This window comes from Myxocyprinus asiaticus, chromosome 22 (genome assembly GCF_019703515.2).
Source record: "Myxocyprinus asiaticus isolate MX2 ecotype Aquarium Trade chromosome 22, UBuf_Myxa_2, whole genome shotgun sequence".
In the NCBI taxonomy this organism is placed as follows: Eukaryota; Metazoa; Chordata; class Actinopteri; order Cypriniformes; family Catostomidae; genus Myxocyprinus; species Myxocyprinus asiaticus.
In genome coordinates this window covers 42173001-42749716 of record NC_059365.1, presented here as the reverse complement: position 1 = coordinate 42749716, position 576716 = coordinate 42173001, and the positions used below count along the sequence as shown (strand labels likewise).

The window sequence follows — 576716 nt, the reverse complement described above, 5'->3', positions numbered from 1 at the left end:
CCATTGAAAATTAATGGGAAAGATTTTTTTTTTTTATCTGTCAAATACAATCAATAAATCAGCCACAATGCAGAAAAAAACATACAGAAATTACAGGGTGAGACTCTAAAATATCCACAGTGCAAAACATACACACCAACTCACACACACACACACACGTTTGCAAATAAATGTTTACTATAGAAAGTTTGACATTGCAAAATATTTACTCTGATTCTTCTGTTTTATACTCTAATTGAATTTTCAGAATCTTGCAGTTCATTTCTGTTTCTTGATGTTCATTTTCTTGACATTGTTATGCATTTACTTTGAGTTATTACATTTTTATGTTTGAAATAAATTATTGGTAGAAATCTGCTTATTCTGTGTCTTCTCTCTGTAACACCATGGTCAGGTTTGATTGCAAGCATAATGACATTAACTGCAAAAATGCTAAACTTTGACAAATAATACTTTGATTATGTCTAAATATATATCCAAATGCATATCTTGCGTATATAAAATTAGGTTACATCAAGCCATCAGATAACACAGAAGGTGGCTACAGCCATCTACTGGCTGTTACTGGCATGACATGGTTTTCAAGTCATGTTATTACATTTTGTTCATCAGATGGCAGCAATCTGCCTCCAATTTATGTCATCTTCTCATATTTTCTTCATGTTTAACTTATAGAAGTGTAGGTTCTGAATTATTATTATTTTTCAAAAATTTGCTTATTTGTATATGCAAATTAGTGGTAAAATGTAGAAATGTACATATAAATAAGATCAAAATATAATAAAATCTCAAAATCAATGCAGAATAGTATTGTTCAAGGAAGAAAAAAAAATGGTATCATTATCATCATCAAAAATAAAGGGTTACGCATCTAAACCTTCTGGTCAAAAATACGCTACGTTTTGGCCTTCCGTCCACACTGAGATGGCATTTTTGTCTGGCGAAAACTGAGCTTTTAGAAAACGCACTTCCAAGTGGATGAATTTGAAAATGCAGTTTTCGCGCTGTAGTGACGTATCTGTTGTCATGTTACACAGTCATGTGATCCATTCAACTCAAAACAATAAAGACGGCGGCCCATGTTGTAGCGAATCTCAGTTTCCTCCATGTCTGAGACCGTCAATCCGTGGATCTTATCACGTGGCTTGTTGAGCGTGTTACCACGGAGACGTAGCGTGTGTGGAGGCTTCACGCTATTCTCCGCAGCATCCACGCACAACTCACCACGTGCCCCACCAAGAGCTAACCACATTATAGCGACCACGAGGTGGTTACCCCATGTAACTCTACCCTCCCTAGCAACCGGACCAATTTGATTGCTTAGGAGAGCTGGCTGGAGTCACTCAGCACGCCCTGGATTCGAATTCGTGACTCCAGGTGTGGTAGTCAGTGTCTTTACTCGCTGAGCTACCCAGATCCCCCAAAAATTTTGTTAAAGATAAATGTTACTTTTTACACCCTTCACATTTCATTCCTTCAAAGGCTATGGGAAGTTTACTTGGAATAGCTGTCTGGCTACGGAACACGAGGACAATTGCGTTTCAGCCCGTACACGGAAGTGATGGCATGCCACGCTTCTTACATTTTGGGGGATTTAAGCATTTTCGGATGTTTCAGTGTGGACGAGAAACTTTTGGGAAATGTTTGAAAATGGCAGTGTTTCTAAAACAAAAGCGGCATTTTCAAATTTATCTGGATTAATGTGGACGTAGCCCAAGTAGTCCATATGACTCTTCTGAAGCCATACAATAGGTTTGTGAAATAAGACAGAAATTCATCCAAAGTCATCCAAAACATTATGCAGCTTACAAATCAAATCATGGTGTCTATTCGTCGATTGGATTTAGTGCTTTATAGTGCTTTTTTGTCCTCTAATTTTCATTAGAAAGATTTTGAAGTATAATCTCTTTGATTGCAGGCAGCACACCCCTCGGCTGCTATAAGAAGCTGATCGAGTATCACAAGAGCGGCGACCTGTCCTTCAAATATGTGAAGACCTTTAACATGGATGAGTATGTGGGTGAGTGTAAACAGCACAGATTGTTCCTCACGAGGAATGCTGCTGAGTGTGCAGGATCTCCACAAACTTGCTCAAAACACTGCAGAACAAGAGCTGCCAATGCAGCAGAAGTATTGAGCAATGCATTAAACAACAATAAAGAGTGTTTACACACTGGTCTCCTATTCTCTGCTTCTAGCCAGCATGAAGTATATGAGGAAGTATTGCAACATCGAAAAAATTACATTACCTTTAATTACTTTTCAAGCATTGGTGGCTTTTATCAAATTGCAGTGAACGTCATTTCATAAAAGTAATACACCACTCAAGACCATGCGTTACAGTGACTTTACCAGATGTCGTGCCATACAGCAGAAAAATCTTCTATCAATTAACTTTTTCCTCATTAAAAAAGTTGAACTCCTAAAGGCATGAATTGTAATTTTGCAATATATGTAGGAAATCATGAGCACTCACATTAAAATGAAGACTCCAGTTATCAGTAACTTATAAAAGCTGTTTTATTCTACATGGAGAGGGTCCGCACATGGGAGCTGCCATGTTAGAATCACATGACCAGCCTTATATTTCTCGCTTAATCTCAGTAACCGTCCTGTTATTTGACACTTTACTCACTGATTAAAGTAATCATGACTGACTGTGAATACTAAATTTCTACAATGGCATCTGAAACTGTGAACTATTGATTTTAAATGATGCTGCATCCAAGCCACTAGGTGTCAGTGTAAGTCCAAGATGACTCAAAGACAAAAGTTACTGAGTGCACCTTTAACGAGGACTTTAAGACACGTAAGACATTACAAACATTACTGCATGATTTCTGGCAAAACTGCTTTGAAACGATGTGTATTGTGAAAAGCCCTATTCAAATAAAAAAATAAAAATGGATTTAACAATTCCAGTTCTAATTCTGATGCCTCTTAACAGTTCCATAAATGATTATTTTAATGCTTTTGAGGAAGAAATATTTGAAATAACTAAATACAATTCTTACTGAATTTTATTTTAAGTCAGACATGATGAAATGAATGACTTGCAGTTCACTATGAAGTTTTTGATTTACTAAATAGAACTGGCTGATTAAAGTTATTAGTTTGATAAAAAGTATTATATGATTCAAAAGAACCGACTCATTAGATTCATTCGTTCATTAATAGAACTACACTGGTTGTGCTGTAAGTATTTCAGTGTAGATTCAAAAGAACCGACTCATAAGAGTCATTTGTTCGGGAATCAGGCTACACTGTGAGCACTGTGTTTCACGTTGTATATTCAAAAGAACAGACTCAAAAGAGTCATTTAATTTGTTTGGGAATCGGGTTACATTGGTTGCGCTGTGTTTCATCCTGTAGATTCAAAAGAACCAACTCAAAAGAGTCAATTGTTCGGGAATCAGGCTACACTGGTCGCGCTGAATGTTTCGCACTACTGATTCAATAATGGTGTTACAGTGCCGCTGAAAGGTAGAGCAGGAAGGAGTATTGTAGCAGTGTTGCATCCGCATTGGTGGAAAAATGCTCATTCGAGAACCGTTAACGGAACGAAACTCATAAAAATCATACTATTTCGGTAAAACATGTTTTAAAGGGAACCGGTTCCTCGTCCTAAAGTTTATGGATCTCTGTGTGTTTAGGTCTGCCCAGGGATCATCCAGAGAGCTATCACTCCTTCATGTGGAACAACTTCTTCAAACACATTGACATTGAACCTCAGAATACACACATATTGGACGGCAATGCCAGCAACCTGCAGGCCGAGTGTGATGCCTTTGAGCAGAAGATTACAGCGGCTGGAGGGATTGAGCTGTTTGTCGGAGGTATGTTCAGTAAATCAGACCAATACTTTGGTTTGTCAGACACATTAATAGAGAGACACCAGTAACATTACTGTTATGAATGACTCGATCTTGAATCTTACAAAACCTGTCTCACGAACGAATCTCGAAAGATATTTATTTTTTTACATTTTTTATGTTCACAACTTATTCTCATTAACATAACTTGACTTTTTACTGTTGAGTTTTTGTTTTTTTGTTTTTTTTGGAATTCACATTAGACGTTCAATGTTGATTCTCATTAGCTGTGCATTACTGTAAAACAATGTTTTTTTACTGTAATATGATTTTTTATTTCAATTTTAATAATTTAAATAATATATCATAATTTTTTTAAATTACAGTACTGAGAATTGGGGGTAGGTAATTGTTACGAAAACAATGTCATGATTAAAAAAATCTTATATACCTAAAGATTCTTCATTTTCTTTAAGGGTAAAAAGCATACACATCCAGTCAGTGTAGGTGCTCAAGCAAACATTTTAAAGAGAAAAAGTCGACACACCACAGCTCCAAGGAGTAAATTTCATATAATCCCACCTTGGTAATGTTTCTTCATCCGACCATCATTTTCTTTAAGCAAAATATAATTCCATATTTCATTCTTTTGTAGGATAGTTCGATTCTAGGTTTCCAGAATCGATTCCAGACTAATTTCTCAGTTCTTAAGAAAAAACAGGAGCAAAGTGAAATCTTACAATAAACAATATTAAGCATACTTCACACTATTTATATGACTGATAGTATGAATGACCAAAGATCATATTATAGCCCTATTCTCTTTATTTAGTGGTGAAATATTGGCTGGACATGTTTTTGACAGCTTTCCTGACTTATTGTCAATACATTCTTTGTGAGATCATATATATATATATATATATTGTTACAAGAATAACATTTCTCACTGAGATAGATGTGTAGAATACATTATTGAATCCTGTATGGAAATTAAGCAAAAACCAACAACATCAGGTCTGATGAGCACCAACAAACATCAAATACATGTATTCTAAGTCCTCACTTGTGTTCCAATCATAATTTATTGAGCTTTCTTTATCCTCTCTCTCCTCTGTGTTGTTTTTTCAGGCATTGGTCCAGATGGGCACATCGCCTTTAATGAGCCGGGCTCCAGTCTCGTGTCCAGAACTAGAGTAAAGACCCTGGCCAAAGACACCATAGTGGCCAATGCCCGGTTCTTTGGGAACAACCTTTCAAAAGTGCCCACCATGACTCTTACGGTTGGCGTGGGAACAGTGATGGATGCAAGAGAGGTAAATAAAGGATATTTTGTGTTTTTTTTTTTGTCTTTTTTTCTGGGAAACACAAAATTGTGCTTTAAAAGTATCAGATTAATACTCTTTTGAGGAAGAACTAATAACTGGCTTTTCCAAAGTTTTCAAGGTAAAATCTTTGAATTTCTTTTTTTTTTTTTTTTTTTTTTTGAGACACAAAGTAATCTAAATAAACACAAGCAGAACTGTATATTCTGTAGGGTTGGGAACTAGGGGCCATTTTTAGGGGCCGGTGCTGCGTTCTTCTGCAGGCGTGACACCAAACTAAAAACACATACAGCACGACCAGTGTAGTCTGATTCCCAAACAAATGACTCTTATGAGCCGGTTCTTTTGAATCTACAGTGTGAAACATACAGTGCGACCAGTGCAATCAGATTCCCGAACAAATGACTCCTATGAATTGGTTCTTTCAAATCTACAGCGACTAGCGTAGCTTGATTCCCGAATGAATGACTGTTATGAGCTGGTTCTTTTGAATCTACTGCGTGAAATATACAGTGTGCCCAGTGTGGTCCGATTCCCGAACAAATGACTCTTATGAGTTGATTCTTTCAAATCCATAGCGTGATCAGTGCAGTTTGATTCCAGAGAAAATGGCTCTAATGAACCCGTTCTTTAAAATCTATTGTGCGAAACATACAGTGCGACCAGTGTAGTTTGATTCCCTAACAAATGACTCTTATAAATCGGTTCTTTTGAATCTGCCGTGCAGATTTCTCCAGTGTGGACTATACAGCTTTTCGCAGAGACTGTTGACCCATAATTTTAATAACAGGTCTATCATTGTAGGATCATCTGTATCAGATTTAAGCACATCTAAAGGGCATGTAAAAACGAAACAAACAGTGGTTGGATATTTTACACATTAGTCAGACTCTTCCTGTCTAAGTGGGCGGTTCTTAGAATAAGCTGCAATGTGGACCAGACCAGTCAAAACGTCTGGCTCTGCGAGACTAAATACACCCAAATGTATTCCATCACACTGAGTGTAACCAGAGAGGCCGTTCTGCAGTTCTCACAAAAGAGGTGATCAGTCTGTGGTTTTAACGCTAAGATAATAATAATAATAATTTTCTTTATTCATCACACATTATACATATGCACATATACAGTGAAATTCTTCTTTTTTCACATATCCCAGCTAGGCTGGGGTCAGAGTGCAGGGTCAGCCATGATACAGCGCCCCTGGAACAGATAGGGTCAAGGGCCTTGCTCAAGGGCCCAACAGTGGCATCTTGGCAGTGCTGGGGCTTGAACCCCCGACCTTCTGATCAGTAACCCAGAGCCTTAACCGCTGAGCTACCACTGCCCCCAAATTTCACACTTCGAATGAACACAAGTCTTTTTCTCCTGCATCTAAATTTCTATAGTGTCTGTTGTGATATCACTTTTTGTCACAGTCAGACGAGCTTTAGTTTGGAGCATTTGTCATCTAAAATTCATAAATATAGTTATGGTTGATTAAGTTTGTTATAGTCTGCTTTAACCAGCTCTGTTGTGGCACTGAACTGAACACCTCTTTGTCTTCATGAGGGACTGATTGTTCAGGACACAAGTACAAACAAGTTCATGAACATACCTGAATACTGGATGCTGGGAAAAATGTCATGTGTATCACATGATTTTGTTGACATCACCTGATGATCATTATGTCATTATGATGAAATGCATGTCAGTAATTTGAGGGACAGCTTCAACAAGATTTTTTTAAGTGTCTCTTAGGCTGCTTTTGGTGGGCAGAAAAATGACACTGATGGCCATCATGTATGAATGTATGGAGTCTATTAAACAATAATTTCGACTTTGTTAGTTTGCTTTGAGTTGTTGCCAGGGTGTTGCTATGCAATTGCTAGGATGTTGCAGGGGGTTGCTAAGGCGTTGCTAAATGGTGTTCTGGGTGGCGGCCTACCGAAGTCTCTATGATATTCTGGTCTCGAGATTTGGCTTCGATCCCTCCTTCAATGTAGGGTCCAGAAGTCCCTGGCTCAATATGTTGTATTTGATCATTTTTTAATTGGTGAAAGATAAACATAAATGATGATGAAAGCCAAAATATTAAATGTCACGGATCAATATACACTGTTGAGCCAAAACATTATGACCACCTGCCTAATATGCTGTTGGTCCTCCACATGCCACCAAAACAGCTTTGACCATCCGAGGCATGGACTCTACAAGACCCCTGAAGGTGTCCTGTGGTATCTGGCACCAAGACATTAGCAGCAGATCCTTCAAGTCCTGTAAGTGTGAGGTGGATCACTTTGGATCGGATTTGTTGGTCCAGCACATCACACAGATGCTCAATCAGATTGAGATCTGGGGAATTTGAATCGATACCACATTTTAAAATATACGCAATTATGCAGTCATGACGACGTAACGGTGGTAAACACTGTAACACAGGTAAATCCCTGATTTTATCACACTAAAATCATGTTAACACATATAATGTTTAAATCTTGTGGCTTTACTTTTAAAACAGTGTGTATGTTTATGAACTGGCCCCATTCACTTCTATTGTAAGTGCCTCACTGTAACTGCGATTTTTGCTTTTTTTAAGTAAGAAATAGGGACAATTTGAGATTATTTTTTGTGCTAATTAACATTACACCACAAATGCAGTGGATTGAGCTTAACTTGCACCACAAGTTAAGCTCAAAACGTGCAACATTCCTTTAATTCTGAGGGTTATGGGTTTCAAATTGTTCAAAGCATGAGCAATAGTAAAAGTGATTCTTGTTTTTGAAAACACCAGCAATTGTAATGGTTGACAGCTGACTCTTAAGTCTTAAAATTAAATAAACCCCAAAAAGTTATGTTTTTACCTCCAAAACAACAGTGAGTGCCACACTTCTGAATATGATGCAGTTCAGACAATACTTATAGCATGTTTTCTTCATTTGTAGGTAATGATTCTGATCACGGGGGCTCATAAGGCGTTTGCTCTGTATAAAGCCATCGAGGAGGGAGTGAACCACATGTGGACAGTATCTGCCTTCCAGCAGCATCCACGAACCATTTTCATTTGCGATGAAGATGCGACACTGGAGCTCAGGGTCAAAACCGTCAAGTATTTTAAAGGTACGTGTCTGAGGACTGTGCTGCCTGGGGGACAGATCTTTGACATGTAGTACATGTAGAGAGAATCTACATGGAACGGTTTTATTTTCTGTGGATACAAATTCCTAGAAGAGCAAAGACAGACCGACAAAATGACTAAATAGTTGAAATGTAGAAAATTCTGTAAATGTCGGGCTGCAATGGAAGCAAATTTAAATTTATTTTATGTTCAGTGCTTTATCTTTATAATGTATTGATTGTAGCTGTCGTTTTCTCTCTGAGCAAATCCAATAGAAGCTGTATATTTGTCAGCCTAATCTTGACTGGGGCAGCATTTTTGCAAATGAAATTACGTGGATCATTCCACGGATCGCTGCAGTTGCGAGGTGAAATGTCCACTGAGGGGCACTAAAAGCCAGTTAAATATTCTCCCAAAAAGATTATGTTTTTAGGGTTAATGCTCTAAGGAGTTTTAAATGAATAAAACTTACCTTCCTAACCTAAACCTTTAACCTAAACCTAACCGATAGTGTCATAAAAGCAGATGGGATATGATAGAGCAGGGTTTCTCAACCACTGGATCATTGTCTGCTGGGTCACAAGATCTTTTCTGTCATGAGTACAAATTACCAATTAGAAGGATAGAACTGTACATTTGCAATGTTTGGGGCAACAGTGACCCCTATTGTCGAATCGTGTTAATATCTCCAGGTTTGCGTAAACAACGGTAAAGAGAGGCTGCATTTCTCTGATGTTAATGATTAGCTGTCCAATCACAAACCATCAATGCGACGAATCGTTCTTTTTGGACAATGTCTCTTTACATAGCATTGCATGCGCTAGCTCCATGCATTATCATGCTAGTCTAAATGCAATCCAATCTCTGTACATCATCATTTCAGAACGGCAGTCCCAAGTAGGGTTGCCACCCGTCCCGTAAAATAGGGGATCGTCCCATATTTAAAGATAAAATGATGCGTCCCATATCGAATCAATATGGGATGCGATTTGTCCCGTATTTAAGCTGGTCCGATGGCGTCACCGTGAAATCGTTCAAGATCATTAATTTAACCTTGATATTCGTTGGAATTTGTTCCTATGTTGAGTAAGGGACTGTCTGAAAAGTCCTCACATTGTTCTAAAACTGTGGAGGGTGTGGTGAGGGACCATCTGAAAACTTCAGCCAGCGGCACCAAAGCTACAAATATTGGGCTATAGATATTAGGCCACTATACCATTAGCATATAAACATATGCCCCAATAGCACTGTGTGAATAACGGGGCAAAAAATAAGTATTTATTAAGTGTTAATTTGCCGTTTTACTCGTGAGCTGTGTCAAAGTGAATAAATCAGAATCAGAATCAGCTTTATTGCCATGTATGCTTACACATACAAGGAATTTGTCTTGGTGACAGGAGCTTCCAGTGTACAACAATACAAAAACAGCAGCAAGACATAGATAATAATAAAAAATAAAAAATAATTATACACATACGTACAGACACACATACATACTTACACACATACACATGGGTAGTGCAAATCTAATACAATCTGTTATGTACAGTGCAAATACAAATCTGTTATGTACAGTGCAAATGTTTTTTTTTTTTTTTTAGAGGAATGAAATGGCAGAAGAGGTTGGATGTGTTGGATAAATACAAAAAACTGTGTATTGCACATAGTTATTGCTCAGTAGGGCAGTTTAACTGTTCATGAGATGGATAGCCTGAGGGGAAAAAAACTGTTCCTGTGCCTGACGGTTCTCAGAGCTCTGAAGCGTCGGCCAGAAGGCAACAGTTCAAAAAGGTAGTGGGCAGGGTGAGTGGGGTCCAGAGTGATTTTTCCAGCCTTTTTCCTCACTCTGAAAGTGTATAGTTCTTGAAGGGGGGGTAGGGGGCAACCAGTAATCCTCTCAGCAGTCCGAACTGTCCTTTGTTGTCTTCTGATGTCTGATTTCGTAGCTGAACCAAACCAGACAGTTATTGAAGTGCATAGGACAGACTCAATGACTGCTGAGTAAAACTGTATCAGCAGCGCCTGTGGTAGGTTGAATTTCCTCAGCTGGCGAAGGTAGTACAACCTCTGCTGGGCCTTTTTCACAATGGAGTCTATGTGTGCCTCCCACTTCAGATCTTGTGAGATGGTAGTGCCCAGGAACCTGAATGACTCCACTGCTGCCACAGTGCTGTTTAGAATGGTGAGGGGGGTCAGTGTTGGGGTGTTCCACAGTGTTCCACAGTGATCTCCACCGTTTTGAGCGTGTTCAGCTCAAGGTTGTTTTGACTGCACCAGACAGCCAGCTGTTCAACCTCCCTTCTGTATGCAGACTCATTGTCATCTTGGATGAGGCCATTGACAGTGGTGTTGTCTGCAAACTTCAGGAGCTTGACAGAGGGGTCCTTGGCGATGCAGTCATTGGTGTAGAGGGAGAAGAGTAGTGGGGAGAGCACACATCCCTGGGGGGCACCATTGCTGATTGTACAGGTGCTAGAAGTGAGTTTCCCCTGTCTCACAAGCTGCTGCCTGTCTGTCAGAAAGCTGGTAATCCACTGACAGATAGACATGAGAACAGAGAGTTGGTGTAATTTATTCTGGAGTATAGCTGGGATGATGGTGTTGAAAGCCAAACTGAAGTCCACAAAAAGAATCCTTGCATATGTCCCTGGTCTGTCCAGATGTTGTCTGTCCTTTGTTGACTGCATCATCCTCGGACCTGTTTGCTCTAAGCAAATTGAAGGGGATCTAGAAAGGGTCCAGTGATGTTCTTCAGGTGGGCCAACACCAGTCTCTCAAATGATTTCATGACCACAGATGTCAGGGCGACAGGTCTGTAGTCATTAAGTCCTGTGATTTTTGGTTTCTTTGGGACAGGAATAATGATTGAGCATTTGAAGCAGCATGGGATTTCACACTGCTCCAGTGATCTATTGCTGGTTAGCGCAGGATCAAAGACACGCTGGTGAGACGCCATCTGGGCCTGAAGCGTTCCTCGTCTTTTGTTTCTGAAAGACACGGCTCACATCATCTTCACAGATCTTAAGTGCAGGTTGAGTAGCAGGAGGGGGGAGGAGGGGGGTTGCAGGAGGTGTTGGTGTTTGTGTGAAGTGAAGGTCAGAGTGGGTGTGGGGTGTGAGATTGGGCCTTTCAAATCTGCAGTAGAACACATTCAGGTCGTCAGCCAGTTGTTGGTTCCGTACAGGATTGGGGGTAGGAGTCCTGTAATTTGTGAGTTGTTTCATGCCACTTCACACTGATGCAGGGTCGTTAGCTGAAAACTTGTTTTTCAGCTTCTCAGAGTATCTTCTTTTAGCCACTCTGATTTCCTTGTTCAGTGTGTTCCTGGCCTGATTGTACAAGACTTTATCCCCACCCCTGTAAGCATCCTCTTTGGCCTGATGAAGCTGCCTGAGCTCTGCTGTAAACCATGGTTTGTCATTGTTGAACTTTAAATAAGTCCTAGTTGGAATGCACATATCCTCACAGAAACTGATATATGATGTAACAGTATCTGTGAGCTCATCCAGGTCTGTGGCTGCAGTCTCACAAACACTCCAGTCCGTGCAATTGAAGCAGGCTTGTAGTTCCCGCTCTGCTTCATTGGTCCATCTCTTTACAGTCCTTACTACTGGCTTGGTTGATTTTAATTTCTGCCTGTAGGTTGGAAGAAGATGAACCAGACAGTGATCAGAGAGTCCCAAAGCTGCTCTAGGGATAGAGCGATATGCATCCTTTATTGTTGTGTAGCAATGATCCAGTATGTTCCTGTCTCTGGTGTGGCATGTAATGTGCTGTTTATATTTTGGCAGTTCACGTGTGAGATTTGCTTTGTTAAAATCCCCAAGAATATACACACTCACCAGAATAAACGAGGAAAACTCCCGTGGCGAGTAGAAAGGCTTACAGTTAATAAAGAGCACTTCCAAATTAGGACAGCACATCCTCTTTAACGTTGTTACATCTGTACATTGATGTAAAAACATGTTCCACCACCTCTCGTTTTCCCCGTTAACTCTGCAGTGGGTTGTCGTTGTGCCTCTAGTGTTTATTTTACCTGGAAACTACCATGATACGTACAACGAGGCACGCAAATCTCATTTAGCAAAATATTTAGTTATAGTAATGTGGTTCTATGAGACTAGGTTGCTACTTTTCATCTGTTGTTGTTCTCAACTGATCTTATTTTGGTTTTAGAATTGATCTTGCTTCAGGGTCAGTATCAGTCTAAAACAGGTTCAACATCAGCATTAAACCTGTCTGGAATGTCTATCACAAGTGCTTTTCTCAGAAACAGGAACGGTCTTAAGAAACAGTCTTAAGGGCTTTAGACTCTCCTGGGGGTTTAATATCGTTGCCTTTTCATCACTGGGATGGATTTCCTAAACATACTGACTGATCTTTTATCCTGCAGGCCTGATGCATGTCCACAATCAACTGGTCGAGCCGACACTCAGCATGAAAGACTACGTGGACTGAACGGGGAACTCGGAACGGCAGGAAAAATGGGAATCATTTGGAAATGATTACATCAGTTTGAATGAATGGAAACTGGCCTCAGGGACCACAGCAGTATGTAATGATCATTGTTTGAAGGTCCACACCAGCATAACAGGGTCTGTTTAGATGTTGCACATGTAACAAACCACAAATATCTGCTTTATCTGTGATGGAAATTTCCCACGGTGCCATATTCATGCACTCCAATTAAAAGAAACATCATACTTGTCTTTGTACTGTATTTTTAAAGTACTATAAGGCCAGTATTAACAAGAAAATGCAATATAGGGTTCGGATTAGGGCAAATTTATACTAAAATTCTCCCTTTACTCTTTCAGCCAAAGTTTATATAACACTATCGCACTCCATGACTAGTAAAAAATATATAATGTTTTATAATCCATTCCTTTTGATTTTGTATCGTAGAAAACCTTAATCAAGAAGGTCAAAAATTTAAGTCATACATCTGTTTTCACCAATAATGGTCATCATTAGTACATTTTTTAAATCATTCTACTTAATTTTAATGTGGAATTGTACTCCGAGGTGACCTCTTGGAAGTCTTCTTTGGGAATATATTGTGTTTAGGCATTATGTTAACACTCTTAAACATTGTTTATGGATGATACTGAGATCCATTTGAATTACTGTTAAGTTTGTATCTCACTGTATTCTGGCTTACAAAAGGAAAAAGATGTTACTTGTGTGGTTTGTCTATGTTCAAGGAGGATTTTGGCCTTCGTGTTTATTCAATGTTAATTTCCGTTGAAGATGAGGGTCAGAATTTCTCCTTTACATTGGTTCACTTATTTACGACTTGCTTGTTTAAAGGTGCAGTCAGTCATTTTTTCCTCATTAAAAAATTTGAACTCCTAAAGACATGAATTGTAATTTTGCAATATAAGTATGAAATCATGAGCACTCACATTAAAATGAAGACTCCAGTCATATCAGTAATTTATAAAAGCTGTTTTATTCTACATGGAGAGGGTCCACACATGGGGGCTGCCATGTTAGAATCACATGACCAGCCTTATACTTCTCGTTTAATCTCAGTAACCGTCCTGTTATTTGACACTTTCACTCACTGATTAAAGTAATCATGGCTGACTGTGAATACTACATTTCTACAATGGCATCTGAAACTGAAAACTATTGATTTTAAATGATGCTGCATCCAAGCCGCTAGGTGTCAGTGTAAGATGACACAAAGACAAACGTTACTTAGTGCACCTTTAAATGTGCTTTCTGTTTTTATGGTATGACTCAGAACCTTAAATTGGATAGCTAAACGCTGTCCTGTACTGGGATCAGTTAAGGTTTCACAAAAACAAAATTTTAAAGCATTTTTTAAGCATCTATATTCTCCAAATTTAAGATCTGGCCCTTCAAATATGAAACCTCAAGGATTGCTATAAATTTTGACCCAGAATCAGTCTGTTGCTCATATCCTGCTAAATATGAGTGAGCTGATGTGTGATCAGTGCTCTTTAAAAGGTATTATAAAACAATATATTTTCTTGTCTTTCATCTAATTTAGAAATCTTGCACCATGTACATGCAGTGAAAATGCAGTCGTTTTATATGCTTATATTCAACAAGTTTTAAAGTGTACAAGGGCCTTATGTGTTATTGACATTTGAGTAGAAAAGTGTGTGAATGTTTATGAAGTTTATAAGCTTTACACATTGCAGTGCACATGCTGTATTCTCTTTACTGTACTCTATAATAGAGGCTGTTTCATTTCTAAACAACAGGGCAAGAGTTTATCATTTTACTCATTTAAAACAAAAACACATTTGTTTTACAGTAACTGACAAGGTGGATTTATCAGGAGTCTGTGCTGAATACATTTTGTGTGTGTGTGGCAAATTTCAATTCTTCTGTAATGTACTGAATGTCCATGGGAAGAGGGATATTATATTAAATTTTTATGGATTTACATGTGTGTGTTTATTGTATTTGGAGTCCCACAGAAAGTTAAAGTCCCACTATGAAAATTAACCATGGTTTTACTACAGAAACCATAGTTTAACCATGGTATTTGTGGTAAAACCATAGTAACCAAAACATATGCCATGGTTACTACAATATTACTATAGTAAAACCATGGTTAATTTCTGTTAGGGCTTAACCCTACCTCTAATCAAAGGAGCGATACAATCTAGATACGACCAGGAAGGGAATGCATGCGACTGACAGACCCCGCCGCTTACCTGTATCAAACCCTTCTGTGAACCCGTCGACACTGCAAGGAAATTAACATTGTTCATTTTTATCTATAACAAGTAGTATTAAAGGAAATATTAAGAATGGAAAGAGGAAACAGGATGGGCATAAGAGTGGGACAAAAAGCACAAAAACAAAAACAATGTTTTTATGCACGGTCGCTTGTGGATAAAAACCGTCTTAAAGCTCCACGCCACTGCAGTGACACAAATGGTGTACTTTGCCATAAATTTCAACAGTTCAACTAGACTATTTGGGTGCAAATATCCGTGCTGTGTGCACCTGGGTGCAAATACTTAGTCATTTGGAAAAAAAATAATAAAAACTGTTCATCATTAAAAGCTGCAGTTATTTAAAAAAAGTATGTTATGATTTTGGAGGCCAGGGCAACACCTTGAACTCTTCATCATGTTCCTCAAACCATTCCCGAACAATGTGTGCAATGTGGCAGGGTGCATTATCCTGCTGAAAGAGGCCACTGCCATCAGGGAATACCATTGCCATGAAGAGGTGTACCTGGTCTGCAACAATGTTTAGGTAGGTTTATCGTGTCAAATTGACGTCCACATGAATGGCCAGACCCAGGGTTTCCCAGCAGAACATTTCCCAGAGCATCACACTCCCTCCACTGGCTTGTGGTCTTCCCACAGTGCATCCTGGTGCCATCACTTCCCAGGTAAACAGCGCACATGTACACGACTGTCCACGTGATGTAAAAGAAAATGAGACTCATCGCACCAGCCGTCCTCCTTCCACTGCTCCATGGTCCAGCCTGACACTCGCGTACCCAATGTAGGCACATTCGAAGGTGGACAGGGGTCATCATGGGAACTCTGACTGGTCTGCGGCTAGACAGCCCCATACGCAGCAGGGTGTGATGCACTGTGTGTTGTGACACGTTCTTCCTGTAACCATCATTAAAATGTTCTGTGACTTGTGCCACTGTAGACCTTCTGTCGGTTTAGACCAGATGGGATAGCCTTCATTGCCCTCGCACATCGATGAGCCTTGGGCGCCCAACACCCTGTCGCCGGTTTGTGGTTTGTCCCTCCTCGGACCACTGTCAGGTATTCAACACTGCTGACTGGAAGCACCCCACAAGCGTTGCCATTTCAGAGATGCTCTGACCCAGTCGTCTGGCCATAACAATTTGGTCCTTGTCAAAGTCGCTCAGGTCTTTTACTCCTGCATTCAACACGGTGACTACGAGAACTGATTGTTGTCTTACCATCTAATCTACCCAGACCTTGACATGTGGCCTTGTTAGGAGATGATCAACGTTATTCCCTTTACCTGTGAGTGGTTCTAATGTTTTGGCTCATTGTGTATACATACATATTATTCAGGTCAAATGGAGTAACTTTGAGAAAACGTAATAATCAAAATTTTAGGGGGCCTGGGTAGCTCAGCGAGTAAAGATGCTGACTTCCACCCCTGGAGTCACGAGTTCGAATCCAGGGGATGCTGAGTGACTCCAGCAAGGTCTCCTAAGCAACCAAATTGGTCCGGTTGCTAGGGAGGGTAGAGTCACATGGGGTAACCTCCTCGTGGTCGCTATAATGTGGTTTGCTCTCGGTGGGGCACGTGGTGAGTTGTGCATGGATGCCGCGGAGAATAGCGTGAAGCCTCCACATGCACTAGGTCTCAGCGGTAACGCTCAACAAGCCACGTGATAAGATGCGTGGATTGACAGTCTCAGATGTGGAGTCAACTGAGATTCGTCCTCCACCACCCGGCCTGAGGCGAGTCACCACACCACCACGAGGACTTAGAGTGCATTGGGAATTGGGCATTCCAAATTGGGGAGAAAAGGGGAGAAAATGAATTTTTTTTATTTTTTATAATAATATCAATTTTAGAAGACATAATTCTTTTTACCTTGAAAAATGTGTTTGTAAACTTTATTGAAATGAATGATTAAGTTATATCTTGTTACACAATTTGACATTTTTAGTAATTAAATCAATTAATTGTTTTCTTTTTTTGTAGAAAAAGCTATAGGCTACATGTTTTGTTTTGTTTTTTTAATTATTAAACCACCATTTCACAAAAATTATATTTCTACGAATTTTTATTTATTTTTATCACCATTATTATTATTATTATTATTATTATTATTATTATTTTCCTTCAGCAAACTCAACCTGCACTGTTTCAAATCTGATATTCATCACCACTGTAACTCACTCTGTGACTAGCTGCAAGTGGAATAATAAATCTCTTCAAAGGAACACAGCGCTGCCAAATACAATACTTCTGCATTTACTCTGAATGAATGTTTCCAATGAAAACACTTAGCTTGCAGTCTGACTCCACTCCTGAGAGAACTGCAGAATCATTTCAGCATAATGAATATTCATTAATCCAACCTGCTTCAAGTCCCTAGAATAATATCAGTAGTATATAGTTCTATCAACTTTCTAAATCAATCACCATACATTTCCAAGTCTCATATCAACAAATCACATCTTAGAAACCATAGACTTTAATGTTTTTTTGGTTAAGTTCCAGAACACTGATGAACGTGTCTTTCGGGACATCAATGTTTCCGATGCGGCACACTGGAAACATGCTTCTTCAACAGTTTAATTTTTCATGTAATGTCACCACCATACTAGGGAAGAGAGCAGCCAATCAAAAAAAAAAAGCCAATAAATAAAGCTTAGAAAAATCATAAAGGCAAAAATCAACAAAGTTTAAAAAAAAAAAAAACTCTTCAGAACATGAAGAGATACTCACACATTTTGCCAGAACATTCTTTCGGTATGCTTTGATCCTAAAAGAGAGAAATATTAACAAAGAATATTACATTTCATAGTTTACGTTTCATTGAGTCAGTTTACACTCACGTTTATCGGGCGATGACTTTGCTTCCATTGGCGGCATGCACAGCGATCTCAAACATCTGTCTAGGGATGGACTCCTTCAGCCTCTCACATATGGCTTTGCCCACACTGTATGCTCTCTCTCTGAACAACACAGACAAATCAGAGATTGTCAATACTTTCATGAAAATATTCTGCCAAACAGGAGCTGATTTTATGTTACACAATATTCAGTAAAAATGTAAAGCCAGCACAGCATGGTTGTTCTGGGTATTTAATTAAGAAAAAAAAAGAACTTTAGAATCTCCTTGGAGATACAAGTAAAACTGTAATTAGATCATGACAATTGTGTTTTATCAAGTGTGTCAGGCTTACTTGTTAACGATAATGGCAAGTTCCTCCACGGTCCGCCCATTGAGCAAGAAGTCGATCCTTATGAGCTCAGCTGCCTCATAACCAGCATCCTCATAATCAAAACTAAAGCAAAAGATTAAAAATTACTATGGTAACTACCTTGACTTTAATCATCTGGTTCATCTAGAGATACTGGAGTCATATCAAGATTACCTGGCATATCCTGATGACATGGACTTCAGATGGTCGTAAAAGTCCACCACGACCTCGTTTAGAGGAAAGACGTACTTCATCATAACTCGATGATCATCGATGTAGAACATGTTCTTCTGAACGACTCTGCGGCTCTTCAAAAGAGCAAAGAATTGATTCATGGGTCACTACAGAGGGATAAAAGCAGGCAGAGACTGGAAAACAACTGAAGTTTTAGTCACTGAGCGCGTTTACATGCATGTTCTTACACCGATTATGCTTAATAAGCTGACAGAGTGTGTGGTCATGTAAACGCAATAAACGGCGATCCTTTATCGGTGTAAGGCCATAAGTGGCATAAGAATAAACCTAGATTTTTGCCCATTACGGTGATTTCGCAAGGCATGTAAACACCTTTACCGGTGTTCTCCCGGCTTATCCAATGTGCGCACTTGTTGAGCGAATGTCTCTTCATGGTTTGACATCAAAAGCAGAGAATAACGTGATTATTTCAAATCTCATGTAAACACAGTTTACTTGCTTTATTTTTTTAAATAAGCTGATTTTTGGGAGTAATTGGTGTGCAGTATTGGTGTGCTTGTAAACATGCTCACTGATGTGCTTTGACCTTGTTCTTCTCTGGAGCAACCCAGGGTTTATGGTGTGTTATCATGTTGGAATTACCATAATTACAACTTAATAAGTGGTAAAAACAAGGAACATCTTTGTCAAACTCGTTATTATGTTGGCTTGAAAATGCCAGCATACTATTATTCGACAGATTTTGGTAAGAATTTTTCCAAAATCCAACTAACCAACCAACCAACCAACCACCAACCATCCACCCACCCACTCACCCACTCACTCACCCACCCAGCCACCCATCCATCCATCCATCCATCAATCCATGGGTTAGGGGTAGGGTAGGGTAGTGTAGGTTAGGGTTAGGGGTAGGTAGGGTAGTGTAGTTTAGGGTTAGGGTACGGTAGGGTAGGGTAGGGAAGGGTTAGGCTTTGGTTTGTGCATGGGGGGACACATTCTGACAGCGGAGAATGTTACCGTCAGATACTGTTCCCTCATACAGATCTGCTGGGGGGAAACAGATTCCGACGGGGAAACAGAGTTTGTCACAACACTGGCGATAAGCGTGTCTGATTTGCTTTTTTGTTCAGCAGTTCAGCATTTGCGCTTTGGCATCAATGCACACAGCTCTATTGTGTCTCGCAGAACATGCACAAATTGTGAGTTCTCACTTTTTTTTCTCTGTCAGTTATCTGGGAGCAGTTTGTTAGAATATAGTGTTGTCTATGGGAACGCTGCATAGGATCTCAGACTATCTCAGGATGCATATGCAAATATCATGCAACGACATTGGGACTACAGGTGAATTGTCATGTGTGTCATAATCCAGTACAGCCCCAGAAATGGTTCTTGAACAAGTTTACTCTTTAGCCTCCATTTGTATGTTGCAAACTTATCATTATGATAATAGTAATAGCGTATGGTAATATATGTTATATTTGACTGTTTATTCAAAAAAATAAAAAAATTAGGTTAAGTTAAACAGTGATGCATTGTACCTCCATCCAGCCCCCAGAGCCAGGCTGCTGTCTCTCTGTATCGTCACACTGGAGTCATTCAGTGTCAGTTTCTTCACAGCGCTGCGCAGAGCAGTGTATTCTGATTGGTCTATAGGATACATGCCTGGGAATGTAGCACAGTTTCAACTCTACATCACTGTAACCTTCTGCATAATCTCAGCTTCACATGGCATGCCCACAGTCCATTCACTAACCGATCTGATGCATATTACACACAAACCTGGAATGTGCTTTCTCAGTATTGCAAGCACTAATATGATTGGCTGGTCTGATGTAATTTATATCAAAATCAGTGTCAGAGCATGCACTGCATTTGAAGAACATACCCCTTGGCTGTTTATAAAGTATGTTCTTTAGGTACGCAGGTGAGTATGAATACATCCCTGAACATACTTTATCCGGGAACGTGGGCATTGTTCTTTGACCTGAATATATGACATGGTAACAACAATTGCAAAAATAATTTACTCTGGTTTTGCTACACAATTACAGTTTGATCACAAGAAACACATTTCTTGGTTTCTTTTACATCAGCGGTTGGCATTATAAAAAATTAACAATATTATTAAAATATATTATTATTAAAAATGCCACTGTTTTATAATAGTACATTAATACTTTTAAAGCTACTAAAGTTATTCAGCCAAAAGCAGTCACTTTAGACATAACTGACTGTGTTTACATTAATGCCTTGCCAAGACGGCATTTTGGCGGAATTTTGAAGTGTATTTGACTAGGCGCATCTCAACATTAGCGCAAGCTCTCTCGGAACACACGCTAATGTAAAGTGCACACACATTAAGCCTCCCGTCAGTCAAACAGTGCGTGGCTACACAAGTGGGGAAATATAAAGTCAATCATTTAGATTTTATCGAGATCAAGCAGTGGCTGTCTTGCTGTCACGATCAATGTAATGAGCACCCCTGGTCTATAGAACATAATTCTAAATATTCAAAGTTGAACTCAAAAGATTATCATCCGTATCAAGGATCTCAATAATCTCAGTGATAGCTAATTTACAGGCTACATTATAGATACAGAGAATCTAGTACCAGGAACATGAAATTTAACTCTATAAGTTTCTTCAGAGTAGAGGAGGAATTAATGCTGATGTCTCGACTGGCTTGAGCAAGTTAAACTCACATGACACGATCAAGCATTTAGTTTTCTTCACTGCAAAAAGTGGCCATGGATGTTCATGTCTTGAACTGCTGCTTGACGCATCCTCTACTGCTGCCATTCAAGTTTTCTATGCTTGATTTGACTTGACAGGAGTCACGAGACTCTCGAAACCAATCACGTTAATGGATAAAAATAAAATCAGGACAGTGAGATGTAGCGAACACAGACCGAGGGAAAATAATGCAGTAAAAGTACAGTTACAACACTTAAAATGTACTCAAGTAAAAGATACAATTTTTAAACTACTTAAAAAAGTACAATTCCTGGGAAAAACTACTTAATTACAGTAATGAGAGTATTTGTAATTCATTACTTTACACCCCTGGTCATCTGGGTATTTCTTGCCTACTCTTTTATGAATACTGAGGCTTCATACTACTCATTTGACATACTACTTTTGGCATACTATATAGCAGGGAAGTTTGCATATTCAGTAGGTCTGGGTGAAAATACAGATTTTCTGATGCATTGCAATCTTCTTTTAAAAGATATAGATTCTTCAATCCCAAGATTGATCTTTCACTTATGTGGCAACCCTCTATAAGGCAAGTAAATCACTCGCATGTGCAACCAAATCCCAAGCTATGCAACTAAAAATGTCTATGATTACCCACTAACACACACAGTAAATGTACAGATTTCACTCACCAGTTATTGAGTAGTATATTTGGAAAAGTAGTTATTAGCACAGCGGTCCTTTCACTGCGTGTTGAGGGTAAAAGTATGGTTTAACTCGGTCTGTGTGTCCAAAGACGTGATCCACAGATCCATATGTCAAAAAAAAAAAAAAAAAAAGAAACATTTAATTCTAATCACATATGGATGCGCTAAAGAAATTACGCATATCTTCTCTCATTATCTACTCTTGCTGGCTGATGCCGCTAGTCTTAAAGAGACAGTACCGATTAAGCATGTGTTCTACATATCAATGTAAATACTTGTAAATAGCACAAGTTATGCAAGTAAACAATAAAAATGTGACAGAAATATAAATGCAACATAATATATGCAATTTCAAGACATTAATTGATGGAATAGATGGAATTTTTCAAAAGCTAAAATGTGACCAATTTAATAAAATATCATTTGTAAAATGTATATTTTCTAATTGTTCTGTGGTATGTCTGTCTGCGGGAGAGAGAGAGCAGTAAGGCTCTTCACCTGGGTTATCATTATCTCTAACACCTGTTTCTTGTTGTAGTGATGGCGGAGAGAGACATAAAAAGGCGCACGAGGCGTCAGAGTGACAGAGAGAAAGTGAAACCAGAGAGACTGTTACTGTATCTGCAGTAATACGACACATTTTTGTGTTTTATGTGGTTACTGAGAGCCCTTTTAGTTTTGAGTGACGCTGAAGAGTAATAAAATACTCACATTGACAGTTCGCTTCCTCCTGACTCGTCAGAGTGACAGAGAGAGAGTGAAATGTGGGTATCTAGTTTACTTGTTACTTTGTGCCTCAAACAAAACTCTGAAATATCTTTCAAATATTTGGTGCCATGAACATTGCAATACTGATCAGCCTGTCAGGGTTTATTTAGCAAAAATGACCAGCTGACTGAACTTTATCCCTTACTTAGCTTGTGGTAAAGGCGCTTCCTCACTACTTACATATCATCTTCTTATGTACATGTAATAAGATATCAGGTTTTGCAAGAGTACTCTGACCAAAATGTCAGAAAGGGTTCTTGCCTTAATAGAGAAAACAAACATTACTTTTCCACCCTCCTTGACTACTGAGAGTTTAAACTTTATCCCAATTTCATCTCAGCATGAGAGAGCACAAACACATTTTTAGACACACACCCACGAAGACCATGGCTTTAGCTGGTTTAAACCCCAGCAGTGCCTCCACAGAGTGTTTATGGAGGTGAAGAGTGTCTCCAATCTGCGCCTCCTTCACCTCCATCATCCCTGCAATCACATAACCCACTTGCCCGGCATACCTGAGGGTATACATACAAGATCAAAGGGGCTGCATCTCAGGCAGTATGGAGAGGTAGGGGGGCATTTAGACATTTACATTTTCAGCGGTTGGTGAAAAAAATATCCAAATTGATGGAGCGGTTGAAAGAAGACATTTCATTTCAATTCATTTAGCACATTTTATTCACTTTTTTTTCAACTTATAATTCCAATTGTTACAGAGAAAGAGGCAATGAAGACATGAAATATTAGCTTGATTAGCCTATCTATTAAGGTCAGTATTTTTAAACAGGGTTTCGAGACCACTAGAGAAAATACTTTTACTGTGCCTAACAGTAAGGATGACCTGCTGAATTGTCACTAAACCTTACATTCAATGATTATGTACATGTGTCTTTATGCCTCAAAATTTTTTGTCTTCCATAATGTATTTAGGGAAGATTTTATTGATTTTGTAGCTTTTCTTCTTCCTATTATTATTCCGCCATTAAGTCTATGGTAGCCCTATGAACCGTATATAGGAGAATTATGAAATTTGGCACACTGATAGGGGTGGTCATGAATAGCCCCTATAGCAAATATTGGGTCTCTAGGTCATACTCTACAGCACCACCACCAGTTGAAATATTCATGTTTCTTTTGCGTGCATCTTTTGAACAGTTTGTCCTAGAGACACTATTCTTCTTCTTCTTCTTTTGTCTGATTACTCTCCTCTTAATGATTCAAATTCTTAATGATTAAAACTCCACCCATTACAGTGGCTGCCATCTTGGATTATGTTGTTTACAGTTAAAATGTTCACATCCTTTAAACTTGTTCTGATTTGACAGGTCAAAATAGGTCAAAATAATGTCCAGACCGAGCCGCACAGAACTGACCATAAACAATTTTAATCAGTGCTACCGTAGAGAAATGATGCCAATGCAAATTTAACAAGGTGGATGTGAAAATGGATGTGAGGCTGTATCTCGGCAACCCTTTGTCTTCTTGAAACTTGTAGCTTCATAAAGACCATGGTCTAAGGGCACATGTAGAGTATTGCGACAGTGCCACCTATGGGTCAAAAGAAAACTTTTGAACTGCATATCCAAAAATCATGGGGTTGGTGTCTGTGCATTCTTTTAGGCCATGAGGATTTCATCAGCCATTTAACCTCTCTGGCATTTTGAATTTTATGAAAATGTAATCTATATTTTAAATGCTTTGTCCGATTTGAATGAAAATTGGAAGGGGTCTTCGACATCATGTCCTGAGGGTACCTGAGCTGTTTCGAGACAGCATCACATAGTGGTCAAAATGCTTAGTCAATCTAAACTAAACTTCTAATTTATTATCGGTTCCTTATTCTAAGTCTTCAGAAAATGTTAGAGAGAAACTTTTTATTAGTTTTTAATAATAATAATAATAATTATTATTATTATTACTATTATTATTATTAAAAACCTGTTGATCCTAGCTTTGGCACTTTTCCACTGTGTCAACTTAATGGCCTAGTGGTTATCAGATTGGAACACATGTTAAAAGATTGTGAGTTTGAATCCAACAAATAGCAATTTTAGGATTTTTATTTTTGTTGATCTCTGAGTTTTCATATTGCACTTAATACAATGCAGATTGCACTTTATTGCACAATTCTTGCTTCAATTAAAAAAACAATTAAGCTTTAACTATTTTCTCAGCAATAAATTATACTCTCAACCTACAATGTCTCTTTGATGTTAGTCAGACTTTTCTATTGTGTGGTGCATTGATTAGAGCTCTGGGCTTTAGTTCAAAGAATAGGGTGATCCTCAGTTCAATACCTACCTCAGCTGGTTTAAATGTTTTGAATCTTTGCAATGTGCTTTCGGGCTTGGCCCTGATTATTACTGCTTGCAGCTATATTGAACAATGTTGTAGCAAATTTTCCTAAAACCTGTATTAAACTTGTTAGTTGTGGTCTTGTCAAAGTTGCAAGAATGAATTGTGATAGTCTTAGTTAGATCAGTAAAAATATTTTGAAAATTAATTAAATTAAATTATAAACCAGTCAGTGATTTGCAGAAGTGATTTATGGATGTATAGTTATCATGGAGTTACATTATAGCTGTATAATTTAATAAACTATTGCAAATTACAAATTAACTAATAAAAATAAAAAGAAGGTCAAAATGCCATTTTTTTTTTCTTTCCACCAACCACCGAACCTCAGTAATGTCTTGATGGGCCAGTACAAAAAATCCTTTTTGGTTTTTCTTTATTTCTTTTTTTTGTTCCTTTTTTTTTTTTATCCCCCTTTTCTCCCCAATTTTGGAATGCCCAATTACCACTACTTAGTAGGTCCTCGTGGTGGCACGGTTACTCACCTCAATCCGGGTGGCAGAGGACAAGTCTCAGTTGCCTCCGCTTCTGAGACGTTCAGTCCGCGCATCTTATCACGTGGCTCATTGTGCATGACACAGCGGAGACTCACAGCATGTGGAGGCTCATGCTACTCTCCGCAATCCACGCACAACTTACCACACGCCCCACTGGGAGCGAGAACCACTAATCGCAACCACGAGGAGGTTACCCCATGTGACTCTACCCTCCCTAGCAATCGGGCCAATTTGGTTGCTCCAGGGGTGGTAGTCAGCATCAATACTCGCTGAGCTACCCAGGCCCCAAAAATCCTTATTGTTGAGCCCTGTTTTATTTGGCATTTTTCTAATTTAATAAAAAATTTTACATTTTGTATTATATTATGAGAAAAACAGTTTGAGTGTAAAGTTGAATTAAAAAATATACATCATACTTAGAAAGTACAAAAGAGCATCTTGTGTGCTTCAATAGAAGCAAGGAAATCTGACCTACCATACAAAGGAGTAACATGATCAATAGCACAAATTTGTTATTTGATTAGTGATCTCGAAACAGAGCAATTACAGAAACATCCTAACACTAGTTACAATGGCGTTTAACTTGTCAGATCTTAAAGGAATGTTCCGGGTTCAATACAAGTTGAGTTCCATCGACAGCATTTGTCGCATAATGTTGATTACCACAAAAAATAATTTCAACTTGTCTGTTAAGAAGCACTTACGATGGAAGTGAACGTGCCCAATTTTTGGAGGGGCAGATATGTGAAGCTTATAATTTTTTTTAAAAGCACTTACATTAATTCTTCTGTTATAACTTGCATATTATTTGAGTTGTGAAGTTGTTTAAATTGTCATTTTTACAGTTGTTTTAAAGTTTTAGGGTTTAAGCTGTTACGTTTAATATTTCTCAGGGTAGGTTTATTTTTAAGTCAATTTCTGCATAGCCAAATACCTTGAAGACTTGGCAACATCAAAAAAAAAAAAAAAAAAAAAAAAAAAAGAAACATAGGAAAAAGAAGATAGAGTTCATTGAACACATGTTGCCCTATTGTCAAACTATATGGGGCAAGTTGTCACAATGGAACCTGCCATTAAACCATTGGCGCAGTTTTCATGTGAACATGTCCCCACCATCACATCAACCTAAACAAAATCGACACCTCTCTTTAAATTTACACCTGCATTAAACAGCCTATTAAAGGCTTTTTTATTGTTGTTGTTGCCAAAATTGAATAAGTACATTATGAGGCACAATATGATTCATAAAACAACAAAAATGGATAAGGTACAAAAATATCAAAACATTGTTTTTGCCAACAAATACCGCAATTGATTGATAATAAAATGATAATAAATATGTGACAACATTTATGTCCCGATTTAACTTTCATGAAAAATACCTTTGTCCAAAGGACATGTATAAAAATGTATTTTGGAAAAAAATCTGTCTTCATTATGTATGCCAGTGTGGTTTGATTATGTTCGCTTGTTTCCCGAAAAGCTACATAAATATCATGATAGTGAAAATGTACTTTTGCAAGGTAACATTATTCTAATTTAAGAGTTGTTTGAAACCAACATACAAAACCTCTGCTAGAGAAAACACACATTTCCACAATATGACTTTTGACTCGAAATCTTTCTGTTAATGCGATATAGCCCTTGTGACAACCAGCCTCGGTCTCCTCTAAAATGTAGTAATGTTAGTTAACATTCCTAATGACAGTGATGTTGAGGTACCTTGGAAGTCTGCCTACACCAGTTTGTTTAGGTCAGGATTTGAGATTTCACATTGCTATTTATCTGGTGGATAGTTTTACAAACAGATCTGTTTATAAAGTCAGTGTAGGTGTGTTCTCACAGTGTCTCTATCGGGTGTTCATCTGGTCTCAGAACACCCAGCTCGCTGACCTCATACGTCTTTCCCAGGTGGGCGGAAACAAACTTGTCACCTCTGGACACACGTCCACCAAACAGAGCGATGTTGGCCACCACTCCTCTGTAATGGTCGAAGGTGGAGTCAAAGACCAGAGCCTTAAACGGATCGGCCACACTCGCTGCTGGACTGAATTAGACAGGAAAACATTTTCATGTCATTAAAGAAACGTATGAGAATTCCACTTCAGATTCATATTTTCAAGGTAATTTTGATCCATAAAGAATGATCCGACTATTACTTTGAAAGCAATTATGTCCCACATGTGCAATGTCAACAATGAGATTATGTGCATGTAGCCGAGCAGGTTTTGAGCAAGCACTTAGGAAAAACAGATGACATTTGATTTACCAAAATCTTCGAAATGTCCTGATTGACTTCCTTTGTCTCCTGAACTTCCCAAACACTTGCATGAAATATTTACACACGTGAAAATAATGGTTGAACTCTGAATATCCAGGAAACATAAGCATGTTGGTTCATAGTAACTTGCATGAATTTAGTGTGGACTGAATTTATCACTTAATTGCCGCTAATCCTGATGGGACTGTTTGAAGTCTGTCCTATAATTTTGAGCTGTTTTAGTTGAATCTCATGAAAACATGTCATATTTCACCCAAAATCAAAAATACACACTGGCGGCCAAAAGTTTGGAATAATGTACAGATTTTGCTGTTTCTGAAGGAAATTGGTACTTTAATTCACCAAAGTGGCATTCAACTGATCACAAAGTATAGTCAGGACATTACTGATGTAAAAAACAGCACCATCACTATTTGAAAAAAGTCATTTTTGATCAAATCTAGACAGGCCCCATTTCCAGCAGCCATCACTCCAACACCTTATCCTTGAGTAATCATGCTAAATTGCTAATTTGGTTCTAGAAAATCACTTGCAATTATATCAAACACTGCTGAAAGCTGTTTGGTTTGTTAAATGAATCTTAACATTGTGTTTGTTTTTGAGTTGCCACAGTATGCAATAGACTGGCATGTCTTAAGGTCAATATTAGGTCAAAAAAAGAAACAGCTTTCTCTAGAAACTCATCAGTCAATCATTGTTTTGAGGAATGAAGGCTATACAATGCTTGAAATTGCCCCAAAAAAAACTGAAGATTTCATACAAAGGTGTACACTACAGTTTTCAAAGACAAAGGACAACTGGCTCTAACAAGGACAGAAAGAGATGTGGAAGACCAGATTTACAACAAAACAAGAGGATAAGTACATCAGAGTCTCTAGTTTGAGAAATAGACGCCTCACATGTCCTCAGCTGACAGCTTCATTGAATTCTACCCGCTCAACACCAGTTTCATGTACAACAGTAAAGAGAAGACTCAGGGGTGCAGGCCTTATGGGAAGAATTGAAACATTTAAAACAGAAAAACAGAAAGAAAAGGTTAGACTGTAAGGTGCATGAGAAGTGCCCGACAAGACAGCCACATCTATGGCAAGTGCTACAGGAAGCGTGGGGTGAAATGTCACCTGAGTATCTGGACAAACTGACAGCTAGAATGCCAAAGGTGTCATTGCTGCACGTGGAGGATTTTTTGATGAGAACTCTTTGAAGTTCTGATTTTTTTTTTTTCAAATTGTAATAGTAATTTTTCACGTTATTAATGTTCTGGCTATACATTGTGATCAGTTGAATGCCACTTTGGTGAATAAAAGTACCAATTTCTTTCTGTAAGAGCAAAATCTGTACATTATTCCAGACTTTTGGCAGCCAGTGTATATTTAACATTAACGAAACTGTGACATTATTTTCATGAAAACTGGCATATTTTTTTCTCAAAATAATCAATAGTATAATGCATCTGACACTTTAGAGTTTTTTTTTTCTTTTTTGATTTTCATTATTATCATTTGAGATTTTCCTTAGTTTCTCATTACTGTAATACAGTCATTTTTTCCTTAATTACAATAAAAACTACAACTGCAATACAATGATTTTTTTTTTAAATACTATTTATTACTAAATACTATTGCATAAAATAACAATCTTATTTAACAATTTACAGAATCATTTTTTCATATTACTGTAATTAAAAATTGGGAAGAAAATGTGATTAAAAATTATTTTAAAAAAAATGTCCCAATATAAAATTTCTTAATACAAAATAGGATTCATAATAGGTACAAAATAAGCTTCAGTTGTGATTATCATCAGATTATCTTTACTGTAATTTTACTAAAAAAACTACAACTGTAATACAATGATTTAAAAAATCAGTATAAAGGCAGTACAACGTATTAAATACTTGATTAATGAAATACAACATTATTCTTGATTGTATTAAATACTCTTAAAAATGATCATTTAAATAGTCTAAAGTCTTATTTAATAGTTTAAAGAATCCTATTTTTGCATTACAGTAATTAGAAATTGGGATAAAACATGATTAATTTTCATTCAAATAATGTAACAGATTACACAATACTGTAACCAAATACACCATAGATAACATCGGTACACTCGTTAGGATGTCACAAAACCTTCTGTTCTTTTCCACATTAGATTAGAGAGCCAATTAAATATTGTTAGCATCTAACCAGAAGTGCAAATATCAATATATATGTATATACTGTATATATACTGTATATAATAATATTGCAGAAGTCATGCAGTACAGAAGTGGACACCAGCTCAGTGCAAATGAATATAAACATCTCACATCACACATCAACAGATTCTAAATATTTTCTGTTTGTAAATCTCTTATATAGTGTATATATATAGTGTATGATTCATCACATTAACTGCCTCTGACTGCTACAAAATTCTGTTTAGAAAGATGACATGGACAGACAGGCTAATGTGCTGATCTTGAATACTGTGTGAAGAGTGCTCTCTTGTGGTGAAATGTGAAACAGTGTACACTCACTGGGGAATCCGTTTCACCACCTACTGCAGAACTTGGTACACATTAGTGCCCAGTTTTGCAGAGATCTACAAAGAAGTATCACCACAATCACAGGCCACAATATCAGAAGATTAATAGAGAGTTATCATGACAAAAATTCAATAAACAAAAAATATGATTATGTTAACACATATTATAATAGAGCTTTTTCAACTTTCTCTACTCTCTCTGGGTCAGCATTTTTCAAATCAATCTAACAATAAAAACAGCACACAGTAAAATGCCGAATATCAGAAAAATACACTTGAGATGAGGGCAGCTACAATTGAAGTCGAAATAACAGGGATGATTGTTAGTTGAACATCAAATGCCAGATACAAATTTGTGACTGTTTGCGCTTGAATCCCCTTTGAATTACAGAGATTAGAAAAAATATATAAATAATACATAAAATAAAATATTTAATAAAGTCAGTTTGAAAAGTTAAAGGGATAGTTCACCCAAAAATGCCATCCCAGATGTGTATGACTTTCTTTCTTCAATATCTCAGCTCTGCTGGTCCTTACAATGCAAGTGAATGGTGACCAAAACTTTTAAGCTGTAAAAAGCAAATAAAGGCAGCATAAAAGTAATCTATAAGACTCCAGTGGTTAAATCCTATCTTCTGAAGTGATCCAATCGGTTTTGGGTGTGAACAGACCAAAATATGACTCCTTTTTCACTACAAATCTTAATAAGTCTCCTTGGCAATCATGATTTCAAGCACGATTACACTTCCTAATGCTTGACGCATGCGAAGAACACTAGATGCTGTTAGGAGGTGTAATCGAGCTTGAAATCATGACTAACCGGATTAAACTACTGGATTCTCATGGATTACTTTAAAGCTGCCTTTATGTGCTTTTTGGATCTCCAAAGTTTTGGTCACCATTCACTTGCATTGCATGGATTTACAGAGCTGAGAAATTCTTCATTAGTGTTCTGCAGAAGAAAGAAGGTCATACGTATCTGGGATGGCATGAGGGTGAATAAATGAGGAGAGAATTTTCATTTTTGGGTGAACTATCCCTTTAATTAAGAAAGACTACAGTTTTCTATAAAGGCAGTATATTTTTTATGTGCGTAAGTTAATTAATTACATCTATTATTGTACAGAAACTAAGCAAATTCAAACCTTTACTAGAGGGTTTGTCAAAGTACGTCGGTCAATCTTTAAATAAAAAAAAAAAAAAGTGTCAATATTTTTATGGTTTCACCTGATATGCGTCTACAATCAGCAGAACTTCTTGGCAAGCAGATATGGACCGTGATACCTCATAGCTGAAGTCAACGTGACCCTAAAATGTTTATATTTCAATTATTTAATTCCATTGCTCCTCTGAGTTCAGTTCATTCTCAGGATGTTTAACTCATTGTATTGACAGGTGTGTCGATCAGATTGAGCAGGTATGTCTGGCCCTCATACTGATAGAAGAGCGAGGCAGTCTGAGCTTTAACAGTAATTCCTCTCTCTCTCTCCACCTGCAGTTTATCCAACACCTGCTTGTTATTTGCTGTCTTTGCAATGGCACCTGCACAACAAATTTAATAAGTGGGGCAGTGGTGGCTCAGCGGTAAGTCGGGGGTTCAAGCCCCAGCACCACCAAGATGCCACTATTGGGCCCTTGAGCAAGGCCCTTGACCCTATCTGCTCCAGGGGCGCCGTATCATGGCTGACCCTGCACTCTGACCCCAGCTTAGCTGGGATATGTGAAAAAAAGAATTTCACTGTATATGTGCAAATGTATAATGTGTGATAAATAAATATAATTATTATTATTATTATTAAATAAACACATGAAGCTGACATGTCCTGCAGTGTGAAATGCTATCTAAAATGATATTAAACAGCATTTTGCTAATTCTTTTGTACAGTAATCAGAATCAGAATCTGAATTAGCTTTATTGCCAAGTATGCTTACACATACAAAGAATTTGTCTTGGTGACGGGAGCTTCCAGTGTACAACAATACAAAAACAGCAGCAAGACATAGATAATAATAAAAAATAGTTTTACACATAAATACATACATACACACATACGTAGTGCAATCTAATACAAATCTGTTATCTGTGCATGCCGTTTCCCTGATCATATTAATTGAGAGACTGTGTGGAATATTTATACTTCATAAAATTAATTTGTCACACCGCAGGACCATTTAAATTAACCAGAGAAAAGGTGATCAGTCACAGCACCTAAAATACTGTTGCAAGAAAAAGTATATGAACCCTTTGGAATTAGCTGGTTTCCTGCATTAATTAGTCATAAAATATGATCTCATCTTCATCAAGTCACAAGTATAGTCAAACAGCAATGTGCTTAAGGTAACAACACACAAACAGATCTTTCTTTTTGTCTTGTCTTTATTGAACACATCCCATTAAACATTACCTGTGCAATGGAAAAAGTATGTAAACCATTGGATTTAATAACTGGTCACTCCTCCTTTGGCAGCAATAATCTCAACCAAGTGTTTCCGGAATGCAGTTCTGTTGGAAAACAGCGGCTTCCTTCGTGGCATCCTTCCATGGACACCATTCCTGTTGAAAGTTTTCCTTATAGTAGTCTCATGAACAGAGCTGTTAACCAGTTCTAATGATTTATTCAAGTCTTTAGCTGTCACTCTAGGGATCTTTTTTTATCTTGGCTGGACAGCCACTTCTAGGGAGAGTAACCACAGTAACATATCATCTCAATTTATAAACAGTTTGTCTAACCATGGACAGATGAATATCTAAGCTCTTCGAGATAACTTTGTATCCCTTTCCAGTTATATGTAAAGCAACAATTCTTGATCGTAGGACTTCTGAGATCTCTTTATAGCGAGGCATGGCAGGGTTCCAAACTGCGACTAAAATGGTCGCAAATGCGACCAAAAACAATTGATTGTGACAATCATTTTAAATCTAGCTACTGGCGACAGTCGGGTTGTGTGCCTTCATATGCGGTTTCGTCAGATATCATCTTGTGAGTTATTGAATACATCTTTAGAGCGTGCACCACCAGTGCATCTCGTGCCACTTTTCACCAAAAGGGAATGCAAACTTGCGTATTTTCTCAACTATATATACTGTTTATTAAACAAGACATAAACATATCATAGTGTTTCCAAACAAAGGTTGGAAACGTCAAATATAGAAATACAGATGTTCTATTAACAGAATAAATAGCTCTTCGAGACTCATTTAATTAATAGGAAATTACATCAGCATTAACAGAAATAGAGTTTTCTTTGAGTTTTCACACCTGTGATCTCAAGTAGTCTGTCTGCTAAAGTGCTCTTGCCATGATCAATATGAGCAATAATGCTGAAGTTCAGAATCCTGTTCACTGGAAACTTTGACATGTCGATGCTCTCCTGAAAAACAAAAACAAACAAAAAATCAAAGGACTTACAGATTCACAACAATGCTTGTGGATTCCAACAATGTGGAATTCCTAAAAAATCCCATGATAACTGCAGTTTCCACTAAATTAAAGGGATAGGTCACCCAAAAATGAACACCCCAGATGTGTATGACTTCCTTCTGCAGAACCCAAACAAAGATTTTTAGAAGAATGTTTCAGCTCTGTAGGTCCATTTAATGCAAGCGAATGGTGATCAACAATTTGAAGCTTCAAAAAGCACAGAAAGTCAGCATAAAAGTAATCCACATGACTCAAGTGGTTTAATTCACGTCTTCTGAAGCGATCCAATCAGTTTTGGGTGAGAACAGACTAAAATGTAACTCCTTTTTCACTATAAATCTTGACATATAGTGCTCGATTACACTTCCTAGCACCATCTAGTGCTCTGCGCATGTATCAAGCACCAGGAAGTGTAATCGAGCTTAAAATCATGATCGTGCCTAGAGGATGCAAAGGCAAGATGTACAGTGAAAAAAGAGTTACATTTTGGTCTGTTCCCATCCAGAACTAATTGGATCGCTTCAGAAGACATTGATTAAACCGCTGGAGTCTTATAGATTACTTTTATGCTGACTTTCTGTGCTTTTTGGAGCTTCAAAGTTTTGGTCACCATTCACTTGCATTGTATGGACCTACAGAGCTGAAATATTCTTCTAAAAATCTTCATTTTTGGGTGAACTATTCCTTAAAGTTATGGTTACTACTGTAAAATTATAATAGTTGAATATTAAAATTTCCACTGAAAGAGTATTTCTGTGAATCTCATGAAACCTTTCATAACATGTCAGGGTAATTACTCTCTCAGTTTCACTTGCGTAGAACTCTCTCACAGGACTGATGCTCAAACAGGCGCTTTTTATCCACTTGTATCTGATCACAGTACATGTGCTGATGTTTCTCTTTAATCTCCGTTTAATGCGGAATATTTTAATATCCGGACAGTGTTTAATTAAGGGCAGTAAGAGCCATTTGCTTGTAAACAGAGACAGATGCATCATCTTTAGCAGTTTTCTAACATGTTATTCCGCTATAAAAAATCAATATTATCACAATGGATTGTATGCTGAACATCTCTTCCCAGCTAAAAATACCTAACGATTATAAGACTAATTCAAAAGCACATTTTTACTATACAACAGTTTTGTGTACTTCAGTGTGACAGCCACAGTGGGCTGCCATGTCTATTGAAACGTCATCATAACGCGTCACGCTAGGAATTGTGGGAAATGTAGTTAGGTGGGCAGACTTTTGGAATTCACTTGTAGAAATTGTTCATTAGAAAAAGGCATGGCTTCTACCATACAAATTCTATATCCCCAATGAATTCAGAGAAGTACACCTTAAAGTCTTACATAAAATACTGTATATCCTAATATTGATATTGTTTCTAAATTCAGAATTTATCATTTGAATTGTCATTTCTGTGAAGTGAATTTTCAGTCAGTAAATGTCAGTAAATATCCAGTTAGTTCAATATTTTGGGATGATTTAACAAGATTTTTTGCCTTAAAATCTGGACACAAGTTTGCCCTAATATTATGCGATGTAATGTGTTATTTTTCTGACTGTGATCCTTGCATAGAATATATAGTTAATGTGATAATATTAATGGTAAAGTATTATATTCATAAATGAAAACTCTCATCAGTTACACTCAAGTTTGATTTTCTTTAGGCATTACTTTGCCTCAATAATGTTGACCTATAAGAATTCTTAAAGAGATAGTTCACCCAAAAATGAAAATTCATTTTCATTTCACTCACCCTAATGTCATCCTAGATGTGTATGACTTACTTTCTTCAGAAAAACACAAACAAAGATGTTTAGAAGAACATTTCAGCTCTGTAGGTCATTTCAGTGCAGGTGAATGGTGACCAAAACTGCAAAAGCTTCAAAAAGGAGTTGAAGTCAGCATAAAAGTAATCCATATGACTCCGGTGGTTTAATCCATGTCTTCTGAAGCGATCCAATGGACCCTTTTCACACATCCACGTGCCACGAAGCTGAAGTCGTCATAGTTGGCTAAACTTGAATGGCAGTGAATGGGGGACCACAGCAAATGAGATTTTTGCTTACCCGTTTGCTCCGACAGCAAAAGAAAAAATCAACGATTACGCTTTCACAGCTTTGCAAAATAAAATAAAAATATACAGCACTGGATAACAGCAGTAAGAAGAGAGAAACAGGCCAAATTTTCTGTCACTCCCTCAGCAGCTGTGCTAGAAGCCTCATCGCAACCATGATAACTGACTTTTAAAAATGTATTCCAGGGTAATATAATACAAAGTACAATGTTATAAATTTACACCCAATGTTTTTTTAAATTGGAAATGTTTGCTACATTTACATGGTTAAAGAAGGCGGAAACGCATCATAACAGGTCTGTGAAAAGGGTCCATTGGTTTTGGGTGAGATCAGACCAAAATATAGCTCCTTTTTCACTGTACATCTTGACAGCAGTCTCCTTTGCCATCATGATTTCAAGCTTGATTTCACTTTTTAGCACTTGACGCATGTCCAGAGCGCTAGATGGCGCTATAGGAAGAGACTGCAATGACAAGACGTACAGAATGTATTTAGTATGGTTAAAAAGCTGCAGTTCATTCACTTTCTAAGTTCTTTTTCGAAGTTTTACAGTTGATGTGTTAATATTTCTTCTTGGTACAGTTTGTATATACCTTTATTATGTCTTAATGCAATTCAAAAACACCTTCAGAAAAAACAGCAATGATTCTGGCCAAAGTAGAATGATTAGAATAGAATAAATACTCAATAATAACACGATTCTGGCCAAAGTAGAATGATAAGAATAAAACAGAATATATTAGAATATAATAAATACTCAAAAATAACACTTTCTGTTGTGTTGTGTTCTAATCTATTCTATTATGGCTGTTAATGCTGTGTATTGTCTCTTGTTTCCCACATGGTGTCACCTAAACACAACTGACAAAGCAGTCAATAAGCGGGAAGAAAATCATTACCATGGCAACATAACAGCCCACTCATAGTGAGCAGGTCCCTCTGAATATTGTTCAATAAGAAATCAAATGAGAAATGCCTTGTTGGTTTTGATATCGGCCGCTGGTTGATATTTCTCCTTGTCAGACTTGCTGCTGCTTTGTGTTTGCACCTGTCAGTCTCTCAGCCTCAACGCTGATGATAAAATGCTTATTTCCATGCTTCTGCTACATCAGATGTCTTTATAAAGATATTTATTGAACAGCACTAATATTAGCAATGAAACGTGTTTGCAGCTGTGAGCACAGTTATGTAAAATTGTAATTTGGAGTGTTTATGGATGTATCCATGATGTATGTATGAATTAATTATGGAGTGAATTTAGTATGTATATATGAATTTATAATTATTCATTAAGTGTGTTTGTATGTTTATTGTGAACGCATTGTGGATGGTTGTGTTTATGTGTGAGAGAGAGTTTGAGATGCAAACAATTGATCTTTAGTAGAAAAATGTCATAATGAAAGTGAATGGGGACTGGGTCTGTCAGTCTTCAACATGAAAAAAAAAATAAAAGCACTATAAAAATAGTCCATATGATTTGTGTGCTATATGTCTATATGTCTATTGAAGCCACATGATAGCTTTGTGTAAGGAACAAATCAAAATGTAAGTCATTATTCACTGAAAATCTTCCCCTCCGCTGTTAGCTTTAAATAAAGTGTGGTGCCATTAATATCAATGATGTTTGGTCACAAGACTCACAAGAACCTATGGCGTCAAATGGTGTCAACATACCATATTTAAAGGGATAGTTCACCCAAAAATGAACATTCTCTCATCGTTTACTGACCCTCATGCCATCCCAGATGTGTATGACTTTCTTCAGCAGAACACAAATGAAGATTTTTAGAAGAATATTTCTTTTATGTATCCTTTATGTGATTTCTGGAGCTTGAAAGGTCTAGTCACCTTTAACTTGCATTGTACAGACCTACAGAGCTGAAATATTCCTCTAAAAATCTTTGTTTGTGTTCAGCAGAAGAAAAAATTTTACACATCTGGGATGGCATGAGGTGTCAGTAAATGATGAGAGAATTTTCATTTTTGGGTGAACTAGCCCTTTAAAAATTGTATGTTGACACCATATGTTGCCATAGGTTCTTGCGAGTTCTTGCAATTTTGGGTGAACTATCTCACTAAGTCCATACCACGTTTGTGGTCCATTTTGGCACAGGGGAAGATTATCAGTGAATAAGAACTTACATTTCTGTCAAATTGTCACACAATAAGCAAGAAAGTCATACAGGTTTACAACAACATGAGGGGGTGTAAAAGAAAACCATTTTCATTTTTGGGTGAACCATTCCTTTCAAAAAATGAGGCAAAAAACCTTTCAGCACTGAACTTCAGCACATTCATCACACTGCAGGAAACCTACGTTAGTGGCTTTTTATTCATTTCCCTGATATCCGAGCACTTTATTCATCAAGTATGATTTATAGTGCCTTCACATTCAGATGCAAGGGAATAGGGAAAGCAGAAAAGCAAACTGAATGAAAAGGAACCAGGATGGTCCGACCCTCCTAATTAAGGTTTTGAATTAAGGTATTCAAAAGAAAGGCTTGGGTGTAAAAAGTACATTTTTAATTCCACATACTACATTTCAACTGGTATTGCTGGAAAAAAAAATGAGTGGACCTTTTGTGATAAGATGCTCCAAAAGAATGGTATGTTGTCACACTCTATGGGGTAAGTTGTCACAATGGAACCTTCAGTTACACAACCTATTTTAGGACCTAAATTTATACGCTAAAACAATTGTGAAACAAAGCAATTAATGAAACATCAAAAACGTAAAAGGTAACGTAATATATATATATATATATATATATATATATAAAGCTATTTTTTATGGCCAACCAGTTTTGTAAAAACTGATGTGCCATCTTGCCCTGACTTGACATTTATGAAAAATACCCTTCTCCTGGCCAATTAAAATCTACCTTCATTATATAGTTTACCCTTGTATGCTAGTGTAGTTGGTAACACTTTACATGAATCTTCCCTTTGTTAAGGGTTTATAAAGGGATTCATTAATGACAAATAAGTCATTTACATATGTATTATAAACAGGGTTGGGGAGTAATGGAATACATGTAACGGGATTACGTATTTAAAATACAAAATATAAGTAACTGTATTCCACTACAATTACAGTTTAAATCATTGGTAATTAGAATACAGTTACATTCAAAAAGTATTTTGATTACTGAAGAGATAACCTCCATAATTCTTAAATGGAAGAGGTTTGGTACAACCAGGACTCCTTCTAGAGCTGGCCACCCGGCCAAACTGAGCAATCGGGGGAGAAGGGCCTTGGTAAGAGAGGTGACCAAAAACCTGATGGTCACTCTGGTTGAGCTCCAGAGATCATGTGTGGAGATGGGAGAAACTTGCAGAAGGACAACCATCACTGCAACACTCTACCGATCTGGGCTTTCTGGCAGAGTGGCCAGACGGAAGCATCTGCTCAGTGCAAGACACATAAAAAAGCACCTAAAGAACTCTCAGACTGTGAGAAACAAGATTCTCTGGTCTGATGAAACGAAGATTGAACTGTTTGGCCTCAATTCCAAGCGTCATGTCAGTAGGAAACCAGACACTGCTCATCACCTGTGCAATACCATCCCAACAGTGAAGCATGGTGGTGGTAGCATCATGCTGTGGTGGTGTTTTTCAGCGGCAGGGACTGGGGGACTGGTCAGGCTTGAAGCAAAGCTGAATGCAGCAAAATAATCACTGCCAAAGGTACTTCATCTAAGTACTGAGTTAAGGGTCTGAATGCTTATGTCAATGTGATATTTCAGTTTTTTAAGTTACCAAAAATCTGTTTTTTGCTTTGTCATTATGGAGTATGGAGTGGAGATTGATGTGAAACAATAAATAATTTAAACCTTATGTTCTGTTGAGATTTGCTTACTTCCTCGTTGTTTGGGGTCACTGTTACCCTAATGATTAAAGTGTGAAATTGGAAATTATTATTATGAAATAAACCTTTTTTTTCCTGCTTAAATGTTCCTTTCCATTTATCCTGAGCTTATTGAACTGATAAAAGAATAGAAATAAGTGTATCATTAACTCTTACATTTACTGAATTAGGAATGTCAATTTCAGAAAAGCAACTAAATACAAAGATAACCATATAATTTCTTAATTTACACAAAATAATGAAAAAAATATAGCTGTATATTTTCTATATAATAGAAATATCACTTTTTTTTTTTTTTAAATAGTAACATTACTTATGTTTGTGGTCAATCTGACCCCGGCCAGATATAATTGTTTTTTAAAGCATTTTAGCATGAGGCTGCAACATAACAAAATGTGAAAATAAATAAATAAAGGGGTCTGAATACTTTCTGAATGCACTGTTGTTTTAGCAACATGCGTAAAAAAGGGGCAACTTTCATGCAATACTTGCCAAATAGTGAACTTTTTAATTTACATGTTTTAAATCCTTTATAATACACATATTCATATTATTTATCAACATCAAATGTCATATTTTATGATTCATGTCACAATGCATCAAAATAGACTATTATTGTGAGATTAAAAAGAGGGATTATGTCATTTTTCTACAGTCCACATTGTGTTTATATTCATTACTGTAATGTCTTGACTCACTGGTGTTGACACTTTCCTTGTCATGTTGACGTAAAAAAACAATTGATGCTACTCCGAGTGCTGTCACAACTTATCAAGTTCTAGTTACCTAAAGTCCTCTTCAAAAACACTTTTCAGCTCTTCATGCTCATTCACAGAATATATAATATAATAAAGCCTGATGATCATTAAACCATAATTAACTTTGTTTATGCTTTTGCTTTATGAATTCTTCATATGTGTCCACTTTACATTAAGGTGCATTTTTATAGGTTACTAATGTTGAATAAGTGTTATTAAGCATTTATAACATGACTCATTATTTGGCAAGTTTTGCATGACAATTGCTAATTTTATTCATGTTGTTATAACCGCATATAAATTATTTATACTTATACTTTCAACTTTATTGTCCTCGAGGGGCAATTGTCTGCGCTACAGTGGCACAAAAACAAACAAACAGACAAACAAACAAACAAACAAAAAAAACAACAACAACAACATACAAAATACAATACAAACAACAATCCATAATACAAACCATAAACCAAAACTTAAAAAGCTTTAATTACTACCTCCTCCTTTGTGAATTAAGCAGTGAAATGGCTAAAGGAATAAATGAGAATGTATATCTGTTAGACCTTACTATGGGAACTCTATAGAGGGTGCCTGAAGGTAGGGTTTGGAAAGCATGATAGAGAGGATGGGCACTGTCAGACAGAATAGACTGAACTTTACTCAAAACATGTTTTTCGTACAAGTCGAAAAGACTTATCTGTTGAACTCCAATGACTTTACCACAAGTGTTAACAATCCTTCTTAATGCATTTTTGTGTTTTATACTTAATGATGCAAACCAACAAAGCAAAGAAAAAGTAAGTAAAGACTCAATATAGGTTCTGTAATAGAGTCATCAATGACCAATCAATCTGAAGCTTTGCCAGTTTCCTCAGACAGAAGAGGTGTTGATAACTCTTCTTACACTGACTCTCTGTATTCATTTCAAAGGCCAACTTACTGTCAATTATAGTACCCTGATATTTATAGTTGTCTACTAAATCTATGGCTTGACCATTGATTTGGGTATTTGCAGGAGCAGATTGTTGCCGTCTAAAATCAATACACATATCCTTGGTTTTAAAAGCATTCAACTCCAAGAAAGCATCTTGACAGCACTTTAAAAAATACTCTACAACAGGACCATGAGACATTTCATCCTATTAAAATCGTATTAAAATCCTCTGAAAGATCTGTATCTGAATTAAAACCTTCTAAAGCCACCTTCTTATTTTCTTTATTGTCCATTCCAACCATGTCCCTTATACATTCCCATGCAGAGCCCAAACTGTTACTTCTCAGTTTATGTTCAACCTCATTCTTATAACGTAATTTAGACCTGTTGATTTCACATTTAATCTGCTTTTGTAAATTATGAAGTTCAGATAAATTCCCCTGCTTGAAAGCAAACCTTTATTTTATATAACAATTCTTTAAGATGTTTGCTCACCCATGGCTTACTGTTTGGAAAGATTTTTATATCCCTATTCAGAATAACAGTGCCCACATCAGTAAGTTCATCAATGTCCACAGATGAATCAGTAAATTCCTCCCATACAGTACAGTCCAGACAACCTTGTAGTGACAAAACAGAGTCTCTGAGCAATGTTTCACAGATCTTGTATGCACTTCTCCCACCTGCAAAAATGTGCGATATGTTGGGATAAGATGTACACAGTTATGATCAGAGGAGCCCAGTGGAGGGAGTGGAATAGATTTATATGCTCCTCTGATGGATCCAAAACACTGTTCCAAAATCATATTTTTTTCTGGTAGAACAGGACACGTATTTCTCAGTGACAAATTTCTCAGTGATTTATCTAGTGAACCATGATTTAAATCTCCTAAAATTAAAATAGGGTCATCAGGAGACTATGATTGAAGTTTCTGGGTGACCTGCATAATCTGTTCGGAGGCAGTACTCTCGTTAGCCCTTGGATGAATGTAGACCACAGTTACAAATATCTGGGGAAATTCCCTAGGAAGATACTGTGGGTGCAAGGACACAGAAAGCAGTTTAATATCTATGGTGCACCGTCACTCTCTTACCAACACGTTTTTCCACCAATGTTGGTTCACATACAAACATACTACCCTTCCACGCGATTTACCGGTAATCATGCCATCCCGATCCATGCGTAAAAGCATACCAAAACCGTCAATCCACAGCTCATAGTCCAAGTCCATTTGCATTTGTAAATGACTTGTTAGTCATTAATGAACCCTTAATAAACCCTTAACAAAGGGAACATTAATGTAAAGTGTTACTGTGTAGTTTTATTGTGCTAACTTGTTTACTCAACAGCTACAGCATATTGGAATTTAAGTTTGGAGGATAGAAAAATATATATAAAAAATAATACAGTTTAAGATGGTTTAGAAATAGATGTTTGAAACCAACAAGCAAATCCACTGCTAGAGAAAACACAAATTAATGTAATTGAACTGTTGATTCATAACCTTGTAGTTACTGAGACAATTTGACAACTTCCACTTGTGACAACTAGCCCCAATCTACTTTAAGTCACTGTATAATTTGCACAATGGATGGAAAAACAGGACAGGTATAGTCACCATCATTAGAACAAGTTCTTTTTCTAAACAGAGATGTTTCCCCTTCCCCATTGACCTCTTACACTGCCTGATGGATGTTTGCTGTAGGTTTCAGCCCTATAATAAGTGAGTATAATCATGTTGAACATCACGTTGATACCCTGTGATAATCTGCCCCTCTATAATGGCAGTCGGCACACACAGGAAAGTAATGAGAGTTGTTTTGTGTAAGTATCGCTCATTAAAATCGTGTTCCTCTGCCCTACTGATTAGATCCCAGAATAAGCCCTGGACCCACACAATCTCCTCAGTGTGATCGTGCCACCCACGTTACGACCAGCGCTCGCTCATTTCCCTGAGAAATCAGTCTGTTCTGCCGAGGCTGGTCCACAGAGAACACAATAATTTCAATATCACACAACATTTGATCCAAACATCAAACAACGGGGTCTCTCATCTACATCTTACATGACGGGCACCTCACTCAAATTTCAGATAAAAACAATATACTTGGACTTCAAAATACACCATGAAAATGTGTGTACAGTGTGAAAGGAGGTTTCCAGAATATCACTCAAGCCAAACTTACAAGAATAGTTCACCCAAAAATGAAAAGTAATAATAATACAAAAGTAATTCCAAACCTGTAAGACTTTCTTTCTTCTGAGAAACACAAAAAGAGAAATTTTCAAGACTGTGCTGGTTGCTCTTTTCCATGCAATTACAGCGAATGGGGACTGGATCTGTCTTGTTGCCAGAGTTTCCGCTAAGAAATTTTGGCGCCGGCCAATGTGTGATAAAGTTTGCCAGAAATTTGAAAAAATACAGTCATCTCATTTCTGTGTTTATTTTGTGTTGTAAACACGATGGACTATGCATAATAATGCAATATAGGCTAACAATGACACAGTCAATTCAAATGACCAATAGACGTTTGTTCATTATAGCTAAATTACCGGCTTAAACCTCCGTGGCAGCGAAGCGCTTGGCATGGCATCACACTGTACACTTGTGGCATCAATTAAAGGGATTGCTGATGCTTGGTGTTAATATTTTTTCCGGACATTGTGTCCAAAAATGTTTGAATTTGTCAGACATTAGGACGTTTTAATGGTAAAAAACGTCCTGGTTATTTTCGTAACCTCCGTTCCCTGATGGAGGGAACGAGACGTTGTGTCGATGTAGTAACACTAGGGGTCACTCTTGGGAGCCCCAAACACCTCTGCTTTTTTAAAAAAGGCCAGTGGGAATTGGCGAGTGGAATTTGCATGCCACTCCCCCGGACATATGGGTATGAAAGGAGCTGGTATGCAACCACTCATTCAGGTTTTGTGCTGAGGAGCCGAGACAAGGTCCTGGCCATTTCAGCGGGTAGTTCAGTGTTGTGGCGAGAGGCACACAATGTCTCATTCCCTCAGTCAGGGAATGGAGTTTACGAAAGTAACCAGGATGTTCCCTATCTGTCACTCACTCGACATTGTGTCGATGTGTTACGTGGACTGGCAGTGCGAGATGGGCAGACTGCTGTGTGCCTCGTAGCCAGCGCACCAGGCCGTCACGTAACCTCCCCCAACGTTCTTATGAGCGTCGAACGGTCCTTCGGGAACAAGTCGACTGCCCAACAAATAGGGACAGGCTAGCCCAGCCGTGGCCTCTTTTCCTCTTTTTTCTCCCCAGAAAGAGTGGAATTTTTTTAACCAACTGGGGGCCATAAATGTCTACGTCGGGGGGGGGGGGTGTGTCACTCCCAAGGGGAAGACAACGCGGAGACCACACCCCGCCCAGAGAAGGGGGGGTATTTTGAGTGGAAATACATCACATGGTCTTACCGAGTCTTGTCGGAAGTATGTCATGTGGAGAAGTCGCATGGTAGGTCCTACCTGAGGGGGGAGGAATTTCTACAAACATGGTGACCGGGGGCAGAGGGGCCTCTGCCCAAGGAAGATGCAGTTTACCGACAGGGAAACGATTTAGCGGAAGATATCACATGGGGTCACCTACGGGGAACCAGCACATGTGGAGCACCTACTCTTGCACAGGGTCTGTGCAAGTAGGCTCACTGGGGGAAATGCATATTTGCGTAATCCCGGGGGCCAGCTGTGTGCCAGCGCATCTATACCGAGGGGTGCCTCGGTCAGGGCATGCCAAAGCGGGCAGTGGGAGGATTCCTGGGAAGCAAACAGGTCTACCTGTGCTTGACCGAATCAACTCCAAATCAACTGGACCACCTGGGGGTGGAGTCTCCACTCTCCCCTGAGCGTAGCCTGTCGTGACAGCATGTCCACCGCGGTGTTGAGGTCGCCCAGGATGTGAGTGGCTCGCAGCGACTTGAGGCACTGCTGACTCCAGAGGAGGAGACGGCGGGTGAGTTGAGACATGCAACGGGAGCATAGATCGCATTGATGGTTGATGTACGCTACTGTCACCATGTTGTCCATCTGGACCAACACGTGCCTGCCCTGGATCAACGGCCGGAACCTCTGCCTGGTGAGCAGTACTGCCAAAAACTCGAGGCAGTTGATGTGCCAATGCAGCCGCGGGCCAGTCCAGGAGCCGGCGGCTGTGTGCCGTTGCATACGGTGCCCCAGCCCGTCTTGGAGGCATCTGTCGTAACCACGACATGCCTGGAGACCTTCTCCAGCGGAACCCCTGCCCGTAGAAATGCAAGGTCGGTCCAAGGGCTGAAGAGGCGGTGACAGATCGGCGTGACGGCCACGCGATGTGTCCGTGGTGCCATGCCCATCTTGGGACTCGAGTCTGAAGCCAGTGCTGAAGCGGTCTCATATGCATCAACCCGAGCTGTGTGGCCACCGTCATTGAGACTGAGTCCAACTCCAAGCCGGGAAAAGAGGTGCTCTGAACCGGGGAGAGCTTGCTCTTTTCCCAGTTGACCCAAAGCCCCAGTTGGCTGAGATGCGTGAGCACCAGGTCCGTGTGCGCACACAACACATCCTGAGAGTGAGCTAGGATTAGCCAGTCATCGAGATAATTGAGGATGCGGATGCCCACTTCCCTTAGTGGGGCAAGGGCTGCCTCTGCGACCTTCGTGAAGATGCGAGGGGACAAGGACAGGCCAAAGGGGAGGACATTGTACTGGTATGTCCGGCCCTCGAAAGCAAACCACAGGAAGGGTCTGTGTCGAGGTAAGACTGAGACGTGGAAGTACGCGTTCTTCAACCAATCTTGATGCCGGATGCTCACTAAAATGCGTTTTTGTGTCAGCATCTTGAACGGGAGTCTGTGCAACGTTCAGTACACGCAGGTCCAAGATTGGCCCGCAAACCACCGCCTTTCTTCGGTACGATGATGCAGGGGCTGTAAAACCCCTTCTTCATCTCAGCCTGAGGGACAGGCTCTACCGTACCCTTCCGTAGAAGGGTAGCAATCTCTGCACACAATATAGTGGCGTTCTCGCCCTTCACTGAGGTGAAGCGGATGCCGCTGAACCTGGGCGAGCACCTGGCAAACTGAATCACATAGCCAAGTCTGGGTCAGCCATCGCGACGGGTTGGAAAGCGCGAGCCACATGTCCAAACTCCGGGCGAGGGGGACCAAGGGAACAATCACGTCAGACGTACGGCGGGTGGGGCCTCGCGGCGGGGCGGAGCCTGAGGCGCCATGTCGAGGGGGCTCGAACCCCATGGCCATGCTGAGTGTAGAGACATCGAAGCACTTCCCTGGCTCCTGATGCCCACCATAAAATTGGTTGAGGAGGGGGGAGGAGGAATATCATCCCTGCAGTCCGTCGGAACCAACCAAGTATGGGCATGTTTGTGGGGCAGGGGGTCCGCCGCTTGAGCACCAAACCTGCCAAAATGGGATGGTGGACGGTGGTCGTGATGACCTGACATGTGACCCAGGGAAAAAGAAAACCACTCTTTTATTGAAGTTTTAGGTACCGCTGCCTCTTGGGCATGCGGTGAAAAATGAAACAAAAGATTCTCCTCCCGGCCCTCCACCGGGGGATGGAGTGGTCTGTCCACCAGCTCCATAGAAGCGGGTCTCCTCGTACCTGGGTCGCCATCTCAGGGGTGCTTCGAAGCCTTCCTTGGGTTCTTGGCGGCCGGCCGTGAGACAGGTGGCGTCTGCTTCCTGCTGGGCAAAGTCCTCGACGGTGTCACGGAACAGGCTGACCTGAGAAATGGGGGCGTCAAGGAACCGTGCCTTGTCAGCCTCTCTCATCTCGACCAGGTTGAGCCATAGGTGGTGCTGCTGAACCACCAGGGTGGACATCGCCTACCCGAGAGACCATGCCGTGACCTTCGTCGCCCGGAGAGCGAGGTCGGTCGCTGAGCGTAGCTCCTGCATCAATCCAGGGTCAGAACTACCCTTGTGCAGTTCTCTTAATGCCTTGGCTTGGTGCACTTGCAGGAGAGCCATGGCATGCATGGTGGAGGCGGCCTGTCCAGTGGCACCACAGGCCTCAGTCGCCAGAGATGACATAACCCTACTGGACGGGGATCTCAGGCAGCCCCGCCAGGTGGCGGCGCTTTGCGGGCACAGGTGCACCGCAACCGCCTTATCCACCTGGGGAATCACTGAGTACCCCCTGGCAGCCCCACCATCGAGGGAAGTGAGAGTGGAGGAGCTCAGAGACCGGGTCCAGGCAGTGAAAATTGCCTGCCACGACCTCGTGAGCTCCTCATGCACCTCCGGGAAGAAAGGGACCCGGGCGGGGCGCGTCCGTGAGCGGCACTCTGGGCCCAGGAACCAATCGTCAGGCTGCGAGGGTTCAGGGGGGGTGGAGGGTTCCACTCCAGCCAGACACACACAGCCGCCCGGGCAAGCATGGCTGCCAGCTGCGCGTCAGGCTGCGACTGTGCGACCACACCCGAAGGTGGGAGCCCAGTCGAGTCCTCAGCGTCAGACTGGACAGTCCGCTCTCCAATGCTGCAATCAAGAGCTCATCCACTTCGCGAGCACCGAAACGAGATCGCGAGCTCGCCCTGAGATGAGCCGGCGGTCTCATCCCAGCGGGGCAAGTGAGTGTACTGGGGAATGGGAGGTCCGTGGGGAGTTACCCAGCAGAGTGGCTCCCATTGGGGTCCCCAAATTGCCCCCAGTGCTAACTGAGGCAGCCTCAAACCCGTAGGTAGAAGGACCAAGGTGGGGAGCCACTGGGGTGGTCTTTCCCTCTAATGAAGGAAAAACCGCAACAGCAACATTGCCATGGTCACACTCTCGCAGTGAGAACATGACCCGTCCACGAACGCTGTCTCCGTGTGGTCAGATTTCAGTTACTAACTTTCAATTAAATTTATTACTTTTAAGTGCATTTTTTGGATTACACACATTTCTAAAGTTATATTTATGCAGAATACATATGAATTATGTTCATATGCAAGTGTGTGTTTCTTTGACAGCTGAAGGGACAACAAAACAGAACATTTTTATCATTATTTTGAAATCATTGAGCGGAAAAACAAAAAACTTTCTGTGAAAATACTTTCAGAAAAATACTTAATACCAAGTCTCCTAAGCAACCAAATTGGCCCGGTTGCTAGGGAGGGTAGAGTCACATGGGGTAACCTCCTCGTGGTCACGATTAGTGGTTCTCACTCTCAGTGGGGTGCATGGTAAGTTGTGCGTGGATCACGGAGAATAGCATGAGCCTCCACGTGTGGAGTCTCTGTGGTGTCATGCACAATGAGCCACGTGATAAGATGCACAGATTGACTGTCTCAGAAGCAGAGGCAACTGAGTCTTGTTGGGGATTCCAAATTGGGAGAAAAGGGGATAAAAAAAACGTAATAAAAGTAATTAGCAATTTAATCACTTTTACTGTGAAGAAATCAGTAACCTAATTAAAATTGCAAAGACATAATTAGCAATTTGTAGTGGATTATGATTTTTAAGAAATTTACTCAAACCGCTGCGATCAGAGTCCAGATCAGTCTGACTGATCAATAAGGCATGAGTGGCCATGCTATATTGTGAATATAGTCACAGCTGAAGGGCACTGTGTGCACAAAGAGCACCCAGGTGTGAAGTCATTTACTGTGCAAATGTGATTATAAATCACTGATGTGCGGTTATAACAACATACATTAAAAGGGTGACTTTCATGCAGTACTTGCCAAATTTTACCTTATATGTTATAAATTCTTAATAACACTTATTTAACATTAGTAACTTATGGAAATGTACTTTAATGTGAAGTGGACACCTTTGAAGCACTTATTAAGGAGTTGCCAACATTAGAAACATATGTCCATAAAGTTCAGTATGGTTTAATGGTCATCAGGCTTTATTATATGATATATGCTGTGATGAAGACCTGTAAAGTGTTTTTGCAGAAGACTTTAGGTAACTAGGACTAGGTAAGTTGGGACAGCACTCAGAGTAGCACCATTCTTTGACAACAACATGACACGGAAACTGACAACACAAGTGAGTCTAGACATTACAGTAATGAATATAAACACAAAGTGGACTGTAGAAAAATGACATAGTCCCTCCTTTTAATCTCACTATAATAGTCTATTTTGATGCATTGTGATGAGTCTCAACTCCACCTATCAGTTCTTTACTTCACACAGCTGCAGCATAAGTGAGCTCTATTTTTAAAGACTTGTTCCCATCCGTTACATAGCGAATTCCAGTTTGTGGCCCCTAGGTGGAGAACAAAACGATACAGGAATACTTTTGTACCTGCAGCCATTGCACTATTAAACAAAACTAGTATGAGATAATGCACTTCGCCATGCATGGCACTTCAAGCTTTTGAGGGGGTGGTTGAGTGTGTGTGTGTGTGTGTGTAGAAGCACTTTGTCACAACCTTCTTAGGAGTCTCTATATTTTAATACTATTTTGTGACAATAATGATACTTGTTTTAAAGTATATTTTACTTGTTTTAATGTCTTATGAATTTGTATCGCTGTGATGTCTTAACTATGGCTTGCTGAATCTCCTGTCTGCACAACAATTTGACCCTCGGGTACTAATAAAGAAACCTTGACCTTGACCTTAATTAACCCCTTTATAATCTCATAATAAGGGAACATTAATGTTAAGTGTTAGGATGGGGATTTGTGCCATTCCCTGCTCTAGTCATCTGATTATTGGAGCTCAGGGAACCAATCAGAGATGGTGTAATGATCAGTATGCCAATTAGTGCTGCACATGATAACCATGCGGAAATATATAACTATTGAAGTTAGAATAAGAAAAAAAAAAAACACATCTGAATTCCTGTACTTTCAGAGTATGTACTGAAATTGTTGAAGAATCTGCATCGCAAGTGTTGATGAAGGACGTTATTTAGGTATACAGGTGTGTAGTATACTGTAAATACATTCCCGTCTGGACATTCTTCATCCACCATGTTGGCTTTTTCCTTTGACTCCTATGAAATAGCAAAGTGTCCACTGGTTGCATATACAGAATCTCAGAAGATGCAATTCATCCTCCCAGTATTGTTCGCCTACTGTATCATGAATAACTACTGAATATTTATAAGTATTCATATATCTTACTCATTTATTGTGCTGCTTTTTGCATGCTATATACAGGGCCGGGTCAATACGGGTAGTTGTGTACTTGCCAGGCACCACGTCCAGGGGGGCACCACACTACGGGATTTTCTCATTTTCTTTTTTTATTCCTATATATATTAAACTTTTTCAGTATAATTAATCAGGTGTAAATTATTGTTTAGAGGTCCGGACAGCTACCGAAGCAGTGCGTAAAATTGCCACAAATTTACCACAGGTATTTAACAAATAAACAGTTTTTGTAAGGATCTGTGTCCCATGACATTTTTTCAACTCGAATTGATGGGATATACTTCTGTCCCAGCATGATACAGCACAGTTTTTCCTGCCAATAGCCATCTTTTCTTTGTTCAATTGAGAAAGTAAAGCTAAAGGCTGGTTCATTTTTGTTGCCCATCTTCCCTCTGTCTTGTGTAGTTCCCTGGGGCAATTACAAAACAAGAAGGCAGAGAGGGGCTTTGTCATATTGAATTTGCAATCAAATCAGTCCATTTAAAAAAGGTGCTGCTCGTTGTCTTAAAGAGTCTCTTCTTTTCTCTCCATGCTTTTACTACCAATTACCTGAGCAGCATTCCAAAATGTGAGTAATGGTATGCAAAGTGGTCCGTCCACCTCGGCCACTTCTATGAAAAGCACTTACACCATCATGCACGCACACACACGCACACACACACACACACACACACACACACACACACACACACACACATAAAAGCATGCATGAAAGAACATATACACATGAATGCATAAAGAACAAACATTTCACATGCCGTGATTCATACATCCATAACATAACATGCATAGACACATGCACCTCTCTTGCTCTTTAAAAGGGAATTTCCATGTCTTGATGTAATCAGCCAGTGTTGCACAAACAGTACATTTTGTTTTAGCTCTCTGATTAAATGCCGGTACACTGACATCATTACAACACCCCACAGCCTCAGGCAGCATTTCTGGACGACTAGCACAGATGGTTTTCCTGTTGTGTAACAAAATGTTTTTTAATGCATTTTAATGCAATTTTAATGCAAAAAGAATGTAAAAATGCTACAGCGGAAAAAAAAAATGGTTAACTGTAAGTTGCCTTACTGGGAAAACTGCACCTAGGTATGAAAAAAAAAGTAATTTTGACTTTTTATCACAAAAGTTTGACTTTATTTCTCATAATTGCGAGTTTATAACTTGTAATTGCAAATTTACTGTCACATTTGTGTGATATAAAGTTGCAATAACCTGATATAAATTCACAATTGCATAAAATAAAGTCACAAGTGCATTATGTAAATTTGTAATTTCAAATTAAAACGTGTCAATTACATTTATATGCAGCTTTGAGGGAAGCAAAAGGTTAGTTTGTCATGGCAGGGTGCTGCGGCAGCATCAAAATGCGAAAAGGGGTGATGCTGTGGCATAATTGAGAGTATGCGGGCAATGCTGCGGCAGTATCAAAATGCGAAAAGGGGAGATGCATTGAAGGATTCACTTTAGGCCATTCGCTCTTTAGGAGTATAACTGTCACCTGTAGTACAATATACTTCTTGCATACGAAATGCATCACATAGTAATAGGTGTGAATTATCTAGGAATGCATTGAGTTGCAGCTCTGCACTGCATACAGGAATGCAAGAGAAATGTGCTGGGAAATATAGTATGTCTTAATAAACAATGTGAAAAACAGATAAAATGATCTGAGAAATAAGAGCTTTGGATCTGTACTGCATACAGATATGCAGGAGAAATGGACTTGCAATCATTACTGAAGGATACAGTTGTGGTCATTTGCTCCTTAGGAGTATGACTGCCCCCTGCTGTACAATATACGTCAATATATGTCAATAATGCTGAGAGCAAGCCAGACGCGTTGCGGGATGTTTATGAATGAGTTGGGACGCAGCGCATGATCCGCTTCTTGCGGAGCCGAATTCGGCTAGTGTCTGTTTGGACAGAGGCCGTGTATAAATACAGTGTGCTGTGGAATGGTCAGAGCGGGTGCTGTGCGGCAGCGAGCTTGCGTTAAAATGTCTGTGTTGGTTTGAAAATAATGTGTCATTAGATTATTAGTCGACTGAAGGGATTTCTGTGTTGCATGATGACCCTGTGCTCAGAATGAAAGAAATCACACTCCGAAGGGCACTTTGGAGGGAGAAACAATCGTGATATTCATGTTAGAAGATGAGGAACAATCGCTGAATAGAGCACACCCCCTAAACAAGCTGTGGCATGGTAATGAGGCTGACAGGCATCACCTGTGTGGCAGAACCTGATTAAAAATGCTGGGGGTTGAAATGGAGGTTGGATTGAATAGTTAATCTTTGTTTCTTTCGCTTTCAAATAAAATTGAATTCTAATGGCATGAAGCCAGAACGGCGCCAGTTCATGGAGGCAGCTGGCACTGCTTTCCGGGTGGAAAGTTTAGATTAGAAAACATATGAGCAGTCGAGAGAGCTGTTTCACATTTTTATTTTTATTTTTTAAATTTTAAAGTGCAGGAGCAGCCAGTTTTGTGGCAGCAATTTATATATATATATAACACTTAATGTGGTAGCCGTCAATACTGCTAAAAATAAAGAGCTGCTGTGGCAGCTTCTGTTGAATAACAAGACTGTTTGGATGGAAGAGCTGTTCTGGTGGAGCCGAAAGCTTTGCAGGGAAGTTGCATCCGATGATCCATCTGCCTGGGTCTGTTCGTGGGAAATGGGCGGGGCCGAATGCCGGAAAGACTCTCATGTCTGGAGAGTTGTCACAGGAAGCAGGTATGCAGCAGCTTATATACTCCTGCTCGTGGGCTGTGATTTGTCAGATTAAAATTAACATGCTCCTCCCGAACCTCTGTTAATTAACTCCATAAAGAATATCAAGGTAAAGGAAAGATTAGAATTGTTTTTGATGATCAAATTTAGCATGTCCATGAATACTGTATTTAGCAAACTTGTTTTGTTGCCAAGCAAACAAAGTCATGGTTTACAGAATCCACAACAATCACTGTAGACGTATGCTGTTTCATAGATGGGCAACCCTTACTATAGCTGTGATAACAAAGAAAAGAAAATTACATGTTGCTTTCTGGTTGCGTTAGTAAACACAGCTGAAAACTGTTCATTACTAACATATGTTGACTACACACATAATTTAAAAAAAAGTTTGAGGGAAACTTGAATTCCACATACTATTTTAGAGAGTGGTCTAAACAATTAATAATGTCTTACCTGTCCAACAAAAAAGAAGCAACATCAGCATCACTACTCAGCTTTTTCTCCATCATCAGTTCTTTCCACCTTGTATATGCCATACTGATGTTTACTCTAGTTTTTTTGCCTTTGCTTTCCATCTTCTTGCTTCAGACCTTCTTTGCTTCTTTGGAAGTACAGCTACTGAATCTCCCGTTCTGTTGTGCTCTTTTCGCTCTTTGCATCACCAAACAACACTGCGCTAAGCATAGCCAAGGGCATCTACAAAGGCGGCAGTCAATGACTTTAGTGAAACACCGCGGGTCAAGTGATTTCAACATTGCGAAACACATTGAAGTGGGTGACCCACCACTTTTTATAGAAAACTGTATTACTGTATTATGAGTACAGTCTTCATCTCATGTGAGTGTACACCATTCAGATCAAATTTCACAAAAACACAACGTATTCGTTAATGTGTAAAAAGTTTTAAATTGGCTCCGAACTACTGAATGTACCTTTTAAATATCAAAATATTTTCAATAACTTAAAATATGTCTCTTGTTTTGATCAGCTTTGGTCTTGGTCCATTTTACAGTTACTCAGTTGTTTTTGGAACCCAGCCAACCTGAATAGCTATTATATTATATTATATTATATAACAAAATTGTCACTTCCGGGGAAATTGTAGCGACTGTGTGACTCTTTTATTAATAAAATACTTGCGGTTAAGGACGTGCAGACAAAACATTTTAATAACTCGTTTCATGACTGGAAATGACAGCGTGTCACACAGTTCTGGGAGCACTATGTGTGTGTGCGCTCCTCCATCATGACCTTGCGGTGTGGATCTATCAGATATTCTTTAAAAGTATCAATAAACCTTCTGGAAAAAGTGCAAGTCTGTGTTTAAATTATTTGCTCTGCAAACTCTATGCAGGCTTTGGATTTTTAGGACAGCGGTATTTCAGAATGACCAGGGCAACAATTCAGTTGCGATGATTGGTCCGCTGGTTCATCCAGTTATGAATTAATTATTCAGTCACATGATTTGTTTTTGATGATCATCTTGTATTCCTGTTAAATTCAATAGGAGTTTATTCGGTAAATGGGATTCCATTATAATTTACATGCATTTCTTCTTATCGACTAAAAAACGTATCCATCTCAAAGGAGCGTATACATTTTCCATGCGCATTTTGGAGATTTTATTCACATCTTGGTGTTTCCATCCATCAGATTTTATGCAATATCCCAAAATGCACATAAAAAAGTATTGATGGAAACATAGCAAGCGAGATGCTCGGATTTCAACTGAATGAAACACACAAACAAGCCGTTCATGGCAGTAATGTATTTGCTTAAAATTATTTTATTTGAACATTAAAATGTGATTGGAGTTTGAAGTGCACAAAAAAGCAGTCTTGTTAAATTTAATAACCGCGACAGACCTACATTACATTAAATCATTTAGCAGACGCTTTTATCTAAAGCAGCTTACAAATTATATTGTAATTACTCACAATTGTGAGTTTACAGTATATCGAAATTAAGAGAAATAGTCGCAATTACTTGATATAAAGTCCCAATTACATGATAGAAAGTCACAATTGTGTGATAGAAGTCGCAATGGTTAGATATAAACTCACAATTATGAGTTTATATCATAATTCAAATAAATAGTCATAATTCTGTGATAAAAAGTTGCAATTGTGTGATATAAACTCACAACTGACTTTGTATCATAATTAAAAGAAATAGTCTATATGAAAAGAAACTTTTAAATCTCAAAATTTTGACTTTATTACTTGTAATTGCGAGTTTATAAATTGCAATTGTGAGATATAGTCACAACTGTGTGATATAAAGTCGCAACTGCAAAATACAAACTTTATTCCTTGCAGTTGTGACTTTATATCACATAATTGTGACTTTGAATTGTGAATTGTCTTGCAGTTGCAAGAAATAAAGTCTGAATGACCTTTTTTTACCTTTTTATTCCGTGCCGGGATAAAGGCACCATACAAGACCATACACCATACAATTTTACTGTAAAATACTTTAAAATATTCAGTAGAGAACTGTGCAAAAGTTTAAGGCAGTTGTAAAGAATGTTGTATAGTGAGGATGTTTTCAAAAATGTTGTCATGAATAGTTTTCATTTATCAATTAACTTCATACAAAGTGCAGTAAACGTTTCAAAACTAACTCAATATTTTGTGTAACAACCCATGCCATTAAAACAGCACCAATTCTCCTAGGTACACTTGCGCACAGTTTTCAAAGTGTTCCAAGCATCTAGAAGAACTTGCCACAGTTCTATGTATTTAGTCTCAGTTGCTTCTGTCTCTTCATGGAATCCCAGGCTGACTCAATGATGTTGAGATCCGGGCTCTGTGGGGGCCATCTGTTGCAGGACAGCTTATTCTACTTCCCTTCTATTCTATTTGCAAAAAGAATGTTTGGAAACCTAAATTGAATTGACATTTCCTATTGACACAGATGATAAAAAATGATTGTCTCAAAACAAATGTTTTTGTGGAACATCTAATGTGCCTAAGAATTTTGCACAGTACTGTTTATTAAAGTAGATATTACCTTATGATTTACAGTGAAAATCTACACTTAACAAGACAATACTGTAAACAATTTTACTGTAAACATTTGTTAAAATTACACTGAGCCAAAACGCTATGACCACTCACAGGTGAAGCGACGAAGACTATTCCGTCTAGTCTGAATTGTCAGAAGGTTTACTGTGGCACAAGTCACAGAAAATTTGAATGAAGGTTATGGGAGGAATGTGTCACAACACACACACAGTGCATTGCACCCTGCTGCGTATAGGGCTGCATAGCCACAGACCATTCAGAGTGTCCATGATGAACCCTGTCCACCGTCGAAAGTGCCTACAGAGGTCATGCGAGCATCGGAACTAGACCTTGGAGCAGTGGCAGAAGGTTGCCTGGTCTCATGAGTCACGTTTTCTTTTACATCACGTGGACGGCCGCGTATGTGTGTACCGTTTACCTGGGGAAGTGATGAACTGTGGAAAGACCACAATCTGGTGGAGGGAGTGTGATGCTCTGGGCAATGTTCTGCTGGGAAACCCTGGGTCCGGCCATTCATGTGGATGTCAATTTGACACGTGCCACCAACCTAAATATTGTTGCAGACCAGGTACACCACTTCATTGCAATGGTATTCCCTGATGGCAGTGGCCTCTTTCAGCAGGATAATGCACCCTGCCACACTGCACACATTGTTCGGGAATGGTTTGAGGAACATGTCAAAGATTTCAAGGTGTTGCCCTGGCCTCCAAATTCCCCAGATCTCAATCTGACTGAGCATCTGTGGGATGTGCTGGACCAACAAGTCCAATCCACGGTGCTCCACCTCGCAACTTACAGGACTTGAAGTATCTGCTGCTAATGTCTTGGTGCCAGATACCATAGTACACCTTCAAGGGTCTTGTAGAGTCCATGCCTCGGCGGGTTGGCACTGTTTTGGCGGCACATGGAGGACCAACAGCATATTAGGCTGGTGGTCATAATCTTTTGGCTCATCAGTGTATTTTTAGGCACCCATCCCATTAGGTCAGAAATTGTATTTATAGCAGAATCTCCAAGCTGCTCTTTTCCATTTAATAAAAGTGAATGACGACCACAGTTGTCAAACAACATTTTTAAGCATGAGAAAATGTACCATTAACAACCATTACAATAATGTCTTTTTAGCTCTAAATTTAGTTTTAGCATTTTCGTTATAATGATGTAACAACAAATTAATGCCACTTTTATCAATAGAGTAAGCAGGGTTGTTACTGTACAGGGCCTATTATTTATTTATGAAATCAGAAATTCAGTCATGATTTGATTCACGGTGTTACAAAAAAAGTGTTACAGACCCATATAGATCCTTTATACATATTCAGGCATGGAGCCAGATTACTGTCAGCGCCAGCAGAACTCAGTGTAGTTAGTGTTGCACAAAGTCTGATGTGTCTCTGATCTGAGTTCAGTGACAGTGTGAGCCAGATGTTGATTTGTGCATACTGGCACTGTTCTAATTATAGCAGGTACGATCAGAGACATGGAGACAATTAGCTGGTGGACCATACGACTAAAGTACTAACATAAATCTACCAATGCATGAAGAATTTATGGAAAAATCCTCTTTTACAAAGTCTATTTATATCCAGTCCTGTTTGGAAAGACACTGAATGCCAGTGTGATCTTTCTCAAGAGTATAAATACTTTGATATGACTGGATGGATAAAGAACAAGGGAAATATATGACAGCGTACCTCAAGTTTTGCTAAGAAGTTTATTCTTTGCTTAGAAAAAATTGAAATGTATTCTGAAGCAAGAAAATTACAATGAACTCAAACACTTATACGTGCACACACTGGCCTGTTATTAAAAGTGCAGATGGCTCGTTCTCATCATAAAGACAGCATAACTTGTCCTGAAATGATTGCACACACCGGCTCTGAGCTGTAATAACAGTAGAAGTCAAAGCAGGATATTGCATTCCGGGTGGCACTGGGCTGATAAGGGCTATGATGAGGGGGGTGGGTGTGTGATGTTCAGGATCAAGAGCGTGATGAATGACCTCTGTGTGTCTGAAATGAGACTGACTTGGGGGCTGCATCCACCTCCGCGTCCATATCTCCATCCATTCGGAATTATGGACATTAACAAGGAATAATCATTAGATGAGATATGAAACACTGAAAATGATGATTGATTACTAATACATGATTAAATCAAACCAATTAATTCAAGTAGATAAAGACTGTAAACTGGACTGTTGTTCTGTAAAAGCATTATTTACACCATACTGTATAGTGTTGTAAACAACAGTTTTTAACAATAAATTATGTAAAATGTAAAATACACCTGTCTAAAACATACCCTTGTGCATATGTATACATTTTGTATTATGCATATACAGTATTGTGTATTTTCTATAGTTTTTTATGGTATCATTTATCTAAGTATATCGATCTATCGATCTATCGATCTATCTATCTACCTTCCTTCCATCTATCCATCCATCCATCCATGCATGCATGCATCCATCCATCTTCCATCATCCATCCATACCATTCATCCATCTTCCATCCATTATCTAGTCATCTATCCATCCATTAATCCATCTTTCATCATCCATCCATCAACCCATCCATCCATCTATCAATCCATCAATCCATTATCCATTCAGCATCCATCCATCTGTCCATTCATCCATCTTCCTTCCTTCCATCCTTGCTTTCATCTACCCATCATCCATGCATTATCCATCTTCCATTACCCATCCATCCAATCATTCATCCATCTTCCATCATCCATTTATCATCCATCCATTTTCCATTCAGCATCCACCCATCCATTATCCATCCATCCATTAATCCATCCATCCATCCATCCACTTTCTATCATCTGTCCATCCACCCATCAATCGATCAATCCTTCCATCCATTATCCATTCAGCATCCATCATCTTCCATCATCCATCTATCCATTCATTCATCCATCCATCTTCCATCCAACCATTATTCATTCAGTATCTATCCATTGTAGCATCTGGATTAATCAGAAACACAATTATTCATTATTTAATGAATAATCCAACAGACATCTCAAGACAGTAACAAGCAAAGGTCCAAGTAGGCCCAAGCAGACTCCGAGATGTCTGCTCTCCCACTAATCATTATCAGCTCTTACTCCCCCTTTGCTGACACTTGTCCAGCAACCGTGGACCTCAGAGACATTCCAGGTGGGGGAAGGTAGCCACATGCAAAAGCAAAGTAATGTGGCTGAGAAGAAACTCACTCTATTCCCCCATAGGAAAGACACGTAAAGCCCATAAAACAGACTTTTCTTAATTAATTTATAGACTGTTCTATAAATGAACATGCATTTTCTCAGGACATTGTGCGTATGATTATTACTGTCTTGTATAGTGTCTTTTGTACTGTATACTGTTTTGTGCATGCTTTATGACAAAACCACTAGATAATGTAAAATTATTGGTATCATGCTTCCTATCAAATTAATCCTTGTGTGATGCCCTAAACATTGGAGTATAGCACCCCCTTATAGCATGCATTGTATGCTTGTAATATTAATCAAAGCATAAAGGGGCATAAACTGCTAGCTTACTCCAATCATGCAAATGAGTCAGCTTCCAAACAAAGGAACTTTTCCCGCTGGAAAATTGTACCTTTCTCTTTGGTCAAGCCAAACTCGAGAGGAATGACCAACCCTCAGGAGTTAAAGGGCACTGTCAGAGTGACCTCCCTCTCTCTCTCTTCCCTCTTTCTCTCTCCCTTCTGCTTATGGTTGCTGTTCGTGTGGGACCGGAAACACCCGGTCCGACCACAAGGTTGAGTGCCGGCAGGTCTCAAACACATCAAGCCATGTGTAACTTCCTTGACCATAACAGACTCAAACTAACACCGCAAGTTCATCATCATTTCTTCATTAAATGCAGAAGAAATTGATTGCAACTTCAACACCATTGACTCAAGGAACCATCAAGACTTTCTCCTGAGACTGCATCTGGGCGCTCTCTCAACAGCCAAGGCATTGCAAGTATCGTATATATTAGTAATTAACTAACTAAACAGAGGTTTAGTATAAGCTGTGAACCCTTTTGTTAACAAAGGTGCTTTGAAGTAACAAACTGATGGTACTTTCAGATGGTTAAATGACTCTTTTCATAGCTTCATTCCCCTGTTCTGTTCCGGTTTCATTCACTTTCACTTTCCCATTTCCCATGTATGCGTGATTTGTGTGTATGTGTTTGTTTAGATTAGTTATGTGTTTGTGAATTAGTTAAATAAAGCTTTTGTGTATATTCTTGCAAGTTGATTCTGGTCTGCTTGTAAATCAACATCAATTTAACGATTTGATCAAGCTACATACTAAGAAAGAGTTATTTTTCTGTGGCCATGAAAAATATCCTTTCTGAGAGTTGATAGACGATCAATACTGAGAGTTCACTGGATGAACAGATTAATTTATTGTAATGTTAATTCAACTACATCAATTTAATTCTATTAACTGATCCAAATAGTTATAATTGATTATAATGAGTTATGATTAATTATTCATATTCCCCTTTTAAAGATAATTTGACTGTGGTATATTTTGAAAAATAATCTCATCCCTGTTTTTAAAAGATGTCGCTTCAAAGCTGTACTTAAATATGTGTAATATTATTTTTAATAAATCATGAGAATAATATTACTCCAATAAGAGAATTAATCATAATTCCCTCTTTAAAGCTAATTCCTTACAATAGAAATTGTGAGCGGATACAACGAGACGTATTACGATTTTAATGGTGGAGAATTTTATTCAGACAAATAATCAAGTTATTTGTCATTTATCTAATTTATAATGGTTGTCGAACGTGACTAATTCCATTATAAATTTCCTTACATAATAATGTAGAATAAGGACAGTTTAATTTAATTCCTAGCTCACACATACTGTTTCCCTACATATAATGGTGGAGGTAGGCGGGCACTTTAACCCATCCCGTGTACATTTATACTACCAAATTCGCTACACCATCCATCATCCATCCATTTTCCATCATCCATCCATCTATCTATCTATCTATCTATCTATTTACAGTGCATCCAGAAAGTATTCACAGCGCTTCACTTTTTACACATTTTGTAATGTTACAGCCTTATTCCAAAATGGATTAAATTCATTATTTTCCTCAAAATTCTACAAACAATACCCCATAATGACAACATGAAAGAAGTTTCTTTGAAATCTTTGCAAATTTATTAAAAATAAAAAACGAAAAAAAATAAAAATAATAATCACATACATAAATATTCACAGCCTTTGCTATGTCACTCAAAATTGAGCTCAGGTGCATCCTGTTTCCACTGATCATCCTTGAGATGTTTCTACAACTTGATTGGAGTTCACCTGTGGTAAATTCAGTTGATTGGATATGATTTGGAAAGGCACACACCTGTCTATATAAGGTCCCACAGTTAACAGTGCATGTCAGAGCACAAACCAAGCCATGAAGTTCAAGGAATTGTCTGTAGACCTCCGAGACAGGATTGTATTGAGGCACAGATCTGGGGAAGGGTACAGAAAAATGTTTGCAGCACTGAAGGTCCCAATGAGCACAGTGGCCTCCATCATCCATAAATGGAAGAAGTTTGGAACCACAAGGACTCTTCCTAGAGATGGCCACCCGGCCAAACTGAGCGATCAGGGAGAAGGGCCTTAGTCAGGGAGGTGACCAAGAACCCGTTGGTCACTCTGACAGAGCTCCACCGTTTCTCTGTGGAGAGAGGAGAACCTTCCAGAAGAGCAACCATCTCTGCAGCACTCCACCAATCAGGCCTGTATGGTAGAGTGGCCAGACAGAAGCCACTCCTCAGTAAAAGGCACATGACAGCCCACCTGGAGTTTGCCAAAAGGCACCTGAAAGACTCTCAGACCATGAGAACCAAAGATTGAACTCTTTGGCCTGAATGGCAAGTGTCATGTCTGGAGGAAACCAGGCACCGCTCATCACCTGGCCAATACCATCACTAAAGTGAAGTATGGTGGTGGCAGCATCATGCTGTGGGGATGTTTTTCAGCGGCAGGAACTTGGAGTCTAGTCAGGATCGAGGGAAAGATGAATGCAGCAATGTACAGAGACATCCTTGATGAAGACCTGCTCCAGAGCGCTCTGGACCTCAGACTGGGGTGAAGGTTCATCTTCCAACAGGACAACGACCCTAAGCACACAGCCAAGATAACAAAGGAGTGGCTACGGGACAACTCTGTGAATGTCCTTGAGTCACCCAGCCAGAGCCCAGACTTGAACCCGATTGAACATCTCTGGAGAGATCTGAAAATGGCTGTGCACCGACGTTCCCCATCCAACCTGATGGAGCTTGAGAGGTCCTGCAAAGAAGAATGGGAGAAACTGCCCAAAAATAGGTGTGCCAAGCTTGTAGCATCATACTCAAAAAGACTTGAGGCTGTAATTGGTGCCAAAGGTGCTTCAACAAAGTATTGAGCAAAGGCTGTGAATACTTATGTACATGTGATTTTTTTTTATTTTATTTTTATTTTTTTAATAAATTAGCAAAGATTTCAAACAAACTTCTTTCACATTGTCATTATGGGGTATTGTTTGTAGAATTTTGAGGAAAATAATGAATTTAATCCATATTGGAATAAGGCTGTAACATAACAAAATGTGGAAAAAGTGAAGCGCTGTGAATGCTTTCCGGATGCACTGTATCGATCTATCTATCTATTCATCCATTCAGCATCCACCCATCCATTATCCATTCAGCATCCATCATCCATCCATCCATCCATCCATCCATTATCAATTCAGCATCCATCCATCTTCCATAATCCATCCATCATCCATTCATCCATTATCCATTCAGCATACATCCATCCATTAATCCATCCCTCTATCCATCATCTATCCATCTTCCATCTACTCATCCATTATCCATTCCATATCCATCATCCCTTATCCATCCATCCTTCCATCATCATTAATCCATCCATCTTCCATCATCCATCCATCCACCTTCCATCATCTGCCCATCCACCCATCCATCTATCAATCCATGCATCCATAATCCATTCAGCATCCATCATCTTCCATCATCCATCCATCCATCCATCCATCCATCATCCATCTATCCAATCATCCTTCTATCCATCCATCCATCCATCATCCATCTATCCAACCATTCACCTTCCATCATCCATCCATCCATCCATCCAACCATTATCCATTCAGTATCCATCCATCCATCTTCCATAATCCATCCGTTCAGCATCCATCTATCCATTACCCCTCCATCCATCCATCTTCCATCTACACATCCATCATCAATTATCCATCCCTTATCAATATATCCATCCATCATCCATGCATCCATCCATCTTCCATCTACTCATCCATCATCCATCCATTATCCATTCCATATCCATCCATCCCTTATCCATCCATCCATCCATCCATCATCCATTCATCCATCAATTAACCATTCAGCATCCATCAATTCATCCATCCATCCATCATGTATCTATCCATTTATACATCCATCCGTCTGTTTGCTTGACATTATCTGCTGTTGTGAAAGGCCACAGGAAGACTAAATGTTCTGCTCACCTGCTTTGCTCTCTCAAAGCTGCATGTGGCATCGATTTGATTCCTGCCAGCTGGCCCATGAACTAATCTAACCCATCCTGACAGGTGCAGGATGGGCAAACACAATCTCACCCGTTAGTAAATTGGGTGTGCATGTGTATTTGGGTGTTGTGTGTGTCCACATGAATGCTTCCATGCATGAATATGTCTAGGGGTGTGTTGGGTTTGTTTGTCAAACCCAAATGCAAAACACATAAAGAGAAAAATACACTTACACTCTATCTATATATTTTTCCTTTTTAAATATATACAGATGAAAATTTGATCTCTCAGATGTTGCTTTTTCATAGCTAAGTAGATGTTAAAACTAAAAACTAAAAATGGAGTCAATTGCTGTCAAACAATATAGAGCTATAAAACTGACATTGTTGGGCAAGCTACTCAGAAAATTTAGCTAAGCAAACAACTACTCAAAAGAAAAATTAGTTAAGCTAAGCTAAAAGCTACACTTCAGATAAAGTAGCAAGTTATACTACAAATTATATGTCATAAGTAGCTTGCTACATTTAAACTACTTCACTTTTTTTTTTTTAAACTGCAGATGCACGGAGTATACTGTTATAGACAAAGCATCTAAAAGACATATTCACATGATGTTTATCAAAGCCATGGTATAGCATAGTACAGTATAGTACACAAGTATACAGTATGGTACAGTATGTGTATGTAAAAAACAACATGTAAATTCATATTTAGACATGCTACCTCTATGTAAAATCATTATTTTTAAATTTTATTTTTCATATTTATACTACTACCTCTAGAAACCCATGTCCATTTTAACATTATTTCCTTTGCACATTCTCATATAAAAACTCTGTGTAAATACAGTATACTGTAATTCTGTGTCTAGCTGTTGTATTTCTGTATGTACTGAAAGCTTTTGACAAGAGGCCATATTCCTTGTGTGTGTGTTCGTAAGCTCATCTGGGCAATAACAATGTGATATCTGATGGTATCAGATGGTAATACCATGGTACTTTGAAATAAAACTACTATGTACCATTCTGTATTTACATGGTGCTTCAAAGTACTTTAAAGAATACCATGTTACTACCATTAATTATTTAATATATGATTACCACATCAATATACCTTTGTATTAACATGGTGCTCCCAGGTAATGGTACATGTCCAAAAAAATATGGTAATGCTATGGTAATTTTTTAAGTGTTTTTGTGTAGGCTAATACGTATTTTGATACTCCTTTGGTTGGAAAATGTCTTTACCTGCAGAAGTCGTTCACAAGCTGCACACGTATTGAACTTAATAAAGACTTTCTTCATCACTGGCAAAGGATAAGATGCATTTGCAGGTTTGGCTTCCTTTGATTGTAGATCCACTCCAGTGTTATCTTTATTTTCTGTGTTTTAAAATATTCTGTGAGCATGTTGGCAAGTGAGAGCACGCACAAATGATTCAGCAGTGCGTGCAAACTTACCGAGTCATTCAGATTGAATCGCGAACCAATTCAGACTGCTTTCCTATCACGTGTGACCAATTCATTGTAAAGAACCGACTCAAATGAGTGATTCATTTGTGATCAAACATTTTTAGTTCTGATTCAAAACTGATGATACTAAACACTGGGTATAAGGCATGATATAGCGGTGTAGCTTTTGTCAACTCTACGCCGCTATCCTGTCAAAAATTTAGCTTCACTACTGAAAAGCTACTTGATTTAAAAACTAGCGAAGCTACCATCTCGCTACTCAGAAATGTTTGCTATTAGTAGTGAAGCTACTGCCCATCACTGAAAAATAGCTCAGATCATTTGGTTTAAGAAGAATTTGATGAGAAAAGTTTGAGTTCATGTCTCTGACTTTATGTTTGAGAAACCTGTTTGGAAACGATCTTTACTTTTGCAATTTTGTTTTGTGACGCTAGTGGCACAAAAATTACACACTTCACCTTAAGCAAAAGTCTTAATTTGGTCTTTTTTTGCTGTGATAACACACACTCACACAGGGACATTTTTTTATAAGTACAGGTGCATCTCAATAAATTAGAATGTCATGGAAAAGTTCATTTATTTCAGTAATTCAACTCAAATTGTGAAACTCGTGTATTAAATAAATTCAATGCACACAGACTGAAGTAGTTTAAGTCTTTGGTTCTTTTAATTGTGATGATTTTGGCTCACATTTAACAAAAACCCACCAATTCACTATCTCAAAAAATTAGAATACATCATAAGACCAATAAAAAAAACATTTTTAGTGAATTGTTGGCCTTCTGGAAAGTATGTTCATTTACTGTATATGTACTCAATACTTGGTAGGGGCTCCTTTTGCTTTAATTACTGCCTCAATTCGGCGTGGCATGGAGGTGATCAGTTTGTGGCACTGCTGAGGTGGTATGGAAGCCCAGGTTTCTTTGACAGTGGCCTTCAGCTCATCTGCATTTTTTGGTCTCTTGTTTCTCATTTTCCTCTTGACAGTACCCCATAGATTCTCTATGGGGTTCAGGTCTGGTGAGTTTGCTGGCCAGTCAAGCACACCAACACCATGGTCATTTAACCAACTTTTGGTGCTTTTGGCAGTGTGGGCAGGTGCCAAATCCTGCTGGAAAATGAAATCAGCATCTTTAAAAAGCTGGTCAGCAGAAGGAAGCATGAAGTGCTCCAAAATTTCTTGGTAAATAGGTGCAGTGACTTTGGTTTTCAAAAAACACAATGGACCAACACCAGCAGATGACATTGCACCCCAAATCATCACAGACTGTGGAAACTTAACACTGGACTTCAAGCAACTTGGGCTATGAGCTTCTCCACCCTTCCTCCAGACTCTAGGACCTTGGTTTCCAAATGAAATACAAAACTTGCTCTCATCTGAAAAGAGGACTTTGGACCACTGGGCAACAGTCCAGTTCTTCTTCTCCTTAGCCCAGGTAAGATGCCTCTGATGTTGTCTGTGGTTCAGGAGTGGCTTAACAAGAGGAATACAACTGTAGTCAAATTCCTTGACACGTCTGTGTGTGGTGGCTCTTAATGCCTTGACCCCAGCCTCAGTCCATTCCTTGTGAAGTTCACCCAAATTCTTGAATCAATTTTGCTTGACAATCCTCATAAGGCTGCGGTTCTCTCGGTTGGTTGTGCATCTTTTTCTTCCACACTTTTTCCTTCCACTCAACTTTCTGTTAACATGCTTGGATACAGCACTCTGTGAACAGCCAGCTTATTTGGCAATGAATGTTTGTGGCTTACCCTCCTTGTGAAGGGTGTCAATGATTGTCTTCTGGACATCTGTCAGATCAGCAGTCTTCCCCATGATTGTGTAGCCTAGTGAACCAAACTGAGAGACCATTTTGAAGGCTCAGGAAACCTTTGCAGGTGTTTTGAGTTGATTAGCTGATTGGCATGTCACCATATTCTAATTTTTTGAGATAGTGAATTGGTGGGTTTTTGTTAAATGTGAGCCAAAATCATCAAAATTAAAAGAACCAAAGACTTAAACTACTTCAGTCTGTGTGCATTGAATTTATTTAATACACGAGTTTCACAATTTGAGTTGAATTACTGAAATAAATGCACTTTTCCACGACATTCTAATTTATTGAGATGCACCTGCACATGGTTTACGAGATGTCTGTGTATCGGTAGTTAATCAGCCTCAGCATGAGTGCACTAAACAGCAGTTGCTCTTCACGTTTATTTTGACTCAGTCGAAACTAATCAGCTTTCATGCTCGCACTTCCAGCTTCATATTTCTCTGCTTTGGTGATGACTTTCAATAGGTTAATTCTTGTGTTTGTATTTGTGTGTGTTAATCGTCATGGTTACTTGTGTAACCTCCGTTCCCTGATGGAGGGAACGAGACATTGTATCGATGTAGTGACACTAGGGGTCACTCTTGGGAGCCCGAGACACCTCTGGTCTTTGTATTTGCATGCCACTCCCCCAGACATATGTGTATAAATGGATCTGGTATGCAACCACTCATTCAGGTTTTATGCTGAGGAGCCGAGACAAGGTCTGGCCATTTCAGCGGGTAGTTCAGCGTTGTGGCAGGAGGGACACAACGTCTCGTTCCCTCCATCAGGGAACGGAGGTTACACAAGTAACCATGACGTTCCCTATCTGTCACTCACTCGACGTTGTGTCGATGTAGTGACACTAGGGGTCCCTATACGAAATGCCACAACTGGCTGAACTGTGTTACGTGAACTGGCGGTGTGTGGCGGGCAGACCACTGTGTGCCTCGTAGCCAGCACACCAGGTCGACACGTAACCTCCTCCAACATAGTTATGAGTGTTGAACGGCCTTTTGGGGACAAGTCGACTACCCAAAAGATAAAGACAGGCTAACCCAGTCGTGGCCTCTTTTCCACAGTGTCTTCCCCTTGGGAGGGACACCCCCCGACTAGACCTGGCGGCCCAGTCGGATAATCCCCCTTCTTTTTTTAGGGAGTGGAAAAATTATCCGACTGGGCCGCCAGGTCTAGTCGGGGGGTGTCCCTCCCAAGGGGAAGACACCGCGGAGACCACACCTCACCCAAAGGGGAGGGGGGTATTTAAGTGGAAAAATAAGTCACATGGTCTTTCCGACCATGTGGAGAGTCTTCAAGGTAGATCCTACCCAACGGGGGAGGAGTTACTACAAACATGGAGACTGGGGCAGAGGGGCTTTGCCCAAGGAAGACGTAGTTTGCCAACAGGGACATGAATTAGTGGAAGATATACATCGCATGGGGTTAGCCTTACAGGGAACCGCCACATGCGGAGCACCTACCCCAGAACAGGACTCTTAGTTAGCACATGTACTGGGCCGGCATCGAGTCTCTCTGAAGACTCGACTGCCACAGGCTCGGAGGAAGTCAACCAGGGAACAAAGTTTGTGAACACTACTGGGAATTAATGGCGCACGTCTTCAGCTCAAAAGGAGGTGGAAGGCGCTATGGGCAAGCGATACACCCAGCCAGCTATCCCGGGCTTATCCGCTTGTATTGCATGCCACTACCTAGTACGAAACCGGTTCCACCCGGAGGTTGTAGAACCTTGCAAAGGTGTTGGGTGTTGCCCAGCCTGCTGCTCTGCAAATGTCTGTTTTAGAGGCACCCCTGGCCAGGGCCCGGGAGGCCGCTACACCCCTGGTAGAATGGGCTCGTAGCCCTACCGGGGGCGGCATGTCCTGGGCGTGATATGCCATAGTTATGGCATCAATGAGCCAGTGGGTGATCCTCTGATTGGAGACAGTGCTTCCTTTCCGCTGTGCACCAAAGCAGACAAAGAGCTGCTCAGAGATCCTAAAGCTCTGCATGCATTCCAAATAGATGCGTAAAGCGTGCACCAGACACAGCAACGACAGGGCTGGGTCTGCCTCCTCCTGGGGCAGCACTTGCAGGTTCAGCATCTGGTCCCTAAAAGGGGTCGTGGGAACCTTGGGCACATAGCCCGGTCGGGGTCACAGGATCACGTGAGAGTAACCCGGACCAAACTCCAGGCACGTTTCGCTGACAGAGAACGCTTGCAGGTCTCCTACCCTCTTGATGGAAGTGAGCGCAGTTAGGAGGGCAGTCTTCAAGGAGAGTGCCTTAAGCTCAGCTGACTGCAAAGGCTCAAAGGGGGCTCTCTGTAGACCCTGAAGAACTACAGAGAGGTCCCATGAGGGAACAAGGTGCGGTCTGGAGGGATTCAGCCTCCTGGTGCCTCTCAGAAACCTGATGATCAGGTCGTGCTTCCCTAAGGACTTACCGTCGACTGCGTCATGGTGTGTTGCTATGGCGGCAACGTACACCTTCAAGGTGGAAGGGGACAGCCTCCATTCCAACCTCTCCTGCAGGAAGGAAAGCATTGATCCGACTGCGCATCTCTGGGGGTTTTCCCGTCGGGAAGAACACCACTTAGCGAACAGACGCCACTTAAAGGCATACAGGTGCCTCATAGAGGGGGCCCTAGCCTGAGTGACCGTGTCTATCACCGCAGGAGATTACAGAGGTCTGGTCACGGGTGCCAGATGGTGCCCTGTCCCTGAGAAAGAAGGTTCTTCCTCAGGGGAATTCGCCGGGGGGTGCTGTCGTGAGGAGCGTGAGGTCCGAGAACCACGTCTGGGTGGGCCAGTAGGGTGCTACCAGGATGACCTGCTCCTCGTCCTCCCTGACCTTGCACAGGGTTTGTGCAAGTAGGCTCACTGGGGGAAACGCATATTTGCGCAGGCCAGGGGGCCAGCTGTGTGCCAGCGTGTCTATGCCGAGGGGGGCCTCGGTCAGGGTGTACCAGAGCGGACAGTGGGAAGATTCTTTGGAGGCAAACAGGTCCACCTGTGCCCGTCCGAATCGACTCCAAATCAGCTGGACCACCTGAGGGTGGAGACTCCACTCTCCCCTGAGAGTAACCTTCCGTGACAGCATGTCCACTGTAGTGTTGAGGTTGCCCGGGATGTGAGTGGCTTGCAGCGACTTGAAGTGCTGCTGACTCCAGAGTAGCAGATGGCGGGCGAGTTGTGACACACAACGAGAGCACAGTGCGCCTTGATTGTTGACATATGCTACCGTTGCCGTGTTGTCTGTCCAAACTAACACGTGCTTGCCCTGGATCAATGGCCGAAACCTCCGCAGGGCGAGCAGAATTGCCAACAACTCGAGGCAGTTGATGTGCCAATGCAGTTGCGGGCCCATCCACAGGCTGGCGGCTGCGTGCCCTTTGCAAACAGCGCCCCAGCCCATTTTGGAGGTGTCCGTCATGACCACGACGTGCCTGGAGACCAGTTCTAGGGGAACACCTGCCCGTAGAGACAAGAGGTCAGTCCAAGGGCTGAAAAGATGGTGATAGACCAGCGTGATGACCACGCGATGTGTCCCGTGGCGCCATGCCAATCTCGGGACTCGAGTCTGAAGCCAGTGCTGAAGCGGCCTCATATGCATCAACCCGAGCGGGGTGGCCACCGCTGAGGATGCCATATGCCCCAGGAGCCTCTGAAAAAATTTCAGAGCGCGCTGTCAAAGAGACTGAGTCCAGCTCCAAACCGAGAAAAGAGATGCTCTGAACCGGGAGGAGCTTGCTCTTTTCCCAGTTGACCCGAAGCCCTAGTTAGCTGAGGTGTGAGAGCACCAAGTCCCTGTGTGCGCACAACATGTCCCAAGAGTGAGCTAGGATTAGCCAGTCATCGAGACAGTTGAGAATGCGAATGCCCTCCCTTAACGGGGCAAGGGCTGCCTCTGCGACCTTCATGAAGACACGAGGAGACAGGGATAGGCCGAAAGGGAGGACTTTGTACTGATACGCCTGACCCTCGAATGCAAACCGCAGGAAGGGTCTGTGTCGAGGAAGGATCGAGACGTGGAAGTATGCGTCCTTCAGGTCTACCACCGTGAACCAATCTTGATGCCGGATGCTCGCCAGGTCGAAGATTGGACACAACCCACCGCCTTTTTTCAGTATGATGAAGTAGGGCTGTAAAACCCCTTCTTCATCTCGGCCGGAAGGACAGATTCTATCGCGCCCTTCCATAGGAGGGTAGCAATCTCCGCGTGCAAGGTAGCAGCATTTTCGTCCTTGACCAAGGTGAAGTGGATACCGCTGAACCTGAGCGGGCGCCTGGCGAACTGAATCGTGTAGCCGAGTCGGACGGTCCAGATCAGCCATCGCGACGGATTGGAAAGCGCAAGCCACGCATCCAAGTTCCACACAAGGGTGACCAAGGGGACAACATCATCGGACGTACCGGCAGGTGGGGCCATGCGGCAGGACGGAGCTTGAGGTGCCACACCACGTCGTGGCCGTGCTGAGTTTAGAGACATCGAAACACTTACCTGGCTCCTTGTGACCACACCCGGAACAGCCTGGGACGGGGGAGGAAGAGGCTTGTCCTCGTAACTCGTGGAGACTGCCACATCGGGGGCGGCTGTGTGCCACAGCTGGGCGCTTAGGGGCGGGAAAACCACTGCTGGAGCGCCAATCCTGCAAGGAAAAACCCGTGGACGGTAGTTGTGATGACGACCGTGCACACCGGGTATGTGACCCAGGGAGGAAGGAAACCGCTTTTTTGATGAACTGTTGGGTACCGCAGCCACTTGGCCATGCGGCGAAATCAAACAAAAAGGCAACAAAACCTGCCCTCCCGGCCCTCCACGATGGAGTGGTCTTCTTACCCTCATCCATGATTTTAACATCTGTTCAGGATTCAATGGCACCCTGCACAGGTTACACTCAAATCTGCTGTTCAGCCTGTAAAGAATCTACAAATCCTTCTGGTTTTACAGCTGACTCGTAAAAAATAAAATAGTTTTGTTTTCAGATGTTTTGGTTCTATTTTAATTTGGAACAGTAAATGAAAGTGGCAATCTTTTGCCTAATATCTTCTTTTGTGTTCCACAGATGAAAGATTGTCATGCAGGTTTGAAACGACAGGATGAGGGCAAGTAACTTTTAATTTTTGAATGTTAACCAGTGACGTTCCTCTCAAATCTGATGTCTTTCTGAATTGAGATGTACGTCCTTTAGCTCTGTTGTTGGCATGGAAACTGCCAGGCATGTCAGGATGATAACACGCTTTTTATAACCACAAGTTTACCAACTAGTGCTCTTTTATTTCTCCAGACCATTGAACAAGAATACTTAAATGCAGAGAAAACAATCCAAGCGGATATTGAATCTTGAGTGTTTATTTCAGGTGTAGAAGCATTCTCAACTTTTAAGAGCTTAAGAAATACCAAACAATAACTGAAATTCCAAGTCTTTAAATATCTATCATTTCATTTTGTTATTAATGCATGCTAAAGCTATGATTTTTTGAAACCTCAAATCCTAATCAATGGCATAGCCAAGGGTGTGCCAGGATGTGAAAATGGCACCCAAAACATAAGCTTGACCTCCCAAAGAAATATTGTTTTGATGCTTAACCTCGTGCGACACAGCTTACACATGCGTAGGCGTTGTATTTTGGCTTCGCTATATGCAACACATAATTTAATTTCATGATCTCAGTTCAGAAGACTGTGGGCTGTCAGAAAAGGGTTAAACTTTCGACGGACGGAGTCATGTGACCAAACAACATGACGCCGATTACAGCAGAGATCGTCTTTGGGAGAAATGCCAACAAATCTCCATCTGAAAAAAAAAAAAATAAATTACATTTTTCCATTGAAACCTGTTTGAGTGAAAAGATTGGAGTCTCTAGTTTCATCCAATATGCCATTTTTAAAATTTTAGTGATTTATCACGAAACGCCACGCCGCTAAACACAATGTACACTAATGTGTACAATAGCAGAAGTTTTTCATTAGAAATCATATATTTACTGTGGGTGTATTTTCACATAATTTTTTATTTTTTTGCTTTTAGAGGCTTTACAGTATATGGAGTTGGGATGAAAATAAGGTGCATTTTGAACTGTTCTGAGACCAGTGCAGAAAGACAGCACACTGGAAGTTAAGTCATTCACTAAATAGGGAGCAAGAGAGCTTCCTATAGCTTTCCTATGAAGCCAAGTGCATTTAATTCAAACTTCCTATCAAAAGTTCAGTTTCAGGCTGCAGATGATGTTTAAACCACTCAACATGTTTGGTAGACATGGGACAATGATAATCAGTACATAGATTCAGAATTTATAATGTATAATTTTATTTTAACATGGTTGGCAGTGATTGGCCAATGCTGGCCATTACTTGTATCAGAATTAATTATGTTAATTTCTGATTGGTAAAATGATTCAGCATTGGTTATCACATGTTTGTTTGACAGAGCAAAGAGAGAACATTGAGATTTTGTTGCCAAAGTAGAAAAAGCATTGCAACATAAAAGTCAAATCAAGTAAAATTTATATATATATATATATATATATTTGTATAGTTTATTTTTTTGTGCTTTTCCCAATACATATTGTTCCAAAGCAGCTTTACAGAAAATCAGATGTGATCTAAAAAAAATCTCAAAAACATGAATAACCAACACTCCTGGAAACATCATAAACAATTTGATAAAAAAATAAAAAAATAAAAACAAATTCTTCAGACTTTCTATAGCTTGTTATTATTTAGAATTTCACAACTTAGTCTTGCATAAGTGGACATACATTTTTAGCAAAAGTATTTCCTCTAAATGTTTTTTTATTTTTATTTTTTTTATCAAATCAAATCAAATCACTTTTATTGTCAATAATCAAATTAATCAAATTGTTTATGATGTTTCCAGGAGTGTTTTTTTTTTTTTTTTTTTTTTTGCATATTTATTAGGTGGTACTAGTTACAAATCAAAAAAGGAAATGGAAAAAGCACAAAACAGTCACGCTCAGGTCTCAGTTAGGTTAATAATAACATGTGAGGAAGTAAAAATGCATTTATCTTAAAATGAAAATTCAATGCCTTGATTACATTAAGAAAGTTTTCAGATATTAGAATTGGATCGGAAGAGAAAAAAGTGGTATCGGTGCATCCCTAATGTGAATGCTGTTTTCCGAACTTGGGAGCGCCCCCGAGAGCCGCTTCCGTGTCCGCTTGAAAAGGTGGTCTGGGGTACGGTTCATCTGAACTCCAGTACTGTTCTCTGGTGATATGAACGCAATTTCTGCCAAATTGCGGAAGTGAACCGCTTGTGATGAAGTATAATTCGCGTATTATGGTATAATGCATTACTTATATGTGCTTGTGTCCAAATAAATCCCCTTCAGAGCGTAGCTCACATTCTTCACATCAGCCTTGTTTCTGGCTGTGCATTGTCTACTGATCCCAAGTATTAAACTTCAACATTTAACTCATCCTGCACCATATGTACTACGGTTTTTGATAAAACTTGGCTTATCTAACTAAAATTTTTTTACAGGAAACTAGAAACTACCCAGAACACACTAGCAACCCCCTAAAAACCACTCAGATCACCTTAGCAATTCCCTAGCAACCATTTGGAACACCCTAGCAACCTGCACAAGACACACCATATCATGATGGTTAGCTTTGTATGGTCAAACAGCACTATGTTTTTTAAGTGTACATAAAAGTGAATTAGGGACTGTTTTAAAATGTGACATAAGGCTATGACATCGAGACACTGAAATGCTTTGATGACCACATACACTCTAATAAATGTTTGTTTGTATAGCTCTTTTCACAACACACATCATTTCAAAGCAGCTTTACAGAAAATCATTCTTTAACAGCAAAAGAAGCTCTAATATACAGTAGTAATGTCTTCAATTCAAAATAGTGTGGTTAATAAAAACATGATTGTAAATTGTGCCTTAAAATAAATAATAGAAAATAATTATATTTATATTTAGTCCTCCAGTGAGCAAGCCGATGGCGACTGTGGCAAGGAACACAAAACTCCATAAGATGTTGGTTAATGGAGAAAAATAACCTTGGGAGTAACCAGGCTAACTGTGGGGGCAAGTTCCCCTCTGACTAAACAACATGAATATAATGCCAATATTAGTTATTTACGTGCATGTCATGTCAGAAAGTAAGAAAATGTATTAATTTAGCTACATTTACGCCTCTCACCCACACTAAAATGGCTAAAAACACTCCATAGCCACAGATTTTTGAAAACAATGATGTTAGGAAACTGAAAATGGAGGTTTCAAAATTAAATGGATTAGTGTGGATGTGGCTTACAGTATATCTTGATCTTTAACTTCTTGAAACGTTTCCAGCTTGAAGACCTCATTAAAACTCTCAAAATGTAACTATTTTTCAGCTCTTATATTCCAGAGCCAGATCCTTTGGGCAAGAAGAATCTTGTGCGGGCACAAGAGCTGTGGGCATCCATCCTGCCAGGCCCCCCTCATACAAGTCCATATGCCACTGTGCCAGATGCCAAGAACAAAGGCATGGCAGACGTAGTGCTCTCTAATGCCCTTGTCTGAGACAGCCTGGTGCAGTTGAGAGAGACAATGACAGCTAGAACTAATGAAAAACTAACAAGGACCGAGACTAAACCATCTAACTGAGAAGCTGAGCTCTGCATGTGTTCTGCAGTCACATTCAAACAGGAAGTCTCGCTCTCTGACACTGAGCGCTTGCAGCATTTAACATCAAAAACAAGCCAAATGTTCTCACCCAGTGTATATGAAAGCTAAACACATTTGAAGCTTGCCATGAGAGATTTAATGAAACCAAATGCACACAAAACACTTGTGTTTATTTATATACAGTATACAGTACAATCTCTGTTTTACCTTTCTCAATATCACTTTCCATCCTGTTAATCTTTTGTTATATCCCTTTAACTAACATATCCTTAATGACATCATCTTCCAGAAAGTGACATCATTTTTGGTGGGAAAACAAAAACCACTAACATCAGTAAGTTTAAACGTTGGATTTTATTCATTTTTGTGATGTTTTGAGGTATTAGTTGTTTTGTCTCACTCTAATGCTGCCTTCACGTGCTTTTGGAATTATCCTACTTCCCACTTCTGAAGTTAAAATTCCGAGTACACTGACGACACCAGGTTCAATCTTGAATATTTCTTGGGGAACTCTTATTTTCACACCATAATAAATGTTAGCCTGTCAGCTTGCTGAAGATAATGGAATTTTGGACAAATACATGCAATTTTCTCTGTGTATTAAATGTACAATATGGATCAAATAGTTACAGATATACGTCGATGTATATGACTGAAACGGGAATCAATATCAAGCAAAACCTATGCATCACTACATAAAACCACACTCTCCTCTGCCATGTTGAAAGTGTATGTCTCCACCCAAGTCTGAAACTCAGGTACCAAAATTTTGCTGCCTTCACATGCTATCGGACTTATCCTACTTCCCACTTCTGAAGTCGTTTTTACAGTATGTCATGTTCAAGTGCTTTGTTGTCAGAGTGAAACTCAAAAATTCTGGAAACAAAATTATGTCACTTTCAAGTGGAATCGGAAATATCATAAATACCAGTTCTGGGCACATTCATGACCAGGCAAAGTTGTATTTACATGTGGGAAAATCTGAATTCTGGATGATTCCCAAGTTGCAGAGTTGTGATGTTGGAAGGGCCGTGTCAACATGAAACATGATGAAAAAGCAATGATTTTGCAAAAATATTTCAATTTCAGTGCTTTATTTCAATAATATTAATGTTCAGTGTTGGGTAAGTTACTCTAAAAAAGTTATTAATTACTAACTACTAATTACATCTTCTACAGTGTAAATAGATTACTTACTAATTCCTCTGTCTGAAAAGTAATTGCATTACTTATTACTAATTACTAATTACTTTCTAAAACTTATTCATGAACTGGCCAAAGAATTTAAGGGGGCAGCACTAAATTAGAAAACATATTTTAACATTAGTGTAACAATGTTGGCAACAGGCAGACAAAGAGATGATGATGTATGATGAACCCAAGTGCAGTTTTATTTCCAAACGTGAAATCCAAAAACCCTAACTATAAACGTGAACAAATACAAAACATGGACTTGACTATAACTTGACTTGACATAACATGACTTGACTATAAACTTGGCATAAACATGACTTGACTTGACTCAACATAAACAAACAATACCTGACAATGGCAAACATGAGGCTTAAATACATGGACAAGGGAGAAACATGACAATGATAACCAATGACAAGACAATAAACCAATGAAAGCAAGACACATGAACATGGAGGGAAACATGAAATCACATGACCAGGGAACCACATGACATGAAACAGGAACATATAAACTTTCAAAATAAAAGGCATGAAAACATAAACAAACACATACAACCCTGACAATTAGATGTTAAATTAGATGATTTTAAATTCACTATTGTTTTATATAGAATTGTTCTATAGTCTATACAGTATTTAACACAATTACATCAGCAGTAACTGTAATTAAATTACTGAAAAATTAAGAGTAATCCTTTACTTTTTCAATAAAAAAGTAATTTAAATACAGTAATTAATTACTTAGTAATGCATTAAACCCAACACTGTTAATGTTACATGACAGTCAACTAATGACTTCACAGTTTGTTTTAAGAAAATAAATTAAAAATGTGTTATATACCATGCATTAATAAATCATATAGTTTGTGTAACAAATGATGCAGGTGTGTTCAGTCATGCTTATTAACTAGTAAAACTGAAAAAAAAAAAAGCTTTTGCCGTGGTTCATTGTGTATTAGTTTAAGTTTGGCATCTTCTGTATTTTGTTTCGCACTTGAATGCATGACATGTTGTAATAACAAATGCCCCAACTCAAGGTACGAGCTTCAAAGGTCCAATTGAAGGCAGCATTACCTTAGAGCTTCCCAGTCGTAATTACAAATTTGGGATGTTCACTTGTGACTTCCAAGTAGGGAACTCGTTTTTGCAATGTTTCTGATTCGCATGTGAATGCTGCAGTAACTACGAGTACATCACGTTCAAGTGCTGTGTTATCAGAGAGAACAGGAAATATGGAGGACACCAGAATCATTCTTACATATTTCTTGGGGAACTCTTATTTTATACACTGTAATTGTAATATACAGTATGTTAGCTTGCTGACTTTTGGTCAAATACATGCTATATTCTCGGTGTAAAATAATGGGTATAGGTTAAATGGTTACTGATATAATACTCAGAAACACGGGTATCAAAATTATCTTCAAGTTTCCCAGTCATAGCTGCAATTTGAGGGGCCATTCATGTGCAACTTCCAAGTAGGAAACTCATATTTATATTAAAATATAACAATTTTAAAAGATAGCTAAAACATTTCTAGATTAACTTCAGTGTGACACCCTGTAACGATGGCTGGCAAGGCAATGACAGGCAGATGAAGATGAGTTGATGTGAAGAACCCAAGTGCAGTTTATTACAAACGTGGAATCCAAAAACTGTAAATCAAATGTGAAACAAAACAGACATAAACAACTAAACTAGATTTGACTTGACCATAGAACCAACATTACACAAACACAATACCACAATACCATGGCAAACATGAAGGTATAAATACATGGACAAGGGTAACAAGACAACCAATGAACAGACAGAATTATAAACAAGATAAGACTAATAAACTTAAACCAATAACAAACTAGAACTGATAACGAGTTAACAAGACAATAAACCAATGAAAACAAGACATATGAACATGAAGGGAAACAGGATGATCACATGACTTGACATGGAAACAGGGAATCATATGACATGGAATCACATGACCTGAACAGGAACTAAACTTAAAAAAAAAAAAAAGACATGAAAACAAGAACAAAACACACAAATGTGACACACCCTCATGTATGGTAACTCCTAATTCCTCATTGAGCAATGGCTAACTTTAGCTCTTAATTTCTATGTTAGGTTCCATCCTGTTAGGCACGCTGTTCATTTTCTTGCCATTTTGGGTATAATTAATAAAGTTCCTAAACCTCAGAAGAGCACACTTTTAAAGAAATATTTCCTTAAAATACAACAGACTAATCTCACCGTTTATTCAGCAAGAGTAGGTTGAAAGTTCGTCAGCTAAAAACGTTCGGCGGTTACTGTAATTTGAAGCACTGCTCGCAGTGGCCAAAGCTGAAAGTGTTGTTGAACGGATGGTCTCGTGTCAAAACTTAGCCTGATCTCACAGTGAAACTGGAAAGAGTACACTGACCTTTCTTTCGTCAAAATCAGTATACGTTGACCGAAATTTTGAAACACTGCCCACAGTGGCCAAAGTGGTAAGTGTTGTAGGGCATATGGGCACGTGTGAGCTACATTTATGTCCAGGAGAGGTCGCCAAAAGCTAGAAGTGAAGCAAGTTGTTTTCAGCTTTACAGGACGTTATACAATGAAGAGAAAAGCATATATTTGTAGATTCTATCCCCCAATCCAAACCCAAACCTTCCTTAACCATTAGTGTAAAAAAGGTAATGTTAGAGGGAAAAGTGAAACCTCGGAATCATGCTCGTCATTGATTATTCAAATGTGGTTACTGCCTGGCTTTGAACTCTAGTTTCCCACACAGCTGATGCAATGTGCTGCCAATCGTGCCAGTTGGAAGGGTAAATGCATTGAAACCACTGCAAACATGTCTGATAAGAATGCTGCATGCCAGCACGTCGGCATACAGTCGCCGATCCTACTAGGATACCGAAACTATTCGAAACATCATGCAGACTTCACCTGTGATCATGTTACTAAACTAGCAACAAATTAGCCACTCGTTGTTTTCACAGACAAATTAGCTTTTGATTCGCCGCAAATGATTGCCAGACGTTTGCCGCTCTTCGCCGGTAGTGGTGAACCTCTGGCAAACCTTTGGCAACAATGGACAATTTCCTGCAAAGCTCATTTGCATGTGAAAATGATCAGTGGCGAATTTGCAGCAAGTTTGCGGTAAATATGCCATGAACTCTCGATTTTCGTAAGGGAGCTCCTGTTTCTGGGTGAAATGTCCACAGAGTGGTGCCAAAAGCAAATTAGTTTTTTTGGTTGCAAATGATGTAATACAGTCAACGTGAATGCATATTTTATTAACTTTACACCCAAATCTCAACCCTAAACCTAAAAGTCAGTGGAGTTAAAATTTAATCATTGAGGAAAAACGCAACCTCCGTATTGCACTCAGTATTGATTATGTAAATTAAATTACTACCTGGTTTCCACGTGGGACAAGAATCCGTGTCTCTTAGGTTGCTGATCAGTCGCACCAAAGTTTACTCTTTTGAATTGATGCATAAATGTCTGGGAGATGGTGTTTATCAGTATTGGGTTACAGACTGTTGTCGATTTCAAGGTACTGGAACATTTGATAGCAACACGTCGGCTTTCCGTGTGATCATATTGATCATTATACCTTACAGTTAAAAGAGCCAGTTACCTTTTTGAAAAAGACATCACCTATAAGTTTTAATTTAAAATGTGCATGCGCATTAGCTGGACTAGCCTGAAAATTTTTTTTTTTTTTTTTGCGTGATCTGAGCTAAAGAGGCACCAATGATAGTTGTCAGATTGTATTGCTGATTTAAAATATGCTAGTTGCTTTGCATCATATGTGGCCATTAAGACCAAATTTTGTTTCTCTTGAAAGTGACGCTAGAGCACAACCAAAAATAAGGCATGACTGTGCCACTTGAATAAGAGTTTGCATGCTAGGTTTCCTAGCAACAGCAATTAAAGTAGTTTCCAATTTGCCCACGGCTAATTTGCTTTTAAAATACCAGCCATTGCCAAGACACCCACCACTGATATTAGCCACCAAAATAACCTTGGCACCACTGATGATGATATCAACTGTGAAGGAGAAAAGCAGCATTCTACAGATGGTGGTCTTAAAAGTGATGCCCCCCTCATGTTGTTTTCATATTTCACTTTGCTCCTGTCACAGGAAGCTTAGCTGCTCAAACTAGAAAATCTCTCTTTTCTACCGTTACCAAGGAAACTATTTACAGAGACTATGCTCCCTCACAGCATTCGTTCTCAGTTTCTGAGAGTGAAGAATGTACTTATAGCGCCTTTCCGACTTCCACTCGGTGCATAATAAGACTTACCAACACAATGAGTTATCTGCCTGAAATGTCAGGGGATTGCAGGCATATGAGGACTTATGACAAACTGACACTTTCTTATTGTGTTCCTCTTCATACCCTGAATTGATTGTAATTACTGATGTTTCGGACGTGTATCAGCAAAGCTGTTTTTGAAGTCTGTCACGCTTTGAAAAGGTTAGCTGCGCTTTAAAGGATTATTGTAGAATGCAGTATGATGAGTATGATCTCTAAATGAGTCAATTTACTATTTCACCAACAAAGTAGCTGTATAATACTACATCAACATTTATAAGCATGAGGGACTTGTAGATGTATCTGGGTCAGCTTTCAAATAAAGGAAAATGGGTCAGGAGACATCTGACAGACAGAGAGAGACAGAAACAGAGCCTCCAAGGAATATCTATGGTTTCTTTGTGCCTTGCCTATTACTCGTAAGATAACCGAGAACTGAAAACGCTGAAAAATACATACAATAAAGTACTGAAACATGGAGATACTTAATGGCTTAGTTTTACCAAAAATGAAAATTCTGTATGTTCTCGTCCTCACTGGAAAGTCAAACCACTATGACATGGAACACAAGGAGAAATGTTGAAGAATGTGTAATGCACCATTTTCCATTTCTTCCATTTCCATTTGCATGTGCCAATAGGGTTAACCAATTTTTTTTTTTTTTATCTACAGTGTGAAACACAAAGCATGATCAGTTCCCAAACTAATGACTCTTAAAAAACCGGTTCTTTCGAATCTACAATGCAAAACATATACAGCACGACCAGTGTAGCGATCCATGTGGTTCCCAATGGAATGACTTTTATGACTCGGTTCTTTTTAATTTACAATGTGAAACACAGTGTGACCAGAGTAGCCCGATTTCAGAAAGAATTACTCAAATGAGGGGGTTCTTTTGAATCTACAATTCGAAGCATACAGCTCGACCAGTGTAGGGTGCCATGCAGTTCCCAAACTAATTACTCTCATGAGCAGTTCTTTTGAATCTACAGCGTGAAACATATACAGCATGACCAGTGTAGTGCGCCATGTGGTTCACCAAACGAATAAATCTTATGACTCAGTTCTTTTGAATCTACAATGCAAAACACAGAATGTGACCAGTATAGACCAATTTCCAAACAAATGACAAGTAAGTTCAGTTAGGAAACTCTACTTGGAGTGGCTGATAGGTTGAACAGGTGCACCCAATCAGTGCAACCAGTGTAGGGTGCCATGCAGTTCCCAAACAAATGACTCTCATGAGCAATTCCTTTGAATCTACAGTGCGAAACATACAGCACACTCACTGTAGTTTAATTAAAGCCGGTTCATTTGAATCTACAACGCATAACATACATATACAGCTCGACCAGTGTAGTGCACCATGTGATCCCCAAACGAATGACTCTTATGACTCGGCTCTTTTGAATCTACAATGCAAAACACACAATGTGACAAGTGTAGCCCGATTGCCAAACAAATTACTCTAATGAGGTGGTTCTTTTGAATCTACAACATGAAAGACACAGTGTGACCAGTGTTATGCGGTTACCGACAAACGACTCTTCAATGAATGAGCCTTCTGAACACTGTCCCATCTAAAGTGATGACTGTCCTCAAGGGATGAACCTCACCTCACCTGCTGCTCACAATGAGTGTGTGTGTCCTGCTATGTGTCATGAACACAGGATGCCTGATAAACAGAATGAGAGAGCAGGAAAGAAAAAGAGGAAATTGTTTTTTTTGGCTGATGAAAGAGGTGTATGATAGCGCAGCCTTCAAATGGAGTCAGAAATATTGAAATTCTTAATGATATCCGAGTTGTTGAATTATGACGTTGGAACAATGTGCCAACAGGAAGCATAGCAGTAGATTGAAATAATTGATTTTGTGAAATTAGTTCAATTTCAGTGCTATTTTACAGGGCTAATAAAGCTAATGACTCAAGTTGTAATGCCCAACTCAGAAGTAGGAACTTCCCAGGTGCTTCCTGTAAGTACACCATCAAGAGTAAAGGGGACGAGTCAGGCAGATGACACACTATGTAAAAACCATTTAAAAAAATTGTTTTCTATGAATGTACGCACCTGCCGCCGCCATCTGGTGTCCAGCGATAGTGCCCAACTATGACTTAGAGGGCTGCTCAAAAATCTGCCTCACCACTCAATGTCACTCACAGAAGCTATGTCTCAAATGATGCACTATACACTACTCTTACAATATACAATATGCCCTCAGCCATGTAGTGTATGAATTTTCAAAGTGTAGTATCATTCCAAATGAAACACTTGATGTTTTTTTACTACATGGAAGCATTAGCCTTTAACAGCTGATGTTTCACACACATGCGATGTGTTGCTGCTAGCTTAAGCGTGCTAGACACCCTCAGTTCAACACTTATATCTTAAACAACGTACATATTCACACAGCTTGGGGTGACAGTAAAGCATTCAACTCACATTTGTAATGAGCTGTCTTCAATGAAGTTTCGCTAGTTGCTACATTCTCCATTATTAACAATTGTTTTGTCAGACCAGCGACACAGCCAGGTAACTCCACCCCTTCCGCTTCATATGGCTAGCCACAAGTGCTGAGTGCATGAAGTGTCCAACATTCCAGACTCGGTTTTGACGGTTGAAGAAGTGCATCATCCGGGTACTCATAGTACACTTCATTTTACTGCATTTTCAGTGTAAACGTACTACTCACACTACTTACACTACAAAATGATGTAGAATAGTGCAGAACTGTGCGGTTTGGGAAGCACTTATAGTTTCCTTAAAATTCCGTTATATTTGTATCAAATCATTATCAAGGGATGTACTAACCTCAGTCTAGACTAGAAGATACAGTACATTACAGCTTGACTAAAGCCGTGGCTACGTATAGAGAGATAGCACAATAGACATCGCCCTATCTAATCTTTCAGTTGGCGCAACTGCATAGTTTTTTTTTTCCATACTCCAACCTGCAAATTCATCAACTCCACTTTGTTCATTTTTGAAGAAGTACAAAAACCTTGTGTAACTTTTATCTGTATGGCAATTAGAGACTTTTTCAACCACTTATCGTCCGGTGTGCAACCCTCTTCAAAGATATTTCCCCAATGGAAATGGTTGACAGGTTTCCAGACATGGGCCTTAGGTCTTTCCTTGGCTTTGGACTTTGAGAGTCTTGGATGTGCTTGCATGCTGAAACATACTAACGGTAATCACATTCACACATACATCCTTTTCCAGAAAATGACCTACAATTTCCAGTTTAGAGGTCATGTGCGAACACGACCCTTTTGAAAATACTCGTAAATTTTGCCCTGGCAATTTTCCTTAATGCAAAGTTGTATCATTACTTATAAATTTCCTTATTGATGGTATGTGTGAACAGAGCCAGAAGATTACCTGTTTGAGTTCATACGAGGTCAGGGCACGTGGCATAAGAACATTCTGATGGAGATGACACAATTACTCTGCGCCATTTAACACCTGTGACTCGGAAGTAAGAAAAATGTCAACAAACTGGTCAGATAGTGAAACTAGAGTGCTTCTCTTCATCTGAGCAGATTAATACATTTCCGGACAGCTGAAAGGAACAGTTAGCAATTTCCCATGTATTCTCTAATGAACCCGCGTTCTTCGCGCAGGCCTCTGTTAAGCGAAATACGTACTGTATATATTACTGTGCTTTCCAGATGCAGATAGCATCTCCGCCTTCGGATGCTAGCGACAACATTTTGTTCTCTGTAGTTCAAGTCTCATTTGAAGTCGTCGCATACGGCGTCGTTGAGTCTTGAGCAAGTGCATAAATGAAGACATTCTGCAAAAAACAGAAAAAAAAATAAATAAAAATAATAACATTACCGACCGCATACGTTCAGCTACAAAATTATACCATGTTTTCAAACTAAAAGCCCACATTTACAGCGCAGCCGTATTGAGGTCATTTCAGGCAAACCACGTCCAATAGTTCAACGGCATTTGGTGCTGATATGTGAATGTTATCAAAATGGAAAAAAAGATGGAAAGTAGTTTCATGTGTGAACAGCACATTTGGCACATTTGCCAGTTAAGGCAACCCAACGATTTTCCTGTAATTTACCTGGTTGCATGTGTGAATGGGGCTATTGAGAACTCAAGCTGCCTTTTCACAGTTATGAAAGTATTAGTCAGAAATGATCATTAACATTGTAAATATCTATGTTGGTGTAGGAGACAGTGAAAAGGCAGCTGGTTAGAATGGTCTAGTTAGCCCCTGCATGAAAATGCCATTCTCTTTCTTATATTTCTAGATTAATGGCCAAAAGTACCTGTGCACTGTGACAATTTTGTATTTATTTTTTTGCAAGCAACATTTAAATCTCCAAAAATGTATTATATAATAATTTACTGTATACTGCATTGAGTTCTGATGTAGAGATCAGTCACATGACATTTACACCTCAGGTGAAAAAAGATGGCAGCATTAAGGTACTTCATCCACATACTTCTGAATTAAATTGCAATCTTAATGGATAGCTTTCTCAAGGTACATTAGAACCTTGAATAGATGCTGAGCATTGGGATTTCTCCTGGTCTTCAATCTAAATGACTCACGCGTGCGCTGCTGAATCGTTTTGAACAGTTCTCACTCGCCCACACACTAATGGAATACTTTAAAACACGGAAAATAAAGATAACGCCGGTTGCAGTGGTTATTTATTTACAATCATGAAAACCAAACCTGCAAATGTGTCCTATTGTTTGCCAGTGATGAAGGTCTTTATTAAGTTTACACATGTGCATGTTGTGAACAACTTCTGCAGGTAAAGACATTTTCCAACCAAAACAGCATAAAAACATTTTGTAGCATACACGAAAACACATCAAAAAAGTATCATGGCATTACCATGTTTTTTGGACATGTATCATTACCTGGGAGCACCATGTAAATACAATGGTATGAATATGGTAATCATATAGCGAAGTACCATGGTATTCTTTGAATTACCATGAAGCAGCATGTAAATTCAACTGAATGTGAATATGGTATTCAGATATCTAAGTACCATTTTTGTACAATGGTATTCTGTGAATTACCTAAATGCACCATGTAAATACAATAGTATATGAATATGGTAATCATAGGCTATGTCAAATTACCATGTTAATATCATGGTATTCTTTCAAGTACTTTGAAAAGCCATGTAAATACAGAATGGTAAATAAATATGGTATTTGTATATTAAAGTACCATGGTGTTAGCATCTAATACCATCAGATATTGGAGAGTTATTGCCCAGGTGTTCTCACACACACAAGGAATTTGGCCTCTGAATCAAAGCTTTCAGTACATACAGAAATACAACAGCTAGACACAGAATTACAGGATAAGATGAACAGTATACGGTATGAAAACAGTTTTTTATACAGTAATGTGCAAAGGAAATAATGTTCAAATGGGTTTGTAGAGGTAGTAGTATAAATATGAAAATAACATTTAAAAATAGTGGTTTTGCATAGTGAACATGAGTTTATATTGGTAGCATGTATAAATATTAATAAATTAAAAAAAAATCACATGCACATACATTTTACATTGCACCATACTATACAGTATACTTGTATACCGTATTGCACTATCCTGTACTGTACTGTACCATGGCTTTAATAAAGATGTGAATAGGCTAAGTCTTTTACATGTTTTGTCTATGAGAGTAAGTTACTTTTGGCTTGTAGTTTGTAGTGTAACTTACTACTTTTTTCTGAAGTGTATCTTTTAGCTTAGCTTAACACATTTTTCTGGTGAGTAGATAGTAGCTTTGCTAGCTAAATTTTTGAGTAGCTTGCCCAACAATACAAAACAGGCAGGATCTGAAAAACAAGAAATAGGAACCGGCGATACAAAATCCAACACGAGAGACCAGGCAAGAAGTTTTCACAATTGAGGACATGCAAACAAGATGAACCAGCAACTAAACAAGTAATAAAGAGGTAATATATATATATATATATATATATATATATATATATATATATATATATATATATATATATATATTACCTCTTTATTACTTGTTTAGTTGCTGGTTCATATATATATATATATATATATATATATATTGGCAAAACATTAAGCTTTTAATGGTCTCCACAACAAATCATTGGTCAGGAAATCAGCAAGAATTGAACAAATAGATAAAGTAACTTGGTATGGGATAGTTTTTCCCTTTGTTTCCTTTAAATGTTTAAGTTTTGAGGGTAAACTTGTGGACAGCTTTTTACAGAAAGAATAGTCAATGTTGATGGCTTCAGACAGTTGATGAGTAGTTGAAATATGTTCCCCATTTAAATCTGGACTCTGACCAGGCCAAAGCTCAGCCTGATTGAAGTATTATCAGAGAGGGTTATAGGATGGATGATTAAACTTTATTAGAGCCACACATAAACATGTACATCACAGATAGGATGTTGCTAACTCTCTAAACTGTGCAGGTGCCGTAGTGACGTAACTATCTCTAAAAGGGGCCTGTCTCATTTAACACACATCACTATACTGATGAACTTGTTCTTAAGCCAATTCTTGGTGGTCTTTGCAGTGTGAACAGGAGCACTGTCTTGTAGAAAACTACCACATTTCATAAATAAATAAAACATTCCTTATAATTCTGCCTTGTTCAGAAACAAGTGAACCCAGCTACTCTTTTTTAGTCATCGAATGTTAGCCAACCAAAACCTGTGTTTCCCAACTAATGTGAGGAAAGAGATCTGCCACTTGAGGTGAAGGGCTTCAGTGAAGCTCATTAAGAAGTTCTGTTTTTGGTGTTGGAGATTGGAATCTTATTCCACCACCAAGCAACAGTGAACAGTGTGAACATCGTGTATTAGGAATTATGAATCAGTGGTTGTATAGGAGTAAAGGTGCCCTTCACAATATTTATTTGAATACAGTTTGCCATTTCTCTCACTATGGGCAAAACTGACTTCTATGTCAATGAATGACAAAAAACTTGTGTTCAACAATCTAGAACTGCACCACCACATACAGGTGCATCTCAATAAATTAGAATGTCGTGGAAAAGTTCATTTATTTCAGTAATTCAACTCAAATTGTGAAACTCGTGTATTAAATAAATTCAATGCACACAGACTGAAGTAGTTTAAGTCTTTGGTTCTTTTAATTGTGATGATTTTGGCTCACATTTAACAAAAACCCACCAATTCACTATCTCAAAAAATTAGAATACATCATAAGACCAATAAAAAAAAACATTTTTAGTGAATTGTTGGCCTTCTGGAAAGTATGTTCATTTACTGTATATGTACTCAATACTTGGTAGGGGCTCCTTTTGCTTTAATTACTGCCTCAATTCGGCGTGCCATGGAGGTGATCAGTTTGTGGCACTGCTGAAGTGGTATGGAAGCCCAGGTTTCTTTGACAGTGGCCTTCAGCTCATCTGCATTTTTTTGGTCTCTTGTTTCTCATTTTCCTCTTGATAATACCCCATAGATTCTCTATGGGGTTCAGTTCTGGTGAGTTTGCTGGCCAGTCAAGCACACCAACACCATGGTCATTTAACCAACTTTTGGTGCTTTTGGCAGTGTGGGCAGGTGCCAAATCCTGCTGGAAAATGAAATCAGCATCTTTAAAAAGCTGGTCAGCAGAAGGAAGCATGAAGTGCTCCAAAATTTCTTGGTAAACGGGTGCAGTGACTTTGGTTTTCAAAAAACACAATGGACCAACACCAGCAGATGACATTGCACCCCAAATCATCACAGACTGTGGAAACTTAACACTGGACTTCAAGCAACTTGGGCTATGAGCTTCTCCACCCTTCCTCCAGACTCTAGGACCTTGGTTTCCAAATGAAATACAAAACTTGCTCTCATCTGAAAAGAGGACTTTGGAACACTGGGCAACAGTCCAGTTCTTCTTCTCCTTAGCCCAGATAAGACGCCTCTGACGTTGTCTGTGGTTCAGGAGTGGCTTAACAAGAGGAATACGACAACTGTAGCCAAATTCCTTGACACGTCTGTGTGTGGTGGCTCTTGATGCCTTGACCCCAGCCTTGAACTTCCTTGTGAAGTTCACCCAAATTCTTGAATCAATTTTGCTTGACAGTACTCATAAGGCTGCGGTTCTCTCGGTTGGTTGTGCATCTTTTTCTTCCACACTTTTTCCTTCCACTCAACTTTCTGTTAACATGCTTGGATACAGCACTCTGTGAACAGCCAGCTTCTTTGGCAATGAATGTTTGTGGCTTACCCTCCTTGTGAAGGGTGTCAATGATTGTCTTCTGGACAACTATCAGATCAGCAGTCTTCCCCATGATTGTGTAGCCTAGTGAACCAAACTGAGAGACCATTTTGAAGGCTCAGGAAACCTTTGCAGGTGTTTTGAGTTGATTAGCTGATTGGCATGTCACCATATTCTAATTTTTTGAGATAGTGAATTGGTGGGTTTTTGTTAAATGTGAGCCAAAATCATCACAATTAAAAGAACCAAAGAATTAAACTACTTCAGTCTGTGTGCACTGAATTTATTTAATACATGAGTTTCACAATTTGAGTTGAATTACTGAAATAAATGAACTTTTCCACGACATTCTAATTTATTGAGATGCACCTGTACATACATAAACGGACAGATGGACAGACAGATACTGTAGATAGATAGATAGATAGATAATAGTTAGTTAGATAGATATTAGTTGGTTAGTTGATTACTTGGTTGTTAGATGGTTGGTTGGTTGGTTAGCTAGTTAGAAAAGGAGCAGGGGATTAGCCATCAGGACTTTTAATGGTGGTTAACAGTTCAAATTTCTCACAGTTTGGTTTGTATCACGGTTTTATGGTCACAGTTTCGTTACGGTTCGGTATTTTTCTATGTTCAGAAAAAAAAAAATATTACTGCCAAATCCAAAGTAAGAATACTCTATTTGGTAACAAACACTTCAACAGGGTTGCCCTTAATAAAAATCATTGTTTTACAGTAACCATAATTTAACTATGGTATTTGTAGTAAAAACATAGTAACCACAAAATCAACATGGTTACTGTCTTGGTTACAATATATAGTATAATCAATATATGGTTACTATATAGAAACTGCAGTATTACTGTTATAAAACTATGGTTAATTGTATCAAAACCATGATTTCTGCTCAGAAAATCATGGTTACAGCAGTTATGGTTACTATAATATTACTAAAGTAAAACCATAGTTAATTTTCATTAGGGTCGATGTCTGCAAACAGTGCCTGTTTTGTAAACGTCTTTTGACCATCGCTGTTGTAATTGACTACAAAAAGAAAATGTTCCCAGAAAGGAGAAATGCAGTGGGCTTCTCTATCAGCATTTCTTTTCTCCACTTGCCGTTTTCAACTACACACAATGCATGCGGAACAGTGATGTCATCAAGTTGACCCACATGAAACACAGGCTGAGTGTATCCATCTACAGATCCATTCAGGTGCATTAGTGGAGGTTGTAACTGTGCCTGTCTGTTTGACACTTTGTTTTCTTCGCCAAACCTTGTGCTCCAGATGCGTCATTAAACTTAATGTGAACCGTGGTGCCAATGCTTACCGAACTGTGGGTGGCGAACCGTACGGTTAGGTTTTTTTTTTTACTGAGAACCGTTACACTCCTAATATAAATATAAAAATAAAGAAATTAAAAATTTACAAAATTGTCAATTAAACTAAAAAATCCCATGCTGGGTGTAAAACAACACAAATTGGGTTGTTTTAAGCCCAGCTGCTGTTTAAATATGGAACAGAACACACATTGGGATAATCTAATGCAGCAAGTTATTTGTTCATTCATTCAACCCATATATTGATTCATTTTTACAGGAATGCTTGGTTAATTTTATCTCATAAGTGGTTTACTTATCCTAAAAACTCTTATTTTACAAAAATTTTAATTTAGAGCTTGTAGAACAATAAACGTTTATAATTAATGGTAATTATATTAGGCATTAAAACATTAAACATCCATCATATTATTAGCATTACTTATAATTCCAGTGTATTTTACCAGAAAACTATGTAAGAAATGCTCAGGCCTGTATTGCTGAGTGTAGGATATAGGGGAACAAGGCCGTAACATCAGTCTGCTGGATGTACTCCACCATATCAGAATACAAAAACATGGTTAATATATCATTCAACAGGTCGAACTTTGCACCAGTTTGTGATATTTCACACAAGCGTTTGTCTCACTGATGATGTTTTTTTTTTTTTTTTAAGTACAAAGCAACAAGAAATAAATAAAAACTCAAACTTTATATGATATTGAATGTCTCAATAAAACATGAAAACATCTGATCGTGCCTCTTTAGAAAATAACTTTTCAATTGTCTGAAGCAAAACCATATGCAAAATTCTCCTGTACTCCAAAGCATTAATGGACTTTTCACAGTGGAGCAGCTCACCAGTACCAGCAGCTGAAAAGGCTCCCCACACCATGACACCTCTTCCTCCATGCTTCACTGTGGTAGAGATGCATTCACTATTGTATTTCTCTCCAGATCTTCAAAGACACCTCTCTGGAGCATCACCATGCAACTCAAATCACGATTCATCACTCCACACAACTCTGCTGAACCTCTCTGACAGGGTTGGGAGAGTTACTTTTTTATGTAATTCATTACAGATTACTGATTACTTAACAATATATGTAATCAGCAATATAATCAAATTACAGCATTATGACAGTAATGTAATCCGATTACTTTTCATTACTTTTGGATTGCCACAAGGGCACATATGTAAATAAAGCTGAGATAAAATCAATATGATCTCTAAAACTTTAAATTATGCCTTGAATGCAAACAGAACATGTTTGAGTAATATTATGAGTACTGTTGTAGCTGATATTATAGCTAAGGAAAAGAAACATGGACACTGCACCCTAACAAGAAAACAGAAAATGAGCTGTCAATGTAGAACAACTCAGCATTTTTAAAGAAATCAGGCGAGTTCTCTGTCTGCCACAGAAAAAGAACATTTCTCATAAAGCAAATATAATCAGAACAGATGCACTGAATTATGTCTTGATTAACATTAAACTAAATCTGACAGGATATACCTCAGATTCAAAAACACTACAAAGTGTAATTCTACCATGTATTGCAGTTAGTGTGTATAGGCAAAGGGAGCTCCCTTTGAGCCCTTGGAGTCAGCTGAGCTTAAGGCACTCTCTTTGAAGACTGCCCTCCTGACTGCACTCACTTCCATCAAAAGGGTAGGGGACCTGCAAGCGTTCTCTGTCAGCGAATCGTGCCTGGAGTTCGGTCTGGGTTTCTCTCACATGATCCTGAGACCCCAACCGGGCTATGTGCCCAACGTTCCCACGACCCCTTTTAGGGATCAGGTGGTGAACCTGCAAGCACTGCCCCAGGAGGATGCAGACCCAGCCTTGGCGTTGCTGTGTCCAGTGCGAGCTTTACACATCTATTTGGATCGCACGCAGAGCCTTAGAAGCTCCAAGCAGCTCTTTGTTTGCTTTGGTGGACAGCGGAAAAGAAGCGCTGTCTCCAAACAGAGGAACACCCACTGGCTCATTGACGCCATCACGATGGCATATCAGGCTCAGGACGTGCCACCCCCTGTGGGGTTACGATCACACTCCACCAGGAGTGTGGCGGCCTCCTGGGCCCTGGCCAGTGGCGCCTCTTTGGCAGACATCTGCAGAGCAGTGGGCTGGGCAACACCCAACACCTTTGCAATGTTCTACAATCTCCGGGTTGAGCCGGTCTCGTCCTGTGTATTGGCAGGCACGAGCAGGTAAGTTCCGGGACAACTGGCCGGGTGTACCGCTTGCGCATAGCGCCTTTCCCCTCCCTTGAGGTGAAAATGTGTGCTCTTGATTCCCAGTCGTGTTCACAGACTGTGATCCCTGGATGACTTTCCTCCTTAGCCCTCTGGCAGCTGAGTTTGCGGAGGAACTCGCTGAACGGCCCAGTATGTGTGCTAATGAGCCCCTGTACTGAGGTAGGTGCTCCACATGTGCTGGTTCCCCGAAGGCGACCCCATGTGATATCTTCTGCAAAATAGTTCCCTGGTGGCAAACTGCGTCTTGCTTGGGCAGAGGCCCCTCTGCCACCGGTCGCCATGCTCTGTAGAAACTCCTCCCCCTTTGGGTAGGACCTACCATGGGACCTCTCCACATGATATACTTCCGACAAGACTCGGTAAGACCATTTGATGTATTCCACTCAAAATACCCCCCCCTCTCTTTTTGGGCAGGGTGTGGTCTCCACGGTGTCTTCCCCTTGGGAGGGACACCCCCCACGACGCAGACACTTATGGCTCCCAGTCAGTTAACACATTCCACTCTTTTTGGGGAGAAAAGAGAGGGAAAAGAGGCCTTGGCTGGGCTAGCTTGTCCCTATAGTTGGGCAGTCAACTTGTTCCTGATGGACCATTCGACGCTCATAAGAGCGTTGGGGGAGGTTACGTGATGGCCTGGTGCGCTGGCTACAAGGCACACATCAGTCTGCCCATCACACACCGCCAGTTCACGTAACACAGTTCAGCTAGTTGTGGCATTTTGTATAGGGACCCCTAGTGTCACTACATTGACACAACATCGAGTGAGTGACAGATAGGGAACGTCCTGGTTACTTTCGTAACCTCCGTTCCCTGATGCCACAACGCTGAACTACCCGCTGAAATGGCCTGGACCTGGTCTCGGCTCCTCAGCACAAAACCTGAATGAGTGGTTGCATACCAGCTCCTTTTATACCCGTATGTCCGGGGGAGTGGCATGCAAATTCCACTCGCCAATTCTCATTGGCCTTTTTTAAAAAAAGCAGAAGTGTTTGGGGCTCCCAAGAGTGACCCCTAGTGTCACTACATCGACACAAAGTCTCGTTCCCTCCATCAGGAAATGGAGATTACAAAAGTAAACAGGACATTTTTTTTTATGTGACTGTAATCTGATTACGATGGTTTTTAATGTAACCATTATGGTTTACAGTTACCTCATTTTTTGCATCCTGATTACCTAACACCATTACAAGTAATCCGTTACTCCACAAGCCTGCTCTCTGATTAAGACTTTCCATATTCTGCCAAAAACTTCATTCAGTCATTGATGTTTTTCTGAGACAACAATGGCTTTTTAACACATTTTCTAGAAACAAAATCTGTTTTTGTGGGCTTTTTTCCTGTCTTTGAGAACTGTAAATTTCAGCAGGTGGTCATCCCTGTATGAAACATATCCTTTCTTTCTGGCAACATCACCTGTTTTTTCAATGCATTGACCTATTCTCTTAATAGCTGATAGAGAGGGGGGTCATGTGACGCCATGCGAGGAGTGGACATGTGAACGGCGTGCTCTGCACACTTTGCTAATTTTATTACTATTTGGGTCATAAATCGCTGAGATTCGATACACCCTGATTCTTAACTGTTCTAGGAAGACAATATGTCAAAAAATTCTAAATCCTCGGGCTCTGGAGACATTAAAAGACACTTACGTGCTCAAGCTGATGACCCTGCGAAACAGGCCGAAAGCCCTGGACTCAGTTCGGATGGTGAACTGAAAGATATCTGTTGTGAATTGATGAATAAGTCTGTAATGCTGACGAAGGTTGTTGCAGACTTGGAGGATCTTGCTGTAATACGTCAATCGATTACTTCCATGGAGACAAAATTCTTTGAGTTGGTTATAAGATTGTCGGATGTCGAGAGGCGGATCGATTATCTGGAGTCATCGGAGATATATCATGTGGTCAGTGGCAAATGATCAGACTCCGGTCACTGCCACCTCGCTGAAAAGGTTTTTTTTTTTTTGGGGGGGGGGGGGGATTTTTCCCCTTTTTCTCCTAATTTGGAATGCCCAATTCCCGATGCGCTCTAAGTCCTCGTGGTCGCATAGTGATTCGCCTCAGTCCGGGTGGCGGAGGACGAATGCCAGTTGCCTCCGCGTCTGAGACAGTCAACCTGCGCATCTTATCACGTGGCTTGTTGAGCGCGTTGCCACGGAGACATAGCGTGTGTGGAGGCTTCACGCCATCCACCGCGGCAACCACGCTCAATTCACCATGCGCCCCACCAAGAACAAATCACATTATAGCGACCACGAGTAGGTTACCCCATGTGACTCTACCCTCCCTAGCAACCGGGCCAATTTGGTTGCATAGGAGACCTGGCTGGAGTCACTCAGCACGCCCTGGGATTCGAACTAGCGAACTAGCGAACTCCAGGGGTGGTAGCCACGCTGAAAAGGTTTTTGATATGGTAGAATGGTTTTATCTTTTTAAGATTTTGGAAATGCACGGGTTCGGGAATATTTTTATTGGATGGATTACGTTACTTTATAGACACCCTGTAGTGGCGGTACAAACAAATTGATTAATTTCAGATTATTTTACTTTGGATATGGGCACCCGGCTGGGTTGCCCTCTTTCCCCATTATTGTTCTATCATGCCCTGGAACCATTAGCAGCTGCGAAAAGAAAGGAGGATGTGGCAGCGGGGGCGTGGTCCAGCATCTCTCTGGAGAGAGAAAGCGGTAAGGGCGCTTACACCTGAGCTAAATTATGTCTAACACCTGTCTCTAATTTCAGTGAGCACGGGGAGAGCGGCATAAAGAGCGACACAACACTCAGTGGGGAGAGAGACTGGATATAACAGAGCCGAGCCAGAGCAACGATTCCCTAGTAGTGAGTTTATTTGTAGAAACAGTGTGTGTTAGGGTTTAGACAGCGTATAAAGGTAACTGTAAAGTGGTGTCGAGGAAGAGGGGAAATAAAGCTTCACCTGAAGAAGGAAAACTGCTTCTTGCGTCATCTTTTACAGAGGATTTTCCTGGGGTGATGGCGGGAGGTATTGCGCATAAGCTTTTGCTTTATGCAGATTATATTTTGTTATTCGTCCCCGACCCTACTAGATCTATGCCATGCCTCCACAGAATTATTAATTCCTTTTCTAAGTTCTCAGGATACAGAGTCAATTGGTTTTGACCAAGCTTTGGCTTTGACAGTGTACTGCCCAGTAAAGGCTTTCCTTCCAGTGGCCCAAACAGAGCATTAAGTATTTGGGCATTTTATTCCCAGCAAATTTGTGTGAATTAGTTAGTTAATTTTGACCCCTTAATAAAAGGTTTTCGAGTGAGGTGAGCAGTTTGGTTTCATTAAATGTATCTATGATTGGGAAGATTATTGTTATTAAAATGAATTGCATTCCAAAATTAATCTACAGTCTCTCCCCATTGAAGTTCCCCTCTTTTATTTTAAACAATTTTATAGTATAGCTAAATCCTTTATCTGGAATGGTAAACGTCCTCGGATGCATTTTAACAAGTTACACAGGCCAATTGACAAAGGTGGGTTAGGTCTCCCCAAGATTTTGTTTTACTACTTTGCTTTTGGTCTCAGACATTTGGCGCATCGGTCACTTCCACCTGAGAGAGCTCCTCCCTGGCTCTTTATTGAACAGGAGGTCCTTGCACCTATCTTGCCATTGTGAAGTCTTTCTACCAATGTGCCCAGAGAACTAAAGACACATCCCGTTATCTCGCACATGCATTTAGTGTGGACACAAGTTTCTCGTGTGTTCAATTCGGATTTATCTGAACGTTGCCACAAGTATTTGGTAAAACCCTAAATTGTGCATTAACAAGTCCCCTTTCTGCTGGACAGAATGGATTGGAAGGGGTGTTACTACGCTGGGTGACCTGTATGAAAATGGAGCGTTGAGATCCTTTGAAAATATTATACAGCGGTTTGGGATTCCCAGATCTCAATTCTTCAGGTACTTACAGCTGCACCATCTACTTTGTACCACCTTTGGTTGTAGTACGCAGCCCCCTAAAGCGGCAGACACTCTTGAGATGGAATTTCACCGTCCGTCCGACCGTCTGTCGACCGTTTTCGCGGGAGCAGGAATAGAAGCAGAGAAACGACCACTTCCCCTGGCAAATGGCCAGTATTTCAGTACACGGGACGCCTACTGTTGAAACTTTAGTGTGACTTCTTATTTCCATCTTTTGAAACTCGAAAATTGTTCATGTTGTTAGGACAACTGTAATTGGGACAGCATTTTTTCTTTGTTAAAAAAATCCAGATTGTACACATTAATTGAAAATGTTATTAAGTTCTTAGGGGAAAAGTGCAATGGATAATTTACCTGATTTTGATACTTATTATAAATGTATTGTTAAGAACAGTTCAAAGGTATGGGTGAGGGAGAAATACTGGCAAATATAGCATTTTAAAACTCATAGAAAGTAGGAATAAGTAAATCAAGACACTAAAAAGGTTTAAATCTATTTTGATCTATTCTTTAAAACAAGATGACAGGCACTGGAGGCATTACAGTAATAATAATAATGATGATGATGAAGATAGCCTGTGATCTACGTATTGCTGTTGGAAGTTAATGAATGGTCAGTGCCAATTAGTCTACATGCCAATTGCAATACAAGGCAGAATTCAGTTCATTATCTATTTTAAAGTTTGCTTAGTTGTTGATGTTGGGTGTGTTTGGTTTAGTGTACCAGTAGGTAGGGGGGCCCCATTTAGAAAATTTGCATAGGGCCCCACCCCAAATACTAGGGATGGCACTGTCCCCTCCAATGGATGCCAAAACAAACTGAGTATACCTAGGGGGAGTGGCAGGTGGAAGAGACCATGGGGGCGCCGGTGAAGGGGCAGACCATAGGGGCATCTTCAGGGTGGGACCATATGGCCAGGGGAGCGTCTCAAGGAAGGGAGCGTGTTCAGGCAGCCAGGGGGGCATCTCCAGTAAGGGAGCAGTGTCAGGCAGCCAGTAGGGTGTCTCTAGGAAGAGAGCGGAGTCTGGCGGCTTCAGTGTGGTGGCAGGACCAGGGGGCTCCAGAGTGGGAATGGGGTCTGATGGCTCCAGGGGTGCAAGGGCCAGGTCAGGGGTGGCTGCTGGGCAGAGGTCAGGGTGGCGGCAGCAGCAGGGGTGAGGGATGGGTTGTCAGCTGCAGAGGAAGGTGCTGGACGGGCCACTGGATAGAGGGATTATCGGCAGCCACAGGTGAAGGGACTGTACCGGCCGCTGAGGAGAGAGAAGGATGATTTTCCGGTAGCCACAGGGAAAAGGGCTGGATCAACGGCAGCCACAGGGGAAAGGGATGGGTCGGTGGTGGACAAAGGGGAATAGGATGGGTAGGTGGTGGTCGCTGGGACCCCACTCTGTCCTGAACAAGACAACCAAAGCCCAAAGCCTGCATGTCTTCAGAGAACGAGGAGAACTTTGATAGACATAGATATTGAAACTCTGCAAGGCCTTTGTCCATTGTTGTGAATGACCATTCAGCATAAGAGAAGCCAAAGTTAACCTCTAGTGTTCGGTGGGGAACAGGATTTGGTTATATCGAAACACATCGTACCAATGGGCCAAAAACTCTTCACAGGTGTGGGAATTCCCAACATTAAAGTCCGGGGCTGAAAGACCTTGAGCTTGATCTGCATAGTGAGTTGGGGCAGAGAAAGCAGGTGGGGTGAGGTGGGTCCACAGTGGTACTAGTGGTCAAAAAGATCACGGTTTGGTTTCTGGGAAGTAAAGACTCAAATGCAGACTGAAAGATGATCAGAAAACCTTTAATAAAAAAGCAAACAAATCAGGTTGTCATGAACGATGAAGACATGGAACCCAATAGCAGATGCAATACAATGAGACTTTATTGAAAACATAGAGAGACCCTCCCGGACGTGGGAAAGAGCAGGCAAACAACACAGGTAATGAAGATGGTGGAGCCCCTTGTGGTGACATGGAACTAGATTGGGTCCACCCAGGGAGCAGAGTATGAGCCACAGGGAATGCTTGGCTTGAGCGTGGAGTTTGCAGTCAGCCGCCTTGATGCCGACAGGATCCTGGGGTCTGAGGATACAGAGAGGAGGCAAACACTGGGCTGGTAACACACACCGACAGAGAGATAATGAGGGTGAGAAAATCCAACACAGCGGATGTGTCCAAAGAGGAATGCAGAGATCGGTGCACAAGACAACAACTGGAAGAAACAACTAAGAGAGGAATAATTGCCGGGAAATAAACAGAGCAAAAACAGAAGAGAGGACTATTGCTCAAAACATAGCTTACTAAACCAATTAAGCATCTAGAGAACGCTGGACAACTGGCTAAAAGACGAAACGTCTTGAGATAAAACAGCGAAGTAGTGAGGAACAAAAGAGGGAATATATACATGCAAAATAAATAAGAATCAGGTGAAACACTCAGACAAAAGGAGTCCGCGAGCCGAGTGGTAACACATGCGTGCCGACACTTTACAACTGTCAACACGAATGTAAACACACTCCACGAGGCAGGCTGTCAAACACACATGCAACACACAACAAGAGACAGGAAGAGAGGCAGATCAACCCAGAACCCTGACAGTACAGTAATTTTATTGTAAAAGCATTTAAAAAACCATCCATCTTACCGTAGATTGTAGTTACAGCAATACACTGTTACAGAGTATTGTGCCAGTATTGCACTGTAATACAATAAATAGATACTGTTACACTGTAAAATGTACAGTAATTGCCTGGTCACTTTCTCCAGTTTATTTACTGGAATACAATATATACACATTATAGAACTGCAGTACTTTAACAATGCCAGTGAATAAAGAAAAATGACAACAAAATGTGACTGCAAAAACATTTATTGTGCAATGGGTCTTCAAAATGAAGTCAAATCATCAGTTATTTCATTGTCTCATAATTAACTACATTCCCACTCCTTTCAGTTTCAATTAGAGCTTTAAACTACTGCAACACTTCTGCATGTCCATACTAATAATGAACTTCATTCAACAGGTATGCAAGCATTTCCATTCTTGCAATAACATTTCAACTTTGGGCAAAATTGTTTCATTTTTAACACTCCTGGATAAATACAGTCATTCACTTAAAAAAACTTTCTTACATAAACTCTCCTGAGCACAACATACTCTCTTGTGGTAGATTAATAATTTTGCAAACTCAAATTAACAAACTCCCTGATGGTTGGAGGAAGCAACACGAGGATTCAGGCTAGAGTTTCTTCGTTTGCAACATCTTGCCACTTGTGGAGCATCTGGGGTCTGGATTGATCCTCACAATGAACCTTAGAACTAAATTATAAATAAATATTCTACAATTTATGACCATCTGCTTTACAACATTTCTCCATAATTTCTCTCCAAACTAATAAACTAATATATATTTATATAATTGTATTCTGTTAATCACACAAAGTGAACGTATCACTTCAGACCTGGAATATGACGCACAAGCTGCATGACGGGACTGTCCACTGCCATGGTATTGATAAGACAGCTCAAGATATTTATTAAGATATCTCCTTTTGTCTTCAGCATAAGAAATTCATATGGGTTTTGAACGACAAAAGGACGAGTAAATTATAACAGAATTTGTATATCACCTCTACTAATATAAAAAGCTTTTTAACAGATTTAAATATTAGGGCATATTACAAGATGTGCTTACCTTTGACTTGGCTTTCAATAGACAGCATCCATTTATTTACTGGGCAGAACTGAATCCCCTGAAAAATAAATAAATACATAGTTTTAATCTTGCTAAAGCATTTGAAAGTGTTGTCCTTAGATATGTGTAAATGTAGGAGCTTTTGTAATAATTGTTATTTCACCCAAAAATGAAAATTAATGTACTCACCTAACCCCACCCCTAAACCTAACCCTCACAAAAAACTTTCTGCATTTTTACATTTTCAATAAACATCGTTTAGTATGTTTTTTAAATGATTTGAATTATGGGGACAGTAGAAATGTCCTCATAAACCACATTTATAGCATAATACCCTTGTAATTACCAGTTTGTAACCTAAACAAATTTCCTTGGTTTTACAATTTAGGAGGTTGCAAGCAAGTTCTTTGAATCTTGCATTTATGTTTACAAAGAATGCACCTAATCTGTATACAGCATCTGGTCTCTGTGAGAGATCTGGGAGGGGCATGCCCCTGATAGAATACAGTATTTTACTAAGTTCTTAAATCGTACTTGTGATTTGACTTTGCTGAAAGGGAATGAGACCATTTTATCAGTTGCACTGAGACCTCTTGAATGATACCAAACATGTATGATCAGAAAACCTTTTACATTACAGATCAGGATAAGTCATAACTTAGTTTTTTGGTGTCCTTAAAGTTTTTTGGTGTCCTGAGGTGTGAGAGAGAGAACAGATGTGAGTGTGATTTGCGTTTTATGGTCCCTAATCAGTGGGGTGCATTGTCTCAGGTGGAGATGTCTTCTGGGTGATGGTTTTATGACGTTGGTTCTCGCAGAGTTCTTTGACTTTCACCGGAAGTGATGCAGACAATTTTGTGCCAGTCTTACAGTAGGACTGATTTTATTTCAGTTTTAATTATTTTAATCAAGTGGTTTAGATTGTCTTTATGCCATATAAGTATTCCACCTGAATCACGGCCGTATTTTATTTGAGTTTTTTTAATGAGGGAACAACAATTTCTCTGTATCCTTTTGGACAATGTAAAGTCTCATTACTGCGACACCATGTCTCATGAAAGATTGACATCTCTATGTTTGTTAAACTACTTAATACATCGTGGTCTATAGTCTTGTTACCAAAAGTAGAAGAGTGCAGACCCTGTATATTCCAACAACTGATTTTAAATTATTTCATGGATAAGTTTGTCTATAATGTATGTGTGTTTGTGTATATATACATGTGTATGTGTTATGTAGATTAATTCATCAGTTTCAACCAGATGATGTTCAGTAGATGTCTAATCTGGTTGAGTTCAGGAGCTGCAGGGTTTTGTGGTTGTTGAACTGCCGCTGCATAGATCCTGTGTTTTGATGAAGGTCCTGTGGCCGGTCTGGACTGTGGTGGAGGGTTCTTGATGGCTGAGAGCTTCTGTTGTCAGTTGAATTTCTGATGTTGCTTCATGAATTCCCAAGGGCTGTGCTTTTTAGCACTCTGGCAAAGACTTTTACTCCTTGTTTGTTTAGGTGGACGTGGTCATACGTATGATGAGGCCATGTATCTTCATGATGGGCGAGATGAATGTTTGGAAGAAGTGCACAGTTTCTGGAGAGTTCCACATTATTTCCATGAATGATGTGGAATTGTACATCACTGTGTGGTAGTAACATGGACAGGGTTATTTTTGCCTCTGGGAACCGTTGTGTGGCTCTGATGGCCACCTCTCTGAGTGCAGGAGCCACATGCCCATTTGTGGCCCTTAAATCATTTGTCCCTGTGTGGATTATAATGTGCTTGTAAGTTTCATTTAGATGTTTATCAAAAGGATCTGAAAAGCACTTCTTGTGTTCGGGCACCACATTTTCTGGACTTTCATGTTTGGGAACAAAAGTTTCTCATTGATATATTTCCCATTTGAATCAGTCAGGATAAGAGCCTGTGTTTCTCTGGTGGATCAGTTGAGGAGTGAAGCTCTTTCTGCACTGGTGATTCTTCAGGTTGGGGATTTTCAGTGAGCATCTCTGGATACATAAAGGGTTTAGCAGGAGTTTCTTTGGGGGCTGAAACAGAGTTGAGCTGTTCTTTCAGATTATTGATGAGTTCATCTTTGGTGTGGAGTTCTGACTTCAAGGCAAATAGTTCCTTCTGCATTTCTGTCTTAACTTCTGTTAATTGTTCCCTATCTGTCACTCACTCAACGTTGTGTCGATGTAGGGACACTAGGGGTCACTCTTGGGAGCCCCAAACATATCTGATCTTTTGAAAAAAGGCCAATGGGAACTGGTGAGTGGAATTTGCATGCCACTCCCCCAGACATACGGGTATAAAAGGAGCTGGTATGCAACCACTCATTCAGATTTTCTCTTCGGAGCTGAGCGGTTGCATTCAGTGCACTGAATACAATTCCTCCAATTCACCTCGTAAAACTGCTGGATTTACGGCGCATTTCAGCAGCTTCTCCCCCTCTGTGCCTGTGGAGTGCAAAGAACGCCACTGGACAAGCCATCTCCGCCCTGCACGCCATGTCTCTCCTGCAAGTACACCAAGCCAAGGCACTAAAAGTGCTGCACGAGGGTAGTTCTGACCTGGGATTGTTGCAGGAACTGCGCTTGCCGACTGACCTCACTTTCCGGGCGACGAAGGTCATGGCGCAGTCTCTCGGGCAGGCGATGTCCACCCTGGTGGTCCAGGACCGCCACCTTTGGCTCAACTTGGTTGAGATGCGAGAGAATGACAAGGCATGGTTCCTTGATGCCACTATCTCCCAGGTTGGCCTATTCGGCAACACCGTCGAGGACTTTGCCCAGCAGTTCTCTGCAGTGAAGAAGCAGACGGAGGCCATACAACACATCCTGCCCCGGCATGGCTCAAGACCCAGCACCCCATCTGCTCGTCATCAAGGGCATCCTCCTGCAGCAAAGAAAACCGGCTCCACCGCAGCTCGCCCCCGTGGCCCAGCCCCGGCGTGGAGCCCAACGCAGGAAGCAGATGCCACCCATCTCACGGCTGGCTGCTAAGAACCCGAGGAAGGCTTCAAAGCACCCCTGAGATGGGCGACCCAGGGGTGTGGAGACCTGCTTCCCTGGAGCTGGTGAACAGACCACTCCATCCCCCGGTGGAGGGCCGGGAGGAGAATCCTTTGTTTCATTTTTGCCAAATGCTCAAGAGGCTGCGGTACCCAAAAGTTTGACAAAAGAGTGGTTTTCTCGTTTCCTGGGCCACGTCCAATGCACACGGCCATCGTCATGACCACCGTCCACCGTCCCATTTTTGCAGGTATGGCGCTCCAGCGGCGGACCCTCCACCCCTGTGCGCCCAGCTGTGGCACAAACACGCCCACACGGGATTGGTTCCGGTGGACTACGGGGACGAGATTCCTCCTCCCCCCTTCTCGGCCAATCTTATGGTGGGCGGCAGGAGCCAGTTAAGTGGTTCAATGTCCCTGGACTCAGCACGGCCACGGGGCTCGAGTCCCCTTGACGTGGCACCTTGAGCTCCACCCCGACGAAGGTCACAGAGGCAGCCCTTGCCCCGCTAAGGGAAGTGGGCATCAGCATCCTCAACTATCTTGACGACTGGCTAATCCTAGCTCACTCTCGAGAGTTGCTGTGCACACACAGGGACCTCGTGCTCCGGCACCTCAGCCGACTGGGGCTTCGGGACAGCTGGGAAAGAGCAAGCTCTTGGCGGTTTTCTTGGTTTGGAGTTGGACTCAGTCTCGATGACGGTGCACCTCACGAACGAGCAAGCACAGTCGGCGCTGAACTGTCTGAAGGCGTTCAGACGGAGGACAGCGGTTCCACTGAAACTTTTTCAGAGGCTCCTGGGGCATATGGCATCCTCAGCGGCAGCCACATCGCTCAGGTTTATGCATAAGAGACCGCTTCAGCACTGGCATCAGACTCGAGTCCCTTCAGTCTTTGGACCGACCTTGCATTTCTACGGGCAGGGGTTCCCCTAGAGTAAGTCTCCAGGTGCATCGTGGTTACAACGGACGCCTCCAAGATGGGCCAAGATATGCAATGGGCACACAGCCGCCAGTCCCTGGACTGGCCCGTGGCTGTGTTGGCACATCAACTGCCAGTTGTTGGCAGTACTGCTTGCCCTGCGGAGGTTCCGGCCATTGATCCAGGGCAAGCACTTGTTGGTCCGGATGGACAACACAGCGACGGTAGCATACATCAACCTTCAAGGTGGTCTATGCTCCCGTTGCATGTCACAACTCGCCCGCCGTCTCCTCCTTTGGAGTAAGCAGCGCCTCAATTTGCTGCGAGCCACTCACATCCCGGGCGACCTCAACACCGTGGCGGACGCACTGTCATGACAGGTTACACTCAGAGGAGAGTGGAGACTCCACCCCCAGGTGGTCCAGCTGATTTGGAGTCAATTTGGTCGAGCACAGGTAGACCTGTTTGCTTTGGTACGCCCTGACCGAGGCACCCCTCGGTATAGACACACTGGCACACAGCTGGCCCCCTGGACTACGCATGTATGTGTTTCCCCCAGTGAGTCTACTTGCACAGACCCTGTGCAAGGTCAGGGAGGACAAGGAGCAGGTTGTCCTAGTAGCACCCTTCTGGCCCACCCAGACATTGTTCTCGGATCTCACGCTCCACACAACAGCCCCCCCAGGTGAATTCCTCTGAGGAAGGACCTTCTTTCTCAGGGACGGGGCACCATCTGGCACCCGCGATCAGACCTCTAGAATCTCCACATCTGGCCCTAGGACAGGACGCGGAAGACCTAAGTGGCCTACCACCTGCAGTGGTAGACATGATCACTCAGTCTAGGGCTCCCCCTACAAGGCGCCTGTATGCCTTGAAGTGGCGTCTGTTCGCTAAGTGGTGTTCTTCCCGACACAAAGACCCCCAGAGATGTGCAGTCGGATTGGTGATTTCCTTCCTGCAGGAGAGGCTGGAGGTGTATGTAGCCACTATTTCGGCTCATCACGATGCAGTAGATGGTAAGTACTTGGGGAAGCATGACTTGATCATCAGGTTCCTAAGAGGCACTAGGAGGTTGAATCCCTGCAGACCGTGCCTTGTCCCCTCATGGGACCACTCTGTAGTCCTTCAGGGTCAACGGGGAGCTCCCTTTGAGCCCTTGGAGTCAGCTGAGCTTAAGGTACTCTCTTTGAAGACTGCCCTCCTGACTGCACTCACTTCCATCAAGAGGGTTGGGGACCTGCAGGCGTTCTCTGTCAGTGAATTGTGCCTGGAGTTCGGTCCGGGTTACTCTCACATGATCCTGAGACCCCGACCGGGCTATGTGCCCAAGGTTCCCACAACCCCATTTAGGGATCAGGTGGTAAACCTGCAAGCGCTGCCCCAGGAAGAGGCAGACCCAGCCTTGGCGTTGCTGTGTCCGGTGCGAGCTTTTCACATCTATTTGGATCGCACACAGAGCTTTAGAAGCTCCGAGCAGCTCTTTGTCTGCTTTGGTGGACAGCAGAAAGGAAGCGCTGTCTCCAAATAGAGGATCGCCCACTGGGTCATTGACACCATCGCGATGGCATATCAGGCTCAGGACGTGCCACCCCCTGCAGGGTTACGAGCCCATTCTACCAGGAGTTTGGCAGCCTTCTGGGCCCTGGCCAGTGGCGCCTCTTTGGCAGACATCTGCAGAGCAGCGGACTGGGCAGCACCCAACACCTTTGCAAGGTTCTACAATCTCCGGGTTGAGCCGGTCTCGTCCTGTGTAATGGCAGGCACGAGCAGGTAAGTTCTGGTACAGCTGGCCGGGTGTACTGTTTGCGCATAGCACCTTTCCCCTCCTTTGAAGTGAAGACGTGCGCTCTTGACTCCCAGTCGTGTTCACAGACTGTGATCCTTGGATGACTTTCCTCCTTAGCCCTGTGGCAGTTGAGTTTGTGGAGAAACTCGCTGCCAGCCCAGTACGTGTGCTAATGAGCCCCTGTAATGAGGTAGGTGCTCCACATGTGCTGGTTCCCCGAAGGCGACCCCATGTGATATCTTCCGCAAAATCGTTTCCCTGTCAGTAAACTGCATCTTCCTTGGGCAGAGGCCCCTCCGCCCCCGGTCGCCATGCTTTGTAGAAACTCCTCCCCCTCGGGTAGGACCTACCATGGGACCTCTCCACATGACATACTTCCGACAAGACTCGTTAAGACCATGTGACGTATTTCTACTCAAAATACCCCCTTTTTGGGGGGGGTGGGGGGCGGGGTGTGGTCTCCGTGGTGTCTTCCCCTTGGGAGGGACACCCCCCAACGTGGAAACTTATGGCTCCCAGTCGGTTAACAAATTCCACTATTTTTGGAGAGAAAAAAGAGGAAAAGAGGCCTCGGCTGGGCTACCCTGTCCCTATTTGTTGGGCAGTCGACTTGTTCCTGAAGGACTGTTCGATGCTTAAGAGCATTGGGGAGGTTACGTGATGGCCTGGTGCATTGGCTATGAGGCACACAGTGGTCTGCCCGTCTCGCACCGCCAGTCCACATAACACAGTTGTTGTGTAGTTGTGGCGTTTTTTTATAGGGACCCCTAGTGTCACTACATCGACACAACGTCGAGTTAGTGACAGATAGGGAACGTCATGGTTACTTCCGTAATCTCCGTTCCCTGATGGAGAGAACGAGACATTGTGTTCCTCTTGCCACAATGCTGAACTACCCGCTGAAATGGCCGGGACCTGGTCTCGGCTCCTCAGCACAAAACCTGAATGAGTGGTTGCATACCAGCTCCTTTTATACCCGTATGTCCGGGGGAGTGGCATGCAAATTCCACTCGCCAATTGCCATTGGCCTTTTTTCAAAAGATCAGAGGTGTTTGGGGCTCCCAAGAGTGACCCCTAGTGTCACTAAATCGACACAACATCTCGTTCCCTCCATCAGGGAATGGAGGTTACGGAAGTAACCATGATGTTTTCCAAAAGTTGATTTTACTTCTCTCAGGTCTTCTTTAGTTTGCTGAAGTTCCTGTGACATCCCCTTTCTGTCTCACTGTAGGTATTCAATCTCTTATCTTAAATTCATGATGTCATTTGTAAGCTGTTCCATGTTGTTGCTGTCTTTCAGATGGGACAATATTAATTATTTTAGCTCCACTACCTCATCCTGAAGATAGATGAAGATTACGTCGAAAAATCGATCCGCATTGTGAGAACTCCTTAAACATTAAATAATCGATTACTATTTTTTTATTTTTTTAAGAACTCTAAATAAAGGTGAGGAAAAAATATTATATAAGAGAATTAAATAATATCAGAATTATATCAGCAAACTCCCATTACGTTCTTGTTTTTTACTCTCTCTTTGCCTTTTCAGTCTCCTGTCATTGGTCAGTTTTTTCGCACTCAATTTTACTGTATTTGGATTTACAGTAAATAAAAAATGCTGTATTTTAATACCACTCAGAGCATATTTATCCATAATGCAACTGTGAAATACAGTAGCATACTGTGTGATCACTCCACAGTAATAAACTGTTCATAATACAGTAAAATACTACCCGATTTACAGAAATTGCTAATAGTGTAGGACTCAGATGATGCAATTACCAGAGAAGAATCTGAGAATTAAATTGCACTTGACCCAGCCCATTAGCGTTTCGCATGTGCAATTTCGTCAAACCCACTTGTGCCTAAACTTAGCGCATGCTTGTAGGAATATTCCAAAACTTCATTGCCCACTGACTTTGCGCGTATTATGTATCGCATAGCGCTGCACTTAGAGCTCTTAAAATAGGGCCCTAAATGTTACAATTTTATATTGTGAAGAACATCCTCTTGTTTGCCATTAGATATTCTTAACAGTCCTCATAAATATTTCAGACTGTAACACTTCATCTCTTTATAAAAGTTCACCACTGCTCAATAGGGAATCAGAGAATGTAAAATCAAAAGACTCATCTAAAGTTAGTCAGAACCTGACAAACTCTGTGTAAAATTGTTGCTCAACCTAAAATGACTAACGACGGCAGTTGCTCAATAAATCTACCTTTGACATTAATGTCCTCTCTCCTCATGAGTTCTCTTCACAAGGTACTTTATAACAGAGTAACAGTCTCACATATGCACTCCGAGCTTTTATAATTGTGAAATTAGCTTCGTGATTATGTTGTAGGTGCGCCTGAGGCGTGATAGGGAAGCACAGAGCTGAGTGTGCTGTTGAGAATATATTATTCCCACAGTGCTCTCAGCTATGGAAGTTTGATGTCTATGAAATTTTATTTCAAAATTACGGTGGAGACATCTTGGGTGATTTTAGGTTTGGGAAAAATGATTTAAAAACTGCTGATTGATGCATTGAATATTTAAATTGCAGGAATTTATAAACTCTTTCAGTACTTTTGCATGATCAGTGTTAATCTCGTCAATGAAATTACTTGCAGAAATGTTCGTTAATGAAGATAACAAAGATGAAAATGACACATTATGACGAAAATCAAATGGTTTCATTTAAAACATACTGTTAAGGAAAGTATTATGAGGAAAAATACTATTGCAAGATATTAACAATGCACTAACATTGTTTATTTTTTTATTTTATTAAATTTACAGAAAGAAAAATCTAAAACGAATTGATTGACAAAATGTAGTTCAAGTATGTTTGGAATTTCCCTGCTTGAGATACGAGTTGCAAGACCTGAATACCCATATAATAAACCTTACTAACGGGTTAATTACCTCACTCAAACACATCCTTTATATGTGACATTAATCAGCTATAACCTCCTGAGACCCCCGCATGACTGCTGTGTGCATTTTCCATTTCCTTTTTTGATTTGTAAATAGTAGCACCTAATAAACAAGCAAAAAAAGAAAAAAAGAAAAAAAAAAAACATTTCTAGAGCAAATAATTTTCCTAAAAATTAATGTACACATATGTGGACAGCGAGACTATGTTGTGAAACACTAAGCTAAAGAAAGTCAGGTTTTTTACATCAAATTGTTTATTATGTTTCCAGGAGTGTTGGTTATTCATATTTTTGTGATGTTACAGACATTACAGCTGATTTTCTGTAAAGCTGAATAAATATTTCTTATTCAAAGTAATGTCCAGCATCATCCAATCACTGCCAACCATGTTAAAATAAAATGTAGCATTGTAAAATTCTGAATCATTGTCCCATGTCTGCCAAACATGCTGAGTGGTCCAAACATCATCTGCAGCATGAAACTGAACTTTTAGTCAAGGATGGTCCCTTGCTCCATCCACAGTTTGAAATGCACCTTATTTTCATCCTAACTCCATATAAAGCCTCTGAAAGCAACATTTTTCAGCTTTTGGATGAACCAATTTATTCTCAATGTGAAAATGTACAGTAAATATATTGGAATGCATTAACTAATGTTAATTAATAGAATCATATTGTACACTGGTAACAAAATTAAACATAACAAAAATTATATTAAAACGAAGCTAAATGACCCACAGATGTGCTAGAGTTAAAAGTTATTCAAAATAACTAACATGTTTTTTTCTAATTTTGAGGAAATGCAGTGGCAGTTTTCACATATGTGGACATCATGTTTATCAGGGCGCTGACATGCGAAAAATGAACTTTTTTTAAAAGCGACTCTACTCTTTACAACCAAACAGGTTTTAATGAAAAAACGTAGAGCTTTCTTACCAGAGGCACCTTTGTTTGCACTGCGTCCATAGAAGCGCTTCAAGGAAATCGACAGCATGCTGTTGTGTCACCTGACTCGGTACGCCATATATATGCTTTCATATGCCGCTTTAAAAAAAATCAGTCAATTTTTCTTGTGAACAGTATTCAGTCAGTTTTTATTCATTTAAATTATGCATTGCGTATAGCGAAGCCAAAATACAATGTCCACGCATGTAGACGCAGCGTCGTATGAGGATAACCACAATATAATCATAATATTACAATTTACATCTGTCTAAATGTGAGTAATACACAACAGAGTAACCTCTAAAAGTAGCCAATACTTCACTATAGTATTGCTACTATATTTTCACAGATAAAATAACAAACATCAGCAGTCAATTCTCCACACCATAGACCCACAGACACCCATCACCAACACACAACCCACTCCTCCCCTCTTTTTCTCCCCTCTCTGAGGCTGAGGTAAACTTTTCCTCTTCAGCCAACTTACTTCCTGTCCCCTCGAACCTATTCCCTCCCATCTCCTCCAGACCATTTCTCCTTCTATCCTACCTGCACTCACACACATTATTAACACTTCACTCCTCACTGCTACCTTTCCCACTACTTTTAAGTAGGCTCGAGTAACCCCACTGCTTAAGAAACCCACACTAAACCCTGCACTCTTCCTCCCCTTTCAGAGCAAAAACACTTGAATGAGTTGTGTTCAACCAAGTCTTCTCTTTTCTCTCCCAGAACAACCTGCTAGACAGTGTGGAATATTTTTATCAAGTTAAATATAAATTAATTAAGTATAATCAATGTGAATATAGACATTTTATGCTACAATTATTTCTGATGTTCAAACATGAATTTTACTGAGTGTGTGTTTGTGTAAGAAGTCTGTCTTGGAATGTGGGGCCCCTCACATATGGTAAACTTGAGTCTCATATTTTGACACTAGAGAAAATATAGGATAAGGCCCCATAAATAGGTTACAGATGGAGAGGGGCCTCACAAATAGTTTCATGTTCTCTAAACAGACTGAAGACACAGAACAAAATGTAAAGGGTATATTGGTCACGCCCTAGGTGAATATGTGTATATAGGCCTGTTTGAATACAGAAAGTTACTTGTGCTGGGAGCAACTCGGCTTTTTTATCTCTGACAATAAAGTCTATCTTCTGGCATCAAAACCCCAAGACTTCAAGAGTTTCACAGAGGTGGCAGAAGCCACAACAAATTGGTTCCCAACATGGGGCACTGGGAAGGAGCAGAGTGGAAGCCACAATGGGCTAGCTGGACGAGCAACTCAAACAGTGGCCACTTTAAAAGGTAAGCATTTTTTGCTTATATAATTAGTTTGTGTTGCTTGCCAGAATCTGTCCGTGGTGGTAAGGACATTCAAAAAGCTCCTCCAAATTCAAAGAACAAAAAAAGAATAAAGGGTTCTGATTCCAGAAGAAATAATTGCATGCAATGATCTGTTTTTACTGTTAAGGGGGCCTTCATGGATAACAGTAAATGAAAGCATTTAAAATTTAAAAATAAAAAAACAAAAAAGCCAGGAAGGCAATAAATAAAACTGTCCAAAAATAAAAATTGTCACAAATATTGATACAGTGATACATTTTTCCTAAAGATAGGGTTTGTTGTATTATAAGAAAAATCATGGCAGCCACTCCTGTGGACATATTAGGATTAAAATATCCATTGTATAAAGACCTTATAAATGAGCTTTCAAGCAAATGGCAAAAAATTACCAAAGATATGATGACAAAATAGCCAAAGAAAGGGACATTTGATGTAGCGTTGTGCGAGGAAATGGAAACTTTGATAAAAAATTATAAAATTAAAGATAAGAGTAAAAAAGTAAAAACAGAGAAACAAAAAGGAAAAACAGAAAAGAGCTAGCACTGAAAGGAGAAAATTCACAGGAAAATATAAGACAGGCAAGAAAAATAATGAAGGAGAGGTCCTTGTCAAATCACCTCCATATGTGCCCTCAGAAGTTCAGTTCCCAATACTCAAGGGAACTGTAGAAGTTTTAGGAGAAATGCAGATGGAGGGGCATGTGGAGTTAGAAAAGGAAAGGGAAACAGGCAGGGCTGGGGAGCTGAAGAAGGGACAGGATAGAAATTTTTTTTGAGAAACAGAAAAATTAATACGGGACACAGATAAATTGGTGAGAAATAGAAGTAGACTATTAGACAGTAGGGAGAAAAAAGTGAAAAGTAGTCATCATTTGATGGAGGAAGGTGGGCACAGGGAAGAGAAAAAGGCTACAAATCAGACTCCTGTTAATGTGTTAGGGAGAGATGCATTATGTAAATTGGGAATGTTTTTGGGAATTACAATAATAATAGGAGGGCTATTGTTTTGTTGTGTACTTCCTTTATTGAGGTCACTAGTTATCAAAGCCATGGTTAAGCAAATGGAAATGTAAGATGTCAAGAAAATGAGGAAAATAAATTAAAAAGAAGGGTGAAAATGACTAATAAGAAAATTATATTTTGTAACTTGAGTATGAAAAGTAAACCATAAATGTGAAAACTTCACATTCATGTGTCTGTTTTATGTTCTGTCTGGTCCAGTTTATGAGAGAATACAATTTTTAACAATATTAAATTAAACACTAGAAAGTCTTGATATCTAAATGTAAGAACCCATGATTATTTGTTATGTTTTTGATTTTCTATGTGTTTAAATATGTCTGGAGAACAAATTTACATGTGAGTTGCAACTTTATCTGTGTAAACTTGATCAACCAACAAAACTAAGATAGGTAGAGTTTATTATTTTTGTTAAGGACTGTCTGGTGGAGAGATTGAGTGAGACCTGTTAGAGCCCTGAATAAACAGGGACCTATGACCCCATGCTCTGTAAGGAGAGTGAGCGGGAGGGGTTATACCCCTTACTGTCTAAGGATGGTGTCTGCAGACTTTGAATGGGAGAACTCATCTTTCTTGGTGTATCCACTCAGACAGGGGCACCCCGAATTTAGAAAAAATAGATAGCAGATTGTTTTAGTTAAGATTATATATATATTTTTTCTTTTATTATATACACAGTGTAGGCATTGGATGATCATGGGTATACTGAGAAGATGCCTTTGAGACTAAAATTAAAGGAAAGAACATTAAGAATTATTTGGATTATTTCATGTTCTCTGTTTTTTTCAATTTGCTGAAGTTGTGCTCTTAATATCTGTTCTCATGATCTTTATGTGTGACAACCTTACCAACTTTGTGATGCTTTTTCTTGGGTTTGTTCTGTGACCAATCATGCCAGATAAAATGGAAAATAAAGTCCCAACCTCCAATAAGGAGGCAGAACTAAGCAAACGTTGTAAACAGTTTTGCTCAAATGCTCTGATATCTAACAAAATAGAAGTTTTCTTCTTTTGGAAGTACATAAAATGGAAAATGTTACTCATGCTAGAAGTTCTGATTTGAAGATTTAAGAAATATATTGGACCTATTTGATTGTAAAAAAATATTGATAATGCTAAGGAAAAAATTGGTAATTGATAGTAAGTGAAACCCATGAAGAAACATTAAGATTAAATTGAACATCATAAATAACTTCATACTCATGCATCTAGTCTTTGATACTAACTATGTTTTATTTCTGTTATCATCATTATGTGTATGTTGTTTCATTAACTCAGTCTGGAACCATTCTCTCACCATTGCAGATGGCTAGGCCAGATGATTTATTGAGACTGATAATATTGCAGGAGGAAGTCCGGAGAAAAAAGACTGAGAATGATGTGGGCTTTTATACGATTGATTCTCCTGCTTACATGAATGCTGGTAATCAATACTGATTTAACATTTCATATGTGGATTCAAATCTTTCAGGATAAGTTGATTTCAGTCTTATACCATCAATGGGGTGTATAATTTACCAGACTGCCATCAATGGGTTGAATACCCAGGTCTAAATTGTTCTGAGGGTCTAAATTTAAATCCAGCATCTAACCGCTGAGTTATTGATGTGTAGGTTAAATATTACAAACTTGATGGCAAAGTTAGAGTTACCTATTGGATTGGTTACTCCCCAAATTTTCCAGAGAGCACCCTCACTTTAAAGAAAAAGGTTAGTGGGTGCTACAAAGAGTTGATTGAGTGTCTTTTTCTAGTAAACTATTTCTATTTTGAGATTAATCCATGAAAGTATCACTTTAGAGGCCTACAGTTTCGGCACTGTGAATTTTGGTTTTGCCATTGAACTGAATCATTTGTCAAGAAATGCTGAGAAGTATAAAAGAATAACTGAAAAATATTATTGTTAAATGATGCTGAAACAGTAGATATTAAAAAAAAAAAAAGAGAGAATGATGGGAAAAATAAATTTGTATTAAATGTAAAGAGAATGTTGGGGAAAGAAAGGCAAAGTTTGTGTTTTATTAAAGATTTGATATTTTTTGTTTTAGGGATAATTTGGGAAATCATGCAGGATAAGCAGTTGTGAAAAAAGACAGAGAATCTTGTTCTGCTCAACTAACAGAATTAAAAGCTTTTACTGCTGCATGTCAGTTAGCTAAAAGACAAACAGTTAACATTTTCACTGACTTGACTTATGCTCATGTTGTTTGACACCTATTTGGAGCAATATGGAAACAAAGAGGTTTTAGAAAAAGTGATGGAAGCCTAATTTAACATGCAGAACAGATTGAACAGTTGATTTCTGCAATGATGTTACCTAAAAGATTGGCTATCATTAAATGTCAAACCCACAAAAAGGGCAATGACTTTGTCATTAAGGGAAATAATGCTGTAGAGTTAGAAGCCAAGAAGGCTTCTGGCTGTCAATTGAAGTATTATTGAATCACAACCACAATAGGATGATATAAGTCAAATTCAAAATAAAGGTCCATATGAACATACTACATGGGAAAATAGGGGTGCAAAGAAAATTCACAAGGTATATGGCATTCTCATGAAGGACAGATGTTGCATCAACTACATTTCTCAATGTTTTTATTTACGATGCGCATGGAACACTAATCAAATTTATAACAAGAGAGATAATACCTAGATTTGGAATACAAAAGGTTCTACAATTTTTGATGTATGTTGTTTGAATGGACAAAGTAGGGAATGAGTAGATTGAAAGTTCTGGAAGAAGTTTTCTTGAAGATGATTTAAGATGTGAAAGTTTGAAAGCAGTAAATATAATGAATTATTATAATTATCACAGTTTTTACTGTTGAAGAGTAACTTAAATATATTATTGTGAGATGTAAAATGAAAAAGAAGGAGTGACTGTAATGACAGTGGAGACAGTGTGGGGGAGTGGAGTGTTCCCCTCCGAGTTCCTCCCTCACCCGGCACTCTTTCACACTCTCAGTCTAAGTTTGATAAGTGTCTGCTTGGAACAGAAACACAAAAGCAGATGTTGAAGTGTGTGCTAAAGGCACATCTCTAAATTGCTTTCTTTTCTTTTCTTTTCTTTTTATATGTAAAATGATGTGATTTGGCAATTATGTTAGATACAGTGATATGAAGGAGAGGTTCAAACAGCTTTCCTCATCATGATTAAAGATTTTATATATTCAGAGGGCAATTTGAAGTTGTGTTTATGCTAAAGATAAAAGATTCAGTTGAACGTTCATCTGAAAGAATAAATGTGCATTCAAAAACTATCTAGAGACTATTATTGAATTAAGGTGATGTTTTTTCATTAAGCTAATTCCTAGAAGTTTGACAGAGGCTACCCTTTATTTTTTTTTTTATGTTAGTCCCCACCATGATACATGGTCTTTTGTGATGTTTGCTAAAGGAGCAGAAATACAACCTGAATGAACATTTATGATCTGTAAATGAGTTCAATTGTAGCATTCTTACTTTTTAATTTGGACATTTCTAATAGATTGTTACATTTTGAATAATGTTTTTTAACCATGTGAATTTAACCATGTTTTTGAACTGTCTCCATATTTAAGCAGTTGTAGATGGTTCTATTGGCTGTGACGGTTCTCAGGTGATACTCCTGAAACAACAGAAAATATCTGTTTACTGATCCCAAATTATTAAGGATTGGCTAAAAGGACTGAGCGGTATCAAGACCAGTGGCAAGAGGTGATGGCCCAATGACAGGTAAGACTCTCCAATGGCAAGAAGTGGGGGCAACCTATGGCAGGGCATCACCGTCCTGGAAGGGGTGATATGGGTTTAAGGAAGTGGATGGATGCTTTTATGTCGGAAGCATCAAAAGGGAGGTATAGAAGTAACCTGCCCGAAAACTGTGTGTTCCACTCGACCCAGCTGCATTTTAATAACCGCTTTAATAAAATATTTTATTACAGTGTTAAATACCAAGCATTCTGTCACTGTGCCATCAGGGGATCATACCCTGTGTGGAAGATTAATTATAGAATTTGGGGGTAAAGTTTTGAGAACCGTTGCAGACAAACGAGTGCCTGATTTATGTATTAAACAAACCTGGGAATATTTGTATGATGAAGAATTAAGATTGAAAAATGATTTATTACTTTTACTTATGCTTTTATTGAACTTGTGTACAATTTAAAATGAATGAAGAATGGAAAAAGAAGACATGGTGGTGACTAAAGTTTAACATTGCTTGTCTTGTTTGTTTATAGAATGTATAGAACTGTTTATAGAACAATTTAAATAGAATTGTTTAAGAAATGGGGTGCATGATTGGCTAAAATTAATATAATGATTGGAATAACAATCCTTGTGGGAGGAATAATATTCTGTTGTGTGTTACCATTAGTAAAATCATTCTTGATCCAAGCAACAGTGAAGCAGATGACACTGATCAATGTGGATGATCCAATGCAATGCAATTACAACTACCCTGGATGGACAGAAAGACCAAATTGGGAGGAAATTGACTCATGAATATATATGATGAAATTAATGATGAGCCATGCCCCGGGATGAAAGTGCTAGCCTAACCTCTCCCCAGAGATGACCCTCTACGATGCGCAAAGTATCTGGGTTGAAGATATCTACACTACAAAACTCTTAATATGATGATGAATATTTGTTTTATTTTTGATATACTCTACATGACTGTGACAACCACAGGCAAGGCTGAACCAACTGCATGCTCATAATTACAGTATAACATGCTTATAGGTTTCATTTATTGAATGAAGATATAAGGAGACAGAATATTTTTACTCCATTCTTAATCAAACTTGAATAGTGACGTTTGGTTCTGCAAATCTCCACCAGAGTTCGGTTGCATAATCTGGTCTTTGGAAAAGAAGCTGTGTGACATAACTTAGTTACTGCACTCTGAATAAAGAAAGTGAAGTTGTGACTTCTGAAAGTCACAGAGGGGGGATATGTGGAATATTTTTATCAAGTTAAATATAAATTAATCAAGTATAATCAATGTAAATATAGACAGTTTATGCTACAATTATTTCTGATGTTCAAGCATGGATTTTACTCAGTGTGTGTTTGTATAAGAAGTCTGTCTTGGAATGTGGGGCCCCTATGGTAAACTTGAGTCTCATGTTTTGACACTAGAGAAAATATAGGATAAGGCCCCGTAAATAGGTTCCAGATGGAGAGGGGCTTCTCAAATAGTTTCATGTTCTCTAAACAGACTGAAGACACAGAACAAAATGAATGGGGTGTATTGGTCACGCCCTAGGTGAATATGTGTATATAGGCCTGTTTGAATACAGAAAGTTAGTTGTGCTGGGAGCAACTCAGCTTTTATATCTCTGATAATAAAGTTTATCTTCTGGCATCAAAACCCCAAGACTTCAAGAGTGATGTTTCACAGAGGTGGCAGAAGCCAAATCAACAGCAACCAGTCTGGCTTCAAAAGTGGCAACTCAACTGAAACTGCCTTGCTGTCCGTCACCAAAGCTCTGAGGTTGCGAAAGCAGCATTCAAATCTTCTGTCCTCATTCTGCTGGATCTGTCTGCTGCTTTCGATAGGGTTAACCACCAGATCCTCTTTTCCACCTTCTTGAAAATGGGCATAACAGTATTGAGTCTTACCTCACAGGTAGGTCCTTCAGGGTGTCTTGGAGGTAAGCGGTGTCCAAGTCACGTAGACTAGCTACTGGGGTACCTCAGGCTTCAGTGCTTGGGCCCCTCCTCTTCTCCATATATGTGATATCACTGGTATCTGTCATTCAGGCACATGGCTTTTCCTATCATTGCTATGCCAATGACACTCAGCTCTTCTTCTCATTCAAGCCTGACGGTTCTACTTTAGCTGCACAGATCTCAGCCTGCTTGGTAGACATCTCGTGCTGGATTAAAAAAACTCACCTCCAACCCAACCTAGCAAAGACGGAACTTCCAGTTGTTCCAGCGAGCTCAGCTATACAACATAACTTCACCATTCAGCTAGACTCGTCAACGATTACACCACCCAGGAAAGCCAGAAATCTTGGGGTCATGTTTGACGATCAGTTGAACTTCACCTGATCACATTGCTATGACAGCCCGATTATACAGATTTGGACAGATTTGGACATTAAGATAATCAGACCTTTCCTATCTGAGTGTGTAACACAACTTTTTGTCCAGGCTCTTGTCATATCCAAACTGGACTACTGCAATTCTCTTCTGGCAGGACTTCCCACATGTACAATCAAACCTCTGTAATTAATCCAGAATATGGCGGCGCGTTTGGTTTTCAACAAGCCCAAGAAAGGGCATGTTACGCATCTCTTATCGAACTGCACTGGCTGCTATTGGTTGCTCACATAAAGTTCAAGGTATAGATGCCCACTAACAGAACAGCCACTGGTTCCATGCCCCCCCATCTACAATCACTACTTCGAGTCTATGTGCCCTGCAGTAGCTTGCGATTGGAGGGTGAACGGAGACTCATAGTGCCATCTTAAAGAGGCACAAAATCGCTTTCTCTGACTCACTCCATTCTTTCACCACTCTCACCTTTCTCTCTACTTGTACTTCTCTGAGCAATTTGAAACTTTGTATTGCAGCACTTCTCATGTTATTGCCTTATTACGAATCACTTTGCTGTATTCCTCATTTGTAAGTCTGCTAAATGAATAAATGTAAATATTCTCTCTAAACATTCAAGGCTGTGCCCCAAGAGTATAACTGGATCTGGGGAGACACCAAGACTTTATTTCAGAGTGTATGGCATGTCAATGGTTGTGGTACGAGTAAGTATGTGCACCTCTGCAGGACAGGAATTTTTAGTGAGTATTTATGACAGCACTCTTAAGAAAAGTACATCACCTACACACACAATCAAATACAAGAGACCGCACTGCGGTGAGAGCTGTACATATCACAACACAGAATTATGTCACATTAGCGCTGTGAATGAGATGGACAGAATCATTTATCTGCCAAATGAGAGGAACACAGAGATGGGAGGGAGAGAGAAGAAGATAGTGTTAGAAAGGTGTGTGTGTGTGTGTGTGTGTGTGTGTGTGTGAAAGAGAGAAAGAGAAAAAGAGAGTTGAGCACTTGCTCAGTGACACTGAAGTAGATTTTCTGTCAGTGATGGGGTGAATGGAGGTGTGGAGAGTGCTGCATCAAGTGCTGACACCTTCTTTTCAGCTGGACGAGGTCTGCACGAGCATTAAGTTGAAGCCAGAATCTGACTTGTACCTGAGACAATGTGAACCGACAAGACCGTTCCCATCAAATTTTAAGCAAGATCCCGAAATCGCTCAGTCTCTTTATAATTTCTTCACCAAGCAAGTATTGTTGCAATAGGCTGTATTTTATTTAAGCATCATAAGCACATGAGAAAATAAAGTTTGGTGTGAACAACCCCTAACTCTTCTGATCTCATTAATAACATACCTGAACCCAAAGTTATACTTGAAAAACTGACCCAAACCCAGCCTAAAACAGAGTCAGGTAGCAGACCGCTAACTCTGACTATACAAACTTAATTTCACACTACTCGCATAAGCAGCGTTACAGCATAACTGCAATAGCAGGCTCACGTTTTGCTTTCACACTGACAACATTTCTGCTGTAACACAGTGTCCAACCCTCACTGAAAAAACAACTGAAATACTGCGTTCATGAAGCAACTTTACCTGAAATGTGCCTGATTTTGTATTTATCCCATTAGGGGCTGCTGTTGAAAGCATATTTTAATATGCAGCTTTCAATGAGAAAAGGATTTACGTTCAATGGTCCTCACTCATGAAACACAAGCAGATTTTTTGGGTGTGTAAATCGCTCGTAAAGCCATTTAAAAAAAAATTGTATTTTCCAAATGTTATTTGGTATAAACAAAATTTGTGTAAATTTCTGTCAGTTGTGCTTAAAAGACATCTGAATGTTTTGTGTTCTTTCAGGCAAACTGGGGTGACTACCTTTACAAGGGAAATTAAATAATTTACTAGTGTAAAAATTAACAAATAATTGAATGAGTGAAAGTAAACTTAAAGCTGCACTATGTACCTTTTTGCTCACTAGCGACAGCTGTGGTTGAAACTTAAAATGTTATGCAATTTGCAGGAGAATGCTGTTCATGTTTCAGCACTGCTATTCTGGCGGATGAATCTCATGATTTTAGCTTACCTGGACATCGCCTGTGTGTGATCATGACTGGGAGATATTCAGAGCCACAGTCATAGCCTGCTATTTTCATGTTAATATAATGTTATACGATTAAACATTTAAAACTGAAATATTACTTGCTTTGATGAAGATAAACAACACTTTTTTACATATTTTGAATGAATGAACATTGTTTTGAACACTGACAGTTTATGTATTTTGTTAATTTTTAACCAAAATATTTTATGTAGTGCAGCTTTAATTACTTATTAGCATATATTTGTTTTGTTTTTTAACATAGAGCCTATACTTAAAGGTACATGTAACAGTTAAATCTCGGGCAAGGAAGAGGCGGGAACAGGACGAACCGTCAAAGTAATATTTAATGAAAACTTAAGCAAAAAGACACAAACATAAACACAAACACGGCAGCTGGGTGTGGCTCTCTCTCTCGAACTGCTGCATCCGGCTCGTCTTTATCCCTCTCCTCGGATGATGAGCTCGACTGGGGGCTAGGTACGCGCACTCACGGCCTGGCCCCACCCTCCTCCTCGTCACAGTACACACTTACAGTTTTTAGTTACTGATGCCAGTGTAGAAGTTTACTATTCACAGTCAGCCATGATTAATTTAATTCAAGAGTGAAAGTGTCCAAAACAAGGTGTTTACTAAGATTAAGTGAGAAGTATTTGTCTGGTCATTTGATTCTAACATGGCAGCCCCCATGTGTGGACCCTCTCCATGTAGAATAAAACAGCTTTTATAAGGCTACTGATATGACTGGAGTCTTCATCTCATTTGAGTGGACATCATATTAGACATAGGTTTCAAAATTACAAAGAAGTTCTTTAGAAGTAAAACTGTTTTTTTACTTAGTGTTCCTTTAATTGAATTAAATCTTTCTTTGATGCTTGCGTTTATTTCTTCATTTGCTATGATCTCTTTAATATAGGCCTATGTTTCACAAACCCATATAGGTATGGTACAACGGGGCTAAAGGCACACCTTAAATAGAATTAGCTTTTTTCTGGTCACAAAAAAACATCTGTATTTTTTTCTATTTTATTTTTTTTCATATTGATGGAGCAACATCATTTGTGTGAAATTAAATATTAACAGAAGGTTGTTCTGATGAAAATTCATAAAAATAAAAAAAAGGTCACAAGGGGGTGAGTTTTTTTTTTTTTTATTACCCCAAAAAGGCCCCAAGGCGGGTTATAGTGATATAGTGTAGATACAGTATCAACAGATCACTGGAGCAGTGTGAAGTTCCCTGCTGCTTCAAACGCTCCACCATCATCCCTGTCCCAAAGAAACCAAAGATCAAAGGACTTAATGACTACAGACCCGTTGCTCTGTGTCTGTGGTCATGAAGTCATTTGAGAGACTGGTGTTGGCCCACCTGAAGGACATAACTGGACCCTTTCTAGATCCCCTTCGATTTGCTTATACAGCAAACAGGTCCGTGTATGATGCAGTCAACATGAGATTGCATCATATCCTGCAACATCTGGACAGACCAGGGACATATGGAAGGATCCTTTTTGTGGACTTCAGTTCGGCTTTCAGCACCATCATCCCAGCTCTCCTATGGAATATATTAACCCAGTTCTCTGTTTCCATGTCTATCTGCCAGTGGATCACCAGCTTTCTGACGGACAGGCAGCAGCTAGTGAGGCTGGGGAAATTCACTTCCAGCACATGTACGATCAGCACTGGTGCCCCCCAGGGATGTGTGCTTTCCTCACTACTCTTCTCCCTGTACACAAATGACTGCACCACCAAGGACCCCTCTCTCAAGCTCCTGAAGTTTTCAGATTATACTACTGTCATTGGCCTCATCCAAGATGATGATGAGTCTGCATACAGAAGGGAGGTTGAACGGCTGGCTCATTGGTGCAGACATAACAACCTAGAGCTCAACACGCTCAAAACAGTGGAGATGATTGTGGACTTTAGGGGGAACACCCCAACATTGACCCCTCCCATCATTCTAAACAGCACTGTAACAGCAGTGGAGTCATTCAGGTTCCTGGGCACTAACATCTCACAGGACCTGAAGTGGGAGACCCACATTGACTCTATTGTGAAAAAGGCATAGCAGAGGTTGTACTTTCTTCGCCAGTTGAGGAAGTTCAACCTGCCACAGGCGCTGCTAATACAGTTCTACTCAGCAGTCACTGAGTCTGTCCTCTGAACTTCAATAACTGTCTGGTTTGGTTCAGCTATGAAATCGGACATCAGAAGACTATAAAGGACAGTTCAGACTACTGAGCAGATTATTGGTTGCCCCTTGCCCCCCCTTCAAGAACTGAACACTTCCAGAGTGAGGAAAAGGGCTGGTAAAATCACTTTGACCCCACTCACCTAGCCCACTACCTTTTTGAACTGTTGCCTTCTGGCCGACGCTATAGAGCACTGAGCGCCAGAACCGTCAGCACAAAAGCAGTTTTTTCCCTCCGTCTATCCATCTCATGAACAGTTAAAACTATACTATAATTCCATACAATACACAACCTAGTCAATTAAATTATTTAACATATCCTACCTCTTCTGCATTACATTCCTTTTCACTGTATATAACAGATTTGTATTTGTACATACTATATACTGTATATATTTTTGTCTTATTGTGTATTTCTATATATACTTACATTTCTATTTGCTTTTTTTTTTTATTCTATTATTTATTAGTTGTTGTTGTATTGTTTGTGCACTGGAAGCTTCTGTCACCAAGAAAAATTCCTTGTATGTTTAAACATACTTGGCAATAAAGCTCATTCTGATTCTGATAAAGGGGAAATAGTTGTAGTACAAAATGTGTCAAATAATGCAAGTACTTTTGAGACAGCTAGTGTTTAATGTGAGCACACTTTGAACATTCTTCATGTAAAGTCACTTAAGAAAAACAATGTGTTTTACTTACTGGACAGCCTCGTTGTACCCTATCGACAAATCAGGCTCAATTGAGAATGTATGGTGTACAGTATGTTGATGTTGTTAAACCTATAAATAAAGATGTCGCCGGCAGGTCTGTAAGACACAGTAAATACAATGAAAAGAGAGAGAGAGAGAGAGAGAGAGAGAGAGAGAGAGAGAGAGAGAACAAGCACTATACACTGTTGCACCTTGCACATTTTTATTAGATTAGTCTTCAAAAGTTACAACATTTTTTTCTGTTTGCACCACTATTTGCTTTGATACATTTTCTTATTTGAATGCACTTATTTACAAAAATAAAAGAAATCTCTTTATTTCTGTTCGGTATACATTTTGAAAGATTATTTTTCGCATTTACTAGCTAGTCTTATGCCTTCCTTATATGGTTGTGTGTTTCTCATGGACAGGCGCTGCGATTCACACAATCCTGCATTTTCTTTTGATGATATATCCATTGCCAAACAGCATCAGAAACCACATTACTAAACATTGTGTTCTGACCATCAGTCAGTTCTGGAGGATTAGTTGCCTCCCAGAGTGCTGATTCATTCATTCACAGCACAAACAAAATGATTTTTCTGCGATTACGGTAATAGAAACAATTTTGCAACCCAACAATCTTACATGCAATTCCAGCCTCAATCTATTGTGTCAGTCTGTCCATGCATTTAAGGGTTAAGACATCATTGGTGCTCTTCTGATGTGAAGGCTGTTTCAAATGGCATTGCATGTATAACCCTAGATTCTAGAATGTACTGCAACGAGCTCAGGAAAAAAAAAAATCTAACATGGCATTCAATGAAGCAAGAGATATGTTGATTATAGATAAACTTACATTTCAGTCAATAGCCAAAACTTTGTTGTTGTTTTATTCATTCAGTCATGTCCGACACCGAAAGATAAAGTTCCTCCAACTATCTCGGTCATTGATGGCATTCTTTAGGTCTTGGAAACTCCTATTCCTATTGTTCTTGACAGCGTCTAACCACCTTGGCTGTGTCTAGAAGGTAAGCCCCTGGCAGCCAAGTCACACAAGAGTCTTATTTGCTGTTACTAAGGTTAGGTGTAGGGTTAGATTTAGTGGTAAGTTTAAGGTTAGGGTTAGGTTTAGGGGTAGGTGTAGGGTTTCTGTAGAACTGTAAATAAACACAGAAAACACAGTGTGTGAACATTCAATGCGGTTCTCGCGAGACTTTAAGTAACTGAGGTAACTTTCTAGACACGACCAAGCACCTTGACCTTGGCATTCCTCTTCTCCATTTTTCTTCCATCATACCAAACATGATGTTCTTTTCCAAATAAACCATGGTTTCTTCTCTCCTCATTTTGTGCCTGAAATATGTAAGCTTCAGTTTGTTCATAAATTATTCCAGCGAAAGTTCGGGCTTAATTCTATCTAGAATTAATAAAAACTTAAAAACTATCTATTAAAAATATAAATCTAATAAAAAATGTACTGTTTTACCTAAAATTTGTGTATGCTTGTATTTTTATGCCTATTAAGGCATCGCACCCATTCTAGAAAGATACCCAGATTGTTAGCTTAATAACATGCTAATGCAAAAACTAATTTTCTTATTTAGTATTTTTGTCTTGTTTTCCTGTAAATATATCTTAACATCCTTAACAAGATAGCAAAATAATACAAACTATAATACTATCAGAGAATTCGAACAAAATTTTGAAACAAGTAAAAACTATTTGCCAATGGAGATAAAAAAGTATACTTGTTATCTTTTTTGAATGAAGTGTATTTTTATTTATTTTTTTACCCCATTGACATTTTAAGCATAAATTAAGCATAAAAAATTAAGAAAAAAAATAAAAATGTAAAAATTATTTTGTTAAATTTCACTGTTTAGGTATATTTTTACCATAAAACATTACCAAAAATACTGAGTAAAAATATATATTTATTTATTTTTTCTATTTTTTTATTTTTTGCAGTGTATTGAAATACATTTTGAGTCGAGTCTTAAATATGGAGTGCTATTGGTGTGCTGCGATTACGTACAGCAAACTACGTACAATATTTTAATGCAAATTAATCTAATAAAATCCAGACTGTATTAAATATGGGATCATTCACAAGGATAAACGTGGTTTGTGAGGACCACAGTGTGTTTTGTGTGGTGAATAATTGACTGCAGAAAGCATGAAACATTTAAAATTTAGAAATCATAATTGTCAATTTTCCCATTTAGCCTATGTTATAAGGTGCACTCAGTCATTTTTTCCTCATTTAAAAAAGTTGAACTCCTAAAGACATGAATTGTAATTTTGCAATATATGTAGGAAATCATGACCACTCACATTAAAATGAAGACTCCAGTCATATCAGTAACCTTATAAAAGCTGTTTTATTCTACATGGAGAGGGTCCATACATGGGGGCTGCCATTTTAGAATCACATGACCAGCCAAATACTACTCGCTTAATCTCAGTAACCGTCCTGTTATCTGACACTTTCACTTAAGGCTGGGCGATATGGCCAAATATACTATCACAATATTATTTTTTATATTGTTCAACATTGATATCTATCACGTTATACATTCACATTTGCACATTGCATTTTTTTGTTTTTTATTTCCAAGTTTGCAGAAGAAAAGAAGAAAAAAAGTCCTAAACAGTCAAAATAGTCTATACAAAACTGCACTGGGAACCCAGAGACAGCAAAAGCAGTGATGTCTGAGGGATATTCTACCAAAATATTTAAATATTTTATATAGTTTATAAATTAAGTGCAGTTGGATATGAATGTTAAAAGATCATCTGTTCGTTTAGAAGCATAATGACAGCATTTTATTTTTACTTTCAGATTATTTTTATACTTCGTTACATTCAGATATCAAGAATGGGGGCATAGAAGCCCTTGTGACTGAGGAATGCTACTGTATGGGGGTTCAGAGGTATCACCTGAGAGAAAATTTAAAAGTCTGAATGGATCATTTTGACATTTTCTTTAAAGTGAGAAAGACTAGGCTTCAAACTAGCAATTTGATTGTCTTACCTTTTCATGCCAGATATGATGACATCTGATTAATTTCACAAAATTAGAACAGAAATCTATTTGTTTATTATTAAAGGCTCGTAACATGCTGAATACAGCTAAATTTAGAAGGAAAAACGCTATGGTCTAAAGGTGCTCTGGAACCACGTTAACTAATGCAGCGCCTCATGTCTACTCACATGCGGGGAAAAGATGCAACATGTGCAGAGCGGGTACAGGGAATAAATGAAGCGTGTTCGGTGCTAGAAAAACATATTCAAGAATACAGTGCAGAAAGATCAGATCTGTTGTACACAGCACTGTTATTTTGTCACGCTGCTCACTAGAGACGATGAGAGAGTGCAACCGTTGTCATGATGTCTTGCGCCAGTCACTAGTGTAGCCTAATCATTAGCAAGGCAGTTTAAGTTAACAACTTTATACATTCTGAGAAAGCCGAACTGCTTGCATTTTTAACAACATGCACCCGATTGTCTGATGTAGAACACAGGCTAAATATAGAAAATTACTCAAAAGCTTGTGATCGATATCGTGGTATTTAAAAAAAATATTATGATAAATATTGCGATTGTTTTATCACCCAGCCCTACTTTCATTCACTGATTAAAGTAATCATGACTGACTGTGAATACTACATTTCTACAATGACATCTGAAACTGAAAACTATTGATTTTAAATGATGCTGCATCCAAGCCACTAGGTGTCAGTGTAAGTCCAAGATAACACAAAGACAAAAGCTACTGAGTGCACCTTTAACAATTTTGCATATTGTTTGATCTTTGACGTTCACAGTAATATTAAAGGTGAAGTTGAACATCTGACTTTGGAGCAGACCAACTCCAGGCGAATTTCCCCCGACTTTAGTGATAAGCGTCAGTTGACGTCATTAACAGATGATGGCGACTAATATATTTCTGAGAAGCTTAAAATTATAATGTAATATTTATTGTCACCATATTCTTTTCTTTTTGTCTGCTGTTTTTTTTTAGTTTTTTTTTTTTAGCAAAAGTATGCAAAACCACCTTGTTATTGAGATAAAGCAAGGTAGCTCCGTGTAAAATAAAACAGAAGAAAAGTGATATGACTTGGGTCTCCATTGCTTTTGAGTGTACACATTTTTAAAAGTACTATTCATTTCTTTTAATAAGGAATATATTACTGAGTGCAACTTCACCTCGTGCGACCATATATTGGCTTTGCTATATGCAACGCATAATTTAAATTCATTTAAACTGTCTAAATACTGGTCACAAGGCTCTAGACTGTCATTTAAGGGTTAAACTTCAGGGACAACGAGTCACGTGACACAACAACATGACGTTGATTTCCATGAAGCCCTTCTACAGGTGCAGAGCCAACAAAAGTGCCTCTGGTAAGAAACCTCTTTAAGGTTTTTCATTGAAACCTGTTTGAGTGTAAAGAGTAAAGTCTCTAGTTTCATTTGATATGCCGCTTTAAAAAACAAATTCATGTTTTGCGTGTCAGCGCGCTGATAAACATGATGTCCATATATGTGGATTTTGCAACATTATTCCCTCAAAAGTTGAAAAAAACATGTTAGTTATTTTGAATAACTTTCAACATTAACACAGCTGTACAGTATGTCACTTTGCTTTATTTTAATATGCATTTTGTTATATTTTATTTTATCACTGAACAATACAGTTCACTTATTTAACATTAGTAAATGCATTCCTATATTCACTGTGCATTTTCACATTGAGAATAAATTGGTTCATCCAAAAGCTAAAACTGTTGCTTTCAGAGGCTTTACACGGAGGAAGGATGAAAATAAGGTGCATTTCAAACTGTTCTGAGACCAGTGCAGATAGACAGCACACTGGAGGTTAAGTTATCACTAAATAGGGAGCAAGGGAGCATCCTATAGCTCTCTGTACAGCTAAGTATATTCAATACAAACTTCTATCAAAAGTTCAGTTTCAGGCTGCAGATGATGTTTGGACCACTCAACATGTTTGAAAGACATGGGACAATGATAATCAGTACATAGATTCAGAATTTATAATGTATAGTTTTATTTGAACATGGTTGGCAGTGATTGGATGATGCTGGACATTAGTTTGAATCAGAATTAATTATGCAAATTTCTGATGTAATGTCTGTAACATCTCAAAAACATGAATAACCAACACTCCTGGAAACATAATAAAAAATTTGATTACATTTTTAGCTTGGTATTATTTAAAATTTCACAACGTAGTCCCGTTGGCCACATATGTGGACATCAATTTTCAGGAATACTATTTGGTCTAGAAAAATATATTTTTTGCTTGTTTATTAGGTGCTACTAGTTACAAATCAAAAAGGGAAATGGAAAATACACACAGCAGGAAAATACACGCTTGGGTCTCAAGTTTCAATATTTGATTTCAACAACATTTGTTTACTTTTGTACAATTTTTGTACAATTTTGGTTGTGTTGCCACTGAATCTCTGGGTCCTGAAGCAAAACCAGTTGAAAGCTAATTTCCCAGGGTCTCCTAGTTGTAAAATAACCCTTACAAAAAAATCTAGAGTTCTGGCAAACTAGCAGCAAAATTGTAGCAAATTTGCTTCTCATTATGCAAATGAGCTAGTGATTCACCGCAAATGTTTGCCAGAAGTTTGCAGCTCTTCGCCGGTAGTGGCGAACAATCTGCAAACCTTTGGCAACAATGGACAATTTGACACAACTTAGCCGCAAAGCTCATTTGCATTTGAAAATGATCAGTGGCCAATTTGCAGCAAGATGTGGCAAATTTGCCATGAACTCTCGAATTTTGTAAGGGAATTTACATCCGATAATGTTTACAGCTTCTTGTCCCAGGTTGAATGCCCACTCTGAGTTTCGAGAAAGGTAAACAGTGTATCAAGGATGCTTTCTGGACAGCAGACCAAATTATATTGATTTAAATTTGGCAACACTTTCACATCCATCGGTCCCTGACAGCTTCAGTCCAAGTTTTCAGCCTCTCCACATCTAGTCTATCACTATTGTTTTCTGTTATGTTGGACATATCAACACAGAGAGTTCATCTACACGCTGGAGAGGGTTAAGTTTCATCAATTGCCAAAAGGATTACTGAACAGTTGTAAGCACTGCGTTGTGCGTCTGGAAAAGTACCAAAGATCATGGAAAACGGCAGGGGCGGACTGGCCATCAAAAGAACCGGGACTTTTCCCGATGGGCTGGCCGCGAAACAGGGCCGAATGGGCCGCGATAAGCTGAAATATGCCGGCGCGTTATGCAGAACGGGCCACAAAATATGCAGCGATATTCAGAAAAGGACAGCGACCCCCCCCCCACCCCCCACCCCCTTTACTTTAATCTAATACTGTGTATATATAGTGTAATGCATAACATTTTTATTTCTAATTAATGTAATTAAATAACAGTTACTGACTTTCAATTAATTTAATTACTTTTAAGTACATTATAGGTTTATGCTTATTTCCAACATATTATTTATGTAGAATACATTCATCATGGACCTGCAGCAAGTCATTGTGAAGGAGAAATGTGAGGAGAATGAACAAGAAAGAAATATAGACATTATTTTTAATTTGTTGATTGGAAAAGTGTTACGTTACTTTCTAAAAAAGTAATTAGTAATGTGATTACTTTTCCTATGAAGTAATTAGTAAAGTAACCTGATAAAATTTTTAGGGAAATAATTAGTAATTTGTAGTGGATCACTATTTTTAAAGGTTTATGTCATCTTACACTGACACCTAGTGGCTTGGATGCAGCATCATTTAAAATCAACAGTTCACAGTTTCAGATGCCATTGTAGAAATGTAGTATTCACAGTCAGTCATGATTACTTTAATCAGTGAGTAAAGTGTCAAATAACAGGACAGTTACTGAGATTAAGCGAGTAGTATTCGGCTGGTCATGTGATTCTAAAATGGCAGCCCCCATGTTTAGACCCTCTCCATGTAGAATAAAACAGCTTTTATAAGGTTACTGGTATGACTGGAGTCTTCATTTTAATGTAAGTGCTCATGATTTCCTACATATATTGCAAAATTACAATTCATGTCTTTAGGAGTTCAATTTTTTAGTGAGGAAAAAATGACTGAGTGCACCTTTAAGTAACTTACACAACACTGGTTATCAATGACTACATGCCACATTCTATAAATACATTCCACATGAGATCAGTAGTTTTACCCACTTGACGATGATTTAAATTAATATACTGTATATGCAGTAGATAATGTGTAATTTGTCAAGTTTATTTTCTGCATTTCTTATGCTAATGCTAACACGCTGCAGGAGGTCATAATATGCACCTGTTACCCTCTGTTATTGTATTTTATGATAAATTATGATGATATAATAAATATGATGGAATTTTTTTCAAGAAGAGCACTGATACTTCTTCAAAGATTGGTGTCTAAAGGGTGGCAACTCTGCACTTCAGTGTACGTTGTTCAGTGTTAATTAATCATAAGGGAGTGAAGAAATGAAAAAGGTGTTGGCAGAAATTATCATCATCACAATGATTAACAAATTAGAAATATGATTGTCCAAGTTTACATACTATCAACACCTATCCCTTATTTAGCAATTTGGCCTGCTTGGTATGTGCAGGTCAGCCAATCATAACAAAGATAACTTTCATACCGTCTTAAAGGTACAGTAGCAAATCAAGTTGTTTCGATCAGAAAGAGGGTGGAAAATGGTCAAGTAAAACTAAATTATTATTATTTTTTTATTTGTTATTTTAGGTGATACATTTTTTTTTATTTATAAAAGTGCTGGATCTGGCCTCTTTAAATACCTCATAAAATGGTTTGACGAGCTGTTTTCTTTACTAAGTTAAAGTATTTCCATATGAAACTGTAAGTTTGGGCTTGTCCTCTTTTAGACTAAGCTTTGTTTACATTACAGCTATTAACTATTTATGACATGCTAGTCATTTGCAATTGTGTTAGGAGCAGAGGCAGTCTCCTAGTGAGGATTTGATTTGACAAAAATCGGTGTAGCTCAAGATGAGTCATTAATAGTTTTAATAGTCAATTTTAAATGCGTACATCCAGTGTTGGGCAAGTTACTCAAAAACAGTAATCCACAATAAATTACTAGTTACTTTTCTAAAATTGTAATTAGAATACTGATGAATTCATTGAAAAATAATCACATTACTAGTTATGCTACATTAAAGTTACTTTCTAAAAGACTTTTCTTAGAAAAGTATTTTTTTTTTCAACTGAAAATAATAGGACGCGTTTCTCTCTTATAATAACTCATTATGGGCCGCACACCCTCTGCTGTCACAGAAATACATACAGACTTACATATGAACATATTTTATGTTTTAAATGTATTCTACATTTATAATATTATTTTTGAAATACAGTATGTGGCTCCCCTTTGGTGTTCAGGAATAGTTATTAGGCCACACTAGGCCTGTCTGTCCTGCTCTCTCTCTCTGTTTACACACTAAGCACCAGTGGGCAGGGCTAAGGGTGCGATGATTTAAAGTAGATGTTGATATTGTTGCTGTAGAGGTGGTCATGAATTAATGAGCCCCCTAGTTATTATTCTACATTATTAATATTATTTTAGAAATACAGTATGTGTAACTGAAGTAATGTACTCAAAAGTAATTAAATTAATAAAAAGTCAGTAACTAATCCTATTACAATGATTTAAAATGTAATGTGCTACACTACTTTTGACTTAAAATAATAAGATTACAGTAACTAATTACTTTGTAATCAAATAGCACACAGCACTGCAGATATCTGCTCAAGGTTAGAAGTACGCTAGCATATAGATGACCTCAAAGCTAATAGATATGGACTTAAAGCCACAAAACTTAAAACTTTTCATTTCATGGAGCTTTTAAAAGAGCAGTGTTGTGTATTTGTGAATTACAGCCCAAACAGATGCCATCACTGTGTATTCCCACAACAGGGATGTGCACCTGCAGTGCTTATCAAAATCAAAATCTTTCAGAGCGAAAATATCCCCTTAAATTGAGCATCTGCATCTATGAAAAGCAAAGTTGACAACACTGGAGCTGCATCCGTCTCGTCACATTTCTTCAACAATGCTGATAAAAATGTAACTCATGAGTCAGGCTTTCAAACGGCTGTTGGTTTGAAAGGAGCTACGCAAACACACCCTGTGAAGATGCGACTGTGGTGTGTGTGTGTGTGTGTGTGTGTGTCATTTGCGAGTGTGTGTATCCGCTTTCCAGATGCTGTTCTGTTCTACTCCACATTTCGTGGCTGATAATTAACAAATAATTAACAAGAAACAGGATAAGTTTTGCTTCTCATGACGTGCCCCAACCCCAAATCACAACCTAGATTTGGAGAGCTCATCTGGACAATTTGCATGCAAATGATGTGTCATTTTTCTTTTAATATTTATAACCTATCTCTTCATTTGCAAGTCTATGAAAATGCCAGTTTGGAGCAAAAAATTATGTGAGCTGAAACAAAAATGAAAAAGAGACGCAGTGAAACAGTTTTGCGTATGTTGATGTTGTTTTTGTGTCTGTCCGGGTTCATGAGGAGTGGACTGTTTTTTCAAATTTACTTACTGATAAGATTTTTCATAATGTATGATTGGATGACTTGGGAAGCTAGGATGCTGGAGGCGCAGACTTGGTAACTTTGTAATGACTAAAAATATTGATGTTTCAATTGGCTGACAACCATTTAAGTTCAAATCAGGCCTGTTAAAGGAATATTTCACCCAAAACTGAACATTTTGTCCTCCTTTATTCACCCCCATGTAGTTTCAACCATATATATAAATACATAGATACATTATTTGGCGGTTTCGGATACATCCACTGCACCGCCATCTTGAAACGGTCAACAAGGAGATCTGTCTGTATGTAAGTCAATGGTTAAGATGCCTCAGAGCGCTGCGTAAACTGATTTAGTGTGAAATATATTGATTTGAAGAGAACTTTAAAAAAAGAAAAAAAAAGAACAAATGGATATAATGATTTTTGCATTTAGTATTATTTACAGTACTAACTATTATAAAACTCTGAAAGCATTTTTTTTATAGTGTATCTGTGGTTGTATTTATCAGAAATCAAAATACTGGCTAACTTAACACAAGTATGAATACTTGACTGTCATTATTTAATAAATGTGTAATACACACTCATTGTATGGTAATATAGATGTACATGAAAAGTTAGACTATAAATTGCACTGTAATTATTTTAATTTGTAGTTTAATGTAGTTTAATTTATTAATTTAGTCTAGTAGTTTAATATCCCAGGTTATGGTTAATTATATACAGTATATGGATAGAACTTACTATGTGTAGAACTTGTTATACTGTATGATTTAATAACAAATATATGATTTGAATGAACAAAGACTATATATTAAGTATGTTTTTTGAGCTAGATTTATGCCGAGATGGAATCTGTGCACACAGAACTTTGCAGAAAAGCAGAATTGCGATTTCTGTGATTCAGAAAAGGTCTAGGCATTCCTTGCCCCTTGCATGTTTGTTTATTAGATAATTCAGCTAATGTCAGGATGCTTTCAGGAACCAATAAGTGTATAGTACTCTCAGCTGTACTTAATAAAGCTGAAAATCTGAACAAATTCTGCAGATTCTGTCTGGACCTACTGTATGACCTACCCACACTGTTGTGTTTATGATGACTCATCCCACCACTTTTATTAGAAGCTTTAAGCATCAGACAGTGCTATAATTATCAACATTACTTAGGAGAGTGTTTTACCAATACTTATTTTTATTTTTATATCATCTACAATATTGTCAGATGTTTATGGAAAATCAAATCATGTGAAAATTGTAGGGGAAAAAAGAATCCTCAGTTGCAGACTGCATCTATATATTCATTTTAATGTGTTTACGGACAGCTCTTGATGTTTCCAATATGGCAGATGTATTGCAGTCCATACGAACAGTTGCTAATACAGCATCTGTATGAAGTCTCTATGTATGGTTCCTATCTTATTATATTCTTTCTTCCTTGAAACACGCAAGGAGATTTTAGGGAGTAATCTCCTGTTCGTGAATGAATTATTCTTTTGAACCGGTTCTTTTCAGTAAACCAGTTGAACTTGTTGAAACAATTCACCAAATCAGACTGAATCATTTGGAACGGTTTGCATCTTGAATCGTATAATGACTGAATTGCATGATTGAATCATACTGCAAAACTTGAATCGTAATATGACTGGTTCACAAGCAATCAAAGCTGATATGAGCAAAAAAACAAACAAACAAAAAAAAAAAATCGCACATACATAGTCCAAAACACAGTAAAACAAGACAAACATACAGTATCATCCTGCACTGAGGTGCACATTGCCGGAAATGCATCAAAACGGTCAAAGACGTCCATCTAGTGCATGTTTACATACACCAACAATTAAAAATAGGACAGATGGGCACAAGAACATGTTCAGGATGCATTTGTGCTCAAAACAGCAAGAGCAACTCAGCTAAATGAAAGAGAATGGAGTCTCCTTTTCAGAGTTGTAACTCAACACCATGTCTTTTAAAAGCGGCACGAGATGCATGACAATGGTCAAAGACGTCTGTCTAGTGGATGTTAATATACAAAAATAATTGGGTCCCCTTTGGTGTTCTGGAATAGTTATTAGGCCATACTAGGCCTGTCTGCCCTGCTCTCTCTCTGTTTACAAACTAAGCACCAGTGGGCGGGACCAAGGGTGTGATGATGTAAAGTAGGCATTGATGTTTGTTGCTGTAGAGGCGGTCATAAATTAATGGACCCCATAGTGATGTAGGGAAGGTGTGGACGTAGAGAACGAGACATTTTTGCGACTTGGTTTCAATAAATGCTTTTATTGCATTGGGGATTAAGTTTTGAGTTCTGAAATGTAAAATATGTTTTTTAGGGGTTCAAGCCCGAAGGGCTGAAACCCTATTATAATTGTAAGGATTTTTAGGGGTTCAAGCACTTAGCGCTGAAACCCTATTGTAATTGTTAAGATTTGTATTATTATTATTATTATTATTATTATTCCACCATAAAACTGAATGGGCAGAGCAAACCATAAGGCCTAGAGACTTGAAACTTGGTCAGATGGTAGTAGTATTGCTCGCTACTCAGAAACACGGACTCGGCCAAATCGGTCAATAGGGGTGCTACAGCAATCAAAAATGCGAAACTGCTCATAACTTCTAGACCGCTTGTCGTAGACTCAAGTGCTTTATACCAGGAATCCTTGGCTCAAACCAAACAAAACGCATATCTCCAATTTCATTTCCGCCTATAAAAAATTTCCGCCATCTTTGATTTTTCATAAAACATACTTTTGTGAACTAGTCCTAGGTTTTTTTTCGATTGGGACCAAACCAGTGCCAAACGATTCTATGGAGCCTCAATATCAAAAGTTATCAAAAAAAGTTTGAACTTTCAACTAGAGCTAGCTACGGTATGTGAAAACATAGGAAGTAGGAGCGGCCAATTTTACATAAATGGCTATAACTCTTGAAGGAAATGAGATATCTTCACCAAACTTGGCCTGCTTATGTAAGAGGTCAATCTTTGGTCGCCCAGAAAAGTTGGCGTGGTTTTGTCACATGGCGGCGCTATAATACAAAAGAAAAACATGAAATTGGCTGTAACTATGAAACCGCTCATCCTATTAACTTCAAAATTTGCATACATTGTCTTTGTCTCAGCTGCCATCATCGTCTATATGGACATTCACGTATGTTGAAAAACATGGCCGCCACTGGCCAATAAAATTTCAGCAGCTATTACATAAGGTTAACAATGACCGATCGGAACGAAACTTGGTGGATCTATTTGACTCTTGGTCTGAGAGGGTTGTGCAAAGTTTTTAAAAAATCATCCACTAGGTGGTGCTATCACGATTTTTGTAGGTGTTAATGGTTGTATATAATGCAGTGTTGTGAAAAAACACAACTAATATATATCACCTGATAGCTCTTCTCATTCTAAACAACTTTGCCTCAAGAAGCATTGGTGTCTGTCAAACCGTTCGGTAAATATTTCAGATAATGTTAAAAACCTACTTTTGGGAATGAGTCCTAGGTTTTTTTGCCCAATCGGAACCAGTGCAGAGATATACTCTGGAGTCTGATTATCAATAATTATCAAAAAAAGTTTAAATTTCGACTCACGGTCGCTAAGGGGTACCAAAATGTTCGAAAAGGGCAGGACATTTTTACTAAAATGGCTATAACGCCCGAACGAAATGAGATATTTTCACCAAACTCGGTACACATGTGTATGAGCTCAATCTGAGGTCACAGTAAAAAAAAAAAAACACAGTGGCCACTTGGTGGCGCTATAACAGGAAAAAAAAAACAGGAAAACAGCTCTAACTACGCAACAGTTAGTCTGATTGAGTTGAAAATCATCATGCAGTGTTGTCCGAGGTGCCATGACTGTCTGAGGACATTGGCGTATCTCAAAAAACATGGCCGCTGTCGGCCAATGAAATTTGAGCACCTATTAGACAAGGTTAACGGAGGCCGATCGGCACAAAACTCGGTGAGCCTGTTCGACTCCTGGCCCTAGAGGTCTGTGAGAAATTTGAAAGAAATTGGCCAATGTATGGCGCTAACGAGTTTTATGCCTCTGTAATCACGTGGTGTTTCACATATACACAAAATGGCTGTGTCCCAATTCAAAAGTTGCATCCTTGGAAGGACTCGGACTTCAAAGGCCACGCCTTTGAAGGCCGTGAAGGTCTGACTGAGCATTGTTAATTGGGACAGTCTAGCCTACAGAGGACTGTTCTTGTTGCCTAACAACTGTGACAGCTGCCGAGTGACTGTAACGTTTGTACTGGACTTTTTTGAAAGTTATATTAAACTGTCTGAAAACAAAACAGGGTTCACAAACGGTCTAAATATTTTCACCATGGTCCATTTCTGTATATAATAAAGAGTATAATCTATATATAATCGCATCTTCGATGCTGGATAACATCGGAAACAGCTTAAAATTCTCCGTCATTTTTGGGCATACAGATAAGTGTAAGTCATCATTAGAGACTATAAAGGGTCTACTTTTATTTGTGTTCACTCACAATAACAGGGAGCTTTTGTAAAAATAAAAATGTATTGTAAAATAAAGAAAATAAACAGGGTGCGCTTTCAGCTGTTTCTGTCTCTGTGAGCATATTTCTGAAACACGTCACAAAAATGAACTGAAACTCCACGAATATTTATCAGACAAACATGAAACATATGTCTAAAGAAAGCTTATAATGTCTACTTTTAAATAAAACAATTCAAATTTAAAACAAATATTCTCCTGCAATGTAATCTGTATGAAACAAAGTGATGTACAGTTTCTCCTGGCTCAGCTCATTATCACTAATGTGATCCCATCCACCAACAGAGTGCACTATTCATACGGTGATGTGCTGAGGCGATCAATGCAAATGGTAAACGCCCCCAACAGTGCCTTAAAAAGCATCAAGTTCATTAACTTTTCTGTGCATTTGGAAGATGAAATGCTACACAGGTGAGGAAGCTCTACAGATGGTCCTGGATAGTGACGAAAAGTTCACATTTTCCTCAGAAGGAACGGGAATCCGACGAGGAACGTTTGCATTTTGAAGAGCGATTTGATCCAGCCGAGGATACAATTTCGGATGAGTAAATCATTTAGTTTTACTTACATATTAGTTGACATGCGTTTTTATATAAAAATGTACATATTTTACTAGTTGGACTATTTCCAGACTTGCCAGCCAGGATTCAGAGTATTGAAATTTGAAATATGTCCTAATAGGCGAGTTTTAGTTACATTTAAATGTTAAGCAGGTATTTAAATTGTATGCTGTATGATATAAATATGATATGTAATATGATATAAAAATAACATGAATGTTTAGATTATATTTTAACTAGTGTTTATGCTGCCTCATTATCATCAACGAAGCTTGTGCTTGCAAATATCTGTTCGGGTGTAAATGTGTAAAATGTGCTGTAAATATGCCCATATTAGAAAATCAGCATATTAGAATGATTTCTGAAGGATCATGTGACACTGAAGACTGCAGTAATGATGCTGAAAATTCAGCTTTGATCACAGAAATAAATTACATTTTACAATATATTCAAATAGAAAAGTTATTTTAACCCTCTGGGGTCTGAGGGTGTTTTGGGCCCTGGAGAAGTTTTGACATGCCTTGACATTTGTGCTTTTTTCAGTTGCTTAAAAACATATTAATGGCTAAAGTCTGATAACACTGTATTCAGCACAAACTGGGCTACAATAATATGTGAACAACATGTATGTACATGTTCGTATTTTTGAGAAAATAATGTTTATGCGTGGTTTTTGAAAAAAACTAAAATTTTAAGTCACTGAAATAAGGCCATATAACACATACTAAACATTTATTCACAAGACTTTTGAGAACTGGATCTTGTAGCCTAGAGTTTTTGCTACAAAAATTATGTGAAAACCATCCTGATCACTCATTCATACAAAACAATATAGTCATTTAACTTTTGTAAGACACTTTTACTGTTAGAAAGGCCATACTGTATGCGAGAAGGCGTGGATGATCATGAATCAAATCAATCAAATCAAATCAAATCAAATCACTTTATTGTCACACAGCCATATACACAAGTGCAATGGTGTGTGAAATTCTTGGGTGCAGTTCCGATCAACATAGCAGTCGTGACAGTGATGAGACATATACCAATTTACAATAACATCAAATTAACACAACACGATTTAAACATCTGTTATACATAATTACACTCAACTTAAAACATCAAATTAACACAACACAATTTAAGCATCTGTTATACACATAATTACACTCAACTTAAAACATCAAATTAACACAACACAATTTAAACATCTGTTATACACATAATTACATTCAACTTAAAACATCAAATTAACACAACACAATTTAAACATCTGTTATATACATAATTACACTCAACTTAAAACATCAAATTAACACAACACAATTTAAACATCTGTTATATACATAATTACACTCAACTTAAAACATCAAATTAACACAACACGATTTAAACATCTGTTATACATAATTACACTCAACTTAAAACATCAAATTAACACAACACAATTTAAGCATCTGTTATACACAATTACACTCAACTTAAAACATCAAATTAACACAACACAATTTAAACATCTGTTATATACATAATTACACTCAACAATATACAAATAATAACATACACTGTACAGTATACAATATGCTGTTTTTGTTTTTGTTTTTTGTTTTATGTTTTTTACTATATAGATACACATTATTCAATAAAAATTAAAATGTATATATATATATATATAAAAAGTATATATATATATATATATATATATATATATATATATATATATATATATAGAATGTACAGTATTGTACTGTATTGACATTCAGGCTGTCGGTTGATAGCCAGTTGTTAAGAGAGAACATAATATAATAATAGTAATATAATTTATGACAGTCCGGTGTGAGATATAAGAGTAAGGGTAATAAAGTGCAGGGCTGATGTATTTTGATCGTGGGAGATCAAAAGTTCAAAAGTCTGATTGCTTGGGGGAAGAAGCTATCATGAAGTCGGCTGGTGCGGGTCCTGATGCTGCGATACCGCCTACCTGATGGTAGCAGTGAGAACAGCCCATGGCTCGGGTGGCTGGAGTCTCTGATGATCCTCTGAGCTTTTTTCACACACCGCCTTGTATATATTTCCTGGAGGGAGGGAAGCTCACCTCCGATGATGTGTTTGGCAGTTCGCACCACCCTTTGCAGTGCTTTGCGGTTGTGGGCGGTGCTATTGCCGTACCAGGCGGAGATACAGCCAGTCAGGATGCTCTCCACAGTGCAGGTGTAGAACCGTGTGAGGATGTGGCGGTTCATTCCAAACTTCCTCAGCCGTCTCAGGAAGAAGAGGCGCTGATGAGCCTTCTTCACAACGACTTCAGTGTGGACGGACCATGTGAGTTCCTCAGTGATGTGGACACCCAGGAACTTGAAGCTGCTGACTCTCTCCACTGGTGCTCCATTGATGGTGATGGGACTGTGTTCTCTGTCTTTTCTTCTGAAGTCCACCACAAGCTCCTTTGTCTTACTGACGTTGAGGGAGAGGTTGTGCTCCTGACACCAGTGTGTCAGAGTGTGCACCTCCTCTCTGTAGGCTGTTTCATCATTGTCAGTGATCAGACCTACCACCGTCGTGTCATCAGCAAACTTAATGATGGCATTGGAGCAATGTGTTGCCACACAGTCATGTGTGTACAAGGAATACAGTAGTGGGCTGAGAACACAGCCCTGCGGGGCTCCAGTGTTGAGGGTTAGTGATGAGGAGATGTTGCTGCCTATTCTAACCACCTGGCGTCTGCTTGACAGGAAGTCCAGGATCCAGCTGCACAGCGAGCTGTTTAAGCCCAGAGCCCGGAGTTTCTCATCTAGCTTGGAGGGCACTATGGTGTTGAATGCTGAGCTGTAGTCTACAAACAACATTCTCACATAAGTGTTCTTTTTTTCCAGGTGGGAGAGAGCAGTGTGTATTGTAGATGCAATGGCATCATCAGTGGAGCGGTTGTTGCGATAAGCAAACTGCAGAGGGTCAAGATTGAGTGGCAAGACAGAGCAGATGTAATCTCTGATTAGTCTCTCAAAGCATTTGCTGATGATGGGGGTCAGAGCAACAGGACGCCAGTCATTTAAACAAGTTATTTTTGATTGTTTTGGAACAGGCACAATGGTGGATGTTTTAAAGCATGTGGGGACTACAGACAAAGAGAGGGAAAGGTTGAAAATATCCGTAAAAACACCAGCCAGCTGGTTCGCGCACGCTCTGATGACGCGGCCCGGAATGCCGTCTGGACCCGCGGCTTTGCGGATATTCACCCGTCGGAAGGATCGGGTTACATCCGCTACAGAGACGGAGAGTGAACTAACCTCTGTAGCTTCGGCCGTGAGAGCTCTCTCCGCGAGGGCGGTGTTATTTCCCTCGAAACGAGCATAAAAAGTATTTAGCTCATCCGGTAGAGAGGCAGCGGTGTTCATGGCGGAGTTTTTATTCCCTTTAAAGTCCGTGATGATGTTAATTCCCTGCCACATGCTTCTAGAGTTGGTGGTGTTAAACTGTCCTTCAATCTTGCTCCTGTACTGGCATTTTGCTGTTTTTCGGAGGGCATAACTGGCTTGTTTATGCTCCTCCGCATTCCCGGAATTAAAAGCGGAGGTCCGCACATTAAGTGCCGCGCGAACATCGCTATTGATCCACGGCTTCTGATTCAGATAGATTCGTACAGTTCTGGTCAGAATCACTTCCTCTACGCACGTTCTGATGAAACACATTACGCTATCAGCGTAAAGCTCGATGTCGTCATCAGAAGCGGACCGGAACATCTCCCAGTCCGTGTGATCAAAACAGTCTTGTAGCGTAGAGTCTGATTGGTCCGACCAGCACTGGATCGTTCTGAGGGTGGGTGCTTCCTGTTTCAATTTCTGCCTGTAAGCGGGCAGAAGCAGAATGGAAGAGTGGTCCGATTTGCCAAATGGTGGGCGGGGGAGGGATTTGTAGCCATCCCGGAACGGAGAGTAGCAATGATCCAAAACCTGGTCCCCTCGTGTGTTGAAACTAATGTGCTGGTGATATTTTGGTGCGACTGATTTTAAACTGGCTTTATTAAAGTCCCCGGTCACAATGAACGCGGCCTCAGGGTGCGTGGTTTCCTGCTCACTTATAATCCCTTACAGTTCCTTGAGTGCCCAGTCTGTGTCGGCTTGTGGGGGAATGTACACAGCAGTGATAATGACCACTGTGAATTCCCTCGGTAGCCAGAATGGTCGACACAGAAGCATAAGAAATTCCAGATCAGGAGAACAGAAAGACTTGATGGAATGTACGTTCCTCTGATCACACCAGGATTTGTTGATCATAAAACATACACCACCTCCTCTAGTTTTACCTGAGAGGTCTTTCGCTCTGTCCGCTCGGTGCATGGAGAACCCCACGGGTTCAATGGCTGAGCCTGGAATCTCCGCAGACATCCAAGTTTCCGTAAGGCAGATAATGCAGCAGTCCCTCGTCTCTCGTTGGAAAGAGATCCGCGCTTTCAGCTCGCAGAGCTTGTTATCCAGAGACTGAACATTTGCCAGTAGAATAGTGGGTAGCGGGGGTCGATTTGCGCGGCGTCTTACTCTGATGAGAACGCTGGCTCTGTTTCCCCTTTTCCTCCTGCGTTTCCGCGGCCGTGCTGCCCAGACAAAGGGCTCCGCTTGCGTGTTTGTAAACAGCGGGTCGGCATTGAGGAATGTGAAGTCCGGTTTTTGGTGTGAGATCGCTGAACCAATGTCCAAAAGTGTTTGTCTGTCGTAGACAATAAGGCAGACAGCATCCAAGACAAAAAACATAAGAATTGTAAACAAAACAAACAAAACATTGCTATGTTGTGTCGGAGCTCGCAATGCAGCAGCCATACTCGGCGCCATCTTGAGTCCAATCTTGATGTGATTATTGATGTGATTCACACCTGAGGAGACAAAGACCCCTCCCCTGAGAGAGAATGAATGTGAGGAGACTTAATGATTGAATGCATTGTTTGTAGCTTATTCACAAAATCAAGTTTAAGTTAAAAGAAGTAATCTGACTATACATTTTCTTTATATAAAGATTTTACTTAAAAATGTTAGACCTACACTACCGTTTAAAAGTTTTAGATCTGTAAGATTTTTTAATGTTTTTAAAAGAAGTCTCTTCTGCACACCAAGGCTGAAATTATTTGATCCAAAATACAGCAAAAACAGTGATATTGTGAAATATTTTTACAATTTAAACCGCTTGAACCCCGTTAATTGCTGCTCGCAGCTTTATTTATTTTTATTATTATTCTGCCCTAAAACTGATCGTGCAGACCAAAGTCATAGAGAGCTGAAACTTTGCGGGAAGGTTGTCCCCCAGATACTACAGCATATCAAAGTTTCGGACCGATCGGCCTCAAGGTGGCGCTATAGTGATCATGTTTACATTTGGCCCATAACTCCTAAACCATTTGTTGCACACTCAAGAGTCTTACATAATTGGATTCCTTGGCTCAAGACGAACAAAACGTATATATCTGATTTCATTTCAGTCTTGAACATTTTTGCGCTAATTTGCATAATTCGAAAAACCTACTTTTTTTTACTCCTCCTAGGCCGCATTTCCAATTCGCACGAAAATTGGGGTGTGTCTACTATGAATCCTCCTGACAAAAGGAGGAAATTTCAAAGGAATTTTGATTCGTTGAAGTGTTGCGAAGATATAAGCCAACAAATTGGTCAGGCGTCGTCCATTTTTTACGTTTTGACCAATATCTACCAAATGAAAAGGCCAAATGTTACAAAACTTGATACACATAGACAACAGGACATTCTGAGGATGCACGCAAAGTCGCAAAAATTTCGCCTATAGGGGGCGCTCCAACAACAACAAAAAACGTTCATAACTCCGCAACCGTATGATCAATGAAGTTGTAAATTGGTATGCATCTTGTAGGGGCAAAGGCTAATATATCCTACAATATCAGTCGGACAAATAAAAAACATGGCCGCCAGCAGCCAATCAAATTTCAGCAGCTAATAACATCAAATCTGAATGGCCGACCATTACGAAACTTGTAATATTTGTAGACAGTGTCAGAATGAGGCTGTGTACCAAGTTTTATGAAAATAGGCCACAAGGTGGCACTATAACAAGGACATTTATGTTTTCGCCAATAACTCCGCAACTGAGTTGAATAATCTACAAATTCTTTTTTCCTCTAATTCCTTGCACCAAGACCTACAAAATGTATATCTTCATTTTATTGCATTTTATAAATGTTTCCGCTTTCAAATTTTCGAAAAAAAAATCCTTGAAATCCTCCTAGGCCGTATATCCGATTCTCACAAAAATTGGTGTGTGTCTACTATGAACCCTCCTGACAAAAATTAATCAAAGGAATTTTGATTTGTCAAAGCGTTGCGAAGATATAAGCCAATGAATTGGTCAGGCGTCGTCCATTTTGTACGTATTGACCAATATCTACCAAACGAAAAGGCCAAATGTTACGAAACTTGATACACATATACAACAGTTTTACATTGCTCACAAACTCTGCATTAACAATAACTTGCCTGCACATTTGAAGTCTGACTTTATCCTGTTTCAGGATCGTTGAACACAAGACATCAAAGTCATATTTAACACCAGTTTGCAAATTCAGCAACTTACAAAGTACATATACATATACAAATACATACCTTTTTTGCATACTTTGAAAGTTCTTAAAAGGCTTGAACTCTGACAATTGCTGCTTGCAGCTATATTTACAGTATGTTTTTATAGTAGAATGACCTCTTATGTCAAAAAATTAAGGAAAATTTGATTCCTCATGACATGACCCTTTTAAAACATGCAAATCTTTTCAGTCGAGATATGTAAATTAATTTTCCAATTGTTAATTGTGCATGCACATATATTTCAAGCTGTAATGAGCTGGATCATGTTTTCTGTGAAAAATGGTTGATTAAAAGTTGATTAAGACCAGTTTATTCTCTTTATATGCTTTAGTACATAGATCATCTCTGCACATGTGCATCACTTTCTGTATTGGGTGCTGTGACGAGGAAGGGGGCGGCCCTGAATCAGGCTATTCAACCGGGAGGGGGATAAAGATGAGCCAGAGGCGCCAGTTCGAGAGTGAGAGAGACACGTGGCAGCGTTGTGTGTCTGTGTGTCTTTAAGTTTTATGTTGTTTTTTTTTTTTTTAACCTGTTCATTGAAAAGAAACATTTGAAAGAACTGGTTCACAGAAATAAATCTGACTTCTCATTACTATTACTATTATACTGCCAAGCTCTAAAAGGACAAAAAGTCACCATCAAAGTAGTCTATACGACTTGTGTGCTATATTCCAAGCCCTCTGGATCCCTATTATAGCTTGAACCACTTTAAACTTTTTGGTTTGGAAAGCAGATTCTCAGACATTCTGCTTAAGATGTCCATTTGTGTTTCACAGAAGAAAACACACATTTGGGTGAACTATTCCTTTAAAACTGCTGAGCATATTTCCACAGAAATCCTTCATCTCGCAAAGTAACCAGAAAATTCTGCTGCAGATAAATTTGTCATTAGCAGACAGCACATTAATCCTAATTTCTGTACAGACATATAACATATAACTAGCTCAATGGCACTAACTACTGACCTTTACATCTCAAATCCTTGTTAAAGATGTTGCTCTTAGTTGAAATTTGTTCTCCCTTCTTTGATCAGATCTCCCAAGTGCTAAAAATAGATCACTGGGCGCCTTGGCAATTAAACAGCTACTTGAGCTAATCAGCCTAGCTGAAACTACAGAAAAAGCTCAATTAATTGTGCCTGTGGAATTCTAATCATATTCTCATGCTGTCACAGCCAAATAAACTGCCACACATTCATTTGGCTTTGTTTTCATTATCGTGCTTGATAGAGCAGCGACTAGCAGGGGGAACCGTAGCCTTTCCATTTCACTTAGCTTTCCATTAAATCAACAAATTAAAATGGTAGTGTGGTAGGCAGGGTGACCATCGGTCAAGCTGTTATTTTAACTACATTGATTGGTTAAATGTAACTTTAATGTGGTCTTTTAAACAAACACTACAAAACCATAGCATTGCTAATTTGCTCGCAACTAATGGGCAAAATGGCTATTTCTTGATTGCCCTGCTGTAAAAATATAAATAAATAAACCAGCCTAAGCTGAGGATCCATTTATTTGTGACATTGTACATTTGCCAGAAAAGCCACAGCAACAGCAGAGACTGCTAAGTAAAAACATTTGAGCAGTGTTTAAATTCAGACAGGTGGATCTGTTAGCTGCTGACATTTTAACCGCCAAGTATCTATCACATCGGTGAAAATTACTCTGCCATCTGCAGGCACCAGTTGACTCACACCGACAACAATCTGTTTAGTGTGCCTCTCGCTGGGTCTGTGCAGGGTATTCGACGGGCCGCCGCTGTGCTCATTCTTTGAATTTATGTGGAAGAGTTTGTGGTTATTTGTGAGTGTTGCTCCTCAATTTCTCATTGCCCATTGAATATTTAATAGGCCTATTAATATTAATCAAATGTAACAAACCCCTTAAACTCTATGGACCCGCCAGGGGTGGCGCTATATCGCGAAAAAGTTTATGCTTAAAAAGTTAAAGTCTCCAGATACATTAGTCAGGCATATGAGGTACCATTTGAAAGCTTAGAATCTGAACTTTTCAGAGATAACCATCACTTTTGCATTTATGTTACTTAAAATAACACGATAAGCTCTCAAAACATTCATGTTGAAAATTAGCGCCTTCTAGAGGTAAATATTTTTATGAAATAAAAGTCCTTCACATAGCCCCTAAATGGACAAGTCATATATCAAATGAAAGCTCTCCCTCTCAGGAATGTGACTGTATAGTTTATTTTTTGGCCCTAATACCACAGTTCGAAAGATTTTTAAAAGAATCACAAAGTGAAATATGATTTCTGTAAGTTATCAAATACAAATGTGCTCCAATAACTGCTGTTGTAAACCCCAAAAAGCCAAATCTACAGTATTTACATCTGCTATTACCTTAGGGAGTTTTCTAAAAAAAAAAAATGAGCCACTTTTTACTTGTCTATGAGCTTGCTTGGCTAAATAATCCAATATTATATCTTAGATGTCCAGAAAAAAAAATATGCCATCCAGAAGGAAAAGCATGCAAAAAAAAAAATCATCTGCACTCGGCTCTGGCACTTCTTAGGATTTTCATCAGGATTGGTAGATCAGGAAAAACTCAAAATATTACAGAATTAAAGATATTTTATGGATCACTGTTATTGTCATCCTGTCTGTTCTAATAAAATCTTCTCACCCTACAGCTACTGTTGGTAGATTATTTTTTCCCCGAAGGTATCTCACAAACTTGGATCGCAAATTACTTTGAAAATTAAAAACATTAAAAAAAAAATTTGAAAAGTGAAATCGCTGTGACAGATATGAGGCTAAATATGATCTAATGATGATTATATACCACCATGTATGATCTAAAAGGATGAACCATCACCACCGCAGCACATACGCTGCTGTAGACGGCCGTGTACGCGTGCACCGTTTACCTGGGAAGTGATGGCACCAGGATGCACTGTGGGAAGACCACAAGCCAGTGGAGGGAGTGTGATGCTATGGGCAATGTTCTGCTGGGAAACCCTGGGTCCGACCATTTATGTGGACATCAATTTGACATGTGCCACCTACCTAAACATCGTTGCAGACCAGGCACACCCCTTCATGGCAATGGTATTCCCTGATGGCAGTGTCCTCTTTCAGCAGGATAATGCGCCCTGCCACACTGCACATGGTTTGAGGAACATGATGATGAGTTCAAGGTGTTGCCCTGGCCCCCAAATTTTCCAGATCTCAGTCCGATTGAGCATCTGTGGGATGTGCTGGACCAACAAGTCTGATCCACGGTGGCTCCACCTCGCAACTCACAGGACTTTAAGTATCTGCTGCTAATATCTTGGTGCCAGATACCACAGGACACCTTTAGGGGTCTTGTAGAGTCCATGCCTTGGTGGGCCGGAGCTGTTTTGGTGGCACGCGGAGGACAAACAGCATATTAGGCATAATGGTCATAATGTTTTGCCTCATCAGTGTATAATGCAAATAGATTTTGAAAACTGAAAGCTGCTGTGCAAGAGAACCCGGAATTTCCATTTTTATTTGTATTGTTATAAACATATATTACTGATTTATACTGCATTTTTAAATGACGTATTAGTCATTGATGAAGCTCTTTATAAACCGTTAACAAAGGGAACATTAATCTAAAGTGTTATCAAAAGTTGTCCATAAGTTTTCTGAGTCTTCTGAAGCCATACGACAGCTTTGTGTGAAAAACAGACAGAAATTTAAGTAATTGTTCACTGATAATCGAATTTGCAGTCATGTCTTTGAAACTCGCCATGTCACCTAACGGCCACATGACACATGAGAACCAATGCCGTTCCATATAATTGATGTCAAACCAGGTTGACACATCTACATTCAGAATGTTTAATAATATGCACAACCACAAATGAGATTTGAGAGCTGCTGCAAAGGGCAACATTTTCAGCGAATACCTCAAATTTTAGTCTGTTCCTCACACAAAGTTATCGCATTGCTTTAGAAAACTGGAATGTTGTGCATGGGTCAAATGGAATACTTTATGGAATACTTTATTCCATTTTCATTGTATAAATAACAGCAGCTCGGAAATTCTTCTTCTTCTTCTTCTTCTTCAAAAAAAAAAAAAAAAAAAATATATATATATATATATATATATATATATATATATATATATATATATATATATATATATATATATAAATCAGGTTTGAAATGAAATGACAGGGTGAGTAAATGATGCTGGAAATTTAAATTTTTGGGTGATATTATCCTTTAATAATCATTTCATGGATATGATTCCTTATTTAAGTCCTTTAAATGGATTTGTATTTGTTGGTTGGCTCATTTTGAATGTGAAATTCCATATTTGCAAATTTCCTCCTCATGGTGACATTTTCGGAAATGTCACAAGTGCAAAGCAGTGAGAATCATATATACTCCCTAGTGTGAGTATACTCAAGCACACTGCAATAACAGCACTGACTTCTGTTCCATCTCAATAGGGAAGAAAATCTCCACAAGCGCAGTTGTATAATTGCTTTTTGTGAGCTATATGACCTCGTGAAATTCATGACAATCACATGTTACTTGGATAGAAGGAAGGACTCAGACACAGGGTCTATTCCAAAACGTAGTTAGATGCCTCGCTGTGTTCTATGGCAGCATCCTAACTGAAATGGAGTCTCATAAAAGACCGGTTTGGAATAGAGCTCCTCACATATAGTGCCCAGGTGAATCGACTCACAACTTCAATACAGGTTACTCCAATGAGCATAAATACTCAATGACCAGTCTTCTAACATATTAAACTTATTTTATGCTTAAATATTTACAATCAAAATATCTCTCGCTTCGTCTGCCATCTTTGGTTCAATTTTGCACCGAGTTAATCGCATTGCATTCTGGGATCGCCTACCAGGGTAAGGATACATATGACAGATGATACCTTAGAACGAGATATCTTAGGAGGCATTATAATTAAGATACCTACCTTTTTGAACTGCCGTCGTGTCGGGAGCACGCCTATGATGTCTTAAAGTGCTGCCTCCTGAGGAAGTTCACTAGGTTTTGGAACAGACCCTCAGTCTTAGTCATTATATTCACAAGAGAAGACAGAAATAGTTCATCTGAGAATAAATGTATGCCATTATTTACTCATCCTCTTGTCATTTCAGACCTGGATGACTCTGTTTCTAAGGGTAAGGGAGTTGTGTGGCTAAATAAGTCAGTCTATTAGTCCTGTCCAATCTTAGACTCTGTATGAAGTGACATGGATCCTGGTGTCTCTATTTATTTTCTTTTCACTAAAGCATTTTCTCACTGGGAATTTTTATAGATAAAGTAGTGGCATCAATTATATAATTGCATTTATTACCTTATTTGTAAGTCTTTATAACTGTATAATAGCATTTATGTATGAATTACAAATTTGTGATTTGTATTTCCTCTAAAAAGAAAACATTTAACATGGCAATGTTTTACGGAAAGGGCAAGAAGAGTGCACAGTTAGCTCTTCTGAATGACAACAGTGATGTTGAGCTATAGTGACAGTTAAAATGATATCGGTAATTGACGATATTGAAGTACACTTGATAATGATTCACTCAGTTTTAGTTTGGAGTGTATAAAGGCATAAGTTAACTAAACTGATTATTTTTAAGAAAGAAAAAGAAACGTTTTTGGACCATTTTCCATTTTGGTATATTGTTGCCATATGGCAACACTCTCATACATTTTTCTTTATTATTTTTTTCCCCAAAACAAAATCTTACTTTTGTTACTAGAGCTATTTATGTCAGAGAGTTAATTGAAAAAAAATAAATAAATAAAATAAATAAATAAATAAAAATCCACCATTAGAACATAATGCATCCGGGTCTTTTTTACCCCTAAATGAAAAGAAATAAAATGAAGCCCAATTTTTTAAAACTTTTTCCATTGTCAAATACATTTTTTATGACAATAAGGCACATTTCCCCCAAAATTCTAATTTCTGTAATGCAGTATTTTATTTTACTATATACATTCAAAAAAAATTCTGTATTGGGAAATGTGCTTAATTGTCATGAATATAACGACACAATAAAAAAATAAAAAATAAAATAAATAAATAAATAAAAAATTCTAAAATATAAAGCAAAAAGCAAAACACAATTCATTTTTGTTTACTTTTACATTTTGGGGTGAAATATGACCCAAACATAATCATGACAGTTTTTGTGAACTTATAAGGGTGAATCTTACATTAAAGAAATTATTCTCTTATTGAGTATTTTTGTCTTGTTTTCCCGTAAACATTCTTAAAAAAAGATACATTTAGTGAAATGACAGAAAATATTTTGTCTTGTTTTCAGAGAAATGTATAAAAAATTTGTAATGTTTATGCTTAAAACAAGACTAACTATTTGCCAAAGAATAAAATGAAAAACTTGATTCAAAGCAAATGCAAGTTTATTTTTATTACCCCACTGGTAAATTGTTTTTTCTTGTTTTAAGCATAAACCCAACCAAATTTTGTTAGATTTCTCAGAAAACAAGGCAGTAAGTAAATTGATCTTGTTATAAGGATGCTAAGATATTTTTTTTTAACCAGAAAATAAGACAAAAATACTTAATTTTTTGTATTTGTTTTGGTTTGTTTTTTGCAGTGTACATTTTGTATGTGGTGATTTAGACAGAGACTTTATTAACTGAAGTCAAGGATAAATGATTAAATAAATAAACGTCCTTTTCTTCTTAATCGTGTTGCGAGTAGTAAGACTCAAACTGCTCTTGACCTAATTGAGGCACTGGCTCAGAAATCGTTGGTCATTAACTTCCTGCCCTCAGTGTGCTGGGAATGGAACTGTCTCATGGAGTTGATGGTGTATCTCAGAGCTTCAGAGTAGATGAGACTTAATCTGTGATATACTGTAGAAGGAATCCAACTCCCTATTAATGCCAATGGTTTTGATTGCAATTAGATGTTCGGCAAGCACATGAGAGTGTTGGGTTTGGGTGTCCACATATTTTTGGCCATGTAGTGAAGCCTATTTTGAAAGATCAAGGATCATTTGATGTCTCATAACCCTTTAAATGTAGATGTGTATCTCTATACAGGCGTGTCCCCATTTGTACATTTGAAAATGAACAAAACAACAATCAATGGTTCAGACATGAATAATAGATTTATTCTAGTCATTTATTTAGCAAGAAGCTGTTGAAAGAGGAAGTAGAATGATGTTTGAAAGAGAGAGTACCAATATTTAGAAAATAAGTCTCTGCATTTGAAGGACTAAAGCAGTTCAGTTTGCTTGTTCCATGTGCCCAAATTCATACATGGGGAAACAACATATTCAACTCATTATATAGTGTAACAGAGATTAGTGGAAAACGTAGCTGGTCTCAGTGATTTGTCTGCAAAGATATACATTTTATTGATTCTTTCACACATATTCAATTCAGTAATTATGCTATCACCATTAAAAGTTGATTGACAGTTCAGTTTTAACACCCAAAAAAAGAAAAACCTGTAAAATTCAAACATTCTTTTTGGAACATCCCACCAACTGAGAACATAATCTGTTGGAACATGAACATTCCCTACGGGATGTATTTACATTGTCTTTCTGCAGGAACATGAGATAAGAATAGTTACATTCTCTGTGTGGAAAGCTCTTTTCCATGCCAGGAAGTTGTAATATCTCTTTTTTTTTTTTATTGCTCAAACAGTTTATTCATAACAAAGATGCAACCATCTTTCAATACAATCAAAGCAACACGAAAAAGTAAAGCAGAGCTTGAACCGATATTATACCACACAGAAAATAGTTTTAATATGATGACAGCATGTCAAATCCTTCCAAGAAATGAAGAGAATAAATTAATATGTATGTGTGTATATATATATATATATACACATACACACACACACAATCTCAATAAATTATTAAATAAATATCTGATAAAAAACAATATTCAGAAACATATTGACACTTTGAACATTAGAAAAGTATATTTTATAATGAACAAAATTAGCAGTAATAAACAGTACTAAATAAAAGTAACAACAATGTATACCATTCCAGAATTATTGGATTACGTTCCATAGAGCCAAGAAGAGGCCAAAGCATGCTTAAATGAACATACATCTTTCCTTAAAAAATAACTTTAACTTTTAAAACCAAGGTTTGCTTGAAAAAAAGACAGAAAAAAAAAAAAAAAAAAAATCTGCAATGCTTTAATTTGACTTTTTTTGGGTGTGTATAAAACTATACAAACAGACAACATAAAACAGGCTCATGGTCAATCACACACCATGTGTACATCAACAGTTTCTATATAACCCAATATTCCTTACATTTATATACAATGTTGTCTACTCTGTGACAGGCATTTGGAATTTGTGGAATTCAGAGTCAGTGACATTTCTACAACATTACTGCATGATGGGTTATAAGGAACATGAGCAAAAATATTTTGTTTCAATTTGTAGGGTAAACAGTTGTCGTAAACATGCGGTAGTTGAAGCACTTGTCGGTCTTTTGGTCCAAAAATCATTGTCAGTTATACGTTTTTAATACAAGGAATGCACAGTGGCACAATGAGGAAATTACTGAACTTGAAATCAACAAACATCATATTTATATTTTACCGTTTTTTATTTTTATTTTTTATTTTTGTTTATTTTTTTATTCAGTATGTTCACTAATTTCCTCAGATCTAGCTTGAAAGGTGAAGTGTGAACATTTATGCAACACTAGAATCAACCTACGAATGATAGAAGTATTTTAACATAGAAAAAATTACACACTTCACCTTTGAAGGAGGCATGTGAGGAAAGCTCTATTCAACCTGAGCTGCTACATTTATAGTGGATTCATTTTATGTAGTATAATGGATAAAATAATGCGTAGAAAATTGCAACCTGGTCTCATAAAATCGCATACATATTGTGTATTACATATTGCGGCAGTTGCCTGGTGAACACTAGAGGCGCTACAACAACAATGACTTGTTGACTTTCATACAAATCACGAGTCAAACGGCAGATTATCAGTTCATAAACACTAATTTTACTATAGCGCATGACATGTGAGGTGATACATTTTAATTAGGGCTGTCGATTCAATGTGTTAATTCAGTGCGATTAATTATATAAAGAATAACATGGTAAAAATGTTACGCAATTAATCATGTCCCCGGACCATAATTCAAGCTTGATTACCACTTGTTTTCTGCATGGGGCAGTAATCGAAACTCCAGTTGTATAGGCAGCATGCAGCTTATACAGAGAATGAACCACAGTTACCGACAGCAGACAACACAACATAACGACGGATGAATTCTCAAGACGTGTTTTTTCTAAGTTTCAAACTACGTTTAACTTAACACAGTGACCTAAAAATGGTATGTTTATGACACGACACAACCGAGACGCTCCAAAAGCGTCCATCTGATGCAGGTGTACATTGACACATCCTTAAACAATCCCTTATAATAAATCTATTTCAGACAGATTGACAAACTCGACAGATTGGCAAAATGGATTACTGTGAACTGTAGGTCAATGATTGGCTTATGTTCAGTTATATGGAAATAAACAATACATTGCAATCTAAAGCTGCTTTTTGTATTGTCTTTCGGGTAACACTTTACAATAAGGTTCCATTCGTTAACATTAGTTCCCTATCTGTCACTCACTCGATGTTGTGTCGATGTAGTGACAATAGGGGTCACTCTTGGAAGCCCCAAACACCTCTGATGTTTGAGAAAGGCCAATGAAAATTGGCAGGTGGAATTTGCATGCCACTCCCCTGGACATATGGGTATAAAATGAGCTGGTGTGCAACCACTCATTCAGATTTTTTCTTCGGAGCCGAGCGGTGTTGATGTATTCCACTGCCAATCCATTTGCCTCTGTAGAAAGCAAGCGATCTCTGCGGCTGTTGGACTTCACGGCGCGCAGCACAACAGTTTCTCCCCCTCTCACACACATAAGTGCGGAGAACGCCCTTGGGCACTTCGACAGTGCACATTGACTGCTAAAAGAGTATATTTCTCCCTAAAAGAGTATAAATTCCCTAAAAGAGTGGGCACTGACAGAAAGCGTCTTTTTAAAGATGCCTTTCCGGTTATGTGCAGTTCCTGGTTGCAGTCGTTATCTCTCCGCTTCTGATGGTCATGATCGCAGCCTTACGTGTCTGGGCTCCAGACACGCTGAGACAGTGTACGTGGATGGTTCATGTCTGCACTGTGAGAGCATGACCATGGCCACATTACGATCACGGCACTCCAGCTGCTCCCTGCCCCAGTTCTTCTGCCCGCGGGCACATGACCGTGATGGTTAGCACTGGGGGTGATTTGGGGACTTCAATGGGAGTAACTCCGCTGGGTGAATCCCCATGGACCTCCCATTCCCCAGCATGCTCGTGCGCCCCGAGCGGGTTCGACCTCAGAGTGGGTTCGACCTCTCATTCGGTGCTCAGGAGGAGGATGAGATCTCGATAGCAGCATTGGAGAGCAGGCTGCTTCAGTCCGATGCGGAGGACTTGGCTAGGCTTCCGCCTTCGGGTGTGGTCGCCCAGTCTGAGGCTGACGCTGAGCTTACGGCCATGCTTGCCTGGGCTGCCGCGAGCATTGGGCTAGAGTGGAACCCTCCACCCTGCCCTGAACCCTCGCGGCTTGATGATTGTTCCTTGGGTCGGAGCGCCGCTCACGGCATTTCTTCCGTTTCTTCCTGGAGGTGCATGAAGAACTTGCAATGTCGTGGCGGGCATCTTTCACTGCCCGGACCGGGCTTTCGAGTTCTGCTGCTCTCACCACCCTCGACGGCGGGGCAGCCAGGGGCTACACAGACATTCCCCAGGTAGAGCGACACCGTCGAAGACTTCGCGCAGCAGTTTTCGATGGTAAAGCAGCAGGCCGAGGTCATTCAGCACATCTTGCCTGATCCTCCTGCGGCGGCAACATCAGCTCCACCGCATCCTGAGCCAATGGCTCAGCCCCGGTGTAGAGCTCCCCGCGGGAAGTTGACGTCCCCTGTCTTACGGTCTGCTAACAAGAACCCTAGGAAGGCTTCAAAGCGCCCCTGAGACGGACAACCCAGAGGTGAGGATACTCACGCCACATTTAAAGTGGTAGACATACCACTCCATCCCCCGGTGGAGGGCAGGAGGGAGAATCCTTGGTTTCCTTTTTTGGGTTCGCCACACTTTCAAAAAAGAGCGCTTTCCTCACTCTCTGGGTCATACACTCGATGCCTTTGGCCGTCGTTGTTATGACAGCCATGCACCGAGCATTCACGGCCAGGGCGTTGCAGGTGTGGGTTTCCTGTCTCCACGCATCCGGCCGTGACACAAACACACCCACGCACAGGCAGTTGTGGCTGGCTACGAGGAAGCTCAGCCTCCTCCCCTGTCACTGACCTGTTCTATGTTGGGTACGCGGAGCAAGGTAAGTGCCTTAACATCTCTCCCTATACAGCGAGATCGGGACACGAGGACCCCTGACATAGTACTTCCCGCCCCGCTCCTCTGTGAGAGCCATTACGTGGGTACGTCAACAGCGGTCGTCCCCTTGGTGCCCTCGCCTGGAGTTTGGAGGCGTGGTTAACACTCTCCAACCCATCACGATGGCTGGCCAGGACGATCCGACTCAGCTACGCAATTCAGTTCACCAGGCACCTGCCCAGGTTCAGCAGCGTCCGTTTCACCTCGGTAGGTGGCGAGGATGCCACTGCCCTACGTGCGGAAGTCACGGCCCTTCTGCTGAAGGACACAATAAAGCCTGTCCCTCCAGCCGAGATGAAGGGCGGCTTCTACAGCCCCTACTTCATCGTGCCCAAGAAAGGCGGTGGGTTGCGACCAACCTTGGACCTGCGGGCACTGAATCAGGCCCTGTACAGGCTTCTGTTCAGGATGCTCACGCAGAAGCACATTCTATCATGCGTCCAGCACCGAGATTTGTTTGCGCCGGTAGACCTGAAAGATGTGTACATTCATGTCTCGATCCTGCCTCGTCACAGACCGTTCCTTCGGTTTGCCTTCGAGGGTCGGGCATACCAGTACAAGGTCCTCCCCTTCGGTCTGTCCCTATCCCCTCGTGTCTTCACGAAGGTCGCAGAGGCAGCCCTTGTCCTGCTAAGGGAAGTGGGCGTCCGCATCCTCAACTATCTCGATGACTGGCTGATCCTAGCTCACTTTCGAGATCTGTTGTGTGCGCACAGGGACCTGGTGCTCCGCCACATCAGCCAATTTGGGCTTCAGGTCAACTGGGAAAAGAGCAAGCTCACCCCGGTGCAGAGCATCTCTTTTCTCGGGATGGAGTTGGACTCGGTTGCTAGACGTTAATGCATTAGGTATCATGAACAATTAACAATAAATTGTTTACCGCATTTATTCATCTTAGTTAATGTTTGTTAATAAAAAATACAATTGTTCATTGTTAGTCCATGTTAGTTCATAGTGCATGAATTAATGTTCACATACATCTTTCAATTTTAAAAATGTATTAGTATTTGTTGAAATTAACATTAAGATTAATAAATGCTGTGAAAGTATTGTTCAATGATAGTTCATGTTAACTAATATTGTTAACTAATGTTAACAAATGGAACCTTATTGTAAAGTGTTACTGTCTTTTTTAATGTTTTACTGTGTGCCATAATAATGTAATGAATTTTAATTATCTAAATTATTTTTTATTATATATTTTATTTATAATTATTTAAATATAACTATTTATAGTCATTTAATCATTATATATTGAATTATTGCTATTTGAGGGGCTTTCTCAGCAAATATTTTTATATATGTGATTATTTGCGATAAATTTGATTAATTCATTGGCACACCATGAAATTAATTCTATTAAACTTTTTAATCGATTGACAGCCCTAATTTTAATATTACATAACCAACTACATTTATAAGCTTATTTGAAGGTGATCAAATTGCGCGGTAGCTCAACTGATTTAGGATGGAAAGGACCAAGGTATGAATCCTGAAGAGAACATGTCGACACGTGAGCTGAAAGCATCATAGAAGCACCACAAAAGGACGAGGTTGCTTCAGCGATTGTGTTATTCATCTTTATGACACTATCGGTTAGGTTTACATTTAAGGTTTAGGGTAGGGAGGTAGGTTTTGTTTAATTAAAACTCGATAGAGAATTAACCTTAAAAACATCATCGAATTGTTTTTAGCACCACACGGTGGACATTTCACCTTGGAACTGCCATGATATGTGTAATGAACCATGCAAAATAATTGTTTAAATTTTTTTTGGACGGCCATGTAATTTCATGAGATCAGACTGTAAAATTAAGGATACACAAACATTTTTCAGAGTTAAATCAAGGTTGATGAATAAACATTAGTGTGACGAGGAGGAGGGCGAGGCTGGGCCGTGACTACGCACGCCCGGCCAAGAATCAGGCTAATCAGCCGAGGAGAGGGATAAGTACAGCGGAATGCAGCAGTTCGACAGAGAGAGAGCCACATGCAGCAAACCGAGGAGCAGTCGCGGCCGTCCGCCCGGGGACGGAGATGTCACTGCCGGCCGCCGAGGATCTGAGACACGCTGCCATTTCCACCCATAGAAAAAAAGAATAGAGAAAAAAAAAGAAAAGAGAGAAAAGAGGGGGAGGAGTGTGACCATCTGCCCAGGGCCGGAGGACCCACTGCCGTCCACCGGGGGAGGAGCGAGCTGTTGTCAGGCAGAGGTTGGGGAGTGGCTGAGGGCCGGGTGACAGCATATCTTGGCACCTGCGAACCGTCAAAATAATGGTTTAATGAAACCTTAAACAAAAAGACACAAAACACAAACACACACACGGCAGCTGCGTGCGGCTCTCTCTCTCTCGAAATGCCGCATTCCGCTGCACTTATCCCTCTCCTCGGCTGATTAGCCTGATTGGGGGCCGGGCGTGCGTAGTCCCACCCTCCTCCTCGTCACAATTAGTTAAAAATTTTTGAAGGTATGAAAGGCTTTTTAAATTAAAGACTCAATGTTTATTTGGCTTTTGCACATTGAGCACCTCAACACTTTCTGGATTGTGTGTTGACATATTTTCTACCTTGACTGACCTGGAAAATCAAACGTATAGTTGAAATGTAGGCGATTGCTGGTTTAACTGAATTCCGGTCCATGCCAAAATGGATGATTCCAGAGTTCTGGACTGCAGCACCAGGTATAAGTTACATTAAATTCAACATGAACTAAACATTTTACCATATTTACTAACCGAATTGCATGTCCCTGGCTTTTTTTAAAAAATATATATATATATATATATATATATACTTTATTTAAAAAAGTAAATATTTGTAATCTTTTATCAAAATGTAATGCTTGCTCAGCGTCTGACACATTTTTGCTTTTTCAGCTGACATCACCAAGCAGAGTTGCCAACTTTTCACTTGAGCATTTTGAGTGCTTCAATACAGAACGTTTCGCTGTCAGGAACACTCTCAAGCATTCCACCATCCAAACATTGTAGGGAGACTAATGTTTTTCCTGGCTTACGTGATGGAATGTAAAGGTTGCAGGGGCGTAGATTTTGACCAATAATCAAGACTAGCAAGTCTTGTCCAAACCAAATCTACGCCCTTGGCAGGTTGTCTTAATTTCTGCGAAAATATGGGAAGTCCCTGCTAATATGGGACAGTTGGCAACCCTATCACCAAGCCATCTTATTTTTAACCCCTCCCTTCCAACCACCTGGTCATATAGAGATCACTTTTCACAATCTAATTAAATCCTTTTGGAAAAAGGTTCTGAAAAAAGTACTTTTTTTTTTGTTGTTGAATATCTTGTTTTATTAAGAAGCAAAAAGGGTTGCAATAGCTGTTTCATATTGACATCATAGTTCAGGTTGTGTGAGCTTCCCCCATCACCCTAACATATCATCGCTGTCCGATGAAAAACATGTATCTCCACTTTTGGCAATCTTGACTTTTTACCATAGACGGAATGTGCCGATTGACCTCCTCCTACAGTTTGAATTGTACATCTAATGACCAATGAAAAGATGTTTAATCAGGCTCTCTGTTTAACAAGTATCTCCATTGGCCTTGAGAAGTGTCCATCAAAACCACATATGTTTTGAAGAGCATCAACTATAGTGTCTGCTCATCTATAACAACACCACCAAGGTAAAGTATCTCCTCTTGTTCTTTGAAAACAGTGTTAAAATATGTACAACTATGAAAGGAGTCCAAAAGCAAAGATTTGTGTAAATAATACTATTGTTTTTAAGTTTGAAGTGTAGTGAAAAGATTGCCTACATCACGCTGGTTCTGTGATTTCCCTGACAACCAAAGCCATTCGTGCACGCACAATGTCATGTTGCTTTAAAAAGTAGACTATAATAGCCATATACGGTTGCCAGATTTCCAAGTTCACGAAACTGCGATTGAAAGCTAATTCTTAATTTATGCATTGGAACAGAAAACGTGTCTCAAAACCGAACTGTCCACTCAACATCCGGACTAGAAACCATACTCATAAAACTGATTTTTATCTAAAATAGTAAGTGAAAGCTCAGATTATATCCAAAAATAAATTCTCTAGCAATCGATAACCTACCAACTGAGTTCTGGGAACATGAACAGTTAGACTCGAGTCTGTAACTGAACATGCGCCATTGGAACACATGATAAGAAAACCATGTATGCCCACGTTCGCTAACAAAAATCCAATTAAAATATCAAACAGTGCACTAACGTGTGTAATAATAGACTTCTATTTATGATGCTAAAGGTGACTAATTATGTTATTTTCGAACCATTTTGTAAGTTTGTTTATGAGAAAAAGAGTTTTTCCATGCTCTTGAAAAATGCATTTTTTGGAGATACGTGCCTTTTATCAGACAGCGATGTTATGCTGCTGCATTGAAGATCTTTATAAAGGGATATATAGTCAAAAAACTGACAGTAAACATATCCAAAACCATGTTAACATTTTGTCATAATGCAAAATGCTGTTAAAGAAATATTCTAGGTTCAATACAAGTAAAAAAAAAAAAAAAACAACAACATAATGATTCATAAATGTGTGTAAACAGTTGTTTTCATGTCTTTTTTGTGTATGGGCCCAGAACAAAATATTCGACCAAAAACACAAAAGAGCTTGATCTTAAAAAAAAATAATAGGCTACTCAAAAACAAGCACCATCACTAAATAGTAACGTGTACACCAGATTGATATATAATTAAATCAATTTAATTTAATCTAGATCACAGAGAGTGGTCCAAAGTCAGATTTCAGGAGAAAACAAACAAAAAATCCACACGGAGTAGAACACGTCAAACCAAACATTGTGCACTTACGCAACACATCATTTTCACTATGTACATATTTACAAAGGCAAATGTCATTTTAAAAGGACTGCTGAAAAAGCTGTAGAAAAGAGAGACGAGAGCAAGAGAGAGAGAAAGAAAGGCATCTTGCATCAATCCACGGCACGTCTGTTCCAGAGCAGATGGGAATAGAGCATTGGAGCGTGATGTATTCAGAGTCCCTGGGTGGTTCTGGCCTAGTCTTTAGTCCATGGCAATCCTGGAAGGCCTCTAATTTGAGGGCACCATGTCTTTGATCACAGGTTCTCTGTTCAAATATGTCGCCCAGTACACCAGGTTGAAAGTCCCGAAAAGGACTGGGAACATGATGCGGGACATGCGGTCAATTTTACTCACACTGTTAAAGGTTTTCTTTGCCTCGGCCGGTTTTCCGTCGGCTTTGGCCTTCCCTGGTTCGGCCATGCTCCCCTTAGCGATCGTGGGAAGGACGGTGTCCTTGGTGATGTTGGGGGCATAGTTAGCCACGGCAACGGCATATGCATTGTTTTTCTTGATGACTGAGGCCTTCTCCTTTTTCTGAAGGAAGACGGGAGATTTGATAACATTAGCCTAGATTAATTACGCCAAAAACACTCATAATTGAGTTTATTATGACTGGTTTAAATACAGACCTACCATGAGCTCCGAGCTTGTTAATTGATGGTATATTCTTCTGCTGAAGCCATCAATCTGCTTTATTTCAACTTCACTTTTTAAATCTTTTTTAATAGTGCAATTTCTGGTGAAGAACTACACTACCCATGATCTTGAAGGGAAATGATCCACTAATCAGAGTTGTGGCCAACAAAGCTTATATATTAAAGCAATCTCACATGAGCAAATCATTTATTAATTATTTGTAAAAAAAAAAATAAAATAAATAAATAAATAAATAAAGTTGAAACTATCCATTGTAAATGTTTATAAAAGTTTATATTTAAAAATGTAGTACCTTTATGGGCATTTGACTTTGAGCTACAGTAACAAAGTTACTGTATTTACTGTACATACTTAGTGTGTAAGGGGTGGTTTGTTATATTTAGTTGTTTACTTGATACAGACTTCAACAACAACAAACAATAATAACAAGAACAGCCTACATTGATAGAAATCCACATATGAAAATGATTATACACTCACCGACCACTTTATTAGGAACACCTGTACACCTACTTATTCATGTGATTTTTCTAATCAGCCAATCATGTGGCAGCAGTGCAATGCATAAAACAATTCAGATACAGGTCAGGAGCTTCAGTTAATGTTCACATCAACCATCAGAATGGGGAAAAATGTTTATCTCAATGATTTAGACTGTGGCATGACTGTTGGTGCCAGACCGGTTGGTTTGAATATTTCTGTAACTGTAACAATGTCAAAATCAACAAAATCATCAATCCTCCACCAAATTTCACAGTGGGTGCGAGACACTGTGGCTTGAAGGCCTCTCCAGGTCTCTGTCTAACCATTAGATGGCCAGATGGTGGATTGGTGATGATCTGGTGGTACTTCAGCATGGCTGGAATCGGGCAGATGCATCTTTGTTAAGTATGCATGAATCAAGCTCTGACAATGTTCCCCAACTCTGAGGATTGGTTTTTCCAGCAGGACAATGCTCCATGCCACACAGCCAGGTCAATCAAGGTGTGGATGGAGGAGCACCGGATCAAGACCCTGTCATGGCCAGCCCAATCTCCTGACCTGAACCCCATTGAAAACCTCTGGAATGTGATCAAGAGGAAGATGGATGGCCACAAGCCATCAAACAAAGCCGAGCTGCTTGAATTTTTGCGCCAGGAGTGGCATAAAGTCACCCGACAGCAATGTGAAAGACTGGCGGAGAGCATGCCAAGACGCATGAAAGCTGGGATTGAAAATCAGGGTTATTCCACCAAATATTAATTTCTGAACTCTTCCTAAGTTAAAAAATTATTGTGTTTTTTTAAAAATTAATATGAACTTGTTTTCTTTGCATTATTCGATGTCTGAAAACACAGCATCTTTTTTGTTACTTTGACCAGTTGTCACTTTCTGCAAATAAATCTTCTAAATGACAATATTTTTATTTGGAATTTGGGAGAAATGTTGTCAGTACAAAAATTTTCATTTTACTCAAACATATACCTATAAAGAGAAAATCCAGAGAAACTGACAATTTTGCAGTGGTCTCATAATGTTCTCCAGAGCTGTATATAAATAATCATAAAAATTAAGAGTGCGGCCCTCGAGGGTACAGGGATCCAGCTTTGTGGCCCCTGACCTTTCCGAAATTGAGTAGCCCTGCTCTAGACACTGTTGTGTGTGAAAATCTCAGGAGATCAGCAGTTACAGAAATACTCAAACCAGCCCGTCTGGCACCAACAATCATGCCATGCCCCAAATCACTGAGATCACATTTTTTCCCCATTCTGATAGTTGATGTGAACATTAACTGAAGCTCCTGACCCATATCTGCATGATTTTATGCACTACACTGCTGCAACACGATTGGCTGATTAGATAATCGCATGAATAAGTAGATGTACAGGTGTACTTAATAAAGTGGTCGGTGAGTGTACATAAACTATTGATCTGTTAAGTATTATATAATGTTTGTTTGAGATTTATTAATGAAAGTTATGATAAAGTGTTACCAAAGGATTTTATGAAAATCCATGGGAAAAATACTTCTGTAACCAATACAGCTGAAAAAGTGGACTGGCACTTTTGCGCTCTAACAGCTTCGTTGTAAAGCTTTGCATTTGCAAAGTGCTTACTCAGACATTTGCTCACTGGAGGCCTGAAGACAAATATATTTTAATGCATGTTTTTCAATGAAACTGCTCAACTCGGACTTTAAGACATTATAAACATTACAGCACAATTTTCTGTAAAGCTGCTTTGAAACGTGTATTGTGAAAAGCACTTTAGAAATAAAAATGAAATGACTACATTGCAACACACACACACACACACACACACACACACATCACACACACACACATATATATATATATATATATATATATATATATATATATATATATATATAATCTGTGCTCAAACTGTTAAGATCAGACAAAAATAATCAGGGATCTTGTTAAAAAGAAACTTCAGTCACACGCTTCTAATGTTGGGATCCTTGAAAGGATCTGCAGAGTTGTAGGTGCTACACCCAGCCAGCTACAGCACAAGATTTGACAGACTTTCCCACATGTTACTCCAGTTGTTAGTTCTTCTGATGTTTAGGCATAAAAGAGTGCAACAAATGCCCACTTTTTCAGCCGTCTTGGTTCCAGAAGTATTTTTTTCATTAATTCTTTAGGAATTAGGAATTTCATAAAATCCTTCATAAAAGAGTTGTAAAAGCCATGAACCAAAGCAACCAGCTCCAATGTGAATCAAAACATTACAATATTTTATTTGACGTAAAAAAGTATTTAATAATTGGACAAAAAAACAAAGGTACAAGACTTTGTACAAAAAGTAATTGTGACGAGGAGGAGGGCGTGGCCGGGCCATGACGCTGGACACCTGGCACTGAGTTGCCTCAATCAGTGGGAGAGAGATAAGGAGGAGCCGGGATGCCAGTTCGAGAGAGAGAGACAACAACAGAGCTGTGTTTGTGTGTGCGCACGTGTTTTAGTTATGCTGAAAAGCAGTTTTATGTTATGTTTGTGTTAATAAAGTCTTTTTGATTGTTCACACCGGTTCCCGCTTAGTAGGGAAGGCAGATGTCTGCCACAGTAATGTTTCATCATAAAATCATAATTTTCTCATAATTTACTTTGTCGTCTCAAAATCGTAAGACTTTCTTTCTTCTGTGGAACACAAACAAGATTAATGGAGATACAGTATGATGTCTGTTTGTCCATACAATGCAAATTTTCAAGCTCCAAAAAGGACATAAAGGCAGCATTAAAATAATCCATAAGACTCCACTGGTTTAATCCATGTCTTCTGAAGTGATTCCAATCGATTTCGTGTGAGAACAGACCAAAATATAACTCCTTTTTCACTATAAATCTTAAGTCTCCTTGGTGATCATGATATCAAGCTCGGTTACACTTCCTAGCACCATCTAGCGATATGTGCATGCATCAAGCACTAGGAAGTGTAATCGAGCTTGAAATCATGATCATGCCAAGAGGCTGCAAGAAGTACAGTGAAAAGGAGTGAAAAGGATTCAATTAAAAGGAGTTACATTTTTATCTGTTCTCACCCAAAACTGATTCAGAAGACATGGATTAAACCATCGGAGTCTTATGAATTACTTTTATGCTGCCATTATGTCCTTTTTGAAGCTTGAAAATTTGGTCCCCATTCACTTGAATTGTATGGACAAACATAAATCATATCTCCATTAAAATATCTTCGTTTGTGTTCCACAGAAAAAAGAAAGTAATTGGAGCTTGAGACGACACAAGGTTGAATAAATTAGGAGATAATTTTCATTCCTATCTGTCACTCACTCGACATTGTGTCTATGTAGTGACACTAGGGGTCACTCTTGGGAGCCCCAAACACCTCTGATTTTGAAAAAAGGCCAATGGGAATTGGCGAGTGGAATTTGCATGCCACTTCCCCGGACATACGGGTATAAAAGGAGCTGGCTCGCAACCACTCATTCAGATTTTCTCTTCGGAGCCGAGCAGTTGTGTTCAGCGAGCTGAATTACTCTGCCGATCCATTCACCTCGAAAAGCTGTTGGATTTACGGCGCATTACAGTGGCTTCTCCCCCTCTTGCACTGGTGAAGTGCAGAGAACGCCCCTGGGTGCTTCAGCAGCTAAAATAGTATATTCTTCCTACTGAAAGAATATATTTTCCCTTCTAAAAGATTGGCATTAACGGAGAGCGTCTTTTTAAAGATGCCTCTCCGTTTGTGTGTATTTCCTGGTTGAGGTCGTTACCTATCCGCTTCCAATGGCCATGATCGCGGTCTTACGTGCTTGGGTGCTGCCCATGCGGAGACAGCGTTCGTGGATGGGTCATGTTCTCACTGCGAGAGCATGACCATGGTAACGTTGCGGTTGCAGTTTTTCCTTCGTTAGAGGGAAAGACCACTCCAGCGGCTCCCCGCCTCGGTCCTTCTACCTACGGGTTTGAGGCCACGTCGGTTAGCACTGGGGGCGATTTGGGGACCCCAATAGGAGCCACACTGCCGGGTAACTCCCCACGGACCTCCCTTTCCCCAATACGCTCGTTTGCCCTGGGATGAGACCACCGGCTCATCTCAGGGTGAGTTCGCGATCTCGTTTCAGCGCTCGCAAAGTGGATGAGCTCTCGATTGCAGCATCGGAGAGCGGGCTGTCCAGTCTGATGATGAGGACTCGACTGGGCTCCCAACTTCGGGTGTGGTGGACCAGTCGCAGCCTGACGCGCAGCTGGCAGCCATGCTTGCCTGGGCGGCTGCGTGTGTCGGGCTGGAGTGGAACCCTCCACCTCCCCTGAACACTCGCAGCCTGACGATTGGTTCCCGGAGGTGCATGAGGAGCTCACAAGGTCGTGGCGGGCACATTTTGACTGCCCAGACCCGGTCTCTGAGCTCCTCTGCTCTCACTACCCTCGATGGTGGGGCTGCCAGGGGGTACTCGGTGATTCCCCAGGTGGATAAGGCGGTTGCGGTGCACCTGTGCCCGCAAAACACCACCACCTGGTGGGCCGCCTGAGACCCCCGTCCAGTGCCTGTAGAGTTACATCGTCTCTGGCGACTAAGGCCTGCGGTGCCGCTGGACAGGCCGCCTCCACCCTGCATGCCATGGCTCTCCTGCAAGTGCACCAAGCCAAGGCGCTAAGAGAACTGCACAAGGGTAGTTCTGACCCGGGATTGACGCACGAGCTGTGCTCGGTGACCGACCTCACTCTCCAGGCGACGAAGGTCACAATGTGGACTCTCTGGCAGGCAATGTCCACCCTGGTGGCCCAGGAGTGCCACCTATGGCTCAACTTGGTCGAGATGTGGGAAGCTGACAAGGTACGGTTCCTTGACGCCCCCGTCACCCAGGTCAGCCTGTTCGGTGACACCGTTGAGGACTTCGCCCAGCAGTTCTCGGTGGTGAAACAGCAGACGGAGGCTATTCAGCACATCCTGCATTGGCACAGTTCAAGACCTTGCACCTCGTCTGCTCATCGCCAAGGGCGTGGCTCGCGCTCCCCAACCCGTCGCAGTGGTTGATCAGGACCGTCAAACTCAGCTACGCGATTCAGTTCGCCAGGTGCCCGCCCAGGTTCAACGGCGTCCACTTCACTTCGGTGAAGGACGAGAACGCCGCTACCCTGTGTGCGGAGATCGATACCTTTCTGTGGAAGGGTGCGATAGAGTCTGTCCCTCCAGCCGAGATGAAGAAAGGGTTTTACAGCCTCTACTTCATCGTACCGAAGAAAGGCAGTTGGTTGCAGCCAATCTTCCAATCCCTGGATGACTTTCCTCCTTAGCCCTGTGGCAGACAAGTTTGTGGAGAAACTCGCTGCCAGCCCAGTACATGTGCTAACTAAGCCCTGTACTTGGGTAGGTGCTCCACATGCTCTGGTTCCCCATAGGTGACCCCATGTGATATATCTTCCACTAAATCGTTTCCCTGTTGGTAAACTGCGTCTTCCTTGGGCAGAGGTTCCTCTGCCCCCGGTCACCATGTTTATAGAACTCCTCCCCCCTTGGGTAGGACCTACCATGGGACTTCTCCACATGACATACTTCCGACAAGACTCGGTAAAACCATGTGGCCTCTCTGGGCGGGGTGTGGTCTCCGCAGTGTCTTCCCCTTGGGAGTGACACCCCCCCGATGTAGACACTTATGGCCCCCAGTCGGCAAACAAATTCCACTCTTTTTGGGGAGAAAAAAAGAGGAAAAGAGGCAACGGCTGGGCTAGTCTGTCCCTATTTTTTGAGCAGTCGACTTGTCCCCGAAGGGACTGTTCGACGCTCATAAGAGCATTGGGGGAGGTTACGTGATGGCCTGGTGCGCTGGCTACGAGGCACACAGCGGTCTGCCCTTCTCGCACCGCCAGTCCACGTAACACAGTTCAGCTTATTGTGGAGTTTCATATAGGGACCCCTAGTGTCACTACATCGACACAACATCGAGTGAGTGACAGATAGGGAACGTCCTGGTTACTTTCGTAACCTCCGTTCCCTGATGGAGGGAATGAGCCGTTGTGTCCCTCATGCCACAATACTGAACTACCCACTGAAATGGCCGGGACCTTGTCTCGGCTCCTCAGCACAAAACCTGAATGAGTGTTTGTGAGCCAGCTCCTTTTATACCTATTTGTCCGGGGGAGTGGCATGCAAATTCCACTCGACAAATCCTATTGGCCTTTTTTCAAAATCAGAGGTGTTTGGGGCTCCCAAGAGTGACCCCTAGTGTCACTACATCGACACAACATCTCGTTCCCTCCATCAGGGAACGGAGGTTACGAAAGTAACCAGGACGTTTTTAGGGTTCCTTTAACATCTTTCATGAGGGCATGAACTAAAATCCCATGAAGCACTGCAAATGATGCAATTAAATAAAAAATTATGGACAAATCTAAAACAATTTATATAAGTTGCTGATTATAAGTACTATATAGAAACAATACATTTACATTATATTGTATATAAAGTAAAAAATATTCAGATACATAAAAACATACAAGTATTTTGAGAGTGTAGGGAGACGTCATGTCAGTGGGCAGTCGCTGCAGAGCTCTTATCACGTGCTTTGTTGGCCACGATTCTCTGACAGGTGAATATTTTCTGATGGATTATGGGTAGTGTAGTTCTTCACCAGGAGTTATGCCATAAAAAAAAAAAAAAAAAATAAAAATAAATAAATAAAAAAAAAACAGACTGGCTGCTTCAACAGAAGGATATACCATCAATTAATGACCTCAGCTTTAACGTTTTATGGGATATTGTTAAAAATCTATTTACCTGTGGAGAACATGAATGGGGTTTTTACTTCTGGAACCAGACTGCTCTATATATTTATATCTGGCTTTCTGCTCATTATTTCACCATGGTTGGGCTGGCTGGTTTTTGTACACCAAATTTGATGCGGGTGGTCATGTGGTATAATCATCTCTCTGATTTTAGAAAGTTACACATGTTCAGTACAATTTTTTTTTTTGGAGCTTACTTTCAATAAATGGCCTTTTTTGGACTGGGGAGGAAGTTTTAAGTTCCGAAAGTTACTTTCTGAAAGTCAAATTCTCATAATATGACCCCTTTAAGAACTCATCTCCTCGTCATGTTTGTATAAATCATCCACTTGCCTGATGAAAATGCACTAGCTGTAAAACATGAATAGTATTAGGATGAAAAGTTGATGGAGCAACTGGGACTGCCGAGGATGAGCAGGCACATGATGAAGAAGATGGAAGATTCATGATTCAATAAGTTCTTGTCATAACAGAGTCTGCTGTGGGGCTGTTCGCACATAGACAAATGACAAGCACACACAAGATCCCACACACACTACAAACAGTCATTAATAATAAATTCCTGTCTCCCTCAGTGCATGCACATATACTCACACACATACACACACAACACAAAACAGACACACAAGTGCAGGGCTGGGTGATACAGCTCAATATCTTTCAGCCTTTTGACAATATTTGATAAACAGTGGCCCCAAAAAGCATTTGAACACTCAAGCCAAACATAAAAAAGCAAGTCAAATCTGCCAAAAAAAAAAAAAAAAAAAAAAAAAAAAAAAAAGATGCTAGAGCTTTTAGAGTTTCCTAACTTGACGGCAAACGGCAAAAAATCTGAGTTTTTGTCTGAACCAGCCGTGACAAGCGACGGTACTGATTTTTCCTAAGTTTAAACCCTAACCCAAAACTAAGGCAACATTAATCATTAAAACATTAATCTGGATACATTTGGAAACGTTTTCATTTTCGAAACGTTCTCCGTCCACACTGCTATTTTCAAGTGTTTTCCAAAAGTTGCTCATCCACACTAAAACGTATGAAAACTCTTAATTCCCCTTACTGCTCATGTGAAAAATCGCAATTCACTTTATGGACTGAAACACAATTCTCCTCGTGTTTCGTCACCAGACAGCAATTCTGAGTAAACTTTGCGTCGCCTATGAAGGAATACACTGTGAAGGTTGTACAAAGTAACATTTATCTTTAACAATGCTCTCAAAGGGTATAACAGGCACAATAACGCTGCTACAATATGGGCCGCCATCTTGATTGTTTTGGGTTGAATGGATCAAATGACTGCATCACATGACAACAAATACATCATCGTTTTCAGATATCTCTGTCTTCCCCGTTCACACTTCAACGTGAAGATGCCGTTTTCAAATTTATCCTCTTGGGAGAGCATTTTCGGAAAGCTCAGTTTTTGCTATCAAAAACACAGTCTCAGTGTGGACAGAAGGCCAAAGTGTAGAGAAAAAGATGTGTTTTCAAACGAAAACATTTAGTGTGTCTAACCCTAACCATAAAGTCTACAAAACCAAAATTCCACAGAAGAAAGAAAACTTCAGGGTTTGGAAAAAGCATTCTTATGATTTTACCCAAGGAACCCTTAACCCAAACCTAAACCTAACCATAATTTTAATAGGAAAATAACTTTTGTATACCAATAATTTTTATGCTGGCTGACATCACCAAACCCTCTCATTTTTCAACCCCCTCCTCTACAAATACTACTACCACCCTACATTTTTGTCTACACTTTTGATCATGTTGACCTAAAGCCCCGTTCACAGATGATGCTAGTGGGCATCCTACTGCTGTTGTGCTAACATTATTGGTGGACTGCACGTCTGGCCATTGCTTTAGAAAATCTGATCACAGATGATATTTACTGCCATTAAAACTATCATTCTATTTTGACAGCTAACACCGTTAGTTTTTTTTTTTTTTTTTTTTTTTGGTTCCTGGGTAGTGTGTTATTTCATAACTGCTTATGCCTCAAAAGTATAGAAAATGGCTATTATTCCCCACAGACTTTGCTTTTGTGACCAGGACGGTGATATTTTGAAATGTACCTATTTTCCAGATAGATTCAGTGCTGAGTAAACTTGGAGTAACTTCTAGAGCTCTCTAGAACTTTCCAGTAATATAAATAGTAGTATAAATACAGGGGCCTTAAGCCCACCAGTTCAGATTAGTTCCAGCTGCCTAAGTGGATACATATCAAGACCTTGCTGGACACCTTGAAGTATGATGAGTATGGCTGGGAGGTCATAGGAGACTTAAAAATGGTGGCATTCCTGATGGGTCTCCAAGGTGGTTTTACCAAGTTTCCCTGCAATATTTGCCTTTGGGACAGCAGGGACACCAAGGCCCACTACCACAGGCGGGACTGGCCACAGCAGACCGAGTTCTCTGTGGGGAGGAACAACGTCAAGTGGGAGCCACTGTTGGACCCCCGGAAGGTGCTGATGCCACCACTGCACATCAAACTGGGCCTTATGAAACAATTTGTCAGAGTTCTAGATAAGGATTCAGCAGGCTTCAAGTACCTTCAAGACTTCTTCCCTAAGCTGTCTGAGGCAAAGGTCAAAGCTGGTGTCTTCATCGGATCACAGATAAAGAAGATCCTGGAGTGCAATGAATTCCCCAAGAAGCTCACTAGTAAGGTGAATGCGGCTTGGAACACCGCATTGGTTCGGGGCTTCCTGGGCAATAACAAGGCCGAAAACTATGTGGAGCTGTTTGAGACTCTGGTGAAGATCTATTGCACAATGGGCTTTAGGATGTCCCTCAAAGTCCATATCCTTGATGCTCATCTTGATAAATTCAAGGAGAACATGGAAGTGTACTCGGAGGAGCAAGGCGAGTGCTTCCATCAGGATATACTGGACTTTGAACGGCGCTACCAAGGACCGTATAATGAGAACATGATGGGAGACTATATTTGGGGGCTGATTCGTGAAAGTGATTTACAGTATAATTGTAAATCTCGAAAAACTGCTCACCTCTAAATCTTTTGTAGTCATTTTTGTATTACTTTAGTATAAATACATTTGGATTCATATGTTGTTTTTTCTGACTTTATGTGAATGAAAAGACACATTTGCCCATTTTCTCATTGGAAATAGGTACATTACAAAATATACTTTCTGCAAAGGAGAGTGTTTTTATATAACCTGCAAAAGTGCTCAAAGCATCATATCATTAACAAAATCTATCAAAATATGAATCAAACTCATTCAGAATGCTGACAGTATCTGACACGATTTTCCAAGCATCATTGTTTTATTATATCCATGCATGTGGTTACAGGCACATGATACTAAATGGGAAAATCCCTCACAATATTATAACTTCGAAAGTTGCTCTGCTGTCATTGAAAATGAATGATATTTTGTCTTTTTTGTTGCTCTGTGTCGCTGGCAGTGTAAACGGGGCTTTAAAGTGAAGGCCTGATTTTGATGAAACAACAGTGAAGCAGAACTGACTTGTACAGGTGTTTTAATGGCGAATGCAGCGAGCGTTTCAGTATGTTTCTGCAGCTGAGTCCTCGGCACATGCCTACAGGCCCTGTTCTCGTTCCTGCCGCTTCAAAGCACCACAGACAGACACTCCTCCTAATTTGTCCTGAGGACTACACCTCTCACTGACGTGATAAAAAGCAAATATAACATTTTACTCGTGATTTGTGTGAAAGTGAATAAAAGTTGTTGTTGTAGCGCCTCTAGTGTTCATTTCATCAGGACACTATCACGAGACACGACGCAATCCAAAGACCCCATGGAATCAAAATGGGAGTTTTGTGGCTCTTGGTCTACTGTATGTCTATTAGCTTTAAGGCCATCCTAAAAGTTGACAAAACTGGTCTTTAAGAGATATAAGCATTTAAAATGTTGGGGAGTAACGGAATACATGTAACGAGATTACGGATTTAAAATACTAAATATTAGTAACTGTATTTCACTACAGTTACAATTTAAATGGTTGGTAATCAGAATACAGTTACATTTAAAAAGTATTTTGATTACTGAAGAGATTTCTTTGCCTTTTTTGTAATTTGTTTCATTAATATTTACTCTATTCAGTTGGAAAACATGTATCCATATAAATGATGCGATCTGAGGAGCGTTTAAACAGTGGTGAAACACTTTCTTATGATTTGTTTAATTCATATGAGCACTTTCACACTGTTGTGAGTGAAAAGGTGGATATGACATATTAAAGGAACTTTCCCTTTGAAGCTTAATAGAGTAGCTACATTGTGTTTCTACAGCTTAACAAAAAAACAGTTAGATACGCTTTGACAGATGAAACATAAATCCATTAATTACATGATTACATGCCTTGTCTATGTTTCTTATGCGGTTAGGGTATTTTTACAAGAAATGTAGCCTTTAACATTGAATAGAAAGCTACAAAGTGTATATTTTCTGCCAAAGAGCAGTGTAGCAAATTACAATTTAAATAATTGTAATCAGATTACAGTTAATTACTTTTAAGTACATTGCTTGGATTCAGTGTTGGGTAAGTTTTCTCAAAAAAGTAACCCACTACAAATTACTAATCACTTCTTTAAAATTGTTATCAGATTACTTTTCAATTTACTTTATAAAAAAAAGAATCAAAATTACTAATTACTTTACTTTTAAGTTACTTTCTAAAACACTTTTCACAGATACATTTTTGTTTTGCAGCTCAACAAATTTAAAATAATGTTGATTTCCTCCTTCACTGTGCCAAACACAAACAGAAGTACATCTGAACATATGAATATATATTTCAAATGTATTATACATCAACAATAGTATTTTAGAAATATGTGTAATCCAAGTAATGTATTTAAAAGTAATTACCTTAGCTGAAAGTCCGTAACTGCAATCAATAGAATTTAAAATGTAATATGTGACACTACTTTTTAAAAAAACTAAAAAGTCATTAGATTACAGTAACTAATTACTTTGTAATCATATTACAAGCAACACTGCTTGGGTAACTCATATTTCTAAAGTAATATAATGTATTTAGAATACATTCATAACAAATTATGTTCATATTTAATATTTGTTACACAGCAGGGTCATTTAAAATAAACTTGTGAAGGCAAAACGGCGATATAAAAACAGTGAAATACTTAAAGATATCGTGACTACTTCATCAACGATACATATTTTACCTTATACTTTCATATACATTTTAACCTAATATCTTGATGTTGGTAAAAGAAGTGGACATTTTATGTATCAGCCACTCTTATTTCTGGTATATCGGATACCAAAACCTTTTTTGAGTCACAAAGAACTGAGGTCTACTTTTCTGTGACTGATAGAGGAAAACATTGCCATTATTTGCATAAACATGCCGATACTAACGCCTGTCACTTCTGATTGGCTGACTGACCTTTAGTTGGAAGAATTTGATTTGTGTAGAGAACTCATGAATAAGCAATGATCTTGTGCTACAGAGTCTAACTGAGAGAAGGAACCAACCATTATGAAACTGACATTAATCAATCTCAAATAATGAGAAAAAGACTCGGTGTAGATGAAACTGAGAGTGACAGGTGAAAGAGTCTGTCAGAGAGAACAGACAGGGCTTGAGTTGAGGGAGGATGTGAGGGGATGGCATCCCCTTGTTGCAAGAAATACCGTCATGGTTACTGGTGTAACCTCCATTCCCTGATGGAGGGAACGAGACGTTGGTGTCGATGTAGTGACACTAGGGGTCACTCTTGGGAGCCCGAGACACCTCTGGTCTTTGATAAAAGGCCAATGAAAATTGGCGAGTGGTATTTGCATGCCACTCCCCCGAACATACGGGTATAAAAGGAGCTGGTATGCAACCACTCATTCAGGTTTTACGCTGAGGAGCCGATATAAGGTCCAGCCATTTCAGCGGGTAGTTCAGCGTTGTGGCAGGAGGGACCAACGTCTCGTTCCCTCCATCAGGGAACGGAGGTTACACCAGTAACCATGACGTTCCCTATCTGTCACTCACTCGACGTTGGTGTCGATGTAGTGACACTAGGGGTCCCTATACAAAACGCCACAAGGCTGAACTGTGTTACATGAACTGGCGGTGTGTGGTGGGAAGACTTGCTGTGTGCCTCATAGCCAGCGCACCAGGTCGACACGTAACCTCCCCCAACACAGTTATGAGTGTCAAACGGCCCTTTTCGGGGACAAGTCGACTACCCAGAGATAGAGACAGGCTTAACGCAGTCGTGGCCTCTTTCCCCTTCTCTTTTTCCACTCCCTAAAAAAGAAGGGGGATTATCTGACTGGGCCGCCAGGTCTAGTCGGGGGGTGTCCCTCCCAAGGGGAGGACACCGCGGAGACCACACCTTGCCCCAAGAGAGGGGGGGTATTTAAGTGGAAGAATACATCACATGGTCTTTCCAACCATGTGGAGAGTCTTCAAGGTAGATCCTGCCCAATGGGGGAGGAGTTACTACAACATGGAGACTGAGGGGCTCTGCCCAAGTAAGACACAGTTTGCCAGTAGGGAAACGAACTAGCGGAAGATATAGATCGCATGGGGTTAGCCTTACAGGGAACCACCACATGCGGAGCACCTACCCCTGAACCGGGCTCTTAGTTAGCGCGTGTACTGGGCCGGCAGCGAGTCTCTCCGAAAACTCGACTGCCACAGGGCTCAGAGGAAGTCAACCAGGGAACAACTTTTGTGAACACTACTGGGAATTAACGGCGCACATCTTCAGCTCAAAAGGAGGTGGAAGGCGCTATGTGCAAGCGATACACCCGGCCGGCTATCCCGGGCTTATCCGCTTGTGTTGCGTGCCACTACCTGGGACGAAACCGGTTCCACCCGGAGGTTGTAGAACCTTGCAAAGGTGTTGGGTGTTGCCCAGCCCACTGCTCTGCAATGTCTGTTAGAGAGGCACCTCTGGCCAGGGCCCAAGAAGCCGCTACACCACAGGTAGAATGGGCTTGTAGCCCTACCGGGGGCGGCATGTTTTGGGCGAGACATGCCATAGTTATGGCGTCAATGAGCCAGTGGGCGATCCTCTGCTTGGAGACAGCGCTTCCTTTCCGCTGTACACCAAAGCAGACAAAGAGCTGCTCAGAGATTCTAAAGCTCTGCATGCGATCCAAATAGATGCGTAAAGCGCGCACCGGACACAGCAACGACAGGGCTGGGTCTGCCTCCTCCTGGGGCAGCGCTTGCAGGTTCACCACCTGGTCCCTAAAAGGAGTGGTGGGAACCTTGGGCACATAGCCCGGTCGGGGGTCTCAGGATCACGTGAGAATAGCCCGGACCGAACTCCAGGCACGTTTCGCTGACAGAGAACGCTTGCAGGTCACCTACCTTCTTGATGGAAGTGAGCGCAGTCAGGAGGGCAGTCTTCAAGGAGAGTGCCTTAAGCCCGGCTGACTGCAAAACTCAAAGGGGGCTCTCTGTAGACCCTGAAAAACTACAGAGGTCCGATGAGGGAACAAGGCGTGGCCTGGAGGGATTCAGCCTCCTGGCGCCTCTTAGGAACCTGATGATCAGATCATGCTTCCCTAAAGACTTACCGTCGACTGCGTCATGGTGTGCTGCTATGGCAGCAACGTACACCTTCAAGGTGGAAGGGGACAGCCTCCCTTCCAACCTTTCTTGCAGGAAGGAAAGCACTGATCTGACTGTGCACCTCTGGGGGTCTTCCTGATGGGAAGAACACCACTTAGCGAACAGACACCACTTAAAGGCATACAGGCGCCTCGTAGAGGGAGCCCTAGCCTGAGTGAACGTGTCTACCACTGCAGGTGGGAGACAGCTTAGGTGTTCCGCGTCCCGTCCAGGGGCCAGACATGGAGATTCCAGAGGTCTGGGCGCGGGTGCCCGATGGTGCCCCTTCCCTGAGAAAGAAGGGCCTTCCTCAGGGGAATTTGCCCGGGGGGAGCTGTCACGAGGAGCGTGAGGTCCGAGCACCACGTCTGGGCGGGCCAGTAGGGTGCTTACCAGGACGACCTTCTCCTCGTCCTCCCTGACCTTGCACAGGGTCTGTGCGAACAGGCTCACTGGGGAAAACGCATATTTGCGAATGCCAGGGGACCAGCTGTGTGCCAGCGCGTCTATGCCGAGGAAGGCCTCGGTGAGGGCGTACCAGAGCGGGCAGTGGGAGGATTCTTGGGAGGCGAACAGGTGCACCTGTGCCTGACTGAATCGACTCCAAATCAGCTGGACCACCTGAAGGTGGAGTCTCCACTCTCCCTTGAGGGTAACCTGTTGTTACGGCGCGTCCACCGAAGTGTTGAGGTTGCCCGGGATGTGAGTGGCTTGCAGCGACTTGGTGCTGCTAACTCCGTTGGAGGAGACGGCGGGCGAGTTATGACATACAGCGGGAGCGCAGACCGCCTTGGCGGTTGACATATGCTACCGCTGCCGTGCTGTCTGTCCGAACTAGCACGTGCTTGCCCTGGATCAACGGCCGGAACCTCCGCAGGGCGAGCAGAATTGCCAATAACTCGAGGCAGTTGATGTGCCAACGCAGCCGCGGACCCGTCTAGAGGCCGGCGGCTGCGTGCCCGTTGCCAACAGCGCCCCAGCCCATTTTTGAGGCGTCTGTCGTGACCACGACGCGCCTGGAGACCAGTTCTAGCGGAACACCTGCTCGTGGAAACGAGAGGTCGGTCCAAGGGCTGAAAAGACGGTGACAGACCGACGTAATTGCCACGCGGTGTGTCCCGTGGCACCATGCCCGTCTCGGGACTCGAGTCTGGAGCCAGTGCTGAAGCGGCCTCATATGCATCAACCCGAGCGGGGTGGCCACCGCCGAGGACGCCATATGCCCCAGGAGCCTCTGAAAATGTTTCAGTGGAACCGCTGTTTTAGGTTTGAACGCCTTCAAACAGGCCAGCACCGACTGGGAGCGCTCGTTCGTAAGGTGCGCCGTCAAGGAGACTGAGTCCAACTCCAAACCAAGAAAAGAGATGCTCTGAACCGGGAGGAGCTTGCTCTTTTCCCAGCTGACCCGAAGCCCTAGTCGGCTGAGGTGTGAGAGCACCAGGTTCCTGTGTGCGCATAACCCGTCTCGAGAGTGAGCTAGGATTAGCCAGTCGTCGAGATAGTTGAGAATGCGAATGCCCACCTCCCTTAACGGGGCAAGGGCAGCCTCTGCGATCTTCGTAAAGATGCAAGGAGACAGGGACAGGCCGAAAGGGAGGACTTGTACCAATACGCCTGACCCTCGAACGCAAACCGCAGGAAGGGTCTGTGTCGAGGAAGGATCGAGACGTGAAAGTACGGATCCTTCGGGTCTACCGCCGCAAACCAATCTTGATGCCGGACGCTCTCTAGAATGCGTCTTTGCGTCAGCATCTTGAACGGGAGTCTGTGTAAGGCCCGGTTCAGTACTCGCAGGTCCAAGATTGGCCGCAACCCACCGCCTTTTTTCGGTACAATGAAGTAGGGGCTGTAAAACCCCTTCTTCATCTCGGCTGGAGGGACAGGTTCTATCGCGTCCTTCCGTAGGAGGGTAGCGATCTCCGCGCAAGGTAGCAGCGTTTCCATCTTTCACCAAGGTGAAGTGGACACCGCTGGACCTGGGCGGATGCCCAGCGAAGTGAATCGTGCAGCCGAGTCGGACGGTCCGGACCAGCCCTCGCGACGGACTGGAAAGCGCAAGCCATGCGTCCGAGTTCCGCGCAAGGGGGACCAAAGGGACAACGTCATCGGATGTACTGGCGGGTGGGGCCTCGCGGCGGGTCGGAGCTTGAGGTGCCACACCACATCGTGGCCGTGCTGAGTCCGAGGACATCGAAGCACTTACCTGGCTCCTTGTGACCACCCCCGGAACAGCCTGGGATGGGGGAGGAAGAGGCCTGTCCTCATGACCCATGGAGACTGTCACATCGGGGGCGGATTTGTGCCACAGCTGGGCGCTCAGGGCGGGAGACCGCCGCTGGAGCGCCAACCTGCCAAATGGAGTGGTGGACGGTGGTCGTGATGCCAGCCGTACACACCGAATATGTGACCCAGGGAACAAGGAAACCACTCTTACGGAGCTCTTGAGTACTGCAGCCACTTGGGCATGCAGCGCAATTTAAATGCAAAAGGTAACAAAAAGAAGATCTGCTTACCAGCTCCAGAGCAGCGGGTTTCGTTGTCCCTGGGTCGCCCGTCTCAGGGGCGCTTCGAAGACCTCCGTGGGTTTTTCGGTGCCGGCTGTGAGACGGGTGGCATCGGCTTCCTGCGGTGGGCTCCACGCTGGGGCCGGGCCGGAGGGGCGGGCTGCGGCGGAGCCGGTGCAGTCACCGCAGGGGGATGCCCTCGGCGATGAGTAGATGGGGTGCAGGATCTTGAGCCACGCCGGGGCAGGACAAGCCGGCTAGCATCCATCTACTGCTCTACCATCGAGAACTGCTGGGCAAAGTCCTTGATGGTGTCGCCAAATAGGCCCGCCTGGGAAATGGGGGCAGCAAGGAATCGTGTCCTGTCGGCCTCACCCATCTCGACCAGGTTGAGCCAAAGGTTGTGCTCCTGGACCACTAGTGTGGCCATCGTCCGCCCGAGAGACCGCGCCGTGACCTCCGTCGCTCGGAGAGCGAGGTCGGTCGCCGAGCGCAGTTCCTGCATCAATCCCGGGGCGGAACTACCCTCGTGCAGTTCCTTTAGCGCCTTGGTGGACTTGCAGGAGAGCCATGGCGTGCAGGGCGGAGGCGGCTTGTCCAGCAGTGCCGTAGGCTTTGACCGTCAGAGACGACGTAAACCTACAGGCCTTGGACGGGGGCTTTGGGCACCCGCGCCAGGTGGCGGCGCTCTGCGGGCATAGGTGCACCGCGAGCGCCTTTATCCACCGGGGGATTGCCGAATAACCCTTGGCCGCCCCACCATCGAGGGTAGTGAGAGCGGGGAAGCTGAAAAGATCGGGACCGGGCAGTAAAAGGTGCCTCCCGCGACCTTGTCAGCTCTTCATGCACTTCCGGGAAGAAAGGAACGGGGCGGGGCGTGGCTTTGAGCGGCGCCGCGAGCCCAGGAACCAATCACCGAGCCGCGAGGGTTCAGGGAAGAGCGGTGAAATCCACTCTAACCGACGCTCGCGGCTGTCCGGGAAAGCATGTCGTCATCTCCGCGTCAGCCTGTGACTGGGCGAACGACCCCGAAGGGAGGAGCCCAGCTGAGGCTTCCGACTGGACGAGCCCGCTCTCCGATGCTGCGCTCGAGAGCTCATCACTTTCGCGGGCTCCGAATAAGAGGTCGAACTCGCCGTGAGACGAGCCGGCGGACTCACCCGGAAGCCCGATCGGGGCAGACGAGCGTGCTGGGGAATGGGAGGTCCGCGGGGGGATACCCGGCGGAGGCGGTCCCATTGGGGTCCCCAAATCGCCCCCAGTGCTAGCCGCGCTGGCCTCAAACCCGTGGGTAAAAGGACCGAGGCGGGAGCCTCTGGGGTGGCTCGCTTCCTTACGAAGGCGAGCCGCGACCGCAACGTTGCCATGGACACATTCTCGCAATGAGAATGTGACCATCCACGAACGCTGTCTCCGCGTGAGCAGTGCCCAGACACGAAAGACAGTGATCGTGACCGTTTGAAGGCGAGAGATAACGAGCACAACCAGGAATAACACACAATCGGAAAAGCATCTTTAAAAAGACGCGTCTTTAAAAAGACGTTCTGTGTGTGCGCTCTTTTAGAGAAATATATACTCTTTTAGAGGGGGAAAATGCTCTTTCAGAAAATATACTCTCTAGTTTTTCTGCCGAAGCGCCCAGGGGCATTCTCTGCAGTGCACCAGTGCAGAGGGGGGAGAAGCCGCTGAAATGCGCCGTCAGATCCAGCAGGTGAATGAACAGTAGTATTCAGCTCAATGAGCATGACCGTTCGGCTCCGAAGAGAAAATCTGAATGAGTGGTTGCATACCAGCTCCTTTTATACCCGTATGTTCGGGGGAGTGGCATGCAAATACCACTCGCCAATTTTCATTGGCCTTTTATCAAAGACCAGAGGTGTCTCGGGCTCCCAAGAGTGACCCCTAGTGTCACTACATCGACACCAACGTCGAGTGAGTGACAGATAGGGAACAATCAGCATCCCCCTTGTTAAACCACCATCCCCCCTTACCCCCCCTTTAGATCAATCGTGTCATGTATTACTTAGAACTAATCATGCAAGTAAAATACTGAATTTTCTATGTTGGATAAATAACAGACTTTAAATAAGGGCGATTAGCCGGTCACATTTTATATAAACGTGAGGTTTCCAGATTTCTATAGGTGAAATCCCCCAATCAGATCTGGACACTTGTACAGTTTGTTGGAGTTTAGCGATGGGTTGACTTGTCCTTTCTAGTGCTCACATGAAACTTACGCCACTGAAGGTAATGCAAGTTTGCAAACGTTCAAAAATGGCCAAGAGAACAGTTCAAGAATATATGTAGTCTTTCATTAAAAAGAAGAGAACAGAATGTAAGATATTGCTATGACAAGTGTACAGTTACAACATGTACATGTTTTTATTTAAAAAAAATTCAGGTTTTCGCACATAAAACACTTTTGTGTGTAGAACAACTTTTTTACACAACTGTTTAAGCATCCTTCATAGAAACAGCCCAAACTTCCATTATAGTCCGGTTATTGGAGTAGAAAAATGTGTGTCTGAGACAGTGGACGAGCGATCTAAAAAAAAAAAAAAACTTTTCATGATCATAACGTGGATTATTTTCACAAAATTAATCAGAAAATACAATAACAGAGGGTAACAGGTGCATATTATGGCCACGTGTTCTAAGGGTCAATGAAGTGACGGTCTAGATATTTTAAAATTAAAAACACATAAAAAATGCAATTCACACAAAGCATTTACTTGATGATGAACATTTTTCAATTTCTGACTTTAAAGTCATATTAATATTTTTTCTGGGGCTTACAGTAAAAAATGTGATGTGCTGTCCAGAGACAGTAAAAAAATAAAAGTCAAAGTCTCATTAAAAGCTGAAATTCCTGAAAAGACTTGTGCAGAATAATATTTTATTGTTATTTCTTGAAAAAAAAAAAAATAAGCAGTGAAACAATTGTGTTTTAAAATATTTAAAAATGCTTTTGTCCACCAAATAAAAGTAATTGGGTGTAACCAACATGTAGGTTTACATTGACCATAAAAACAATAAAACAGAGTGGACACCTTTAGACCCTCAAGACTAAGCACAAAGTTTTAAAAAACATTTGATATTTATTTTGACATTTTTATGAAAAGGCACATTTTGTTCAAGTCATGTGGTGTAACCCTGAGAAAACTTGATATTTTTGACTCAAAAATTCATAATATTTATAAAAAACAAAATATGATTTTTTTTTTTTTTACCTTGAAAAATGTGTTTGAAACCTTTCCGGAAATTAATGATTAAATGGTTTATACTCTTGTATAAAGTGCAAATAAAGATTATAATACTTTTTACTTGATTCACCACACGACAATTTTAAAGTTTAAATTTGTTTTGTAGAAAATCCTATAAAGGTTTTTAAAAAATTTATGAAACCAAATTGGTAACAAAGATTACATATCTGAGAACATGACACAAGTGTTTTAAACTAGATTTTTTTTTAAAGATTTCTCATTTTAACACCTTGGACAACCGTATTTTTCAATGATCCATAAGTATTTGACTACACCATCCCCCTTCAGTTTTTTTTTACAAATCGACCACTGAGAACAGGTGACAGAAAATTTCACGGTTGACCTCACTAAACTACACTAACACTTGCAGAGTATTGGAATTGCAATAGTTATTCAAATCTTTTGACCTGAAAATAACATATAATGCAGTTTTGCTTGGGCTTATAACTGACGGTGCTATCATACAGCTACTATTCAAGCTCTGAGTTTGAGTTTAATCTTGGTTCATCTTTCCCTCATTAGTGGTGGTGGTTCAGGCAAGAATCACTATCACTACTGCTCATACTTTTCAAAACCCTTAACTCCAAATATTAAACGTCAGTGCATAAATAGTTCCACACCATTTGTGCGAAAAACATAATTACACCTCAACAGCCAAAATACCTTAGCAACCACACAGCAATGCCCTAGCAACTGCCAAAAAAACTCTAGCCACCACAGACAAGACTCTATAGTGTATCAAAAAACAAGCACCACTCACATTTTCTAGTTGTTGATTTTTTACATGAACAATCACTAATTAATCGGCACCAATTAGAGCTAGACAGACCCTGACCCTCTGTCTAATCTAGCTTTCCGAAGTTTTCCCCAGCTCAAATTAACAGGTTGTGACTGAAGGTCTACAGTGCTCTATGATAAGAACATAATGGACTAATCTTTGACCTGCAGCAGAAATACAGAGAGAGCTGTATCATAGACAGCAGATGATTGTATCAGTGTCTGTCAGCATGACTTCAGGGAACTGGTGAATAGGAAGAATATTACAGATAAAGACAACACAATAAAGGAGATTTTACATACATATTGCTATATATATATATATATATATATACACTGATGAGTCAAAACATTATGACCACCTGCCTAAATATCTTGTAGGTCCTCCGTGTATCACGAAAACAACGCCGACCCATCGAGACATGGACTCTACAAGACCCTTGAAGGTGTCCTGTGGTATCTGGCACCAAGACATTAGCAACAGATCCTTCAAGTCCTGTAAGTGCGAGGTGAAGCCGATGTGGATCGGACTTGTTGGTCCAGCACATCCCACAGATGCTCAATCGGATTGAGATCTGGAGAATATGGAGGCCAGGGCAACACCTTGAACTCTTCATTATGTTCCTCAAACCATTCCCGAACAATGTGTGCAGTGTGGCAGGGCGCATTATCCTGCTGAAAGAGGCCATTGCCATGAAGGTGTGTACTTGGTCTGTAACAATGTTTAGGTAGGTGGCACGTGTCAAATTGATTTCCACATGAATGGCCGGACCCAGGGTTTCCCAGCAGAACATTTCCCAGAGCATCACACTCCTTCTACCGGCTTGTCATCTTCCCACAGTGCATCCTGGTGCCAACACTTCCCCAGGTAAGCGGTGCACACATACACGGCTGTCCACGTGATGTAAAAGAAATTGGGACAGGATAGCCTTCATTGCCCACGCACATCGGTGAGCCTTGGGCACCCAACACCCTGTCGCCGGTTTGTGGTTTGTTCCTCCTCGGACCACTGTCGGTAGGTACTCACCACTGCTGACCGGGAGCACCCCACAAGCCTTGCCATTTCAGAGATGCTCTTACCCAATCGTCTGGCCATAACAATTTGGCCCTTGTCAAAGTCGGTGAGGTCTTTACTCCTGTCCATTTCTCCTGCATTCAACACGTTGACTACGAGAACTGATTGTTCGCTTACCATCTAATCTACCTAGACCTTCACATGTGGCCTTGTTAGAAGATAATCAACGTTATTCGCTTCAACTGTGAGTGGTCATAATGTTTTGGCTCATCAGTGTACAGTTGTGCTCAAAAGTTTGCATACCCTGGCAGAAATTGTGAAATTTTGGCATTGATTTTGAAAATATGACTGATCATCTTTTATTTAAGGATAGTGATCATATGAAGCCATTTATTATCACATAGTTGTCTGGCTCCTTTATAAATCATAATTATAACAGAAATCACCCAAATTGCTCTGATAAAAAGTTTACATACCTTTGAATGTTTGGCCTTGTTACAGACACACAAGGTGACACACACAGGTTTAAATGGCAATTAAAGGTTAATTTCCCACACCTGTGGCTTTTTAAATTGCAATTAGTGTCTGTGTATAAATAGTCAATGAGTTTGTTAGCTCTCACATGAATGCACTGAGCAGGCTAGATACTGAGCCATGAGGAGCAGAAAAGAACTGTCAAAAGACCTACGTAACAAGGTAATGGAACTTTATAAAGATGGAAAAGGATATAAAAAGATATCCAAATCCTTGAAAATGCCAGTCAATACTGTTCAATCCCTTATTAATAAGTGGATCTCTTGATACCAAGCCAAGGTCAGGTAGACCAAGAAAGATTTCAGCTACAACTGCCAGAAGAATTGTTACCCACAGGTAACCTCAGTAGAAATACAGGCTGCTCTGGAAAAAGACGGTGTGGTTGTTTCAAGGAGCACAATACGACGATACTTGAACAAAAATGAGCTTCATGGTCAAGTTGCCAGAAAGAAGACTTTATTGCACCAATGCCACAAAAAAGCCCAGTTACAATATGCCAGACAACACCTTGACACGCCTCACAGCTTCTGGCACACTGTAATTTGGAGTGACGAGAACAAAATAGCGCTATGTTTGGAGAGGGGTCAACAAGGCCTATAGTGAAAAGAATACCATTCCCACTGTGAAGTATGGTGGTGGCTCACTGATGTTTTGGGGGTGTGTGAGCTCTAAAGGCACAGGGAATCTTGTGAAAATTGATCTCAAGATGAATGTAGCATGTTATCACAAAATACTGGCAGACAATTTGCATTCTTCTACATGAAAGCTGCACATGGGACGCTCTTGGACTTTCCAGCACGACAATGACCCTAAGCACAAGGCCAAGTTGACCCTCCAGTGGTTACAGCAGAAAAAGGTGAAGGTTCTGGAGTGGCCATCACAATCTCCTGACCTTAATATCATCGAGCCACTCTGGGGAGATCTCAAACGTGCGGTTCATGCAAGATGACCAAAAACTTTGCATGACCTGGAGGCATTTTGCCAAGACGAATGGGCAGCTATACCACCTGCAAGAATTTGGGGCCTCATAGACAACTATTACAAAAGACTGCACGCTGTCATTGATGCTAAAGGGGGCAATACACAGTATTAAGAACTGAGGGTATGCAGGCTTTTGAGCAGGGTTCATTTCATTTTTTTCTTTGTTGCCATGTTTTGTTTTATGATTGTGCCATTCTGTTATAACCTACAGTTGAATATGAATCCCATAAGAAATAAAATAAATGTGTTTTGCCTGCTCACTCATATTTTCTTTAAAAATGGTACATATATTACCAATTCTCCAAGTGTATGCAAACTTTTGAGCACAACTGTATATTCATTGTATTTAACCCTTAAATGCATGGGTGTTTCTACAAACATTATTACATACCTCGGGTCTTTAGCAACCCCGCACATATACTGCAATAATGTAAGTATTAGAAATGAGAAAATTATAGAATAGAATATATTCTGTTATATTCTGATGTTTTGTTTTTCATATATCAAAGAGATGATAGAATGGGATTCAATAATTCCATGCTGACATTTTTTAAGATGTCAAACACATGTTGACCTACACATAACACATAAGATATACAGAAGCTACATAAGTACAACTTACATAATTTCAGTAGTAAACTCAATAGTCTTAAATCCACGTTGCTTATTCTTCAAATAGCAATGTCAAATATAAATCAATCAATCACTTTAAACAACAGTGCCAACTTGAGACAAATATCATGTACAATATGTATGTGTACATGCATATGGAATACTAATAATCCACCACTGTGGCTCAAAAACTCAACATTATATAAAAGTTATTATATAAAAGTTGTTTGAATATAGTACTCATTTGTCTTGTAATAAACAAAGAAATTTACATGAAATAATGATATGAAATAATCATACAAATGTGATGTGATAGGGACCAAGGCAGTCACAAAGATAATCACACCATGAAAAAGTTTGTTTTAATAGTTAGCGGTGCAAAATGTGTAAATAAACACTGTGTTTAAGCAAAATAAAACCAAGTATATTTTAAAAAAAACTATTTCAGTGTACTTAAAAGTTTTTTTTTTAATTCTAAAATAAAATTTGAAGCTATATACAACTGAATAAAAAAATAAATAAACAAAATAGTAGTTGAAAACATCTCCTTTGAGTGTCTGCATGTATAATTCGGTTGGCTAGAATGTTTAGTGTCTGCTGTATATGAGAGACTTGCATCATCAGCACTTAAACTGACAGTAATAAAAAAGACGCACCTAGACAGTGGATTATTGTTTGCAGTATATCGCATTCGGTAAGACAATGGCAATGATCATCATGACATTATCTGTAAAAAACGTTCAAAGACAGTAGCAAACTATGCTAGGGTTGAGGTCTGCTGGATATTGCTTGACAGAAAACACAGACAACAAGCAGGCCATGAAACAAACGTAGGCGGAACGTTGTTACTCTATGACCATGCACTACACGGATCTCCATGCTTACATCAGCGTCTCCCACTGAATGTGTATACTTAATAAATGTCGGGTGGCGGATGCCACGACTGGGCCACATGGCGAAAGAGAAGCACCGAAGTTTGCTGCCATTGAAAACATTGCTAAACGATTGACTTATTTATTAGTAGCAAGTTGTTGCTTACAATGACATCACAGTGCAAAATTTTGTTGTTTACATTTAGTTTACATTTCAATTGTCTGAATTTTGGAAGTTTTTAATTATTATTAGTTTGAAGTTATGGGTAAGATATCAAAAGATGACGCCTCCAGTGCATGGTCCAGCAAACTGGCAAACATATTGAGCAGATTTTTAAATAAACTGCTGATATGTTTTGTGTGTTCGATTGAATAACTGTGGACTATTGACTTTATCTTTTGAATGGTTTCTACGTGAAAGTAATGTCTCTATTATTACAGCCTGTTGTGTATCGCCAGATGGCACCACTTTATTTAATGGAATTGATGGAAATAAAGTTCATATACACTACTGTGCAAAGGTTTTAACCACTTATGAAAAATGTTGCATAGTAAGGATTTCTTCAATAATAATGTCATGAATAGTTTTCATTTATCAATTAACATCATACAAAGTCCAGTTAACAACAACAACAACAACAAAAAAAAAAGCTAAATCAATATTTGGTTTGAACACCTTTGCCTTTAAAACAGCACCAATTCTCCTAGGTACACCTGGACACAGTTTTTCTTGGTTGTTGGCAGATAGGATGTTCCAAGCTTCTTGGAGAATTCACCACAGTTCTTCTATCTATTTAGGCTGTCTCAAATGCTTCTGCTTCTTCATGTAATCCCAGATAGACTCGATGTTCAGAGGGGAGCTCTGTGGGGGTCATGACATCTGTTGCAGGGCTCCCTGTTCTTCTATTCTAATATTTTCTATTTGCAAAAGGAATGTTTGAGAGTCTAAAATTAATATTTCCAAGTGACACTGAAGCTGAAGATATGGATAACCATTTTAAGACAAATGTTTGTGAAACATCTTTTGTGCCTAGGACTTACACAGTACTGTATGTGTTCAGGACAAAAAGTCATAGAAGTATGCCAAAAATCATGCAAACACCTTTATGCATTTGTAAGATATAAGCAATCAAACATAGTTGCCGATTTTGGGGAATTGGGGGGGGGCTGCATACTTCAACTCCCCTCTAAAAACAACTACAACAACTATAACAATGACAACAACAACAACAGAGGCCAGAGTTTTTCTGCATTCAGGCAACACTAACAACAACCTTGTTTACCCATGTGCTCTTAACACTAGCCATCCATTTTGTCAGTACTGATTTTTCCTACCTTTACAAATTGGAACGTACCATTGTTACATAAACATATACACCATTACATTGAATAAATAAGAACAAGAGTTAAAATTAGAGTAAAAAAAAAAATCAATAATGCAATTAATAGGACAGAGAAAATAAATAATACTTGCATATTAAAACAGTTAATTATGATTTCCAAATAGGATTTCGCTTAGGGCCCCATATGCTCAAAAACAGCCCTGGCGACACTATTACATATCTTGGGTCACTAAAGACCCTATACACTTTTGGTAATCAAGCAATTAGAAAACAATTAGTTGATGATTACTTAAGAAGATGGGTCATAACATAAATGGATGAGGTAAAGCATAGGGGGGAGGTGGGAGGGTGCTTCTGTCAGGCTTCTCTAGAACCGCCCCTGCTAAGGTGTTCGGAGTGGTTGTTAACATGTTGCTGTGCAGCTGCTAGAGTGTTCTGTATGGTGGCTACTGTACTGTAAGTGGTTGCATATTGACCCAAGTCATAAAAGCCAACCCTCAAATCTATATATTCTGGTTTCTAGATATGGCTCGGGTCCCTCCTTCAATATACTGTAAATCTATTGGATTTTTTGGCCATTTTATCCAGCAGCAAATGTCTGACGTTTGAAGTTAAATATCACAACTCTCCTCAACAAGCCGCATGATTTGAGGTATCTTTCATGTCTAATGCACAAACCGTGTGGAACGAATTACACGCTGAAGTTTAATACCTATGTGTAATACTGATGTGCTCGTAGTTTCAGGTTTGAACTCCCATCAGTCTTTTCTTTTGTCATGTCACATCACTCTAAAACACAATGGACTGTCACCACGTCAATCAATCGTAAAACACAAAACCTGCTGGGAGATCATTTGTGATTAATCATTACCTTGTCATTGACTACGCTTTTGCCATCCCAAGCCCAGCCACGCTTGGTGAAATAGTTGACGGTGGCAAACTCGATCAGGGCAGAGAAGACAAAGGCATAACACACGGCGATAAACCAGTCCATGGCTGTGGCATAGGCGACTTTCGGCAGGGAGTTACGGGCGCTGATACTCAGAGTGGTCATAGTCAGTACTGTGGTCACGCCTGAAAGAAATAAAAATAAAAATAAATGATAACAACATGCAAATTACTATTCACATGGCAAACAAATTCTGTGTTCCATTCAACTCAAATGTCCAACTTGCTACTTGGAAAAGGCAAAAGAACTTGGAAACTTGTGTAGGAAGGTAGAAGTCGGCAAGATGTGAGAACATGATATGTGGTGAAATCAAACACTCATGAGGCAAACAGAATTCAGACCCAAATGTACAATGTGAAAAGAGACAAGCAGGGTTAGGGGAGAAGGGTAGAATCAAAATCACATTCTTATTTTCAATGCGCTAATTTCACAAAAAGGTTTAAATTTTGCATTTCAAACAGATTTCAACAACATTGCCTGGGAAAATAGGGAAAAAAGCTTTAGTCTGTATGAATTTTCATTCCATTCTCTGTGGTCTTCAGCCTCTTAACATCCAAAAACAAACCTTTGGCCCCCCAACGCCGGAATCACTCTCATTCTCCCTAATTGCTGTCCCTCACAATGAACTCTGACATATTTACTGCAAAATTAAATATATTTTTAGAAAGTGCCTTGTGAAATAGAAGGATGGGGGTTGAATCTGTCTTTTTTTTTTTTTTTTGAGAAATAATGACAGGACATGACAGCATTGTTCAGTCATTTGTCTCACCCTCATGTTGTTCCAAACCTGTATGCTGTCAAAACACAACAGAAATTCGAAAGACTCCTTATGCAGCTCTTTTCCATACAGCAATAGATCATAGTGACGTGTCTGTCAAGTTCCAAAAAAAGAAAAAGAAAAACACCACCCACTGTAAAAAGTGGTAACCATCAATTGTTACCTTAAAAGGAATGTTCAATACAGGTTCAATACAAGTTTATCTCAATCGACAGCATTTGTGGGAATAATATTGATTAAAACAAAAATCTTTTTGACTCCAGCCACGTTAAATGTGCTTTAAGTGATTTTTTTTTATTAAATAACATGCAGAAAACGTACTTCTTACCTGTTAGATTGCACTTAAATATGTGCCATGAAATATCATGCCTGTCTCTGTAACAGCCATAGGCTCTGTAAACACCGGGGCAAAGATGTCCATGGCCATTTGTTTAGCCAAACACATGATGGGCCCCATTTAAAAAGCGCTAAGGCATAAGTCACTGTGGCATGGGGGGGCATGGTCATGTGTCTGCGGGAGAGTGAGAGTGGTAAGGCTCGTCACCTGGCTCATAATTATCTCTAACACCTGTCTCTCATTATAGTGATGGTGGAGGGAGACATAAAAGGCCCGCCAGAGCATCAGAGGGGAAGAGAGAGTGACCAGAGAGCTTCATCAGACAGAGCTTCTGATACTTTAATGTTCATAACGACAGTTACCATCGTGTGGGTGTGTAAAGCAATACTGCAAATTAAAAAACTGACCTTGAACCTGCTTCATTTTCTCCTGACTCCTCCATTGCCCTGAACAAAGAGCTTTTCTACAGTCATACATACAAAGTCAGTGGGCATGACGCTAAGTCCAGGAGTAAGTGGGTTTGGCGAAATTGGGCGCACAAGGCACTAATGGGCTGAGTCAAGTGCAATTTATTTGGAGGTTCTTCTCCGGTTATTCCACCATCTGCATCCTATTATATAGTCCAGGGGTGCTCATTATGTCGATCATGATCGACCGGTCGATCGCAAGACAACAACTGGTGGATCTCGTTAACAGGTCAAAAGGAAAGGGATATAAACTACACAAATAACGATAGTCTTAAAGATCACCTTTTATTTCCTTATATCGTCTCCCCCGCGCATGGATTTCCAAAACGCAGGATGGCAGGGGAAGACTCATTAATATTTATGAGGAAAATTATACCTGATTGGATAGCGATAGGTTTATGGATTGGGTTATAGATTATATAGACCAATCAGGTATCGCTTTCCTCATGAATATAAAGGACCCACACACTTGCCATCCTACATTTCAGAAATTCGCCCCCAGCACTGTCTGACTGACAGATGCATTCTTTCTCTGTGCGTGCTAATGTGTGTGTGTGTGTGTGTGCGGTAAGTGTGCTCACGATATTCAGTGTGACAGTACACTGTAAAATGCCTGTCTTTGTGCAAGGTATTAATTAAAACACAATCAGTTATGTCTAAAGTAAACGTACAAGCGTGGTAGACCTGCCCTTATTAATATTAGACTTTAATATCAATCAAACAACCAGAAGAAGAAAACGAGACTATTAATTGCTCTTGGTTAGATAACTTTAGTAGTATATTAATGTATTATAATCAGGGGGCCTGGGTAGCTCAGCGAGTATTGATGCTGACTATCACCCCTGGAGTCACGAGTTCAAATTCAGGGTGTGCTAAGTGACTCCAGCCAGGTCTCCTGAGCAACCAAATTGGCCCGGTTGCTAGGGAGGGTAGAGTCACTTGGGTTAACCTCCTCGTGGTCGCGATTAGTGGTTCTCGCTCTCAATGGGGCACGTGGTAAGTTGTGCATGGATCGAGGAGAGTAGCATGAGCCTCCACATGCTGGGAGTCTCTACGGTGTCATGCACAGCAAGCCACGTGATAAGATGCGTGGATTGGCGGTCTCAGAAGCAGAGGCAACTGAGACTTGTCCTCCGCCACCCAGATTGAGGTGAGTAACCGCACCACCACGAGGACCTAGTAAGTAGTGGGAATTGGGCATTCCAAATTGGGAGAAAAGGGGATAAAAAATAAATTAAAAGAAATTATTATAATCATGCAGTGAAAACCTGTGATCTATTAAGTTTTATGGTAAATTATTATTATTATTATTTTTTTTATTTTATTTTTTTCAATTTCTGAACATACACTTGAATACATATTGATACTGTTGTTAGAAAATGTAAGCACAGTTTTCTAAATTTGTTTCTTTGTTCTTATTTTGTTATTGTTATTTCCTTGTCCTGAATAATTACTTCAGAACTTGTTCAATGTTTACTTAATTAACAAATTGGCTATTATTAGTTTTGGTATCAATAATTGTCAAATTGCACTGGTACACATGTACCAACTACTGAAATTTTGGTATCGTGACAACACTGCCTACAATACATGGTAGATCTTACTATAATGGCATTATGAAAAAGGAGATCTCATGCCATAGAAGTGTGAGCAACCCTGATATAGTCCATTCCCTTAAGAACCAGTGATATAAACAAAGACAGCACATTTATAAAAAGTTGGTAGTTTAAATGGACTGTATGCAATGAATTAGAAGAAAATATATATGGACTAACTTTCTATTGTGCATTAACTGTGTCCTTGTTGAATGTCAGGCATATTTCTATGACAGTGATACACTCCTTTTATACACATGAAAAATGTGGTTCTCTTCAGAATTTGGATGTATGCTCCGTTAAATGATATTATTAATCATTTTCATCTACTGACACAAATCATGGCTAGTATTAACAGTGATTGTATCGGCACACTCTTCACTTCTACCAGTCGATTTTGATTTTTAAACCAAAAATTCAAACAAAACAAAAATATAATCAAATTAAAGAAGTGGTAAAAAAAATAAAAAAAAATAAAAATAAAAATAAAAATCATACCAAATTCAAACATTTTACTCTTCCAACTTCTTCCACCAGCCCCTTCTGCAGTAACTTAAAAATCACTCTCAACAACAGGTGGAAAAATACCAATACAAATTAGATTTTAAATACAATTGTAAATATAAACATAAAATAATAATTGAAAAATAAACCATTACCTAAAGATAGTTTAACACAATTTTCATAAATATTTGTTAAATAAAATGGCTACAACAGTGATTGTCATGGACATAATTTGATGTTCCACTGTATATTCAGAATTTGGAAATTAACTTTACAATGCAAATGCAGGAAGTGAGTTTAGACTGCACTGAAAACATCCATACTTTTGAAACGTCTTAACACGATTACCTATTTCTCAGGAAAATAGCAAATTATGCTTTGCGCCACTTCATTACGAAACACTCACATTGCGTCACACTCACGAAAATAAAGCCCTAAGACTTTCTGCCTGTCAGTAATTGTGCACGTTCACAGGACAGGTCATATATGCTCGTATAAGTTCCGGTAGGGTATCCTGCTCCCGCAAAACGCTCAGGGGGTTTTCCCCTCACCTTCCTGCATCTGCTCCATCTCTGATTATAATGGTCTCAAAGTGTGCTCATGTCTTTGGATTGTGCGGTTTTGGAAAGAGGGGGCATGGCTAATTCAAAGACTGGTGGAAGTTCCAGAACTACTAAAATCACTTAAAGCACATTTAATATTAAATTAAAAAAAAAATAATTAAATAATCACAGTTACAGAAAGGCACTTAAAATTGAAGTGAATGGTCAGTGAAGGGCCAGACCATAAACTTTAAAATACACAGTTTCAAAAGTATTGGCACAAGATTATACAGTATGTGTTAACATGTTTTTGTGTGATAAAATCAAGGATTTACAGATGTCAGGGCATTTACCAGATTACAGGGTTTACCGTTGTTATGAGGTCAACCGATAGTGGATTTTGCCGATACCGATAATTACGCTGGTGAAAAAGGCTGCTAACTGATTAATTGGCCGATAATTTTTAAAATTGATTGACAGAATGATTTATAAAAAAATTATTATCCTTTCCTTACTATGATGGCCACAAACACAGAGGCTACAAGAGTTATATAAAATCCCAGATGTACTGTAGTTTGTTGTTCAACCAAATCCCAATTATAATCAGAAAAAAATAAAGAGTACATAACGCAAGCCTTTTAACTATAAACAAGCCAAAAACACATTGGGGACTCTTATTTTAAAATGACGGAGAGTTGATTCCTTGGCTATCTATTTAAAGTATTAACCAAATTAAGCTTTTTATAGCCTAAATATTCACCAGATGAAGGGTTTTGTATATACATCGATTAGCAACAACATTAAAACCACCTGCCTAATACTGTGTAGGTCCCCCTTGTGCCACCAATACAGCACCAACCTGCATCTCAGAATAGCATTCTGAAATTATATTCTTCTCACTACAATTATACAGAGCGTTTATCTGAGTTACCGTAGACTTTGTCAGTTCAAACCAGTCTGACCATTCTCTGTTGTTCTCTCTCATCAACAAGGCATTTCCGTCCACAGAACTGTTGCTCACTGGATGTTTTTTTGTTGTTGTTTTTGGCACCAATCTGAGTAAACTCTAGAGACTGTTGTACGTGAAAATCCCAGGAGATCAGCAGTTACAGAAATACTCAAACCAACAATCATGCCACTCTCCAAATCACTGCGATCACATTTTTCCCCATTCTGATGGTTGATGTGAACATTAACTGAAATTCCTGACCCGTATCTGCATGATTTTATGCACTGTACTGCTACCACATGATTGGCTGATTAGATAATCGCATTGATTTTTGTTGGTGCCAGATGGGCTAGTTTGAGTATTTATGTAACTGCTGATCTCCTGGGATTTTCATAGAATACCTCAAAAGTAACTAGAGTACTTAGTAATTAAATTACTTATTAATTAATAATAATAATAATAATAATAATAATAATAATTCCTTACATTTATATAGTGTTTTTCTAGGCACTCAAAGTGCTTTACATAGTATAGGGGGAATCTCCTCTACCACCACCAGTTTGCCCCTGACAGAAATGTTCTTAAAAAGTTTGGTAATTTTCTCCACTTTTCCGAACTGCTTGGACATCAATAATTGGGGCTATATTTGGTGTTTGTTTATGTGTGTGTGTGTGTGTGTGTGTGTGTGTGTGTTTGTTTTTATGAATTCTTCAAAATGTCTCCTTTTGGGAGAATGAGTAAATAGTGATAGAATTTTCTTTTTTATTGAGAATATTCAGGCACATTGTCAGCTGAGACTTTGTGACATTGTGATGAGATTCTGGAGAGGAACCTAAACACTGTCCGAGGTCTTCAATGACAGCACCATCTGACAGGCGAAGAGCCTAGGGAATCCGATTGCGACCATGCATGTAAACAAATGCCTCCAATTAATTTCCATCACCGTCAAACTCTTCAGTGCTCGATCCCCTGTGAGATGGGGATGACAGCAGCAGACGGCTTTTTGTTTGAAATGGGTTGACGACCACAGATATGCAGATGGGAATTGTAGGATGGATCACCTTCCCCTGACCGTCAGAAAACTCTGCCAAAATGCAGATATCCATCCAATGACAAAGCAGTGGCAAGTAATCATTCAGACCCTCAAAATACCATAAGGCTAGTGGTATATAATGCTACAGCATCCAAATAGATGAGATCTGACAGGAAGTAAAGGGGAAAAGAAGAACCGGAGGTCAGCAGCCATACACAATGATTGCCTGAGCACTCAAATTTATTTGCTCATTCATCTGCTGAATGCACTGTTAGACAGACCTCAGGATGGAGAGACCTCAGTCTTGGGGGAGGAAAGAAGTGTTATTGAACATACTTCACTTCATGAAGATTAAAGTAACAGACTCAAAACTACCTGGAACCACCTTAAAACACTCAAAACCACTCAAAATCAGAAATTTTCAATTCCAATCTGACTCAAATCTTCCCTTTCACGTGTCTATACAGACAGAAAGCACTCTGAAATGTATATACTTCATATTATGTGGGTGTTTATTCAACTTCAGGCACTTTTAGCACTGTGGATTTCTAGAAAGTCTTTTTTTAAAAACATATCAAAATATTATTATTATTATTATGTCTACTAACAATGTCCAACAGTATATGTACATACACTGTTTGTCATTTTATTTGTATTTTTTTCTAATAAAAATTCACCATAGTGTCATTTCTAGCACATCCCAAATTCTGTATTGTGTTTAATAGAATTCTGTGGTGGAAATGATGCTGATGGAAAGGATATTTTTAACATTTTTGAAATAAAATGGCCCACTCCTTTGTCTTGCTGAGGCTAATTTCATAGCTATATACAAACAATTAAATAATATTTTCACACTTTTTGTATAATTTGGCAAAATTACAGCTTAATTGGAAATTACATGAAAAATATTCTGCTCACAAGTTATATTTACCTTGAATTTTCTTTGTTTTCTTCAAACATCACTCATATTTCATCTCAAGGGCGCTCATCACTGGCACTTTTGTCCACTTCATTATCAAATTCACTAACTTAAAGTGTTTTTTTGTTGTTGTTGTTGTTGTTGTTTTTGTTTTTTTTTTAGGGCAAAATTGTTTGGTGTGGTGGAAATGACGCAACTGTGGGATAGTCAAAATTTTGAACATTTTATAGAAATAATTTTCACACAAATATCGAAATGGTTTATGTTTATTTTTACTGTTTATTTAAATTTGTATAGTTTTAAAAATGTAATAATTACAATATATATATATATATATATATATTTTTCTTTTTATTTATTTATTTATTTTTTTTTTTTGAAATACTGTATTTTCACAGTTTAATCTTGAATGTTTGGGAAAGGGACAAGGCTAAAACAGCTAATGAAAAGTGAAAAAAATAAATGATGAAGGCCTAGTAAAAAGTTTCCAATACAGTTATAATGTGCCCATATAACAAAAAAAAACAAACAAAAAAAAACCTTGAAATCTGCTTGTTTTAATAAAAATCAACCCTTGGGACATGAAATTGCCACAACAATATATATATATATATTATATATATACACACACACACACTACCGGTCAAAAGTTCTGAAACACTAACTCATTCTTTATTATATATTTTTTTAATGTGTATGTAAAATCAACAGTAACTCACTGTCAACAAATATCAAACAAGTTTCTGTATTCCATACCATGGTAAAATTACTGTAAAACTAGCTACAGTATATTACAGCATACAGTATAATAAATTACTGTAATTATTTTCCCGCTCATTTTTTTTTCTAAAGAATAGAGCTCAGTTGACAGCAACATACTGTAAATGTTTGAAAATACAGCAATAGTACTGTCAAAACAACAAAAATCCTTTACAGTGTAGAGCCAAAAAAAAAAAAAAAATGCTTACATTCAAGATAAGCTGCTTTCATTTGATAATCAATCCAAAAATCTAAAAACACATGACACAGGATGTAAGTACAACCATCACAATGAAACATACATTAAATAACACTCCCATGCTATTCTGCCTTGAGCAAGTTTTCAATTATGCAGCTCTGGACGGTCTTCATAGTGTGTGCACAAATCTGAGCTTCATTTTAATGTGCTTCTCTCTATTTCCGCTTTAATACCTCATGGCCTCATGAAACTCTTATATACCATCTATGATATGGTAATTAATGTTATATTCATGCTAACAAAAAATGCATGATTCTTTTTCTTAATTCATGCAATGTTTCAAGTTAAAAAAATTTTCAATGTTAAAATACTTTCTTCTGTCTCATGAAAATGTATACATATTTTACAAGTTGGCTATTTCATATGATTTCATAAGGTTACGTTTGTATGAATTCGTACGATTTCATCATGTGCAAATGCTCGGATGTGTAATGTGGAAGCGTGAGTTCCGAGCGCGATGTGTCAAGGACATGCTTATTAATATTATGCCCTAAACCCAAACCCCTTATCTAAACCTAACTGATCAGTAGAGTGTGTAAACATAAGAAGCTGTTGTGTGTAACAGAAGCAAGTAATTGTCACGTATTAGATGAAAACAGTGTCCAGCGATGTCATTGGCTGTAGTTAAAAGTCATACGAATTCATACAAGTGCAGTCGTAGGATATCATATGAAATAGCCAAATTGAGAAAAGTCATACGAATCCTTACGATTTCGCTGTGAGAGTAAATTTTAAACACTGTGTCTCTGTGACGCTTTCAAAACATTGCATTTGAACATCCTGACCAGCCCGACACAGCAACATTGGCTCAACCAATGGCGTGAGTTCAAGACGGGAATATCTGTTTTACAAGCACTGGAAGATGGGGAGAATGTCCGAAACCAGTTAAAATGCATTGATTATTTTTGCAATTCCATTTGGTGACACTAGTGTAACATTGCTGCTGATGATGATAAAGACAATGACGATGAAATGAAGAACCCAAGTGCAATTTAATCCAAACGTGAAATCCAAAACATAAATAAAACATAAACATGAACTTGACTATGACATAAACTTGACTTAACATGGCATGACTAGACTATGAACCAACATTACATCAACAATACCTGACAAACAACAATGGAAAACATGAGGGCTTAAATTCTTGGACATGGGAGAACATGACAAATATAACCAATGAACAGACAGAACTGATAACAAGATAATCAAACAATGAACCAATGAAAACAAGACACATGAACATTGAGAGAAAACAGGACATCACCTACTAGGAACACATGACATGAAACAGGAAATAAACTTTTCAAAATAAAAGACATGAAAAACATGAATCAACAAAATACACATGACATACCCCCCCACTAAGGGGTGGCTCCTGAAGCCCCAAAACATGAACCAACGCATAAAACATGGATTACCAAAAAGTTCTGTAGGGAGCTGGGGGGTGGGTCTTGAAGCATGGCTTGGAAGGGCATGGCATGGGGCGTGGGGCATGGGACCAGGCCAGAGTCAATGGAAAGTGGGGCCCTGAGTGGCTTGAGGGGTGGAGCCTTGGAAGGCGGAAACCTGTGAGACTTGAAGGGCGACACCAGGGAACTTGGTACCCAGAGAGTAGCCGAAGACTCGAAGGGCCAGGGTGGAGCCGATGGCAGGGAGGACCAAGGCAGCGCTGGAGGCTCGGAGGAGCAAGGCGGAGCTGGGAGATCAGAAGACTGAGGCAGAGCCGGTGGGACTGAGGACCAAGGCGGAGCCGTAGGGAAGGAGGTCCCCAGTGGAGCTGATGGATCGGAGGGATGAGGCGCAGCCAGGTGACCGACAGACCAGAGAGAAGCCGGAGGGATGAGGGACCCCAGCAAAGCCGACAGGCTGAAGGACCACAGTGGAGCCGAGGGAATGCAGAGCCGAGGCGATGTTGAGAGGGTTGAAAGTTCCCCTTGCCTGCTCAGGAGAACTAAGGGTGGGTACAAGGGCGGGAACCATCTCCAGGTCTAATAGCTCAGATGTGGCTATGACAAGGCGTGGAGCAGACTTAGGCGTGGCTGTGGCGTGGCATGGAGCAGGCTCAGGCGTTGCTGTGACATGGCACAGAGCAGGCTGAAGATCCGGGGCAAAAGATGGCGCTAGCTTGGTGGCCATGACGTGAAACTCTGGCTCGGCGGCCATGACGTGGAACTCTGGCTCGGCGGCCATGACGTGGAACTCTGGCTCGGCATCCGCCTCCCCCACAGTGAACGTGGAACCAATAATCTGCAGGGCGAGGTCGATATATATTGAGCCAGGCTGTGGGTACTCTGACCACCTGGCATCAGCAAATAGATGGGCTCATTCAGTCCAAATCGGAAGTCCTTGAGGGCCACCTCATTAAAAACCTGGCATGCCAGAGCGAAAAAATCCTCCACGTAATCCTCCAGGGGACGATACTCCTGATGTAGGTGGAGGAGCTGGATTGCTAGGTTCATATTTGTCAGTCAGGTATTCTGTAACATTGCTGCTGATGATGACGATGATAAAGATGATGAAATGAAGAACCCAAGTGCAATTTAATCCAAATGTGAAATCAAAACAGTAAATCCAAACGTAAATAAAACATAAACATTAACTTGATTTCATTTGACTAGACTAGACTATGAACCAATATTACATCAACAATACCTGACAAACAACAATGGAAAACATGTGGGCTTAAATGCTTGGACATGGGAGAACACATGACAAATATAACCAATGAACAGACAGAACTGATAACAAGATAATCAAACAATGAACCAATGAAAACAAGACACATGAACATGGAGGGAAAACAGGACATCACCTGACTAGGAACACATGACATGAAACAGGAAATAAACTTTTCAAAATAAAAGGCATGAAAAAAATGAATCAACAAAATACATGACACCTAGTGGCAAGGGAAACCCCTTTCGGCATTTAATCATGTGCAAGGTATAAATTATATATAATTTTATTTTCACTTGTTAAAATACTAATTCTTGAAATCAGCAATGTAATTACTACTAGTGAAAATGAATAATTAGGTTTGCACTAGTAACATTTGTAATTCTTGATATAAAAAAATTTTCTTTTCTCATGGAAATACCCATTCTTGATATCAAAAATTTAATTTTAACTAGTAAAAACATAATTATTGACATTTATAACTGCATTTCCACAGTTCAAAATGCAATAACAGATATTTATAATTAATTTTGTCCTAGTTAAAATTCCAGTTTTACATATAAGCAGTGTACTACTCACCAGTAAAAATGAGAATGTTTTATATTAATAACTACACTGTTACTGGTGCAAATATCCATTCATGATATCAAAAATTGAATTACAACTAGTAAAAATGCTAATTTGGGATATTGTTAAATTGGTTTTAACACTATAGATTCAGTTTAGATTAATCAGGAAATGGAAGCATAGTGGTAGTTTCATTCAATTTAGGCATCTTGTCCAATCATAATCCAACATCTTCTTTATAACTCTGAAGCTGTCAGTTATGGCTCATCATGCGCGTTGTTTTAACTCACTCGCACGTGAGTGAAACACACAATCATAATTCATGCTATGCCTTTGCTTTTCATGCAAACAATCGCTTCATATTTGAATTATACATCGCTAGTTTACTCACCTCTACGTTCACGCTCCTCAGCGCAGCTGGTCTCATCAGCAAGATATGCAAGTCCTATGTTTATTCTTCTCTTGGGGGAACTATTGTCAAATACATCTAGCTGGTGGTCATTGGGGTTTAAGTTTTTCTATCAATGATCTCAATTTTCTATTCATCATAAATACATACTGAATCAGTATGGCTTTTCAAGTGGCAGTGTTTCATTTCAAGAGAGCTCGGTGTGTGCCGATCTTAATGTTAGGTGTGTCAAAGTGTGTTTTTCCAGTGTAGCAGCATGTCACTTGGGTGAGCCATGATCACATTGCTCATATGTTTACAACAGTGTTTGCATGCCCGATTATACTCCTGCTTTGGGGAATCATTTTCAGTATTCATGCACATCGATCATGCATAGTACTTCGGTGTACGTGGTCTGATAGGTTACGAGGATGCTTCTCATGTTCTTCTTGTCACTCCTATTGCAAGTTAAATCACAAAGATTTTCTTTATTTACTCTATATGTCTACATTCGCTGTTTTCTCTTAAAGGGAAAGTATCTTCTGTTGCTGCGAGCCTGCTGACACCTAGTGGTGGGCTATTGCGCATTAACATTTCTAAATTCAGTCAAATAACTGAGCAGTATGCCTGGGTCATTATCAAATATGGTGACACAAATGTCCCTTGAGTTTCAGTCATGATAAAGATTCAAATAGTCAAGAAACCTCATTTAAAGGCATCTTTCTATACTTCTACATTTATATTTATGCATTTGATTTCCCTGGGAACCGAACCCATGATCTTGGCGTTGCTAGCGCCATGTTCTACTAGTTGAGCTGCAGGAATGGCTACTTCTCCTTATTAAATGATTTTTATGTTTTGATTTTATTGTTTGCACATTTTAGATTATATATTTAAATTGTCAATTAGGAAAGTGGTGTTAGTGCCAGGCCTTTTGAGTGTGTAAACCTAATAATTTTATTTAACTATCACATGGTTTATTAAATATGTCATTGGTGTTTATTGCAAATAATTATTTAATGGTATTTTGATTTAGTTTCGTTGTGATGCTTTTGACACCATCTTATAATGAATCTTTTGAAGAATTTGTCCATCCATCATAGCTGGATTTCAGATATCAATAAATTGAAGATTTCTCTTCAAACACTTTCAAAGTTTCTCTAGTTACAATAACATTATAACTATCTGAAATAAACATTTCCACTAGTGAAAAGCAAATTACAAATATCAAATATTATAATTTTTACTAGTTGTAATTCAGTTGTTGATATCAGGAATGGACATTTGCACTAGTAACAATGTAATGGTTGATATAAAAAGAAATATATAAATTTTACTAGTAAGAAGTACATAGCTCATATGTATATTTGGAAATTCCACTAGTATAAAAATTATAGATTTCTGTAATTTTGATTTGAACAGGAGTGAATGATAGACATTGTGAACTTCACAAGTTTTAACTTTAGTGAAAATGTAATTATAGATATCTATAATTCATATCCGGAACATGATTAAAATTAAATTCGGCTTGACATAGTGACATTGAACTTATACATTTCCGCTTTAACTCCTGGCATTAATACACTGATTTTTGAAGGTGTTTGCAAGCTCTCTGCTGGGGAAAACTCTCTCTGAACATTTGTCTGATGGCGGGTTGTTTAAAAGGCTCATATAATGGAGGTATAGCAAGAAAAAAGATAAGAGAGAGAAAGATAGACTGGATAGCTGAAGAACTGCCAATATGACTCCAGGGAGAGAGAGAACAATTGAAAGAGAGACACTAACAGCAGGATAGAGATGCAGACAAGAGAGAGAGAGAGAGAGAGAGAGAGAGAGAGAGAGAGAGAGAGAGAGAGAGAGACAGGAGGGAGGAGGGAGGAGGGAGAGATACATATGTCAGGAAGGCTCATCTCCTCAACATTACCTGCTTAGCAACACCAAGCTCAGGGAATCTCCACGGAAACCAAATTGTTCCCTACCTGAGCTCCATAAATCCTCACAAAATGGCTAAGAAAGGAACGGCTTTCCCACTAAACTCTCTATAAACTGGGGCAGAGGAATCGAGAGCCAGAGGAACAAGGGGATCTTTCCCAATTTAATGGCGAGAAGCATAGGTGTTGCTAGACCCTATTATAGGTAAGATCTTGTAGATGTATGAATGAAGCATCTTGTTTTAAAGTCTTCTTGCTCTGCTTCCAGTTGTTATGACATCCCCTAAACACTTTACAGTTTTTCCTCAATCGCATTTTGGCACAATCGTCGAATGACTATTACACTTGTCAAACTATATGACTAACTATATGAACATTAGGTCATTTGTTCACATGACTATAGTCATTTATAATTGCTTTGGCACAAAATGCATTGAGTAAGCCTTGCAGATCAAATAGTTTGCATTAATTTGCTATTGAATGATATTACTCTCAAATGCAATTATACACATGTTCATTGTGTAAATCCCTACATACTAAATAGAACAACCAACAATCACAACAACCTGTCACACATATATTAGATAAATAATAGTTATGTGGTATTGTTGTAATAGTTGTCAGATGGATAGACTTAGGCTAGATGGGGAATAATTCAATTTCCTCACAATTTAGAGCAACCAAACACAAATGCTGTCCAATTTCACTGACAGGTGACACTCATAAACTATCAGTTCTCAAACACGTTTATACTGCAAGGGTAAGACATTACATTTACACAGCTGTGGAATATGGAGCAGGCAGGAGACAGACAGGGGCAAGAGCCTGCTCTTGCAAAAGCAAGGGGCATTAGAGTGTGGGGTGGTATGGTGAGGGGGAGAGGAAGAGGGAGAGGGGGTCACAGAGGATGAAGAAGAGCCAGAGAAAGGCAAAGGCACAGAGAAATCTCAAATGAGATACAGGCAACAATTATAGACCATGTCATCACCCATTACATAAGTATGACAGAGGCTGGTCGGAGAGTGCAGCCTAATCTGGGCTGGTCCACTGTGTCGTCAATAGTCCAGACATTCAGGAGAGAAAACAGGTGTATAATCAAATATTGTACTGCAATATTCCTTCACACTGGTATTCCAGTAAACTTAGCCAATGTATATCTAAGAATTTATGTAGAATACACTGACTTTACTGTGCTGTATTTTCTGTCTAGGATTGAGCGTCTGCCCCATGGTGGTAGCAGAAGATCAGTTTTCACTGCTCAACAAGAACTTGAAATTTGTAATATGGTCATAGCAAACAATGCTTTTAGACTAAAAAATATTCAAAGTGCAGTCATACAAGATGATGGCATCTTTCAAAATGTCAACACCGTCAGCCTCTCCACAGTTGATAAGAGTGCTGAAGAGAAATCAGATTGCAATGAAGCAACTCTACAAGGTACATTTTGAGAGGAATGGTGAAAGAGTGAAGGAGCTGAGGTACCAGTATGTACAGGTAAGAATTCATCATTGTACACTACACAGTGCTGTAATATCCTTGTCTTTCAGTATTGACAAGTACAACCTGTATATGCAGAATATGCTACACAATGTGGGATATGTGTAACTGTATGATTTACAATATCTACTGTAAATTATTTGCTAAATTGCTTTACTATGTTTATAGAGAATGATGGAGCTGGAGGCTGATGAATCACCACACATTTTTGTGTATGTTGGTGAGGCAGGATTCAACTTGACCAAAGTCAGGAGATGTGGCCATAATATTATTGGTCACCGAGCCACTGTTGATGTGCCATGCCAGCATGGAGGGAACATTACAATGTGTGCTGCCATATGTGGTAATGGTGTACTCAGCAACATTCCCATCATTGGGCCCTATAACACACAATATTTCAATTTCCTGGAAACTCTTTACAGGGATCTCATTCCTGAGAATGAGAGGGGGTTGGTAAGAAATGACTTGCCAATGTATGTTATAGTTTGGGACAACGTAAGTTTCCATCGTTCAAATACAGTCAGGGAATGGTTTGTTGCCCACCCACGTTTTTTGATGGAGTTTCTCTCACCATACTCCCTATTCCTAAATCCCATTGAGGAGTTCTTTTCTGCATGGAGATGGAAGGTCTATGATCACCATCCTCATGACCAGTTGTCCTTACTGGGTGCAATGGATGCTGGTTATGAGGATATCACAGTAGATTGTTGTAGGGGGTGGCTGCGTCATGCCAAAAGATTTTTCACTCGTTGCATTGCAAGGGAGGATATCGGGTGTGATGTAGATGAAATGTTGTGGCCAGACAGAGAGGAGAGATTGGAAGACCCATGAGGTTGATGAACTTGCAGCATATTTTCTTTTTCTTGCACATATTGTATATCCTGAATTTTGCTGTTGTATATATTTTTTTTCTGTACGAGCTTTCTTTACGTATTTTCGGTTGGCTGTAAAGTGTGTACATACAATGATGAGAAATGTTTGAATAAATGTTTTGTTGAAAGTATAGTGTGTGTGCCATGACTTTTTGACGTCAATATTCAGCTGCCTACATATACAATGTTAGCAATTGGACAATATTACATAGTGGGTAACTATCACACTTTCAGAGTACACTGTCATTTGACAAGATGTCTTTGAATTTTGACTGTCTTGGTCTAAGCAGTGATAAAGGAACCTTTTGTTTTGATGACAATGATTTATTCATTGATGGATTTATTTACATTTGAAACATGAGTTAATTTGAGTAATCACCTTTTGCAGGTCACATAGAGTGGTGTGCTGAATGTACCACGTGATGTGAGGATTGTACTTAGAATTTTGACAATTGTAAGTTTGTTTCAGTAAATGTGCCAAAGCGATTGAGGAAAAACTGTAAAATACACATGATACCATTTGGCAACTCTATAACCTGTAAATCCATTTCTATAGCCAATTACACTTTGACATCAACACCATAGATATCTATATAGAAAATGCTAGACCAGAAAGAAGTTCAAAGACAACATTTTTAAGATAGCCGCGCACTAGTTTCTCTGGCGCATAAGGTGAATAGTGCGAACCAATAGCAATTGAGTATGGGCTGTGAAGGAGCATATCACTGGTTTGACCCACTGAAAGAATATGCCCCTTCACTGAACCAGTTGGTCATTTGAGTTTCAACGAAACAATTCATGAACAAGTGAGGATCAGCGTCTGTTGACTGACTGAAAGAGAGGAGGGAAGTGTTAATTTGGGACTAGTACTTTTCGTTGTTTTCACACCTGAGGAACTACAGTTCCTATATAGGGTAAATATTGCTACATGGTTAACATGCATCAAGATGCCTTTTTAAAGTCAGTGAATAAGTAGTTCAATAAAGTAATTTATGTTGAGTCTTAGAAGCCTTTATTGTAAAAGATTGTGTTGATAAATATGTTTATAGTGTGTTTTCAACATGTTGTCCGCTGAGTATAGCACCTCATCTCATCTCATCTCTCACTCCGGCTGCAGCAGGGAGCACGCAGTGTAAACTGTAACCTGAAGACACAGGCTGCATCTAAAAACTGTAAAATGTTGCCTTGGAGGCTGTATAAGGAGGTGAGATGAAATAAGGTGCTTTTTAAACTGTTCAGAGTTACATTCATGCAAAAACACTGTTGTTTAAACCATTAACTGATTAGGCAACTTCCTATGTTTTCTGATGCAGCCAAAGTTTGTGTAAAACAGCCCTAACAAAAGTGTAACTCCGATCCTGGCATCCTCCATCAGTGTTGTTGAATTTGTTGTCGTTGCTATTGAATCACGCGTGCAGAAACATCAGAAGAAAGATGGTTGATACTAGATGACGTCTCTATGGGGGTTACTTTTGTGAGTGCAAATGCAAGAAAAGAAATGTCTCCATGGGTGTCCCGTTCCTTGTAAGAGTTCTCATCAAGAAAGTTACTAAGGGAAAAGTACCAGGATTGTAAGTGGAAATGGGGTTATTGTTGTCTTTTTTGTATAGCTTTCATATATAGCATGCACAACAGTTCACAAATTGATAGCCATGCTTTGTTGTCATTTGTGGGGAAAACGCCTATAATTCTTAAACACTCTGCTGAATTATTTTAATAAAGTATAAATCTTCAGCTTTGTCATGCCAAAGAGGATTCTTACAGAAGTGGGGATACAATATTGTACAACCAGGTCAGAAACACACTGACTAAGAAGCTACTCTGAAAAGCTGAAAAAACAGTTTTCAGCCAACAATCCTGCATCTGGGTGGAAAGGCCTTAAAAGCATTACCGAGTATAAGACATCCCTTCCTCGCTCTGTAGAGAATCAACAAATGGCTGATGAACTGAATGCGTTTTGCTGCAGGTTTGAAAAGCCCAGTCTCACGTCCATCCCCCACTCTGATCTTCACTTCACACACACACTAACACCTCCTTGAACCCCCCTCCTCCCCCCTCCTGCTACTCAACATGCACTTATGGTCTGTGAGGAGGATGTGTGCCGGGTCTTCCAGAAACAAAAGACTAGGAAAGCTTCAGGCCCAGACGGTGTCTCACCTGCCTGTCTGAAAGTCTGCACTGACCAGCTGACCCACATCTTCACACAGATCTTCAATAGATCACTGGAGCAGTGTGAAGTTCCCTGATGCTTCAAATGCTCCACCATCATTCCAGTCCCCCCAAAAAACCAAATCACAGGACTTAATGACTACAGACCTGTCGCTCACATCGGTGGTCATGAAGTCATTTGAGAGACTGGTTTTGGCCTACTTGAATGACAATCACTGGACCCCTGCTAGACCCCCTTCAGTTTGCTAACTGAGCAAACAGGTCTGTGGATGATGCTGTCAACATGGGACTGCATTATTTCCTGCAACACCTCGACAGACCTGGGACTTATGCAAGGATCCTATTTGTGGACTTCAGTACAGCCTTCAATACATCATGCCTGTTCTTCTCTCAACCAAAGTGACCCAGCTCTCTGTGCCATCCACAATCTGTTGGGGGATCAACAGCTTTCTGACAGATAGGCAGCAGCTAGTGAGACTAGGGAAAATCACATCCGGGACCTTCACTATTAGCACTGGTGCTCCTCAGGGATGCGTTCTCTCTCCACTGCTCTTCCCCCTGTACACGAATGACTGCACTGCAAAGGACCTCTCTGTCAAGCTCCTGAAGTTTGCAGATGACACCATGGTCATTGGCCTCATCCGCGACAGTGACGAGTCTGCATACAGATGGGAGGTTCAACAACTGGCAATCTGGTGCAGTCACAACAACCTTGAGCTAAACATGCTCAAAACAGTGGAGATGATGGTGGACTTCAGGAGAAATCACCCCCTTTCCCATCCTGAACAGCACTGTGGCAGCAGTGGAGTCATTCATGTTCCTGGGCTCTTCCATCTCTCAGGACCTGAAGTGGGACACCCACATAGACTCCATTGTGAAGAAGGCTCAGCAGAGGTTGTACTTCCTTAGCCAGCTGAGGAAGTTCAACCTGCCACTGGAGCTGCTGACTCAGTTCTACTCAGCCATCATTGAGTCTGTCCTGTGTACATCTATAACTGTCTGGTTTGGTTCAGCCACCAAATCAGACATAAGGAAACAACAACGGACAGTCTGGCTGAGAGGATTATTGGTGCCCCCCTGCCCACCCTCCAAGACCTGTACGTGTCCAGGGTGGGGAAACGTGCAGGTAGAATCACTCTGGACCCCACACACCCTGCCCACTCTCTTTTTGAACTGTTGCCCTCTGCCCGGCGCTTCAGAGCACTCAGCGCCAGGACAATCAGGCACAAGAACAGTTTATACCCTCAGGCCATTTACCACATGAACAATTAAACTGCCTTCAGGACTCCCCAGAGTGCAATAATGTAAATAAATATCTCATGTACATACAGGTACATCTCAATAAATTAGAATGTCATGGAAAAGTTCATTTATTTCAGTAATTCAACTCAAATTGTGAAACTTGTGTATTAAATAAATTCAGTGCACACAGACTGAAGTAGTTTAAGTCTTTGGTTCTTTTAATTGTGATGATTTTGGCTCACATTTAACAAAAACCCACCAATTCACTATCTCAAAAAATTAGAATACATCATAAGACCAAAAAAAAAAAAAAAACATTTTTAGTGAATTGTTGGCCTTCTGGAAAGTATGTTCATTTACTGTATATGTACTCAATACTTGGTAGGGGCTCCTTTTGCTTTAATTACTGCCTCAATTCGGCGTGGCATGGAGGTGATCAGTTTGTGGCACTGCTGAGGTGGTGTGGAAGCCCAGGTTTCTTTGACAGTGGCCTTCAGCTCATCTGCATTTTTTGGTCTCTTGTTTCTCATTTTCCTCTTGACAATACCCCATAGATTCTCTATGGGGTTCAGGTGTGGTGAGTTTGCTGGCCAGTCAAGCACACCAACACCATGGTCATTTAAACAACTTTTGGTGCTTTTGGCAGTGTGGGCAGGTGCCAAATCCTGCTGGAAAATGAAATCAGCATCTTTAAAAAGCTGGTCAGCAGAAGGAAGCATGAAGTGCTCCAAAACTTACTTACTTGGTAAACGGGTGCAGTGACTTTGGTTTTCAAAAAAACACAATGGACCAACACCAGCAGATGACATTGCACCCCAAATCATGACAGACTGTAGAAACTTAACACTGGACTTCAAGCAACTTGGGCTATGAGCTTCTCCACCCTTCCTCCAGACTCTAGGACCTTGGTTTCCAAATGAAATACAAAACTTGCTCTCATCTGAAAAGAGGACTTTGGACCACTGGGCAACAGTCCAGTTCTTCTTCTCCTTAGCCCAGGTAAGACGCCTCTGACGTTGCCTGTGGTTCAGGAGTGGCTTAACAAGAGGAATACGACAACTGTAGCCAAATTCCTTGACACGTCTGTGTGTGGTGGCTCTTGATGCCTTGACCCCAGCCTCAGTCCATTCCTTGTGAAGTTCACCCAAATTCTTGAATCGATTTTGCTTGACAATCATAAGGCTGCGGTTCTCTCGGTTGGTTGTGCATCTTTTTCTTCCACACTTTTTCCTTCCACTCAACTTTCTGTTAACATGCTTGGATACAGCACTCTGTGAACAGCCAGCTTCTTTGGCAATGAATGTTTGTGGCTTACCCTCCTTGTGAAGGGTGTCAATGATTGTCTTCTGGACAACTGTCAGTTCAGCAGTCTTCCCCATGATTGTGTAGCCTAGTGAACCAAACTGAGAGACCATTTTGAAGGCTCAGGAAACCTTTGCAGGTGTTTTGAGTTGATTGGCTGATTGGCATGTCACCATATTCTAATTTTTTGAGATAGTGAATTGGTGGGTTTTTGTTAAATGTGAGCCAAAATCATCACAATTAAAAGAACCAAAGACTTAAACTACTTCAGTCTGTGTGCATTGAATTTATTTAATACACGAGTTTCACAATTTGAGTTGAATTACTGAAATAAATGAACTTTTCCACGACATTCTAATTTATTGAGATGCACCTGTATGTAAATTCACTCATATTTAATTCAGTAACTGTACATACCCCTACCTTGCACATATTTTACCACTTGCACATGTACATATGCCATTCTATGTTATATGTCCTACTTTTTCTATGTCTATTTACACTCTAACCTTGTTTTATATTCTCTGCCTCACTGTAATGTTCTGTGTGCACTTGCTTGTTTCTCCTATCACCAAAAAAAAAAATGTATTTGTGTATGTGAGCACACTTGGCAAAAAGCTCATTCTGATCAATTGAAGTTGTGGAATTATTGATTCATGTGCTATCATTTTTGTTAATAATTGGAGAACAAAAAATGAATGATTTGGACAGGTGAAACGTGTTGCCAGTAAATAGACAGTTACGATAATACATAGTTTGTCTATGTCTGTGGTTCTTCAAGCAGTTTAGGTAATTTTTAAAACAATATAATTGTTTATTATAGAAAATTACACTATTCTGAATGAATATTAGATGGCTTATCTTGAATGATGTGAACACAGTTTAAAAGAAAAACACTATGAAATACATCAAATGTGCACACTGAAATCCTAGAATCGCTCCTGGCGTGACGGTCATTTTAGCATCTTTAGCTGTACAGTACACCGATCAGCCACAACATCAAAACCACCTGCCTAATTTTGTGTAGGTCCACCTCGTGCCACCAAAACAGCGCCAGCCAGCATCTCAGAATAGCATTCTAAGATGCTTTTCTTCTCACCACAACTGTACAGAGCAGTTATCTGAGTTACTGTAGACTTTGTCAGTTCGAACCAGTCTGGCCATTCTCTGTTGACCTCTCTCATCAACAAGGCATTTCCATACACAGAACTGCCGCTCACTGGATGTTTTTGTTTTTGGCACTATTCAGAGTAAATTCTAGAGACTGTTGTGCATGAAAATCGTGCGTGTTGGCGCTGTTTTGGCGGCACGAGGGGGGCCTACACAAAATTAGGCAGGTTGTTTTAATGTTGTGTCTGATCAGTGTATGTCACTGCAGTATAGTTATATGGTTAAAACAGTCTACAGTTGTTCGAGGGGTTACTAAAGTGGTCATGGAATTAAATGTTTCTTTCACCAAAACTAAACATAATTTTGTTTTTTCCAACATAAATACAAACAGCATTGTGTTGTATTTCATTAGAACACAGTATTTTTGTGTCATTTTCTTATATAGCCTTCACATGCTCAGATGTGAGATTCACTGAAGTCTTTAAAAAAACAATGACAAAAACTTTTCAGCATGTTTTTCATTCTAAAGATGGCCAAAACCAATTAGAAGTTTCTCTTTATTTTCCCCAAGGAAAGTAATGTGTAACTATCGTAACTAAGATTTGTTTTTCCTCATGAGCTGTTTTCCCTACCTTGCAAACCGTATCAATACCATGAACATTTCTGAATGATTTATTTCTTTTTTTTTTAAAGATATGCACTATATTGTATACTTCCCTCTAAATTTCCTTCTAAATCTCAGCCATACCAATTCTAATCTCAGATCAAACCTTTATTCTTCTCAATGTGACCTTATCCCTCCATTATTCTGTCAAATTTAATAAATTAACAGCTTTTCTTAGTTTCAGCTCATCATAAAATCCCCTAACAAAACTTGACATCAGATTCTTAAGTTCTCTCAACCATTCTATTCACATTTCAACTGATTTCAATACATTGTAAACAAGGCGATTCCACGAACAATATTTAAATGATATTGGGATGACTGTACACTCTTAAAAATAAAATGTCCTATCAGAACCTAAAAAGGATTTAAACAAATGATCTAATGTGATAGATAACCTACAAAAGTTCCACAAAAAAAAAAACAAACAAAAAAAAAAAAAAACAACATGTACTGGGGTTTTGAACAACCAAGAAACCAACTGGATGATCTGAAGAACATGTAGTGTAATATCAAGAACATTTAGCCTCTCTGAAGAACCATATAACAACCTAAATTGTGTCTGGTTCCTCACACAAAGCTATTGCATGACTTCAGAAGACTTGGAATATAGCGCACAATTATGGTGCTTTAAAAAAAAAAAAAAATACTATGGTCAACATTCTGTCATATGGAAAAGAGATACATAAAGATTAACCCATTTTTGTTTTACTTTTTTTTTTTTTTTGCATGTATACCAACTTAAAATAACAGCATACAGGTTTGCAATGACATAAGGGTGAGTAAATGATGACATAACTAAAAACATTTTGGGTAAATGTTTCCTTTAAATTAGTGTACAAATTTGCATTTGAAATTAGCCTAAAACTACGTAATTCATCTGTGAGTGAATGTGATCTGGTTGTAAACTCACCGAACACGGTCCGAGCCGGAACGGACTCTCGGTTCAGCCAAAAGGACACCTGGGACAGGATGACGGTCATGATGCACGGCAGGTACGTCTGAATCACAAAATAACCAATCTTCCTCTTCAGATGGAAGTGAGCCGTCATCACTGTGTACTCACCTGTGGACAAAAAGAGAATTATATGAAACACCATCCAAAACTGTCACTCACCACTCGCAAGTAAAAATGGACTTTGTTGAGTTAACAAAACCAACTCTTTCAGCAATTACAACATTATATATGGTTTATATATATATATAATTTATATAAAGATAATAAGATAATCATAAATAGTTAGATTTAAATAATTATAAATAAAATATATTATAAAAAAAATAATAATACAGATAATTAAAATGCATTACATTATTTTGGCACACAAGTGAAGCATTAAAAAAAGACAATACAAAAAGTGGCTGCAGAATGCAAAATATTGTTTATTTACATTCTATTGAACATAAGCCTATACTTCATAGCAATCCATTTTGCAACTGAATTTGTCAATCAGTCCGAGATTTATTATGAGGCTTGTTTAAGGGTGTTTATCTGCATCAGATGGTTCCTTTTGGAGGGTCTCAGTTGTGTCAGCGTTGTATCATAAACATACAGTTTTTAAGTCGCTGTGTCAAGTTAACAGAGTTTGAAACTCTGAAAAACACGTCTTGAGATCCCTGCCTTCGGATTAGTGCTCCATCAAGCTGTGTTTGAACGCAAGAACATGTTCTCATCTTATGTTGTCTGCTGTCGGTGTGTGCGGTTTGTTCACTGTATAAGCTGCATGTTGCCTGTACAGCGAGTTTCGCTTAGTGCCCCCTGAAGAAAACAGGTGGTACTCTATGCTCAGATGGAAGGAATATTCTTTATTACGGTCCAGGGACATGATTAATTGTGTTAATTTTTCTAAAACATTATTTTTTATATGATTAATCGCACTGATTTAACCCGTTAAATAGACAGCTCTAATACATATATATATATATATATATCAAACAAGCAAGAGTACTATTGTGTCTGTATGTCAGCATGGCGGCACAGTTTATATATATGGACAAAACAGCACGATTGCATTTAAAACCCTCTTGTGTGTGGAACTACTTTCTTACCCCACAAATTCAGGGTCTTGCTTAAAAACAGACAAAGTTGCCCTTGTTAATTCGAAAAATGCACCCAAGCAACCACGACTAATTTGAAAGTGTCCCTTTAAGACTCGTAATGATGGCTTGGGCTGTTTCTATGAAGATATTGGAGTAACAAGGTTGTGTGTGTGCATGAGTGAGAGAGAGAGAAAGAGAGAAACTGAGCATGTGTGATTACCTTCATCTCAAGCAGTGACCAGTAATAATGCTGAAGCTGTTAATTTAAAGTCCCTGTGAAGTGTCTTGATGAGCGCAGTTCGACTTGGTGTTTTGATGTATTTCTAACTGAAACAGGAAGTGGGGGCAGGACATATTGAATGACTTGTCTCATTTTTTAAAATAGCCAATATGCTTTAGCGTTTGAGCAACACAAACATACCCCTTTCCACCATACTGCTCGTGTCGGAGCCGCTTACAGGGTAAACTTGAAAAGCGATCTCAATACCAGCCAGCTTTTCCAAACACTTGAGAACCGAACGACGGTCTAACTGACAACATTAATCCATAACCAGCCCACAAACGCGCACAGCACAGAGGTCTTTGCTTACGATGAAGCTGGAGACATTGTGCAAGTCCAATGTAGATGAATGAAAAACAAGCGAGTAAAAGATAATACAGTATATCTATGTTTTGAGTCACAATACACTAAATATAAAGAATAATGAAAACTTACTCAATCTGTACATCCCAAGAAACCTCCGGCTGCACAAAAAATATAAATAAACTCAAGCAACTTTCCTCGCATCCAGCTCCCACATTGGTGCATTCCATTCACAAGTGATGATCCCTATGCTCTAATCCCTTTGAAGACAATAACCTTCCACTGTGAGAGCTTCAGATAACTGAAAGGTGATAACGGTCAGTCAGAACTCTTCTTTCTGAAAATTCTGTATGGAGTGACCTACAATATGGATTGTGCTCCCTTCGAAGTGCCCTGCGCAGGTATGATCAGCAGCAATTAGAACACAGCCAGACGTGCTGAACAGTTGTAGGGGGAGAGTGCGGTCTCATTCTAGAAATTATTTGATTGGACAAGGTTTCTCAACCTCTATGTGACATCATGGTGTTCCAGAGACTTTTCAGCCGAAAGACAGAGGCTGCAGAATTTAAATGCTTATATCTTCTAAAAACAAATTGTGTCAATGTTTAGAAGTACACAAGCATATACAGAAGATGGCCTTAAAGCTAATAGATATGGACTAAAATCAAAATTTAAGTTTTGATTTCATGTGGCTTTAACTCTATTACTCAGCAGTAGTGTGGTATTACCCCGCTTTCCAAGCCATGGTGAAGTAATTATGAGTATGCCATGTTCAAATGTTTGGTTGTTAGAGAGAAAACATGGAGGATGGCAGGTTATTCTTGCAAATTTCTTGGGGAACTCTTACTTTGACATTGTAATATATGTTAGCTTCCTGAAGATAATGCAATTCATCAAATTCATGCTATTTTCTCGATGTTCTCTCAACGGAAACTCACTCATAACACATTTAAAAAGTTAATTTGTTGCGATCTCCTGGCGTAAATTTGTAATGTCACAGGGATAAATCAAAATCTACTTCTAGCACACTGTACTGCTCTCATTACTCTGGTTTGGATGGAACACCACCAACACAAGCAGAGTGATTCAAACAGTAAAGCATCCCAATGCTGTTATGACTTCTACTGTATATCAGCACTCAAGGAACACCTCTCATCCAATTAGATTCGAGGACTGTTTTATATCTGTTTTATATACAGTATATATATAAATTGTTAAATAGAATATAAATTGTAATTGTAAACCAATGAGCCAAAACACTATGACCTAATACGCTGTTTGTCCTCCATGTGCTGCCAAAACAGCGCCGACCCGCCAAGCATTGGACTCTACAAGACCCCTAAAGGTGTCCTGTGGTATCTGGCACCAAGCCATTAGCAGCAGATCCTTCAAGTCCTGTTAGATGTGAGGTGGAGCTGCCGTGGATCGGACTTGTTGGTCCAGCACATCCCAAAGATGCTCAGTCGGGTTGAGATCTGGGGAATTTGGAGGCCAGGGCAACACCTTGAAATCTTTGACATGTTCCTCAAACCATTCCCGAACAATGTGTGCTGTGTGGCAGGGCGCATTATCCTGCTGAAAGAGGCCACTGCTATCAGGCAATACCATTGCCATGAAGGGATGTACCTGGTCTGCAACAATGTTTAGGTAGGAGACACATGTCAAATTGACGTCCACATGAATGGCCGGACCCAGGGTTTCCCAGCAGAACATTGCCCATAGCATCACACTCCCTCCATCGTCTTTCCACAGTGCATCCTGGTGCCATGACTTCTCCAGGTAAATGGTGCACACTTGATGTAAAAGAAAACGGGACTCATCAGACCAGGCGACCTTCTTCCACTGCTCCTAGGTCCAGTTCCGATGCTAGCATGCCCAATGTAGGCTCTTTCAATGGTGGACAGGGGTCATCATGGACACTCTGACTGGTCTGCGGTGACGCAGCCCCATACGCAGCAGGGTGCAATGCACTGTGTGCTGTGACACGTTCCTCCCGTAACCATCATTAAAATTTTCTGTGACTTGTGCCACAGTCGACATTTTGTCGGTTCGGACCAGACGGGATAGCCTTCGTCGCCCTCACACATCGATGAGCCTTGGGCGCCCAGCACCCTGTTGCCGGTTTGTGGTTTGTCCCTCCTCAGACCACTGTCGATAGGTACTCACCACTGCTGACTGGGAGCACCCCACAAGCCTTGCCATTTCAGAGATGCTCTGACAAGGGTCAAACTGTTATGGCCTGACGACTGGGTCAAAGTCACTCAGGTCTTTACTCCTGCCCATTTCTCCTGCATTCAACACGTTTACTACGAGAACTTATCTACCCAGACCTTGACATGTGGCCTCGTTAGGAGATGATCAACATTATTCGCTTCACCTGTGAGTGGTCATAATGTTTTGGCTCATCAGTGTATATAGATATTGGATGTAAGTTTGCCCCCTGAAGCAAAAGGCTGAAGTGAGTCCATTTGCATTGAGAGACCACTGGCAGGAGAGGAACAAAAAGATAGTTTTGTTTGGTAGTTTTATTGGTTGTATTTAGTGTACATGTATCTGTTTAAATGCTGTTTTCACCCTAATCACTGCTACAATTGCAAAGAAAAAATATATTATCTGATAAATATACTTCAAAATATGTGCAAGGAAAAAACAACTAGAGTAAATAATTCCTTTGAGAAAACAAAATGTCAATATTAATGAAATAATGCAAAATCAGTAAGAAATATTTATGGCTTGTAAATTGTACCATACACCCGTTATCAGCAGTTGTGGTACAAAAGGAGCAAATTTTGCATCCTGATGAGAAACCTGAAGAAAAGAGTGTGTAAAATGGGGCCAGGTGAAGAAAAGAGGCTGTAAATAGAACATCAAATTGCAGGATTATGAAACGTGTATTAAGACAGAGAATATTCTCAACAAGCTAATCTCACAAAGCAGAAGGAGAACAGATAAACGTAATTATAAGATGGAAGCTCTTACAGGAACCCCACAATTACACCTCATCCCATGAAACCCTGGATGAGAAGATCAGGTCAGTGTGAACTGACTCTACAGAGGCAGTTTGTTATGGAGCAAAATGGGGAAAGACGAAGACATACAGAATAGAAAATCTCCTCGACATAAGCATTTTTAACCTCGTTATCTCACAGTATTATCCCAAACGCTCACAGAGACATACAAATGTGGCAAACCGCCTGAAAGCAGAGAGGCGAGCGGCCCACGAGGAAAGAGAGGGGGGCAAAAGCGAGAGATGGAGGAAGACATAGGTTGCCTATGGCAACAGAGAAATCTGTCTGGCTCCTTTGCATGGTGGTGGAGGATGCCATTTTGATGCCACTTGGCAGAGGGGTGGGTGTGTGTGTGTGTGTGGGGGGGTCTCCTTTCCTTTCTGCAGAGGAAGCACAGAAAGGATTTTTTGCCAGCTCTAATCCTGTAAAAACCACTCTTTGCTTTCTTGAATTGCATTTGTTTCCTCTTTTTGTGAGTGCTGCGGCCTGTTAGCTCAGCAGGGAGTGGCAGTGGGAAAAATAAGCAGTGGGAAAAATGAGGTTGAGCATTCTGAGCACCACGTCTGCTTAATTAAATTAACCGCAGTCCACCAGAGGAACAGGATGATGAAATGTAAATGTGTATTGTAGAAGAGAGTGCACTGTATGTGTGAATATGTTTCTACTGAATAATACAAATAACGTGCAAGTATTTAACAAAGATACCTGTGGAGAAAGACAATAGCCCTGTTCTAAACCTAGTGAACTGGCAACCTGTTTACACTTCACATCCATACTAGAACAGCGTTTTCCTCCTCCAAAAATGGAGTGCTTCAAAAATCAATTACCGCATACTATACTTTGGAAAACAATGATGTTAGAAAACTGAAAATGAAATTTTCATTGAAATTAGATTAGTGTGAATGTGGCCTAAGGCATTATTGCATGTATATTTCAAGCACAAGGCAAAAGCAGAATCAGGGTTCCCACCCTTTTTGACCAATTAAATAACATGACTTCTCGATGTCCATTCCAGTCATTTGGGTTTACTGGATTCAGACCAATTTGTTAATGGCTTTGACTTATTTATTCACTCAAAATAGTAATTTGCACAAAAATCAGAAATTAGTTTGGTTTGCTTGCAAGATTTACTCTACACAAGAGCTTAGATATTTAAGATAAGAGATATTTTATTTTAAGATAAGATATATTTTTAAGCAGAGGAAAACTAGAAAAAAAAAGTATATTCACTTCAGAAATTTCCATTCCTTTTCCAGGCCTAAAAATCACAAATTAAAAATTCCCTTTACAATTTTCCATGACTGTTGGAACCCTGCAGAATGCATTGAGCCGTTCTCAGTGAAAAAAATAAATGGACATTTTTCAGACTTCGTCCGCCATATTGGCTAAGTAAATACAAAATTAATTCCATGCTTATTAGAGTTTGCATTGTTAGCTTAGCATCATGCTTACATTTTTCTTACAACAATTTTGAGTCTAGTCGTATTTTGAACATAAATACACTTTTCTGCACTGAATTAAATATATTTATAATCAACATTTCTCACCATGTCCACCATCCAAACTGATCTCAGGGGAACAACAACGACAACAGACCCTTTTCACATTTGCTTTTGTAACACAGAAGTACACTATAGAGCACAACAGTCTGGTTCTGTAAATAAAAATTGTATTAATATTTTCCATGTGTGAACTGATTTTTAATATAAACATATAAATAACTTATAAACCTCTAAAGACAGACGTACCGTGCGCTCCGAGGTTGCTAATCATGGTTTATGCTTCTGTTGAAGCCATCAGTCATCATTATTTCAACTTCATTGTATAAAAATCACATTTAATAGTGGAATTCCTGGTCAACAACTACACTACCCATGGTACAGCAGTGAAAGATCCACCAATCAGAGAACAGCAGCCAAGCAAGCCTGTGAAAAAAGCCCAGAAGAGACCGTCCACTTTCATGACACACTATGAATGATGCATTAGAGTCAGTTTTCCTTCAACCTCAAACTACTTATTTATTAGTATATACTGCAATAAACATCAAATATATTGTTTCTATACTTATAATCAACAACCTAAAATCAATAGTTTTATATATTTCCATCGATTTATCTGATTATGTCATTCTCAATGCTTCATGGGATTGTAGTCCGTGCCCTCATGAAAAACGGTAAGTACACAGTCTTGTACCTTTGTCTTTTTGTCCGATTTTCAAATACTTTTTTGCTTCAAATCAAAGTTTGTAAAGTTGTGATTCACCTCGGAGATGGATGGTTTGGATCAGGGTTTAGAACTCTTATGAAAGATTTTCTGAAAAGTCAATAGGAAAACATGAATGGGAAACTTCCGGAACCAACAGGCACTCTTTTGGAGGGTAAATTTCTATAGGGGATGAAGGGAGACCATAGCAGATATTATTTTTGCTTAGCTATTTGCTCCAACAGCAAAAGAAAAAAATCCACTATTACATTTCCATGACTATCCACATGAGGAAAAAAATAGAGAGCAGTGGAGAGAAGATGCCAGATTTAAGTCACTACCTCAGTAGCTGTATTAGAAACCCCATCGGTATTGTGATAACCTATTTTTTTTATTTTTTAACTATTAATTTCAGGGTAATATAAGACAAAGCATAATGTTTTAAATTTACACAAAATAATTAAAGGATTCAAAATAGTAAAAAGTTTGCTTGATTTATGCTGCTAAATAAGGTGGAAACACATCCTCACAATCTGTGAAAATGCTAACGTCAAACTCAACTGGAATCATTTTGAGTCAAGTCGTATATTGGAAATAAATATGTTCTGTACTGAATAAAATATATTTATATCAAAATATCTCACCTCGTCTGCCACTGATGTTGAATGTTTTGCCTCTAAAATCGATCTAGGCTCCAAAATACCCTCCAGTGGCCGGGGCTTGAACTAGAGTTGTGCACTTGCGCAACTGTAATGAGACCAAAATTGTGTTTTTTTTTTATTCCACTTTGAATGGATATAACGTGAAAGGCACAGCATGTCCAATTTTCAGAAACATTTAAGTAATAATTACATTAATATAGTCAAAACCCTATCCCAAACCCTAAACTTAATTCTAACCATAACAGAGACCAAAAACAGCTTTATTTTGATGGTCTTTTTAGTTTACAGCCTTGGCTATAACTTTGTACAGAAAAGATTATCACACTCAAATCATGTTAACACACATCGTTTTTTACGTCTGATGGCTATACGTTTTAAACAGTGAGTATTTTAACGTTTACGGATTGGCCGCATTCACTTCCATCGTAAGTGCCTCACTGTAAGATTTTTCTTTTTTTAAAGAAAAGGAGTCAAAATAAATGTTTGTGGTAATCAACATTTGGCCACAATTGCTGTTGTGTAATTGTATTGTTGTGCAATTAATTTGTATTGAACCTAGGCTATTCCTTAAATATTGTCCAAACCCAAACCCTAAACCTATTACTAACAGTACTCAGACCAAAACAGCATTATCTCACTCACTTCTGTGCAAATATAGTATCTCGCTAGCCAGAGATCAAAAGTGATGCAACATCAAAGGCACTGCACGGCATGATTATTCACTACATGGTGTCAATTGTCCGGAATTCGGCACATTGGACACACTGGAGAGGCAGTGACTCTCTCTGCTCACGATTGCAAAGCAGAGATTCCACAACACACACTAGCTCTGTTACAAAACCCAGTGAGCCGTCTTTTTGTCTACTGTGTACATCAGCAGTGACATTCTAAGATGATGCTAAAAGAAATGTACCACTTAAGTGGCTGAATAAAAATGCTCTGGATAGGAACTCCATTAATGCTCACTCAGGCGCACCACACATAGTGTGAAGTACACATGAAGCTCACAAGAGACTCAGCTAAGGCTCACAGATTTCAACAGTCTAACATTAGCATGTTGCTAAGCTAACGACTTAGTACTCTAGTCACAAACAATAGCACAAATATTGGATGTAATGTTTTTTTTAAGTGAACATTATTGATGCTTTGGAATTGCCTCATCTGCAAATGAGAATTGGACCAAAACAAGGTATTTTAAAAGGCATCATAATTATTAGTGGGCCTTGCTAAGGCAAGTATCAGTTTTATTGTTCATACTTAAGGGCTACGAATTTTGTAGAATTGCCTCATCCGGGTCCTGAAAGCCATCTCTCCTGCTTCTCGGATCACTGTGTGATCTCTACAAGTAAGTTAATAAAATAAATTCAACTCAAATCAATGTTTCATGTCCATTTATTTGTGTATTTGGCAATAGTCTTGTAATAGCCTGGATAATGAGGATACAGATGGTCATTTTCACAAAATAAACACCAACCGGACTCCGTTGCAAACCGGAGGTTGATTTCAGCTGTTCAGCGATTTTTTCTTCTTCTGAAATTACAGAATTTCAACGCAAATCAATATTTTATATCCACTTGGCACCGGGGTTCTAATCACCCTGTTTGGGTTTATTGTACAACAACAACTGGCTGACTGTACATTACCCCTTACTTAACACACTGATGTAATGATTGATATATGCTGTCATTAAATCAGAGACCCTCTCCTCGAAATCCAAACACAATTGGTCAAAAGAGATGCTACCAGGTGTAAATGGCGATGGTGCCTGCTAACGCATAGCTTAACGCATCTTAAAAGGTACACTCAGTCGTTTTTTTTTTTTTTAATGTCATTTTTGACCTATACTGACACCTAGGGGCCTGGATGCAACATCTGATAATTGCTTTCAGTTAAAGATGCCATTGTAGAAAATCACTATTCACAGTCAGCCATGATTAAAAAACAAAATCCACGAGTCAAAGTGTCCAATAACAGAGTGGTTACTGAGATTACGCGAGTAGTATTTTGTCCCCCATGAGGGGACCCTCCCCATGTAGAATAAAACTGCTTTTATAAGGTTACTGGTATGACTGGAGCCTTTATCTCATGTGAGTGTTCAAGATTTGTCACGAAGAAACTCACGGAGGCAGAGGGATGGACTCAATCATGGGGTTTATTGACAGAGGGAATGGACAAGAGGAGTAACAAACAGGTGAGACAATCCAGACACAGGTATGACACGAACAGCAGGTGAGTAAACTCCAAACAGGGAAATATAACAATATGCAGATTAAGGGAAAACTCAAAGTCTTTTGGTCTTTACAGGAAACATAAACAGAACAGGAGAAACCAAATGCTGGGGAACAAAAGGAGGATGAACTAACACTAAACTCTGACGAGGGGAACAATAACAGGTACGTATATAATGACAGGTAAGTCTAGACAAACTAGGGAGTCTCCAGGGAAACACTGACAATGAGAACAGACAATGATTGTGAGTGAGAGTGGGAGTTCTTATGCAGTCCTTGATTAGACACTGATGAAGTGCAGGTGCATGTGATCAACTCAGGGGCGAGTGAGCGCTGTGTGGAGTGAGGGAGAGGGAGCAGAGTGTGGCGTGAGAGAGGGAGTCTGGTGGATCCGTGACAATTTTATGATTATGTTTCAAAATTACAATTAAATTCTTCAGATGTAAAAATTACTGAGTGCACCTTTAATACAAGGGAATAAACAGGGCACACACACACAGTGGGAGTGTGTGAGAGAGAGAGAGAGAGAGAGAGAGAGTGAAGTCAAAACTGATGCACTAGTTTAAAATTATTTTCTTGTTTCGTGTTTATCTGTCAAAATGACAGCATTTGGAATTATCCATCAATGTTTCAAAAATCAATAATCAGTATCAGATTACAATTCAGAAATAATCTACCCAGCTCTGATAGTAAACATGATTTTACTATAGTAGTGTTGTAGTAACCATGACTGTAGTATCCATGCATAATTTTGTGGTTACTATGGTTTTACTACAACATGGTTAAACTATGGTTACTGTAGTAATACCATGGTTAATTATCATAATGCAATGTCACACTAATAAAATACATAACTGTCAGGTAATATAAAAAGATTTTAAATATTTAAATAAGTAGAGTAAAAGAGTATTTTTATACTTTTTTAAAAAAGTAGCTTGACTGTAGTTTAAAGGAATAGTTAACCCATAAATGGAAATTCTCTAATAATTTACTCACCCTCATGCCATCCCAGATTTGTTTGACTCTCTTTCTTCTGCAGAACACAAATTAAGATTTTTAGAAGAATATCTCAGTTCTGTAGGTCCATACAATGCAAGTGAATGGGTGCCAAAACACTGATGCTCCAAAAAGCACATAAAGGCAGCACAAAAGTAATCAATAAGACTCCAGTCTTATCTCCCTATCTTCTGATATGATAGGTGTGGGTGAGAAACAGATTAATATTTAAGTAAATTTCTGCTAGAAATTCTTCTCCCTGCCCATTAGAATGTGAATCACCAAAAACACAAGAAGAAGAATGTGAAAGTGAAAGTTAAAGTGGAGATTGACTGAGCAGGGAGGAGAAATTATAGTAACAATGACTTAAATATTGATATTTTTCTCCCCCACACCTCAAATCACTTCTGAAGATATTAATTTAACCACTGAGGTCCACTTATGTGGACCTATGTGATTTTTGGAGCTTCAAAATTTTGGCAACCATTTACTTGCATTGTATGGACCGAAAGAGCTGAGACATTCTTCAAAAAAAATCTTAATTTGTATTCTGCAGAAGAAATAAAGTCACACATCCGTGATGGTATACCCTTACGAAAATTGAGAGTTGCCGCAAATTCGCCACTGATAATTCTCACATGCAAATGAGCTTTGCTGCAAACTTGCGGCAAATTGTCCATTGTTGCCAAAGGTTTGCTGGAGGTTCACCACTATTGCAAAGAGCTGCAAACTTCTGGCAAACATTTGCGGCGCATCAAAAGCTCATTTGCATGTGAAAATAACGAGCGGCAAATTTGCAGCATGTTTGCGGTTAATTTAGATTTTTTTGTAAGGGTAAGGTGAGCAAATGATAAAATAATTTACATTTTTGGTGAACTATTAACTTCTTTAAGTTATGAGTAGCTTGTAGCTTGTGAAGCTACAGTTTCAAAATATTTTGCTAGAAATCACAATATCAAACAAACTTGATTGGCTTTTTAAACTTAAGCAAGCACCTAGCAACAACCCAAAACACCTTTCAGCACCCTAGCAACCACCCACACATCCTAAAAACCACACAACAATGCACTGAAAACAACTCTTAATAACTTATGCTGTGTCCAAAATCATTCACTCATTCACTATTTCCTATATAGTGAATGGCAGTGAGTGCACTATATCTCAGCAGTGAGTGAATGAAATGAGTGAGTGAATTCGGACGCTGACATATCGTCGGAGCTCTGGGGCTGTTGCAGAATCAACGTCACATATGAACTTTTAAAATACTTGGGCCTTACTTGTTAGTCTTATTAAATAATATATTAATACAATAAATCTTCATTCTGTCATTTTTAATATATGTGTTAATATAAAGAGTAAACACATTTTATCAAATGTACATTATTTTATTTTTTTGTTATACTTTTGTACCTTTAAACTCCAATAGAAGTTGGGTAATGTTTCTGGGCACATATCACCCTCATCCAACGATAAACAGCACCAAAGTTATCATAACTAACATATTATAACCAAATATTTATATCATCCACATAATTATCATTTCCACTGTGTGCAGTCTCCTGAGTTAAAATAATATCACCTTAGTGAATTATTTAGTAAATAAATAATTCTTCATCTTATAATTATATAAATATAAATATAAATAAAGAGTACATTTTAAAATGTACCTGTATGTTTTGCCTCTCTAAATGTTATTATGTTATTTTAATCATGAAAAAATTGTCAAAAAGTAATTTAATACATTCAGCATGAAATAAAACATTGCAGGAGTGAATGAAGCAGTAAACTAGTGTCTCTCTCTCGCTCGCTCGCTCACTCGCGTTCTCTTTCCTACATGCGCTCCCTCCGCCACCTTGTACGTCTTCCCCGCGATGGATTATGGGCAATTAACCATCGAATGTACACTCGAAATCAGATTGCATTATGGGTAAGAATGAGAGAACAAATGTAGGGAACGAGATCTAGGGAATTAATTCGGGCACTTCTACAAAATGGCCGACACCCAAAAACAGTGCACTATATAGTGGATAGGGGGTGATTTCGGACACAGCTTTAGAAACTGCACAGCAACCCCCTGGCAACCACCCATGACACCTTAGCATCATCAGAGAAATGTAAATAATGTTTTTTTTTTTTGTTGTTGTTTTTTTTTTACTGTTAAAAAGCAAGACTAGATTGTTTTGTTACTGTTTGGAACAATCTTTTCATGCTTCTGATGCCTAAAAATGCAGTCTAGATAGGCAGCTCCCTACAGTTTGGAATTAATTCAACATAATACAGCAAGCCCTTGACACAGTGATTGTCATTGAGGAGGCTGACCTCACCCTGACCTGAAGATCAGTGCAAGACATAAGAGATGAAGACAATGTTTCATGTATAGAAAATGGTCCTCTGAGACACAATTATAAAAGGTATTTGAAAAGAGCAATAAAACGTCTGTTAAACATCTGCTGAAAACAGTCATCAGCCTAGCACAATGTCGTCTTCTGAACAGCCTCTTACACAAAGACACATTATCTAATGCAAACTGTGCACACAAAAATTGCAAGAGCTGGTTGAATTTGCGTGTTTCAATCTGACTGGCTGGTTTGATGGAACTTCCAGTATAACTATCCGGTACCCCAAAGCGATTCCATTGGTTGTTGTTTTGGGTACTTTATTCTGTGCCTGATTAGAAAACCTACAATACTTCTTGTACGTCCATACAATATGTAATCTTAACTATCAAAATGTAATTTAGTATCTTTTCAATTTAATTTAAGATATTTATATTTCTTTGTGTTTTCAGCTTGGGTTAGCAAGCTAACAGATTAGCCTGATAGCTTAGTTCTTAGCAAACAGAAGAAAACAAGTTATATACGTATTGATACAATGAACCCTTTTGAGGAAAAGCTAGGCACTGGATTTGCCAGTTTGCCTGGTCAGTGGCAACAAAAATAAAAAATAGCTTTCCATTTCAAAAATATATTTCATGCTTTAAAGAGCTATTCAACAACAATCCCTCACTGAATAAAGTAGCCTACTATGATGTACTGAAATAATTGCAATTTTAATTATTTAGGTAAACCCTATAAGGACGGTGGTTGGTCACTTTACATGTCAGTCTTCCAGTCTTGTAGTTCTTGGCCAGAATAAGCTGCAATGTTAACCAGACTTTATGCCAAAAGTCAAAAGTCTGGCCACACACACACACACACACACACACACACACACACACACACAAGCTCTCCTGTGCTGCAGACAATGACAGATCTGCACCACTAATTACTGCCAGTGAGTGTGTATCGCTCTCTCCCACTGCAACCATGATGCTGATCGTCATGGTGATGGCTGCAATCCAGATGTCACAACTTCTAAGCACGATGCCACTGACAGTATACAGGCAACATTTGATCTTTCTCTTTCTCTCTTTCTCTGGTTCTGCTTCAAGAAACTTAAGCGCTCTGATGAAACTATCGTCATCAAGCATGTTCTACAGTAATGATGGTACACACTTACAGAAACACACAGATCTCAGTGTGTGAACATCATGTGGGACAGAAAATGAGTAAGCAAAACCAATAGGGGTGATTCTGAATCTCAAGATAACATTTCTAGGTTCTATTTCTTACCAAATTCAAAAGAAAGAAATAAGAATTTATATTTTATATGTCAAAAAATGAAGCCCATTTTGATAAACTGATGTAAACCTGTAATACACTGTAAGCCACTTTGGATAAAAGCATCTGCCAAATGCAGCCTGTTCTAATGAAAATTACGTGACTGTGGCAATAATTTAGCAAAATGACATTAACATGGTTCATTGCACGTTTCGCGGCAGTTCTGAGGTATAATGTCACCTATGCAGCACTATTTTAAGGTTATTTGTTTAACGAGGTTTAAAAAAACTAGTGCTGTCAGTCGATACAATTTTTTAACACGATTAATCTCATTATGTTTTGTAGTTAAACGTAATTAATCGCAGATTTTGAAAGTGCTGAAATCTGACACTATATATTATTCTTTTCTTGTCAAAATGCATTTATTTCCATCTTAGGAAAGAAAACAAAACAATATGTAACAATATAATGCTTTGTTAACATATTCCAAACAAAGTCTTCCACAATATAAAGATAGAAATGCACTAAAATATCACTAATTCAAGTAACATTAAACGCTTCCCAAAGCCTAAGTGGAAGATTGAATAATTGAAAGAACTAGTCTGCACATAGGTTACATATTCATTGCAGTGGGCATTAAATCTCTTAAACTCTCATCCTCCACAATCAGGGTTGGGAGGGTTACTTTTGAAATGTATTCCACTATTATGCTGTAATATGTAATTTGTAACGTATTCCATTAGATTACTCAAGGTCAGTAATGTATTCTAAATACTTTGGATTACTTCTTCAGCACTGGTAGATTTTTTCTCTGCCAGTACAGTAAGACAAAATACACATGCTAAAAATACATTCTCTGAAAAACCTAAATATCTTATGCAGTGTTGTTTCTAAAACAAGATAAATCAAACTGATCTTTTTTTAAGGATTTTTAGATATTTTTACAGAAAAACAATACAAACATTATTATCAAGAATATGATTTTTGCCCTAATATCAAAGGTTTTACTAGAAAAAAAGAAATTATGATCAAACGTGAATTTTCTTGATAAATAAATATGATCGTGTCTGGTAACGTGCATGTAAAATGTCTAGAAATAGCATTTTAGCTTAGTGTAAAGCTGACAATTTACACAAGGTTTATTTCTGTTTCTTCTGCTCCAAACTTACTTCAAACTTACTTCTCTGTCTGCTCGTATGAATGTAACACATCATAAGAAAGTGTTTCACCTCTGTTCAAATGCACTTTGAATCACATCATTTATATGTATAAATGTTTTCCAACTGAAAGGACTAAATATTAAATGAAACAAATGACAATAAAATGCAAAGTAATCTCTTCAGTAATCAAAATACTTGTATGTAACTGTATTCTAAATACCAATGATTTAAACTGTAACTGTAGTGGAATACAGTTACTTATATTTTGTATTTTAAATATGTAATCCCATTACATGTATTCCGTTACTCCCCAACCCTGTACACAATATTCATCTGCCAGTAGTAGGGATGCACAGAAACTTCGTCCACCAAAAATACTATTTTCGGTTTTCGGGCCAACAGAGAAAAAACCAGAAAATCTTGGCCGAAAATCTGAACAAAAAATGTTATTTTAAAATCAAGTAAAAGAGACAATGACATGAAGAAAATGCAGCGTTTATGTTTAAATATTAATATATATTGATGGTAATAAGATTGTGCTTATAATTGAGATGCGTATCTGTACAGTGTTTGTTTGTGTGTGTCCACACGAATGAGTGCAACAGCACAAAAATACAAAGGAGTTTATGAAAGCACACTGTGGTGAAATTTAAAATGCAAATGCACATTCTGTTGGTATTTGCATTAGTTGCCTATTAAAATCTACATTCCCAAAAGTAATGAAGCAATCGCTCTCTTGAATATCAGCGCATTTATAAAGAGTGTTTTTTTGTGAGTATTCAGAGGCTGTGAGGCAATTTAGCTTGAGCCACCATCACATATCATGGTAAAATATCCCCACCTACTGTTCGAGCCAAACCGCACTCAAAATCAGCGGTGTCAAACACGAGTCCATTTCAACTTGCTTTGCATCCGCCACTCGCAGCCTCGCAGCCTCGCGCAAACGGGCAAATTTGTGCTTTTTGTTTGAAACTGGACCAGTGAGCGACACTGTCACAGATAAACTCAGTTTATTTTTACCCACTCACAACAATATTGACAATACGGATGATAGGCACACAGCAAAATCAGCAGTGTTGATTTTGCAGTGTAAAATGTTATGAACTCCTATAGAGTTGGATAAACAAATCTACAGTGTTGAAGAGTACCAAGTGTTGGTGTTGTTACCTGTTGTAGTTTCATTTTCACTCTGAAAGTGTAAAAAAAAAAGCGGCACATGTTCTTGACTCCGGCACTCATGGAATTGCAAGACGACGATGCCATTTTATGTCTTGATGCGATTGTGAAGGTGAGTGCTTAAATGGCTCTCTATTCTTTTAATTAGATGCGAAATACAGTTTTTGTTGTTGTTTTTTTAAAAAACATTTTGTATCCCCTTGTTTTTCTCCCAATTTGGAATGCCCAATTCCTAGTACTTAGTGGGTTCCCTCGGGGTGGTGTGGTTACTCATCTTATCACATGGCTCATTGTGCATGACACCGCGAAGACTCACAGCATGTGGAGGCTCATGCTACTCTCCGCGATCCACACACAACTTACCATGCGCCCCACTGAGAGCGAGAACCAACAATCGTGACCACAAGGAGGTTACCCCATGTGACTCTACCCTCCCTAGCAACTGGGCCAATTTGGTTGCTTAAGAGACCTGGCTGGAGTCACTCAGCACACCCTGGATTCGAACTTGCGACTCCAGGGGTGGTAGTCAGTGTCAGTACTCACTGAGCTACCCAGGCAGGGGGCAGATGGGAGACCTCCTGGGGAAAACTAAGTTTGCTGCTGGAAGAGGTAATATGGAGGCCAGCAGGGGGTGCTCACCCTGCGGTCTGTGTGGGTCTTAATGCCCCAGTATAGTGACAGGGACACAATACTGTAAAAAGGCACCGTCCATCGGATGAGACCGAGGTCCCGACTCTCTTTGGTCATGAAAAATCCCAGGATACTTCTTGAAAAGAGGAGGGGGGTAACCCCGGGTCCTGGCCAAATTCCCCTCATTGGCCCTTCTCAATCATGGCTTCCTAATAATCCCCATCCATTAATTGGCTCTATCACTCTACTCTGTCCTCTCCACCAATAAGCTAGTGTGTGGTGGGCATTCTGGCGCACTATGGCTGCTGTTGCATCATCCAGGTGGATGCTGCACACTGGTGGTGGTTGAGGAGATTCCCCTACTATGTAAAGCGCTTTGAGTGCCTAGAAAAGCACTATATAAATGTAAGCAATAATAAACAGGCAGGGATAAGCAGGGAAGCGTCTTCTGGCTGCAGTCTCTGCTTCACAACACCAGGAACTGAACATATATCATGTGCTCTGCTTTAGGTGTTTAGGTCAATCCAGTTTTTATTCGATGTAATTTTATTGTTCTCGCATTAGTAATTTTAGTTACTGTTAATTTTTTTATTTACATTTGCCTCGTACTTATTTGTAAACAATTAATTGACCAGAACTTTTAAGCACAAAAAACACATAAAGGCAACATAAAAGTAATCCATATGACTCCAGCAGTTTATTTCATGTCTTCTGAAGAGATCTAATTGGTTTTGGGTGTGAACAGTCTGAAAACTAACTCCTTTTTCACTGTACACCTTGCCATCGCAGTCTCTAAGCGCAATCATGATTTTAAGCTTGATCACACTTCCTAGTGTTTGACGCATGCACAGAGACGGTTACCCCATGTCAACAGCCGCTAGACGGTGCGATAGGAAGTGCAATTGAACTTGAAATCATGATTGTGCCAAGAGACTGCGATGGCAAGATGTACAGTGAAAAAGGCGTTATATTTTGGTCTGTTATATTTTTCTTTCTTTTTTTTTCTTTTTTTACACAAAACCGATGAGATCGCTTCTGAATACTTAAACCACTTTAAGTCTAAACCACTGGAGTCGTATGGATTACTTTTATGTTGTCTTTATGTGCTTTTTGGACTTTCAAAGTTCTGGCCACCTGTAACAGGGTTGAAATGGGAAAGGAGGAGGCAGGAACCAGCTGAACAATCAAAGTAATATTTTAATAGGAACTTAAACAAAAAGACACAAAAACATAAACGCACACATGGCAGCTGCATGTGGCTCTCTCTCTCCCCCGAACTGCCGCATTCCGCTGCACTTATCCCTCTCCTTGGCTGATTAGCCCGACTGGGGGCTGGGCGTGTGTAATCACGGCACGGCCTGGCCCGGCCCCGCCCTCCTCCTTGTCACACCACAATTCACTTGCATTGTATGGACCTACAGAGCTGAAATATTCTTCTAAAAATCTTTATTTGTGTTCTGCTGAAGAATGAAAGTCATACACATCTGGGATGGCATGAAGGTGAGTAAATGATGAGAGAATTTTCATTTTTGGGTGAACTATGGCTTTAAAGGTAGTTCATGACTTCACAGACTGGTGAAATCACTAACCAAAGTGTCAATGATCATAACTTTACAACAGATTTCCCTTGCTTAGGCGAGAAGCTAATAATTATTTTCATTTACAAATGTTTTCCCATTTCATTTTGACAGCACATCTCCACCCAGATGCTTAAGAGAAAAGTAGGCCCAAGGAATTGTTGCCCTGTTTCCATATCTTTGTGATCCTTACAGTATATGAAGAATGGATATGTCAGTGAAAATGATTTGTGCGTTCATTCAGTAATTATGAGGTATTTGGTGGCCTTTGTATTAACGAAGCATTTTTGTTTTTTAAAGGAACATTATTATGACTCGCAAAGTGGACATGGTCACTTGTCTAGGAAAATAAAATAAAATTCAGTTGAACAGTGCACCATCAGATAACTGCCGATGTTCAACCCAGTCTTTCAGTGGTGGCTCAACTATGGAGAGTGAGGCTTCATACAACACAGAGGTTATTCTGACAGAAGAAGAGTGCAGGGAGGCAGTTTCTTCAATTAAATATTCATCAGAGGAGGACACGGTAAAGTTTAAGATGAGGGAAATGTTTCTGTACCGTCGCAAGATGATTCAGGACCCATGCAGATGCACTGATGTGCTGAATGAATTTCCACGTTTCTCTCCTTCAATAAGGCATGGTAAGATGGCATATTAATAGGGCTACATGATAAACAGAATAACATCTGCTTCAAAGTTTGACTAGTCTACACGAGTTGAGCTTAATCATTGGTTAGAGTTTGTGTAAATGGTCTCACATTTACAATTGTTTGTCTGCTGTGATGGTTTTTACAGATTGAGCTGGATTTTTTTATTTTTGTAGAGAAGACATCAGCTAACTTCTTGGAGAGTTGGCCAACTACATTTAAGCAGAAAGTCATTCAAGAAAGCAGAGGCCTTCACTTCTCCCAAGACCTTCAGGACCTGATTGTCTCTGCAGAATCAGCTGTGAATGAAGATGAAAGAGATGAAGCAGGTTAGACTAGTGGAGTTCGATACAACATTATGTGGTCATTTCTATGTATTATTTGCTGAAGTTGCTGTATTTGTCATTTAGGATGGGGCAGTGATCTTGCTTCACTTCTTCTCTTACTCCATTTGATTACACCTTCACCATAAAGTTGCAAGAGACCTGGGAAGATGTCTGTATCTCAAGCTGAGAAATATTGTGTCATCTTCAAAAAGGCAAGTTTTGACTTTTCTGTCACTACCTGGCTGTATATGTGATGATTGTATAGTGGAAAACAAATGTAGAAGAGAACTGGGGCTAGCTTTGAGTGTTGTCATTGTTCTATGTTTAGACAGCATACAAAAACACCTGGATTCCATTGAAGAGAGCACACTGCCATACCTGCACACCACTGGGACAAAAAGAACCTCATAAATGGATTCTTCATTATTCTCGACCAAAAAGCCATACCATGCAAGTCAGTGAGTGGTCTTGTGCCTTTGATGAACTGTTCACAGCCCACTTTGTGTTTGGTGCGTCTCACAGCAAAGTGCTGCACATGTACACCTTCATACAAAGAACTGTTTTTAAGATTGACATTGGCAAAGAGAGTCCAAGAGTTGCTGAGCTCAGAGCTAGATTCATGCATTAGAGTTAATTGTCAGTAAACATTTTGTTTTGTTTTGTTATTTTCAAAAATGACATTTCTCTTATAATTTACTCACCCTCATGCCATCCCAAGTGTGTATAACTTAATTTCTTCTGCTGAACACAAGATTACGATTTTTAGAAGAATATTTCAGCTCTGTAGGTCCATACAATGCAAGTGAATGGGTGCCAACATTTTTAAGCTTCAAAAAACACATAGAGACAGTATAAAATAATCCATAAGACTCCAGTGGTTTAATCCATATTTTCAGAAGAGATCTAATTGGTTTTGGGTGAGAAACAGAGCTGAACTATTCTTTTGAATATCTTAATTTGTGTTCTGCCGAAGACAGAAAGTCATACACATCTGGGATGGCATTAGGGTGAGTAAATGATGAGAGAATTTTCATTTTTGGGTGAACTAATCCTTAAAGTTAATTTATGGGAATTTGGTACATTTTCTAGACTGAACAAAGACCAAGTGCAACTCTGAAAGTATTCAGTGTCAATGAACTCATTTATTTTAAACCATTTGATATGCAGATGTCCCGTGGGACAGACAATTTCTTTTGGTTTGTTATATCCTACTGCAATCTTGTTTAAATCATATTTGACATATTGTAAATATCAAAGTCATATTTGCACATTTCTGGGGACATTTGATTATTTATTCTCTATTTTATTTATTTGTGAAACACCTCATAAATGTGACTGACTGTATGACCTCTTCACACCTGGCATATGTGTCAAAGTAGCCATTTTACCTATTTGTTAAATAAATAGCATTTGAATTTTTACCTGTCTTAAGACTCTTGATTTTAGATCTGATAATGTTGAGTAAAACCCTATTTAAAAAAAACAACAACAACAACAACAACAAAAAAAAAAAACATTTTGCACTGAAGAGTACTTGAATAATAACACATTTATAGTCATCTTAAGGAATAAATACAATACTAGAGGTGTTAAATGCCATAGTGTAAAACTTGAACAACAACAGTGAGTGTAACACTTTACACTCTGAGTGTCGTTTTGTAGCACTATAAGGTGTTGCATTAACACTGTAAGTTCAACACTACAAACATTGTACTTTTTACTCTCTACAGAGTGGAACCATATATGATCCAAAGTAGTTTTAAAATTAACTCTTAAAGTGTTTATTTAACTGCTTATTTTACTGTGCAGATGCAAGAAAAACTTAGAATAAGAAGGAACTGTATGTATGCTTTTGTCCTTTGTTGTGTACCGTAGTAGCACTTTGTTGGGTAAATATACACTGATGAGCCAAAAAATTATGACAACCTACCCAAAACAGCACGACCCGCCGAGGCATGGACTCTGCAAGACCCCTGAAGATGTCCTGTGGTATCTGCCACCAAGACATTAGCAGCAGATCCTTCAAGTCCTGTAAGTTGCGAGATGGAGCCGCCGTGGATCGGACTTGTTGGTCCAGCACATCCCACATATGCTCATATTGAGATCTGGGGAATTTGGAGGCCAGGGCAACACCTTGAACTATTCATCATGTTCCTCAAACCATCCTTGAACAATGTGTGCAGTGTGGCAGGGTGAATTATCCTGCTGAAAGAGGCCACTGCCATCAGGGAATACCATTGCCTTGAAGGGCTGTACCTGGTCTGAAACGATGTTTAGGTAGGTGGCACATGTCAAATTGACGTCCACATGAATTTCCAGATCCAGGGTTTCCCAACAGAACATTGCCCAGAGCATCACTCCCTCCACCGGCTTGTCGTCTTCCCACAGTGCATCCTGGTGCCATCACTTCTCCAGGTAAATGGTGCACACGTATATGGCTGTCCACGTGATGTAAAAGAAAATGGGACTCATCGGACCAGGCAACCTTCTTCCACAGCTCCAAAGTCCAGTTCCGATTCTCATGTGCCCATTGTAGGTGCTTTTGACGGTGGATGGGGTCATCATGGGCACTCTAACTGATCTGCGACTATGCAGCCCCATACGCAGCAGGTTGTGATGCAATGTGTCAGTGTTTCCCACAGAATTTTGTGAGACTATGGGGGGTGGACCTCCGACCCTCTAGGGGGTTCCGGTGGCATGGTCCCCCAGAAGAAAAAGTTGTTTTTTAAATACTTCCATCTGGTGCACTTTGAGAGCAAAATTAAGAAGCTAGTGTTGTGCTCTTGTAAACAATTTTGTGCTCTTAAAGCTGCAGTAGGCAACGTTGAAATAAATCGAATTGTGAGAAACAGCGCACCCAATTCTTCCCCATATACATGATGCTCTTCACCCCCAGCCAGGGTTTAATTGAATGCTGTTCACAAACAGAGCCAAGGCCTGCCTGCCAAAAGCAGGAAAATTTGCTGGATTGACACTACCCGACCCACAATTTTCACTCAGAGCTAGAGTCTGTAGTGCTAACTAATCTCTCACAGGGTACAAACTAGGGATGTCAGTTTCAGCTTTTTATCTTTTAACGTTACCTCAGACTGCTATCGATAGCTAGCTAGTGAAGCCGTAAGCAGTTCCCTATCTGTCACTCACTCGATGTTGTGTCGATGTAGTGACACTAGGGGTCACTCTTGGAAGCCTGAAACACCTCTGGTCTTTGAAAAAAGGCCAATGAAAATGAATTCTCATGGCTGTTCACTCACCTCTGCTGGATCTGATGGCGCATTTCAGCGGCTTCTCCCCCCTCTGCACTGGTGCACTGCAAAGAACGCCCCTGGGTGCTTCGGCAGAAATAAAAGAGTATATTATAAAAAAAGAGTATATTTCTCTAAAAGAGCGGCACACACGGAACGTCTTTTTAAAGATGCCCTTCCGTTTGTGTGTTATTCCTGCTTAGGTCCTACCCCGTAGGGTAGACCTGGTGGCCCCAGTCGGTTAACAAATTTCACTCTTTTTTTGAGGAGAGAAAAAAAAGAGAGGATAGGAGGCCACGACTGGGCTAGCCTGTCTCTATCTTTTGGGCAGTCAACTTGTTCCCGAAGGGCCGTTCGACACTCATAACGGTGTTGGGGGAGGTTACGTGTCAGCCTGGTGCGTTGGCTATGAGGCACACAGTGGTCTGCCCATCACGCACCGCCAGTTCACGCAACACAGTTCAGCTAGTTGTGGCGTTTCGTATAGGGACCCCAAGTGTCACTACATCGACACAACGTCAAGTGACTGACAGATAGGGAACGTCCTGGTTACTTTCGTAACCTCCGTTCCCTGATGGAGGGAATATATTGCACTCTCCTTGAAGACTGCCCTCCTGACTGCGCTCACTTCCATTAAGAGGGTAGGAGACCTGCAAGCGTTCTCTGTCAGCGAAACGTGCCTGGAGTTCGGTCTGGGCTACTCTCACGTGATCCTGAGACCCCGACCGGGCTATGTGCCCAAAGTTCCCACGACCCCTTTTAGGGACCAGGTGGTGAACCTGCAAGCACTGCCCCAGGAGGAGGCAGACCCAGCCCTGTCGTTGCTGTGTCCGGTGCGCGCTTTATGCATCTATTTGGATTGCATGCAGAGCTTTAGGATCTCTGAGCAGCTCTTTGTCTGGTGCACAGCGGAAAGGAAGCGCTGTCTCCAAGCAGAGGATCGCCCACTGGCTCATTGACGCCATAACTATGGCATATCACGCCCAGGACATGCTGCCCCCGGTAGGGCTACAAGCCCATTCTACAAGGGGTGTAGTGGCCTCCTGGGCCCTGGCCAGGGGTGCCTCTCTAACAGAAATTTGCAGAGCAGCAGGCTGGGCAACACCCAACACCTTTGCAAGATTCTACAACCTCCGGGTGGAACTGGTTTCATCCCAGGAAGTGGCACGCAATACAAGCGGATAAGCCCGGGATAGCCAGCCAGGTATATCGCTTGCACATAGCGCCTTCCACCTCATTTTGAGCTGAAGACGTGCACCATTAATTCCCAGTAGTGTTCACAAACTTTGTTCCCTGGTTGACTTCCTCCAAGCCCTGTGGCAGTCAAGTTTTCAGAGAGATTCGCTGCCGGCCCTGTACACGTGCTAAGAGTCCTGTTCTGGGGTAGGTGCTCCGCATGTGGCGGTTCCCTGTAAGGCTAACCCCATTCGATATATATCTTCCACTAATTCGTTTCCCTGTTGGCAAACTGTGTCTTCCTTGGGCAGAGCCCCTCTGCCCCAGTCTCAATGTTTGTAGTAACTCCTCCCCCGTTGGGTAGGATCTACCTTGAAGACTCTCCACATGGTTGGAAAGACCATGTGACATATTTTTCCACTTAAATATCCCCCACTCTCTTTGGGCAAGGTGTGGTCTCTGCGGTGTCTTCCCCTTGGGAGGGACACCCCCCGACTAAACCTGGCGGCCCAGTCGGATAATCCCCCTTCTTTTTTAGGGAGTGGAAAAAAAGAAGGGGAAAAGAGGCCACGACTGGGTTAGCCTGTCTCTATCCTTTGGGTAGTCAACTTGTCCCCAAAGGGCCGTTCGACACTCATAACTATGTTGGGGGAGGTTACGTGTCGACCTGGTGAGCTGGCTATGAGGCACACAGTAGTCTGCCCACCACACACCGCCAGTTCACGTAACACAGTTCAGCCAATTGTGCCGTTTCGTATAGGGACCCCTAGTGTCACTGCATCGACACAACGTCGAGTGAGTGACAGATAGGGAACGTCATGGTTACTTGTGTAACCTCCGTTCCCTGATGGAGGGAACGAGATGTTGTGTCCCTCCTGCCACAACGCTGAACTACCTGCTGAAATGGCCAGACCTTATATCGGCTCCTCAGCATAAAACCTGAATGAGTGGTTGCATACCAGCTCCTTTTATACCCATATGTCCGGGGGAGTGGTATGCAAATACCACTCGCCAATTTTCACTGGCATTTTATCAAAGACCAGAGGTGTCTCGGGCTCCCAAGAGTGACCCCTAGTGTCACTACATCGACACAACATCTCGTTCCCTCAATCAGGGAACGGAGGTTACACAGGTAACCATGACGTTTTGTGCTGTAGCATTTTTACATTCTTTTTTTTTTTTTTTTTTTTTTTTTTTTTTTTTTTTGTGTATGCAAATGCAGATGTGAATGCTTGGCCAAGCTGGCACATTGCAAGTGTGCTGTCCTGTTGAACATACTTAAAGTGATAGTTCTCTCAAAAATAAATTTTCTCATCATTTACTCACCTTCATGCTATCCTGGATATGTATAACTTTCTTTCTTCTGCTGAACTCAAACCACGATCTTTAGAAGAATATTTCATCTCTGTTAATCCATACAATGCAAGTGAATGGGTACCAAAATTTTGAAGCCCCAAAAGGACATAAAGGCAGCATAAAAGTAATCCATACGATTCCAGTGGTTAAATCAATATCTTCAGAAGCGATATGAAGGAGTGGGTGAGAAACGGATCAATATTTAAGTCATTTTTTACTATAAATCTTCACTTTCACATTCTTCTTCTGTTTTTGGTGATTTGCATTCTTCATGCATATTGCCACCTACTGGGCAGGGAGGATAATTTATGGTAAATAAAAGACTTAAATATTGATCTGTTTCTTACCCACACCTATCAAATTGCTTCTAAAGATATTGATTTAACCTCTGGAGTTTTATGGATTACTTTGATGCTGCCTTTATGGGATTTTTGGATCTTCAAAGTTCTGACCACCATTCACATGCATTGTAAGGACCAACAGAGCTGAGATATTGAAGAAAGAAAGGCATATACATCTGGGATGGCATGAGTGTGAGTAAATGATGAGAGAATTTTTTTTATTTTTGGGTGAACTATCCTTTTAACACACCTTCTTGCATTACTGAGACTCATGTGATTAAGATAGTAAAGTATTACATAGACTGTCTCAGAGATTATCAACTTTTGTCCTATAGGAATTTTTAGAAAACCCATTGTAATTAAACAGACATATACCTTATTTTGCCTTAGAAATGCTGATTAATTGTGGATTGTTGTTTAGTCTCTGAGTAACAACAGTGAAACAAAGATTTCGATCTTTCCCCATTCAAGGAGAATGAAGCTGTTACAAGATGGCACAGTAGAGTGACTTTCCTAAAATGGATTTTGACTACATGATGACCTAGACAAATAAAGCAGCCAATATTTGTCCATTTTGAAATTATCAAATTATAACCATGACTACTAGGCAGATTAACAGAAGCATTAGCTCTCCTTTGTGTTAGTTCCAAAATCTAACAGTCCTGTCAATGAATAATTCATTGTACAATGTTTTTTAGTGAATTTCGAGTAAATATTGCTGTTCTTTTTTTATTTCAGTGTACATGCATCTCAGTTGTTGTAAATAAAAAGTACCCTATATTATATATTAATATATTAGAGCTGTCAAAATTAACACTAACTCATACGATTAATAATAATTTTATTTACACATTTACCATTAATACAGAATAAACCAGCATAAACACTGGATGAAAGAGCGGAACCTTTTTCGATGTGTCGAAACACACACACCTCAAAAACACACAGCAGTGATTCAGTGTCAGTGATAAAGTGATGGGGAAAGAAACTCTTATCGCTTTTTGTTCTACAAAACAAGCCTAGATTGAACTTGTGACAGAAATCAAGTGTTTTTCAGCCTAAGTAAGGCGCATTTTAATTACCACAGAAGCACGCAACTATCACCAAAGTGCAGAATGAGACGCTTTTGTCTGCAAGCACATTTTATGTGGAGTTCAAAGCAGTGCTTGACACTGGCGCTGACGCCTCGACGCGAATCATGAACGTGGCTTGAAGACTGCTGTAACAAGTGAATAGCCACAGTCTGTCGGCTGATGAATATTGTGGTGGATGAGAGTTTAAGAGATTTAATGCCCATTGCAATGAATATGCAACTTATGGGGAGACTAGTTCTTTCAATTAGTCAATCTCCCACTTTGGGAAACTTTTAATGTTACTTGAATTTGTTCTATTTTAGTGCATTTCTATCTTTATACTGTGGAAGACTTTGTTTAGAAAATGTACAAAAGCATTATATTGTTACATATATTTGTTTTTGTTTTCTTTCCTGTGGCTGAGCTCTGACATTTTTATTTAGTGTGTCTTGTCTAGTCTTTGTGAGAGTGCATGGTTCTCTTGTCTTGTTGGTTATTGGCACGAGTGCATTGCTCTTATGTCATTATAGCAGCATGCACTCGTGTCAATTGTTTTGCGTTTGTCTCTCACGACCTTAGGCGTGCTTCGCATGGCGCTCGCCTTGCGCTGCACGTCCAGGTCCCGATCCATTGTCATGTTGTGCTGGGATCAGCCACTTCGATCTTGGTTGCCTGTTTATATATGGCCGAACCCCTGCACAAATGTCCCGTCTTGTCTGTAGTTTGGCATGAGCGCACGTTGCCTTATGTCTCTGGCAATATGCGCTTGTGTCATTTGTGTGTCTGTGAGAGTGTGTCTTTGTTTTGTTTCCGTATTGCCATGTGTCCCTCAGTCTTACATCATGCCCTGCCATATGACTCTCTCTTTTTGTTTTTGTTTTGCAGGTGTCACAGTGATCTCAGCCATGTTGCCCTGGTTACTTCATTACCTTGTTAGCCGATCATCTGCAGCACCTGTTCTCCTTGATTTCCCTCCTGATTTCTCTCCCATATATTCTCCCCATGTGCTCTGTCTTGTGTCAGTTTGTTGTCTCTGTTCAGCCATATCGGTCATGTCATGTTTATCCCCAGTCTAGTCTTTTCGGTCGTGTTTGTTATTTGTCTGTAGGTTTTGTATTTCTTTTGTTTCTCCCTTGTTTCCTTTTCTCTCCACCATGACAGTTTTGTGTTCTGTTTAGGTTTTCTTTTAATAAAAGCCCATCTACAAGATACTACTCTTGCGTTTGGGTCCTCCTCACTTCACGCTTTCAGTGATCCGTGACAGTACGAACTGACCAATTCTGGACACAGCAGAGACAAGATGGGCATCTTCCTTTTTCCATCTCCCCCTACTAGTTTTACCATCCGTCAATGCATGGTTCAGCTCATCCACCTGTGCAACGTCCGTTAGAGGGGAACTTACGTGAGAGACTTTGCTTGCGTCTTTTTGATTATGGTGGACGAGCTGGACTATGATGAGGCTGACCGTAAAGAGGTATTTAACATCTGCCTTGATCAACCTCTCAGTTTGGGGGATGATGGAGAAACTGGGGCACTTGGGCTTTTGGGATTTCAATCACCTTTTCGATCATGGTGAGATGGAACTCTCATCCCAAGAGGGGCTTCCCCAGACGGACCTCACCATCATCCCACCCACTACAAGCCCAATCCCCAGTCCTCCTATGACCCGTAAATGGAGGAAGAAGAATGGGTCAGCTGCTCTCCCCCTGGAGACGGCCGCCCTTCCCGCTGCCGATTGGCAGGAGGTGGCGGCTGTTCCCACTGCCAACCATCTGGAGGCAGCGGCGTTCCATCTGCCGACTGCTAGTCACTGTCAGTGCCCATGGCCATGGAAATCGTTCCCCTGTCACTGCCAAGGTCTACGACCATGGAGGTCATTCCCATCACTGCCAAGTCCCACGGCCATGGAGACCGTTTGCCTGTCACTGGCAGTGCCCATGGCCACAGAGGTCATTCCCCTGTCACTGCCAAGACAGTGGACCTGACACCGCTCCATGCCTGGAGTCACCCCCATGGCCACCTGACCTTGCTCCATGCCTGAAGCCGCTTCATTGGTCACCTGACACCGCTCCGTGCATGAAGCCACCCCCATGGCCACCAGACCTTGCTCCATGTCTGGAGCCACTTCCATGGTCACCTGACACCGCTCCATGCCGGGAGTCACCCCCATGGCCACCTCACCCTGCTCCGGTTCTGGAGCCGCTTCCATGGCCACCTGACACCGCTCCATGCGTGGAGCCACCCCCATGGCCACCTGACCTATATATACACACACACACACACATATATATATATATATATATATATATATATACACACACACACACACACACAGTATACGACTATGTAGTTATAAATCCAAATATATTTTAATCTGAATATATAGTTATAAATCCTGATTATATAAATGTATCTCTGAATATATAACTATAAATCTGAAAATATATGTAAACCCTTATTATTTTAATGTTAATCCTAACTATTATTTTAATGTTAATATGAATGTAAAGTTTATAAATATAAATGAATGCTCAGGCATGTTTAAAGACACTTATTTTCCATATTTCACAATAATCATCATAGAAGGCCATTTTGATGACTTGCCATATTTCGAAATCCATATTGGCCATTGCCACCCCACCTTATAGTTGTATTGTATTGGAATCAGTCATTAAAAAAGCCATATCAGTCAACCATTATTATACATTAGGCTACATTTAAATGCAGACAATACACAGAATGGGTGTTATTTCTATAATTAATCTCTTGCAAACTCTAATTTTGAAATACAAATTATAAATAATAATAATAATAATAATAATAATAATAATAATAATAATAAACATATTTATTATAGAACCTTTATACTATACTGTATATACTATATACTACTTATTATAGAAATATTTAATACAATTTTATAATTCTACATTATAAATTTGTGTGTTGTAGAAATGACAGAAAGTGTCTTTTGTCTTTCATTGTTGTAAAGTCCCTCAAGCTCTTGTACGTTCACAATATCGTGTACGTTCTCTGGCATGTGTCTCACCCCACCTTGAGTATGTGTACACTTTACTGAGATACCAAATGCCGACATGCAAAAAATGTCACCGCAAGCAAGAGATGTGTGTGTGAGAGAGAGATTTTTGAGGATGTGTCAGGCAGTGGTGTTGAGTCTTGCCCAGAGATTGTGTTGAAGCACAGACCGATTTAGGTGATAGAGAGATGGACAAATCTGGTGTGACACCCGGAGACATCAGACAATCCTTCAAAATCAGCCTCATATACCTGACATGTTCGTTCAGTGCCTAGGACTTTCAAAGCCAGCTTTGGTGTTTAAAGAAAACAGACTGGAATCTCTGATTCACCTGTGCTGGAACTGATGGTTTTATTGCCCACAGTTTGTCCCAGTAGGTCATATCGGTTGAGTCTAGAGCTTGCTTGCATCTTTTTGATTATGGAGGACGAGCTGGACTATGATGAGGCTGACATTAAAGAGGAATTTAACATCTGCCTTGATCAGCCTCTCAGTCGGGGGTTGATGGAGAAACTGGGACACTTGGGCTTTTGGGATTTCGTCGATCACCTTTTCGATCATGGTGAGATGGATCTCATCTCAAGAGGGGCTTCCCCAGATGGACCTCACCATCATCCCACCCTCTACAAGCCCAATCTCCAGTCCTCCTCTGACCCGTAAATGGAGGAAGAAGAACGGGTCAGCTGCTCTCCCCCTGGAGACGGCCGCCCTTCCCGCTGCTGATTGGCAGGAGGTGGCAGCTGATCCCGCTACTGACCGTCAGGAGGTGGCGTCCATTCCTGCTGCCGACCGTTAGGAGGCGTCTGCCTTTCCATCTGCCGACCGTCAGGAGGCGGTGGCTATTCCCACAGCAGTTCCCCTGCCGCTGCCAGTACACACGGCTGCGGAGGCCGTTCCCCAGTCTCTGCCAGTGCTCACGGCCACAGATGCCATTCCCCAGTCTCTGCCAGTGCTCAGTGTTCCCCAGTCTCTGCCAGTGCTCATGGCCATGGAGGTCGTTCCCCTGTCACTGCCAAGGCCCACAGCCATGGAGGCCATTACCCTGTTGTTGCCAGTACTCACGGCCACAGAGGCCGATCCCCAGTCTCTGTCAGTGCTCAGTGTTCCCCAGTCTCTGCCAGTGCTCACAGCCACGGAGGCCATTCCCCAGTCTCTGCCAAGGCCCGTGGCCATGGAGGCCATTCCCCAGTCTCTGCCAGTGCTCAGTGTTCCCCAGTCTCTGCCAGTGCTCATGGCCATGGAGGTCGTTCCCCTGTCGCTGCCAAGGCCCACAGCCATGGAGGCCATTTCCCTGTTGTTGCCAGTACTCACGGCCACAGAGGCCGATCCCCAGTCTCTGTCAGTGCTCAGTGTTCCCCAGTCTCTGCCAGTGCTCACAGCCACGGAGGCCATTCCCCAGTCTCTGCCAAGGCCCGTGGCCATGGAGGCCATTCCCCAGTCTCTGCCAGTGCTCAGTGTTCCCCAGTCTCTGCCAGTGCTCATGGCCATGGAGGTCGATCCCCTGTCGCTGCCAAGGCCCACAGCTATGGAGGCCATTTCCCTGTCGCTGCCAGTGCTCACGGCTACGGAGGCCATTCCCGTCGCTGCCAGTGGCCACAGAGGTCGTTCCCCTGTCTCTGCCAAGGCCCACAGCCATGGAGGCCGTTACCCTGTTGTTGCCAGTACTCACGGCCACAGAGGCCGATCCCCAGTCTCTGTCAGTGCTCAGTGTTCCCCAGTCTCTGCCAGTGCTCACAGCCACGGAGGCCATTCCCCAGTCTCTGCCAAGGCCCGTGGCCATGGAGGCCATTCCCCAGTCTCTGCCAGTGCTCAGTGTTCCCCAGTCTCTGCCAGTGCTCATGGCCACGGAGTTCGTTCCCCTGTCACTGCCAAGGCCCACAGCCACGGAGGCCGTTTCCCTGTCGCTGCCAGTACTCAAGGCTGCAGAGGTCATTTCTCGGTCTGATTTTGGTCCCGTCCTGGAACCGCCTGTCCTCGCTCCCATACTGGAGCCACTTGTCAACCCTGTGGATGTTGACGAGCCTGTCCGTTCTCTGTGGCTGTCGACAAGTCCGTCCAGTTCCCTGAGTCTGTCCAGTTCCCTGAGACTTTCGATAAGCCTGTCCAGTTCCCTGTGGCTGTTGACGAGTCCATCCAGTTACCTGAGGTCATTGGCGAGCCTCTCCTGTTCCCTGCGGACGTTCCTGACCACTCCCCGGTGGCCATTACCCTGCCTGCCCTGCCTATTGTGTCTGCCTCTTTTAGCCCTGTTTTCCATACTCCTTGCCCTGATGAAACCTCCTCCCAGGCCACCTGACCCTGCTCCGGGCCTGCAGCCGCTTCCATTGCCACCTGACACTGCTCCATGCCTGGAGCCACCCCCATGGCCACCAGACCTCGCTCCATGCCTGGAGCTGCTTCCATGGCCATCTGACACCATTCCATGCCTGGAGTTACCCCCATGGCCACCTGACCTATATACCTGACCTGATTATATAAATGTATCTCTGAATATATAACTATAAATCTGAAAATATTTGTTAACCCTTATTATTTCAATGTTAATCCTAACTATTATTTTAATGTTAATATGAATGTAAAGTTTATAAATATAAATGAATGCTCAGGCATGTTTAAAGACACTTATTTTCCATATTTCACAATAATCATCATAGTAGGCCATTTTGATGACTTGCCATATTTCGAAATCCATATTGGACATTGCCACCCCACCTTATAGTTGTATTGTATTGGCATCAGTCATTAAAAAAGCCATATCAGTCAACCATTATTATACATTAGGCTACATTTAAATGCAGACAATACACAGAATGGGTGTTATTTCTATAATTAATCTCTTGCAAACTCTAATTTTGAAATACAAATTATAAATAATAATAATAATAATAAACATATATTTATTATAGAACCTATATACTATACTGTATATACTATATACTACTTTTTATAGAAATATTTAATACAATTTTATAATTCTACATTATAAATTTGTGTGTTGTAGAAATGACAGAAAGTGTCTTTTGTCTTTCATTGTTGTAAAGTCCCTCAAGCTCTTGTATGTTCACAATATCGTGTACGTTCTCTGGCATGTGTCTCACCCCACCTTGAGTATGTGTACACTTTACTGAGATACCAAATGCCGACATGCAAAAAATGTCACCGCAAGCAAGAGATGTGTGTGTGAGAGAGAGATTTTGAGGATGTGTCAGGCAGTGGTGTTGAGTCTTGCCCAGAGATTGTGTTGAAGCACAGACCGATTTAGGTGATAGAGAGATGGACAAATCTGGCGTGACACCCGAAGACATCAGACAATCCTTCAAAATCAGCCTCATATACCTGACATGTTCGTTCAGTGCCTAGGACTTTCAAAGCCAGCTTTGGTGTTTAAAGAAAACAGACTAGAATCTCTGACTCACCTGTGCTGGAACTGATGGTTTCATTGCCCACAGTTTGTCCCAGTAGGTCATATTGGTTGAGTCTAGAGCTCTCCTCCTCTACCACCACAGAGTTGGATGCATTCTTTGTCCAGGTGTACGTCACTTCCGTTATTGTGTAGGCATCTGTAGGACGTGTGGACACAATTAAAACCCTCCAGATGAACGTTTGACATTTTAAACCAAACTCATAATAAAATATGAGTGGTGCTTGCCTGTGTGAAACTCGCCACCACAATGCTATGGTGTTGTGGGTGGATGCCTGTGGTTGCTAAGGTGTTTGGAGCAGTTTGTAACACTTTGCTGGCACTGCTATGGTGTTCTAGGAGGTTGCTTAATGGCTCAAGTCAAAAGACCTCCACCCGCAAGTCTCTTTGATATTCTGGTCTCTAGATATAAATTTGTCCCTCCGTCAATGGACGTCTATGATTTGAGGCATTATTCATGTCCATGCAGGACAAGTTATGTGCTGAAGTTTACAATAATAATCAGGTAGGGGTTTCTTCAAATCCATAACCCTAATTATGGGCAATAGTAATAGCGATGCTTGCCTTGAACAACACTAAAAAGAACCAGTAAAAAGAGAACTCCATGATGAGTGAATGAATGAATGAATGAATGAATGAATGAATGAATGAATCCACCTATTGTTACTCACAGCTGCCGAATTTGAGAGGACAGGAGTGGAAGTCCATGGGAAAATCCTCGAGATGCATTGGACACTCGGCATGGACCGTCAACCTGACATTTACATACACACAGAAAAAGACAGAAATCTTAAAGCATTTACATTTTTAGTATTAGTGATGCACCAAAATGGAAAATTCTTGGCCGAAACCAAATCCGGGCACACTGTACAGAAAACAGAAAATGCTCATTTTACCTTTGTTTGGACATACATTAATTACTTTTGAAAAGTGTGACTTCACAATAGGAATGCACAAATCGGTCGAAAAATCCTATTGCAGTTATATCGTCAAATATCGCAACTGATTGAATTGCGATTTGATAAACATTTAGCATCTCATACTCCTGCCACTTACAAATCAAAGGCATAAATTACATTAAAACAGTAGTTCTCATGTTCCAAAGGTTGTGTAAAACAGCAAGTCCTTGTCCAGGCTCTTGTTATATCTAGACTGTACTCCTGCAATTCTCTTCTGGTAGGACTTTCTGCATGTACAGTCAAACCTTTCCAATAATCCAGAACGCAGTGGCATGACTGGTCTTCAAGAAGCCCAAGAAAGCGCACGTCATGCCTCTTTTCAACTAACTGCACTGGTTGCTAATAGTTGCTCGTATCAAGTCCAAGGCATTGATGCTCGCTTACAGAACAACCACTGGCTCCGCACCCCCCTATTTACACTAGCAATTTCAAGTGTATGTGCCCTCCAGAAGCTTACAATCAGCAGGTGAGCAACGCCTCGTTGTGACATCTCACAGTTCAAGAAACATCTAAAGATGCATCTCTTTCACGAGCACTTGACCCAATCCTACTAATGCAATAACAATCTTTCTTAAAAATAAAATAAAATTCTCAGTCCATTCTTCTAGCACTGTCTCTCACATTCCTCTCGATATTTGTGCTTGCTTTTTGCAACTTTGTTTTCGACCACTTTTTGTATTACTGCCTCCTTCGGATAGATTGTTTCTGTCGTATTCCTCATTTGTAAGTCACTTTGCATAAAAGTGTCTGCTAAATGAATACATGTACAGTAAATGTAAATGCTAAATGAACAAAATGAATACTGTGTACTAACAATAAAATACATACAATACAATGTATTTATTGTGTAACTACACGTTTTTCTGCAAAATTCTCACAAGATTCACATTTGCTGCTACTGAGGTTGAGATACAGGAAGGTTTAGGAGTAGGGTTAGGGGTTAGGGTTTAGGGTAAGTGTTGGTGTAGAGTTACATGTAGGGTTTTGGGTAAGGTTAACAGCGTAACTACAGATGTAATTAAATACAGGTACTTTAAATGTACCTACATACAAGTACAATGCAACAAAACAAATGCACATTGTATCAAATGCTTAATTACATTTACACATTTGGCAGATGCTTTTATCCAAAGCAACTTACAGTGTCCTGATTACGGGGACAATCCCCCTGGAGCAACCTGGAGTTAAGTGCCTTGCTCAAGGACACAATGGTGGTGGCTGTGGGGATTGAACCAACAACCTTCCACTACACCACCACCACTCCATATTACCAATTACATAGTAGTATGAAATAAATAAATATTAATACTAATGTTATATAAAATAGCACTATTATTATTAACATTAATTCTTCTTCTTTAGTGGTCAAGCCCCAAAAGGGCACAGGCCTCTGTTGCTTTTGTAGGTTAAGTCTTAACCTAAGCATTAAGTCTATGGCAGCCCTATGAACTGAACATAGGAAAATACTGAAATTTGGCACACTGATATGTGTGGGAATGACTAACCCCCATCGCAAATTTGAGACCCCTAGGACAAACTCCATAGCGCCACCACCAGTTCAAAAATTCACTTTTCATTTGTGCGTATCTTTTGAACCGTTTGGCATAGAAACAAAATTTATATTTTTTATCTAATTACTCTCCTCCTAATGATCCAAATGGACCTGTTACATTAAAACTCTGCCCATTCCAGAGGTCACTATCTTGGATTATGATGTTTACATTTTAAAAGTTTCACATCCTTCAAACTTTGTCCAATTTGTATAAACAATGGCTCAAAATAATCTCCAGACTGAGCCACGCAGAACTGACCAGAAATCATTTAAATTTTTGTTACCGGTCAGAAATGATGCCAACACCAAATTAAAGAGATCGAGGTGAAAATGGATTTGAGGCTGTATCTCAGCAATGCTTTGTCCTATCGAAAATAAAACTTGTTGTGCTTCATCAGAACCATGATCTGAGGGTGCATGCAAAGTTTGGAGTCAGCTGAATGGCTATTTTTTCCCATAACTTTTGAGTCGTATGTCCTAAAATCATGTGGTTGGTGTCTTTGGATTTCAACGATACCACAAATTTTCCAACATCAGCCATATAACCTCTCCACCATTTTGAATTTTATGAAAAAGGAATGTATATTTTAAACACTTTATCTTACCTGAATGAAAATTGAAAAGGTCCCCGGTTCTAGCCCAGCTCTGGGCAGCATGTAAACTACAAAGAAGTTGTTAGTCAATTTAAACAAAACTTTTAATGTGTCATTGCTTCTTTATTCTAAGTCTACAGAAAATGGTAGAAAGATTTTCTTTTTTTTTTTTTTTTTTTTTTTTTTTTGTCATTATTACAAAAATAATGACATACATTACAAAACCTTCTGCTCTTAGCTTGGAATGTCTCTTTGGCACTTTTGAACTCAATGGACCAGTGGTTAATGCATTGGAGTACAGGTCAATGAGTTCGCAGTTTAAAATTTTTTTACTTCTTTGGATCTCTGAGTTTTCATATTGTGCTTACCACAATGCCGACTGTACTTTATTGCGTAATTCCTGCTTCAATTAAAAAAAAAACTAAGCTGTAACAATATTTTCTGTTTTAGCTGTATACTCTCAACCTAGAAGGTCTCTTTGATGTCAGTCAGACTTGTTGATTGTGTGGCGCAGTGGTTAGAGCTCTGGGCTTCAGTTCAAAGGACTGGGTGAACCCCCATTCCATACCCGACTCAGCTGGTTTAAACGTTTTGACTCTGTTGTGCTGGAGCTCTTTGCATTGTGCTTGATGAATGGCTTTAGGGCTTGGCCCCGATCATTGCTGCTTGCAGCTATATTCTTCTTTTTATTATTATTATTATTATAATATTTCATATTAACATTTTATTATACAATAGTAATTTATTTCAAATCCTCTGGAATTTAATTTTGGCAGAAAACTAAAGGAACCAATCAACTTTAATATCATTAATTCTTAATAATGATACTACTACTATTAATAATAATTCTTCTTTTTATAATATTCATATATACTTCCTGGCCAAAAAAAGTCGCCATTTGGATTTAAATAAAGCAGATACTTAAGAGCCTATGATTGGATCTTCATTGCAGTGATTAATATGTTTCAGCTGGCAACAATTCTTTTAACCCTAACTGATGCAGTGTGTAGCTTCTCATTTCTTAAACAACCATGTTGGAAGACGTATCCCATGGTCGTGGAAAACATGTTACTGTGTTTCAGAAGAGGTCAATTATTGGCCTGCATCAAGCAAAGAAAACAACTGTCATCAATACAAGATCTCGGCCAAAAATATATGCAACTCTGGACGGAAATAAATGTTGTGACGTTGCACAAGTTTGTCGAAACAATGCCATGATGAATGCATTCAGTTATCAAAGCTAAAGGTGGTCCAACTAAATATTAGAGTATGCGATTTTTTTGGGGAGCCAAGCAGTGTAATTATTGTGCTTCTACTACTACCACTAATAATAATATGCATATTTGTTATTATTACTATTATCATTCACATTATTGTTGATGTTGTTATTTTGGGTATTAGAATTTTATTTTACAATAGTAATACATGTCAAATACTTAAGAGCCTATGATTGGATCATTATCGCAGTGATTAATATGTTTCAGCTGGCAACAATTCTTTTAACCCTAACTGATGCAGTGTGTAGCTTCTCATTTCTTAAACAACCATGTTGGAAGACGTATCCCATGGTCGTGGAAAACATGTTACTGTGTTTCAGAAGAGGTAAATTATTGGCCTGCATCAAGCAAAGAAAACAACTGTCATCAATACAAGATCTCGGCCAAAAATATATGCAACTCTGGACGGAAATAAATGTTGTGACGTTGCACAAGTTTGTCGAAACAATGCCATGATGAATGCATTCAGTTATCAAAGCTAAAGGTGGTCCAACTAAATATTAGAGTATGCGATTTTTTTGGGGAGCCAAGCAGTGTAATTATTGTGCTTCTACTACTACCACTAATAATAATATGCATATTTGTTATTATTACTATTATCATTCACATTATTGTTGATGTTGTTATTTTGGGTATTAGAATTTTATTTTACAATAGTAATACATGTCAAATACTTAAGAGCCTATGATTGGATCATCATTGTAGTGATTAATATGTTTCAGCTGGCAACAATTCTTTTAACCCTAACTGATGCAGTATGTAGCTTCTCATTTCTTAAACAGCCATGTTGGAAGACGTATCCCATGGTCGTGGAAAAGATGTTACCGTGTTTCAGAAGGGGTAAATTATTGGCCTGCATCAAGCAAAGAAAACAACTAAGGAGATTGCTGAAATCACTGGAATTGGGTTAAGAACTGTCCAACGCATTATTAAAACCTGAAAGGATAGTGGTGAACCATCAGCTTTGCGGAAGAAATGTGGTCAGAAAACAAATCTTGATTGATTGTGATCGGAGATCACTAAAATGCTTGGTGAAGTCAAATCGTAGAAAATCGACAGTAGAACTCATGACTATGTTTAATAATTAAAGTAAGAGCATTTCAACACGCACAATGCGACGAGAACTTACAGGATTGGGACAAAACAGCTGTGTGGCCACAAGAAAGCCAATTGTTAGTCAGGTTAATCGGGAAAAACGACTTCAATTTGCTAGGGAGCATAAAGATTGGACTGTAGAGCAATGGAAAAAGGTCATGTGGTCTGATGAGTCCAGATTTACCCTATTCCAAAGCGATAGGTGTGTCAGCGTAAGAAGGGAAGCGCATGAAGCAATGCACCCATCATGCATAGTGCCCACTGTTCAAGCATCTGGAGGCAGTGTTATGATCTGGGGTTGCTTCAATTGGTCAGGTCTAGGCTCAGAAACGTTATGTGGCAATAAAATGAAGTCAGCTGACTACCTGAATGTACTAAATGACCAGGTTATCCCATAAATGGATTTTTTCTTCCCTGACAGCACGGGCATATTCCAGGATGACAATGCCAAGATTCATCATGCACAAATTGTGAAAGAGTGGTTCAGGGAGAATGAGGAATCATTTTCACACATGAAATGGCCACCACAGAGTCCTGACCTTAACCACATTTAAAGTCTTTGAGATTTGCTGGAGAAGACTTTATGGAGTGGCTCGACTCTCCCGTCATCAATACGAGATCTCGGGCAAAAATTTATGCAACTCTGGATGGAAATAAATGTTGTGACGTTGAACAAGTTTGTCGAAACAATGCCATGACGAATGCACTCAGTTATCAAAGCTAAAGGTGGTCCAACTAAATATTAGAGTATATGATTTTTTTGAGGGCCAAGCAGTGTAATTATTGTGCTTCTACTACTACCACTAATAATAATATGCATATTTGTTATTATTACTATTATCATTCACATTATTGTTGATGTTGTTATTTTGGGTATTAGAATTTTATTTTACAATAGTAATACTTTAGCAGGGCGGAGGGCGGGGCCGGGTCTTGATTCCGCACACCTGGCCCCTAATAAGGCTGATTAAGCATGAGAGGGATAAGGCCGAGTGGAGACGCAATGTGTCAGAGAGAGAGAGTTACGGACAGCTGTCCGACACCTGTGTGTTTGTGCTTTTGTTTTAGTTAATTATTATATATTATTTATATTGTCAAGCCGGTTCTCGCCTCCTCCTTTCCATTGATGTGTTACAAATACATTTCAAACCATCATGCCTTTTTTTTTTTTTTTTGGTGGAAGGAAGACCTTGTAGTTTCTGTTTAGTTCACATAGGTCAATAAGCTGGTGGAATTCAGTGCATCTCTGTTCACAAAATCCAGTGAATGTGAAAATAATGTGAACCTGGCACAAGCCAAACTCAGAGCTCCTCAAGAGATGGAGTTTATGTGGTGAGAGGGCTAAAACACTGTATCATTTGCATATTGGGAGTATGTTTAACCTCCTGAGACCCCGTGTCCACATGTGTGGATCATGTGTAATTCAGGAGACTCTAGGCTCTCATTAAAGGGTTAAACTTTCGGCACACCTAGTCATGTGACACAGCAACATGGCTTGTCTTTGAGTTTGTCTTTGGGAGAAACGCCAACAAAACTACATCTGGTAAGACACCTAAATAAGTTTTTACATTGAAACATGTTAAGTCGAAAGATTAGAGTCTCTAGTTTCATCCGATACACTGTAAATGATTTAACCGTAATTTCTTACAATAAAATACTGTTTTCAATATTTTACTGTAAACTCAATGCAGGCTAGGTCATTTTCTGTCACAACACAACAAATTACTGAGAAAAAAGAAAGGTGAAAATCGCACTGCATTATGGGAAAATGGTTTTTCGTTTCAAGTCACCATTACGGTGTTTAGTGTTTCCTTTGGATGGGGCCTTATCTTGTTGATTTCTAATTAAATTTTTCCCAGTTGGTGCAATTGTGTTTAAGAACTCAATTTATTGTACTGTAATGTATGGAGAAAATAGTCAGTTTAGAAGCTGACTTTATGTTGGTCCATGATGTATAAACTACACCGTAAGATGCATTTGAAATGAAAGAAATAGTATCATTTCAGTGTTTCCCCAAGGATTTTTTTCAACAGCGGTGCTGTTGTACGACAGACCCGTATTAATGTGTGTTGGTGGAGGAATAGCTTAAAACAGGGGTGTCAAACTAAATTTTAGCCTGGGCCACATCTGGATTTATTTGTGCCCTCAAAGGGCTGGTTGAAAATGTGGCACCAGCACCTGCTTTGGTAGCACCCATGCAATTATCAATAATACTGCATATTTTGTGCATTGAGATGCACATTTGACAGTATGCCTATAGCATTGGTTTTGAGGTTGGGGTGCAGATATCAAGTCAGAAATTCCAAGATGTAAATGATAATATTAATAACAGTAACATTTGTGGGGGAAAAAATGCACACCTAATTTTAAAAAATTGAAATATTCTGACAGTGTGACTAAGCTGGGTCTCATTTACAGATTCCCATCATCAGGCTCCTACTGATTAAACTACAGTCATGTCTTGAAATTTCTGAAGAAAAACAAAACAATTTACATTTTCCTTCAATCAGAAAGCATTACAAGAGAACAGATTTTACACAGGTGGAAAACTGATAGCTTGGTCCATAATAATAATAAAAACATTTATCATAGTTATTCATAGTTTCCATAGTTTTAACAATTATATTTGTAATAAGACCATGGTAACCATGGGAAAAACCACGCATGGCTCCTTACTACCATGGTTAGTAATTATGGATTCTATAAAGAACTATGGTGTTTTTGTAATGAAAAAACAGCAGTCTAAATACATTTAGAAACCTTATCTGCCACAAATACCATAGTTAATACAGTTAGTGTTTCTACTGTAAATCCATGGGAAATTTTTGTAAGCGTTGTGATCTGAGAATTGAAAAGCCTTCTAATGGATGCTTTCTCCTGTTTTCTTTGTCAGTGTTGTTTAGAATGTGGGGTTGTTTGTTCTAAACTAGTTTCATCACTGAGACATAAGAGTTTTGTAACAGACAATTCTATGCCGCATTCAAACGGGTTTCGCAATCTCCGTCACGCATCTCACTGGTTCACAAGTGCTTTTAAAATAGTCTGTGCTATGTGATTGAGACTGAGACCAGTCCGTGAGTAAACGCATCTGCCCTGTGCTCGCAGAGCTCTTTCCATTCTGCTGTGTTCATTATTGATCCAGGTAGTGTCTAGCACTGTTGATAATGATCTGTGCTCTCTGTGAGTTAATACACCTCTGTGCTCGCACTGCTCTATTCATTGAGCCGCTGTCACACTGCTTCTAAAGCGAGCAAAATGCGCTCCAAAACATACGGTTGAGATGACAGGGGAAGGCTTATTAATATTCACAAGGAAAGCGCTAACTGATTAGAGAGACATTCCGATCCTCTGCCATCCTTCATTTCAGAAATTAGCTCGCAGGCCACACGAAGTGAAGTGAGTTTGACACCTGTGTGTTATGCGGTGACGTCACTGTGAGTTTGTGCATTTATTTGTGATGGGGTCTCTTTTGCAGTGTATAAAGCACACAGCACTGTGTCGCTCCAGAATGCATATATGGGAAACACTGCATTTTAAAAGAACAATGAGGAAGGGGTGTTTGCAAAGCTAGGCTATAATATGGTTGGTTTTATCGCTCATTCACTTTTCATCATGAGTTGTCAATCAGACACGCAAGATATCAACACTCAGCATACAAAATTCAATGATGGTGACAATTAACAAACACTGTAGATAAAATAAATACAGATGATCATTGTGATTCTACAACACAGCACTGCTACATTACAGTAATTTATTGGTCCTGTTCACTGTGAAGTCACAATATACAGTTGTCTTTTAATTTTAATAAATTATAGAAATACTACTGTAAAATATACTGTGAAAGCAGAGGTGGAAAGTAACGAATTACAACTACTTTCATTACTGTACTTGAGTAAATGTTTCTAATTTTTCTACTTCAAGTATAAATAAATAATAGTACTTTTACTAGAGTTGATTAAAAATGAAGTATTTAACTTTTCTACAGTTATTTTTCACCACAGTTACAAGGTACAAAAAAAACCCCCATAATATTTCAGCGTTTTTTTTTTCAAAAGTTTTTCAGCGTTTTTTGGGAAGAAGAAATCGGCAAGTTATAAGCACTAAATCTGTTTATAAACTAAAACGTGCATGACGGAAGCCCACAGAGCACAACATCATGAGCACAGCAGCTTGCATAAACTGCCGCTGGTGTCCACTCTTCTCTAGCTTCTTCAAGACTTTCTGCCCTCTCACTATACAAGAACTGTAATACGGTGATTTTCTGTATTTTTCATTTCATTCTGGAAAGGAGCCGTTTATCCAGGCGCGAGGGAACCGTCTGAACATGTTTAGCCACTGATCAAACTTCACTTGTTTTTAAGGTAGGCAATGTTTTAACTGTGTCAAACATTAACACAATGTAGTTTAACATATATGTGGGGATATCTTGTTTACTTGCTATTATATATCTAAAACAAACTTTGTAAATACCTTAGAAAAGGTACATTGTCAATAGTGTCGGAAATTAAAGGGGACTCGGGGAAAAAATGCCACCGAAATTGACAAAAATATCCCCAAAAGGCAAAAAATGCCCACACAATGAGTTCCCATATTTTATTAATAATATCTGCTATAGTTACAATTATATACATTGCGATCTTCTTTGACTTTTCACTGAACATTATTTTTTTTCCCGCTGTCCGGTTCCTCGCACCATCAAGCGCACAGACGGGATCTCCACTTCTATCAATCCGCATCAGTTTGGTATTGTACTCTCACATTAAATTCCGTAAGCGTTCACCCCTCTTGTTCAAGATAAACTGTCCTAGCGGGTAGCACTCTCACTCATGGGGCTGTACTGTGATTCCCTGCCCTGTGCTGCTGTTTATCTGTCTGAAAAGCCTCACTCACTAGAGGTCAAAAGTGCGCAAGGGATGGATGTTATATAAAGAATGTATGAAAAACCAAATGCTACAATTTACTTAATAATATCTCAATAAAAGACTTTATTATTACAACTGTAATACAATAATTTGGCATGTAGGAGTTGATAACAGTTTGCTTAATAATCTCATTCCATATCTGGATAATTGCTGCAATATCATAGAGGATAAATTTCCTCCTCTATGATACTGCATTATATTAGTTTTGTACAGTATGTTAACTTAGTAGCCAAAATATTTGGACATACATGAATGAGAATAAACCTGATATAGGAATGTGTTTCAGTCACAATGCAAATTATGTAGTTTAGAGACGATTTAGAGACATTTAGAATGTTACAAATGGCTATTTCTATTTAAATACATGATTTATTCTTAAAATGTTCTGTTTGTCCAAGAATCCTCTTGCAGCAATGCAGGTCTTTGGCATTTAGGACCTGAGGAGTCTGCTGTTTCTCAAACTAGAGACTGTGATTTACTTGTCTTTTTGTTGTGCATCTGGCCATCCACTTTCCTCTCTATCCTGGTTCGAGATACTTTTTTCAAAACAGAAATGCATGGATAGAATAGCCTTTATTTCTCTAAACAATAGACTTTAGGAGGAAAATAGAATTTCAGGAGAAATGTGTTTCTTTTTGCCTATTTTTAAAGCCACAATTTGACTTGCAAGTGTAAAGCAACTTGTAAGAACTCAATACCTCAGCAAATGGGGAAAAAAACCCACTGTATTGTGATTTCCGCATGGTAGTGCAACCATTTTCAATTGTTCTAATGATAAGAAAATTTTCTTACCAAAAGTACCAAATTAGCACTTTAGAATGCTTTTGTAAGGAATAGGTGACACAGTACATGTTTGCCATCACGGGTAAAGAAAAAATGGATTAAATACCACAGTTACAACAATTATTTCAAACTGTAATAATATTGACAATTAATGTATTTTTGATCAATTTAATGCATCCTTGGTGAAAGGAAGCATCAAGTTCTTTTAAGAACAAAAATATATTTGTGTTATAAAAATAGAAGCCTATATACTATATACAGGGTTGGGAGGGTTACTTTTTTTAATGTATTCCACTACAGATTACAGAATGCATGCTGTAAAATGTAATTTTTAATGTATTTCATTAGATTACTCAAGGTCAGTAACATATTCTAAATACTTTGGATTACTTCTTCAGCACTGGTAGATTTTTTCACTTGTTTTGACTATAAAAAAACTCTGCCAGTACAGTAAGACAAATTACACATGTTAAAAATAAATTCTCTGAAAAACCTAAATATCTTATGCAGTGCTGTTTCTAAAACAAGATAAATCAAACTGATCTTGTTTTAAGGATTTTTAGATATTTTTACAGGAAAACAATACAAAAAATATCATCAAGAATAAGATTTTTGCCCTAATATCAAAGGTTTTACTAGAAAAAAGAAATTATGATCCAACGTGAATTTCCTTGATAAAAAAATATGATTGTGCCTGGTAACATGTGCATGTAAAATTGCTTGAAATAGCATTTTAGCTTAGCATAAAGCTGACAATTTACACAAGGTTTATTTCTATTTCTTCTGCTCCAAACTTACTTCAAACTTACTTCTCTGTCTGCTCGTATGAATGTAACACATCATAAGAAAGTGTTTCACCGCTGTTCAAATGCACTTTGAATCACATCATTTATATGTATAAATGTTTTCCATCTGAAAGGACTAAATATTAAATTAAACAAATGACAATAAAATGCAAAGTAATCTCTTCAGTAATCAAAATACTTTTTGAATGTAACTGTATTCTAATTACCAATGATTTAAATTGTAACTGTAGTGGAATACAGTTACTTATATTTTGTATTTTAAATATGTAATCCCGTTACATGTATTCCGTTAATCCCCAACCCTGACTAATATATATATATATATAATATAATTTTCATAAAGTAACTTGTAACATAATTACTTGAGTAGTTTTTCGGCAAACTACTTTTTACTCGAGTCATAATTTTTCTCAGTACTTCTACTTGTACTTAAGTTAATTATTTCTACAGTAATAGTACTTTTACTTAAGTAAAAAAAATCAGTACTTTCCACCACTGCAACTAGTAGCCAGGAATTTACTGTAAACTAACACAAACATTTCTTACAGTATATGCCATTTTTAAAATTTCATCGATTTATTGCGAAACAGCATACTGTTAAAAACAATGAACACGTACATGGACCATAGGCTCATTTTCCTTAAAATATCCTATATTCACTGTGTATTATCACATTGAGAATCAATGTATGCATCCAGACCTGACAAATTTTGCTTTCAGAGGCTTTATACGGAGTTACAATGTAAAAATGTGCATTTCAAATGGTTTTGAGACAAGTGCAGACAGACAGCACATGGAGGTTAAGTCATTCCCTAATAAGGGAGCAAGGGAGCATCCTATAGCTCTATAGCAAAATTTCAGTTTCAGGCTGCAGATGATGTTTGGATCACTCAACATGTTTGAAAGACATGGGACAATGATAATCAGTACATAGATTCAGAATTTATAATGTATAATTTTATTTTAACATGGTTGGCAGTGATTGGATGATGCTGGACATTACTTTGAATCAGAATTAATTATGCTCATTTCTGATGTAATGTCTGTAACATCTCAAAAACATGAATAACCAACACTCCTGGAAACAATTTGATTTAAAAAAAAAAAAAAAAGACCTTCTATCGCTTGGTATTATTTAAAATGTCACAACTTAGTTCCTGTAACGATGCTGACATTGTCTGCCTGTCAATGACGATGAAGTGAAGAACCCAGGTGCAGTTTATTTACATTAAGCTTGAAAAACAAAAACGTGACTACAAAACAAACTAAACTAAACATAACTTGAATTCCAAACAACGTTACATAAACACAATACCTTACAATGGCAAACATGAGGCTTAAATACATGGTCAAGGGAGAAACATGACAATGATAACCAATGACAAGACAGAACTGATAACAAGGTAACAAGACAATAAACCAATGAAAACAAGACACATGAACATGGAGGGAAACATGAAATCACATGACCAGGGAATCACATGACATGGCAGGCAAACAGGAAATAACATGGAACACATGACTATAAAACAGGAACTAAACTTCCAAAATAAAAGACATTAACACAAAACATGAACAAAAACACATAAAACCATGACAGTTCTGCCATCCACATATGAGGACATCATTTTTTAGGAAAACTATTTGGTCTAAATATTTTATTTCTTATTTTTCATGTTTCTTAGGGGCTAATAGTTACAAATCAAAAAGGGGAATGGAAAATGCACACAGCAGTCACGCTCGGTTCTCAGGAATTTAAGAACACAGTGCCATTCATTCACTTTGAAGAGTAAAGTGAATGCTGACTATATTTAATTCAATGACAGCCTTTTGGGGTCTAACAATCACACTAGACCATATTGCGATATCCTATTTATTTTGATTACTTATGCAGCTCTACATATACTGCCCTACAAAGCCCAAATGCAGTAACTTCGCAATCACTACAACTGAGAAAATTCGCTTCAAAATGTTTTGGATTGTCCAGCCAAAACTCCATCCTCTCTACATCTGAGCATAGTTGGGCCAAACCTGTCTGTTACAGGACAGATCCTAGAAAAAGAAAAAGAAAAAAAAGAAAAGTGTAATACTGACTCTAGAGCTGAGGTGAAGCCAGATGTGGGAGTTTATTGCACAGAACACAGGAGTGACAGGTAAATAGTGAGGCAAGTATTCAGGTTAGGTACAAAGTCTTTGAACACAGTCTTTGGTTATACAGCAAACCAAGGCAGAAGGCACATATCCACAAATCGTTAATTCCAAACCAACACTTGCCAAAACAGGTAACCTTAACTTCAGACAGGGTCTAAGGTGAGTCACTTCCATAAACTGAGGAGCAGGTTTGTATCAAGACATCTATTACATTCAGAGTTCTCAAAATCATGTTTCCAGCACATTCAGAGCGGTTCGCTGTATAAAAGGCAAGTTACACATAGGCAAGTAGATATGCAGTAAACTCAGGTTTCACATAAGTCACTTATCTTGTATATCCAGAACAGAGTATGTGAGCGGAGTGGCGTGATTTTGCCTGGACCAAGGAGCGGATTTTTTGAAAGTCAGAGCATCGTGGTTTTCTCTCGCTCCAAGAGCGCTCCACTACCGCTCCATCACGAGTACAACTCATGTTAATGGCCCATAAAGCAACAGCATTATAGCACGAATGAATTCATGTGTTAAGCACAGTTAAACACCACTGACAGAAAGATGGATTTTCTGAATGATGTCAAAGGAGAATGTGAGTGTGGGGAGGTGATTACAATGACAAAAGGTTCATTGTGGAATCTTAAAAGGCACGTGTCTAGAAAACACGATAAAGTGTTTCACTCACACTTGGAAAGAAAATCTAAAGGTCGGTAATACATCTCTTTGTCTCTCTAAATATTATAGGTAGAAATTGCAACATTCTAATCGAATCGCCATCTCAACTGTATAACGTCCCGAATTAAACTTTAATGACCTAAACCACCAACACCAACTGAATGAATCAATTTGTTAATAATTCGTGGCTTTTACCGATTACTAGTTAAAATTAATTTTAGCACCATAATATGTGCAGTTTAAATTTATTTTCAGAGGAAGAAGCACAGCAAACATGTAAAGATGCAGAGAGCAGTAGATTTAAAAGCTTCTATCAACAAAGAACAACAAAAATAAATATATCACAGGAGAGGAAGAGTGAACTGGACCAGTCCTTCTTTAAAATGGTCTACATGGACTATGAGCCACTCACGAAAGGAGAAAGAAATGCATTATTTTGCGAACATTGCACAGCCTGGCTACATCCCACCTTGCTACAGCACGGTCTATGACACACTCATGCCACATGCTTTAGAGTTGGAGAATAAGCTGCGCATTCTGCTACAGCACTGCAATGGACTCTCATTGGCCATTGATATTTGGACAAGCCGACAGGGTCACAGTTTTCTGGGTATTGTGGGCAGTTTTATTGATGAAAACTTTCAAGGCCACACTGTTCTGCTGAGCTGTGAACACATCCAGGGACACCACACAGCAAAGCACATTTATGAAAAATATGAGGAGGTCCTGAGACGCTGGAATGTCCAGTGTGGTGTGATCAGAGTGGTTACTGATAGTGCCAGCAATATGGTGAAAGCATTCAATCTACCTGGTTTCAATGAATTTGGGGATCTACTGGATCAAGATGTAGGGGAGACAGATGTTGAGGGTACAGATACTGATGCACTCCTGCAGCTCCATACAGACCAGCTGGCCATCCAGTTGAACATGATGGTAGAGCACTACGTCACAGAATATAATCTTCACCTGAGATGTCCGATCCACTTACTCCAACTGTCTATTAAAGATGCGATCGCGAACCATAGTTCAGTCAATTCAATAAATCAACAAGGTCGGAAAACTAGTCAAAACAGTCAGAAAAAGCACACTGAACACAGAGGAAATCAACAAATTAGGTGTTCGTCCCACAACTGCATGCGCAACCAGATGGAACAGTCAATTGCAGATGATCGAATCGGTGCTGACAATGTTTGAGAAGGACACGCTGTGGCAAAACAGGCTGACATCGATCACAGATGATGGGAAAATCACATGCAATGATGTTCTCATGCTTCAAGGCTTAGTGAGAGTACTCACACCTTTTGCCGAACTGACAGATAGTTTACAAAAGGAACTGGGAAACCTGTGGATGATCTTGCCGGCAGTTGCAGAAATACACAGAATGATGGTTGGTGTCTCAAATCCAATGGAAATAGCTGCATTCGCAGAAACTCTAGCTGAGAACTTTGACTCATTATAAAAGTTTTTATGACGACACCCACGTTATTCTGGCTGCATTGTTAGACCCACGCTTTAAGAATGAGTGGATTGCAAGAGATGAAAAGGCAAGTAATTCAGTCTACGCAAAGCCACATTCACAAATCAACAAAAATGACAATACATTGGTTATTGTGAAGTGTCTAAAAAATAAAAAATAATAATAAAAGGGTACAATAATCGTAATTGTACAGTAACGTAATTGTATTGTTCTTGAAGGTTCAAGGCAAACAGATTGAGATCTGGGAGTTGTTAGTTCATCAAACACAACTTCTCTGCAGTATGAATAAAACAGTAACATTCCCTTCCCTTGTCGCTGACCCTGAGCCATCAAGCACAAAGAAAGGCAAGTCAATGTTCCAGTCCTACGCAACTGCGACACATTCATCTGCAGCAATTGACGTAAAGGGAGAAGTCGAACAATACCTGTAATGCCAAGAATGAACCCCGACATTGACGTCATTCGCTTCAGGAAGGACAACTCTATTATACTACCCCAACTTTCACAAATTGCAAGATGCATATTTAGCATCCCCAGTGGCTCGGCCAGCATAGAAAGGGTGTTTTCTATTGCTGGCCTGACATCCAGCAGTCATCGCATGTGCCTGAAACCTGCCACTCTGCAAAAGCTCGTTTTTCTGAAAGTGAACGCAGCATTGGAGATAAGGTTTTGATGATTAAAAGTGTATTCAACCAACCAACCTTTTTTCCGTTCAGATAATTATAGTTCTCAAGGTTAATATAAAAGTTTGTTTAAAGACAAGGCAATAACAGCCTACATATTTTAGTTTGGTAATTTATTTATTTTATTTAATGTAATGTTTTTCATTTGGTAATTTGTTTAATTTAGCCTCATCCAGCATTTTTTCCCCCTTTTCAAAAGTGAGCTAAATGATAATTTAATGGCTTGGGCTAATATTACTGTTCCAATAAAGCACAATGTTTTTCTTCTAGTATTATGTATTTATTTTACGCTGAATGCATCTTCTGCACAGAGATATGTGATATTTCAAATAAATAATGAAAATTTACAGTGGAGCGGTAATTGGGCACAAATTTTGCCATGGAGTGAACACGGAGCGAGGAGTGAGTGAGTGAGTGAGGAGGGAATGGGGAGGGAGCGAGGAGCGGGAAATGATCAACCCGGAGTGGAGCGATTATGAAATGCTTTGAGCGCGGAGCAGAAAGTCTTGCCGCTCCACTCCACTCACATACTCTGATCCAGAGCAGATCGTTGACAAACAGGTGAGGTTAACACAGGTGAGTAGGTATGCCGTATTCTCAGAATTCTCAAAGTCACTTATCTTGTGTATCCAGAACAGATCATTGACAGTCAGGTAAGTAATAAACAGAAAAGCAGTTTTCCACTGCGGCAGAGCAAAAGGTAAGTCCAAGGTACCTCCAACAAGGCCAGGCACTGACTGAGTGTGAGTGTGGGGTTTAAGTGCAAGTCCAAACGAGATGATAATGAACTGCAGGTGTGCGTGATTAAAACTCAGGCGAGTGAGAGCAGGTGACTGACAGTGAGGGAGAGCCCAGTGTGCTTGTGACAACTTGAAACAAACTATTTCAAAGATAGATCTTACCCTTATTAGTAATCTTATAAATGTGAATTCTCAATATCCATTTTGGATCTCAGAATATTTCTACTCTTTTTTTGCTATTCTCTCTATCTCTTTCTTCTGTCTATCTTCTGCTTTCTTTCTGAGAGTTTCTCTGTCTTTATCTCTGTCTCCTCCTGCACTCCTGGTCTGAGTAAGCCACTTATTGGCTGTGTCTCATTTGGAGGGCTGCATGCTAGGTAGGACGTGTCCTTCGAAGGCTGCAGTATACCGAGCGTCCTCCTTTAAACAAGTCTCGTTTAAATGAGATGGCCTTCGTAGGACAAACGTAACATGGTTGCTATGACAGCATGCCACTCTTTAACAAGCGCGAGTGAGAAGGGAACATAAGTCCCTCTGGAAGGGAATATATGAGGTAAAATTTTGGAGAGTTATAATGATGTAAAGAGAAAAGAAAATAGATTTTACAGGTGTACTTTTAGTCTAATACTTTTATTTTAATTATATATTAATATAATTATACATATTATATACTCTGCACTCATCTACTGAGGTACTTCAACTTGGGAATAAACATTCCTTGTGTTTGAACGGGCAAATTGGCGTCATTTATTTTAGACATTTCTGTTGAAGCAAAGAATTGTGGGTTGTGAGTGCCCATTAAGGATACACCTCATGCAATTCCCATGAAAGAAGGTCGCATTTAAAGGCAGCATTCGAAGTGTCCTACTCGCTTTTCTGAAACAAGACAGCCTCGATGACGTATGTGGCCGACAAATGCGACCTCCGGAGGACGCATCCTTCCAAATGAGACACGTCTATTGATTTGGCAGCAATGAGAAGCATTTGTGAACACAGGAAGAGCTCAGAGCAAGACTTGTGATTTATAAGACAGAAAAAAGCAGAAGAAAATTGAGAGGGTATGTGCTGAAGTGTCATGTGTTCTGGAGCAGTGTGAAGATGAACAGACAGGAGATTCATTATGAAAGGCTGTGTTGTTGGATGCTTACATCAGGCTGCTTGTGTACACGACACATGACAATACATCACGAGTTCTGCTCTTTTTGTTTCGTTTGGAGGTAATTAAGTGGATTGATGAGGCAGTGTGGCTCTACAGTTAATAATGTTTGCACACACAGTGAACTCTTGAAAAATGCTTATTGTAAAGAGAACTGTTCTACTTAAAGAGATAGTTCCCCCCAAAAATTTTAATTATTGTTCCAAACCCGTTTGACTTTCTTTCTTCCTAGGAACACAAAAGATGATGTTAGTGAGTATGTTCGGTCTCAGTAACCTTTGACTTTCAGTGCATCTTTTTTATATACAATAAAAGTTGAAGGTGACTGAGGCGGCCATTCTTAAAGGAATATTCTGGTTCAATACAACTTAAGCTCAATCCACAGCATTTGTGGCATAATGTTAAGTACCACAAAATAAGGCTGGGTGATATGACGATATATATCGTGGCGAAGATGTAAAGTGTCAATCGATAGAGATTTTGCTATATCGTGTATATTTCGCAATATGTAAATATCTACGTGCACAGCGTGGGCTTATCAGTGGGCAGGGCTTCACGTGAGACAGAGAGAATTTAAGAAATATAGATAGGGTTTTTATGGCATTAAAAACTTTTCGGCATCTGCCTAAGCAAATTCAATGACATTAACCTCGCGTTTGGTGATTCACAAGCGTTTAATATGTTTCTCATCTGACGTGCGCATCTGTGTTTCATGTGAGCGTCGCGTGCACTATTTCTGGAGCACGGAAATGTGTACGAGTCCAGCAGGCATCCCGATATTTACATGAAAGGGCAGAGCGGGATCACTCGTGCTACTCAATAATTTTTCACCCAAGAAAACCCCTGAAAAAACTTCTCCACAAAACAGGATGACTCCAAAAGAAGTCAAGAAAAAGGAGCGTGTTTTTAAAACAGGTGTGACATCTGTGGTGTAGGTTTAGAAAAGCCAACACAGAGCAGAAAAATGTAATCTGCAAACTGTGTCACACGACGATAATCATGTGTAATAAAAGCAATCTGTTTTACCTCCTCAAATGAAGCACACACAAGAGTATTATGAAAGCCAAAAGATGTGCTCCACATTATTTCGGTCATATTTTTATTTATTTATTTAGCAAGAAGTGTTTATATTCATTTAATATTTATTTTCTGCAAGAAGAGTTTACATAATTTTGGATATTTTCTGCAGTGTTTATTGAAGAGTTCCTTGAGGAAATTCTATAATAATGATAATATTGCTTAACAACATCAGACTGAAATGTGGCATTATGTGAAATTTAGCATTAAGGTAAGAATTATTTAAAACCATATTTTTTTTTTTACTTGGACTATGTCAAGTTCCAAAAAGGAGAAAATTATATAAGAGGAAGTATTTATTTCACTGACTAGATTATCAAAAAATAGGCAGTACAATATGTTCATTTAATATATTAACCAATTTTTATTGATTTTCCTAAAACATATTCTATCGTGATTTATATCGTTATCATGATAGAAAATGTCTGATATCGTGATATAAGATTTTAGTCATATTGCCAACCCCTACCACAAAAAAATCATTTAGACTTGTTTTCCTTTCTTAAAAAAAGCAAAAATCTTACAATGGAACTAAATGGGGCCAATCTGTATGTAACGAGTAGTTCCTGAGATGAGACGGGAGATGCTGGATCTAATTGCAGGCTTTTAATGAAGATGATGAAAGTGAAACAAACGTGAACTCAAATAGCAACAAACAAGAACTGACAAAGTGGGAACAAAACTAGAGGGTATTTATACACACAAGGGCTAATGAGGGAATGGAGAACAGGTGAGAACAATTGGGAACAGATGGCAATGATGAGGGCAGTGCATTATGGGAAATATCGTCAGAGGGAAACAGAAGACAGAGGACAAAACCACTTCAAAAAAAGAGTCCTTGGAAACACGACAGAAACACTGTAACATAAACATGATTTTAAAATGGCTTACTAATCTTTTCTGTGTAAAGTTCTATGCAATTTTACAACTTCATTGCCATGACGATGTAGCGCTACAAATGCTAAAACCCTAAAAATACTGTAAAAAATATGATTTAAACAACTTTACAGCTTAAACAATACATGTTTTAACAGAGAAATTAATGTAAGTAATTTTACAAAATTATAAGCTTCACATTTCTGCCTTTAAATACTCCAAAAATTTGCCCCATTCACTTCCATTGTAAGCACCTCACTGTAACCTCGATTCTTGTTTTTTTTAATGAAAAGAAGGGACGAGTTGAAATAATTTTTTGTGGAAATCAACATCATGCCACAAACGCATGAACTTGAGATGAACTTGTTGAACCCGGAAAATTCCTTTAACGTCGATATGTGGTCCACAGATGAAAGTAAGTCATATGGGTTTGGAACAACATGATAATGATAGAATTTTCTTTCTTTTTTTTTTTTTTTTTCACTATTCCTTGAACTAAGAGGAAGTCAATGGTTTTGAGAAAATGAATTCAACTCTCACTACAGTGAGTGTCAAATTTCCAAAATGAGATGAAACTTCTTAATTAGCTGTTAAGTCAGTAAGCCCGGCAGCATGAGGATTGTCATACTGTGGGAGCTGGTTAGAGATGAATGGGGTTGTTCATTTGATGTTTACTTAATGCTCAGGATTATAGGGTGTATCAGGGTTTAAATTAGGATTATAAAACAGATAGTTTAGACTCTGATTTCTGATTGGATGAGCACCATTTAAAACCGCTATAGCCGATTTACACACGTGTGACCTCATATCAGTTGAATTTCAAGCACTTTCTTTCAAGCTTGGCAAACATAAACAGCTACAGTATGTTACTTTGTGGAAGAATTGTTTATAGTTTTTATTGTTGTTAATAATTGCTATTAATTATTAAATATTGAAGTCAAATCATACAGCTTTTGGGGTAGGCCCACTGCACAACTGGTATGTATATACAGTATATGTAAGAAATTACTGACAACGGACCGTTGAATTATTGAAAAATAATGCACACCCCCATGTAGTTACACCTCAGGGGTGCGTTATTTTTCAATAATTCAACAGACAGGAGTCAATTATTCCACTTATACCACGGTTACCACACATTAAGACATCGTTCAGGGTTTTATATCAAGACATTTTCTGTTTCTCATTCCTAGAAACACTCCTGTGAGTGGAACTACTTTCTTCCACCACGGATTCATCATCTAGCTTTGAGGCAGCCTAAGCCTTCATTGCTAGTTCGAAAACGTCACTTTAGAACTAGCAACGGAAGATACGCTGCTTTTCAGCATTGGAGAAACAAGGTGTGTGTGCATGTTTGTGTGTACATGTAGGTGTGTGTGTGTGCATGTGTATGAGTGAGAGAGAGAAACTGAGAGAGATCGTGTGTGGAATTACCTGGGTTTAATGCGGCTCTTGTCAGCAATAACATCGCTTTATGTTACCAAGATGTACGTTTAATTATACTTCTCAGCAGCATGAGAGTCACTATCATTGTATATAGCCTTTCCGCTGCTAAACAACTATGTGCTGACTTGGTTTCCGAGTATGTGTGTGTGTCCGTGTGTGAGAGCTTAAGTGAGGGGGAGGGGGAGTGCGAGGGTGCTGTCCACTATGGAAGGCTAATTAGGGTGAAATACATCTAAACACTTGCACATATTTAAAGTTATTTCAGATAATATAGAAACTGTTAAACAGTATTAATCAAGTTGCAGGTGTACGTACTGTTTGTTGGTCGCGACTCGAATCTCTATGTGTGTGTGGGCGGGTTTGGGTGGTTTTCGAGGAAATGTTTTAAGTTACAAACTGGTAATTACAAGGGTATTATGCTATAAATGTGGTTTATGAGGACATTTCTAGTGTCCCCATAATTTAAATCACTTAAAAAAAAAAACATACCAAACGATGTTTTTTTGAAAATGTAAAAATGCAGAAAGTTTTTGTGAGGGTTAGGTTTAAGGGTAGGGTTAGGGTTAGGGGATAGAATCTAGAATTCATACAGTATAAAAATCATTATGTCTATGTAGAGTCCTCATAAGGATAGCCACACCAATATATGTGTGTGTGTGTGTGTGTGTATGCGTGCACGCGCTTGTGCATGTATGTGTTTCAGGGTGAGTGTGTGAGACAAGAGCGAAAGAGAAAGAGGATGCTTTTCAACCAAAATTTAAATACATTTAGGAAATAATAGACACTCTTTGTATTTATTTATTTATTTATTTATATTTTTTAAATTCCCATCACAGTGTAATTTCCAGCACATCTCAAACTCTGTATTGTGTTCACTAGAATTTTGTGGTGGAGAGAACACTGATTGAAATGACATTAAAAGAGACCTATTATGCCCATTTTTTCAAGATGTAATATAAGTCTCAGGTGTCCCCAGAATGTGTCTGTGAAGTTTCAGCTCAAAATACCCCACGGATCATTTATTATACCATGTTGTAAATGCCTGTTTTTGTGTGTGTCTCTATAAATGCAAATGAGCTGCTGCTCCCTGCCCCCTTTCCGGAAAAGGGCTGTGCCTTTACAGCTCGTGCTTCAGATACTATAGCAACAACAAATCAGAACCAATATGACTGACACCGTAAATATTGGAGTTCAGCCATATATGTATGAGCAACTGTAAATGACCAAAACATAGGCATTTTGAGTTTGTGATAGTGCTTCTTATGTAGAAAATCACTTCCTGCCCTCCATCTGCATTTCACGCTACAGCAATGCAGTGACGTGACGTCATGTGCAAACAAGCTATAACGACATAGCTCTGGTCTCCATGAATACAATCAGAGACAATGGTAACTTTAGCTGCATTAGCCGTGGAATCAGCTAACAAACTCATTCGGAAAGGCGATTTGCAAACATTCACAAAATATAAAGTGCGATACTTACATCTTCAGGATATAAAGCTGGAACATGAACAGTTGGTACTGATCCATGCTTGACAGTCAAATTTTTTGAAAATCCTGCTTTATACTGACCCTCATTCACAAAGCAGTCCGGTGTAAAATGATTTGCTCAAACATACATGAATTTTGGTATGTTTTGGGGAACATTTTCTTCAAAAACAAAACTTGTCCACGGCATGTTCAGTGGCTCTGATGCCGGGAGTACATGAAGACTCTTATGTTCACTTTTACAGCCAACAACAGAACACGTATGACGCTTATGAAGCTGAGACATTATTCTTCTCACTGTAGCTGCTCCAGCATGGAAAAAAATGGCAGATTGTGTGTCGATCACTCAGGGGAGAATCTATGATAATAGGGCGGAGTCCGTCACCAGTCATGGGCGTGGCCTGATCTAAAGTGACATCACTTTAGAGTGGATACGAAAACCAGTCATTCTGAGACACTGTTTTTGATTAATAGAAATATAAGAAAGAGGAGTGGGTGGACTTTTAACATTGTAGGGTGGATGTGTACACACACTGCCGACTCACATTTATGTTCAAACACCATGTAAAATTGAATTTTGCATAATAGGTCCCCTTGAAAAAAAGGTATTTAAAAAAAAAAAAGGTAGAATCTTCTGTCTTGCTAAGGCTTATTTCATAGCTAACATTTTATGTATCCTAAATACACTATTTTCACACTTTTTTGCACAATTTGACAAAATTATAGCTTGATTGGAAATGACACCAAATAAAAAAGGTGTTATTTACCTTGAATTTTCTTCTTCTCCAAACATAACTTGACTCATATTTAATCTCAAGTATGCTCTTCACTGACACTTTTGTCAACTTGGTTAACAAGTATACTAACTTTAAAAAATAAATAAATAAAAATAAAATAGGGCCAAAAATGTTTGGTGTGTTGGAAATGATGCCACAACTGAGGAACAATTGTAATTATTTGACAAATGTATAGATAATTTTCACACAATAAATATTTAAAATGTGTTTGTTTATTTCACACTTTTTAGTTTATAATATAGTTTTAAACATATAATATAGCCTACTTATAAGGCATTTGAAAAGTGTCAAAAATAAATTATGAAGGCCTGGTAAAAAATTTCCAATTCAGTTTTAATTAGACCTTCACAAAAAGAAAAAAGTTTCAGTCAATCCCTGAAACATGAAAGTTGAAGAAACGCCTATTTATATAAAATACTTAAGATACTTAATAAGATGTGCATACAAAAGAAAGGAATTTCTCCACTGTGCACAGTAGCGGTGTTAACCACCACGCAATTGCGTGTGGACCTGGATGTTTAGGGCCTCTGGTCAGACAGCAAAACGCTCAAGGTGGATTTATTTTTATTTAGCAACTATGTTGCCTAAAATTCACGATCCTTCAGGGCTAAACAATCAATCAGAATAACTTAAAAATCGCAATATGGTCATATGTGATAACTAAACCATAAAAGGCTTTGATTGCACCCCAGACTGAATGGGTGAGGCGTTTTTCTTTTTTCTCACGCAGGGCTCATGACTCTGTTTACTGCTGTCTCGGAGCGGTTCACGTGTATTGTAAAGGCAGAGTGCTGCAGGGTCACCCCTTTACACAATTCTAAACTTTTGAAGCCCCTTAAAGTTTTTATACAAATATAAAAATGTGATACAGTATCCCAAAAATAGAAAAGGTAACAGCTTTTACCAGATTTTGTAATGAGGAACACGGTAAACTGTCAAATACGCTTTGACACTGCAATGTCAGTGTTTCACCAAAATAAAAGCTTCAGGTGAATGTGAAGTAAATATGACAGAAATATACCGAATATGACTATTGTATAAAGCAGAATATTAAAATAATAATCCAGAATCATATTATTATAACAAACTTCAATATTAAATATTTCTTTTTATTACTGTATTGTTGTATTGGTGCAGATAAATTAAATCATATTTATTATATTTTAAATTAAATACAATTTTTGAAAAACTGTAGAAATATTATTTGTATTATCTTTATCTAGATTGTTATTTTATTAAACCTTTTGAATCTACTTAGCTACGATGGCCAATGAATTAAAAATTATGATTTAAAATGACTTTTATGTCATTTCTAAGCAAAAAAAAAAAAAAAACAACAACAAAAAAACAAAACGAAATATTTATCGAATAACATCATCAGGTTGAAAAATATTGACATACAATTTCAGAGCCATATCACCCCACCCTATGCCGATGGCAAAAGGGGACCCCCGGTTAGACGGGAAATTGTGACCACGCCCCTGACTGCACATGTTTTTTACCACTAGTGCCTTCTGTCCCCACCGAGGCCCCACCCATCCCACCAAACCCCACTCCTATTCATGCATAAAAGTTAATATAAAATTTGAGCAAAACTGGGCATTTGTCTTATGGTGTGAATTTAACTTTTTTTAACTTTACTTTTTGAACATGAGGATGAGTATCATGTCAAAATGTTCAATATTGTGTGAGCTGTTCCTCTAAATGAAGCAGAAAACTCTCCAGTTGATGTTAGTGGTGGCAGCAGGGCCATTTCTAGTCATAGGCGAACTAGGCAGTCGCCTAGGGTGCCATCAGCTGGGGGTGCTTCCTCCCCAGGACCGATGAGATCATCAAGGAAGAGAGCACTCTTGTAGACGGGAGTGCCAATAATGAAATCACTATGCAAGTCAGCAAAAAAGGAGAGTGCCATGCAAGTTGCCCCAAACGCCAATAACATCAATCTCGCCCAGGGTGCCAAAATGGTCAGAAGCAGTGCTGGGTGGCAGTTCTATGCTTTAACTCCTGAAAATTCGGAAACATAAAAGCAATTACTACAAATAAAACAACTGAAGTTGTGCAGTTACCTCATAGTGTAGAGTAGGGTGCCGTCGTCTTGGATACGCAGTAGTTTGTTGGGCATGGTCATGTTGTGAGCCACAGATTTCTTCCCATTGTGAAAGAATGTGTCTGGAGTCCAGATCTTACTAGCCATCAGGTTGTTCAAACGCAGAATATTCATTGGTCCCTCGAACTTCAGCCGTTCATCTTTCCAGCTCTGCCTGAAGAACACGTCAATGGTGTACTCCTGCCAAGAAACATAATAACAAGATGTTCTAGAATGTTTTTGGTTTGTTTGTGAATGTTCTCTTTTGGTAAGAGCTGTGCTGATGCATTGTTCATTGCAATTTGGAACACAATACCCTTTTACACTGATTGGCTGGCATTAAATTTGCTGTTGTATTCACAATAGTAACAGCACAACCAATTTGATGACCTTATAACCATCTAATGCATCAGTGAAGTGGGGGGTTTGTGTTCCTCTTTAAGCAAAGAAAACCAGTGCAATTCAAATTCAAGGCTTCTCTAGCCCTAAAATGGCCCAGAGTCTGTAGCGTATCATTTCCCCTAATCCATCTTTACTTGTTTATTTTACAAAAATATAGGATAAAAACAGTTTAATGTTTTTTTCTGATGGAGCATACTGCGATTGAATAATAGGCTCTACCCTACAATGCTTAAGTCTCAAAGCTTTCACCAGTGCTGAGGGCGAGCACAGCCAATCAGATTCCACTCTCAACTGCAAGAGACTTTGGTGCGCAAAGATGTCAAAAGTTGTCAGATGTCAACACGGCTGATATAACTGGGAAAACTCTTCAAATGCTTTTGACTAGCTTTAGATAAATATTTGTTAGGGAGTTCTAGACTAAAACCAATTCTAGTCTAAGCAGTTCTAGAGTTTAAGTAGTTCTAGACCAGCGGTCACCAATTAGCAGACCGCGGTCCGAGTCTGGACCCCGGCTTGGTTCCATCTGAACCGTGAGATAATGACAACGGTTGTCCTATCTTAACGTTTCTAGAGTTTTAGTGAGCAGCGCATCAAAACAACAGAGCTATAGACACCACAAGCACTCAGGGGCGATCAGCGCTATATTACCTTTTTCTCAAGCGTCGAACACGCTTCATTTCCTGCTCTGTGCGTGTTGCCTCTCTCCCTCGCGATATACGCGAGGCATCGCATAAAGCCAAATTAGGCTACATAGATTTTTGTTTTATTAATCAGTGTGTTATGTGCCTTTCATGACAAACAGTTTTTTGTTTTCATTTTGTGAAAATTAATCAGAGTTGTCATCATCACTGATTATTAGTTATAATTAATACAAATTATTAGTTAGCCTGGCTAGTAGAGTTCCCTGCTTCTGATGAGGACGTTCCCATTATTTCATAGTCAGGCCATTTATACTTAAGAAAACAGTATTTTTAAGGTGTGAATTGTTAGTTTATTGTTATTAGATTCTCACTTTAGGAAAATATAAAAATGGTCCATTCAGACTTTTACATTTTCTAAATTTTCTCTCAGGGGTTACCCCTGAACCACAATACAGCAGTGTTTCCTGCACCGCTATTCAGCAGCGGTGCTCCACCGCCACTGAATCTCCAGCGCCACGGCAAGAGAATGATACTCAAGTTGTGAGCTTACAGTCTGAATTCAGTGTGATGAGATATAAAGAAATAATGCAAAAACAACACGTCTTTCTAATGCATTGTGTAGGGCTGAACGATCCATTGAAATAAAATCAAAATCAAGATATGACCTTATGAATATGAAACTGCAAAGGGCTGTGATCTAATCAAGCAAACAGTCTGCATGCGCTGCTCTGCGGAGCTCTATCTCATCTCATGCACAGAATAACGGATGTGTTGTGTTCAGTTGTATTTACAATGCTCTGAATTCACTTTAAATGGCCACCAGGTTTTTTTGTGGACAGAAGTGGAGAGAGCATTTTACCATATTGGAATTCACATGCGCTCATTCAAAGGCTTTTGTTAACATGACTTAACACAGAAAATTACTGAATTTTTTTAACCAGATCTCATAGCAATGCCGCATACAAATAAGGAATTATTAGAGAAATATTACTTGTAAACTCAACAAAAAAGAAACGTCCCTTTTTCAGGACACTGTATTTTAAAGATAATTTTGTAAAAATCCAAATAACTTTAAAAATCTTTATTGTAAAGGGTTTAAACAATGTTTTCCATGCTTGTCCAATGAACCATAAACAATTAATGAACATACACCTGTGGAATGGTTATTAAGACACTAACAGCTTACAGACGGTAGGCAATTAAGGTCACAGTTATAAAAACTTAGGACACTAAAGAGACCTTTCTACTGACTCTGAAAAACACCAAAAGAAAGATGCCCAGGGTCCCTGCTCATCTGCGTGAATGTGCCTTAGGCATGCTGCATGGAGGCATGAGGACTGCAGATGTGGCCAGGGCAATAAATTGCAATGTCCGTATTGTGAGAAGCCTAAGACAGTGCTACAGGGAGACAGGAAGGACAGCTGATCATCCTTGCATTGGCAGACCACATGTAACAACTCCTGCACAGGATCGGTACATTCGAATATCACACCTGCGGGACAGGTACAGGATGGCAACAACAACTGCCCGAGATACACCAGGAACGCACAATCCCTCCATCAGTGCTCAGACTGTCCGCAATAGGCTGAGAGAGGCTGGACTGAGGGCTTGTAGGTCTGTTGTATGGCAGGTCCTTACCAGACATCACCGACAACAACGTCGCCTATGGGCACAAACCCACCTTCGCTGGACCAGACAGGACTGGCAAAAAGTGCTCTTCACTGACGAGACATGGTTTTGTCTCACCAGGGGTGATGGTCAGACTTGCATTTATCGTCGAAGGAATGGGTATTACACCGAGGCCTGTACTCTGGAGTGGGATCAATTTGGAGGTGGAGGGTCCATCATGGTCTGGGGCGGTGTGTCATAGCATCATCGGACTGAGCTTGTTGTCATTGCAGGCAATCTCAATGCTGTGCGTTACAGGGAAGACATCCTCCTCCCTCATGTGGTACCCTTCCTGCAGGCTTATCCTGGCATGACCCTTCAGCATGACAATGCCACCAGCCATACTGCTCGCTCTGTGTGTGATTTCCTGCAAGACAGGAATGTCAGTGTTCTGCCATGGCCAGCCAAGAGCCCAGATCTCAATCCCACAGAGCACGTCTGGGACTTGTTGGATCAGAGGGTGAGGGCTAGGGTCATTCCCCCCAGAAATGTCCGGGAACTTGCAAATGCCTTGGTGGAAGAGTGGAGTAACATCTCACAGCAAGAACTGGCAAATCTGGTGCAGTCCATGAGGAGGAGATTCACTGCAGTACTTAATGCAGCTGGTGGCCACACCAGATACTGACTGTTACTTTTGATTTTGACCCCCCCCCCCCCTAAGTTTATGTCTTAATTGTTGAATCTTTTTATGTTTATACAAATATTTACACATGTTAAGTTTGCTGAAAATAAAAGCAGTTGAAAGTGAGAGGATGTTTCTTTTTTTATTGAGTTTATAATAATAATAGGTTTGTTGTTATTAGTTATTATAATACATTTGTAATTAGGTGACATTAACGCTTGTTTTTTTATTTCGGCCGGACAAATAGCCTGATTAAAACTTCAATAACGACAAAATAACCGGCTATATTTGTGATACTGTTTAGGCCTGTGCCACATATTACAAAGTTAATATTCATAATAATAATCCAGAGTGCATAACTGTATAATTTGCTAATGATCAGCTTATGTGTGTGTGCTGAATATGCATGTGTGTTTTGAGAACGCTTGTGGTTATGCGTTAAGCACCTGAACAGTCAAATACATTTCAAAATTATGCCAAAATGCCCATCTTGGTGAGGTATTCATGTAAACACAGAGAGTGATGTCTAAAGTAAATGTAAACAGTGGAGAAAAAGCAGATTTGTATTAAAATGTCGGACTTGTAAGTATAAATGTAAGCTAATAAGACCTGCTGCTGTCTAGTGTGTCATTACAATAATCAAACAACCATAACAAGAAAATGAGAAAACACTCACTGCTCTTGACTGAGTAAATTTAGTAGCATTAAAAATAATTCATACATTATAATCATACAGTGAAGACCAGTAGTAGTTTTATTTTGCATTTCATTCCGGATGCTTGAATTCTTGATAGCCTACTGCTGTTAAAAACATTTAAAACTTAAAAACATTTTAAGTTTTCTTAATTTGTATTTTTTGTTCTATTATTTTTAATCTATTTCTATTCATTGCTGTTTTTATTGCTGTTTATTACAATTCTTACATTGTTAACAAATTGGTTAGTGTTATTATTTGTTGTGGTATTGAAGCTGGTATCAAGAATCGTCAAATTAAATAGCTGACTACTCAAATTTTGTGCACTGTGACAATGTATCATAATATACCGGACAAGTAACTTTTTTACTCAGACAAGTGAATAACCAATTTACTTGTCCGAAGGACAAACACGTGGCAATGCTTACTGAACTCACTGAATCAGTGTTGTTCAATGTTCAAATGACAGTGTAGCTAGCTACAGATACACTTTTGCAATATTTTTTAAAAATAAATGTAAAAACATAAATGTTACTTATATATAATACAAATATAGTAAGTAGCTCTTGCAGCACTAACCTATATTTTCTCAGTAAAAAGTACTCCCATATGTCCCATACACAGGTATCTGAATATAAAAATTATTAAAAATAAATATTCAGAATGTAAAAATATTTGAACACAAAAACTGGACTGCTGTCACCCAGCTTGAAAACAAATGTTGATCTTATCTTGTAATATTAATATCCAAGTGCCCTCGACTAATGTACTCTATGAAATATATTAGCCTAATCATTTGGTAGAAAATATCCCTCACACCCCATTGTTTTGGCTTTGTCTCTGGGCCCGTGTCCTCATCTCTGCTTTGAAGAGACTATTTTGACTGTTTACTTTTTTCTTCTTTTACAAAGTAGTATTGCTGCCAACGTGGAAAGTTATAATATTCCAATATTCAAAAAAGAAAAAGAAAAAAAGAACGAATAAAAGCCATTCTGACTGCTGACACAAGTGCAAGTAATTATTTTCTGGACCTTGGCTGGGAAGGAAATGTAGAGGCCGGACCTCTTGAAACTTTAATTGAATAACCCCTCTTCTACACTAACAGCAATTCTAGACTACAATCAGTTAGTTCTATAGTTTAAGTAGTTCTATACTACCAGCAATTGTAAGCTACTTCAGACTACAAGATGTTAGAGATGTTCTAGACTAAAAGATGTTTTAGATGTTTGTCGATCTAGACACAAAACCCTTCTAGACTACAAGTTGGTAGTTAAAACCTTTCAACTAATAGGAATTTAGACTACAAGCAGTTTAAGTAGTTGTAGACTGATCAATTCTTAGCTACTTCAAGACCACAAGCTGTTAAAGCAGTTCTCGCCTAAAGGAGGTTCTAGACTAAAACCTGTTCCTCTTAGTCTAAAACAATAACCCTTTTAGACTAAAAGCATTTCTAGACTGAAAGCAGTTCTAGAGTAGAATCAGCATTAGACTCAAAACCCTTCTAGACTGCATGCAGTTCTAGCAGTTCTAGACTAAAAGCAATTCTTGATTAAAAGTAGTCCTAGACTTAAATATTTTGGGCTACTTCTAGACTACATTTTGGGCTACTTCTAGCTTTTAAAGCACTAAAAGTTCTAGACTTAAACCCACTTGAGACAGAATTCAGTTCTAGACAAACAACAATTCTAGGCTAATTCTAGTCTACAAGCTCTTAATGCTGTTTTATACAATTTTTTTTTATACTTTTATACTTTATACTAAGCTGTTCAGCTTAGTCTAGAACTATAAGCCTTCTAGACTAAAAGCAGATCTAGACTGAAAACAGTTCTAGACTACAAGAAATTCCAGAAGGTAAAGCGATTTTAGACTAACTGCAGTTTTAGGCTACATGCGGGTCTAGAGTTTTAGTAGTTCTAGACTAACAGCAGTTCTAGGCTACTTCAAGACTACAAGCAGTTCTAGCAGTTAAAGCAGTTCTAGAATAAAGTAAGTTCTAGACTAAGAGCAGTTCCTCTCAGTCTAGAACTATGACTCTTCTTGATTAAAAGCAGTTCTAGACTAACAGCAATTCTAGTCTAAAAGCAGTTCCTCTAAATCTATAACCCTTCTTGACTAAGTAGTTCTAAAATAACAACAATTCTAAGCTATTTCGAGACTATAAGCAGTTAAAGCAGACTAGACTAGTTCTAGACAAAAAGATGTTCAAGACTAAAAGCTGTTCTAGACTGAAAGCAATTCTATACTAAAGCCATTCTAGACCGGAAACAGCACTGTGGAAAAAGTCAGAAGTTTTATTACTAGGCAGACAGAGAGCGCCAGATGACTGCACTGACTGTGGCCAGATTTGTTCAGCCACTACTGGTGCTGTTGCTTGTTTGTTTTTATGCACAGCTCAGTCTGTGGCATGTCTCTCAGTTACAGATTTTTGTTTTGTCCAGTCAGCACCATGTGATGGTTATGACAGTCTTTTTTCAGTCAAGGGGACTGTATAATCCCAGCTGAGGAGGGTTTTATTAACATTCATTAATGAGGAAAGATCAGCCAGGAGACCCCCCACCTCTCCTCCCATTATTACAGATCAAGAAAACTGAAGATAACGAGAAACACAGTGGTGAGGTCTGGATTTGAGGTGTTTATAAGATTGCTTTACTGGTGCTGAGTGTGCGTTTACATGGGATTATTTATATACACCTTATTTCTGATTGTGTGTGTATGTGTGTGTGTGTGTGTACGTTTGAGAATAGTAAGTAATTCATTAACTCTGGCTTCGATTCCTCTTAACAAATCCAGCTGCCGGTTGCAAGAAACCCATTAAGTTAAGAAAACCCGGTAACACTTTCTATGAAGCCCATATTTATAATGCATTGTAAAGGCATTATACATGCATTATAATGCATTCATAATGTCTCATAATAAACCTTATAAGTTATAACTTCTCATAAATAATTATCGCTACAGTTATAATACAGTATAAGAAGTACCCTATTCATAGTTATGCTTAAGAGTATAATGCATTATAACACAAGCAACATCCAATTTTAACGCAGCAGAAGCTAATAAAGTTAATTGTGTAAGAGATGTCATGAAAAAGCAGCATAGTGCAAGCAGTCAAAATGCTTTATGACATGATCATAATATAAGTGGTCCTTGCCTGCTTTAAGTAAAGTTACAAAAGCAATATCTTCTCATAAACAGCCATAACATAAACTTGTAACATACAATACATTACAAGTCAAACTTATACAATGGAATTTATTTATAAAATAAGTCTCCAAATAAGATTCACAAACATTAAAGTTTATTGAGTCCAGTATAGAATCGGTTTTATTTATTTTTTTATTATTATTATTATTAATATTCTTGGGTGTGTTTACACCCAAGAAGATTGGCTACATGTGGGATCAACATACAATTTTTTATTTAATTATTATTATTATTATTATTATTGAGAGCGAGAGAGAGAGAGAGAGAGAGAGAGAGAGAGAGAGAGAGAGAGAGAGAGATTCTGATATATTTTAACCTTGTAGCTTTACAAGTGTTTTTCGTAATATTTCAAAATGTACAATGAATGGGTGTTAGTTTGTGCATGTGTAATGTATATAATTTCCAGCATGAGTTATAATGTCTTATAACCACTTATGAAATATCTTATGGATGTTTATAAGAAGACATTACTTTTGTCACTTTACTTAAAGCATACCTATTATATATACTGATCATATATATATATATACACACACACATACATACTAAAAATACATATAATACATTATAACTTCTGCAGATAAAATTGGATGTTGCTGGTCTTATAATGCATTACATTCTAAGGTATAACTATGAATAGGTAAGTATTATAAGGTTACAATTAATTATTATTAAGTTATAACATATTATAAGGTGTATTATGAGACATTACAAATGCATTTTGACTTTACAATGCATTATAAATATGGGCTTCATAGAAAGTGTTCCCGAAAACCCTTAGTGACAATACACTTACAATTATAACTAAGGATTTCTTAAATTAAGGGGTTTCTTGCAACAAGTCCCAGTTCCTTAATGATTCCAAAAACGATTATTTTAGTACTTTTGAGGAAGCTACACAACCCCCTCCCCAATCACCCTAGAAATGGTGCTCACTTTATATTACATATACTCACTGACCACTTTATTATGTACACCTGTACACCTACTTATTCATGCAATTATCTAATCAGCCAATCGTGTGGCAGCAGTGCAATGCACAAAATCACGCAGATACAGGTCAGGACCTTCAGTTAATGTTCAAATCAAACATCATAATGGGGAAAATATGTGATCTCAGTAAGTTTGACCGTGGCATGATTTTTGGTGCCAGACGGGCTGGTTTGAGGATTTACGTAACTGCTGGTCTCCTGGAATTTTCATGCACAACAGTCATATATATATATATATATATATGTCTAGAGTAGGGGTATTCAATTAAAGTTTCAAGAGGTCCGGTCTCTACATTTACTTCTCAGAAAAAGTCCAGAAAATAATAACTTGCCTGGTGTCAGTAGTCAGTATGTCTTTGAAATTATGTTTTTATTTTTGTATTTTTTTGGAATAGTTATTATAACTTTCCACGTTGGCAGCAATAGTACTTTGTAAAAGAAGAAATAAAAATTAGACAGTCAAAATAGTCTCTTCAAAGCAGAGATGAGGACACGGGCCCAGAGACAAAGCCAAAGCAGTGTGGTGTGAGGGATCTTTTCTACCAAAAGATTAGGCTAATATATTTCATAGAGTTCATTAGTCGAGGGCACTTGGATATTAATACTACAAGATAAGATCAACATTTTTTTTAAGCTTGGTGACAGCAGTCCAATTTTTGTGTTCAAATATTTTTACATTCTGAAAATTTTTATTTTATTTTTACATTCAGATAACTTTGTATGAGACATAGAAGTGCTTTTGACTATAGAATACTATAGGTTACTATATGGGGGTTCAGGGGTAACCCCTGAGGGAAAATTTTGAAAATGTAAAAGTCTGAATGGACCATTTTTATATTTTCCTAAAGTGAGAATCTAATAACAATAAACTAACAATTTACATCTTAAAAATACTGTTTGCTTAAGTTAAGTATAAATGGACTGACTATGAAATAATGGGAATGTTCTCATCAGAAGTCGAGAACTCCACCAGCCAGGTGTCACGGTTTGTGAAGGGAAGAGATGAGAGAGTGAGGATCCAAATGCAGAACTTTAATTGTAAACAAAAGAAGTGGAATACAATGATAATTATAATTTAATTATAATAATTATAATTTTCTTTATTTATCACACATTATACATTTGCACATATACAGTGAAATTCTTCTTTTCCACATATCCCAGCTAGGCTGGGGTCAGAGTGCAGGGTCAGCCATGATACAGCGCCCCTGGAGCAGATAGGGTCAAGGGCCTTGCTCAAGGGCCCAACAGTGGCATCTTGGCGGTGCTAGGGCTTGAACCCCTGACCTTCTGATCAGTAACCCAGAGCCTTAACCGCTGAGCTACCACTGCCCCAATGATGAAGGTAAACATACGAAAAATAAAGTAACACAAACTCTACAGCAGTATGCTGGCTAATAACGCACTACGTGCAAACAAGAACCGACACAGGAACAAAGAACAAGAGGGTATATGTACACATGGGCTAACAAAAAGACGAGGAACACCTGGGATACAAATTAGGGCAATGGACAGGAAGACAGACATAACAGAGAAAGATATGTGACAGAGTCCCCCCTTAAATGGTGGCTCCTGAAGCCCCCCCGCAAAACAAAAATGACAATAGTCCAGGGCTCAGAAGAAAAGGAAAAGGCTCAGTAGGTGGTGGTTCAGGAGTCGGAGGCTCAGTGGGCAGAGCCGCAGGAGGTGGAGGCTCAGGGACGGAGCCACAGGAGGCTCAAGGAATGGAGTCACAGGGGGCGGAGCCGCAGGTGAAGGAGCGGGTGGAGCCGCTGGACTCTCATGAGGAGGAGCAGGCAGAGCGGCTGAAGGAGGAGCAGGTGGAGCAGGAGCGGGCGGAGCCACAGGATGAAGAGTCTCAGGAGGAGGAGCGGGCAGAGCCACAGGAAGAGGAATGAGCAGAGCTGCAGGAGGAGGAGCAGGCGGCACCTCTGGAGTCTCAGGAGGAGCAGGTGGAGTCACTGGAGGAGGAGCGGGCAGAGCGGTAGGAAGAGGAGCAGGCAGAGCCGCAGGAGGAAGAACAGGTGGCACCACAGGAGGAAGAGCAGGAAGTGGAAGGGCCTCTTGAACTATTGGAGCTAGGAGCAGAGGGGCCTCCGTCGAGGGGGTCTCTTGGACCACCGGAGCTAAGAGCAGAGGGGCCTCTGTCGAGGGGGTCTCCAGAACCACCAGAGCTAGGAGCAGAGGGGCCTCCATCGAGGGGGTCTCTGGGATCACCAGAGTAGAGAGCAGAAGGTCAGCCCTCATGATTTCAATGATAAAATCTCAAATAATCAAAGATGATGACATATCAAAGTCACAACATTAAAACAAAAAACTGTTTGTCATGAATGGCACGTAACATGCTGATTAATGGAGTTATTAAATGAAAGTTCGGGAAGAGTTTGCTCATCTAATCTGCCAATCAACCTGCAGGCTGCAGAGTATATAAGCCGCGCTTATCTCGCTCCAGCGACAGTCTTTTAAGCATTTGGCCCTGCCCACCAGTGACAGATCCATGCAATGTCTTATTATTACTCCACCTGAAGCATTTATCCACCTTATCAGATAAGCTATTTTATCACAATCATTATGTTATTCAAAGGAAGCTGCAGCAGCAGCTCACTATTTTCATACATCGTGATAATGGCAGCTGCCACTTTAATGCAGTAGGTGGATTTCTACCCTGCCTATCTTCCTTTCTAATCGTTACTTGCCAAAGCAGATCCTACTGTATTGAGGCTACCTCCGCATGACCAGCCACTGCTTCGCCAGTGCTACAACTTCATATGGCCGTGCACATGTCCTTTCATCTTAACTGTCTACCTTTTATTCCCACGCGCTTGGTTGTTTAAATCCTGTTCTAGCGCACAGGTGGTTCCTCTTAGCTAAATTGCAGTGCTTCAGCGGTCTCTCGCTCTCACTGATTTTCTGGGGGTAGGGCAGTGTATCTCTTCCATCAACCATGCAAGACATATATTGTACAGTAGGTGGCGGTCATACTCCTAAGGATTGAATGGCCAAAAGTGAATACCTCAATAATAATTGCAAGTCCATTTCTGCTGCATTTCTGTATGCAGTGCAGAGCTAAATCTCTTTTATTTCTCAGATCATTTTATGCTGTTGTTCACATCGTTTTTAAAGCTATATTTCCCAGCAAGACCATTTCTCCTTAATTTCCATATGCAGTGCAGAGCTGCAGCTCTTTTATTTCTCAGATCATTTTATGTCGTTGGTCACATTATTTTTCTGTAACGATGCTGGTAACAGGCAGACAAAGAGACGATGACGATGACGAAGTGGAGTACCCAGGTGCAGTTTATTTACATGAGTGAAATCCGAAAACCATAAATCCAATCATGAACAAAAGACTTGACTTGACTTGACATAAAACTAGACTTGGCTTGACTTGACTTGAACAAAACAACAAAGTTACATTCACAATACCTGACACTAAACAATGACAAACATGAGGGCTAAATACATGACATGGGAGAACACATGATAACCAATCACAAGACTAAACTATAAACAAGATAACAAGTCTAAATGAACTTAAACCAATGAAAAGACAAGACTAATAACAAAGTAATCAAACAATGAACCAATGAAAACAAGACACATGAACAGGGGAAACACATGACAAGATCACATGAGGGAACAGGAAATCATATGACATGACAGGAACAGGAACTAAACTTGAAATTAAAAGACAAGAAAACAAGAACAAAACACATAAACATGTTTCTAAATGTCACTAATATCTATTTTCTCTTCTCTCTAAACTCATGTCCCCAAAACGTTGACCGCATGCTTTCCCCTCAAATAAGCATTAGCAGTCCACATGCTTTCCCCTCAAATAAGCATTAGCGGTCTGAGGTTTTCCCTCTACCGGTGGTACAAATGCAGCCCACTCTCCAGTGGCCATGAATCTAACTTTTCACAGATTATTTCTTATTTCACAGGGTTGTGAAATACCTTCCTAGTAATAAGTTTCACCTAAATATGACTATTTTGTCTTAAAATTGCGCATCTGACAGACGTGGAACCTGATGTTGTCTTCTGCTGTTGTAGCCTATTTGCCTCAGAGTTTGACATGTTGTGAATTCTGAGATGCTATTCTGCTCACTACAATTGTACAGAGTGGTTATCTGAGTTACCTTAGGTTGTCTGTCAGCTCGAACCAGTCTGGCCATTCTCCGTTGACCTCTCTCATCAACAAGGCATTTCCAACCCCAGATCTGCCGCTCACTGGACGTTTTTTGTTTCTGGCACCATTCTGAGTAAACTCTAGAAACTGTTGTGACGTGAAAATCCCAGGAGATCAGCAGTTCCAGAAATACTTAAACCAGCCCGTCTGGCACCAAAAATCATGCCACGGTCGAAATCACTGAGATCTAATTTTTTCTGCATTATTTTATGTATTGCACTGCTGCCACATGATTGGCTGATTAGATAATCACATGAATTAGTAGGTGTACAGGTGTACCTAATAAAGTGGTCAGTAAGTGTATATACTTGGTTCAAACTGCTTAAATAAACACCAACAAACATCAACATTTCAAACACTAAAGTTGACTGTTGGATTTAGAATATCGGGAAAGATAACTGACTTTTTCACAGTAGCCCAACAAACACCAACAGGGTGAATACAACAACCATGTTTGTTGCCGAAGTGTGAATTAGCCTTAACACAGAAACAGTTCTTGATTAAGCTGAACATGACAAAAGTAATGACCTCCGGTTACTTGAGTAAATCATTCTGCTCTGCCTGTTTCAGTGAGTGAATGAGTTTTAGACCAGTTGAAACAATTAACTCATGAGTTTGAGAGTCAGAACCGGTCACAAGTAATTTGTTCACAAATCAAACTACACTGGTCATGCTGTATGTTTGCTGTTTCTTTCCACCAGCGATGACCATGCAATAGAAGCACGTTTCTTTCTTCGTATTATTTTGTTGCACCCAATCTTTCTCACATATCACACTGAATTGAAACTGTAAACACACAATTTTTGCTGTGGTGATGTAGATTCAGTAAAGGTGCAGGAAACAGTATTTTTGTATGGTGTTCTGTCCAAATCGGAGGAAGAATTCAGCCATTCAAGAAAATTTTAATGGAACCGAACATTATGAAAATCATTTGATTCCAATATTTTTTCTGTTCTCAAACCAGAGTGTTTGTGAGTTTTTGAAGGAATAGTTCACCCAAAAATGAAAATTCTCTCATAATTTACTCACCCTTATGCCATCCCAGAGGTGTATGACTTTATTTCTTCTGCAGACCACAAATGAAGATTTTTAGAAGAATATCTCAGCTCTTTTGATCCATTCAATGCAAGTAAGAGGGTGTCAAAAATTTGACGCTCCAAAAATCACATATGTCCGCATAAAAGTATTCCACACAACTCTAGTTGTTAAATCCATGTCTTCAGAAGCGATATGATAGGTGTGGGTGAGAAACAGATTAATATTTAAGTCCTTTTTTTACTATAATTTCTAGCAAAAATGGACGTAAATATTGATCTGTTTCTCACCCACTTCTATCATATCGCTTCTGAAGATATGGATGTAACCACTGGAATCATATGGATTACTTTTATTCTGCCTTTATGTGCTTTTTGGAGTGTCAAAATGTTGGCACCCATTCATTTGTATTGTATGGACCTACAGAGCTGAAATAATCTTCTAAAAATCTTTGTTTATGTTTTGCAGACGAAAGAAAGTTGTACACATCTGGGATGGCATGAGTGTGAGAAAATGATGAGAGAATTTTCATTTTTGGGTGAACTATCCTTTTAAGAACAGTCTAACAACAGGTATCAGTTCAGCTGAATCTTGGCTGTCCCTAACTCACCTCAGTGTTGTATATGTAAGACCCTGGGGTTATAGGGCAGTACAAGGGTCAAACAAATACTGCTCATTCTATAACCACTCTCTCCATTTTCCTTTGCCATCCCTTCATCTCATTCTTTTTCTGATTGCTTTCTTTCCTCCCTATGGCTTGGAGGCACATGACATACATAGACATAGTGACCTTCTGTGCGCTGGTGTGTGTGTGTGTGTGTGTGTGTGTGTGTGTGTGTGTGTGTGTGTGTGTGTGTGTGTGTGTGTGTGTTGGAGCATTGTGGCTTTGTTTAGGCCAGATAAAACAGCACCGGTGGCTTAAGGCAGAGCAAGTTTATCAGGATACAGAACCAACTGGGTTCACCCTCATCCATCATTGTGGGGGTCTTCCATGAGGATGATGTTGGTTTAAGATTCCCTATGCTTCCCAGAAGTCATATCTTTCATCGCAGCTACTGACAGAAACTAATGATTATAAAGAGAACGAGACACAATAGAGAGCGAGAGAGAAAGAGAGAGAGCGCAGTGGCTCATTATTTCAGGTGGGGCACAAACAATCACTTAACCAGACTGTACACATTTTTGAAACATTGACGGATAATTCCAAATGCTGTTCGTCATTTTGACATATAAAGAAGAAACAAGAAAAATGTTTTAGCCTAGTGCATCAGTTTTGAATTCACTCTTTCTCACACACTCCTGCTGTGCATGTGCCCTGATTATTCCCTGGTTATTAAGATGTGTAAAGAAGCATATTAACAGGCACCTTCATCATTTACACCTGATATTATGCATCTTTTTTGTGTTCGGATTTTGAGTAGATGGTCTCTGATTTCATACTGCATACATCAATCATTACTTCAATGTATTAATTCATGATAATAAAGAGCACAAACTCATTATAACAAAAAGAAAGTGCAAAAAAGTGGTGCATCCTTTCAGCCAATTATACTTGCATTAGAGCAAAATTGTGAGTTATTTTAGTGCAATAACTGTATTAACTTCAGAGATGTGCTTCTCATCAGTGACACTTTATGTTGATATTAGGGACACTGAAAAAGTTATGTGTATGTATGCATGCACTTTAAACGGTGAATAAACATTGTTTTAGCAGAGCAGTTGATTGAACTTAGGTAGAACTTTCACCTTAGAAAAAGAGAGAGAGAGAGAGAGAGAGAGAGAGAGAGAGAGAGTTCAAAAACAGACGCACAAAATATAAGCTCCCATTAATTTACTTTAAATACTGCTGTTTTCGGAGGTAAAACTATAAAACCTTGAGTTTAAGATATCAATAAATATATAAAGACAAGTAAAGTAAAGAAACCACGCAAAAATGTCCAGCCTTTTCATTTAAAAAACGCATTTACGGTTCAACCATCAACGGACATCAGGGCGAGTGGAGCTGTCTGGTGCTGAATTCAAACAACGCACAGCGGCCCGATTGCCACAATCAACATGCAGCTCTAACTCAAGACAGTAAGGAAACATGTGAAAAAAACATTCACCAACAGAAAAGACAAGTTATCATTACCATAAGAAGTTTTATTTTTCCAAGCAAACAGTGCTAACATTAGAAAATAGCTCAACGGTCAAAGACGTGTTCATTGGTTGCCATGGAGGTCACTTACCCTGCTGACAATAAAGGGGATAAGAAAAAGGCTTTCAAACAGTCATTTCTCCGTGAAAATCCATATTGTCTCTATGCAGACCTGACATCTCAAAACAAAAAGACAAATCTCATATTTTATATAGAGAGGAGCAAAATATGGAAAAACACTATCAGTGAACATTTCCCTTTCACAAAGAAAAAGGGGATCTGTAAAGGCTGTCAGTTCTGCATTTTTGAAACTGCTGATTATACCTCCCATTGCCAAACTATCAATCTGTAAAACAGTGGAATGATTTTGATTCAAGGGAATAAAGCCAGCCTTGAAGAACTTGAAGCATCATTTCCACATTTAAAACAAAAAGCTGAGAATGAAACACAATGCACAGATGAAGAGGAGGGATTTGAAGAGGAGAATTAATTGATGGCCTACTCTCCAGTCAGTGTAACTTCTGTTCCATTTGATGAGCTGCTGATCTCAGACCAGGCCACATGAACATCAACTTACCTCCAGTGTCTCCCAGAGAAAAGGGCCCTTCTAGAAATAGAAGTAGCAGAACTCAAACAGCTGATTCTTACCCGCCCTGAATAATTCACCATCAAAAATCTCAAGGCAGAGATCAAAGAACTGCACAAAGACAACATGAAATTACGAGCTGAAATGACAAAAATAAAAAAGGACTCAATAGAGAGAGAAAGAAGCATGGAGAGAATCATTCAAGAGTTGAAAGAAAAGTTGGAAGAACAAAGCACAGCCTGTTTACAACATCAAGATAAGAAAAGTGAACCTCCCAACAACACTGCAGAAGCTGATTAACTGCATCATCATTCAATATCATACAGCTCCTCACCTTCAGTGACACTGAATGACCATACACAGGCATCCTCCAGCACACCAGCAGAAGAGGCTAAGGCACCAGTAGTTCTTATGGACACAACTGGCAAAAACATAGACCCAAAGAAGCTCTTCCCAAGACAGAGTGTACTAGCACACCATTGTAAAAACACAGGACGTGCTCTTGAACTGTTGAATACAGATGATCTTGGTAGCCCTATGTGTATTATCATTCATACAGTCACGAATGATCTTCACAGCCTAAAAAAAGATACAGCCAAAGCCATGTATGAAATAGCAAGCATCACAGACATTCCCCTCAACACGTGTGCTGATCACCACCCTGCTCCCTCAGCTGGACATCCCTCCACATATGATAGATGATATCAGTGAAGAGACACGTCATACCTGCATCTGCCTGCCCAATGTACACTTAGTCCATCATACTTCTATAAGCCCATGGCACCTGTATGATTGCCAACACCTGAATCAGGATGGCATCAAGATATTTGCCAAAGCTACTAAAGATGTTGCTTTTGGACAGTCAACTGGCTATAAAGGAACCAAAAGACATAATGGGAGAATGCAGTCTTCAGACTCATCTGGCCCTTCTTCTCACTCAAGACCATCACAAGAGCTCTACAGACCAGCCATGACTCCTCGATGGCCTCACAGTCAACCAGAGAGACAGTCTTACACTGAAGCTCCACCCCAGCAGCCCCTGCATGAACCACCACTACAGACTTTAAGTTATGCCCAGCTAGTATCACAATGCCACACACCAACATCAGCAGCTCCTCAAGCTAACATCAACGATATGGGAGATATCAATCATCTGCTGGGTCTTCTGTGCAACAAACTATTACATTAGAAATGCACACAACCACTAATATTTAGCTTATTTTACAGTTGTTAAACTGATTGAAATTATTATCTATTAAGAACAATCATTACTGTAAATTAATGTGCATCACACATCCTTAATCTGTAATCAAAAGGTAGTAGACCTGTTTTTTGTTTGAATGTTTTTTTTTTAAACATTTACATAATATGTATACAGAATATTTGTTGTATTGTAATATATGTATGTCATTTGACATATTCCTTAACCAATTTCTGGCAACTATTTTTGTAATTTTTATTGATTTCTTACAGAAGGGTTTTTTTGGTATTGTCTCAGGATAAAAAGCAATATTTTATGCTTAGATCCTATGAAATTGTTAAACATTATCTTTTGGAACATTCAGGGTTTGTACTCTTAAGACATTTGGACTAAAAATTACAAACATAAAATTTTTGAACAGCATTACAAATGTTGACATACTGATTCTAACTGAAACATGGTGTAAAATGGATGTTTCCACCCAATAACCCACAGGTTACTGTGAACACATTGTACCCGCCTGTAAACTCAGCTCAATACATCGTGGCAGAAGCTCTGAAGGTTTATTTATATGGATAAAAAATTGTCTGACCCCTTTATAAACACCACTGCATCAAAACAAAATCCACATATGACAGAGGCCTTGGAGTCCTAAATAAAGAGCTGTATATTTGTGGAATTTACATACCAGCATCTGATTCTCCATTTTACAATGATTACATTTTTTATTGTTTTGAAAGAGAAATTAGTCAGTATCAAACTCGGGGAACATTTTTACTATGTGGAGATTCCAATGCTTGAACTGGCTTAGAGCAAGACAACATTAATAACTCAGGAGATAAGCATCTGTTCACTCAAATACCTCAAGATCTCTTCAATGCTCTTGCTACAAGAAGTAATCAAGATACAGTACTCAACAGAAATGGAAAGGATGTACTGCAACTCTGTCAAACCCTAGGTCTTTATATTCTCAATGGCAGAACCAGTAGATTCTTGTGGAAGCTTTATTTACAGTTCAGATCTGGGAAACAGTGTAGTAGATTATCCCATAACAAATATAAGCCCCTCAAGTCAAGTCAAGTCATTTTTATTTGTATAGCGCCTTTCACAGCACACATAGTTTCATTTATAACCCCGGTGAGCAAGCCGAAGTTGACTGTGGCAAGGAACACAAAATTCCATAAGATGTTGATTAAAGGAGAAAAATAACCTTGGGAGAAACCACCTCACTGTGGGGGCCAGTTCCCCTCTGGCTAACATCATGCATATAATGCCAATATTACTTATGTATAGTGCAAGTCATGTCTTAAAATTATTAAGCTAAGTAAGTGTTAAGGGTCAGTGTTTAAACAAAGATTCTGTATGAACTGTAAGATTAATGACTAATGTCTTTGAAGTCCATCCTGGATTAACTGCAGAAGTTCACATAGATGCAATTGTCCTTGTTAGTTGGTTGATAAAGGGTTTTGTTGGCAATTAATTGATAGTCTATGTATTCCATTTCAAGAGTGTAGTCCATCATTAGACAGAGGTGATGCAGGCAGAGATCAGTTAGGTGCATCACAGTTCAACCTGGCTGGTAAGTCCGGTGAGGTCTATCCTAAGTCCAAGGTTCAGGCAATGGCATATGAAGTATCCCATGTCTTATGGTTGGAGTTGGCATCAGTTCATCCTCTGAAGTCCATCGTAATAGACTGAAGTGATGTTTGGCTGGCACCGGCTGCTATTAGTCATCATCACACAGCGACACGTAGCAGTGGAGTCCAACACGAAGCAGGAATGGAGCTGGATACAGCCAGTTCTGGTGACCTCAGAATAGGAGTCCTGAGATTGAGACAGGGAAACAAATAAAATAATATTAGCATAGATGCCATTCAATTTATTTCAGAGTTATAGATCATGATCACTGTTTCTGGTTCCGGCAGACATAACTAAAGCAGCCTAATTGTGAGTTGAAGGATAAATTAGGTGTATGCCTGGCTAAATAGAGGAGTATTTAGTCTAGAACAGTGTTAGGGAGACTGTTCCATAGTTTAGGAGCCAAATATGAAAAGGATCTACTTCCTATTGTGGATTTTGATATTCTAGGAACTATTAACAGGCCAGAATTTTGTTATCGTAATGAACATGATGGAATATAGCATGGTAGAAGGTCACTTAAGTACTGCAGAGCTAGACCATTCAAAGCTTTGTACGCAGTTAACAGAATTTGAAAATTAATAGTAGCCAATGTAACAATGATAAAATGGGGCAAATATGATCATATTTCTTGGTTCTTGTCAGCACTCTGGCTGCTGCATTTTTAACCAATTGAAGTTTATTCATTGGACATCCTCCCAGTAATGCATTACAATAATTTAGTCTTGAGGTCATGAATGCATGAATTAGTTTTTCGGCATCGGCAACAGAGAGCATGTGTCGTAATTTTGCAATATTTCTTAGGTGGAAGAATGATGTTCTACAAACATTGGTAATTTGATTTTCAAAGGACAAATTGGTATCAAATATAACACCTAAGTTATTCGCTGTTGAAGATGATGTAACAGTACATCTATCGAGAGTCAAATGATATTTTAGTGGCTTATTTTTAGAGGTTTTTGGTCCAGTAAGTAGTACCTCTGTTTTGTCTGAATTGAGTAGAAGGAAATTTCTGGCCATCCAATCTTTTATTTCATTGATACACTCTGCTAATTTAGAGAATTGTGAAATCTCATCAGGTTTTGAAGAAATATAAAGTTGGGTATCATCAGCATAACAGTGAAAACTTATTCCACGATTCCTGATAATATCTCCCAGGGGAAGCATATACAAGGAGAAAAGCAGAGGCCCTAAAACTGATCCCTGTTGCACTCCATACTTTACTTTTGTTTGGTTTGACAATTCCTCATTTACATAGACAAAGTGGTAGTGGTCTGCTAAATAGGACCTAAACCATGCTAATGCATCTCCACAAATGCCAACAGAATTCTCTAGCCTATTCAAGAGAATGTTGTGATCTATGGTGTCGAAGGCAGCACTAAGATCTAAAAGCACTAGAAGTGAAATGCAGCCGCAATCAGATGATTAGAGCAAGTCATTTGTAACTCTGATTAGTGCAGTCTCTGTACTGTGATGAGGCCTAAATCCTGACTGAAATTGTTCATATATACTATTTCTCTGTAGAAATGAACATATTTGGAAGGATACTACATTTTCTAGTATTTTCGACATAAACGGGAGATTTGAAATCAGTCTATAATTAGCCAGTTTTCCAGGATCAAATTGTGGCTTCTTAATAAAATAACATCATGCTTACTTGTGTAACCTCCATTCCCTGATGGAGGGAACGAGACGTTGTGTCGATGTAGTGACACTAGGGGATCACTCTTGGGAGCCCAAGACACCTCTGGTCTTTGATAAAAGGCCAGTGAAAATTGGCGAGTGGTATTTGCATGCCACTCCCCCGGACATACGGGTATAAAAGGAGCTGGTATGCAACCACTCATTCAGGTTTTATGCTGAGGAGCCGTTATAAGGTCCAGGCCATTTCAGCGGGTAGTTCAGCGTTGTGGCAGGAGGGACACAATGTCTCGTTCCCTCCATCAGGGAACGGAGGTTACACAAGTAACCATGACGTTCCCTATCTGTCACTCACTCGACATTGTGTCGATGTAGTGACACTAGGGGTCCCTATACGAAACGCCACAATTGGCTGAACTGTGTTACGTGAACTGGCGGTGTGTGGTGGGCAGACTACTGTGTGCCTCAAAGCCAGCACACCAGGTCGACACGTAACCTCCCCCAACATAGTCATGAGTGTCGAACGGCCCTTTTTGGGGACAAGTCAACTACCCAAAAGACAGAGACAGGCTTAACCCAGTCGTGGCCTCTTTTCCCTTTCTTTTTTTCCACTCCCTAAAAAAGAAGGGGGATTATCCGACTGGGCCGCCAGGTCCAGAGGAGGGAGAAGCCACTGAAATGCGCTGTCAGATCCAGCAGAGGTGAATGAACAGTAGTATTCAGCTCAATGAGCATGACCGTTCGGCTCCGAAGAGAAAATCTGAATGAGTGGTTGCGTACCAGCTCCTTTTATACCCATATGTCCGGGGGAGTGGCATGCAAATACCACTCACCAATTTTCATTGGCCTTTTATCAAAGACCAGAGGTGTCTCGGGCTCCCAAGAGTGACCCCCTAGTGTCACTACATCGACACAACGTCGAGTGAGTGACAGATAGGGAACTGCCATTTTAAAGTTTCTTGGGAAATGTCCTAAGGATAGCGAGGAGTTAATAATATTAAGAAGAGGTTCTGAGATTACAGGGAATACCTCTTTTAAGAGCTTGGTTGGTATTGGATCTAACAAACATGTTGTGGCTTTTGATGTTTCGATAAGTTTTGTTAGCTCTTCATGAACTATGACAGCGAATGATTGAAGTTGCATGTGAGGAAAATTATGAGACACTGTTTTCTGAGGTACTGTGACAGATGATTGCATAATTCCAATTTTATTTCTGATTATTTCAATTTTATCAGTAAAGAAATTCATGAAGTCATTACTCTTGTGCTGTGACAGAATATCTGGTTCTGTTGAGGCTTTATTCCTAACCAGTTTAGCCACAGTACTGAATAAACACCTAGGATTGTTGTGGTTATTTTCTATGAATTTGCTAAAATATGCTGACCTGGCAGCTTTTAGTGCCTGTCTGCAGCTACAGACACCATCCTTCCATGCACCGCGAAATACCTCTAATTTTGTATTCTTCCACTTGCGCTCCATTTTCTGAGCTGCTCTCTTGAGAGCATGAGTGTCATCATTGTACCATGGTGCAAGGCTTTTTTCTTTAATTTTCTTTTATCGAAGGGGGGCGACACTATCAAGAGTGCTAGAGATGACTGTATTTATATTTTCTGTTATTTCATCAAGTTCTTCTAGGCTTTGGGGTTTACTGAGTGTATGAGATAGATCTGGAAGATTATTAGTGAAGCTATTTTTAGTGGTCGAAAGAATAGTTCTACCTGAATGATAGTGTGGTGTAGATTGAGTAACATTAGCTGATCGCAGCATACAAGAGACGAGGTAATGATCCGAGATGTCATTGCTCTGTGGCAGAATTTCTATATTATCAACATCAACTCCATATGACAGAATTAAATCTAGCGTATGATTATGCTGATGAGTTGGTCCTGTCACATTTTGTCTGACTCCAAGAGAGTTGAGAATATCGATAAATGCTAATCCCAATGTGTCATTTTCATTATCTATGTGAATGTTGAAGTCACCAACAATTAAAGCTCTATCTGCAGTAACTACAAGATCTGATAAAAAATTTGCAAATTCACCAAGGAAATCAGAATAAGGCCCAGGTGATCTATATACTGTAGCAAGGGTAAAAGATGACAGAGTTTTTTTTTATTTATATCTATATCTTACGGTATCACATTAAGCATTATTAGTTCAAAAGACTTAAATTTATATCCTGTCCTCGGAGTAACACCAAAAAACTTTACTGTAAATTGTAGCAACACCTCCTCCTCGACCTTTCAGAAGAGGCTCATGTTTATGACAATAACCTGGGGGAGTAGATTCATTTAAACTAATATAGTCATCCAGTTTAAGCCAGGTTCAGTCAAACAGAGCACATCCAAACTATGATCTGTAATAATTTCATTTACAATTAGTGCTTTGGTAGAAAGAGATCTAATGTTTAGTAGCTCTATCTTTATATGGTGTTTATCTTTTATTTGTTTGTTTTGTTCAAGTTTGACCTTAATAAAATGTTTTCTAAATGACTTAGTGAGGGTTTTGTGTTTGGTAGTTCAGGGAACAGACACAGTCTCTGTATGATATTTACATTTATGCATTTGGCAGACGCTTTTATCCAAAGTGACCTACAGTGCAATTATCACAGCGACAATCCCCCTGGAGCAACCTGGAGTTAAGTGCCTTGCTCAAGGACACAATGGTGGTGGTTGTGGGGATTGAACCAACAACCTTCCGTTTACCCATTCAATGCTTTAGTCCACTATGCCACCACCATTCCATCTAGGTGATACAGTCTCTATGAGTTGTAGTTTATGTGACCTGTGTGACGTCTCAAGGCAGCTTGCAGACGTTCGGTTTAACCAGATTTTCTGCTTCCTGACCTGGGACCCAGTTAGTCAAATACTATCATTATTAAGACTATGAGCCAAATTAGAGAGTCCGCCTCTATTTAGCAGGTCAGGTCTACCCCAAAAACTCTTCCAATTGTCTATAAATCCTATTCTATTCTCCAGACACCACTCAGACATCCAGCCATTCAGTGACACTAATCTACTATAAACCTCATCACCACAATGAGCAGGGAGGGGGCCATAGCATATTATAGTGTCTGACATTGTTTTTACAAATTCACACACCTCTTTAACATTATCTCTAGTGAGTTCCGACTGGCGAAGCCAGACATCATTAGTGCCGGCATGAATAACAATTTTAGAAAATCTACGTCTAGCATTAGCCAGCACTTGTACATTTGATTTGATGCCAGATGCTCTGTCACCCGAAATGCTTTTAATAATAGTGGCTGGAGTCTCTATTTCCATGTTCCTTACAATAGAATCACCAATAACAACGGCTCTTTCAACATGATTGTCAGTGGGTGCATCACTGAGTGGGGAGAATCGATTGGAAACTCTAACAGGAATGGGAGAGTGGTGTCGCTTTGCTGAGCGAGTATGCCGCCGAGACGTCACCCAAATGCCCTGCTGCAGGGGCTCTACAGCTGGAACCAAAGTGTGTGTGTTTCTCTCTGTACTGCCCACATCCGAAACAGTATCTACCAGCTTCTCTTTCTCACTGACCTCCACTAGCATTCGGATGCGTGTCTCTAACTCTTTAACCTTCTCCATCAGCCTGACTTATTCCTTACATTTATCACGTGTGAATCCCTCACTGCTGACGGAAGAGGCTATTGTAAACGTGATATGCAATGCAGGAAGAAATAACATGAGCGGATGCCATGACTTACCGCAGTTGTTTGTTGTTGTTGGTTGTTCCTGAGTGGTGAGGGTTTGAGATCGATGTGAATCCCTCACGTAATTGTTTGTTGTTATGGTTGTTCTTGATAAGCAGTGCTTTGAGATCGAAGCAATAATCCGTGTAACACAGAGGAGAAAAACAGGTGCGAGCTGTAAAATGCATGCAGTTTAATCGCGATAAAAATAGAAAGCAGATGCACATGGAAAATGCACGCAGTTGAATCGCGTTAAGAGAATAATGCGGGGGAAAACCTGATGCGCGCTGAAAAATGGCAGATGTTAAGGATTAAAGGCTGAAAACAGATAGATAAGCGATGCTAAAAAAAAAAGCTAGCAGGATATAAACACAGACTCAAGCTAGGCGCCAGCAGCAACAGGTAAAATACACACAGATGAAACAGTAGAAAAGCGGAAAAACCCGAAACGCGGTAAAATGACAAAAGATAAAAAGACGAACGTATGAGAATAAGCAATGCTAACAGGCTACAAACACTCGTGCAGCGTGCAGTCAGCAACAGGAACAGGAAGTCCAGTCCCTCCTACTTTAATGCATTTACTATCAAAGCTCAGTCACCTTTTTCTGACCACAATCAGAACAATGTTTTCATTAAAAATGAAAACAAATCAGAAGCCCCAAATAAAAAGCCAACTGATCTGTATAAACTTAAATCATACAGATGGACTCATAGTACTGCTGATACATAAATTAAAGCATTAAATTCAAATGAAATAGTAAATTCTATCAGGACATTTAATAACTCAGCATATGCTTACAAGCAAGAAGGAGTTGATTTGGCTATCAAACACATTTATGAATTTTTGGAAAATACAGCAAGAAAAGCAAATTTAAGAGAAACTAAATCAAATGAGTACAAAATAGGCACTAAACAAAAACCTCCCGAAAAATGGTTTGACCGTGATTGTAAATCAGTTAGGCAAGAACTAAGATCCAGACAACAAGGAGTTACGTTTAGAACAATCAAGACTTCTTAAACAATACAAAAAGACACTGAGAGAGAAAAAACAGGAATACTACAACCAGACCCTAAAGAACATTGAAAACACAATAGACCAGAGTCAATTCTGGTGCCTATGGAATGACTTAGGCACTAGAAAACCACAAGAACTCGGCATACAAGATGGGAAAATTTGGAAAGATTATTTTGAAAACCTCTATACCCATCAAATTGGTCATTTAAAGACCCTAATCAAACAAAAATCCTTGAAAAGTTGAATACTCTTGAGTCATGCATCAAAAACAACCACAATTCACTAGATTATCCAATAACCCATCTAGAACTAATTGAAAAACTGAAATCCCTTAATACCAATAAATCCTGCGGTTCTGACAACATCAGAAATGAGATGCTAAAAAACAGCTCTCCTGTATTACAGAATGCATTGCTGAAACACTTTAACATGGTTTTGATGTTTGGTGTTTTCCCTGATGTGTGGAATAAAGGCCTTATCTCTCCAATCTTTAAAAGTGGAGACAAAACAGATCCCAATAACTACAGGGGAATCTATGTAACCAGTAACTTAGGAAAAGTATTCTGTTCCATTATCAACTCACGACTTTCATCTTTCATTAAAAAACATAATATCATTAGCAAATCTCAAATTGTTTTCCTTCCTAAACATCGAACCACTGACCATATATTTACACTAAACACATTAATTAACAAACATGTACACCAAAAGAAAGAGGGCAAAATATTTGCATGCTTCATAGATTTCAAGAAGGCTTTTGACTCTTAATGTTGTGGCATTAAGGTTTATAATATAAAATTATTCAAAGTGGCATAGTGGGTAAGGTATATGACACAATTAAAAATATGTACACCAAAAATAAATGTGCAGTAAAAATTGGTCAGAAAATAACAGAATATCTTCCCCAACATCGAGGGGTAAGACAAGGCTGCTGCCTTAGCCCAACTTTATTTAACATTTATATTAATGAATTAGCAGACCTGCTGGACAGATACGTCAATCCAGGACTACAACTACACGGAAGTCAAATATTTACTGTATGAAGATGATCTATTCATTTGATCTAAAACACCAGAAGGTCTCCAAAACAATCTAGACATCCCAAATCATTTCTGCCAAGACTGGGCCCTAGACATCAATGTCCAAACAACAAAACATTATGATATTTCAGAAAAAAGAAATTTGGAACAAAAATAAAAATTTACTTTAAATGATACCAGACTTCAACATACCTCACAATATACTTACCTAGGACTTGTCTTAACCCCCTCTGGAAATGTTTATTTGACAATTAAAACATCAATTACAAAAGTCTACAGAGCAATGCATGCCATAAAAATGAAATTATTCAAAATAAACATTTTGAATAATAACAGAATTTGGACAAAGATATTTGATAGTGTCATACTCCCCATTGCTTTATATGGAAGTGAAGTCTGGATTCCATTAAGTAATTAGAGCCATAATGCTTGGGACAAGCATCCTATAGAAGGTTTACATGTGGAATTCTGTAGAAGTGTCCATCATGTCCACAGAAAGACACCCAATAACACATGTAGAGCAGAACTTGGCCATCTACCTCTCAACTTAAATATTTAAAAAAGAATGCTAAAATTTTGGATTCACTTAAATTCTAGTTCTAAAGATGCCCTTCATTATAAAGAACTCAATCCACAAAGTCCTCTCTGCCTATTAGTGTCACAACTCACAAACAAATCACCCAAAATCAACTCAAAACAACTAATAAGAATAAAGAAATAATGAATCTCCAAACTGATATATATACATGGAACATTGGAGGGAACAAACAAAAACACAAAATTACCTTCAACTCAACAGAGGGTATAGCCTTGCTAAATATCTGTTCTTGGTCAGAAATACCAAACATAGACAACTATTAACCAAATACAGACTAAGTGACCACAAACTGGCCATTGAAATAGGAAGGCATAAAAAGACATGGCAACCTAAAGAAGATCGAACATGTGTCCATTGTACATCAGGCAAAGTAGAGACAGAGGTACACTTCCTCCATTACTGTGAAAAATACTCACACTTCAGAGATTCATTATATGGAGTTATTAAATGAAATTTCGGGAGGAGCTGGCTCATCTAATCTGCTAATAAACCTGCAGGCTTGTGAGTATATAAACCGCCACTTACCTCAATCTAGTGACAGTCTTTCCAGCATTTGGCCCCGCCCACCCGTGACAGATCCATACGATGTCCTATTACTCCACTAGAAGCATCTATCCTCCTTATCAGATAAGCTATTTTATCACAATCATTATGTTTTTCAATGGAAGCTGCCGCAGCAGCTCACTATTTTCATACATCATGATAATGGCGGCTGCCACTTTAACTGTGGTTTTCTACCCTGCCTTTCTTCCTTTCAAATCATTACTTGCCAAAGCAGATCCTATTGCATTGAGGCTGCCTCCGCAAGACCAGCCACTGCTTCACCATATACCAGTGCTACCGCTTCATATGGCCGTGCACATGTCCTTTCATCTTAACTGTCTACATTTATTCCCACGTGCTTGATAGTTTTAATCACGTTCTAGCGCACAGGTGGTTCCTCTTAGCATAAATGTGGCGCTTTAGCTGTCTCCTCTCTCACTCTCTCACAACTCCTGAGAAAACTCCTCATGCACTGGAGCTTGAGGAGCCCAGTGTGAAAGCTGGAGGAGCTGAACACACAGTGCCAGCTGAAGCCTGGGCTATGATTTTCTGGGGGGTAGGGCGGAGTATCTCCTCCTCACAAAACTATCGCAATGCAGATGCATCACCCATGCAAGATGTATATTGTGCAGTAAGTGCGGTCATACTCCTAAGGAGTGAATGGCCACAAGTGAATCCTTTAATAATGATCACAAGTCCATTTCTCCTGCATTTCCGCATGCAGTGCAGAGCTAAAGCTCTTTTATTTCTCAGATCATTTTAAGCTGTTGTTCACATTGTTTCTAAAGCTGTACAGTACTTCCCAGCAAGTCCATTTCTCCTGCATTTTCATATGCAGTGCAGAGCTGCAGCTTTCTTTATTCCTAGTTAATTTTATGCTGTTGGTCACATTATTGTTTCTAAATGTCACTAATATTTATTTTCTCTTCTCTCTAGACTTATGTCCCCGAAACATCGACCGCATGCTTTCCCCTCAAATAAGCATTAGCAGTCTAATGTTTTCCCTCTACCGGCGCAAGTGTAGCCCACTCTCCAGTGGCCATGGATCTAACTTGTCACAGATTATTTCTTATTTCACAGGGTTGTGAAATGTTTTCCTAATATAAGTTTCACCTAAATATGACTATTTTGTCTTTTTTACAGCAATGCCTGAAATTACACTGTCCGCAGGGGTTTCACAAATATTATTTCCAGCAGGTCTCTGTGAGAGCCCATTTAAATTCCTTCCACTAGATTGTATGCACGTTTTCCTCTCACTTTCTCTATCTAGGTGTCTTTCCAAGGCTTCACTGTTACCTCATGAGGAGCCAAAAATGGCAAACATTTTAGTTGTTACAAAGCACAACTGCAGTGCTCCTGCTACTGGCTCAAAACATCCCTAAGCAGCACAAATGTGCTGCCCAGGTGCCGCAACTGCAGCGTCTTTCAGGCCGTGTGACTAAACCTCCCACTGCACAGCAAAAGAGCGCAAATGCGCTGTCCAAGCACTGCAACAGTGGTGTCTTTCGGGCAATGCAACAAACTCCCACTACACTGCAAAGCAGTGCAAATATGCTGTCCAGGTGCCTCAACTGCGGAAACTTTTAGGCCATGCCACTAAGCCTCCCACAACACAGCAACCATTGGCGTATTTTCCTCTTATTAAAAGTGTAGGGGCGTAGCTCATAAATATATACCCATTGCAAACCACAATTCGGCAAGGTTCTTTATTCAGCGCTACCCACCATTCGGACGCAGTGTGAGCCTACGCAATTTGGCCACAGGTTCTCCTGTTCAAATCGCAGTGTGGGCCCTCCCGTTCGAACGCTATGCAGACATTCCCGTTCAAATTGCAGTGTGGGCTCTTCGTTCGAAAGTAGTGTGAGGCTCAGTGCATTGGTCGCAGGCTCTCCCACTCAAATCGCAGTGTGGGCCCTCCCATTCGAATGCTATGCAGGCTTTCCCGTTCGAATTGCAGTGTGGGCTCTCCCATTCTAATGCAGTGTGAGCTCTCTCATTCGAATGCAGTGTGAGATTTCATGTCATTCACTCCGTGGGCTCTCCCATCTGAAACGCAATATGAGCTCTCCTGTTCAAGTGCAGTGGTGGTGCAGTAACCTTAAGAGCCTTTTAGCATTTCCTGTTAGCCTTCGCATTGGCATTTCTTTCACTCATGGTTAAAATGAGCCCACATAATAAATAGAGCTTGATATAACCTCCAAAATAACCTTTTGCTTTCCTTACAGGTGTGTATAAATGTAATAAAGCCATGTGTGCCAAACATGATACTGCCACAGCAGTGCCCCACTTGATACTACCACAGCAGTGCTCCACTTGGTACTATGCCGCAGCGCCGGCCCACGCTTGATACTGCTGCAGCAGCACTCGTCAATGCTCAATACTGCCACAGCAGTACTCCTCTTGTGTTTTGATACTCCTGCAGTAGTGCCCCACCATGACAAACATAATAAAGTTATGTATCCTTAACTAACATTTTGCTTTCCTTAAAGCTGCGTGTAAATGTAAATGACATGTTTTCATAACTAACCATTTGCTTCCCTTACAGGTGTGTATAAATGTAATAAATTTATGTATTCATAACTAACCAATTGATTCCCCTACAGGTGAGTACAAACATAATTGTCATGTTTTTTCTAACTAACCTTTGCTTCCCTTACAAGGGTTTATAAATGTAATAAAGTCATTTGTGCCTTACTTGATACCACCGCAACAGTGCCCCACCTGATACTGCCACAGCAGTGCCCCACCTGATACTACCACAGCAATGGCCCACCCATGCCAAATGTAATAATGTTACAAGTACTTTAAACTCCGCTCCCGCAAGAGCACCCTTTTTTTTACTATTCTATCTCATCTACTCTACTGCCAAAGCAGTGCCTTAACTCTGTTCTCGCATGAAGCCCACTTTACTCTGCTGCCGTAGCAGTGTTTTACCATGCTTCCGCTGAAGCCCTTTGTCTTCGCTTCACAGCAGCTGTAAAGAGCATTACAGCTGCAGTCACCATCTCCTCCTGTTCATTTCAAGCACCATATTTCCTTTCTCTGGTTAGACCATTGAGTGAGGCTACCTCAGCAAACCAGCTGATCTGACAGTATACCTATGGTACAACTCCCTATGGTCGGACACAGGTCCTTTAATCTAAACCTTCCACCCATACGTGAGGCTGCCTCCATAAGCAGGCTGATTAGATGCAATATATCAATGGTACAGCCGCCTATAGCTGCATAAAGGTCCTTCATCTAAACCGTCTAAGCCTCCACAAGCCAGCTGCTTCAATGCAGTTTACCAAGATCTAGCACTTCTTTTAACCTTTGATTTGGTGTTTCTTTCACCCATTTTGGGTGTGTGTGTGTGTGTGTGGGGGGGGGGGGGGTTAAACATTGTGCTTAAGAAACGGTTCTACTACAGCATTATTTGTCACAGTCGCATACATGTCTAAGGATACAATAATCCATAAAGCATTCATGCTTGCTGTCCTTTATTCTTTATTTAGAGCTCAAGTCAAGCCTCTTCCCCGAGTCCCTCCTTTGCGGACAGAAAGCCACATACATTTACCCTTTATCATTCAAAGATTATATGGGCAGGCAAACTCGTGAAATGGAGTTTTGAAACGAAAGTATAAACCGCCGCTTACCTCACACTAGTGACAGTCTTTCCAGCATCCCTCCACCTCCCCATCTCCTTCCTCAATTTTCTAAGAGTTCCTGCCCACAGTTTCCTCTATAAAGTATATAAAGTAGTCCTGTAGGGAGGGTAAATTTTGAGCACGAGTCGAGCCTCTTCCTCGAGCCCCTCCTTTGCGGACAGAAAGCCACATACATTTACCCTTTATCAAGATTATATGGGCAGGCGAACTCATGAAATATGAAATTACAACAACTTATCCCTGAGTTTCATTCCCTCAGTGAAAATGACAAACTAAAAATCTTACTTGGTGGAGGACCCACTTCACCCTTAGTGGCCGATCACATTAACGAATGAACAAACTACGAAATGAACACACATCCAGCACCTGTTTCAGCAGTTTAGTTTAGCTACTGTTATTTTTTACATTTTACTATATATGTCGAGCACAATTACATGTCTTTGTTTCCTTAGTTGTTTATTGTCTAGTATTGTTTTGTCCTTTTGTTTACTGTATTCATTTTTTTTTTCTTGTAATGCTTTGGCAATATGTACTTACCTACAATAAATCAATTTGAATTTGAATTAGAAAGAGAGAGAGAGAGAGAGAGAGAGTTTTTGTTCTTAATGAGAGACATTCTCTTTGGAGATTTGTTACAACCATGGATATGGAGCCCAAAAGAAAGCAAAAATTAGACTACTTTTATATCTCAGTAGTTTCTCCTAGATAGCAATATAATTAAATTGAGATCAAATTGAAACTTTTGCTAAAGTCTCCTGCTTCTTTGATTGTTCTCCTGAGAAAAAGTGTCATTTAGTGACAATTCAACCAGAGGTTCCTGGCTCATTTTTTAAAATTTGTTACTGGTAACAGAAATGTATAAATGATGATAAAAGACAGAATATTAAATGCTTTGGATCAATAGTTACTGAGTATTCCATTATGTTTAGAGGCAATTCAAAATTACCATCTGGCACCAACAATCATGCCATGCTTCAAATCACTGAGATCACACTTCTCCCAATTCTGACGGTTGATGTGAACATTAACTGAATCTCCTAACCCATATCTGCAAGATTTTATGCACTGCACTACTGCCATATGTTTGGCTGATTAGATAATCACATGGATGATTGTTGGTTTCAGACAGGCTTGCTCTATAGAATTTAATCTAGAATGGTGCCAAAAACAAAACAAAAAATCCAGTGAGGGGCAGTTCTGCGGACGGAAATGCCTTGTTGATGAGAGAGGTCAACAGAGAATGGCCAGACTGGTTCGAACTGACAAAGTCTACAGTAACTCAGATAACCACTCTGTACAATTGTGGTGAGACGAATAGCATCATAGAATGTTATAAGTTAAGAACTTAGTAAAATACTGTATTCTATCAGGGGCATGCCCCTCCCAGGTCTCTCACAGGAACCATATGCTGTATGCTGATTAGGTGTATTCTTTGTAAACATCAAACGACCTACTCAATTACAAGTTTCAAAGGTCTACTTACAACCCCCTGAATTGTAAACCAAATCCTGAATAACATCAAACAAACACATCTGAAGTAACAATAAAAACGTTTGGTACTTAAGGAGAGATGGCAAAGGAGACAGGGAATCTGTAGTCAGATCTCCCGCACAATTGCTGTGTGTAGTTTTCTCTATCAGGTATGTAATTCTTATTTCTTATGTTTTGATAAATGTTTGAATTTGACTTATTATTGTCTAATTGGAACTGATGAATGTATTATTTTCCCTGGTAAATAAATTGTTACATTTGAGTTTATTCTGATTTACTCTGAAATTATTGTCTTTAGTAGATTACGTTAAGTCCATGTTTCCGCAAATCTATGACCAGGTTAGTAGTGGACTAAAGCTCAGTTCTGAGTGGAGCATGGGGCACACTGACTGAGACTTTAAAGCTCCGACTAACAAATTGCCATTAGTTCAAGTGTACTTGGAGTGTACAAGCTCGATATGGAATTTCCGTTTAGGACAACATGAAGTTGATCAACCAGCCTAAATATGGTGAAGTCTAAACCTCTGGTTATTGTAATATTTTTCTTGCTAAGTGTACATAGGAAACTATGGCATGATTATATAAAGCTATTTTTAACTTAGGTAATGTTGGTCTATCTTTGTAAATTTTAGCGGTCATGACCTCTGAGTAGAAATGATGTTACTCTGATTAAGTGTCTACTATCTAAGGGGACTAAACAAAATACTTTTAGATAAAAGAGCAAGCATGAACAGCCATCTAAATAGTATTTAGTCAATTACCTCTGTCTAATGACCAAGACTGGCATGTTTGTGATCATGAGATCCACGTACACGGCCGGCGCGAGACACTCTAAGCGACATAGGAATCCGAATGAACGAGTACAATATAAAATAAAGAGTTAAATACGATGATCAAATGTTAAACCAAATTTAATAATAATAATTAAGATTGGAACATTAATATATACTTGGAGACTTTTATAATTGGAGTCAGATAAAATAAACGGGAATCACAAAACTAATAATACAGCTATTTAATCGGAAGAAATAACTTAAACTTAATGCGCAAGATAAGACAGAATGTGCAGGAGACCTTCAGCCATGCCATTGGATACCGTCCTTGGGCCTTTGGGTGGCTGCCCCTTACAAACTTCTGTATGCATTCCCATCTGCGTCGGTGCACACCAACGGAATTCACTCGCCACCCTTTCTGCTTCAACGTGGGACACGTCAGGGCTGTTCTCCAATGCTGTTCAATATAGTTATTGAGCACCAGCCATTTGGCTACGTAGCCATGGATTCAAATGCATCACCCGTCATGGCCTGGTCCACAAACTATCTCTCTATGCAGACAATCTTTTATTACATGTCTCCGATCCTGTATCCCCCCCATATTGTCTATTTCTATATTATCAGGGTATAAGTTAAATCTTCAAAAAAGCAAATTATTTTTTGTAAAACAATTGGCATTTCCCCATTCCACATTTCCCTTTAAGTTAGCCCCAGATGGGTTCAAATACTTGGGGATATTCATCTCTAGCTCCTTTAAAGATATGTTCCTTAAGAACTTTCAACCACTACTGGACAAATGTAAATTAGACATGCTAGGTGGATTTCCCTTCCTCTTTCTATAGCAGAGAAATCTTATAAAAACTGTTATTCTAACGAAATTCTTATATCTGTTCCAGCACATTCCAATCTGTATTAATAAATCATTTTTTACTAGTTTGGATCAGCAGTTGAGTGGGTTCATCTGGAATAACAAGCCAGCTTGTATCAGGAGATCAGTTCTCCAGCTTCCCAAATCTGACAGGGGTCAAGCGCTTCCAAATTTTCGATACTACTTCTGGGAATGTAACATTAATAAATTGCTTTATTGGGTCAGCTATAAAGGTTCTGACTTTTGTCCGCCCTGGGTTCATACCGAGATATCATCTTCCTCTTGTTCTCTACACTCTAGGATCTGCTCTCAGCTCCCCATTGAGGTCCACAAAATCTTGAGCAATCCAGTAGTCACCAGCACTATTAAGATTTGGCTTCAATTCAGAAAACAATTTGGTCTTCACAGAACCTCAATTCATACGCCAACTTTAAATAACCACTTATTCCCTCCGTCTGTCTCGGACCATGCCTTTCGTAGCTGGGCAACTAAAGGTCTTTGTACACTTAATGACTTATATGAGGTTAAAAAAATGACTTTTTTTTTTTTTTTACTTTCTCATCCCTGTCAGTTAAATTTAACTTGCCTAACAGTCATCTTTTTAGATTTTTCCAAGTAAGGCATTTTGTTCAAAAGCTGTTTCCCTATTTTCTCAGTCGCCCCCCTGAATCAGAAATTTATCAGTTTCTCACCCTTGACCCTGGTCAAAGGCGGCTGATATCTATTATTTATGGTAAAATGAGCTTCCTAACCACATCCCCTATGGACTCCCTCAAAGATTCCTGGAAACATGACTGGGGCGTTGACATATCTGACAGCCAGTGGAAAGACATTCTTAGTTTAATACACTCCTCATCCATCTGTTCTATACACGCACTAATGCAATGTAAAGTGCTCCACAGGGCCCTCTTCACCAATGCTAAACTGGCAAAAATATTCCCCAATAGAAGCGATGCCTGCAATAGATGTAAGCAATCTCTGGCCGATCATCTATATATGTTTTGGACATGCCCGAAGCTGACGGAATATTGGTCTAATATTTTTTTTAATTCTTTCACAGGCCTTCAATTCAAATATTGTCCCTAACATTTTGACTGCCTTGTGTGGCCTCTCCCCAATTCAGATTATACCACTCTATTAGCCAGATGTGCCATCCTCCTCAAATGGAAACAATCCTCCCCTCCAACACAGGAGGGGAGGTTACAAGAAATGTTACAATGCATCCAGTTGGAGAAGTTGAGATATTCACTGAAAGGGTCCCTGAGATTATGTCCTTGTGGTGGTTTGTTTTATTTATTATTTTTCTTTGTTTGTCAGATGCTCTGCCTTGCTTTGTAATTGTTGCGTACCTTCTATATGTCTGCAGAAAACTCAATAAAAAGATTTAAACTAGAAAAGTATACTTACAAAGACAAAGGTCGACCGGGTGTGATGCGATCCGGAACGTGCAAAAATGAAGTATACCTGGGCCTTTACACAGCAAAGGTGGCACAGAAGCTGCATCTGAAGTGGCAATTAGGTATATTTTCACAGAGCAGGAATAAATGCATTTACACAGCAGTTGCATATGCATAAATAATGTTATGAGAAGAATATTTAAATGTAAAATTATGAATATAGAAACATTAAAATTTCAGCATTTTTGTCTGTGATTAATCGCGAAAACAAAAATGTGATTAAATGCGATAAAAAATGTAATCGATTGACAGCCCTAACACACACACACACACACACACACACACACACTCACACACACACATACATATATATATATATATATATATATTTGCATTATGTAATGCAAAAAAATGTCATTCTTATTACTGTAATGTAACACATTTAATTTAAATTGTAAATGTATACATTAATTATTTATACATTATGGACATTCAGTATATAGTGTACTGCCTTTAATTTAAATTGATTAAAAAAAAAATATTACATTGACTACCACCCCTGGAGTTGCGAGTTTGAACCCAGGGCATGCTGAGTGACTCCAGCCAGGTCTCCTAAGCAACCAAACTGGCCCGGTTGCTAGAAAGGGTAGAGTCACATGGGCTATATTCCTCGTGGTCACTATAATGTGTGGTTCTCGCTCTCGGTGGGGCGCGTGATGAGTTGTGCGTGGATGCCACGGATAATAGTGTGGGCCTCCACACACGCTACATCTCCGCGGTAACGCGTTCAACAAGCCACGTGATAAGATGCACGGATTGACAGTCTCAGACGTGGAGGCAACTGAGATTCGTCCTCCTCCACCCAGATTGAGGTGAGTCACTATGCCACCATGAGGACTTAGAGCGCATTGGGAATTGGGCATTCCAAATTGGGGAGAAAAGAAAAAAAAAATTATTACATTAAAAAATAATAATGACCTTTCATATGCAATCCACAATTTTTTTTTAGCTCTTTACTGTATGTCAACATGTCAACAATTGTCTCGTTTGTATCTATTTTTATATCTCTGAAGAAATGTTAGGGAAAAATCTGAGACCAAGTTGATAAGTTACTTAGTAAGACACTTGCTTATTGAGAAAGTAGGAAAGAAAAAAATCTGGGCTGTGTTTCCAAAAAGCATCGTAAGCCTAAATTGATTGTAGAAACCATTGACGCCAATGGCTTCTACGATCAACTTAAGATTACAATGCTTTTGGGAAACGCAGCCCTGTTCTACCAGAATCAATTTACTATACCTAACTTTTTTGCAAAAGGATTTTTTTTTTTTCTTTTTTTAACACCGCACCAGTTTCCTGGTGAAATGAACACTAGAGGTGCTACAATAACAATGACATTTATTCACTTCACACAAATCACAAATTATCAGTTCAGATGCACTTACTTTACGCCCTGTTCGTCACACAGTGCTATCTTATGAAATCAAAACACTTTTACCACAGCACATGACTTTTAAGGCATACATTTTATTGTTTGCATTACATAACAATCTACTTTTGCAAGCTTGCTCATTTAAAATTGCTTGGTAGCTCAACTGTTAGAGTGTTGCACTTGCAACGCAAAAGACCGGGGTACGAGAATACGAAAGTTGGAACAGTTGTGTCACAGAAGCAGCACAACATGATGTGGTTGCTTCAGAAATTGCAATTTTCATCTCACATTTGGTTTTTATGACAGTATCTTTTAGGTTTATTTTAATGTTTATGGTAGAAAGATTTGTTTTGGAGAAAATTTCACTTGTTTTCAGTGCCACACAGTGGACATTTCACCTCGGAACTGCTGTGGTGGTATAATGAACCATGTATTATCATTTTGAAAAAATGTTGCCACAGTCACGTAATTGGACCAAAGAAAGAACTCAATTCATTCTCCTGAACTAAAAATGAGCAAACTCTGAGCAATTGTCCCTCCAGGAACAGACCGTTTTTCAAAGCTTTCTGGCAAAATTAGGGACAACTGTATTGTTCAAAAGACATTGCTCTGCAGAATCCTTCCCATGCTGTGAATGCTATTTGTCTCACCCCAAATTTAAACCCCTAATTTTAGAATTGAATTCTTTCACATGTTTTGATATGTCATCCTGACTGCGAACACGCTAACACTCGACGGCCACACCTACCCGACCACCTCAGCTCATTACTCACGAGTCCTTTCACTCGGCTGTTTACTTGAGCGCGGCTCCGCTCTCAACAGGGTCAGCTCTAATTATGAGGGTTAGCATGGCCCCAGGGCATTAAAACACAGAGGGAGACAGGCCTTCATTTTAAACCCACAGAGCAGAAAACTAAATCCACAGGCTTCACTAACAGCTCTTGGCGATAACAATGTGACCTCACAACCATAACCAGGGCTAAACAAACTTTAGCATTTATTACAGTACATTTCTGTAGCTAAGCATAGACTTTTTTGGAATTATAGACATAAATTATTTATTGCTCTAGTCTATCAGATTACTCTGAAGGAATGATTAACTTGCTTTTCTTGAGGTGTTAAGCACAATAGCCCTGTAACAAAACCTAGTGAGCTGCCTTGTCATCTGCTGCCTACATAAGCATCAACTGTACCTTATAAGGCTACAGCCTAACTGAAATGGAGCCTAATAGAGACTGATTTGGAATACTCTACATTGGCAGAAATGCCGCACAGCATGCCTGCCACACAAAACAGCATAAAGCACACAGAGGCACGACTCATAATTGGTTTCAATAGAGTTTGCAATTAAATTGTTGCTAAGCTAATTGCACAATAATCTAATAAGCATAAAAATACATAAAACATACACATATAGGCTGAAATCAAAATTTTTTATATTTTCAATTTTTAGTTTTAAAACTATTTAGATTGGTATTTTTCATTATTGAACGAAATATGATATTTATAGCCAACATTCCTACCATTTTGTCTGCATCTTGGATACATATTTTCACTAAGCTCACACTGGGACTGCCTTCTCCATGAGGAATACATGCATTCTTAGAAGGCAACATAATTTTGTTGCCTGCATTTTTGAACAGCCTTCGAATTGGGAGTGTGCCCATGAAGCCTTAAAATGCTGGTAGGTAGCTCACTAGGTTTTGGAACAGAGCTAATGTTCCTTATCTGTCACTCACTCGACGTTGTGTCAATGTAGTGACACTAGGGGTCACTCTTGGGAGCCCGAGACACCTCTGGTCTTTGATAAAAGGCCAATGAAAATTGGCGAGTGGTATTTGCATACCACTCCCCCGGACATACGGGTATAAAAGGAGCTGGTATGCAACCACTCATTCAGACTTTCTCTTCGGAGCCAAACGGTCGATGCTTACTGAGCTGAATTCCCATGGCTGTTCATTCACCTCTGCTGGATTTGACGGCGCATTTCAGCAGCTTCTCCCCCCTCTGCACTGGTGCACTGCAGAGAACGCCCCTGGGCGCTTCGGCAGAAATAAAAGAGTATATTCTAAAAAAAGAGTATATTTCAATATACTCTAAGAGTATATTTAAGAGTATATTTCTCTAAAAGAGCGGCACACACGGAATGTCTTTTTAAAGATGCCTTTCCGTTTGTGTGTTATTCTTGGTTGCGCTCATTATCTCTCGCCTTCTGACGGCCACGATCACTGTCTTTCATGTCTGGGCGCTGCTTACACGGAGAGAGCATTCGTGGATGGGTCATGTACTCATTGCGAGAACATGTCCATGGCAACGATGTGGTCGCGGCTTGCCTTCGTAGAAAGCAAGCCACCCCAGCTGCTCCCCGCCTCGGTCCTTCTACCCATGGGTATGAGGCCAGATTGGCTAGCACTGGGGGCGATTTGGGGACCCTAATATGACCACCTCCACCGGGCATCCCCCCACGGACCTCCCATTCCCCAGCACGGTCATCTGCCCCGATCGGGCTTCCAGATGAGTCCGCCAGCTCGTCTCACGGCGAGTTTGACCTCATATTCGGAGCCCACAAAGGTGATGAGCTCTCGAGCGCAGCATCGGAGAGCAGGCTCGTCCTGTCGGACATGGAAGCCTCATCTGGGCTCCTCCCTTCGGGGGCGGTCGCCCAGCCACAGGCTGATGCGGAGATGACGGACATGCTTTCCCAGGCAGCCGTGAGTGTCAGGCTAGAGTGGAACCCTCCGCTCTCCCTTGAACCCTCGTGGCTCGATGATTGGTTCCTGGGCTCACGCCGCCTCTCACAGCTACGCCCCGCCCCCGTTCTTTTCTTCCTGGAAGTGCATGAGGAGCTGACAATGTTGTGGAAGGCACCCTTTACTGCCCGGTCCTGATCTTTCAGCTCCACCGCCCTCACTACCCTCGATGTGGGAGGACGAGGAGCAGGTTGTTCTGGTAGCACCCTACTGGCCCACCCAGATGTGGTTCTCGGACCTCACGCTCCTCGCGACAGCCCCCCTGGCAAATTCCCCTGAGGAAGGACGTTCTTTCTCAGGGACGGGGCACCAACTGGCACCCGTGACCAGACCTCTGGAATCTCCATGTCTGGCCCCTGGACGGGACGTGGAAGACTTAAGCGGCCTACCACCCACGGTGGTAGACATGATCACTTAGGCTAGGGCCCACTCTACGAGGTGCCTGTATGCCTTTAAGTGGCATCTGTTCGCTAAGTGGTGTTCTTCCCGATGCAAAGACCCCCAGAGATGCACAGTTGGATCGGTGCTTTCCTTCCTGCAGGACAGGTTGGAAGGGCGGCTGTTCCTGTCCACCTTGAAGGTGTGTGTAGCCACTATTGTGGCACACCACGACACAGTGGACGGTAAGTCCTTAGGGAAGCACGAACTGATCATCAGGTTCCTGAGAGGTGCCAGGAGGTTGAATCTCTTCAAACTGCGCCTCGTTCCCTCATGGGACCTCTCTGTAGTTCTTCAGGGTCTATGGAGAGCCCCCTTTGAGCCCTTGCAGTCAGATGAGCTTAAGGCACTCTCTTTGAAGACTGCCCTCCTGACTGCGCTCACTTCCATCAAGAGGGTAGGAGACCTGCAAGCGTTCTCTGTCAGCGAAACGTGCCTGGAGTTCGGTCCGGGCTACTCTCACGTGAACCTGAGACCCCGACCGAGGTATGTGCCCAAGGTTCCCACAACCCCTTTTAGGGACCAGGTGGTGAACCTGCAAGCACTGCCCCAGGAGAAGACAGACCCAGCCCTGATGGTGCTGTGTTATAAGCTTCACATGGGTCATTGACACCATAGCAATGGCATATCACGCTCAGGACGTGCCGCCCCCGGCAGGGCTACGAGCCCATTCTACCAGGGGTGTAGCGGCCTCCTGGGCCTTGACCAGTTGCGCCTCTCTAACAGACATTTGCAGAGCAGCGGGCTGGGCAACACCCAACACCTTTGTGAGGTTCTACAATCTCCGGGTGGAACCAGTTTTGTCCCGTGTAGTGGCACGCACAAGGAGGTAAGTCCGGGACAGCTGGCCGGGTGTATCACTTGTGCATAGCGCCTTTCACCTCCCCTGAGCTGAAGATGTGCGCTGTTGACTTCCAGTAGTGTTCACAAACTGTGTTCCCTGGATGATTTCCTCCAAGCCCTGTGGCAGACGAGTTTGCGGAGAAACTCGCTGCCGGCTCAGTACACGTGCTATCTAAGCCCTGTACTGGGGTAGGTGCTCCGCATGTGGTGGTTCCCCATAGGTAACCCCATGCGACATATATCTTCCGCTAATTCGTTTCCCTGTTGGTAAACTGCATCTTCCTTAGGCAGAGGCCATTCTGCCCCAGTCACCATGCTTATAGAAACTCCTCCCCCGTAGGGTAGGACCTACCATGGGACTTCCCCACATGACATACTTCCGACAAAGCTCGGCAAGATCATGTGACGTATCTCCATTCAAAATACCCCCCCCCCCCCAACTAGACCTGGTGGCCCCAGTTGGTTCATTCCTTTTTTGGGGGGGGGGAGGGATAAAAAAAAGAGGATAATGGCCAAGACTGGGCTAGCCTGTCTCTATCTTTTGGGCAGTCGACTTTTCCCCAAAGGGCCGTTCGACACTCATAAAAATGTTGGTGGAGGTTACATGTCGGCCTGGTGCACTGGCTACGAGGCACACAGTGGTCTGCCCGTCACACACCGCCAGTTCACGTAACACAGTTCAGCCAGTTGTGGTGTTTCGTATAGGGACCCCTAGTGTCACTACATTGACACAATGTCGAGGGAGTGACAGATAGGGAACATCCTGGTTACTTGCGTAACCTCCGTTCCCTGATGGAGGGAACAAGACTTTGTGTTCCTCCTGCCACAACGCTGAACTACCCGCTGAAATGACCAGGACCTTGTCTCGGCTCCTCAGCACAAAACCTGAATGAGTGGTTGCATACCAGCTCCTTTTATACCCGTATGTCCAGGGGAGTGGTATGCAAATACCACTCGCCAATTTTCATTGGCCTTTTATCAAAGACCAGAGGTGTCTTGGGCTCCCAAGAGTGACCCCTAGTGTCATTACATCGACACAACCTCTCCTTCCCTCCATCAGGGAACAGAGGTTATGCAAGTAACCAGGGCGTTTTCACTAGAGGTCTTCAATATGGAGTTCGCGGCAGGGTGATTGAAAGTGGTTCGCCAATTATTGTTTTAAAAGTGTTAAACAAAAATACAGTACTAAGTTAACTTTAACCTACGTTATAGTTAAGTGACAAAAGTTAAATGTTTAGTTGTTGCTCCCACATTAAAATTAAAGTGCTGTCAATTTAACACTTTAATTCAGTGCGATTACTTATATAAAAAATAATGTGTTTAAAAAAATGTATGCAATTAATCATGTCCCCGGAGCAATTCAAGCTTGGAGTACCACCTGTTTTCTCCAGGGGGCAGTAAGCTTAACTTCTGCTGTATAGGCAACGCGCAGCTCAAACAGACACAGAACAAACCACACTTACAGACAGCAGACAGCACAACATGAAGCAGCATTCTTACATTCAAACACAGCTTGATGAAGTGCAAATTTGAACGCGGGGATCTCAAGATGTGTTTATCTAAGTGACTTAAAAACAGTACGTTTATGACGCGATGCAACCGAGATGCTCCAAAAGTGTCTGTCTGATGCAGGTGTACATTGACGCATCCTTAAACAAGCCCTCATAATCAATCTCGGACTGATTGACGCATTCAATTGCAAAATGGATTGCTGTGAACTGTAGGCCAATGACTGGCATATGTTCAGTAATATGCAAATAAACAATATATTGGATTCTAAAGCCACTTTTTGTATTGTCTTATCAATGCTTAACTCCTCTACCTCAATAATGTAATGCATTTTAATTATCTGTATTATCATTTTTTATAATACTCAGTGGTCGGACCAGCAGCCATATCACCCTGCAGCTCTCACCTGGTTACCCACTGAAGCTAAGCAGGGTTGAGCCTGGTCAGATGAGAGACCTCCTGGGGAAAACTCAGGTTGCTGCTCGAAGAGGTGTTAGTGAGGCCAGCAGGGGGTAAAGCACTTTGAGTGTAGTGTCAGAAAAGTATACTGTAAATGTAACGTTCATTCGTTCATTATAATAAATAAATATATATATATATATATATATATATATATATATATATATATATATATATATATATATATATAATTTATAATTATTTAAATATAACTATTTATAATTATTTAATCATTGAATATTTTTGAATTATTGTTATTTGATTTCTCAGCATATATTTATGTATGCGATTAATTGCGATTAATTAATTGGCATATCATGTAATTAATTCGATTAAACATTTTAATCGATTGACAGCCCTGATTAAAATGTAACATAAAAGAGTATATGACCTGTACATAAATAATGATTTTTTTAAAGGATTATTCTGCATTTAATATAAGTTAAGCTCAATCAACAGCATTTTTGGCATGATGTTGATTACCACAAAAACTCATTTCAACTCGTCCCTTTTTTTTCTTAAAAAAAAAAAAAAAAATTGAGGTTACAGTGAGGTACTTACAATGGAAGTGAATGGAGCCAATTTTTGGAGGGTTTAGAGGCAGAAATGTGAAGCTTATAATTTTATATAAGCACTTACATTAATTGTTCTGTTAAAAATCATGTACTATTTGAGCTGTAAAGTTGTTTAAATTGTCATTTTCACAGTCATTATAGGATTGGTTGACATTAAACCGTCATAGCAACAAAGTTGTAAAATTGGATAAAACTTTACACAGAAAAAGTTAGTAAGCGATTTTATTACTCTAAAATCATTTTAACACAAATATTGTTTTTGTCTTGTGGCTATACTTTTGAAACTGTGAGTATTTTAATGTTTACAGATTGGCCCCATTCACTTCCATTGTAGGTGCCTCACTGTAACCTAGATTTTTGCATATTTTATAGAAAAGGAGGGGCAAGTCAAAATTTATGTTTGTGGTAATCAACATTATTCCACACATGATGTTGACTGAGCTTAACTTGTATTGAACCCGGAATATCCTTTAAATGGCTTTGCAATAAAAGTATAATAAAGTAAGTAAATACATTGATATGGCACTATAATACAATATTTTATTATAGGCCAGACTCAAAATGCAACATTCAATTTTATGAAATATGTAACAGGGCCCTCTTTTTTCATCAAGGAGTCCTTGGCTTGGAAAAGGTTGAAGACCTAATAATGAAAGCGTAATACAGTGAACAACTTGATTCTGTGAGGCAGAATGAGTTCTTTTCAATCATTAATAGTGCAAAATTTTACGTGTGGCATGAGAAAGCACTATCTGCAAATTGACTGCCAGGGAATCTTTTTCAAAAAGCATAAAAAAAAATAGAGAGAGAGAGAGAGAGAGAGAGGGATTGGGCGTATAGAGGAGGAATATAAGCTCTGGGGAATGTGAAGAGGCAGAGAAATGGAACAATTTGTCTTTGAAAATGAAAAAAAAAATATATATCAAAGAGTCAGACGTACCTCTGTGAACAGCTCTGCCTCCTGCGAGACAGGGTCAACACGCAAATGTTTGAAAGCAGGGAAAGATGCTATACATGGAAAATGCGATGTATGCTTCAAGATGCACTATAAAAAAAAATCAATTTCTTGAGAAGAGCAGCCATGCTTACAGTACGTATGTGTAAAACTACATGTTTTCAAAATCGACTAGTCGTTGAATAATTGAACAATCAGTCGCCTAGACGGTCTTAAGGGAGCCTTCAATAATTTGCATTCATCAGACGTGTTTCTTAGGGGGTGTTCACACAATTGTATTGCACAACACTATTATAGTTCACACAAATGATGTTGCACAAAAGGCAACACTACGTAAACACCTTTAGCTGTGTTCTTACCAACTAATCCAATGTGCGCAAATGTTGTAAACATGCTGTTTACATTTTGAAATTAAAAGCCGTGATTAATCCAATATTTTTAAATCTCATGAAAACACCACTTTCTTGCTGTGGCAGGGAGGAGGGCGGGGCCTGGCATGATCGTGATGCTCTACACCCGGCCCCTAATCAGGCTAATCAATCCCTCGAGAGGGATAAAGGCGACCAGAGGCGGCAGTTCGAGAGAGAGAGAGTTACGGGCAGCTGCCCTGCATGTGTTTATGTTTGTGTCTTTTTGTTTTATTAAAAGATTATTTATATTGTCAAGCCGGTTCTTGCCTCCTCCTTTCCATTGAACTTTGTAACACTCGCATTTTTCCAAATTTTTTTATACACTGATTTTTGGTAGATATCAACATATTGGTGTGCATGTAAACTCAGTCAGTGACTCTGAACAGCTCTGTAGATCCAGAATGGAGGGAGGGGAGAAGTAAGGAAGGGTGGATGAGCAGAAGGTAAAGAAGAGGGAGACAGAGAGGTGGAAGGAGAAATAGTGTCTCCGTAACACGTGTAGCATCTGCGTCTAATCTCAGAGACACGGGAGATCTGGTATCAGACATTCACACTAAGACACTGATGAGTGGACACATGGACACAAAATACACACACATGATCCTTACAAAAATTCACCATAGCCAAAATACTATACTACAGTTATTGTTTGGTATTAGCCACCACTGTCAAAAAAACAAAACAAAACAAAACAATTATGGGAAACATATGACAGATAGAGGCTCTGTAACAAAACCTAGTTAGCTACCTTTTTAGGCAGCATTTTAAGGCATCATAAGCATACTCTGAAAAAAGACAATCCCAGAAAGTGAGAGAAAAGTTGTTTAAAAATATACTTCATCCAAAACCAGAAAGTAATGATATAACAATTTCAATCTAATTAAATGACTACTTCACCTAATACTTCTTTGTGTTGTGTATTTTATGCTTATTAGAGTATTACGTTGTTAGCTTAGCAACATGCTAACACTTCACTCTATTAAAATCAATTGTAAGTTACATGTGAGCTTTTCAAATCAGTCACTTATGAGGTACCTTTTCTGTTAGGTTCCGGAAGTAAAAATACCATTCAGTTATTCCATAGATAAATTTATTTTCAACAATAACTTTTAAACCTTTAAAGACTCAGAGGATGTTCATCGATGGTAAATGCTTCCATTAAAGCCATCCGTCTGTGTTATTTAAACTTCATTGTTTAAAAATCCTGTTTTATAGCGGAATTCATGGTGAACAACTAAATTACCCATGGTCCAGCACATAAAGCCCGTGAAATGTGCTTCAGAGCGACCGGCAACTCCCATGATGCACTTTGAATGTCGTAATTGAGTCAGTGTCTCTTCACACTTAAACTACATATGTGTACATATTGCAATATTTTGCAAATAAATGTAAATTATATTGTTTCTATACTTTTAATCAACAACCAAAAATCAATAGTTTTATATATTCCAATCGTTTTTTATTAAAGGACATCATTTGCAATGCTTCATAGGATTGTAGTCTGTACCCTCATGAAAGCCGGAAAATACACAGTCTTGTGCTTGTCTTTTTGTCTGATTTTCAAATAATTTCTTGCCTCAAAACAATGTTTGTGATGTTGTGATTTACCTCAGGGCTGGTTGGTTTGGTTCATGGCTTACAACTCTTTTATCTAGGATTTAATGAAAAGTCTATGAAAAAAATGTGAAATATACTTCCGGAACCAAGGTGGCTGAATAAGTGGGCGGGCACTGTTGCACTCTATAGAGCGCAAAAGTGCCCACCCACTTTTTCAGCCATCTTGATTCTGAAAGAGTTTTTTCCAGAACTTTCTTTATTTAAAGGTGCACTCAGTATTTTTTTTTAATTTGTTTTCTTGGAATTACACTGACACCTAGTGGTGTGGATGTAGCATCATTAAAATGCAATAGTTTTCAGTTACCAGTGCCATTATAGAAATTCACTATTCATAGTCAGCCATAATTAACTTAATTTATGAGTAAAGGGTCCAATAAAAGGGCAGTTACTGAGATTGAGCAAGTAGTATGTGGCTGGTCATGTAATCCTAACATGGCAGCTCCCATGAGCGGACCCTCGCCATGTTGAATACAACAGCTTTTATAAGGTTACTGATATGACTTGAGTCTCCATCTCATGTAAGTGCTCATGATTTTATACATATGTTTCAAAATTAAAATTAATTTCTTTAGGAGTAAAACTTTATGAATTACTTATTAAACTACAATCCCATGAAGCAATGTGAATGTTGTCGACGGTTGTTGCAGCGCTTGTTTGGTGTGCTTTGTTCCCACGACACTCTAATTGGTGGGTCTTTCTATTCAGAATAATGGGAAATGTAGTTATTTACCAGGAGTTCCACTATTAAATTCAAAATAGCATTAACAAAAACACAATCACCAAAATTAAATTTTAAATATAGCTGCAAGCAGCGATGACGGGCCCAAGCACCATAGGTCAATTTCCACACGGTGGCTTTCGGAAAACAATGTAAGGTGGACACATGCATTTTGCATTTGACATTTGTCGTGATATAAATAGGACCCAGATGCAGGAGTAAAAATATAACAATGTTTAATGAGTGAAAAGTTCAGGTATATGATGAAAAAAATATGAAGTAGCACAAACAACGGAACAGTCCAGAGACGAGGTGGAAGAAGATGAAGGTGGAGGACTCTGATGGCTGCAGCTGCATTGGGGAGAGAGTAGAGGTAATGTATATTCCAGGGTGTGAGATGGCGATGACTGGAGCAGAGAGAAACAGAGGTGAGAAATCCTGGTGAATGGAGCTGATGGTAATGGCTGGAACACAGGAATATAGGCAAAAATATCCAGACTAAAAAATACAGAGACCAGCGTGAGAATACGAGAAACAAAGTACACAACAAGAGAACGATCTGATACTGAACTCACACAACAAGGCTGCTTATAAGGGAGAGAGAAGATAGTGTGCAGGTGCCGAGCTAATCAAGCAGCGGCTGGTAATGAGCATTGCTGGGCAACGCTGCTGCGTGATTAACTCCGCACCAGCAACAACACAAGGGAGAACACATCCATGTAATTAGCCCCAAAGACTAAACATCTCAATTTTGATCTAAATCACACATTTCACACAGAAGATAAGAGACACTTCCTGTTTCCCATTTTTTGCCTTTAATTTAATGCCTCACCATGGCAACACGATTATAAAACATCAAAAATCTGTTCACATTTTAGCATTTTCAATGTCTTGGCATAATGTGGTGACAGTCTCATGAATCACCTAGGAGGAGTATTTAAAATTTAGAGACTGCAATATTCAAAAAATCCAATATGGCCAACTTCCTGTTGGGCGGAGCTAATAACTGTAATTATAAAAGTTGTCTGGCTTGATAAGAACTATATATGTACCAATTCTGGTGACTGTAGGTGAAAATTGGTGTGCTACAGAGGCCGTCTTACATACCCATTTTAAACCTGTTAACTGTCACTGGCCAACAGGTGGTCCGTTTGTGTGGCTATAAAACAAATGCTTTGTTTTATATCAAAAAATTCATCAATGTTCACAAACTTGGTATCAAATTAAAGCTTAAAAACTCATCTTTTTCAGTCTATTTTGCAATTAGAACATTATAGTGAAAAACATATTTAAAAATGTTAAAAGAGTGCATTTTTTAAATATGCGACATGTCAGTGACAGTACTTATGTTTCATGTTCTCTGCTTATGATCTGATCCAATGATTGAAGAAGAAACAACATGCATTTCATTGTGAAGGTCCACTGATGAAAATGGACTCCAAAACATCGAAAATAAGGGGTAAAATCTGGAAAGAACCCGACTGATCCTCTATTATGTTATTATGTAATCAAAAATGTCTAATTTCAATAAAATATTGATACTAATTAATTTTTATGCTATCAAAATCAGTGTCTCCCCTATTCTGTGGACTCTTCCACATATTTTAAGCCCACCCACACCGTGATTCACAGCCAGAGCTCTCATTCAACACAGATCAGACACACTGTGGTATTATCAAATGCACATTGGCTATTTACCTGGATCAATCCGGCCAATAGATCTCTAGTAATGGTTGACTGGCAGGTCATGTAGGCAATAGTGTGAGGTTTCTATGGTTACATGAGCTGGCCTTTCTCAGTTTAGAAAGTGACATCAACTACGTGATCATTTGAAGCGATCCAGAGGAGGGGATCTGACATCCAAGCTGCCTAGAGGCATAACGTCTTCCACTGCTGCTGTGTGTACATGATCGATCGGACCCGACATAAAATGTTCTCACTCCTTTTGTCAATGGATCTATGCAAACATATGATGCTTTGGATAAACTAATGTATTTGGTAGAAGTTACACACAGTTTTGATGAGGAATACTCGATGTACGAGCAGGAGCACATGCTCTGCCCGGGCACTCAGAGCAGCTAACGGGCTAAAGGCTATTATACACTGGTGCTCATCTAATGTTCATGCATAAGCACACCTGAGCATGTTATTACTTTATTGCATCATCTAGTGACATAAACCAACTCAATCAAATTCCATAGCATAAATATTTCAAACAATCCAAAATGGCTGACTTCCTGTTGGGCAGAGCTTATGACTGTCAGCTTGAAAGTTGTCCGGCTTGATCAGATCTATATATGTACAAAGTTTGGTGACTGTAGCTCAAAAGGGATATGCTACAGAGCCCCATGAACATCTTCTAGGTGGTGCTACAGAGCACCCCCCCCCCCGCAATTGTGCCCAGCTCTTATGGCCAATTACTCTGATGTGTGTGCAAAGTTTCAAGAGTTTTCATGCATGTTAAGTACCCCAAAATACTGAAAACCTTGAAAATAATAATAAGAAAAATCAGTTCAGTGCTTGGGCCCTAATAATCCATAGAAGAACAAAAGGGTCTCCACACTTTCATTGCTTGGGCCCTAATAATAATCCTTAGAAGAAAAATAGGGCCTCTGCACTTTCAGTGCTTGGGCCCTAATAATAATAATAATCCTTACAATAACTAATAACACAAACTGATGGCTTCATCAGAAGAATATACCATCAATTAACAACCTCTGAGCTCATGGTAGGTTTTTATTTTAAAGGTTTACAAGTTATTGTTAGAAATGACCTCATCTATAGAGAAAATGAATGGAATTTTACTTCCGAAACCAGACTGTTGCGCTCTATCGATAGCGAGGCAGCTTTTGAACAGCGCAAGATTCTTTATGTTTCCTGCACTCTCTGAAGTATATCACAATACAGTAACAATAATTGTAGTAATATGATATTTGGCCAGTACAGTGGAATTAATGGTAGAGTCAAAATTCATATTAAAACTTAATTATGATTAATGCCAACACTCTTCTGTCATGATTCTTTGATTGACACACCCCTAACCCCAGAAAGTAAGTGCTAAAAATATCTTACTATCGGTAATTACAACATTGTGGTGCCGTTCATGTGCACTCATCTCATAAATATGATAATTCTGACATGGTTTTAAGTCAGCACATGTTGCTAGCATACAACTAAAGTGCCTCATATTTAACAGAGCTTACATGAATCACATTTTATCTCCTCAAAAACAAAAGCTACATTTGGAAGCTCTGAATCCATTGAGAAGCATCAAAGTGATGGTGGGTGAGTCACAGGCAATAATTCAGAGTGTCACTGATGTGGTCAGGTGGCAAAGCCATTTGTTTCCTACCTTGGTTCCATTGGATATGAAACTTATTCGGGTCACCACAGACGACTGGTTATTTAGCCCTGACGCCCACACTTATCCAAACAGAGCTCACTGTCACAGCTGATATGTGGACAGAAATAATTTTGCAGTGTTCAAAAAAAGACACTTGTACAGAAGGCTTGCCTCTGAAGACAAAAGTTAGATACAAAGATTGAAGAGAGATCCAAACAGGAAAATTGAAGAGATTAGCTGTCAAGTTAATAACCACTGTTTGCCATATAGTAGTCTAAGCCTGAAAAAATCATCAAGGTGGTTAAGCCAAGGCCACGTCAACACTTTAAAATTTTCATTTGAAAATGCATTTATGGAGTCACGTGATGCAAAGAGGAAGATGGCTGCTTAAACGCGGAGCTCTGTGTTGCGTTGTGATAATTATCCTTTAAAACTATTATAAACCAGTCAGTTTTAATAGCGTTGTGTACCTAAAACAATCCCGAATGAGTAAAATGTGGAAACAACTGAAAAATCTGGCCTTGGGTGACATTAAGAAACACCTGAGATTGCAGGGCCAGGAGCTGCATCAAGATGGCGAGAGCGCCACTTGTCAGCCAGACGTGGAGACTGATCTGTCACAAGACATAGTAAATATACTGTATATGTCATGCTGAAGAATATATCTGATGACATGGGTGGTATCGAAGAAATTTGCCATACTGCAACTTTGGTAGAGACCAAGCTGTCATCCCTGATCAAGAGAATTGATGAGGTAGAAAAGCATGTGGAGTCTCTCATGGAAGTGGAGAGAGAACTGCAAGCAAACATGCCAGTGGCCAAAAGTAAGGTTGATCAGCTAAGAGACAAATTAGAGAACATGGTGAATCGGAGTCGATGCAACAATCTCCGCTTTCTCGCATTCCTGAGGGAAAAGAATGTGGAAGGGTGTTGAAGTTTATGGGGGAGTTAATCTCTACGCTACTCGACACGTCGGAGCAACAGCTTGAGAGAATTCGCACAGAATTCTCGGGCTGCGACCTAATCCCAGTGACAGGCCCAGGCCAATACTGGCGAGATTTATGAGATCAGGGGATCACGACTTTGTATTGCGAGCTACCCGGGAGAAGGGCGAGTTGCACTATGAGGGCAAGTGTATACAGATTTTCCTTGACTTTGCAAGATCAACACAACTTAAATGGGAGAAGTTCCGAGAGTGCCGTAGAGCCCTGCATGCCCGAGGGGTGAAATTTGCAATGTTGTATCCAGCGACCCTACGTTTTGAGACCAGTGAAGGACACAAACTGTCACGTTTATGTGTTTTGTTCTTGTTTTCATGTCTTTTATTTTATAAGCCAAGTTAAGTTTACGTCAAGTCATGTTTTGTTTATGTCAAGTCTTTAATCAAGTCATTTCAAGTCAAGTCTAGTCTAGTCTAGTCATTCATGTTTTTGTTTTGTTCATGTTAGTAGTCAGGGTTTTTGGATCTCACATTTGGAAATAAACTGCACTTGGGTTCGTCACTTCATCGTCATCGTCTTCATCATTGTCTTTGCCAGCATCATTACACAAACGTTTAGTTTGCCCGAAGGAAGCTCTGGAGTATGTTATGGTGATGGAGCTGTGACTTTTATTTTTCTCTATACTAAGCCTTGAGGTGAAATGACTGATAAAAAAAAGTAATGTGACAATGAATCTAGAACAAGACTAAGGCTTCAAGAACATATTCAGTATTGGCTCTGATACCTGCTGAGAACAGTTTTTTTTTTTTTTTATGCTTGCTTTTTGTTCATTGACTACTGTGTTTATGGGCTGGATCTTTAATATTGTGTGGCGATGGTGTGAAGCAGTTGTATAGCCTCTAACTGGCAAATCATGGACTGTCAAATTTTTGTTAAAAAGGAAAGTCATGTCTTAGGGCTAAAAAATGTGATGTGATGTTTCTTCAAGAAACACACCTGTCCCAGGAGGAGGCAGAAAAGATGGTGGGGGGCTGGGTTGGAAAGGTGTTTTATAATGCTGGTACAAGTAAAAGTAGGGGAGTGATAACACTTGTGAACAGGCAGTTACAATTTAAATGTATTAAACAATTGGAGGACAGAGAGGGGAGAATCCTTATTTTATTAGAAGAAATTCAGGGGCAGAACATCATTACTAGCCAAAGTTTGTGCACCAAATGGGGATGACCCAGATTTCTTTGTAAATATGGAGGGTATGGTGCTTGAAGCTGAAGAGTATGTTATTATTCTAGGTGGGGATTTTAATTTGGTACTCAATCCAGTGCTTGATCGAAGTAGTTTAATGAGGGGTTGAATACCCAAAGCTATGTTTAAATTAAAAAAATATGTGTAAAGCTTTTGGTTTAGTAGATATTTCGTGGCTTTTGAATCCAACTTTGAGGGACTATACGTTTTATTCTGCTCCACATAAGATATATTATAGAACCGACTACTATTTTATATAAAAGTCTCTTGTTAATTGCTCTGTCTCATGTTATATTGGTACTATTATTTTATCAGATCATGCTTTGGTATGTTTGGAAATTATTCCACATCAGAGTAGACAATGAGATGGAGATTTATTTTTTCACTTTTACAGAGCCCTTAGTTTAAAGAGGCATTAAGAAATCAAATTAAGATCTATGAAGAGACGAACTTAGCATTGGCACCCTCTGCAGGAGTGGCTTGGGAAGCATTAAAGGCAGTTTTGAGGAGCTACGTTATTCAATATGCATCATATGTTAAAAAATGTGACACAAGAGACCTAGCTAATCTGGAAAGAGAAAGCGAATTAAAGATGAAGACAAAAATAACACATGAGGGTCTGAGGGATCTAACGAGATTGAAATATAAGTACAACAATATATTGTCCAAGAAGGTTGAGTTTGGGCTGTTTAGGGCAAGGCAGAGGTATTTTGAATCAGGGGACAAAGCAGGTAAGCTCCTGGCAAGCAATATTAAACAAAGGTATTGCTATTCAGTTTGATGAAGGAATAGTTGTTACACAGTCAGAAGATATTAATGAAGTGTTTAAAAATTATATATGGACTTATTTATGTCCACTTGTGACTATAGGTATGAGGATATAAGGAATTTTGTGGATTTGCTAAATTTACCTAAACTGACAGAAGAGCAGAAACTGAAACTTGATTCCCCGATAACATTAGACAAAATTATTGAAGTAATCAGGACCTTGCCCTCCTCTAAGTCTCCTGGACCAGACAGCATTACTTCAGAAATAAGCATTATGCTGCTGAGGTACCACTGTTATTGCTTGATATGTATAACAAGGCTCTGGAGAGAGTTACCATCCACCTTGTCACAGGCTTTATTCACTCTTATTCTTAAAAAAGATAAGAACCTGTGTGAGTGCAAGAGCTACCGTCTGATTTCTTTGATCCCAGTGGATACCAAAATAATTTCTAAGGTCCTGGCAAATAGGCTGGACAGTGTAATTACTTCTTTAGTACACAGTGAACAGATTGGTTTTATCCACGGAAGAAGTAGGACAGACAATATTAGAAGATTTATTAATATTATGTGGTCAGTGGCTAACTCAAATTCTGCAGTGGCAGCAGTCTCACTTGACACAGAATAAGCTTTTGACTGTGTGGAGTGGGGGTATTTGTTTAGCATATTAGAACATTTCAGGTTTGAGATAGTTTTGGCGCATTTCAGCGGCTTCTCCCCCCTCTGCACTGGTGCACTGCAGAGAATGCCCCGGGGCGCTTCGGCAGAAATAAAAGAGTTTATTCTAAAAAAGAGTATATTTCTCTAAAAGAGCAGCACACACGGAACGTCTTTTTAAAGACGCATCTTTTTAAAGATGTCTTTCCGTTTGTGTGTTATTCCTGGTTGCGGTTGTTATCTCTTGCCTTCTGACGGTCATGATCGCTGTCTTTCGTGTCTGGGCACTGCCCACATGGAGACAGCTTTTGTGGATGGGTCATGTACTCATTGCGAGAACATGTCCATGGCAACGATGCGGTCGCAGTTTGCCTTTGTAAGAAAGCAAGCCACCCCAGCGGCTCCCCGCCTCGGTCCTTCTACCCACGGGTATGAGGCCAGCGCGGCTAGCACTGGGGGCGATTTGGGGACCCAATGTGACCACCTCCACTGGGTATCCCCCCACGGACCTCCTATTCCCTAACATGCTCATCTGCCCCGATCGGGCTTCCGGATGAGTCCGCCGGCTCAAGTTTGACCTCTTATTCGAAGCATGCGAAGGTGATGAGCTCTCAAGCGCAGCATCGGAGAGCAGGCTCGTCCAGTCGGACATGGAAGTCTCAGCTGGGCTCCCCCCCTCGGGTGCGGTCGCCCAATCACAGGCTGACGCGGAGATGATGGACATGCTTTCCCGGGCAGCCAAGAGCATCGGGCTAGAGTGGAACCCTCCGCTCTCCCCTGAACCCTCGTGGCTCGACGATTTGTTCCTGGGCTCGTGGCGCCACTCACAGCCATGCCCTGCCCCAGTTCCTTTCTTCCCAGAAGTGCACGAGGAGCTGAAAAGGTCCTGGGAGGCACCTTTTACTGCCCGGTCCCGATCTTTCAGCTCCCCTGCCCTCACTACCCTCGATGGTGGGGCGGCCAAGGGCTATTCGGCAATTCCCCCGGTGGATAAGGCGCTCACGGTGCACCTATGCCCGCAGAGCGCCGCCACCTGGCGTGGGCACCCAAAGCTCCTGTCCAAGGCCTGTAGGTTTACGTCATCCCTGATGGCCAATGCCTATGGTGCCACTGGGCAAAGCCGCCTCCGACCTGAACGCCATGGCTCTCCAGCAAGTCCACCAAACCAAGGCACTAAAGGAACTGCACGAGGGTAGTTCCGCCCCGGGACTGATGCAGGAGCTGCGCTCGGCAACCGACCTCGCCCTCCGGGTGACGAAGGTCACGGCGCGGTCTCTCGGGCGGGCAATGTCCACCTTGGTGGTCCAGGAGCACCACCTTTGGCTCAACCTGGTTGAGATGGGAGAGGCAGACAACGCACGGTTCCTTGGCGCCCCCATTTCCCAGGTTAGCCTGTTCAGCGACACCATCAAGGACTTTGCCCAGCAGTTCTCGGCGGTGAAGCAGCAGACGAAGGCTATCTGGCACATCCTCCCCCGGTGCGGCTCAAGATCCCGCACCCTGTCTGCTCGTCGCCAAGAGCGTCCCCCTGCAGTGACTGCACCAGCTCCACTGCAGCCTGCCCCCGCGGCCCTGCCCCGGCGTGGAGCCCACCGCAGGAAGCAGATGCCACCCGTCTCGCGGCCAGCTGCCAAGAACCCGCAAAAGGCTTCGAAGTGCCCCTGAGATGGGTGACCCAGGGACGACGAAACCCGCTGCTCTGGAGCTGGTAAGCAGACCACTCCATCCCCCGGTGGAGCGCCGGGAGGAGAATCTTTTGTTACCTTTTCATTTAATTTTGCCGCATGCCCAAGTGGCTGCGGTACACAAGAGTTCAGCAAAAGAACGGTTTCCTTGTTCCCTGGGTCACATACCCAGTGCGCACGGCCGTCATCACGACCACCGTCCACCATTCTATTTTGGCAGGTTTGGTGCTCCAGCGGCAGTCTCCCCGCCCCTGCACGCCCAGCTGTGGCACAAATCCACCCCCGATGTGATGGTCTCCACGGGTCATGATGACAGGCCTCTTCCTCCTCCATCCCAGGCTGTTCCAGAGGTGGTCACAAGGAGCCAGATAAGTGCTTCGATGTCCCTGAACTCAGCACGACCACGACACGGCGTGGTACCTCAGGCTTCGGCCTGCCACGACGAGATTGTCCCCTTGGTCCCCCTTGCCCGGAGCTTGGATGCATGGCTTGCGCTTTCCAACCCGTCGTGATGGCTGGTCCGGACCGTCTGACTCGGCTACGTGATTCAGTTCGCAAGGCTTCCGCCTAGGTTCAGCGGCATCCACTTCACCTCGGTGAAGGGCGAGAACTCCACTACCTTGTGTGCGGAAATCGCTACCCTCCTATGGAAGGGTGCAATAGAGCCTGTCCCTCCAGCCGAGATGAAGAAGGGGTTTTACAGCCCCTACTTCATTGTACCGAAGAAAGGCGGTGGGTTGCGGCCAATCTTGGACCTGCGAGTTCTGAACCGGGCATTACACAGACTCCCGTTCAAGATGCTGACGCAAAAATGCATTCTAGTGAGCGTCCGGCATCAAGATTGTTTTGCGGCGGTAGACCTGAAGGACGCGTACTTCCACGTCTCGATACCTCAACACAGACCCTTCCTGCAGTTTGCATTCGAGGGTCGGGTGTATCAGTACAAGGTCCTCCCTTTCGGCCTGTCCTTGTCCCCTTGCGTCTTCACGAAGGTCGCAGAGGCAGCTCTTGCCCCGTTAATGGAAGTGGGCATTCACATCCTCAACTATCTTGACGATTGGCTAATCCTAGCTCTCTCTCGGGATGTGTTGTGTGCTCTCGCACCTCAGCCGACTAGGGCTTCGCATCAACTGGGGAAAGAGCAAGCTCCTCCCGGTTCAGAGCATCTCTTTTCCAGCTTGGAGTTGGACTCAGTCTCGATGACGGCGCACCTCACATGACCTGTTTGAAGGAGTTCAGACAGAAGACAGCGGTTCCACTGAAACTGTTTCAGAGGCTCCTGGGGCATATGACATCCTCAGCGGTGGCCACTCCACTCGGGTTGATGCATATGAGACCGCTTCAGCACTAGCTCCAGACTCGGGTCCTGAGATGGGCATGGCGCTGCGGGACACATCGCGTGGCCATCATGCCGGTCTGTCACCGCCACTTCAGCCCTTGGACTGACCTCACATTTCTATGGGCAGGCGTTCCTCTAGAGCAGGTCTCCAGGCGCATCGTGGTTACGGCAGATGCCTCCAAAATGGGCTGGGGTGCTGTATGCAACGGGCACACAGCCACCGGCTCCTGGTCGGGCCCGCGGCTACATTGGCACATCAACTGCCTCGAGTTGTTGGCAATTCTGCTCGCCCTGTGGAGGTTTCGGCCGTTGATCCAGGGCAAGCATGTGTTAGTTCGGACAGACAACATGGCAACAGTGGCATACATCAACCGTCAAGGTGGTTTACGCTCCCGGTGTATGTCACAACTCGCCTGCCATCTCCTCCTCTGGAGTCAGCAGCACCTCAAGTCGCTGCAAGCCACTCACATCCCGGGCAAACTCAACACTGCAGCGGACGCACTGTCACGACAGTTTACCCTCAGGGGAGAGTGGAGACTCCACCCTTAGGTGGTCCAGCTGATTTGGAGTCAATTCGGGCAGGCACAGGTAGACCTGTTCGCTTCCCGAGAATCCCCCCACTGCCCACACTGGTACGCCCTGACCGAGGCACCTCTTGGTATAGACGTGCTGGCACACAGCTGCCCTCCTGGACTACGCAAATATGCGTTTCCCCAAGTGAGCCTACTTGCACAGACCCTGTACAAGGTCAGGGAGGACGAGGAGCAGGTTATCCTGGTAGCACCCTACTGGTCCACCCAGACGTGGTTCTCGGACCTCACGCTCCTCATGACAGCCCCCCCCAGCGAATTCCCCTGAGGAAGGACCTTCTTTCTCAGGGGCAGACACCATCTGGCACCCACGACCAGACCTCTGGAATCTCCATGTCTGGCCCCTGGATGGGACATGGAAGACTTAAGTGGCCTACCACCCGCGGTGGTAGACACAATCACTCAGGCAAGGGCCCCCTCTATGAGGCGCCTGTATGCCTTGAAGTGGCGTCTGTTCGCTTAGTGGTGTTCTTCCTGACACGAAGACCCCCAGAGATGCACAGTCGGATCGGTGCTTTCCTTCCTGCAGGAGAGGTTGGAAGGGCGGCTGTCCCCCTCCACCTTGAAGGTGTATATAGCCGCTATAGCGGCACAACATGACACAGTGGACAGTAAGTCCTTAGGGACGCACGACCTGATCATCAGGTTCCTGAGTGGCACCAGGAGGTTGAATCCCTTCAGACCACGTGTCATTCCCTCATGAGACCTCTCGTAGTTCTTCAGGGTCTACGGAGAGCCCCCTTTGAGCCCCTGCAGTCAGCTGAGCTTAAGTCACTCTCTTTAAAGACTGCCCTCCTGACTGCGCTCACTTCCATCAAGAGGATAGGAGATCTGCAAGCGTTCTCTGTCAGGGAAACATGCCTGGAGTTCGGTCCGGGCTACTCTCACCATACGCCAACCGGGCTATATGCCCAAGGTTTCCACGACCCCTTTTAGGGATCAGGTGGTGAACCTGCAAGCGCTGTCCCAGGAGGTGGCAGACCCAGCCCTGACATTGCTGTGTCCGGTGCATGCTTTACGCATCTATTTGGATCGTAGCTTTAGAGTCTCTGAGCAGCTCTTTGTCTGCTTTGGTGGACAGCGGAAAAGAAGCGCTGTCTCCAAGCAGAGGATCGCCCACTGGGTCATTGACGCCATAACAATGGCATATCACGCCCAGGACGTGCTGCCCCCGGCAGGGCTACGAGCCCATTCTACCAGGAGTGTGGCGGCCTCCTGGGCCTTGACCAGTGGCGTGCCTCTAACAGACATTTGCTGAGCAGCGGGCTGGGCAACACCCAACACATTTGCGAGGTTCTACAATATCCGGATGGAACCGGTTTCGTCCCGTGTAGTGGCAAGCACAAGCAGGTAAGTACGGGGCAGCTGGCCAGGTTTATCGCTTGCGCATAGCGCCTTTCACCTCCCCTGAGCTGAAGACGTGCGCTGTTGACTCCCAGTAGTGTTCACAAACTGTGTTCCCTGGATGACTTCCTCCAAGCCCTGTGGCAGACGAGATTGCGGAGAAACTCGCTGCCAGCTCAGTACATGTGCTAAATAAGCCCTGTACTGGAGTAGGTGCTCCGCATAGGTAACCCCATGCGATGTATATCTTCTACTAATTCGTTTCCCTGTTGGTAAACTGCATCTTCCTTGGGCAGAGGCCGCTCTGCTCCAGTCACCATGTTTGTAGAAACTCCTCCCCCATAGGGTAGGACCTACCATGGGACTCCTCCACATGACATACTTCCGACAAGTCTCGGCAAGACCATGTGATGTATTTCAAAGTATAGTCAGGACATTACTGATGTAAAAAAACAGCACCATCACTATTTGAAAAAAGTCATTTTTGATCAAATCTAGACAGGCCCCATTTCCAGCAGCCATCACTCCAACACCTTATCCTTGAGTAATCATGCTAAATTGCTAATTTGGTACTAGAAAATCACTTGCCATTATATCAAACACAGTTGAAAGCTATTTGGTTCGTTAAATAAAGCTTAACATTGTGTTTGTTTTTGAGCTGCCACATTATGCAATAGACTGGCATGTCTTAAGGTCAATATTAGGACAAAAATGGCAAAAAAGAAACAGCTTTCTCTAGAAATGTGTCAGTCAGTCATTGTTTTGAGGAATGAAGCTATACAATGCTTGAAATTGCCAAAAAAAAAAAAAAAAAAAAAAAAAAAACGAGATTTCATACAAAGGTGTACACTACAGTCTTCAAAGACAAAGGACAACTGGCTCTAACAAGGACAGAAAGAGATGTGGTAGTCCAGATGTACAACTAAACAAGAGGATAAGTACATCAGAGTACCTAGTTTGAGAAATAGACGCCTCACATGTCCTCAGCTGACAGCTTCATTGAATTCTACCTACTCAACACCAGTTTCATGTACAACAGTAAAGAGAAGACTCAGGGGTGCAGGCCTTATGGGAAGAATTGCAAAGAAAAAGCCACTTTTGAAACAGAAAAACTAAAAGAAAAGGTTAAAGTGGGCAAAGAAACAGACATTGGACAACAGATAATTGGAAAAGAGTGTTATGGATCTTAATCCCATTGACCTTTTGTGAGACCTTGTGACAAGACAGCCACATCTATGGCAAGTGCTACAGGAAGCATGGGTTGAAATACCTGAGTATCTGGACAAACTAACAGCTAGAATGCCAAGGATCTGTAAAGCTGTCATTGCTGCACATGGAGGATTTTTTGATGAGAACACTTTGAAGTAGTTTAAGAAGTTCTGAACACTTTTTTCAAATTGTAATAGTAATTTTTCACGTTATTAAAGTCCTGACTATATGCTGTAAACAGCTGAATGCCACTTTGGTGAATAAAAGTACCAATTTCTTTCTATAAGAGCAAAATCTGTACATTATTCCAAACTTTTGGCCACCAGTGTATTTTTATTTATTTTTTTGTATTCTAGTTGATCCATGTGAGCAATCAATACACTGTTATTCCTGGCACATGTTGTAGTTTTGGGCGGGTGGGAGAGGGTTTGATATAATGTTTATATATGTATACATGTATGTATAAATACGTTTTGTATTACCTTTTGGAAAAATAAATTATGAATCATAAAGAAAGAAAACACATTTATTTTGCTACATTTACACCTCTCATCCACACTGGAACACAGTTTTCCTCCACCAAAAACATTTCAAAAGAGCTTAAATGCATTAATGTGGACGTGGCCCAAGCTGTTTAGGCTGGTCTATTTTGATGGTTTTAGAAGGGTTTTGAGAACTTGCTATCTGGTCATGCTGGGAAACCAGCTAGTCACCTTAGACTGGTTTAAAGTGTTTTTTCAGCAAGAATGGATCGTTTGCGGGCCGTCTGATTCGTCTTGTATTCATAAAATGGCATGAGCTCTACAAAATTGCAAGCTTCAATTTGAGCTGCTAGCTTCAACGCAATTCCTGCAATGTTTTTATTCAGTTCTGAAGGGAACGCAGTTACCAGGTTGCTACAATGAGTGCTTCTGAGATAGACCTAGTTGATGATTTAACAAAGTTTACAATCTTCTTGGCATTGAATCACTGAAAGACACTTTTGTTTCTAAGTTGCTGCTAAATGTCTCAAAGAGCTTTTGTTTGAGGCACTAAATAGCATGAATTAGCCTTAAGCAGTATTCAGCTTTGTTGTCAGAGTTCTGAACGTGAAATTACCAGTATTTATTACATTTGGACAAATGGAAATTCTTATCACAAAGTCTACACAAATTTTCCTCAAATTTCCTTGGTGTTGTCTAAACAACAGGGACTACTGGGCCTTTTTGGTTGCAGGTGGTCTATATTCAAGGTTCAATACAAGTTGTTCAGTCCTTTTTTTTTTCTTTGGCATAATGTTCATAACCACAAAACAATCATTTGAACCTGTTCTTCCTTTTCTTAAAACAAAAGAAAGAAAAAAAAGGAAAAAAATCTGGGTTACAGTGAGGCACTTACAACAGAAGTGAATGGGGCTAATCCGTAAACGTTTAAATACTCACTGTTTCCAAAAATATCGCCACAAGACAGAAACAATGATCATGTTTACATACACTTAAGAAAACGGTTTATTCTAGGATTTTTGTAGAAAGCGGCATACTGAAACGTCATGTAAACAAAAATGCAGATTTCCTTACGCCATTTAAGGGATTAAGCTAAAGCAGTTTAACACATCCAGGTTTCTCCAAGAGAACTCTGCTTGTGTGGTCATGTAAAAGTGGTGATATAACAGGTTTTTGGAGGAGTGCACATGTACTTGAACAGACCGGATAACAAACGTCATAGGATGGAGCCCAACAACAAGTCAACACAGCAAAAATAATTCAACATTTCTGGGAGTACAGTGGGAAAAGCTCATACACTATAAACTATACTTATTTATAGACAGTCCGTCATGTTCATGTGTTTGCGCTCGTACATTGGGGGAATCCCAGAGTTTTATGTAAGAGGGAAATCCCACTACTGAGTTGCACTAGAATGTTAAGGAAACAAAAAGAGCAACACCTCTGGAATATCTGGATATTGTCACGTCTAGATGTGTTTTTGTTCATGTTTTGTGTTCATGTCTTTTATTTTCAAGTTTATTTCCTGTTCCTGTCATGTCATGTGATTTCCTGTTCCCTCATGTGATCTTGTTATGTGTTTCCCCTGTTCATGTGTCTTGTTTTCATTGGTTTATTGTTTGATTACTTTGTTATTAGTCTTGTCTTTTCATTGGTTATAGTTCATTTAGTCTTGTTATTTGTTTATAGTTTAGTCTTGTGATTGGTTGTCTTGTTTACTTGTTCACCATGTCTTTGTATTTAAGCCCTCATGTTTGCCATTGTCTGATATCAGGTATTGTGTATGTAACCTTGTTGTTTTGTTATGTCAAGTTTACGTATAGCCAAGTCAAGTTCACGAGTCAAGTTTATGTTTTGTTCAAGTTCCTGTTTTTGTTTACTTTACATTTGTAGTTAGGGTTTTGGGTCCACGTTTGAAAAATAAAACTGCACTTGGGTTCATCACGTCTTCGTCATTGCCAGTGCCAGCAGCAACATTACAGATATAAAGCGAAGCAACAGAGGATAAAATAGCGCAGACTTCTTTGGATTGTTTGTTTGTTTGTTATTTACTCAAGCGTCGCAGGGAAATTACTTTGCTGTGGATAAAGCTGCTTACTGACCGAGCCACATGTATAAAGGCCAAAGTATACTTTGCGCATCCACATTGTGGATTGCTCCGCACACAGTATGCGTGACGTAAATTTCTTCATAATCCTGACCGCGTGGTAGCCAGATTTTCTTGACTTGTGGACGCGGTCATCGTCTGTGCACATCGTCAGCACATGTGCCGGCCATTGACTCTACTGAAAGAGTATCACAAAGAAGTAGTAGAGGGTATGCGTCAAACGTGTTCGTATTTGCTAGCAGTCAGAAGAGTACGCTATCAAAGGCAACGCGGTCGACCAGGCGCGAGCTGATCCAGAATGCTCAAAAACGAAGTACACCTGGGCCTTTAGGGAGTAAAGAGTACGCCGCTTATACATTGCATGTAAACCCGAATGCTGTTTTTTCATAATACACTGCTTTCTGGTGTCCATGTAAACAGTACTTCCATTCCCTATATGCATTTTACGCAGTCTGCGTAGGGCACCAACTCACTAGGGGGGCACCAGAAACTCCACCATCCCTTACTCATACATTATTCAAGGACCCGATAGCATTCGTGGATCACAGATGATTGCCTCAAGCTCACACTTTCACAACTTCACAACTCTTGGATAGAATAAGCTAAAAAGTGGACCAGACTTTATTCCAATTTTCTCATAGAAATGATAGCAAAGTGATGAATAAAAGCACAAAAATGAATTCCACTCACCATGTCGGTGTCTGAAACAGGGCCAAAACTGGTAACGTAGATATCTGTCTTTACTGTAGTGACTCGATCTGTGGACACAAAATAATAAAAATAAATAAAATAAGACATCCTTTTTCGAGCATTTCATCCAAATAACCAGTGTTGTTCTGAGTGCAATTGTGATGTGAAAGCCCTCTCTTGAAAGGGGCATCTTTATAAAAAGCATGTTGTCCGAGAGAATAAATGGATTCTGAATTTCACTTTTTCTCTATAATTTCAGCATGGACAGAGCCTCTTTCTCTCAAGAGCCCATCTCAGATGAACGCATGTGTCAGGCAGGGAGTAAATGTGCTGCCGTTTACAGACCCAGTGTTAAGTTGGCTAGTAATCAAATCTTTCTGTTCCTCTCTTCATTTTTTCATTCATTCTCTGAGCTTTCTTTCTTTGTTCTCTCTTCCTGTCATTCAAAAGAGCTCCTGATATTTCATCTGCTCGCCACACTTACCAAAGGTACACAGGATGTGTATTTAGTCAGATAGTGGAGTATATAACATATACCTATTACCACACAATCTATTCAACACATAGGATAGCCTGAGAAAAAAATACAAAATACAAAAGCGTCCAGTATGCAGATACATATCTCTCATGGATTCTTACAGTATAAGCTCATAAGTACAAAACGTGACCCAGGGGTCTTCAGTGGTACTTTTAATGTATAAAAGTGGTGAGTAATCATTAATTTCAAAAAAGTTTTTGAATGAATTTTTGACTTAAGAATATCAAAAAGTTTTCTTAAGGCTGCACTAAATGACCTAAACAAAATGTGCCTTTTCATAAAATGTCAAAATATTAATATTATGGCTGTTATTCAATTACAAATTTTAATCAAATTAATTACATGGTATGCCAATTAATTATTCAAATTAATTGCATATGTAATATTTGCAGAGAAAGCACATCAAATAACAATAATTCGATATAATGATTAAATAATTATAAATATATTATACAAAATAATTATTCAGATAAATAAAATGCATTACATTATTGTGGCAGAGGATTTAAGCATTGAAAAGACAATACAAAAAATGGCTTTAGAATGCAATATATTGTTTATTTCCATATTACTGAACATAAACCAATCATTGGACTACAGTTCACAGCAATCCATTTTGCCATTGATGCGTCAATCAGTCCGAGATTTATTATGAGGGCTTGTTTAAGGACACGTCAATTTACACATGCGTCAGACGGACGCTTTTGGAGCGTCTCACTTTGGTTGCGTTGTGTCATAAACATACCGTTTTTCGGTCGTTGTGTCAAGTTAAACGTAGTTTGAAACTTAGAGAAATACACCTTGAGATCCCTGCGTTCCATCAAGCTGTGTTTGTATGCAAGAACATGTTCTCATCTTGTGTCATCTTCTCTCGGTAAGTGTGGTTTGTTCTCTGTATAAGCTGTACATTGCCTATACAGCTGGAGTTTCGCTTACTGCCCACTGGAGAAAACAGGTGGTACTCCAAGCTTGAATTGCTCAGATGGAAGGAATATTTTTTATTATGGTGTGACTATTATGGTGTTTTTAATGTGTTATTTTTTATATAATTAATCGCACTGAATTAACTGGTTAAATCAACAGCCCTAATTAATATTTAATGTTACGATGAAATAATTATATTTTTCTTAATACTTCACAAACAGTGTTGAGGGTTCTCTGTTTTATTCATTTACTGTCACATGACAACAAAATGGCTACCTATATGTTGCTTACACCACATGTGAATTTCAATCACAAGTGATTATCCATATGCCCTACTCACTCCGAAGAGCAAAACTCATGATGTGGACACTCTGAAGGGAGCATTGTATACTGTAGGAATGTACCCTTCGCTAACAGTCTTGTGGAAGAGACCTTTAGAGAAAAATATATTTTTCTTACTTTTGTTTGGAGCGACGCTTTGAGTGGCATCTCCTTCCTGCAGTGCCCTTCAAGGGCACAAAAATACAGTTTGGAAAATGCCCCACATGACTTTAATTTAATTTACAAAAATTTTTCACTGCTTATTCTTTTTAAGAAATAATAATAAAATATTATTTTGCACTACTCATTCCAACATTTCTTTGCTAAAGTATTTAAACTTTTAATGATACTTTGATTTTTCACTGTCTCTACACCACATGACATTGACACATGACATTTTATACTTGAAGCCTTAGAAAAAAAATATATAAAAATTACTTTGAATTCAGTAATTGAAAACATGGTCACCATAAAAGAGGTCTATTCAAGTAATTGTTTTGTGTGAATTGCATTTGTAATGTATTTTTTAATATTTTAATAGATGTGGACAAAAGAAAAAAAAAATAGTGTCACATCATTGACCCTTATATGAATAGCTGTCTAATGTAGGGGTGGTGTATTCGGCTCTGAGCAAGAAGGGATAAGTTTGGAGATGCCACAGTGCTTTGATGCCTTTTTTTATTACTTTTTCTTCTTGGCTGTTTTGCAAACATAAGCTGATAAAACTACAGCGTAATCAGGCGACGACAACATCAATCAACTTAACAAAAATAAATTAAGCCTCATGTTAAAGACAGTCACTTTCTTTCTTTCCCTCTCTCTCTCTCTCTCTCTTCATCTCTAGAATTGTCATAATTATACAATGCCACACACTTGTCTGGGTGCCATCCCAATGGGGATAAAAAAGAGATTTTGCTGTAATGATATTCATCTCTGGTGAGATTTTTAGTGGTATTTTTTCTGCACAATCGATAGTCTGCTGGGAAGGCATAAAAAGAAAAACAAAGATCTGCGAATTTAAAGCTGCACTATGTAACTTTGTGTTCTCTAGCGACATCTGTGGTTGAAACTTAAAATTGCAAGCAATTTGCAGAAGAACGCTTTACATCAGTCGTGTTTCAGCACTGCTATTCTGGCGGATGAATCTCATGATTTGAGCTTACCTGGACATCGCCCATGAGGGATCATGACTGGGAGATATTCAGAGCCGGAGTTATAACATGCTATTTTCATTTTGATATAATGTTATATGATTAAACATTTAAAACTGAAATATTACTTGCTTTGATGATGATAAACAACACTCATATTCACATATTTGAAATGAATGAATTTTCTGACACTACACTCAAAGTGCTTTAACATAGAGAACAGGGGACTCAATCACTACCAGTATATATTTTAATATAATTTTTCAAGTGTTTTATCTACTATTAATGTTTGTATTGTACTACCCTTATCAGTTTAAAATGTGATACTTGTAATATGGCTGATGTGTTCAATAGGAGACTTTATTATTGTTTTATTATTTTGTACAGCCTCAGTTGATAATGTAAGTGAACCATAATACTTCAATAGTATGTCTATGCAATGCTCACAATAACACAGTAAACTAAAAATATAAAAAAAGGACTCAACAATGATGGGGATAATACATACTTTATTAAACATAAAAATAATATGCTTATATGCAATATAACCGTTACAAGAAGTCAATTTCAGAAGTCATAAATATTAATAAGCATGTCACAGTAACTTCCCCCGACCAACGTGGATACATCGTGATCAGTAAACACACGTGTATTGTTTAATTGATACAACCATGACATGCAATATAAGCTTCAAAAACCCTACCAGACAACATATCCAAGCATTATAGCAGGTAAACAACTTCACCAAATGGATAACAAATAAAAATCCATCCAGACTGCTGTCCAGAAATGTGTGTGTGTGATTGACTGAACTGTAGTTTCTTTCTTCTTTTTAACTGCTACTGGCAAACTAAAACAGTCCATTACCACCATCTACTGTTAACTTGGGAAAAAGACAGCTGGCTTTTCTTTCCTATGTTCACGAACATGATGTAATGACGCAAGGACGTACGCCAGCAATTTTGCACCAAATTGGACCCGACAGCTCAAAATACAAATCATTTTTATAGGCTTACCATAGTGAATCGGGGTAAGGTAAGAACATTGTTTTGAACAATGGTTGTTTATGAACTCAATCAATAATGGCAATTTGTTAATTTTTAACCAAAAAATCTTAATTAAATTTTTTTTCTTAAGAAAACATGAGTGATGCTTGCCCTTGCAAAAGTCACCACCACAATGCTACGGTGTATTGGGATGTAGCAAGGACCAGGGCAGTCTCATAATCAACCACAGCTGTGACTACACAGCTGTTCCAAAATTACCGGTAGGTATCTTAATTATGCTGCCTTCTAAGATATCTCACTTTGGCCAAATTCGAAAGAAGCCTTTTATGTATGCTTCCCAGTCTGATCTCATGAAATTTACCAAAATTACGTGCGTCATTACACGGGGGCGCCAAAATCGAGTTAAATGATGCTGTAATCAGACAAGTTTTTTAAGGTGAATATTAGATGGATGTTTAAATGAGCAAAACGTACCTTCCTAACCAACACTTTAACCGAAACCTAACTGATAGTGTTCAAAATGATAAATGAGACGTGAACAAAACAGACATGCTTACCCTAAACCTAACCGATAGTGATTAAAAAGCAAATTTGACATGAAATGCACATGTACTGAAGCAACCACGTCATTTTGTGTCACTTATATGGCACTTTCGCTTCACTTTCGTTTCAAGCGTCTTTGACCGGTCACAAACCTCGTTCCCTTAGTCCAAAGTCCAACACTTTACCAGGTGAGGTACTGCGGAAGTTAATCACATTAGAATAAGGCCAAGTATTTGTTTGAAAACACATCTTTTTTTTCTACCTTTTGGCCTTCCGGCCACACTGAGATGGCATTTTTGATAGCAAAAACTGAGGTTTTCGAAAACGCTCTCCCAAGTGCATAAATTTGAAAACGCCATCTTCAAGTTGTAGTGTGGACAGAGAAGATGGAGATCTGAAAACGTATTTATTGTCATGTGACACAGTCATGTGATCCATTCAACCCAAACAATCAAGATGGCGGCCTACATTGTAGCAGCATTATTGTGCCTGTTATTCACTTAGAGAGTATTGTTAAAGATAAATGTTACTTTGTACAACCATCACAGTGCATTCCTTCATTGGCGACGTAAAGTTTACTCGGAATTGCTGTCTGGTGACAAAACATGAGGATAATTGCATTTCAGCCTGTACACTGCATTGTGATTTTTGGCATGCGCAGTAAGGGGATTTAAGCACTTTCATATGTTTTAGTGTGTACGAGCAACTTTTGGAAAATGCTGGAAAACTGCAGTGAGGACAGAGAGTGTTTCGAAAACGAAAACAAGTTTTCAGATGTGTCCAGATTAATGTGGACATAACCTAAGTGTGTAAATGTAGGTGGGTCTGAAATACAAGCATTAAAATGTAACATTTTTCAAGTGATATGTTAGAGTAAGAGTGTTTTGATATAATAAAGCATGCTTTGAGTAATAGAGCAAAAAAATACGTGTTTATAAAGTCATATACAGCCATAGTACCCATGATTTGCGTGGAAGTAAATAAAGCATAGTTGTTGTAGCGCCTCTAGTGTTCATTTCACCAGGAAACTGCAGCAAAATGTAGAAAGCGGCACATAAAACTCAGTTTGCAAAAATTAAGTTATAGTAACTTTCATTCTATGAGACTAGGTTGATCCTTACCTGGGTAGACAATCCTAGAATGCACTGTGATTAGCTCAGTGGAAAAATAAATTCAAGATGGCAGACGAAACAAGATAAATTCAGATGACCATATTTTCCGGAATATAAATTGCTGTTTTTTTTTTTTTTTTCAAAAAGATTATTTACATAAGTTATACGTAATTGATGTCTGCCGATCAAACACGCTGCATACCAAAACACATGCTTACACACAAACAGATGAAAACATCAGTCATAGAGATGGTAAAAGCCTTTTAAAGTAGCTAATTCACAGTATTTTGCGTTTAAACATTATTTCATACAACCAGTTTAAATATTCTGTCCATCACAATATTATTGTGCTAATAAACTCTATAACGCTGTCAAACACAAATCTTCACATACCCACAAATAGGTCTGGGAATTGATTCCAAAAAAAAAAATGATTATTCGATTCAGAGGTGTTGTAAATCGAGAATCAACACCAAAAACCACTCGGGGGAATCGGCTCCATTTATGGGTGGGATACGAGTTTTTTTTTTTTTTATCTCAACCACTAAATAACTACACATTCCAAAAGCCTTAACAGCAATAATTACAATTCCAAAATGATTATATAATGAATGCAATTAAATTATTATAATTTCCAGACTGATTTTGTAGTCAGTCAGCCATCAGAAAATTCGCTTCATTTGTTCATCTGTATGAAGCAATCGCACGAGCCTTCAACACATCAGACAGCTGCTTTCTATAATGATATACTGGCACTATTTTACTTTTACATTGTGTGGAGACAGGGGCGTGGTGGAGCGTTCATGTTGGGAGAGAGGAAGCAGTAAATGTTTTCACCCAAGATGAATTGCAGGAAATTACTGTTTCTATGTTCGCAGTGAGAGACGGGGGAAATAAAATGTGCCCAGTCCATAGAGTGCGAAAACCGGGAATCGAGGAAGATGGATACGCTGTCTTGTAGTCACTGCCGCTGAAGGAAATCTTCCGGTCCCTCGTTAGCATCCACCAGGGTCAACACCAGGCCCTCATGGATCTTCAGAGAGAGCAGCAACAGCGTTTTGAGGTGCTCCTTCGGGCCTAGGAGGGTGCTGCAGAGCTTAGTGCCGCGTCCCCGGCAGCAGTGCACCCCCACGTGTTGCTCACTAAGATGGGGCCTCAAGATAATCTAGAGGTATACCTTGAGCTCTTCGAACACACCGCCGAAGCTCTTAAGTGTCTGCCGGAACAGTGGGCGGTGCACTTTCTGAAGCTGCTGACCGGGGAAGTCCAGATCATGGCGCAACAGCTTCAGGTAACCAACCTCCTGGATTACTCAGTGCTGAAGAAGTCCATCTTGCAATGTGTCGGCCGCAGCCCAGAAGAACACCGCCAGCGCTTCCGTTCCTTGATGTTGAGCGAGGTCAGCCATCTGTTTGCCTTTGCCTAGCAGCTCTGTGATGCCTGCCGGCAGTGGGTGCTGGCTAAGGAGGACAGCGACGCCAATGATGTCATCAACCTGGTGGTGCTGGAGCAGTTTGTCTCCTGGTTGCCGAAGGGGACGGCCAAGTGGGTCCAGTGCCACCGACTGGTGTTTCTGGACAAAGCGGCCCAGCTGTCTCCTCCCCTGTTTTCTCTCCCCCCTCCTTCCTTCTGTCCTGTTCCATTTCCTCAGAAACGGGGAAACATTCCGGCTCCCCGGTCATGGGGGTTCCCTGCTCCAACAAACCCCATCTCTCCCCTCTCTTCATACCAGGTGAAGGAGTCTACTGCCACAAGTGTGGGCGGAAGGTTTGGGCCGGTCTGCTGGAGTTGCAGGGAGCCGGGTCATATCCGAGAGCAGTGCCTGGTAATGAAGGGCCTTGATCCAGATCCCCGACACCCCACAGACCGCCTCCGACCGAGAAAGGATGTACCAGATACCTGTGAGTATTAAGGGGGGTACATACCAAGCCTTGGTGGATTCAGGTTGTAATCAAACCTCCATTCATCAATGCTTGGTTCAAACTGGGGCATTGGAGGCAAATAATCGGGTGAGTGTGAGGTGTGTGCACGGGGATATTCATGATTATCCTGTAGTGACTGTCACAGTAATGTTCCGGGTAAAAAGCATAATATTGCGGCGGTGGTTAGTCATCGTCTCACCCATCTCCTAATTTTGGGAACTTAATGGCCGGGCATTCACGGGGATGTTTGCCAGTGGTATGCAGCATTCCATGAATGTTAGCTGGTGAATCCGTTGGCCACTCCAAAAGTCCCAAATCAAACCAAATCACTTTATTGTCACACAGCCATATACACAAGTGCAATGGTGTGTGAAATTCTTGGGTGCAGTTCCAATCAACATAGCAGTCGTGACAGTGATGAGACATATACCAATTTACAATAACATCAAATTAACACAACACAATTTAAACATCTGTTATACACATAATTACACTCAACAATATACAAATAATAACATACACTGTACACTACACAATACGCTGTTTTTTTTTTTTTTTACTATATAGATACACATTATTCAATAAAAATTAAAAATTAAAATATATAAAAAAATAAAAAATAAAAAAAGTATATATATATATATATATATATATATATATATATATATAATATACAGTATTGTACTGTATTGACATTCAGGCTGTCGGTTGATAGTCAGTTGTTAAGAGAGACATAATATAATAATAATAATATAATTTATTTATAGTCCGGTGTGAGATATAAGAGTAAGGGTAATAAAGTGCAGTGCTGATGTATATTGATCATGAGAGATCAAGAGTTCAGAAGTCTGATTGCTTGGGGGAAGAAGCTATCATGGAGTCGGCTGGTGCGGGTCCTGATGCTGTGATACCGCCTACCTGATGGTAGCAGTGAGAACAGCCCATGGCTCGGGTGGCTGGAGTCTCTGATGATCCTCCGAGCTTTTTTCACACACCGCCTTGTACATATTTCCTGGAGGGAGGGAAGCTCACCTCCGATGATGTGTTTGGCAGTTCGCACCACCCTTTGCAGTGCTTTGCGGTTGTGGGAGGTGCTATTGCCGTACCAGGCGGAGATGCAGCCAGTCAGGATGCTCTCCACAGTGCAGGTGTAGAACCGTGTGAGGATGTGGCGGTTCATTCCAAACTTCCTCAGCCGTCTCAGGAAGAAGAGGCGCTGATGAGCCTTCTTCACAACGACTTCAGTGTGGATGGACCATGTGAGTTCCTCAGTGATGTGGACACCCAGGAACTTGAAGCTGCTGACTCTCTCCACTGGTGCTCCATTGATGGTGATGGGACTGTGTTCTCTGTCTTTTCCCCTGAAGTCCACCACAAGCTCCTTTGTCTTACTGACGTTGAGGGAGAGGTTGTGCTCCTGACACCAGTGTGTCAGAGTGTGCACCTCCTCTCTGTAGGCTGTTTCATCATTGTCAGTGATCGGACCTACCACCGTCGTGTCATCAGCAAACTTAATGATGGCACTGGAGCTATGTGTTGCCACACAGTCATGTGTGTACAAGGAATACAGTAGTGGGCTGAGAACACAGCCCTGCGGGGCTCCAGTGTTGAGGGTCAGTGATGAGATGTTGCTGCCTATTCTAACCACCTGGCGTCTGCTTGACAGGAAGTCCAGGATCCAGCTGCACAGCGAGCTGTTTAAGCCCAGAGCCCAGAGTTTCTCATCAAGCTTGGAGGGCACTATGGTGTTGAATGCTGAGCTGTAGTCTACAAACAACATTCTCACATAAGTATTCTTTTTTTCCAAGTGGGAGAGAGCAGTGTGTAGTGTAGATGCAATGGCATCATCAGTGGAGCGGTTGTTGCGGTAAGCAAACTGCAGCGGGTCAAGATTGAGTGGCAAGACAGAGCAGATGTAATCTCTGATTAGTCTCTCAAAACATTTGCTGATGATGGGGGTCAGAGCAACAGGACGTTTTGGAACAGGCACAATGGTGGATGTTTTAAAGCATGTGGGGACTACAGACAAAGAGAGGGAAAGGTTGAAAATGTCCGTAAAAACACCAGCCAGCTGGTTCGCGCACGCTCTGATGATGCGGCCCGGAATGCCGTCTGGGCCTGCGGCTTTGCGGATATTCACCCGTCGGAAGGATCGGGTTACATCCGCTACAGAGACGGAGAGTGAACTGACCTCTGTAGCTTCAGCCGCGAGAGCTCTCTCCGCGAGGGCGGTGTTATTTCCCTCGAAACGAGCATAAAAAGTATTTAGCTCATCCGGTAGAGAGGCAGCGGTGTTCATGGCGGAGTTTTTATTCCCTTTAAAGTCCGTGATGATGTTAATTCCCTGCCACATGCTTCTAGAGTTGGTGGTGTTAAACTGTCCTTCAGTCTTGTCCCTGTACTGGCGTTTTGCTGTTTTGATAGTTTATCGGAGGGCATAACTGGCTTGTTTATGCTCCTCCGCGTTCCCGGAATTAAAAGCGGAGGTCCGCACATTAAGTGCCGCGTGAACATCGCTATTGATCCATGGCTTCTGATTCGGATAGATTCGTACAGTTCTGGTCGGAATCACTTCCTCTACGCACGTTCTGATGAAACGCATTATGCTATCAGCGTAAAGCTCGATGTCGTCATCAGAGGCGGACCGGAACATCTCCCAGTCCGTGTGATCAAAACAGTCTTGTAGCATAGAGTCTGATTGGTCCGACCAGCACTGGATCGTTCTGAGGGTGGGTGCTTCCTGTTTCAGTTTCTGCCTGTAAGCGGGCAGAAGCAGAATGGAAGAGTGGTCCGATTTGCCAAATGGTGGGCGGCGGGGGAGGGATTTGTAGCCATCCCGGAACGGAGAGTAGCAATGATCCAAAACCCGGTCCCCTCGTGTGTTGAAACTAATGTGCTGGTGATATTTTGGTGCGACTGATTTTAAACTGGCTTTATTAAAGTCCCCGGTCACAATGAACGCGGCCTCAGGGTGCGCGGTTTCTTGCTCACTTATACTCCCATACAGTTCCTTGAGTGCCCGGTCTGTGTCGGCTTGTGGGGGAATGTACACAGCAGTGATAATGACCGCTGTGAATTCCCTCGGTAGCCAGAATGGTCGACACAGAAGCATAAGAAATTCCAGTTCAGGAGAACAGAAAGACTTGATGGAATGTATGTTCCTCTGATCACACCAGGATTTGTTGATCATAAACATACACCACCTCCTCTAGTTTTACCTGAGAGGTCTTTCGCTCTGTCCGCTCGGTGCATGGAGAACCCCGCGGGTTCAATGGCTGAGTCTGGAATCTCCGCAGACATCCAAGTTTCTGTTAGGCAGATAATGCAGCAGTCCCTCATTTCTCGTTGGAAAGAGATCCGCGCTTTCAGCTCGCAGAGCTTGTTATCCAGAGACTGAACATTTGCCAGTAGAATAGTGGGTAGCGGGGGTCGATTTGCACGGCGTCTTACTCTGATGAGAACGCCGGCTCTGTTTCCCCTTTTCCTCCTGCGTTTCCGCGGCCGTGCTGCCCAGACAAAGGGCTCCGCTTGCGTGTTTGTAAACAGCGGGTCGGCATTGAGGAATGTGAAGTCCGGTTTTCGGTGTGAGATCGCTGAACCAATGTCCAAAAGTGTTTGTCTGTCGTAGACAATAAGGCAGACAACATCCAAGACAAAAAACATAAGAATTGTAAACAAAACAAACAAAACATTGCTATGTTGTGTCGGAGCTCGCAACGCAGCAGCCATACTCGGCGCCATCTTGAGTCCAGAAGATGTGCCATTGCACCCCTTTCTGTTGATCGAGGTTCCTTTCGACCGAATTGGCATGGACCTCATCGGGCCATTAGAACGGACATCATGCGGGCATCGCTTTGTATTAGTCCTGGTGGATTACGCAACGCAATATCCATAGTGCATCTCAGCACGTAGTGTTTTGGAGACACTCTTCAAAATAATTACCAGAGACAAAATGTGATTTTTCTTTCAGTAAAGTTTTATCTTTTAAGCAACAATTAGGGTGCTTTCACACTGGCAGTTTAGTTCGAAACCGAGCACGGTTCGCATGAAAAATTGGTAATGTGAAAGCTGTCATGCGGACCGGGGAGCGCAACCGTGGTACTGAACCAGAGACTACCTGTAGGAGGTGGTCTGAGTTCGGTTGCAATGGAACTGTAGTGTGATTCACGTGAATGTGAAAGCAACTCGGACTCGGGTGTGCATTCGTTCAGTAAGTAAAGTAACCTGCGCATGCGTTTTTCATTCCTGAAAGTCCCAAAAATGTAATGAACCCCCCAATGACATACAAGTACAATCAACATCTATAAATACTGTCTATCTGTCTGTCTATCTATCTGTCTATCTATCTGTCTATCTATATATTTATCTATCTATCTATCTTATAAATACTATATATAAATATTATTATATATAGGTTATAAATATAGGGTATAATAGGAGTTGACAGTGGCGATAACTTCACCTTGGACACGAGCGTGAGTAAGCGTGCAGTGTAAACAAAGATGCAAATGAATTCCTTGCAATCAGCTGTCTCCTCAAAAAATGCCGTTTGCGAGCAGCAGCAAGCCACCTTCCCCTGGACATCTGATGAGTTACGCCATGAAGCGCACATATACGCAGTTGTCGTTCACTCTGCTGTGCATAATGGCACCAAAATAACAAAACAACAAAAAGTATGATAAGTTGCGTTGTGTTCTCCATGCATGTTTGTAATGACGTAAGATGAACGCAAATGGACCGGGGTTCGATAGAATCAAGTGAGTGTGAAACCAGACCAACGCTGAGGAGGGCACCGGGAATAATCACACTCGGAATCGGACCGCAGCAAACGTGCCCAGTGTGAAAGCCCCCTTAGCTTCACTTCGTCAGAGTCAAGCAGTGATGAAGGGGTAGAGCAAAGATAAAAACACTTGTGTGTTAAAAGCAGCTCTAACATTCATACAGACGGGATTATCAGAGACATTTTGTAATATTTTGACCAAATCAGAGCAGAAAATAACACAAAGATTTGTAACTTCTGAACAGGGGTGGGTTTACAATTTCTGAGGCCCCAAGCAACTGATCAACCCGGGGCCCCATTTCGAAAATTTTGCTTAAAAAATAACATAAAATTGTTTTAAATCATATTTTTACAAAACATTCTTTTTTTTTATGAACAGGGTGTGCAAAACCTACTACACTCACTAACATTTTGGAATTCAGTTTTTATTTATTATTATTATAAGGCAACAATTATTTAGTGTTATCCAGTTTGTCATTATAATTTGATACAGTATTATTATTATTATTACTTTGAGGATTTGCTGTATACAGTAGTAATATATATCTGTCTTATTTAATTTACTTTCACCAGGAGCTTATATTCTGATGCTGCAGTGTATTGTTTACCATGTTGCAAAAGGCTGTATGTTTTGTTAGAATCGTTGGCAACATTCGTTACAGTATTGTAAAGTAGACATACAAGGTACAACAGCCCCTCAGCACACTAGAGCAGAAGGAAAAAAAACATTGCTGAAAGCGCTGAAACTTTGCTTGGTGCAGAACAATATGGAATAATATTAAACATTGTAACAGTCACCTCTTTGCAACCTGAACTAGTTCAGAACGTTAAATCTTTGTGACATATGTGCTAAAAATAATCTAGATGCAGCGCAACGAATGAAACAGAATGTTTTTGAGTGAAACCACATTTTTGAGACCTGAAGTATAAAAACGTGCTGGTCCAGTGAGACATTGAAGAAACAGCGAGATGCAGTGCAGCAGGCATGGACATTAGTCCAGCGCATGTTTACATAGGAAAACAATGGAAAAACAGAGCAGACACAGGCAAAAAACACATTCGCTATGAACGACCCCTAACTCATCCATTCGCACATATCTGTGAGTGAGAGCACATATTTTTTTTCATAAATTACAAACCCGAACTAAAAGTCCTACTTGAAAAACTGACCCAATCCAGTGGACCTCTAACATGAACAGCTCTGAGAGTGCTGACAACAGCGTATTCGCGCGTGACAACAGAACAACATGTAAAATGCCATCCCTCAAGCGGTTTTTGTAGAGCATTCCTACTGGGGCGGGGGCCCCCGATGTCCGGGGCCCGACACAATTACATGGTTTGCGTGGTGGTTAAAAACGCTACTGCTTCTGAATGACAGATGTTTACTGTGATGTACCGTTCACACCGGTCACACATCAGACTCACCGCCATACAGAGATAAATTGTGGATAAAATATATTTAAATGTAGGCAAAAGTCAAATTTGGCAATATTTGTGCAGACCTCAGACACGTATACACCTTTCCAGGGACTTTGCATGGATCAAAAGTGTTTCCCTATCTGTCACTCACTCGACGTTGTGTCGATGTAGTGACACTAGGGGTCACTCTTGGGAGCCCCAAACACCTCTGCTTTTTTTAAAAAAGGCCAATGAGAATTGGCGAGTGGAATTTGCATGCCACTCCCCCGGACATACGGATATAAAAGGAGCTGGTATGCAACCACTCGTTCAGATTTTCTCTTCGGAGCCGAGTGGTTCTATTCATTGAAGCTGAATTCATCCGCGAAGTTCACTCACCTCATCTGCTGGATTCTACGCCGCATTTCAGTGGCTTCTCCCCCTTTGCACCCGTGGAGTGCAGAGAATGGCCCCTGGGCACCTCAGCAGAAACAACTAAAAGAGTATATTCTAAAAAGAGTATATTTTCTTTCTAAAAGAGTGGCACACACTGAACGTCTTTTTAAAGATGCCTTTCCATCTGTGTGTTATTCCTGGTTGCGGTGGATATCTCTCTGCTTCTGATGGCCACGATCGCTGTCATATGTGTCTGGGCGCTGCTCATGCGGAGACATCGTGCATGGATGGGTCTTGTCCTCATTGCTAGAACATGACTGTGGCAACGTTATGGTCGCAGCTTGCATTCGTAAGAAAGCAAGCCACCCCAGCTGCACCCCGCATTGGTCCTTCTACCTACGGGTATGAGGCTGTGCAGGTTAGCACTGGGGGCGATTTGGGGACCTCAATGGGACCACCTCCACCGGGTATCCCCCCACAGACCTCCCATTCCCCAGCATGCTCGCTTGCTCCGGTCGGGCGCTCGGACGAGATCGCCGGCTCGTCTCAGGGTGAGTTCGACATCTCATTCGGAGCCCAGGAAGAAGATGAGTTATTGAGCGCAGCATCGGAGAGAGGGCTCATCCAGTCGGACACAGAGGCTTCGACTGGGCTTCCTCCTTCGGGAATGGTCGCCCAGTCCCAGGCCGACACGGAAATGATAGACATGTGTAACGTCTGTGTAAGATCAGTGATGGCTAATTACACTTTGTTTAAAAAAAAACCCTTTTAGCCTTTTGACATTTGCATATAAATTACTGACCTGGCCTCCGCGGTTACATTTATATGGGTGCTAAATTGCAGATGGTCTTTATCACTATCAAAAAAATGCTAAAACAGGTTGCCTCTGGAGTGTCTCCATCAAGCTTCAAACACATTCCATAGAAAGGGGGGGGGGGCGGGTGACCCCCGTGCCAGGCACCAGAGCAGTTGTCTGTCTCCAGTAATTCCAATACACGTCACACACACACCTAAAGACATTTTCTCTATTTAGGCCATAGTAAGCAGTTATAAATGTATCTGCTATATGCATGTGTTGTATGTATATTCCCCTATTATATTAACTTAGTTAAAGCCCTTTACTTGTATTAGTTAGACGTTAAATGCCTATATTCAAGTGTATGAGTGTATTTCTGCTTTAATATCGTCTGGAGGTTACCTTCTTGGTATCAAAATGATCTTCTCTTTATTTCTCACACAATAATGTACACCATGTGATCGTGAAATGCATCGAACAATTCTTACTATGTTTTGAATTAAAAGTTGCACTAGCGGTCCAGATCAGCAATAAAATGCGAATGGGCCATAAACGGAGACAAAGGATGTCTCTCCCGCTCAAAATGCATGCCTCTGATTGGCCACTCCACCCACAAAATGGGTGCGGCAATGAACTATTAAAACTCCAGAACGCAGACTAATCATCGCTCAAAACTCTTCTTCTTGAGACCAACACACTCCAAAACTCTCCTCTTGAGTTTAACCTTCTGGCAGTGTTTACTTCAAGTAACTTTGTGGATTTGCTGTGGACTTCTTCAACTCACTCCTAAAGAAATCGTCGAGAACCTCGTCTACCGCATCAAGACTCTTATTCAGCAACAAACCAATGCAAGTAACCATTTACAACTGATTAGATGCGCGTTTAAGTTTGAACCCCTTTTAAGGTGAATTGTGCCTCTGATGATTCTCATTTAGGTTGTGGTTAATTGATGTGAAATATTGCCATTCTTTGCTCTTCTCTCTCCTTTCCTTACTTTCCTTCATTCTATATATGTATGTTTTGCTTAGTTTGTTTGTATGTTAGTTATAGTTTCATTTATTAAATCCCTTATATTCACAATTGATTGTCTCTGTGTTCCGCTCACAATTCAAAGTCACTGAATGTTGCTCCTTGCTACATGCTAAACTACTGCTAGCACTGTATAAGTAGGAAGGCTATTGTTCCTTGGCCAGGAAAGTAATCTTCCTAGAACTGATAAATAATTATATTGTCTGCTCGGTGGACGGACAGATCAAGTAATTGTAATATCGATTCTGCTACAGTTAATTCTAAGATCTAATCTAAATACTTATTATTAATTATAACCAGTTATAATTAATTATAAATAATTCCCTTTTTAAGCTAATTTGCTACACATGCTTTCCCGGGCGATCACGAGCATCAAGCTAGAGTGGAACCCTCTGCTCTCCCCTGAACCCTCGTGGCTTGACGATTGGTTCCTGGGCTCGGGCCGCCACCCATGGCCATGCCTCGCCCCCGTTCCTTTCTTCCAAGAAGTGCATGTGCAGCTGACAAGATTGTGGGAGGCACCTTTTACTGCCCGGTCCCGGTCTTTCAGCTCCCCCGCTCTTGCTACCCTCGATGGCGGAGCGGCCAGGGGGTATTAAGTGATCTCCCAGGTGGATAAGGCGCTCACGGTGCACTTGTGTCCTTAGAGCGCCGCCACCTGGCGTGGGTGCGCAAAACTCCCGTCCAGGGCCTGTAGGTTTACATCGTCCCTGCCGGCTAGAGCCTACGGTGCCTCTAAACAAGCCGCCTCTGCCCTGCACACCATGGCTCTCCCACAAGTACACCAAGCCAAGGCGCTAAAAGAACTGCACCAGGGTAGTTCTGACCCAGGATTGTGGGTTGCGACCAATCCTGGACCTGTGAGTACTAAACCGGGCTTTGCACAGACTCCGGTTCAAGTTGCTGACACAAAAACGCATTCTAGCGAGCTTTTGGCATCAATATTGGTTTGCGGCGGTAGACCTGAAGGACTTACACGTCTCGGTCGTACCTCGAAACAGACCCTTCCTGCGGTTTGCCTTCGAAGACCAGGCATACCAATACAAGGTCCTCGGCATCCTCAGTGGCGTATGGGCATATGGCATCCTCAGTGGCGGCCACACCGCTCGGGTTGATGCATATGAGAACGCTTCAGCGCTGGCTTAAGACTCGAGTCCTGAGATGGGCACAGCACCGTGGGACACGGTGTAGCATGGCCATCATGCCGATCTGTTGCCGCCTCTTCAGCCCTTGGACCGACCTTGCATTTATACGGGCAGGGGATCCCCTAGAGCAGGTCTCCAGGTGCGTCGTGGTTACAACAGATGCCTCCAAGATGGGCTGGGGCACCGTATGCAATGGGCACACAGCCGCCGGCTCCTGGACTGGCCCGTGGCTGCATTGGCACATCAATTGCCTAGAGTTGCTGGCAGTACTGCTCGCCCTTCGGAGGTTTCAGTCATTGATCCTGGGCAAGCACGTGTTGGTCCGGATGGACAACACAGCATCGGTAGCATACATCAACCACCAAGGCGGTCTACGCTCCCATTGCATGTCACAACTTGCCCGCTGTCTCCTCCTCTGGAGTCAGCAGCGCCTCAAGTCACTACGAGCCACTCACATCCCAGCGACCTCAACACCGCAGCGGATGTGCTGTCACGTCAGGTTACCCTCAGGTGGTCCAGCTGATTTGGAATCGATTCGGTCGAGCACAGGTAGACCTGTTTGCTTCCTGGGAATCCTCCCACTGCCCACTTTGGTATGCCCTGACTGAGGCACCCCTCGGTATAGATGCACTGGCACACAGCTTGCCCCCTGGACTACACAAATACGCATTTCCCCCAGTGAGCCTGCAAGGTCAGGGAGGACGAGGAGCAGATCATCCTAGTAGCACCCTACTGGCCCACCCAGATGTGGTTTTCGGATCTCACGCTCCTTGCGACAGCCCCCCCACCCCCCCCCCCCCGGTGAATTCCCCTGAGGAAGGACCTTCTTTCTCATGGACGGGGCACCATATGGTGCCCGTGACCAGAACTCTGGAATCTCCACGTCTGGCCCCTGAATGGGACGTGGAAGGCTTAAGTGGCCTACCACCCGCGGTGGTAGACACGATCACTCAGGCTAGGGCTCCCTTTATGAGGCGCCTGTATGCCTTGAAGTGGCGTCTTTTCGCTAAGTGGTGTTCTTCCCGATGCGAAGACCCCAAGAGATGCGCAGTCGGATCAGTGCTTTCCTTCCTGCAGGAGAGGCTGGAGGGGTGGCTGTCCTCCTCCACCCTGAAAGTGTAAGTAGCCGCTATATCGGCGCATCACGATGCAGTAGATGGTAAGTATTTGGGGAAGCACGACTTGATCATCAGGTTCCTGAGAGGCGCTAGGAGGTTGAATCCCTCCAGACCATGCCTCGTCCCCTCATGGGACCTCTCCGTCGTCCTTCGGGGTCTACAGGGAGCTCCCTTTGAGTCAGCTGAGCTTAAAGCACTCTCTTTGAAGACTGCCCTCCTGACTGCGCTCACTTCCATCAAAAGGGTACGGGACCTGCAGGCATTCTCTGTCAGCGAATCATGCCTGGAGTTCAGTCTGGGTTACTCTCACGTGATTCTGAGACCCTGACTGGACTATGTGCCCAAGGTTCCCACGACTCCTTTTAGGGATCAGGTGGTGAACCTGCAAGCGCTGCCCCAGGAGGAGGCAGACCCAGCCTTGAGGGTTGCTGTGTCAAGTGCGAGCTTTACGCATCTATTTGGATTGCACGCAGAGCCTTAGAAGCTCTGAGCAGCTCTTTGTTTGCTTTGGTGGACAGCGGAAAGGAAGCGCTGTCTCCAAGCAGAGGATCACTCACTGGATCATCGACGCATCACAATGGCATATCAGGCTCAGGACGTGCCACCCCCTGCGGGGTTATGAGCCCACTCCACCAGGAGTGTGGCGGTCTGCTGGGCCCTGGCCAGTGGCACCTCTTTGGCAGACATCTGCAGAGCAGCGGGCTGGGCAATACCCAACACCTTTGCGAGGTTCTACAATCTCCCTGTCTCATCCTGTGTATTGGCAGGCACGAGCAGGTAAGTTCCGGGACAACTGGCCTGGTGTACCACTTGCGCATAGCGTCTTTCCCCTCCCTTGAGGTGAAGATGTGCGCTCTTGACTCCCAGTCATGTTCACAGACTGTGATCCCTGGATGACTTTCCTCCTCAGACCTCTGGCAGCTGAGTTTGCGGAGAAACTCGCTGACCGGCCCAGTATGTGCACTAACGAGCCCCTGCACTGAGGTAGGTGCTCCACATGTGCTGGTTCCCCAAAGGCGAACCCATGTGATATCATCTGCAAAATTGTTTCCCTGAAGGCAAACTGCATCTTCCTTGGGCAGAGGCCCCTCTGCCCCCGGTCACCATGCTTTGTAGAAACTCCTCCCCCTTTGGGTAGGACCTACCATGGGACCTCTCCACATGACATACTTCTGACAAGACTCGGTAAGACCACGTGACATATTCCACTCAAAATAAAAAGACAGGGAAAAGAGGCCTCGACTGGGCTAGCCTGTCCCTATAGTTGGGCAGTCGTCTTGTTCCTGATGGACCGTTCGACGCTCATAAGAGCGTTGGGGGAGGTTACGTGATGGCCTGGTGTGCTGGCTACGAGGCACACAGCAGTCTGCCCATCACACACCGCCAGTTCACGCAACACAGTTCAGCTAGTTGTGGCGTTTTGTATAGGGACCCCTAGTGTCACTACATCGACACAATGTTGAGTGAGTGACAGTTAGGGAACGTCCTGGTTACTTTCGTAACCTCCGTTCCCTGATGGAGGGAACGAGACGTTGTGTACCTCTTCCCACAACGCTGAACTATCCGCTGAAATGGCCGGAACCTCATCTCGGCTCCTCAGCACAAAACCTGAATGAGTGGTTGCATACCAGTTCCTTTTATACCCGTTTGTCCGGGGGAGTGGCATGCAAATTCCACTCGCCAATTCTCATTGGCTTTTTTTCAAAAAAGTAGAGGTGTTTGGGGCTCCAAAGAGTGACCCCTAGTGTCACTCATCAACACAATGTCTCGTTCCCTCCATCAGGGAACAGAGGTTACGAAAGTAACCAGGGCGTTTTTTTATGTTTTTCTTGATATAGTTTTCTGGGTGTTTCTCCATTCACCGCCATTGTTTCCTCCCGCTGATGGTCACAAATATGCCAGCTGTGCAGAAAAAGTGACTGAAACAGGTCAATAGGCCCATATTATTTTTTTACGACGTGGAAGTACGCATCCTTCCGGTCTACTGCCGCGAACCAATCTTGATGCCGGATGCTCGCCAAAATGCGTTTTTGCGTCAGCATCTTGAATGGGAGTCTGTGTAATGCCCGGTTCAGTACTCGCAGGTCCAAGATTGGCTGCAACCCACTGCCTTTTTCCAGTACGATGAAGTGGGGGCTGTAAAACCCTTTCTTCATCTCGGCTGGAGGGACAGGTTCTATCGCACCCTTCCGTAGGAGGGTAGCGATCTCCGCACGCAAGATGGCAGCGTTTTCACTCTTGACGAAGGTGAAGTGAATACCGCTGAACCTGGGCGGGCGCCTGGCAAACTGAATCGCGTAGCCGAATCGGACAGTCCGGATCAGCCATCGCGATGGATTGGAGAGCGTGAGCCATGCATCCAAGTTCCATGCAGGGGGGACCAAGGGGACAACATCGTCGGACATACCGGCAGGTGGGGCCTCGCGGCGGGGCTGAGCTCGAGGTGCCACAACACGCCGTGGCCATGCTGAGTCTAGGGACATTGAAGCACTTACCTGGCTCCTTGTGACCACCCCCGGAACAGTCTGGGATGGGGGAGGAAGAGGTCTGTCATCATAACCCATGGAGACTGGCATATCGGGGGCGGCTGTGTGCCACCGCTGGAGCGCTGATCCTGCAAGAAAGAACCCGTAGATGGTAGTCATGTTGACGACTGTACACACCGGGTATGTGACCCAGAGAGGAAGGAAGCTGCTCTTTTGCTGAACTGTTGGGTACCGCAGCCACTTGGGCATGCAGCGAAATCAAACAAAAAGGCAACAAAAGATTTTCTGCAGGGGGATGCCCTTGGTGATGAACAGATGGGGTGCGGGATCTTGAGCTGCGCCGGGGTAGGATATGCCGGATTGCCTCCATCTGCTGCTTCACCGCCGAGAACTGCTGGGCAAAGTCTTCGACGTTGTCGCTGAATAGGCCCGCCTGGGAAATGGGGGAAGCAAGGAACCGTGTCTTGTCGGCCTCGCCCATCTCGACCAGGTTGAGTCAAAGGTGGTGCTCCTGGACCACTAGTGTGGCCATCGTCCAACCGAGAGCCCATGCACTGACCTTCATTGCTCGGAGAGCAAGGTCGGTCGCCAAGCGCAGTTCCTTCATCAAATCTGGGGTGGAACTACCCTCGTGCAGTTCTTTCAGCACCTTGGCTTGGTGGACCTGCAGGAGAGCCATGGCGTGCAGGGCATAGGCGGCTTGTCCAGCAGCGCTGTAGGCTTTAGCCGTCAGGGACGACGTGAGCCTACAGGGCTTGGACGGGAGCTTAGGGCGTCCGCACCAGATGGCGGCGCTCTGCGGGCATAGGTGCACCGCGAGCGCCTTATCCACCTGGGGAATCGCCGTATAGCCCCTGGCCGCCCCGCCATCGAGGGTAGTGAGAGTGGCTTTGAGTGGCGCCGCGAGCCCAGGAACCAATCATCAAGCCACGAGGGTTCAGGGGAGAGCAGAGGGTTCCACTCTAACCCAACGCTCGCGGCCACCTGGGAAAGCATGTCCGTCATGTCGGCATCGGCCTGTGACTGGGCAATCGTCCTCGAAGGGGGAAGCCCAGCTGAGGCTTCTGCGTCTGGCTGGACAAGCCCACTCTCCGATGCTTCTTACGAAAGCAAGCCACGACTGCAACGTTGCCATGGTCATGTTCTTGCAGTGAGAACATGAACCATCCACAAACGCTGCCTCCATATGGGTCACGCCCAGACACGAAAGACAGCGATCATGGCCATCCGAAGTTAAGAGATAACGACCGCAACCAGGAATAACACACAATCGGAAAGGCATCTTTAAAAAGATGCGTCTTTAAAATGATGTTCTGTGTGTGCTGCTCTTTTAGAGAAATATATACTCTTTTAGAGGAGGAAAAGCTCTTTCAGAAAATATGCTCTCTTGTTTTTCTGCCAAAGCGCCCAGGTGTGTACTCTGCAGTGCACCAGTGCAGAGGAGGGAGAATCCGCTGAAATGCGCTGTCAGATCCATCAGAGGTGAATGAACAGTAATATTCAGCTCAATGAGCATGACCGTTCGGCTCCGAAGAGAAAATCTGAATGAGTGGTTGCATACCAGCTCCTTTTATACCCGTATGTCCGGGGGAGTGGCATGCAAATACCACTCACCAATTTTCATTGGCCTTTTATCAAAGACCAGAGGTGTCTCGGGCTCCCAAGAGGGGCCCCTTGTGTCACTACATTGACACAACATTGAGTGAGTGACAGATAGGGAACACATTCTAAACATTTGTTCACAAGACTTTTGAGAACTTGTAGCCTAGAGTTTTTGCTACAAAATGATGTGAACAGTGTATGTTATTATTTGTATATTGTTGTGTGTAATTATGTGTATATCAGACGTTTAAATTGTGCTGTGTTAATTTGATGTTATTGTAAATTGGTATATGGCTCACCTATGTCTCATCACTGTCACAACTGCTATGTTGATCGGAACTGCACCCAAGAATTTCACACACCATTGCACTTGTGTATATGGCTGTGTGACAATAAAGTGATTTGATTTGATTTGATTTTGAAAATCATCCTGATCACTCATTCATTCAAAACAATATAGTCATTTAACTTTTGTAAGACACTTTTAGTGTTAGAAAGGCCATATGCGAGGAGGCATGAATGATCATGAATATTGATGTGATTCACACCTGAGGAGACAAAGACCCCTCCCCTGAGAGAGAATGAATGTGAGGAGACTCAATGATTGAATGTATTTTTTGTAGCATATTCACAAAATCAAGACTTAACAAGTTTAAGTTAAAAGAAGTAAACTGACTATACATTTTCTTTTGCACTTTGCACACTTCATCGACCGGGCATATTTACAGCACATTTTACACATTTACACCCGAACAGATATTTGCAAGCACACGCTTTGTTGAGGATAATGCTAATGTACATCTCTTTAGTTTCATACAGATTACATTGCAGTAGAATATTTGTTTTAAATTTGAATTGTTGTATTTAAAAGTAGACATTTTAAGCTTTCTTTAGACATATGTTTCATGTTTGTCTGATAAGTATTCGCTGAGTTTCAGTTCATTTTTTGACGTGTTTAGAAAGATGCTTGTGGAGACAGAGACAGCTGAAAGCGCACCCTGTTTATTTTCTTTATTTTACAAAAGCACAAGGTTTTGTTGTTATTGTGAGTGTACACAAATAAAAGTAGACCCTTTATAGTTTCTAATGATGTCTTACACTTATCTGTATGCCCTTAAAATTAGTATTTTAAGTTGTTTCCGCTGTTTTGAGGAAAAAATCCAGCAGGACGCGCCGGCGTCTGTATAGTATCTCTAGTAAAAAAACAAACAAATAAAAAAAAATTATAATAAATTAAAAACGAAACAGTTTCTCTTTATTACCCTTTAAAGCCCAAACTCAGTAACTACACCAACAATGGAACTGAGAAAAATGGCTTGAATTATTTTTTTATGGATTTTGCAGTTACTGCATTTTCACACTATATTTTTCTTAATCTTAGCATATGAGACAAACTCGTCTGTTATAGGACAGATCATAGTCTTGAGACTTGATTTCATAAATAACTCAATTTTGCATTTGCCTTTTTAGAGCAATATAGTTGCTAAATACATTTCCATTTTACCAATTAATCAGAAAAGTCAAAGAGAAAGAATTATCATCATTTAACATTATATTATTATTTCTTTCAGCAGTTCCCATCTCTGTTCAAATGTTAGGTTCTTTATATTATATGCTATTAATTTCCCTATCTAATACTGTATATTACCTTCAGCTCCATCCTTGATATTATTTACCTCCACTCCATCCTTGCATTCGTGGGGAATCTGATTCGTCTTTTTAATTTGCTTTAAGGCTGCAATTCTAATTACTGTAGTGCTGTAGTACATTATTAAGTGTTGTAATGTAATTTTTAAGCTAATAAGCTAATTGTGGTAGTATACCAAGAATAAGGTTGTCAGGTTATGATTATATATCATGTTTATCTGTTTGTTATTTCTTTATTTCAATATATTTTTAATATGGGGAGTAAGTGGAAAGTGCCATAGCCAGGCGCAGACTGGCCATTGGGAGAACCGGGACTTTTCCCGGTGGGCCGGCTGCAAAATGGGGCCACATGGGCCACCGCGTTATGCAGAATGCACCACAAAACGCCGCTGCGATGTGCGGAAGGGGGCAGCGATATGCAGAAAAGGACAGCACCCCAGCTCAACAAATTGTGGTCAGTTTCTCTGTAAAATCCTGGGCCGAATTTTCTTCCCAGTCCACCCCTGGGCATAGCTGGGTCTCAGTGGGGCAGGGGCAGGGTTGAGAGTCTGTGTGAATATGAGGTTGGGGGAGGTTTATAAAGAAGCACTCTTATTTACATGAAATTATTCACATATGCAGCAGAGCGGTCCAGGGCAGCTGTTGACTGATGGAATTCCCTTTCTATTTGAATTCCCTTCTACTTTTCATTCGTCCTGTGAAACCAAAGCTCCGTTCCAAATCCAAGTTAGCTGCCTTGCTTTCTACTGTCTACACAGGCAAACTACACTCACTGACCACTTTATTAGGTACACCTGTACACCTACTTATTCATGTTATTATCTAATCAGCCAATCATGTGACAGCAGTTTAATGCATAAAATCATATGGGTCAGGAGCTTCAGTAAATGTTCATATCAACCATCAGAATGGGGAGCAATGTTATCTCAGTGATTTTGACCATGGCATGATTGTTTGTGCCAGATGGGCTGGTTAGAGTATTTCTGTAACTGCTGATCTCCTGGGATTTTCATGTGCAACAGTCTCTATAGTTTACTCAGAATGGTGCCAAAAACAAAAAAAAAACATCCAGTGAATGGCAGTTCTGCGAACAGAAATGCCTTGTTGATGAGAGAGGTCAACGGAGAATGGCCAGACTGGTTTGAGCTGACAGAAGGGCTACGGTAACTCAGATAACCACTCTGTGCAATTGTAGTGAGCAGAATAGCATCTCAGAATGCACAAAATGTCGAACCTTGAGCCGGATGGGCTACAACAGCAGAAGACCACACCAGGCACTTAATTAGGACAATAGTGTTCCTAATAAAGCGCTCAGTGAGTGTATCTTTATGAACAATTTAATTTATGCCTCTGAAAAGTCTGTCTAAACACACACATCCTTCCAGGGAAGGATTCAGTATGAATACTGAGACTCAATCATATACTACCAACTGCTTTTCAATCTTCATAAAATTAGAAATCTCAAACCTTTCTGATTAAACCTCTCCACCAAATGAAAATGCTCACAGCAGTGGAGACAAGACCATGATTTCACCTTGATCTAAATCAATAGCCTCTCAAGGGCAAAATGATTACCTGAGTCTGTTTATGCTCCTTCCAAATGTCCCATTTATTAGGTCATTATATCCCCCATTCCTGCAGGGTTAAACTCCACCACAAACAGCAAGAGATGCTCTTTGATTTAGTTGCAGAGCTTAATGAAGTACAAACATGAACGGGATAAGAAAAACTAATTAAGAGTAACTGGGTCCTGAAGAAGCCATGCTGAGATTGACTGGCGAGTGTACTGGATTGAGGAACAGGGGGTTTGTAAGAGTTTGGCCTCAGGATGGATAAATATATCGACTGTTTGGGCTGTTTCCCTTCTGGGTCTGGTGCCTCGAATAATTGGGGGCATAACAGAGGATGACAGATTTACATAAATGAACAACTGATTGCCTGGATTTACTGGTGTGCAAACAAGCCTCAGAACACACACACACACACACACACACACAAATCATTTTCTTAATCTTTATTGTTGTCGTGTTTTCTATTAAACATCCCTAAAACAAGACAGACAGCATTTTGTCTTTGGCGCAGCTGACTCAAATCTGTTTCGTTGTCTATAGTCTGGACAGCAAAAAAATAAAAACAAATTAATAAATAAATAAAACAAAAAACAAAACAAAAAAAGAAATCTGATTTTAGAAACCCAATCCAAACCACATCCATATGTGGTTCGAATTTAAATTAAATTAAGATGTTTGGAAATGTGATTTCAAGTACAGATACAGTAATTCCTCTTATGCTTATGCTGTCTCATAGGGTTTACATTTAAAACAAGAATAAATGTTAAGGATTTCAAGATATACAGTATTCTCTGAAACTTTAGGGGGATTACCACTAAGAATTCATTGTGCAGAGTAAAAGTGACTAACGAATTATGCAGATCAGCAAAGGCGCAAACACGCCCACAAAATCAATGCTGAACAAAATTTGCACGCTATCTATGGGAGCTGTCTAGTGGAGGATGTAGCAGACTACCATGATCTAAAACACTTTGGCAGGACTGAACTGCATCACTGGCTACTGTGATCCAGACACTTGAATAATTTCTTTAACCCCTTAAACTCTATGGACCCGCCAAAGGGGGGCGCTATATCACAAAAAAAGTTTACGCTAAAAACTTTAAAGTCCCCATATACATAAGTCAGTCATATGAGGTATCATTTGAAAGCTTACAATCTGAACTTTTCAGAAATAACCATCACTTCTGCATTTATGTTACTTAAAATAACAAAACTAGCTCTCAAAACATTTGCGTCACAAATATTACCCCCTAGAGGTAATGGAGTAGAAATATGTATATGAAAATAAAAACCTAAATGGACAAGTCATATATCAAATGAAATCTCTCATTCTCAGGAATATGACTATTACTGTGAATATTTTGTTGCCCTAATAACACAGTTCAAACGATTTTCAAAAAATCATAAAGTGAAATACAAATGTCCCTTTTATGGGCAGATAATTGCTGCTGTAAACCCCAAGTAGCCAAAAACTTTATATCTGCTCTTAGGCGGTTTTCTAAAAAAATGAGCCATTTTTTACTTGTTTGTAAGCTTGCTTGGCTGAATAATCCAGTGTTATATCTTAGATGCCCAGAACAAAATATGCCATCCAGCAGGAAAAGCATGCTAAACAAATCATCAGAAAAATAAGTTTTGCTGTATTGATGATACAATTAATTATATATCATCGCAAAGGGGAGGGTCTCAGATTTCTAAAGACACTTAGATTGAGCTTCTAGTCCACTCAGAGGCTGAGATATTCTATGAAATAATAAGGGTGGTACATGAACTGAAAATTAGACTGAATGTCTATGGACAAGCACATCTTTGAGGGTTAAAATGCGTTAGAGCATGTTTGCGTGGAAAGGAATGACTATTATTTAATTTAAATACTGATGACGCAGCACAATTTAAGTGTTGATTGTGTCTGCTTAAACTAGATTGCGGGTGGCTGGTAATTAAGACAAACATTTTTGCTTGAAAGTGGAGCAACTGTTTAGTGAATTCACCTCTTAATATCTTACACAAGTTTAAAAAAAAAAAAAAAACAGGAGCCTGACTAAGTAAGACACAGACATCGTGTGAAAACATCAGTGTAACCACGACATCACAACATTATGCCCATAATATAATTAATGGTTATGTTCATGTTTTTTTCAGTCACTCAGGTTAATTCATTAGCTGCTTTATCACCATCAGGCCAAACGGTTCTGAGCATGGTAAGGAATGGTTTGAGTAGCATTTACACTTTAACAAGGTTCGGAACAGCACGATAGCAAATTGATTCCGTCACAGATTTCTCAGCCAGATTTCTTGTGTCCAGTGAAACCCATTCTATCTCTCTCGCTCCCCCACTTCCCTGTCTCTCTGCACATAAATAATAAAGAAAAACACAGGGAAACTTCAAGAAACATATGCAGGTAAAAACCCTGAGGTTCCTGAACATATCTTTCACTTGAAATTACATATGACTGGTTACAGTTATTCTTTTGAACAAGTCATTGATTTGATTATTGACTTCTTTATGAAATGTTGACAGGATGCTAGGAGAAACCCCCAAACAGATCTTTGACCGTGAATGTATGACCTCTAGCAGCCAGCATCATTTGACTAATGACGCAAGAGAGTTCAGGACACTAAATATTCTATTCACAAGAACAAACAGTCCAGACCCAGCCCTTGACCTCAGTATTAATGACTGGGTCTTTTTAATTACTTTACATTTTTTAAGCTCTCATCTACCAGCTGTAAGTTCTTTAATGTGCCAAGACCAGCGTGAACTTACACTGAGCTCTAAACAAAAGAACTGTGAAGAACAGTGTCTGACTTCAACAAAATGACACTGTCGTGAGCTCTTTGGTCAGAAACGTACTCTGTGTAAGTGTACAAGCACAGCAATGATTGATTGGCCAACAGATTACAAGTGCGCAGTCCCACTGTACCTTTAAAATGCATTCTTGCGTTACTGTGGTGATAACCAAGGCCCTTCACTAGCGACTATTCTGAGCTGTGACATCAAACACAGCAGACAGGGGCCACATTTACACCTTGTGTTTCATGTCTGGATAGTATCTGGATATTCTTTAGCTGAATTCCATTTGCACCTGGCAGTGAAATTCGTCTCCACTGTGATCGGATAGAGATATGATCAAATTTACCCGCGCAAAATGGAAAATGCTACTCACATATTACATCAGAGCTTGTGGCAACTGCAAATTGTTTGTCTTTTAGCGAATTTTAAAAACATTGATGGATAATTCAAATGCTTTGACATTCAGGGTTTTTCCTTCATTGAACAATTTTTGTGGCCGCTAAAGCTAAATTTTGGGTCGCCAAATCAAATTTAATCATATTAATTTTGTGTTTGATGCTTTTTAAATGCTAAATATGAATTCTTATCTGAAACGTGTGAGTGAAGCCTGGTTTCACATGAGTGTTGCACGAGCCACACAGTGATTATAAAACAGGAGAGAGATGCGAGCAAGTGGGGATTTGACGAGAGAGATGAGATGTCAAGTGTATGCCAATGGAATAATTCATGGGATTTTGTTCATTGTTTGGGTGACAAGAATGAGGTAAGTGTAACCGTGCTTTTAGAAGGTACCATAATGTGGCAAGCTGGCTTTTGGAACAGCCTTATTGTTGGGAGCACGCCTTTGATGCCTTAAATTGCTGTCTAGGTAGACCACTCACTAGGTTTTAGAGGCTCTTGACAGTATCCTCCATCTTAATCTGAATATTGAAAGTGGGTCCATTAATTCAGACACTGTTGTAACTCACCTCCCAGTCCGGGTCTCAGCCGGTTATCGTAGCCGTCCAAAAGACGGTCCAGGATGCGTGTGAAGAGGGTGATGTTGTTTTTGAAGGCATCTGTTGTGGCATCTGCAGACACTGACCTACACAATAAAGGCAAAAAGGTCAAGCTTACATGTGAACTTAAACCTGAAGTGTGTCATTTTTTATGTTAAAATGCTTTCTCCTATCTCAGCTTAAAATGCAGAGTATAAGAAAGCCATTTGTAGGTTGATTTCACCAAAAAGTGTAAACACTGGCTTTGGCACTTTCAAAATCTTGCTATGTTTATTTGAGTATCTTACCAGCCCAACACAGCACCATTGGCTCAACCAGTGGTGTCAGTTTGGGGTGGGAATGTCTGTTTGTCCAACCAATGGAGGACAAGGCCACCTGTGTTGTATATAATCATTAGTCCATTTGGTAACACTAGTAGCACAGTAATTACATATTTCAGCATTAACAGCCTCATTAACAGGGGTAAAAGGGATGGGAATACTTCAAAGACAATTGGCCAGTAAAAAATGAGGGTAGTAAAGTACACACTGACTGAAATGAGGAATTATCTGTGAGGAATTACCTGATCTTCACAGCTTTGCTAACATATTTTAAGTCTATAATGAAACAAGCTCTCTGTCTTGCTACAAGTTATGTCTCTCATCTCAGAGTTTCCAAGAATCATTATACCGGATTCAAATTCAATTTTAAACTTCAATTCTGTATAATTTCAGCAGTCTTTCTGCACTGTGACAGTATAAGAGCGTTCTTTTTTTCGGTTATGCATGTTCTACTTGCAGTGAAGTCCATGTAACACGCTGCTAAGGAATATAATTAACGTACTTAAGCATAATTGGCTTCATTAGCATAATCAGTCTTGCATACATTATGAGCGTCAAATTAAACTGTTTGCCAGCTGACTTTTAAACCCATTTAACGAAGAAAACATTCTCTCATTTCCAAAACCTGGTGAGCTGCCTCTGTAGAAAGCATTGTAAGGATTCAAAGACTCACTTTCTTCGTGTTTTGGCCAAACTCTGGGCCTAAATCCAAATTGGTGGAAAAAGCAAAACAAATGTTGATTATTAACATATTTATTTCAATACTAAATATACATCTCATGCAGAGTGCTATTTTTATGGTGTGCAAAGGTGCTGCCTATTTATTGTGTTCTAAATCAGTCACTAATGTGGTTCCAGCTCAGTTTGTATGATGCCTTAAAAGGCAGTTCCCTATGTAGGCAACAGACATCGAGGAAGCTTGCTACTGTAGGTTTTGGGTGCATCCAGGAGTGACCCAGTTTAAGGGGAGGAATATCTGAACCCATCGGACTCTCAAGTTATTTAGAGTAAAATCCCTGCTCATGGAAACCAGTAAAGCATATTTCATGAATCGACTTTATGACACAAGCACTGAAGACTGGGTTGCTTATCACATACATTATCTAGATTTATATTATATTGGCTTATTGATTGGCATGGTATGGCATGGTGTAACCATGTTCAGTCCCAGGAGAAGGGACTAAGTCAATGATTTACAGTTTTTTTTTTTTTTTTTTTTTTTTTTCCAGTTGCTTAGACTCTTTTATCAATTCCAAACACCATAATGCCATTTTCCAAAATAAAGACCAATTTCCCAAAACTATAAACAAAATTACTGTTTTAAAAACTCTTAACACAAAATCAGCTTTTTACAACATGTGAGCATCTAAAAAACAATAGCATTCAAAAACTCTCATCATGTCATGACAACCTGAACTCAGTGATCACTCATTTCTCACCATGTGAACACTGTTAAGCAAAATCGTTCACATATCACAAAATAATGTCCCAGGATGTATAAAAAGGGCTACAGATGAGTATCCTGGCTTTGGAAAAAAAATATTCCAACAATTCAGAGAAAGGTCAAGTTAGAGGAAGATGGAGAGGGAATAGGTGAGGTGGAGTTAGAAGAGAAAGAGGTGACAGTGGAGGTGGAGGAGATTGAGGTGGAAGAGGAAGAGTTGGAGGAGACAGAGGTGGAGAAGATGGAGGTGAAAGGGGAAGAGGTGACGGCAGAGGTGGAAGAGGTGGAGGAGATGGAGGTGGAAGAAGAAGAGGTGGAGGAGATAGAGGTATAGGAGATGGAGGTGGAAGAGGAAGAGGTGATGTTGGAGGTGAAAGACATGGAGGAGATGGAATTGGAGATGGAGAAGATGGAGGTTGAAGGGAATGAGGTGACGGTGGAAGAGGTGAAGGTGAAGAAGATTAAGTTGGAAGAGAAAGAGGTGGAGGAGATGGAGGTGGAAGAGGTGAAGGAGGTAGAGATGAAGGAGATGGCAGTGGAAGAGGAAGAAGTGGGATGGAAGTGGAAGAGGAACAAGAACAGGAAGGGCAAGGAGAAGGCCTGTGTCTGATGAGATTCGTTCTTCAACTGTTCTTGACCATGTCGTTGTAAATGGCATGACATTGAGGGAAGCTGGGCAACATGTTCAGCCTAATTTGAGCCGTTTCATTGTAGCGTCCATTGTCCGGACCTTCAGAGCACAAAACAGGTATTGTACTGCTATCTACTATAACACTTTCTATTCTCTGCTCTTTGAATGTTTACTTTGCTGTATGTACTATAGTACTTTGTGAAACTTACACACCCAATTCAGGTCTTGGAGTCTCCACTAACGAGCTGATGAGTTGGATCAGGTGTGTTTGATTAGGGAGATATCCAAAATGTTTAGTGTTGGGGGGGCCTCTAGGAACAGGGTTGGGAACCACTGGCATACATTAATGACTGTAATGACTTGAGTGGTGGTAGCCTAGTGGGCTAAAGCACAGAACTGGTAAGCATACGGTTGCTGGTTCAATCCCCACAGCCACCACCATTGTGTCCTTGAGCAAGGCACTTAACTCCAGGTTGCTCTGGGGGTATTTCCCTGTAACAAGTGCACTGTAAATCAATTTTGATAAAAAAAATCTGCCAAATGCATAAATGTAAATGTATTTTAACTTTTGAATTATGTTCATATTTTGTCAAAATGGATGACTGTAGTCATGTTGGCCAACTATGTAATTATTCTACGAGAAATCTAAACAAGAATAATTGCTGGTCAGGATGTCTTTGGAAGGATTCATACTATTAGCATTGCATCCATTCTTTAATGTAATATCCTTTATCGTTTTTTCTTGATCGATTTTATGCGTTTCTCCAGGTCACTGTTCTCAAAACAATGAACACAGCAATCTACACTATTTTTAATTGTCCTAAACAGATTTTTCTTGATTTTCCTCATTTTCTCAAAACACTACACACAAATTTCTCTGATCCAAAATTCATGCTTTCAAAACAGTTAACACAGACAACTAAATTAAAGTTATATTCTCAAATGCACGTCAGCTTGTCAAATCCCATTAATATCGGCTGTGTCAGTAATGCACACAGCAAAGAAGATGCAGTTGACTCAATGTTTCACACAACTATCTAGACTGCTATCTATAAAAGGGTTAAAATATGAAAAAAACAATGAGGAAGAAAAAAATGAAGAACAAGATAAGAAGATGTGCAAACTGAGAAGAGCTAGAGTGGGTAAAGAGGAAATAGGATGTAGAAGTGATGAGAAAAGGGTAAGATTTTTTTCTCAACTCTTTCAGGGGTGAGCATCAAAAGTGTTGAGGAAAGACCAAATGGAGATGGTGTAATGATGGTGAACAGAGAGAAAGAGGACAGCAGGGTGGAAGAGTAAATTAAAAAAAGACACAGAAGAGGCTCAAATGATCTCAGAGTGACTAATTGATCATGTTTAAAGAAGAGGGAGAAATGACATTGGTCTGCATGCCACAATCAATGTCCACAATTACTGTACCATCTGTGCTTACATTGCTGTCTTAGATCCATACAGTATAGCAAGACTGCTATTTTTACAGTTTTTACAGTAAAAAAAGAAAAAAGAAAAGAAAAAAAGCAAGAAAGAGGAAGAACAGGGACAACTAGAAGTTTAGAGACATTTTATGAAAACACATGGAAAAAGGTCTTTACTGTGAATTTCTATGATAAATGTGTTAATTCAATAATAGAGTTTTGTGTCTATAGCTGAAAATGTTCAGTAAAAAATCAATAGAGAACGCATCGTTTTGATGTTGGTATTTAGTTTTAAAAAATGCTTCATGAGTGTCTGTTTCGTCGGCTGTGTGAATTGTTTTGAGAGCGTTGATTATAGTTTGGAGAGATGTATAAAACGAATTGAGAAAAACTGTATATGGAATTGCCAAAAGGTCAAAGGCCTGTGTTTGGAATATGTGCAAGTAGTGTATATACAGTCTCTCAGCAGTATATGGTGCAGACTATGTGAAAGCCTTATGCTACAATGTTTTCAATTTGCAGTATATCATTTATTTTACAATATATATACATTTACTACACATGTATTCTTTTGTAGAGAATGTTTGAAATCGATGCTCGAGACACTCCACGTGAGTGCATCTTTGTAGATAAGGCTGGATTCAATCTTAAAAAAAACAGAGGAGAAGAGGGTGGAACATGACTGGCCACTGGGCCGTTGTGGATGTTCCTGGTTAGCATGACAGCAATGTCACAATGTGTGCTGCCATTAGCTAGGGCTAACATTTTAAATTATGATTATTAATAACAATTATTCTGTCATTTGAGAACAATTGTAATGTTTTTTCCAAGGCTGCACTATTTGACAAAAAAAAAAAAAAAAATCACTGTTGCCAATGCTTAGATATACACTGGTGGCCAAAAGTTTGGAATAATGTACAGATTTTGCTCTTATGGAAAGAAATTGGTACTTTTGTTTACCAAAGTGGCGGGGTTAAGATCCATAACACTCTTTTCCAATTATCTGTTGTCCAGTGTCTGTGTTTCTTTGCCCACTCTAACATTTTCTTTTTGTTTTTCTGTTTCAAAAGTGGCTTTTTCTTTGCACTTCTTCCCATAAGGCCTGCACCCCTGAGTCTTCTCTTTACTGTTGTTCATGAAACTGGTGTTGAGCGGGTAGAATTCAATGAAGCTGTCAGCTGAGGACATGTGAGGCGTCTATTTCTCAAACTAGAGACTCTGATGTACTTATCCACTTGTTTAGTTGTACATCTGGGCTTCCACATCTCTTTCTGTCCTTGTTAGAGCCAGTTGTCCTTTGTCTTTGAAAACTGTAGTGTACACCTTTGTATGAAATCTTCAGTTTTCTGGCAATTTGAAGCACTGTATAGCCTTCATTCCTCAAAACAATGATTGACTAATAAGTTTCTAGAGAAAGCTGTTTCTTTTTCTGCCATTTTTGACCTAACTTTGACCTTAAGACATGCCAGTCTATTGCATACTGTGGCAACTCAAAAACAAACACAAAGACAATGTTAAGCTTCATTAAATGAACCAAACAGCTTTCAGCAGTGTTTGATATAATGGCAAGTGATTTTCTAAAACCAAATTAGCAATTTAGCATGATTACTCAAGGATAAGGTGTTGGAGTGATGACTGCTAGAAATGGGGCCTGTCTAGATTTGATCAAAAACTGACATTTTTCAAATAGTGATGGTGCTGTTTTTTACATCAGTAATGTCCTGACTATACTTTGTGATCAGTTGAATGCCACTTTGGTGAATTAAAGTACCAATTTATGTTTGCATTTGAGTTCTCTTTAAGAAATCAATTTTTAAATGATATTATTAACTTAATTATTATTATATTGCAATATACAATATTAATATATTTAGCATGTGGCATATGGGCTCAAGCATTTAATTTTGGCAGAAAACTGAAGAAAGATGGTGTGTTGTTGTTTCTGTAGACAACAGCTTTGTGCTCCTCCTATACTGTACATGGTGATATTTTCTCATCTCCTCCTCAGTCCATAAAGCCACGGTGCTATTGTGTTACTTTTGATTTGTTTAGAAACAACCTGGTCTCATAGTGAAAATGTGACTCTATATACATTTTTGCAAAACTTGTTATTTGTGTCTCCAGGTACAATTCCCTGCAGTTTCCAGGTGAAATGAACACTAGAGGCGCTACAACAACTGTGTGTTTTATTCACTTTTCACTCAAATCATGACTTCAGTGGCTGATTATGACTTTATTAATACTTATTTTTTTCTCTTTTACTCAGACCCTGCTATGTTATAATATCAGAACACTTTTACTCTAACGCATCTTTTGAAAAATTATACATTTTAACGCTTGTATTACAGACCCACCTACATATATACACTTATTCCAATATGATTAGCTTGCGAGGTAGCGCACCTTATAGAGTGTTGGACTTTGTACTCAGAGGACCGCGATTCAAAACCAGACAAGAACTCAAGCTGACACGTGTGACACGGCAGAGACATAGAAGCGACACAAATTGATGTGGTTGCTTCAGAAAATGTGCTTTTCATTTAGCTTCTGCATTTTAAAACACTATCGGTTAAGGTTAGGTGCTGGTTAAGGGTAAGGATGTCTGTTTTGCTAAACTCTCATTTCTCTTTTCGGACACTATTGGTTAAGTTTAGGGTAAAGTTTTAGGTTAGGGAGTTACATTTTATTAAAACCTCCATCTAAAATTAACCTTAAGAACATCTGATTACAACCTCATTTCACTCGGTTTTGGTGCCACCTGCTGGACATTTCACTTGAAAAGTGCAGCCAAACGTGTAATGAAGCACGTAATTTCAGTTTTGCAATGCTCATGTAAATTTCATGAGACCCTGATTAGAAGCGTGTAAAATTTAACAAATATATTTGTAATTATGCAAAGGTGAAGATTTGTTCACAAATGTGTAGAGTTAAAAACAGAAACTTGTGGTTTGGTCTATCATCCAATTTGCAACTTTACCTGGATGATCATTTTGGCTTGCTAGCTCATTAATATTGCAGATTATTATGCTTTATTAACCATGAGAGGCAAAAACCATAATTGTGGTTAAAATAAGATTAACTGTGCAGCCCTACAATCAGCCAACATGGGGTAGTCCACTACCATGCCATCTTGGTCCCATACAATGGCACACATCTGCTGACATTTATTGATTATCTCCGAGATTGTTTCACCAAGAACAGATACAGCCAGATATTCCCCGTTCCTCAACCACATAGAGGAGTTCTTCTCGGCATGGCGGTTGAAAGTAGGTGATATAAATCTTTACCAGCATTAAAACCTTCTACAAGCAATAGAGCAGGCTTGTGATGACATTGCTTTAGACTCTTTTCAGGGCTGGATAAGTCATATCAGGGGGTACAGTACTTGCCCCGCTGCATGGCCAGGGCTAACATTGCATGTGTTGTTGATGAGGTTCTTTGGCCTGACCCAGCCCAGAGGCCATATGCTTAGGAACAATAAATGTGACTTTCTTCACAGTATACCAACTGTTTTTTTTTCCTCACTTTTACTGTATATAAAAAAAATATATGTATAAATAAAAAATAAAAAATTAAAATCTCCATCAAAAAAAGAAACATTTACTGGGGTAACACTTTTTACCCAAGTAAGTACAGAGTAATAAATAATATAATAACATTAAACAACATGTACTTAATATGTCATTAAGTTATGGAACAGCATGTAATTACACATTGTAATTATGCACATGTAATAGACAAGTATTATTACATATGTATAACAGGGAAGCCTTGTTACAAAATATTGGTGTTTGGGCTGGCTTTGCATGGTCAAATACTATAACAACTGTAAAAAAAAAAAAAAACTACATTTATTACCTTTTCTACATTCACATTTTTCTAAACAGCATGGGTCAGGTTGTGTCAAAATTGGTTTTACTGTTCAACTGTTACATTTTTTTCCAAATAGAAATTATAGCTGAAGAAAGAAAAAAAAACAAACAACACACAATTTCTGATATGAGGTATAAAGTCCTGCAATGAACTTCCACCAGCCTGTCAGTCTAGAGACAGAGAATCAAAAACTATACACATTAGCACACCATTACACAACAAAATGCATGCAATGGCTTCATACATTTTATAAAGTAACTAAGTTTCATACCCTAAGTGTGTCAAGATGCATTTAAGCGTATGTTTTTCAGTCTCCTCCGGCAGTGTCTGAATACACTGCAAGTATGGAAATAAACATACCTTAACAAGCTGTGCTTAAGTTTAAATTAACTCATTAGTACAAAGCTGAATACATGTAATAGCTTCATAGTTACATTAAAATTACACAATATTACATAGTATTAATCTCTGTCAAATAAAGTGTATCTATACTGTACTTAAGTGTACTTCATGTGTAACTACATACCTTAACAAGCTATGCTTATGTTTAAATTAACTTACTAGTACAAAGCTGAATGATAGCTTCATAATTACATTAGAATTACACAATATCTCATAGTATCAATCACTGTAAAATAAAGTGTATCTTGACTGTACTTAATGAGCTGTTACCCAATAAGAACACTTAAGTACAGTCTAGATAAACTATTTTACACTGATTAATACTATATGATATTGTGTAATTCTAATGTAATTATGAAGCTATTACATGTATTCAGCTGTGAATTAGTAAGTTTGTTTAAACTTATTCACAGCTTGTTAAGGTATGTAGTTTCACATGAAGTACACTTAAGTACAGTCTAGATACAATTTATTTTACAATGATTAATAATATATGATATTGTGTAGTTCTAATGCAACTATGAAGCTATTACAAGTATTGTAACAATATTTTTCTGTTCCATGTATGTAACAAGATATTCCAATTACACAAATAGGTATGTAACAAGATTGGCCTGTTACACATATGTAATAATACTTGTCTATTACACATACATAATTATAATGTGTAAGTACATGCTGTTCCATAACTTAATTACATATTACAGTTTTTTCACAATTGCTAAGACACATTTCTTGAAACCTTCATCCATTTTCTCACAACTTTAAACACAAAACCAAATCTTCAAACTACATTCACAAAACCCCTGACTTTTCTGGAAAAATCAAACAATCGCCTCAAAACCATTTAATCTGTTCTCAAAATCAAGCAATGCTTTCAGATCATACACACAGCTAGTCAATACATAAACACTACAGAGCATTAATTAGACACTACATCAAAAAAATGGAGAACACAGTGTCCAGGGCATGTATTTAAAGATTTTTTGTTGTTGTTGTATGTAGTAAGCACATTTTGCAATTACTGTCAAAAAAAGAAGAAAAAAAAAAAAAATGTATAGTAATCACAACTTACAGTAGTACAGTGAATATGTTGTATACTGAAAGTACTGCAAGCAATACAGTATTGAATGTCTGTATATTCAGCTCTTGCATACTGTAAAAAAAAAACAGTAGTCCAACTGCAAAATCCCAAAGAACAAAGAACACTCTAAATGAAAAACACATTACAGTACACTCACTCAAAAATGCTGTCCAACTGCAAAATCAAAGCCAATGAGAGATTAATTTTGCCTCAGCATTGTTTTCACATCATCAGAAACAAATGCGAACAATTTCGAGTCATTGTGTGTAAACGATGACAACTATGTTGTAGTTGTGTTTAACTTTTGCCACCCGTGTTTACCATTTGAAACACAAGTGCATCACAGCACGAAATGTGTTTTAGTGAGTGAGAATGTGTTTAGAGTTTTGCAAAAAAGAGTGATTGATTCGACAAATGGGCTTAGGCCCAGTATTTAGGGGCAGTGGTAGCTCAGCGGTTAAGGCTCTGGGTTACTGATCAGAAGGTCGGGGGTTCAAGCCCCAGCACCACCAAGATGCCACTGTTGGGCCCTTGAGCAAGGCCCTTGACCCTATCTGCTCCAGGGGCGCTGTATCATGGCTGACCCTGCACTCTGACCCCAGCCTAGCTGGGATATGTGGAAAAGAAGAATTTCACTGTATATGTGCAAATGTATAATGTGTGATAAATAAAGAAAATTATAAATTAATTATAATTATATTTGGTTCAGAGAATGGGCTTTAGTGTTTTAGCAATTCAGAAAAACTAAGTACATGTTGTTTCATGTTATTACATTATTTAGTACTCTGTACTTACTTGGGTAATTACACTGTAACAGGGGCACTATAAAATGAAGTGTTACTGTTTACTGTACTGTTACTATACATTCTGCCTAAGCATTCGGTAATCAGGAATGTTCTGAAGTTTGCTATGTTTATGTTCTGCTCAAAATAAATTAAACTATTTCATTTAGTATGATAAGATAATATTATTTTGAACAGAGTGTTTGATTTTGTGGTTTTAATTTTGAGAAGTGTGTTATAGGTTTCAGGAAATGTGTCTTAGCAATTGGAAAAAACTGTAATATGATTAAATAAGAAAATAGCCCATCATTTTAAGAACAGATTAAATTGCCAATGAACGTGACTTGAGTGTGTGCAGAGTGAGCAGAGTAATTACAATCCATGTGGTCACTTTTAAATCATGGGTTAGCAACACAAAATCGTGTAAGGAGATTACCCAAGGGTGTAGATTTGGCTTGACTGTTGGAAGGGTTGCAGCGTGAAGCATCTACATATTTCCATTGATCATGGTATTGGGGGGTTGTATTTGCTTGTTTTGATTATTGGGGGGGGGGTCATCCCCCCTGAAAACTACACCCCTGAGGTTACCCATCTTAATTACTGTTTGATCAGCAGCATCAAAACAACATTCATCCAAACATTCTAAAGGGTGGTCTTCATGACACACTGAGTTGAGGTACTACAAGCATAAATAATGATTGTGGTTGGATTTAATAACGTTGACTTTCCTCAAAAATAATTACGACCAAACTTCAAACTTATTTCGCTCATACAATAAGTGCAATATCTCATGCTTTATAATAGGGAGAGACTCCTAATTTCACATATTGCTGGTTAGACATTTGTGAAAATTCCATTATTATAAAAAAAAAATCCAAAATCAGGGTTTATAAATGTTTGATTTGTACATTTGGTGTCATTTGGAAATACAACCGATTAGTCATATTATTAAATGCGACATCTGGAAATATATTTTTTTATAATTTTAAAAAGTAAGTGAAAATAGAGGTTTTGAAATGTTTTAAACAATTAATGATGTGTTTTCATGGGAAATTATTAAATACAATGGTACATTTAATTATTGATTTATTTAATTATTTATTGATTTTTACCATTTCTTTGTAAGCAGCCTACATTGGTCCTCTATTACTCTCAGAGGGGTATTTAAAATATATATATATATATATATATTTTTTTCCCTTGCTGCATATGCTACTTAATTTGCATATGTTACACGTTTAATGGATATGGTCCTAACATAATACAAAAATGTTTAGGAATATTTTAAGACGGCAAAGTTTCAAGGGAAATTATTGTTTTATCCTATTCACCTCCCCAAAATGAGAAAGCGTTCCCTAGGTTCCACCATCAAATCTACAGCCGCTGTTTTGCACCACCTAGAGGACTCGACCCTGATCATATCCTATAATCAAGAATTTCAGAAAACCTTCTCAAAATGAAAAGCAATTCTGCGTGAAATAAACTTGCATTAATTATTCCTCATTAAATAAACATGAACACTGTCTTTGTCAGTTTTGCTCACCGGAGCGATTTCAGGTATCCATCTGAGTCTTACGCGTAAAAGCCTCCAGTTACGCACGGGCACATGAGGCTTTGCGTCCATCAAAAATATCAGTAACGTGATCAGATTAAATACATATCTATTGTTTTTATATATTATGTAAATGTAGAACACCCCAACCCATTTAAAAGAAAGAAAAGAATGCCATTCCTTACCTCGTGCGGCAAAGTAGCGTTATAGCGAAGATGAGAAGATAGAAAGCGAACCTTTCCCTCATTTCTGCAACTTAACTCTGACTGTAAGAAGACAAAAGCGTTGGAATCCATAGATCAGGTGAAAAAAAAATATATCTACATTTGGTTACAGTTAATTACAGATCACAATCTAAAATGAGGGGTTTAGCTGGTCATCGGTCCATATACGCACGCTGGTCCATATCCACCTGCGGATCCTGCCCCAGACATATCATTAATATTTACAGCGCGTTAACAAAGACTCATGCTTAGTATTCACTGACACGACACATTAATGATATGAATATCAATATCCGCTCAAGTCTATATAAACATGTCACATTATATGATTAGGCAAAGATGACAAAGTGTCCACAGCTCACATGCGCACTATAATAATGACCTCCTACATGTAAATTGAAACATATTGTTGAGTAATCACTGATAATTTACACACATGTCCATAAACACATCCATTGACAGGCTACTCTAGTCATTATGAGGACACCCACCTGTGATACACCAGATCTGCTCTGTCCTTATGAGTAAAAGCTGATCAAATAAAAATAGGGATGTGAAAGTTTATTGGAACCGGAGACGCGATCACGAGTCTTATTATAGAGCGCGCAGATTTATCGGGAACGAGCGTTAATACATTCCCATCGCGGAGAAATGATAATGCACTATAATATCAGATGCATACCAGCATCACTATGAGGGGGTCCCCAGACACTCTGCAACGCCGCCGCTCTCTATTTAACTAACGCACCGACGCGCCTCGACGCGCCGTGATCACAGATCTTCTGTACTGAATCTCATACTGCTCACTATATTTGTTTTTTCTCCCAAAAGAAAGAAAAAGGGGATAACTACAAAGAAAAACACATCCAGACCAGAGCTGGGTCCTAAAGGCGGTTCTATTAGGCAGCTCAGGGATGCTCTCTCTCTCTCTCTCTCTCTCTCTCTCTCTCTCTCTCTCTCTCTCTCTCTCTCTCTCTCTCTCTCGATTTATGATAGCCTACTGTATTTAATTGCAGTATTGACACAGATGATGGAATTGTCAGTTAAAGTCAACATGAAATCAAAATCGACCTGTTTATTTTAATACACATTCCTGGTCTCATTTTGAATGATTCATAATTGCATGTTGTTCCAAAGAAAAAAAGAACAGTTTTCCTAATATTTTATCAAAATTAACTTCACTTCTGAAACAAATTGCCTTTTCGACTGATGTCACAAAGGCTTAACTATTGGTTAAGGTTAACCAGGTAACACATTATAGTAATGGTCCCTTTATTAAGGGTTTATAAATGGTTTTATTAATAACTAATAAGTAATTTAAAATGCATTATAAATCAGTTTTATGCAGTTATAACAATATGAATAAATGGGCCGACTTTTATGCAAATACTGAGCATTTAACTTACATGTTATAATAATGTGTTAATTAAAATATATTGTTCAAAAACATAAAATGTCCTAATTCATGCTTTATGTCACAATGCAGCAAAAATATACTGAGATTAAAAGGAGGGATTATGTTATTTTGCTACAGTCCGCTTTGTGCTTAAATTCATTACGGTAATGTCTTGACTCACTTGTGTTGTCGCTTTCCTTGTCAAGTTGATGTTTAAAGAATGGTGCTACTCTGAGTGCTGTCCCAACTTACCTAGTCCTAGTTACTTAAAGTCCTCTGCAAAAACACTTTTCAGCTCTTCATGCTCATTCACAACACATATCATATAATAAAGCCTGGTGACCATTAAACCATACTGAACATTTATGTATATATGTTTCTATTATTGTCAACTTTTTAAAGGTGCAGTATGTAAAATTCAGAAACCCTTGTTATTAATGACACTTGTGGCCATTAAGTGAACTGCAGCCAGCTACTTGTTGCTCGTGCTCGTGCTCGTGCACACACTCCATAGGGACGCGAGCGAGCGACCATCGACCAAAACAATGACGTAACGTACAAAGAGACAACATGATTCACTAGCATCATGCTGACAGATGAGGTAGCATAATTAAAATTACACAGTTATGATTGTTTTACTACAAACTTTGAGACTGTATATTATATTTGACTCTCCAGTGCTAGAACAGGGCTAAAACAAAGTGTGGATATAGGTCTGACTATGCGAGACTGTAGTATGAAGTAATCACTGTCACATATTCTCTGTGTTTTGGACTCAAGATGGCGCCGAGTATGGCTGCTGCGTTGCGAGCTCCGACACAACATAGCAATGGTTTGTTTGTTTTGTTTACAATTCTTATGTTTTTTGTCTTGGATGTTGTCTGCCTTATTGTCTACGACAGACAAACACTTTTGGACATTGGTTCAGCGATCTCACACCGTAAACCGGACTTCACATTCCTCAATGCCGACCCGCTGTTTACAAACACGCAAGCGGAGCCCTTTGTCTGGGCAGCACGGCCGCGGAAACGCAGGAGGAAAAGGGGAAACAGAGCCGGCGTTCTCATCAGAGTAAGACGCCGCGCAAATCGACCCCCGCTACCCACTATTCTACTGGCAAATGTTCAGTCTCTGGATAACAAGCTCTGCGAGCTGAAAGCGCGGATCTCTTTCCAACGAGAGACGAGGGACTGCTGCATTATCTGCCTTACGGAAACTTGGATGTCTGCGGAGATTCCAGACTCAGCCATTGAACCCACGGGGTTCTCCATGCTCCGAGCGGACAGAGCGAAAGACCTCTCAGGTAAAACTAGAGGAGGTGGTGTATGTTTTATGATCAACAAATCCTGGTGTGATCAGAGGAACGTACATTCCATCAAGTCTTTCTGTTCTCCTGATCTGGAATTTCTTATGCTTCTGTGTCGACCATTCTGGCTACCGAGGGAATTCACAGCGGTCATTATCACTGCTGTGTACATCCCCCCACAAGCCGACACAGACCGGGCACTCAAGGAACTGTATGGGAGTATAAGTGAGCAGGAAACCGCGCACCCTGAGGCCGCGTTCATTGTGACCGGGGACTTTAATAAAGCCAGTTTAAAATCAGTTGCACCAAAATATCACCAGCACATTAGTTTCAACACACGAGGGGACCGGGTTTTGGACCATTGCTACTCTCCGTTCCGGGATGGCTACAAATCCCTCCCCCGCCCACCATTTGGCAAATCGGAAGACTCTTCCATTCTGCTTCTGCCCGCTTACAGGCAGAAATTGAAACAGGAAGCACCCACCCTCAGAACGATCCAGTGCTGGTCGGACCAATCAGACTCTACGCTACAAGACTGTTTTGATCGCACGGACTGGGAGATGTTCCGGTCCGCCTCTGATGACGACATCGAGCTTTACGCTGATAGCGTAATGTGTTTCATCAGAACGTGTGTAGAGGAAGTGATTCCGACCAGAACTGTGCGAATCTATCCGAATCAGAAGCCGTGGATCAATAGCGATGTTCGCGCGGCACTTAATGTGCGGACCTCCGCTTTTAATTCCGGGAACGCGGAGGAGCATAAACAAGCCAGTTATGCCCTCCGAAAAACTATCAAAACAGCAAAACGCCAGTACAGGAGCAAGATTGAAGGACAGTTTAACACCACCAACTCTAGAAGCATGTGGCAGGGAATTAACATCATCACGGACTTTAAAGGGAATAAAAACTCCGCCATGAACACCGCTGCCTCTCTACCGGATGAGCTAAATACTTTCTATGCTCGTTTCGAGGGAACTAACACCGCCCTCGCGGAGAGAGCTCTCACGGCCGAAGCTACAGAGGTTAGTTCACTCTCCGTCTCTGTAGCGGATGTAACCCGATCCTTCCGACGGGTGAATATCCGCAAAGCCGCGGGTCCAGACGGCATTCCGGGCCGTGTCATCAGAGTGTGCGCGAACCAGCTGGCTGGTGTTTTTACGGACATTTTCAACCTTTCCCTCTCTTTGTCTGTAGTCCCCACATGCTTTAAAACATCCACCATTGTGCCTGTTCCAAAACAATCGAAAATAACTTGTTTAAATGACTGGCGTCCTGTTGCTCTGACCCCCATCATCAGCAAATGTTTTGAGAGACTAATCAGAGATTACATCTGCTCTGTATTACCACTCAATCTTGACCCGCTGCAGTTTGCATACCGCAACAACCGTTCCACTGATGATGCCATTGCATCTACAATACACACTGCTCTCTCCCACCTGGAAAAAAAGAACACTTATGTGAGAATGTTGTTTGTAGACTACAGCTCAGCATTCAACACCATAGTGCCCTCCAAGCTAGATGAGAAACTCCGGGCTCTGGGCTTAAACAGCTCGCTGTGCAGCTGGATCCTGGACTTCCTGTCAAGCAGACGCCAGGTGGTTGGAATAGGCAGCAACATCTCCTCATCACCGATCCTCAACACTGGAGCCCCGCAGGGCTGTGTTCTCAGCCCACTACTGTATTCCCTGTACACACATGACTGTGTGGCAACACATAACTCCAATGCCATCATTAAGTTTGCTGATGACACGACGGTGGTAGGTCTGATCACTGACAATGATGAAACAGCCTACAGAGAGGAGGTGCACACTCTGACACACTGGTGTCAGGAGCACAACCTCTCCCTCAACGTCAGTAAGACAAAGGAGCTTGTGGTGGACTTCAGAAGAAAAGACAGAGAACACAGTCCAATCACCATCAATGGAGCACCAGTGGAGAGAGTCAGCAGCTTCAAGTTCCTGTGTGTCCACATCACTGAGGAACTCACATGGTCCGTCCACACTGAAGTCGTTGTGAAGAAGGCTCATCAGCGCCTCTTCTTCCTGAGACGGCTGAGGAAGTTTGGAATGAACCGCCACATCCTCACACGGTTCTACACCTGCACTGTGGAGAGCATCCTGACTGGCTGTATCTCCGCCTGGTACGGCAATAGCACCGCCCACAACCGCAAAGCACTTCAAAGGGTGGTGCGAACTGCCAGACACATCATCGGAGGTGAGCTTCCCTCCCTCCAGGAAATATATACAAGGCGGTGTGTGAAAAAAGCTCGGAGGATCATCAGAGACTCCAGCCACCCAAGCCATGGGCTGTTCTCACTGCTACCATCAGGTAGGCGGTATCGCAGCATCAGGACCCGCACCAGCCGACTCCATGATAGCTTCTTCCCCCAAGCAATCAGACTTCTGAGCTCTTGATCTCCCACGATCAAAATACATCAGCCCTGCACTTTATTACTCTTTTATCTCACACCGGACTGTCATAAATTATATTACTGTTATTATATTATGTCTCTCTTAACAACTGACTATCAACCGACAGCCTGAATGTCAATACAGTACAATACTGTACATTCTATATATATATATATATATATATATATATATATATATATATATATATATATATATATATATATATATATACTTTTTTCATATATATTTTAATTTTTATTGAATAATGTGTATCTATATAGTATCTATATAGTAAAAAACAAAAAACAAAAACAGCATATTGTATACTGTACAGTGTATGTTATTATTTGTATATTGTTGAGTGTAATTATGTGTATAACAGATGTTTAAATTGTGTTGTGTTAATTTGATGTTTTAAGTTGAGTGTAATTATGTATAACAGATGTTTAAATTGTGTTGTGTTAATTTGATGTTTTAAGTTGAGTTTAATTATGTATAACAGATGTTTAAATTGCGTTGTGTTAATTTGATGTTATTGTAAATTGGTATATGTCTCATCACTGTCACGACTGCTATGTTGATCGGAACTGCACCCAAGAATTTCACACACCATTGCACTTGTGTATATGGCTGTGTGACAATAAAGTGATTTGATTGATTTGATTTGATTGTTTGCATTGACTTTTATGTTGAAATGTTTGTTTAGTTCCCATGTTCCTGTTTCCTGTTAGTTTGTAGTCCTTTGTAGTTTCATTTTATGATTGGTTTTCCCCTGACTGTTTCCACAGGTGTTCCTCATTCCCTTGTTTGCCCTTGTGTATTTAAGCTCTTGTTTTCCCTGTTTCCTTTGTCAGTCTTCACGTGTTGTCATGTTCTGTGCCTGGTTTCCCGTGTTTTTGTCCCGTTATATTCTGAGTTACTTTGTTCATCTTTTGTTTTCATTAAAGCTGCATTAGATCCTCATTCCTCACCTGCCTCGTCACAGAAAGACTGACCAAAGAATGGATCTAGCGGCCGTCAGAATTCTGCTCCTTCAACAAGGGGACCGTCCAGTTGAGGATCACGTCCGTGAGTTTTTAGAGCTGGTAAATGTAGTGCACTATCCAGACCACTGTCTGGTGGTTTTCTTCTGGGCCAGTCTGAATAGTGCACTGAGGGAACTGATGCCGCCGGCTGATCCTCACTGGATGCTCGGCGAATATGTGGAGAGGGCTCTGGAACTTTGCGGTTCCCTTTATACAGTGGATTATAGTGGGAACCCTGGGCCAAAACCTTCGTCTTCGGCTCCCTTGTCCAAGCATTCCACGGCCCCTGTCTCGAAGCCTTCCACAGCCCCTGTCTCGAAGCCTTCCATGGCCCTTGTCTCGAAGCCCTCCACGGCCCCTGTCTCGAAGCCCTCCACGGCCCCTGTCTCGAAGCCCTCCACGGCCCCTGTCTCGAAGCCCTCCACGGCCCCTGTCTCGAAGCCCATGCCTGCCACGGCCAACGAGTTGCCAGCCTCGTCCGTTCCAGAGCCAGCATTGCCAGCCTCATCCGTCCCAGAGCCAGCGTTGCCAGCCTGGTCCGTCCCAGAGCCAGCATTGCCAGCCTCGTCCATCCCAGAGTCAGCGTTACCAGCCTCGCCCGTCCCAGAGCCAGCGTTGCCAACTTCAGCCATTCAGAGGAGGAGAAAGAGAAGAAAACGACTACAGAGGTCATTCCCGAGTCTCTGCTCATGCCCACGACCACGGAGGTCGTTCCCAAGTCTCTTCCCGTGTACACGACCACGGAGGTCGTTTCCCAGTTTCTGCCCATGTTCTCGACCACGGAGGTCGTTCCCGAGTCTCCTCCAATGCCCACAACCACAGAGGTTGTTCCTGAGTCTCTGCCCATGCCCACGACTACAAAGGTCGTTCCCAAGTCTCTTCCTGTTTACACGACTATGGAGGTTGTTCCTGAGTCTCTGCCCATGTTCACAACTACAGAGGTCGTTCCCAAGTCTCTGCTCATGCCCATGATCACAGAGGTCATTCCCAAGTCTCTTCCCGTGTACACGACCATGGAGGTTGTTTCCCAGTTTCTGCCAATGTTCTCGACCACGGAGGTTGTTCCTGAGTCTCTTCCCATGCCCATGACCACAGAGGTTGTTCCCGAGTCTCTGCTCATGCCCATGATCACAGAGGTCATTCCCAAGTCTCTTCCCGTTTACACGACCATGGAGGTTGTTTCCCAGTTTCTGCCAATGTTCTCGGCCACGGAGGTCGTTCCTGAGTCTCTTCCCATGCCCATGACCACAGAGGTCGTTCCCGAGGCTCTGCCCATGCCCATGACTACAGAGGTCATTCCCAAGTCTCATCCCATGTTCGCGACCATGGAGGTAATTTCCCATTCATCCAGGACTCTTTGTCTCGAGCCTCCCACGGCTCCGCCTTCCACGGCTTCGCCCCTCGAGCCTGCCACGGCTCTGCCTTCCACGGCTCCACCCACAGAGTCTTCCACGGCTCTGCCCCCAGAGTCTATTTCCCCAGCGGCTCCGCCCGCTCCCCCAGAGACTATTTTCCCAGCGGCTCCGCCCGCTCCCCCAGAGACTATTCCCCATCTGCCTGATCTGCTCTGGTCTCCTTGGTCTCCTGGCCGTCCGCCTGATCTGCTCTGGTCTCCCTGGTCTCCTGGCCACCCTCCTGATCTGCTCTGGTCTACTTGGTCCTCCGAGCCTGCAGCGTCGCCCTGGCTCTCCATCCCTCCGGCTCCACCTTGGTTTCCTGCCTCCCTGATTTTGCCTTGTTCCTCTGCTCCCCTTGCCCCTTGTGCCCCCTTGAACTGCCTGTTTACCCCTTGTGCCCCCCTGAACTACCTGTTTTTCCCCCACACCCCATGGACATTTTTTTTTTTTTTTTGGGAGTGTCTGGAATCTGCTCCTTAAAAGGGGGCTCTGTCACATATTCTCTGTGTTTGCATTGACTTTTATGTTGAAATTTCCCATGTTTCTGTTTCCTGTTAGTTTGTAGTCCTTTGTAGTTTCATTTTATGATTGGTTTTCCCCTGATTGTTTCCACAGGTGTTCCTCGTTCCCTTCTTTGCCCTTTGCCCAGTGTATTTAAGCTCTTGTTTTCCCTGTTTCCTTTGTCAGTCTTCACATGTGTAGTCATGTTCTGTGTCTGGTTTCCGTTATATTCTGAGTTACTTTGTTCATCTTTTGTTTTCATTAAAGCTTCATTAGATCCTCATTCCTTGCCTGGATCGTCACAATCACTTTTCTTTGCATGATACATTGACTGCATTTATACGATAGCCTATGTCGGCGTTAGCTAGCTAGCCAGCTTTATCAATAGCTGTTAGCTAAATTTGGTGGATGATGACAGTAGCTGTTTATAAAATAGAAATTCACTCTAGTTTTCGCTCGACCACGATCACATTCACGCTTAGCCAGACGGGATTCACTAGATAAATGTTTAGGAGTTTGTTTAGGAGTCGGTGTTGTGCTGGGAGCCGGCCGTTTGCTGGATTCCATCTCTAAGATAACGTTACCTATTGTTGCAGTTTGTTGTCGCTGTTGAATAGCGGAAGAGAAGCACTGAGGCAAGGCTTTCGGGAGCGCGCATAAACGTCACATCCTTTTGCTTTTCCTGGCAAAAGCGACCCACTCCCTTCGCATGAAAATCAGTCTACAGGCTTTAATAGGCAACCTAGGAAGTCTGGGAAGGGCTCATTTTTTAAGTTGCGTTACAAGCCGTTCACACATTGGCAAAAAAAAGGGCGAATATTACATGAAAATTGTTACATATTGCACCTTTAATAAATGCTTCATAAATGCTTTATCCACATGCTGAATAAGTGCTATTAGGCATTTATAACATGTGAGGTAAAATTGCTCACTATTTTGAAATTATTGCATGAAAGTCACCCTTTTTATGCATATTGATATAAATTAATAATGATTATTTATAACACATTTGTAAATGAATTATTAGATGTTAATGAACCCCTTTATCAACCCTTAAAAAAGGTAATATTAATGTAAAGTTTAACAGTTCACATATAGACAAATAGGTATTTGGGCATTGTTTCAGGCTACTGTTGTAGATAATGCAATCTTTCTAAAAATCTTGCCAATATGCAGGTTAAAATTAAAGTAGTAAAGGTTAGTAAATGTTACATCAGTAAAACTTATCTCCATAACCATACAGTATGTGGTGTTTCAGGAGGGGAGTAGCCCTCCACAATCCACTGCAAACTCAGGTCTGGCTCCAATCTTGTATGGCATTTTTCACAATCCAATCAATTTCCAAATATCAAGCCCCATACATTTACTTCTTGTTGAATATCCGATTTCATTTGGAAATACATAAGATAGCTGAAGTAAAATTGGTTGTGAACATAATTTCATGACTGAGTATAATGGTCCAAAAGTACATTATGCAGGATTGTTGTAAAACACTGATACTATTGAGCTTTTCACAGTGTGCTGGAGCCTGGGTTAACTTGTTTTTTGTTTTTTTAGTACTGGGTCAAGGCCACTTTTAACCCTGGGTTAAGCAACACGTCACACTTCACATTTGTAGCACCCTGGGTTATGAAGCCCTTCTCCAGAAGTAACCTTGAATTGCAGTTCCAAAGCAACCAATCATAAACAGTCTCTATGTTTGCCTAATTAAATATTTGCGCACTTTGTGCCGTCACAAAACATTCATGCTGTTTAGTTTCAGCATCTCTGTTTAATTTCAAAAGGAAACAATTAAAAATGTTAAAGTGAAGTGAAGGCAAGCGTATTAACTGGAGAGATGACATTTCCACAGATGGACAAGCATTTATTAAAATGTGTTGCATGCTCATCACATGCTGTCCAATCAATGTTACTGACCTCATAAATATGCAAATAAGAACTGTAACCCAGGGTTTACAACTGTAGAGAATGAAATCTTGAAAGACAAAACAGGATTTATTACTAACCCAGGGAAATCTAATTTAAACCCAAATCTATTTTGTTGATGCAAACCTTCATCTTAATCTAGGAAATCTATGATACACTTTATGATGTTCAATCACATCTTATGACCCTCTCTTCCTTTTAACATTTATTTATGGTGGGGTGTCATTGTGTCTGTTGGCATAATCCAACAGATACAATGACATCCTGGATACTAAATCAAGAAGGAGACAGACAATGACTTTCATTTCCCAGAATCAGTGTCTTCAAAACCAAATAAACAGCTCTCACTGTAAGCCAGTCCAGATTTTCAGTAATTTAACTGCGTAAAGTCCATTTTCAATGATGACCCTAGATGAATTAATGCTGTCAGCAGACACAGCATCCTGGCAAGGATGCAACTTCCCTTAAGTTCAATTTATTTAGATGGCTGTATTGGTCATTGATCAGATCCATATGATTAATCTGTAATTAACTCTGTGTCCCCTCCAGATTCTGCACAAATATTTAAAGGAGGAAGGCGGCCACGCTGGCCCGCAGCCCCAAGAAGACAGATGGGAGTGTAAAGCTAAGTGCCAATGCATGGTTGCAGATGCAAATACACTCTTTGCTCTAATATAGGTGGAATCTTGCACAACATTTGGACCGATGCATGGTGCTGCTGTTGCCATATTTCAAAGTCATAGGTTTGGTTCGCACATTGATAAATACCCACCTAAAATATTGAAGGAAAGTGCGAGTTCAATGCGAGTTAAGGTCTATCCACAGCATTTGTGAAATGCTGTCAATTACTACAGAAAATAATATTGACAGAAAATGAAATGTTTTTTACAGTAAGGTACTTACAATTAAAGTCTATAAAGCAAGGCATTATGGAGGATTTACGTAAAAGCAGAAATGTGAATGTTGTATTTTTACTGAAGCACTTAAATAAATTCTTAAATGTGTTATTTGAGATGTAAAGTTGTCAATATTTCCCTTCTTGGTATCAGTGCGGGGAAATCACATGACAGTTGCTGGAGTTGCCTAATTTAGCAAATTTATATTTAGGCAACAAAGATTGGATATGGAAGCGTAAGTGGTAGTTCTTTAAGGAAGACTCGGGATCTATATGCATTCATTCAATTCAGGCATCTCATCCAATCACAATCCAGTCTCTGCTTTATAAGCTCCCTACAGCTGTCTTTCATCACTCGTTATGCCTCCATTATTTTCACTCTCTTGCACGTGAGCGAAACACACAATCATGATACACCCTATGCCTTTGCTTTTCAAGAAAACAGTCCTATTTGGATTATACATCACTTCTCAGTGCACCTGGTCTCAATCAGCAAAATATGCAAGTCCCCTGTTTATTCTGCTCTTGGGGGAACAGTTGTTATATGCATCTAACTGGTGGTTGTTGGGGTTTTAGATTTTTGGTATCAATGTTCTAGATTATCTGTTCATCATACTCTTTATACTGGATCAGTATGACTTTTCAACTGGCAATGTTTCATTTTACAAGAGTCTCAGTGCACACCGATCTTCATATTCAGTGTGAGAAAGATTGTGTTCTACCAGCGTGCCAGCCGTGTCACATGGGTGAGCCACGTTCAGGTTCACATTGCTCTTTTGTTTACAACAGTTTTTGCATGCCCAAACTCCTGCATTGGGAAATCAGTTTCAATACATGCACAATGTTTATGTATAAGTCTTCAGTGTATGTGGTCTGATTATCTCCATTACATTAAGATGATGTCTCTTGTGTTCTGCTTGTCGCTCCTATCGCACCTTAAATGACAAAGATTTTATTTACATCATATGTCTACAACCGTTGTTCTCTCTTAAAGGGGAAATATCTTCTGTTGCTGTGTATCTTCTGACACCTAGTGATGGGCTATTGTGCAACAACATAATCACAGTCAAGTAACAGATCAGTATGCCTTGGTCATTATCAAATATGGTGACAAATATGTCCCTTGACCTTTCAGTCATGATACAGATTCAAATAGTCTAGAAACCCCTTTAAAAGGCATCTTCTGTATCTATCCTTTATTAAATAATTTATATGTTTTGACTGTTATTAATTTCACATTTTAGATAATATATAAGACATTAGCAGCAGATCCTTCAAGTCCTGTAAGTTGTGAGGTGGAGCCACTGTGGATCGGACTTGTTGGTCCAGCACATCCCACAGATGCTCAATTGAACTGAGATCTGGGGAATTTGGATGGCAGGGCAACACCTTGAACTCTTCAACATGTTCCTGAAACCATTCCAACAATGTGTGCAGTATGGCAGGGCGCATTATCCTGCTGAAAAAGGCCACTGCCATCAGGGAATACCATTGCCATGAAGGGGTGTGCCTGGTCTGCAATGATGTTTAGGTAGGTGGCACGTGTCAAATTGACGTCCATATGAATGGCCGGACCCAGGTTTTCCCAGCAGAACATTGCCCAGAGCATCACACTCCCACTCTCTTGTCATCTTCCCACAGTACATCCTGGTACCATCACTTCCCTAGGTAAACAGCGCACATGTATACGGCTGTCCAAATGATGTAAAAGAAAATGGGATTGATCGGACCAGACGACCTTCCTCCACTGCTCCAAGGTCCAGTTCCAACGCTCGCGTGTCCACTGTAGGTGCTTTCAACGGTGGACAGGGGTCATCATAGGCACTCAGAACAGTCAGCGGCTATGCAGTCCCATACACAGCAGGGTGCGATACACTGTGTGTTGTGACACATTCCTCCCATAATCATCATTCAAATTTTCTGTGACTTGTGCCACAGTAGACCCTCTATCTTTTTGGAACGGACAGGATAGCCTTCATTGCCCTCGTGCATCGATGGGCCTTGGGCACCCAACACCCTTTGGTCGGTTTGTGGTTTGTCCCTCCTCGGACCACTGTCAGTAGGTACTCACCAGTGCTGACCAGGAGCACCCCACAAGCCTTTCCGTTTAAGAAATGCTCTGACCCAGTCATCTGGTCATAACAATTTGGCCCTTGTCAAAGTCGCTTAGGTCTTTACTCCTGCCCATTTCTCATGCAATTAACACGTTGACTACGAGAACTGATTGTTCGCTTGCCATCACATCTACCCAGACCTTGACATGTGGCCTTGTTAGGAGATGATCAATGTTATTCACTTCACCTCTGAGTTTTCATGTTTCGGCTCATCTGCGTATATATGTCCTTGGTGTTTATGTGAAGATTTTATTGCAAATAATTATTCAATGGTATGATTTGTTGATTGGTTTTATTAGTGGCGTGTGTTGTGGTGCTTTTGACACCATCTTGGAATGATCTTTTAGAGAATTGTTCACTGGTGTTCATCACTGGGGTTTCACCAACGTTTACTCTTAGCTTTTATAAGCAAACTAAATTGTGTTTTTCAATATTTCGTAATTTGGGAAGTCATCTTCTTGAGTATGACCTGCCTAATTTGCTCGATACATCAAATAATCATATTTAGCAGGGATGTTTTACATTATTCCCAATTATGTAAATGTTTCTGTTTAATTAGAGGTCTCTAGAAACATTCCAGAGTAAGGGAGTGTATTCATTGGGTAATTGTAACTATTATGCTATTAGTGAAGGGAAAAGAGGCTTATTTTAAGCTGGGTCTTTAATGTATTGATACTGGATTTATTTTCTCTAAGCTTCTGGTTTATTACTGACATCTGCTGGTCAAACTGTGCTTTGACAACATCTTAAAAAGTTGTGGTATTTTTGCTACTGTTTTGGAACAATAATGTCCTGGGATTTGCACTTCTTTCAAAGCAGTTACCAAATATTAATTCGACTGATGCTTCACACATCATGGATCATGCAAGTGTATTGTGGTTTTGACACAGGCTTCTGCATCAAACATTACATCATTACTCGCATTCACATACACTATATTGCCAAAAGTATTCGCTCACCTGCCTTTAGACGCATATGAACTTAAGTGACATCCCATTCTTAATCCATAGGGTTTAATATGACGTCGGCCCACCCTTTGCAGCTATAACAGCTTCAACTCTTCTGGGAAGGCTTTCCACAAGGTTTAGGAGTGTGTTTATGGGAATTTTTGACCATTCTTCCAGAAGTGCATTTGTGAGGTCAGACACTGATGTTGGACGAGAAGGCCTGGCTCGCAGTCTTCGCTCTAATTCATCCCAAAGGTGCTTTATCGGGTTGAGGTCAGGACTCTGTGCAGGCCAGTCAAGTTCTTCCACACCAAACTCGCTCATCCATGTCTTTATGGACCTTGTTTTGTGCACTGGTGCGCAGTCATGTTGGAACAGGAAGGGGCCATCCCCAAACTGTTCCCACAAAGTTGGGAGCATGGAATTGTCCAAAATCTCTTGGTATGCTGAAGCATTCAGAGTTCCTTTCACTGGAACTAAGGGGCCAAGCCCAGCTCCTGAAAAACAACCTCACACCATAATCCCCCCTCCACCAAACTTCACAGTCGGCACAATGCAGTCAGACAAGTACCATTCTCCTGGCAACCGCCAAACCTAGACTCGTCCATCAGATAGCCAGATGGAGAAGCGTGATTCGTCACTCCAGAGAACGCGTCTCCACTGCTCTAGAGTCCAGTGGCGGCGTGCTTACACTACTGCATCCGACGCTTTGCATTGCACTTGGTGATGTATGGCTTGGATGCAGCTGCTCGGCCATGGAAACCCATTCCATGAAGCTCTCTACGCACTATTCTTGAGCTAATCTGAAGGCCACATGAACTTTGGAGGTCTGTAGCGATTGACTCTGCAGAAAGTTGGCGACCTCTGCGCACTATGCGCCTCAGCATCCGCTGACCCCGCTCTGTCATTTTACGTGGCCTACCACTTCGTGGCTGAGTTGCTGTCATTCCCAATCGCTTCCACTTTGTTATAATACCACTGACAGTTGACTGTGGAATATTTAGTAGCGAGGAAATTTCACGACTGGACTTGTTGCACAGGTGGCATCCTATCACAGTACCACGCTGGAATTCACTGAGCTCCTGAGAGCGGCCCATTCTTTCACAAATGTTTGTAGAAGCAGCCTGCATGCCTAGGTGCTTCATTGTATACACCTGTGGCCATGGAAGTGATTGGAACACCTGAATTCAATTATTTGGATGGGTGAGCGAATACTTTTGGCAATATAGTGTATTTGCCCTCCTGATCTGCATCTTGTTGCATTCGTCAGTCCCTTGACCCTTCAGTCATCTAAGATTTCAAATAGTAAGATAACCATTTAAAGGTATTTTACATTCCTTAAAGGTGCACTCAGTAATTTTTTTCCTCATTAAAAAAAGTTGAACTCCTAAAGACATGAATGTAATTTTGCAATATATGTAGGAAATCATGAGCACTCACAGTAAAATGAAGACTCCAATCATATCAGTTATTTATAAAAGCTGTTTTATTCTACATGGAGAGGGTCTGCACATGGGGTCTGCCATTTTAGAATCATATGACCAGCCAAATACTACTCGCTTAATCTCAGTAACCATCCTGTTATACGACACTTTCACTCATTGATTAAAATAATCATGTCTGACTGTGAATAATGAATTTCTACAATGGCATCTGAAACTGAAAATTATTGATTTTAAATTATGCAGCATCCAAGCTGCTAGGTGTCAGTGTATGTCCAAGATAACACAAAGTCAAAAGCTACTGATTGCACATTTAACTTTTATTAATAATTGATATGGTTTTCCCTTATTGTTTACTTAATCATTTTTCCCCTTCTGGAACACCACTCTATGATATTATAGTATCACGTGTCATTTTCCCTTTGTTCTCTGGTAAGTGCCATACACAATGCAAATCATGAAGCCTTTTGTCTGTGCTTCACTGCAACAGCGGTGCTCTTGCTTTTGACCCAATCCATCTCCTAAGCAGTGCAAATATGGTGTCCAGGTGCCACAACTGTTGTGTGTCTTTCTGGCCAGTCTATTACTGCAACTGTAGTGTGCTTTCTGCTATTGGCTCAGTTCATCTCCAAAGCAGTGCAAATGTGTGTCTTTTGGGCCATGCGACTAGGCGTCCCACGGTCCCCATCTCCTCCTAACCATTAAATAATAATAATAATACAAAAATGGCAAAGCATTGTATATCTTTGCAGGGTGTTGCACAATCAGTGCTCACCATTAGCACAGTTAACTTTTAGAAAGTTTTTTTTTTTTTTTTAGCTTGTCTTCTAACAATGTCCAACAGTGTATGTACTGTACATGCATCAAATGAGAATTATGTCATTTTTCTAAAAGTCATGAAAATTCTCACCACAGTGTCATTTATAGCACATTTCAAATTCTGCATTGTGCTTAATGGAATTCTGTGGTGGAAAAGACGGTAATTGAAATGACATTTGTAACATATTTGAAATAAAAATGGTCAAAAAGCATTTGTCTAAAAGGCTAATTTCAAGCTTTTAAAAGTTTAAAAATCTTTATTTATTAATTAAAAATGTAAAAGCTGTGCTGACTACCACCCCTGGAGTCACGAGTTTGAATCCAGGGTGTGCTAAGTGACTCCAGCCAGGTCTCCTAAGCAACCAAATTGGCCCGGTTGCTAGGGAGGGTAGAGTCACATGGGGTAACCTCCTCGTGGTCGCGATTAGTGGTTCTCACTCTCAATGGGGCGCGTGGTAAGTTGTGTGTGGATCGCGGAGAGTAGCATGAGCCTCCACATGCTGGGATTCTCCGCAGTGTCATGCACAGCGAGCCACGTGATAAGATGCGCGGATTGATGGTCTCAGAAGCGGAGGCAACTGAAACTTGTCCTCCACCACCCGGATTAAGTGCCACCACGAGGACTTACTAAGTAGTGGGAATTGGGCATTCCAAATTAGGAGAAAAGGGGATAAATAAAAATTTGTTTCAAAAACATTTAAAAGCTGTTATATAAATTGAAATTTAATGCTTAATATAATTTGCAAACTATGTAATTTATTTTGTGATTGCCTAGCCTACAATATACATTTAATTACAATATTATTATTGTTAGTTCAGGTGGAAAGAGACCTTGTAAGCGCCACACATTAAATGCATGAGAACAACATTAAGAGCAGTTCTGCAAACAGTATTTTTTCAAGATCTTTTCTATGAAGCAATTACAAAGCGATTACATTCTCCACCCCGAGGAGGCTATCTGTGGCTTGGTTCCATGGTGTAATGGTTAGCACTATGGACCTTAAATCCAGCGGTCTGAGTTCTAAGGTGGAACCTCCTTACCTTCTTGTGCCCATCAACCAGAGAGATTGGCTGTGCCTCTAAAAAGCCCTATCATCAAACCTGTTCTTGCCCATTTACACAGTGTGATTACATTTTCCATACCCAAGGGGCCACTCATAAATGTGGGGTGGTTCCATGGTGTAATGGTTAGCATGCTGGACTCTAAATCCAGTGATCCATGTTGAAATCTTGGTGGGGTCTCCTTGGCCTTTTGTACCAAAGGTGTGAAGGACCCAAACAGAAGGACTTCTCAAAAGCAGTAAGCCTCCAAAGCTCATGTGAAGCATCAATGTTGCTCTAGTGGGCTTACACACTTTTGCTTCACTATGATCAAGGACTGAGTCCATCAATAGATTAAAGTCTCCTCCCAATATTATATCATGAGGGGTGCCAGCGACTTGCAACATCCCTTCAAGATCTATAAAAAAGCCCTGATCATTAGCGTTAGGTGCATAAATATTAGCCAAAATAAGACTTTGCCCCTGAATTTCTGCTAAAACAATAATGACTCTTCCTAATTTATCTTTAATCTGTTTGAGACATTTGAATTGTAGATGTTTACTTATCAATGCAATGACTCACCTGCTCTTACTTGAGCAAGCACTAAAGAAAACATGTCCACCGCATATCTTCCCAAATTTTTCAGCTTCCTGCGGGGAAAGATGCGTTTTTTGAAGAAACACTATATCATATTTCTTACATTTAAGAAAAGAAATAACCTTCCTTCTTTTTATGGGGTGCCCCAACCCATTCACATTCCACTGGAGAGAGACAATCCACTCATATTAACATTTTACATTCTTACATATTAGAAAAAATTGATTGTGTGTCAAAAACAAAATTATAAAGATCACATTCCAACAAACCCTGAACCTCCCCCAGAACCAAACAAACAGAAAAACAAAAACGTGCACATTAACCCCACACACGACAGTGCCAACTGGTGTCCATCCCTTTAAACCCAAACAGTCCATGTATGCCTACAAGAGCCCCCGCAACAACTTTGCTGTCAGATTGCTCAAGTATGGTTTTTCTATACAAATTTTGTGAGACAGAATTAAATAACAGAAGAAAATCGATTAAACAAACTCCAGCCAATAGGCGGGATAAACACAAAGAACGTGTAGATTCATCCACATAACTGTCCTGAAGGAGTGTTCCTCCACAAAACACACTCCAGCCGCAAGGTGGAACCAGCACAAAAAGAAACAAAAAAGGCACCCAGCTTCCTAGGACGTTCAAGTGAATCAGGCCCACTCGGCTGCAACATGAGTATCACACAATGACTTACTCACTCCATTGACTTTATGAAGGACAATGCTTGTTGGAGACAATTAAATACTTTGCGGCCATCCTTAGCATCTATTCTCAATTTGTCCAGGACCATCAGTGCAAAAGCGAACTTCCGTTGATGTAAGAGTTTCTTGCATTCCTTGAATCGATCAAGTTTCTCTCTTGTTGAATTCACAAAGTCTGGGAACAAGAAAATGTTGTGGTTCTTCCAAGAAAGCCTTCCTTTACACCTCGCCTCACATAACACAAGATCTTTATGAGATGATCTGAGAAATTTGGCCAGAATTGATCGGGGCCTGTCTCCCTCAGCAGATCACCAAGCCGGAACTCTGTGTGCTCACTCGATTTCCAGTTTATGGCCTGTTATGTCAAGCAGACTTGGAAAGAGCCCGTCCAGATATTCCACCATATTCTGCCCCTCTGCTCGCTCAGGAATTCCAATAATTCAGACGTTGTTCCGCCAACTATGTTTTTCCATATCCTCAAATGTTTCTCAGACATGCTCCAAGTCTGCCTTGGTTGCTAGCGGATTAGCAGCTAATTCCCTCTCCGATTAATCCAGATAATCGATCCGTTTCTCGACATCCTCCACTCTTGTAACCACATCAGTGAATTTCATCTCCATGGCAGTGATCGATTGACGTATTGCAGCAAGATCCTCCAAGTTAGCAACGACCTTCGTCAGCATTGCCGACATGTTCAGCAATTCAAGCCGAATCTCTTTCAACTCTCTGGTCAAATTGACTCCCTGGTCCGAGGCCTCCGGAGGGGCATCAGCTTGAGCACGTAAGTGTCTTTTAATGTCTCCAGAGCCCAAGGATTTTGAATTCTTTGACATGTTGTCTTCCTAGAACAGTTATGGATCAGGGTGTACTAAATCTCACCAGTTTATATCATTAAAATTATCAAAACTAGCAAAGAGCGCAGAGCTCGCCGTTCACACGTCCGAACCTCGCATGGCGTCACTTGACTCAAGTAGGTCACGTTGTTATATTTTTTCCATAAATTTTATGGTTTTTAAAAAAAAAAAAAAAAAAAAAAACTGTACATTTCAGAAACACCCAAGAGACTGCTCTGAAAAGATAAATAAGAAAATATTACTCACACAATAAAAAAACAAAGTGCAAACTCGTTTTCAAAACACTCCATTGTACTACTTATGACTTATTATGCATGTAAAGGTAACACGTCACACCACATGACATGGCAAGAATAGGTTAACTAACTAATTTAATTTCATGTGTTTATTAAACTTGAGTACAACACTATTCAAATACACTATTGCATAAACTATGCAAAAAAATAAAGAAAAAGTAGCAAGATCGTTACTGTTTTCAAATAGCACTATAAAATTCCTAATCCTTAATTGACCCCTATGTAAGGTGCATGATTTCATGCATCACTAATGTCCATAGCCTAAGGTTTAATACAAGTGGTTAAAGTTTTGTATAAATGCCCTAAATATGAGCAATAGTAAATGCTTTTCACTAATAAATCCCAACTGGATTTCATTAGGAATATGTTTGTTGTTTTAGTAGACCTTTTTTGTTAACCTCTAAAATTACCTCATCCTCCTACATGCATATGAACGGTTCATCCCTACACCAACATAAAGAACCTTTTGGCCTACATTTGCATATTACTTGCACTGGGGAAAATGATTTCATTTTATCAGTTCAAATCTGTGCATTGAAAATCCAGGATTCCAATCCACATTGTGAGACAGAAACCAATAATTAAAAAAAAAAGCGTTAACGTTGAGATTTTGCTGATAAGAGCAATAGCTCAGGGAGAGACAGTATAAAATAAAATCAGAAAACGCAATTAGGGAGGGATCAAAATTGCATCTGCGCTTGCAGACGAGAAAAAAAAAATATATTTATAAACTGAGATGATGCTTGGATGCCTACACGTTCCTCACAGGGAATAGAGGCACACGTGTGTTATGGTTCTTCAGCAGCACGACAAGATGTATATTCAAATGAAGTCACACAGAGAAACACCTCTACTGGGATTAAGCTTGAATATAGAAGCCAGAATTAGAAAAAGACATGGATCAAATGTGCTCTCAGTTGGGTTAAAGTAAATAATCTCAAACAAATCCTATGAGGACAGTTAGAAACTGAACAAATGTGTGTCAATACTCCATATGGTCATTAAGGAAAATCAGATTCAAAAACTGGCATATGCTTTTAGGTATTTTATAAAATAGCTCTTTGGAAGCAGTGGCCATATATCATCGGTATATGATGGCACATCTCCTGTCTCTCTCTGAGCTACTCAGAGAGGACAAGTGAGCTTAAAAATCACTGCTCACTCTGGCACAGAGGTCTGCATGGCGTGTAATGCTCAATGCTGAGGCAATTTAAACTTTTGAATGGATTTAATACTTGATACTTTTCATCAACCTGCTTTTTCAGAGCTTTATTCTAGTGTCAATAATTTCTTAGGCATTTGTCTGCTGTGATGTGTAGTTTAAAAGAGAATTTTGAAGTTCTAATGCTTTAGGAATAGTTCACCCAAAATAAAATTATGTCATTTACTACGACTTTCAATCTTCTGTGTAACACAAAAAGTCTTCTTACAGTAAGACAAACAATATATTTGTGTGGGGAACTGACCAAAATTTAAGTTGTTATAATGTTCCCCTCTGTCGTTGCTCTCAAATCTGATTTGCACATGCACATATCCAAACTTGCCATATTATGATGCATTAAGTTTGACGTCAGTAATGCCAGGCACTGGTTGTTATGGGCTAGGCGAGACATGAGCCATACCCACCCCACCTAACACAAAAATTAAATTAAATAAAATTACATATGAACAGTATGCCAATGTTTACTATTATATAAAATAATTTATCAGCACAGTTTGCATTTTATTTTGTGATTTGACTGACTTGGCCCCTACTGATTAGTATACCTAAAGACTATATTTGCTGTTTTTCCAACAGCCTGATCTCACAGTAAAATCTTGAGCAAAATTCGATCTGTGCTTACCAAAATTCAAACTACTGCCCCTAGTGGCCAAAGCGTAAAATTATTTTGAACATATGGACATGTGTGAGCTCCAATTTCCGTGTGAAATGTTCACATAGGGGTGCCAAAAGCAAGTTGTTTTTAGTTGAAAATGACCTAATTCAGTGAAAAAAAAAATGCATATTTTTTAAAGGGGTCATGTCATTCATTTTTACTTTATTAATTTTCCTGCGGTTCACTTATAATGTTAGTAAAGGTTTTTGCACAAAAAACAAACAAACAAAAAAACAGTCATAAAATAGTTTTAAATTACCTTTTCCCACCTGTCTCTGGCCTTCTGTGCTGTCCTCTTTAAGACTTTAATATACACGCCTACAGTTCTGCTAACACTTGTGGAACTGCTATTTTTAAAAAAAGAATGAAAACGTGCAAGCAATTTACAAAATTCACTGGAAGCACTCAGTCCAGGCAATCATTAATAGCCATATGTCCCATTTTATGTGAAGCACGCTAAAAAAATAAAATAAAAATACAGTTGTTCTGACTGAAATAACAGTTGAAAACTGAACAAAGTTGGCTTACTGTTGCTTTTGAATATTTATATTATTAGGCTTACAAGATATAGTGATAAAATAATGCTATATAAAGCTAAGAATAGTGAAAATAGTCCAGACTAACACATGCTGCGAATGTGAAGGGTTAATAAATCTGTATCCAGCTGTATTGGACGTCGACCCAGGTGTTCGCCTCTGCAGTGTGGCTGCTTCAGTACGCATCACGTGTAACTGGAAAATCAGGATGTTCACCAGTTGACCAGGAGAGGGGATTGCCCTTGACAGTTTTGCTGCTTAAATATAGGACAATGGCCATCCCGATGCATTCATTTAGGCCAAAATACATGAAACAAAGTCTGGAGACCTCACTTGACATCTTAATCTTTTTGTTGGTTAAAAGCAAACTACAGTAACAATAGTACCACTTTAAAGGTGCACTCAGTAATTTTTTCCTCATTAAAAATGAATTGTAATTTTGCAATATATGTAGGAAATCATGACCACTCACATTAAAACGAAGACTCCAGTCATATCAATAACCTTATAAAAGATGTTTTATTCTACATGGAGAGGGTCCGCACATGGGGGCTGCCATGTTAGAATCACATGACAGATGAATACTACTCGCTTAATCTCAGTAACCGTCCTGTTATTGGACACTTTTACTCATTGATTAAAGTAATCATGGCTGACTGTGAATACTAAATTTCTACAATGGCATCTGAAACTGAAAAAGATTGATTTTAAATGATGCTACATCCAAGCCGCTAGGTGTCAGTGTAAGTCCAAGATGACACAAAGAAAAAGTTACTCTGTGCACCTTTAAGAGTTGAGGTACCTCAGCTGCTCTATCAGTTCACCCCGACGATTATGTATTTTGTGGAGGCGGGGCTATTCAAATGACACTGTAATGAGTAGAAACGATAAATGCCCTTTTTGGACTGAAAATGAAGTTTTAAGTTATGAAACTTACAGTATGCTTTTATAGTACAATGACAAAATATAGTATATATGTCAAAATATCAAGGACAATTTTATTGCTCATGACATGACCCCTTTAACTCTACCCCCAAACCCCAACCCTAAACCTAACCGTCAATGGAGTAAAAATGGAATCTTAGGGGGAAAAATGGAATCTTCGAATCGCGCTCATCATTGATTATGCAAATACTTCCTGGTTTCAACACAGGACAAGAACGTGGGTCTCTGACACTGCAGATGCAAAGTGCTATCATGGTTGCACCACAGGAGAAGATAAACACTCTTAAATTGATGCAAAAATGTCTGATGGGAGATGCCATTTGTCAATATTGAGGTACAGATTGAGGTTGATTTCTGGAACCTTTGTGAGTAACATGTAGATTTCCCATGTGATCAAGGTGTTTCCATCAAAATTGTGAATTAAATGTATGCAAAAATATCACAATATCACAATTTCAAAAAAAAAATTATATCAGTGTTTTTATCCCATGTGTTCAAGAGAACAAAATTGTCACTTCCAGGGAAATTGTAGCTACTGTAGCTCTTTTTTCATTTAATAAATTACTTGCGGTTTAGAGTGTACAGACAAAACACTCATGTTTGAACATCATGTTTGCTAACGATCTGTGGCAGATGTCAAATGTCTGCGTGTCAGACAGTTCTTGGAGTTAGGCTGATAGCAGGGCTGCATTAATGCACTGGCTTACCTGGGGCCCCTAGCTGCAGTCATGGAATTCTCCACCCTAGTCTACCCTGTCGACATTGACAGGAGGACGTGAATGTAAAAGCCTACGGTGGAGATGCTGATGCAAACACGGAGATGGTTGGCAATAGCAAAATCCATCCGTGTAGCACATGGTCATAGAGCAACATTCCGCCTCCAGCACCATCCAGTCAGATTACTTGTTGAGGTAAAACACATGACTTTTTTAATGTGCATCTGGATTCCTATATAAATTCTATCTGTAAATTCCTTTCCATTATAGTTTATTCACATGTCTTCCTATCAAATAAAAAATGTATACACCTCAAGTGAGCTTATAGATTTTTAATGTGCATTTTATTGGCACCTTGGTGTTTCCATCCAGCATTCTTATGCAATATCCCAAATTTCCATAAAAATATGGGAAACACTTTAATTTACAGTGCCCTTAAAATGGCAAAGTTGCCGCAAATTCGGCACTGATTATTTTCACATGCAAATGAGCTTTGCTGCAAACTTGTGGCAAATTGTCCAATGTTGCCAAAGGTTTTCTGCAGGTTTACCACTACAGCTGGAGGGCTGCTGTCACGGAGAATCTCACAGAGGCAGGGATATGGGCTCGAGGGGCGGAGCCGTGGAAGGCTCGAGGGATGGATCCGTGGGAGGCGGAGCCATGGGAGGCTCGAAGGGCGGAGCCAGGGAAGGTGGAGCCACGGGAGGCTCGAGGGGCAGAGCCAAGGAAGGCAGAGCCGTGGGAGGCTCGAGGGGTGGAGCCATGGAAGCTGGAGCCATGAGAGGTTTGGAGCAAGATGCCGTGGGAGGCTTAGAGCAAGGAACCATGTAAGGCTCAAAGGGCGAAGCCGTGGAAGGCTTGGAACAAGGAGCCATGGAAGGCTGGCATGGGCATTGGAAGCGGCCCGGGGTTCCCACAATAACCCACTGTGTAAGGGGAGAATGTGACCTCCATGGTTGTTGCCGTTGACCAAGAGCTGTACGTCGTTGGAAGTTCAGTCCCAGTCCATAAATGGATCTGAGGTAGGAGTCAGATATTGTGGTTGAGGTAGCGAGTTGACAAAACTTTGTTGTATATACCAGAAGAGGAAGATCTTGTCTGAACAGCCCCGGAAATACACCAGTCAGCTCCATGATCCTAATGATTGTGCTCATCGGTGTTGGTGGAATATTGGAAGCCCCCACTGAGTCCTTTTTGGTGGTCTGTTCTTCTGTCATGGAGAAACTCACAGAGATATGGACTCAATCGTGGGGTTTATTGAACAGGTGAATGAAGCAGTGATGAAAACAACAGGTGAGTCAGTCCAGATACAGTGGTGATGCAGACAGCAGGTGAGTGATATCCAGACAGGGGAATAATGCGATGTACAGATGAATAGTTAACTCACAACAGTCTTTTGATATTTGCAGGAAACTTAAATGACATAGGAGAGTCCAAACACTGGAGGATAAACAGAGGATGAACCAACATGAAACACAGATGAGAACAATAACAAGGTAAGTATATTAACACGGAAGTTAGTCAAAACTAGGAAGTCCGTGGTCTCAGGGGAAACATTGACGAGAACAGACAGCGAGTGTGTGTGAAAGCTGGGTATAAATGCAGTACTTAATTAGTCACTATTGATGTGCAGGTGCATGTGATCAACTCAGGGGAGAGTGAGCGCTGTGTCGGCAGTGAGGGAGAGAGAGCGGAGTGTGGAGTGAGAGAGGGAGTCTGGTGTATCTGTGACAGCTGTAAACTTCTGGCAAACATTTGTGGTGAATCATAAGCTCATTTGCATGTGAAAATAATGAGAAGCAAATTTGGTGCAATTTTTTTGCAAGTTTGCGGCTATTTTACCAGAACATACTAAATTTTTTGTAAGGGTGTCCATGTTACACATATTACATTCCTATAATTAATTATTACTATAGTTATTATAATAACAATATGTAATATTAAGCAGCTCTTCAAAATAATTACACAGCAACTACATGTTGATAAGTACTTACTTGTAATGAACTAGCATGTTGATCAGTAATTACTTATAAATACACAGTAACATAGACACTGTAAAATAAAGTGTGACCAAAATACAGAATGTGGATGGAAACCCAGCTATTGAAGCTACTACATGAAGTAAACATTTGTAATAATATAACTACCAGATGATATTATTTAATTCTTTGTGAATTGTTTATTTGTACTGGTTAGCACCGTGTGAACAACCTGTTTACTGAAATTATTTTGACATCTCAATGCTACATTAAAGGTGCACTCAGTAATTTGGAGCTAATTTAAAAAGTTTTACACATTAAAGAATGAATTGTGTTTTGTGAAGTTTGATTCAAATAGTGTACACTCACATGAGATGAAGACTGTACTCATAATAGTTTTCTATAAAAAGTGTTCCCTATCTGTCACTCACACGACGTTGTGTCGATGTAGTGACACTAGGGGTCACTCTTGGGAGCCCGAATCACCTCTGGTCTTTGAAAAAAGGCCAATGAAAATTGGCGAGTGGTATTTGCATACCAATCCTCCGAACATATGGTATAAAAGGAGCTGGTATGCAACTGCTCATTCAGATTTTCTCTTTGGAGCCAAACGGTCGATGCTCACTGAGCTGAATTCCCACGACTGTTCATTCACCTCTGCTGGATAAGCAGAGCACTCCATCCCCCGGTGGAGGGCCGGGAGGAGAATCTTTTGTTACCTTTTCTTTTAATTTCGCCACATGCCCAAGTGGCTGCGGTACCCAAGAGTTCAGCAAAAGAGTGGTTTCCTTGTTCTCTGTGTCACATACCCGGTGCGCACGGCCGTCATCATGACCACCGTCCACCATTCCATTTTGGCAGGGTTGGCGCTCCAGCAGCGGTCTCTCCGCCCCTGCGCGCCCAGCTGTGGCACAAATCCACCCCAGATGTGACGGTCTCAACGGGTCACGAGGACAGGCCTCTTCCTCCCCCATGCCAGGCTGCTCCGGGGGTGGTCATAAGGAGCAGGTAAGTGCTTCGATGTCCCTGAACTCAGCACGGCCACGGCACGACATGGCACCTCAGGCTCCGCCCCGCCGCAAGGCCCCACCGGCCGTTACGTACAACGAGATTGTCCCCTTGGTCCCCCTCGTCTGGAGCTTGGATGCGTGGCTTGCGCTTTCCAACCCGTTGCAATGGCTGGTCCGGACCGTCCAACTCAGCCACGCAATTCAGTTCACCAGGCATTTGCCCAGGATCAGCGCCATCCACTTCACCTCGGTGAAGGACGAGAATGGCGCTACCTTGCGTGCGGAAATAGCAACCCTCCTACGGAAGGGAGTGATAGAGCCTGTCCTTCCAGCCGAGATGAAGACGGGGTTTTACTACTTCATTGTACTGGAGAAAGGCGGTTGGTTGCGGCCAATCTTGGACCTGCGAGTCCTGAACCGGGCTTTACACAGTCTCCCGTTCAAGATGCTGATGCAAAAACGCATTCTACCTCAACTCAGACCCTCACATTTCTACGGGCAGGTGTTCCACAAGAGCAGGTCTCCAGGTGCGTCATGGTTATGACAGACACCTCCAAAATGGGCTGGGTGCTTTATGCAACGGGCACGCAGCCGCCGGCTCCTGGTCGGGCCCACGGCTACATTGGTACATCAGCTGCCTCGAGTTGTTGGCAATTCTGCTCGCCCTGCGGAGGTTTCGGCCATTGATCCAGGGCAAGCATGTGTTAGTTCAGACAGACAACACAGCAATGGTGGCATACATCAACCGTCAAGGCGGTTTACGCTACCGTTGTATGTCACAACTTGCCCGCCGTCTCCTCCTCTGGAGTCAGCAGTACCTCAAGTCGCTGTGAGACACTCACATCCCAGGAGACCTCAACACTGTAGCGGACATGCTGTCATGACAGGTTACCCTCAGGGGAGAGTGGAGACTCCACCCTCAGGTGGTCCAGCTGATTTGGAGTCGATTCGGGCAGGCACAGGTAGACCTGTTCGCTTCCCAAGAATCCTCACACTGCCCGCTCTGGTATGCCCTGACCGTGGCACCTCTCAGTATAGACACGCTGGCACACAGCTGGCCCCCTGGACTATGCAAATATGCATTTTCCCCAGTGAGCCTACTTGCACAGACCCTGTGCAAGGTCAGGGAGGACGAGGAGCAGGTTGTCCTGGTAGCACCCTACTGGCCCACCAAGACATGGTTCTCGGACATCATGCTCCTCACAACAGCCCCCCCCCGGTGAATTCCCCTGAGGAAGGACCTTCTTTCTCAGGGACAAGGCACCATCTGGCACCCGGGACCAGACCTCTGGAATCTCCATGTCTGGCCCCTTGACGGGATGTGGAAGACTTAAGTGGCTTACCACCCATTGTGGTAGACACGATCACTCAGGCTAGGGCCCCCTCAACGAGGCACCTGTATGCCTTGAAGTGGCTTCTGTTCGCTAAGTGGTGTTCTTCCCGACGCGAAGACCCCCAGAGATGCGCAGTATGATCGGTGCTTTCCTTCCTGCAGGAGAGGTTGGAAGGGCGGCTGTCCCCCTCCACCTTGAAGGTGCATGTAGCCCTATATGTATAGTGGCACACCATGACACAGTGGACGGTAAGTCCTTAGGGAAGCACGACCTAATCATCAGGTTCCTGAGAGGCGCCAGGAGGTTAAATCCCTTCAGACCATGCCTCATTCCCTCATGGGGCCTCTCTGTAGTTCTTCAGGGTCTACGGGGAGCCCCCTTTGAGCCCCTGCATTCAGCTGAGCTTAAGGCACTTTCTTTAAAGACTGCCCTCCTGACGGCACTCACTTCCATCAAGAGGGTAGGTGACCTGCAAGCGTTCTCTGTCAGCGAAACGTGCCTGGAGTTCGGTCCGGGCTACTCTCACGTGATCCTGAGACCCCGACCGGGCTATATGCCCAAGGTTCCCACGACCCCATTTAGGGATCAGGTGGTGCCCCAGGAGGAGGCAGACCCAGCCCTGAGGTTGCTGTGTCTGGTGTGCGCTTTATGCATCTATTTGGATCACACGCAGAGCTTTAGAGTCTCTGAGCAGCTCTTTGTCTGCTTTGGTGGACAGCGGAAAGGAAGCGCTGTCTCCAAGCAGAGGATCACCCACTGGGTCATTGATGCCATAGCAATGGCATATCACACTCAGGATGTGCCGCCCCCAGCAGGGCTACAAGGCCATTCTACCAGGAGTGTGACGGCCTCCTGGGCCTTGACCAGTGGCACCTCTCTAACAGACATTTGCAGAGCAGCAGGCTGGGCAACACCACTGCAAGGTTCTACAATCTCCGGGTGGAACCGGTTTCATCCCGTGTAGTGACAGGCACAAGCAGGTAAGTCCGGGACAGGTGGCCGGGTGTATCGCTTGCGCATAGCGCCTTTCACCTCCCTTGAGCTGAAGACGTGCTCTGTTGACTCTCAGTAGTGTTCACAAACTGTGTTCCCTGGATGACTTCCTCCGAGCCCTGTGGCAGATGAGTTGTGAAGAAACTCGCTGCCGGCTCAGTACATGTGCTAACTAAGCCCTGTACTGGGATAGGTGCTCTGCATGTGTTGGTTCCCCATAGGTAACCCCATGCGACGTATATCTTCCGCTAATTCGTTTCCCTGTTGGTAAACTGCATCTTCCTTGGGCAGAGGCCCCTCTGCCCCATTCACCATGTTTGTAGAAACTCCTCCCCCGTAGCGCAGGACCTACTATGGGATTTCTCCACATGACATACTTCCGACAAAGCTCGGCAAGACCATGTGACATATTTCCACTCAAAATACTCCCCCCCCCCCGGGCGGGGTGTGGTCTCCGCAGTGTCTTCCCCTTGGGTATGATGTAAATAATGGAGGTTATGCAAGTAACCAGGACGTTTTTATTATACATGGTGCAGGTCACCCCCTCAATGTCTGTCACCATGTTGAAATCACATGACCTGCAGTGTTTCATTAAACGTTGAAGAAGAGAATCCTTGCGTCATTGGCTGCCACCTACGTAGATACGCTTGGCTATGCTTATGTAGCAAACAGTGTTGTTGTTTAGTGATGCGAAGAGTGAAAAGAACACAATTGAATATACTTATTATTGTGCTTTAGCAGCAGAGACAACGGGAGATTCAGTAGCTGTACTGCCAAAGAAGCGAGTCATCATTGTGTAGTTTGATTAAATATGATTGTAAATTGTGTGTAAAAATAAATAATTAAATCATAATTGTATTTAGAACCCCAGTGAGCAAGCCGAAGGCGACTATGGCAAGGAACACAAAACTCCATAAGATGTTGGTTAATGGAGAAAAAATAACCTTGGAAGAAACCAGGCTCACTGTGGGGGCCAGTTCCCCTCTGGCTAAACAGCATGAATATAATGCCAATATTAGTTATTTCTGTGCAGAGCAGGTCATGGTTTAAAATTAGTAAACTATTTAAGTGTTAAGGGCCAGTGTTAATACGAAGATGTTTTATGAGCTGTAAGATTAATTACTAATGTCTTTGTGTCATGAACTCAGATTCCCAGCAGTCACAGCAGCATTCAAATATGGCCACCACGGACTCAAATTCCCACACATCACCTTGACCTCAGTCACCAGAGTTCTGATAAGTCATACCTGCACATTATTACCACAGTTATCACTGCACCCTTTATAAGAGACTCTGTCACATTCAGTCCTTGCGAAATATACGCTCAGTTCCCTAGTGTTTGAAGTTACCAAGCTTACTAAATTCTGCCTGATTCTCTGTTATTATACTTTTGCCTGTTTATTGACCACGAGATTGTCTCAAGCCTGTTTATGTCTGTTTGCCGATCACCTGACCTTCTGCCTGTACTCATTAATGGATTTTGCTTGTCGTCTGTATTGGATTATTGCCTAATCTTCATTAAAACTGCACTTGCATCCTACTCTCCTGGTGATTTATCTGACAGAATACTTCACCGATTCTCATGGATGCAGCAGGCAACATAGAGTGGAAACAAGCCTTCACTCATCGTGGACAGTTAATGGAACAACAACAACAATACCTCACTGATCTCAATGCCAAGGTTGATCTCATCACACAAACTATCTCTGCATTACCTCCACCCACATGGATCATCACTATTAACCCACCGATGCCCATGCCTGACAAATTCTCAGTTGACGTTTCTCAGTGCAAAGGCTTTTTACTACAATGCTCCTTGTATTTCTCCAGTAAAGAAGGAATGTCTGGACCTAACAAGATTCCACATTTTATGAATCTACTAACTGGGAAAGCATTATTGTGGGCATCTGCTGTATGAGAAAAAGGAGGAGAATCTGTTTCCTCGTATCAGCACTTCACTGAACTATTTAAATGTGTGTTTGATCATTCACCTGATGGCAGAGAAATGGGGGAGAAACTCTTAGACCTCACTCAAGGAAATCGCAGTGTGTCTGATTATGCCTTGGAATTCAGAACAATTGCCGCAGGAAGCTGTTTTAATGACACTGCACTTAAGTCCATATTTCGTCGAGGTTTAAACCCAAAGATATTAACAGAGCTGGCATGCAGAGATGAACAACTTTCCCTTGACTCACTCATTTATTTATCCATTCGTCTTGATCTTCTGCTGTTAAATCATACTTTGCCTATCGTCAAGAAAACACTGCTACCTCCCAACGAAATCATGGAACCCATGCAAATCGGACATGCATGATTAAATGAAGTGGAAAGGGAAAGAAGACACAGAGAACATTGTTGTTTTTATTGCGGTAAACCAGATCATCTCATTGAAAAGTGTGCTCTTCGTGCTTCCTCCGGCAGAACCATGGACAGCAGTCCCAATACCCACTCAAACCTGGTGAGTCCTCTCCAAGTTACTGTCGACAGAAATTTTACGATACCTGTTGCGCTACGATACTCTGAAGGGTTTTCTGTGTTAACAGCAATGATCGACTCAGGAGCTGCTGATAACTTCATCGATCATGAGACTGTGAAGAAATTAAATATACCCACAGAGTCATTGTTACAACCCAAAATTATTCAGGCCATTGATGGAGGACCTATTGGAGATGGTGTCATAACTCATCGCACTAAACCCCTCATGCTTCAGGTCAGCGCTCTTCATTATGAACACATCTCCTTATTAATCACCACCTCTCCGAACCATCCTATTATTATTCTTGGTTGGAGCTACATAATCCTCAGCTCTCTTGGTCAGATCGACAACTCACCCGTTGGTCTTCATATTGTCATGTCCATTGCCTTCAACTACCCAAGCTCACTATAGGAACCACGACCATAGAAAGTCCAGAGCATCAAACCATGTTTCAACTTCCTGTCAAATATCAAGATCTAAATGAGGTTTTCTCCAAGACTAAGGCCTCTGGTCTACTTCTGCATCGTTCTTATGACTGTGCCACTGAACTTCTTCCTGGAATGACTCCCCCTCGTGGTTGAGTATACCCTCTTGCAGTGTCTTAACAGAGAGCCATGAAAGAATATATACGAGAAGCCCTCCAACAGGGATACATTCAGTCATCCACATCTCCTGCTTCTGCTGGCTTCTTCTTTGTAGAAAAGAAGGGAGGTGGACTCAGACCATGTATCGACTACAGGGGGCTCAACCAATGCACAGTGAAATACTGCTAACCTCTGCCCCTAGTACCCTCTGCCTTAGAGGAATTACATTCTTCCCAATGGTTTACCAAGCTAGATCTCCGCAGTGCTTATAACCTGGTCCGCATTTGACAAGGTAATGAGTGGAAGACTGCTTTTAGCACCACTTCTGGTCACTAGGAGTACTGCGTGATGCCCTAAGGAATCGACAATGCCCCCTCTGTTTTCCAATGTCTCATCAATGATGTAATAAGGGACAGGCTGGGAAAATTTGTAATAGCCTACATCGATGATATTTTGATATATTCACCATCACTTGAGTCTCACATTCACCATGTCTGTCAAGTCCTTCAATGCCTCTTGAAGCACCAACTTTACATTAAAGGATATAAATATGAATTCCACAAGCAAACTGTGTCCTTCCTGGGCTATGTCAGTAGTTCCAATGGGATCTCCATGGATCCATCCAAGATTACGGCAGTAACTGAATAGCCTACTCCTCGAACAGTCAAAGATCTACAAAGATGCTAATTTTTATCGACGCTTCATTTGTGGTTTTAGCTCCTTCAACAACCCCATGCCTGCAAGAAACTCTGTCCCAGATACATCGGCCTATATGAAATTCTAAAGCAAATCAACGAAATAACCTACAGAGTCGAACTACTTCGACATTCCCGCCTTGCACCATCCTTCCATGTTTCCCGGTTAAAACCGGTTGTTCCTGGTCCACTAGCGACTAACCTCCCACCTGCCACCCCCCCACCCCCCTTAGACACTGAAGGCCAACTTGCATATTTAATTAAACACATCCTAAACTCTCACCGCAGGGGCAACCGACTTGAATATCTGGTCGATTGGGAGGGATACAGACCAGAAGAACAGTCATGGATACCAGCACTAGATATTCTTGACCCCAACCTCTGACAAGAATTCCATGCCAGACACCCTGAATGCCCGGGTCCACGCCCTAGGGGGAGACCTAGGAGAAATGGTGCTCCTGGAGTGAGCCCTTTGGGGGGGGGCTCTGTCATGAACTCAGATTCCCAGCAGTCACAGCAGCATTCAAATATGACCACCCCGGACTCAAATTCCCACGCACCACCTCGACCTCAATCACCAGAGTTCTGATAAGTCACACCTGCACATCATTACCACAGTTTTCACTGCACCCTTTATAAGAGACTCTGTCACATTCAGTCCTTGCAAAGTATATGCACAATTCCCTAGTGTTTGACATTACAAAGCTTACTAAATTCTGCCTGATTCTCTGTTATTATACTTTTGCCTGTTTATTGACCACAAGATTGTCTCAAGCCCGTTTATGTCTGTTCGCTGATTGCCTGACCTTCTACCTGTACTCATTATTAGATTTTGCCAGTCGTCTTTATTGGATTATTGCCTATTCTTCATTAAAACTGCCCTACTGCACTTGCATCCTACTCTCCTTGTGATTTATCTGACATATTGAAGTTCAGCCTAGATTAACTGCAGAAGTTCAGATTGATGCATTGTCCTTTGTTAATTGGCAAATGAAGGCTTTTGTTGGCAAATAGTTGAAAGTCTATGTATTCCATTTTAAGAGTGTAGTCCATCATTAGACCAAGGTGATGCAGGCAGAGATCAGCGAGGTGCATCGCAGTTCAAACAGCAGTTCATTTCAGTGAGGTCTATCCTAAATCCAAGGTTCAGGCAGTGGTATATGAAGTATCCCATGTCTTATGGTTGGAGTTGGCATCAGTTCATCCCCTGAAGTCCATAATAATAGACTGAAGTGATGTCTGGCTGGCACTGGCTACGTTTAGTCATCATCACTCAGAGACACATAGCTGTGGAGTCCCATACCAAGCAGGAATGGATTTGGATCTGACCGGCTCTAGTAACCTTGGGATATGAATCCCGAGGTTGAGACAGGGAAAAAAATAGAATAATATTAGCTTAGATGTCATTAAATTTTTTGCAGAGTTATAGAGTATGATTAATGTGTCTGGTTTCGGCAGACCTAATTAAAGCAGTCTAATTGTGAGTTGATGGATAAATTAGGTGTATGCCTGGCTAAATAGATAAGTCTTTAGTCTAGACCAGGGGTGTCAAACTCGGTTCCTGGAGGGCCACAGTCCAGCAGAGTTTAGCTCCAACCTTAATTAAACACACCTGAAGCAGCTAATCAAAGTCTTCAGGAGTGCTTTAAGATTATAAGGAGGCATTTTAGAGTAGGGCTGGAACTAAACTCTGCAGGGCTGCGGCCCTCCAGGAACTGAGTTTGACACCCCTGGTCTGGACTTAAACTGTGTCTGCGTCCCGAACAGTGTTAGGGAGACTATTCCATAGTTTAGGAGCCAAATAGGAAAATAATCTACCTCATTTTTTTAATTTTATTTTTTTTGCTCCCCAATCTGGAATGCCCAATTCCCATTACTTAGTAGGTCCTCGTGGTGGCGCGGTTACTCACCTCAATCCGGGTGGTGGAGGACAAGTCTCAGTTGCCTCCGCTTCTGAGACTGTCAATCCGCGCATCTTATCACGTGGCTTACTGTGCATGACACCGCGGAGACTTTGCACGTGGAGGCTCATGCTGTTCTCCACGATCCACGCACAACTTACCATGAGCCCCATTGAGAGCAAGAACCACTAATCGTGACCACATGGAGGTTACCCCATGTGACTCTACCCTCCCTAGCAACCGGGCCAATTTGGTTGCTTAAGAGACCTGGCTGGAGTCACTCAGCACACCCTGGATTCAAACTTGCAACTCCAGGGCTGGTAGTCAGTGTCAATACTCGCTGAGCTACCCAGGCCCCCAATGATCTACCTCCTTTTGTGGATTTTGATATTCTAGGAACTGTTAACAGGCCAGAATTTTGCAATCGTAATGAACATGATGGAATGTAGCATGGTAGAAGGTCACTTAAATACTGTGGAGTTAGACCTTTCAAAGGTTTGTACGTAGTTAACACATTTTTTAAATTAATACATAATTTAACAGGTAGCCAATGTAACGATGATAAAATGGGGCTAAAATGATCATATTTCTTGGTTCTAGTTAGCACTCTGGATGCTGCATTTTGAACCAACTGAAGTTTATTTATTTAACTTGCAGGACATCCTTCCAGTTATGCATTACAATAATCTAGTCTTGAAGGCACGAACGCATAAATTAGTATTTCGGCATCAGCAACAGAGAGCATGTGTCGTAACTTAGCAATATTTCAGAGGTGGAAGAATGCTGTTCTACAAACATTGGAAATTTGATTTTCAGTGGACAGTTTGGTATCAAATATAACACCTAAGTTCTACGCTGCAGAAGACAATGTAACAGTACATCCATCAAGAGTCAAATGATATTTTAGCGGCTTATTTTTAGAGTTTTTTTGTCCAATAATTACTACATCTGTTTTGTTGGAATTGAGTAGAAGGACATTTCTGGCCATCCAGTCATTGATTTCATTGATACACTATTTCTCTGTAATAATTAATTAATTATAATTAATAATTAATAATAATTTTCTTTATTTATCACACATTATACATTTGCACATATACAGTGAAATTCTTCTTTTTCACATATCCCAGCTAGGCTGGGGTCAGAGTGCAGGGTCAGCCATGATACGGCACCCCTGGAGCAGATAGGGTCAAGGGCCTTGCTCAAGGGCCCAACAGTGGCATCTTGGCGGTGCAGGGGCTTGAACCCCTGACCTTCTGATCAGTAACCCAGAGCCTTAACCGCTGAGCCACCACTGCCCTGTAGAAATGAACATAGTTTGGAGGACACTACCTTTTCTAGTATTTTTGACATAAACGGGAGATTTGAAATCGGTCTATAATTAGTAGTGTTGGTTAAGTTACTTTCAGATAGTAATCCACTACTGATTACTAATTACTTTAGGAAAATTGTAATTAGATTGCTTTACTAATGACTTGATTTGGAAAGTATTTAGATTACTAATTACTTTACTTTGAAGTTACTTTCTAAAACCAATCAAACCTGTGAAAAAAAAACAAATGTGACACTAATAGCTCTTTTAGTACTTAAATATTGACTGAAATATTAACCAAATTACAGCAATATGACAAAGACAGCAACTTGGCTAAAGACATCCAATGCATTTCTAAAAATGCAACTTAACCTTCTTATCTCAACTACGCTGTAGTAGTGTCTTCAGGTATGTGTGTGTGTTTGTGTGTGTGTGTCTTTTTCAAGATGCCGTTCTGCAAATGTTTCCACCTTGTGAGCGATATATCCCTCTGTCAGACGGGAATGAGAGCTGTTTTCCATATACACCCGAAACCGATCCCCTCTCCTCCCGCAGCAGCTGCAGAGAGACACACGAGGGAGGCGCGTGAGAATGGGGTAGAGTGCAGAGATTTGAGGAGGATTTGTTGACGGCCCAGCCTTGCGTGCCTCTCTCCTCCAGCCAGGGCTGGGAGCATGCTGACACAGAGCTCACTGAGATTGATTGTGAGTACATGAAAACTTGAAACACTTTACTTTCGGTTTCAATTTAAATAAACAACTAGACTCCGCTGCGTCCATAGTAATGCCGCTCACTCATCTGCCATCACCTCGATATGTGTCCTCAATGCCATGGTGGTTTGTTAGAGTGCATGCTCATTAGCTGACACAACAACACACATAAAAGTACTAACATAGGAACGTAATACATTTTAAAATGCATTCTACTTAATATTATTGCTTTAACAATAAATGTGAAATCTAAGTAATTTAATTTTATTCATGTCCGTAACTGTAATCAGATTAATTAATTAAAGTAATGCATTACATTACTGTGTTACTGCAAAAGATTACAGTAACACGTTACTTTGTAACACGTTACACCCAACACTGATAATTAGCCAATTTTCCAGGATCAAGCAGTGGCTTCTTAATAAGCGGTTTGATAAGTGCCATTTTAAAGTTTCTTGGGACATGTCCTAAGGATAGCAAGGAGTTGATAATATTAAGAAGAGGTTCTGAGATTACAGGGAATATCTCTTTTAAGAGCTTAGTTGCTATTGGTTCTAACATGTTGTGGCTTTTGATGTTTCAGTAAGTTTTGATAGCTCTTCATGACCTATTACAGCAAAGGATTGAAGTTGCTCATGAGGAAAATGATTAGATACTTTTTTCTGTAGTACTGTGACAGACAATTGCATTGCTTCAATTTTATCAGTAAAGAAATTCATGAAGTCATTACTATTGTGCTGCAACAGAATATCTGGTTCAGTCGAGGCTTTATTCTTAACCAGTTTAGCCACAGTACTGAATAAACACCTAGGACTGTTGTGGTTATTTTTGATGAGTTTGCTAAAATATGCTGACCTGGCAGCTTTTAGTGCCTGTCTGTAACTACAGACACTATCCTTCCATGCACCTTGAAATACCTCTAGATTTTGTATTCTTCCACTTGCACTCCATTTTCTAAGCTGCTCTCTTGAGAGCATGAGTGTGATCATTGTACCATGGTGCGGGGCTTTTTTCTTTAATTTTCTTTAGGGGGGGGGGGGGGTACACTATCAAGAGTGCTAGAGAAGACTGTATTTATATTTTCTGATATTACTTCAAATTCTTCTAGACTTTTTGGTTTACTGAGTATATGAGATAAATCTGGAAGATTATTTGTGAAGCTATCTTTAGTGGTCGAAAGAATAGTTCTACCTGAATGATAGTGTCGTGTAGATTGAGTAACATTAGCTGATCGCAGCATACAAGAGACGAGGTATTGATCTGAAAATGTCATCGCTCTGCTACAGTATCAATATCAACTCCTTTTTAATTGTATCTGATGATGTCACATTATGCATTATTAGTTCAAAAGACTTAAACTTATATCCTGTCCTCTGAGTAACACCAAAAACTGCACTGTAAATTTCAGCAACACCTCCTCCTCGACCCTTCAGGCGAGGCTCATGTTTAAAACGATAACCTGGGGGAGTAGATTCATTTAAACTAATTTATTCATCTGGTTTAAGCCAGGTTTCGGTCAAACAGAGCATATCTAAACTATGATCTGTAATAATTTCATTTACAATTAGTGCTTTGGTTGAAAGAGATTTAATGTTTAGTAGCCCTATCTTTATATGATGTTTATCTTATATTTGTAAGTTTATTTTTAAGTTTAACCTTAATCACATTTTTTCTAAATGATTTAGGGAGGGGTTTGTGTTTGGTAGTTTGGGGAACAGACACAGTCTCTATGTGATATCTAGGTGATACAGACTCTATGTGTTATTGTTGATGTGGCCTGTGTTACATATCAAGGCAGCTAGTAGACGTTCGTATTAGCCAGTTTGTCTGCTTCCTGACCTGGGCCCCAGTTAGTCAAATTTTATCATTATTAAGACTATGAGCCAAATTACAAGAGAGGAGAGCAGCAGCTTCCTTGGAGGGATGGAATCTGTCTCTCTTTAGCAGGTTAGGTCTACCCCAAAAAATATTCCAGTTGTCTATAAATCCTATGCTATTCTCCGGACACCACTCAGACATCCAGCCATTCAGTGACACTAATCTACTGTAAACCTCGTCAGCACGATGAGCAGGGAGGGGGCCAGAGCATATTACAGTGTCTGACATCGTATTTGCAAGTTCACACACCTCTTTAACATTATCTTTAGTGATATCTGACTGGCGAAGAAGACATCGTTAGTGCTGACATGAATAACAATTTTAGAAATCTACATCTTGCATTAGTCAGCACTTGTAAATTTGATCTGATGTCAGACGCTCTGGCACCGGAAATTCATTGAAAACTATTGGCTGAAGTCTCTATTTCCACATTCCTTACAACAGAATCTCCTAAAACCAAAGCTCTTTCAACATGATCCTCAGCGGGTGCATCACTGAGTGGGAAGAATCGATTGGAAACACCAACAGGAACAGGAGAGTGGTGTTGCTTTGCTGAGCGAGTATACAGCCGAGACGTCACCCAAACACCCTGCTGAGGGGGATCTACAACTGGAACCAAAGTGTGTGTGTTGCTCGCTGTACTGCCCGCATCCGAAACAGTATCTACCGGCTTCTCTTTCTTACTGACCTCCACTAGCATTCAGATGCTTGTCTCTAACTCCATCAGCCTGACTAATTCCTTACATTTATCACATGTAAACCCCTCACTGCTGATGGAAGAAGCTATAGTAAACATGTGGCATGCAATGCAGGAAGCAATAATATGAGCGGATGCCATGACTTGCCACAATTGTTTGTTGTTGTTGTTATGGTTGTTCTTGAGTGGCAAGGGTTTGAGATCGATGTGAATCCCTCACAAAATTGTTTGCTGTCATTGTGTTAGTTCCTGATCAGCAGATGTTTGAGATTGATGCAATAATCCGTTTACAACACAGATGAGAAAATGAATGCACGCAGTCGAAATGTGAGATGTAGACAAGCAGAAAAAAGAAAAGAAAGAAAACGGGTGCATGCGGTAATAATATACACACAGCTGAAACAGTAGAAAAGCGGAAAAAAACTAAGCACACAGTAAAATAAAACAATAAGCGTAGAGGAATAAGCAATGCTAAGCAGGCTAGCAAGCTACAAACAAACAGACTCGTGCAGTGTGCGGGCAGCAACCGGAACAGGAAACATGAAGTCACAGGAGGGATACTCTGACTCATCAAAAACAATCCTAAACTTTCTTTTACGATGATATTCTGTATCACTTGATAACTGGAGGTTTATTTTATGCTAAGCAGTTCTCTAATAAAGGTAATAACTGTCTTTAGAATAACATGAAACGAAGACAGTCTCCAAAGATTATTGATATGAGGGACAATAATAATCTATCCTTAACAGTAGAAGCATGTTCGATTGATTTCTGATTTCTGTTTGTTTTTAGGCAAAGCAATTATATTTTTTTGTGACAAGCAAGATGGTGCCTAATTGTATATTGGCAAGTCATCGCTCCTTAACTGTTATGTGTATTTTTATGCTGTATATGTGTTTTATTACCTCTTCGACTGTTCAGATTTGGTTTATGATCGCCAAACACAACTACATATTCATGAAACGATTATGGAACGATGGTGTCAGGATTCTGGAGGAGAGTGGTTTTCCTATCCACAATCCATGCTATCTGCGATGTTTGGCACTTGGTCGGGCGCCAGAGAAAGAAACGTCACAGCAGTAGGAGATGTGGGGAAATGAGCTGGAATTCGTGTTCGAGTAAGGAGAGGCCTTGACACCTCGATTTTTAATCATTTTACTTTCTTGGAGGACAATGCTGAAACGGAGCAGAGGAGTTCTAGTCTACAAGATGTTTACCCAGTTCCATGTAGGTTGACGCTGTGCAAAATTTGCACAACACTCATGTACATTTTAATACTACAAACTCAATCATTAAACCTATGGGGACAGTCTGTCTTGAACCATCAATAGATACTTGTGAAAAGTTTTAACATTTTTATATCAAAATGATTATTTGCATTAGATCTTCCGTTGCACCAATCTCTGACCCATCTATACTGGCTGCCTTTTCTGATACTTTTAGTGAGGTTGAACTGGTGTCACTTTCTTATACTAAGGATGTTGTTGCCAGTTTGAAAACTACTTCCTCTTCTAATGATGTGGTTCCTCCAAATTATTTATTGAACTGATTGATATTATTGGACCAAGTGTTATGTCGATTATAAATTGTTGTTTGATTAATGGATGTGTTCCATTTATATATGGATGATACACAGACATATCTCCCTCTGAAGTCTGAAAATGATCTGTCTGTTAAATCTCTTCTTGAATGTTTGGAGGACGGAAATGCTGGATGGATAAAAACATTCACCAGTTAAATGATAAAAACATAGAGATTATGATTTTTGGCCCTAGTGGCTGTGCTAAGACTCTAAAAGACAGTCTAGGACCACTGTCTTCAAATTTTAAAAATCATGTAAAAAATATGGGAGTAATTTTGGACTCAGATCTTAAATTTGACAGGCAGATTAACTCGGTTTTTGAAGAATATATTTTTTTTCAACTGAGAACTATTGTTAAACTTAAATCTGTACTTACATTTAATGACCATTATGCTTTTATATCATCACTGCTCGACTACTGTAATGCTTTGTATTTAGGAGTAAGTTAGTCTACTCTGTCACGCCCTCAGCTGGTTCAAAATGCTGCGGCAATGTTGTTAACCAATACAAGGAAGCTTCTTCACTAGCTTCTCTTCACTTACTACCTATTAAGCATAGAATAGAATATAAGGTGTTGATGTATGTTTTTAAAGCTCTACATGGGCTTGCACCTGATTATATTTCGGAACTTATTAGTATTCACTGTACCCAGAGCTCTCTTAGATCAAATAAACAGCTGCTTCTTGATATCCCCTGGTCACGTTTAAAGTTCAAAGGGGATCAGGCTTTCTCTGTTGCTGCCCCGAGGCTGTGGAATGGGTTATCATTGTCCATTAGATCATCTACCTCTGTCAATGTGTTTAAAACTCGTCTAAAGATGCACTTGTTTTCTGTAGCTTTTGCTACATTATAATGGAAATATGTAACAGACCAAATTGTGTTTTTAATGTGTGTTTTATGTATATGGTGTATTGAATTTTTTTTTTTTTTTTTTTTTTTTTTGACTGTACAGCACTTTGGTATACTCTGTAGTTTTAAAGTGCTTTATAAATACATTTGATTTGATATAATAGTAGTAACAGTAGACTTTAGAAATTACCTCAAACTCCAACATTTTCCAGATGCAAATGATATTCCAGAACTGGCAGGGCAGCAGAGATCATCATGCTGATCCATATCGACAGATGGCAGTACAGCGTCTAACACCACTGTCATATCAGTACTTAAATTACATGAAGAAGAGCAATGCTATTACTAGATAGAGAACTACTGAATGCCACATTAAGTCAATGGTGAATCATTTATAGCTCACTCACTTACATGAACTGTTTGAATATACCGATTCACTTTAATGTTTTGACTCAGCTGCTGCGTGCACAATAAAATGTGACAGGAAACAATGTGCTGTTTTGTCATGTTACACCATAACTCATTGAAAAACGTTACTAGAAAAGCTATAAAATTGTTGAACAACTGTATAGTACTGTTAATTCCCAACACTGATGTAGGGTTGCGGCTCAGCTTGTCATCAGGGTGCCTCAGATAATGCTTTCACCCTTGGCGACTGCCTATAGCGCCAATTCCTAGATCTGCCACTGACTATACTGAAAAAAATGTTAACCTAAAAAATGTACTTCATGTGATAACATCTAAATTAACTGGTTTGATTCAAGTGAAAATCATTACTTAACAATTCTGAATCATCCTGACAACATTAGGTTACACCAACAAAAGGTAAGATCAAGTAGAAATAGCTCCTTAATTACAAGTTACCACTTTTACAGTATACTTTGATGGTGTTTTATTATCATTTTTGGAGCTTAATAGCCCCTGGACTCAATGCTTTATTTGTATGGATTATCATTGTAAGATAAATTGAACCTCTCTTTTTTGTTTCACAGAAGACTAAAAGAATCATATGGTTTTGGAATCCCTTACAAAAAATCTAAACTAGCCGGAATATTGCCGCAAATTTTCAGCTCGTTATTTTCACATGCAAATGATCTTTTGATTCGCTGCAAATGTTTGCCAGAAGTTTGCAGCTCTTTGCCGGTAATGGTGAACCTAGGCAAACCTTTGGCAACAATGGAAAATTTTCGGCAAGTTTGCTGCAAATTTGCCATGAACCCCTGATTTTCATAAGGGATGACATGAGGGTGACTAAATAACAGATTTGTAGGATATTTATGGTGAAATAACCCTATAAGAAACAGTTTCAGTGCATGGATTTATGTTAGTCATTAGACTAATAAAGTATTTTTTTTTTTTTTTTTTTTTTTTTAATGGTTGAAACGTTGATTTATTTAAAAAAAAAAATTGGAGCAATAATAAGAGTGTGTAGATTCTTGCCATGTTTTCCTTGTTTATTGCATTTTGTCTTGTGCCTGTGCCCATGTGCATACCTTTTTTCTTTTTCATTAAACAACAGCTTACCTGACTACAGCTCCAAACAACCTCATAAATTGAAATTAAAACTGTTCAGATGTTTTCAGGACACCACTCAGCGGAAATATCCAGAAGAGTACGGCCTGTGACATTTTGGTGATCAGTGAGCGAGAGGCTCTGCTGGAATCTGTCTGACTCGATGGGCCATGCGCTTCGTGCCAGCGATGACATGTGCAGAACTGTGTGAAGCTGAACACCTTAACACTCGTGCCAGACCTGATGGGACTCACTCTCACAGAAGAGGCAGATTGCATATATTTCCACATGCTCAAATGTGCAGAGTGCTGCGCTCAATTTCCTAATGACTGTGTAATAATTTGGACTCTGTGCATTCAAGGAGGTCTGTAATACCTGGAGAAAGCTGTCTGTTAGCATAGTGATTCCCAACGAGTATGTGTACCACAGGGGGTACTTAAAGAGATGTTTATGTTGTTCTAAACCTGGATGACTTTACTTCTTCAATGGAACACAAAAGGAGATGCGAGGCAGTATGTTAGTGTTTCTCACTAATAACTTGATTTGCGTCTTTTTTTCCTTACAGTGAAAGTCAGTGGTGACTGAGGCTAATATTCTGCCTTTTGTATTCCTTGCAAAAGCTGCAAAACACCTCGTTTTCTACTTCCGCGACTACCCTACGTCATAGGGGGCCCTTTAATTCATGATCACCTCTACTGCTCAAAAACATCAATGCCTACTTTATATTATCGTACACTTGGCCTTGCCCACTAGTGCTTTAGTTCGTAAACTGAGAGAGAGAGCAGGACATAAAGGCCTAGTGTGGCCTAAATACTCCTGAACACCAAAAGATACCCATCTGGACTATTTTGAATTATTTTTGTATATAAACATGCACTAGACAGACGTCTTTGACCACTGTCATGTATCTCGCCACTTTTAAAAGATGCAGTGTCAAGTAACAACTTTGAAAAGGAGAAGCTATTCGGCTGCTGTGCCTCTTGTTGTTTTGAGCACAAATGCGTCACGTTCTTGCAAGTATCTGCACTATTTTTAATTGTTGGTGTATGTACTAGATGGACGTCTTTGACCGTCTTGATGCATTTCTGGTGATATGCATTTCAGTGTAGGATGATACTGGAAACTGGATGAGTGTGCGTCTAGTTCACACCATGCTTTATACTATGTATGGGAGTCATGTGGAAGTGTCTTCAGCGTATTTCAGCATGGATTGCATGCTAATAAGTCATACAATGATTCAAGCTTTGCAAAGGAACTGTTATTAAAGGATGGGGCAGTTAAAAACACTTGGACCCGATTACATAACAGTAAGTAAACAGTTATATCATGATTATTTCAAATGTCATGAATGTTTGATCGTTTATGGTGCTGACCCCTGTCTACATGACCCAACAGCTTGAGGCTGTCTCGACACAAACTTTCTAAATAATTTGATGTTGTTGGCAGTAGTAGTGCCAAAATGGAATGAGACACCTGTTTACTGTCTGCGTGATGCGACTTTGCCTCAACAGACGCTTCCATAGAGACAGCATCACTGAATATAATAGGTTCTATTGCTTTTGACGCGATGCACCTCTCGCGTCCGGTGTAGACAGGGTGTGAGTGTTAACAGTTGTGCTTGAGATGAACAGTTTAATATATTGGGATGCAATGTGTTCAATGTGCGTTATGTGTAAACCTTGAAATGTAGTTTTATAATATCGTGGAGCTGATTATTCTCTTCCAATTGAGTTTCAAATATGGCTGTATTTGAGGGGCTTCACAATAGTGTTTTGGTGGTTTGAAACAGCTTGTTAGCATGAGTTCTCAGGAATACTATGTACCTTCTGCTAAACACCTTCATACTGCCACTGGTCCATGTCATTGGTGGGTGTGACCCGGTGCTCCGCCTACTTTGAAGCTGACAGCTAATTCTAGTTAGGATCAGTCAACACACCAGCATGCAGTTACAAAACTAATGCAAACTTATCTACATTTACATTTTCCAAGACCATGTGGTGTGATTTAAAAAAATCAAAAAGAAATAAAAAAGAACCAAATCCACTCAAATACTCTTAAATACCTATTCACACTGTTGTTTGATATGCTGCTTGGTGGTGATTTTGATTCATCTCAGTGATTCAGATCTTTTTGAATTGACCAAAAATATTCTTTCAGATTTGTTCATTTACTATTTCTGCAAATTACTCCATTGCACCAGTAGATGCAACCAAATGACCGTCTTTTAGGTGTTGAACGAGTAAATTGCTTTTAATCAAAAACACAGAGTCATTCACAATCAGAACAAGTCTAATTATACTTTATTAAAGTTTGCATGTCCACAATTCTTCTAAGAGACTTCAACACTGCAGAATGTTTAAGCATCATAAGTGTTTCCCCACAAATGACAACAAAACATATCTATCATATTGTGAACTGTTTTGTGAACATTTTAATCAAGCTATACAAAATAATTATGAGTTTCAGTAATGTCCATATGTCATTGAAATGTGACCATCACTCACTTTTATTCATAATTCATCTGGCCCCTTACTTGTTGAACGGGATTGCTGAATTGAAAGAACTTGCCTCCTCCTCTAATTCAGTCAGTCAGCAGATCCTCATTTATGAACGAGATGACTGATTCATTCTGTTCATTCGCGAACGAGTTTACCAATACATTCAGTTCATTCACAAATGAGAGGTCTTGTCTTGTTCAGATTCAAATGACCAGTGAAGGGTGTATTCGTTCAGCCAGAGGCTCAAACCAATGATTTACTCTTCACAACCTGCAGTCAAATGATATTGGCTGGTGCTTTTGTTAGTCTTTAAAAGCAGGACAAAGCAACATATAAATGGAACTGGCATGTCACCAAATGTGTGAAGACACTATTAAAATAGAGTTTAAACATCATAACCATTTTCACTACAAATGGCAGGTCTTATTCTTCTTATATTTTGTCAAATGCTGGATTTAACTTTTACCAATACAGAAAATGTTCAAGAAGACTACCTATCTTACACTGTGCACCAAAGCACAACATTTCCATTCGAAATTCAAGTTAATTTAACTATATGGTCTTCAGTCATTTATACATATTCATAAATTGGGGATTATGTTTTGTATAAACAGGGTTGGGGAGTAACGAAGTACATGTAACGGGAATACGTATATAAAATACAAAATATAAGTAACTGTATTCCACTACAGTTACAATTAAAATCATTGCTATTTAGAATACAGTTACATTCAAAAAGTATTTGGATTACTGAAGAGATTACTTTGCATTTTATTGTCATTTGTTTCATTTAATATTTAGTCCTTTCAGATGGAAAACATTTATACATATAAAAGATGCGATCCAAAGTACATTTGAAGAGCAGTGAAACACTTTCTTATGATGTGTTACATTCATACGAGCAGACAGAGAAGTAAGTTTGAAGTAAGTTTGGAGCAGAAGAAATAGAAATAAACCTTGTGTAAATTGTCAGCTTTATACGAAGATAAAATGCTATTTCTAGCCATTTTACATGCACATGTTACCAGGCACGATCATATTTTTTTTTATCAAGAAAATTCACATTGGATCATTTTTTTTTTTTTTTTTTCTAGTAAGACCTTTGATATTAGGGCAAAAATCATATTTTTGATCATAATTTTTGTATTGTTTTCCTGTAAAAATATCAAAAAATCCTTAAAACAAGATCAATTTGAATGATCTTGTTTTAGAAACAACACTGCATAAGATATTTAGGTTTTTCAGAGAATGTATTTTTAACATGTGTATTTTGTCTTACTGAGTTTTTATAGTCAAAACAAGTGAAAAAATCTACCAGTGCTGAAGAAGTAATCCAAAGTATTTAGAATACATTACTGACCTTGAGTAATCTAACAGAATACGTTACAAATTAAATTTTACAGCATGTATTCTGTAATCTGTAGTGGAATACATTTCAAAAGTAACCCTCCCAAACCTGTGTATAAACTTGTCTTAGTGCATTTTTTTCTTGTTAGATGCAACTGACACCTTATTAATTGCAAAAGTCTCATTACACTTGTTATGCGGTGCGTAACTTAACACCTTTTACCTTATTTTTATTATTCTCATGTTAGGTAAAGTAAGTCAAATCTGGCCTAAATTAAAAGCATTTTAAAGAATACTTACAACCTGGACAGAAGACCCCTTTGTGGTATGTTCTTTGCGCACAATCTCAAAACATCAAAAATCAATGCCTCGGTAGGCACATTTCTTGTAATCAATAAAATTCAATTTATTAGTTACAATTTATTTTCTAGAAGTCAAAATGTTCTAGGTAAATACCAAGTAAAAAATAAAGTGCAAAATCAAAAAAGGTTTTTCAATCAAAGGCAATATCAGCAAGGCTTCTAGCATCTGAGATACTGTTCAAACGAACAATATCTGATGTAATGTTCTTTGCATCAGTCTTTTATAGATGACCTGTCTATCGGTAATGGCCCCGTTGGTGATGTCAGTTGTAACTTTGAGTCCACCTCCAAAAGTCCCTTAAAATAGTCTTCGCTTTGCCTCCTCTGTCAATGACGATCCGTTTTTCTCCACTGCTGTTCACGAAGTCTCACCTGCAAAACATTACGCTCTATCTATGGTAATAAATCTTTATTTTAGTTCTACATTGTGGCAGGGCTGAGGGCGGGGCCGGGTCCATTCCGCACACCCGGCCCCTAATTAGGCTGATGAAGCCCGAGAGGGATAAAGGCGACCGGAGACGGCAGTGCAACAGAGAGTTAGAGTTACGGGCAGCTGCCCGACACCTGTGTGTGTGTGTGTGTGTGTGTGTGTGTGTGTGTGTGTGTGTGTCGTTTTGGTTCAGATTATTATTAAAATATTATTTATATTATCAAGCCAGTTCTCACCTCCTCCTTTCCCTTCTACCCTTACATACATATAATATAATATTACATACATTTGGTCTAACTTAATACATGTTTTTCTCTCCATTCTAAGTTAAATAAAATACTTGTACAGTAAAACAGTCTCGTCTTATCTTATTGACCTCAAATTCAACTCAGCGCCTGCAGCTGGGTCATAAATCTAACTCTGCCAACAATTTCCTCTCTTAGCTCTCCTTCTGTCCTCTGCCTGACATTTTGTCTGCAGAACATGTTCAAGCATGCCCTGAGTACAGTAACATGTTCGCTCTGGTCTTAACTGTATATAATAAACCATGTATACCTTTTTAATACATAGAACACTCATTGTTTAAACGTGTAACTCACTTTACAGATAACAGCAGTTCACTCATAGTTTCATGCATCTCTTGTAAATAAAATATTATATTTAATACATTGGCTAAATATGTGTATCAAAACACATATACAATATAAAATAATCAAACAGGGAGGCAGGTTAATTGCATTTTCTCCATATTACACAACACACTGTATTCAGAACAAATTAGAAAAAGAAAAAGTAGTTTTTTCTAACTGCTTTTGACATTTCATTTCTGCTCAAGTATTCTATAAACAAATAACTCTCCATTGTGATACCATCAGCCAATGTGAGCCCACACTGAAAAGAAAAATGCTATGTAGTGGTTTGAGAGAAAATCAAATCAAAGTAGTCTTTTACCCACGGAGCCTTTTGCCCCGTTATACCCTCTTATCACAAAAGTAAAATAACATCTGTAAAATAGCAGGTAAATGTGCACTTACTCGGTAAGATTCTCGATCACGTTGAAAATTGTATGACATCTTTGTGCCCTCATCATCCTTAGCCTGTCTGAAGAGTCCAGAGTGCTAACCATTACACCATGAAACTGAGTCACGATCAGATGCCTGCAGGTGGAAAATGTAATCACTTTGTGGAAATACCCAACAATCCAAAAAGTGAAGTTTTAATTAACTCAAATAAGTATACAAGTTTAATATATTGTATACAAGTTATTATTAACAGTAATTCATTAACAGTAATTAAAAATTCACAAATGTGTTCTAATATACACTGAATACACTGAACTAAGAATATTTTAAGAGGAAAATGCCAATACTTTCATTTCTTAAGAGTATAGAGCTGTTCAGCCCTGACGTCAATTTGTAGGTGAACCCGGAATTCTAATTCACCATGGGTTCCCTCTGGATTTTCCTATGGGATTTTATAATGCCGTTTTTTAATTTATGAGTTAAATAAGGTCTGTGGTAAAATTACTTGATGATACGTAGATGTTTTGTTCTACAACATAAATTACATACTTTAATACCTCAAAAGTGAATTTTGAAGCCGCCGTGTGTTTAAAAAAAACAAAAAAAAACAAAAGCATATAATACAATATGGCTTTAAAGTTAACGTTTGAGGTATGAATGTGTGTCATTTATATTGTAGAACAAAACATCCACGGACCGCCCAGGATACCATAGCAATTGAATATCAACACACCAAAATCCAACCAGAACACAATAGCAACCGCATAGCAATGGCATACTGGCAACCACCTGCAACACCCTAACATTGTGGTGGCAGACTTTGCACAGGCAAAACAAATTTTAAAGGAATATTCTAGGTTCAATACAAGTTAAGCTCAATCAACAGCATTTGTGGCCTAATATTGATTACCACAAAAATATATATTTTTTTCTTTTAAAAAAAGCAGTTTTCTTTACAAAAATCTGGGTTACAGTGAGGCCAGTTTTTGAATGTTAAAATACTCTCTGTTTCAAAAGAATAGCCACAAGAAATAAACAATATGCAATGATTTTAGTGTGATAAAATTACTTACTAACATTTTCTGTGTAAAGTTAAAGCCAATTTTACATGACGATATAATGTCAACAAATCATAAAACCAAAAATGACTGTAAAAATGTAAATTTAAACAACTTGACTGCTCAAATAATACATGTGTTTTAACATAATCAGATGCACAGATAAATGTCTAAACCTGCTGGGCATTACTGCCTGCTGCACCTCCGACGGTGCCTTCAGTTGTCCAGCCATGGGGTCATCAGCAGGGAGCCTTCTTATCACAAATGTTTCACCCCATTAATCCTGGAACATCTCCTGGTGGTGGAGCAGCAGTCTGGGACATCTCCCTGCCACCCCCCGCAGCTGGACATCGGATCCTTTCGATTGCCTCTCGTTCTTGCTTTCCCATCAAGATATTCCTCCTTTCCCATCAAGACATCCCATACAACCTATCCTACGTCCATGGCCTCCTCTCTGTTAGTAAAAACACTCAGTCTCTGCCTAACATCCGTCCAGTACCTATGCTTAAACCAATCCTCCAACAGATTGAGTAGGAGAGCGACGTGAGAGGCGAGCAGTGAGATTGCACCAGCCGCCCCTCCAATGCCTAGCTTGGCTTGCTTTTGCTCCCCCACTCAGTCCACCTCCAGAAACCCCCAGTTATGGACCGAGTGGGTCAGTGGAGATCATTCCTCCCCACCCCTTTCCTTTTCTACATGCTACTTCACCACATATTGCAAATGTTCCCTATTCCTACTTTCTCCCTCTGCACACCCCACTTTCCATCCTTCCTTCTTAACCATAGCCAAAAGCTCCCTTTTTCTGCTTCCTCTGCCATATCCTTCAGAGACTTCTTCAACACTGATCCAAAGATATCAATGTTTTTCAACAGGTGCTCCATTGATGTTCCAGTAAACCCTCAACACCTCAAGGATCTCTGACAGCTTTCACAGAACCTGATCATGCCGCCACCTGTACCATTCTTCTGCCAAGGTGGTCTTGCACCCAGCCAACATGTGCTGCAGATTTGCTCTTGGGGCCTCACAGAGGGGACACCTCTCCTCTTTACCATATCACAGAGATACATTTCTAGGGCTTGAAAGAGTATCATAGGTGGACCTATTAGAAAACTTAGCCTGGCCTGGGGTATCTTCCACAGGTCAGCCCATCCTAAAACTCTATTAGATGCCCCTTACCATACTGTTCAGCACCCTTGCTGCTGCTGGCTTCACATTTTTGCCTTTAAACCCTCCAAATATTGGCCCCCACTTCCACTTAACTTGTATTGAACACGGTTTTCTCTACATAAAAATGTGCTTCATGTGGTAACATCTAAATCAACTGATTTTATTCAAGTCAAAAATACTATTTAACAACACTAAATTAAAGCTACATTATGTAACTTTTGTCCCTCAAGCAATTGAAGCATAAAACTGCAAGTTACTTGCAGAGGAACATTGTTTTGGTAATTACGTGAGTTGGGCTTGTCTCTGCTCTTATGCGCAGATGAATCTGAGGGTTTGAGGAGTAATCATGGTGTAACCATCTTATCAGAGTTAATGTCACTAACATCAACAAAACTCACCCCTACCATCAATAAATAAATAAATAAATAAATAAAAATTAAAAAAAAGGAAGAAAAAGATGTATATCAGAAAAATAAGTCTTCTGAGCAGGTAAATAGCATATCTTCCACTGTTGTTTTTACTTATTGAAAAAAGTTGTTTAAAAATAAAGTGTTACAAAAGTTCAAATCAAAGAGTGGAAACTATTATAACTTAGCAAACAGGCAAATAGAGCAAGGTAGTAACTGGTTTAGAGATTGGTATTGTTACCAGCATAAAAGTTAGATTTTTTCCATTGTCCTTCCTTCCTTCCTCGAACATGAAATTGAAAGCACTGCAGCATCATAATCCATAATAAAATGCCCCATTAGAGTTGCTAACGCTATCTAATGTGTACTTACCATGCTAAGTGACCTACCTGGCTCACTATCGGTCCAATAAAATATCTTATCTGTCCTGCAAGAAAAACTCAATCTCTGGGTCAGTTTTAAATCCTTTAAGATTTTGGAATTGTCACCACATCTGAAAAGCCAATCCAATGTTGTTTAGCATTTTATTATGGGCTCTGTTGCTTTCTCTTTTTGCTTGAAGACTATTCTCGGTTTCTTTATTTTGAAAACTGGTGATTCCCCAGAGGTGTGACACAGATGATGCAGATGACTTGATAGGATCCATGTGCAACATCCAGTTTATTAAGGGCAAAGATAAAACAAGATCGCAAGGCAGGCAGAGGTCGATGACAAAGCAGGCAAAACAGTCCAAACAGTAATACAAAAACAATAGGCAATTGCAACACCAGGAACACAGGAAAGGGTCAAAACACAGAGTATCCAAAACAATAGTAAATGCTCATAAATGCAATCGTGGGAGATGTACAAAACTTTGCAAAGAAGCTGTGAGAAAAAAGGGCCCTTTTATACAGTCTATGATGAGTAGTGAATGAGATGCCGGTGTGCCAGGAAGCGGAAGTCAGAATTCAGGTGAGGGTGCCCTCATGTGGTGGGAGACCAGTTCAGGAGTAGATGTGACAAGAGGGTTGCCTTTTTGAATATGTCACTCATTTGTTGTGGCTACAAACCTTCTTCAAACTACTACCACACCTATCAGTGCACATACACATGTGCTGTAGTAGCTGGACCTTCTTTTCTTTATTTACGGACATGGCATAAACACGCACAGATGAATGATGGAAGTATGCAATTTCCCACCAAAGTCGTCCCAACAGCTCTAAAATATAAATAATTATTAAAGGCTTACCATAGTGAATCCTGGGGTAAGGCAAAAACATGGTTTGGAAGACGGATTGTTGGTGTACTTGCTCATAAATGAAAGTTTTTCATTTCTAACAAAGTATTCTTACATAGTGTAGCTTTAACCTGAATACAGCATCAAAACCAATTTTAAGGGTTAAATAAAGCTGAAATATCTCATTAAGGTAACAACTATAAGTTACCCATTTTTTCAGTGTAACTGTATTCCAACCAGAAATTATGTGATTATTTAACAGAACTCTTTACGAGAACCATTCTGTTTAATTGTGCACAACAGAACAAATAATTACTGCAGCCTTTCTGAGTTGAAAGAAATAAAAAAAATGTTCTCTTTAGAAATATAAAATATTTTGCATATGCTCTGGCACAATCCATTCAATGTATTATTCAATCTTTGGCTGAGAGAGAAGGGCAAAAATCAAAACAGGAGAAAATAAATAGTGTCTTGTAGGGACCAGGATTAACCCAGAGCTGCTTCAGTCCAATCAATGACTCTTTATATGGCCAGGCCACACCACACACACACACACACACACACACACACACAGACAGACAGACAGACAGACAGACAGACAGACAGACAGACAGACAGACAGAGAGAGAGAGAGAGAGAGAGAGAGAGAGAGAGAGAGAGAGAGAGAGAGATACAGGTTTTGAAGATTAAGAGATAGACAAAGAGAAAGACAGAGAGCCAGAGATATTGAGAATCACAAATCAGTTGAAATAGCGGATTATTTTATTGTCTGTTCTGAAGCCATTTATTTTTTCCATTTGTTATTTTCTCTAAAATCCTTTTTTTTTTTTTTTTTTCATCCAGTAAATTGTTTATTCTGTAAACTTCTTTGGAAATTGGAATCATGAAATGACCTTTAACATGGTGTCTACAGTGGCCTCAAAAAGTTTTTGGACACTTGGACACTTAAGCCACACTTACAAATGTATATGTGACATGAGGAGCAAAGTAGCCAAGTAAATAAAACATGGACACAGTTGATATGTATGTAAGATATTTATATTCTGTTTTTCTGGTTGTCTTATTGGGTGAATCTCATAAAACATGTTAAGAACATGTTTGATTCATATTACACCCCCAAATCAAAAGAAATAAATAAGAAAGTACATTCTACATGAATACAATGAAACCCTTCATTAGAACCATTAAGATTTTCAAATTTGTACATTATATTCAATTATAATGTCACTTTTGTAATGTGAAAAATTCTCATTGTAATTACCGTAATGTGAAAAACTACTACAATACTACTGCAATTTACTATAGTAAAACTATGGTTAATTTTTTAAGGGTTAAATAAGGTGGCAACATTAAATTGAACAAATGTATATACACTAATAAAATACATACTAATAAATATATACTTTGCACTAGTGAATATACACTAAGAAAACACATTTTATATAAAAATTCAGAACCTACACTTATATAACTTAAACCTAAAGAAAATATAAGAATATGACATAAATTGGAGGCAGATTGCTGCCATCTGATGAACAAAATGTAATAACATGACTTGAAAACCATGTCATGCCAGTAACAGCCAGTAGATGGCTGTAGCCACCTTCTGTGTTATCTGATGGCTTGATGTAACCTAATTTTATATAGGCAAGATATGCATTTGGATATATATTTAGACATAATCAAAGTATTATTTGTCAAAGTTTAGCATTTTTGAAGTTAATGTCATTATGCTTGCAATCAAACCTGACCATGGTGTTACAGAGAGAAGACACAGAATAAGCAGATTTCTACCAATAATTTATTTCAAACATAAAAATGTAATAACTCAAAGTAAATGCATAACAATGTCAAGAAAATGAACATCAAGAAACAGAAATGAACTGCAAGATTCTGAAAATTAAATTAGAGTATATAACAGAAGAATCAGAGTAAATATTTTGCAATTTCAAACTTTCTATAGTAAACATTTATTTGCAAACGTGTGTGTGTGTGTGTGTGTGTGACTGTATCAGATTGCTGTCATCAGCTGGAAAACAACAGATGACTTGTAATGCAAACAATGACCAAAAGATGGCTGTAGAGCTCCACTTATTGATGGCCTGGTTCTGTGCAGCAGTGACCACGTTTACATGCACTTAAGATGGCAGGTTCCCTATCTGTCACTCACTTGATGTTGTGTCGATGTAGTGACACTAGGGGTCGCTCTTGGGAGCCCCAAACACCTCTGATCTTTGAGAAAAGGCCAGTGGGAACATGCTAGTGGAATTTGCATGACACTCCCCCAGACATACGGGTATAAAAGGAGCTGGCTCGTAACCACTCATTCAGATTTTTTCTTCGGAGCTGAGTGGTGTTGAATCAGCAAGTTCCACTGCCGTTCCATTCACCTCACGATTGTATGCTGTTGGATATATGGCACATTGCAGCGGTTTCTCCCCTTCGTGCATGTTTAGTGCAGAGTACGCCCCTGGGCGCTTCGACAGCTAAGAGTATATATTCTGATAAAGAGTATTTTCTCTAAAAGAGTTTGCACTGACGGAGAGCGTCTTTTTAAAGATGCCTTTCCGTCTGTGTGTAGTTCCTGGATGCGGTCGCTACCTCTCCACCTCCGACGGCCATGATTGCTGCCTCATGTGTCTGGGCCATAGTCACACTGAGACAGCGTTCGTGAATGGTTCATGTCCTCACTGCGAGAACATGACCATGGCAATGTTGCGGTCATGGCTTTCCTTCTTCCGGGGGAAGGCCACTCCAGCCGCTCCCTGCCCTGGTCCTTCTGCCTGTGGGCACATGGCCATGACGGTTAGTGCTGGGGGCGATTTGGGGACCCCAATGGGAGTGGTTCCGCCGGGTGATCCCCCACGGACCTCCTATTCCCCAGTGCACTCGTTTGCCCTGGTCCAGTTCTGGGATGAGACAGGCAGCTCGCCCCAGGGCGAGTTTAATGTCTCGTTCGGGGCTTAAGAGCAGGATGAGCTTTCGATTGCAGCATCGGAGAGTGGGTTGGCACAGTCGGACGTGGAGGACTCGATTGGGTTCCTACCTTTGGGTGTGGTCGCCCAGTCTGAGGCCGACGCGGAGCTGACAGGCACGCTTGCCCGGTTTTCCACGAGTGTCGGGCTGGAGTGGAACCCTCCACCCTGCTCTGAGCCCTCATAGCTTGATGACTGTTTCCTGGGTCCGGAGCACCGCTCACAGCCACGCCCCGCCCCGGTTCCATTATTCCCGGAGGTGCATGAGGAACTCATGAAATCATGGCGGGCACCTTTTACTGCCCGGACCCAACTTTTGGGTTCCTCCGCTCTCACAACCCTTGATGGTGGGACGGCCAGGTGGTACATGGAGATTCCTCAGGTGGACAAGGCGGTTGCGGTGCACTTGTGCCTGCACTTTCTTGATGCCCTCTTATCCCAGACTGGCCTGTTCGGCAACACCTTTGAGGACTTTGCCAAGCAATTCAATAGGCACGCAGCCACTGGCTCCTGGACAGGGCCATGACTACATTGGCATATCAACTTCCTCGAGTTGCTGGAGGTATTGCTGGCCCGGTGGAGGCTTCAGCCGCTGATCTAGGGCAAGCATGTGTTGGTCTAGACGGACAACACGGTGATGGTAGCGTATATAAACCACCAAAGCGGTTTATGCTCGCGTCGCATGTCACAATTCGCCCGGTGACCTCAACCACGCAACGGACATGCTGTCACGGCAGGTGATGCTCAGGGGAGAGTGGAGACTCCACCCTCAGGTGGTCCAGCTGATTTGGAGTCGATTCGGTGATGCTTCCTGGGATTCCTCCCACTGCCTGCTCTGATACTCCCTGGACTTTCCTTCCTGCAGGAGAGGCTGGAGGGGTGGCCGTCTATAGCAGCACACCACGACGCAGTGGATGGTAAGTCCCTGGGGAAGCATGACCTGATCATCAGGTTCTTTAGAGGCACTAGAAGGTTGAATCCTCCTAGGCTGCACCTCGTTCCCTCATGGGATCTCTCCATGGTCCTGCTGGGCCTGCGGAGAGCCCCGTTTGAGCCTCTAGAGTCAGTTGAGTTAAAGTCTCTCGTTGAAGACGGCCCTCCTGACTGTGCTTACATCCATCAAGAGGGTTGGGTACCTGCAGGCGTTCTCTGTCAGTGATACCTGCCTGGAGTTCAGTCCGGTGTACTCTTACATGGTCTTGAGACCCCGACCGAGCTATGTGCCCAAAGTTCCCATGACCCAATTTTAGGGATCAGGTGGTGAGCCTGCAAGCGCTGCCCTGGGAGGAGGCAGACCCAGCCTTGTTATTGCTGTGTCCGGTGTGTGCTTTGCATATCTACTTGGACTGCACGGAGAGCTTTAGATGCTCTGATCAGCTCTTTGTCTGATTTGGGGGACACCGGAAAGGGAACACTGTCTCCAAACAGTGGATTGCCCACTGGATCGTGGATGCCATCACTTTGGCATACCAGGCCCAGGGCGTGCTGTCCCCTTTGGGACTACGAGCACACTCCACTAGGAGTGTGATGTCCTCCTGGGCACTAGCCAGACATCTGTAGAGCAGCAGGCTGGGCAACAGCCAATACCTTTGCGAGATTTTATAATCTCCGGGTTGAGCCAGTTACGTCCCGTGTGTTGACAGGTACGAACAGGTAAGTGTGTGGGCAGCTGGCTGGGTGTACAGTGCCTTTCCCCTCCCTGAGGGGAAGATGTGTGCTTTTTTCCCCCATGCGAGTTCCTGAGATGGGTAAACCCTGGATGTCCTTCCTCCTTAGCCCTATGGCAGGCAAATTCGGTGGAGGAATTTGAAGCCAGGCCCAGTACGTGTGCTAGTATGCCCTGTACTGGGGTAGGTGCTCCACATGTGCTGGTTACCTGTGGTAACCCCTTGTGACATATTTTCCACGGTATGGTTTCTCTGAGGGTAAATCCATGTCTCCCTTCAGCAGGGCCCCCCTGCCAGCGGACGCCATGCTGTAGAGTTCCTCCCCTCTGGGTAGGACCTACCATGGGGCTTCTTCCACATGCGGCTGGTAAGCCCATATGATGTATTAGTCACATGTTAACCTCCCCTTCAGCAGGATGTGGTCTCCATGATGTCTTCCCTTGTGGGAAGAGCGCCTACCCCAGTGCAAATACATATGGCCCCAGCTGAATAAATTTCATTTTTATGGGAGAAAAAAAAGAGAAAAGGTCGTGGCTGGCGTGGCCTGCTCCCATTGTAAATACATCTTGTCCCCCAACCACCCCCCCCAGGGTGTGAAGGACCGTGCGACATTCATGGGGCATTGGGGAGGCTACGTGCGGACTGGATGCACTTGCTACTAGGTACGCAGCGGCTTGCCTGCACCTGCACTGCCAGTCCACGTAATACAGTTCAGCTGGTTGTGGCGTTTCGTATAGGGACCCCTAGTGTCACTACATCGACACAACGTCGAGTGAGTGACAGATAGGGAACATCTTGGTTACTGTTGTAACCTCCGTTCCCTGATGGAGGGAACGAGATGTTGTGTCCCTCTTGCCACAATGCTGTACTACTCACTGAAATGGCCGGGAACCGGTCTCAGCTCCTCAGCACAAAATCTGAATTAGTGGTTGCGAGCCAGCTCCTTTTATACCCATATGTCTGGGGGAGTGGCATGCAAATTCCACTCGCCAATTCCCATTGGCCTTTTCTCAAAGATCAGAGGTGTTTGGGGCCCTAAGAGCGACCCCTAGTGTCACTACATCGACACAACATCTCATTCCCTCCATCAGGGAACGGAGGTTACAACATTAACCAAGACATTATTCCAGGGTTTTTGCAGAATTCCTTACGCAGTTTAAGGTATTAAGAGAAAGCGGTTTAACACACCTAGGTTTCTCCTGGGGAAAGCTGCTCATGAGGCCATATAAATACATACGCGGCATTCTAACAGGTTTTTGAAGAGAGCGCATGTGTGTGGAACAGACCGTAGAACAAATGTCATAGGATGGAGCCCAACAACAAGTGAACAAAACATTTCTGGGAGTACTGTGGGAAATGCACACACACTATAAACTATACCCATTTATAAACACCACTGTAAAATATTGACGATCCCTCAAGTTGGTTTATATGCACTCATGCATTGAGGGAATCCCAGAGTTTTATATAAAGGGAAACCTCACTACTGTAGCGATGCAGGTCACAACTGAAAGGTAAACAGCAACAACTCTGGAATATCTGGAAATAAAGTGAAGCAACAGATAATAAAATAGTGAAGTCTTCCTCGGATACAATGTTTGTTATTTAAACAAGAGTCACAAGGTAATTACGTTGCTCTGAAGAAAGCTGCTTACTGACCAAGCCGCATGTATACAGGAGTAAAGAGTACACCGCTTATACAGTGCATGTAAACAAGAACACTGCTTTCTCGCAATAACCTGCTTTCTGCCATTCATGTAAACGTAGTCATTGTGACTGATTTATTGTTTGTTTTTTTGACAAATAATAAAAAAAATATCTCTGTGTTATAGTCTCATCAGTTCATTTTTGTGTGCATGTAAGTGTGTTTGTGTGTGAGTGGGTGTGTATGTTTTGCACTGAGGAGTCACACCCTGTAAATTCTGTCTGTCCTTTTTCTTCATTGTGGCTGATTTATTGATTGTATTTGACAGATAAAAAAAAAATTGCTCTGTTTTTTGGTCTTTCCCATTCATTTTCAATGGTTGGTAAATTTTGACTGTGAATACCAAAGGTGTCGTTTTTTTTTTTTACAACCACTTAGACATCAAATCATGCCTCATTGTTTTTTTTTTGTTTGTTTTTTTTGTTGTTGTTGTTGTTTATGTTCAGAGGGCAAATCCTCATCTCCATTGCTGCATTCGCAATGTCAATGTGACAAATGTAGCATTTTGTGATGCTACAGCGCTACTCGGTGAAAAATGTAGCTCGCTACTAGAAAAGCTACGCTATTGTGAAAATAGCTGAGCAACTGTCACACTAATGAAAAATAATTAAAGTAGTTAAGTTGATTTTGGCATGAGCCCAAACATGTGTTTCCCCCTGATTTCAAAATGTAAAAATTTTAGACTTACCATTTTTTTTTCCATTCAAACATGGTTTTAAAACTCATTAAATACCTATTTTTTATTTTTAAATACCTAGTTTAGATTACACTGCTGAGCCAAAACATAATGACCACCTGCCTAATATGCTGTTGGTCCTGCCCATGGCGCCAAAACAGTGCTGATCCGCCAAGGCATGGACTCTACAAGACCCCTGAAGGTGTCCTGTGGTATCTGGCAACAAGACATTAGCAGCAGATCCTTCAAGTCCTGTAAGTTGCGAGGTGGAGCCACCGTGGATCGGACTTGTTGGTCCAGCACATCCCACAGATGCTTAATCGGTTTGAGATCAGGGAAATTTGGTTTGGCTGTCCACATGATATAAAAGTGTTGGGCCTCATGTATTCAGATAGAAGACAAAGGCAGGCCTAACACAGTTGTAAAAACATAACTCAAGCCCCCACCTTCTAAGTCGTACATTTTACTGATAAAAATCGCGCCAAAATCAAACAAAGGGAGTCCAAAACAGACTACAGATCCATGAAGCCTTGCTCACTAAAGGATCGAGCGCTCAACTCCTATTGGATGAGGCACACAACAGAACGTCCCTCAAACATGACATCATCAGGAGTTGAAATAATTCTGAAATGCATCCAGAATTTACTTCCAGCAACTTGGTTCACCGAATATAGATGTAGTTTTTTTTGCTGCTCTCCGGTGCAACCTCGTGGCACAAGGAAGTAATGTCCGACTTGAAACTATAGCCATACAATCTCCATCTCGCTGTACGAGTTGAGATTACTCTGTGTTCAACCAAACACTCTAACGAATCCGAAGGAGACCGTCGAGCAATTCGCATCTTCATCCGTTTGCCTACAGAAGTGAAGAGATTAAAGATTTCTCTTCCATTTTCAATCAAGTCGACATTTCTGAGTTCTCCGCCAGCCCGCCGAGAATCAACAGCCGTACCGCCCGCTGACAGCGCGAGGAAATGGCCTCCTGTCATCACACGAGCCTCAAGGAACCGGGTCAAAGTTAAAGGACGGAGGAAAACACATTCTACCTGTGTCCTCATGCGATTCAAGTAAGAGGTTTACGTCTGGGCAGAGATAGAATATTATAGTGTGTTATTCTTGTGTTTCAAGGTTTTTGCTTGTACAGTTTACGGTTCGCCATGTCCGCTCATTATTAATACTCAGGGTATTAATTATCACAAATTTGTTTTGCTGTATTGTGGTCCAACTAAATTGGATTGTGCAATTTCGCCATCGCGGGTGAAACAGAAACTGAGTTCATCCATTAAAGAGTCAAATAACGCAGGACTTTTACGAGCCCCGCTCGTAAAACCGCGTCTCTGAGCGATGAACTAAACGGCTGCTTTCTCTCCCACGATCGCGAAATCAGCTTTAGGGCTGTCACTTCTCTCTCTCTCGTACTAATCACACACACACACACACACACACACACACACACACACGCACGCAGGCACGCGACCCCTCACAAACATTCTGGCACACATTTTGGCTCGTAGATAGCTTAAATGCTAAAGCCCAGCTTTGTCCCTAAGCTATCGTACAAGCGGATATACGCGGTAACTGGTAGACGCCATCTCCGCCCCCATTCGCGGTCATATTCCCTGGCCAGAAGTCTGGCGTGACATACTCTCCACGAGAGTCACGTCCGCTGTTTTGTGCGCGTCCCTCCTTACACACACACATTCTCACACACACAAACCCTCATGTGTTATAGGATTATTTTTATTTCCATATCTAATCATGTCACTGTTTAGTTTGTAGTTGTAAGTCGGAAGTTTATTGACTGCATTGGATTAATTATTAATTGATATTACTGCATAAATAAACTTTTGTTTATATTACAAAGTGTTTTGGTTTGTTTTGAATACACCTGTGTCATGCTGACGGGATGTCAGTGCTCGGATTCAAACCTTCATTCATTGTTTTTTTTCCCGAAAATCGATATTCTTCGGATGCCGATTTTCCTGAGAAAACAATCTAATATTGAGACTGTTTTAATATTCGGTTATTAGTCCCTGATTTCAGGGTGTTGCCCCGTCAGTGTTAATCCTTATTAATATTCTATTGATTTTTGATAATTGACAGTTATCTTTGATGATTGTTGAGTTTGAATGATCAATAAGCTAGTGTTAATTTTAATTAATGTTTCATCGATGTTAACAATGAACGATTATCTTTGATAATTGTTGATTTAAAGGATTAAAAAAAAGCTAACATTGATTCTCATCAATGTTCTATTGATTTTAATAATTAATAATTATCTTTGATAATTATTAATTATTGCTAATAACCAAACTTGCTCCTAAACGTAGCACACTACATTTACTGGAGTCCCATATGAGGTTTTAATGAGTTCGATCCAATTAATTAATTTAAATATTGATTAATATCTACATAAATAATTATTAATTATTTCTGATAGTAACACTGATCTAAACAACCAGTAAAGCCCTACAAAAGAAAATGGGACTCGTTAGACCAGGCGACCTTCTTCCACTGCTCCAAGGTCCAGTTCCAACGTTCGCACAACACCAGTCACCAGTTTGTGGTTTGTCCCTCCTTGGACCAGTGTCAGTTGGTACTCACCACTGCTGAATGGGAGCACCACAGAAGCCTTGCCGTTTCAGAGATGCCATAGCAATTTGGTAAGTCGCATAGCAAGTCGCTCAGGTCTTTACTCCTGCCCATTTCTCCTCCATTCAGCACGCTGACAACGAGAACTGATTTTTCTCTTACTATCTAATCTACCCAGACCTTGACATGTGGCCTTGTTAGGAGATGATCAACGTTGTTCGCTTCAGCTGTGAGTGGTCATAATGTTTTGGCTCATCTGTGTATATTTGACAATTATAGTGCCCCTTCCACCCCCAGTTCTCATTGTTGTAATGCATATATATATATTTTTTAAAATTCAAATTACAATAATTTGAAAATAAATAATAATATATTAAACAAATGGTAAAGTATTTGTGTCTAATATCTAATATCCTGTATTAATTGTAATAGAAGTGTACAGTGTTGATTGTCTGGCTGCTAATGCACCTCCAAACTTCCCATGCAGGGTCAAAAAAGTACCTATCTAGTAAAACAGATGTTGATGTAGCCAAGTGTTTTCATAATTAGATTTTTTTGTATTTATTTTTTTTTATTGTCATATTACTATTTTACTGCCCAAATGTCAACATATTGCACAAGCAATCACTGCACGTAAAATGATCAGTCATGTATGAAATGTTCTAATCTATTTTATTAACCTAATTCACTGTGAGATGAGCTGTTTGACATCGCTCTACTTTTCTTCTGCAATAAACAGGAACACCTGTGTTTTCAGGTCTAATCCCCCCCACCTGAGAGTTGCTGGCCTCTGCTGAGCGCAAACACCACCTGAATACAAACTCTTTGTTTCTGATCATAACCATTCTGCTCTTTATATTACAATCACATAACATCACCATCTGTGCATCTTACTCTTACATACCTGTTTGGAATGAGAATGTTGAGATTATAAATACATTGGAACAGTTTAGCTCACAGCAGTACAGCAACAAGGGTCTCCTCTGAGATAATGACACGCATTTCTCATTTGAGTCTCATGCACTGAACCACCTCATACAAATGACTGTGTATCTGTCTGAAGTTCTTCTGGCAGTGCAACTACTAGTATAAGGAAACAGTGAACTCTATTGGTTAGATTTATAAGTGCACACAACAGACAGGCAAGAACTCATTAGTTTAGGCAAGCATCACTGTTACTATTGCACAAACTTAGGTTTAGGGATGTGAATAAACCATAATCCTAAACAGGGCTCTAGACTAAAAAAATGATTTAGGAGCCATTGGCTCCTAAACTGAAACATTAAAGAGCCAAATGGCTGTTTTTAGTCACCAAATCACAGAATTGCTCGATTTAGACTGCTGTCCAGAAACAAGGTAGAAAGCAGAAGAAAAGGAAGACAGCTGATAACCCATTAATCGGAGGTTTAATAAACAGTATATATAGTTGAGAGGATACATAAGTTTGCATTCCCTTTTGTCTCATCAATGTTGACACCCCTTTCATAATTTATACAAATATAAGAGATAAAAATTTTTTTTTATTTAGTACTGCTCTACAGAATCTACATTACATATATTTAGATAAAGTATAGTATGCATTTAGTAGTGCATCAATGAATGTTTGCACCTTGTGTAATAGTTGTGTACAAGTCCCTCAATTGTCCTAAGTGACAAAAGCTTGATCTCATATATATATATATATATATATATATATATATATATATATATATATATATATATATATATATATATATATATATAATTGTTTTAAAATATTGCCTTAATCTTTCTTTACGGTTACCAGATGGCCCGGACACAGAGACTACAAGACTGCAAATTGAATGAAATCCCAGATGCAGTTTATTGTGCTACTCCAATCCCAATCAATCATTACTAGAAGAAGAAAAAAGTGCTACACAATACGGGACTTTTAATTATAAAGAAGCCTGAAATACACATGGGACTCTTATTTTGAAATGTCTGCGCTCCCAGTTGTGAGCTCGCTGACCGGTGATTCGCTGAGAAAGTGAATCTGATTCAAACTAACCTGAGCTCCTGAGTTCAAACCCTCAGTTCTTTTCCAGTGATTCATTCAAAAGAGTCATTTGTTCACGAATCTCTCGCACTTGGTTTGTTGTTGCATGCAGTGCAGCAGCGAGATCGTCATCACAACAGAACAGGTGAAAAGTGGCACATGACGCACTGGTGGTGCGCGCTATAAAGATGCATTCAATAGCTCACAAGATGATACCTGACGCACAACAACCCAACTGTCGCCAGTGGCAACAATAAATTATTTTTGGTCGCATTTGCGACCATTTTAGTCGCAGTCTGGAGCCCTGCTAAGTATTCAGCTTTGTGATGTAACTTGTTGTGCTACAGACATGAATGATACCTCTAATTTTGTGGCTTGAGGAGAGGTGTGCTAGTACTTTTCTATTCAAAGAAAGAAACTCATTAAGCATTCATTTATTTTCTGGGAGGTTGATGAATTACATAATTGACTTTAATAAGATCTGGTGTCATGAGCTGCTATATTAAACTACGACAGAGAACAAGGTAACATGATATACAAACATTTTGCGTTAGAAAGAATTGTAACGTCATAGGACTTTCAATGGATCAGCACAATTATATTTATCGTCTTGTGAAGACTAGAGTGTGACCTGATTTTCAAACACTCTCATCACATGCTCATGTGTACAGCATGGCAATCAGCTGATCTCTGATACCAATGCTGCTGTTTCCAGCTCTGTTGCCTGGGAAACAGCATCACTCAGAGAGTGAGGGAGAAGTGGACCATGAAGAGATAGAGCGAGAATCACTCATCCATAATCTCTCATTTAACTACAGCATTAGATAAACTAAACCATCATCAAATAATTATAAAGGTCCTTCTGCAAAGACTCAAGTACTTAGAAAAGGGTATAAATCACTCTTAAAAAATAATGGACTATGTTAATTTAAGATACATGTCCTTTGTCATTTTAATACATTATATAAAGGATTGCACAAAATAGTAATGGTAAAATAGAGTGGAGTAGCTTGGTTAGTTACTGAAGAGAAGAAAATAAAGGTAGGCCTAACACCTAGATCAAACCCCCTTTTAAATTAGAATATATTTTGTGACTTTTATCCCTCAAAATAAAATTGCAATATTACAAGCGTGATCTCATAAAACATATGTGACTTTGGCGACATTTTTGCTAAATTATATTACTGAACGTAGTTCATCACACGTACTGCGGCAGTTTCGAGGTGAAATGTGCACTGTTTGGCGCTAAAAGGCGTTCAATTTTCTACCAAATAGATTAGGTTTTTAAGGTTTTATGGTGCTCTATCGAGTTTTAATCTAACAAAACCTACCTACCTCCCTACCCTAAACCTTAAACCTAACCGATAGTGTCATAAAAGCAAATGTGAGGTAAAAATGCAATTGCTGAAGCAACCACAACAATTTGTGGTGCTTGAATGACATTTTCGGCTCACATGTCGACTTGCATGCTCTTCAGGACTCGTACCTCAGTCCTTTGCATCACAAGTGCAATGCTCTATCAGTTGAGCTATCGTGCAAATTGGTCACATTTGAACAAGCTTGTAAATGTAGTTGGTTCAGTAATGAAAACATTAAAATGGTTCACCTTCATGTGCTATAGTGAAAGTGTGTTGATGTCATAAGATAGCATTGTGTGAGAAACAGGGCGAAAAGTGTTTACAAACTGATTATTTGCCGTTTTACTGGTGATTTGTTTGAAAGTAATAAAAGTCATTGTTTTGTTGCACGTCTAAGTGCCCATTTCACCAGGAAAGTGGCACAACACTTTGAATGAGCCACATAAAAATCATTTTGCAAAAATGTAGGTAAAGTATCGTGATTCTATGACACCTGGTTGAAAATTACCATTAAAAAAGTTGAACTCTTAAAGGCATGAATTCTCATTTTGCAATATATGTAGGAACTCATGAGCACTCACATTAAAAAGAAAACTCCAGTCATATTCAACTTATAAATGCTGTTTTATTCTACATGGAGAGGGTCCGCACATGGGGGCTGCCATTTTAGAATCACATCACCAGCAGAATCCTACTCGCTTAATCTCAGAAACCGTCCTGTTATTTGACACTTTCACTCATTGATTAAAGTAATCATGGCTGACTGTGAATACTAAATTTGCAATGGCATCTGAAACGGAAAACTATTGATTTTAAATTATGCTGCATTCAGGCCGCTAGGTGTCAGTGTAAGTCCAAGATGACACAAAGACAAAAGTTACTGAGTGCACCTTTAATAATTGTCCTCAAAAACATTGCTTTTATTCAGTTAGAATTTGTTTGTTCACTGAATGCAAAATACTTTGTTCATCCAATATATTATTGTCAAGGCAACTACAGATTTCTTGTTTATCAAATTATTTATTAGCAATACAGTAACTTTTATTTTATCACCATTTCATTGTTATATATGGTTTAATATGACTTTTATATTATCATAAGTTATCATATAAAACCTCTTGTAAGGCAAGACAATACATGCAATAGTTTGATATAGACATACAATAGATCTTGACTCAACCCCTGGGATGTAAATTTTCATAATCGATCTTCGTGGAAATTAACGATCAATTAATCGATTAATTGTTAATACTGCAAAATGAACACGGAGGACTCCAAATAATATGTGCATGTAGTCTACTGTTTAAATATAATTTAAATTAATGCACTCAAGAAATGCATGTATTGTCATTTTCCTCTAAAAATATTCTTAGTTCAGTGTATTTAATACATTCAGGCTGTTTAGTATGAATTTATGAATTGTTTAATTACTGTTAATGAATTACTGTTAATAATAACTTGTATACAATATATATATATATAACTTGTATACATAATTGAGTTCATTAAAACTTCATGTTGTGGATCGTGGGATATTCCGGATATTTGGACTTTTTTTTTATATGAAATTAAGTCAAATCATAACACGCTGCGTAAACAAAGTAACATACTACTTCTCTGGTGCTGGTGAGATGTCACCTGAATGTGCCTTTGTGCTTTTCCGTTGATCACTTATGAAATTGTAGGTTGGGATGAAACAAGGAGACCAGCAGATCAAAAGTGTTTGTTGTCATGTTGTACTTTAACACACTAATGTTAATTTTTTTCACCTTATGTGCGCTGCCATCTTGAAAATTATGTCTCATAACTTCCATTCTAGCATTTTCTATATACTTATCTATGGTATTGATGTCAAAGTGTAATTTGCTAGGGATGGGTATTTCCAGGTTGTACAGTAGCCAAAAGTTATCATATTTTAAAGTATTCAGGGGATGTCATAGGAACTGGAAGCAAAGGGGGGATATTTTAAAACAAGAGTACTTCATTCATAAATCTACAAGATCCTACCTTCATGCTGCGGACATTCTGATATCCTCTGTGCAACTCAAAGAGACAACAAAAATAATTCAAAATATCTCAAATGTTCTTTCCAAACAATTCAACCTTAGTTTCATTAGTCCACAAAACATTTTCCCAGTAGGATATTGGAGTGTCAAGGTGGTCTTTGGCAAACTTCAGGAGCGCAGCAATGTTCTGGTTGGAAAGCAGCGGCTTCCATCATGGTGTTATGCCATGGACACCATGGCTGTTTAAATGTTTTCCATAGAGTAGACTCATGAACAGAGATGTTAACCAGTTCCAATGGTTCCTCTGAGTCTTTAGTTGTCATTTTAGGGTTCTTTTTTTACCTCATTGAGCATTCTGCTGTGTGCACTTTGAGTCATCTTGGCTGGATGGCCACTTCTAGTGAGAGTAGCCACAGTACTAAATCGCCTCCATTTATAGAAAATTTGTCTAACTGTGGACAGATAAATATACAAGCTCTTCAGGATAACTTTGTAACCCTTTCCAGCTTTACGCACAGCAATCATTCTTGACTGTAGGTCTTCTGAGATCTCTTTTCTGCGATGCATGGTCCACGTCAGCAGATACTTTTTGTGAATAGCAAACTGAAAATGTGTGAGTGCTTTTTATAAGTAAAAGTAGCTCTAACCCACACCTCCAATCTCGTTTCATTAATTGAATGCCAGGTTTGCCAACTCCTGACTCTAATTCACTTTTTTCTTTGTTGTTGTTGTCATCTTTAGCTTAGGGATTCACAAGATGAGATCGCATTTTATGAGCAATTAATGCAGAAAACCAGCTAATTCAGGTTCACATACTTTTTTTGCCAATGTACTGTAGTTGTATCTCCATATGGTAAGTTACTGATAACAATGAACTGCTTTGTTAAAATGTCACTCTCCTGACCATTACCATAATAAACTCTTAACAAACTCACCTGCACTATAGTGTACCTTGTAATTGATTAAAACTTGAACCCAGAGTTCAAACTGTTCTCAAGTGGAAAAATTAGAAATACTGCTAACATATAATGAAACTAAAATCAATTCCTCCACTTGTAATTGCAGTGCAACTACAAACATCTTTAAAACATAAGTTCTCCCAAAGGCTTCAGTAGACCATAATATTTGAAACATGAATCCTTGCTGTCAGTTTAACAGGAAAACTCCTGGAGCAATGCTCTTTCATCAGTTTCAGATTGCATCTTTATCATTCAAATGTTTGATGTTCTTCTACTGTTTTGAACCCATGAAGAATATCTTGCTCTCATACTGAATTTGTGTGTGCCATACAACACACAACCTAGTAAAACACATAAATATATAGCTGCAAGCACTGATGACGGGCCCAAACACCATGCATCAGTTTTCACCCGGTGGCTTCGGAAAACAATGCATGATGGACACATGCATTTGGTCGAGGAAACAGGTAAGATACCATGTTTTATTTTCTGCTCAGCCATAACGGTTAACAACTTTGATGTGTGTGACAAATGTAATAAATGTGTAATTATGACAAGTGTGAATCCTTGAACAGTCCAAAAAATAATATTGTTATTTGACTTGTGGCTATGACATTATCAAGTAAGATATCAAGAATACCCTTACCTCATTAAATTTGATACTACTCTGATTAAATTTGGGGTGAATATAAGAGGGGTTGTTTTTTCAAAGTCTATTTGTCTATCACATCTATTGTTTCCAGCTGGAGGCCCTATGACCGTGACCCACCATAGCCACATTCATTTCATAAGCATGATGAAACATATGGCTGGGTGTGTCAAATACACCCACATACACTACAATATCATGTAATTTGATGTGATGCCATGACAACACTATTTAAGATATCAAAAATCTGTTTGCAATTTAGCATCTTCAATGTCTTGGCATAATGTTGCCTAATTTTGTTGATAGTCCATGAATCCCATAGGAGGAGTATTTAAAAGTTCACAGCCTGCAATTTTCAGAAAATGCAAAATGACGACTTCCTGTTGGGCAGAGCTAATGACCGTAAATATGAAATTTGTCCAACTTGATGAGAAAAATATATGTACAAATTATGGTGACAATAGTTGAAAAAGAGGTTTCTACAGAGCCCCTGTTACACGGCCATGTTAAAGGTGGCACTAGAGAGCCCAGCCTACACACCCATGCGTGACCTATTCCCAGGCCTAATGGCCAACAACTCTGATGTGGGTGTCAAATGTCAAGACATTTTAAGCAAGACAAGTGCCTCAAAAACATGGGAATATACAAAGAAAAGAATAATAAAATTGCCATGGCAACTAGATAACTATTTAAGTTATCAAGAATCCCTTCACAATTTTACATCAGCTGTGTCCTGACATTATTCTAAATGATTTTTAAGCAATTTGGGTAAATACAAAATTATTATTTTAAAGTCTGTTGTGAGAGCCACACTTCCTGCTGCCAGGTGGTGGTGCTATGACTGTGAACCAAAATAGTCACATCTATATGATTAGCCCCCAATGCTAAACATACATCTACACATTGCACACAGAAGATATGAGACACTTCCTGTTTCCCATTTTTTGCCATTAATTTAATACCTCGCCATGGCAATACCATTCAATATATAAAAAAATCTGTTCACAATTTAGCATCTTCAGTGTCTTGGCATAATATTGACTAAATGTGGTGACAGTCTCATGAATCCCCTAGGAGGAGTATTTCAAAGTTCAGAGACCATAATATAAAACAAAATCCAAAATGTCAGACTTCCTGTTGGGCGGATCTAAAAGCTATTATTATGAAAGGTGTCCGGCTTGATGGCAACTATAAATGTACCAATTTTGGTGACTGTAGGTGAAAATGGGGGTGCTACAGAGGCCGTCTTACATGCCCATTTTAAAGGGGGCACTACAAAGCTCCCCCACACACCCATGCGTGAAATTTTGCCCAGCCGTAAAGACCAATGACTCTGATGTGTGTGTAAAATTTCATGAAATTTTAAGCATGCCAAGTGCCTCAAAAACACCTAAATATAGGAAGAAAGAAATAATAACAATTAATGCATTGCCATGGCAACACTATTTAAGATATCATATATTCCTTGACAATTTTACATCAGCAGTGTCTTGAATTTGAAGCAATTCCTGTAAAAATAAGAGGGCTATTTCAAAGTCTGGTAAATGTGCCATACTTCCTTCTGCCAGTTAGTGGTGCTATGACCGTGACCCATAATAGCTGCATACATGTAATCAGCCCCTATTGCCAAACATACAGCTGAATTTTCATAAAAATCATACAATGCACACAGAAGTTATAAGGAACTTCTTTTTTCATATTTTTGCACTTAATTTATTACGTCACCATGGCAACACAGTTAAAAATATCAGAAAAACAGTTTGCAATTTATTATCTTCAATGTCTTGGTATAATATTGCCTAAGTTTGGTGACAGTTACATGAATCCCATATAAGCAGTATACAAAAGTTCAGGGCTTACAATTTTCAAAAAATGCACATTCAATCCAAAATAGCTGACTTCCTGTTGGGTGGAGCTAATGACTGTAATTTTGAAATTTGTCCAGCATGGTGAGAACAATATATGTAGCAAGTTTGGTGACCAGAGAAGAAACTAACCCCACCACTTTTGTCAAAAGGTGGCGCTACAAAGCTCCCCAGCCACGCCCATGTGTTAACTTTTGCCCAGGCCTAATGGCCGACAACTCTGATGTGTGTGCAAAATATTGTGAAAATTCAAGCTGCCAAGTACCTCAAAAACATGTGAGTATTCAAAAAAAGGAATAATTACATTTAATGCGTTGACATGGCAACACTGTGTAAGATATCAAGAATCCCTTCAGAATTTTAAATCTGCGCTGTCTTGACATAATAAAAAAAATGTTTTTAAGCAATACATGTAAACAGAAGATGGACATTTCAAAGTCTGTTATAACTGCCATACTTCCTTCCGCCACTTGGTGGCACTACGACCGTGACCCACAATAGCCACATCAATGTGATCAGCCTGCAAGGCCAAACATACAGCTCAATTTTGATATCGCATCGCAATGACAACATTGTTCGATATATCAAAAATCTGTTTGCAATTTAGCATTGTCAAAGTCTTGGCATGATGTCGCCCACATTTGGTATCTGTAACATTAAATCCCTAGGAGGAGGATTTAAAACTCCACAGCATACATTTTTCAAAAAATCCAAAATGGCCAACTTCCTGTTGGGCGGAGCTTATGACTGTCAGCACAAAAGTTGTCCGGCTTGATGAGATCTATTTATGTAAACATTTTGGTAAATGTAGCTCAAAAGGGATGTGCTACAGAGTCCCCCGAACATGCCCATCTTATAGGTGGAGCAACAGAGCCCTCTGCATGTTAAGTACCCCAAAAGTACCAAAAACCTTGAAAAGAAGAATAAAGAAAAATCCTTAGAAGAACAATAGAGTCTCCGCACTTACAGTGCTTTGGCCCTAATAATAATAATAATAATAATAATAATAATAATAATAATCCTTAAAAGAACAATAGGATCTCCACACTTTCAGTTCTTGGGCCCTAATAATAATCCAAATATGACCTCTGCACTTTCAGTTCTTGGGCCCTAATAATAATCCTTAGAAGAACAATAGGGTCTCCGCACTTTCAGTGTTTGGGCTATAATAATCCTTAGAAGAATAAAAGGGTCTCCACTCTTTCAGTGCTTGGGCCCTAATAATCCTTTAGAAGAACAATACAGCCTTCGCACTTTCAGTGCTTCGGCCTTAACTATGAAAAATATATAATAGTTTCTGCATTTGTCAGAATTACAGCACGAAATCCCTTTGTTTTGTTAATAAAAGGCACATTCTTCACTCACAAACATGTACACACACGACCTCGCCCATGGGGGTTTCTCAGCACTTTTATTTGCTAATTTACTTTAGAGTGGTTTCAAGGGAAACTATTACTATGGACTCGCTGTGACTGTCAAGATCACTTTTATTTGCTAATTTACTTTAGGGTGTTTTCCAGAGAAACTGATGCTATAGACTTGTTGCGACTGTCAAGAGTTTAGAAAGTTTTGCTGCATGTTACATCATGATAATAGCAACAGACCACCAGTAACAAAACTCTCTCTTTCTAATCCAAAAACTTTAATCCAATATACTGTATATATTTTTTTCCAAATTTGTAGAAAATAAGATATGGTAGCTGTCTTCTGTGATTGTGTGTCTGTAGGTTTATCCTAAAATCCACAAAAAAAGTGTATGTCTGGGGGTAGATTGTGTGACAATATGTGTGTAAGTATGTGTGTGCTTTTGTGCACTTGTGCAAGAAGGCACAGCAAACATTTCCCACATCGAGCATAATTACTGTAAGTGAGTTGAGATTCAGACACAATCTGAAGTGCAGCCAACCTGCGCCAACTCTTGACAGCTCAGCATATGATCTAACAGAGGTAGACGCCTACCGCTCCGCTCACCCTCAGATGCCTGAGCCGAGAGCATTTAAAGCACAAAAATAACCTTCTCAGCTGTAGCCCTTTAACATGTGAATATACAATTTGACTGCTGTCATGGGCAATATAAGAATACATAATTCCTCACAGTTTTATTAGGTGTTTAACTGATGAAATAATTTCTGTTTCAACTTTTTGATAAATTTAGAAATTTAGCGTTTGATGCTCTCATGTTTGTTTAAGATAACTGCCACAATTTAGTGTTTTTATGGATTTTAAATGCATATTAGAAACAGCCCAAGCTGTTGTTACTAGTTCTAAAGTGTGCTTTTCGAATTTGTAATGGAGACTTGGGCCATATTTTAAACTATTGCAATGGCAGATCCTGAATGTATGGTGTAAGAAAGTAGTTCCACACACAAGAGCGTTTTTAGAGACAATCCTTAGTTTTTCCCTCCTTATTTATTTAGTTGTTCATTGAAATGTTATAGAACAGCAATATCACACTCGCAATCGTGTTGTATTGTCCATCTATCAGCATTGCTGTGATTCGGCTGTAGGCACTCTCGTTTGTGTGATAGTGTTTTTTTTGTTGTTGTTGTTGTTATTGTTGTTTCACATGTAGTCTTGTGCGTCTTCATCTTAAAATGCTTCTGTAAATGCCTCCCCCAGCGGTGCGATTGGTGGTTGAATGTCTGCAAACAGTATACCATTGCTCAGCTTTTTGGACCTTCTTTTTGGCTCTAAGCAAGAACAAAGAAGAACTTTGCTGTGAACATATCATGGCCTTTACACATACACTTATGAGCACTGTTTAGTAAGACAGTAGCAAAATGAACAGGTCACATCACGGCTGGAATGCTTTACTGACAGTTTTGTAACAGAAAATATACATAATTTAAGGCATGGTTAGACTTACTTTTGCACTATGAAATTCTGCGAGCGAAGTAAGGCCTGGGTGAACTTTGAGCTTGTGTGAAACCAGCATAGATGAATTGCCAGGCAGACTCTTTTTAATGCTGCACTTTTTACATTGAGAGAATGAAGATCTTTGAAAAAAAGATTTAGCAAAAATTATATCTTTGTGTCCTTTATGAATATTCAGAGCAGCTGTGTGTGAATCACTGCCCACAAAGGTGTCACTGCCGAACCAAGAAACTTCCTATTGGTCAATAAGGTGAATACACTTTCAAATTTTTTTTCAAAATTCACCAAACTGAGGGGAAATTCTTCGCCAACAGAAGTCCATCGTGCACTGACTGTATTTCGGCTGCGGAACTTTTTCTGTGCAAAGGTATATGTATCCACGCCTTCAGACCTCAAATATAAATGGGGTTGTGGTAAAACAAGTTATTGGAGAAACAAGAATTTGTGTGTGTGTATAAGAAAGAGAGAGAGAGAGAGAGAGAGAGAGAGAGAGAGAGAGAGAGACTGAGCATGTGATTACCTGCTTCTGTTACAGTGATGAACAGTAATGCCAGACTGCTTGGATCTCAGCAGGCCTGGCAGACATCTCGGCCTGGATGAAGGAATACCACCTTCTACTCAACTTAATGAAGACCGAGCTCCTCATCTTTTCGAAACAGTCAAAATCTTAGGGGTAACCATGGATGACCAGCTCAACTTCAACAACCACATCTAAAAAACAACCTGATCATGTTGATTTGCACTCTACAACATTAGGAAGATAAGACCGTTCCTCTTAGAATATGCTACACAACTCGTGTTCCTGTTCAGTCTCTTGTCATATCTATACTGGATTATTGTAATGCTCTTTTAGCAGGCCTTCCTGCATGCTCAATCAGGGCTCTGCAAATCATTCAGAATGCAGCAGCAAAGATGGTCTTCAACTAACCCAAGAGAGTGCATGTTACACCCCTCCTTGTCTCTACACTAGCTGCACGTATCAAGTTCAAGGCTCTGATGCTGGCACACAGAACAGTCACTGGGTCTGTGCCAGCTTACCTACAATCATTCCTGCAGAGCTAAGTTCCCACCAGAAGGCTACAAATGACCAAATGGTATCAACACAAAGAGGCACCAAATAACTTTCCAGGACTTTCGGCTTCACTGTACCTCGATGGTGGAACGACCTTGCCATTACCATACATGAAGCATCTATCTCTGTCTTCAAAGACACAACTTTTCCTTGAGGACTTAACCCTACACTCTTAACCCTACAAAAAAAAAAAAAAAAAAAATACATAAAAAGAAATAAAAAAAATGATTGTTTGCACTCTAATCTATGTCTTGGCTCATACTTTTGTAATACAATTGAAACTTTGTAATGCAGCCCTTTTCATGTTACTGTCTTCTTAAGAAGCTTGTGTTGTAATCTTCATCATTTTGTAAGTCGCTTTGGATAAAAGCGTCTGCTATATTAAAACATTTAAATGTAACATGGCAGCTGTTAATTTAACTCTCTTCCTCAGCTGGATTGTGGTAGTAATCCACTCGAATCTTGGAGTGATACTCCCATACGTGCTATTGGAATTATTGCACAAGTATTTCACTCACGTTCAAGTGTTTTGTTTTTGGAGAGAAAACATGGAGGACACCAGTTTCATTCTTGTATATTTCTTGGGGAACTCTTATTTTGACATTGACACAGAAAGCATTCTCTCCTCTTCCATGTTGAAAGTTTATGTCTTCTCCCAACTCGGAAACTTGGTATCAGGTAGGCACCCTGAGAGTGTTTGATTACTCCATCTTCTGCGACTCTCAGTTGTGATCGTCAGTAATGCTGAGGCTGTTAGTTTTACTATTCTCCACAATAGTGTAGTAGTAGAGAGATGTTCAAAGAGTGCTGATAGCTCAGACCCTCAGCACTGGGATGCTTTATTTTTTATTTTTTTATCAATCCGCTTATGTTCGTGGCCTTCCAAACTAACGTGTAAGACATGGATTAATGGCAGTAATAAGGTGTTTAGCAGCCAGTGTGAAGCTGTTACGAAGCACCAACACAAACTCAAAAACACCTTAGGGGCTTTCATACTGGCAGTTTAGTCCAAAACCAAGCACGGTTCGCATGGAAAATTGGTAATATGAAAGATGTTTAGTGGACTGGGGAGCGGGTTGTAATCAAAATACAAAATACCTCAAGAGAGTTTGTCTGGGAAGGTGCGAAGCAACTCAAGGCCTGCACTTCAAAACCAGAGGCTGGGCAGCTGGGAGCGGCACGGGACTGGAAGCTACTGGCAGACCAGGAACAGAGGCTCTGCTTCCCAACTGAGATCGCCATGACCAACCTCAGACCGGACCTCGTGCTTTGGTCCACCTCATTTCGCACCACCTACATCATAGAGCTTACAGTGCCCTGGGAGGATGCTGTGGACGAGGCCTATGAACGGAAGAGGCTCAAGTATGCTGAGCTGGCAGCCGACGCTCACAACATGGCTGAAAAGCTAGGTTTGTCCAGTGGAAGATGGCTGCAGAGGCTTCATAGGCATGTCAACTACCAGGCTGCTTAAGGACATGGGAATCTGAGGCCAGGCCCAACGTCAAGCCATCAAAGCCCTCTCCAGTGCGGCTGAAAGGGCAAGCCAGTGGCTCTGGATTAAGAGGAGAGACAACACCTGGGCTCCAAAATAACATCAAGAACGAGATGACATCGAGGGGGGTGAGCCTTGGACGCCAGGCCTCATCGCTGAACCCTCTGGAGGTGTAGTGGGCTCATCAGTGAAACGCTGGGGAAGGAGGGCACCCACTTGAAAACCCTGAGATGTCATCATCATTCCCACTCATAACAGCAAGGGCTCAAGGTATGTGCAACAAACAAGGGATTGTATCACCTAGTCCTAAATAGAATCGATTTACGTGTATTTTGTCTTACTGTACTGGCAGAGTTTTTATAGTCAAAACAAGTGAAAAAATCTACCAGTGCTGAAGAAGTAATCCAAAGTATTTAGAATATGTTACTGACCTTGAATAATCGAATGAAATACGTTACAAATTACATTTTACAGCATGTTTTCTGTAATCTGTAGTAGAATACATTTCAAAAGTAACCCTCCCAACCCTGTATATCAGTAAGTATAGCGGGGACTTTAGGGACTATATCTTCTAATAGAAGGATGGCACTTAATGAATTTGCTTCATAAAAAAAACTTTATTGAAAATTTGTGTCCTAAATATTGTCATTATGTAGTAATAACATTTTTTGAAAGCAATAAGCCTCTTAAAGCTGTGCTACTGTGTAGATGTGCCTAGCAACTATTGCTTAAATTATGCATATAGTTTGTGTCAGTTTAGCTGACAAAAATGCACACTATAACTACGTGTCTTTATTCTTTTCTTTAATTGTCTTATAAAAGTGAAAAAAAATATATATATTGTGTGTATATTACATGTATGATCGCTTATCATTTTATTGCAGTAACAGTTTTGACCAGTAGAGGTCACACTTCTTTGCATCTATGAACATAGAAATTCAGCTTGTTGAGACCTTTACTGGGCAGGTTGCAACTTCAGACTCATATTACTCAAACTAATTCATTAATTTAACAGAATAAGTGACACTGACTGTTCAATAAAACTCCCAGTAACACAGTAAGTAGCTAAAAAGAGTCACTCAAACTGCATTGAAGTGTTTGTATCTCACTCATTAGTGCTGAGCTGTTGTTCCATTCTACTTTTGTGACCTTTCATTATTGAAGAAATCGCCAATAAGTCACAAAAAGAGAGAAAGGGAAAAACAAACGACAATAAACATAAGAAAACAGCCTGAAGTGTGTGCGTGGGTCCAGCCCCAGTCTGCAGTTGGCCAAGTTGCAGACCAAATCTCATTATCAGAGTATAATTGTTTGGCTTCAAATTGCCTCCCTTAAACTGCCCATTCAAAACATTCACAATAAAAGCTATTTACTGTTATTACTTTAAAGCTGCTGTTGCCATGGCAGTGATGATTATTTTTGGAGAGTGGCTGACTGTAATAAAGAGGCCAGATTTGCTTGAAAATATTTTTAAAGTGATAATTCTTAAGAAGTTATGATGGACGCTAGTTGTTTGATTAATGCCTCTTTCCAGAGGTGAAGTCTTATTAGTTTGATGGCTTTACCATGCAAGTTTCTTTCTTTCTTTCTTTCTTTCTTTCTTTCTTTTATGCCTCTACACATAAACTCTAATTTAATGTGTTAATGTGCAGTCTTCTTTTTATGTCAAAACTGCCCAGAGGACAATTCTTAGAGGTTGCTTTTCCATATCTCAGGAGACTTAATGTCTTTCTCAGCTTTATATTTCAATGAATATTAACATTGTCTTAGATGTTTCTCCCAACATATCTTTGGATAAATACAATTTGAATCAAATAAGACAATTGTTGACATATAATAGTACTTTTAATTGCTGGCTTTGGTCTGGTCTCAGTCGACATGAGCAAAAGTCACTATAATTTCTAGGAGATTATAATCTAAAATAAATTCTTTTAAAGCTATACTATGTAACTTTTTTTTTTTTTTTTTTTTAGAACAAAATGTTATTAATAAGAGAATGCAACAAAATCCATCTTCCAAACCATGTCTTTACCCAAACACACTTTGATAAACATATATTAATGATATTATATTATAAATATTTTAGAGCTGTCGGGACGGATTTCGCGGGAAATTACATACATACGTCATTCGCCCATGCATGTTAACGTCATATCCATACATAGAGAAAATAAGATCCGGATACTGTAGCGCATGTGTGGGAGTAGCTGAAGCTGAAAGTTTGTTGTCACAACAAACGAGAAAAATTGACCATGGATCATTCAAAACGGCAAACCTCCAGGGAATTATTTTGTAAAAACAAAGAAATCCCGAACAGAGCAGAGTCTACAAGCAAAAAGGGAAAGCGACAGAGTTCATAATAAAACACAAATCAACATCGGCTTGGCTTTTCAGAGGTGGCGACAACTCCGAGATCTGAAAGGATTTAAAAGCGACCCAGAGTTGGCTTTTTCTTACTCAACAGGTAAGATATTTTATTGATATGGTTTATGTATAGTTGTGTAATCACACATGAAATACAATAATTATACTGTAATTGGTGCAGAACTTTTCACTTGCTAGCACACGTGTGTATTTTTCTTTATAACAGCAATAATTGATATAATAAATCCTTTAGTCCTAGGCTTGCCAAAGAAATGTGAGTCTTGAAATGATGTTGACCATTGGTTGGTAACAAAGACAATCTATAAATTAGTTACTACCGGTCTATTTGGCCAGAATATCCTCCAGTTATAAAAACTTTACAACGTTTGACCTTATCAGACTAGCAATCGTTATGTCTATGTTGCCTAACTTTTGTAACATCATTTATTTCAAAACATCAATGTTTCCAATAAGTCAAAACAACAACATAAGATATGGCACTTATGCTGAGTTTACACTACACGATTTTAGACCTGATTTTCACTCGCCGACAGTTTTGTGGAGATCGCCGACAAAAGCCCGAAATCATAGGCAAATCAGAGCTCGCTCCCATGAGTGATGAACGCAATGTATGAATTATCAAATATGCGATCTGAGAGAAGCGCTGATGTCAGCGAGATATCTAGCATGTTAAATATCTGGACCTGTCTGCGATTCCAAATCGCGCAATGTGAAATGTGTTTTGACTGAATACAACTGCAGCATTGATCTACAGCCAATGAGCGAGCAAGAAATGGGGCACGGGAAGTTTCAGTGGGAGGAGTCCTGATGTACCTACAACAGAACATCAACTAGCATGGCTGCAGTATCAAGAAAGTCTCATTGGACCGTTGAAATGGAGGAAAAATTTGTGGAACATTGGCAGGAGCACCAGTGCCTATGTAATGTTTCCTCTGAACTGTACCACAAATGGGTGGAGAAAGAGAAGAGTTGGAGAGAAATTGCCAATTCTCTTGGACAGTCAGGTAAGCAAATAGGTAGATTTTTCAGTAGGAGGTACTTTTTCATATTGTAACCAATAAAATATATGATGCATTAGGCGATTAAAACCATACACATCATATTCTGAAATGCATAACATATGATCATGCATTTGTTTTCGTATCTCGTATCACTTCTCGCGTGTACTCTGTTGTGAAACGTAATTTGGAGTCCAGGCAGAGTCATCGGGGATTCGTAAATAGTGAAATGTTTTGTAACGTTCACCCGTCACCAATTCCTCGTGTAATTTTAAAACCCTATGACTTCCATGACAAGACAGACAGTTGTGTAATATGAACGATACCACAATCTGACGTCTTTGAAAGTCGTGTAGTGTGTAGGAGGCATTATCTGCTTAGATGACATGTTTTCAGATATCCTTCTTTTCCTTTCTTTCATTATTTATTTGTCCATTCGCTCTGATTAGATGTCCTGTATCCATGTGTACATCGGTGCCTCAAACCACATTCATCCACGCAGAGGAGCAGAGCCGAAGCACAACCAAAACAATGTTCTTCCGCAAGACACATGCAGTTTTATTTTTTAACTGCTTGAGGGCAAAAAGTTACATAGTGTAGTTTTAATATAAGACATCTCACTTTGTCATAAAATGTATTGTGAAAATGGTAACATTAATATTACATTTGTTAAGGGATTATAAATGGTATATAAATGACTAATAATTAATTTACAAATGCATTAAAACTCAGTAAAATGGGGTTATAACAACATGCATAAAAGGGAAACTTTCATGTAATATTTGCCAAATTATGAGTCGTTTTACCTCACATGTTATAAATGCTTAATAACACTTATTCAATATTATTAACCTATGAAAATGTACCTCAATGTAAAGTGGACACATATGAAGAATTTATTAAGAAATTGCCAACATTAGAAACCTAATAGTCATCAGACTTTTTTATATGATATATGATGTGAATGAGCATTTTTTTTTTTTGTTTTTTTTGTTTTTGCAGATGACTTTAGGTCACAAGTACTCAAGGCAGGGTTAAGCCTCCCCAAGGCCCTGGGCTAGCTCATAAATATGAATTAGGTCACGTGATCTACAGCTCTACACAGGTCAACCAACGTCATAATAAACATATTAGTATTCACGTGCTATGCCCCTAAACATTCGCTCATGACCCAGAGAGTCGTAAACTACCAACATACAATATTTGATCACAGAAGACTCGCCAATGAGACATATGTCGAAGCTTGTCTCAGTTAATTTTGATTAGGCTGATCTCAGAATTGACTTCACCCTTAAACCGGAGAGAGTTTGTTTTCTAAGCGCTAAGAGTATGGAGCCAGTTCAGACCGGTAATGCATATACATACATATTTTTATAATGTGAACCAACATCCTCGTGTGATTTTTTTCCTGGTGTTGAAATTATGTATCTTATCGCAGAGACAATTATAGCCTACAGTAAGTAAGCCATTTGAAGGTTGATTTCAAACGAAGAATGAAACACTGGAAAACTTTGTTCCATTAGTTTGAGTGACATGTCAACTTCTGGCTCAACCAATTGCGTGACTTTGGGGTGGGAGTACCTGTAATACGCTGTTTAGCTGTGAATTTACTTGTTTTTGCAAACAATAGCAGACTATAAGTGGCAAGAGTGTTCATAAAAACAGTTATGAGTTTGCTGGCACAGGTGGTGCCGAAAATACACAATTCATATTAAAATTAATATCTGATCTTGTGTACCCGGGGCCCCCCCTAGTGGCAGGGCCCGTGGCTGAAGCCCATGTTGCCCATTGGGTTAACGTGGCCCTGCTAGTACTAGGTAAGTTGGTAAGTGACAAATTAACTGACAACACAAATGAGCAAGACATTGGATGACACAATCAATATCACACAATCTAGAGTGCTGTATGTCCAGCTGTCATGACCCTGCTACTTTGGTCTCATTTTATTTTGTTGTGGCAGGATTGTGACAGTCTACTCCGCCCATCTGTCAGGTTCCCATGTCTTGTGTATTGTGAGTGCACATGGCTGTGTTTGATTCTTCATCACCATATGTACTCGTGTCTGTTTGGTCTTGTATGTTTGCACATGGCCTTGTGTTTGTCTTGCCATTTGCGTCCCCGACTCCGCCTCTTCATTTCCTCATCACTCTTCCTTGTTTAGTCCTTGTTGTGTTAATTAGTTTCACCTGTTTCTCATGTGTGTTCCTTCTATATATTGTGCCCTCTTTCCTCATGTCTCTGCCAGATTGTTTTGTTTCTTCTCCCAGTCAGGTTGTTCCTGTGAGCTGTTGTTGTTGTTGTTGTTGTTGTTCAGTCAGTTTATCTGTTTTACTTTTCCGGTTTTGTTTTTCCAGTTTCTCTCCTTGCGAGAGATTTTGTTTCTGTTTTCCCAGTCTGTTAGTTATTGCTTTATCTAGTTACACTGTAATGAATTGCTGTAAAAATTACATCATGATTTTACAGTAAACTGGCTGTTTTTCAATAATACAGTAGATTGCTGTGAACAGCAATGCATTCTGGGGGCATGTGGCAGTTTATTGGACCGTTGTATCACATTGGACCATTGTATCACATGTACAGCATACTGCTGTAAATTTCAAATGTACAGATGCATTGTGGGATATTTAAAATCATATCAGATTTAAATATATATATATATATATATATATATATATATATATATATATATATTAGGTATCATACACTTTCCAACTTTGAATGATGCTGTTGGCAAAAACTGAACAGTGTTTGTGTGCATTGCCCGGTCTTCAGCAACTAAGTCAGCTATAAGCTATTTTATTTAGATTTACTCTAACTCTTTGTGCACTATTGGTGAATATTAAATTAAGCATATGTATTTTGTATTTTAATGTCTGACTCCAGATAGCATTATTTTCTGAGTGTGAAAATTAAAGATAGCTAGCATCCATAAGTATAAGTTTCAAGATGATCCCATGTCAGTTTCGCCCACATAAATCTCATACTGTTTTGGCATATGTAAGGCATATGAAATTTCACAGGAATTTGTCAAATGCAACTTTTAAGTGTGGAATAGCTAATTGCAGTTTGATATTCAAATTTTAATGCGTTTAAGTCACACTCATACCGGTATCATAATGAGAGACCTATAGTTTTGGCACAACTCTGCAGTACTGATTTGACTTGTCATATTGACTGTTGCTTTGTGCATTGTGAGGACTTGACTGGTTTCTTTTCACATCTAAAAAAAAAAACATTTGAAAGAGGGCACAGCAGTATCTTGTCCATTTAAACAGTGCAAAAAGACATTTACTATTTTGTCAACATTCACATCGCATTTATCAAGATGCCATAAATGAAAGACAGAGCACAGTCTAATTGAAACTATTGTTCAGGGAACAAGTGAAAGCGAAGGGAGCACTCAGGAGTCTATGGTCCATATTGTGGACAGGTGTGAGGCTGCTGCCTCAAGTGAAATTACTATAGAACACACAGATATTTCCCTTGAAAATGCAGATGATGACATGTTTCTAAAAAAATCTGGCCCTGTTTTATCTTAAGTTGCAGGCAAAGTTGATGCTTCCGGCATCTGTTATTCAAGCAGTCATTGAAGGATTCCAGGAAATGCATGACATTAGCCAGTCAAATTTGCTGAGTAAACTAAATGAAAAATTGGTCTTACTTGGAGTTCCTAATGCAGATATAAAAAGACTGATAGATGAGGTTAAATTGGATGATCTTTTCCGGACTTGCAACACTCAATATTGAAAACAGATCAGAGGAGGAAAACTGTGTTTAAACAAAGTTTCAACTACACTGAGCCAGTTCCCATTTGTTTAGAGAACAATTAAGCAGGAAATGAATGTTTTACCCAATACATTCCAATCAAAAACAGTTGCTGGTCTTTTGTGTGAGTGAGTCCATGAGGGAGCAGCACAGTTGCACCCATTTGCAAGTCCGCAACAAAGACGTAGTTAAGGATATTTGGGATGGCAAAGTAATTGCAGAAAATGCTTTAAGTCAGATCCCTTGTCCTTGGGTTTGATTCTCTATCAAGACTCATTTGAAGTAGTCAATCCATTGGGTTCAGGAAAGTAAAAGCATAAAGTGCTGGCTGTCTATCTCATTTTAGGAGACATTTTGCCTCACAAACGATCAACCACTGACCATATGCAACTTGTTCTCCTTTGCAGAGAACAAGATTTTCAGTACTTTGGATAAGACTCTTTGATGGGACAACTACTGAAGGATGATCTTAAAGACCTCGAGGTGAGTGGCATCCAATTGTCCGAAGGTGAGATTAGGAAAGCGACTTTGTGTGTCATTGCAGGAGATAATGTAGGCTCTCATGCCATTGGGGTTTTGTTGAAAATTTCAGCACCAGTGTCTTCTTTTGCAGATTCTGTGAAATTGACAGACCCACATTTGCGACTGACCCACTTGCCAAGACACCCAACAGGACTGTGCAGTCATATAAAGGTAATGTCCAGGCAGATGATTTGGACCAGAAAAAAGGGGTCAAATTTGACTCACTGTTCAATGAGTTGTCACACTACCATGTCTGCCAGCCTGGCTTGCCTCCATGCACTGGGCATGATCTCTTTGAAGGTATTGTGTCCTATGATTTGGCTTTATGCATCAAACATCTGGTCAGAGTTGAGAAACAATTCACATATGTGGAACTGAATAGAAGGCTAAATCAATTCAGGTACCTAGGCAATGATGCACATGATAAGCCATGTCAGATAAGTCCTGAGAGTGATAAACTTGGAGGGCACGCTGTTCAGAACTGGTGTTTCCTGAGATTGCTGCCAGTGTTAATTGGAGACAATATAAGGAACCCAGTTGATAATGATGTGTGGCAACTTGTTTTGCAGCTGCGAAAGATGGTAGAGTTAATTTGTGCACCTGCCATTTCTTCTGGACAGATCGCTTACTTAAATGTAATTATCGAGGACTACTTGTATTTTCGAGAGTAACTATTTCCTGACCATCCTCTGAGGCCAAAGCACCATTATGTTAATCATTATCCAGAGCTAACAGTCCGGATTTGGCCACTCATTCGTCTGTGGACACTTAGATTTGAGAGCAAGCATACATATTTCAAACAGTGTTCGAGGAAGTTGCACAACTTTAAGAACATTTGCTCTACTCTTGCTGAAAGGCATCAGCTACTTCAAGCTTACTTAAGTGCTGGCAGTCTGTTCCCACCCCATGTTGTTGTTGAAAAGGGAACAGATTTTGTTCCCAGCAGATTACAATGAAGATATCAGAGAAGCTGTTGCCCACTTTAACTGTTAGTCAAACACTCTAATTTGCAAAAAGTGAAAGGGACTATATACAAAAAATATATATATATGTTTCTTGTGCTTGATCAAAGAGATGATGGAATCATATTTGGCAAAATCAAAGCCATTCTCATTCAAGGAGATTCTGTCCACTTCATCACACAAAGTTATAACTCTCTAACTCTCATTGATCAGGGCCTTCATTGCCTTTCTGGGACACCTGCAAAAAGGTTGTGTTGTGTTAGTCAGGAAAACCTATTGGACAACTATCCCTTGCCCATGTACAAGTTGTGTGGTTTGTCAGTACTTGCTCTTCACCACTCTTTTCCTTCTCTAGAATGATGTCCACAACTTTGAGGGAGGAAGTACAGACGGTCATTTCCACAGCACTGCCTGGTCTTTCTTGGAGTAAAGATGGAGCAGTTGCTGCAGAGACTTCTTAGCTGGGGTGTGGAAAGCACAGATGATCTTAAATATGTGGAGGGAGCTCCTGGAGTGGACCTGTCAGATTTACTCCTGCCCATCCAGATTTGCAAACTGCTAGACAGCTTTAAGACAGGTTATTTTGACATTCTGTGAAGTATATGAAGATTAAGATTTCCTAAAATATTACATTTTTATTATTGAATCACATTGTAAATAAGTTTTTTTTTTTTCTTTCTAACAGATCAGAATATTAGCACCATTATATATGATGAACAGTTCATGTTGTATTTGCTCTATTAGCTGGAGAGAAAATTCTGTCTTATGTCCCTCCAAAAATGCCATCTTCCTCTTCCTCTACTGTCACCTTTGACACCGTGGTCCCACCAAGCCTTTCTTCAACCACAGCAATTACTTGGCCCGAGTCATTTCAGGTTCCCTGGGACCAAATGCCAAGCGAATTACGCAGTGCAGCTGCGAATGGAAAAAGACAACTCCCCCCGATCGCCGCAAAATGATTCGCATCCTTGTTAGTGAAACGAGGAAACATGAAAAGAATCCAAGCAAAGCACAATGCCTTGCTGTTGCTCTCAAAATTGTCAAACAGTATCCAAAGAGCTTTTCTGATTATGATGATACTCAAGCAATGAATAAAATTGGGTACTACTCCCTCTTGAAACAAATAAAAACTCATGTTGAACATGTTAATAGAGAAAACACTATCACACAGGCGACGGACCAGTGGAGTAACAGACACCTGGGAGTACACAATGCCCAACAGCTACATACGGATGTACACAATGGCAGCCCCAGCCTCCACTTGCGGAGACCGATGATTTACTTGAAGAAAAAAGACAGACTTTAGAGAATCTGTACCAGCGTTATGGAACAAGTGGAGTTGGCAGGGCTGATGTTTGTGCCTTAATGAAGGAAACTTACTATTTGCAAAGAAAGCACATGAGTGACATATACAAGCACCTCCTATTAGAGACCTCAAAAACAAATGGCCATACCTGTTTGTGCAAAAGCAACTTTATGCACATTTTGAGGAGCTTACCAGTATCGCCGTACACAAAAGGCTCAACCAGGCCATGCAGGAGTGCGGTAGTGTCCTCATTGACTTCTTCAAGAGCAAACCCACAAATGAATTTGTCAAGAAAATCTTGTCCACCAAAGAAGAAGTTGGAGCCCTTGTGATTAATCTCCTCCTGGCACATTTCCGAGAGGATCCAGATGGACTTCTGCTCCTTGCAGATGTAAATATATTGCTGAAGATAACAAGGTTTAGTTGTAGTACATTCTTGTTTAAGTTGACATTTTGTGAATTGTCAATCTTGTCACTTGAGGATCCTGTTTTTGAAAGCAGTATCACTGATCACCGGCATGATATCCAGAAGTTTTTGAGAGAACCTTGTAAGAATGTGATGTGTTATTTTCCCTTGATTTGACAGAGGTGTGCCTCAGCAGCAGATCTTCAAGCAACACACACCATACCTGGGACCCCGCGACTCATTGTGCTTGGTAAGTATACACTGAGATAGTGTACACACTCTTGAGTGACTAGAACATAAGAAACCCTTGTACAGTGTAATGCAGTCTATTTTAACTGTGTACTGTGGATCCCAATATTAGTCTGATAATGTTCCATTTTTTTTTTTTTTTTGCAAGAGAGGAGTTGATTTAAGGTCTTGTTGTAAGGTTTTGTATTATGGATGTTTATAATATTGTGTTCATCCATTTAAGTTTCATGAAGGTAGTATTTTTGTAAGGGTCTCTTGTTGGATTACATTTGAGTATATAGTTGTTTTTTATGTATACAGATTCGGATTCAAGTAGCTTTTATTGGCATGGTAAAAAGGCTTTACATTTTTAATGTTACCAATGCCAAAGCATTAAATTACAGACAAACACATGTACACACAATAAAAAAAATTAAAAAAATTATTAAAATAATAACAATAAAACTACTTCTACTAATAAAAACAAGTAGAAATAGTATTTATACTTGTTATTCTCTCTCTCTTTATTCTTACTTGTTCTATTATAAATACTAATAATAACAAGTATATTCTGTGTAAATTGCTCATTATTTGTTCCCAATGCCTCTTGTTAACCTTGGTTTAAAAGAATCAGTTCACTCAGTCATAAATACTAAAATAAAGTTTAAATGTCAAAAGATCAAAGATAAAAAAGAAATGGCATGGTTAAAAATAACTGGTGTCACATGTGGTATTGATGGTTTCAGACACCTTGACTACTGGGCATTGAAGGTGAGGTTGTGTGTGAGGGCACTCAGCCCACCTTCCTGTCTGGCCTTGCCACACTATTTGCAGTGTACTACATATTCAACCTTGAGTACCAAGATGAGGTGGCATGTACATTGGTGTTTATTCAAAGGTAAAGGGTGAATTCTAACAACCTCAAAACCTGCCGTTTATATATGTAGATATGTTATATGTTTTATATCTGTTGAGTCCACTAATATAATATGGTGGTAGGAAAACCTCCAATCCAAAAACTTGATTATATGCCTCAAAAGCTAAAGCCTGCATTAAAATGTTGTGTGTTTCCTGACACTTTCAGATGCTTTGTAGGCATTAACCCTGAGAGAGGGACAAAGAATTCAAAAGGAAAAGTGACATCTAAAACCACGGAGCGACTTGTACAGAAAAAGCAGGTTGCAATGAACCCACACATCTCCACTCTACTCTGCAAACTGATGGACTACCAGTGGAATTTCTGAAATGGTAAGAAAAAGCAGACACACACACACACACACACACACACACCAAGATCTCTCTCTCTATACATTTATTAAAACATATTTAACAGCGACCAGCTACAGAACTACACAACACTACTGAAAAAATAAATAAATGTAAAAACCAAATACATCCCCGTTATACAAACACTGCATGCACACTGTCCCACATATACACACACACACAGACACACTGTCCCACATACACACACACACACACACACACACACACACACACACACACACACACAGACACACTGTCCCACAAACTATCATTACTCAAGACATATTGAAGAGACAATAATAATAAAATAAAAATAATAAAAAATAACTGTATCTATCATCCCTCTATCTGTCTCTAACTATATCTATCATCACTCTATCCGTCTAACTGTATCTATCATCCCTCTATCTCTCTAACTGTATCTATCATCCCTCTATCCCTCTAACAGTATCTATCATCGCTCTCTCCGTCTCTAACTGTATCTAACATCCCTCTCTAACTGTATCTATCATCCCTCTATCTCTCTAACTGTATCTATCATCCCTCTATCTCTCTAACTATATTTATCATCCCTTTTTTAAAATGTATTTATTTTTTATAATATATGTAATATATTGTCCTCTTTGTTTTCAATATTTCTAGCCACTCCTTGGACCCTCTGATGGATCAGGATCTGCACCTGAAGCATTTTCCATTTTCTTGTTCAGAAGTTTATCAGTTTAGTTGGTTTAGCTCACTTGGGGCCTTGTTTTTTGTCCATGTTGGCCTGTTCAGGAAGTGTTGAAATATTGTGTCTGTGACATTTGAAACTATGTTTATATTTCTGTATTGTTTGAAGGGCCATGTTGCCAAATATGTGAAGTTGTGAATTGAATAAAAAAATATTTAATGTACAAAATAAACTTTGCATTGTTTTTTAGGACCATGTTTTCACATAGAGTCCATTGATGTATGTGAATGTAAAGTTATATTTTAAATTTTGAACAGTTTTTCAAGATTTATCAATACATTGCAAATGATTTTTTAATGTTTTGTGAAATAATAACTGAAAGTTATTATACAACATAGATGGCAAACCTTATGCAATTATTAAGTAGTTTACATTTAAATTTCAGCTGCCAGTAATTGACATTCAGCTAAATATACTGGACATACAGTATTTTATGTATTTCCTCCAAAAATAGCGAATTCACACAATCAAGTAATATACTGTAAACATTACAGCATTAAACTTGTAAATGCATCCAGTAAATTATTGTATTATTAATTAAATAAATATACAGTATTGTCCTGTATTCTATAATTACAGTAAATAACTGTAATTCAATTACAGTAAGGTCACTTTAAAAATTACAGTAACTGGCTGGGAACCCTGCGGTCAGTATTTTACTGTAAATTTTACAGTTTTTTTTTACAGTGTAAGTTTGTTTTTGTTTTCTGTTTTTCTTCATTGTGAGACTTTTTGTTTGCTGTATTGTTTTGTTTTTCAATAAAGTTCATTTTGCCTTCTGCATCCTTGGGTCCTCCCTCAAATTCCTTGACATCCAGCTATCAGCATGGCTGTAATTTCGGGGTAGGCACAAGGCGTCTGTTACTAATTTTGAAAACCACACAATAGAGCTAATAACAACAGTTTAGGTTGTTTCTAATAAGTTATTTAAGAAACAAGGACATTTGAGTGTGTGTTTGAGAGAGAGACTGAGCGTGAGATTACCTGCAACTGTTTGTTTAACTCTATTATTCAGCTGTAGTGTGATGGTAATCCGAACTGCACTGTAAAAAAGAAAAGTTCACTTGGTGAAAAAAACGTCATGGTTACTTGTGTAACCTCCGTTCCCTGATGGAGGGAACGAGACGTTGTGTCGATGTAGTGACACTAGGGGTCACTCTTGGGAGCCCGAGGCACCTCTGGTCTTTGATAAAAGGCCAATGAAAATTGGCGAGTGGTATTTGCATGCCACTCCCCCGGACATACGGGCATAAAAGGAGCTGGTATGCAACCACTCATTCAGGTTTTATGCTGAGGAGCCGATATAAGGTCCGGCCATTTCAGCGGGTAGTTCAGCGTTGTGGCAGGAGGGACACAACATCTTGTTCCCTCCATCAGGGAACGGAGGTTACACAAGTAACCATGATGTTCCCTATCTGTCACTCACTCGACGTTGTATCGATGTAGTGACACTAGGGGTCCCTATACGAAACGGCACAATTGGCTGAACTGTGTTACATGAACTGGTGGTGTGTGATGGGCAGACTACTGTGTGCCTCATAGCCAGCACACCAGGCCGACACGTAACCTCCCCCAACATAGTTATGAGTGTCGAACGGCCCTTTGGGGACAAGTCGACTACCCAAAAGGATTAACCCAGTTGTGGCCTCTTTTCCCCTTCTCTTTTTCCACTCCCTGAAAAAGAAGGGGGATTATCCGACTGGGCCGTCAGGTCTAGTCGGGGGGTGTCCCTCACAAGGGGAAAACACCGCGGAGACCACACCTCACCCAAAGAGAGGGGGGGATATTTAAGTGGAAAAATATGTCACATGGTCTTTCCAACCATGTGGAGAGTCTTCAAGGTAGATCCTACCCAACGGGGGAGGAGTTACTACAAACATGGAGACTGGGGTAGAGGAGCTCTGCCCTAGGAAGACACAGTTTGCCAACAGGGAAACAAACTAGCGGAAGATATATATCGCATGGGGTTAGCCTTACAGGGAACCTTCACATGCGGAGCACCTACCCCAGAACAGGACACTTAGTTAGCATGTGTACTGGGCCGGCAGTGAGTCTCTATGAAAACTCGACTGCCACAGGGCTCGGAGGAAGTCAACCAGGGAACAAACTTTGTGAACACTACTGGGAATTAATGGCACGCGTCTTCAGCTCAAAACGAGGTGGAAGGTGCTATGTGCAAGTGATACACCCGGCCAGCTATCCTGGGCTTATCCACTTGTGTTGCGTGCCACTACCTGGGACAAAACTTGTTCCAGAGGTTGTAGAACCTTGCAAAAGTGTTGGGTGTTGCCAAGCCCACTGCTCTGCAAATGTCTGTTAGAGAGGCACCTCTGGCCAGGGCCCAGGAAGCCGCAACACCCCTGGTAGAATGGGCTACGCTCGTTCGTAAGGCGCGCCGTCAAGGAGACTGAGTCCAACTCCAAACCGAGAAAAGAGATGCTCTGAACCGGAGGAGCTTGCTCTTTTCCCAGTTGACCCAAAGCCCTAGTCGGCTGAGGAGTGAGAGCACCAGGTCCCTGTGTGCGCACAACATTTCTCGAGAGTGAGCTAGGATTAGCCAGTCGTCGAGATAGTTGAGAATGCGAATGCCCACCTCCCTTAACGGGGCAAGGGCAGCCTCTGCGATCTTCGTAAAGACGCGAGGAGACAGGGATAGGCCGAAAGTGAGGACTTTGTACTGATACGCCTGACCCTCGAATGCAAACCGCAGGAATGGTCTGTGTCGAGGAAGGATTGAGACGTGGAAGTACGCATCCTTCAGGTCTACCGGCACGAACCAATCTTGATGCTGGACGCTCGCCAGAATGCGTTTTTGCATCAGCATCTTGAATGGGAGTCTGTTTTAAAGCCCGGTTCAGTACTCGCAGGTCCAAGATTGGCCGCAACCCACCACCTTTTTTTGGTATGATGAAGTAGGGGCTGTAAAACCCTTTCTTCATCTCGGCTAGAGGGACAGGTTCTATCATGCCCTTCTGTAGGAGAGTAGTGATCTCCGTGCGCAAGGTGGAAGCATTTTCGCTCTTGACCAAGGTGAAGTGAATACCGCTGAACCTGTGCGGGCGCCTGGCGAACTGAATCCTGTAGCCGAGTCGGACGGTCCGGATCAGCCATCGTGACGGATTGGAAAGCGCGAGCCACGCGTCCAAGTTCCCCGCAAGGGGGACCAAGGGGACAACATCGTCGGACGTACCGGTAGGTGGGGCCTCGCGGCGGGGCGGAGCTCGAGGTGCCACACCATGTTGTGGCCGTGCTGAGTCTAGGGACATCGAAGCACTTACCTGGCTCCTTGTGACCACCCCTCGAAGAGCCTGGGACAGGGGAGGAAGAGGCCTGTTCTCGTAACCCGTGTAGACTGCCAAATCGGGGGCAGCTGTGTGCCACAGCTGGATGCTCAGGGGTGGAAAGGCCACTGCTGGAGCGCTAATCCTGCAAGAAAAAATCCGTGGACGGTAGTCGTGGTGACGACCGTACACACCAGGTATGTGACCCAGGGAGAAAATAGCCCCTGGCCACCCTGCCATTGAGGGTAGTGAGTGCGGGGGAACTGCGGAATTGGGGCTGGGCAGTAAAAGGTGCCTCCCACGACTTCGTCAGCTTCTCGTGCACTTCCGGGAAGAATGGCACTGGAGCAGGGCTTGGCTAATTTGAGTGGCGCCGCGAGCCCAGGAACCAATCATCAAGCCGCAAGGGTTCAGGGGAGAGCGGAGGGTTCCACTCTAACCCGACGCTCGCAGCCGCCCGGGAAAGCATATCTGTCATTTAGGCATCGGCCTGTGACTGGGCAATCGTCCCTGAAGGGGGAAGCCCAGCTGAGGCTTCTGCATCCGACTGGACAAGCCCGTTCTCAGATGCTGCGCTCGAGAGCTCATCATCTTCGCGGGCTCCGAACAAGAAGCCAGACAAGCCATGAGACGAGCCGGCGAACTCATCCGGAAGCCCAATTGGGGCAGACGAACGAGCTGGGGAATGGGAGGTCCACGGGGGGATACTCGGCGGAGACTATCCCATTGGGGTCCCCAAATCACCCTCAGTGCTAACCGCACTGGCCTCATACCTGTAGGTAGAAGGACCGAGGTGGGAAGCCGCTGGGGTGGCTTGCTTTCTTACGAAAAGCAAGCCGCGACCGCAACGTTGCCATGGTCATGTTCTCGCAGTGAGAACATGAACCATTCACAAATGCTGCCTCCATGTGGGTTGCGCCCAGACACGAAAGACAGCGATCATGACCATCCGAAGTTGAGAGATAACGACCGCAACCAGGAATAACACACAATCGGAAAGGCATCTTTAAAAAGACGCGTCTTTAAAAAGACGTTCCATGTGTGCCACTCTTTTAGAGAAATATATACTCTTTTAGAGGAGGAAAAGCTCTTGTTTTTCTGCCGAAGCACCCAGGGGCGTTCTCTGCAGTGCACCAGTGCAGAGGAGGAAGAAGCCGCTGAAATGTGCCGTCCGATCCAGCAGAGGTGAATGAACAGTAGTATTCAGCTCAATGAGCATGACCATTTGGCTCCAAAGAGAAAATCTGAATGAGTGGTCGCATACCAGCTCCTTTTATACCCGTATGTCCGGGGGAGTGGCATGCAAATACCACTCGCCAATTTTCATTGGCCTTTTATCAAAGACCAGAGGTGTCTCGGGCTCCCAAGAGTGACCCCTAGTGTCACTACATCGACACAACGTCGAGTGAGTGACAGATAGGGAACTGTTTTTAGGTGTCTTGGCGCCTTCCTGGGCCTATGTCCTAAAAAAAAAAAAAAAATTTTTTTAAAATTAAAAAAAAAATAGATTTTGAGAAAAATACAAATTTTTGAGAGAGAACATTTTTTTTTTGGAGAAAGAATTTAGAGAGATAAAAAAAATGTAGAGAGAAAATTAATCTAGTGAATTTTTCACACTGCAGTTTGAGGCTTCCGTAAATCTGCTTTGATTGTGGAGTGATGCTGCTGAACGTGCTATCTGAATTATCATACCAGAATTTCACTCACGTTCAAGCATTTTGTAGACGAAGAGAAAACATGGAGGACGCCAGTTTCTTGTGGAACTCTTATTTTGCCACTGACAAAGAAAGCATACTTCCCTCTGCCATTTTGAAAGTTTACATCTTCCTCGTAACAGGTAGGTGCCCTGAGTGTGTTTGATTACCGTCTGTTGGCTGTTATTAGTAGTTATGCTGAAGCTGTTAGTTTAACTATATTTCTCAGCTATAGTGTAGTAATCCAAGTGATCATGGAGTGAGAGACAATACCTGGGGACTTCAAAGAAATTTGTGCAATGACACACAACATCAGCTCAACTCGCTCATAGCACACACACAAGACGGTCTTTTTTCGCCACCAGCTGATGAACTCTAATCTCTGTCTTGACTTGTACTTTTCTAATACAACTGAAATGTTATAATGCAGCACTTTTCATCTCACTGTCTTCTTAAGATGAATTGCTTATGTTGTATCCTTCCTCATTTTGCAAGTCAGTTTAGATAAAAGCGTAAGCTATATGAATACATTTAAATGTAATGTGGCAGCTGTTAGTTTAACTCTCTTCCTCAGTTGTAGTGTGGCAGTAATCTGCTCCAAACGTGGAGTGTTGCTCCCATAAGTGCCATCGGAATCATCCCAAGGGTATTTCACCGCATTCAAGTGTTTTGTTGTCAGAGAGAAAACATGGAGGATGCCAGTTTCATTCTTGTATATTTCTTGGGGAACTCTTATTTTGACATCAACACAGAAAGCATTCTCTTCTCCGCTATGTTGAAAGTTTACGTCTTCTCCCAACTCGGAAACTTGGGTATCAGGTGACAGTGTTTGATTACTCCATCTGCTGCAACTCTCAGATGTGAATTTTGAAAATTACTCTATAGAACTAGTAACGTCAGCTTAGGCTGTTTCTAACAAGTTATTGGAGAAACAAGGACGTGTGTGAGTGTGTGTGTGTATGAGAGAGAGAGAGAGAGAGAGAGAGAGAGAGAGAGAGAGAGAGAGAGAGAGAGACTGAGCATGTGATTACCTGCATCTGTAAACGCTATTCCCCAGGTGTAGTCTGATAGTAATCTGCTGCGATCGTGGAGTGATGTTGCCAAACATGCTATCTGAATTATCCTACGAGTATTTCACTCATGTTCAAGCATTTTGTTGTCGAAGAGAAAACATGGAGGATGCTAGTTTCTTGTGGAACTCTTATTCTGACACAGACACAGAAAGTGACACCATTTTGAAAGTTTACATCTTTTCCCAACTTGTAACAGGTAGGCACCCCGAGTGTGTTTGATTACTGGCTGTTATCGGTTATTTCTCAGCTACAGTGTAGTAATCTGAGCGATCATTGAGTGAGAGACAATTCCGGGTGACTTCAAAGAAATTTGCGCACTGACTGACACTGTCAAAGTCAGCTCAACTCGCTCATAGCACACACAAGATGGTCTTTTGTCCCCACCTCCTGCCTTAAATCTTTAATGTCACAGGGATGAATGAAAATTCACAAATCTATCTGCTTTTACACATCTGTGCTGCTCTTACATGTTTGGAATGCCACGAACACAACAGTAAAGTGTCCCAGTGCTGAGGTGTGAGCTATCAGCACTCTTGGAATGCCTCTTGTCCAATCAGTTTCTAGGACCGACTGTTGCATTATGTGACATTTATCATGAATTAGGGCATTGTATGTTTTTGATTAATGCAACTATCATTTTAAGTGTATTTATCAAGCATTTCTAACACATAAGTTAAAATTCTTACTATTTGGCAATAATAGGATGAAATTTGCCCTTTTTGTGCATTTCAGTGCCTGATAATTCATTTGTAAATTACTTATTAGTTATAAATGAAATGGAACATTAATGTAAAGTGTTACTGTAAGAATTAATCTCACCTTGCAAAAACTCACATGCGAAATGAAAGAAAGAAAGACTTTGATTTACATATAACAGGTGTATCATACATGTTTATTTCTTTCTTTTCGCTCAGTGGACCATAAGCGCTGGCCTCATCATTACGACACATCATCAGGCATTTGTTAGTCTGGAAAGTCTGCTTGCATAGGGCAGTAGTTAAAGAATAATAGTACAGTACAAAACACTGATTGTATATTTTCTTCATTTTAATAAACAAAGACATTCAGTTACTAATATGAGGTATGTACAGAAAGCTGTTTGATTTTTCCTCTAAGTCGAGCTTAAAAAAAATAAATAAAATAAAACAATCCTCTCAATAGCTGTTAGTCCATGTTTGCTTTCCTCTCCCAGATTTGCAGTTATGTTATTCATTTACATCTTCCCCTTTTTTCTGGGATCCATCCAAAGGAAGATTATGGATATTTGTTCTCATCAGCGCCAACATGATAAACTCTGTAGGTCCTGATAAACACAATCTCTCTCTTGCTCTCTGTCTCCTGTTGTACGTGAGATACATTAGTTTATCAGTCAAGACAGTTATTGGCCCCGAGACATGCTCATTTTTCTGTGGCAGCTGCAGCAATACAAATGACTTTATGTTCAGGAAATATAGAACATATTTTTTCATTTGACCATAAACAATTAGAAAATGACTGATATCACAATATGATTTGCAGAGAAAAGAAAGACAGAAAAAATCAACTCAATTAAATAAAAAAGGTACTGAAGTTTCCTTTTTAGATGCACACTCACACAGATCGTTTCACTCTCTAGTTCTTTTGAAAACCATCTACTGTACTGTGGTTTTAAAGAACCCAGAAACCAATATGCTGATTTGTAAAAAAAAAAAAAAAAAAAAAAAACATAATGTCACATCTAAAACTGTTTTAATCTCTAAAGAACCATATGCAGTGGCCCCAAAATGTATGTATACATAATGTCACACTTTAAATACTGAATGTCATTGCATTGTAAAACAAGATATCAAACCAAGTGCATCTGCAAACAAATGATGCTCAAATTTTTCTTGTAACCAACTTCATTTTTTTGCCATTTTAGTCCCAAGGTGAATTTTGGTAGATGTATTAAGTCAGTTCCGCTCAAGTTCACACAGGTGTCGTAGCAGAGTAACCACAGGTGGAGTTCAGCACATTAACAGTGAACATTTTCCACTAACGTTTGACATTCATTTTGATGAATACATCCAACCTGGTCTCATGACAAGTCATAATTCAACATGAGTTGGCTAAATCATAAAAAGGTTTGTACAAAATGTCTCACTTTTACTACCATTAAGAAAAACAAGCTAATCAAAAAAACAATGTTATTATGATTTTTCCAAAATTTAACCCCAACCCAACCCAAACCTAAACCTAACCGTAAAATCTAAACCCTACCTAAACCCTAAACCTGATTGATTTTATTAGGAAAAAAACTTCTGTGAACCATGGAAGAAAGAAAACATCAGGTTTGGAAGTGTATTACAGGTTATTGACATACATCAGTTATTTGTATTGCATAAATAAATATGGAACGAGTAACCACATTGTTTAAAGACATTTCCAAGTCACACAATATCGTACAAATGATTATTCATTGTCTTACCATTTAAAACCTAACAAACTTCTTTTTGGACTTTCTTTAAAATAAATGCCACAAGGTTTGACATTTTGATTTTCAAACGCAATTGTATTCTAACATTCTAAGTGTGACTTAACTATGACACTTTTTGGGGCCACTGTGACCATCTCTAGAACCATTTACTGCAAAAATTATTCTTGATAGGAAAAAGTTCTTTGCTAAACCTAATACAGTATGAACTTTTATTTCTGAAATTTCTGTTGGGGTTTCCCATAAGGGTATTGGTGTAATCGGTGTGGGCCAAGTTTCAGGGCTCTGGATAGCACAATTAAAGGCTCTAATATAGCAATGCCAGAGTTAGGCTTGACAGGCGAAAATGTTTCTGAAATGCTGATATTCGCCAGAAGAGATACTGTCAGGCAAATGGCCCATGGGAACAACAGTCATCTATTTCTACAAACCCATTACCCTTAGCACTTTCAGCAACCTGGTCTCATTGAATCACGTTTCTATACCTACATATTTGCAAAATGATTTTTCTGTGCCTCGTTATACATACAGTATAGCAGCAGTTTCCTGATGAAATGAACACTTGAGGCGCTACAACAGCAATGACTTTTATTGGCTTTCACACAAATAACATCATTTCGAGTAAAACGGCAGATTATCCATTTTCGCCCTGTTCCTCACACAATGCTATCTTATGACATCTTAGCACTTTTACTATAGCGCATGACTTGTAAGATTATACATTTTAATGTTTGCATTACATAACCAACCACATTTACAAGCTTGTTCAAATGCAGCCTTAGCTTAACTGATAGAGCGTTGCACTTGCAATGCAAAGGACTGGGGTGCAAGTCGACACGTGAGCCCAAAGTGTCATAGAAGCACCACAAAATGACGTGGTTGCTTCAGAAACTGCATTTTTCATCTTACATTTGCTTTTTATGGTTTAGGGTAGGGAGGTTGGTTGGTTTAGTTAATTTAAAACTTGATAATGCATTAACCTTAAAAACCTCATCAGTTTGGGTGAACATTTACTCGCTTTTAGTGCCACGTAGCAGACATTTCACATTGGAATTGCCACAATATGTTTAATGAAAGACATAATATAATTTTGCTTTAGATTTTTTATTACATTTTTATTAAACATTAAAGTTTGAAAATTGCCCTTTGACTTAAATTGATAGAATGTTGACATTTCAAATCTAATTGGCAGTGATTAAGTAATAATAACTGAATAATGAATTCTGATTTGCATCTTGAATTGTGTTTGGTCTAAGCTTATTGAAAGCTTTAACAGTATTCTTTTGCTAACCTGCAAGCACTGCTATTTCCTTCAGGAAGTGCAAATCTAGTTAAACCTGCCATACCATCAGAGAGAGAAAGAACTATTTAGGTGTCAGGTTAACGAGGTGTGTGTGTTTGTGTGTGTGTATGTGTGATAGAGGATGAAGGTACAAAGTCAATTTCACACTAGAATGGGTTTCTGGGGAAGCCAGATATTTCAATCACTCCATCAGTCTGCTGATAGCTGTCTCTCTCTCTCTCTCTCACACACACACACACACACACACACACACATTTGCCAAAATGTGCAGCATACAAAAGAGCACACTGTGTGAAATACTGTATCCGATGAAGTAAAGCGCTCTGCTTGACTTTCCATTCCCAGTGTTAAGAATGAAACACATTTAATATATAATGTGTTTTTTAACTTGTCAGATTCAAAATTGGATTAAAAGTGTAAAATAACCATATTTGTTTCTGAAATAACTGAACGGCACTTGTTGATGTAACCATGCAATGTAATAAGGTCATATTACAACAATGTGGCATACAGCAGTTCAAAACATTTTGCCTTGCATACTGCATATTGTTTCACTTGTTTTTTTTTATTTATTTATGTATTTTTATAGTAAGTGATATGTAGAATATTGCTGTTTCTTCAACTTCAGGTACTTTCATGTTCAAGGCATTGTGTATATATATATATATATATATATATATATATAATGTCAGTGAAGAGCATGCTTGAGATGAAAATGAGACAATGAGATGTTTGAAAAATGTTTTTTAAATAAAAATCAAGGTAAATATCACTTGTGAACAGAATATTTTTATTGGGCTTCATTTCCAATCAAGCTCTAATTTTGCGAAAATATTATTTAATTTAAAAAAATTAAAAAAGTGAGTGTGAAAAAATGTTTTAATGAGACTTTACTTTCTAGAAGTCCACAATGCTAATAGTTCCCGAGGTTGAAGAAACACCCATATACTGGATAGTGTGTAGTAAATAATAGGCTAGTATTCCATTCCGATTTGTGGTGGCATGTTTTAATGACTTTTTTCTTTTTTCCTCCCTACAACCAGTAAGGCAGACAGTTTTCTTATATATTTTTGTCCTCTATTTATGTTGGAAACAGTCTGGTGAACAGAAAGCAAAGTTAATGGGCCATTAAATAAATTGTGCTGCCTCGTTAACAGGCAGAGTAAGCACTCAGAATCTAGTCTAACTAGTGTATATCATGCTGTATCTTACACACACACACACACACACACACAGAAAAACATTTTATATGCATGCATGCATATAATACACATGCACATTTCTTTTAATTAATCAAATGTTTGTTTTTTTGTTTTTTTATTTATTGGATTAATCAACCAAATTTGTGTCATATATGCATATACAGTTGAAGTCAGAAGTTTAAACATACACTTTAGCCAAATACATTTAAACTCAGTTTTTCACAATTCCTGACATTTAATCGTAGAAAACATTCTCTGTCTTATATCAGTTAGGATCACTACTTTATTTTAAGAATGTGAAATGTCAGAATAATAGTAGAGAGAATGATTTTTTTTCAGCTTTTACTTCTTTCATCACATTCCCAGTGGGTCAGAAGTTTACATACACTTTGATAGTATTTGGTAGAATTGCTTTTAAATTGTTTAACTTGGCTCAAACATTTTGGGTAGCCTTCCACAAGCTGCTTACAATAAGTTGCTGGAATTTTGGCCCATTCCTCCAGACAGAACTGGTGTAACTGAGACAGGTTTGTAGGCCTCCTTGCTCGCACATGCTTTTTCAGTTCTGCCCACAAATTTTCTATCGGATTGAGGTCAGGGCTTTGTGATGGCCACTCCAATCCCATGACTTTGTTGTCCTTAAGCCATTTTGCCACAACTTTGGAGGTATGCTTGGGGTCATCATCCATTTTGAGACCCATTTGCGACTACGCTTTAACTTCCTGGCTGATGTCTTTAGATGTTGCTTCAATATATCCACATAATTTTCCTTCCTCATAATGCCATCTAATTTGTGAAGTGCACCAGTTCCTCCTGCAGCAAAGCACGGCCACAACATGATGCTGCCACCCCCATGCTTCACGGTTGGGATGGTGTTCTTCAGCTTGCAAGCCTTACCCTTTTTCCTCCAAATATAACAATGGCCATTATGGCCAAACAGTTCAATTTTTGTTTCATTAGACCAGAGGTCATTTCTCCAGAAAGTAAGATCTTTGTCCCCATGTGCACTTGCAAACTGTAGTCTGGCTTTTTTATGGCGGTTTTGGAGCAGTGGCTTCTTCCTTGCTGAGCAGCCTTTCAAATTTTAGGTTATGACTTGTATACTATATAGGACTCATTTTACTGTGGATATAGATACTTGTCTACCTGTTTTCTCCAGCATCTTTACAAGGTCCTTTGCTGTTGTTCTGGGATTGATTTGCACTTTTCGCACCAAACTACATTCATCTCTAGGAGACAGAATGTGTCTCCTTCCTGAGCGGTATGATGGCTGCGTGGTCCCTTGGTGTTTATACTGGCATACTATTGTTTGTACAGATGAACGTGGTACCTTCAGGCATTTGGAAATTGCTCCCAAGGATGAACCAGACTTGTGGAAGTCCACAATTTTTTTTTTCTGAGGTCTTGGCTGATTTCTTTTGATTTTCCCATGATATCAAGCAAAGAGGCACTGAGTTTGAAGGTAGGCCTTAAAATACATCCACAGGTACACCTCCTATCAGAAGTTAATTGGCTAATTGTCTAAAGGCTTGACATAATTTTCTGGAATTTTCCAAGCTGCTTAAAGGCACAGTTAACTTAGTGTATGTACACTTTTGCCCCACTGGAATTGTGATACAGTCAATTAAAAGTGAAACAATTTGTAAACAGTCTGTGGAGTGGTTAAAAAATGAGTTTTAATGACTTTAATAAGTTTTAAGTTTTAATGAAGTGTATGTAAACTTCTGACTTCAACTGCATGTGTCTTATTTCAACAGAGTGGTGGAATGAATCAAGTCAAAAGCCATCTGCTCAGATAATTCCCAGTATCATCTGAATGGTGCAACCTCATTTCACAAGACCAACGCATCAGTGCAGCATCTTCCTGCACCAGTAATGAACAGCAAAACTGAAGCAAACACAGAGATAACAGCAACTTTCAGATTAATCGTAACTCTTTTCTGTTTGTTTTAAATGGATAGTTCACCTAAAAAACTGCAATCATTTACTCACCCACATGCCATTCCAAACCAGTATTACTCTGCATTAATTTGATAGCTTTGTGTGACTAACAGATTGAAATTGTAAATAAATATTAACCCCACCCTGCCCACCCCCATAACTGCTACCTAAATGTGACTTTTGGACCGTCAAAGTGCTGGCTTCCGTGTACTTCTATTATAAGGACCTGACAGAGCTCTATCTTCTTCTAAATATCTTTATTTGTGTTCTGCTGAAGAAAGAAAGTCATACACATCTGGGATGGCATCAGAGTAAGTGAATAATGAGAGAATTTTCATTTTTGGGTGAACTATTCCTTTAAGTCTTTATTCACAGATAATCTTCCCCTCCGCTGTTGCTCTCAAATCTCTTTCGCTTTTATAAACTGGATGCATGTCTCATATCTGCATGTGACATGCCAAAACATGGCAAATGAGTAGCCTTATCTCATGAAAATTACATGAATGTGGCAACATTTTTAGTTCATTATTGCAGCAGTTCAGAGGTGAAATGTCCACTGTGAGAGGACACAGATTAGGTTTTTAAGGTCAATGCTGTATCGCAGGGGTCGCCAACCTTTTTGACATGGAGTGCCCTTTTTTTTTTCCTGGTCAATGTCTGTGCCAATTTGTGTCACAAATTTGCTTATTTGATGACTGATCACGAAATTGTGTGGAATATTAAATATTTCTTATATTATGTCATTGTAATCATGTAATCACTAGAATGCAATCAACAGCGAGAGAGGAGCAGGCTCTTTTATTTATATGAGGTTTTTCGCACCTGCATTCCAATCTACATCTTGATGTAATCCTTCCTCATGATCACGCAGCATGTTTTCATCAGATGAATGGGAGGCTAAAGAGTATTCAAGTGTGACGAGACTCGTGCAGCACATGCAAGCCATTCGCGCACACAAGCCGATCAACTCTTTAGCCCTTTTCGGTGAATCACACCTCCAAAATCCTAAAACTTTATTTCCAAGTTTAATTTATATTTTGAATAGACTCAGATTTTTGAACCCTTCGATGTGGGTTTATGTTTTCTCTTTTAATCGTTTAATGTCATTTTGAGTGTGACTATGGTTTAAGGAGGGTGTACCTGTATGCTGGGTTGGAAATCTCAAGGATTGATTGTTGTTCTGAAAACAAAAAGAAACAAATAAAACACAGAATGTAGGCTGTCATCTGCGCAGCCTGACTGCAGCAAAGTGGGCGCATTTACTTGCGCGATTAACCAAACGTGAAGCGTTGCCGGCTTGTGATGTGTGAATGGCTTGCACACGCTGCACGGGTCTGTTGGGTATACTGCAGTCTCATCACATTTTAACTTTTAGTATAGCCTCCCATTCAGCTCATGAAAACACGCTGCTTGATCATGAGGATTACATCAAGATGTAGATTGGAATGTAGGTGTGGAATTTATATAAATAAAATAGTCTACTAGTCGCCATTGCTGGCTTGCCAATGATTACCCCTCCGTGTGTCAATGCTGGCAACCTACGAAACATAGGTTGCTGATCCCTGCTCTATCGTGATTAAAAAGAACAAACCTACCTTCCTACCCTAAACCTTATACCTCAGATTTTTCCAAATCGATTTATTCAGAGAAAAAAAAAAACACAGATAGGTCACATCATTGTAGAAGTCGCACGGCAGGCACTAGGACCCGGGAGCAGCCGCCCGAGTCCTGACTTCTCTTCAGCTGCTCAACATCAGGGCTGCATTCTATTTCAATTTTTTATCCTCTTCCCTTGCAAACTTCACTCCGTCTCATAGACTCGGATGTACATCACTGCTTATATTGCACGAGTGTCCACTACTGGTGGAAGACATGCAATGGGTTTAACTGGAACACCCTTAACCCTTGATCACTTGGAGCATGTTGAAGGCTGATGTCAATTTCTGGAATTATTTAGTGATCTTTGCAGCTGAGAAAACAATGTTTTCGGAAATTGATTTCAGAGGCTTATGTATAAATCTTGTATGTTTTTTTAAAAAAAAATGTCATGAGAATGAATTGTTAGAAAGGATTAATCAAGATTTACACAAACAAAGATGTTAACATAACAATGAACACATAGGCTATAACTATGTGATAAACAGTTTAAGGTAGCTCCAAGTATTATGCTTTTAAATCTCAATATAACTTTTCTAAACTGCTTAACTGACCTAACTTCACTTCCATCATACATTAGAGTTGTGTGGGGGTGGGGTTTATGAAGTACAATCTGTTGTCATGTCACAATCGAGTTGCATTGTGGGATATGGAGCTGCCTGAAGAGTACATCAGGGTAGGCTCGCTCCCTCGGTCAAAATCAAGGGGTTGAGGTTCTGTCAACAGAAACGTCCCTCGCTCACTTAACGAAGTGGAACGGACTTCAAAAATGGTGGCTGGTATTCCCCCAATGGGAAGTGCTTAGGGGAGTTAGCGAGTGGATGTTAAAAGTGAAGTGGAACGCAGCCCAGACGTGCTCCGTTATGAAGATTACCTCAGCAAATACACACATCTCTATGCGTTGTAACTCTATGCTGTATACAAATAAACAGCTTTTAGTCTGAGTAAAACAGTATGCCTGTTGTATTCTATTAATTCATTAATGTTAGAGACTGTCTATCTGTGGATATTTCTGATATCAGCAAACTTTGCTCTGCACTAACTATTCGTTCACTATATGAATGTTTTTACTACGTGACGAAACGTCATTTCGTTGGCATATGAGGAGTTGCATTTGACAGTGGTCTAGAGTTTGTTAGAACAATAATTTGATGGGACAGAATATTTAAGATGGTTGCTTAAAGTACTTTTTAAAGGCAAAATGCTCTGAACTGGCAACTTTACATGTCTCTTTGATTGATGTTTTCATCTGTTTGTGTGTAAGTACATGTGTTTTAGTGTGCGTTTGAACGGCCGACATTAATTACGAATACATTATGTATATAAGTCGCTTCGGACAATAATGCTGCCTTCACATGCTATCGGAATTATTGTAAATACAAGTTTCCTACTCGGAAGTTACACATGAACGATAACTCAAGTCATATTTATGACTGGGAAACTTAGAGATCATTTTGATACCCGAGTTTCTGAGATGGGAGGAGTCATAAACTTTCAATATGGCGGAGGAGAGAACAGTTTCTGTAGTGAATGACAGGTTTTGTTCATTTTTCTAAATACAGCTAATTGTTAACTCTTGCAGTTTCGGTCATATTCAATTATGTATATCAGCAATCATTTGATGCATGATTTTACACCGTGAAAACAGCTTGTATTTGACCAAAATTCCATTATCGTTAGCAAGCTAACTGAGTGATATGTATTATGCTGTCAAAATAAAAGTTCCTCAAAAATGTGTATGAATTAACCTGGCGTCATCCATGTTTCCTGTTCTTTCTGACAACAAAGAACATAAATGCGACATACTCGTAGTTACCACTTCAGAAGTGGGAAGTAGGATAATTCCGATAGCACATGAAGACAGCATAAGTTGCAGGACCTTTCAGAAGATCAAAAAAAAAAGAAAAGATGATTATACTCCAGAAAATACGGTAACCACATAATTTTTTTGCGCTCCTATGACACTTTCGGATAACGTGATAATAATCGTGCTATTCAGGACTCGTACCCCGGTCCTTTACATCACAAGTGCAACGCTCTATCAGTTGAGCTACCGAGCATTAGATCTCATATGAACAAGCTTGTAAATGTAATTGGTTATGGTTAAGTGTTTAGATGTCATTAGGTAGCATTGTGTGAGTAACAGTGTGAAAAGTCTTTATGAACTGATAATCTTCCGTTTTACATTGTTTTGGATGAAAGTGATTAAAAGTCGTTGTTGTAGCGCCTCTAGTTTTCATTTCACCAGGAAACTGACGTGATACGAGCCAAGTAAAAATTATTTAGCAAAAATGTAGGTACAATATAGTAATGTATGAGGCCAGGTTGCAAATGAGGGGAAGATTTTCAGTAAATAATGACTTATATTTTGGTCTGTTCCTCACAAAAAACAATCACATTGATTTAGAAGTCTTGAAATATAGTGATATAGACTAGAAATACAGTCATATAGACAACTTTAATTATGCTTTTTTTTTTTTTTTTTTTTAAATCTTTTTAGAGCTCAACAGCACTTTTATTGTACTGAAAAGAGCAGTATGTGTTCAGCAGAAGAAAGAAAGTCATACTGGTTTACAAATTACATTAGGGTAAATGATGACATAATTGTCATTTTTGGGTAAAGTAGTCCTTTCACATTTACTTAACTTTTTGTGACGTGACTAATGATTGGTGGATACCGAATATCTCAACCCATCACTGCTTTAGATCCAATATACACTTACGATAAGCAGCCCTATGAAGACTGAATGGCATTGCTGTTGTTGGCTCTTATATGATGACCCCAAAAGTCTGTTTAAGCTTCCTACTGTTCTAAATGGCTCCAAAGCAGTTGCCACGGAACCGTGCTCCAGGGGTCCGTTCATACATGCTGTGTGTTTCATATAGTTAAACTCATTCCCTATTTCACACTATAATCTTTATATCAGAGAATACTGTATATAAGCTTTAAGACGAAAAAAAAAAAAAATACTTCAATAATAAAACCAAAACCAAAATCAAACTGAACTAAAAAAGAAGCCATTCAAAAACAAAGAATACCAGAGAGAAAGCTATCATTTGTGCTTTTTGAAATTTCTTGTATAGTGTCTTTAAAAAATAAAATACATGCATATGTTTTCACTGATCAGGGTTGCCCAAAAGCCTAAAAAGCACTGTTCTAGCATTTTCTCTTGGCCAGAGAACGCACGATAGATACCATTTGTGCCAGAGCAGTTTACATATATCATGTTGCTTTTTCAAAAGAGATGGATTGTCATAAGAATGTCCGAAATATGTTTTCTTGGCATCCACGGGGTGAATTCCTATCTATCAGGTTTCAAAAAAACGTATCCGTAGTGAGTCTCCAAATGAAGGAATCTTTCAGAAAGTGCTCTATATAAAAATAGACTAAACGGTCCTGGTATTGTTTTTTTCTATATTTTTTGTAGCATTGTCCCTGCTGCAGTGGATCCGGCAATATATAGGACAGACCAGAAATATGGCTATTCAAACAGACAACAGAAAAATATATGATTCATTCCTGTAAGATTGCTTGAATTGAATTTTTTTTTATTATTATTTATTTATTTTACTTATCATATATCCACATGCTAAATCTTGTGTATGGCCCTTTTGACAATCAATGAAATTTTTATTTTTTTTATTTTTTTATATTATTTCACCCATATAATCTGTTGAGGTGCTTGCCTGGTCATGTCTGGCTATGTTTTTGCCATCATACAATTTTGATTTGTGGGAATTGCTTGGAACGATCGTTGACATAATCCTTCAAGGGGTCTTTATTTCATCAGTGAATTGTAGAAAAAGATTACAAACGAACAAACCACTCCTTGTTAGCCTCCCTTGGCCACCATGCTTTCTTTAGATAAGTACACCACCCAGTACACCATGTTGAACGCCCCAAAGGACACTGGGAATAAAATACGTGCATACTCATCAATTTTGCTGGCCCCTCCGGTAGCGGAAGGCGCAGGTTGAGCCGAAGCTGCAGTTTTGGCTTCCTTCTTTTTAATGTTCTCTAATTTAGGCCCGAGAAGATGGTGAAGAGGGACGGAGCCAGTGGTGGGTGATGAGATTTCAGGAACTGTTGGCGTGGAGGGCGGGGCTGGGGGTGTGGTTTTGGAGGCTGAGGTTGAAGTAGCTGCATTGGTTTGGCTGGCAGAACTGGGGCTGAGACATGACTGGCTGGAGAAACTGCTGGTACCCTCTGAGGTGGAAGATGATTGGCTGGTCAGAGTTGGTTTGGATGCAGCAGTGCCGCTCTTGCTAGACGGTTTGGTTCTTTGGGGATTCTTTGTGTCAGGTTGAGACTGAACGCTGGAGTTCACGCGTTTCCGTAGGTTGCCGTTGGTGTCTGAATTTTGCTGTGGAGAAAAAAGAAAGACCATATAACTACACTTCATGAAAGATGTACACAGCAAACTAGAGGATCTTAATAATCCCTTACCTTAATCAGTAAACTCCGACACATTTCAAAGTGCCACACCATTTGTGCTACAGACATTAAATAGGGGTGAATAAATCCCATAGATTTCACTTTTTTTCTGTGATACGTAGCAATATTTGATGTTATTTTGTTTTATTTTATGTTGATGAAAGACTTGCTTTCCCACATCAGAGCTGCACTGCTTGTTTTAATGAGAAGACATGCAAGAGACTTGCAACAGTGAGTCAATGCAAATTTAAAACCTATTTGAATAAACCATGCATATGTTTTTTATTGCAACCAAAATAGTCAAACTGAATTTACTTACCGGTACACATAAATTATGTTTATTTTCACAGAATACAACCAACCCACAATCTAGCACAGTGTAAAGGAATGTTACAGATTCAATGCAAGTTAATCTCTATTGACAGCATCTGTGACATATTGCGATTGACACAGAAAACAACGTTGACCCATCCCTCAGGTTTTTCATAAAAAGCAGAAATTGCAGTAACAGTAAGGTACTTAGAATGGAAGTAAACATTGCCATGTACATTGAGGGTTTAAAAGCAGAAATGTGCAGCTCAAATTTTAGTTGGTAAGTCATTTACAAACGCATTATCGCTGATATGTGGTTATAACAACATGAGTAACAGGGATGACATTTATGCAATACTTGCAAAACAGTAAGCATTTTAGCTTTCATGTTAAAAATGCTTAATATGAATCGAAACATAAAATGCCCTACTTCATGCTTTTCAGTATCTCAATTCAGCAAAAAAAAAAAAAAAAAAAAAAAAAATTTGATTATAATATTGAGATTAATAAAAGGGATTATGTCATTTTGCTATAGACCAATTTTTTATATATTCATTTCTGTAATGTCTTGACTCACTTGTGTTGTCAGTTTCCGTGTCACGTTGATGTCAAAAGAATGGTGCTACTCCGAGTTCTGTCACATCTTACCTAGTCCTAGTTACCTAAAGTCCTCTGCAAAAACACTTTTCAGGTTTTTATGCCCATTCACAGCAAATACTATATAGGGATGTACCCGAAGCCGAATACCCTATTCGGAAAGGCACGAATAACGGATTTGTCCGAAAAATATTAAAAATATTAATTTGACTGATTATCCAAGAAGCACAAGGATAAATCGACATTTTAAATAAACATATACAAAATTATTAAAAATGATTACATTTATGAAGCTAGTATTTCTAAAGTGTAAACCTTATGAATGAAAATGTGCACGGTGTTATTTTGGATGGGCGCAGTCTCGACTCAGTTTGCAGTATCTGTTAATTGTGCACATCTGGAGCTTGTTAAGTGTAACATTAATTAAGATACGACTTCATGTACACTTTCCACTACTTGAAATGTCTATTTTAATTAGTGCCTGACCGATTTAGCTTATAGCTAACTAGCTAACCATGTAACTACTTTCATACCTTGTCAGCTGAGTGGAAGCTAATGTGTAAACATGTATTCAGCAAACTGTTTTGTTCAGGATTCACAGTTTGGTACTCACTTTAACCGAACAATTCCAGTCGTTGTATTTACAAAATGTAATATTTAAAAGTCTGGTTTTCCATCGGAAAATGGTGTAACACCGCTGCCGCTGTTTATCTCTTGACTCGGCAGCAGCGAACTGTAAGGCTTTACTGGTGGTTTAGATCAGTGTTACTAATTAATAATTATTTCTGTAGTTATTAATTAGTATTTAAATTAATCAATTGAATCTAACTCATTAAAACCTCATATGGGGCTTGTAGTGTGCTACGTTTAGGAGCAAGTTTGGTTATTAGCAATGATTAATAATTATCAAAGATAGTTATTAATTATTAAAATCAATAGAATATTGATGAGAATCAATGTTAGCTGTTTTTAATCCTTTAAATCAACAGTTATTAAAGATAATCGTCAATTGTTAACATCGATGAAACATTAATTAAAATTAACACTAGCTTATTGATCATTCAAATTCAATCAAAGATAATTATCAATTATCAAAAATCAATAGAATATTAATAAGGATTAACATTGACGGGGCACCACCCTGAAATCAGGGACTAATAACCAGATAGTAAAACAGTCTCAATATTAGATTGTTTTCTTAGGAAAATCGGCATCCGAAGAATATCGATTTTCGGGGAAAAAAAATACAATGAATGAAGGTTTGAATCCGAGCACTGACATCCCGTCAGCATGACACAGGTGTATGCAAAACAAACAAAAACACTTCTCTTTGTAATATAAACAAAGTTTATTTATGCAGTAATATCAATTAATAATTAATCCAATGCAGTCAATAAACTTCCGACTTACAACTACAAACTAAACAGTGATATGATTAGATATGGAAATAAAATAATCCTATAACACATAAGGTGTGTGTGTGACAGTGTGTGTGTGTGTGTGTGTGTGTGTGTGTGTGTGTGTGTGTGTGTGTGTGATTAGTAAGAGAGAGAGAGAGAGAGAAAGAAGTGACGGCCCTAAAGCTGATTTCGCGATCGTGGGAGAGAAAGCAGTTGTTTAGTTCATCGCTCAGAGACACGGTGGACGGCTCGTAAAAGTCCCGCGTTATCTGACTCTTTAATGGATGAACTCAGCTGCTGTCTCACCCGCGATGGCAAAATTGCACAACAGTCCAATTTGGTTGGACCACAATACAGCAAAACAAATTCGTGATAATTAATACCCTGAGTATTAATAATGAGCGGACACGGCGGTCCGTAAACTGTACAAGCAAAAACCTTGAAACACAAGAATAACACACTATAATATTCTACCTCTTCCCAGACTTAAACCTCTTACTTGAATCGCATGAGGACACAGGTAGAATGTGTTTTCCTCCGTCCTTTAACTTTGACCCGGTTCCTTGAGGCTCGTGTGATGACGGGAGGCCGTTTCCTCGCTCTGTCGGCGGGCAGTATGGCTGTTGATTGTTGGCGGGCAGTACGGCTGTTGATTGTTGGCGGGCAGTACGGCTGTTGATTCTCGGCGGGCTGGCAGAGAACTCAGAAATGTCAACTTGATTGAAGATGGAAGAGAAATCTTTAATCTTTTCACTTCTGTAGGCAAACGGATGAAGATGCGAATTGCTCAGCGGTCTCCTTCGGATCCGTTAGAGTGTTCGGTTGAACACAGAGTAATCTCAACTCCTCCAGCGAGATGGAGATTGTATGGCTACAGTTTCAAGTCGGACATTACTTCCTTGTGCCATGAGGTTGCACCTGAGAGCAGCAAAAGCTACATCTATATTCGGTGAACGAAGTCGCTGGAAGTAACTCACGAAACATTTCAGAGGTATTTCAACTCCTGATGATGTCATGTTTGAGGGACATTCTGTTGTGTGCCTCATCCAACAGGAGTTGAGAGTTCGATCCTTTAGTGAGCAAGGCTTCATGGATTTGTAGTCTGTTTTGGACTCCCTTTGTTTGATTTTGGCACAACTTTTATCAGTAAAATTTACGACTTGGAAGGTGGGGGCTTGAGTTAGGTTTTTACGACTGTATTAGGCCTGCCTTTGTCTTCTATCTGAATACATGAGGCCCAACAGAACCATGAGTTATTGTTTGTGTCTGTTTTGTTATACATTAACAGCGAAATATTGCTGATGATGTTTTGATAAGCAAGAAAACTGTACTTTAGTACAATTTAGATGTACTTGTACTTTACGTGAGTATTACCATGGCATTTTCTATTACTTTATACTTCCACTCCACTACATTTCAGAGGGAAATATTGTACTTTTTCCAATGTTGACAATGTATTATAATAATGTCAAATATCCTTTGATAAAAATATTTGTTTAAGAAAGCAGCCTTCTGAGTACCTTTGCATAGTCATATCGGTGCAAAATTGGTGCACAATCCACATAGAAAAGGTCTGTTTTCATTCCATCTCAAAAATTATCTACATCGCCCACCATATCGGTAATCTGTGAATTTGCCCCCTAAAATACGTATTGTATCGGTTTCAAAAATCCAATTTCGGTCGAGCTGTAACGTTAATGCATCACTTGATTCACAAGTGATTCCCATGTATTCATTTATAGCCTAAACTTGAGTGCGATGTTAAATTCCTGACCTGAAGTGATGATTTCACGTCGGAGCTCGGCTATCCGTCTTTTAAAGTTTAACACATTTATATCCACATCAGTGATTAAGGTAATTATTTTGTTAAGACTTTATTCCGAAAAAAGTTCAAATGCTCCGTAAAACTTTAAATGCTCCATAGAGTATTCATCTATTAGGAATATTCCTCCTTATGTAAAATGAATAATCTGTCTTTTTCGTTCTTCTTCTTTTTTAAACCTCTGGAAAGGCGTTATATTAATTTAACATCATTATATTATTATTGTTATTAATTATTATTATTATTTAACTAAATAATGGTGTTCTATCTTAAAAATTCCTGAAAGACTTACGGGACTTTCACCTGTTTGTAGGCTATATCGATTTATTTTAATTGCTTTTAATGTTTGAATTTGTATTTATTATTCACTGCAAAATGTGTGCTTGACATTTCACATTTTGCTTGACACTTCCTGCCTCTAGAATATTGTTGTTATACACGCACAGACATAAACAAAAATATTGTTTCAGAAGATATTAATATCAGAAATAATTTAATTAAACAATATTTGTAGCCTACAATAATAATAATAATATTAATAATATTAATAATAATAATAATTATTATTAGGCTGTTGTTATGAAAAGGCATATACAAGGCATATTTTATTAATAGAAACTATAAATGTAAGAGTAACATTTAAAAATGGGCGTTTCATTTAGTTAATATGCACTTAAAGATTTAAGCCCTGCCCACACCTGGTCCTATCCGAATATAGAGACAGATACAGATAATTTTGTCATATGAACAGAGTCAGATACAGATAATGGCTTCGCTGCACACCCCTAAAGCCTGATGACCATTAAACCATAATGAACATTATAGGTTTCTAATGTTGACAATCACTGTTGATAACATTTAATTTAAATCATGGCAAAATAATAAATTCTTCATATGTGTCCACTTTTTAATATGTGCATTTAAATATGTGAGGAAAAATGGCATTGCATACACATTAGGGGTTAGGGTTAGGTCACCCTTTTCATTAATGTTGTTATAACCGCAAATCACTGATTTTTAATGCATTTGTAAATGAAATATTAGTCATTAATGAACATCTTCATCAATCCTTAACAAAGGGAACATTGATGTAAAATGTTACCTATTTGTTAAAGCACTTTTAGATGTGGGACTGTTTTTCTAGGTGGATGAACTAACATTATTACATCATACAGTGTTTATCAGGTCATTAATTAATGTTCATTCATGTCATTATGTCATGAAGATTTTTAAATCACCCTGCAGTACCTTCATGGACCCCTAGGATAATGAAACACTTTTAAAGGAGATTTCAGGAACTGAAGGAATTTCTGCATCAAAAGTGCACCTCTGCAGCCAGCATGTGTCTCTAACGCAGAAGTAAACAGATGTTACGCTTACAGTAACATTCAGAACAGTAAGAAGCTTTTATGATCAGATGGTTTGTTGTTTGTGGTTGTGTGGAGGAGGGTGGAGCGATTCTATAAACAGCTTTATTCCATTAAACAGGGGCAAGAGAGATGACTTCACTCAGTACTCTCTCTCTCTCTGTGTGTGTGTGTGTGTGTGTGTGTGTGTGCACATACACACATAAGTGAAACAGTTCCTTATGATATCATACTGGGGCTAATTGGAATTCCTGGTTGGAAGTGCATTTGTATGAGTTTATTTTTTATGACTGTTCAGCCATATTAGTGATCCACTCTCTATGTGGGATATAAATGTCTAATGATTCATGCAACAAGGATGCATAAGTGGTGAATCTTACAAAAAATGTCCAGATCAAATTGCACCACAAAAGAGATACAAAATTAAGCCTGTTTTAGGCCCATTAATATTGGTTTTCATTTTTCATGAAAATAAAGCATATTATCCCCGCTGATCACAGTAATGTTTCTGGACGTTTTACTTTTGAGCATTTTGTAATAGGATTTTTGCTCTAATTTTGTAATTATTCTCAACAGTGATTCTAATTAGATTATCATACATATATATTTATTTTATTACATAAAATGTACTGTACTATAATTATTTGTTTCATTTAAATGAGATAAAGTCCCAGTCTAACAAACACTACCATGATGTATAAATACTTTTTGTCATCTTTTTTTTTTCTTTTTATTTCTTGTTATCTTCCAGTTTCCCTTCTACTTACATAGGTATTTCTGTATGACAGTAATGAGAATTTAAGGGGATATGATTGATTGTCATAAAAATAAAGTCACAATGCAAAAACAAAACATAAAAATCTTACCGGCCTTAAACATAGGCTTCATTTTCTTTCACCAGTATATAATTTCTCGTTTTTATGTTATTTATATTTTTTTGGTGGTGTTGGGGGGATTAATTAACTGGGATATGTTCTTGACAAGTTTTGTGAAATTCACCCATAAAACATGAGTCAAGAGAACGGGGAGGGGCTGAATGTGTGTATGTGTGTGTGAATAAGGTATGAATTTGTGTATTTGTGTGTTCTTGTGTATGTAAACAGCATCAATCAAATGTACGGTTCCAATATGGCAAGAATGATCACATTGAGCGCTATTTTATACATAAGTTAAACAAACTCACTGAGCACTTTATTATGTACACCTATACAACTACATATTCATGCGATTATCTAATCAGTCAATCATATGGCAGCAGGGGAATGCATAAAATCAAGCAGATGGGTCAGGAGCATCAGTTAATGCTGATGTCACGGCATTCCGGGCCACGTCATCAGAGCGTGCGCGAACCAACTGGCTGGTGTTTTTACGGACATTTCAACCTTTCCCTCTCCTTGTCTGTGGTCCCCACATGCTTTAAAACGTCCACCATTGTACAGTATCAAAGCAATCCAAAATCACTTGCTTAAATGACTGGTGTCCTGTTGCTCTGACCCCCATAATCAGCAAATGCTTTGAGAGACTAATCAGAGATTACATCTGCTCTGTGCTGCCTCCTTCACTGGACCCGCTGCAGTTTGCTTACCGCAACAACCGCTCCACTGATGATGCCATTGCATCTACAATACACACTGCTCTCTCCCACCTGGAAAAAAGGAACACTTATGTGAGAATGCTGTTTGTAGACTACAGCTCGGCATTCAACACCATAGTGCCCTCCAAGCTAGATGAGAAACTCCGGGCTCTGGGCTTAAACAGCTCGCTGTGCAGCTGGATCCTGGACTTCCTGTCAAGCAGACGCCAGGTGGTTAGAATGGGCAGTCACATCTCCTCATTACTGACCCTCAACACTGGAGCCCCGCAGGGCTGTGTTCTCAGCCCACTCCTGTATTCCTTGTACACACATGACTGTGTGGCAACACATAGCTCCAATGCCATCAAGTTTGCTGATGATATGACGGAGGTAGGTCTGATCACTGACAATGATGAAACAGCCTACAGAGAGGAGGTGCACACTCTGACACACTGGTGTCAGGAGCACAACCTTTCCCTCAACGTCAGTAAGACAAAGGAGCTTGTGGTGGACTTCAGGAGAAAAGACAGAGAACACAGTCCCATCACCATCAATGGAGGCGCTACCATCAGGCAGGCGGTATCTTAGCATCAGGACCCGCACCAGCCGACTTCATGACAGCTTCCTGCCCCAAGCAATCAGACTTTTGAACTCTTGATCTCTCACAATCAATATACATCAGCACTGCACTTTATTAATCTTATTATCTCACACCGGACTGTCATAAATTATATTCTCTCTTAACAACACACTGGCAACTTACTATCAACCGACAGCCTGAATGTCAATACAGTACAATACAACCTACTGTACATTTTATATATACTATATATACTATTTTTTATTGTATAATGTGTATTCTATATTGTGTGTATTGTATACTGTACATTGTATGTTATTATTTGTATACTGTGTTGTGTGTAATTATGTGTATATTAGATATGTAAATTGCGTTGTGTAAATCTGTTTATTGTAATTTGGTATATGTCTCAACACTGTCATGACTGCTATGTTGCTCGGAACTGCACCCAAGAATTTCACACACTATTACACTTGTGTACATGGTTGTGTGACAATAAAAGTGATTTGATTTGATTTGATTTGACATCAACCATCAGAATGGGGAACAAATGTGATCTCAGTGATTTTGGTATGAACTGAATAGCATCTCAGAATGTACAACACATTGAACCTTGAGACGGATAGGCTACAACAGCAGAAGACCATGGCGGGGCACTTTATTAGGACCATAGTGTTCCTCATAAAGTGCTAAGTGAGTGTTTATATTGCGATTATTGTTAAAAGATTGCTTTCTCTTTCATCTGTCTCATTGGACCTGATAGCCCAGTTTCACCATTTTTCACCATTTCCTCTGAGACATGAACAGTTGGCAAAGTGTAATTGGTGTCTTGTTGTGTGCAGAAAATATGTTAGCACAAGCTGTGAAGAGAGACAGAGAGAATCTCAATACACAGCATTGTGAGACATAACAACAGACTTGTGGAATCCAACACTTAATGCAGTGCTCACATCATTAGGTGAGTTTACTGAGTGCTGAACACAATTTGCATGGTGGAAATTCCACGATAATAATAATAATAATTATCCACTTTTTAAATAATATACACTCACTGAGCACATTATTATGAACATATGTACACCTACAGATTCATGCGATTATCTAATCAGCCAATCGTGTGACAGCAGTGCAATGCATAAAATCACGCAGATACGGGTCAGGAGCTTCAGTTAATGTACATTTTTACATTTGGCAGATGCTTTTATCCAAAGCGACTTACAGTGTAATATTACAGGGACAATCCCCCCAGAGCTATCTGGAGTTAAGTGCCTTGCTCAAGGACACAATGGTGGTGGCTGTGGGGATCGAACCAGCAACCTGATTTCCAGTTATGTGCTTTAGCCCATAACATTTTGGAGTGGTGGTGGTGTAGTGGTCTAAACCACAGAACTAGTAATCAGAAGGTTGCTGGTTCGATCCCAACAGCCACCACCACTGTGTCCTTGAGCAAGGCACTTAACTCCAGGTTGCTCTGGGGGGATTGTCCCTGTAATAAGTACACTGTAAGTCGCTTTGGATAAAAGTGTCTGCCAAATGCATAAATGTAAATGTAAATGTAGCCCACTACACCACCACCACTCCTATGTTCACATCAACCACATAATGTTCACATCAACCATCAGAACGGGGAAAAATGTGATCTCAGTGAGTGTATATTTTTAATATATAATTTGGCAATGTAATTAAAAATAAAATTAGTACTAAAATTCTGCTTTTCTGCCTGCTTTCTGTTAGCAGTAATAATGCAACGTCAATTGCGGCATGCAATTTGTTTTGTGAGTTTTGTGAATAAGGCACAATCTATAATAATTACATTGAAAAGCAACATCTGAAACAATAAACTTTTAATTTAAATATTTACATGGCAGACTTATTTCAGCACATTTAGTGCCTGGTTTAACTGGATTTCCCTTAAACCAGTTTAACAAGGCACTAAATGTGCCTGTAAATAAGGCAAAGGTTTTTGTATTAAAATACCCCACAAAACCAGGGCAGTCTCATAAGTGAGGCATGAGACAGAACGGTCTCTCCTTAGTTTGGACAGTTGCTTTCAAAATAAATTGAATACGACATCAGAGTGACATTTTTGACATAAGGACCAATTGCGACGTTATGGTGGTCATGGCAAAAAGTAGCTTCTGTGATGTTTCATCATGAGAGTGTGTTGTACAAAACATTGCCTTAACTGTTAAGTAAATCCTACCCTGTCTCTCTCTCTGTGTGTCTCTCTAGGAAAAGAGCATTTTTCTCTTCTTTTCTCCAGATCAGAAAACCTGTTAATGGCATCTCATTAATCCTTAATTAAACGACTTGGACAAGAAGACTCGAGAGGTGAACTAATCATTTCTGTTTCCTGTGTGAGCAATGCATAGCGTATATGGCTGTCACATGACAAAAGAACGAACGACTCGGACCAAAAGAGTTGAAAGGTGAAGTAATAATTTCTGTTTTCCTGTTCTGGTTTTCACGTAACAAATGAATGGCGCATGCGCGGCCAACACAAAATGAACGAATCACTCTCTGAGACTACTACAAAAAGAATTGTTCAAAATGAATGAATCGTTCATGAACGACCCATCACTTCCGTGAAGATTAAACGTTCATTTTACTGAGCAAACGTGCATTTTTAATGGCCAGAAGAAAATTTTGTTTTGAAAGGCTTACGGAGAAGCACCATTAGATAAGTGACATTAAAATCTGCAGCTGCCTGTAAAATTAAATGACACAGAAAACACGGCTACAATATATCATGTCAACAGTCTGACAGACACTCTGGGTGAGTCTCACAGCTGTCAGCATGTGCCATGTCTAATCCGCCATCTCAGTTTACACACATTATCCAGCGAAAAACTAAATCTGCCCAAGCTCACATGCACACTCTCAAAGAGCTTTACTGTCAGCAATAATTAAATGGTTAGCATGCCGTTTTGTGTCGTTTACACCGCAAAACTCCCATGATGCTCTAATGACAGGTCATCTTTCTGTTGATCTTCTTACTCAAATGACTTCACTCAGAAGATAAGAAGGGAGAAAGCTCTGCTCCTTCTTTAGCTCTTTTTTTTATTTTTTTTATTTTTTATAGCTATACAAATAACATTTGAATTCAATTGTATTGAATTGATTGTGGAAGTTATGGGATGAAATCCAGGCCTTCCTTGCTTTTGAGCAGCATCATTTTGAGGCTACCATTAGGCAAGACTTTCAAAGCAGAAAAGGCTTTGAAACATGCAAGATCATCTCCTAATACTGCACATATTAATGTACTTTTTCTTTACCTTGTGCTTTAACAGTAATACGCTGCTATTGTTTTCACTTTAATCACTAACTTGAGTCCAAGGAATAATAATGAAATCTCTGTAAAACTTTACATTAATGTTCCCTTTATTAAGGTTTTATAAAGGGTTTCGTTAATGACTTGTAAGTCATTTATAAATGTATTATATTCATTTATATTTGTTTATAACTACATATATAAAAATGGTGACTTTCATGAAATACTTGCCAAATAGTGAGTCATTTTACCTCTATCTCATAAATGCTTAATAACACTTATTTGACATTAATAACCTATGCAAATGTACCTTAATGCAAAGTGGAGTCATTTATTATCCTTATTAAGGATTTGCCAACATTAGAAGCCTATGTACATAAAGTTGAGTATGGTTTAATGGTCATCAGGATTTATTATATGGTATATGCTGTGAATGACCATGAAAACCTGAAAAGTGTTTTTGTAGAGAACTTTGTGTGACTAGGTAATTTGGGACAGCACTTGGAGTTCTAGCACCATTTTTTTTTTTTATTTATATCAACATGACAAGGAAAGTGACAACACAAGTGAGTCAAGACATTACAGTAATGAATATAATCACAAAGTTGACTGTAGAAAAGTTACATAATCCCTCTTTTTAATCTCACTATAATATTATTATAATTTTTTTTTTTTTTTCTGTGGCATTTTATGTTTTTGATGAATAGAACCAAGTGTATTAAGCATTTATAACATGTAAGTTAAAATGCTTACTATTTGGCAAATATTGGACGGAAGTTATCCTTTTTATGCATTTTGCTATAACTGCATATAAATGATTTATAATTAATTTGTAAAATACATATCAGTCATTATTAAACCCCTATATAAACCCTTAACAAAGTTAACATTAGTGTAAAGTATTACCGTTATCTTTTAAAATACTGTCTAATTTTGATAATAATTTCTCTCTCTCTATATACACACACACACACACACAACAAAACATCGATGCATAGGACTGGGATATGAGTCCTAAAGAGCAAGTGTCATTTAAGCACAACAAAATGACATGGTTGCTTCAGCAATTGCATTTTTCACCTCACATTTGCTTTTGCGACACTATCAGAGAGGTGTAGGGTAGGGAGGTATTTTTTTGTTGATTTAAAACTCGATAGAGCATTTAACTTAAACTCATCTGTTTGGAATAATCTTTAACACGCTTTTAGCGCCACACAGTGGACATTTCACCTCGGAACTGCCGCAAAACATGTAATGAACCACAGAATGTTATTTTGCAAAAGTGTCACCACAGTCATGTAATTCAAAGTTATTTATAGGGCTGAGCACAACTATAATTACAATTTTATGCAAGTAATAAGAAAAAGGAAATTAAAGGAAATTAAACATTACAATTTAGACTGTTTATTGAATGCACCTCTGCAGGCATCTCACAGCCTGTATGTGGGGTATTAGGTGCCTGTGGGCACCATGTTGGAGACCACTGCTGTACTAATGCAATAACCCACAAGAGGCTGTGTGTCACAATAGTTTTACCATGGTTAAGGGCTGTTATTATACAACATTCGAAGCAGAGCAGTGAAACCATCAATTAACAATCTATGAAATGTGTGACTTGCTGCATTTATTAAGAATACTATGCATATATCCACAATGTGCATGTACGGTATCAGCCATTTAATGTGTCTCAGAGTATGTTTACATGGGCAGTTATAATCGAACTACCATGGGTTTTTGCATTGCCGAGCTACAATCTTCATCTCTCTGTCCAAGTATACATTACACTTCACCTATCTGTGCAATCAAATAGGTGAAGAAAGGATGTCAGCTGAGAAAGCGATGTAGACATTTTCCAGTTGACATTTTGACTGATAGTAGTGCGACAAATAAGTCCACTGCAGAACGTACATAACAGACACAACAACATGGAACACTTTACAGCCACGTCCATTTCTTACATTCTTCACGCATTGATTTTGATGCAGATCGAATGTACGTTATCCGTTGTGTTTATGGTGATGTTGTAAGGCAGAAGATGATGCTGTTTGCTCCTGGATTGTTCTAACTATACAAGCTCTGCTTTGATTCACTCTCATTCTTATAAACTCTGTGTAATGCTTAATAATAACATTAAGACTGAGGAGACATGTCGTGAATAAATAAAGGATTAAGAAAATATATAGTTTGTCTATATCTTCCTAGTGATCGCTGGGTTTGTTGTCTGAATACAGTTCTGCATCTGTATGTCATTTGCTTCAGGCTGCATATTCAATAAAACAATCATGCTTTCTGCCTCATTTTATGAATGGAGTCCACATAAGATCATTACAAGAAGCTGTTATAACTACTTGATGATAATTAAAAGATATAATATAAATACACTGCCGTTCAAAAGTTTGGGGTCACTTGAATGAGATGTTTCACATGATCTTAAAAACCTTTTGATCTGAAGGCGTATGCTTAAATTTTTGTCGACAAAAATATAATTGTGCCAACAAATTATTTTATTTCAATACAAATAAAAAAAATATATATATAAATGGTTGATTTGGACCGAATAATAAAGAAAAGCAGCCAATAAGTGCCCAACATAGATGGGAACTCCTTCAATACTGTTTAAAAAGCATCCCAGGATGATACCTCAAGAAGTTGGTTGAGAAAATGTCAAGAGTACATTTCTGAAAATTCTAGGCAAAGGATGACTACTTTGAAGATGCTAAAATATAACACAGTTTTGATATATTTTTTCATTTTTTTTAGCCACAACATAATTTCCTGTTCCATTTCTGTTATTCCATTGATTTGATGACTTTACTATTATTCTAAAATGTGAAAAAATAAAAAAATAAAAAATAAAAATAAATAAATAAATAAATAAATAAATAGAATAAAGAATAAGTAAATGACCCCAAACTTTGGAACGGCAGTGTATATAATGCTAGCATGCTAACCTTGGCCATAGTATGCATCTGTTACCCTCTTTTATTGTATCTTATAATGAAATGTTTGAAAATAGTCCACGTAAGATCATGAAAAAGTATTTTACTTTATTATTAAAAGGCATTTATTGCTATTGCAAAGATTGGTGTTGGGTGATATACATTTACATTAGGGATGTCATAAAATATCGATATATCGATTATTGATGGGCACGTTATTTTATCAACATATTTTTGTAATTCTTCAGGAATGAACAATGTGATGCTGAGTTTGCAGTTTAGTGTTTGAAACTGGTGTAACTGCGCAAACTGAACAATTAGATATGGTGATGTTTATTATGCAATTTCTCTCTATGTAGCCTCAAATAGGTCTTTAATTCAAGCTGTCAAACCACAAAACGACACACTTGTAACTGAAAATACGTACATTGTGTAGGCTATATTAAATATATATATACCATATATCATACAGTGATGGCTAGTGTAAATAATCTTTGCCCTTTGATAATGTTTTGGTTCAAATTGAATGGAAAACTATACAAGTTGCACTCTGTGGCACTGCATAATTTTGACGCTGAGCGTTGGCGGTCGTGTGCATACCTTTGTAGAAAATGACCGTTTTGAATTTTAGAAGGCGCCATGTCATCTGCCAGATGCATCTGGTGTGCGACCCTTTAAACTTACCTTGCCGCTCACTTTACCAAAGTTGTGTTTAGAAAAATATTTGAAAAGAAAATAGACTATTATGCAAGGAGCAGCCCTGTTTATATCTGAAAAAAAACAAAAACAAATCCCAATATATATTGATAATCATTGGGAAAATCTTCTGATTATCGATGCGTAAAAAAAGGCATCAGCCCCAAGCCTAATTTACATGTATGATATGAGTGTTACAATGACAGACAGATAGCAGGATTAGTCAATGGACAAAAATAATAGTAATTAAAGGCACATTAATGTGTCACAGGTGTAAATGGTTTACAGACTGCTGATCCGTCCAAAAATGAAAATGTCTAGCGTTCGCCATGTGTCCCTGCATTATAAACGAGATAAATCAACCTCCGAAGGGCACTTTAAAGGGTGAACAGTCATAGTAGCCATGCTGTAAGATTGCTTTAAACAGAAGTTCCAATAAAAATAACTTAAAAGGTGAGTTCTGAATAAACATTATTTTTGAGCACCACACCTTTCAGCCCTCCAAAGCTCACACAGTGGATGGTAATAGGAATAGGGCATAGGAATGATGACTTCTGAAGGAAACTTCCCCTGTGTTGTTGATGTTGCTCTTTGTATTCTCTGCTTTGTGTTCCATTCAAGTTCCGGGTTAAATACACGTCGCGTGGCACCTGGCACTACTTTTTCTCTAAGCATGCACATAATGCCGATGCCAGTTGCAGTCTGATTACCGTGTATACATGCAGGATGGAACCAACCTACAATCACATTATCTAGGTCTGTTAATTCGATGTCATAAAGAAACGGACGCGTTTACGTGACATTTTAAAAAGACAAATTATTGCTTTAATTCAACTGAAATCAGACTTTTAAAGTGCATGTAAACACACTCAATGAGATTTCAGAGCCATCACTATTCACTTAATAATAAATATTTTGTCTTTGTGGTGTCTGTATCATCCTCTCACCTGTAGAACCTCCTCAGTGTCTTTAGCTTTGCCTGATGGTGTGGCGCTCTTAGCACTAGCTGCAGCGGCAGCTTTGGCCTGTTTCCTCTTGGCTCTTTCGGCCTGTGCGTTGGTGAAGTAATTCACAGCAGCAAACTCGATGAGGGCAGAGAAGACGAAAGCAAAACACACTGCTATGAACCAATCCATGGCTGTTGCGTACGAGACCTTGGGCAAAGAATGGCGTGCGCTAATACTAAGGGTCGTCATTGTGAGAACGGTGGTGATTCCTGTGACAAAGACAAAATCAAAACAAAACATTAATATTCATAGTCTTGTATTCTAATTAATAACAAGTAACAAGAAGATCTGTGAGAAATAAGTGCCAGTTATTGGCTAGCATTTAGCACACATCCTCCAACACATTGAAATGTGGTCTTTGGTGGAATGCAGATAGGGTCCCGTATTAGCTAGGACTTTTTGACCCTGTTGTCCCACATTTTAGTGGCGAGATACTCGGGTGGAATCCCGAGTCCCCCCATCCCAAATTTAATTTTGTGAGTCATCAAAATGCACAAGGTTTGAAGTGGGACCAAACACACCCCCACATACCTGGCCAGATGGCGAAAACGCTTGGGGGGATCCGTATTAAAGCACTCAAAATGCTTAAGTGTCCCGTATTCATGTGGTGAAAAGTTTGCAACCCTAAAAACTGAGCAGTGGCACAAATTGCTCATGTCCTTATTCTGCCCTTTCAATAAAATGGCTACAATAAATATATTTATACAAAAAATACATTCAATTCAGATGTTTAGGTAGATGAGGAAGAAACGACTGACTAAAAAGAAAAAATCAACCAAACATGTAATATTGCAGATGTTAACCCCCATCCATGCTGCTCAAAAACAAATGTAAAAAAAAAAAAAAAAAAAAAAAATGCATTTAGGCCTATTAGTGAAAGAAAGCCAAAATTAATCAGAGATCAAAGGAGCAGTTCACCCAAACATTTTAATTCTTTCACAATTTGCTTACACTTATGTTGTTCCAAACCTGGGGTACGTTTCCCAAAAGCATCATTAGACAGCTATGGCCACAAGCTTCATCGTTACCAACATAGTTCAATGATTTGGTATTTCCCGAAACCGTAGTTCCAATGAACATTCGCAAACAGCATCGCAAAGTTGTGTGGTTTGTAACTACAGCTCTTTACCTGTGATTAGAAGCATAGTTCCTTGTTAGTTTGCTGTGTGGACATCATTCGACTTCACTGAGGCTTCTATATCTTTCATTCTATATACTGTATATCTTGCATTGTATTAAGACTTTGGCCACATTTACATGCACTTAAGAAAATGGCTTATTCTGGGGTTTTGTAGAAAGCGGCGTTCTGAAACATCACGTAGACGCGAATGCAGCCGTTTAAGGGATTAAAGGCTGCTAAGAGAAAGCACTTTACCACACATGGCTTCTGTCGGAGAACATGGCATATTATGTCTCCATGTTCACACGTAAGTGGCATTCTTATATGTTTTTGAAGAGTGCACATGTGCGTATGTGTTCAAATGCATCGGGGGAACCCCAAAGTCTGATGTGAAGGGAAACCCCACTATTGCAGCACAATCATCTGTCGCATTACACAGTGCATGCAGCTTTCATGTCTTCAGCAGCATTCGCACATTAAACAGCTTTCTGAAGTACATGTAAATTAGTTATTATAATTTGACATCCACATAAGTTATTACTCCACATCCTGAGTAACGCCATTAACACAGCTCAATGTTGTTGAACCAACGTGGGTCGTAAGATGGATGAGCGACGTGGTTACTATGGTTTCGGGAAACAGTCGCCACTAGCTAGTTAATTTCTCCAACGATGCATCATACTATGGTAGTTAAGCAGTAAGTAACGTAGTTGTATGGGAAATGCACCCCTGCACCCCTTTCTTAAATTAAACACAAAAGATGTTTTGCACAATGTCCAGAGTGTTCTTTTCCCTAATAGGGACTGGGGCTGTTGAGCTTCAAAAAAGACAAAGTACCATAAAAGCACCGTAAAAGTCATCCATACAACTCTTGCACTATATTCTAAGCCTTCTGAAGCCATTTGATAGCTTTGTGAGGAACAGACCAAAATCTCACTACTTGCCATAGCTCTTAATTCTCAGGTTTGACATCAGTGATGAGATGCGGGAGAACCAATGAAGCATGAGTACTCATCTTTACATTCCAGAATTGAACTGAATGTAAGAAATAATAAAATTTGAGAACAGAGTGAAGGATTTTCAGTTAATAAAGACTTAGATTTTGGTCTGTTCCTCACACAAAGCAATCATATGACTTCAAAAGACTTGGAATAAAGTGCACAAGTCCTATTGAATGCTAATTCTTTGAAGCTTGACAGACACGTTTATTTTGAAACAATATGAGAGTGAGTAAATGATGGAAGTCTTGTCAGTTGGGGGTGAACTATTCCATTAACCTGCAAAACTTGACTGCATTTTATGGTCTGTAAATGAACACGAGAGGTTGAATTTTGTTAATGCTAGCAGACGAATCATAGAATCAAAGACAAAAGGTAAAAATCAATTTTCACAGCCAGGTACTATGGTACAGATATCTCTACTGAACAACATGGCAGTTCAAACCTCACTGTGGATTAAGCCATTACGATAACTGTAGTTAATCTGTAGGCAATCCTTTGTTCCTGAGGGGTTTTACACAATAGCATTAATGTGACTGGATATCAGTCCCCTGTATGCCAAAGATACCAGATCAGATATCAGATGGAGATGTTTTTGAATCTGAATCAGTTGTGCCAAAGGAAAAAGTAAACACATTAGAACTAATGCAAAAATGTCGGGGCCGATGTTAAACTAATGGAACATTCAGTAGCAACATGTTGACTTCCCACATGATCATGTTGCGAATAAAGAAGGCACAAATAGAAGGATTACACAATATTTAAAATAAAATCACTCTGCAGAAGCAATACAGTCTTCAGCAATCAGCTAACCAGTATGTTGATCATTTAATTGAAATGAAAGATTTAGCAGTGTTTTCCTTATCTGAGTGTGTGAGGAAAAGGTAAGAAGGGCAGAACTGAAATAAGGTAACAGATTAGATTTGTCTCCCCCCTAAAACGGTTGAATTACTACAACAAGCAGTGATACTTTGAACCAGCAGGGGGAGTCAAGAGTTTTCAGTGGGAAGAGTTTCTCTCTCAGTGAATCTAAAGGCTGCCACAGAGCAGTGAGCATGCCAGACGTTGAGTCACACACATGGATACACCAACACACATACACACAATGACAGAGGCAGCCAGTATCCCATCTCCTCCCACACACACACACACACACACACACACACACACACTGTTACATATACACCTACATGCACACACTAATAAAACATAAGAAAGCACACACAAACCTCTTGCACATAAACACCCCCCACGTATCTATGTAAAGTAACAAGACAAATACACACTCTCACTCTCATATTCTCTCAGAATTATGGATGTATAAAATGAATATAGACGTAAAAGGAAGCTTTCATTCTAGATCATTTGAAGCAGATCCAAGTCTGTTTGATGATAGAATTTGGATTGCTTGGTTGCTATAAAACAAGGCCGTAGCAACCAACCATAGTTTAAAAACACACACACACACACACACACACACACACACACACACACACACACACACACACAGTCTTCTACTCCAGAGTCAATACTTAGCTACAGAGGTAAACAACTGCCTCTAGTACTCACAATGGCACTTGGCAACCAAATGAAATATAGAGCATCAAACTCGGGTTTGGACCAAGCAATCAAACCAAGTCTGAAAACAGTCTATGAAATCAGCTCTCAACTCGGTAGAATAATCTACACTCTGTGGAAAACTTCACAAAATATCAGTGCACTCACAATCGCCTACATACAGAGCAATTTGGAGCAATCAATAGGTACATCACAAGCTACATTTAGCCAGAGGGGCTGGACATGTTTTGCTTCTGTTTCTAAGCAGAATCCAGAGCTGTGAGAGGTCTGATTTACTGTACACGTGCTATTGGTGGAGAAAAGTGTGGGGCACTTGTGATTGGTTGCTGATAGGGGTTACAGCGCTGGTCACAGCCTTTAAAGTCAATATAACAATTGGGCTCAGAGGCTGTGTTGCACTAAAAGCTAGTTAAATGTTATCCAAATATGATCAAACCAGTGTGATCTGCACTGTTTACCAGCAAAAGAGCGACTGAAGCGGTTGTCATAATGAACCAGCTGCTCAAATAGTCTTTTCAACATCACAATATCTTTATTTTTATGTTACAGACATTTAAACAATCACTAAATAAAAAAAAAAAGCCATTACCTTCGGAGCGCACTGTTTGATGCAGCGCTGTGGCAAGGCCGTGGGAAGTAGGGGTACTGCAGATGCTGCAGCATCCCCTGGTGTCGAGATGATGGTTGTCCTTTTTTTTAATAAACACATTAAAACATGAGAAATAATTTACAACACTGAATAGTGTCATAATTATTTATAAATCATGAGTGGTCGCTATAATGTGTGGTTCTCGCTCTCGGTGGGGTGCGTGGTGAATTGTGTGTGCATGCCTCGGAGAATAGCATGGGCCTCCGCTACGTCTCCGCGGTAACGTGCTCAACAAGCCACGTGATAAGATGCGCGGATCGACGGCCTCAGACGTGGAGGCAACTGAGATTCATCCTCCGCCACCAGGATTGAGGTGAGTCACTACGCCACCACGAGGACTTAGAGCGCATTGGGAATTGGGCATTCCAAATTAAAAAATAAATAAATTAAAAATAAAAATAAAGTCTATTTGTCTGTGCCATTGCTAAGTGCAGCTCTTAAAAACCCATGTACATAAGGTGACCTTTAAGGTGATGGGCAAATCTGACTTTTTTTGGTTTGTTTGTTTAAACCATTGACGACATTATACAACAAAGGAAAAGCATTTACAGTAATGCATTTACATGACCACACTTTGCCGGCTTATTATGTAATCGCATTTAAGAGTAATTACTGAGAAAGGCCCCCAAAATACACTCCATTTAGTATATAATAATTAAAATAATTCTAAACACAATATAACATGAACATAATAATTTTGATTAATTAAAAAAAAAAAACAACATTACATTATTACGAGAGCACACTAGTAAAACATTGATTGAACAATACAAAAAGAGCTCTAAACATAAGCGTGTTATTTGCCTACATTTCACTGCCATCTGTTTTGATTGAGTTCATCAGTCTCTTACAGGACTCTTTCTTTTGGAGCATCTCATTTTAGTTGGATCATGTCTCACTGGTTTTTAGTGTCTTGCACCCTAAATACACAATTTTTTGGACACTGTGTCAAGTTAAAGGTGCTCTCAGTAACTTTTGTCTTTGTGTCATCTTGGACTTACACTGACACCTAGCGGCTTGGATGCAGCATCATTTAAAATCAATAGTTTTCAGTTTCAGATGCCACTGTAGAAATGTAGTACTCACAGTCAGCCATGATTACTTTAACCAGTGAGTAAAGTGTCAAATAACAGGACGGTTACTGAGATTAAGTGAGAAGTATTTGGCCGGTCATGTGATTCTAACATGACAGCCCCCATGTGTGGACCCTCTCCATGTAGAATAAAACATCTTTTATAAGGTTACTGATATGACTGGAGCCTTCATTTTAATGTGAGTGCTCATGATTTCATACATACGGATATTGCAAAATTACAATTCATGTCTTTAGGAGTTCAACTTTTTTAATGAGGAAAAAAATAATGACTGCACCTTTAAATGTAGTTTCATTCTTTGAAAAATGCAGCGCAAAATCCCTGCATTCTGTTGTGCTCAGTCCAGCTGTATTTGAGCGCAATAGCGCATCATCTGTGAAAGGTTGTGATACCTGTATGCCAGAGTCCCATCTATGTTGTTCCCATTGAGGCACGTTTCTAGTACAGCCCCAAGCGCTGACTGCCCCTACAGCCCTGGATTCGTAAAAACATCAAGGCGGTACTTCAAGTTTGATTTTCTTTTGTTTTTCCTTGCCATCTCTCTGCTCACAGTTTCTGGGTGGGCAACGGAAGTGATTAAAAGTAAAGCAGGCGTTGATGTGTTGTTGTGGAGGCAGTCAGATGAAATTGTATACCACAGTGTGACATCACAATGTGGAGGAAGTGGATAACAAGTCATTTTAGCAGCTTGGTTTCAACAAATGCTCTTTTTGCAGTGAGGAGGGAGTTTTGAGCTCTGAAACTTACGGTGTGTTTTTATTGTACACTGGTAATCATGGAAAATGTTATTTATCATGTCATGACCCGTTTAAATCGAGTGTTCTGTGGAACACAAAGGTTTACAGCTATCCAAAATGTTCACTGTGCTTTTTTCCATAAATTGGAAGCATATTGTAATCAGTGGCTGTCAAGCTTAGGAAAGGACACAAAAAGCACCATAAAAGTACTCCATATGGCTGTTGCTCTATATTCAAGACAACAAGGCACAACTTAATTTATTATAAAGTAATATTTTCTCTTGTGTATCATAAACACACCAGGTTTAAACATGTGGAGTGACACTGTTGATAAAGAGCTGTAGAGTTTTCCCGTAGTTCAACTGGTGGAACATGGTGCTAGTAATGCCAAGGTCATGGGTTAAATTTCCAGGAAAAACACGTACTGAGAAAATATATACCTTGAGTGCACTGTAAGTTGTTTTTCATAAAAGCGTCTGCCAAATAAATGAATCAATTTCCCACTGCTGGCCTCTAAAGCACCTTCAAAGTTTTCCCTCTGGCTTATTCATTTCCAGTCCAAGACATCACTGTTTCACAGTTAGCATAATGTGTGCGATCAATTTTAAATGCCCTTATTTGTTATGACCTTACCTGTCCGATACAAGCTACAAACAACAGAAAAACATACGCACACATCTACATACCATACACTCACACTCATTGTCACACCTCCTGTTTCTTTCTAAACTTTACCTGGGGCACTAGAGATGCTGAGAATAGCATGATCTCATTCTCCACTGGAAAAGTGTACCAATGACCCACCTTCAGATGGCTACTAACAGAGCTGTGCGCTTGGACCTGGGCCAGAGGAGCGGATCTTCATGTCCTAGATGGAAGTATGCTTAGTGACGGGGTTTCTGGGTAATGACAGTATTGGTTTTTGATAGCCAGTACACATTCAGAACAGACACAGCAGTAGAAAACCATGATGTGTTCTGGGATGGGTTCCATATTTCACTCTCTCTACAGGCTGGTACTCTAGTACCAGCCTGATCTCTTGAAAATCACGTGTCTGTGGCAACATTTTAGCAAAATTATATTACGTGGTTCATTACACAATCACGGCAGTTCCGAGGTGAAATATCCACTGTGCTGCGCTAAGAGCGAGTTAAATGTTATCCAAATCTAATGAGGTTTTTAAGGTTAATGCTCTATTGAGTTTTGAATCAGCAAAAACCGACCTCCCTACCCTAAACCTTAAACCTAAACCTAACCGATAGTGTCATAAAAAGCAAATGTGAGATGAAAACGCAATTGCTGAAGCAATTTGGTGCTTTACCAACACGGCTCACATGTCGACTAGCGTGCTATTCAGGACTTGTACCCCGGTCCTTTGCATTGCAAGTGCAGTGCTCTATTAGATGATTTACCCCGCATTTTGGTAACACCTGAACAAGCTTGTAAATGTAGTTGGTCATGTAATGCAAACATTTAAAAGTATCTTACAAGTCATATGCTATAGTAAAAGTGTTTAGATGTCATAAGATAGCATGGGACAGGATGAAAATTGTGTTTATAAACTGATAATCTGCCATTTTACTCATGATTTGTGTAAAAGTGAACAAAAGTCATTGTTGTTGTAGCGCCTCTGGTGTTCATTTCACCAGAAAACTGCTGTGAAATGTACAACAAGTCACATAATCCAAAAATAATCAGACAACAATAATCATTTTGCAAAAATGAAAGTATTGTAAAGCGACTCTATGAGACCATGTTGTCAAGTACGTGTGTGTTGAAGGGATACTATGCTACCTAACGGCTTTTTGCAGCATACCACATTTGTTTACACACAGACACAGTACTGTATAAAGTGGTAACCTGCAATTGTCAGCTTAAGAAGCAATTTCTACTAAATCTAACACAGCGCTACTCGTCACGTTCCACATGAGGCCCGCAAGCCATCTTTGTGCGGCCCACATATGTTGTCATTGTCAAAAACGGTGTAATGAATTAATAAAACAACACAGAATATCTGAGTATGATATCACTCAAAAATGCGCACTCTGAATCTCACTTGAGAATCAATCATTACAGTGCGAATCTGTGTCAAACACGCTTGAAGAGCTCACCAGAGATATACACTCACTGAGCACTTCATTTGGAACACTATATGGTACTAATAAAGTGCCCGACGTGGTCTTCCGCTGTTGAAGCCCATCCGCTTCAAGGTTTGCCGTGTTATGCATTCTGAGATGCTATTCTGCTCACTACAATTGTACAGAGCGGTTATCTGAGTTACCGTAGCCTTTCTGTCAGCTCGGACCAATCTGGCCATTCTCTGTTGACCTCTCTCATCAACGAAGTGTTTCCGTCCGCAGAACTGTTTTTTGTTTTTGGCACCATTCGGAGTAAACTCTAGAGACTGTTGTATGTGAAAATCCCAGGAGATCAGCAGTTACAGATATACTTAAACTAGCCTGTCTGGCTCTAACAATCATGCCACAGTCCAAATCACTGAGATCACATTTTTTTCCCCATTCTGATGGTTGATGTCAACATTAACTGGAGCTCCTGACCCGTATATGCATGATTTTATACACTGCACTGCTGCCATATGATTGACTGATTAGATAACCGCATGAATAAGTAGGTGTACATGTGTACCTAATAAAGTGCTCAGTGTGTGTGTGTGTATATATATATATATATATATATATATATATATATATATATATATATATATATATATATATATACACACACACACATAAACAATTACTGCAGAAATTAAGAGTATGGCCCTCAGCTTTGCAGCCCCTGAGCTTTCCGAAATTGAGTAGTCCTGATCTAACCCTTAATATTACTTTTGTTGATGTAACGTAATGTATTCAGTGTGATTTAATGATGTTAAATAATATTTTAGACTTGAATTAAGCCATTTAATTTAGATGTTACCACATGAATCTGACAGCATGACAAATTAGGTTACACCAATGAAAATAATTAAATCAATTGTTACATCAAGGATCTATTTCGACTTGCAGGTATTATTAAAAATATATTTTATATATAAACTAGCTTGGCATCTTTATCAGTTGCAAGGCATGTGAAAATGTGTTTACAAGCACGATCGTGCACCAATTATGTTTAAGAATAAGGGTGTAAAGTGAAGCCATTATCTGTATTGTTTTCAATGGAAAAATGTTCTGTATCTGTAGACAGATATATATACGGATGTGGGTGGGGTTTAAAGCAGAAGTGCGTCAAAACTAAATAAAGGGCCAATTTTAAATGTAACTCTATTCCATTTATAGTTTCCATATAGCAAATATGCCTTGTATAATTCATAAAATTATGTCTTTAATAATTCATTAATATTATTATATTTAGGCTAATTATATTCTTTTTCTTAGCAGCTAAATTCTCCAAACCATTCCTTCAGCTCTCGAAACAAATTCTCCTGTTTTCACAGATGTTCCAATATGTTTAACAATTTCTTTAAAACTATAGACATAAATGTCCTCATTTTGCACAAGTTTAACCAGGTTCTCGTTAAGAAAGCACAACCACTCAAAATAATTTATTCAAGTGTCAAAGCCTGAACTCAGTTTCTACATGTATAAACACTACTGTAAGTAGCTAAATTTTTCACATACCAGTCAGAATCTCAGAATAAATGAATTGGGCCAAAGGTGATTATATGCTATGGATAAATGAATCCCAACAATGTATGAAGAGCTGGATGGCTGAAAAATAGAGACAGAGACAAAAGCCATTGCGAAACCATGCTGGTCCGTGCTGATACGGGCCAGCTGGCACGTTTACAGTTTCTTTTTCCAATGTGGTTCTTGAATGTACGTAACAAATTAATCAGTTTGCGACGGCGTGATAGGTAAACATTGTAGTGAGTGCGCTATGGAGGATGATCACATATTCCAGTTTTTGTACCAAATCTACTATATTCACATTTTTCTGTACTTTGAAACCATTTGTTTCTGTAGAGTAACTGCGTTTTCTTTTTGACTGTGTTTTCACCCAGCATTACATTACAGTACTGTAAAGTGATGCTGTAAAGTGATTTTTAAACACTTTCATATTTTATGCAGTATGATGTGCTATAACCTCCAAACATTTACAGATTGACTTGCAAAATTCTCCCTGGTTGATTGAAGTTTTTGTAACAGTGTTTTGAATTGATCCCACTAAAGTGATCTGGCCAGTGGAATTGTTTGTGTATTTGATGGTTCTGTGTCTCATTTTAAGCCAGTGTTTCATTCTGACAGAACATCATTTGTTTTTGAGTGAAATATTTGATTTTGATGTGGAAGTTTGAGGTTTGTACAAACTGGTGTGTAGTTTTGACATTGTGTTTATAGTTTCGAGAAAACTGTGAATTGTTTCATGAAATGTGTCTTAGCAATCGAGAAAAACTGTAACTGTGATTAATCCGGTTAATTAATTGGCACATTATGTAATTGATTCGATTACATTTTTTTATCTATTAACAGCCCAAATTTATATGAAAGTAAGAACATACTGTAAAATTTCAAATAGATGAAGACATAATTTTCATTTTTGGGTGAACTATTCCTTTAACACAAATAGAGAACCCTTTTCAGCTAAATGGTGAAAAATACGGATGAATGGATGGATGGATGGATGGATGGATGGATGGATAAAAAATATGGATAAATGGATGAAAAATATGTATGTATATATGGATGAAAAAGATGGACATACGAATGGATGCATGGATAAATAAATTGGTGGATGGATGAAAATATGGATATATGGATGGATGGAAGGATGAAAAATATGGCTATATGGATGGATGGATGGATGGATGGATGGATGAAAACGGATGGACAGGCGGATGGATGGATACATTTGCGTAAGTTGTCACAATCATTTCTGTAATTTCCATTCAATTTGATGTGTTTTCAGAGTTTCAACTCAATTTTCTTAATCATGTAATTGATTTGATTAAATTTTGTAATTATTGACAGCCCAAATTGAACATACTGTACACATTTCAAATAGATGAAGATGTCATTTTAATTTTTGGGTGAATTAGTCCTTCAACACAAATGGAGAACACTTTTCAGCTGAATGATGAAAAAAGATGTATGGATGGATGATGGATGGATATATAGATAGATAAAAAAGATGGATGAATGGATGAAAAAATATGGATATATAAATTGATGGATGGATGGATGGGTGCTTGGATGGATGGATGAAAAGAAGAAAGTAGCTCTTTTTTCTGTATTTGCATGAAAATTGTGTTTGTGGCTCAGAGGGGGAAACAGTGCAAAAGATTTGAGAGTAGCACATACCAAAGACAGTTCTGGCAGGCACAGATTCCTTATTTATCCAGAAAGACACTTGGGAAAGGATTACAGTCATGATGCAGGGGATGTACGTCTGAATCATGAAATAGCCCATTTTCCGTTTCAAGTGGAAGTACACCGTCATCACAACATATTCACCTGAAAAAGTAGAGCAAACAGGAAGGGCCTTATTATCCTGACCATGGATAAGTGAAGGAACAAGGTCAGAGTGACAGTCTGCCACAACGGCAGACTTACTTTAGCTGAATAGCAAAGTTTTTCTTGCTGTTAAATTTCGCTGGCAGATTCATCTTATTTTAACAGAATCAGGCTTGCAGCAGTACAGAAAACAGTGCTCCAGTAATCAAAACAAAGGTTGAAAACACCGAACATCTTATATAATTTTTATCAGAACAAAGTAATAAATAAATAAGCAAACATGTATTTCAAATCGTGTATTTTTATTTATTTATTTTTTTGACCATCTGTTTCACTGAGACAAACAATTTCTTAGGAATTAGCTGATATGTTTTAAAAACACAGTCCTACTGTATATGAAGCTATCCACATTGACCTTTAAGTTTAAGCTGACATTTGGCATGAGTCATGAGTAAAAATAGTTGTTCTTTTAATCTAGCTTACGTTAATATATAATATTCTTGATATCCACTGATCAGCTGACTTGGATACAGAACAGGTATTTCTAAACGTGCGTTTTTACAGTAGATGGACTTATTTGTAGAGTGATCTTGGCAGGGCAGATTAAAAAAAGTCATATTTATTTGAACCCACTGACTTTTCGGGGGGGGGGGGGCACCAACAAACAACTGGATATAAAAGTGTTAATCATAAGGATAAGCCATAAAGTCATTCAATCTGTGAATAAAACAGAAATACTTCCATATGAGTATTATATTTTTAGCTTTAAAATAAAATACTTGCGTATGAGTAATCATATGTGCACGGCAGTTCTTAATGTCAACATGAGTCCATTCTTAACCCATTTTACTTCCCGTAATGTGACATTTCTGCATGAAACAGGGTATTCAATGAGAAAAAGTGTGTTATGGGACTTTATCCATCTGGAATTGATGGGATTGTGAAAAGTGGTCACTGCATAGCAGAATGGAGACCCCTTTACCTTAATTTATGGAGTTATGCCCTCACCTCTTTAGTATTTCTCAACCTTACTCTTATGAAAACTGTAACAATAAAAAAAGCCAGAATGACTAATTACCAAAAGTTTATTGGGCCATTAGTGACTCGAGATATGTAAAAATATCAGAATATATATTGATGAACCAAAACATTATGACCACTCACAGGTGTAGCGAATAATGTTGTAGTTCCTAACAAGGCCACATGAGAAGATCTGGGTAGATTAGATGGTAAGCGAACAATCAGTTCTCAAAGTCAATGTGTTGAATGCAGGAGAAATGGGCAGGAGTAAAAGACCTGAACGACTTTGACAAGGGCCAAATTGTTATGGCCAGATGACTGGGTCAGAGCATCTCTGAAACGCAAGGCTTGTGGGGTGCTCCCGGTCAGCAGTGTTGAATACCTGACAGTGGTCCGAGGAGGGACAAACCACAAAGGGTGACAGGGTTTTGGGCACCCAAGGCTTATCGATACATGAGGGCAATGAAGGTTATCCCATCTGGTCTGAACCGACAGAAGGTCTACTGTGGCACAAGTCACAGAAAATGTTAATGATGGTTACGGGAGGAATGTGTCAACACACAGTGCATCGCACACTGCTGCATATGGGGCTGCATAGCAGCAGACTGGTCAGAGTGCCCATGATGACCCCTGTCCACCATCGAAAGCACCTACAATGGGCAGGTGAGTGTCAGAACTGGGCCTTGGAGCAACGGAAGAAGGTCGCCTGGTCCAATGAGTCCCGTTTTCTTTTACATCACATGGACGGCTATGTACGTGTGCACCATTTACCTGGGGAAGTGATGGCACCAGGATGCACTGTGAGAAGATGACAAGCCAGTGGAGGGAGTGTGATGCTCTGGGCAATGTTCTGCTGGGAAACCCTAGGACTGGCCATTCATGTGGACTACAATTTGATACATGCCACCCACCTAAACATTGTTGCAGACCAGATACACCCCTTCATGGCAATGGTATTCCCTGATGGCAGTGGCCTCTTTCAGCAGGGTAATGCGCCCTGCCACACTGCACACATTGTTCGGGAATGGTTTGAGAAACATGATGAAGAGTTCAAGGTGTTGCCCTGGCCTCCAAATTCCCCAGATCTCAATCTGATTGAGCATCTGTGTGATCTGCTTGACCAACAAGTTTGATCCACAGCACCTCCACCTCACAACTTACAGGACTTGAATGATCTGCTGGTAATGTCTTGGTGCCAGATACCAAAGGACACCTTCAGGGGTCTTGTAGAGTCCATGCCTCAGTGGGTACTCGCTGTTGTGGCAGCACACAGAGGACCAACAGCATATTAGGCAGGTGGTCATAATGTTTTTTCTCATCCGTGTACATGCTATTTGTTACTCAATTTGGCACTGTTATTTCAATGATGAATTGATTTACATTTGATTTACGAAGAAGCAACGTGGAAATAAACAATAGCAAGTACAACACATGAACAGTATGATATCGCTATTGCCATTTGGGTGTACAAATGAAATTCTGTAAGTTATACATCTATTTAGACTCAATAAGTTGCAGAGAAAATACGTATGTGTAGCTTATGTGTTTTGTGGCATCATCGCTATGATATACTGTATAAAAAATTAAAATATCAAAATATAGCACAATTTATTCTACTATTTTCTAATCGTCTTGAAAATGCTTTGAAAAAATGCACATTTTGTAGATACTGTATATTATGTGATAGGTATACAAGTTTACTAAATACTTGACTTTAAATAATGCAAATATCTGCACCAAAAAAAAAAAAAAAAAAAAAAAGCACACACACAAAAAAAATTCTGATTGTGTGTGTACCTGTAATGGACTTAACAGTCTCACTGGACACAGTCTGTCCAATCAGGTCATACTGGACCAGACTGGATGACTCAGGTGGGACCTCCACAGAATGCTGTGGGCCTTTGGTCCAAGTGTAGATCATCTCAGTCATTGGATACGCATCTGACACAAAAAACAGAATCATCATAACATGAATTTTAATCAGACAGTGGACATTCATTGCAGTTTAACAGAACATATCTGTGACATACTGTGTATCCCACTAAAAAGAAAAATCACAAATGTGATCTATTTAATATCTCAATCATTTCTCCTAGATGACAATGAGATTCTTTCCAGTTCTTACACAAATTTCAATGATCCCTCTTCTGTAGCATCTTTTCCAGCACAAACAATCTTGTCACTAAAATCTTGTTTCAAAAGTGAGAGTACTTAAGTCTAAATGAGACAACAAGGATTGTTGATTGAGAAATATGAGAAATATGACTTATGTGATGTGTGAAGAAAATGAAGAAAAATCAAGGTAAATGTCACTTATGAGCAGAATATGTTTATTGTGTGCCAATCAAGCTGTAATTTTGTCAAATTGGCAAATAGTGTAAAAATAAGGGATGTCATTAAATATCGATATACAGTGCATCCGGAAAGTATTCACAGCGCTTCACTTTTTCCACATTTTGTTATGTTACAGCCTTATCCCAAAATTTATTAAATTCATTATTTTCCTCAATTCTACAAACAATACCCCACAATGACAACGTGAAAGAAGTTTGTTTGAATTCTTTGCAAGTTTATTAAAAATAAAAACGAAAAAACTCACATGTACATAAGTATTCACAGCCTTTGCCATGACACTCAAAATTGAGCTCAGTTGCATCCTGTTTCCACTGATCATCCTTGAGATGTTTCTACAACTTGATTGGAGTCCACCTGTGGTACATTCAGTTGATTGGACATGATTTGGAAAGGCACACACCTGTCTATATAAGGTCCCACAGTTAACAGTGCATGTCAGAGCACAAACCAAGCCAAGAAGTCCAAGGAATTGTCTGTAGACCTCCGAGACAGGATTGTATCCTGTAACATTGAAGGTCCCAATGAGCACAGTGGCCTCCATCATCCGTAAATGGAAGAAGTTTGGAACCACCAGGACTCTTCCTAGAGCTGGCCGCCTGGCCAAACTGAGCGATCGGGGGTGAAGGGCCTTTGTCAGGGAGGTGACCAAGAACCCGATGGCCACTCTGACAGAGCCCCAGCATTTCTCTGTGGAGCGAGGAGAACCTTCCAGAAGAACAACCATCTCTGCAGCACTCCACCAATCAGGCCTGTATGGTAGAGTGGCCAGACGGAATACACTCCTCAGTAAAAGGCACATGACAGCCCGCCTGAAGTTTGCCAAAAGGCACCTGAAGGACTCTCAGACCATGAGAAACAAAGATTGAACTCTTTAGCCTGAATGGCAAGCGTCATGTCTGGAGGAAACCAGGCACCACTCATCACCTGGCCAATACCATCCCTACAGTGAAGCATGGTGGTGGCAGCATCATGCTGTGGGGATGTTTTTCAGTGGCAGGAACTGGGAGACTAGTCAGGATCGAGGGAAAAGTTGAATGCAGCAATGTACAGAGACATCCTTGATGAAAACCTGCTCCAGAGCGCTCTGGAACTCAGACTGGGGTGAAGGTTCATCTTCCAACAGGACAATGACCCTAAGCACACAGCCAAGATAACAAAGGAGTGGCTCTGGGACAACTCTGTGAATGTCCTTGAGTGGCCCAGCCAGAGCCCAGACTTGAACCCGATTGAACATCTCTGGAGAGATCTGAAAATGGCTGTGCACCGACGCTCCCCATCCAACCTGATGGAGCTTGAGAGGTCCTGCAAAGAAGAATGGGAGAAACTGCCCAAAAATAGGTGTGCCAAGCTTGTAGCATCATACACAAATAGACTTGAGGCTGTAATTGGTGCCAAAGGTGCTTCAACAAAGTATTGAGCAAAGACTGTGAATACTTATGTACATGTGATTTGTTTTTATTATTTTTTTTTATTTTTTTATTTTTAATACATTTGCAAAGATTTCAAACAAACTTCTTTCACATTGTCATTATGGGGTATTGTTTGTAGAATTTTGAGGAAAATAATGAATTTAATCCATTTTGGAATAAGGCTGTAACATAACAAAATGTGGAAAAAGTGAAGCGCTGTGAATACTTTCCGGATGCACTGTATGGATTATTGATTGGCACGTTATTTTATCAATATATTTTTGAGGCATCGATATACTAAAATTATCTGACATTTAAACTAGAAGCCCAATTGGAATGCTTTCCAATTCACTCAGTTGGCCTCTGTTTTACAATCTGGCATAAAAGCATTGGGAGACCACAAGAGGGTTATAGTCACAATCACACACACACACACACACACACATACAGGGCAAGCTAAAGAGGCGTAGATGGCAGTCCAAAGTAGAAAGGTTTTTGTACTTCTTTAAGAATGAATAAAGTGACGTGCAGATTAGTGAAACTGGTGTAACTGTGCAACGTTTATTGTGTAATTTCTCTGTATGTGGCCATGAATAGGTCTGTCATTCAAGCTGTCAAACCACAAAAAGACATACTTGTTACTGAAAATACACTGTGAAGGTTTTATGAAAGATACTTATACACAACATACAGTTTATATTAGAGTAAATAATCTCTGTCCTTTGATAATGATTTGGGTCAAATTTAATGGAAATTATGCGACTTGCCAGTCGCATCTGGTGTGTTACCCCCTTTAATTAACCCTGTCTCTCACAGTTTACCAAAGTTGTGTTGAGAAATATATCTGTAGAGACAAAGACTATTGTGCAATGAGCAGCCCTATTTATATCTGAAAAAAAAAAAAAAAAAAAAAAAACAACAAAAAAAACACTGTGTAACAATTTTTTTTTATTTATTTATTTTTTTGGTTTTTTGTTTTCCTGGGTAGTAAGTGTTATTTCCTAATTGCTTATGCCTCAAAAGTATAGAAAATGGCTATTATTCCCCACAAACTTTGCTTTTGTGACCAGGACACTGATATTTTGAAATGTACCTATTTCCAATGCGAAAACGGGCAAATTTGTATCTTACATTAACATGTATTTATACTAAAGTAAGATTCAAAGCCATGCTGGTCCATAATGGTAACAAGTACCCGTCTCTTCCCCTGGCTCACTCGGTGCACCTCAAAGAGGATTACAACAGCATCAAGACCTTGCTGGATGCCTTGAAGTATGATGAGTATGGCTGGGAGGTCATAGGAGACTTCAAAATGGTGGCATTCCTGATGGGTCTTAAAGGCGGTTTTACCAAGTTTCCCTGCAATCTTTGCCTTTGAGACAGCAGGAACACCAAGGTGCACTACCACAGGTGGTACTGGCCACAGCGGACCGAGTTCTCTGTGGGGAGGAACAATGTCAAGTGGGAGCCACTGGTGAACCCCCGGAAGGTGCTGATGCCACCACTGCACATCAAATTGGGCCTTATGAAACAATTTGTCAGAGCTCTAGATAAGGAGTCGGCAGCCTTCAAGTACTTTCAAGACTTCTTCCCTAAGCTGTCAAAGCCGATGTCTTCATCGGACCACAGATAAAGAAGGATTTTGGATTCATATTTTGTTTTTTCCTGACTTTATGTGAATTGAAAAGACACAAATTCACCCATTTTCTCATTGGAAATAGGTAAATTTAAAAATATCACTGTCCTGGTCACAATAGCAAAGTTTGTGGGGAATAATAGCCATTTTCTATACTTTTGAGGCATAATCAATTAGGAAATAACACTTACTACCCAGGAACAAAAATTGTGCTACTAGTGCATCAGGAAAATCTTCCGATTATCGATACGTGAGAAAGGCATCGATCCCAAGCCTAGTGAAAATATTATTACATTTTGTGTGTTTTGGATACATAAAATGTTATCCATGAAATTACCCTTAGCAAGACAAAAGAGTCTGGCAATTAATTTTAAAAAAATATGTAATTTCTAACATCCAACATTCCAACAATCATTTTCAAACAATAAATATTGAAATGGTTTATGCTTTTTCACTCTTTGTTTAGATGATCATTGTTTTAAACTTTATCATTTTGATTTTTATCATAGATTTTCAGAGTTGACATTATTCAAAGTTGAAGAAACACTCATGCATACTCTATCTGTGCATACAGACATTGAGATCAGGTTTGACTGACCATTGTCTCCTCACTTCTGCCAATGTGCTTTGCAGCGTGTGCCAATCAAAAATGTGAGCCAAAAGACCAAATCAAACAATCATCCTGACACAGAAATGTGATCCACTGAGATTTTCCTTCACTCAGATTCACACAGATTTCATTTATGGAGGAGATATCCATACATCAAACAGCACACACTCTGAGCAGAGGCTGACTGCACAGCCAGAAGTCTGTCTGCATGATCCCTCAACTCCTGTCCTCTTTTGAGAACATAATCACCATTTTTTCCTCCCTCTTATTCTGTCTTTCTTAATTTTCTCCCTCTCTTCATCTCCTCCTCGTCTACTCTTTCTCTATCTCTGTTTCTGAACCCCCACATACTGGGAAATAGAGCGGAGGAAGCGTTTCCAAGACACCCACTAACAGCCCAGTAGAGATGGAGAGAAAGAGAAAGAGAGGGACACAAGGCACTAAGCAGCAAGGTTTTTTGCACATGATCCAAAAGTCAAGCTGGGCATGATTGAATAATTCAGGGGAATGTGAATGAAAAAAGAGGGAGAAAGAGACAATTTAGTAAAGCAAGACTAGTTCTCTAGCTCCAAAACCTAGTGAGCTGCCTCACTGCCTACATAGGCATCATCTTAATGCTCAGAGAACCTCCTAAGTGACCAATTTGGAATGCTATACATAGGCAGCAACTAGAAATAGCCACAGAAGTGGCACTCCGCACGAGAGACTTGACTCACAATTAATTTCAGTAGTTTGCAATTAGCATGTTGCTAAGCTATCAACATGATACTCTAAAAAGCAAAAAAAAAAAAAAAAAAAAAAAAAACTTTCCTGTGTACTTTTTGTGAGAAGCACTAATGTATGCCTGTGTAGAGCGTTCCAAATTAGTCACTTATGAGATTACATGTTAGTTAGGAAGCCACTATAGAAACTGTGTACACTGGTAGTAGGTAGCGAGGCAGCTAACTAGGTTTTGGAACAGACCATTCAGAATTGAATAAAATGTGAGTACATTTATAATCAACATTTGCTTTGCCTTGTCCACCAATTTGGATTTATTTTTCACCATGAAGGATACATCCTGCCTTAGAATTTGACTCAGCATAGGTATATTTGGAGGCAGCATAACTATTCTGCCTAAGTTGGAACAGTCTACATGTCAGGAATGTGCCTATGATACCTTAAAATACTGCCTCCATAGGGAGCTCGCTAGGTTTTTGAAAACAGCAAAATTTTATTAACTATATGTTTAGATTTTCTGAAGAAAGCGTGAGTGGTGCTGCCATTACAATAGCTGTCGAAACAATTCCATGATGTTGTCTAGAGTGGTTGCCAGTGTGCTGCTATGTAGTTCTTGAGGAGTTTTATATAGTTTTTAGCTTGTTTCTATGTGGTTGCTGGGTGTTCATATGTGTTTGCTATTGTAATGTTTGTAGAGATGAAGGATGAGAAAACATTGATCTAAATGAAAGCTTTTAATTATAAATTCAAAGAAATGCAAGGAAAACATAGAGAACAGAGACAAGACAAGAGCCTAAAACATGACTTTAAAATAAAAGTCCATATCAAAAGTCCAAAGGACAGAACATTATAGTGCCCCCACCCCTTCAAAGGGCAGAGCCAGCGGTAGACCTGTGGACCAGGACAGATGTGACAGTGGACCTGGAGACCAGGGCAGAGGTGGCGGTGGACCCGGGCAGAGGCGGCTGTAGCCCTGGGGACCAGGGCAGAGGCAAGACAACAGGAGAGCATGGGGGTCCGGCGGACGGCTGAGAGACCAAGGTGGACCAGTTGAGGCAATAGGAGACCACTGGTTAGCTGGCAGATGTCCAGGAGACCAGGGCATACCCAACGAGGCAACAGGAGACCACTGTGGATCAGGAGGATGAGCTGGTTTTGGTGGAGCACAGAGGCAGAGGTCAAGGCACTAGGGGACAAAGAGGGTGAGGTCAAGTCACTAGATGTCACAGAGGGCGAGGTCTGGGCAGCCGGTGACTTAGAGGGTAAGGTCTGGGCAGCCGGCGACTCAGAGGGCAAGGTCAGGGAGGCCAGCGACTCAGAGAGTGGGACCACCGAGGTTGAGACCACCGGGACCACCGAAGCTGGGACAACTGAGACTGGGACCACTGATGCTGGGACCTACAAGGTTGAGACCACCATGACCACCAAAGCTGGGACCACAGAGGCTGGGACTTCTGGGACCACCATGACTGAGACCCCCTGAGGCTGGGACCATTGAGAATAGGTCCACAGAGGGAAGGAGTGTAGGTGCCTCCATCGTGGGAATCTATGAGTTGGCAATCTCTGGCGAGAGGGTGTTGGTTACCTCCTCGGGCGAGAGAACACTAGATACTGTAGTGGGAGTACTGTCATACCCCACAGTGTAAGAACTCAACATTTAAGCGTAGTCAATGAATTGATATAAAGAGACAGGGCATTTGCCTCTTGGTAGGCAATATTTAAAGGGTTCATTAAGGCCAATCCGGAAAAGATCCTTTAACATAATATCTCCCCAGTCCATATAGCTTGCCAGGGCACAGAACCGCTCTGTGTACTCCTCAATGGGGTCGTCATCTTACCTGATATAAAAAAGTTTCAAAGCTGCTAGATCCATGGTGGGTGGTCGGTTCTTCTGTAATGTTTGTAGAGGTGAAGGATGAGAAAACACAGATCTAAATGCAGGCTTTTAATTATAAACTCAAAAGAAACACGAGGTTCATTAGAAACGTGAGTAACAAAATATATACTGGAGCACAACACAAACCACTACATCCAAGAAGGACAAGAACCATAAAGACTAGGAAAATGTATTGGTTACTGTCGTAACCTCCATTCCCTGTAACCAAGACGTTGTGTCGATGTAGTGACACTAGGGGTCCCTATACAAAATGCCACAACTAGCTGAACTGTGTTACGTGGACTGCCGATGCAGGTGCAAGCAAGCTGCTGTGTGCGTAATAGCAGGTGCACCGGTCTGCACGTAGCCTCCCCCAACACCCAAAAGATGTCATATAGTTACCCACATCCCTGGCTGCACCAGCACAAGCTGCGGCCTTTTCTCTCTATGTTTTTTTCTCTCCACAGAGTATTTAGATTCTGCTGGGGCCATCTAACACTATTATTCTTGCCGGGGAAGGAGTTCTTTTCCCTTCCTACTCTTTAAAGGGGAAAAGACACAGCGGAGACCACATCCTGCCCGAAGGGGAGGTTAACATGTGGCAAATACGTCATGTGGGCTCACCAGCCGCACACGGAAAAGGCACGGTGGTAGGTCCTGCCCTAAGGGGAGGAGCTCTACAAACACAGCGACCGGCGGCAGAGAGGGCTCTGCCCAAGGGAGACACGGGTCGACCGATAGGGAGACCGTACCGTGGAAAATACATCACAGGGGGCTACCGGAAGTAACTGGCATCTGTGGAGCACCTACCCCAGTACAGGGCACGCTAGCACCTGTACTGGGTCCGGCTAGGAATTCCTACGCTGAATTCGCAAGCCACAGGGCTAGATAGTAAAGACATCCAGGGTTCACGGACTCGTGAACTCGCATGGGAGAAAAGAGCGTACGTCTTACGGAGGGCAAAGGCACTGTACACAAGCGATACACCTGACCAGCTGTCCTGCACACTTACCTGTTTGTACCTGACGATACACAGGACGAAATCGGCTCAACCCGGAGATTATAAAATCTCGCGAAGGTATTGATATGCCAACACAGTCGCGGTCCTGTCCAGGAATCGGCGGCTGCGTGCCCGTTGCACATGGCACCCCAGCCTAGCTTGGAGGCATCTGTGGTAACCACGACGTGCCTGGACACTTGCTGTAGGGGAACCCCTGCCTGCAGAAATGCAAGGTCTGTCCAAGGGCTGAACAAGTGGCGTCAGATCGGCATGATGGCCACGCGATGTGTGCCACGGCACCATGCCCATCTCGGGACTCAAGTCTGAAGCCAGTGCTGAAGCGGTCTCATATGCATCAACCCGAGTGACATGACCACCACCGAGGATGCCATATGCCCCAGGAGCCTCTGAAAGTGTTTCAGTGGAACCGCTGTTCTCCACTTGAATGAATTCAGGCAGTTCAGCACTGACTGCGCGCGCTCGCTTGTGAGGCTGAGAAAAGAGATGCTCTGAACCGGGGAGAGCTTGCTCTTTTCCCAGTTGACCTGAAGCCCCAAACTGCTGAGGTGCATGAGTACCAGGTCCCTGTGCGCACACAACAGGTCTTGAGAGTGGGATAGAATCAGCCAGTCGTCAAAGTAGTTGAGGATGCGAATGGCCACTTCCCTTAGCGGGGCAAGGGCTGCCTCTGTGATTTTCGTGAAGACGTGAGGCGACAGTGACAAGCTGAAGGGGAGGACCTTGTACTGATACGCCCAGCCTTCGAAAGCAAACCGTAGGAAGTGTCGAGGTAGAACCGAGACGTGGAAGTACGCGTCCTTCAGGTCTATCACCGCGAACCAATCTTGATGCCGGACACATGCTAAAATGCGTTTCTGCGTCAGCATTTTGAACGGGAGTATATGCAAGGCCTGTTCAGCACTTGCAGGTCCAAGATTGGCCGCAACACACCGCCTTTCTTTGGCACGATGAAGTAAGGGCTGTAAAACCCTTTCCTCTTCTCGACTGGAGGGACAGGCTCTATCACGTCCTTCTGCTGAAGGGCTGAGATCTCCGCGCGCAGGGCGGCGGCATTCTCGCCCTTCACCGAGGTGAAGCGGATGCCGCTGAACCGGGGCGGGTACCTGGCGAACTGAATCGCGTAGCCGAATCAGATGGTCCTGGCCAGCCACTGCGATGGGTTGGAGACTGCTAGCCACGTGTCTAAACTCCAGGCAAGGGGCACTAAGGGGACAATCGCTCTGACGTACCTGGAGGTGGGTCCTCGCGGCAGGGGGGGAGCAGGAGACGCCACGTCGAGGAGCCTTGCTTCGTCCTGAGGTCGTGGCCGCTCTGAGGGGAACCTCAAAGCACTTACCTTGCTCCGTGCGCCCGGTATAGAGCGAGTCTGCGACAGAGGAGGAGGACCTTTTTGGCCGTCCTCATAATTCGTCACAACCAGCTGGCAAGGGATGTGAATGTTGTGTGGCCAGGCGCGCAAAGGTGGGGGGCCCGCGTTCGTGGCACACTGGCCGCAAATGCTCGGTGTCTGGTCGCCGTGATACCGACAGCCGTGAACGCTGGCTGTGTGACCCAAGGAGAGAGGAAACCGCTCTTTTTTTGACAATGTGGGTACCGCAGCCCGTCCGGGGTGTGGCGAACACAAAACAAAAGGGAACAAAAGATTCTCCTCCCAGCCCTCCACCGGGGGATGGAGTGGTCTGGACACCAGTTCCAGGGTTCCGGCAGATGTCTTCCTCCTCGGGTCATCCGTCTCAGGGTTGCTTAGGAGCCTTCTTCTGGACCGTGAGGCGGGGGCATCAGCTTCCTGTGGGGGGCTCTACGCCGGGGCTGAGAACTTGGCTTGGGCTGAGGAGGAGCCGCCTGGGCTTTCACCGCCGCAGGGGGATGCCCTCGGCGAGCAGACGGGATACGGGATCTTGAGCCGCACCAGGGCAAGATGTGCTGTATCACCTCAGTCTGCTTCTTCACCACCGAGAACTGCTGGGCAAAGTCCTCAACGGTGTCACCGAATAGGCCGATCTGGGAGATGGGTGCATTCAGGAAACTAACCTTGTCGCCATCCCTCATCCATAGGTGGCGCTCCTGGACCACCAAGGTAGACATCGCCTGCCCGAATGCTTGCGCTGTGACCTTGTCGCAGTGAGGTCGGTCGCTGAGCACAGCTCCTGCATCACATCCGGATCAGGACTACCCTCGTGCAGCTCTTTCAGTGCCTTGGCCTGGTGTACTTGCAGGAGGGCCATGGTGGAGGCGGCCTGTCCAGCAGCACTGTAGGCTTTGGCTGACAGAGACAACTTAGTCCTACAGGCCCTGCGAGCGTGCTGGGGAATGGGCGGTCCGCGGGGGATTACCTGGTGGAGCCGTACCTATTGGAGCCCCCAAATTGCCTCCAGCGTCAACCGACCTAGCCACGTACCCGTAGGTAGAAGGCCTGGCGCGGGGGGAGGCTGGAGTGGCTTTCCCCCGGAAGAAGGAAAGCCGCGACCGCAACGTTGCTATGGTCATGTTCTCGCAAAGAATCTATACTCTTTTAAAGACTGTCGAAGCACCCAGGGGCGTACTCTGCACTGATCGCGCAGGTGGAGAGAAAGCCACTGAAATGCGCCATATATCCATCAGCATACGCTTCTAAAGAGGTGAATGGACCGGCAGTGAAGTTCAGCTGTGTGAGAATCAACCACTTGGCTCCAAAGAAAAAATCTGAATGAGTGGTTGCGAGCCAGCTCCTTTTATACCCGTATGTCCGGGGGTGTGGCATGCAAATTCCACTCGCCAAATCTCATTAGCCTTTTCTCAAAGATTAGAGGTGTTTGGGGCTCCCAAGAGCGACCCCTAGTGTCACTACATCGACACCATGAGTGAGTGACAGATAGGGAACATGAAGGCAGTATATTCACAAAGACTAACTGTGTAAACACACCAGGGAGCAATCAAGGGAAACATAGAGAACAGAGACAAGACAAGAGCCTAAAACATGGCTTCAAAATAAAAGTCCTTAACAAAAGTCCAAGGACAGACCATTACAGCTATAATGTTCTGAGTGTCAACTTGTGTCAAGTATTTCTGCCATTTCTAATAAATTGTATGATGTTTCAGAGTTTCTGCTTTTAAAGGTGTACTCAGTAATTTTGTCCTCATTAAAAAAAGTTTACTGCTAAAAAAATGAATAGTAATTTAGCAATATATGTATAAAATCGTGAATCCTTACATGAGATCAAGACTCCTGTCATATCAGTAACCTTATAAAAGCTGTTTTATTTTACATTGAGAAGTGGTGACCCCTCGTAGGGACTGCCATGTTATGATCACATGACCAGTCGAAAACTACTCGTTTAATCTCAGTAACCATCCTGTTATTGGACACTTTCACTCTTAGATTAAATGAATCATGGCTGACTGTGAATAGTGAATTTGCACAATGGCCTCTGTAATGGAAAATGTTTGATTTTGAAATATGCTGCATCAACACCGCTAGGTGTAAGTCCAAGATTACACGATCAAAAAAGTTACTGAGTGCACCTTTAATGAATTAAAAGTGGTTGAAAATGTGCATGATCTTAATGCTACAATTTGTTAGGTTGGCACTACTTTAATTGTACTTAAACTTTTAAGGCTGAAATTAAACCTATGGTTTAATTTCAGAGCGTTTAATTATTTTATAGTGTGGGTGGTTGCTAGGGCGTTCCTGTGTGGTTGCTTGGGTATTCTGTGTGGTTGCTTCTGTGATTCTCATGAAACCTGTCAGGAAAAAGTCCTGGTCCTATTTTATTATTATTATTATTATTATTATTATACAGCACATTGCTCAACAGTCTGTTTTTAATTGTGCTTTATAAATAAATTGCCTTGCCTATTTTAAAAAACTAAAGTATGAAATTATATTTTAAATACAGACAATGAAGTTTATTTTTAGGGCCATTAAGATTTTTTTACTTTGTGACAATATTTTTGTGACAGTTACGCACATTTTATCCCCCACTTCTCACTGCCACAATGCAAAAAATATGGTCATTGTGGTACTACCTTAAATTTTTGCTGATTTTAAATGTAAAAATTTATAACAACATCACTTTTACTATAAAACATTTTTAAAAAAAAATGACTGTGTAACGATAATGAGAATCATCATTGAAAATAATGGGAAAAGTAAATATTAAAAGTCAGTACATGCAACGATACTGATAATATGAGGGGTAAAATGTGTTTAAGTGTCCTGAAAATAATGTCACAATAAAAAAATAAAAATAATCTAAATGGTCCTAAATGTAAGCCTCATTTCCTTCATGCAAAGGTATATACTGTATATATATTAGGGCTGTCAAATGATTAAATTATTCAATCGCGATTAATCACATAATTTTTTGTAGTTAATTGCGATTAATCACAATATCTTTATAAACATGAGTGGACAAAATATGCTTCATCCAGATGTATTTTTCAGTCATCCACACAAAACCTATCCCTGCAACAGAGTTGAACAACAGAAAATGAACACAACACAATTAAATTCAAATTATGTACAAAAGTATTTGTAAGTGTATTATGACAGGATTTATTTGCTTCTTTTTATGGTGTTTTGACAGACATAATCTTTCCAGGAGCACAGTGGAATTAAATAGCTCTGGTCATGTGACTATTTGCACCACTCAAGCAAAAAAGTCTGCACTCTCATTTACAATTGACGACTCAAAAACTCCTTTTAGACCCAAGTCACAATTGTAACCGGTGGGATTAAATGGGTTAATGACAGTGTAGATTACCTGCAGGGTTCCAAAAATGTCTCCAACTTCTGCATTGGCTAGTGCACTATCAAACAGAGACACTGCGACAAAACCTTGGAGACAGCAGCAGAGTTTCAGTTAGCTGTAATCAGTACCGCCGCTCCCTATATGCATATTATGAAGTCTGCGTAGGGCACCAACTCCCTAGGGGGCCACCAGAAACTCCACCGGCTGCCTTTACTGGCACGTTATATGTTATTCAAGGACCCGGTAGCAGTCACGGAACACAGACGATCGCCACACTCTCATACTTTCGCCTTGCACTCGCACCACATATTGCAACTTTTGCCTCACATTCGTACCACGCCTCGCAGTGCACGGCAGCTATCTTGCCGCTGCAATCATGTTACAAATTTCCGAGCTCTATCTGTGCTTTGCAGGCATGTTCGTTTTACTGCTGTGCTACATTGATAAAATGCTTGCCGCAGGTATCAGCATAATGTCAATGCATGTGACATTAGCGGCGTTTGTGTGAAGTGACTTGCTTCTCATAAACTAGGGTTTATTCAAATGGTCATATTACACGTTAACTGCATTAAAAAAAAATTAGTGGTGTTAAATTAATTTTGCATTAACATGTTATTGACGCGTTAACTTCGACAGCACTAATATATATATATATATATATATATATATATATATATATATATATATATATATATATATATATATGACCAGGCCATTGTCTTGACAGGTTTCGTGAGAATCACCCACTTGTCCAGGTCAAAATATACCACCACCAAGTCTCTATGATATTTTGGTCTCTAGATACATGTCTTGGGTTCCTCCTTCAATATAAGTCTATGAGATTTTTTTGGCCCATTTTTATCATCCGCCAGGTGAAATTCGTAAGTCTGATCTCTCAGAAAATTAAAAGCACACCTCTCCTCAATAAGCTCCTCATTTTGAGCTATCATTTATGTCTGTAGCATAAAAAAATTGGGCTGAAATTTAATGCAGTGTTTATGGTTTGTTAGCATTCTTAACCCAACGTATAAGCAATAGTAATAGTGATTCCTTAGCTAACATCACTAATAAATGGACACAGGAGAAAGAGATCAACCAAGTAAGACAAAGAGCTGAGAGCAGCAGAAAACTGTGTCAGAACAGAAAGGAAAGAGGGTAAAATGAAAACGAGAGCTGTCCCGGGGCAGAAGGGAAAACTGTGGTGACCTTCTCGGCACTACAGGGGACAAACAGTGCTCTGTCTAGATCCTTCCCCCTCAAGTCAAGAGAAAGGACACGTATAAGAAGGCAATGAATAGAGAGAGACACAGAGAGAGTGATGCGTCAGCACATTAATGCACCCACCACTAAAATCATAACATTGTGAACGTCCTCCATCACAATGTCACAATCTACAAGCAGAAGCTTTCTGAATTGATTATATCTTCAGGTCTCCCATCAGCCTCCATAAAAGAGCCCTCCCCACCTGCCGCATACTCCCATTTGAGATTAGACTCTATTGTCATTCTTTTCCTGTCCTTTCTTTTTGTGTTTTCATTTGAATTTTTGCTGACCGACTGTCGTGAACAATCCTGCTGATATGGAGATTCTTTGTTCAGTTTTTATAATATGAAACAGCTCTGTATTTACAAAACCTTAGGGAAAAGTAATTTCTCCTCGTAGAGAGGAGTTGTTTCTGAGATCTCTGAGATACTGTGGTTAAATTAAACTTGTAGCTTGAATTTATTTTTTTTTTTATTTTTATTTTTTTTTGCCAACATATATGACAAAAATAAATCTAGGGGTGAATATTCTAAATAGTTAAGTCACTTTCGCACATAGTATTGCAATGCAACAACATGCGACTTATTAGCTATTAATTCACAATTCAGTGTGCTGTGAGTATTTAAATTAATCTGGTCTCATAGAATTACATTACTATACTGTACCTACATTTTTGATAAATTATTTTCATGTGGTTTGTTGCATGTATTGTGGCAGGTAAAATAAACCCTATAGGTGCTAAAACAACAACTTTTATTCTTTGTCACACAAATCATGTGATTTTAGCTCTTCTACCAAAATTAGTTCCAAACAAAGCCAAAGCAGGATTAATGCCAAAACACAGATTGGCAGCCAGTCTGGAATGCCACGAACACCAACAAGCAGACTGATACAAACAGTGAACCATTCCAGTGATGTTATACTAAATATCATACTAAATGTCATTTTCCAGTCTTTTCTCACACCAAAATAAGGCCTTACATCATTCTTAGTTTTGTGGGTGAAATCTAGTTAAGACTCTTAAAAATAAAAATAGACAAAGAATAATCCTCACAGCTGCCGAATTTAAGTGGGCAGGAGTGGCCATCCATCGGAAAATCGACGAGTCTCATTGGGCATTCGGCACTTATTGTCAACCTGTGGAAAAAAATAAAACACACATACACAAATTTAAAAAATAATAATAATGAGGACTTGATGTACACCAATGCTTACTGTGATTTGGATAACACTAATTTGAATAACATTCCTATACATAAACATAGTCCTAACCCTGTCCCTACCCCTAACCATAATCTACCCCTACAGGTTGATATAAATGGTGTATAAACCCCTAACCCTAACCCATCTCTTAATCCAACCCTGAAATCTGATTGGTTGATAGGACTGTTGTTCCAGGACCAACAAGGATGTTGATCCAGGAACATGTCCTGCCAAGTAAAACATGCTCCAGGACCAACATTCTTTTTTAACTGGAACAACATTCAAATTATCCAATCAGATGTAGGAGTTCAGAAAGTTTAATAATAGGGTCAAGGAGTCAGTGTTTGGTTGGTAAGCTTCAGCAGTTAGCCCCTGCTGGTAGATGCAGTGATTACACCATGTGGCTACCAAAAAGTAGATTTGTATAATGACAAAAAAAGATGGCAACAAGCAAGTCTCAAAATTCCAGGGCTGCAAGCACCAGCTTAGCAACTGCCATTGAGATGAATGGGAATGCTAATGGATAGCAGGGGTGGAAAGAGTACTGAAAAATCATCCTCTAGTAAAAGTACTGTTACTTCCCAAAAAATTGTATGTAAGTAGAGTATGACTACTTGTCCAAAAAACTACTTAAAGGGATAGTTCACCCAAAAATGAAAATTCAGTAATTGTTTACTCACCCCTGTGTGGTTATAACCCTAGGAGGGAGAAATTGAGAAAACATTTTGTGCTCAGTGATGTCATACAATGTCAGTTTATGGTGACCACCTCTTCAAGCTTAAAAAAACCTAATAGTCTAGAAGTCTAATAAATTATTCCATGAGACTCATGATTGTTATGAAAACATACAATAAGGTTTAGTGAGAAACAAACCGAAATATAATGTATTATTTAGTGAAAATCTTCACTGACCGTTGATCTCTGTGCACGTTCATGGAAGGGCATGAGAGCAACAGTTCAAGCAGCACCCTCGACATTGGGGTTTCCAAGTGAAAACTTGTTTGTTTATCTAAAAACAGGTCCTCCAAAGCGATAGCGACAACAGAACACAAAACAGAGAACAGAACTTACTAAACATGCCTGAAGAGTTTGTAGTAGAAAAATGTATGCATTTCTATGCCAAGCCTTATTTTATGGTAAAGTTTTTGACCGGTGCCAGTTCACAGTGGACGGAGTTACACGCGCGATGCTGAAAATAGAAAACAAGCAATCGATAGAATATACCATCACTCGTCACTGCTGGTTAGTACAAAACCTCTGATTACCATAGAAAATATACCTTTTATCATGTGTCATTTGCCGTCAGGTTTGGAAACAGTGTGACTGTGGCTGCCTGTAGCCTCCTATATGTTTCTGTTTGATTTCCGAGTACTAGGTCTGGGCATAGAAATGCACAAATTCTTTGACTACAAACTCTTCAGACATGTTTAGTAAGTTCTGCTGTCTAGTTTGTGTGCAGCTGTGTTGTGTTCTGTTGTCACTATTGCTGTGGAGGACCTGTTTTTAGATAAACAGCTAGTTTTTGCTTGATAGCCCCAATGTCGCGAGGCGGCTGCGTGAACTGTTGCTCTCGTGCCCGATCATGAATGTGCACAGGAGAGCAATGGTCGGTCAACAGTTACACCAATACATTAGATTTCAGTTTGTTTCTCACCAAACTCTATCATATGCTTTCATAACAATCATTTGTCTCATGGAATAATTTATTAGACTTCTGAATTATACTTTTGTGTTCTTTTGAGGCTTGAAGAGGTAGTCACCATAAACTGCCAATGTATGACATCACTGAGCACAATTGTTTTTCACAATTTCTCACTTTGTGTTAAGAAAAAGTGAGAAAGTCATATAGGGTTATAACAACACAGGGGTGAGTAAACAATGACTGAATTTTCATTTTTGGGTGAACTAATCATTTAAGTAAGATTAAAAAGTAGCTTATTTAGAAGTACTCATGAGTAGTGAGTTGCGAATGCTAAGCCCCCTTTTACACTGTACACTGCTATGTAAAACTGTAGCATGCATACTGTAATTCACATTCTCTTTTATGGCTGTTTGTCAGAAAGAATTAAAAATATAGCTATTCTCCAACAGTTTTATTTTTGACTGCCAAGTTTTAAAGATACAATGGCCCTTTTTTTCACCTCTGTCTTCTAAAGCTGTTTCTTTCCAATATGCATTCATTAAACTGCTTTAATTTGGAAGGATGTTTTCTCTGTAATTTATATATATATATATTATATATAAAAAAAAAATCAAAATTAAGTAAATGTCACATTCACTCACTGAGCACTTTACTGGGAACACTAATAAAGTTCCTGAAATGGTCTTCTGCTGTTGTAGCCAATCTGCCTTAAGGTTCAAGGTGTTGTGCATTCTGAGATGCTATTCTGCTCACTACAATTTTACAGAGTGGTTATCTGAGTTACCATAGCCTTTCAGTCAGCTCGAACCAGTCTGGCTATTCTCCGTTGACCTCTCTCATCAACAAGGCAGTTTCCGTCCACTGTTGCTCACTGGATGTTTTTTTGTTTTTGGCACCATTCGGAGTAAACTCTAGAGACTGTTGTGCGTGAAAATCCCAGGAGATCAGCAGTTACAGAAATACTCAAACCAAAAATCATGCTATGGTCGAAATAACTGAGATCACATTTTTTCCTCATTCTGATGGTTGATGTGAACATTAACTAAACCTCCTGACCTGTAAATGAATAATTTTATGTATTGCACTGCTGCCACATGATTGGCTAATTAGACAATTGCATGAATAATTAGGTGTACAAGTGTACCTAATAAAGTGTTCAGTGAGTGTAACTTATCTATGATAAACTCTACATGTATCTTCTTGCAAAAAATGAAAATAAAAAAAATAAAAGGGAGACATTACTTACATAGATAAAAAAGATAAAAAAGTTATTTTCAATACACTGATCACCACTTTAAATTGCAATGTATGAAAAAAACATTAAAATCAGTTCCTGTGTAGGGTCTAAATGACCCTTATTGCCAACAATGCAAGTTATTTTTGTGCATAAACATTACTTATGCAAGGAATGCAACATCTGTTAGAAAGAGCAGAAAAAGACTGTCACATGGCATGTGACATCTCGTGCGCTAGAGGGAGTATAGCGTATAGCGTTTTATAGCGTATAAACATAGCCCATCCACTTTGGATCAGTCGGCATGAAAACCGGATTGAACATAGCAACACAGCATCAGCAATCAGGAATGTTGCTCTAGGACCAACAAAATATACCTGGCAAAATCATGGTCACTCAACATCAAACAGCCTGCCATAGTTACGTATTCTCTTTTACGTGTGAATCCGACTAAGGATCGGATGGGTGTGTGTGGTACCTCATGGTGTACAGGATGGTTCCATTCTTCATGATTCGGAAGAGTCTGTTGGGTGCCGTCATGTTGTGAGCCACGGATCTTTTGCCATTCCTGAAGAAAGTGTCGGGAGTCCAGACTTTAGTCACCATCAGGTTATTTAGTCGTAGGATCTCCACCGGACCATCATACTTCAACCGTTTGTCCACCCATGTTTGGCGGAAGAACACATCCATGGTGTACTCCTGAAAGAGAACACAGATATGGAGGTGTTGTTCACAGTCCTGACTGCGTCATGACAGAAAAAATAGATGGAGAAGTACACAGTAAACAGGTAACGTCAATCTCTCAGTTCAAAAAGCAGTCAAAACCATTTCTCTTATTTCCTGTCTACACTGTAAAAAATCCAACTTCAGTTTTGTCAGACAAGCTCAATTTTAAAAGTTGATTGAACTATCTAATTTCGAAAAAAAGTGAGTTTACTTAAAACAATCAATTAAGCCAACTTGTATGCCACTTGTATGCCATTTAAATCAGAGCAACTTACATTTTTAAACAGTGAGCACATACAATATCAAGTCTGGTGGTGAAGGTAGAACATACAGGCTTTTGTGCATGCTCAGTTTGATCACTGACCCTCCAACACACCCCTATTTGAAACGTTGTGCACCTCTGTGAAATGGAAGTTTAAGTTTCACTGTTGTAAGTCTATAAAGCCAGGCTCTACCACAGAAAATCAGGAAATATGTGGGAATTTAAATCTTTGATTTCGACTCATATCTTTAATGATGTTATGCATTTGTCAAAGTCATGGAAAGGTCTTGCAAATTCATGGGTCAAAATCTGAAGGAACCTTGAACCAATGAGCACTATGAACTTCACACTGTTGCTTCTGCTACTGAATATGCCCACTGTCGAAGCATTGTGGCTGAAGACACTACCCACAATCCCCTGCTCTCGAATTTATTGAAGTGTGTTTGGTCAAAGCGTGCCGACTTATGACTTAAAAACTGTGTAAATAATCTGATTTGAATTAATAGATATTTTTGCTCTTTATGTGTTTTTAATTATGTTTTGCTGTAAAAAGTTGTTTTGTTTAAAGTCACCATCAGGGTAACTTGTGTTTTTTTGATGCTCTGATGAAGTATCTTTATTTATGAAGTTTATTCAACTTCTTTAAGTCTGAAGTACTTGTAACCTACACCACCATTTAAGTTAGACCAACTATTTGGGCTCTTGGTAGGGCTGATACATGATCTTATGTCAAAATATAGATCTACTATAATAAAAAATAATTATATTGTTTTCAAAAATATTGAAAATTATGGACGGCTGTACTTAAAAATTCAAGTTTATTGAACTTAATGATCACTGATATTTTTTATTTCGCTGAACTTGTATTAAGTTCATTGTATTGTATTAAGTTCATGGAACTTGTGATCCAACTGGAATTGTTAAGTTGGTAAAACTAATTTGCCTGAAGTTGAGTTAACTCAAAAATGCTTTGCAGCTGGTTGCCTTACTTTTTTAAGTTTACTAATTTTTTTATTTTTTACAGTGTACACCAGATGCAAGCAGCACGGCACGACAAAAGCAAATCACTCTAAATATAATCAGTGTTGTGGTGACAGTGAACAGCCATTTTGCGCTGCATGCGCTGGTGCATCCCAGGGGTGCATTAGGATTTTTGGGCCCCCTGATAACTTTGCATTGCATCTTATTTCAACCCTTACAACATTTTTTTTATTTTTATTTTTTTTTAATTAAAAGTGATCAGTATTAATAACATGCAATATTAAATAACATTTAAAACATAAAAAATGCAATATTTCCATTAGAAACACAATCCGGTAACACTTTATTTGGATGGTCCCAAGTAGATATTTAACTGACTATAAGTGACTTATCAACTGGCTTGCTATAGCTAGTAAACAGTGTTTCAACAAACAGTTGGGAATGCAGTTGTGTTGCAAATTCATGGATATTTATAATTTGATTGTGACTCCAATTAATGAACTAGTACTTGTTGCAATTAAGCTTGGTACCTTAATCCATAAAATCTATGCATGGGCGCTTGCTTTTTTGTTGCCACCCCTCATAGTATATAGTACATAGTACAAACTCTTATTGTATTTTTTTGTGTATGGCCATATACCAGATTTAAATATCAGAAAATGTAAATATTGCAACAGTCTTAATTATTTAATTCTCATTTGTCATTTTAGTTTACAGATTTACTGTACATCTATTTTAACCTTACATACGTTTTGTTGCATTATTTAAATGCACTGTAATTTGATGACCAAACTTTCATTGTGGCAATGTATTTGATTACGTTGTGACAACAGGAAAAGTGAATTTCCTATATTCGTAGCCACAACATAACTTTGGAACAGTGACAGTCCATCATTATGACGTTATGGCAACATCGAGGAACAATAGTTGTTTGTTGGTTACCAGTTGGTAGTTTTTCTTTTAATGGTTATTCTATGGGCGGACATGCAGTAGTGTAACCTAATTTATGTCCTTATTTTCCCAACATAATTTAAATGTGTAACACTTAAAGATGGGAAAGGAGGAAGCTGAGACCGGCTTGACAAACACATAGACATTTAATAACACTTTCCAGCGTCCAAAGAAACAAAAACACGCACTGCTTTTCAGCCAGCTGCGTCAAATCCTAAAGACACGCGGACAAGTTTTGTACACCTCTCTCCCGTCTGCCGCTGTCTCTTCTCCTTAAATACTCCCGCCTCCCCTCGCTGGAACGTGAGGCAGGTGTGGTGCGCAGGTGGAAGTCATTCGCTACTTATCTTCCCGGCCTCGACCAATATATATATATATATATATATATATATATATATATATATATATATATATATATTTCATTATATATTCAACAACATTCAACAGCCTTGCTTTTCAGCAGTCACTGTGGCACAGTCACACACAGCTCTGTGCGTCTGTCTCTCCCCGTCTGCTGCTGTCTTCTCTCTTTAAATACTCCCGCCGCTCCTCCCTGGAACTTAAGTCATTAAGTTATAGTGGGGAACTCTTGCTATGTGTACGAAATCTATTCAATATTTCCGCAAAGCGGAAAATTCCGCATTGTTTTTGTCTAACAATGATTGTTAATTCTGACAGTGCAGATGTGCTGTTCCACAAATCCAATGGAGTATTTTGCAAATACAATGGTTTTCCTCTCACAGGTGGCAATTGGAAAAAAATCTCCCACAGCAATTATACTAACTTTACCAAATGGAGTGTTGTCACCTGTCTGCTTTATTTGTCTTAGCCTACAATGGACATAGGCTAGTAGGCTAGTAGGTTTTACCATAGTAATTTCTATCTGTATATGCAAGTCACTAAATACCACACGCATTGTATTTATTTTTCTTCTCCTATAGGTGTGTAATTTTACATCTGTCCTGATTGAAAATTTACTATGGATCGTCTTGGCACCCAAGTTGAAAGCAGAAATTCCAGTAGCAATTTGGGATAATAATCTGGTCGGCTTCATAATGAATAGCTTTGATTAAATGTGACTTTCCTGTTCCTGCACCTCCAGTAACAAATACATGGAAAGGCTCTGGCTTTTTATCTCTAACTTTCTCTAAGCACCACTGTCTTACTTGATAGAAAATATATTTTTATTTGGAGTTCAGAGACCTAAGTAGATTGAGAGCATCTGATCTACACAAGACGTTCAAACTAGATTCAAATTGATTGCTTCTTTCATTCTGAATGGATAGATCAGGAATTATATCAACATGCTCATCAAGTTCTTTTGATGAATCTCTAATTTCTTGTTGACATTCCAAGTGCTCTGACTCCTGCTCAGGACACATCTCAAACATTTGGCAGTTTGCTCTGGCTACATTTTGCGAGGGCCCTACGTCCCCCTGTGACAGGGGGACACCTCGTTATTCTTCTTTTCAAGGTTTTCGGTACTTTTGGGGAAACTCTTGAAAGTTTGCACACACATCAGAGTCGTTGGCCATTAGGGCTTGGCAAAGTTGCGGGGGGAGCCTTGAACCACCTAGAAGATGGGCATGTACGGGGGGCTCTGTAGGACATCCCTTTTGAGCTACAGTCACCATACTTTGTACACATATAGATCTCATCAAGCCGGACAACTTTCACGCTGAAAGTCATAAGCTCTGCCCAAAAGGAAGTTGGCCATTTTGGATTGTTTGAAAAATGCATGCTCTGGAATTTGAAATACTTTCATGTTACAGGTACCAAATGTGGGCGACATCATGCCAAGACATTGACGATGCTAAACTGCAAAAGGATTTTTGATATATTTAACGGTGTTGCCATGGCGACGTGATAAAATAATGTCAAAAAATTGGAATAAGGAAATGTCTCATATCTTCTGTGTGCATGGTGAGATTTACATCAAAATTGAGCCAAATGTTTGTCCTTGCAGGCTGATCACATTGATGTGGCTATCGTGGGTCATGGCTGTAGTGCCACCAATTGGTGGAAGGAAGTGTGTCACTTTTAAAAGACTTTGAAATATCCCTATTATGTTAACCTGAATTGCTTCCAAAAAATTTATTATAATAATTATATTAGCTACTATTCAAAATATTTCTTTGAAATTTCAGCGCAGTGTTTGAAATCATGTTACGTGCAGTTCACATGTTGAATGCATTTGTTTTTGCACTAAAATTAAACACATCACCACAAAGATCAAAACGTATGTGTCTCAACTCAAGATGTTTAACAGTTTAAGTTCTTTTTAAATTGACATGGCATCTAAAAACACAAACAAGCCATCAAAGACGTCTATCTAGCGCACGTTTACATTGAAATCTTTTATAAAACTGAACAGACAGACACATAAACACACTCAATGTGAACGGCCCCTCAGTGTGTAAGACTAGAACTCTGTAGAAAAGTTTGATTACACTTGCCTATTCTTTATTATTTGTTACTGCACATCTTCACCCTGCGTGCTGAGAATGAGACATATAACCCGCATTTATACAAAGAATCCCTAACATTCACTTAAAATCCCCATTAGTTGTGTAATAAAATGTGATTAGAATTTGAAGTACTATTTATATAGTAGGCTACGAATCTGAAAATGGCAATATATGCTGAACACTTCGATGCTGAAAGTGTTTATAAATGTTTTTACTGATATAAAAATGTCAATTATATACAGTTGATATATGCAATATTCAGAATAAGACAATATGACAAAAATGACAATTTTCATATATGTAACATTTTTTAAACACTTGTGGAATTTAAATGTGTACATAAATGCTCAAATATATGAACTCTAATTGTATTTGTTCGTATATGGCCAGTGGCAATTTCTCAGGGCCAGCAAAGCCTTCTCTGCTGGCGTAACATGCCTAATAAATAAATATTTTTTTCATCCTTTCATTCTCATTGACCTTTTTGCCTATGTATTTTCAATCACATTCAACTCCTAATTAATATACAAAAAAGTGTATCCAATCAGAATTTATTCCTCGATGCTTACAAGCAAAGTGTGACAACTGTTTCACAAATCGCATGCCTGAAGCCATGCTCGTTAGCCGAAAGAATTCCACAGAATCCCTCAACAGTGTAAGTGAATAGGCATCTAAAGTCAGATTGTCATATTCATCAGCCAATCAGATTGATTTATTTGTTCTTGTGGGTGTGGTCTTTAGGATATGTCCCAGTCCAGGCATTTTTTTGTTTTGTTTTTTTGTTTGCTAACTGCATATTCAGTTATTATGCACTAAAATATTTACATGTAAATATAAAATGTAATTAACACAATTACAGAGGTATATAATGATGATTTGTGAGTTTTCACTGCAAAACAACCCCAAAAAATACAGCAAACTGCATTGCAAAATTTGAGAAAAAGAGCAGCAAATTCAGCCATTTTGTTCAGCCAAATTCAGCCCAGCTAGCCAAATTACGTGGATATTTCCTAAATACACCGTAATTTGACGACCAAACTTTAGTTGTGGCAATGTAACTGATTACGTTGTGACAACAGGAAAAGTGAAATTCCTGTATTCGTTGCCACAACGTAACTTTGGAACGGTGCCAGTCCGTCATGACAACGTTGTGGCAAGGTCATGGATCAATAGTGTCACGGGGGGGGGGGGACAAAGGACCCAAAAGCAGAGATGACAGTTCAATGTTTTTATTAACGAAGTTCTCAATGTCAAGATAAGGCGCACCTGTCGCCAGCTGCAGAAGGCTGAAATCCAGACAGCCGCAATGGGCTAGTGAAGGGTGTGTTTGTATGATAAGTGTGTGCTTTGTGGAAGTCAGAAACAATCTGAAGAGAGTCCGTTGAAGCTGGTGTGTTGCAAAGCAAAGCCCAGATGATACTGTCCCTGAGACGCGGGCAGAGACAGAGGAATCCTCCTCCACATGAACTGGGCACAGAACTGGCAAGGGCGATGGCAAACAGGAAGGTAACTGCACCTCTGCAGAGGGGCAACCAAAAGACATACGAGCATGCTCCAACTACACAAGAGAGCACAGTTAACATGACCGTGAACAATAAACGGGCAAATAACAAGGTGACACACAAGGAATAAGTAGGGAGTGCAATCAGTGTGAAGCAGATGTAACGGCCGAGTAAATCATTGCTGTGATCAGCATCTCCCCGAGATCGATCAACGTTCCCATTGAAATGCTGATCGCATGCCGGCTCCACCTGTGAGACACGAGGGAGAGAGAAAAACAAACAACAGTATGAGCCGGCACAAATACCGGAACCATGACAAATAGTTGCTTGTTGGTAACCAGTTGGTAATTTATGCTTTGAATAATTATTCTATGGGCGAACATGCAGTATTCTAAACTAATTTATGTAATAATTTCCCCTACATTAAGTTAGAGGCTATTTAAACAGTTGTGCGTATGAATAACGAATGCAGACTCAAAGTTAATGTACTACATTTATTTTGACAGTGCACAGAGAAAAAAATACAACAACACAATTGCAACGAAATTACAAACCTAAATGACTTCTGTGCTCATATTAAAATCTACTTTGACTAACTTAACACCTAATGCCATGAATTACATTTGTTAATTTAATTTAAAGCCGTTTTATGGATAAATAAAAATGATAAATAACTTTATTACAATATAATCTTTAGATCTACATATTTTTTCAATACATATTTTAAATTACAGCAAAAATGTAAAATTACAATTAAAAATTGATTGATTGATTGATTGATTGATTGATTGATTGATTCTTTGAATGGTGATTCGTGAGACTGTCACCACATTTAGACAACATTACGCTAAGACATCAAAGATGCTAAATTGCGAACAGATTCTTAAATATTGAACAGTGTTGCCATGGCAATTCACAAAATTAATTGCAAAAATAGGGGAAAAGGAAGTGTCTCATATCTTTTGCATGCATTGTGCTATTGTGGGTCACGGTCATAGCACCACCAACTGGCAGCAGGAAATTATTTAGACACTGCTGATGGAAAATTTTGTGAAGTTGTAGTCAAACTAGAATGGTGGCATATACAGTATCTATTATTCATTGTATGATTAGGGTCCAAGTTTACATTAATGTTGAGTTGTTGCTGTGTCCATCATGCATTCCGAAAGCCACCGAGTGGAAATGGACCCATGGTGCTTGGGCCCATCATTGCTGCTCGCAGCTATATTTATTATTGTTTTTGTTAGTTTTGGGGTCATGAAATATTAAGGATTATGATTTAACACAATCAATTATTACTGATGCCAAACATGCCGTAATGTATCTTGATACAAACTATTTTAAAGTATGATAGCACAAATGACATCTGAGAGCTAAGACAGAGGGGAACATTTGTATTCAGAGCTGTAGATAGTTTTAATGGTACTTTTTTGTTGTTGTGTGTATGTCATTTTTGGAGTGTGACTTTCATTGTATGGAAAGAGCCATCAGTACATTCTGCAAAATATCTTCTTTTATGTTTCACGAAGACAAAAAAAATGACAATCAACATTTTTGGATGAACTATATACCTTGTACAATTAAAATGAGAGTAGTGTTAACATTGTAATACACTGGAGAGTTGGTCACAGTTATGCTCTTGAGCAAAGTGCTGAAGCCTACATTGTTCCCAGGGGAATATCCCTGCCAAAACTGTTGACTCAATAACCAATTTTAGTTTTGAAACTGTACCTCAGTATTTGATTCACTCTGACTAAGCAAGTAACAGCTCCTCGCATTAATCTAAATGTTTGTAATATCTCAGTGGATGGATATGACATCTTACATAACAACTGCTCCTGTACACCTACTGTAACATCCCACATATACATGTCTACACATACACACTCTCAAAATCACCACAATCCAACCTGTTAGCACACAATTACAAATATCTCATAGTCAATGCACTCACCATCTCTACATCGGACACTGGCCCGAAACTCGTGACGTAAATATCCGTCTTCACTTCTGTCACTGGGCCTGGACATAGAGAAGAACTGTTAGCATATCAACACCGTTTCAGCATTCTCAACACCGTTTCAGCATTAAATTATAACCATAATTGTCTTATGACCACCAATAGATCTGAAAGAAACCTTTCCATTTCATAGAATTGACAGCAATTTTTGCTTTATTTTCAAGCCATTTTGCTTCCCTAGTGTGACAAACAGGTTATTTAGGCCAGTGTGAAGAAAAAAAAATCAATGAGAAAAAAAATTATGTAGGGTCATTTGGAAATTTATTGAATTGTAAAAAGTGTCTGTTTCATACCAGAATAAATTGGAATAATGTGGGCTGATTATCCATGCACAACAAACACCAGGAAAGAAAATGGGGTAAATTTTGATTTCATGTTGACTTTAACTTTACCTCAGCCATTTCTCAACAAGTTTTCTTGAAGAGAGAGAAAACAATTTATAAAAAAAAACTAATTAATAAATAAAGATGCTTAAAGGTGCTGTAAGCAATTTTTAATGAAAAGGTATGCAAAAAAAATGTTTCTACTCCCTGAAAGATGTTAATAAAATAAGTGTCCTGAGATATCTCACCTGTCTCTGTGACAGCTCTAGACTCTGTAAACAGCAAACAAAAATGTGTCCGCGGACAATGACGCTTTCTGCCTGTCAGTCATTTTGTCTCAGTGTTGTCGTTGCAGCAAATTATTGATGCTTAAGGCCAAAGAATATTTCACTTGTCCGCGTTGCTGATCGCTCCGCGCACAATATGTGTTATGCAAATTTCGTAATCAGCACAGCCGCGTGGCCTGACTGTGCACCACCAAGGTTTTCTTGACCAGCGGACACAGTCCTCATCTGTGCGCGTCGCCTGCACATGCGCTGGTACTAAAAGAGTGTCACAAAGCAGCTGTAGTGTGCATGCGTCGAACGCGTTCCATTCGTTCACGGTCAGAAAAGTATACTCAGAAAGGCAACATGGTCAACCGGGCACGACCTGATCCGGAACGTGGAAAAATGAAGTATATCTGGGCCTTTAATGCCATATTCTGATTTATAATTTGTCAGTTGAGGGGAGGGCTGTAGCAAGATAATCTGGGCCCCCTGACTGTATATTGCTCTGGGCCCCTTTCCTATTAAAACATACAGTTTAGAATTTGTTGTGGAGCCCCCTGGACCTTTGGGCCCCTAGAATCGTTACCACCTTTCACCTCACTAGCCATGGCCCTGGTTGAGGGTGCTATTTCTATGAAGATAAATCAGTAGAAAAACCCGAGAGCTTGCATATTTGGATTTGAGAACTTGTACAATAAATATTTGTACTTGTAAGTTGAAATTTACACTCACAGCACCAATGTAAAAACTTGTAAAATACAATGTTGCAATCTGCACTCACGGACAGTGTTGCCAGATTGTGCAGGTTCCCGCCCAGTTGGGCTACTTTAAATAGATTGGTGTGTAGGGGGAAATCTGCTTGGGCGGGTGGTCAAAATTTGGGCTGCTTTGGAATGATTTTGGCGGGTTTTTAAAATGATCATTCAATCAAATAGCCAGAACACTGACAGAAAATGTGTTTAATCCTAATCAGAGGAGCTATGAGTTGCCACACCCACAAATGTGTGCATTCTGAATGTGCATGATCTGCAGGTGTTGCTCGTTGATTTTTGTATTAGAAATCTCTAACAATGACAAAGTGGTAAAAATGTAAGAGAGCATATCGAAAATGGGGAAATGACCCTGATATCAAGTGGTGGTTGCCAGGACTTATCTGTGGAGTTTTTGCACCTTCGAGTTTCTCCCATGACCAGGCCATTGATGCCTTTTGGTTAGAAGTTTAATGCTGTTGAGAACACTGTGGGATATATCGTGAAGTTGGCACTCATGGTGATCATAGTAGTATCATAAAGTAACATGACTTACACATATACTTTTGAATTTGCTGCTCTTCCTTGACTCATGGATGTGTGCACAGGAACACGGAATGACTGAAATCAGCTACGTTACGTCATGATGACCGCTGTCTAGGAACTTTGACATAAATACAACTACAGACACAAACTTGTATTACACATTAACTTTTGTACTTTTAATTCATTTTCACATTACAACCACAAATCAGCACAAATGTTCCCACATTGACTTTTGCAACTACTTTTGTGAAAAACCTGCAGCAAAACTCACTTGTGCACTTGTAAAATCCTGATGCAAAAGAGCAAGACCAGTGTTCGTCAGGGTAGGGGTCAATGAAGTCGTTCTATTGGTTGATGTCTAGCCAATGAATGCCACCGGTGTGGATCGTGTTAACTGGGGATGTGTGCAAGCCTGTGAATAATTTCACTTGCTTTTTCAGCAGATTCTTTCAATGTGAATTGTCAAGGAGTAAAGAAAAGACATTTTGCACATTATAAAAAAATAATGTTTTGTTTCATTGATGTCTGATCTAATGAATTTGACACAGTTTAAGAGCGATTTTAATGGTTTCACAGGGTGTAACGTGGGACATTGGTTTGAATGGGAACTGGCGATTACACAATTACAAAATTAAAGCATCATAGGCTGAAATGTCTCGATAATTGTCCTAAACTCTTTAAATCACTCTGTTGGTCTAGTGGTAGTGTGTCTGCTAACCACGCATATCGACCTGGGTTAAAATCCCCTGTGAACATCTGTATTTTTATTTACATTTCTATAACAGCATCCTTTACTTTAAAGGTTATGTGCATGACAATGTCGTATGTTTATAACTACCCTTGACTGCCAAACAGTGGCGTATCCAGGACATTTTTACTGGGGTGGCCAAGATGGGGCACAGACCTAGTGTGGGGTGGCGATACCGGGAGAACCTTTATGAATGGCACATGATCAAAATGTGTAAATATCGCATTGCTTTGCTTCAACATCTACACATGTAGAATAAATGAATTCTTAAACTCATGTTAGCATTCACTGAATTGTTTGTATTCAGTATCAGACTGTTGTATTGACATTTGACAGTTTTCTGTTCCTGTTCTATTTCAACCTATTACAGTTTCTGGGAGTCTCTGGTTATTTTAACATAACATCCATTTTTAAATCAGTAATTGTTTAGGAAAAGTCAGTTACACATTTTTAAGAGCTATTCTCATTGTAGAGAATGAATCTGCGTATAACATCAGGTATAGTGTATAATCATAAAAAGATACAAGTACAGGTGATAACTGATTGAGGTGCAATTCAATCAATCATTCAATCAATTATTCATTCATTTATTAGCTATAACTGCACTGTCCAGCAGAAATATTGTTAAATTGGGTACAAATCAGTGTGTGAAATTGGCTATGAGGGCTTATAGGTGTCTGTCTGGAAACCCCAAAATTGCAGACTGAGCTCTGTAAAAAACAAAACTCTATTTACAGTGTCTACTCAGGTTTATTTTCCACATGTTCTGATAGCTTCAATTACTTTGAATATTACCAAATAAAATAGTTAGTCAAATCCTTTGCAGCATTTAAGTGCAATTTGCCCTGCCTCTGCATATTTAAAATGTCAAATAATAAAAATTTTGAAGATTTTATTGGTCTGACTGACTAATAATACACATAAAGAGCTCATAAATAACTCATGTAAAGATTTAAAGTACAGTCACAGCACAAACCCTTCCATTTCACACACAGGTTAGCCATATATATAACTTTAGCTATTGAACATATACATCTGTAAAACGCTTTACACACCTCCGTCATTAAATCAGAAAACATGGCATTTCATATTTCATGTCAATATAAAGATAACATGCTGAATGTGGTGTAGGGTCTAGCTTACTCTTTAACCTAGCTACTGTAACAATGAAAAAATGTTTTCACATTCACATGGAAATTCGGGATAAATTAAAAGATAGATTAGATGAACATACCTCTCAAATAACAGCTTTCTTTTTGACCACAAATCGACGTCGTCAACTCATTGGAAGTTGGAGGTAGACGCTAGCTCGTGTCAGCTTCGTGCTTCTGACCGACCACTATACTCCAGACCTGGCGCCCGCTGCCCGCGACCTGCGGCACCTGCCTGGCCGCGACCTGCGGCACCTGCCTGGCCACCCGCGGGCTGCCCCTCCCCCCACTGATCAAAGATCAGCTCACACAGCTTCCGTCCCACCACTACTATAATGGTCAGAAATATAAAACTGACCCTGGGTCAGTGTGGCTCTAAATCAACAAATGACCTGAGATGTCATCTTTGATTGACAGGCGTTTCTATTGGTTCTTCGTTCTTGTGTTGATGAACATGATGAACTACCAACAGTTCTGGGGTGGCCACAAGGTGGCCAATGAGATTTCAGGGGTGGCCCAGGCCACCACAAGCCACCCCCTAAAATCGCCACTGCTGCCAAAAGGTGATCTTTCAGAACAGCAAATATTTTTTATTATTTATTTATTTATTTATTTATTTATTTATTCTTGTGGAGAGCAAGTACAAATACCAAATTGACCAATGGGTGAGAATAATTGAGAATAAACTCTGAGAAAGCATGAGAAATTTCTTCAATATTGTCAGAGCTGTAGCCTAGCAGGCTGCACTCATGACATGTGGTACTGATGCACTACAGGTGACCAGAGTTCAAATCCTGGCCCATGAGGTTCTTTCTCAGTCCCATTCCCACTGTTTTCCCCTATCATTTCCTGTTCCCTCTCCACTAACTCTGTCATTCAAAAGGCCAAAAAAAAAAAAAAGATTTTCAATCTTAAATTGATTTGACAATTTTAAAAAGCCTCTTACGTATGTATGGAAAACATAGTTCATATATTTTATTTCTCAGTTATTCAAGCATTCTCAAAAAATCCAATCGTTTATACTCTAATTGCTGGCTGTCAGATTCAGTTACAATTTTGATTGATTTATTTTTAAAAAAAATATATATATACATTGTTTGTCTGTGTATGTGTGTTTTACAAAATTGTTTTAATTATATCTGTTAAAAAAAATGCATCCTGTCTGACATGGATTTGAACCTATGTCACTGAATGTACTACCACTGGACCAGCGTCCCAGCTTCATTTGAACTGTCACAATTTTCAGGTTAATCATGTCATAATTTATTATAATGAAATAAAGGCATTTGAAAGTATATTACTGACACATATCAGCCTATGATGCTTTAATTTTGCAAATAAAATAATTCCACTTGCGATTCACTGCTCTGACAAGTGTAATCGGCAGTTCCCATTCAAACCAATGTCCCACGTTACACCCTGTGAAACTGTTAAAATTGCTCTTAAACTGTGTCAAATTCATTAGTACAGACATCAATGAAACAAAACATTATTTTTTTATAATGTGCAAAATGTCTTTTCTTTGCTCCTTGGCAATTCACATTGAAGGAATCTGCTGAAAAAGCAAGTGAAATTATTCACATGCACGTGCATATCCCCAGTTAACACAATCCACACCGGTGGCATTCGCTGGCTAGACATCAACCAATAAAATTACTTCACTGGCCCCTAACCCTCCCCCGCAGAACACTGGTCTTGCTCTCTCGCATTAGGATTTTACAAGTGCACAAGTGAGTTTTGCTACAGGTTTTTTGCAAAAGTAGTTGCAAAAGTCAAGGCGGGAAGATTTGACGTTGCCGTGCCAGATTTGAGAGGTTGTAAGTGCCAATTTGTGGTGGTACTGCAAATATGAATTAAAGTACAAAAGTTAATGTGTAATACAAGTTTGTGTCTGTAGTTATTTATGTGAATGTCATTTTGCACATTTGTGACTACTTGTCTGCAATTGTGAATTCAAAACACAAGCTTTGAATTATTGTCTGTGAGTGCAGATTGCAACATTCAACTTAAAAAATGTATTTTAGAAATGTTCACATCATTGCTGTGAGTGTAAATTTCAACTTACGAGTACAAATATTTATTGTACAAGTTCTCAAATCCAAATAGGCAAGCTCTCGAGTTTTGCTACTTTATTTATCTACAACCGTGGGAACTTGCTTTGTGTCGGTCTCAACGGTATTGGTGCGGTGTTTTAGAAAGAGGGGACGTGGCTAAATCAACGGCTCATTCTCATGGAAGTTAGAATGGCTAAAATCGCTTACAGCAACCTTAAGCACTCCAAACTCTAAATCACATGATTAATCACTGAAGCGTCTCATTGGTTGAACTCATGAAAGTTGAGCTCCAAATGTTTTCAACACTTTCTGATGGATGCTGGAGTTTATCATTCGGGAGTCAAGTGCCTTCAGTCAAACTCAAAGAAAATGGATTATCTGTCATTTAAAAGACACTCAAAGCATATTTCACAGTTGACAGCCATGAATCCTGCAGAAATATGAAAGACAGGAAAAATCTCACAGTACAGGTACAGGGCACAGCCCCATCACAAGTGAGATTTCTTGAATTTCTCAACTGTCTAGACAGCAACAAGTTATTTTTTCTTAGAAATAAACACTAGTAATCTCACATGTATCTCATCTAGGGTTTCAGATCTCAACAATATCTCAATTTATCAGATTTGTCAACATACCAAAGTCAGAGATTTCAATACTGAATGAACGCAAACATTTCTCATCAAACTTTTCCTAGACCAAATTATCTGAGCTATGCTATTTCTTTTAATCTTTTAGTTCTATACTCTCACTGTATGTCAACAGTTGTCTCACTTGTGCCTATTTTTATTTCACCTTAGGAATTTTAAGAGAAACCTATAAAAGTTAATTCTTAATATTGTTCTCACTTCAGTATTTTGAGTTTATGTCTCTTGAGCAACAGTATGAAAGAGCAACCTCAGAGCAGTACACTTTTGCTTTGAGCTCAATCAAAAATGTTGTTTACAGGAATAGTTCATTCTGAATTATTATTATTTATTTTTTCACACCCTCATGTTTTAAATCCATATTTAAAATTATTTTTCTATGGAACACAAAATCTGAATTTTCATGCAGCTTTTTCCATACAAAGTCAGTTCATAGTGACCACCGCTGCCAAAATCCAAAAAGAACAGAACCCCCCTACCCCCATAAGCACTGTAAGAGTAGTCTATATGACTTAAAGGAACAGTTCACCCAAAAATGAAAATTAGCTCATCATTTACTGACCCTCATGCCATCCCAGATGTGTATGACTTTCTTTCTTCAGCAGAACACAAATGAAGATTTTTAGAAAAATATTTCAGCTCTGTAGGTCAATGCAATGCAAGTGGATGGTGTTCAGCACTTTAAAGCTCCAAAAAGCACAGACAGTCATAGTAAAAGTAATCCATACGACTCCAGTGCTTTAATATATGTCTTCTAAAACGATTCAATCACTTTGGGTGAGAAACAGATCAGTATTTCAATCATTTTGTACTATAAATTTTCACTTTCACTTTCAGAATGACATTTTTTTTTTTCTTATCCACACCTATTATATTGCTTCAGACGATATGTATTAAACCACTGGAGTCGTATGGATAAATTTTATGCTGCCTTTATGTGATTTTTGGAGCTTGAAAGTTCTCATCACCATTCACTTGTATTGTATGGACCTATCAGTGAAAACGCATGAAGTGGCCAGGTGTAAACAGGCCCATAAAATATATTGTTTGAACTGTTTGACCTTGTGCTGCTAGACACTGATAACAGAGCAATAAGCAAAAACCAAAGACCTCCATTAAGTAATTGTCAGTGCTTGGCACACATCTAAAATTCAAATGCACATTTAAATGTTTTTGTATTTGAATGTGCATTTTCAGCACGATCTCATGAAAATTCATACATAATTTACAAGTTGGCTATTTTGTATGGTCTCAAACGATGTTGTTCGCATAAACTCGTACGACTTCATCACGTGCAAATTCCCAGATGCCTAATGTGGAAGTAAGCGCAAGTTCCACGCACGAGGCATTAAGGACATACTTATTAATATTATGCCCTTACCCAAACCCCTTATCTAAACTTAACCAATCAGTAGAGTGTGTAAACATAATAGGAAACTGTTGTGTGTGACAGAAGCAGGTAATTGTCACATATTAGTTGGAAACAATGTCCAGCGACATCATTGGCTGTAGTGAAAGTTGTAGGAATTCAAACAAGTGCAGTCGAATGATATCATACAAATTAGCCAAATTTATAAAAGAGTACGAATTCTGATGATTTTGCCGTGAGAGTGTGTTGCCATTTTTTATCTTAAATTTGACAAATATTCAAATTTCGAACTTCAATTTCACTGATGAATTGTAGTATGGAAAAGAGCTGCATAAAGATTTTTCAAAATTTCTTCTTTTGTGTTCCACAACAACATGAACAACTCAAGGACAGTAAATAATGACAGAAATTTCATTTTTGGATAAACTATTTCTTTAAAGTGTGTAATTTCAATCCAAATATCATATTTTCCAACAGGTTTCCAAAACACTGGCCAATGGTTGTCTGCCGTTGGTTGACAAACAAATAGTCCTGCTTCATGCCATTGACAGAAACATTAAAGGAAAAGTTCACCCAAAAATGAAAATTCTCCCATCATTTACTCACCCTCATGTCATTCTAGATGTGTATGACTTTCTTTCTTCTGCAGAACACAAATTAAGATTTTTAGAAGAGTTTCTCAGCTCTGTTGGTCCATACAATGCAAGTGAATGGGTGCCAAATTTTTGAAGCTCCAGAAATCACATAGGTCTGCATAAAAGTAATCCATATGACTCCAGTGGATAAATCAATGTCTTCAGAAGTGATTTGAGGTGTAGATGAGAAACAGATCAATATTATAATCAATTTTTATTATAATTTCTCCTCCCTGCTCAGTCAATCTCCACTTTAATTTTCACTTTCACATTCTTCTTCTTGTGTTTTTGGTGATTCACATTCTTCGTACATAACGCCACCTACTGGGCAGGGAGAAGAATTTCTAGCAAGAATTGACTTAAATATTTATCTGTTTCTCACCCACTCCTATCGTATCACTTCTGAAGGTATTTATTTAATCACTTGAGTTGTATGGATTACTTTTGTGCTGCCTTTATGTGCTTTTTGGAGTGTCAAAAATTTGGCACCCATTCACTTGCATTGTATGGACCTACAGAGCTGAGATATTCTTCCAAAAATCTTCATTTGTGGTCTGAAGAAGACCGAAAGTCATACACACATCTTGGATGGCAGTAAATGATGTGAGAATTTTCATTTTTGGGTGAACTATTCCTTTAACAGTGTTGCCACATTGGATTGGTCACCCAATGTTTTGATAGAACCACAAAGTCACAGTGTTGACACTTTTTGGGAAATCAATCTACAAATGGCTTACTTAGAGTATCGGTATATTAAGCTGCGATAGGAGAATGTATTAAAAAAAAAAAATAAATAAATGAATAAAAAAATAAAAATGCCCCTCTTCACCTTCAGTACACAAAAGCCAAAAGCGCATCTCCTCAATATTCAAGTTTTCAAACCTATTTCACACAACAACAACCAGGCCAGTGGTCAGAGGCAGCTAAGGCCCAGATCTATTATCTCTGTAGCACTATATTCTTTGGCAAGGGCGACTCATGCGATCCTACTAGAACTAGATGTGAGCTGATGGAGCCCCTCCAGTGTGATCCAACTCTGCTCGAGAGCTCTTGTCGTGTGAAGGTGGGTGTGCTGTTCTGTACAGGGAGATGTGCTCTCTGCCTCTTCACTAAAGTTACATAAAAAACAGCGCTCCATTCCCAGAGCTCCAATCACATCCCAGCATTACGTATATAAATCCACAGTGATTTGATTATTTATATCTTGGGTTAAAAACTGAAACGATCAAAAAGGGAAAGTGAAATGTATGCCGTTTGCAGCAAGTCTTGGTTTTATTTTTTTCTTCCTTACAGTAACTTCCATTAATAAATCATTATTGAACGTTATAAAATCATTTATAGATCAGTAGCTCATGTATATTCATTTATGACTCTGTAGGTTGTGAAATATATTAATTGAACTTTCTTGCCATTTGTAATTCTTTAAATGCACTTTGATGATGTTGAGCATTCTATAATGTAATGATGTTTTGTAATGTTATCAATGAACCATGAAATCGTCTTTTCAGTGAACCTAAAAGTCTGCATCTAAATTAGCTGGTTTTGTTCAAGTTAACTGAATACCTGACTAAATCTACCTGACTTCACCAACAAAATAATTTGAAAGGGATACATCAAAATTGGTAACAAATGCATGCTTCCACTTTTTTCAAATATTTATTTATTTATTTATTTATTTTGTGCAAATATCCCATATCTAAACCTGTTTTGTCGTTTTAACATTTTTATGGACATTGATTGGTTAGATTTGAAGTTGCACAAGGGCCACAGCTAAATCATTTGAGCTATAGTACACAAAACAGAATCTACAGTGAAAGCATTCGCTGCTGACCACCAGCTGAAGCAGCGCATCATTTACAGTAGCTGCGCAAACCAGGTTAAAAACAGCCGCGCTAATGCTCACTCCCTTAAAAGATAAAAGAGCACAGGACATCTGAGCGGTTTACGCACACAGATAGAACATCTGTACTCTTCCTACTTAAAATGTGCATTAAGCGGCTTTCTCAGTCTGATTACATAACCGAATTCGCTTTAACATTCATAACGCACCGATCTAATAGAAAGTGGAGAGCAGAGAAAGAGAGTGGGCAGCAAAAGGACATTTGGAGTTGGCTTACACCATCTCCTCTCAGAGGACACCAACCATCACCAAATCAACAACACGGAGTAAACAGCATGCGATCTCTCGAAAAACAGCATTAAAACATGAGAAAACCTCGCTTTGCGCAAGAAGCGGATGCGTTAAATGGCTTAATGAAGTGCTTTTGGCTAATTTTGGCACGTACCCCCAAATCCAGGTCGCAGTCTGTTGTCGTATCCATCCAGTAGTCGGTCAAGAATGCGTGTGAAATTTTCTGGGTATAATTTCTCATCCTTTCTGATCTGTCCAGATATTCTCTTTATGCTAAAAACAACACAGAGCAAACTAAAGCATTTGAACATTTCTGTACAATGCGCACTCAAATGAAAATCACTCGTATTCTGTTTGCAATATAGCATATTCAGAAATGTTCAGAAATGAATGGATTTGTCGTTTGTAAGCTCAAAGCGTTTAAATCTAGAGTGTGAAAACTAAAGGTGCGATGCGTAACGCTCGGATCCAGTTGGAACTCACCAAGCCGTCACACAGAGAAAGTAGAGGAGAGTGGAAATAGAAGTGGGGTACATCGCAGTCACCATCTCCTTCTTGGCAGAAACCATTTTTACATGCCATTCTTTAAGCCTTCTTCACATTTCCCTTCGCCAAAAGGTCCTGTCCCGAGGAGAGATCGAGAAAAACGAGCGGCAGCGCGCAAGACGCGCTTCAACATCACCCGCACTTTCTTTTCACTGATGAGGAAGGAAACTCGTGCCAACGAAGCATCCAAATTCAGAGCTCCGCGCCCGATAAATCGCCTACATCCAAACCCCGAACTCAGCGGTTAAGAGAAGCATATGGTGAAGCATCCTTTAGAATCATGCGTCTCGCTGAGGGGAGCTGGTTAGAGCGGAGGACGCGCTGGGTTCCTACACACTGTGTGTTAAGGTTCCTAACCGTGCCAAAACTCGGACGTGCGTCCGACGCGCAACACACACACTTAAGAAATACGAGAAACGCTTAAGAGAAGTAGCCTATGCTTGCAAGTGTTTGCCCATCCACTATGCAGGATCACTTTGGTGATGTAGTGTCAGCTTTGATCATGGACTGACTTTATACAGCATTTCTCATGTCTAATCTTGCCATGTGTAAAGTTTGACTTTGGGGACATGTGTTAATTGATGTTGGCCTGAAAGCAACTAAAAGGTGCAAATGTAAGTTCTGGGCTTCTTGGCACATAATTAATCCCGTTTGTATTCCTCCATCAACAGCTCTCCAATGGTGCAGGCAATAATGATAAATTTAGTATCAAGAAAGAAAAAAAAAAAACAAAACTACAAATAAAATGTGTTAGAAAAGTGTTAGTAGCTATTCTCAATTCCAGAATTTTCCAGTCTTGGGTGTAATCGGATTACAAAGTAGGCTAATTAATCAAAATATTTACTGTGATCTAATTACTTTTTAGTCAAAAGTTTTGAAATACATTACAATTGAAATTGTTATCAGATTACAGTTACTGACTTTCAATTAAGTTAATTACTTTTAAGTACATTACACACATTTCTAAAATAATATTGTAGAATACATTTAAAACATGAATTATGCTTATATGTACAGTACATCTGTTTATGTGACAGCTGAAGGGACAATTATAATAAACAAAGACAAAATAGACATTAAAGGTGCTGTAAGCGATTTTTTTAATGGAAAGGTATAGAAACATTTTCCTACTCCCTGAAAGATGTTAATGAAATAAGTGTCCTGAGATATCTCACTGGTCCCTGTGACAGCTCTAGACTCTGTAAACAGCAAACAAAAATGTGTCCGCAGGCTGTGGTCTCTGACGCTTTCTGCCTGTCAATCATTTTGCATGTTCTCATAGTGTTGTAGTTGCAGCAAATTATTGCGTACTACTGCCATTTTTATGCCATGTTGTTCATAAAAGTTGTCAGTTGAGGGAGCTATTTTGCTATTTTTGTTTTTAACAGTAATTTCTGCATGATGTCAGTCTCAATAAAGCTCATTTGGTATCTTTGGAGTGGGGGGTTTTGGAAAGAGGGGCATGGCTAATCCAATGGCTCAGTCTCCTGGAAGCAGAGGACCTGAAATCGCTTACAACACCTTTAATTTGAATTTGTTGAGCATAAAAACCTAAACTTTTTTGTGAAAATTACTTTTAAGTAACTTAAAAGTAAAGTATTTAGTAATGGTATTACTTTCTAACAAAGTATCAATTAAGTAATCTGATTACAATTTTAGAAAATAAATTTATAGTGGATTAATATTTTTGAGTAACTACACAACACTGCCAATAACTTTGTCAATGGATATTAAATATTTTCTGTTTTCATGTTTTAGTGAATTTTTAATAAATACTGTTTAAAAACTACATGATCACAAAAAAAAAAAAAAAAATCAACATCCTTCTTCCAAATGTTCATGAACCTCGAAAATCAATCTGCCGAATTACTGACAAGCGCCATCCCCCATAAGACATTTTTCCATCAATTCAACCATGGTTACCTTTCCCTGTGGCGCTACTGATAGCGCTAGTCAAGCAAATTCTGTGACATGGGCTCTAATTCTGTGAAAACCAGGAAGTAGTTACGTTCACATTTTTACTCTAAAAAATAAAAAATAAAAATAACTCTAAAGTTACATTTTTACACCAACAACATTTAGGTTTAAGGTTGGGGTTTGGGTTAGGGCGTATGGTATATGCACTCCTGTTGACTGCATTACATCATTTACAACTGAAACTGAAAATTGCGCCACCCTGTGGACATTTCACCTCAACAAAACTTCCAGCTTCGGCCACTGGGGGCAGTGGTTTGAATTTCAGTAAGCACAGATTGATTTCAGGAGCAAAATTTGTAGACCTTGTGTTGCCGTGAGGAATTTTGTGTTGGTCTCATTTGTCATAATTGACAGTGAAGTGTGTAATATCAAAATGCAAAAATTTAGGGCCCTATTTTAAGAGCGCAAGCTTTAAACACAGGGCATTGCCTTAAATCATAAGCGCATAGTCAATGGGTATGGCCATGAAGTTTTGGTATTTTCATGCAAGCATGTGCTATGTCTAGGCGCAAATGGGTTTGGCAAAATCGTGCACAACACGCAAAAAGGCTGGACCAAGTGCAATTGAATTCTGAGGTCCTTCTCCAGTTATTCCAGCGTCTGCATCCTATTATATAGTCCAGGTGTCGGCAACCTTTTTGACATGGAGTGCCATTTTTTTATTTTCCTAGTTAATGGCTGTGCCGACGTCCACCCCAACCTCCCTGCCAAAAAAATATGGGCGAATTCATATCGAAAGTGGTCGTCCCTATGCCCTACTCACTACAAAGGACAAAGCTCTTGATGTGGGCTCTCTAAAGAAAGCATGGCATTACATTTTGATTGTAGCCATCATAAAAAAAATGTTGTAAAAGGGCCTTTTGTGAAAAAATAAACTTTCTTACTTTGTTTGTAACGACTCTTCGAGTGACGTCCCCTTCCCAAAGTGCCCTTCAAGGGCGCAAAAATGTCGTTTGAAAATGCCCCATATATACAGCTCTGGAAAAAATTAAGAGACCACTCCAAATGTTCAGTTTCTCTGGATTTACTGTTTATAGGTATGTGTTTGAGTAAAATGAACATTTTTGTTTTATTCTATAAACTACTGACAAATTTCTCCAAAATTCCAAATAAAAATATTGTCATTTAGAGCATGCATTTGCAGAAAATGACAACTGGTCAAAAAAAAATAAATAAATAAATAAATAAATAAAAAATAATGCAGTGTTTTCAGACCTCGAATGATGCAAAGAAAACAAGTTCATATTCATTTTTAAACAACACAATACTAATGTTTAACTTAGGAAGAGTTCTCCCTGTGGACAGTCTGCCCCTGTGTAGAGATACTGATTTAAGAAGCATTTGGAGTGGTCTCTTAATTTTTTCCAGAGCTGTATACTGTATATATATGTGCATGTATGTGATTTTCCGAAGTTTGAGTCCACTTGTGAAAATGTTTCTATTTTGCATTTTTCTAATTTAATCGTTTATTGTCTTTTTTTTTTTATTATTATTATTACAAATTATATTATCAGCATAACAGTTTGAGAGAAAACCCGATGATTATGATATAATTGGTGAATCACACCTACAAAATCCTAAAACTTTATTTCCAGGTTTAATTTATATTTTGATTAGACTCAGATTTTTATGTTTTCTCTTTTAATCTTTTAATGTCATTTTGAGTGTGACTGGTTTAAGGAGGTTGTACCTGTATGCTGGGTTGGAAATCTCAAGGATTCATAGTGGTGTTATTACATTTTCTTATTACATCACATGTTGTTCTGAAAGCATTAAGAAACAAAAGAAACACAGAATGTAGGCTGTCATCCGCACAGCCAGACTGAAGCGAAGCGGCTTGTTTACTCGCGTGATTAACCGAACGTGAAGCGCTGCTGGCTCGTGATATGCGAATGGCTTGTACATGCTACACGAGTCTGTACTGCAGTCTCATCACATTTGAACTTTTTGTTTAGTCTCCCATTCAGCTCATGAAAACATTTTGTGTGATCATGAGGAAGAATTACATCAAGATGTAGATTGGAATGCAGGTGCAAAATTTCATCTAAATAAAATAGTCTACTCCTCTCTCGCTGTTGCTGGCGTACCACGTGCCAATGCTGGCACGTGTGCCATAGGTTGCCGACCCCTGATATAGTCCATTCCCTCAAGCACCAGTAATTTAAACAAAAACAGCACATTCATAAGAAGTTGGTAGTGTGAATGGACTGTATGCAATGAATTAGAACAACTGAAAATTACGTTCTTTTGTGCATTAACTGCGTCCTTGATGAATGTCAGGCATATTTATATTGACAGCGGCACGCTCCTTTTATACGCATGGAAAATATGATTCTCGTCAGAATTTGGATGTATGCTCCATTAAGTAATTATTATTAATAATTTTCATCTACTGACACACAAATCAGGGCTAGTATTAACACTGATTGTATCGGCGCGCACTTTATTTCTACAGGTCGATTTTGAAAAATGCAATAATTTATTGAAACACAAAAAAATAAAATAAAAAATAAAATAAAAATGAAACCAAAAATACTTCTAAATTAAAATCGAAAAAATACCATAAAAATAACGTGGTCAAAAAAATCATAGTAAATCCAAATTAAGTCAATGTTGCTGTGTCAGGCTGGTTGAGATGCTAAAAAAAAAAAACAGAATTTGTTTTTGATAGAGCCACAGAGCCATATTGTTTACACTTTTGATGGGAATCAACCTACGAATATTAAACTGAAATAGGAAAATGCATTTTAACGTTAAAAAAAAAATTGTAGTATGTATATGGGCAGTGGTGGCTTGGTGGTTAAGGGTTACTGACCAGAAGGTCGGGGGTTCAAGCCCAAACACCGCCATGATGCGGGCCTTGCTCAAGGTTGGGCCCTTGAGCAAGGCCCTTGACCCATCTGCTCCAGGGGCACCATATCACATAGCGCCATATCCCAGCTTAGCTGGGATTTGGTGCTAGTTTTCACATATCCCAGTTTAGCTGGGATATGCTAAGCTGGGATATGTGAAAACTACTGCATTTCATTGGCTCTGTACCTGTACTCTGCACAATGACAATAAAGTTGAATCTAATATCTGTATTATATTAAACATTGGCTATCCTGCTTACTAGATACTGGCTTTGGCATTAACCAATAAAAACCACATATTGGTGGAACACTACTTCTAAATATAATACAGCATATTGAAATGGGTCAATCTTTGTCGCAACATTTTGATACACACACACACACACACACACACACATTCTGAGGTACAGTAACACTGTATAGGAAGTAGGACAAGCCACACGCAGCTCTAAAGATTCCTGTACACCTGGGACAAGACCAAGTCTTCGGAGTAGCATGCGTATGCCTGCAGGGTGGGGTATGGAATGCAGTCCCGGGAAGAGCAGTATGTTTGGTTTTCCAGGCTGTTGGCTCTGCATAGAAGGTACTCTCTTAGGTCCAACAATAATGGTGACATGGAAAGCTTATTAACACTTGTCCAATTGTGTTTGATAGCAGTCATATCCACTGCACATGCAGTAATAGGGAAAGACTATAATAACCTCAGTCTATTAAGTGTTTCACTATCAGAGCCAATATAAAGTGCCTTATCCAGTTAATCTAGGGTAAGACTTTACATTAATGTTTCCTTTGTGAAGAGTTTATAAAGGGATTCATTAATGACTAGTAAATAATTTACAAATTCATAATAAATCATTGATATAACAGTATAAGAAGGATTGCATTAATGCAATACTTGGCAAATAGTGAGCATTTGAACTTATGTGTTATTCTTATTAAACACACTTATTCAAATATAAAACCCTTTATAACCCCTTAACAAAGGTAACATTAATGTAAAGTGTTAACATAACGCCAACATAAAAACTAGAAAAGCTGAAAAAAAAAATTTTTTTTTTTAAATGACCACAAATTAATTTTTGTTATTTTTTTAATACACAGTATTAAAATGTGAAACTTTTAAACTCCACCTAAATTATACATGAAGATGCCAGATAACAATAACACTAGATGGCCCTGAGAAATAAACAGCGTTAAACATACTGTATTTAAATAATGTCAGTTAGCGGGTTAACTTTTGTAGCCCTAAAATTCGAAACACCAAACCTAAAATAAAAATTAAATATACAGAAAACTAAATCTAAATTGAAACAAGAAAACACTATAAAAAAATTACATTTAAACCAAGAATGTAAGGCCACGTCCACACTGATCATTTTTAGCTGGAAAAATTCTAAACAGTAGGTGGACTTTTCTTGCTAAATTCTGCTAAATTCGAAGTTTGTACTTACCGAAATTTGAAGCACTGCCCCCAGTTGCTGAAGTGAGAAGTCTTTTTGGACATATGCTGCCTTCAAGTGGACCTGGGAAGCTTGTACCTCTGAGTTGGGCATTTGTTGCTATGACATGTCACGCATTCAAGTGGGAAACAAAATACAGAAGAATCCAGACTCAAACAAATACACGATGAATGACGGCAAAAGCTCTTTTTCTGTTGTATCGGTGAATAAACATAAGTGAATAAACCTGACATGTACAGTATGTTTTATTAATGCATGGTATCAAATAACAAATTATTAATTAATTAACTTAAAACAAAGCGTGAAGGGTGAGTCATTAGTTAGTTGACTGTCATAAATAACAAATTAATATTTTTTAAATAAATACAGAAGTTAAAATAATTTAGCAAAATTATTGGTTTCCATCATCTTTCATGTAGACACGCCCTTACAAGGTGCCAATTCGCAATCTCGTGTATCATTTAGAATTCCAACTTTCCCACTCGTAAATACGACTTCGCTGGGTCATTCATGTACTTGTAAATCGTAATTATATTTCTGACTCCACTTGAAGGGCATAAGGGCACATGTGAGCTCCAGTTTCTGGATGCAATGCACACAGAGGGGCACCAAATGCGAGTTATTTTTAACTCTGAAGTTTTTACAGTCTTTATTGAACACATCCCATTAAACATTCACAGTGCTGTGGAAAAAGTAAATGAACCCTAGGAATCTGGCCCATCCTCCTTTGGCAGCAATAACCTCAACCAAATGTTTCCGGTAGCTGTGAATTAGACCTGCACAATGTTCAGAAGGAATTCTGGACCATTCTTCCTTACAGAACTGCTTCAGCTCAGCCATGAGCCACATTCTTAGAATGTTTGGTGTAAAAGTCATTCCACAGCATCTCTATTGGGTTAAGGTCTGGGTTCTCACTAGGCAACCCAATAGATGGATTTTCTCGGATCCAGGCCCAGAAGCAGCAAAGTAGCCCCAAATCAGGATTTTCCCTCCACCGTACTTCACCGTTGCGATGATGATTTCATGTTGGTATGCGGTGCCATTTTTACACCATATGTAGTGCTGCGTGTTCTTACCAAACAATTCAACCTTAGTTTCATCAGTCCACAAAACATTTTCCCAGTAGTGTTGTGGGGTGACAAGTGGTCTTTGGCAAAATCCAGGCGCACAGCAATGTCTTTGTTGGAAAGCAGCAGCTTCATTCGTGGTGTCCTGCCATGGACACCATGGCTGTTTAATGTTTTCTGTATAGTAGACTCATGAACAGAGATGTTAACCAGTTCCATGGAATTCTTCAAGTCTTTAGCTGTCACTCTAGGATTCTTTATTACCACATTGAGCATTCTGCGGTGTGCCCTTTGAGTCATCTTGGCTATACGGCCACTTCTAAGGAGATTAACCACAGTACTAAATCATCTCCATTTATAGAAAATTTGTCTAACTGTGGAGAGATGAATATCTAAGCTCTTCAGAATAACTTTGTTACGCTTTCCAGCTTTATGCAAAGCAACAATTCTTGATCTTAGGTCTTCAGAAATCTATTTTTTTGTGAGGCATGGACCACGTCAGCAGAAGCTTCTTATGAATATCAAACTCAAAATGTTTGAGTGCTTTTTATAAGTCACAGTAGCTCTAACTCACACCTCCAATCTTGTTTCATTAATTGGATGCCAGGTTTGCCAACTCCTGACTCAAATTAGCTTCTTTTTTTTTCATCTTTAGCCTAGGGATTTGCTTACTTTTTCCATAGCACTGTTAATGTTTAATGTGATGTGTTCAATAAAAAAAATTAAAAATGATAATTTTTTGTGTGTTGTTAGCTTAAGCACATTGTGCTTTGTCTATACTTGTTACTTTAATGAAGATGATCAAATTTTATGAGCAAATAATGCAGAAAACCAGCTAATTCCAAAGGTTTCAAATACTTTTTCTTGCCACTGTAATACAGCAAAGAGAAATGCATATTTTAACTCTAAACTGTCAGGGGAGTAAAAATGTAATCTTAGAAGGAAAAAATAGAACCTCCAAATCACGCTTTTCATTGAATTTGCAAATGCGATTACTTCCTGGTTTGAAAGCAGGACAAGAACACAGGCCTTCCACACTGCTGATGCGACACGCTTCCAGTTGCGCCACAGGGGAAGGTAAGAATGCCTGAACCGATGCAAAAAAATGTATGATGGGAAATGCCGCTTGCCAGTAACGTGGCATAATGGGGGCAATGTCAGAATACTGGATCATTCGGAAGCAACATTCCGTCGTTCCGTGTGATCATGTTGGATTCTGCTACTTTTAAGCCTCTCATTCAAACTGGAACAGCATTTTCCTCCACTGAAAGTGGAGCTTTTCGAAAATGCCTCCATTATCACATAGTTTGGAAAATGATGATGTTAGAAAACTCAAAACAGTATTTTCAAATGAAAACTGATTAGTGTGGATGTGGCCTAAAACATATCAAGCTAAATTGAAAGGACAGATTGAAAATAAATAGAAATAAAAACTAAATAAAAAATTCAAAACTATAATAACCCTGGTCAGATCTGATCTTTAAAATTAATCTAATTTTCTTCTCTCTTTAATTGTTTTTAATTGCCTGTCCTGTGCAAAACTCGTCCTCGCAATGCGAGGATGTCCTGGGTGGTTGCCAGGGCAATTCTTTATTTTTTTAATTTCTCCCCTTTTCTCCCCAATTTGGAATGCCCAATTCCCAATGCGCTCTAAGTCCTCGTGGTGGCGTAGTGACTCGCCTCAATCCGGGTGGCAGAGGATGAATCTCAGTTGCCTCCACGTCTGAGACCATCAATCCGCACATCTTATCACGTGGCTTGTTGGCGGCTTCACGCTATTCTCCGCGGCATCCACGCACAACTCACCACACGCCCCACCAAGAGCGAGAACCACATTATAGTGACCACGAGGAGGTTACCCCATGTGTCTATACCCTATCTAGCAACTGGGCCAATTTGGTTGCTTAGGAGACCTGGCTGGAGTCACTCAGCACAACCTGGATTAGAACTCATGACTACAGGGGTGGTAGTCAGCGTCTTAAATTGCTGAGCTATCCAGGCCCTGCCAGGGCAATTCTACAGTATGTTGTTGCTAAAGGCAAGTGCACACTACATGACTTGCAGTCGGTGTCCTGCAGCTCACAGTCTTGCTTTTTTGCTGGTGCTCACACTATACTACTGATCGCAGACTGGGTGCATAAACTGCACAACCATTCGTTCCCGACTGAGGCCCTGTGTTCACCTGGTTGTAAGATGCGTTTTGGATGATCCGATCACAAATGTACATGCGAGACACGTGGTCATCTCTTTAGACCACTTGTGTTCGGATTTTGAGGGGAGAGTCTATGATTTCATGAGCACATACATCAATCAGTACGTCTGTGTATTACTGAATGACAATAAAGCTTAAAAAAATAAAAGAAGAAAAATAAAGTACTAAAAACCAGAGTGCAGTTTCTTTTAAAAGGGTCATGCAATGAGGAAAAAAAAATGTCCTTGATATTTTGACATAAAAGAGGTCATTGAACTATAAAAACAAGTTTCAGAACTTAAAACTTCCTCCCCAATGCACGTCACTTGGGGGATCATTAATTCATGACCTCAACAGCAATGACATCAATGGCTACTTTTACATCATCGCACCCCTGGCCCCACCCACTGCCGCTCGGTCGGTAAACAGAGTGAGAACAGGACAGATAGGCCTTGCAGCCTACTAACTATTCCTGAACACCAAATGGGACTTAGACAGGACACCCTCTTGTGCCCATCTGGACTATTTTGAATTATTTTTGTTTATAAACATGCACTAGACAGACATCTTTGACCTTTGTCATGCAATCCCATGCTGCTTTTAAAAGATGCTGTGTCAAGTTGCAACTTTTAAAAGGAGACCCCCATTCTGTTTCATTCAGCTGCGCTGCGTCTTGCCGGAAGTGTTGCTTGCGTACATCTGTGCTACTGGTTAAAAGTTGGTTTATGTAAACATGCATGAGATGGACGTCTTTGATCATTTTGATGTGTTTCCGTTGATGTGCGGTGCATCAAAAAACTTGTTTTGGTTTGCTTCATTCCACTGCTGCCACTGGCTGAGAGAACTGTGTCCTGTCCTGTGTGTAAACAGACATGGCTGTTGTGACTGTAAAGACCAGTGCCTCTCCTTTGGCTTCTGTTGTAACATCCCAACATTAAGCTGAAGTTTAACAGTTCCTGACTGCATCAGTGCAGGATTATATGTGTGCGTGGGGGATGTTTTACCATGGATTATATCTGTGTCTGGCTCATTAGAGCGTGGATTGCTTGTGAACAAATGAACTGTTATTTAAAGATAAGGGGCAGTTAAAAAAACTATTGGACCCAACTCAAAACTAAGTAACTAGTTTCAATCATGAACCACTCATCTGATGATCACTGTTTGATATGTATGGTTTATAATACAGCTGGGCCTCAGTAAACAGTTTGACACATTCAGATGCAATGTGTTTCACTGACTTTGTTGCTATTGTTATTTCGTGTTCGATGTGCATTATATGCAAACCCAAAAATATAGTTTTTGTTATTGGGGAGCTGGTTCATTCTCTATTCTGAATGAGTTTCAAACAAATATGGCTGTATTGGAAGGGTTTTACAATGTTGGCCAATCATAACAGTGGCCGTTTACATTGAGGTCTTAAAGGGGAAGAGAACCAAAAACCGAGCGTTTCACTCAGAGGGCCAGAGACAGGGTTTAAAATTATCATATATATAAATTCTGACTGTTTTTTATTCAAAAAAACTTTACAATCATTATAAGTGAGTCTCAGGGACAATAATAAAATTTGGAAAAAATGCATGATATGACCCCTTTAATTATACTCAAATGTGACTTTTAGAGCAGAATTATTTCAGTGCAGTAAGTTATTTTAGTGCAGTACCTGTAACTGAGCATCTAATGTGCGTGCTTCTCATATCTGTATCTCTGCATGTATATATTAGACACACAGAAGAATTTAGTGAAGTTCTTGTGCATGTGCATGCATTCGCTTTTTAAAATTTTCCAAAAAATGAGAAAAAACACTAAAAATAATAAAGACAGAGGGCAGGGAGATGATTGGTGATGTTTTATTTTATTTTCTAATTATTTTATTTCTCCTGCTTCCCAATACCTTGCTCTCCTCTGACGCTCTCTCTATATATTTCATTGGCTTTGGCTCATTGTCGCTCTCTCGTTCGTCTGGACAGTGCACACACCTGATGACAAGATGTGTAGATATCAAGCTGGTTTGAAATCTGTTGTAGTGGCTGCAACTACTCAGGGCATATTGCAGGAGTGCGCATACTACACATCCGTTGGTCATGAGATCTGAGACTTCCCATCGTAGATCAGTCACCAACTCAAACCATAAAAGAATACGAGCTTGAGTCGTATAGTGTGCACTAGGCTTAAGCTGTTCTGAGTGGTTGTAAAGTTATTGCTATTCAGTTTCTATGGTTTTCTGAGTGGTTGCTAGGTGAGTATTCACTGACCCAAGTCAAAAGTGCTCTTTTCTAGAAAATGTTTTTTTTCTTTTTTTTTTTTTTTTTTTGTAGACCTCACACTTTTTACTGGTTTCATGTTATGCCATAATGCTTGATTATGATTTGAAGAGAATGAGACTTCTGAGTATTGTCCTAATTCTGATTTGAAATAAGGCAGCTCAGCCTCTTCTATTCTCTTTAGCACAGACTGGAGAAACTCCATGGACAACAAAACTCTGAGAAATCAAACATGAAAAGATTTTAGCTAATTGACAGACCGACTGCTTTCTAAAATCAACATAAAATCAAAATTGACCCTGTTTGCTTTATTAATAAATGCCCCTGGTGCTATTGTGCATGATTTATCAGTTCATGTTATTCTGAAGGGCAATAAATGTTTTATAATCCTGCATTAAAATGTAATAACTTTCTCCACCTTTGAAATGATTTCTCTGCTTATGTAACCAAGGCCTTCTGAATGGGGAAAAATAATATTAACCAATAATTTCACAGCCTAACGCCTTGAGCCTAATTTGATCCAATCAAATCTTGATGCTGTAGTTAAGCTTTAATGGTGGCACCCATGGTCAACTAAGAAGACAATGTTTTGCATTAGTGATAGTATTTATTGACATTTGGGAGAAAATGCTTTAGCTAAATACATTGAACAAATTAGGGCCTTTTCCATCGATATAGGCTTAATACATAAATGTACTTAAGCTTATAAATATAAGCTTGCATTTTTCTCACTGGTACCCACATACCAAAAGGCAAGTTCCTCTCCAGTCCGATTAGATAAAATTCAAGCTTTTAAGTGTGTAATTTCCATGCCATTAGCATAACCAAAATGAAAGAGCAAAATCTCAAATACTTCCTCTATGGTCCATTAGTCATATTGGATTTATACTGACTCCTAGCAGCTTGGATGCAGCATCATGCAAAAAGCAAACTGGTTTTCAGTTACCAGTGCCATTGTACAGATTGCAAATTGTAGAATTCGCAGCTATGATAAATTTATTCCATGAGTCTGTTAATGGGGGTTTCCAAGATAAAGGGCGTAGTATTGGACTGGTCATGTGATCTCAACATGGCTGCCCCTATGTTGTGAGCTCCATGGTCTGGGTAAAGTTTCCAGAGTTACATGCAGCATTCATACTCTGTGTTTATGGACCCTTTTCATAGACCTGTTATGACACATTTCTGCCTTCTTTAACAACAAAAAATGTAGCAAACTTTTTTATATTTCCAATTTATAGCATTGTACATTGCATTATATTACTCTCGAATAAGAAAAAAAAATCAATTACCATAGTTGCGATGAGGCTTTACAGAAAAGGAGTGACAGAAAATTTGGCCTGTTTCTGTCTTCTTACTGCTGTTATCCAGCGCTGTATATTGTTTTCTTATTTTGCAAAGCTGTGAAAGTGTAATCGTTGATTTTTTTTTATTTTGCTGTTGGAGCAAATGTGTAAGCAAAAACTTCTGCTGTCGTGAACGCGGACATGTGAAAAGGGTCCATTGTATTTATTTGACCACACACTGGCCTCAACCTAACCCTGCATGGCAAAACGACCCACCCCTCCCTCATGTCATTGTCGCCTCGCCTCCTCTACAGGTCATCCTTTAGCCAGGCTCACTACAGGAGTGGGCAGGAGGGAGGAGAGGCACAATTAAATAAGCATCGTTTGGCAGCGGATGATGAGGCGCACCTGTTTTTTATTTTTTTTATTTTTTTTCTCCTTTATATTATCTTTTCTGTATCTTTTTTTTTTCTTTCAAATTTAAATTGTGACATTTATTAATATTGTTATTGTTGCTTTTGTATAATTGAGTTGGACTGGGGTCAGCCTGGTGAGGAGACTGAATGGATCAGGAACTGAATAAGGGTTTCTGTTTGTATTTATTTATTTATTTATTTATTTATTTGTTTGTGTGTGTGCATCTAACAGAGTGTTGTGTAAAGGGAAATGTAAAATGTATTTATTTTTATTTTTTTGGTTTTCACTGGTGTAAGAGACCCTGATTGGCACTTAATTACCAACTGTCCATGACTTCTCTCAAGCTGTCCCATCTGGGATCTGTTTTATGAAATTGTATTAAGGATTCATATTTTATTGGAATCCGGCTTCTTGTTGTGTTGTGTGACACGGGGTTCCCAGTGTAGTGTTAGTAATTTGGCGACACAAGATTTTAAACATGTTTAGTTATTAAACTTTTTTTAATGAGGAAAAAGAATACTGAATCCACCTTTAAATATGTTGCAAATGTTATTTTATGTTGTTTTAATAAATAATGTTGACTACCATTATCTACCTTTTTATTTACTAATTCAATCAATTCAGTTTAAGGAGCAGATCACTGTTCCTGATGAAATAACTTCAGTTCTTTTCCAAACTGTACACCCGTGTTGTTAAATCTTGCTTAGCAAGTGGCTTGTGTTCTTGGATACTTGCCCTAGTAACTGACGTTAAAGTCAACATGAAATAAGGTTGCCCACTGTCCCTTATTAGCTGGGACACCCCATATTGCCCTATTGTTGAAATGCTCGAGGGGGACCAATTCCCCCCACCGGAAGGATGTTGAAATTTCCAGTATTAAAGGCATTGTGTGTCATATTGTAGCACTCAAAATGTTCAAGCGTCTTGAATTTGTGTGGCAAAAGTTGGCAACTTTATAGTACTTTCATACTGTGAAATATTTTCAAACAGTTATAGGACAGGACTTGATTTTGCCAATCAGATGTAGGTTGAATTTTGGAAAGTTGATGTTTCATACTAGAGTGGAGTCAGACTGTAGCAAAATGACATAACCTCATCTTTAAATCTCACTATAATAGTCTATTTTTCCTGCGTTATGACATAAATCATGAATTAGGTCATGTTATGTTTTTGATCAATGTAAGGATGAATAAATGTATTAATTAAGCATTTATAACATGTAAGTTAAAATACGCAATATTTGGCTAGTATTGCATGAAATTTCATGTCATGTCGTTGTAACTACATATCAATGACTTATAATGTGTTTGTAAATGACTTGATTGTCATTTGCTATAACTGAAAAACTTTATAATATTAACATTAACTAGCATTTTATGATTTCAAGATATATTGGCAATATTTTTAAAGAGGTTGCACTAACAATAACCTAAAAGTAGCCTAAAAACAGTAGCCTAGGTGATGTCAACCAAAATGGAAAATCGTTTCTGAGGTGGAACAAGTTATTACCTTTGGATGAAAAATGACGCTCTACAAATTACATTTATTTCTTTAGAGTAACGTGCATTAATGAATCATGCAAAATAAGACCAGTAACATGTTATGAAAATAAATAAAATGAGTTTTTATTCTATGTTGTCTAATATGATTTATGCACGTTCTTGTTTTCCTAATTCATAAAACTGACAGAAAAACACACAGAACTCGGGTGATGTGTAGCTATAAATACAATAATGATGATATTCTAGAATTTTTCATTTGACATCACGTCTTATGTCAAGTACACTGTAAACTGTTGTGCATTAGCACACCGGAACATGTTGGAACACTGGAAGAACATTTAGAGAACAGCGTAAAGGGGTGTTAGAGAGCGTGAGAGTGTGAGAAAGAGAGAGAGCGAGAGAGAGAGGAGAGAATGGGGGCTCTTTTTCTGCTTGTTTTAGAGGTCTTATGGAGGGACTGGCAAATAAAACTAATGACTCAGAACTGTGACTCAAACTGTCTGGTAATCAAATCCTATCCACAGTAAAGCACTTGATATGAGCAAATGTACACACACAGACTCTATCACACACAAAACATGCTGCAGTTTCTTGTGATCACCATTGGCCCTGACAAATCTCTGTATTATTACTGTTCCGTGAATGTTCTAAAAAACCCATCCGCTGCCCACAATCATTCACCCACGCTAAACACAATCTCTAACAACCACACTCCAGCTTTTCAGAGCTTCACAGCTGTCCTACTCGCATTTCAGATATCCTATCACACACTCCGTTCTCATTGTTCGCTTACGTCATGATGCCAGTCACCGTCTTATCGGTCTGTCCAGCACATGTTCTGGGATTTGTGGTGCTCTGGTGTCTGGCTGTTGGCAAATAGCACCATAAAACCACTTTTTAATGTGGTTTAATGTTTTAATGTCTGTTTTATTGCAGTGGCTCTTAACTTGTGGGTTGTGACCCTTTTTTTTTTTTTTTTTGCAGGTCTGTTCTGAATGGGTCGCTGACCGCAGGGGAAAATGATATTAAATGCATCTAAACATATAATTGTGCATACAGTAGTTAGGACCCTGCTGCCCCCCCAAAAACAAAAAACAAAAACAGGTGGATAGACTTGTCAATTTTGATTGTTTTAACCTCATGCAACCCCGTGTCCACAATGGATGTGATATTTTTAAGTCTCTAGTTTCATTTGATATGCCGCTTTAAAAAACAAATTCATGTTTCGCATGTCAGCACGCTGATAAACATGTCCACATACAAGGATATTGGGACATTATTCCCTCATAAGTAGAAAAACATGTTAGTTATTTTGAATAACTTTCAACATTAACACAGCTGTACAGTATGTCACTTTGCTTTATTTTAATATGCATTTTGTTATATTTTATTTTATCACTGAACAATACGGTTCAATTATTTAACATTAGTAAATGCATTCCTATATTCACTGTGCATTTTCACATTGAGAATAAATTGGTTCATCCAAAAGCTAAAACTGTTGCTTTCAGAGGCTTTACACGGAGGAAGGATGAAAATAAGGTGCATTTCAAACTGTTCTGAGACCAGTGCAGATAGACAGCACACTGGAGGTTAAGTTATCACTAAATAGGGAGCAAGGGAGCATCTGTAGCTCTCTGTGCAGCTACGTATATTCAATACAAACTTCTATAAAAAGTTCAGTTTCAGGCTGCAGATGATGTTTGGACCACTCAACATGTTTGAAAGACATGGGACAATGATAATCAGTACATAGATTCAGAATTTATAATGTATAGTTTTATTTGAACATGGTTGGCAGTGATTGGATGATGCTGGACATTACTTTGAATCAAAACTAATTTCTGATGTAATGTCTGTAACATCTAAAAAACATGAATAACAAACACTCTTGGAAACATAATAAACAATTTGATTAAAACAATCTGACTTTTGAATTTTGAAAAGACTGAGCTTGGAATTAATAAAAATTCCACAACTTAGTCCCACTGTCCACATAGGAAAACTGTTTGCTCTAGAATTTTTCTTTCTTTCTTTCTTATTTTTTTTTTTTGTTTTTTTTTTTTTTTTGCTTATTAGGTGCTACTAGTTACAAGTCAAAAGGGGAAATGAAAAAATGTGCACAACAGTCACGCTCAGGCTGGCTGACGAGCTAAATCAGTAAAAAAAAAGTTTGGCCAGGATGAGAGACCAGCTAGAGCTGCTTAAACCAGCTAAGACCAGTAAACCACCTAAGGCTGGTTTAAACCAGGGTCATAAATTAGGAGAGCTCAAAGCAAAAATACCAACAAAATTCAAAATATGGGGGCATTTAATGCCCTTGTAAAGAATTATTCTACATCGGATATAGTTCTTAATATTCTTTATAGTAGTTATAGCTTAAAATAGTAATGTTGATTTAATCTTAGGGTGATAGGTAATACATTCTCTACCCTGAGAATTTGTATTACTGTAAAATTTAAATATTTGACTAAAATGGATGGGACACAGACAGTGTATGTCTTAAATAGTTAGAATTATAAAAAGAGTTTAAAAAATGCCTCCATCAAGGTAAAAAATGCCCCTGAAAAGCAATCCAAGGGGCAAATATTAGCCCTGAATAAAAAGGTTGTTTCTGAAAATGATTTAAGCTTTGTGTGAGTGTGTGTGTGTGTGTGTGGGCAGCTTTAAGTGGTTTATGAGGACTTTTTTTAGGTTACAAACTGGTAATTACAAGGGTATTATGCTATAAATGTGGTTTATGAGGACATTTCTAGTGTCCCCATAATTTAAATCACTTAAAAAAAAAAACATACTAAATGATGTTTTATTAAAAATGTAAAAATGCAGAAAGTTTTTTGTGAGGGTTAGGATTAGGGTTAGGGGACAGAATCTGTAGTTCGTATAGTATTAAAATCATTATGTCTATGGAGAATCCTCGTAATGATAGCTGCACCAACAAGTGTGTGTGTGTGTGTGTGTGTGTGTGTGTGTTTTTTTGAGATGGTGAAATATATAGGCTTATCAACTTTTAAAAGGGGGGAGAAAAGGCCTTCCATATTTTTGTTGATGTAAAAAGCTGTACAGCCAATCAAACGCTATGGTATTTTGGCACAAAATCCTCTGTCACTCTGTAGAAGTAAGCCAAATTTGGCAGATGCCAACACAGACAGGTTGCATGTCATGCTGTCATCCTTGAAAACCATGAACAGAACTACGCAAGGTAAAAAAATAAAATAATTACAAAAATACAAACCAGAAGATGCTAAATATGGGTTCCAAAACAATGACTAAATGGTCAAATATCCTATGCAGCCTACATCATGTTATAATAATGAATATTTTAAAGTATTGATATTTTACCTCACAGTACTGTAGTGAAATTGTAACACCAATAATCAATATTTTTAGTTTCATTTTTTCACATTAATATTTTTGTGGAAAAAGTTATTGACCACCACTGAGAGCAAGTTCTGCAGGGTGATTCTCATGAAATGTGTTAATAAAATGTCCTATTCCTATTTTACTCCAAAATTAAAAGAAACAAATAACAAATTGCATTCTGAAGCCTATTTTGAGGGCCAATAAGATGTTTTATTTTGTGGATAAAATATCATATTAACGCAACATGAAAAAAAGATATATTATTCACATTGTAATGTAATTATACATCGTATTAGTACTCCATTGTTACTGCCTTTCATTTTCACTGATTTTAATTTTTAAAAATCATTGTACAACAGCATCCTTTTACTGTAATACTGTGCAGTAATGAGAATCATTACTATTGTTTTTAGGACTATTGTCCTAAAAACAATAGTAATGGTCCTAAAAATAGGCTTCCTTTTCTTAATGCAAAATAAAATTGTATAATTTCTTTATATTTATTTGGAGTTAAATATGGCCAGCACATTTTCTTGACAGGTTTTATGAGTTTTCATCAGGGTAAGGATGTCTATACAGAACCTCCGTATAGCTGGGCTGCAAGATTTTTTTGTGCATTAATAAACATGCTGGAACAAAGGTACGCTATTCCCTAATGTCAACACGGACATTTCAATGCTTTAAACTACTTCTCTACCATGAAGCAGGACAACACATATTGTGTAAAGCACCAAAGTGCAATGGAGATAAATAAATAAGTAAAAGATTACAATATGTCACAGTTTGGATCACAATACACTAATTATAAAGAATTCCACATTATAGATATATTGTATGGTCAGGCCCTGTTGATTCCCACTCCTAATGCAGTTCATGCTAATATTTATACATTGAAATGTAAAATTTTTGCACATTTTTGTTCACTTCTGTTTAATAAACATTTCTCATACTGTGTTGGGTCTCCACTTTTATGTCCAATGTAAAATCTGGGTTCTGAAACAAAACCAGTTTAGGACCACTGTTTTATCATTTATTTCTCCACAACATCTCAAAGGTGATATAGTGGACTCTGCATCAACAATCTGTGATCTGGCCTCGGGCAAAGAGAGAGCACTAAGACAATATTCTCAACTGAAACCAGGGAAAAAAACTCTCTGGGAGGATCAAAATAACAAACGTGAGCAAGGCAGACATGACCCACACTGTGTGTGCACTTTGTCTTTCTGCCTCCGTTCTGTGAGCTTCAAAACTGACGAGGGTTTATCTGTCGGGCGATGTTGCTAAAGTGGGTTCTGCACTCTTTTCTTGGCTCAGCAAAAGCCCCAGAAAAGTGCTGGGGATACATCTGCTGCGGTTGGTGGGGGGTGGTGTTGCCACGGCGATGACAGAGGAAGTGATGCGGGAGCCAACAAAGATCATTTTTCCATGAGGATGGAGCAATGGAAAAAAAAAAATTTTTTTTTTTTTTTTTATTCAATTAATTTTTTTGGATTCATAGATATATAACAAAAAAAAACAACATATATACATTGAATCAACATTTAACCCCCACTGTTACCCCTCCCCAATTACCAACCTCACCCTGACCCCCAACTAACACCCCTGTGGTCACATAAGAATACACACACAAAAAATTATATATATATATATATATAATCATCCAAAACTAAACTTCTCTCTCCACAGCCCCTCCCCGAGAGTGCCCCAGAAACGCTAAATAATTGCCCCATTTCCTATCAAACAAATCCCAAAACCCCAGCCTTCTACTTGACACCTCCTCGAAAGCTGCCACCATCCCCATCTCCGCACACCGCTCCGGAAATAAGGGCACTCCATCCGACTTCCATCCCCTTAAAATAACCTGCCTACCAATCATAACACTGGTCAGAACCCAATTTTTTATGTATTTATCCCCCATATTGATAACCGCCCCATCACCCAAAATACAGAGTCTGGGGCAAAATGAAATTTGAGTGCCCAGTACGTCACATATAAAACTCTGAACCTTCAACCAAAATTCTTGGATCTTAAAGGAATAGTTCACCCAAAAATGAAAATTTGCTGATAATCTACTCACCCTCAGGCTATCCAAGATGTATCTGAGTTTCTTTCTTCATCAAAAGATTCATTTCAGGCCTCCTTTAAACAATGCAAGTGAATGTACTCCATTTTGTGAAGGTCCAAAATGCACATTTAGGGTGCATCAAAATAATCCACAACTCCAGTCGACAAATAAAGTTCTTCTGAACCCAAACGATTTAATATCTTTAGAAACAAAACAATACTTATATACTTTTTAACTACAAATATTCGCTTCTGTACAGCTCTGTGATGCACACTCATGAGAGGGATGACGTAAGCTTGTTGGTAAGTTCACACGTCACGTGGAGGAGAAGGCAGGAAGCACGTCATCAGACGACATTCGGCACTTCAGCTCTGCCTCGGCACCTTTAACATTCCCTTCCAACTCCACAAGTTCTCGTGCTTTGGACCTCCTGATGAATGAGGCATACTGTATGATCTGACCCCCAAGAACCACCCAAGTGCCTCCCAAGCCACACCCACAGAGGACACCGAGGACCAGCCGGTCTCCACACAAACACAAACCCCAACCCTCAACATCTGTTGGAATTGAGGACCATGCAAAAGTGACACATTAAAATGCCAACTATATGACCTCTCCCTCTCCACATGTGGTAACACCTCCAAACTCACCTGGATGCGATCCGAGACGAAGACGTTTCCAACTGAGCAATCAACAACAGATGAAATAAGGGACCCAGATACCAAAAAAAAAAAAAAAAAAAAAAATCTACTTCAGAATAAATCCTACAGACTGACAAAAAATTTTTTACAGCCCCTATAGGATGGGTTCAAAAGTCTCCAAACATCTGCAAGACCAAAACTCCCACACATCCTGTGAAGCATCAATGTTGCTCCAGAGAGCCTACACACCTCCGCTTCACCATGACCAAGGACCGAGTCCATCAATAGACCAGAATCTCCTAATACTACATCATGAGGGGTGCCAGCGGCCTGCAACATCCCTTCAAGACCTACAAAAAAACCCTGATCATCAGTGCCAGGTGCGCAAATATTAGCCAAAATCAAACTTTGCCCCTGCATTTCAGCTAAAACAACAATGACTCTTCCTAATTTCTTTAATCTGTTTGAGACATTTGAATTGTAGATGTCCCATCAGCGCAATGATTCCCCTGCCCTTACTCGAGCCAGCACAAAAGAAAACATGTCCACCCCATATCTTCCCAAATTTTTCAGCTTTCCTGCGGGTAAAGATGCATTTCTTGAAGAAACACCATCATATTTCTTGCGTTTAAGAAGAGAAATAACTTTCCTTCTTTTTATGGGGTGCTCCAACCCATTCACATTCCACGTGGAGAGAGACAATCCACTCATACTAACATTTGACATTTTTACATATTAGAAAAAATTGATTGTGCGTCAAAAACAAAATTATAAAAAGGCCACATTCCACATTAGTGCAACAATCAAACCCCAAACTTCCCCCACGAAGCAAACAAACAGAAAAAAGAAAAACATGCACATTAACCCCACATTCCCAACCGGCGTCCATCCCTCTAAACTCAAACAGTCCATGTACGCCTATGAGAGCCCCCACAACAACCTTGCTGTCAGATTGCTCAAGTTTGGTGTTTCTATACAAATTTTGTAAAACAGAATTACACAACAGAAGATAATCTATAAAACAAACTCCAGCCAATTTGGTGGGATAAACACAAAGAATGTGTAGATTCATCCACATAATGGTCCTGAAGATGTGTTCTTCCACAAAATAAACTCCAGCCTCTAGCGGAACCAGCACACACACACACACACAAAAAAAGAAGGCCATTCAGTTTCCCCGGACAGTCAAACGAATGTTCAGTGAGCCAGCCCATTCAACTGCTACATGAATGCAACAAATGACCCAATCACTCCAATGTCCTGCAAGAAATTCCAACCAATAGGAGGCATAAGCACAAAGAACGTGCAGATTTATCCACAATTGTCCCAAAGGAGTGCTGCTACACAAAATAAACTCCAGCCGCTAGGCGGAACCAGCACAAAAAGAAACAAAAAAGGCACCGGTTTCCTTGGATGGTCAAGTAAATGTTCAGAGAGTCAGGCTCATTTGGCTGCATCGTGAGTA

The 576716-nt window shown here is 39.8% G+C and overlaps 3 protein-coding genes and 1 pseudogene across 6 annotated transcripts in view; 1 reads left to right on the top strand and 3 right to left on the bottom strand.

Annotated features, from left to right (window-relative positions):
* Window positions 1-14649, top strand: part of LOC127413338 (glucosamine-6-phosphate isomerase 2-like) — a 16849-nt gene extending 2200 nt beyond the window's left edge. Inside the window, exons 3-7 of the mRNA XM_051650403.1 lie at window positions 1919-2020; window positions 3654-3836; window positions 4941-5125; window positions 8056-8230; window positions 12622-14649. Coding sequence (XP_051506363.1) covers window positions 1919-2020; window positions 3654-3836; window positions 4941-5125; window positions 8056-8230; window positions 12622-12686 — 710 coding nt within the window. The 3' untranslated portion in view covers window positions 12687-14649. The remainder of the gene's footprint in view (window positions 1-1918; window positions 2021-3653; window positions 3837-4940; window positions 5126-8055; window positions 8231-12621) is intronic.
* A 2756-nt stretch (window positions 14650-17405) lies between these two features.
* LOC127412650 (translation factor GUF1, mitochondrial-like) lies at window positions 17406-34782 on the bottom strand (annotated as a pseudogene).
* A 63923-nt stretch (window positions 34783-98705) lies between these two features.
* On the bottom strand, window positions 98706-378751 carry LOC127413316 (gamma-aminobutyric acid receptor subunit alpha-2-like). Of its 4 annotated transcripts, XM_051650347.1 has the most exons (12): window positions 378387-378751; window positions 377857-377937; window positions 366139-366254; window positions 336891-336958; window positions 273058-273278; window positions 247117-247199; window positions 246441-246584; window positions 212876-213028; window positions 189322-189524; window positions 100568-100625; window positions 99517-99570; window positions 98706-98954 (listed from the first exon to the last, which is right to left on the bottom strand). In XM_051650347.1, exons 2-11 carry the CDS (start codon window positions 377916-377918, stop codon window positions 99545-99547), a joined length of 1134 nt encoding a protein of 377 aa, XP_051506307.1. In that variant the 5' UTR covers window positions 377919-377937; window positions 378387-378751; the 3' UTR covers window positions 98706-98954; window positions 99517-99544. The 4 variants fall into 4 exon arrangements, with proteins under 4 accessions (XP_051506307.1, XP_051506306.1, XP_051506308.1 ...); XM_051650346.1 differs by lacking the exons at window positions 98706-98954; window positions 99517-99570; window positions 100568-100625 and adding an exon at window positions 158939-161613; XM_051650348.1 differs by lacking the exons at window positions 98706-98954; window positions 99517-99570; window positions 100568-100625 and adding an exon at window positions 181481-181598.
* A 105558-nt stretch (window positions 378752-484309) lies between these two features.
* Window positions 484310-554481, bottom strand: LOC127413312 (gamma-aminobutyric acid receptor subunit alpha-4-like). The gene is made up of 9 exons (XM_051650335.1): window positions 554110-554481; window positions 553781-553899; window positions 542942-543009; window positions 534576-534796; window positions 531073-531155; window positions 516196-516339; window positions 513226-513378; window positions 501672-501940; window positions 484310-486096 (listed from the first exon to the last, which is right to left on the bottom strand). Exons 1-9 carry the CDS (start codon window positions 554193-554195, stop codon window positions 485566-485568), a joined length of 1674 nt encoding a protein of 557 aa, XP_051506295.1. The 5' UTR covers window positions 554196-554481; the 3' UTR covers window positions 484310-485565.
* Between the last annotated feature and the right edge of the window lie 22235 nt (window positions 554482-576716).

What these genes read in the sequence shown, in the direction of transcription:
- LOC127413316 (XM_051650346.1), bottom strand. Translation starts at nt 377,918, where the DNA reads ATGAGGGAAAGGTTCGCTTTCTATCTTCTCATCTTCGCTATAACGCTA. An exon ending in ACGCTACTTTGCCGCACGAG is followed by an intron (nt 366,255 to 377,856) that starts GTAAGGAATGGC and finishes TTTATTGTGTAG; the next exon opens with GTCAGTGTCTGCAGATGCCA. An exon ending in CTGTTTCAGACACCGACATG is followed by an intron (nt 273,279 to 336,890) that starts GTGAGTGGAATT and finishes GTTTCTTGGCAG; the next exon opens with GAGTACACCATTGACGTGTT.
- LOC127413312 (XM_051650335.1), bottom strand. Translation starts at nt 554,195, where the DNA reads ATGGTTTCTGCCAAGAAGGAGATGGTGACTGCGATGTACCCCACTTCT. An exon ending in GACTGTTAAGTCCATTACAG is followed by an intron (nt 513,379 to 516,195) that starts GTACACACACAA and finishes CTACTTTTTCAG; the next exon opens with GTGAATATGTTGTGATGACG. An exon ending in ACACTGAGGAGGTTCTACAG is followed by an intron (nt 486,097 to 501,671) that starts GTGAGAGGATGA and finishes TTTTCTCCACAG; the next exon opens with CAAAATTCAGACACCAACGG.